This window comes from Acanthopagrus latus, chromosome 10, assembly GCF_904848185.1.
Source record: "Acanthopagrus latus isolate v.2019 chromosome 10, fAcaLat1.1, whole genome shotgun sequence".
NCBI lineage: Eukaryota > Metazoa > Chordata > Actinopteri > Spariformes > Sparidae > Acanthopagrus > Acanthopagrus latus.
This window is the reverse complement of record NC_051048.1, coordinates 9,222,566-9,699,917: the sequence shown is the minus strand read 5'-3', so window position 1 is coordinate 9,699,917 and position 477,352 is coordinate 9,222,566. Positions and strand designations below refer to the sequence as shown.

The 477,352-nt window shown below is 42.5% G+C and overlaps 8 protein-coding genes and 4 long non-coding RNA genes across 36 annotated transcripts in view; 5 read left to right on the top strand and 7 right to left on the bottom strand.

The window, feature by feature from the left end:
- Positions 1-2,745: 2,745 nt before the first annotated feature.
- On the top strand, positions 2,746-32,156 carry rell1 (RELT like 1). Of its 3 annotated transcripts, none has more exons than XM_037112581.1 (8): positions 2,747-2,981; positions 10,807-11,022; positions 15,750-15,821; positions 19,735-19,789; positions 25,134-25,385; positions 27,960-28,092; positions 30,030-30,073; positions 30,165-32,156. In XM_037112581.1, exons 1-7 carry the CDS (start codon positions 2,957-2,959, stop codon positions 30,063-30,065), a joined length of 789 nt encoding a protein of 262 aa, XP_036968476.1. In that variant the 5' UTR covers positions 2,747-2,956; the 3' UTR covers positions 30,066-30,073; positions 30,165-32,156. The 3 variants fall into 3 exon arrangements, 2 of the variants coding, with proteins under 2 accessions (XP_036968476.1, XP_036968475.1); XM_037112580.1 differs by having other exon boundaries at positions 10,804-11,022; XR_005077376.1 differs by lacking the exon at positions 30,165-32,156 and having other exon boundaries at positions 2,746-2,981; positions 10,804-11,022; positions 25,134-25,393; positions 30,030-30,046.
- Positions 31,316-37,346, bottom strand: LOC119027408. The gene is made up of 3 exons (XR_005077377.1): positions 36,986-37,346; positions 33,958-34,123; positions 31,316-32,996 (listed from the first exon to the last, which is right to left on the bottom strand). It is a non-coding gene; the product is annotated as an uncharacterized LOC119027408 (long non-coding RNA).
- Positions 37,347-39,285: 1,939 nt separating this feature from the next.
- zgc:194930 (uncharacterized protein LOC557813 homolog) lies at positions 39,286-61,093 on the bottom strand. Its single transcript, XM_037113226.1, has 3 exons — positions 60,796-61,093; positions 47,762-47,814; positions 39,286-41,367 (listed from the first exon to the last, which is right to left on the bottom strand). The coding sequence occupies exons 2-3, from the start codon at positions 47,791-47,793 to the stop codon at positions 40,599-40,601; spliced, it is 801 nt and encodes a 266-aa protein (XP_036969121.1). The 5' UTR covers positions 47,794-47,814; positions 60,796-61,093; the 3' UTR covers positions 39,286-40,598.
- A 5,632-nt stretch (positions 61,094-66,725) lies between these two features.
- On the bottom strand, positions 66,726-118,381 carry LOC119026792 (NACHT and WD repeat domain-containing protein 2). Of its 3 annotated transcripts, none has more exons than XM_037111322.1 (8): positions 118,237-118,381; positions 116,548-116,719; positions 104,771-104,859; positions 91,729-91,845; positions 79,926-80,129; positions 78,964-79,114; positions 76,371-76,960; positions 66,726-73,187 (listed from the first exon to the last, which is right to left on the bottom strand). In XM_037111322.1, exons 2-8 carry the CDS (start codon positions 116,696-116,698, stop codon positions 69,291-69,293), a joined length of 5,199 nt encoding a protein of 1,732 aa, XP_036967217.1. In that variant the 5' UTR covers positions 116,699-116,719; positions 118,237-118,381; the 3' UTR covers positions 66,726-69,290. The 3 variants fall into 3 exon arrangements, with proteins under 3 accessions (XP_036967217.1, XP_036967216.1, XP_036967218.1); XM_037111321.1 differs by lacking the exon at positions 118,237-118,381 and adding an exon at positions 117,849-118,044; XM_037111323.1 differs by lacking the exon at positions 118,237-118,381 and adding an exon at positions 117,497-117,837.
- Positions 106,053-212,339, top strand: LOC119026796. 4 transcript variants are annotated; one of them, XM_037111333.1, is made up of 8 exons: positions 106,053-106,125; positions 140,315-140,451; positions 209,549-209,622; positions 209,682-209,870; positions 210,654-210,703; positions 210,801-210,938; positions 211,027-211,186; positions 211,274-212,339. In XM_037111333.1, the coding sequence occupies exons 2-8, from the start codon at positions 140,361-140,363 to the stop codon at positions 211,484-211,486; spliced, it is 915 nt and encodes a 304-aa protein (XP_036967228.1). In that variant the 5' UTR covers positions 106,053-106,125; positions 140,315-140,360; the 3' UTR covers positions 211,487-212,339. The 4 variants fall into 4 exon arrangements, with proteins under 4 accessions (XP_036967228.1, XP_036967230.1, XP_036967229.1 ...); XM_037111335.1 differs by lacking the exon at positions 106,053-106,125 and having other exon boundaries at positions 140,375-140,451; positions 209,702-209,870; XM_037111334.1 differs by lacking the exons at positions 106,053-106,125; positions 140,315-140,451 and adding an exon at positions 206,525-206,659 and having other exon boundaries at positions 209,702-209,870.
- dthd1 (death domain containing 1) lies at positions 205,560-221,343 on the bottom strand. 6 transcript variants are annotated; one of them, XM_037111326.1, is made up of 12 exons: positions 221,211-221,343; positions 217,563-217,682; positions 216,746-217,181; positions 215,151-215,658; positions 214,745-215,075; positions 214,183-214,362; positions 213,358-213,641; positions 212,346-212,501; positions 208,545-208,834; positions 206,974-207,224; positions 206,823-206,880; positions 205,560-206,628 (listed from the first exon to the last, which is right to left on the bottom strand). In XM_037111326.1, the coding sequence occupies exons 3-12, from the start codon at positions 217,173-217,175 to the stop codon at positions 206,291-206,293; spliced, it is 2,826 nt and encodes a 941-aa protein (XP_036967221.1). In that variant the 5' UTR covers positions 217,176-217,181; positions 217,563-217,682; positions 221,211-221,343; the 3' UTR covers positions 205,560-206,290. The 6 variants fall into 6 exon arrangements, with proteins under 6 accessions (XP_036967221.1, XP_036967224.1, XP_036967225.1 ...); XM_037111329.1 differs by having other exon boundaries at positions 206,823-206,877; XM_037111330.1 differs by having other exon boundaries at positions 213,358-213,620.
- A 5-nt stretch (positions 221,344-221,348) lies between these two features.
- zmp:0000000660 (arf-GAP with Rho-GAP domain, ANK repeat and PH domain-containing protein 2) lies at positions 221,349-347,241 on the top strand. 2 transcript variants are annotated; one of them, XM_037111324.1, is made up of 33 exons: positions 221,349-221,488; positions 224,194-225,053; positions 226,543-226,625; positions 230,426-230,502; positions 230,825-230,889; positions 231,792-232,154; positions 233,986-234,055; positions 242,939-243,059; positions 252,580-252,773; positions 263,648-263,754; positions 273,246-273,445; positions 279,915-280,000; positions 280,200-280,382; positions 285,562-285,736; positions 296,088-296,213; positions 305,838-305,982; positions 312,579-312,681; positions 313,326-313,524; positions 318,951-319,014; positions 319,544-319,707; positions 320,238-320,450; positions 320,685-320,790; positions 322,341-322,488; positions 324,481-324,558; positions 329,032-329,106; positions 329,818-329,935; positions 333,174-333,302; positions 334,205-334,338; positions 335,317-335,399; positions 338,754-338,789; positions 340,607-340,670; positions 342,514-342,642; positions 343,731-346,497. In XM_037111324.1, exons 2-33 carry the CDS (start codon positions 224,254-224,256, stop codon positions 344,085-344,087), a joined length of 4,995 nt encoding a protein of 1,664 aa, XP_036967219.1. In that variant the 5' UTR covers positions 221,349-221,488; positions 224,194-224,253; the 3' UTR covers positions 344,088-346,497. The 2 variants fall into 2 exon arrangements, with proteins under 2 accessions (XP_036967219.1, XP_036967220.1); XM_037111325.1 differs by lacking the exon at positions 221,349-221,488 and adding an exon at positions 221,535-221,800 and having other exon boundaries at positions 343,731-347,241.
- Positions 279,931-281,489, bottom strand: LOC119026797. 2 transcript variants are annotated; one of them, XR_005077244.1, is made up of 4 exons: positions 281,211-281,489; positions 281,059-281,128; positions 280,162-280,364; positions 279,931-280,070 (listed from the first exon to the last, which is right to left on the bottom strand). It is a non-coding gene; the product is annotated as an uncharacterized LOC119026797 (long non-coding RNA). The 2 variants fall into 2 exon arrangements; XR_005077243.1 differs by having other exon boundaries at positions 281,059-281,489.
- On the bottom strand, positions 325,575-328,193 carry LOC119026798. Its single transcript, XR_005077245.1, has 3 exons — positions 328,062-328,193; positions 327,181-327,274; positions 325,575-326,912 (listed from the first exon to the last, which is right to left on the bottom strand). It is a non-coding gene; the product is annotated as an uncharacterized LOC119026798 (long non-coding RNA).
- A 13,285-nt stretch (positions 347,242-360,526) lies between the features above and the next one.
- On the bottom strand, positions 360,527-363,625 carry LOC119026779 (piggyBac transposable element-derived protein 4-like). 2 transcript variants are annotated; one of them, XM_037111306.1, is made up of 3 exons: positions 363,528-363,625; positions 362,065-363,052; positions 360,527-361,837 (listed from the first exon to the last, which is right to left on the bottom strand). In XM_037111306.1, exons 2-3 carry the CDS (start codon positions 363,047-363,049, stop codon positions 361,050-361,052), a joined length of 1,773 nt encoding a protein of 590 aa, XP_036967201.1. In that variant the 5' UTR covers positions 363,050-363,052; positions 363,528-363,625; the 3' UTR covers positions 360,527-361,049. The 2 variants fall into 2 exon arrangements, with proteins under 2 accessions (XP_036967201.1, XP_036967200.1); XM_037111305.1 differs by lacking the exon at positions 363,528-363,625 and having other exon boundaries at positions 362,065-363,084.
- A 35,118-nt stretch (positions 363,626-398,743) lies between these two features.
- LOC119027271 overlaps positions 398,744-477,352 on the top strand; it is a 202,300-nt gene continuing 123,691 nt past the window's right edge. The window contains exon 1 of the long non-coding RNA XR_005077340.1: positions 398,744-399,020. This is a non-coding gene — a long non-coding RNA (uncharacterized LOC119027271). The remainder of the gene's footprint in view (positions 399,021-477,352) is intronic.
- On the top strand, positions 423,631-431,711 carry LOC119027269. Of its 10 annotated transcripts, none has more exons than XR_005077333.1 (8): positions 423,635-423,997; positions 424,112-424,189; positions 426,860-427,066; positions 427,622-427,877; positions 428,861-428,930; positions 430,680-430,857; positions 431,100-431,263; positions 431,400-431,711. XR_005077333.1 is itself a non-coding variant. In XM_037112294.1 (5 exons), the coding sequence occupies exons 1-4, from the start codon at positions 428,659-428,661 to the stop codon at positions 431,239-431,241; spliced, it is 438 nt and encodes a 145-aa protein (XP_036968189.1). In that variant the 5' UTR covers positions 427,884-428,658; the 3' UTR covers positions 431,242-431,263; positions 431,400-431,711. The 10 variants fall into 10 exon arrangements, 2 of the variants coding, with proteins under 2 accessions (XP_036968188.1, XP_036968189.1); XR_005077334.1 differs by adding an exon at positions 429,281-429,301 and having other exon boundaries at positions 423,635-424,189; XR_005077332.1 differs by having other exon boundaries at positions 423,637-424,189.

Genomic DNA, 477,352 nt, shown 5'->3' with positions numbered 1-477,352 from the left:
CATATAGTGGCATCAAACAGCAGCTAGCTTAGCCGGATTTCTATTGTAAAGTGAACACAACTCACCACTCTCCTCCAACAGCTTGCTGTTGTGGGGAAGCGTGACGAGACGATTACCAAGTGCAGTAGAGTTCCACACCTCAAGGATGAATATGTATGATTATTACTCTGTGGAAATGCAATCAAAGTTCATATGTGTCTTGCCTACCAGCTTGTAAGAGTTATTATCGAGAGTGGACAGGGAAAAGAAAAAAGAAAAACCCAATTGCTAAAGGTTGACGGCGGTTTCTTGTTGGAGGCGTAGACTGCAGTGTATTATCATGCGGTCATTTCTGAGGATACTAAAACGACGTGAGCTAGTGGTCTGCAAACTTGATCTCTTGAGTGGGGGTCTTACTCTGTGTCACGGTGTGTTAGACCACGGATTAAACTTACACTGGAATATCCCTTTAAGTGTTCATCAAGTTTATGGGGGAAAGAAAAACCCAATGTTTAGAATCACAGATGACATACATAGAAAGAATGATGCACTTGCTGTTGTAAATTTCCCCAGCCCACAATCTGCATAGGCGCGGCGGGCTGAGCTGAGCTACATACTGAACCCCAAATTGCTCCTGACGGCCCTGTGATGAGCTGGCAACTTGTCCAGGGTGTACCCTGCCCTCGCCCAGGGAGACAGCTGGATTTGGCTCCAGCAGCAAACCCCGCGACCCCTCGAAAAATCGTCACATGACAATCTGCATGCTGCAAGGATTGTGAGCAGTGCAGATACAAGTTTAACAAGCGTTATGTCTCCAGCAGAGGGTAGCATTGCATTCAGTTGAGGCCATAGGAGGGCAGCAGTGTAATCAAAACCCAAACTTCAAAAAAGATAACTTTGAAATAAAAGTAGTGGGCTTATAAAGTTTGATAAAGTTGATTTGATTGTTTCATACAAGTTGAGAGGTGACAAGTCAAGGAAGGAGGGGTAAGACTGCTGAGCAGTGAAGGTTTTTTGTGCGTCTGTGTTGACTACATTGCAACCACAGTGCAAGCGAGCCACTGAGTAACATCACTGGAGACAATTTATCAGATTACATGCAGCTTCCTCTGGAGCCACAAGAGGCTTCATACCACTTTTGTGCAAAACTTGGACAAGTCTGCCAGCAAGTACGGTAATTGGACAAATAGAAGCAGTTGAGACACATAACCAGGCTAAAAGCACACAGTTATCACTGCCATGTTTGAATGCAGAAATCAATTGTCACTGCCACTGCATTAAATTTAATTGTTGCTTGAATGCATTTGAATGATGTTCATGACAGTTTTAGCCTCATTAATTTAGACCCCGAGAACCCTGGCAAAGTCAGACAGATTACTACAGAATATATAAAAACAAAACCGTGATACTGATGTATTTTAGAGCAAGTGTAATCTGTTTCAGTCCATCTCTGTTGAAAACTGATGTTGGTGAGGTGTGCAGCATAAGTTGTCGTGGTGATTCACGCTGACAAGAAGTGAACCTCCTGAAAACTCAGTTAAACCCCGAAGTTACCTCGGAATTAAATGAACCTCATTGTTCAGTGTTTACCTGAATAATTACATTCCTGAGACAGGTATTTTCTTGAGGTCCAGTGGATTTGAATTTGATAGTCACAACAGAAGTCACCTAATGATAGTGCAGGTCTGGACTATAGTCTTCAGTTTACAGAGACCCAACATTCCCCCATAAGCAAGCACTTGGCAACAGCGGTGAGGGAAAACTGCCTTTTTAATAGGCAGAAACCTCTGAGTAGACCGGAGCTCATGGTGGGCAGCCATCTGCCTCGACAGGTTGGGTTGACGGGGAGAAAGAAAGAGGAGTGGTAGGGACTAACTTAGTCCTGAAAGGAGGAAATCTGGAAAACCCGGGCCCTATATATACACAGTGATGCTGAGAGACGCTTAGAATAACAACCTCAGCCCGTCAGTGGCAAAAAAAACGTTGACGGTCAGAGTTGCCCCAAAGGATTACATTACACTGATACTGACCAAAAGTTTTGGAATCAGTCCAGTATTTGCCAGATCCAGCCCACCAGACTAGAAATGAACTGCGGCCAAGATTTGGGATGGTTAAGAATTACTCTGTCCACTCTAGGTTGACAAGTGTCCAGCTTGTGTCTAAGATCTGGCAAACAGGAGTGGATTGAAGTGTCATCATTCCACGCAGTATGTGGACTGGATGAACAAGCTTGGTTGAAACTGTGACATAGCACTAAATTACCATGACCTGTACGACCGAGAACCTAAATTTCCATTAAAAGTGTTTGTTTTTGCCACTGACAAGCAAATCTTTCTAAATTCCTGTACTTTTTTTCTGTATCTGGAAAAAAAACGTGTTTATTTTGAAAAGCTCATTTCAGCCACAAGAGGCTGACCTGCACCTGACTTTGATTTGGGCAATTTTAATAAATAATTATCATCCATAATTATTATATAGAATTGGTGGTTTCCCAAAGGGAGAGGGAAATCTTTTCACTTCTTCAAAAATAAAATAAAACACGGTACTTAAAGATTAGTTTGTAATGATGTATAATAATCTATATGAGTATAAACATAAAGTAGGGGAACATTAATATAGTCAAGTGAAGTACATTTAACTGAAAATTGTAATTGCAGTATTTGCTCAGTTTTCTAAATATACTTCCTGCGCTGCCGAAACGATCAGATCCTAATGATCAGCAGTCACCGAAGGCGGAAGTAACAGTGAGTGAATCATCTCGCAGCCCCCGCTGTGTATTGCTCTCTGTAGCTGGGGGAGTACCGCTTTAACAGTAGGGCGTATCCGCTGTGTGGAAATTAGGAAATACGTTCATGTTTGGAACAAGTCCCTCCTTTACTTTTAGTTTGACCACGGTCGGTCGTGACCAGAGGCTCCAACGACCACCTATGATAAACGTCTCCACCGATCCCCCGGCTAGCAGCGGTCCCGTCCATCAATGGCTGATAAAACCACCACTACGCGTAAGTTTCCAACGTTTGTTTTTAAATTTCTGTGGCGTGAAAAGGAAAAGGGTTTTGCTGGGCTGCACGGTTAGGAGCCGTCAGTGTCTTCTCATCTCCTCAGAAAACAAAAAACAAAAAGTTTACTGTCATTTTAAAACCGCCACAGAGTTTCACAATTTACGTTTGGGCAAAGTGTCTTGACGTTGAAGGAAAATCTAACGTCAGCTAAGCTAGCTTGTTGAAACGTAACTGACGGCTGCTCAAGTTTGCTGACAGACAGCCCAACTTTACCCGAAGCTGCTCATTTGGAGAGGGGTAAGCGGACAAAAATATATCGAGTATTTTTAATAAGATGTGACACTATGAAGTAATCAAACAACCTACCTTAAAATAAACTCAGTTATAGCTAATTAACGTTATATAACCTTACACGGACCAACACTGTAGGGTGTCTTTTTGTACGTTACAGAAATATGTTTTATGAATCTCAGAAGTGTAAAGGAATACTTTTCACAAGATCTTACCCCGTTTATTGTATTGGGAACCAAAGTTTCTATTTCCTAAAAACTGCCATTTTTCTGTGTTTAACATATAAAACCCACCTAGGTTATGACACATAGATAGCAAACCTATTTGAGATGGAAAAACTTCATGTCTGTTGAAAGCAAAATATCTGTAGATGTATATTATCTGCTTGAAATAACCTCTTTAAAATGGTGACTTAAAGGAGCACTATCTAGTTTTGGGGAAGATTTTTTTTTCCATTAACTTGATTTTTTTTATAAGTGCCAATAAACTAAATAGATAAACAAAGTCTTCGTTTTTTTTATGACTGGTTAAACAATAAAAACCCTAACTCTAACCGACTTTAAAGGACAATACAATTTCATACTTGTTTTACTTTGTTTATGTGTGGCGGACCCTGCCACCTTTCTAGCTTCAAACAGCGTTCTGGGGACCTTATTCGAACAGCTGTTTAGTTTTTTCAGTTATCGAGAAATCAATATGCCTGAGTTTGTATCATTACCTCATGGACACTGTAAATACTCAAATTCTTAGTTTGAACTTCTTCTCCAAAACGTATGCACAGTTATGTACGTGAATGACAGGAACCAGCTGCCAAGGTGTAATAATATTGGAGCTGCACAAACAATGCAAACAGCAAATGCGATTTGTCGTATCGATTCAGAATGAGGTATGTATCAAAAGGGGTCAAAATGAATGTTTTGCAGTCTGTTAAAAGCCTTAAGTAAGAGTCAGGGGATATTTTGAAATACTGCCAGGGCCATTTATGTGTCACAGAAGATTACTATACAAGTCTTTGCGTTAAGAAATACTCAGGCCAGCATTTCTTTTGGTTCCGGCTGAGCTGATGCTTCGGTTCTTTCCATAACCTTTAAAATGTCGGGCCTGTTTCCATTTCCATGGGGAGTCCACAGGAGTCTGTGGCATGCAAAAGGCCAGGGCTCAATTGTCATGCTTATTGAATTAGACCAAGTCATGCACTGAGTTGGTTTGGTATCAAGACTGCATGTAATATAAAAGCATACTGTGGGTCTTGGTTAGTTTTAGCTGTCTTCACCACTTCATGTGCTGCAGCATGTAGTATAAACTTTTCCAGTCGAGCTTGAGACTCGTTTGCAGGCGAGGAAGTTGTTGTGGTCTCTAGGTCAGTGGTTCGCATCCTAGGGGTCGAGACCCCCCCAAGAGTTTCCCAAGACAAATGTGAACGGTCACAAGATGATTGAAATAATGAGAAAGGAAACAAAAACATATTTTTGTTGTTTATTTTCCTGACTTTTGCCTAACTAGTTAGAGCCAAGTGCAATATCCAAATCACAAGAACTGCAATGTTTATTATATCGATAAAATGTGTGAAAACATACCAACACCAATGAAGCAGTGCAGCGCCACTTAGATGCCAAGGCCTACAAATCATATCCTCCAGGCATAAGTGAAACACATTTGTTTGGTGCAGACAAACAGATCAAACTGAAGTCATTTATTTTTATTTTCAATGCAAAAATTACCATTCCCACTAAAACCGTGTCTCATCACAATTGTGATATTGTCAAAACAATCACGATATTGGATATTTTTGCACAATGTTCAGCTCTACTATGTTTTTCTTGCTAAATTTTGGATACTTTCACCTCCTCAGTCCTTTTAAATTGAACAGTGTCTGAAGTAAATCTCATACTGGATCTACACATAAAAATACAACATGCACTGAGGGAACAGAAATGTTTGGGAAGCACTGCTCTACATGGAAAATAAAGCAGGTACAGTGTTTATTTTACTGTGGACTAATGCCAGACATTCCTTCGTATCTCCAAATGAACCAGCTGGTAGCTTTGTTTTTGATATTGCATTAAAGATGCTTTTAAATGAAGATGAATAGTTCACTGCCATCTGGGAATGTGGGAGTTTTTCAGAAACATATTTGCAGTTGAGCTAAACGGATGTTGCTCCAAACCACACAGGTATCGATGAGGTTACATCACTGGTGAAAGCTTTGGAGCTGAGCCATTCCTTGTATCAAACTACATTTTTAAACATGCCACAGTAAGAAGATCCTCTTCGTGTCTGCACAGTTATTAAGATGCTATACTTGCTTTACATGTGGCAAGAGGAGCTGAGCAATAGTGTGATGATTCATTGATTAGTCGTTTGTCAGAATTAAAAGAGAACAATGCCCTCCCCTGCTTCCATCTTCTTCTTCTGCTGCTTTTCTCTGACAGGCAGTTAGAATATGTTAACTTCTTGGAATCGTTTTCGCTATTTTCCAACATTTCATAGACCACACTTTTAAGCCTTTACTGTCATGGCTAAATCGAAGAGCAATCCCAAAAAAGCAGAAATGTTTCCAACCATTATGTCTTCATCAGGGCTCCAAACAAACACCACCTTATGTTGACTCATCTATAAATTGACCACAGCTAATTTAAGGCAATCACATGACGCAGGCAATGACATGTAGGTGAATTCAGGTCAATGAAGCAATGAAATAACAGGAGATAAGATGACGCTAAGCTGACAATGTGCAAAGAAGTGTACATGCTTGCAACACACAAAATAGACTCCAGTGTGCGTAATAAGAGAAGTGTGGAGTGTCTGGATGACCTTTGGAATCACCGTTTTCTCCCGTTTTCCAAGAGCACCCAACACAATTTTTGCCTACATTGTGTTAGATAAAGCAACCAGTCATCTTCCCTTTTTTTTCTACATGTGACCATCTTGTTTAAATGCTCCAACCCTGTATCTGGACTGTTTCAATCTGAGGCAGTAATTGTCTCATTCTCACAGGGAAATTGGACTTTTTTTCTGTTCACTAATCAATATTCAGCGTGATGATGCAGCTTAGCAACGTTCTGCACAACAAGTGCATGCTCATGAATGTCCAAATGCAGGCACTCCACTGATCACATTGGGAATAATTGCCATCATGTGCTGACATCTCTCGAGGTATCAGTGCTCCAATTTGAGAGCTTTAATTGCTGTTAATGAGTCATCTCACTGGATAAAGGACCAGGGGTTGAAATGACAGCTGCGTCTTGTGTATTCCGCAGTGAGATGTGGTTGATTGTAAGTCACTGGGTCTGAGATTTGCTTTTCTAGCTGTGCATGATTTCCGGGCTATGAGGAAATGGCTCAGCCACAAAAGGCCTGCGGATTTTAACCCATTCATATTCAGTGTTCAGCTGAAGACCACAAATGTTTTTTTCTAATTTGTTGTTATGGTCAAATGTTAGCCTTTTACAGGATGTTTACTGTGACTTCATCAACAGTTGGGAAACATATTCTTGATTGATGGCCTCGTTATGCATTTTTATAGCTATTGAGTTACTTAAAGTGCTGTTCTTTTGTTAAATGAATCTACAGGGATACAAGAAATGTGGGGTCTTGATCATCCTGTTGTTATTTACCTAACAGCTGATGGTGGCGTAGTAACTTTAATATAGTTGGTGGACTTACCCATGTTACAACTACATGATGAAAGTTTTAGAGTGATCCTAGTTCAAAAACTGAAAATGCAATCCCAAAAACAAAAGCTGAAGTTGTACCTGCAGCTCACCCTGCACTGTATGTGGCTTAGATCCGGTCATTTATTTTGCGTTCGGACTTTCAAGAATCAGTCTGAATACAATCTGGATGTACCAAAAAAACAGATTTAGGCCGGCCATATGAACAAGGCCATAGACATTGTTGTAAAATAGGAAGGAGAGGCTAACTAGCCCAGCAGTGGTCAATGAGGAGACATCAAACAGCGCCCATTTCCTTCCTCTCCTCTTCCTAAGACAAGTAAATGGAGGAGAATAATACAGTTACATCTTGTTAAGGATCACATTACCAAGTGAATTTAGCTGAGAGTTAACTCATGGGCACGAAAATCCATTCCTGAGTTCCTCTTTTAAGACCTTAACCTAATTTTCCCCAAAATGACTCAGAGAGTTGGAAATTATCTGGCAACAAAAATGAAATGGAAAAAAAAAAAAAGTTTAGGTTAATAGATACACAATGTGCTTGGTGGTGTCATGAGATTTTCAGCTGCCGTCAGCATTAAGGAACATTCACATCCTCTTTTCTCACATGCCCTTTGGCATTGTGGTGTGGTCATCAGTCAGCAGCACTGCACTGCTGATAAACAGTGATTGCTTCCCATGTTCCATATTGTGTAAGGCAAAATCAAAGGAAGAGGAGAGGAGGCAGAGCACACTGCTAAACTGTCACACAGCTCAAATCGCTCTCCCCGGTTGGTTTTTGCCGGGATTGATTTCGCATCACTTCTTGAAAGAGTCTGTTACAGCGGAGACGTCGATAACCTTCCGGCAGACAGAAATTCTCACAGCGTAAATCCTCATGAAACGGCAGGAAATTAAACTAGCAGAACAGTAATGCCGACCTTTTCAGCCTGCACTTGGCTCCGAAAGGATGAATCAATTGGAAGATTTCAAACTGAAGACAGAAATACTTTTGCTGATACGTTTGGGAATGCCTCTTATCAGTGACGGTGGCAGGGAACTTGAAAAGAGTTTAAGCGTCAAATTGAATTTCATGTTTCCTTGCTACAGTACGGCTGCTGCTCACTGTTAGACATGCGTTTCTTGTACCCTCAAATCTCAAAATCCAGAGAATAGTTATATTTATATATAAAGTGAACAATCTCTATTTAAGCAAATTATGAAGCAAAACATGTCAGATATTCTCAGTTTGAATATTTTCTGCTTAGTGGACTTCTGTATATTTATTGATATTTTTTATTCTAGCACTCTGTGGATGCATTCTTTTCCACTTTGAAATGCAACAGCTGCACAGCAACTTCTCTCAGGATGAATAAAGCACTAGCTCATTCATCCTTGACTTTCGCTTCTCCTTTTACTCCACTCAAAGTATTTAGGTTAAGTTAGCAGCTCTATTTATATCTTTTTGAAACTGTGTCACAAATCAACGTTGTTTTGAATTGGTGAACGAGCTGGGGAAAAGAATATCGCAGTTATATAGCATTAATCTGTGTGAACTCACAGAACTACTGTATGAAGGTAATGTGTTTCACACTTTGCTGTATTTTTTGGAATTCCCACTGAGGATTTTCACCATGGTACCAGCTGTGGTCGCTAAGAGACTCATGACTCAACTCCAAATCCTCCTTCACGGACTCATGTGCCAGCCTCTAGTCTTTTTTCCAATGCTTTTAACACAATTGGCCTGTGATCACTTGCGAGTCTTTCCTAGAGGCATGAGACCGTGCCAGGGCAGCCGGTTAGTGTGAAGATATTAGCACACAGACACACAACAGTCGGTCACAGGATGGTCAGTCAGCACACAATGGCCTTTATCAGTGTGTTCAGTCTGATGCACCAGGCAGCTGGGACAATGGGAGGCCACAAATCCCTGTATGCATCAGGACGCAAATGGTTAGGTAAGCAGATACATGCCTATACACACGCACAGTGCTGTGGTATGTTTCAAAATGGCGTGACACACAGGATTTGATTGTGACATATGATTGAGATTCAATTGAAACTGTGATCTACATTTCTGTCTCTCTGTGTGTGTCTCTCACACTCACAGACGCCCAGTGTGTGTGTACACACACACACACACTGATGCGAACAGGAAACCAGACAAAAGCACTCTTGTGTGTTGGAATGCCTCACGTGGTGGGCCAGCAGCAGGAGCCAGGGGAGCTTTTCCCCCTGTAGCTGACCACAGGTCACGGTCGACTCTCTGACCTTCTGACCTGATCACTTTGAAGACATCAGGGCCAAAATGAGGGTAAAATGTATATATGAGAATGTTCAGTCATGTGAATGAGTGACTTGTTTATTGTTTAACAGACTAGATATGTCCTGCAAGTATGTAGATACCTTATTCTGTAAGCAATAAGGCCAAACATTTGCGAGTTAAAGCTTCTCAACAGTGAGGGTTGGCTTTGTTTTCTTCAGGACATGGGACTTACTGGCATTCTGTCATCCTGTGGACAAAAGAAAATGTGTTTGAGTTGAATGTTATAACTATCATTTCACATTAGCTGGCTGTTGGCGTGACGTGTCAAAATCCGAAAGGACACAGCAAACTCACTGATCACTCATCGACTGGGGAGCACGTCTTATTTTTCCTCAATAATGCTGCATTTTGAACATCAAATCTGTGTTGAAATGGACAAGAGATGACTCGCATCATGCCGTGTGTTTGGCTAACAGAGCTGAACACACTGCAGTACTGAGACTTTCTGTTCCGAAGGAACATGGAGCCTTTAACAGCGAACACAGTTGTGACAGCAAAACAAGTTTAACTGACAACTCACAGTAGCACAGTTATATAACTACATTCTGTTTTTTCGATGCTTGACATTCACTCTTGGGTGGTTAGAAGTGTTTTTCAGGACAGTTATTGGAAAATGGTGGGGACAGGTTAGTCGAGCCCTGTATTTTTGATCACCAGGGTTCCTACACCTTTTCCATTGTCAGATTTTCATCCATTGCAATGATCATTGCACTTTATAACATCAAATCAGATGTTCATTTTGAAATTTAAAAAAAAAAAAAGGCATCTTATATTACCTGACTGAGCCAGTAAAACCATTTATTATGAAAGCAATGCAGTTAAGTTTCTCTGGTGGTCGGACATAAGCCAGATAAAGACAAAACTGTGTCAATGGGAAGGTGTGATTGGCATTTAACTGCCTCTTTACATATCATAGACTAAACAATGAATCAGTGTTGAAAGAAATCGCTAGTTTCAGCCCAAAGGGTGTGTCTTCAGTTGTTTGAATATAAAGTCCAGTGTACTGTGCTCAGTAGCCTCTGCACCCTTCGCAAGAGTCTTTTAGCACCCTGATGGGTCTAAAGTCCGGTGGGCAGGTGGGCGAGTGAAGCTCAAACTGGAGTGGTAAAGTTTATGGTCTCTGCTCATCTTGCTCCAGTTACAGTAAAAAATTGAGATATAGCTAACAGGCTTCGTGTCAGCTGTGTAAGTGTTTGGGGCAGGCTTTAACTCAGTGCCTCTGAACTTTAAATAATGTTGTGACTTTGCCATTTCATTCCCTTTGAGTCCTCAAAAGGGGGGGACAGCTTGCGACAGGTCAGCAGTTAGAGAGCAGAGACTGGATTGAGCCAGGAATTGGAGCATAAAAGCTCCGTCACTTTGCGGCTCATAGCATTTAAATCCCCCCAGCTGCTCGGCGCGGGCCTCGAGCGTGCCTTCCAACTCAATGTGGATATCAAGTTGCCATCAAGGGCGTTGTAATGACAATCCACTGTTTTTCGGGGAGTTTGTTTTGTCTCCTGTTGTGTCAATACCTGACATAATGACTGCACGATCACTCTCCATCCTCCAGCAGGCCAGACCGCAGATAATGGAGAAGGCGGCGAACCAGCAAGCGGGGCCAAACCGGACTACATTGCTTTTGCCCTGGTGCCCACGTTCTTCCTTCTCGGCCTGTTGGGGGTGGTGATCTGCCACGTGTTGAAGAGGAAGGGCTACCGGTGCACGACAGAGGCCCAGGATGATGAGGAGGAGTGTGAGGAAGAAGAGAGGGACCTTGAGCTGGGTACAGGTAAGGAAATCTGAATAGAGGGAGGGATTTTAAAGCAATTCTAAACACGCTTAGTAGTTGGAAAATGGGACACTGCCAACTTCTGGAGATGTGTTAATGAGCAGAGCACTTAATGTTTTTATTGCATTGGCGTCAAACACATCCATCATCTTTATACACCACACTCCCAAGATTACTGCCCAGCCACACTTATATTCATCTCAACTGGAGACGTGATTAGATAAGATAAGGGAGAGAAGTAGGAATTGTTTGACGGAAGAGAAGTTGTAAATTGCTGATATGCAGAAGATACAGCATCAGGTCAGATGCATTAATATATTAATGATTTCTCTCTTGAAAAAATGGTTGGCGTATGTGTTTACAGTGCAGCTAAACAAACTTGCATCGTTTTGATAATGGAATCAGTGAATTATATCCGCATACACAATCTGGTTTCAGTCCGAGCACGGCATGTGTAGGTTTCCACAAAAAAAAACAAAACTGCACGCTGTAAAGTGAAAAATGCAGAAATGTATCTTTCGCTTTAGAGATGATTGATTGCGGTCAACTCTAACAATGTCCATAAATACGTAAATTGTTTCCTGTGGCTTCCTCTTAACGTAAGCCTCTAATGTAAAGCAGCGGTAGGATGTTCAGTTTGCAATTTGCGTAACTGCTTACCTAATGCGGCTCTGACATGGTGATACCGTAAGGCTGACTTATTGACTTATTTTTTTAATGAAAGTCTTAAAATTCTACTTTTTCCTCGCCTGCTTCACAACAGCAGCTCATGAATTGAAAAAATTCCGATCAAGTTAAACATTAACTGATGTCCAGCATCGGACCAAGCGCTCTTTGCAATCAGTCAGACCGTGAGGCTGTCAACTGAAAAGTAAATACAGAAAATGTCATTTCTTCATGAGTCACTGGCCTGCCTGAGGTTTACCACTCTCCTGTCATTGGATGATGAGAAACAAGGTCAGCCAACTTGCAGGACAATCACGAGATGCACCGACTTGCCCCCCTGTACTTACAGGCTGGTCGTACATTCCTGATACTAATGAGATTGTAGGTGTAGGTGCTGAAAGATGTTGATAAGAGAAGAATGTGAACAGTTCCTTTCTTCAGCAAACGTTTCTCAGTAATTCTGTATGCCTTAAACATGATTAAAACTAAAAACCTATTCATGTCAGAGCTTATTTATTTTAGGCACCATCATTTAAATGGTAACTGCCAGTTTTATGTGAAATGAATAGTTTAAAGCCTTTTGTGGCTTCAGAGGAAGCTGCATGTAATCTGATAAATTTCCTGCAGTGATGTCACCCTGTGGCTAAATTGAATTGTGGGTAATGTAGGCGCCAGGCTGTGGAAGGGACGAAGACTGTGTGGAATAGCTTTTCTTTTTCTTTTTTAAGCTTTCTGTAAAGAGTCACACAGTGTGATATGAGTGTAATGCTAGTGGACTGCTTTTGAAAACCTGCCTGGTGCCTACATTACCCACAATGCAACTTGGGGGCAATTCAGGGGATTACACACAGCTTCCCCTGAAGCCACAAATGGCTTTATACTACTTTTTCACACATGCTGTAGTGCTCCCCAAGACCACTAAACACACTTTAATGTGTAAAATTGCTTTGAACCCTTAAAGAAGTGGTTTGTGCTGATGAATGAATCTTCAGAAAGCATACCTACAAACCTACTCACAGTGTATTTAAAGTCATCATGACATGCTTTCAATATTGTCTTGTTAAATCTCAGCTTCATGTCAGCCATAGTCCTCTATTGTGTCTGTCTATGTAAGGAGTGGAGGCCTACAGAAACCAGGAAGACATTTGACATTCATGACTCAAACAGGGGTGTGTTAAATCAGGTAAAACTGAAATAATCCCGGCACAGGGCCAGTTTAATGTCCCTTTGACTCATAATGATAACCACAGAAAATGCTTGATTGCCATGAGCGCTGTCTTGACAACGTGTTTTCTGGCCTCTCAGAAGAGTAATGGCTTGTGGGAGTTTTCTCACTCTCTGCATGTGTCGTGTCACTTTTTTTTTTGCTCGTGTGTTGCGTGGCATGACTGCACAGTAAAGCAGCGCGGTTGGCGCTCTGCTCTCTCCTCCTCCTTCTGGTATTTCTCGTGTGCAGATGTGAAACCTCTGGTGTCACTAGATTGCCCTGGAGTGTCTCACCGGCATGAGAAATGTTTCAGAACGATGAACTGTTTAGGCCATGCTGTCAAGGCTTGTCTGCCTTTCTCACTTTATTTGTCCTCACATACTTCTGGAGAGTCTCATTCCTGGCAAAACACATCTCCACTATATCCCACTATTTTGCCAAAACCCTGAACTACCTCTATCGAATACCGCTAACTATTTTACACCTTTTTCAAGCTCCTGCACCCACATGAGTTATTGGAGACTTGGATTATGCCAGACAAGCTGAAGGGAGCCATTTCTATGTTTGTGGGTTTTTTTTTTTTAGGGTTTTTTTGTACAGTTTGAAACAAGTCTCCATCTGCCTCAGTTGTTTAGGAGAACGCTACAGCGCTGTTTTGAATGGCTAGATAATGACTGAATATTCCTTTTTCTGGGTCAGCCTTTTCTTTAAGTGGAGCTTGTATCAGAAGCGGATGGGCCTAAAGCTTGTGTCTCTTGTCGAGTAAATGTGATCTTCCTGCCAGCAGCACAACAGTCATAAGTGCATTAGGGTTTTTCCCTGCTGTCTCTGTCTTGCTCTGTGTGTCTCTCCTCGCTGTGCCCAACCCTTTCTCTCTGATACGTTGACAACAAAAGAGTAGAGAGAGAGAGAAAACATTGCTTGTGTGTTCTGGCCCAACTCATTCAGTTGATAGAGCTCTCCTGTTTCACAATGATCAGGTTTCCTCTTTTACCTCTCCCTCTGTTTGCTTTATTTATTTATTTATTTATTTTTTTACCTTTTTCACTGACTTCTTGTAAGTTGTGAACAGCTGACTTTTACACTGAGTGGGTGACATTTTTGAATAAGTCATGACATGCAGAGGATTCCAATGACTGGCCTAAACAGATTAGGAAGAAAAACTAAGGAAGCAATTGACAGGAAGCTCGAGGAAGTGCCTCAAAGGGGCTGGTGCGCTTTCTCTTGAGTCCAATCTTGAAGCAAATTTATACGGACACATACTGTGTATGCTCATACTGATCATTGCACTCTGCCAGAAAAGCCTCATAGCTAACATTGGAGCCTTTAAAGGAACAATGTTTAGGATTTAGTGGCATCTAGCTAGAGCCAGTGTTTGGTTTGTCTTAGGAGTATGGCGGTCAAAGTGGTTGCTCCTTGTGACAAACCGACAGAAATTGTCATCCAACTCTCCAGTTTTCCACAGCTCTATGGAGAGTTGTAGCACTTTTCAGCTCTTTTTTTTTTTTTTTTGGTGTAACGGCCAGCAACTTTTATGTTTTGATTCAATCCCTCTCCTACTATGGGCATATTTTTCTGAATAAGCTCTAAAGAAATCACTACAACATGATCTGTTAAGCACCAGACATTGGATGTAAACAGTTGGCGTCTAGCTGGTGAGCATTCGAGTTGGAACTAAAAGCAGAGTGAGTGCTGGAATTTAAACTCCAGGTGGCCAAGAAAATGACTCCAAATACATCAGAATTGCTCCATGTGCAATAAAATCAGTCAAGTGTAACTTAAGGTTTATATTTGTCGCACTGGTGCATCTGAAAATGTGATTTGAATGAAGGAAGAAATGTTATTCACCTTTTATTCCTGTGTACAATAATGGACATAATGTGTATGGAAATTGAATTGAAATGTATGATTGGGTGCTGGTGTTCATTCAGTCCAAACCAGTGTGAATAGTTGGTCTGGAGCTCCAAGTGTGACAGATGTGGAAATTGGCAACAGTTTGCTACTAAAGGTCGCTCTATCAACTCTATAACGATACAGTATGATATGATACAACTTTAGTCTCAGTTTACGCATATGGCACAAATTCATAAAAGCACATCAAGAAACACATCACATAATATCCTCAGATCCAGATCTGAGATGAACACACGGATTTTGGTTCAGCAAGAGGATACACTGATGTATTTAAGAGTTCTTCGGCCTGCTGTGTTAAAGAGGAAGGGACTCTTAATCTCCTGTTGGAGGACACAAGTTGTTATTCTCTGTCTGGAACATGCTGGGAAGGGGTCAGAGGAGATGCTGTTTGCACGTCTCGTTCATATAAAGTGATAATCAGTCGGTGCTTTATTTATAGTTTGTTGTGCCGCCCCCAAGTGGCTGACATTTGGAATGAATCCAAGTTTAAGACGCAGACAAACCACAAAAACACTATTATACTATATTTTAACAGACAATGTTGTCTCTCATTTCACAACATCAGTAGTACAACAATATGAAACCAAGCTTGAATCTGGGCTAATAGGTGGATAAAAGGCCCTATGAGTCATTGTGTTGGTTTTTATTAATCATTTCTCTGAACACATTGTTCAAAGAAACAAACCTCTGGGACGGTTGTCACCAGGTTGTTATATTAACAAGTGCTCTTAAATGATGTATTGGTGTCATGTTTGGCATTTATGATGTAAGGTTCCTGGCTGTTCACGAAAAACATGCCTTGAAGCTAAACAGTTTCCTGTAGATGTTATACTTAATTTTCTGTTGAAGTTTACCAATCGAAGCTACTTGAGATTATCACTTTCATACTCACTACACACTTAGTAATGCAAGTACTTCTATTTGTCTTCTTATCTTCCAGACATGAATGACACCCTCAGTGAAAACAATGACACCGTGGGGCAGATCGTCCATTACATCATGAAGAATGAAGGTATGTGTCTGATATGCAGGCTTAACAAAGGCCTTTTTTTTTTTTCACTGTTATAAACGTAACTTTCAATTGTACATTACACACATTTAGCACCCTTTTTCACCCTCCGTCCATGAAGTGATGACAGCTGGCACTCCATTGTTGTTCCAGCAGGCACACTGTCACACATTATCCAGGAAGGAAGTGCTTGTCTGTGTAGTGGTAGTGGCGTGAATGAGTGTGGGAGTCAGGAATGAGGATGTTCGGGAGAGTTCAGCAGCAGGACAAACTGGCTACTGCCGAGGAATTCTCTACGAAAATTAGTGATGAGTGTGGTCGGTCACGTCACAGTTGCCGATTAAAGTAAGAGGGGTGTTTTGGCTGTTGTTTAAATGCCTTATTCCTGTACACTGAAATGATTTCCCCTTACCGGAACAGGAAGCTGAATTCCTTATAAATCACAAGCACCATCATTATAGCGAGTAATTGCTGTTCTTTGTTCAGCAGAGTTTATAAAAGGCAACAGATGAGATAAGGTTTAATGTTAGTATTGTATCGAATACAATCAACCTGATGAGTATGAATGCACATGGAGATTACAGGATTTCCCTCAGTGCTACTAAAACTCCCCAAAGCAGTGGGGTTCTATTGAAGTCAGGCCAATGTACATACATTTTAAAGACTTTCAGAGGTACAACGAGTGCTTCACTTGATTAACTGATCTTGAGAACACATCTTGCCAGACTTAAAAGCTCAAACACACTGGTTTAGACCATTCAGCGGCCTTTTGGGAGATCCTGACAGCTACAGGTGTGGTTTCGGTGTGAGAGAGTGTTGTTTGAAAACGACATTAACCTCAAGAGGTCAGCACAGTCAGGTGACGTCACTGAAAGTAGAGCAAAGAACAACATGAAGGCTTGCCTTGACTGGCATTGGTAAGATTTTGATTTATCAACCAACTTGGGTGGTAGTGCTTTCCTACAGCACATGGTTTATCGATTTAATTGGTTAAAGTCATCCTGCTATAGACAGATGGTTCGTCCAATCAACCTGCCAAGAGCAATTTCCCATGGTTCCGTGCTACAAACAATCTGAGAAGTTGCCCTGTTTGGAAAGTAATATGTTTTTTTAGTTTCGGGGGGCGTCCATAGCAACTATTTATTTCAAGATATATTTTTTTTTTGACATGACACAACAGGTCAGTCGAGCAATTTATTGACTGACTCTCCATGCGTGATCACCCGGATGTGTCGTGGCAGCTTGGACTGACCATGTAGTTATCTCTTTGCCTGTATACGTACAGAGAAAAAAAATAGCACAGAGGTCCTACTCTTTGGCCTCTTTCCCTACCTAATGTAAGGAGATGAAACAGAGATGATTATACTGGAGAAGATTATACTGTAATTTTCACAGCGCCACAGCTGTTTAGGATACAATGTGTAGTAACCCACCCTGAAAACGTAGCTCAACATCTCAGTAATTTTAGGTACAAGGCCAGAAAATAATGTCACAAAAGTCCCACAAAATATCTACCCACAGTTAAGATGCACCACTTGTAGTTAGAATAAAACATGTGATATCTTTTGAAGTAACACCCATACCCTTACACAATAACGTATTTAGCCTTTTTTAGTATACATGTTAAGTGATGTAGTTGTCAGCACGTTTAATGCCTCTTTCTTTATAAACAGATAATGAATGACAACGATATAATACTGTTGTAACATCATACAGTAATATAATAATAATAATGATAATAATAATTATCTAAAAATATAATGTATAATCTTCCACAGATGTCTCACATATTCTGTCCCCCTTGAGGAAGCAGAGTTTGAGCTGACTCATCACTCCTTTGGCAGTAAAAATGTTTGTGGAGTTGGAAGTCCGTTAGCTGTGACTAAAGCCTCACGTTGTCAGTCTGGTGTCACGTTGTGGTGCTTCGTATGTTTGAGCTCTTTGAAAATTCGACCTAGAAAACTTAAAAGCCTCACTACTGGCTACTCTAAAACCCCCCTTGTAAGTATTTTCCATGGAAATTATTATGTGGAACACAGGAAGCGATGCGTGTGTGTCACATTTCCACTGGCAGTGGCAGTTTGTATATAAATGAACAGAAGAACTGAGACGCCACCATGAGTTGCATCTACAGAATACAAGTGTACTTTTTCTCATTCAATATAGTGTAACAAACTTCAGAATAAAATCCAACCAGAGGATAGATGACATGTATTTATTACTTAAATTATTTCTTTTGTATTTCTGCCAGCTCCAGGACTTAAATTTTTCAGTCAAACTTCACGAAAATAAGAATATATTTGCAATTAAGAACTGCTTAAGTTTTACACTGATGATATCTTCAGTGTCTATACTTGAATACTGTGTATTGAGTCTGTTTTCTTTAATTTAAAGGATAAAATAGTCTGAAAAACTTGCACCAAAACCCATCAGACTGAAAATTGTTAACCATTGTCAGGATTTGTTGAAGCTGCATTGGTAACGTATATGTGATGTCACCAAAAAGAGATAACGGTCAATACAGTGGGACCAGGAAATATGTGTATATACAATACATTGCAATAGTCCGTCTTTGTCAAAGAAGCTGTTTAACTTTAAAACCCCCTGAAAACTTGTTTTCATATTTGTCCTCCCATCAAATATATGTACATGACCAAATAAATAAAAACAAGAGCTACAGATTAACACCCAAAAACACAGCTTATCTTCTGTCATTAAGTTTTTTAATTAAATATTTGTAACAGCAGCACGTCACATCACCTTTTTTCCAGCTGAGCCCGACACATTGGTTTTTGGTACTGAACGACGTGTCTTGGAGGATTTCAATGCTGCAGACAAACACTTAAAAAAACATTCTCAGAGACGACATCAGCAATCTTGCGACTGTCATTAGACCTGGTTAGATGCGGAACATATTTGCATGTTGGGCCTGTCTGATCTCAAGTTCTTCACCATATTGCTTCTGTCTGCAATTTTGAGGAAAGGTTGTTATTGTTGACCTCATTCCAACTACCGCCGCCAAAGCTCAACAATCAACAATCTTTTCCTGGAATCGCCTACTCCACCTACAATTAAATTGTATTTGGGGGGAATTATTTTCACTGGACATTATGACCAGAAAGATTTAATGAAAGAAAAGGGTAATGTTGCTAAACCAGTGTGAAAAGCAGGAAATAAATCTATCAATCAGTCAAAAACTGTTGTAACTTTGGCAGGAAGTGAAATAAGTTTGGTCACAGAAAAAGTGTGTTTTCAGGGTCTTTTTATAGACTCAGAACTAGACTCAGATCAAGAGTCCTCCACCATCCTCAAAAGGCAGCCGTGCATAAATAAAATGACCAAAACAAAAGCAAGTTCATAACACTTCTGGACTAAAAATAAATAACCGTCATCAAGAATGTTCTTGTGAAAACCCCTGCGGAGCCTCATGGTATGAGGATGATCCGGGGTGATAAGGAGGACGGAGGCTTGAGTCAGACATCCGTGCACACTTTTAGATTAAACGTTAAACACGGAACTCCAGCGTTCACCTACATGAGTCATCTGTGTCTCGGTGCAGCCCTCAAACCTTTTTCCTCAGCTACTTTGTCTCATATTCTTGACTATGTTTACTCCGGGTCAAGTTTTTTTCTGGGTTTGGGTGGGTGGGGGGGGAAGTGTCTTCCCCTGAGGTTGTCGTGTACAGTTATCATGTGCTCAGTGAGTGCATGTGATGTGCCGTTTAATTGTGTTAGGGAGTTAATCTATTGTAGCCATCTTTCAATAAGCGCTCTGCTTTTGAAGTCACTGGAGCGTTCTCCTCGCTAATTCCCCACACAATTCCCACACTTCCCTTATCTCTCCCTCTCCCCGCTCCTTTCTTCCATCTGAACAAGTGTCTTTCTCTCTCTCTCTCTCTCTCTCCCTCTCTCATCAGCAAACTCTGACGCCCTGAAAGCCATGGTTCATGAAAACAGCATTGATTCTGATGGGTAAGTGTATTTTACCACCTCAACCACCAGATGGCAGCGTAAGACTCCTGTGAAAGCCTCTCAGTGTCTCTGCTGGCTGAAACGAGAGTAGCCACAGCAGGAAGTGAGCGCTCGAAACAAGGCAATCAGGACACATTTCTCTTTTGATACTTTTCCAAATTGGCAAGGTTTGATCGAGGGTGAGCAGCTGGGGACTGCTCCCTAAATGCCACTGGGCCCCGTATCATTGTATTGTGGGATTATCAAAGCATATTGTGCACAGTTGTTTGCATGTTTCCACATTAGATTCTTAGCCAGGATACAGTGGAGTGACTATGATTCCACTTAACAAGGATGTATTAAGGCAAAGAAACCATAGTTGTCCTTAGAGCTGAAACCTGTCATTTATTTAGCAAAACTCCTAAAAACATGCCTGTTCTAGCTGAGTGGATTAGGTGCTTTCACCTGTGCTCTTCTCAGGGTTATGGATTGATGGTCAAAACAAGCAATGTAGATACACCTCTTTCTATATTCTGACTTTCTATATTCTTTCATAGACCAAATTTATCAATTGAAAAGACTAACCAACAGATTTCTCCTCATGTTGGTGGGCATGGGGCTGTAGTAAGAGCGACAATCTGTGTCTAAAGGGTTTAAAGGTTTCTGTGAAGCTTTTCCAAACCTAAAAACACAAAAAACAGAAGTGTTAGCACAGAAGAACACACAGTTTCATTTATTCCTAACATGAGCTGCAAAGGTTAGCATGTCTGGCTAGCTAGTTTTCTACCTACAGCAGTAATTAAGCGCTATGTCTGAAGCTGAAGAGGGTTTCAGATAACATTATTTTGTGAGGTTAAAACTTGTGTTAAAACAATCTTTCATGATGGCACCCTGCATAGTGTTCAGTATCGTAGTGTAGGCTAATGTTGTCCTGTCCTTGGACTGGAAGACAAGATAGTGTTGCTATTACCACATGTTTATCCTTCTTCTATCATTAAAAGTGAAAAATACCTCACAAAAATACAAAAAATAAGTTGTATTTCTAACCTCTAGCTGATATATCTAAGCAATCAGACAGTCTGATCTTTTATAACACTAACACTAACTAGCTCTACCACTCTACAAGATGCGGTTTCTTTATTTGAACCGTGTAACTCAGAGATCATCGACTGGTGAAGATGCTAACATTAAGCATCAGTTGCAAAGCATGAATGAACTGACAAAGCGCACAATAATTATGGGACTCCTGTTTTAAAACACTGCTTGAAACATTAAGAAACAGCGTTGCAACCAAACCATGGAGCTAAAGTTAGCTTATTTAGATTACTAATGTGTAACCAACCAGGATCATCGGCTAGAAATGACGAAATCAAGGCTCTATTGATTAGAGAATGCTAAGAAGTTCAAGTGGTTATGTAGCAGCAACTACTTAACTTATGGTCATTGGCTAAATTTCCTTGCTGTCAACTGCATCTGATGCTCAGTATCCTTTTATTAGCATAAAATGTATAGGCCTCAAAATGGGTCTGAGTGTGTCATTGGCATTTTGACATGTGTACAGGTGACAAGTGCGAAATTAAGATGTTTTTAATGTGGTTTCTGTTTTAAAGAGCTGCTTAGAATGTCATGGAGCTAAAGTTAGCCTTACCGGCTAGCTGACCATGGCTGAGTTTTCATTTCTGACAAGTGTAACCATCCTTGATCTTTAGCTAGAGATTAGAAGCCGCTGTTGTTTTCCTCCTTGTAAAATCAGTTGCTTATTTTTTTAATGAAAACTATGTCTTTTAGCAAACTTTCAGTCGCTCTTGGCTGTATATAAAGGCCAGGATCCTCAACCAGCATAAATTCTGTATCAGGCCTTTCAAATGGATATCAGTGGGTTTTTCATATTTCGACATGCACATCTCAAATCAAAGGCTGCCCACTTGTCACTCTGAACGATCCCGCATCATAAGAAGAGGAGCTGTTGGTACAAGCTGAGATTAGACGTCTTTGCATTGCTTTGCTGCTGAGATAAGAGGAGAGGGAGAGAGGCTGATAGACAGATCGGAGGAGGAGATGCCTGTGACTGAAGAGGAGTGTGAGTAAATCGAGTTTGCGGAGTATGTTTTCCCCCTCTCTCTCCTCCTGTCATCTTCCTCGCCCCGCTACATATTGTTCTAGGAGTGAAGGAGAGAGATAAAGAGGGGAGAGATGTTCTCCTTTTGTTAGTGTGGATAAATGGTAGCGGCGTTGCCTCTGCCAAGGATTAGATACTGAGGTATTCTGCTCAGTCACATTGGGTGTCCTGGAACAATCAGCAGAAATCTGCAATCGCACACATTTCCCCGGCGTCACCCTCTCTATGCTCCTTTAGTTGTCTCGCCAAATCCCCTTTTCCACATATTTCCACTCCTTGTTTCCCTTCACTTTTTGCTCATTTTGTTGAAATTGCTCTCTCTGGTACTCCCTCTTTCCCTCGCAGTTACTCTTCATCTCTTCCTCTCTCGCTCCCTCCCAGCCAGGTCGGGCGGTCTGCCAGTGGATCACTTAGAGATGGTGGAATAGGGGGGACGAGTGGTATCGGCGGGGGTAATTTATGGGACACTTAAGGGGTGGAGGGAGACGGACAGACAGGCAGAATGAGAGAGCAAGAAGGAAGGGAAGGCTGGAGAGAGACTACAGGGAGGAGAGTGACTGTAGTGTGGCCAGGGCTCCCTATCTGCCTCTCCGGATTCGATACTTAACTTTACCCTCGCCTCAGTGCTGCTCTCCCCCGTCGGTGCTCCAGCCTCCACCACCCCTCAGTCTCCTCTTCTCACATCAGCCAGTCTCCCCTCTGCCATGTCGTTTCTTCCCTCCTGTGGATCAAATTCATGTTTTGTACCTCTGCTCTGCAGGGATCCTCATGGTACACCAGCATAATACAGATTTTTGTGCATTTGTTTTATAGAAAGGGCGAGAATTATTCCTTTAACATGCGTGTACTCGCACATTGTTTACCCCAGTGATTCCCAAGGGTTGTCTGCTTGCTGCTCGCCCCTCTCACTGGTTGCATATGTTTAAATATGGTGTAAAATGACAAGTTTCACCATGATACAATGTATTATCAACTCTTTAGTGGACCGTATGATATATGTGCAAAGATAGAGCTTCAATTTAGATCAATTCACTTAACATAAGAGATAACAGAAGAAGCCACTAACCGTTTTCTTTTCTGGGTTTTGCCATTAAAAGAGCCAAAACAGTGCATAAGTAATTGTAAATCATTTTCACCAGTTAAATGCAGCAAAGCTTACTTTAAACTTATTCCACTAATGCATGTAAAACATGGCTAAATAACGAAAAAACATAAAGTATGGCTCAATAACTGTCAAGGTTACCGTCAGTAGCATTTTACATTGAACAAATTAGCCTAGCTGCTCGCAGACTTCATCTCTAGTCATAGGCTGTATCCCAATTCAGGGGCCGCATCCTTTGAAGAACCCGGCCCTCAAAGGCGAGTCCTTCGGAGCGACCTTGTGAACCACGTCAGCCATTGTTAATTGGGGCGGTCTAGCCTTTGGAGCACTTCCTGGTTGCGTCACCAGATGGCCCTCCTGAAAAAACCAGCACAGACCAGAACCAAAAAACAACATATGCTGGTCTTCCTAGTAACTGGACACCAGACCAACATATGCTGTGTTTTGGTGGTGGTCTATGCTGTTTTTTTTTTCAGCAAGGGGTTTACCCTTACGTCACGAGGCCGCCCAGGCCCATAAAAGTTACGATCTACGCACGTGATGTCGTCATTTTCTCTCACTCTTTATTCTCTTTTTTGGGCGCGCAAAGAATCTTGGGATATGTGAGGCCACGAAGTATAGTAGCTGTGCATCCTCCAAAAAATAGGGAAAAGAAGGACGTATTTGTGGGCTGCATCTGGAGGAGCCTTTGAATTGGGACAGACTTTGCGCAGCGTTGTGACGTAATTGCCCTTCAAATGCAGCGCCTGAACTGGGACACAGCTACAGAGTTTTTCAGTGTCCCGGCCCCCGAGACTTCCTGTCCTACACGTTTACCTGCACCAACACACCTGATTCTAATGATCAGCTCATCATCTACCCCTCCTGCCTGATAACCACCCATTCATCTGAATGAGGTGTGCTGGAACAGGGAAACTCTGGGTTAGGGTCTGCACGCACGCTTTGTCAGAATAGTTGAAACACAGAAGCTAATATTGCGCTAGCGAGAGCAACAAGTTAGGCGACTGCGGAGTGAGGCGTCCGGCCAGGTTTTGTCAAGTTTCCTGAGTGGTCTCGCGACAGCGTTGTTGTCATATGGCATGCCCTTTGTCTCTCAACCTGTCTTTTCCCTGAAATACCAAATATTTCACCACTGCTGATTAATTCCCAGACTGCTTGCCTTTATCTGCCTACCGCTAGCACTGTTTGAAGTCACACAAACACAGATGCTCCATGAGAATATTGAAACAAAAAAGGCAAATCTTATTAGTGATGATATGAATCGATGTTTTCACTATGCATGGACGATGAAGCTGCAATGATTAATGATTGGTCAGCTATTAAATTAATTGAATCTATTCTGATCAAGAACTTTAACTTTTTTTTCTATTGATTCCAGCTTCTTAAATTCCTAACAGTAAAATGAATGTCAGTGGTTTGTGGACCAAACAATTTAGGATGTCATCTTTAACTTTGGGAAACACTGATCAACATCTTCCCGTTTATTGAGCATCTCAAGCATGTCAAGAACAAGTTTTAAATTGTCCTGTAATTCATAAGAATATAAAGCAAAGAAAATCAGAAGTTGGGCAGAATTGTTTTTAGTATTTTTGTTTTTTCTGCTTTACTATCCTGTTCATAATCCAACAACGCACAACAGTCATATTTATCTTGCAACAATCTACACATAACCCCAAAAATGTGACACCCCTGTGTGTACGTTTGGTTTTAGACAAGGCCTCAATACAGGAGAACCTTCCCAGTGGCTTAAGAAGCTTTTATAGAAACTCAGAAACTTGAGAGATCAAAGAGACGTTGCTTGTTTTGCTGCCTGTCCCTGTGTACACGCTGTATATCGATGTTTACATCAGTGGATAGAAACACTGTTTATTCCACCTTTGTGCATAAACAATGTGAAGAGCTGCTCTCCAGGGTCGTGAAACACACACACTGGAAAGAAAAAGAGATGTGAGATGTAGCAAACGAACAATTAGCCTCCTTTGACACACTGTTGTATCCTTTGTAACTCACCGCGTAATTGCATCCATTATCGTTCAACACAATCATGACTAAGAGCTCGTCAGTGATAAAATTTAAAGTTTCACATGCTTTGGATTAAATGTTGGTGAGTCTCACTTCTCAACGTCTGGTCCCCTTGTCTTTAGTCCACCGCTCACCCCGACGTCTCCCGGCACCCCGACGCCTCCAATGACCCCCGTATCACCGGGTGCACCCCCGGGAGCCGCCAAGCACACCTGCAACCACCTGCACACCATCGGCGGCATGAGCGGCACCAAGAACATCTGCACCCGCTGCAGCCAGAAGAAATGGCCGCTGATGAGGAGGCCGTCGGCCCGCAAGTCGGCGGAGCAGCGGCGCAGCCACCACGGAGAGGTCACGGTACTGGCTGTGGGCAGGTGGGCAGGTGTGTGTGAGTGTGTGTCTGAGGCAGGAACAAAAAGGATTGTTTTTTTTTACCTAGCAGACTAAAACAATGTATCTGCCACAGAGGCATATTAAATATTAGCAAGCACACACTAGCAATCAAACATTTACTCTGGGTGTTTGTCACTAAAAAAAAGCCACGCTTAATTACACAGGATCACACTGTCCTGCACTTTGACACAGAACCAGTGACCCGGAAAATACACAGGTGGATGTTTCTGGGCGAAGCCTGGGAAAATAGACACTGCAGGGTTCAAACGGTGTTGTTGTTCCGTGGGAAGTTTCAGCGGTGAACCTCTGTTGTGCGGCAACAATTCCTGTTAAAAAGCCCAATGAACAGGAGGAGGTTCTCCGGAAGACTGAGACTGACGGCAACAGAGAGACCTAACAGCTAATAGTTTGTTGTTTTTTAGGATCAACCTACCTTTTTTTTTTCTTTCTTCTTTTTTTTCTTTAATCATTTGTCCCTGCAAGGCTGATTTTGTGCTGTAGCCGACAACAAATATATACACACATTTTAAATTAGAGGGCAAAAAACAATTAAATGTAAAAAAAAAAACAAGTTGAATGTGAAATTCTTAATTAACACATCAGTAAAAGATTATAAAGACTATAGTTCTTTGTTCTTGGCCCCAATCTACTTTAAGTTCACCTTGCTTATCTCCAGCTCTTATTCAGATCAGCTTGTGTATTTCAAAAGTTCTCTCTGTCCTCCTCCTGCTTTCATTCGTACTGACGTCAGCATTTGCACAAATGTAAAACATATTTCTAAACAAAATGTGTCGGCTTCTCACTGAACAGCTTTTATTTCACAGTGGGACTTTTTTTTTTTTTGCGTAATTTTTCAGCAGTGCAAATTCAGAGGAGTGTCAGACGGATGCTTGATACTCCATCATATAGAGGTCTGATTCGTTAGGCCGCTTCAGGAGAACTGGGGGTCACCCGGTGTCACATCTTTAATCAGTATTTACTCGGCAGTTCAATTTGTGCCTCCCACTGTCGGGACTTGATGCGGCTGCTTCAAGCCAGCCTGCATTTGCGAGTTTAATTCTTTTAATGCGAAGCAGCAGGAGAAGGGCGTTCTGTTTGCATCGGCGGTAACATTGCACAGCTCCGACACGGTGTAAAGAGCGCGAACAATAGACAACGAGGCTATTATCGATGTGATGAACCCGTGCTGGATTATGTAAACGTAATCTTTTTCCTGTGAATCCCTCCTGCGTGTGATGGACTCCACCGCCAACAATAAAAATGACTGGATCCTGAGATTAACACTGAATTTAAATATAGTGAACGGTGAACTATAAAAGGCAGCCAAAATGTTTTTTGTTTTTTTATGGAAATCTTTACGGATTACAACTTTAAGAAAAACAGCACAAGAATTGTCACTGGTGTTTGTAAAGGCTTCAAGAAAAAAAAACAAAAAAACCCACCATATTTGTAAATGAACCCTGGCGCTATGTTCAATAATGAAGCTGTCAGAGATGTTTAAAGTAAAGACAACATTTCTCAGTCCACTGGTGAACCCGGGAAAGCGTGCAGCCTCGGCCCCCGTCACGCAGCGAGCGCTCCTCTCATCCTTAATGCCCCGCTGCGAGCTGATTGGGATGCAGCGAGGTCGCTTTTCATTTGCACACCCAGATGAATGGCCGCATACGCAGAGGGGTCAGCATGACCTGGATACGAATATTCATTTGCTGATTTAATTAAAGCTCTGGGAGGGTGTGTGTGTTTGCGTGCGTCTCTGAGAGGGGGGAAGAGGATGTTAAGTTGAGGTGAGCGAGAGCTGTGGCACAAATGAGGATGGCTGATACCCACTGAGTTGATGCTCAACAGCCATTCTCTGCGGTTTGTTTACAGTATGATATTAATACACTATTTACAAAGAGTCTACAGCAGAGAGGGTCTGAGGGTTTATTTTGACCCAGAAAAATAATTCACACTGTGATCATTTTCTAAAGAAAAACTTTCTTTTCAAGGGTTCAACGCAGTTTCACTGCGCTGTTTGTATTCTTTATTTCGGCCAGTGGTCTCAACAGAAGAGCCGGAGTTTGTTTTAATGAGCGCAACTCTGAAGCGTGCGCGTGCTTCATGTGGGTCACAGGCAGCGAGAACATTCAAGATTCAAGATGTTTGCCGTCACTGCGCTTGTACAAGTGCGCGATTGTTTGGCTGAGCGGCTCCAACGCAAAAAAAAAACCAACAACAAGTATTTATTATGTATAAAGAATTAAAAACAGAGTAGAGTAGCAGTGAAAGCAAGCAAATTAGGGTATAAAGCATCAAAGTCGTGACATATGAGTGAAACCACAGAATGTAATAGTAATAAAGTATAAAGGCAACAAAGTTATGGAGTCTGTATGGAAGCAATAAATATGAGAATACAAAGTAATACACTCAAAATTCTCATAAAAAAGCTATAAATTAGTAATGAACTGATAAATCCTCAATATAAAGAGGAGAAAAACATTATTAATTATTATTATTAATATTATTATTATTAACCTTTTTTGTTTATTTGATTTTTTTTTTTGGTCATGTCTCAGGTTCAGGGTGACAAAGTGTGAAAAGACCGCCCGGGAGCGGAGGACCCTGTTAATATCAGACTCCAACGGGAGCGTCCCCACGTCTCCTACGGAGTTGGAGCCCAAGAGTCGGACGACGTCGGAGTCCCAGCAGGTCGGTGTCCTGGAAACGTCTTCATCTGTGTCCCTGTTTCTTTTTTTTTTTTTCTTTTTGTCCCATCGGGCTGCTCCCTGCCGACACTGTGTATAAACAAACGCACACATTCGCTCTTCTTACAGCTCTTTCTGAGGAGAAGCAGGAGACTGTGTTCAGGCTGCAACCAATGACTTTTTTTTATTATCATTATCTATTAACTAGTTATTTTATTTTATTTAGGCCTGGGTTGTTTGGTCTAAAAAAATTTAAAATACAGGGGAAAAAAATGCGTGATACGATATTCTAAATTAGTTTACATCTTTCAAGCTCTAGATCTGTTCAGCTGTCATCCAGAAATATTTAGTTAGATGTCACTTAAGAGATGAAAAAAGCAGCAAATCCTCAGATTTAAGAAACTGGAGCACAACTATGTTTATGTTTCAGCTATTAAAATTGTTGTGGAGTCATTTTCTATCAATCCATTAATAATATTCGCTCCGAAATGTCACTAAAACATTGTTTACAGTGGTGACATTGAGTACGCAAGTGTTAAAAAAAGCAAAAATCAAGTTTATTTATATACAGTTTCTTAATATCAAATTCACTGGCAACTAGTCAAACACTCAAAACTCCCCAGAGAACTTAAAAAAATAAAGAACTGGAGCTGAGGATATGAAATGACAATTACAACACCCAAAAAGAAGCTGAAGTCTGAATAAAAAAAAAAAAACAGCTGTATGCACAGACGCTGTGTACCTTTTTACCCGACAATTAGCTAAATAAGTGTTTAAATATTCACGGTGAAGAGAAAACTGCAGCAATAATCAGCCTCCAGCTCTGCCGCCTTGTGTTTACATCACAGAAACTCTGGTTTGTGAAATTACAATGCTCCAGGTGATCACGAACAGCCTCCGCTCGTCTCTCCTCGGTGTTTAATTTACTGTTTACAAGTGTGCAGAGGAGTTGTTGTCCTCCCGCTGACGCTGCAGTTGGAGCGCAGACATTCCCTCATTGTTGGTTTCTTCCTCTTTGGTGACAGGAAACCACCTCAAACAGGAAACTTTTCGACGGTCCCTCTGTCCTGTGGGACTGAACACTGATTCAGCAATAACAATATTGATGATCTCAGTTTAGTTCTCTTTGGCGGCAGCTGAGGCATTAAACTGTGATTACGGGTGCGTCTGTGTGATGTCGGATGGATGGTGGCAAAGGATGTCGGTGTTTTAACAGTTCGCGTTACACTTACAGATGCAATATTGTAAGAATTCTAGTTGAAACAAAGTTTAGTTAGCTAGTTAGCATGTTAAGCAGCTAGCCCTGGCCAGTCCTTGTCCGTAGCTTTTGTGCTGGAGGTGTAAACGCCAACACTTCCCCTGTAAGTGCCCTGAGCCTTTAGTTCAGACTGCTAGCTGCATGGCTAACTGAACTAACTAGCTAACGGTGGCTACAGATAGCAGCAGTTAGCGGCCATCCTATTAATGTGCTGCCACCTATTTATTTTTCTGCTTATGAATTAGGCTGGAAATCGTACATATTGCACCTATTTTTTAAACTAAAAAATAAAGTTAAATAAAATGATGTTCAGGTTCTACTGCGGTTTCTTTTTTCTGCATATCCTGAGCAGATTCTGAACTTCACTCTGTAATATGAAAGTTTGCTTTCACTAGCTTGAATAAATTTGTTCTAGGGTGGAGAGATGTCACTTATGTTTCATAGATGATACAATTGCAAAGAATCCGTTCACAGCGCAAGAGCACATTAAACATCCGTGTTTGTCTCATTTCGTTCTCCTGTTTCACATATTGACTTGAAGCTTTCTCATATTGACTGTCTGAGAGAAAAAAAAAATCCTTCCATCAAGAGAATAAACAAACTCCGTCGATCTCTCCTAATCTGAAGATCATCGATTTAATGTTTATTTTCTGTAATAAATCAAGATTATCTCTGTCCGACAGGAGCAGAGGGACAACTTGGACAAAGAGAAACGATAGAAATCCAGGTAAAGTGTTTGGGTTTCGTCAGCTCCACGTGTGTGTTTTTTAATGTCTGTGTCCTAACACCTTGATTCCTTTATTCCCTCATTCCCACAGATGTCCAAAGAGAAGGGAAAAGGAACATCTGGACACTTTTGTAAAACCCAAACAAGAACATTTGAACCATCAGCAGAGGAGGAGCGAAGTCGACCCGGGAGTCGTCCCTCCACATTCTCGCTCCGCAGGGAGCCAAAAGTGCTGCTGATGACGAGGACGGCGGTGGGAGAGTGACGCGTGGAGTCACACTAGCCAGTTATTTTTACAAGCAGGAGGGGAGGTACGGCGTTTCCTCCTGAAACCGATCCACAATAGTGCCTTGCTCAAGGGCGTTAAAGCAGGGCAGCTGCTCAGCGTCAAAGAAGCCTGACTCATGGACGTGCTCCGTGATGTATGTACATATGTTTTTGTATGAGGAGGGATGGAGGAGTTTTTGCATGTCACACGTTGGTTAATTGATAAAACTACGGCCCAGAAACAGGAAGCAGGAACCGCCTGATAGAGGGGTCACCGAACCAGGAAGTGGACGAGTCCTGCGACGGCGTGAACACGACGATTTAAGCGTGATTATCAGGTTTTTGTCCCGCTCCTCCAAACTGTAATCTCCTGTCTTCGTGTTGATCATCCAGTCCGACCTCATGTAGACGAGCGTGCAGCGTTCTGGGTCAAACAACAAATTAGCCGCTCGCCCAGCGGCAGGAACAGCCAGTCCTCTCCAACTCTTCACTGCCATGTTCCCCTCTCAGAAGTGCATTATTTAATCTTTAAAGCTGCATTAAATGCTCGTCTAAAACGCAACACCGATGTAGTATCAGTCGCAGATCACGTCGAGTCGTGTCTCCTCACACACACATTCGCTCCTCTTTTCTCTTAGCTCTGTTTCGGTCTCCACCAAATGCAAAACCAGCTTGTCCTGATGACAAATTCAAACCCAAAGCCAAAAAGGGATGTTACAGAGTTTCAAAGTGTTTACATGGGTTGCACCATATGGATCTGCTTTCAGTTCATACTCCTAACCAATAACAACATACTTCTCATGGCCAATACCGCTAAGTTGTCATTTTTGTATTTTAAAAAGATCATATCCTGCAATTTATGAAAGGCTCATACAGTGAGCAAAGGTTGTGGATTTAATATTCCATAGCTAAGATTGGATTTGTTGTATTAAATACTCTGGATCATCATGTGATGCTCTGGCCACTGTTTGCATCAAAGCCGGCGGATTCCCCCCCCCCCCCCCCCCCCCCCCACAGAACTCCTGTGAAACGTATCGTGCAGATTGAAATCATGTCGTCTTCCTCAGAAACTGTAGAAAAACATCCACGTGGTCGACACTCGGCAGATCTTCTTCCCTGTGCAGCAGTTTAAATGTCATGAGCGCGACAGCAGCTTCTTCTTCTCCCTCTGTGTTTATCAGGGAAAGCAACTTTTAAAGGAAAAAGTTCACCCAAGAATGAAAATTTACATGAATTTGATTTAATATATTTTTTAATTTGTCCTTTAAAAGGTGCACACCCGCACCTACTGTATCGGCTTTGTGTTATCATCTATTTATATTTTTTAACAAAATTATTGCAGATGATAAACATTTCCCATCATCAGGGTACTCGTTTATCCGTGCTGATTTCTTGGCTCGATACACATCGTGCATCCCTTTTTGCAGAGACTGCCTTATGAAAACATGCATCTGCTGCATTGTGGGAGATGTAGGATCCAGTGTTTTTTTTGGAGTTTGACCCAAATTAAAGATTTACAGTCGGCATATCTCACCCTTTGCTACCTTGATTTTGATCACCTTTTTTTAATCAGTCTCTCATGAGTCCTGCGACTTTGCGGAAGTGCGATACAAATCATCCAAGGTCGTGCGTAATCATCGAAATATATCACTTTCCCAAACCTTTGTGATCATTTTTTTTGTCCCCCTCCGGCGTTTGTGAATGTCATGTCATTGTGCCTCATTTTTATTTTTAAAAATAATTTTGTTATTCACACATTCTGTTGTGTTTTTATTGTTGTAATGAAAAATAAAGACTAACACATATCAAACATTAATAATCCACTTTGTATTGTCCTCTAATTACACACTGTACACCAGCTGAGACATTAAACTGATGAAAGCCGCTGACCTGCGGGGCCAACTTCTCCCTCTCCTCTGAGTGAAACATCCATCTTCATATTCTATTCTTTCTCATTTCCTCCTCCACTCCCTCCTCACTCCTTTTCTCCCCTTTTCACGCCCGTAATGAAAAGATGATTCGTCTTATTCATCTGGAGGAGGTAGTCCGATGACCTGGGGCTCTCTATCATATTATTTCCACATAATGGAGATGAGATGGAGATGGAGAGGTGTTTTCTTGAGATCGAGGATTAACACCCCTCGCTCTTTTGGTCTCTTGTTGACCTTCTGAAGCTTATCGGGTTCACCCGCGCGAGCAGACACGGCTTCGATAAAGGCAACAAGTTTCTGAACAGGAGAGAAGATACAAATCTGCTAATTTAGGTTATTACGCCGCTGAATTATTAACATGATGCCTAACTGCCACTGAACAACAGCGAGGACGTGATTAAATAAGGCCCCTGAGTGACACATGGCCGCCGCCGGTGTCACTTGACAGCGCCGGAGGGAGGATTGACTTTCAGAGTGTTGACAGGGACGGGGGAACATTCACATGCAGCCGAAAAAGAAAAGGAAAAAAAAAAAAACCCAATAGCACACAAGGCGACATCGCCCCACCCATAGCAAACCTGCCTATTATAACACAGAGGGTGGCTGCGGGGCGTTCGAACCTGTCAGAAAGATGTGGTCGACAGTGCAGGACATGAAGGATCTGGTGCAAATATTGACTCCGTGTGCGGTGTTTATTTTAGCTCCAGAAACGGTGTCAGCCGACTCTGCGGGGGAAAAAAAAAAGAAAGAAGGTTTTTCACGCTGCATCGACGCGACTTAAGAATCCCACGAGGGAGTTATGTATGCACATAAAAATGGTATAGATAATAATAAAGCTCTGCTCCGTCTCTTTTGCGTGACTTCATAAGCGGTAAATTTATCTCAGGCACTGAATTATTCAGGCCTCCAGGCGACAGGGTTCCCATGCCAATGCCAGGCTAAGTGCCCTACATCTTATCTTTGTCTCTGGCTATCAGCCAAAGAGGATGGAGCTCTCTGAGGCTTTTTTTTTTTTTTTTTTTTTAGGGAAACATTCGGGACCAGTGGGAGGAAGACTAGTCAATGTTTAACACCTCTGAACTACATCAGGGCCGTGAATACGGTGACCTTCTGAAGTGGCTCGCTGCCCACCTTTCCTGTAACTCAAACAGTGTTCACAGATTCCAGCAGACAGTGAACTGGACTGGAACATGGAAAAAAAGAAATAGGACATGTATTCTTTATTAAAGGAAAGATATTCTGCTCTCTTTCAGGTTCATATTTCATTTAAGGTTACTTCTACTGTAAGTTTCCATGCCTTAAAGCCCCCAAAACACTCTAGTTTCCCCAGGTGCCCAGTTTTAGCGTCTGTCTCTTTAAGCCCCGCCCTCCTCCCCCGAATACTCAGTCTTCTCTGATTGGTCAGCTCTCACACGCCTTACCTTAAAGGAGCAGCTGTGCTAAATCAATTCTCAAATCCCAAGTTAGCCGCAAGGCACACATTACGCAATATGTGTGACATGGTGACATGGTGTGATGTCACATCGTCACTGAAGTAAAGGCGGGGCTACTGACGAGGCATTTCAGGAGCTTCTGTTGGTGATTGGCTCATTAACTTTCAGGGTCTTAGGACATATAAAACAATGACGGCAAGGGAAAAAAAAGAGTGGTGTCCTGAAATAATTCTGAAAAGAACTTTCATTTTACCTGAAACATGCTGCCAAACTGATGCGGTCTCGAGTTTTCATCTTTTGAAGACACATTTTATTTATACTTTCGTACGTCAGTGCTGATCTTCAAAGAGGACCTCGGTAGATTCTCCCAACTCCTCTCATCTCAGGAGAGAAAAAAGTCTGTTCCTTTGTTTGTTTCTCTGAGGAACATGAAGCAGCAACAGGTGATTCAGTTTATTTACTTTATGAAAGACACACACAAAAAAGCTGTTATGCAGCTATAAATAATGTCAGAAAAAACATAACCAGGATGAGTCATTACAAAAATCCTGTTGCCATTGCAGCACTTTTGAGTGTCAGTTTGTTTGTAGACAAAGAAAATTAATCTGTCACTAAGTAAAAGGTAGTATTCCATAAATAGTCTCCAGCTGGTCTCGTTTTTATGAAAATGAACTTGATATTACAAATAAAGAACTTACTTTTCTATTCACACTAAATAAATAACTGTAATTAGTCAATGAAGAAAAATCTGGATCCTAGTTTTGCATTTTAACTCTACAGTCGGTGTTTGCTTTGTCCCACGGTCCATCATTAAGTATCAGTTTTGGCCTTCCGAGAGATAAAGTTGGGGCACCTCTGCTGTGAGAGTTAGAGAGCTGCATTCAGCCTCCAGCTGATAAGTTTAATATCTAACCAGAGTGAAACATTTCCAGACATGTCGGGTGAATTCCCCTAAACGAGGCGGACTACTCCAGGCTCATTCTCGGAAATTTAAACGGTGAAAGATATTTAATGGCGGCGCTGATTTAATGCGTTCTCAGGAGGGGGGGGGGGGGGTCAAATCGACGAACATTAAAGCCTTGTGTGGTGTTTCGCAGGAGGATACCAGGAAGTCAAAATCCCAGCCTGTTCAGTTCCTGCTCGGAATCTATAGAATAATCCTCCAGTCGGTGGATACGTCTTCCTTTAAATATCCCCGCTCCTCTGAGACGAGGAAGTTCGCGCGTACTACAATTAAGGGTGACATCATTAAGGCCAACAAAGCCTTGAGAAAAACAAACATGGTAACGGAGCGCGCACACCTTGGGGACTGTACAGCCGGCTGCCTAATGGACCTAATAAAAACAACACGAAGGAATCTGACACACAAGTGCTCTTTATTTGCCCGCGTGCACTCCATCGACGTTCGACGCACAGCAGGCTGCGGCCCAAATTACTTTTGTGCTGTTATCTCGAGGCGGGGCGAGGCGAAGTGATTACTGTGAGTCACTGGGATGACAGGAACACTAAAGAAGGAGAACAAGAGGTAGCTTGTGTGACACTTTTTTTTTTTTTTGGGATCGTCATGCTTTCAAATACAAGACTTCCAGTTCGGAGCAGTTTGATTACCAGCTAGTTTCTGTCTAACTTCCCTTCAGTAGGTCACTTAGTGCAAGTGTATTGATGCAGCTTCATTTCCACTTAGTTTCTGTACAACTTCCCTCAAGCAGACCACTTTATCAAAGTAATTCGCAGCTGCTTTATTTTGAACTAGTTTTCATCTAACTTACCGTCAGCAGATCAGTGAATTGAGTCTTTGCATCTTAATTATCAGCTAGTTTCTGTCTAACTTCCTGTCAACAAGTAACTAAATTAAAGTGAGTTGTAGCAGCTTCATTTTGAACTACTTTCCATCTAACTTACCGTCAGCAGATAGTTGAATTGAAGTGACTTTTTGCAGAAAACACACAACTTCTTGACTGGTCACCAGCAAGACCAGCATATGTGATGTTTTGGTGCTGGTCTATGCTGGGTTTTCCAGCATGGTAGTTTCTGTCTAACTACCTGTCGGTAGGTCACTAAATTATAGTGTCATGGCTGCTCAATTTCCAACTAGTTTCTGTCTAACTTCTTGTCAACAAGTCACTAAATTGAAGTGAGTTGTTGCAGCTTCATTTTGAACTAATTTATATCTCACTTGCTGTCAGGAGATTGTTGAGGTGAAGTGAGTTTTTGCAGCTTGATTTCCAACTAGTTTCTGTCTAACTTCCCTTCAGTAGGTCACGCAGTTAAAGCGTATTGGTGCTGCTTAATTTCCACTTAGTTTCTGTCCGACCTCCCTTTAGCAGACCACTTTATTTAGGTGAGTCGTCGCTGCTTAATTTTGAACTAGTTTCCATCTGACGTACTGTCAGCAGATCATCGAATTGAAGTGAGTTTTTGCAGCTCCACTTCCAACTAGATTCAGTTTAACTCCCCTTAAATCAGCCCTTTAGTTCAAGTGAGTTAGTGCAGCTTAGAAGCTAGTTGGAAATTCATTAATGACGGTTAATATTATGGCCAGATCAGAGATTCTCCAGCGTCCTGATGTGAACATGGGTTTTTCCAAGATCTAGGTCACATGTCAAGAGAAGCTATTGGGTGCACCTGTGATGTTCTCCCTCAGCTGGCTGCAATCAGGCAGCTGGGAGAATCTATAAGGGGGGGCTGCATTTTCCCTGCTCTGTATTCAGGGAGTCAACGCCATCAGTTGACTCTCCGTGTTTTCTGTTTGGGGTGGGAATCTGAGTTGAGTGTGTTTGAGATTTCTTTCTTTCAGTTTCTATACCTTTAGTTTCCCTCCCGATCAGTGACTCCCACTTCACCTTTGGTTTTTGGGTCCAGTGTTTTTTGTTCGTCGATCATTTTGACAGTATCAGTGGGTGGCTTGTGTGTTTTACTCCCTCCACCACCTTTTAGACACCGGGGGACCAGTTTGCTTGGGCCCTTTTGTAATTTGTGCAGTACTTTGTTAGTTTCTCACCCTGTGCCTCCTGACATGAAATCTTTCAAGCTCACGTTCAGTTGGAATTGGGACCTTTTTTGTTTTTGAAGAAGTTGCAAACCGAAGTGTAACTGTGGTTGAACATGACTTTAGTTTTTGTTTTTATGCTAATCCAAACCCTTCATGCCTTGTTCGTATTTGTGCCAAAATAAAGCCCCAGCTGTTCTCTGTCTATACGTGATCTATCTCTCTGCGTATCCTTGGACTGATTGAAAGGATCAAAGTGTGTGTGTGTGTGTGTGTGTCTGTGTGTACGTACGCACACACGGAGTTCAGCTCTGTCTTCAGCGCGACGCGGCGCATCGATGAAAAGATGAGTCACCGGTTTGATTAAGCAGGAGCTCCACGGCAGATCCTGTTTGTCCGGATATATGGAAATGCTCTTTTTCTCATTTCGCGGGACAATCACACCCTCAGACACACAAACACACACACACACCTATCTGGTGCAGGTGTGACTCATTTTCCCACTTACCTGTAGTGCTTTTCAGACATCTAGATTGTTTTAGCGTAAGATGCAGAATTTTGGAGCCATCGTACGTTCAGCATAATCCTCCCCAAAACTTGTTGAGAGCGGCATCATGGGGGAACTGTTTTCTTTCAGTTCAGCTACACTCGCTCCAGCTCCATGAGTAGATGCACGCTTCCCACATGGAAAATGGCAAATTATAACGTAGTTCCTGCATGAAACTGCTTGTAACAGGGTCTGCGGGTTATCTTGAGTAAGAGGGTCATGCATTTTGGGAAGTAGCACTGCTGTTGGGCTTTTCAAATGTAGATATTTTTTTGTTTGTTTGTTTGTTTTGTCATCTGGTTCCATTACTGTGTATTTGAGGGCAGGCAGGTATATCCAAAAACCGACTGAAAGAGCTACAGGTAAGGCAACAATGTGTGCTTTTGATGTTAAGGCGAACTGTGCCTTTAACGCCGACTGCAAAATGGTGTACATTCAGAACCTCATAAAGAAAAGGCTCATTTTAAGCGTTGAGCGATTGCGTCATTTGATTCCTGTACAGATTTGCCTGTAAGCCCTCTCGACTGTAGTTTGGCTGCTGAAGAACAAGCTTGTTTGTTCTCCAGCTTGTGATTTCCCCTGCTGACTTAACAGCTACCCACCGAATCCACAAGTTATCTTGTTCATCGGGGGGATAAAAAAAACACAGCAGCACCCTCGATAGAGAGAGAGAGAGACACACACACACACACACACACACACACACACACACACACACACACACACACACACACACACACACACCTTCTTGTTTACTCACTCTGAGTGATTTTGGATCAAAGCCTCGTCGTGGCCCCGAGGCTGGCTGTCCCTATTGTTTTGACATCATGTTTGTACGTGACTTAAAATTGGCTCCACTTTCACGTGGCATCGCTGTGACGTGTGAAGCTCAATGAGACTCAACGCCGTGCGCTTACGTGCTTTAAGAGAGGAAAATAGGAAAAATACTTGCAAAATCTGCAAATGGAAAAACATTCGACCCTGCGCCTGGGCGGGGGGGGGGGGGGGGGAAACAAAGTCTAACTACAGACAGAACCAAGTTTCAGGCTTAAAAAGAGCACACTGTAATTGAGAGAGCCGTGGTGAGCAATTACAGCGACAGGCGAAGAACAAGAGGGATGAAGATAGAAGAGGGTGGGTGAGATGAATAGATAAATGTCCAAAGAAAGGGCTATTTCGGTATCGTCGGGGCTCTGTTCCACCTCCTGCTCTCAGAGAGACACACTAACATCCTCTCCCGCCGCGAAGAGCCCGAGTCAGTCAGCCGATCAGGATTTTTGTTTTTTTTTCCCTCCAGCCGCAGCTGCTGTGGGTGTTTCCAAGGTGCTCGGCGTGTGTCTTCCCGGTTCAAGTTAAAAAAGCCCCGAGGTGTTCATTAGCCGAGGCCCAGGGGCCCTGGACGTCGCCCGCCGAGGCTCTAACCGCCGCGATGTTGAGGTTTAAACACCGAAGTCCCTCAGTGATCCAACTCGATCACGGAGAGGGAGGGAGGCAGAGGTCGTAAACAAGCATCCGTGTCCCGCTGAATCTCTCTAAATAGTCTTTTTGCATTTTGACGTTTTGTAAAGATGCACTATAGAATCTCAAAATACAAAATATCACCATGGAATCACCTCCCAGTGAATGTACAGTACACTCTCTCACTTTCACTGTCTCTCTTCTAATTTTGACAAAGCTAATTACACACAGCTAATTAACTGAACTTCAAGGGGGACACAATGGATGCATTTTTAAGTGTGAATATTTAGCTTTAAGACAAGGGAGATAACAAGTTTGCATACGAAAGGGGAGATTCATTTCTTTTTTTTTTCAGTTGAGAGAAAATCTACAGGAATCTCTTGTTACTGATGGACACTTGGCCAAACTGGCCAAGGAATACTAACAGATTTAGTTGTCTCCACTCCATAAAGTCACTAGCTGTGATCTTCACGAGGGGGAGGAGTTCTGTAAGCGTCGAAAGCTGCGGTTAAGTGGTCATATCACACTGATTATTTCTTAAAGATGTGTCTAAATCTTTCTTTTAAAGAAGAAGAAGTACACACATCTCACATTTTGTGAGCACATTTATTTAAGTACTTTTTCTTTATTTTATAATACAAATATAATAAGTAGAAATGATTTGGCAGGCAAACAATGAGTGAAAAGGCGAGTCGCAGTGAAACAAATGCAGAACTTCATTTAGCGAAACAGCTCACTTAACATTTAACACACTTCAAAAAGCCGTATCTGTGATTTCCTCTGCACAGTCTAGCCTCAATTAGTTCTTTATTAGGCACATGAGCAAGCTGTGGACTGAACTAATGTCACAGGCCGAACTAGAAACACGAAGCCTGACCTATAAAATAGAAAAAAACAGAGACAGAAGGGTGTATTGATGGCCCCTTAGTGGTTTACTCATCAATGATATATGACCTTGGCTCAACCTTCAGTTAAGGTTGAAAAAAAAAAAAAAACTGCAGAAACTACGATGAATTCAAAAAAATGTACAGGTGGCTATTTTTCTATTTAATCCTTTGGTGACCTGGCTAAGTTTTCACATGTGCATAGATCTTCTGATACGTCACTGCATGACAAACGGTCTCACAGTGAAGCTGTGCATTTAAACGACAGTGACAGCGTGTAAACTAATTTTTCTAAATTTCCGAGTAGATAATTGAATTCTGATGAAATCAGTGACAAGACAATGAGCTACACATGAGGAGAGCTTCTTTGTCTGTTTAGCAACGTCCAGTGCCTCTCACAATAAATCCAAAAAGATGCAAGTGAAGGTATCATAAATAACACGAGGTGACAGAAATGTATAAAGGGTAGCGTATAAAAACATGCTTTGACCTTTCCTCTTTTGCCTCCTCAGTGAACGAGGCTGAGATTCCTGAAGAAACAGCGAGCTATGGCAAGGAAATAATCCACTCTGTGCTAGCGTTTAGCATAGCGATGCTCTAAAATGAGGCAAAAATGCGATTTAAAAGCTGTTTACAATATCTGTACAAGGGCAGTATGAACATGGCAAAGCAGTGGTGAGTGCATGAAGACTTTTTAGGACTGAGGAGTGTTTAAATACACTAGATTCAAAGATGGCTGCAGGCGACTGTTCAGGCCACACGTGTCTCTTAATTTGTGGCTTCACGCAAAAACCTTGCAGCGCTGGAAAAGCCGCCTCCTTCACAAGGCAGTCGCTGTGTTCTGTCAGTGACCAAAATAAAAAAATATCCAAGGCTTTTGAGTTCAAAAATAAATCTGTACCATTTTGTAAACAGAGTTTTCCTTCATTCGTTTGATTTAAAAAATACGAGGAGTTCTTCAGAAACCAAAGTTTCATGGTGGTTTTGAACGCCCCGCTGAATCGCGTTCACGTCCGTCACTCGCAGTCCTCCCCGGCGGTGGCGGCCTCCAACGCGGCGAGAGCCTCTGCCACCATCGAGTCTGTAACGCTCTGCACCTCCTCCTCGCCCACCCTCGCCTCCTCCTCGTCCTCGCTCTTCATCACCAGGATCCCGCTCTCGCCCGTGGAAACGTCCGGAGTCTTTGGCAGTCTGAGCTCGTCCCTGGTGTCGGCCGAGGACAGGCTGGTGGTGCTGGTGTGGATGTCCACGGACAGGACGCTGCCCTCGTCCCCCGTGTCGCACGGGTACTCCGGCGTGCCTCCCACGCCCTCGTCTGTGTCGTCTGCGGACAGGCTCTCCGCGCCAATCTCACACACGGTGATGGAGCCGTCCCACCCGTTCCTTGTTGCGCGGTGATCCCGCTCGTCGTACCTCGTCTGGTTCTCATACTCCCGTATGTTGGGGTAGACGGGCACCTGGCTCGGCTGCCTCTCCTGCGCCGTCCACCTCGGCCCCAGAGCTTCTGGCTGGATGATGTACACCTCTGCAGGCGGCGCCGACCCCTGCCTGTGCAGCTCCTTGGCGGAGGGTGCGGTGTGCAGCCTGTGGTTGACGTGGTTGTTGTCCGCCTCCAGTTTCAGCGTGCTGTCGTTGGACTTGCTGTAGCCCAGGTTGTGGAAGCCCTGCTTCTGCTTGTTGTGGCTGCCGGGGGCCCCGCCGGAGGGGGTGCGGGGCTGGTAGAGCGAGCCGCTCGCGGAGTCCGTCTTCCTCACATCCACCGCCACGGAGGGGTCGTAGATGTAGCTGTGAGAGAGACAGACGGACAGGGAGTTACTTGGAGGGTTAAATTAAAAATCATTAGGTGATAAACTGTCTGAATTCCAAATAAGAAGAATAGTTTTTAGATTTGAAAATGTGTCGATTCATTGCTGGAAGCCGGAGTCAGGCTCTTGACGTCACTATTTCGGTTTCTTGGATCCGTGTTGCAACAGACACACAGAACTATTTCTGTCCTCCTCACTGGGCTCCAGGAGTCGGAGGTTCCGGTGACAATCGATGAAAACATCTCCGCATCCTGTAAACTGACTGCAACGAGGATACTTCATTGTGCGTTGTCAAATTTCACCTTTCTAAAATGCCACGATTACGTCTAAGACATGCGCTTGATGTTTACAAGCGATGCATCTATTGCATCTGGCTGTGGTAACGTCTGCGCTGCTCACGTGAATGTCAGATATATACTGTGCAGACAGTTGGAAGAAAAAGCAAACACAACGAGGAGGTGTACGCAGGCCTGCGCTCTTCTCTCCTCCGTTCTGGTTCAAATAGCGAAATACCGAATTCATGTGGTGTTTCTGTTTGTGTTGCTGACGTTCACAGAGCAGAGGCAACCGCAGTGAAAAAGACATGAAATGAAGAGGATGAAACAGACGCTGATGCACAAAGCACATGAACACAGATGTGCTATGCCTGACCTTAAAACTGCAATATTAACATGGAAAAAAACAACAAATGAATGGTGTATTATCTGCATTATTTGCTTTGAGATGGGACTCTTGCTGCCGAAATGAAATTCTCTGTAGCCTCGGACTGTTTTTTTCTCAATGATGTAAAGGGATAATAGCGCGACTGAGGCAGATCCTGACATCAATATTTAATATTAATATCAGCAGATAACAATTTCTTTTAAGACATGGCTCTAGCTCCCTGGCTAACTCACAAAAATAAAAGCAGTATCAATCCTCTGATCTTGCTAACTCCCAGAAAGAAAGCACAGATGCACATTTTAGAAAATCATCTGTTTTGAAAGGAGGCCACTCTCTGCTAGCTTTTTTAGCCTAATGCTAAAAGTATGGTTATCATGGATCCCACTGCCTTTTCTGCAAATCGCCATAATCCACCTTTGATTAGTTGGTAATTATGACATGATTGGTTGCTTTGGATTTTCTGGACGTCTGTTTTTTTTTGTGATTATGAGCGGTAGTTTCCCCTGTAAACACAACAACCCCTTTGGCCTCCGTCCCAGTTTGCTGCTGCTCCTCTTGGGGTTACTCGTCCTCCAGAGCCCCATTTTTGCAGCTGGAGTGTCAGTGGGACGTGAAAAGCCCTGCGGACATCTGCTTCATCTGCTCTGCCCAACTAGTCCAGAAACATAGTAGTTGCGACAGCCAAAGGGATCGGTGTGTTTAACTGGGGGAACTGCGGCCTGCTGTATTAGCGTCGCAGCTAGCTGGTCGTTTTGCAAACTCACTCGACTGGCCAATAGAAACGCGGACGTCATCCATTAACACCTTAAAAAATCACTTGGAAATGGCAGCTAAGCTACCAGAGTATCAGAACCACAAAATGATAAATGTGAGCCAATCAGAGGTGGAGTCTTTCAAGAGGTCTGATGGCATCCATAATGACGCCTGTTTTCAGACGCAACGCCCAGATACGTGAGTGCTATAACAGTTAAGTCTGGGAGGGAAAGGAAGCAAATGATACCAGTTATTCCCTTGAGGCTATTAGTATAGATTTTATACATTTTGGGCTAAAAAGCTAAAAAACTATAACACTTAACAGATTCTCACAGAGATTGTCACCCATAAATGTGCTGTTACCTGCTTTTAGAAGGCACTTTTCACCAGGAAAAAAGTCTGACTTCAATTCACAAAAATGCAAATGATAACAGGAAGTGAAGGGGACAAACAAAGGGGCAGCTAATTATGTGCCAGAGTCCTCTAAGTGAGAAACAAACAAACAAAAAAAATGATGATGAATGATAATAAACACAAATGTATTCATGTTTTTGTTTTTCATTCCGTTTAAGAAAAACTGGAAAATAATGAGGCATGGTTATGCCACACAGTTCGGCTCATTAGGATGAGTGACAAACGATGAATACAAAAAGGGGGGGGGGCACTTTCACCTGCGACCGGCATAGTAATTCTCAATCAGATAAAGCGGAACTCTGGAATTATTTGGCATTGAGGCGATGTGTTTCTCGTTCACTCCTTCAATAGATGTTTCTATTGAACCCCCTGCCTTCGTCTCGCGCTGGCTAAATTACAGACTGCCGTGTCCGTCGGCGTTGTAGCGGTTTCCTTGAAGGATGGAAGAGGTCAATAAAGGTCTCAGACTAATTAATGCTCATTTACAGTAAGCTCTGCATCCTTGTGGTGCTGTAATGACTGCCCGATGCCCCATTTTTGGAGGATTTTCTCTCATGATCACACTCTCATACACCTCCACAGGTGGCGGGCCGGGTGGGGGGGGGGCGACTCTATTTTGTGGAGGGCGTAACGGGCTGTCAGACACCGCCTGCCGCGAGAGCCTCGCGTTTTCATCTCTTCTGACTTTCATTTGTTTTCTCCTCCACCCCGCGAGCCTCGTAACCCCTCCACCTCGCACCTCTCCACACACACCTCCTCCTCGTCTCTCCCTTCCTGCGTCACTGTAATGTAGTCGCAGCTTGCTAATCTGCTATCCCTTTGCACTTGACTTCTCCTTGATTTGAGCACCTTCCCTCGAGCGCTTTCCATCCATCGTCTCGCTCCCGCCTCCTCCTCAAGTTCTCCTCCTCTCTCTTGTTTTCTGTGCTTGCGGTGTTTTTTTTTTCTTTTATCTTATCCCCCTCTTTGACGTTGCTTCATGCTGTTTCTAGTCACATACTTAACAAGTACCTGAGAATCGAATGCCTTCATATGAACTGATTAATTCAAAAAAACAACTCTTTCCTCGCTCCCGTCACGGGCAGGCAGCGGACAAACAAAACCATCCACCTCCTACACATGTATAGTCCCACATGCTGCCCTCTCTGACTCGAGCACCTCTCCCTCTCTCTCTCTCTTTCTCTCTCTCTCACCCTGCATCCTCCCCTCCATCTCCCTTCACAGTGGAAAGCTGAGAAAATGGATGTTTTCCATTTCTCTCGCCACCGCTGTGTCCCGGCTGCCAAGGTGAAATTTGAGGCTCGCTTTCACGGAAGCCAGACACACGAGGTGTTTTTAGGAAAAAAAAAAAAAAAATACAGAAGATTCATAAAAGTGGACAAGAGCTGTGTGAGAGAATGAAACTGCCCTTTCAATCTCCAAGCTATTTTCTAAGAAACTTGTTGCCGTGATTTTCTATTTTTGTTATTCTTGCTGCAAGAAGCCGACAAAATGTCTGGGTCCGCTGGAGAGAAAAGGAACAATTTAATGTCTATGTAAAAGGGCAAGGAGTTTAATCAAATAAATCAGCTGATGGGTGGGGGGGGGGAGCAGCAGCTCCTCTGTGTCGAGCTCGGATTTTAATACCAAAGGAGCGACTTTGCATACAAGTAGGTGCAGCTGATTCTGGGGAGTTTCTGCTTTCCCCCTCTGTCGGGATTCCCTTCCTGCTCTGGGGTTTGTTTATGTGAAGGAGTCTCTACATCTTTATTTACTTACGTTTTAACTGTGAGGGAGCACCACATGATGTTGTTTACTCCATCAGAATAAGGCAAGTACTGATGTAGTTATAGGAGAAGATTCCTACAGACGCACTTCTTGCGCTTCACAGTTTTTTTTTTTTTAGCTGATTATATTGGTTGGAAGTACAACGCAGGGAGCGAGGGTGCCTCTGGGATTGATGCCACCCTCACAATCATCATCAGTGATGACCATCCTGAGCTTTAGGTTGAAGTCAATTTGAAACGTCCACTATGGAGTACAAAGGAAAACAGTGTAAAGTAACTTTTATAACCAATGCATTTACAATTCCCATTTAGCATAAGTATACAAATGTTTTAGAACCTACTTTGGTTTAAATGCTCAGTTCAGTCCCTGTGAAGACCCAAAGACGCAGAGTCGACCCCCAACTTTTGCGACAACGATAGATTCTCACTATTTTCCAAATCCAGACCAACAGATGATTGGTCTTATGCCTTCACACCTGTCATTTACATATTTTAAAATCCTTCTTTAAAGCTATTTCACAACAACTGGACTTCTATTCTGGTGGGTTGTTTTCTTTTTGGCAGGTTAATTTAGTCAATTTCAAATAACATTAACTATCAAAAATAAAGATTCAAGAGTTCAATAAAAATACCACCCTACAGGTATTCAACAAGGTGAAGCAATAAAAAGCTCATTTTGATCGATTACAGAATCAGAAACATGACGTGTATCCAGCAAGGAGTTGATTCATCACATCTCATTCTTTTAAGTAGCTCATTTGCAGCATACTGAACCCTAAAGTCTCACTGAAGGATTTGACCTATTCTGAAAAGACAGTTATTGGAGCTATTTTAATAGCTATAGATAATATAACTAATATTACGGTTTACATTATGATTAACAAATACAACCTCCCACTTCAACATACCCAAGTCTCAGTCAAAGTCAAAGTAGTTGTGTTCTTCTGAGCATGAATATGGGTTTTTTTTTTTTTTTTTTTAGTGCATGCATTTCTATCCCATCATGTCAAACTGTTGCCAAGGCAACACACAGCGCTGACCGTAAAGGCAAAGAGGCAATGTGTCACAGAGTCTGAAAGTGAAAAACTCACTATAATTTCAGTACAGATGCCTTTTTCTGACACTCGCAGCTCACAAAATGCTTCAAAATGGATAAATAAGATAAATAGGGAGAAAGGTTTGGAGCGCATCGAAAACAAACTTTTGATCCCAGAGTCCATGTTGATAAGTAAGATAACAAGTAAAAACACTGCGTTTGTGCACGCAGCCTGATATACAGTACGTTACCTCGTTAACTGAATTGCTGAATTTAGGTTTGTGTCACTTTCAATGCAAACATAGAGTTACTGTATCTTTTATAGTCATGTTTCATCTTCGTAAAATATTTTGGATGTGCGTGTAAAATACGACACTATTGTGTTTGCATGGTACGAAACAGTGAGGCAGCTGTGTTATTGGTATAAGGTGGTAATTCAATTTAATTCTCATCAATAAACACAAACCAAGCTATATTTTAAAAAGACAAAAGCCTGGGATGTTGTGTGAGATACAACTGATACTGAGACCATACTGCTGACCCAGTAACCTACACACACCCCCTGCCAAACCCCACGCCGCTAAGCCCAGAAATGTGACACTCCAGACAATTAGGGAGGTATGTGTGTGTGTCACAAGCATTCACATGTGTCTTTGACATGGGAAAGGGGTGGGGGTGGGGGGGTGTGGAGTGGCGGATTACGACTCTGGTATGCGAATCACAGCGTGCCCTTTCATTAATCTGCAATCAAAATCTCGTTTCCCGGCCCGGTTCTGTCTCCTCGTTCACCTCCAGCAGCACGGCGATGTCGAGGCCCTGACAACGATGCCTTGTAGGTTTTTTTTAATGAATAGACAGCCCTGCAAGGAAATACAGTAACCAGGGGTGATGGCTATTGGCATATTGACTCACAGTTTGTACAGAGTGCCCACGTGAGGCTGAGTGTGCAGACGTATTATAATGGACCTCTCACTATCTGTATGAAACGAGACAAGAAATCATTAAGTTGGCGAGGAGACATTTGAATTGGTGCTGCGGACCTGCAGATAAGGAAATCTACAATGAGAGGCTGATACTGAGGAGGTCGACATGATTTCAGAAATGTGAGTAATCGGCTCAGTTATTTGCAGCGATGCGCCTAATAGACTATATCCTCACGTCGGCCATTTTTCCTTTGACATCACACTCAGGATGTTAGGCTCAAATGTCGTCCAATGAATGTGCGGAATCTACATCTATCGAATCTATATACATATTTGATAACCGAACAGCTAACGTTAGCCTTCAGCCACTTCCTAGTTAATTGCTCTTACACAATTTTGTGTTGTTTAATTTAAAGCTAATGCATTTGTGATTTTAGGTATATCAGTAAGACACAACAATTGCAAAACTGACTTGCTGTTTCTTCAACAGAAAGAAATCAATAAAAACTGTCGGCAGTAATGTCTGTGGATCATCTGGTGAGTGACTGAGGCAGTGTTTCTGGAAAGGGATGTTTCTTGTTTAAATTTTTTTAGGATGTGTTTTTAAGTATTTTCAGTTTCACTCGCTTCCGCATTAATTTGGAGTGACACCCCCCCCCCCAAAAAAAAAACAACCTCTGACGCTAAAACTTTGAGCCATAAAATGAACCCTTTAAATCACTGCCAACAGCCGACTGTTCGATTGCGTCCTCACTCTAATGATCTTGTAGGATGGGAGAGTGTCACAACAGCAAAACAAGGCGGGATAATGACTCTCACCTTTTTATCATCCTGCAGCATTGGCACCCCATTTGGCCCGCTGTGTCGTGGAGCTGCGGAGGGACATTAAGAAAAGCAATTAAACTTTAATCACACAAACACCCTTTTCGACTTAACAGCACAGACAAAAATCGAACGCGGCAAAACGTCTTCGGGAAAACGCGCGCGTCTCGCTTTTTGAGTGACATTTTCCCCGATCATCAAGGAAAGGTTACAGTTACTGTAGCTCCACAGACAGACACTCGTCTGCGCTATGACGCACACAAACACACACTCTTTGACAGAGTCTCGGACTGCTATTGATCGGTCAGTTCACCACCTCTGACATGTGAGCGGTTTTTAAATGAGGGCTTTCTCGAAGATTTCGCCTCATCAGTCAAGTTTTTGCTTTGCCCTTGGTCTCGACGCCGTTTGGACACGAGGATGAAAACTCTGTCTGCCTCAAGCACCGATAAAGAAGTTATTGCCATCCATCATTGTTGTGTATGTGTGTGTGTGTGTGTTTGTGTGTGCGCGTGCGTGAGTGTGTCTCGTCGAGTGTGTACCTATGTGCAGGATGGGAGTGACCTTTTCTCTCCTGGTGGTGTGTTTCTCCAGGCTTTGGCATTTCATTGCCCGGGTAAATAATTAATCACTGAGTCTTGAATGGGGTTTGTCTGCGAGCGAAGGAGAAATAGGGAGCGACAAAGGTAGAGGACACAGTATCTCTTTGTGGACTACGAGACAAAACAGTTTCTATTCTTAACCTTAACTCTCTGACCCTGTGGGCTCTTCCTTTGCCTTCAGCTGAATCTTTTAACAGAGCTCGGCAAGGACAATACACTGCAAGCGCGGCTTCAACTCATTCAAACGAGAAACAACTAGATCGCTTTCAAACTCTGGTGTTATTTCTTTTTTTTTTCCTCATTGTCGACAAATGCCATGAAAATCCTTTTCAGGGTGTAAATCTTTATAAAGGAGTCACACATGTAAAGTTTCACTGTTAACAAAAAGCTACGCAATTACGTCATGCAGCTGGTCACTGCAGTTTTTACCAAACATTGGTCGAACGGAAGTAAAAGGTGTTTTCGTTGGGGACCATTTTCTGCCGTGGACTAATACACATTGCTCAAGTTAGCACTGTCAACAGCAGCAGGGTTTTTGTGTGGTGTTAAAACAATAACATCACGAGTGCTTGTTGTTTTATTTCTCCAAAGTTTTTATGACAAATAATAGAACTATGTCCACTTTTCTGTGTCCTTCCAAAACGGCGACCAGCAGATGTTGTCAAGCATTGAAGAAATAGACTAACTATATAGAAGAAGAAATAGCTAACTTGTTGCTCTCGCTGTGGCGGCATCAGCTGATCTGTTTCAACGACGATGGGTGGGCAAAATTTTGAAATTCAACCATGCAGTTCTGTCAGCGGGTGCGGTGACATAAACCTGCTGTGAGGAAGAAATAGTTTAAAGAAAACATGTTATTTGTTAATGTGTAAAGGAAATGTCCGCTAGCCTCTAGGCTAATTTATGCAATGTAAAATGCCATAGGCTAAAGCTAATAATGGTGACTAGCAGGAAAACAAGTGTTCTGTCTCCTCGACAGTTAGTATTGAGCTGATTTTGATACTTTTTACTGATCTAGTTGTTAGGCAATGTTTTATATGTGTTTGTGAGTTCAGTTTAAACTGTACTGCATTTAGCTGGTTACAGTTATTCAGAATTATTTATGTGTGGTTATAGTTCTCTTATATGGCCAAACTCAGAGACCGTGTAAAATGGGCAGATGATTTCGTCTCATATCTGAACAGAACAAATCGAAATGGTGTCACGGCAGACTTTGTGATATCAGCAAACATTGTGCTATTCTCGAAAGAATCAATATAATATCGTATCGTGATGACACTTTACCTGACAGTATATGTGTAAGGTGCTATAAAAACTGCTATGACATCAGTGATGACCATACAGAACCAAAGGTTTTGCAGTATAACTGCTCTTGGGGAGGAAATACCTTTTTCTTTAACGGTGAAAAGATAAAAATCTAAATGGGGCCAACTGCTCTGATGATGGATGGAGGTCTCCATATCTGATTCCGCCACTTGCTGAACTGTCTGCATTGTTCGAGTTTAAAGATTTTGCACTGAGCTTTGCTCACTTCATCTAAAAAAGCACGTCACCCTGTGCAACAGTGTGACTCACTGATGTGTTATTAATCATTTTGGACAACAATGGCTCAGGCTCAATAAGATAAGCATATCAGACTTTGGTAACACGTGACAATAATTCAGATTATTTCATTGTTGATTTTGGTCTTTTCAACACAGACACACATATTTGGCCAAAAAACGTTAAGCCATAACTCCTGTACTCATCAGTTGTCTTCACCAGTTTGTATCGATTAGTCCTTCACCTTTAAAAAAAAAAAAAAAAAAAAACGCAGTCAGGCCTGGTGACTATGACATAACAGGCGTCAGTTACGCTGTGAGACTTCATACATATTTGTCCTGGAGGGAACGAGCTAACAGCTCCAGGTGGGCTCTGCGTGAGAGACTGACAAAAAAAATGCACGAGGGAACAACAAATACACTTGATGTACAGAACTCTTCACATTAGCATTGAAAAGCAAACTGAGGCAAACAAAAGAAGCCATGCTGGGTTATATAATATAATGAGCTCCAGGACCACCACTACCAGGTCACATTTTTTTAATATGAGAGACTGTACTATTTGTGCAAAAGCACCAAAGCATGACTTAGCTATCCCAAGGCGCCTCATTATTGCCCATAAACAGAGTCCAGAGGTGGGCGTAGTCACTGAGGATGCAGACAAAGTTGGCTGGAGTACAATCCTCTTGTATTTGAGTTCCCTCTGGTCTCTTGTTTCTCCTTCACAGAGACGATCTCTTGTGGTTGAGGTGGACTTGACCGCAGTCCGGCTGCAACAATCGCCACCAAACGTTTATCCGCATTTCACTGGGACCCTCCAACACATTCACAGCCCACTTGTGAAACCGGCGAGAGGGTGTACCACGGCAAGTGCAATCCAGAGTGAACGGAGAGGCCCAGCGGTTCGATGGGCTTGAAATTGAGGACTCTTGTTTTACACCCTGTTGCACTGGCAGGCACCAACCCGGCTAAAGTGTCCCTTATCTTCCAGGAGGGGAGCAAGTGAGGAGGTAATTTCCCAGCGGGGCATCGGGAACCATCGCGTTAATGGAGCGTTGCATTAGTCCCTGAACGTTATCAGCCGACTTTTTACAATTACTAGTCACTTTCAAGCAGGTCAATAGTCATCTGACAAGCTCCAAGTCTCAAACGTTCAAGCTGATTTCTTCCTCTCCTCTCTCCTCTCTCCTCTTGTTTACTGGTTGTGTGCTTGTGGCACTTCTTGTCTTTTGCATTATGTATATTTCATATCTTGGCGATATGGCTCTGCTGCTTTCTGCTCTCTACACCCTTGGGGGGGTGTTTTAATGCGCTTGGCCTCAGAGTCCTGCAGACTGCTCGGATTCGTTTAGGGAGCATCTTGAAGCTCAGAGCCCCCAAATACCACTGCAGATTTATTTAAATAAAACGTCCAAAACCCCTTTGACATGAAGGTTTTCTGAATTGTTATGAATTAATAATGAGTCTAAATAGCTTTGGTTCCTTCCTGGCACCATGTTTTCACTACAGATAAAAGCACTGTGACAGAACATGGATTAGCAAGTGTTGTGACGGGGAATAATTCAGCACTCGCTCCACATATTTCTCGATAATTACCAATTATGATAAAGTTAGACTGCATAAGACACATTTCAGTTTGAACAGATTTAATTAGATTTTCAATACTGAGTTATTATTTAATCCACAAAATTAAATTACATTTTCCAGGTTTCCTATAAATATGCAATCGCCTTAATACTTAAAGCTGTTAATGTCAATAATTTAGCAAATCATGATGTGCAATGTAAAAGGAGACACTCGCAGTTAAGAATCCACAGATAAATATTAACTGACTGTTTATTAATTAAACATGAATTTACTTCCACCACTCACTTTTCTGTCTTATTTATTAATTTAGTTTTATTTACATTTGAATTTCTTTAGATATGCTTCCCCTGTGTTTTCTCCACCTATTTATTTCCACAAACCTTTTTATTTCTGCATTTTCTGTTGCATTTCTGCTTTATTTTGCAGTTTTGTAAGATCATTTGTTTTATGTAATCATTGTTTTCCAGTTCTCAGTATGGCTGATAACATGGCAAAGAAATTACTAGAGCATAAATCGAGTCAAAGATAAAGAGGTAAGACATGAGTTTTTCAAGAATATTTACCCCTGAAGTCAACCTCATGACTTGCCCTCTCATGTGTCAAATCATGGGGACTGCGTAAGCTTTGGAAAAGCTCAAGGCTGATTGTGTTCAGAAAAACTGGACATGGCAATGAGGCGGTGAATCTGTGGCAGCGATGGGAAGAACAGAAAACTCTATGTACAACATTCTCCTTTTTATGTAATATAAATGTGATGTGATGTGAATCGACTCATTACATTACACAAGTTTCATTTACTTGAAAGTTCAAAGGTTCAGGTAGCTTTTTGCTCACTGCAAGCTGCATGTTTGCTTGACTCTTGGCTGCTGTTATACTGAGTTTCATCATAACAGACAACACCTACATACTCAAACAGCATTTTAAAGCTTTCTATAACACACAAATCCAAGTTTCGGATCAGTATCTGGTGTGAAATGTGAATTGGGTTAATTTAAATGTTCAAAATCATACAAGTCCAAGATTTTCTTGCCACTAGGAATGTGTAATTTATTGTTACATATGCATTCTGGGGTGTGTGTGTGTGTGTGTGTGTGTGTGTGTGTGTGTGTGTGTGTGTGTGTGTGTGTGTGTAAGCTGACTTCAAACAACTAGTGAGGACACAGAATCTGACGAGACGACTAATGGTTGGCTGACTGCGTCGGAAAAAGCTGGTTTGCATTGGCATGGAGTTGGGTTGCACATTTGCAAGGCAAAAACTGTCTCTGCGTTGACTGACAACGTGATTGTAGTGTTACCTGCCTCAAGCAGCCTTTTTCGCTTCTGGTCAGCAGAAACGGCTCACAGTCGGAGGAACTCGTCCCGCAGGGGATGGGTGACGCAGTGCCACCTTAGCCCGAGCAGCTAACAACTCTCCTCCAAGCAATGAGGGCCCATGAGTAACTAGCTACGTCACTTTACTGATAACTAAAGCCAAAGACAACTCCCAAGAACTCTGCTTAAAGAAAACGACAAACATGACTAACAAGGCACGCTCTGGCTCCAGTGAGTCTATTTGCAGCTGTCATCTTTGCCTTGCTCTGTTTGCAGGGTAAATAGTAGATAAACTGAGAGAAGTGGAAAAACCAGGAAACTGTATGCAGGAGCAGTGAACACCCAATGAATTCCCATCACAGTATGTGTTTCAAGATTAATCTGCAAGGCCCTAAAACTGTCATCTGTACCCAGCCTGTGCCTGCATCTTCCAGACTCAAACCAGCTGTATGAAACCGTTTCCACTAGTTATTGTTTAGTCCGCAACATGTTATAAAATCGAGGAAAACACTCAAAACAACTTCCTGCTTCCCGAAATGACGTCTTCAAATTGCTTGCTTTTGTTCGAACAGCAGTCGTCATCTGAACACATTCAGTGTTTTACCAAATCATTACAATTAAGGAGGTGGTACAGGGGAATCTTTTTTTCATACCAAGTGGTGTATGAAGTTGTTAAATCAGCTTCATCTCAATCAGTGACAACCTCAAAATGCTAATTCATTCATCTCAATGAGTGCTTTTACTTATGATACTCTAAGTGCTGCTAATACATCAGTGCGTTGACTCTAGTAACATCTTAAATGCATTAATAACACAAACATGTATAGGAGCTCATTTTTTTGATGTATGAAAAGTAGTCGAACTGTCACTTTGAGCTACATTACAACTTGCTGCAACGATTAATCAGTTAGTGGAAAGCTAAAAATTATTCGACAACTATTTTGATAATGAACTGGTCTGAGCAATTTAAAGACAAAAACATTTTTTTTTTTTTAAAAAAGTCTTTGATTCCAGCTTCTTCAAGACATTTGAGGTAATCTTCTGACAATTTTAGACAAACCAACCAATTGCACACCTTCAAAGTCTAATGTCTGACTCTGACCTACAAAGGTTAAGGAAGGCAGAATGTACCTGAGAGTAGTTAAATCATATCAGATGACTGATGAGAAATCCTGTCAGTAATGAGGAATTTCTCTCAGCCTCCTGCCGTTTTTTACAGTAACACACAGCCGCTGACTCAGATTCACATCAGAACATCCAACTGACCAATCATGTTGTTCCCCTGGAGACTTTCCAAAGTCATAATGAGATCACGGATTCAATCTGTGCATCAAATGACTATCATTCATTCAGATATTGGCCATTGTTGGCTGGCAATAACAACGCTTTATCTGCTCCCTCCGCCGTTCAATATATTATATATTGCCCCTGTTTTTTATGATAGGGAAGATCGTAGGACGATTACTGAAGGGGAGAGATATTTCAGCGCTGGCAGCTTGGCCCTGCTCCCATTTTTTCACTTTCTGAGTTTTCCTCAGAGGAAATTGAAACATTTCATCTTGGAGAAACAGGTTCAATAAAAGTGAGATTGCTGTGGAGTGTCCCCTAAATGTGGACTGGATTGAAATCCAGGGGATACCCGTGAAGGTGGCAGTCAGAGCTATTTCTGAAAGATTGCTGCAGGTGGAAAAACTTCATCCGGAAAGATAAGGCTTGAAATAATTCTTCCTCGGGAAGGGGTGCAGGCCGAATTGATTTTACCTGTTGGGAGACTTGTTTGAAAACAGGAGCAACTGTGTGTACAACGACTGAAAAAGTGACTCCTACTCTTTTAAAATGAGGAGATTAAACTAAGGAATCTGGGCTTAGCCTTAACTACTGAGTTGATAAGCTAATACATGAGCGTTTATAGCCTTTGAATTAATGTGAGTCCATTCAAATCTCTTAACTTATCTTAATAAGGTTTACAGTTTGAAGAACTCAAGTTATAAATAAAATAAATCCAAATATTCAATTGAGATCCAAATCTTCCCTCCAGCAATTGGAGGTTATTGGATGCTAATGTTTTTACGGTGGATGATGGTTTATGCTATCACCTCACTCTTATAACACAGAGCTTTTGCTCATGTAGTTTTTGAAATATCAGAGTTGACTGGTGATTCTTTACATGCAGTTTTTGTGTTTGTTTGCAAGTGATGTTCTGGCACTCCCCCCAGTCCTTTAAATAGGGGCCTTGTTCTTGTTAGCCTGGGGATGTTGCCAAGAGAGCTGCCCGATGGCAAGAACTTAGCAGAATTTGTTAAAACTCACTCTTCTACCTATCCACAGGTGGCAGTAACTTGACAAGAATCACAGCTGTGATGCAACGAATACAGCAAAGTAGAAGACTGTGAGCTAATAAACGTGTTGTGGTGGGAAACACTGAATTTACACATAACTTTTGTCTGTTTACACAAAAACTCAGCAGGGGCACCTTCAATTAGGTGTTTTAAACTGAGAAGGTACCTGTGATTGGATCTCAGGCCTCTCACATCACCTCAAAACACACACAAAAAAACACAATGTCACCTCCTCGAGATAGTCTTCCCTCAGTGTCACATATCTGATACCAGCAGTTTTTGTTGTAACCTTGGACAACTGAAATCCACCCACGACCATGTCTGTATGACTGTGGGTTTGAGTTGCTGGTCTAAACACTGTGCATACCAACGCTATAAAACTAAATACAGGTAGACGAGGTTTAGAGACAAAAACAGAGAGCTTGAATGACGTTAGAGGCTTGCTAATAGATCACAAAAATCCCTTTTCTCTTATCTTCTGACAGTAATTGAAAGCGCATTCTGGGAGCCTGAGGTGTAGATATGAATATTTCTCTGGAGGGTCTCTACTGAACTTTTCAACAAAGGAGCCGAGTCTCTCACAGACAAGACCTGGCTGTTGCAACACGGCTCGGTCACCTGATAGATCCGTGAAAAGGTCGGCTTATGTAAGCCGCGTGTTGCATTATAAGTCATAATTCATTTCCTGACGCATTGTGTGTTTTTGGTGTTCCTTGTGTGTGTGTGTGTAGGCAGATCATGTTCATGTGGGTTAAAGGGGAGGGGCATGGTAAAGGAAAAGTGGGCTAACTGGTCTGACATCCATCTGGCTCTCTGTTGTTTTTGTTTAGTGTCTCTTTATATCTCTGGTCATCTACAGTGTGATCCGTCACACACACTGTCTTGAAATTTGAACTTTCAAATCGCGTGCTGCAGAGACGGCGTAGACAGGAACATGGTGGGAATTTCCATCGCTGCAATGTCTGGTATGCTAAAAGGGAAACATGGGGACACGTTTGACTGAGGTTTTCTGTCCATAATGGTTTAAAAAATGCGTTACTTTGTTGCGAACCCAATAAATTCAATAAACTCTAATTCCCTATCCTCTGCCTGCACACAGCACTTGTTTTTTTATATATATGCCAACCTTTTGACAAACAACATCTTCATGCGTGAGCTAGGTTTGAGTCGATCACATTAAATAATAGTAAACTGTTTACAAAAAAAGCGTACAGAATTTGGATTTGGAAATTCAGAATACACAGTGTTTGTTTCCAGCTTCTCAAATAAGATGCTTTTATCTGTTTTTATTTTTAATCAAATGCAAACTGAATAACTTATGTATAGTCAAAAGATAAAAAAGATTGTTAGTTGCCTCCCCAACACATGCTCCATGTTTTTGGATGTGTCATGAATCATAGTTTTGTATGTTGACGCTGTAAGAAACTTTGTTGTGACTTGCACGTTGGCTTGCATTCAGCAAATGGCTTTTATTCCTTTTATTTGTATTTATTTCTATTGACAGTTTTCCTTAGTCTGGGCTTTTTTCTGTTTGGCTTGACTGTTTAGTGTTTATTCTGATATTGTTTCCTGCTATTTCCTTGTCTGTCAAAGCACTCTGAAATCAGACGTGAGGTGTGGTGGCCTATAGCACTACCAAAATGGAGGTAACAACGTTTTGTTGACCAAATGAATAACTAACTAAATATCAACAAACAGTGAAAACATAACCATAACCTGCAGCCTCTATGACATATTTTGAAAAAGAATATGTCAAATGGTGATGATGTTTCAGAGGAGGAACCAATCAGTGATGAGCCTCTAATGACATTAAACCAGTGAGTAATAGCAGCCCTGAAAGGCCTGATTGTGGCATCTGTATTGATAACAATCAGTATGAAATGACCTTCCAGAGTGGCTCATACATCGTTTCTGCTTCCATCAACAAGATTTATTATTAATTTCTCTCCTGCACTTTAATTTCCTTTATTGAATTTGAGGCATTTTATCTGTAAGTGCAGTGTCACCGCATTTCTATTCATTTTAATCTTGTTCTATTTTAATCGATTTTTTTCGCCCTGGTGTCTCTGAACGCTGTTCTTATGTAAAACACTGCCTCTGTGTATGAAAGGTGCTATGCAAATACAGCGTTGTGGCCTTGCCTTACTTTGCAATCCCTGCAGCTTTCGACTGTGTCTCATTAACACCAAGGGGAAACGGCTGAAAGCTCCGGGAATAGCTTGTGGTACAGCGAATGTGTGTCCCCCATGGTTGAGAATGAACTTCTACCCTCAAGACTGTGTTTCCGTGCAGTCATCAGCGGCCGTCTGTGTGACCCGCCGCTGAAAGAGAACTGCAGCTTTTGATAAGGTCGTCAATTTAGCTTATCGGCTCTGAGGCTTTTAAAATCCAGCTGAAATGTCAATAGAAGATTTTAAAGAAAGAGAAAGATGACGCTGTCTCACCCACTGCTTTTAATAACCCCGCATGTACAGTAGATGAGATAACCTTCCGCACCTGATAACACTTCCCATAAAGGAGCCAGAGCTTTTCATCTCGGTGACGTTATTGTTTGACTTTTTCTCTTCAATTACAGAGCAGAGAGCTCTAAAATACTGTTGAATGTCTGCTATTAAACAGAAGAATCTAGTCAAAATAAGACTCTACAACTTTTGACTTGCTTGACAAGCTGAGCCTGGTTGATTTATATTAAGTCAGTCATTATATTTTTACATTATTTTTATTATCAACTGCTGTTTTCTTTATAATGTATTCAACCTGATGTAAAATGTGTGAGGTCAGTGATGGGACCTGAGTGTGTGTGTGTGTGTATTCATGTCTGTTTCTGTGTAATAACATGATGTGTGTCCAAACAGCCTCCTCTGATGGCCTTGGGCAGCTGTCTGATAAAAACAAGTCCTGTCTCCTCTCTATTACCCAGCAGCCCACACTTATCAATAGCGCTGCTCTCCTCACACTCGCAAACCGCAAAAACAGACCTGCTGCTGTTTTTCCTCCTGTGGATCCTCCTGAACCCAGGAGCTCTGAATTATACTTCAGCAGGTAAACAAGCCTACGAGGAGCGCTGCGAGGAGTGCACTTTTAAATGATGTAGAGCCAGGGATGCAGTGGTAAATACAAAGCAAAGAAACCAGGATGGTCTTTAACATTGAATCCACCATTGTGTGCACAAGAATCTGTTTCCTTTTTGCTTTTAAGGATAATCTCTTTCCATATTGTATCCAGGTTTGATATTTATAATTGCAAATCAATTGATTTAGCAAGTAGTTGATTAAAAGAAAATCAATGGCTAACTACTTTGATAATCAATCGATCGTTCTATTTATTTATGGTGAACTGTTGAGCATCTGCTGGTTCCAGCGTCTATAATGATTATGTCTGTTTAACTTTTAGAGACAGATAGTACAAAAACTACACAATACTCAAGTTAAAATAATATTTGTCAGTTAAAATGATGTGCTTTTTAATTGTGTTATGGTTTCCCTACTGTCAGATGACACCACATTGTTCACTTTAGAACAAATGAACTGTACAATCTATCTTCCAGACCACAATGCCAACAACAGCTCCGAGCTCCGTCCTCGTGTTTACATCCTGTTCCAGGGTCGAGTCATTCAGCAGTGGCAGCCCTGCTGGTGCAAAGCAGACTAGACCTTGGGCAAATATTATTTGCATACACTTTTAATGGCTCGTTTTGTTTAATAAACTGCCACATGGGTGGAGTCTGCCACTAAAGGTAAAAAGGAAATGTGGTGTTCAGACAACACAACATCCAGTGTAAATCAACTAGCATGACGTTGTAAATCTTGCCCGCCCCAATGGGGTGGGGTGGGGGGAACAGGTCAGAAAAACCATCATAGTCTTTTAAGAGACACCTCGATATAATAAAGCTGCTCCTACACGTATATTAACGTCGCGTTTGAGAGCGCTGTGTTAGATAAACGACAGACATGACAGGTTTTCAGACATGAAGGTTGCAAGCGACCCAGGGTTCAGCGAGACTACGTGTCGGATGTGCAAACAAAGCCCAAGGCCGTGTACATGAGTTCAGGTTAACTGATTCAAGACCACTCCTCCTCCTCCATGTCCACCACTTCACTCTACTCCACCTCCAGCAAAGAACAAATGTCCCCAATAACAGCCCTCCATTCACTAATTAACTTCACCTGCTCATGTGCAGTGTGATCAGGGTGGAATGGAAATTTTCTAACCCTAAGAGACTCTGAGTACATTACCACTATACCTAACCCATTACTTAATGTAAAGTCCTAAAGTAACCACATGCAGATCAACAGAAACATGTTGGGAACTATTCTGGTGATTCGTTTAATAGTCTGAGACACTTTTTACGCAAACATGTCTGACTCTGTTGATGGCTTTTTACACGCTAATGTACTTACCGTACATTGAATATTGTTTGAGTTACTTGAGTGTGTTAGCCAGACAACATTTCGGCTATGATTTCGGTTATGAAAAGCATTTATTTATTTATTTTTTACAATTTTCTGACACATCACCGACAAAAAATGAATTAGCTCATCGTTTAGGTTTGAGTTTTTGATTCTAAATAAGTGACAGCTGCGCAGTTCATCAAAATAATAGCAAAATTGCGGCATCGAAATATGGGCACGGTGCAGCCATATAAATACTCAATTATGAAATTCACTCATTAAAATGTATACATTATAGATTACACACAGGCTTGTAGCAGTGACTCATTACTTTAAATTTCACCATTTGTAAGACAGTAACATTCAGACCTGTATGATGGAAAATACAATGTATATTAAGTATAAAACAAATAAATCAATACATTAATTAAAAGCTTCCAGATACATTTTTTTGCTCAACTACCGTTATATTTATTTACACACATACCTATTAATCTCATGTGTTAAAGGTGCACTATGTAGTTTTGGGGAGGAAATTATAATCAGAAGGAAACAATCTTCATTGACTGATATTTCCTATCTAAACTAACAAAAATAAGCAAACTCTTCATTTTCATGACTGAATAAATTGAGTAAACAAAGTGAAATTAAAGGATGACGCAATTACATACTTGTACCTTTTTTTTAGGAGCCGGACCCTGCCACTTTTCTAGCTTCAAAACAGTGTTTACTGTTGTGGGGAACTTATTTTAGCTGTAGTCTATAACGGTTAAAATACAAATTTCTGATATTAATATTGTAGATATTAAATTCTGAGTTTGAATTTCCTCTCCAAAACGACATAGTGCCCCTTTAATAAACTAACCCTGTGCCTTTATGTGTAACAGGTGTACACACATTTCTATTGTCAGCATACAATGCGCCTAACAGGCTGCACTACAATTAGCTTACAACGGTCTTACAATACTTAATAAATATAAATATATAATTACATTACATTACCTACATTATTCCTATAACTAGCTTATTTTTTTTCTACTGTCATTAAGTTATTTTTGCTTTGTTTTCGACGCCGGCTGTCGCCATATGTTTCACGTTATAACACAACGGTTCACCTGTTGTGAATTACCGTCGAGGCTGCGTTAGCAAAAGCTGAAATAACGCGTCAGCAACACTTTTGAAAGCACTTTCAGGTGAATTCAGAACGGCACTTTTCATGTGAGCGACTATCAGGGAGACAGAAATGTAGTTTCGACCTACCTGTTGCGCTGAGCGAAGGTGTGGCACTTTGCCCTAGGTATCAAAAAAAGCACGGCTAACTTCAGATGTCATTTAAGTTGGTCCACTTCCGGTCCTCTACTGAGCAGAAATGAGGAATGAAGGTGAAAAAGTAGCGGGTCCATTCAGCATCTTCAGGTGGTTTTGACTTCCTTTGGTCTGAGTTGTTGTGGTGAATCGCTGAGAAGAGTTTCCCCCCCCTCGGTGACTCCACAGTCCCATGTCTACTATTTGAACAGCGGTCTGCTGATGGGTAGTTAGTCTGGGAGACTAATGGACCACATTCAAGACGCGCGGCGTGTTCACGACTGTTTCCTGTCACCCCTTTCAAAATAAAACTTAACCGCCTTCATTTTTGTAAACAAATAAATCATCATTTACTGAATTTAGTAGTTATCATAAAGTGACAGTAACAAACATGCTAAAGCAAAACAGAACAAATAAAATAACATGAATATGCATATAGGCATTTATGGAGTTTATTAGGATGTAAACTTAAAGGGGTTTAGATCTTGAGACGATAAATCTAAATCAGAATTTTTAAATTTACAATATTATGGAGACAGTAATACAAGAAGTATTTATCTTTTCAATAACTGAATAAACAAGCTGTTCTCAGAGGAAAATAAGGTCCTCAGAACTCTGTCTGGTGCTAAAAAGGTGGCAGGGTCGGCCAAACAAAAAAACGAAAAAGGAACAGTTTGAAATTGTGCTGTCCTTTGAAGTCAGTTTGTTAATTCGATCATGAAGAAGAAGTGAGTTTGTTAAGTTTGTTCAGGTGTAGACAAACGGTCGAGCATCTTCTTTCTCCTTCGATTCAAATTTCTACATTCCACATCCTACTCCATAGAGCACCTTCAACTGAACCTTTACATTTGTCTTTGAAGAACAGAATTCACACAACTTTTGAAACAGACATGAATCTTAATGGATTCATATGGGCAACAACGACCATAATGATGGTAATAATTAAAGCAAACAAGATTCAGAAATTAAGAAATGAAAAGGATAACATTTTAAATGATATGAGTAAACCTGAGTTTAGGATAATTACTGGGATTACACATATTTTAACACAAAAAATTACAGTGACTTTTTCTGACTTTTGTTAATGTATTGCATTCATGTTTCTCTATACTATTGAATCAAACAGCTATAACCTCAGAGGAGGGATGGCTTCATTTGCAGAAATCAAGAACAGAATAGCTTTGGAACTACCCATATAATATATCAAACTAATAATACAGTACACCATCAAAACCATCTGAGGGTTTAATAACTTCCTAACTTCCTGTCTTGCCCTGGCAACCTGTCTCCAGCTTTACATGGCTTAACCTGACCTGCCTCCTCACAGTTACCGGGGTTGATCATATGACTTGGATGCGATTAGAGTGGAATCGCCCCCTTAACACTCTCTACCCGCCCAACAAAAAAATCCTGGCTGCGGCCCAGAAAAGCAATGAAAAACAAACAAAATAATGAATTGACGCAATAAGTTTTCGTGGTGAGCGTCTGATCCAACATTTGCACTGAAAAAAAAAGATAGAAGGTATGATTAGTTGGTAGGTTAGTTCGAGAGCTTGAGGCAAGACGCTTTATCCCACCTAACTGGCACTGCGGAGAATAAGACAAATTACTGCCCTGAGGATAACATACAACTGATAAAACCAGTTTGAATGTTTACAGATGCATCCAACCAAGTCTATCCTTGGAGGCATCAAAAATCATATCATGCTTTTGATACATATCTGGTGCTGCCTCATGAAGGTGTTCCAAACGCTAATATGAATGCTGGTGTAAATGAATCAATGAGAACTTAGTCTTCCTGACCTTGATGAATAATTATTTGTAATATGTAATTGTTTAGGTGTATTGCTTCACCTCGTTATTAGGAATAAACTCTTTTGTATGTGAGTTTACAAGCTTTTTCAGGCCCATGGAAGAGGAAATAGTCAGAATATCAATGGAGATGTTTTTCTGCTCTGGCTGCGATTGACAGGATGGCGGCTAACATTCGGGCAAAGACACAAAACATGACAACAATGTGACACGTCAGATGCAAAATAGAGCCCTTCTAGACATTTTCAAAGACACGGTCAGTGGTGCCGCATAAATGCCTTCCATGTGTTTCCACTCGGCTGCTTCCTGCTGTTTTACATTTTTCTGACACGGGGGAGACAGTTGCCAAAAGTTAAAATGAAGGGCCATATTAAAAGAAAGTTGTCTTCACTTGCTAAAATTGATACTGAATTTTCTCAAAAAAATCTGTCTCTCAAATAGATCAGCCAAGAGACAGTTAGTTTAGCATGGAGACAGTGGCAGGAATCCGCAACTTTCTGCACTTACTCTTCAATTTTTGTGTGAATGAACTACTGGGCTTATAACATGCTAATTAGATTTAAAATTCATTCGATTTTTTTCACCTAAAGACAGGTGTAAAAATTGGCTAGTACCTAGCATGCTAGTTGGCCAGAGCCAAGAAATAGCAGACTGGTGAATGGAAACAACCCCTAAAGTCACATATCTTACCATAACACCACAACTTGTTTTTTAGCCATGCTTTTTTGAATGGATAAATTAGTAAGATTTATTAGTGCTAGCTTAAAGTCTATTTGCTAAAGTCGCAATTTGTTATGTTCACTTTTTTTTTTTTTTTTTAATGGAAAAAAGTCAGTGAGCTATAGAGGTGAGAGCTAGAAGCTAGCTAAGTCCCCCTGCCTCCCGTTTTTATGCTAACCTAAGCTAACCATCTCCAGGCTCTAATTTCACATCTACTGTAGGGGTGGTGTGTTGTTGTTGTGGTGTTGATCTTAATCTTGGCAAGAAAGTGAAGAAAACGTATTTCCAAAATTAAGGCAACTGAATAGCTTCCGTGGGGCTCTCATCTCTGTTAGCTGTTCTGGAGCTAACACAGATTTTAAGCTATCAAATGGTACTTGTGCTTAGATTATTTTCTCAAATGCTGTTTCCAAGGTGAAGAATATACTTCTAATATAACGTGCTAGAAAAAGTTTCCAACAAAACAATAAATATATATCATAATGGACAGATCAGAGATTCTCCAAGATCCTGATGTGAACAGGGATTTCTCAGGATCTGGGTCACAGCTGATCAGAAGCTATTGGGTGCACCTGTGATGTTGTACCTCAGCTGGCTGCAATCAGTCAGTTGGTTAGTCTCTATAAGGGGGTTCAGTTTCCCTGCTCAGTTGGTCGTGTGTTTTCAGGGAGCCAACACCATCAGTTGGCTCTCTGTGTTTTCCGTTTGAGTGAAAATCTGAGATTAGCGTGTTTGAGATTTCCTTCTTTTAGCCAGTTCCATACGTTTTGTTGTCCACCCTGTTCAGTGACTTCACCTTTTTTGGGTCTGTTGCTTTTGTTTCGTCTATCATTTTGATAGTATCAGTGGGTGGCCTATGTGTTTTATTCCCACCGCCAACCTTTCAGATACCAAGGGACCAGTTTTCTTTAAACCTTTTGTGCTTACATTCTTATCTTCCCAACCTGTGACCCTTGTCCTTTCAGGTTTTTTTTTTTTTTTTTTTTTTTTTTTTGGGTAAACGTAAAGATATATTATTCAGATATTTCAGAGAAATGTTCACTTTGTTGTCTTAACGTCCGTCACAATTTTAACACTCTTCATTGCAATAAAAAATGGCACCGATTCATTGTGAAACTCTGTTGAATGCCCTCACTGTTTGGCTTCGGCAGTGACACGTCAAAACGGCAGAAAAATAAATGGACTTTGGTTTGTACTGAGTCACTGCTCGGGCCTTTTTTAAAATGGTCTCATTGTCTCGAATGAAAAGAGAAAAAGAAGCATCTACCGACACACAGGGTTTGCTTCGTTTTTAATTGTTAACTCCAACATGAGTGTGTGAAGGATAATGGGCTACATTGGATTAAGCATTTTGTGCAGGAGCTTATAACTGCCATTGTCTGTTCCCCTCACCCTGCAAAATTTCCTCCTCTGCGTCCCAATAAAAAAACAAACACAGCAGCACTGAGTGGACGCTCTAATCTCTTTAACCTATCACACACACACACACACACACACACACACACACACACACACACACACACACACACACACACACACACACACACACACACACACAGCTCTTCTAACATCTCCCATTTCCTACCTGTAATCAAAATAGAGCAACAAACAGGCAGGAAGAAGGAAGCCCTTCGCATATCAGCGTCTCTCCCCCCAGCATGCTTCAGAAGAATTAGGTCAGGGATTGATGGTAGTATCTTTCCAAACCGGGGTCGAGCATTGAGGCAAAATGTGGGTAAAGGGTGGGAGATAAAAGGGAATGAAGTGCGCTGTGATCTTCACTTGTTGTGTTCCAGCGGTGGATTTGTGATAACTCACCTCACGGACCAGGAATGGCACTTTGTGAAATGTACGCTTTGTCCCTGAGCGGCCTAAAATTGGTGCGATTACCCTGCGCAAACACCGGCGTATTTGGCGAAAGGCTTTTAGCTGGTCAAACATAAGCTAATCAAACAACTGGAGGATTTTTTTTTCTTCCTTTTTTCGAGCAGCGTTCTGCGCTTCGACTTAAATTTCAGCTGCCTGTAAGGTTAAAGCGTTTAGTCGTGGCTGGTTTATCTGGCCTGTCGGAGCGTAGTGGAAGGGGGGAGGGGGAGCAGTGAGGGTGAGTCACAGACTTCCCCACTGCTGAAAAATACAGGTTACAGTTGGAAATAATACAAGGATGACAAAAGGAGGGCCCTGGCTTATGGAGCAGATTCCGCTGACAATGGAGAGACTATTTTGGGGCTGAATAAATAAGAGGCAACGTCACACTGTACCTACTGTAGGACACACACACACAGGAGCGCACTGTGTGACCTGTGGAGACCTCCTGTTCAACAAACAAGCGGTGTAATTATATGCCTGTGTGGCGCTGCAGGTGGAATGTGCTAGCTATAGTCAAGCCCTTGTTGTCATAAGGACTAGAAGCAGCCCCAATAGCCAACAGACATGAGCTCACCATCATTACAATGAGAGGCGTGGCCAAGCCCGTCACCGCTGTGGACCTGATGTTGCCGTGGAGACAGGAGACACACACACACACACACACACACACACACACACACACACACACACACACACACACACACTCACACACACACAAAGATTGGCTTAGAGTGACACCACTGGGAAATTAAAATGGTAGCCCAAAGCAACAAGCTTTTATTGGCTGATCACAGCTTGATCCTGGATGTGTTTGCTTAGTAAGTTTGTGTGTGTGTGTGTGTGTGTGTGTGTGTGTGTGTGTGTGTGTGTTTGACGCAGGGCGCAGTACAGGTGCACTGCATATGCATCGCGTAATTATAATGACAATGTCAGGCAGTGTTGGAGAAATATTCACCACGCTTGTCTGGCATTCGGCATCAAGCTCAGATGAGCAATTACCGGCCTTTCAAACCATTTTACAGCTCTGTTGTGTGTTGTTGTTTTTCGACATTTGTGGGGTCTCAAAACAGTGGACTCGCAGTGTGGGGTCCGACAGTTTTTTGTGGACCGACATCCTGAACAGCACAAGTAAATACTTAATGTTAGGGTTAGAGTAGTAGTATTTAGATTCCAGGTAATGTGTGCAAGTCTATATAATGTCCCCACATGTGATGAAAACAAGGATTTGTCTGTCAGTGCTCTATGACCCTGAAACAACAACAAAAACATGAATTACCTGTTTCACAACGGGCTTTGCAGCTTAACCTACTGTAGCGCTCCCAGTGTTTCACAAGTGGGCTAATTGCAGCCAATTAGAAGGGAGTTTATTCATCGGTCATTGTCTGAGATCAAAGACAAATTATGTTTCTAAAAGCAGAAACATGACAGCAACGTCTTGTAGCAGGCTCCAATTACAGTGAAAACCCCGAGGCGGTGCATTGGAGGCAAAAAGTGAACCATTTTATTACATTAAAATGTTTCATACAAACAATGCATACACACTAGTTTCATATTGCTTCAGACATAAGTTTCTTTTCTGTTTGAATTCCAGTTAAACAACTCTGTAACAAAATCTAAGTACAACATTTATGAAAATATAAATCTCTAAACAGGTAAGTCAGTCCTGACAATACAAAGAATACCATAGAAACATTCATTATACCAGTATGTCAACTATGAGTTGCAAACATGTAAGTTATTAAAAGTCATTCAAGTTACTTAACATACAATAATACCATTTACTGGCTTCCATATGGACACATTCAAATATACTCTTAAACTGGCATTCCAATATATTTTATAAGAGGACTCTTTTTAAACTTTTAGCAAAGATAGCACATTTTCTCTATCATAAACAGAATCACAGTAGAACACTGAAACAATTTGGTACCAATATAATTACAGTACAAGCCTCAGAAAACAAAAGAGACAGTCAAGAAAATAAAACACAAACTAAAATTGGGACTTTGGCAATTACATAATATAATATATTCTTTCAATTTCGTAACTCTAGGGAAATAAAGTAATTTAAAGCTTGATGCTGCTACCCGGTTTGAAATTATCCAAGGGCCATTATCTCAACAGTTCAAAAACTAGTAAACATACAATAAGATGGAATAGCCCTTGAAAAGTATATGTCAAAGTGTAAGTGTGTTTTCAATCATGCCTGGCAGATAATTGGTCTCATGAGAGCTCAAAATTGCGTTTTGGGTTATTACAGACATGCTCTGAAAAGCGATCACGGTACCTGCAAGGTACAACCTCATTTTTAACTTACTATACTATACTTTAAGATTGTCAGTGTACTAGATCTTAATAGCTTTTATTGTAGCCTGTCAAGCTTCTATGGGGTCACGTAAGGGTCAAAATCATTTAGAGCTTGTGAAATAATATCAAGAACTGTGGTTGTATTTCCCCTTTTGTCAACCCATGACAAACCTCTACATGAGCAATTCTAATTTGTAAATGTGTAAGAAAAGATTTGTATAGATAATATCAGAGACTGACTAAAAGTTGTGCAAAAAAACTAGGCCAAATTCATAGTTGATGTAGATTTAAATTTCTTCTGCAGTGACAGTTTCTTTCAACTCATTCCAAATCTTTTGAATCTTGATCCCCCCCCCCCAAAAAAAAAAAAATCTGCAAAAGATGAAATACAATGAAAGGTTTTCATATTTCACAAGCTCAAACTTGACTCTCTTAGTCCCATATTTCCAAACGTCCTGTCTCTGCTGTCAGTTTTTTTGTACTGATGCCAGGCGTTAACAGCGTAGAGGGAGTGGAGCATTTCAAGTGAGGAAGCTGTAGCCTGCAAGTACCCGGATGGCCTTGCGTATTTTTGTAGGCAAATCCAATACCAATATATTGAGACAACTCTAGATCACGTTTTAACAATTTATACAATGTTTCACATGAATAAATCTAATAATTTATCATATCATAAAACCACTCATAAAGTGCTTCAACCGACTGTCTAAATCTCTAAATATATTCACACGGCCAAGTTGCTTCAGTGAAACACTGGGTTAATCACTCTGTCCTTTTCCACAGGAACATTTATACAAACTCCACTAAACCTAAAGCAAGTACACTGGTTAAGGCGTGAATGTGTATGGTGCTATGCTACACTGTATGCTCAATAGTGGTGTTTCCCTTAACACAAACGGCACACAAACTGATGGAACTGCAGGTAAATTCACATCAAATTTACGTAAACTGTTCCAAGAAATTTCTACAGCTATCATTACAAAGAGCAATGCCATCGATCTCTCGTGTTGTTGACTGTTTCGTTTAGATTTAACATCAATGCAAGTATTATGTAACTGTGTGTATACTGTGTTTACAAATTCCCTGCATTTTCATAAATCTTGTAATCTGCACATAAAGAACATTTTTAAATTCCAGGCACTCACTTTGATTGCATTAAGCACAACATAACATTTTTAAGGAGTTGCACAAATTGCAGCAGCCAAAAAGGGATATGTACATATGTTCATAGTTCTTCCTTTTTGTACAGTACCGACTGATGTTGATACAAACATAAATACACTATTTTTCTTTTCTTTTTTTTAAAAAATAAGAACAACATTATGGCTTAATGTGCACAACGTAAATAAAGATAGTGTACAATGAAAGTGACTAAGATCACTGGAATGGCTTTGAAAATGTTTGACCACGACATTTGAATAATAACTCTGTTCTTCAAATGCAAAAGGACACATAATGGCAAACTAATACCTCACAGAATAGACATGTTTAATCTTCTCAAAAACATAGTATTTTTCTAACAGTCTTGTGTGTTAAACAAAGAGAATAACTTGGAAGTAAGTAATACATAATTTGAGTGCAGCGTTAAAACCGTCGGCCCATTGACTACCCAGAGGGCTGACATCTGCAGCTGAATCACGTGGCTGTAAACAAGAATCAACTGCAACCCCAGAGATTCTAAACTTTGTCACCTATGTCCACCTGCCTATCCTAACTCAACCAGCTTCTCTGACTTTGACCTATCACTGCAGCAGTTCAGCCTTTTTTGTAGGTGTCGTCGACTCACCTTCCCCAGAGTCGGACACGTTGATAGGGCTGTCCCTGGAGAACACCTCAGTTGACTCCCTCCAAATGCAGTCGGCAACAGTCTTAAAGGAATGGTTGCCACATTTTGGCCGCACCTTCTGCGAGGCGTTGTTGACAATCTGCCGGCTGTTGGAGGTGGCTATCTTTATTTTGAGGGCAGCATCCACACGATCCACTACTGTGTATGTGCCGATGCTGCCATCCTCAAAGCCAATGATGATGTTCAGTGCTCGCTGTGAGAGAGACAGGAAGGTGGGCGTCTTGTATAAGGAGCAAGTGCCAATGCTTTTGCCATCAGCAAGGCGCATCACGATCAGATTGGACACAACACCAGCATCATCGTCTTCATCACAGTTCCGGAAACAGACATACACAAGGTAACGCCCATCTCTTGATAATTTCTGCCGCCAAATGATACCAGCAGCATGGACAAGCCTAAGCTTCCCGCTGTGGAGATCCAGGACATTAATATTCTCATCACCTTTGGATACAATTCCGAGTTTCCCATTGGGTGAGATCTGAAAGTCCTCTAGATTTTTGAGGAAGTTGGTAGGCAGCTGGACTCGCCTGCAGACCGATTCATCTGCCACACTCCAGATGAAGATGGTCTCTGTGGATGTGATGAACACCACACAGTCAGGGCAATCAGGAATGAGCTTGAAGTTGACAATGGTAATGCCATCATCACAGACAAACTTCTTGGACACACTGCCCGACCACAGGCTAACAGCGAGGAGCTTGTTTTTGGAGGTTCCCACGAGGAAAGTGTTTGCTGTGGTGATCAGTGCATTCTGGAGGGTGACTAAGATGTTGCACACTTTGTGCCCAGTTGCCAGCCTCCAGACTCTGGAAGCATTTTGCTCGCAGAGGGACACCACAAACTGGTCGTTGTGGGTGATTAGCAGCTGTGATATTCTCTGTCCGTTGATACGGAAGATGTTTTCTCCAGTGTTGGTTTGCCAGATGTACTGACTGGACTTGTCGTCTGAAGTCACCATGAGATCCCCTGAGGAGGTTAGGACACAGTTCTCGACTATGCCTTCGTGCTTAAAGACTGTCTCAATGAAGCCAGTGCTGAAGTTCCACTTGTGGACAGCTTCTGAACCGTCCATGGTAAACACATAATCCTCTCTGCCGGACAACTGCAAGGTCTGGATCTTCTTGCCAGTTTTATCAATATTAGACATGGCTGTGATGATATCAATGTCCCAAACAGACAGCACTCCACTGCTGGCAACAGAGAGGAGCAGGTTGTGGTGGGCTGATTTAATAAGTTTGACGATAGCCCCTGAGATCTCAATCAGGCTAGCCATGCACTGTCCACTGTCCCTCCTCCAGACAAAGATAGAGGAGGTATTCTCCATGGAGGCCACAATGCTTTGTCCATTCTTGGAGAGAACAGCAGCCACAAAGCGTTCTGTACGTTTGGCTTTGAACTTCTCTACCATCTTCCACACCTTCGTGTCCAGCACCTCGATACTTCTGGCCTTGCAGATGAGAATGGAGCGCTGGTCTTCAGATAACTCAATGCTCACCACTTCACTGTCATCCCCTCTACAATCATAATCCTCCATCAGCCGTGGGTTGGTGACCTCTTTGGTGTTCCATACTGACAAACTGCCTTCATTGTCGATCATCACCATTTGGTTAAGCGTGTCCAGGACTAGGATGGATTTTACAAATCCACCAGAAAACTCAGAGGTCACAGTGGCCAACTTGTCCCCATTTCCAAGATGAAAGATGGATGCAGTATTGAGGTACTGGCCACAAAAGGCATACATTCCATCTGGAGAGCACTGGACACAAGTCACCTCATACCAGCAATGGAACTGGTAGAGGGGCCAACCGTACAATAGGTCAATAACGTTGACGTCCTTACTGGCCTCAAGCCAAGCTAAAGCATGATGGGTTGACAAAGTGAAACCATTGATGAAAGCTACCCCACCAGCCACACCACTGTGCTTGGACCCCTTGATTTCAACCTCAGATAAAAGGCAGGACTTGTGATTATCATAGATGAGCAGCGTGTTTTTGGTTGTGGCCACGACCAGATACTTTTCATCAGATGTTAGCCTGATTCCCAGCACAACAGATCTGGCAGTGTCGATCTGTCTTAGAAGTTGTCTACTCTCTACATCCCAGGTGCTGACAGACCCATCTTCCAGGGCTACTAGGACTATATTTGGGGCTAGAGTGGGCAAGATCTCCACAATCTGCATGTAGCTAGAGCACAAAGGAAGCCTCTCTGGACTGTAAGTGACGTCCATTGAGGAGTGGAGAGGCACAATGGAGCAGTACTTTGGGCCATCTTTGTCACACTCGAGGAGGAGGTGTCTGAGCTTTGGGAGGGAGGTGACAACAGGCAGAAGCCTTTGCTGCAGTTCTGCAGATAGCGATGCTGGGTTCTTCAGTACTTTCACCTTGATGCTACGAAGTGTGGTGGCCAGGAACTTTAGTTCTTTTTCTTGGGTGTAGCTGTAAGCTAGGTCAATGTCTGTTAGAGCCTTATCAAACTGGCCAATTTTTATCATTGTGTACAGCCAGCTGAAGTTCATGATGACACCAAACATGAGGTCATCTGTGCGACCACTCCTGGTAAGGTGGTACACCAGCTCCGTCATCTTCCTGTGGTTGACGAAGAAAATATCAGGCTCTAAAAGGTTGCACTGGAACACCCAAGGCTGCTCAGGAGTCTGCCTGTCGTATGAATACTTGTCAGAGGATGCCTTTTCATGGGACTGCTGATGGTGGGGGTTTTTGTGATGAGATATGTTCAGGGAAGTGAAATGGTTGTTATCGTAAGTGAAGATCTTCTTCCTGCCTCCTGACCATGCTCCCAAGAAGTACTCAGCTAGGAGGCTGTGCATTTGATGGACATCCTCCTCATTACTGAGATACAGCTTCTGGGCAATGAGATGAAGATGTCTGTTGGCCCAAACCATCAAGGTGACGTTACGTACCTGACGTTCAACCAGATATCCATCCAGCTCCTCTTTGAGCCTTGCAACCAAATCATAAGAGATCCTCAAGGGGTTTTTGAGATAAGTTGCCACAATAACATCTCCGAGAACTATATTATCAAGGGATAGAATATCTTCCAGCTCGACCTCTGTTAGCCCAGCCTTGGCCATGGTGATATACCCTAATGCTCTAAAGACAAATCGTTGGCCCAATTTGTTCTCCACCGAGTAGAAGAGCTGTTCAATGCTTTCGTGCACTGTGGAGCACAGCGATCTGTCGTCCACATCTTTGTGAGACCTCCAATGAACCACTTCTCTGTAGATGAGATTGACAAACATTGGCAATGTACACTTGGCAAGAGCCTCATTCACATAGATCTGTTGGCCTGAGGTGACTTTTCTCTTCACTCCCAGCAACTGCTGTTTCAAGGTTTGGCTGCAGACCTTGCGGTCCCTCTGGATTAATTCCACATAATACCCCTCATCATGGATGAGGTGTCGAAGCTTCTGCAGGATGCCGTGTTTATTGGGCAATGTTGAGACTACAATGCGGACTGTCCGAGGCAAATGTATGGGGAGCCACCACAGCTTGCGAACTTCATCGCCATCTGAGAGCTGCTCCAGGGCATCAAGGACAATAACTAAGGGTCTGTGGAATGAAGATTCCCCTAGTAGGTTGATCAGCAGCTCCTTCATCTCCTGGATCTTGTTAGGCAAAAAGTGAATCAGGCAGCGGTAGTTTAGTGCAATCTGTTCACAAATGCTCTGGAGGAGGCTGCGTAGGTCTGTAGAGAGCTGACTGGAGCCGATAAAACGGACAATGACCACTGGGTCTGTTTCAGGGCCCATCTCTGTCTGCAGCCATGTGTAGGCCTGAAAAACAGCAGAGATGATTGTTAGAATAATTAGAGTAGAACAAAGCTATAAACTGAAAAAAAAGAAATCTCTGAATAAAAAAAATCTTAAAATTGAACATTTTAAGACATTTGTTTATATTCTCCTGGGCTGGTCAGAACAACAGTCAAACAACTGATATAATCAAAGCTCTAGAGTGCAGGCAGAGGGATCTAATTCATCGTTATTCAAACAGTATGAGGCAGGGCTCATTAGCACTGCAAGGAAGAAAAATGTAATACATTTTTACTTCATGACAGCAAATCTGTGCTACACCGAATTTCTGACTTTTTATTAGATGTAGAAAACATCTACAACTCTGTTATGTTTTTTTAATGTTCTCAAACATTGTCTAGGTCATAAATACATAACTCTTATTCATATATGAATACTGTCTTACTTAATCATCAGACAACATTCAATGAGTAAACTCTAGTACAAATATGAGGCTTCATTGTTAGTATAATTTCATTCATGAATTCATGAAAGGGCCCAGCTGAGATTTTGAGACATTAAGATGGTATTTGACACTTTTAGGGCAACAGTGATGACGCCTACTCGTCATTTAGCTGTGTGTATGTGTGAGAGAGGGGGAAGGGGAAAGAAAGCGACACAGTATCTGCCAGCACAGCGTTTACAATTCTAAATGCTTTGCATGTGTGTCTAAGACTGAATTTATAAAAGTGTGAATATCAAAGACTTTAAATTTGAGTAAGGACATTTTCTGTCATCCTGCTTGATTTTCATAGATTGTTACATTTTATAAATCTCAACTGTTTATGGAAAGGAAACTAAAACTTTACGATATGTCACATGTCAGAACAGGAAGGCAAGAGCAGAGAACTGTAAAATGGTAAAATCAGGTAGAGGATTGCACTTTCTTTCAATGCAGGTTTTGTGAATCTGTATGTCTGTGCACAAGCCTTATGCTCCCTATTAAAATCAGCCATAAATAAAAGTCTACATAACTTTAATTAACCTGATGCTTATGTTCAGTAAATGCCATCCATTATAATGGGCCAGAGAATCGGCAGTGTCTCTGTAGGCTTATTCCTACATTAGCAATAATCTCTAAACTGTGCCAGCGCAGCCATTGCTCTGTTAGGAACCCATTACACACTGCTGTATTTATGCTTTAATAGTCTATTTAACAACTACTGTGGTTTTTAATTATTTGATTATTATTCTAATTATCAATATTCTGCAACTGTGCATGATTTGGCTGATGATACGAAAACTGTTTTGTGACAATCTCTACAACAGTAATTAATACTGGGGACCTGAGGAGTTGCAAACCACACATCTGACAGCTCTGCCCAGAGTCCCACGAATGTGAGACATTTTGACCTGGATTCTTCTTTTCTCAGTGGACTGCCTTGAATAATATATCAAACGTGATATATAAGTTCAGCGTGTTACATTTTCAGCTATGTTGAAAACCATCGGTTTCCAGTCTTTTTAAATATTTTTTTCCCACCCTTTTTGGCTGACACCTGTCCCATATTAGTCCTCCCTCTTGTGTGTTTAAGTCTGTGTCATGTGTCGGGTGTTACTGTGTTTACTCCTTGTGTTTTCTGCAATCCTGCCTGTGTTCCCCGAGCTTCAAATTGGTTGGGTTTTGTTGCTTGCCTTTGCGTTTTTTGGACATCAGCTTACGTGATTAAAGCTTGCCTTTTCTTTTCTTTTTTATCCATCTGTCTTGGTATCCTGCATTCAGGTCCTTTAGGGAATAACAAAACATAAGCACGAATTTGTCCATTTTTAGCTTTCATATTTCACTTATCTGCATCACATAAGCCGTTGTTGTTCTGTACTTTGTTGCACTACAAACAAGCCTCAGCTCAGCCCACTCGCAGGACTACGGAGCTTCTCTTTTCTACAAGATCTGATGTGCTCTGAGCTCAAAAGTAAAAACAAAAATGCTCCAGGGTTCAGATAAATCGAACATGTGAGGTGTGAATTACACCCTGCTGCCCCAAAACACCTCTGCACTTACTCTGCACCTTTTAGTCCGGCTCAAATCTAATAACATCTCTCTCCCCTTCAAAACACCGAGGCCACATAGGATTCAAACAATTTTTTTAAACTTGCTGTAAATACTGAATGGCTGGAGATTATCACACAGGACAAAGCAGTGGAGAGAATCTTCATTCTCCAAGGCCGAAATGAAAGAAAAACACAACTGGTGTTGAAAACATGAAAGCAGAAAAAGATGTTTGTAAAAGTTATAGCAGGAAAATGAGGACAAGCTCTAAGAAAACGAGACAAAACTCCCCTGATAGAAACAAGAAACATGTTCATGTTGCACTAATAGAATATTCTGAAGCAGACATTACTGTAGAAATGCCACATTTTCTTTTTTCCCCCCCTCCCTCAACCTCCTCCTGCGTCACTTGTCTCCTCAGTCTATTGAGTGTTGTCGGCTTGAAGTCACTTGAAGTCAGTCCTCATGCCAACCGCTTTCAGTTTCGCTTTCTAATCAGCGCCCTTGTAATCTTTTGTCTTCTGAAGTTCCGGCTTTGATCAATGTTTTGTTGCTCTTTTATCAGCCTTACTGCACCTCGTAACATTTTTCTACAAACCACACAATGAACTTGGAGGATACTGTATGAATGGAGCTTCCTATAAATGACTGTATCAGTGTGACAGTTATTACAAAGGTTGGACAGGAGGGCTACATCTGTGGGTGTGTGCTGTGTGATCTTGGCGGTGGTGTGATCCTAATGTAGCCGGGCAGCCAGATGGCACACACAAAGCCAGAGCGTGAACAGAGAACACACACGGGCGCTCGTTCACTTTAAGAGACAAATGCACGCAGACTATGTGGAAATCTCTGCAGATGTTCACGCGCATCGAAAAAAAAAAACAAACACAAAAAAGTCATATCCACACACAGACAGGCACAGAGGAAATGAGAGATGTGTGCATGGCAATGGAATGTCTTTTGGCAGCCACGCAGATGGTCAAGCGAGCGCTTGATGAGAGGAGATGAACAGTTGCACGCCCCCTCATACGCTGTTGTGCAAAGATGGACACATGCTCGTATCAGATGGACAGACAAAAGAGAGCAAGCGTGAACAAACTGCGAGAGCCGGCCAAAGTGCAGGCAGGGACCACCGGGAAGAGGAAAGATAACCAACTGTTCTCCCTCTAGTATCTCACCTGTTTTGCCACCTCAGCTAGCAGCAGTGTCTTCCCAGTGCAGGGTCCCCCGTAGACCACCATCGGGCTCATTCTGCTCCCCTTGGACGGCATGAGATACTCTTGTATGTAATCCAAGGACTCGGTCTTGAACTCGTAGAGCGCCGCGTAGCTTTTACAGAGCGACAGGTGCTGCAGGATCTCATCGTACAGCGGGTCTGTCTCCGTGTCAAAGTTCTGCTGGACTGTAGCCTGGATGATGTCCACCATGTCCTCGTAGAACTGCTTGCACAGACCTTCAACGTAGTTGCTCTCCACTTCTTGCGAGTAGCCAAGCTTCATGTCGCAGTGAGTGACCGAGGAGTAGACACGGAGGTTGGAGGCGGCCACGACCGTTGGGATGAATTCGTCCCGCACCTTCAGAAGGCGTTCGTAGGCTTCCTGGTTGCGCATGACGCGATCGCCGCTCACCACGATGTCCATGTATTTGGCCATCTCGGGGAGTTTGGCGAAGCGGTCGAAGTTGGAGATCTTGCGAATGTAGCAGACACATTTCCTGAGAAAGGCTGGCGTTTGTTTCCCAAGGGCAAAGTCTAACTCATCCTCCAAGGCTGAAATAGAAGAAAGATACAACCGATCACCATAAACCCTTTTTAAAACAGAAGAAAACTTAAGATTCGATTGTGTTGATAAGTTCTAAAATACCGATAAGGACCACAGCTGGATGACAATGTACAACCTACAAAGATAAACGCCTAACAGATGTAAGATTTAGATTTCTTTCAGGAGCAAAGCTGAACCAACTTAAGAAGCCTTTAGCCTCCGATTACATTTCCATTGAGCTTTATTTAAAAAGAAACAAAGTTGATAAAATCACATAAGCCAGCACCACTGAACTGTATCACAGGCTCCCCCACAAAGAGCCTGCTGACTTAAATTCTGCCAGCGTCTCCTGTCTCGTTTTGCTCACATGGTAGCCCACTAATTAGGTGGGAGAGAGCAAAGTGTGAAAGGAAAGTTAGGAGTTCCAGGAGACGGCACAACTTCCTCTACACCAGCACCACTTAAAGCCCACTGTGCTCAATTAAAGTGCGGTTTCCTGACACAAAAGAGGCGCTTCCTTTTCATATGAACTTATAAAACTTGAGCAGCAATTACTTAATTAACTTCTAAAGTTATTCCCACTGTTAAAAAAGGCTGCATGCTGCGTCTCCTCTGTAAGAACAGGGCCGGGACTATAAAGCGGGGACTTGTCATCAGATCGTGAGCTTTATTGCTTAAATCGTCTCCTGCAATGACAGCCTGGGAAAAGAGAAAGATGCCTTGAAAGATTACTTCAGCGCTGTCCAAACAATTCAGCAATAACCGGGTGATTCCCAAATGGAGCCTTTTACAGACAAGAGCCGATATTAGACCGACCGCACAGGGCGGAAATAAACAGTGGGAGAAATTGTTCAAATGTCAGAGTTATAGTTTTCACCTTCTACACTAGCAGAGAGGAAACTGAGAAATATTGTTTTTTTTTTTTCTGATTCTCTGTTTTGATGTGCACCTTAAAGTTCACCCCCCCAAAAATCTACCCACCCCCATGCCAATTGAAAGTCGGGTAATGTTTTGTAGTTCTCATAACCTTTCTGGAGCTGAAAATATTGCCTGATAACATCAGTAAACATGGTGAAGAACAGGGTGAAAGAATGAAGAAAATGTTTCCGTTTTGACCTGACATTGTAAGACGCTGCTTGGATTAATTACCGTGAAGTGAGCGTCCAGCGCGATCGATCAATCGCTGTCATCAGTCTGACAGATCCTGATTGCATCTCATCTCTTGTCATCAATTTAGTTCCAAGACAACGGTCTAATCAATAACCTCACTCGTTAAATACATGGGCTTCACCGTGTGATTATTTACCCCTGGTTGCTCTCATTCATCATGTCAGCAGAGGCTTTCTTATATTTCAGACCATAATAACAGTAAATTTAGCTTCTCTCAGATTTACACTGTTATGCAACATTACAACTTTAAGATGCACTGTCTGTAAAAAGGTTAGATTTGGTTGATTTTACAGGATACATTTGGAGATTTCACTACTTTAGCTTCATTATCAATAATCTCCTGCTCAAAAGTGACACAATTATATAAGAAAAATATATTTTGTCAGTCAACAACCCAAAGAGATTTAGTCTTTTTTTAAAAAATTTTTATCATGGACATTTTAAAGGTTCACTTTACTCGAAAGTTAAAGTTAAGTTACTTTGTTAGATTTTACAGTGTATGTAAGAGTGAAAACTAGCAAATTTGGGAAGCTAAATGTAGGTAATTCTTTTATTTATGCATGCAAATGGAAGCAAAGAACTGATAATTCTTATTTTCTGTTGCTACTGCAAAGTGTTCCGACATGAAAAGATCACTGTCGATTTTAAAAGCTGACTTTACTTTCAGTAAGTCAGGGACCGATTACCTATCAAATTTACATTGTACAAAGAAATATAAAGTTTCAAAATAGAGACCCGCAGAGATAGAACTGGACAGACACGTTCCATCATGAAAAGAAGTCATCCAATGATGTGACACGAGAAGATGGAAGAAGTTAGAAACAGTGGACCTGAAACCAACCAGAGCAAAGGAATTTCTTGGCTTGAGGGCTCTTCATGGTCCCCTTCTCCTGAAGCTGCAGCACCGCTGTGCGGAAGATCCTCTTGATCTCCTCCGACACATTCCTCCAGGCCTTGTCATTCTTGGTCTTGGCTGCGCTGCTCGACTCCATCTAAGTGGGCCGGAGTGCAAAGAGAGGGAGAGAGAGAGAGAGAGAGAGAGAGAGAGAGAGAGAGAGAGAGAGAGAGAGTTTGGATGACGGACGGAGGGAATGTGCACTGTGCAGACGCATAGAGCGACAAAGGGAATATTGTCCTCGTGTTTCATGTGAGACACGGTCATCTAGTTTTACATGTGGCCTTCAGAAATGTGTTTCTTTTAAATCGCTTGGTGTGATTAATTTCCGAGTAACTCGCTGCTATCTGGTGGGGAGTTTGAGAGATTCTCCACGTCTGAAAATTTCACATCTGAATGTTTTAGAATCCTTAACTGTGTTTAAGTGTTATACTTGCCAACAATGTGCAGTTTTGATGACACATAGCAATGTTACCATGCACTTTTCTTAGCAAAACTTAGCCAGATATTTTATTATATCTGTAAAACAATAATAGGGGAACTCGAAAGCTAAACCGTTTTAATCAAAATTAACTGTGCTGACAGAATTGTTGTTAAATGACTTTTATGGGGTCGTTTGCAAGCATACCAAGATTTTCTTTGAGTTTGTGAGCAAAGTTGTGAAGTCTCAGGCAGCTCTTAAGCTCCTTTGAAGTCCTTTGCTTTACAATTTGCCAAAGCAAAGCTGGTTTTCTGTTCAAATATGTTCCTCAAGGAGAATTAAATTCATGAACCACGGGGCTCAAGGAGAAGACACTATTATCAACCCTGAAAAGACACTATTTAGGAACATCCACGGGGGTTAAAATGACAAACAACAACCGCCAACAAATCCCTTTTCTGCTTGGTAGAGTGTTCGCCGCGCTCACCGAGTTCTGGTAGTTCTTAAGCATTTGGGCTTTGGGTTTGAGGTAGTATGCGGGTGGCACAGAGTTTTCATCCCTGCAGTACCACTCTTCCAAGATGTGTGTGTCCAGCCCCGCCTCCACAGCTGCATCCAAGATCATCTCGAACTCCGCTGATTCCACCTCCCCCGGCACTCGGATGCTGCCGTACTTTTCTCCCACCAGACCCTGAGGAGAGGGGGGGGGAAAGAAAGGAAATAGAGGGCAGGGAAGGTGAGAAAGAGAGGGACAGGAAATGTGTATCATTACACTCCTTCAAGCGGGTTTCAGGGCTCTATTTTTTGGATGAGTGGTGCAGGGTGAAAAGTGGAGTCAAAGATGCATACCGTGCGACTTATTTAAGGCAATTTCAGAGCCACGGGCGCAACTGTGGCGCAGTTGGGACATCCACAAGCCAATTTGAAGCTGCCACGAGAATCCCCACTACGTGTGCAATGCGGTGCATCCTGACAGCTCTTTCTCGGGTAGAAATTGCTTTCCACTACGGCCACATTTGTACAGTTTAAATAAGAAACCCTCTTCCCACGGAGACGCATTCATGTTTGCAGAAAGTGCTGAGAATAACAAGCGAGAAAGAGCGCGCGATTGTTCAATAAAAGTGCCATCTGCTCTCTATATGCTGCACACTATCACATAGATATCACAACTTAAAGAAATGTGAAAGGGGGATTATTTAAGTGAAGGAACAATGATAAGGGACAGTTTTAATATCAAGAAGAAGAGAAAAGAAAAGGAAAACGCTGTTGTTTTAAAAACATGTTGATGCGGGTGTTTCCCACACATATTTTACTTATAGTTCAAGTTTGAGAAGGATGCTTTTAAAACGGCAAAACAGCTTTTGACCAGGTGATGCGAGTTCGTGTCAGGTTTTAATATCTTTATGATGTTACTTTGCTGAGGCACAGAGACGAACGGTTTCTGCTGAGAGGAGACATGAAAATAATGAAATGTGAGCTGGACAATGACAAAGGAAAAGTGGAGGCCTGTGCGAGACCTGCAAGTGATTGCATTCACATCCTTACCAAAAGTGAAGGACGCCTGGAAGTGGGCAGTGACAATTTCTATTTCCGTACGTACAAATCTGATCAAATCGTCAACGCTGTCTGCTGCTCATGCAGTCCTTTTGGCCGGTACCTCAAAAGCGCTGAGGTTCAATACTAATCCCCTCTCAAAATTCATTGTTTCCTGTAAGAAAAAGCTGATTCGTTCTGCTGCTGCACAGCAAACGCCTGAATGACACACTTTATGTGAAAAAACACACAGCCGTGGCCAAATTTCCTAATGCTCAGTAATCAGTCGTATTAAGAAAAATGAGCAGATTGCCTCATGTATAGAACAGATGGGAGGGTTTTACATGAAAGGAAATTAATGCATTCATTAAAGGGAGGTATGTAGATTTGCGAGGACAGAATATAAGGCCGTGAAATTTGATTTAAGTGGGCTTCTGCGCTGTAAGTTGATGTTGTTATCGTGACGTCTTCTCAGGCAAAGCCAAACGATCGCTGTCCACAATCTCGGAAACTAGAACTCTCAACACAGAAGCTGCATAATTACGCTTCATCAAATTAAATAGTGGCCTTTTCATCCCGCTTTTATCTCCCTCTCCACCTGGCATATCTACTGTAAGCCCCAGTGAGACTCCATTCTCCCCCCTCGGCATCTACGCTCACGCTTTTGAGCGGCGGCCGATTCAGTGCCGTCGAAAGTGATCAGGGCCATTTCCTGGCATGCTACTCGCTGTCCTCTATCAGTCACGTTCGAGGAGAACTGGAGCAAAAATCACTGGAAACCCCCCACCCCCCAACTCCATGACCAGCTGATCTTTACTCTATGCGTCGTAACTCAGATGCGGCTTAAGCCTCTGGGGCGAAGACGCGGAGCGAGCGAGGGGCCGAGCCAAATGACTGTGAGCTCCAATGAGCAGGAAAACCACGTTGGTGCGCTCGCGGCAATGACGCTTCAAAGCCATTCCATGTTGGACTCCTCGTTCGCTTGGCATTCACAGTGGGAACAGATGCAGAGAACAAGCAGAATCAGAAGATGGCATGTGGCATGGTCCGTAGGAACGGCCCACTCTCAAAACCCACAAACGCCCGTGGTGGAATCATTTAGGTTCCTGCAGTTTTGTGGCCACGTTCCTCAAATTTGATACCAAGAGTTCATTATGCGGCTTGTTTTTTGGATTTAGAAGATATTTTCTATGCACAGCATCAGTTGTTTTGGAGGAGGAGGTGTCATTTTCAAGGTTGGGTATCCAAACCCATGTTTTGCGTAATATAAACACTGAGCTGACCCACTTATCCCATGAAACAGTAGATTAAATGTATGTAGCTGGCACCAAAGGGCGAAAAACAACAGTGGAGAGGATTAAAAAGATATCCCTTGACTATTATCACATTTGGTTTAAAACAAGGGAGTTAAAGAAAAATGATGCTAAGGAATGAATAAATGAATCCTCTAGTGACTGGAATATTTGAGTACATTCACTAAAGCAAGAATCTAATTAGAAAACAGTGCTAATTTAAGTGCATAACATGAGCCGAGCATCTCTATAAGTCAGAAAATACCAAACGACCAAAACGTGGAAGAGAGGAAGGGGATTCCCTCTTGTGTGAAACTCTCTGTGCTCTCCTCCTGCCAAAATAACAAGTTTAATAACTAGGCCAGGCTGCTCACTAGCTTCAGGCGTGATTGATGGGAAAGGTTATGAGCTGCATTCAGGCATGTCAAGTGACAGGTACACATTTCAGCTCAGCGTACTTAAAAAGACATAATTAACTGCATCACTCGCCTATTGCTCACCAACGTGAAATCGAAACATATCCTGAGATCTCTTAAATGTTGTCCAAACAATTTGTTTCTTTTTTTTAATTTATTTTAATGGAGACTATTATGATAAAAAAGGTTTCTAATTCATTCAAGCAACCCCATAAATGGATGTTTCCATAATCAACCATTGTCTTAGTTCCGCTCCCCAGTTATTGATGCCATGCCTGTCAAGATTTGCATTCTCGCATGGAAATGATACCATTAGAAGCCTCATTCATATTCAAAATTCATAGTCCTGGAAACAATGGATCCTTAATTTAAGACATGCAAAGGCTTCATATTTCTAACAGACCACCACTGATTCTTAGTGGCTGAGGAACCAACTCCTCCAGATTGGATCAATTTTAGCTAGATAGTTAGCTTGCTAATCAGGATGTTTATTAACAGTCTCTCCATGAGTTTGTTGAAAATGCAACCTCAACCTGACAGTGTGAAGTTTCAGTTTTTTATGTCAGGTATGACTGACAACAATGTTACAATACTATACAACAGACTATTCCTCTTTAGCTGGTTAGCTCAAAAACTGTTGCTTCTTTTTGAACTGTTTGTCTTTTTCAAACAACACGTTTAACTTTATATGTTACAAGAGACTAGGACTGCTGACTTTATGGATCTCAAGTAACCTTGGCTGGTGCTGTTGAACATTACACTCTCCAAATTTAAGCCTACAGGCTAGCTGTGGATGGGGGGAGGTTAGCAAATGGTCAATTATTGTGATTTTTGTGGCCTGAATATAATGAATAGTGCCGTGATTTAATCAGTTTTCCACATTGGTGATCTGGTGGGCATCGAACACCTTAATGTTACCATTTTAATACACTATTAATCTACCCGTTTTAGCTAATTCAAACATAGTTAAGTAGCTTAGCCAACGGTGTGTCTTCAAATCCGCAACTCATTTTGATGATGATGCATCTAGATTTGTAAAGATCGACAGACAATTGGTTTCATGCCCTGACAGCTGTCACTTACATTTACTGTTAGTATTTCACAACAAAGGTTTAACTTGTCCTTCCTAAGTTCAAACAATATTTACGAAAAAAAGCAAAAGATTGCAGTCAAAGAAGAAGAGTGAAACTGGCCCATTTCTAAAACTTTTCGAGTTTGACTCCAATCATGACATCCGACACTGTTAGGAGACCCCTTTAGCACTTCTAAAAACCTGTGACAGGACAGATTATCGAATCACCCAGCAGGTCACCTCGTCCGCCCTCTTTCGACGGCCTTCTATGACTCACAGTGCGGCAGTGATGTGTCAGTGGAGGATGGAGGCACTGGGCTCAACTACAGTAATGCAGAGAGAGAGAGAGAGAGACTTATAGAGTGTGTGTGTGTGTAAGAGAAGGAGAGAGCAGTCACTCTCCAAGTTGCTGACAAAGTCTCTGTCAGCTTGCCTCGTGGTGATACGGCAGAATGAATGGACCAGTTGGCCGGCTGAATGTGTGTGTGTGTGTGTGTGTGTGTGTGTGTGTGTCTTTGTAGATAGAGATTAGGATAAAACCGGTGTTTCCTATCAACGCGACAAAATCAGGTGTTGAAATGCTAACACGTCAGCACACACGCGTTCGCACCACTCCGCCCTCGCGTTAAATCCACTGTCACTTCTGTCACCCGCCCAACTTGTCGGAGCTGAACAGTAAGAAGTGTCCAAATATTTGCCGGGCGGGTTTAACATCCCTGCCTTAGCCGGAGAGCAGACTTGGAATGGGGCCATCTAAAGTGGATTACGGCATGGCAGCTGACAAGTGTGAGTCCATGTGTGAGTGCACATGTGCGCCGTGTGTGCGTCTCTCTTTTTGACAGGGTACCAAAGGGCTGCAGTAGTTCTTATTGCGCTTTAGCAGACGCAGGTGGAAGAAACACAGGAGGCTAAAGTGACAATAGCAAAGCGCACAAGGGACCAAAATGTATTTCCAGTTTTAGCCGCACTCCACTCCCCCCTCCCTCCCTCGTCTGGTTTGTCATCCTTGGAAGGGGTTTTTATACTCCGGCTAAGTGCACTTTATCTGATGAGCCCTTTGGGAGAGGCGACTAAGATATTGTACACAGCTACAGTATGATTCAACAAATCAATCACTCCCGTGGTCAATCAGTCAATGAAACACACAGTCAACGGCTCTGATATTTGCTGCATAAGCTTTGGCACCGCAGGAAGGGGGGGGGGACGGCTTTAAAAAGAAACAAATGATCTGATCAAAGAAACGCGTAATTCTCAGTGACGTGCACTCACTGACAGAGCCGTGTTTCTCTCATCTGAGAGCAAATTCCCCAAACGACGCACTGACAGAACACAGTACAAAACCGTCGTCTCCAAAAAACAGCGTACTATGACAATTAGAGCGTACTAACGCGACTCAACTCAATATGTGCGCTGCCAATTAAAGAAAACGGCTGGCAATCATCATCATATTATTTAAGATTATAGTCTGGAAAATGTCAAAACATGGTGAAAAATGCTCACCTCAGCCTCCCATAGGTCAAAGTGACTCCTTCAGATTGTTTTTTTTCTCAAACCTTTTGTCCAAAACCCCAAAACTCTTCATGTACGAGCCTGACTGGCAAAGAAAAGAAGCAAATCCTCACATCTAAGAAGGTGGAACCAGCAAATATTTTACACTTTTGCTTGGAAATGATTCATTGTTCATCAAAGTAGTGATTAACTAGTTGATTAATCTTAAACTGCTGCGGCTTTAATGTTGCTATTCAATCACACATGCACTGTCTTCTTGCCTGAAAAACTCATTGGATCAACAAATGTGTATTCATCCACCGCTGAAAGTAGTCCCCCCTCATTGAGTGAATGAGAGCGCCCAGATGTGTTAACAATTAATGAACCGTCATGACAGCAAATCTCCACATTTGTGGTTTGTTTTTAAAGATTTTATAGTGTTCTACCTGTATAGTCTTATTATTTTCCCTTTTCTTTCTTTTTTTTCTATTTTAACTTAAAAATACAACAACAACTACTCCTTTGTACATGTTGCAAGTGTTTCGTTAAAAACCATTAAATATAGCTCATCGGCTGCTTGCGCATGATGGTATGTGGTTGGCGATGCTGTAGTTACATCCATGGAGATATAAAATCTACAAAAAACATCCACATCTTTAGTGAAAACCAGTGAGATCAATGGGGCTGATAGAGAAGGAGAATAAAGGTTGACTTCGCAATATTGGCTGTGACTTTTCGATAAGAATGATACAGAAAAACGGCAGCATTATCCTGTAAACATCACAAAAAGACGTGACTTATTTTGTTGTTTTCCCAGATCTGCACCACGAGATGTTTCACCACCATCCAAAATTCATTTAGCCTTCACAAGAATCTCTTCTTTTTCCTTAGTGTGTTTCGTTGTGGGACATTAATATCCATATCTTGAAAATCAAGAGGATTAATCGCGCATGCCAACTCCAAAACCTTGCTTGGAATTAGCCTATTTGTGGGGATCGAATAAGTCACTTTGCTGTGAAATTCTCGCACGTATTGACTTTCAGGGAAACCAGCCGCTTTAGCAGTTACATCATGTTAGCTGAATGAAGGGGAGGAAGAGAGGAAATAAGAGCTACGGTATCCTCAACTATCCTCTTACATGCAGCAAACCTGCCACAAGGCCAGTCAGGAGAGAGAAGCAGAAAAACTGGATGAGTGGCTGCATACTGCTCGCTGATACGCGTCCTTGAGGCATTTATCAACTTTTACTGTTTTTTTTTTTCTTTTTTTTTTTTGACACGGGGGAATTTGAGACTGGCGGAGACTAGAAGAGAGGAGGAGAGTAAAGTGAAGAAGGAGAGAGAGAGAGAGAGAGAGAGAGGAAAAAAAGCAAAACAGACACGGCTCATTGTCATGCTTAATCTCCGGGTCAATGACACCATCACCATGCCAACCCCCTGCTATCGCCATGGAAACCAGCTTTATTGCATCGACAGTTTAGAGAAAAGCCCACCCCCCCCCATGACCACCACCACCTCACGCAGGTGTAGTGTTGTGGTGTGTGTGTGTGTGTGTATGTGTGTGTTTAACAACCCTTGCGCTGCCACCTGTCTTGTGTTGAGCCGTGGCCTTTAAAAAACACTTTCTGCAATTGATTCTTACTCATAAACACAAAGACTGACACATCCAATAAAAACTGCCGCTGACTCTCTGTCTTGTGAGCCGAGACAACTTGATGCCGCGAAATGAAAAAGGGCTTGTTTTTATGGCTCTGATTCCACTCGAGAACCATTTTCCCAACCGGTGTAATGAGAGGAACAAAAGCGTTTTTTAAAAAATCCGAAATAACGAGAGAGAAATCCCCGATTCCCACTGATCAGGATGAGATGATGAGCAGAGGATCAAGCTTGTCTCTACATAGAAGTTCCAAAGCTACATATCGGTGCTATTATTTTGATTCCGGAGCACAGCGGAGGTGAATGTGCCAAGCGGAGTATTAAGAGGTTTCCAGTTGTTGCACAGATCCTCTGTGGCAGCGAAGAACACACCTACAGAGAAATCCTGCTTCTCTGTTCCCTCTGTAGTGTCCCCCCCCCCCCTTTCTCCCCTCCTCTCTTTATCTCCCCTCTTTTTTCTTTCTTCTCTGCAATAGGAACACATCCCGCTTCCTCTATTTTCTCCTGCATCAATAAACTATGCAGATGTAATTTCGCTTTTCAGAGATTTTCTCCTCCTGTCTTCATCCCCTCTTCTGTTCTCCCTCTGATCCGAGCACTGGGCTCTGTGACAGTTGTTGTGGGGCTGCAGACCCCCCAGATCAGCCTCTCTTTGAAGTCTCCTCACGCTGCCATGTGGCTGTGTGTAGAATGTGTGTGTGAGTGTGAGCTGGGGGTGACACTTGAGCTGCAGCATTTGAGGTTTGGCAAAGCTGCGGTGATTGGTTGATTAATCGATTAGTTGCCAACTATTAAATTAACTGCCAACTATTTGATAATCAGTCCATTTTTTTTTTTTTTTAAAGCAAATCATCCAAATTCTCTGACTGCAGCTTCTTTAATGTCACTATTTTCTGGTTTATGTAGCCCTCTATGACACATCTTTGAGCTGGGGGAAAAAACAGGACGACATCTTCGGTAAACACTGATCGCTCAATATTTTCCACCCTTTTCTGAGACTTTATAGACCACTTTCGATAGATTCATCAAGAAAATAACCAATAGATTGACGAACATTAAATGCAATAATTGCTAGTTGCAGCACTAGATCATGGTGAGTGAAAAAGTGTTTTTGATATTTTCTGTCACTATTTGATTAGGTTTCGGTGACAAAAATACTCTATTTGGCTAAGGCAACAAAAATTCCTGGTTAGGTTTAGGGAACTAAAATACTTGCTAAGTTCAGGGAAATTAAACACCTAATTAGTTTTAGTCAACAACAACACTTTAGGGATTTATGGTTTAGGGAACGTATACAGTATACTTGTTTAAGTTTAGGGAACAAAAATACCTAGTTGGGTTTAGGGAACTAAAATACTTGGTTATGTTAAGGAAAACTGTTTGGGTTAAAACAAATCCTCTGACAAAGTTGAACACACTAAGCTATGGCAAAACAAAAGTGTGATTGTAAGTTTTACTGAAAGCACTGGAGCAACATTAACACAACACCAGTGCGGCAAACACACCTTGCATGCACTACTGGAAAGCTTCTTTATGTTGCTGCAAACACAGAAAAGCCCTCAATGCTTCTGACGTCTTCCCCCATCCTCACATATATACATATCTAGGTCTACCACGCTGCGAAAATAAACAACGGTACTCCAGAGATGGCCCAGACAACCCAGAACTGTCATAAACGAGGATCCAAGTCCCTGATCAAAGGACCCGCTGCCGCTCGGAGCTCCCCAGTTCTAGAAACGGGGCCGACTGGCCCTGTGTGGCGGTGGCGGTGGCGCTGTGGAGTCCGGCTGCAGGGACCGCGGCAGCTGGCTCTGACAAGTCCGAATGGGACTTAATTCAGTGGAGCTGCTGTGGGCACAAAACCCTTCATTCACCCCCGAGAGCGAACCACTAGAATATGCCATTAAAGATTTAACCAGCCAGATGGGGAGGATGTGCATAGATGCATTTGTGTGTTTGTGTGTGTGTAGGTGTGTAGACTGGTGTAAACAGTCTGCATCACCCAGAGTTAGAGTTCACCCCAACTGATTCTCAATCTCACGACAGAGAAAATCGCCTCGGGTCAAGATGCTCTGTTTGTATGTGCCTGTGTGGGTGTGTGTTTGAAGGCAGAAGAGAACAAAAAGCTGTGCATGTGTGTGTGTATGTACCTGAGTTTGTGTGTGCCTACTTTCCCTCAGCGTGTTGTGTGGTATTGCTCGGGGTCAGTCAGGGTTAAGATGGTGAAATTGCTGCAGAGACAGAGGGCGGCGAGGCTGATGGGAATGAATGAAATCAGCGCGGCGTGTACAATGCCACGGCAAACAGAAAGCCGGCAGCACAAAAAGGGGGAGAGTGCACCACTTCTTTTCAGCTCGGATCGGATCATTTCAGTGCATCTTAGTCTGATTGAGCTTACACTGTACAGCCCCATCGCACACTTTGTCTCTGCGGGATTCAGAGGCTATGACATCTAACAATGCCGTCTAAAACTCTCACACATTAGGACAAAAAGAACAAAAAAAAAAAAGATTCACAGATAAATCTTAAACTCCTAGTCTGCGTGTGTTGGGGTCAGTATCAAAGTACTCAATATACGCAATATTTGTAAGAAACTATTTCAGTGTTGGAAAAGAAGACGTATTCTTCTTCATGGTATATCAGTAGTTTCATTAATGTTCAGGCATGTGTGCTGCTTCAATCACATGACACATTGGTTGCTGCAACATATGTCCAAAACACCATTTGGCATTCTGACAGTCCAGCAGTCAATGCCTATTTGCAGCTGCTGCTGAATTAACCTCCCATATGGAAGCTAGCTTGTTAACACTCTTAATATGTAGCTTAACAGCAACCTTTGAGGAAAACAACCACATTTGCATTTCCTGCTTGTGGTAACATTGTAATCATTTTTAATAAATGGGCGGTTTCCGTTGAGTCATTTCCTGTTTTATTTTATAGAGTGTATCCTCATGCGTCATGTTTGACTTTCCACTTCCTGTCTTGGTCTTTTTTCCCAACCCGTTTTCAGTGAACATCTGTGTTTTGTAAGTTAATGTGTATGTGTATTTAAGCTTGTCTTTTTATGGCAATCTGCTTTTGTTTGTCCGAGTTTCCGAGTCTCTTTTTGCTTTTTGCATTTTTCGTTTGTTTTTCTTGGATGCTACTTTTTTTAGCCTACGTCTGTGTCTTGCTTTTGGGTACCATAAGATACAATTGTCTTGACTGTTCAGCTGTGCGTTTCATGTGCTAATGTCCGCTACACTGTCACCACCTACTTATGTACAGTATTTCAATTTGTTGTGAATTCATTTCTCGTGGTGATTTCTCTTTGAATTATATGTTCGTGATATTATAATGTTTTTGCCCTGTAGATTTATATGGTGTAAAATTATCAACGCTTATGCAAATAAACTTAACTCAAGCTCCATTTATTAGCTTTTTCTGGAGCTTTCAAGCACATTTCATGCTCCTCATCAGCAGATGCAGTTGTCATGGAGATGGCACATTTATTTTGTCACTCCCCAACCTCTGGTGACATGCACTTGCGATTGTTCTTCCTCTTCTTGCCCCTCTTCAAAAATATCCAACTAAACCGTTATTATTTTTAAACAAAAAACTCTGCAGTGGCCAAACAAATCAGCTGTCTTGTGGAGGAGTTAAGGAGGGACAATCTGTTTTACATGTAAGGAGAATGTTCCTCGCCAAGTGATATTGGTCTGATACAAGGAGCATCATTCCTCTGGAAGTAAAACCAGAATGAATCATTAAGCTGCAGATGTTTTGAAGTGTTTTGTTTTTTTCTGTGCTTGTCTGTGCGTGAGAGAACAGTGAACAAACAACTGGTGATTGAGAAAGGCAGGAAGAAGCAGCTCATGCAGGGTGGGAGAGAAAAAATACAAAGCTCGGCCTGGGGAGGGCGATTACGCTCCCTGCAGACCGGGGCTCCTGCGCTACCCATAATGCATTACCTCTCCCTGTGATCTCTCAACCCAATTCCAACCTCCAGAAAAGGATCTGCTCCATTTGAATAATTCACCATCAATTCCTCTCCGCTCCTGTCACCCCCTTTCTGCCCTTGTCCCTGACTTTTCTCATTTTTTTAAAAAAAAAAAATTTTTATGTGGCCTAAAATTATCTAAAAAAGATCACTGAAATGTCAGGCGTAATTATGCGTCATGCCACTCTCGTTCTCCCTCTCTCTCCTTGCCGAGGTCTTCACATAACTCATTTGAACAAGTGTAATTTTAGCCTTTTTCCTGGATTTTTTTTTGCATACTGCTAGCTTTGCCCAAGTTACTTTCTGACATATTCTCTTCCCGTTTGCACTCCAGCAAAGATGACTGAGCAGCTACTGTTATGTAGGTGAAGTTGCTGTTTTTATGTTGGGAAAGACACCATTAGTTTATCAGATAACATGAATGGCAGTATTTCTTTTATTTACTTAAGTCATTAGTCGACATTTCCAGCTTCCTAACGGACCAAATCAGCCAAAGCTGCAATGAAAAGGCTTCAAATGAGACTGTAAACTCCTGTCATTTCTGTCATTTTTTAACTGCGACCACACCAAGATTCATAAAAAGGCCGGTCTACAAGGAAAATTAGATTTCACTCTTATTAGGTGCTTTGACACCGCTATTACATCTTCAAAAGCGAATAGCCTGGGAACAATCCAGTCTTAATGCCATATCAGAGCCATGTAATGAGATAGAGAGGGATGGTGGGAAAAAACCAGAGCAGACACTGATTCAACAGATTTTCTCCTTATTATGTAAAGTGCGGACGTGCGGCGATAACATTCAAACGTGCTCATAAAATCCATTACATCTCTAACTCGAAGACCTGTGGTACTCACAACGAAACACGGCCCCGCTGAGGTCTTCAGGCATTCCTCCAGGAGCTTCATTCTGAGGCGCTGCAGCTCCGGACTGTCCCACTCCTCCGGGTCCACGCCCCAGTACAGGTCCACCACCTGGAGACACACAAATGTGGGCCAGGAGTTACATTAATGAGAGCAAAAAGACACCCTTAACATATTCTCTTACACCTTTAAAAAGAAAAGGTTTCCTTCCCTTTTATCAAACAGTTCTGCTGTTGACAAGATTAAACTGCCAACCACCTTCGCAGCTCTTAAAAGAAAATGTAAATGATGCTTCCCAATTAAAAAACGTGTTTTTCTCAGACTTAAATGCACAACATGTATTTTCTGCCACTAGGGGTCTCTCTAAGATGTTGGTCAAGTGAGCAAGGGGGCAAATCCACTGCTTTGGGGGGGGGGCGGGGGGTGGGATCAGGAGGAATTATTTTTATGACATGTATTTATCCTCACTCCTGTTCATCAACCTGACTGCAGCAGTGATCTGATTGAGATTCAGTATGTTGTAGAGATGCGATTAACTATTCTGATGATTGATTTATCAGTTTAGTTGAGATTTTTTTTAAAAAACAGAAAAACAAAATTCCCTGATTCCAACATCTTAAATGGGAATACTTTTGGTTTCCTTTTATCCTCTTTGACAGTAAACTGAATATCTTTGGGTTGTGGACAAAACAAGGTATTTGAGTACGACACGTTTCTGGCATTTTATTCACCGAACAGCTCATCACTTAATCGAGGAACTAATCAACAGATTAAAATACATTTTGTCCTCCTGCTAAACAGCTCGTTTGAACAGTAAGTGCAAACATATTGTTTCCAAATTAAAACCAAATACAGGGTGGTCAATTTGCCTGCACACATTGAAATTTAATGAATTTAATGGTGAAAAAAAAAGGAACAAAAGCCTTTCAGCAGAGAAGCACAGCGTTCAAGGGAATTTGAGAGAAAGCTGTTGCCAAGTTTTGGGTTAAGTATAATTAGACAGCAAAACCGCTCTGGCTGGCGCTCTAAAATCTCAGTTGAACCAATGCCATCGCCGCTTTCAACACACACACACAAACACACCTGCTTTTTGTCACTGAAAACCTCGACGTCGCTGTCGAGGCGCCACTAGACACCAGCGAGGTGGAATGACTGAACGAGCACATATGCCACAGAGGGGGTCTCCCTCAACACATTTGTCAGAATTTCTGGCAGTTTCAGACGATATCAACAGTAAACACGCCACGGGGGGAATCTCCCAGTGGAGGAGAGGCGGGTGAGGGAAAAAAACTCATGTGAGTGTGTGTGTGTGTGTGGCCCCCGCCACGCTGCTGCTGGCTCGGGGTGCTTAAAGAGGACAACGAGCCCTCCTACCGGCAGCTGCCTGGGTCTCTCTCAGTGTTGGCCTGCCCGGCATGTGGCTTACAATAAGGTACATTACTCCTGATGGCCTTTGCTGCTTGGAGGCTCAGGTTTCAAGTCCCCAAAAAGCGTAATGATCGCATAATTCTCCTCTTCTCCTCCTCGCTGTGGCTGTCAATTCTGCTGCTCTGCCTCCCCCGATGGCGGCGGTAAAGGAGTAAAAGTAGGAGGGGGATGAGGTGAAGCCAAAGTGATTCAGCAAGCCCAGGCTGCGGCTGTCTTCCTTCATGCTCTGCTGCTCACCAGACTAGCTAGCTCAAATGAGGTTAGCCCTGGCACAATGACTGACACATCCGCAGTGTGGCAGAGAACAGCAGTGACTGGCAGCCCTGGATAACGGCTCGGCACAGAAACCCAGAGTGTGGGACTCTGCTTTGACAGTCCGGGAGATACCGGTGGGAGCAGCAGGGGGGCCGGAGCTACACCTCGGCTCATCTGCGTGATTGCTGTTGTGCACCTGTGAGCAGCTGTGTGACTGGAAGGAGACAGACAGCGACATATTTCCTCCACAGCCTAGGGCTGCAAATAACAAATATTGTCATTATTAATTATTGCAGGGGCTACCGACTGTTTAGCTTTGTAACCGAGGATGCACAGTGCTGGAATTTGCCAACATCACATGTGCTGATAATTTCCCGACCCATTTTGGCCAACTGCAGATGTATGCGCATTTTTTTTTTTTTTTTACCCCAAACTAAATTGCAGAGAACATCAAGTCCCTCAGGTTGTGGTAGAAAAATATATATTCCTACTTTTACTGTGATAGTTGATAATGCTGGGCAAAATACGAAAACTTATGAGTTGACAGTTTGCATTTGGTGCACACAGTCGAAGCGCGAAAATGTTCATTTCGGTTCACGCTGATATCTAATTTTAAAGGTGTAGTATGTAATTTGGGGGCAGAGGCTTTAATCAGAATAGAAAAATCTTCATTGACAGTTTTTTTTAAAATGCTGAAACAAACTGATCTTAAAGTCAACCTCTTTCACACTGTTTTACTTCCCTTATATGTGGCGGACCCTGCCACCTTTCTAGCTGCAAACACTGCTCTAGGGACCTTGTTTTCCTGTTTATTATTACCACGGCAATATTGTAAATTCTGAGTTTGAATTTCTGCTCGAAAACTACATACTGCACCTTTAACACAAAGTAAGTAGTTGTTCTATGATCTTTTATTTAGTCCATTAATGGTACCCTGTGCAGTTTTTTGACCATGGGAACCCACATGCATCCTTCAAGTCATGCATGCCTACAGGTGGTGGTAAGGAACCAAGAAATACAGCAGAGAAGAAGAAGAAGAAGAAGAAGAAGAAGAAGAAGAAGAAGAAGAAGAAGAAGAAGAAGAAGAAGAAGAAGAAGAAGAAGAAGAAGGTTAAATCTCAAGGACACAAATAAAATCTGTCCTGGTGGGATTCACTGAATGTAAACAATCAAAAACAAAACTAAAACCTCCAAGAGGCACTTTTAAATGTCTGGGGGAATTATTCCTTACAGCCACGTCCAAAGCCAAAAAAAATTCAATTCATAATAGTAGGGCTGCAACTAGCAATTACTTCTTTTATATATATATATATATATATATATATATATATATATATATATATATATATATATATATATATATATATATATATATATATATCTTCAAACTGCATGTTTTGTCCGATCCAAAACTCAAAGATATTCAGTTTGCCATCAAGATAAAACAAAAGCATGACTCATCACGGCTGAATAGCTGTCAAAACAGCTGCTGAGTAATTTTCCGTCGATTAATCCATTTATTGTCACAGCTCTAAATGATATTAAATAGAGAAAAGATAGCACAAACCCACATTTGAGGAGCTGGAACCGAAGAATTTCTGGCACTTTTCCCTAATTATCATCTCTAAAATTAATGGATCATATATTTGGAGATGCATTTTCTGTGCTTGTTTGGAGATAAATGACAAAAGGGTGAATGTGCGTACGCCTCTTTTCATTATTCCGAATCTCCAAAGGCTTTTACTTTGTTTAAATAAATAAATAAATAAATAAATAATCAGCTCTCCCACTCACACATGATCCCTCATGTTGTGGAAAAACTCATTGCCGAGCGCACCAGTCACCGTTTATCAGCGTGGCTAATCTACTTCCAACTTCCAACGCACATGTGTGGGAGACTGCGATCGGCTCTGCTGCTGACAAGGACCGCAGGGAGGGTGGGGAATGAAGTGAGATGAGCGCCCCAGCCCCTCCCGATTACGCCGAGGTTTTCAGCAGGTGATTGGGAGGATGCACGGTAATTAAAAGCTAAAATGAAGATATTAGTTATATCTATTCATGTGCATGCAAGTGGGAGGGTGGGCTGGTGGGGGGCGCACTGATTAAATTTGGCCCATCACTCACCAGAGTGGGCAGGGATGGGAGGCCACAGAGATGAAAAAAAAAAAAAAAAAAAAAAAGATAGAAGAATGTTTTTCCAACATAGGCAAGGACACTTACATGAAGTTAAAAGTATTTGGATGGGGGGGAGGGTTGTTCTCTCTTTTACTCTCTTGCCAATTTCTCCTCTCCCCCACTCTTTTCTCTCTCCACTCCCCCTAAACTGTGATGGTGGGGGTGTCGTTTTCTTACGTAAGAGAGCCGAAGCAGCTTCTGCTAAGCAGCTTTCTGACGCCCTTGGAAGGCATTTGCCCGCCGCGGGTCAATTGCAGGAGGAGGCAATATTTTTTTCTTCTTCTTCTTCTCCTTTCATTTATTGAATGTTAGACTATTAGTCTTTGGGATTATGCCCAAGATGCCCATGAAGAAAAGGGCATGATATCAGGTGGGGGGGGGCCTAAAAAACCCCTCCAACAGAAAGACTCCGAGGCAAAAAAAACAAAACAAAACAACAACAGTAAAAAATAGATACGCTGCCAACATAAATATATCTTAAGCCCTCCCTACTGCAGGCAGTTTTATCGGGAACATGTAGTAAATCTCTAAGAGTGTTTGATGAATGCAGCGCTCGAGGAAAAGCGCAGGTTTTAGCATCAAATCCGTGGCCAGATGTGAAAGTTTTTGCAGCGATAGGAAACACAAATATCACATGAGGAGAGGTTAAGCGGGGATTTAAAACTTCAGTGTCAGATCTCTAAATGCTGCTGCTTACTCATTTCGATAGTCTGCCTGCTACAATAAGAGGTCAGATATCTCTTCATGATCTAACAGAGTTGACACAGGTTGTCAATGATGAGCGCTGAGGGGAAAGTTTCACACGCGCACTTTGGGAGAAAGATCCATCATGCTCCGTAACACCAGGGTAATTACGGCACATTAAAAGTTAAGGTTAAGAGCCAGTCGGAGACGTGAGGTAATGAGATTGCAGGACGTGGCGCCGGCAGACATGCTATTTAGTAAAAAACTGCCCGGCGAGATACATTTTCCATGGCGGGAGCAGACTTGAGGCTGTCGAACGCAGGTTTGAGAAACTGGCACTCTTAACGCGAGCCGATGCTTGTTTATTTAACGGCATCCGCGCCAGATGGAGGTGCCCGAGAGCTAAATGGGAGCAGACGCAAGATGTGTTGATGATTAGTAAACAGAGTGCTTTGCAAACGCTCCAGTCAGTGTTTCCCACACATTAATTTATTTGTGGCAGTGCGCCACAGCCGCCACATATTGATTTTTCTATTTTTGGAGCTGTGCGTCCCATTTTTTCTCGCTCAGCAGACAAGAAAGCGCACCCGTCAGTGAATAGCATGATTTTATCTCTGATACTGTGGATGGCGGTGTGGTTTTTAGTCTGCCGGTAAAACCTACGAAGAAGTGGAGGGGGACTATTCAGTGCAGGTGGCTTGACCGTAACTTCCTCTGCAAAGAAGTCGGCCTGCCTCATCGTCAAGATCAAGCCCACACAAAGAGCGCCAGGCCTTGTAGCCAATTTTTGTTGTGGCCAAGCCGTGACTTTGGGCAATTCGGTCCAATAAAATTTGGAGAGTTTAGAAGACCCCGCCCAGTTACATTTTATCCCCATCCAAGTTAGCTTGGTGCCGGAAGTTAGCTGACCCAGCAAATCTCGAGTGCGCGTGCTCTACGGCACCCCAGCTGGACAGCCACCGCCACAATTAAAGTCTGACTCTGTGGGAAACGCTGTCAGTGATTGGGAATAATTCTGCACTGTCCATCGTAATAAAGTGCAGAAAGGAAATCAAGGAATTACTTAAAATTCAATTCTTTCCATTGTTTTTTTTTTTTTTTTTCCCCCTGCAGCTAATGTTACCTGTGAGACGCTCAATTGTTATTCTTTGATTGTGCGTAAGTCTTAAAAATGAATGGGAAGCCAGAGTGCATTATGAATAGAGTCAAAGTGTCAACGCGGCTCCTTCTCCGGCACATCCTCCCATCATCTCTCAGCTGCCCCCCTGGCTCAATCAATGTGGGCATTTCTGCACTCACAGAAAAGAGATTTACAAGTTAAATATCCCGCGGAATGTCCTGATTCCAACCCAGTGCAAACCCAGACAGCACTTGAGAAGTTAGCTGTGATCAGAGAAGTATCGCCTGCAGTGCATCAGTGTGGGTAACATCACTCTTTTTTTTTCAGACAGTCTCTTAGTCAGTCTGGCCGATGGGTAAAAGGAGGCTGAAATGAGCTAAGCCTGCTTAAGGGCTTGAAGCGTGGGCGAAGACGTGTAGGTGTGAAGGGAATGTGAACTTTTCTGCATTTGAGACTGACGGTTAACCCTCTGAACTCTGCAACAGAAATGGTCCGCCGGTGCCGACAGTAAAGTATTATTTACCTACAAATGATACACATCCCTAAGTAAGTATCTGTACAACCTTAGCTAAAAATCTAAAAAGCTAAGTTGGTCAATAAACTATAAAGTGATGAAAATGTGTCATACATTAACAAAAAAAATAAAAATGTGCCATGTTTTCATCTGTTATTCCGAAATAAAAACACAAAATATATTGATCCGGAAGACTGTTAATGTCGAAACATTAACAACATGTTTCATAATATGTATAATCTTTGCTGATTTGTCAGCGTTGTTCCCATGGAGGCCGTCGGCATGTTGATATGTTTTCTGCACAGACTGAACAGAGAAAAAAAAGGCAGCCTCGGAGCAGGACAGTGAATGGAGAGATGCTGGCCCGCCGCCAAGGAGCGAAAGAAACAGACAGAGAGGCACAAAAGGAGAAATATGGCGGCCAGGTAAACAGATGGAAGAGCGGCGAGCACTCGGCGCTTTGGACGGCTTCTCATTCTGCAAATTTTCCAGTCTAAAAAAAACAAAAAGCCATGACAAACTTCCGCTTTTCTGTCAGAAAATGTAGAAAGAGATGAAATGCTGCAGATGTTTTAATGGCTAGACAGAAATAAGTGCATTCACAGGAAGAAAAACTTTGGACTTACATTTCCACCCAGACACGTACAAGCACGGCTATAAAATTAATTGGCTTTTAGATGTTGAAGAGAGTGACATATTCTAAGAGCACTTTGTCCTTTTTTGGACAAAGCCAGACTGACAGCCATGGTCCCCCCGCCCCCCTTTCTTAAAAGTGTGAGCACAATAGACTACATGAATAGGCCGTTTTCTTTTTGTTTTGTTATTTTAAATCGTGAAATGTCGTCTCAGCCATCATCTCGTCTCCGATCTCGCCGCGTGCGTTGGGAGTTGTAAGAGACGTCTGAGTGACAGCCGTTGAACTGAATCTCACAGCCGTGGCCAGGAAACTTTTATTATAATTGCACTGTCTGAGTGTGTGTGTGTGTGTATGTGATGCCCAGTGAGTCTGGCAGCCGCAGCGAGGTCCGGCCTTGTTATTAACAGAGCTGCTTCCAGTAACCCCGAGATTCAGTTTATCTCCTGCGTGTGGGAGGAGTTGATTGTGTTGTAACGAGATGATTTATGGGTCTGAAGAAATGCACAGCTGGATGAGAAGCTGACAGTCCAGCACGTGCGCCACAGTAAAAAAACTGGACTGGGGAGTGAGTTTATATCCGGGCAGTAGGTGGAAGTGACTGCAGTCGCATCTCACCAGTACACCCACACAGTAGTCCATGTTAGGGATCTATAGTCTAAATACAAATTCTAGCCCAGTTTGAACAGATACCTTACCATACCATCACCAAACCTACATGACTTCCCCAGAAAGGAGAAGCCACAAAAAGTTTGTCCTGAACTGAAAGAGCGCCCGCCGACGGGAAATAAATTACACTTTTACGATTTAATGTCTCTCACTCCGGCATTAAATTATATATTTCGTGTGTCTGCGACGCGATAAATGATGGATTTGTTGTTCTGTGATCACGAACTCAGAAATTATGAAAAATAAGGGCGACGAAGGCTTAATTACTACAATTAATATTCAGAGGAAAGAGTCCCCGACGCCGTCTGATTGAACCCGAGGATAATTGGACCTGATCCAAAATGTGATCGACCTAAACAAAGCCAAAAATAAAGACAGAACGCCGACACCGAGAGCAGCATGATACACAACCAATTAACGAAGACCGCTAATGCATGTCATTTCACCCTGCAAAGCACAGTTCATACACGCGATTGTAATGCAGGATGTGTCCCACAATATCGATCTGCGCGCAACTCAGAGCTGACCGTTGCCAGTGATTTCGGATTCGTTCCGCTTTAGGAAATTTCGTTGACAATTTTGCCTGGAAATGAAAGAGCTTCTGAGAGAAGTGATGCTGCAAACTGTACGAGGAGCCCTCTAACCTGGTGCATTATTCAAAACATACTGAAATTAATCAGATAACTGAATCAAAGAGATCTGTGGATAAAATCTGCATTTGGAGAACTGAACGGGATGTTTGTTCAAATAAATAAAAGTGAAAGAATACAAGTAATGACACATTAAGACCTATTCTTTTCAGTGAAGGAGAACATGAAACAAAAGGACCTTTCATAGCCATTTGAAGGTTGATTCTTTAGTTTACACGGTGCACTTGAATGCACCATGATGCCCACACGCTTTATTGTACAAAACAATGTAGATTCCAGCGAATGACAGAAGCGACCTGACCATTAATGACACCAAAATACAGCAGACGCTCTCAGGATTGTTTTCTTCCGCCACATGAATGTTTGGGGAAAAAATGTGCTGATAACCTGAAAAATATTTCCAGAATTTGGCAGTTGGCGGGGATTAATTGGACCCAGAATGCGCAGAAATACTTTCTGTGTGCCAGAGAGTGACACGTAGTGTTATGATCATACAGAATCCATGTAAATACTTATATTCTGACATTTTAGGCTTCCAAAGTCAAAGACATTTACTTTCGTTGGTCCCCAATGTGACGTCTCCCGGCTTTCCCTCTCCTCCGTGGGAGAGGCAAGCCACAAGTTTTAGCTGTGCCGTTATATTACATTTATTAATTTGTTGACAACCTCAAACTTTTTGTGTGGTATGCTAACATATTCCTGTCATTTAATTTGTGTTTGGACTCCCAAGTTTGTTTGGATTTTGCTTTTCAGCTGTTTTATCAGGTATGTCATATGCCTTTTAATGTACTGTATGCACCGTTGCCCTTTTGCTTTTTTACTCCATGGAAGAGGAGCTTGATTGTATGACTATTATTTAAGAACATTGTTGTCATTTACCTATTTTTTTGGAATAAACAGAAATCCCCCCAAATATATCCTGGTGTGGATCTTATGAATCAATATCTGATCACACAAAACCAATAATCAGTCTTTTTTAAATTCCAGCTCTAATACAGAGCTGACAACGGGATCCTACTTACTTCAAGTACATATTATTGTTCTGAGAACAGAGGGCTAATAACCAACTCTGCTTGGTTCCACTTTATCACCACATCGCTAAGAGAGCCAGACAAATAAATCAAAGCCGAAAAAACTCCACCGGGAGCGTGAAATCCATCGATCAATGTCCCTTCAATAACACCATATGGCCGCAGAAGATACGTAGTTTTTTCCGCTGACTGCAGCCCCACATACGCCGACTGTAATCTAGTGTAGCCACACACACGCCGAGACATTGTCTGACCCTGATGGCTCCCTTCCGTTTCATCACTGCATCTTCTTGTGTGTCTGTTTTGTGTCATTTATGAAAAAAAGTTAGACCTCCAACTGAGTGATGAAGATGAGCTGGAAACACGGGGGGGGGGGGATAAAAATGGCTTGATCCCTGCTTGCCACCCACGACCCCCCCACCCCCCACTCATCACCGCTGTTCACTGACTGAATGAGGACGCGGCCCCGGGCCCCTGGGCTGGATTTCCGTGCCCTCTTCCTCCGTCTATCCCTCTCTTTCCATCTCCCGCGATCCCTCCTCATCCTCTTAAGGGAGCGTTCTGGATGGAAACTGAGTCAAGTGATGAGGGACCGGGGAGAATTGGGTTTCATCAGCTTGGCATATGTGTGTCAGTGTGTGCCAGCGGAATGCGTGCGAGAGACGGATGGCGCGCGCATGTGTGTGTGTGTGTGTGTGTGTGTGTGTGTGTGTGTGTGTGTGTGGGGAGGCGGCATCGCACATAAATTACAAATCAAAACAAAAAAGACAAAGAAGGCAACTAGAAGAAGAGTCAGGCTACAGTCAGGATACCGTGCTCTCACACGCTGGTATGATTCACAACCAAAACGTTACTTCTACACACGCTAGTGTAAGTCATCATCAAGCGGCAGTAAACTCTGGTTTAAACCAAGGTGCCAGTTCTCACGAAGCGTGGGTGAGGATGAGGAGTGGGGGGGCTCCGTTGGATGGGAGGGAGGAGGGGAGGCAGAAGAGTAAGTGAGTCATAGTATTAACTCCCGGGCCTCCTGCATAATCATTTCAGCTCACGCTTCGTCACAGCGAGCTGAATCACCAGACAGACACGTGGCCACCGATACCGGAGCCAAAAAACGTCTCTGCCAGGCTCATCTAGGCATTATCTCGCACTTCGGGAACGTTCGTCAGCTCTTTTTTTTTTTTTTTCCTCCGTCTGGTAACGGCATCTTTGACCCCTTTGACTTTCAATAACTGATGCCCGTAATAACAGCAGAATCAAATCTGTGAAGAATCTGTCTACAGGGGCTATGGACATTACCTCCGGAGCTCAACGCTGAGTGGCGGTGATTCATCTGACTTGTCTCCTTTCATAAAACATTTCAGCCTCGATTTGCCAGAAATATATATATAAAAAAACAGAATATAAAGAGCTTGATTTGACATCAACAGTCACTTTGAATTTAAGCGAGTTCCAACGTTCTAAACACCGGAGGTTTGTCTTGCAGCCATTTCACTTTTCACCTTTCGCTGTACTCCAATCACAGTGTTTGTTTACAATGACCTCTTGGTATAAATCTCATTCATCTATGCTTGATGCTTTCATATCTACAAACAGGCCACAGACAAAAGAAATGAAAGCCTTACCAAAACCAGCCTTCACCTGCCCGTCAGTGAGCTGTAGCTGTTGATGCTAGGGAAACAACACAGTACATACAAAGAATAAAACTCAGTAGAGTGCATACCTCTGCCAAGACCCAACATTTAATGACAATGTCAAATGTCGCCCTATCGCACTAATGTTTAAGAAAGTGACTATCTGTTGCTTTAACTGGACCAGCACCAAAAGTTAAATGAGGTAATTCTGGACCAAGAGCAACCCCATCCAAATGAATGTGTAATCCTGCTGATAAACCAACCAACCAACCAACCAACCAACCAACCAACCAACCAACAAACAGACATGATTAAAACATAACCTCCTTGGTAAAGGTAAAAAATAATCACTAGACAGGTCGTACCAACACTTTTGACTATATATATTAAACATTACAGTTATGGTTGAAAATGACAAGAGAAATAAACAAATTTTCCAATTTTACATATCTGTCTACATGGTGGACTGTAGCACTTACATGTGTGGCTAAGCTTTGCAAAAACACTGTTGTGATGCAGTGAAATGAAGCTCAGTGTAAGTTCCACCAGAACACCATCTTCATGCTCATTCACTCTCAACTCTCTCTCTTCACTTCTTCATCAGCGTAGGCTGATGTTATGTTGCCTCGAATAAATTAACCAATCATGTCAAACTTTAGATCTGTTTCTCCTCTCCGCTGGCGCTTCAGTGCCTAATCGCTCCCTACTCCAAGCCCATTCACCTCCATTCATCACATCCAGTGCTCAGGTTGAGCCCATCCAAGTCCAAGTCATCAAATCAAGATTCTCAGATGTTCATCTTTATCACATGGGACGGGTTTCCTTTACTACTCCTGGCTTCACCACCCCTCTTTAACTGTGATAGATATTGTTCTGTTATGAGGGACACAGTTTTCTGTGTTTTTCACGTTTTCTTATCAATAAAAAGCATCATTCAGTGAGGATGAAGTCCCCTCCAGATTGAAACGTAATAAAATGCGAGCAAAGAATTAAATCTAGCATGACAAAGCAATCCCTGCTGCGTGATACGTCAGGAGGGTTTTTGATCCCCCAAAAGAGCAGCTGCTCGTTTGCCGGAACTCAAATAAAAACCGTCGCGACAAGAACACCCATCATCACACCTCACTCCTTCACAGCTCATTCCGGGTCCTCCGATCACTATAAGAACCCGCGGCCCAGGGATGAATTTATTCAAAAAACAGATGCAATCTCTAACACATCTGCATATTTGCACTTTGATATTTTCCAGGAAGCCAAAATCCCAGTGTGTTTTTACCCTCATTTTCATTGCTTTAGGATCAACAGTGAAGGGTTTTAAGTGGAAATGCACCTGTATATGTTGTGTCAACATTGACATTGGAAGATTGCTTTCTTTTCCTGGCACAGGATGGGGAATAAATAGCAACAGAAACAAATTAAATGGCTCAAAAAAAAAACACAAGCCAAGTAGATCTAAGTTTCAGGCGTCCTAACTCTCTTGGTTAAAGTGTGGTTTTAGTTTCTTCACAGTGTAGTTTGTTTTAACACCAAACCCTGTAAACGACTGCACAGCCCATTAGCACATGGTAGAGGTATTCTCAGCGCTATTGTATCTAATCTTGTTATAGCACCTTTTAGACGCCGAGTGCTCGGAGATGTTTGTGATTCAAACATTTTGAGCATGAAATGTGAATTACCCACCGACACCCCGCTGACTGCAGCTATACCAAACAATTCAGGGGGTCACAGGTCTCCTGATTGGAAACAGCTCGCCCTCAAATCCGTCTGTGGCAGAAATCCCCCCCCCACAGCTCGAGGGCTCTCCTGGATTTGTTAAACAAACAAACCTCCGATAGCAATCTTTCCATGTACACCGATGCCGATTTGCAATGCAAATGATCCCGATCAGTGGACACCATGGGGGGGTGTGTGTGGCAATTCTCCGACAACAGCAAAGTGAAAGCCCTCGCATCATGCCGCCTTATCCACAGCGAGATTTTTGCCAGTCTTCACCGATGGAAGCCTTATCTCTGCTGGCCTTCTGTCCGCTTAAAGGGACAGGGGCCTCTGCACGCTGCTCCGAGGGCCCTCCAGGCACTGATTGCTGTGTGAGCCCCGATGTAGATTTGGAGGCACTTAGCAGTCAGCGCTGGCAAACTGCTGCTCTGGAAGTTATCGGCCCCTCGAGCAGCAGGAGGGAAAGACAGGAAGAAAGAAATCAAAGGGATAACGAAGGTAGAAAAAAAACGGGAACGCAGCCAGTTACCTGGAATTCAATCCCATAGTTCTCCCTGCAGAAGTCCCGTAGTTTGGGGTAGACGTGCTCTTTCAGTGCGTTCCTCTCCGCCTCTGTGTCTGGAGACAAAAGAAATAGGGCGTCATGAACACGTGCAAAGACTTTGAGCGAATGTACATCGTGTAGGATCAGAAACGGCGTGTACGTGGAAGGAATAGTTCAGCAATGTGAGAAGTATGTGTTGCTTTCCGAGCATTAGATGATAAGATCAACTCCAAATAGCTTTGTCTTTGTTTAAACAACTTAAAAAAGGTGAATCATGAGTCATTTTTTAATTAACTTTCCCCAAATTCCTGCTTTTCTGAACCAAATTCTGACAAAACTGACTGATTTCCTCAGTTCACACTGTTGCGAGGTAGCTTGCTTTCTCAATCTAATATATTTTTCAGAGCGTGACTAGTGATTATTTATCTGCTGATTAGTCATTTTGTCTTTCAAAGCCCCCCAAAATTCAGTTAACTCATAAATGACAGACACCAAGGGGTGGGAATTAATAAGATTTGATTGCTATAATTGATTGTGTGATTGTTCCGATTTCTTGCCAATTCCCTCATTGACTGCAGGTCATTTTTTGTGCTGCTCAGCTGGAAAGCAGTGGCACTCGCTCGTAGAGTGTCAAACACACTGCTATGCGGGATTCTAAGCCCGTGTTGTGTACAAAGACGTTTAAGCGTAGTTCTGCAAGTATTTGATCACTAGCACTGCTGTCATTTTTCTCTGTGAAATGAAGCCACGCCTTGGGGGCCGTTTCTTCCCCACTGCCATCAGACCTTTTTGTTCCAAGTTTCCAGCAGAGCTGACGCATAAGTTTGATGTCATGTATGAAGAGCATGCAGGCGTCATTCAAACGGAACTGTTAGGCTGAGAAGAACACGATTCTGATCGATCTAACAATTTGGTGCCGCCTCTTCAGGGCCTTTACAGGGTTCCTACATCATTTCTATTGTAAAATTCAAGTTATTTTCAACCTCTTCCTGTAACATCTTTGGTAAACTACACACTGTACTTTCAAACCTATATACATTCAAAATGATTATTTCACTTCATCACTTTCAATGAGATGTTACTGTATATAAACAACCACAGTTATTTTTGTTTCTGTTATGATCCCAGTTTATTTTTTTTTTGTTCACTTGTTTCCTGTTTTATTTTGAAAATGTCCATGTTTCCCTTCCTTTCCCTCACCTGTCCTTTTTCCCACCTGTTTCTGATCCCCTCGTTAGTGTGTCTGTGTGTGTAGTCTTTGTTCTCTCTCATGTCTTTGTCAGTCTGGTCTGTCTTCCCCCATGATGCCACCCAGTACTTCTCACCAGTGTCTACCCGTGGTATGTTTCTGTTTTTTGTTCCTTGTTGTTTTCACTGATTCGCACTTTGCTTCTGCCCTTTTGGTCGTTACTTCATCTTCTACCCATTATGATGTTTTTTGATTACTTGATTTCTTGGTTTGTTGAATCATTCAGCTTTAATTATCAAAGCTTTTGAGTCCTCACCTTGTTTCCCCTGTTATCTACACATTGTTTGTGTAGTTTTTATTTGAATCTGGTTTCGATATGTTGGATTTTAGTGGGTTTCTCAATGCATCTCTAGCTGTCACCACAGTCTGGTACCAAAGCAAGGTTCGGTAACGTAATGACCCTTCCTTGTGCTGGAAATTCTTTATTTTCAATTTTATGTTGATTATCCATCCAAGTTTTCTTCTTTTACTACTATAATGATAATATAGTATAATACTACTCCTTCTGTAATTGCCTAGAGTAGCTGGGCTGACACATACTGTTGAAGAATGTGGGTTTATCAAGCATCACGGAGGCAGTGATCATATTGGACAGTCGGAGTGTCACAGAGTGAGTGCCCACGGCTTGTTGTTGTGTCCCACTTTCTCCTCCCTCCTCTCCTCTCGTTTTCACTGTCTTCCAAATGGTTACTGTAATCTATCTGGACAGGCCCAGTCTCTTTCTCCCTCTCTTTTTTTCTGAAGGGTGTGGACGGATAGTTAAAAACAGAACATGCCTGACAGAAAGGCACCCACCCCCCTTGTGTGACCAAGACGCCGTCTCGCACAGGAGCGCACATGGCGGACGCCGCGAGTGGAAGAGGCCGCAGATTTAGTCTGACGTATCTTCTCTCCCCGTCTGTCTTTAGTAGGGCTTCGGGCCGCGACCGTGTCGTGCATGTATCCGCCCACAGCCACCCGAGCAAAATGTCACATCAAAAAAACCCCCAGACGGCTGTGATAGTATGCAAATGAAATAAATGGCATGTTGCTGCATCAGTGGAGTCTTCATCTCATCCCGTCAGACACATTACGGCACAATATAAAACACCCAACGCTGACACAGGTGTCATCATAGATGCAAAAATGGCAGCGTTTATGGAATTTAGATACACTCGTTTGTGTGTTTTTGCAAATCTGTATCTCGCTGCGCTGCGTCTTGATGTGACCCGACAGACTAAACTGTGTTTGTTGTTTGTTTTTGTGCTGATAACGGCAAGACGTCTTTCCCCCTCCCTCTCTCTCTCTCTCTCTCTCTTTTTTTTTTTTTTTTTTGTGGGATGCTGATGAGTTATGGCAGCCTGACGTATGTGTGTTTGTGTGTGTGTCGGTTGTGCGCACACCCACATGCAGAGGAAACAAAGGCTGGATGTTGCATTCGCCCTCTTTTCTTGCTGTGTGTGTGTGTGTGTGTGTGTGTGTGTGTGTGTCCTCCCTCCAATTTCCCGATCTGTTTATTTCAATAGTGCGGACTAATCTTTGTTTTCCTTTCAGAGATGTCCTGTCAGCTCTCTTTCTTTCGCTCTCACTTCCTTTTTCTTCTCTCTCTTCCTTGCTCGAACGGGGGAAAAAAACAAACTGCAGCCAAGCGTTCGTCTTTCTTTTGCACTTCACGTTCATCGATTTGTTCTCAGTCAATCGTTGGTGAAAATAGTTGAAAATCTAACAGCGAAAAGATGAAGATGATGCTGTTATATTGAGTCCAATTTGAACGATGTTTAAATGACAGTTATATGAAACATTTTATTGTTTGGCATTTCTGCTTGATAGATGACAACAACACCAATAATACATCTCAGCGGCACTACCATATCTGTGGATAAAAAGCTGAAAATCTAAAAACAAAACCATTGCCATCTACTTGTAATGACGTTGCTTTTGTTGGTAGTTCATTCCTCTACATTGCGGCCACTCTACAGTCTCATCAACGAGGCCCTGATGAAGCAATCACTCTCTCATCAAGCTACACTGACCGACACTCCAGAGGCACTCCTTGGTATGCACAACTGCTGCTTAGAGATCTCTGATTAAATGAGAGCGTCCAGAAGACAAATGTCTTCGCAAGTAGAACGGTGCAGTGAAACAGTGGTCATAAACATTGGCGTACAGTGTGCAGGAGTGTTGGCTCACCAGGTTTTGAGATATCTGGCTCGAGAAACTCTGCAGTTTCTGTTACTATCGATGATGAACAAACCACCCTGGTAATGTGTCATTTGAAATTTCCACTCGCTTCATTGTAATGAGGTGGCGGCATAAATCGAAAACTGAGTGCATAACAACAGTGTCCACACAGTTCAGTAGCTAGAAGTAGGTACAAGAACTGCATTTTGGGTGAACTGACCTGTTCAGTAGAAGCTGTACTGTATGTGACATTTAAAGAGCAAAGCTTTTGTTATTTTCAGTCTAACGCAAAGATATGTATGGGTGACAAAAAGGCATAAATTGGTCATCTATCTTGCGCAATGGTCCCTAAAATTAATGTTGGTCGCCTCCTTAGTTTGTGTTTTTAGAAAAAAAAAAAAAAGATGGCCATATTCCTCTGACCTCTAGAAATCATTTGCATGAATCAATCTGAAGAACTGTGAGTGAAAAAGCAACTCTTTGGAGGAACGTGTATATCGTATCATATTCAAACTGCTCCAAGGGGTCACAAGTAGAAAAGTTTGAGTACCACTGGTCGGTATATTCTCATGCATCAGGGATGTTGTTGGTTTAGATTAGCGATAAGCTTTGGTTGTTATATCAACAAATACCACAATATTTGCCATCATATGCAAAGATTTTCACCACACCGAATATCAAACAGCTGTTATGGCACCTTTGGGCTTTTATTTTGAAAAGAAAATGCACGCTGAGCTGACATGGCAGCGGAGGTGATGTGTGTCTGTGTTTGATGAGGTGCAAATGAGACTGGGCTGGCGGAGGTCACTACAGGTTAATTGCCTGATGTAGCATTTTAAGATACAGACATGGAGGATGTAGTTTAGATGAATGCCAGGTCGCCATTTTGGCAGTATTTTTGGTTTAAAGTAGGAGAAAATGGCGAGCAAAGGTATTTGAATGAGACGAGGTATATTTTTATAGTCATAAGACTATCGTTTATCAGGATATATTGGGACAATATAGTGGCATAAAATTGTGGATGTAGTCGAAGCCTTATTAGTGCTGAGATGTTTCTCCATTTATCTATTTAATGTCAATTAATCAAACAAAAACAAAACGTTTCTGGTTCGTTTCTCACGTGCGAATATCCTTGTTCTTTGATGACAAAATATCCTGACCACTATCTTGAAATTATCTGTTGGAATGGGTGCTGTGTTCTGGCGTTTTATACACTTAAGAATGAATTGATTGTTTAGCCTGTGACTAGAAAACTAATCAACAGATTAGCGTTTCATTCGCTTTTTGACTTGTCTTAACATCACAATAAATGTTTCAACCATCAAACACATCAAAATAGACCACAGTAGACCAAAAAAAACATTTCTGTCCTGTATCTCAACATACACGAGGCTGTTTGCCCAAAAAACGTAATGTCATCCGGCGCACCAAACAAACTCTCTAATGTGCAGAGCCTCAACCGCAATGATGCAAACGCACAGTCAGTGAGCAAATCGATACCGAATGACCTGGAAGATGCTAAGGGCAACTTGTGTGGATCAGTCATCCATAAAGGCCAGATGTTCCTGAGCATGGGGAAGACCCTACAGGTTGTATGAATACCACTGAGTCAGGATGAAGGAAATCCACTGGAGGTTATTGTGCCACCATCCACACTTGATGTCGAGCACCGAGGGGACGGAACAACAACGTACAGTAACACGGTACTATGTCAGTGGATGTAAAAGTGATAGGGACGTCCCTCGTCTCTCTGCCAGAGCACTATTCTGTGTTCGACTAAACGTAGAACAAGTGTTCGTCTACCCAACATAAAAGGCACTATAGCAAGTTCATTGGGTAACATCTGTGCTGGCAGCTGCTACCTTGAGAGCCACTCATGGGGCTTTTAGGGTCTCTGTCATAAAATACTCACATCTATGCCAGGAACACGTTTTACAGCTTAATTACAGTAAATAATGAAGACCCGACTCTCAAGATTAAGGAGACTCTCTTCTGTGTAAAAGACAGCTGGTAACCATGGACACCGCATGCTATCTTGTGGCTGAAGATTCAAATCACTTGCCTCCTGACAGAACCAGTCAGATGATCCAATCAGATGTGATTATATCAGACAGGTTTGATTAAAACATGTTGAATGTATCCCTGAAGTTTGATGTTGGCAATGACAGAAATGTCATCTTGTCACCATCTATGATTAAAAATGTGACCCCACAACTGGATAACATTGACTTTATAATGTATACCATATGTAAGCCTATGAGAAAATTACTCTTCTTCGCACTTGATTTACTATCTCATTTACTGGTTTCCAAATTAGTTAAACAGTCTCAATCCCTAGTTTCAGGTCTTCCTCACTAAAGCATGATGTTCGATTTGTGAGAAATTGTCCCACTTAAAGTAAAATAGACGATAAATCAAGGCACACTCTAGGATGTGAGTACCTTGTAATTGACCAACCTGGTATCACGCCAAACAGTGTGTGACACACACAGTGTCACTGTCCGTGACTGACCGTGTTGGACAACACGGTCACGCCGTCAAAAATTACCAACAACAAACACGATGCATCCGGTTATATTTTCAAAATAGACACCAAAGCTACCTTGGTTATGATAAGGATATGATCATGTTTTCTCTTTATAGTACTCATGCAACTACTTCCTGAAAACAATCACACAGGACTCAAACCCTCAGCCCTCACCATTATTGCCCTCTGCTGGTACTGCACCCTTAAGTGCTTCCAATGTCAGGGCACTCGTAAACTTCTGAAACTCCCTTATGATGTTTTCAACAATCTCAAGCAAACTGGTACATGGGGAGGTCAAGGCAGGGTTGTCAAGTCTGTTATTTTAACAAAAAGTGACCTAACAATGTGGCAACCCTGAAGCTGCAGCACTGGCAGCAAACATTGAATTTGAAGCAGTCAGTGTTTGTAGTTTAAACCTTTCAAACATCACATAATCAAAAAATAAAACCAGCAGGCAAGACATAATGGGCTGAAGGCCAGATTTGGTCAGCCTGCAGGTGAGCGTACACTAATAGAGTAGCTGAATAAAAAAACAAGATGAAAATTGAATTATTAATGAATAAACAGCTAAACAAATGTTGGCTCAAGAGTGTTTTTAGTGGCTTTGTACCAAGCCCCAGCTTGCTGTGCAGTTACGGGCTGATAAAAGACAGATCTTTAAAGATAACGTTTGGACATTTTTGCTGCGGCTTCAAGAAACTCTTGAGTTTTATGGGCAAATCGCTCACTAAAAAGAGGTCAGGATTACAGAATCTCAGGTGAGCCTATTATCGACAGTTGGTTCAAACGGAGTAGCACAAAGCAGCATGGGTCCACATGTGGGGGGTGGGCAGGTGCCATGTTCCTGAGTTTTTTTTAAATTTTCTTGTAACATAAGTATTGTCCTTCCATATAGTAAAAACTAAAAAAAGATCAGATTCTTGTGTCTTTCTGCAGCGAGATTTAGCCTGACACTGCTCATCGCATTCATTTTATGCTGCCTCACTAAGAACGACATAGCTGGATCATCACATTTTATGTTATAATCCTCAGTATTACTTTTTTTTAATCTTGGAAAATGTCCTTTTTATAGGATGCTTCATCTTTGCGTGCTGTGTTTTATTTCTGTCTTAGTCCTTGCTATGCTGGGATCTATAGAAACAGAGAGAATTAATACAATACTCCAAGGACAATTTAACCGTGGGAGATGTGTTAAATATTCATGCGATTTGAATCTGAAGTAGCAACTTTTTAGTTTCGGGAAATTCATCAGCACATCTTGTTTTGCATTGAAATATATTCGGTAAATGGGATCTGAAAAAGAGTTTGGAAACACGATTTCCCCTCTCAAGTTGTCTATGAATAAACATGCACAACAGGAAGCGGAGATGTAACACCTTTTGATGTATCTACATTTTTAATGCTCAACGCCAAAGAATACAGTGAAGGGAGTGTTTGGCAACACTTGAAGGCCTCGCCACATTTAACAAGGTGACTCAAATTGGAGCCAAAAATAGAACGCGCTTCCCCAAAATTAATATATCGTCCAAGAAAGACGTCGGTTGGAAGTTAGCCGGAAAGACTGTGCTCATTTTCAGTCTCAATTATCGGCATTGTGCACTCCAATCTCTCCCTCAGCAGAGCCCTTGACGTGCACATAAAATAAAATTCCCATTACTTACAAACCGCTCGCAGACCGCACTAGTTTTCTCGAGGTTAATTATGTTGGTTATGAGTGGATAATCACTGTGTAATTTTACTCAGGTGTATCTGGCGGGCTGCTTGCTATCATCGCCGTCATTCCCTGGCGAAATGCTTTTACAGCTTGTTCCATAAAACGGCCCGGACACCCAGGGAGTTGGGGGACGAGCACGCGAGGGCAACTGCTGAATTTGTCAGAACGACGTCCTGGGGGTGCGGAATTGCTCCGCAGCGCTGTGGAAAAAGACTCGGAGAGAGGTCAGTAGGAAGCTGCTGCCAAACTAGTCTGCCTTCAGGAAGAGAGAGAGAGAGAGAGAGAGAGAGAGGAGGCAGAGGACGACGCCGAGAAGAGGAGGGGAATAAGCTCACCGGCACGCGTCATAAACTCCACAATGCCGCAGAACGGCAGCGGGGCTCGTCCAAAAAGTCTGGCACTCGCGGGCCCCTGAGAAGCAATTTATTAAACAAAAGCCACCCTTGACACAGTCTCTCCACCTGTCATCTCTCCCCCTGTCCTCCATGACATCCCTCCCACGCTCTCCTTTGTTATCTCTCACCAGACCCGATTCAAAAAAGTGGATGATTAAGGAGAGGGAGAGAGAGATTTTTTTTTTTTTTTAACGTAAAACGAGCACGGAATGACAGAAATCCGAGCTAAAACCCCACAACAAAGATAAACAGAGTAAATCGGATCACGGGGAATAATTGTGGGGTGAAATGTAACGTAATTAGTGGTCTCGGTGGTGACATGCTATAGCCTTGATGATGGCGCGTTGGAGGGCGAGATGATTTTCTGCATCGCGTCCCCAAGGCGCCGTGCTTTTATCAACTTTAAACAGCTTAAGTGATAGCTCGCATACAAATGGCGGCCTATCGAACACCAACCGGCGCCAGAGGCCCCCCCCCCCCGGGGTGACTGCAGCCAAGGTAATGGAGTTGTCTTGATACGCTCGCATGGATCTCCGTGAACGCAACAAACGCGCACCAACATATTGACAGATGAGACAGGCCGCATAATGCGTTGAACAGTACGCGTGGAAATAAATCACATCAGGCTTTTTCTCCGGTTTGCTGCTGCCGTCTGGCTACGGGCGAGAGCAGATAGCGGGTTTTTTTTTTTTTGTTTTTTTTTAATTGATCGACTGTGGCCGCACTCACACGCGGGCTCGTGTACCTGAGCGATTCATTAACATCATGGAAGGGGGATGTAAATCCACTCAAATTAGCTGTTTGGCTTAGATTTTGGCCAACACTTCAGAGCACCTGCTTGCATTCGACTGTGGCGGTGGCACTCACAAATAAATACATTTTAATTTGCGAGTTTAGGTAACTTTTTGTTTTTGATATGTATGACTTTGTTGCATGTTCTGTTTTTCAGCCTTAATCAGGTCCGACAGTCGACAGTGTTTGATACAAAGCCGCAGTTCATCTACCCGTGAAATCACAAAAAAATAGCCAGTTTGAGCACCAGTTGGCCAACGACAATAAACTCAAGTGACGCCTCTTCCTTCTAATAGACGATCTCAGTGATTCTGGGACTTCTCAGGAGTTACCCTCTGGACAGTGGGGTGCTGTTATCTCCAGGGTCTGCTTAGTAGAGAGGACGGAGCTGGAGAATAATCGGATTCAGTAGAAGAGGTGAACTGTGGATGACGCACTTTTTGGCTCGTTGCCGGAGGGGTTGGCAAGCTTATCAACAATGGCGCTCAGTACTAGGACTTGGCCTCTTTTGCTGAAGATTTTTTTTATGATTCATTAGTATTCTGTGGGTCCGATGGATATCATATGAAGGCCTCATTTGGCGCGTGGACCACTAGCTGTCAATTACTGTGTCACAGTCCTTGGTTTCAGTTTTGGTTATTTCCTGTTTTATGTTGAAAGAGACTCTTGTTTTGGTTTGAATCTTCCCGTCTTTGTGTTTGTTCCCACCTTGACTGACTGCCCTGATTAGTTTCACATGTCCCCTCTTCCCTCTGTATTATTCCTTCACTCTTTATCAGTTCATTATTACACCTTGTGTGTCAAACATTCATGACTTTCTCCCTGTGTTGATTCCCTTGTGTTCATTGGACATCCCATTGACTTTTTGGACTTCATATGGATTTGTTTGCCTGTTTTGGACAGCTTGCAAGGTTTTGACCCCTGCCTGCCACGAGCTCCGAGTTTGTACATTCGTTATTATTTGAATTAAATAATTGAACTGCCTCCACTCAGCCACGTGAGTCTGCATCTGGGTTCAATTCCCCGTCCTCCCTGTTCCTCCACGAGTGCTACGTTTCAAACATTTCAAGGCGCTCTCTTCTATCAAGTAGGACTTTTTTCTGAATTATTGTCAAAATTAAGCACCGTTCAAGTTAACATACAACACCAACTGACGCAATAGAGATCAAAGAGGGTGAACACAGCAGTAGGAGCGATATGACTTTTGATTAAGGGCATCAGGGTCAGTATATTCAGCAGAGCTATAAACAGAGGGCACATAAAACTATTTGCACTGTTGATCAGATTGCAGAGCTCCCTTGGTCACACAGATGCAATAAAAAAAAAAGTGCAGTTACACTGTGTGATGGTGTGATTATCACTGCAGATAGCCTGCTTCACCTTTCTAGTGTCTGCCATCAAAAATAGAAAGATGACACTGTTATGTGCGCATATATTTGTTATGGGTAATGAAAGGAAGGCAAAGGTGATCCAGTGCCACATTGGGATGGATGTAGTTGGGATCTGAATCCAAATGATGCAGGGAATTGGCCCTTACTGTGACCGGGAGCCATCAAAATGTAGATCTGATCCATGTCATTGCACGATGCATGTACAGTAAGGTGAGTGCCATTACATACGTGCATGGACAGCCCCCTCTAGTGAACATGGAGAAACAGGGCTCTGCAGCAGGATTGAGGGCAGCCCAGGGTCACACTCATGAATATTTCCTTGTGCGCGTGTGGCGGACGGAGGGGGAAAGATAATGAAAGGTTTTTGCAAACGGTGCGCATGGCTTCAACCCGAGGGAACTCATCTGATAGTCCAATAAAAGGAAAAAAAAAAGATTGAAAACAAATACAGAGAACACCTTATTGGAAATGTTAAACTTGCAGTAGGGGAGTCAGCTGTGTTTTCTGCTCTGGATACCAGCAACCTCGCCTCACTGGAAACAGCAGCTCGTAATTAGCTCTTTTCACAGCTCAGGTGTGTGTCTTTCCATCCGTGCCGACGGCATGAGAAGAGAGACTTGGAATAGCCCCCCCTCCCAAATCCTTTGTCGTTTTTTTTTTTTTTTCCATCCATGTGTCGCTGTACAGTCGTGGTGGTCTGAACGACTGAGTCAGCTACAGGTGGCAAACAACAATGTCAGACTCCTCGCCGTCTACTATGAGCCATCACGGTGAGATGATCTGAGGTGGACCCCTTGTTTTTATTTCAGGGTTCACGGCAGTTTGTTCAGTGGGGGCGAAAGGGGAATTGACAGTGATGTATTGACAGAAGCCACCTCTCTCTTTTTTTTTTTTAATCCTGGCTTGCCCTCCTTCTCCCTCTCCCAGCCTACTCTACTTCCCTTCGCCTTGTTTACTCCAGTTTTTAACCGAGCCTATTTTTACCCCCTCGCCCACAGGGCATATTCAAATACAGAGCTGCAACTGGGTGTCTCCCTCACGACCCCAATGCCTTGCACTCACACCGGCGCTCTCTGTGGCGAAAGCAATCTGCTGCTCCCCCCCTTTTTTTGTGTGTGTTGGAATGAAAGCGTGTGTGCCCATTTGTTTTTTCTGTCAGGGCGTAATGCTACCTCATTTAAGACGTTTTCCAGTTTGTTGGGTTAAATGGACCTTTTTAAATGTCGCTGCTCGACACATTAACGCGAGAACCCCTGACTGTTCCTTTCCAAGTGGGTCTGGGAAGAAAAGTGGCAGATGCAATTGACGCTCCAGTTCTTCTTTTACAAGTGCTAATAGGTTTTTGTTTTGACTTTATCCCACACAACTGTCCAGACAGGTTACATCTTATTAACCATGGGACTTGTCTGTGCAGGGGATCCAACTATCCCCTAAAATCCCAAGACGCCCCGATGCAAAATGTGGGTGATCTGTTGTGTGATTTGAGGGGCTAGGGAGGCAGGAGGAAGGGGGGTGTCACAGGCTGGGATCTTACCGTCGGGGTTGGAGCAGATGAAGACCCGGACGCTGCGGCCGGTGGGGACGTTGTGCGGCGGCAGGGCGCCGACGTTGCCGCTGATGGCCGCCCTGCGTAGCGCCGACTCCCGCGGGCAGGGCTGCCTGCTCCCCACTCCCGACGGCCACATGGGGGGCGACTTCCAGCGTGGCTGTACACACAAACACACATACATACACACACACACAAGGCACAGAAGGGGGGGGGGGGGCAGGTTAGCGCGGCCGGAGGCGGTGGGTGGGTTGCGCACAGGCGGGCACATGGACAGACGTGCATGCTTTTTCTTTTTTGCGCCCTGATCCATCCACACACTCACACACACACATGGGGCGTTAAGGCATGGAGCTGCTCATAATGGCTTTTTTTTTTTTTTTTTTAAATTTAATGCCAACTTTTAGACACATTTTTCCAAAGTGTGTTTTAAATAACTGCTCCACGCTTTCTTGCAAAACGATTGCGGAGGGATTTATTTTTTTTCTTTTACGCGTCAATAATCTGCCTCTCCATCCTCCGTTCTAACGCCCATGTCTCACACACGCACGCACACACGCACACACACGCACACACACACACACACACACACACACACACACACACACACACACACACACACACACACACACCAATCAAGTTACGATGCGTCCTCCAGATGTTCTCCAAACACAGGGATGAGATCTGTTTCTGTCATTGCATTCGTGTGGTAGGGAGGGATAATAATAGGATATTACGCACAGCCTTACTACCGTCATGGTGCATGCGTAATTTTTGGTATACATGTCCTTGGGGCGCATTCATGGATTGGCATGCCACTGTGGGACACAAAAAAGACAAGACAAACAGAAAAAAACAAAACAAAACAAAAAAACGAGACAACACAAAACTATGAATTTTAGACGAGCAAGAGGCAAGCATCAGTCGCGTTTCCCACCCCAGAGAAGATGCTTGTGAGGGCGAATAACCGCTACGAAAAGGTTATTCCGCCGGGAGCAGATGTCAAAGTCGCTGGTTTTCCCGGAGTTGGTCTATCCTGAAATCTTTGTTTCAAAGACGGAAAACCTCGAAAAAGACGACAACAACAACAAAAACAAAAAAAGAGGGGGCGAGGGGAAAGTTGGGTAGTCCAATACAGAACACTCAAATTAAAAAAGAAAAAAAAAATCCTTCGCAAACAAGACAACTATAAGCACCGGTGAGGCGCCGCATCCACAGAGAGGACCTGACTACCAGTTAGTGATGCTGGGAGACAGAGGCACAACAACAGGACACTTCTTGTTGCTCACATTCATTCGCTTCATTTCGCGGCTTCCGAGGATATCCAAGCGTCGAGGACGGAAAAGGGAGGATAAAAACGCCCATCAGAGTCGCTGTGACCGAGAGACGACGCCGGGAGACGGTAAAACGGACGCCGTGTGTCGGAGCGCTCCCCTTGGCATCCTGCTGTCTCCGCGAGCCGACCGAGCTCTGAGAGACGGAGAGGCTGTGAAGCCCGGGAAAATAGAAGCACTACTACCGGCTGGCCTTTTCAAAATAAAACACCTATTTAAACACGCGTTGCTACAACCTCAACTTGCAGCAAGCGACATTTTTTTTCCCCCAGACAAATCCTTATTTTGTACGTTAAACTACAATGTACGTGTGTTTTTACAGCCGACAGCTGCGTATACTCACAGAGCTAGCTCGTCCCAAGAATTTGCGCTTTTACGTTGAAAGCTAAATGTGTAATCCCGGTCGGACTCTTCCTCTTTCAGCAGGACTTGACGGAGGTGATGGAGGAGCTGTGGATGCTCTCCCTCCCCTGTCTGAGTCCTGTCCTCTCTTCTGCTCTGCGATGGGAGGACTGGTGCTCACCCAGTCTCTAATAAAATCGCGCTGGACCGCGATGTCAGCAGTGTGCCGTGTCGTTAATGACGTTACCAGCTACTCCTACCAGTAATGAGCGAAGCAGAAGTAACGGGAAAAGGTCCAACCTACCATTTCCCAACCCCCAAACATAGTTTTTCACCATACAGTCGGCTGCACTACTAAAGTTTATATATATATATATATATATATATATATATATATATATATATATATATATATATATATATATATATATATATATATATATATATATATATATATATATATTATATATATATATATATATATATATATATATATATATAATAATTAATAAATGTGTTCACTCTCCAGAGAATTTTTACACCTAAATAAACATTTTGTGGCACTGCGAACTAGGTCAGCTAAAATTTTAAAAAGGCAAAGTTAATCTAACCTTTACTAGCTTGTCACTATCGTTTGTGTTTGGCAAGTTAAGCTAATGCTAACTCGCTTAACGGTATTGTTAATGCTTTGCGATTTTGCCTCTAGTTGGGTTCTTTCATGCGAAGAGCCGTAAGAACTTGTGTGGTTCTATGAAAATGTGTCTGAAAACAGAAATTGATTTGCTTTTTTGATTAAAGTAATGCACATTCCGACACTTTTGTAATACAAGCTATAAGGAGAAATAGCAAATGCTATTTTTTCCAAATAACAGCCAGTTCCCAGACTTTTTTCAAAAGAGTGGTCATAACAACTTGCTCCTCTATAATTTTTTTAAAAAGAAATTGGCTTATTTTTAATAATTAAAAAGTATAATGCAATATTTTCTTAATTCTAAGTAAATGGAATATTAACTAGCTTAATGCTATTGTTCCTTATTGGGAATTTTTCATCTAGCTCCCAAATTTTCTCTCACAAGAGGAGTCACAACATCTTGCTCCTCTATAAAACATTCTCGTGTTTTTTCTTTTGACAAAAGTAACATATTGTGCAATATTTTTGTAATGCTAGCTTAAATGAAAAATGGCAAAGTTAAGCTAACACTAACTAGCTTAATGCTGTCACTTCTTGGCAATTTTCAAAGGGTATAGCTTGCTCCTTTATGAAAGTATGTGAGAAAGAAAATGTCTTATTTTGATAAAAATGACATGTAATGCAACATTTTTTGCAATGCCAGCTAAAATAAGAAATAGCAAAGCTAAGCTCAGGTAAACGAACTTAACGCTATTGTTCCTGCGCGGCAATCATCCATGTAGCTCCCAGAGTTTCTTTTCACAGGAGAAGTTAAAACAACTTGCTTCTCTATTAAAAGTTTTTGAGAACAGGAATTGCCTTACTTTTAATGTAAGGAGTGCGTGATGTGTTACTTCTTTGGTTGGTCTAACAGCTACCTAAAGGTCTTTAGCCGGCGGATGGGGTTAGAAGCAGCAGCAGCCCCAGAGGAGAAGGACTACGAGGGGGGGAGGAGGAGTTTGAATTAATTGCTTTATCGATAAATGTACCTCTGCTCTGCAGCCTCTGGTTATTCGCGCTAGAAGTTTAAGTGCATTGGATTTGTACTAAACGGAATTGATTACTGTGCTCTTCTTGTGAGAGGGAAACGCTGAACCATATATTTCCACCCCCCTCGCAGTCTCAGCCTCAGTGTTTGGAGGGCAGCAGCAAGCATTTCTCTGAATCTGATGAAGAGAGTGTGTCTGTCACCTGAACTTTAACTTCAGACTGCGCTAATGCTTTTAAGTTATGATCACATAAAAGAAGAATCAAGCCTATAGATTTATTAAAGACCTTGGCTAATGTCTTATATAAGACTCTTGGCATCTTACTGATGAAAATAAGATTTTTTTTTAAACATCACTTATATTATTTTTGAGAGCCACATCCATAATCTTTTCACATATCCAGATCTTGGACCATGAATACAAAGAAAAGGAAAGGGAAAAACTTCTTCTTCTGTGGAGAGACATGGACGTCGTTTGCAAGTGCTATGTAACAGTTTATCTGATCGTTCCAAGTCAATAAACTGCATAAATGATGACTGATCATTGCAAGAGGCTAAATATCTTGCTGCTATTTCACATTTCATTCCCCAAATCATAGGCAGCTATTGCACCAAATGCACTAAGATATTCAAACAGAACTTATCTAACTTGTTCCTGGCACACTGCAAAGTCTAGAGGACACATTACCATGACTACAAACTCCAAATTTAACCCATTATTTACGTAAGATGAGATAATTAGGCGCTAGATGACTTACTGTTCTGCTGCAGGTCTTGAGGACGATTCTGGGGCTCTGCAGGCTCGTGCCGACCCATTTAAGGCAGCCTGCGGGGCCACCGGCTCACACCAGAACAAAATTCACTCCGGAAAAGCTCAAATGGAGCACCGGGGACTGGAGCCTTGTTCCCAACAGTGTTATGACCTTTCTTTACTTGATTGTTCCGCTCCCTCACATAATCCCCAGTCAGTTAATCATGAGTGCACCTGCACTGGATTAATGCGCCGCAGTCTTGCGAGAGGATGCACTTTACACAGCGTGTTGGCGTGATGTGATGTGGCAGGCGAAAAGTGTGTTTTTGCATGTGCGAGCAGGGCCGCTGCAAGACTTTCTGTGCCCGGTGGAAGTAGCTCAGGAGGCCTTAAAACAGTAAAGATTTACAATCCATGGCATGTCCAGCCCCCCTCCTACCCCCTTAAATCATTTAGCATCCTCGATTTGGTGCACCTTATTGTGGGCGAACACCTTCGGGTTCAGCGTTTGTGCATTCGAGCATGTTTACAGTAATTGCAAGTGGTCGGTTTTATTGGCATGGATACACGTGTGTGTGTGTGTGTGTGCACGCTTGCCCATCTCCCCCCCTCAAACCCTGGACTGCTCTAAGCGACTGTGATTCACTGTGGTGACAAGATGCGATGTGTCACCTGGGAGACACATGGACACAAAGGACCGACACGAGCTGTTCACTTGGCAAACGTCGGCACACACACACACACACACACACACACACACACACACACACACACACACACACACACACGTTTTACGCACACAAACACCAACTTCACAAATGGCTGGTGATGGATGGCTGCCTCTGCAAAACAGCTGGAGAAGTATGGAGGGTGTGGGAGTCACGGAAGACAGTTGGGAATGCCTATTTCTGTGTGCTACCCATTGGTACCACTACATTAACTCCTAAATTGCGATGCCCATTCTCGACTGGATGTCTCTATTAAGCTGACCAAGAAATCCAGGGTGTGCATTCAGCACTTACCTTTTGAGTTTTAAGGTGAAACTCTCGCCAAAATGCAACCTAGGCTGTATTTGTGAATGTATATGAGTCAGACCTTCGTGTAAATGCATAATTACGACAAAAGAGGCACTTTTAAGAATTACCCTAGCTTCGTTTTTGAGCGAGCTAATTTTAAATGGAGTGCGGCCACTCTTATGCTAGCATCAAAATCGCTATTTTTAGCAACAGAACAAAACAGAAAAGAGATTAAATAAGGAAATATGATGAATAAAGGCAGCTGAAGTCTTGAGTTCATTTGTGTACCTAATATTATTTTCATGTCATTTTTGAGAGTTCATCATATTTTTGTTTAGCAACAGAATTCAAATATTATATTGAAAATACACAATACTGTGTGACAGCTTTAAAGGGGCTCTGTGGAACTTTTGTGTTGTGCTGGTAGTCTGTTGTTAGTTTACGTGAGTGGACTCCATTTCTTAGCTAGCGTTAGCTACTGTTCTGTTAGTGGAGTGGTGACAGGCACTGGGATCGTGCATTAAATCACATCCCTTGGAGTGTTGTGGAAAATCCGACTCAGGTCCTTCAAAATGTCCAGCAGCATTAAAAAACATGAACGAATCATCCACAGGCTTGTACAGGCAACTTGGGGGAAGGAGAAGGTCTCATTTTTTTATGTCACTTTAGAGTGAAAGCATGGTGTTGCTGAGGCTGGTGGGAATCTTGCAGGTTTTTTTGGCATTGGACAAGTCGAAATACTTACCTGATGATGGTGCTAGATTAAAAATCAGGGGCTCACCAAAGCCCTTACAATTTATCCCCGGGGGAGATGAATGCGGATGGAAAACATAAAGATGTTTATTACCTCATTGCACTGGTTACCCAAGGTTTTTAGAATTGAGTGATTGCAATTATTATTATCTTATTATTATCATACGTGATGCCCCAAATGTCAACCTTATCTTGGCACTGGAGAAAAAGTAATAGGATCACCAAAGTCAGCGAGATTCATCCTCTGGGGACCATGAATGCCCATCCATTAGCCGTTGAGATACTCATGGGGTGGACTGATAGACTTCCAGCAGAAAAACCTGGCTAAAAACACACGTTCGAGCCATCTTCCTTCAGCACGTCCTTGAATCCCAACCCCAGCTCCAGGGACACCGCTCTAGTGCGAACGTGCACCCCGACCCCACTTCATTTCTCTCCTCTCGTCTTCATTCCCGTAGAGATTTGAAAGAATTTGTATTGGCTAGAACATCACTGATTGCCTGTTTTTAATCACAGGTCGCTTCGAAAGCTACCTATCGCCACCGTGACATTCTCACACCCACGTCTTGTTTGCCTCGAAAGAAAAAGCCCCTTTTTAATAAAATCATTTGCATGTTCAGGTTTGTCAGTGGTGTATGAATAATTGGGTCATTTTCTGATTTCCCGACTTCCATTTCAAGCCTGTATAAGGAACAGATGCTGCTTACCAATTTATTTATGCAAAGTAGATTAGCTTAGGCACCTTGCAAATCATCGGGTTCATTCATCAGTGAAAAATCTACACGGTCGATAAACAAGAGCAGCTCCTGCTGCTTTGACGTCGACGCGTCAAAGCGATTCGGACACTCTTTAGCATTCAGATTTTTCCACGAACGCTTCCGCCCTTCTCAAGAAATATTAACAGTATTGACATTCACAAGTCCGACACTACTCTTCTAACAAAACCCGGGAGGTGTATGTGCCATAACTAATTCAAAACCCAGCAGCGCAGGCTTATGAGGACTCAGACATAATCCTGCTATTAGCCGAGACAGGATTCCAATCACAGCTCTACACCGGGTTCCTCTCGCTCTTTCGGCAGCAAAAACACAGGATTATGAGGTGACAGGCAACCTTCTCGCCCCAACTGTATGTGGGATCAGCGCAAACACAAACACGCCGCACAAAACAGGTGTCAGCGACGCCGCTGGTCGGGTCACAGGAAAGTCAAACGGCAAGTAAACACCAGGCTTTCGTCTTGATATTTGTGGGACATCACTGTTATGATACACACTGATAAAGGAAAAAACATTGGATGCGTGCAATAGTTAGCTCACAATATGGACAGAATTACTGACTCTGCATATGCGTGTATTTTATTTAGAGGCGAGGATCTCAACTGGGCTCACAATTTTATTTTTTCGATTATGTTATTTTCTTAATTATTGCACAAAGCTACTTCTTCCATAATTCAGTACAAGCGGTGAGATAAATCAAAATTTCCTTTTTGACTTTCCTTTCAATAATCACACCACAATGTTCCACAAAAAAAGCAGAACCTTTTCAATACCAGTATCTGTGAGAAAACCTCACCAAAATATTACCAAAACATGTAAGCTTCAGGTGAAAACGGCAAACATGCTAAGTGCGCTAACTGTTGCTACTCAAAGCGTGTTTCTCCTCCACTTTCAAAACATGTGGGTTACTTTTTTGTTGTTTAAGTAACGTAAGCTTAACTTTCACTCATGATTCAAAGCATTATAGCAATGACAACAACATTACTGTCCACAAGTGTATAATGCTAGCCTATGTGAGGCTAACGCACATGCTAATGTTTGGAGGTTTAGCGGGTGCGTTCACCATGTTCGCCAATTTACTTTAGCTCATCGAGCTAGTGTGCTAACATTGTTAACTGGCGCTTAACACAGAGCACAGCTTAGGCTGATGGGAATATTGTGTCAGGTATTTGGCCCAAGTGTGAGACAAAAAAGTCACCCAGAAATGGTGCTAAAGTTACGGGTGCTCGCTTGTTCATGAGTCTGAAAATGGGCATAAAGTTTGAACTACATTTTTATCAGCGAACTAGCGTCTAGTATGCTGTTGAAGTAATCTCGACAGAGACACTTAATCCTTGCTGCTCACTCATCTGAAGTCCCTCTGAACGGACTATCAGCCAAATATCTGTAGCCAAAATATAGAATATTAAAGAATTCATGCCAGACTCCGACAGACTTTCGCACAACATGTACAAATCTCCTCCCACTTCTCCCGCTAACTTCCCCTCCGAGTGTGAATCCCCCACCACAACAAGCATCGGCCAAGACGCCGCAGTTATATTTGGTCGCTGGGAGCGCGAGATGAATGTCATTGCTACCTTTGTGCCAAACCAAATCCTCGGTGACAGCCGCCGAGTTATTTGTGGCGCGCGTCAACCGTGGCGCTTTTCATCACTCACCAATTAGCCCGGTTTTGTTTGTGCTCCCACTGTGACCTTTGGTGAGTAATTGATTTGAATCTATGTTTTCGTTTCGTTCAAGTGGGTGATAGTGAAGGTGAAGTGATTGCGAAACGGACTTAACCAAACAGGAACATGAGGCACGAAGCAAAAGCGTGAATACCGCCCTTGTGTACAGAACAGGCGTGCACGTAAGCGCACACCCACACACACAGAAAACACAGAGTACACATAGGAACACCCACAGTGAGGAAAGCATTACATTTAGCTCTTGTGTAGTATTCCAACAGAAATCAACACTTTAGTCGAAGCATGCTGGTCTCGCCTACAGTGTAATCGACCTGATTTGATTGCTGGAAAATGTCAACTTCCACTTGACGTGTTGGCGTTGTCAGAGTCATGATTACGTAAGAGAAAGGGCGTTGTTCGGGGTAGGACGACTCATCTCCAGCTGTCAGCTTAATGCCGGCTGACAGGTCCTAGTAGTGCACCTGTCCTTCAAAAGTAATAACATAATTAAACTGTAAATTACATGTTTATTCAACTTTTTCTCATAAAATGAATATTATTCTCAATGTCATGTTTATTTTCCTACAGTCACGACTTTTCCTCTTTATAAACTTTATTCTAATCTTGGTATTTTTCTTTGAGAAATTACAATTTTACAGGAGCATTTTTCTTCAGGGTGTCATGACTTTTTTACTTTGAAAGGTACAACTTTATTCTAATAACTTTTTCTCAGATAATTACTTGGGTCTCACAATATCACAAGTTTTCCTCTTAGAATAAAACTTACCTCTGGGGCGCCGTTCAACTCAGTTGGTGTCCCATGTGCAGAGGCTTTGTGCCCCCCCCTCATTTCCTATCACATCTTCAGCTGTTCTATCAATAAAGCTGATGAAAGGCCGAAAAAATATTTTAAAAAATAAAACTGTCTTCTAATGTCATGACACTTGTTTGAATGCTGAATGCTGCTAGTAATTAACTTTTTTTCCTGACATTTTTTCTCACAATTACACAGTTTTCCTTTAAAATGACAACTTTTATTCTCATATCATCGGGACTTTTCTCACAGTATCATAACATTTTTCTCATATCATGACGCTTCCTCAGAAAATGACTTTATAGGCCAACTATTTCCCAACAGCATCACAACACTATTCTCGTATCATGCTTTCTTTCTGTTTTTTGTCGTAAAATTACAATCAAATTGAATTATCATAACTTCTTACTTAGAAAATTGAAACTTTATTCTCACAATATCCTGGCATGGTTTTGCATGAAACAACATTTCTATCATATGACTTTTTTCGAACAGTACAACTTCATTGTCATATCTTGACTTTTTCTCAAACACTTCATACTGATAATATCATTACTTCTTTTATCACAATATTGTATTGTAATTTTTCTGCTAAAAGTGGAACTTTATTAATTCATTATTACGAAATCACAACTTAATTCTTAAAATGTGTGTTATTATAAGATTTTTTTCTTTTAGTTTTATCTTTTTTTCCCTCATAAAATAAAATGTTTCTTTCCTCTTTCATATCATGATGTTAGCACAATGATTCAGTGTAACCTTGCTGTCACAATAACATGACCTTTTCTCAGAAAATAACATCAATACCTTTTTCTTGGAAGGTCACAACTTTAATCCGAGAATATCGGCACATTTTTCTCACAATTCTACAACGTTGCTCTTAGTCAAGGGGGGTTTTTAAGTCTACGTCTGCTTCCAAGTATAAAAAAAAAAAATCTCACGTTCAACACATGCAGACATGGCACTGGCACTGAAAACTCCACATCTGCTACAAGGTGCCAAAATAAGTGCTCGGCGTTAACGTCTCTGCATATTTCTTCATGGAGGGTTTGTACTCTGCAGCGATGTGAAGAAACTCTTAACGTTCCATTTTGCTTGCATTACACAGGAGCTCCCGTGACAGCAGTGCTAATTGGGCCTGGTTTCTCTGTACTTCTTCCAGTTTGCACTGCGAAGGAGACGGCGAGGGGAAGGGGAGGGGCTCGCTCCTATTTCCTCATTAGATCGCACTTTACCGAGATGCCACCCGGAGAGGACTGGGCTGCCATCTCTCCTGTGCTTCACATTCCTGGGATCAGTCTGGGGAAGGGGAAAAAAAAAGCTAAGGTGTGTTCCTGCGTGAGAGGAGGAGTGAAACACTGCTTGTTCCAAAACCAAAAAAAAGTGGCAAACTGACTCGAAACACAACAGAAGAGTGTGTGAGGCAACCGCGAGGAAATGTAGCATCAATAATGTAAAAAATGTAGTTGCTATTTCTCTCCCCCGCAATTTGAACTGTCGGGCTGCCAAGTGGGGAGTAATGGCAGTAATGGCCACATATCTGCTCGTACGTTAAAAAAAAAAGAATACAAAAGCTGCTCGGGCCTTCGTCGACCTGCTTCCTTTAACCTTAACAATCGCGTAATTGCTTATTAGAGACCTACGGTGTGCGGTGTTTCAGTCGTCTCATCCGCAGCCAGCTTGCTTTCACCGTTGCGTTGCATTATTTATGCACAAAAATAGCGGAGGAAACACGGCTGCTTAGGCACGTCAGATTCAATACGGGGCTCCGGCTTCAATGCCGTGCGTTCGCTCTCGGGAGCTGCGGTCACGCGATGCGTTGTGTGCTAACCGGCCTCAGCGCGGAGGCTCGCGGAAGGGCACGCTGGCCAAAAAAGAGCACAAGCAATTAGGAGGGCAAATTGCACACGCGGAGAAAGCGGCAGATGGCGGGGCGACAATTCGAACGGCGGCAAACAAAATCGCCCAGAGTATAGAGGGATCCATAATCTTTACAGGTCCTCTGCTGTGTTCAGCGAGCAGATCCTGTCACATGCCGCGTGACATCCAAAGATTCATCGGACCCCCCCCCCCCCCCTCCGCCGATGCTCCCGCCGACAAAAAAACAACACATCTTGCTGGACTCAAGACGAGGAAGGAATATAGGAGCTCAAACGGAAGCCTCTCCGGCACTTAGCTCAGCGCTGGAAGGCTTACAGAGCAGAAGCGTGACAGCAGCATGGCCGTAACCTATTGTCGCATTAATCTAAAGATGATGGGTAGCCCTACTAATTCTCCGCTCTTGTCTCATGGGATTAATATGATGTCAGGACGGGAAATATGACCCGCCATCTGCTGATAATTAGTCATGTCGGATGCTGCGCGGGGTTGACTTCGGAAAGAGAAGTCCGGCGGTTTTACCGGTGCTGCTGTCTCTCATTGAAGCTTCGATGGCACAATACTCGCAAAACAGTGCCGTTATGTTTTGAAGATGTCAGGCGAACACAATCAGCATTTGCATGACTTTGATTCCTTTGGCGCGTCCTGTGAGCCCCTTTTTACAGGCTAGAAACAACTGTTAGAAGGGATGTGTGGCAAATATAGCAGCATGAAGGGTCTACAGAATTGGTCGTATGAAATCAACAATTCAAAAAGCATATAAAGAAGCAACAACTATGATTGGGGATATCGGATTACTCAATTTAATAGGGGCGATACCCCACAAAGGTATACGTACGCGAACTGTAATGTTTTGATTGTGATTTTGGGTTTTCTGCTTGCCAACTTCTTATTTTCCATTCCAATTTGGTAAGTTTTTAGGAGAACGGCAAATCCAGTTTTGGATCAGCCCACAGTACACTAACGTACAAACACCTGTGACACAATGAAGGTGTCCAGTTACGCTGTGTCGTAGTTATTTCCTCTTTTTTTATTTTGAAGTTCTGTCCTCGTGTGCCATGTTCTGCCGTTCATTTCCTCCCTTTGTCTGTTTTCCCGTCCTTTTCCCTCCTCACCTGTGCTCAAGCAGTCAATCACATCCCAAGCCTAACCCTCAGATAATCAGAAGTGATAAGAAGTGGCCATAGTACAAAACCTTTAAAAACCGGTTAGATCAGCAGCCTTACAAACACTGGAACTGCTGTCTTTATGCGTAGCGTGCACCTCATACTCATGTCAAATATATGTAGCGCGCTGTAGTGCCATCAAGCTGATTTTATGTGATGAATCCTCCATTGTTGTTTGATCCTTTCACTCGCGGCGCTGATGACAGAAGGTATAAACTGGAATGTACGGCGTATCGGAGACATCTGGGGATGTGCCTCCGCTGTGACGAGTCTCCATATGTTTGTCTTGGAAGCCTTCAACGCTCATACGTTTTTGTTTTTTTTTTCTTTTCTTCCTGAAGATGCCCAACCCCCCCATCCGCTTGCAAATGACTTGTGCGTATGTGCATTTAAGTGCATGTGTGCACAGGTAGCTGTAATGTTTCAGCAATAAGCAGACAAGAGAGTCGGAGGGAGGCGGCGGGGGGGAAATGCTGCTTGAGTCCATCATGCTTGAAACCCCCCCCCGCCATTTCTCCTTCTGTGGGAAAACAGTTTGTTTTTAGTGTCTTCCTAGCCATGCTGTCTTCTTTAAAGCACAAAAGCAGTATTTATAGCAGTAGCACAGATTTGGTTTTGGATCTGATTCGCCACTTGGGAATTGAGGTTAAATAACGTGGAGTCGCAGTTTTGTCAAAACACAAGATAAACCGGCCTTTTGGGACCAACGGTTGGTGGCTTTGAATTCATCTTCTACATGCTTGTCTATTAAACGTCTCCTTAATTAGAGCTGTATTGTAATTATCGGGTGGATGGATACTCGGTGACAGTGTTGGTGTGCGAACGACACTGCGGTTTATTATGAGGCGGTCGTAAGCGGCAACCAGATAATACGGATTCAACTCACGGCCAGTCACATGGGGGTGATAGATGTGGTCGTGTGTGTGTGTGTGTGTGTTGCTCTAATAATTCCCCTCATCCCTGGCGGTAAACATCCCCTGTTCGTGTCTCTCGACTCCCGCGATCCGCCCGGTCGAAGAGCCCGAGAGCAGATGAGGCGTCTGAATTATGTGGCAACCTGCAGGAATTCAAATGAGTGTCAGAGGTCACGATAACAAGATTCGCGGCGTGGATCATTTTCTCGCCGCAGGCGCGCGGAGGGTTTTATGTCGAACCCTCCTACAAATTCCAAACGTGTGAATAAAAAACGATCTCGTGGAGCTCTCATTTTGTATGATTCTCAAGGAATGAGAGGGCGCTGACATAGAATTCTCTCACATCGGTGGACAGGTGTCAGTTAAAGTCTGGCCTCTGACTTGACACAATGCCCACCGCATGCATCCGTGAGACCCCAAACAGCGGCTACTGAATGCCAATACACTCTATGTTCTCACACTGGAAGTTAAAATTCAGAAGATATTCAAAAACTACCACCAGAATGTGAAGAAACACCACTTCTGATGTTTTGTAACATCTATGTGTTTTGTTGCAGAGATGGCTTCTGAAGTATGCGCGCTAACAATCTAGTCTCAGCTTGTCCGTTGTCATTATAGAGTTGAGAGTTCTGATCAATCTACAAGTCGCAAAAGTTAGAGGGGTTTGTAACCAAAGTGGGCCAATTAAGACGGACTACAGAGTAGACGAGTCTCCGTGTTCGACATGCAAACATTTCATGTCCATGACAACCTCTGTGGTATCATTTAGCCACTTGTTGGCTAAATGCCACCTGTAGATCTGAACTTTGACGCTCAATTTACCCTTCTGGCATCATTTCTGAAAGATCCTGTCTAATACTGTAGTACAAAGAGCAAGAAAAGTCCAAATCAGGGGTGGCTGCGTTGGACCTTTCCCAAGGTTTGTGTCCAGGTGTCATCACTTGACCCTACTCTTGCAAAGTTAGCTCTTAGAAAATAACGCAGAACTTTGTTTTCACTTCGGCTCTGACCATTTAGGTGAAATAAAGGGACAGTTGAGGTGATCTTTGTACAAAAAAAGCAGAACCCGACACAGTGCGTCTGATTGCCCATGGCTGCGGTGTGAGTATAAAGCTTGGAGCTCAGGTGTGTAGCTCTCCGCTTGCCCCGGGTAGACAAAGCGCTCAGCACGTATGTCAATCAGTGTCTCCATTTACTGCGGCACAGCAGTGAACACAAGGAGCGATGACTGCAGGGGAGAAAGAGAGAGAGATTAAAAACGACTATGAGAGTCGGTGAGCTTTGATGTGGCTGCACTTCAAAGATATCCTCGCCTCTAGGGTGCGCGTCCCTCCACTGTACCTCGGCTCGTGCTGCAAACCGACAGGAAGTCTTCCCTCGCCCTTGCTTTTCTTCCAAACGTAACTAACCTCCCGCTCTCTTTTTTTTTCTTCTGTTGTTTTACCCTGGCAAAGCCTTGACAAATCCCCCCCCCCCCCCCCCCTTTTCTCAGCATGTGCAACATCCAGCAGCTTCGGCGGAATGGCGGAAATGCACGTGAAGTATGTCGGAGAGGATTGGGCTCTGATCCCCCCGTCCTCCCCTGCTGATGCCGACTGGTTCTGTTCAGCAGATTCCATCCCCTCTGTACCATTCTGTCTTTCATTCGACAATATTTAGAGTCATGCACAAGATATTGAACGATCATATGTTGACGCACACTGCAAAATACAATGTTGAATATTCAAAGTACATTGACAAGACATGCTTATATGTATTGACAAGATATATTGTTCATTTTATATATACTGATATATATTTAAAATTACTAAAAATATGTTCTGCAGATACTCCTAAATAATATATTTAGAATATATACTGTATAATTTATGTCATCTGGTATATTAAATATTACATTGCATGATATTACATAATAATACATTGTGCATTATGACATATATATTTAAGTACGTAGTATGTGAAGATGACACTAAACACTAGCTTGTATCAACAAATAATGGAAAAATAGACTAAAATGTTTCCCCCAATACTCATTGTCTTTTGACCTCACGCCAATGGATAGTAGAATTAAAGTTTTGTTGTCCACAAAACATTTCTGGAGCTTCAAAGCAAGACAGCGTCGCAGCAATCTCCTAAACAACTGGAGTATGAGGGGACTTGTGTTGAGAAAAAAAAACATCAAATGGCTCTGTATGGCTGGTCCAGTGTAAAACAAGTCTCTGAAATTCATGAACTGCGAATGAAAAGAACTTATTTCCAACCTTTACGCATGGTCGAGCGTGTGCAAATGGGGTACATGCTAATGCTTTTAGCTTAGCTTAGCAGCTAAAGTGACGATTTTCTTTAAAACAAGTGTGTAAAAAGTGTCTTTTCAAGTCCTTTTGGGCGTTGATGCTTTGGAAGACTTGAATTACACTGGGAAAGTTGTATGGAGTCATTTCATATTTCTTTATAATTTTTTTTTTTTTTTTTTACATTTTTAAAACAAGTCCCCATCTGCTTCAGCTGTTTAGAAGAACGCTGCGATGCAGTTTTGCTGTGGAGCTCCAGAAATGCTTTGCGGACGACGAAACCTTCCATCGGCCTGGAATTGAGCAGATAACGACTGAATGTTAATTTTTTGGGGTCAGCCTTTTTCCTTTAATATATCAGATCCACATGTATGGTCAATACATCTCTGTTGGGTAAGAGGGAACGGTTTTCGCTGCACATTTAGTTATGACAGTCTTGTTATGTAACATGGTGTTCTTTGTCCGGGGGGAATTTTTTTGTGAATTTTGTGCTCAAATTTGGGGGGGGGGGTGGCATGTGCATAAATCACTTGGGCATTTCCCAGCGGGGCGAGTAAAAGCGACCCGCAAACGGCAACGCTCTTGATTAATAATCCATCCGCCCGCTGTCAGTGCAGATGTGTGTGAGTGCTCGGCGGAGAATAATGCATGCCGTCCTGTGATCGCAAATGATCAAAAGCACACTTTTTTTCGATGGAGAGGGGGACGTGGCGACAACTTCCCCATCGCCATCCTGTGACGTGGGAAAAAAAAAAAAATTCCCAACAGTGGAGGTGTGTGTGTGTGGGGGGGGGGGCTTTGATCGGTTACGCCGCACTCCAAGAACTGCTAAATAATGGAGGTGTACATTCACAGAGCTTGTGGAAAAAAAAAAAAGTAACGCTTTAATTTTTCATTCCTCTCTTGTGTCTTCTCCTTCTCCCTTTGGTAGCGCCTCGAACGTGAACGTGAGCCACTCAGAGAGAGCTCTTGCGCGCGCACTTAGATGTGAAATCTTATTTTGAAGCCTCTTTTTGAAGGGGTCTGCGTGTCATAAAGAGCACTGACTGGAAGACGAGACCGGATTGTGATTTCCACAGAGGTTGCATACTCATTACTTATCATTAAGGCAGCGCGGGCAATCCCGTCTTAATAACACAGCTGATGTCTCAGTTAAAAAGCCCTCTAATTAAAGTCCATATATCAGGCTCCACAGGTTGGGATGATTCATTGCTGTCAGAGAGCGCCGACAAGACACGGCGAAGCGTCATTCTTGATGAGGAGCCGGCTATCACTGCCCCCCACACCCCCACACCCCCCCCCCCCACACCCCCACACCCACCCCACAACACGTCTATTAATGGGATCCTCACCTGCCTTTTGTAGCCAAGGAGGCACAACGTAGCTCCGCTGCTCCACAATGGAGATGTAAATGTCTGTCAGGCGGAGAGAGGGCTAATTGTGAGGGAGAAGCAGATGGCGCACAAAAGCTTTGGCAAAAAATGAAAAAAGCTGGTTTTTACCGCGGGGAAACTTCTTCTTTTGCCTCTTTCGTGTAATGAAAAAAAGTTGAGTGAGGTAGCTTCAGTCGGAGGAGGCTCTCTTTGATGGAGGGCCAGGTTTGGAGCTTTTTTTTTTTTTTTTTTTTTGAACGGGGCTGTTTGGCTCGCTGAAGGGCTCTTGCGGGCCGATTTAAAAAAAAAAAACATGCCTCGCTTTGGGAACCGACCGGCATCGGGAGGATGTGGAAGCTTTATTTGTGAATTTGTAGACAGGGAAGTGAGGCGATGGGTAAAAAAAGAAAAAAAAGACCAGAATTAGAAAGGCAGTGGGATAATCAGCTGGAGGCCGCGTGATGAGCGCTTGTTTCTGTCTTTGCGCTACCATTCATTCGAGGCAGGACCACCGCGGCGGAATGCTAAGCTAATGAGCTCCCGGAGGATAGCGCCACTTAGGCACGCTGACAGATTGCTCTCGACCAACTCTCTTACTACCACCCGGCTTAGCGCTGGCCGGTCTAGCCTTAGCTTAGCTTAGCTTAGCTTAGCTTGCCAAATCCCCCCCCAGCAGATCAGAGGCCCGTCAGAACTGCGAGCCCACCCTGGGTGTTTCTGAATTATACATAAACACATCTCTGCTCCCATTCCCTTTTTTTTTTTTTTTTATCAGCTCAGCGTGTTAAATATTGCATAATTTCTCCACCTCATTCAACATAACGTGCTAAAATTAATGCCTTTGTATCGTAAGTTTATTTTTTACCTCTGACACCATTTGCAGGGGGAGAGGGAAAAAAAAGGGGGGGCGCAGGTACACAGCTTGAGAAATATCGTCGATCTAATCTAATTTTGCCTCCCCGCTCTGTTGTCTGCCAAAATATTAATCACTCTCAGCACACCTGCCTGTGTGCGCTCAGACAGGCGAGCAAACACCCTTCAAACACACACACAAACGCGCGCGAGCTGTACTTTTTCGGAGACAACCCATTTATAATTAACTGCACTTTGCTTCCAAAAACTTGCGGCAGCGCAGATGGGAGGCTATTAATCAGAGAGCCTCACATTAGCAGGTTAAAGAGGCCGCAAAAAAAAAAAAAAAAGACAGAAGTTGGTTTTGTGAGCTTTTTGGTAGAACAAGTGAAAAGAGATTTAATCGATGTTTTTTATATGATAACAATGTATAAAAGTACAATGTGAACACGGTGTGGCAATTTACATTCCTCCATTCCTTGTAATGATGATCTAACAGAAAATTATCACCTGAACCTGAATCTGCCTTTACCTTTTATGGTAATTTAAGTTTAAGGTCATTGTTTAGCTGGCTAGTCGCAGCCCTGGGTTTTTAGTTCAATTGATCTCCTGTTTTATGTTGAAAGTTCCTGTCCACTTCCTGTCTTTGTTTCTTTTCCAGCCCTTCTTTGGTGTGCTCTTGTGATTCACTTGTTCTCTTTGGTTTTCTTCCTCGAACTTTGCTTGCTTTTTGTCCGCACTTCGGTGTTGGCCTAATTTTTTTTCACCTGGCTTATACTTACCCATTGACCTCATACAAGTCATGTTGCTGGGTAACCTGTGTAAACCATAGATCAGGCGGTTTTCAAGAGTCATAAAAAAGAATGATTTCCTCCCTTGATCTGTAGGGAAATAATTGAGAGCTCATGTCCTTGCCAGCGGTTGTGGTTATGTTGTCGCTCCCATACAGGAAGCACACCAGTGAGGAGCGTCTAGAGACGTAAGGATGACTTATGGAGGAAAACAGAGTTGAATCTCAGGGCTGCTCTCAAACACAGCAAATGAAGATGGATCCCACTGGGACGTGGCTGTGTGTGTGTGTGTGTGTGTCCAGTAGCGGTGGAGATGAAACTGAAATCTCCTTATGAACCTGCCAACGTGATGGAGTGTGTTTGCATGTGTGTATAAACATGCGGAGCAGATATATGTGCAAGTTAAGCTCACCGTGTTGCGAGATCGTGGATTTTTCTACATCCATTTTTTTTTTCTCCACCCCTCTTCAGGCCACATTTGTCTGAATTTCAAGGACCGATGCTGAATGATTTAGTGCTCGAACCAGGCTTGGATTCGCCATTGTAGTATGGACAGGAAGAAAGGAGTCGGCCATTGTTTTTTTGCCTGAAAGTCATTTGGTTTAAATTGATAAGAAGGCCATTAGCTGCCGCTTCAGCCCGTTGCCATGACGACGTGTCTTCTGTAGAGGAAGGCACGCTGCCTCAGGTATCTCTACAAAGAGGAACCATAGTTGGTGTGTGTGAGTGTGTAGGATCGGGGGTTTTTTATTGTGTGTGTGTGTGTTTTCCTCTAATTACAAAACAGAGCTGTCATCAAATCATGTCAATTCCAGCACATGTAATTACAGAACTCCCCAACCAAGTGTGTGCATTCACACTTCGCTTATCTGCAACAGTGTGTGTGTGGGTGTGTGTGTGTGTGCATCGCCGACTGATTAGCTTTTCAAGTGTTTTCCAACATCTGGGCCTGTCACTCACAGCATCTCCTGGGCAGAGGGAACATCTGTACATGCCACTAGCCATGTGATTGGCTGGAGGAACATCTGTCCGCACTAATACGCCCTATTATTGGCAGGCGGCGCGAAGGTGGGTGGATTTGGGGGGGGGTGGGGGGGAGAGGTGTTGGGGTGGACAGCGCTTGCATTTTGCGGCTCGAATTGCTTTTAAATGGCTGCAGTGGAAGCTTAAAGGTCAGGGTAGCTTGTGACCAAAACACGCTGCTCATCCTGCAAGAATATGGAGAATATGTATGAAACCTGCGTGGGAGAGAGGCGAACAACCATTTCGCAAATGTGCCCTTGAGCAATGCAAAGGCTGCTGCTTTTACAGTGGAGTCTTGGTAACTGTATGGAAATTAAGATGAATTGTATTCAAGCCTGTCCTTGGGGGGAAAAAAATGGTCATAAACAAAGCAGTTTTTGTTTTGAGAGCAATAAATACTCTGAATTTTTCTTTGCAATCCTTGGATATATGAATTCAGATGAAAAGGTGCCTGACCATGACCGATCAAGCTTTTCCTCTGGGTTAGTAGGCTTTCAAATACATCCTTTTACCTGCAACTGTTGTCAGGAGAGAAGAAGGGATACCAGCCTGACAGTCAAGACACCTCATCTCAGATGCTTTGCTATTTGGAATCAGGGGATGAGCAACCCATTCGCCAAAATAAATGTCACCAGTTCAGGTTTTTGCAAATTATTGACATGTTCAACCATTCAACATTTCTTGAGGTTCAGTTTTCAGCATGCTGTGTTTATGGACTGGTTAGGTTCTTGCACAGAAACCACTTGGTTAGGCTTAGGAGAAACACCCAGTTTTGGCTTAACATACCCACTATGCTCTCCACAAACAAGGCTGGAAAATGTCTTCTAAACATTTTCCTTAAAGATATCCAGTGGTGTCACACTTACAAATGCTGAAACACAGTCTTGAACTGTTGTTACTGGCTTGGCAGACCGGAAGGCAAACGTTTTCTGGGACTAATATATAATAGTTCGGAAGCCCCTAAAAGGTCCAGGCTGGGTCCCTCCAATACAATCTAATACTAATACAATATGAAACTCTGCAGTGAAGAAATGTCTCTGCTCTATCATACATCCTCATGAACAACAACCCTCACATTGAGCAAAGTTGACTATAACTTTCATAGTTCAGTCAAATAGCCTATTGGCCTGGTTATCGTTCAGGCAGCACACATCTCGAGCCTTTTCCACCTTTTCTAAAGCGCAACACAGAAATTTAACAGACTAAATGGAAAAATCGAACAAGAGAAAGTAGCTGGAGACGGCTACTTGCCCGGAGGCTTCTGGGTCACAGAGTTACGACGGACAGAATACTTCACCGATGTGAAACAAAGTTCAGCACAGCTGTATGTAGGGTGCATCAGCCCACAGTTTATCCCAGCGGCCTCCTGCGTTACACTCGGAGCTTTTATAACGCTGTGCACAACGTGCGTAATGATTACTGACCACGGCGCCGATCCCGAGGCTCCCCGCGATGCCGGAGATGTCTGACTGCCCGGCCATCACACCGATCAGCGGGATTCCTGCTGCACCCAGAGGAGGATGCAGTCCTGATAGCTAAGAACATGATTGTAGGAACATCGTGTTATTTTAGGAAGCTGTGTGATAGATTCCTTGGGTGTTGTTTTTTTTTATTTTGTTTTTTTTCCCCCTAAACTGATTGCTGTGGGTCAGTTGTGCTGATTTTTGACACCACTATTGCTTTTTTTTTTTTTTCTTTAGATAACAACTCCAGTGTGGTTTGTTTATGGTGCAAAAGGAAGCAGATGAATCACAGGATTTTTAGTAATAGATATATGCAGTTTCAGCCTGATTTAAAAAGCTTAATTAACCAATAAATGAATCCGCTGATTGAGAGCTGTTCAAGGCAACTAAATTGTATGACAAACCAGATTATATTGAAACACAGTACAGTACAGTACAGTTTCTTCATGATTAATTTTATCTTGTGACAAATCTGAAAATTAAAAATATATTTTTTAGGGTGAGGAAAAGATCTTGTTTTGGCTGAAAATACCTGATTTGGTCGGCACACACACAGCTTGAAATTTTTCCAAGGTCTCCTTAAAGATCCTCCAACAACGACAAATGTCCAAACTCACTCTTGAACAGTATTCAGTGGCTTGCCGGTCCTCTCATCTTTATTTCCCTCGATTTACAGGTTAAAAAACTGCTTTTCACAGCAGCACCACACTGATAAAACCTGAATAATTACTGTACAAGACTGAGGCTGATACTCTAATAATACCCATCATTCTTAGAATGTTTCTTCTTACTTAACAGAAGCCTTAACAAGCTGCAGTAACTGGAGTTTGCTTTATCCTCGTGGGTCATGAAGATGCTCGAATGACCCAGGATGATGGATCGTCCGAAACTGTTGAATCAACGAGTTACCTGCCAGTCTGCGTCGCTTCCTGTTTACTCCTATTGATTTAATTAATCAACATTAGTGTTTTTTTTGCCCCTTTGGTCCGGACCGAATGAACCGGACCACAGGTGTCAAACTCACCTGTCGCCCCATTAAGAGTCAGTTCAGGAAAAAAATTATTTTCCTCCCAGATTTTGTAATCAATTGTTATAACACAAACACACACACACACACACACACACACACACACACACACACACACACACATGCACACTTCCTCTCATCATTCTCTCTTTCACGCTCCGGCAACTTCTGGAGTGCCGTCAGATTAATCAGCGCCTTAATGGAAGCTGGTTAAATATTCAAATTCGGTAGTGGGTAGCTGAACACATCTTTGACTTGACTCTCTGCTCCCGGGGCTGAAAGGCACTGAAACATCACGTCGCATTAGGAGCGTGTACGGTGGCGCAGAAAGGATCCATTCAACAGAGGAATACATTGTCTTTCGGTTTAAATCATCTAATTAGCTAGCGTGCAGCACGCTTCTGTATATGGGCAGCCATACGAGGCTTTATCTCGCCGCGCTGTATGGGGCGCGTAATGACTGTATTGTACAGCGCAGCATATTTGAGCGCCTCGTTATATTTGCAGTGTTCCTGAAAACATTTTTAACTCAGGATTTTAGATCTCAGCATAAATGTCTCATATTAAAATGTATTACTTCATCAATTATTTTTTTGCTCAATAAACAGGACATGCTATGTTATGGTCTTTTAACCTCTAATTTATCACCTCTGATAGTTATTCTCGAAATGCTATATCCAGTGTCACAATGACACCAGCCTTATTTTATTCAGCTCTGGTACGCGATTGCTTGTGCTTTTATATGCTCCTTCATTAAGTGAAACTGGATTTGTGTGCATAAACGGCCTTCACCATCACTGCGACTTCCTCCTGTTGCTTCGGGAAGGCATTAAGCTTCCCCGAAGGAACTTAAATGGACATGACCGGCTCAGATAACAGCTGCGGTATGCCTAAAATTACAGAAACATGAGAAAAATGAGTCAATTCCGCCGTTGTTTATTCTGCTCTGCCCTGGTTCTTCTTTTTTCAGGGGGGAGGTCGCCCATTGTGAGTTAAAAAAAAAACACTAGTTTGTATGTTTGAAGTCAAAGCTACATGAGAGTAATTAGGTTACCTCCTACTGCATCTGAAATGTGTCGCCAAATTAAAGGCACCCCGGTGCGTTGTTGATCACTCGGTGGAGGCTTTTGTTTGTGTCTTCCGCTCGGCTGGCAGACCGGCGAGGACGCACATGTGCGAACACAGGCATTGCCGCGCGCGATTGTCTAAACCGCCGGTGGACAGTCGGGAGAACAAAATGAAAATGATACTAAGAAATTGACTTTGCAAACGATTCCTCGAGGAAGGAAGCGCTTGAGCCCTCAGGGGTGGAAACAGTTTGTTCTGATGAGAAACCCTTAACTCCACAGGACAGAATTCAAGCTCATGGAAGCTCAACAGGTGTGGCGACGTTTCTGTGAGAACAGATTTTCCACTTTAAATTCCGCATGATGGTTTAGAGGTGAAGTCTAAAAACTGTAATAAAAACAAAGACGCATGAAGAAAAATCCCTCTTAATCGTCACGTATGACCCACGAGAAGTGTTTGGTGTTTTCTATTTTAATTCTATTTTAAAGTTGAGATGGGGGTTTTTTAATCAGCGGTGGTGCTATGGAGCAACATTTTGATGGGCAGATACCAATATTGTTGCCTGGAAAGCAGTGATGTGTGAACTGGTTCATTTTTTTGCGTTTACACACCACGACTGAAATGCGTGTGGCGAGTTTGCTATGTTTCATGAACGTACCTTTCAGTCTTTCCGTAAGAAATAGATACCTGAAGGCCCAGCAGTTACTCATTTCGGCAAACCACTGATGTGGGCTACTAACTGTTTTGTCATTTCTGCAAAACGTATAACGTCAAGCTCCTCTTCCTCTTGGTTCACAGCTGGACATTCACATCAGGGGCTGCAGGGCAAGCTGGTGGAGTTACAATGCCAGTGACCAGTGTTCAAGACTGTGTTTCAACGTTTGCACCTGTGGAGCCACTGGATATCTTCAAGCAGACCTCAGGACAATTTCCAGGTGTGTTTTTGGGGACAGTAACAGATCTTTTAAGCTAAAAAGTGATCTTTTCCCACCCTGAACGAAATGAAAAAAATGCTGCGTAAAGAAATGTTTTTGCCAACATATGGGGATTGGGTCGGCAGTCAGTTCAATAGGCGTGTGTTTTGAGCTGCTGGGTTACCTAGATTTGATCCAAAAAAATGACTTCTTCGCACATCTAGCATGAATGATACAAGGCAAATATTTTAAGAGGAAAACAGTCATTCAATGCACTCCTCACAGGTTACACAACATGGTGGGAAAGACTGAAGTCAAACATGACTGTGTTATTCTGTTTACTCCGGAGGGTACCTTTACGTTTGAGGGGCTTTCAAAACGCTCAACTGGATTTTCTGACTTCTGAAAAGCTTCACCGTCGAATCCCGTGCATGTTTTCTTCCAGCGGGCGGCGAGTACGATTAACTCAGTCAAGATTTTTTTATTTTTTTTACTATACTATCTGCTATGGAAAGATTTCCTGGTTTCCTACCCTCCGAGGAGCATGTCACCTACCAATCAGTGGTCCGGCTGACCCTGTTGAAGTCTCCTGAAATGGCAGGGGTTGGTGTCGCGCCGTTGCTTCGTCTCTGTGGTGATGCCAGCCGTCATTCCCAGCACTCAGCCGTCCGATGGAGTTGTGGTGGCGGGGGGGCGAGGGCGCTGTCAAATAAAGCATGACCGCTGCAACCTGTCACGATACCTCCCTCGTTTTCCCGTTAAATGCTGCGCTGTGTTGAGGACCCCGTCACTCTTCAGAGATGCACACGCAGAAAAAGACACACACACGCACACAGTGGAGTGAAAGTACAACCTCAGCTAACAGCGGTCTGTCTCTTCTGATTGATGGGACTATCAAGCAAATAGTGGTGGTTACAGAGTGTGGCTGCATGCATGGACTCAGGCTGTTAGCATCATGATGCACGAGCAATATCTATTTTGAAACTGAGCTATTTTTTTTTTTTGTGATTGCTCTTACTCGAAACGCAGCGTAGTAAATACACTGAAATTAGAAACAGATCGCTCTCCCGTTACTAGACGGACGCTTCCTAATTATTCATGTGGCTCTAGAAAACCATCGCTGCAAAAAAAAAAAAAAAAAAGAAAAGGCTCCTCCTCGGGACTCATCCGAGCTCACGGCTGATGCTAAATGAAGATCTGTGGGCATCTAAAAATAGCTTTGCGATAAATCAGAAATGTGTGGTGTGTGTAAGTGTGTGTGTGTGTGTGTGTGTGTGTGTGTGTGTGTGCAGTGAGGTTTCTGGTGTCTGATAAAAAGCCATTATCTAAAGCTCAGGACCTGTGAAATAGATCTGTGGGCAGACAATGTGCGGCATTGTTTGCACTTGTTTAAACTCGTCGGGGCCGTGTAGTGTATTTTTATTTTATGGACAGTGGGCGAGTTACTGTCAAAGTGCAGTACATCACATATTACTAGATACCCTCATTTTAAAGTAAAATATTATGTTACACTTTTACTGTCTGCGTAGTAATACTTCTGCCACAACTTTTTAGTTACTTTCAACAAAATGCCCCAATAACCTCTACAGAACACTTCAATAGCCTAGATCGTTTTAAATAAGGGGTGAGCAGGCAGACAGTGGATCAAAATTGGATATATTATGAGATGGGAATGCATTTTCTTAAACTGTAGGCTCAGTCAGATGAAACACAGCAGACCTATACCTTATATAATGTAGCCTATAATGACATGACAAGACGCAAATCTAATTTTCCATGCCTTTTGTTTACACTCCGAGGAACAAGGGACGCATACGTGATTCAAGGATGTTCATTAAAGTCCTCTCGGAGGATTAGCTTCATCATTAGGCCTCGTTTCAGTCACACAGAGACCGAACAAAGCTCTTGTAGGCTCGGCTATATTAAAACACACACGCCTATATTAATATGGTCTCGTCGGTGTGGATGGGTTCACTTCGGGCGGTAACACAGATTGTAACTTTATGTGATGTAACTGTTGTAATATATCACTGAAATATTATTAGTAATAGTTTGTATTACTCTGTTACTGCTTAAAGAAATATATTACTGTAACTTTTACCCCCAACACTGTTTATAGATAGTGCTTATACACTTAAAGGAATGAGATTTAGTCAATATCATTATAACTGCCATTGGACATAAATCTGTGAACTGAGTTCTTAAAATTGGAAATTAAGTGCAAACTTAAACATACTAATGATAGCAATATCATCATTACAAAGTAAACATGCTGGGGTTTAGTAGGTCTGACGTCAACCATGTTCACCATCTTAGTTTAGCATGTTAGTGTGCAAATATTTAGTAATAAGCACCAAACACAAGTGTAACTGAGTCTCTGAAATGTTGATGGAACTATATGAAAAGCCAAAGGTCATAACTCAAGTCAGGGTTCATCCTCGGGGAACCATGAATATCTGTTTGGTGGGAATCCATCCAAAAGTTGTTCTAGTATTTCAAATGAAATCCAAAAATGTCAAGCTCACGGTGGCACTCGAGGAAAAGTCAGAGGATCTCCAGGATCGCTAGACTTTTTCCTCTGAGGACCATGAAAATGTCACGTTCTTCCATCCAGTTGTTGAAATATTCCCAGCTGGACTAAACTGATCAACCACATGACAGTTAACATCTCTACACAAAAAAACAAAAACAAACACAGCACGCCATAATCATCATTGTGTACAAATCCTGTCAAAGCAGAAATCTGGGAGCAGGAGTGTTGCAATTACTACCTTTCAAGTTCGCAAATCATGGCCTTTCATAGCTGCATCCAAACAAATGAATCAGCAAGAACTTTAATGCGAGTTGACACAACAAAAGAAGCTTATGATGTAATTGGTACTCCTCTTGCATAGCCTAAATAAGACCAATGTCAGACTATCAGGATTTGTAAAAAAGAGCAAAATCAAATAAATAAAAAGTTTTAGTAAAGGGAAATGAAATATTTTGGCCAACCCTGCTATCATCTGTCCAAAAAAGCATCTGGTCCTGCTGGGACCCGAGTAGAGTGCTCTGAGTGCAGACTTAAAGGCTCCAGGATTTAGAGGATGATAAGTGACTATGTTTTTTGTTTTTTGCATGAAAAGGTGCCCAAATGTGTGATTTTCTCTATGTCCGAGTGCAGAAAATGACCTCTGTCTGAATGACAGAGACACTTCAGAATAACCCCCCAAACAGTGTGCCTTTGTCATCTCTGGGGGGAAAACCATCTGAGGGTGTGAAAATGCTGGGTTCAGGGTGTCACAGGACTGTGGGAATGTGTGTGAAAGATGAAAAGAAGGCGTGAACATAAACACCACAACTGTGTGTGTGTGTGTGTGTGTGTGTGTGTGTGTGTGTGTGTGTGTGTGTTGTAATATTGTTGAAGATTAGTGATGGTCTTTCTCATATCTGCTTTGTTTCTAACCTTCCTATGCTCTCCAACAGAGAGGAAGCCAGTGGAGTAAAATACAAACAAATGAGGTATCATTAGAAAATGCATATATATATATATATATATATATATATATATATATATATATATATATATATATATATATATATATATATATATATATATATATATATATATATATATATATATATATAGACATAGACCTTGGGGGTTATTGAAGACACATTTCCTCTCCTTCCTCCTCCACTGCTGGTTTGCCAGAGGGCTTTGCGGTCCTGTTGTGCTGCAACTCCTTGTTTCCTAATGATGGCCGAGTCCATCACAAACAGCGCAGAGCCGTCTTGATATTATCATCGCACCTATCATCTGTCGGAGCTATTGATGTTTCCGTGGAATTGATTACATCCATTGTGCACGTGTGCTTTTATTTGTGAGTACTAGAGGGTTCACTATGTGAGTACAAATCTGGTGGGTGTACTGTCATGGTGGCTGTGTGTGTGACTGAATGAAGTCTGACATAAGTCGTCAAACAACCCGATATTTTAAATGAGAATGAAGATCAAACTATCAGTAAATTATCAATTGACTGACAGTGAAAATATGATTCTGCACAGCTCCTATATATTGAACAGAAAATGATAATAGAGGGACAGGATTGCTTATTATGGCCATTACTTGACACAAACCAAGCTGAAAATTGATGGGAGGCAATCATGTTTGGCACCTGGCCTAACAACATCCGTGACAATAAAAAGCCTAATAATCCGCGGCCTCTCAATGATCACTACATAATTGCCTGATGTTACATGCTCGCGATACGGAATTCCTTGTCGATTTCATTTCTCAATTCGTCCTGCCAAATGGAAACGGCACGGCAGGAAATTGCAAGACACGGACGCACGTTTCACTCCAGCCAGTGATATTCTCAGTCTCATATAAAATTTAACCACAGCTGCGTTAGGAGTTTTGCCCTCACATCCAATGTCAGCGGATTTTCCAGCTGCTGTAGGACAGAATCGTTTTGAAAGTCTCCACGCTGACAGCTGCGGTTCTTTGCAGGGCAGGAAAAAAAAAAAAAAAAAAAAAATCAACCAGCAGCTCGCCTCTTCCATTACAACTCTCCATCACAGGATGGAGCAAACCGGCCCTTTAAATATGAAAATGCCTCCAACATTTCATTTCATTTTGTGTGTTTATTTGGAATTGATCAACGGAAAAGACATAAGTTGTATTGGCCAGATGGAAAAAAAACAACAACCAAATAAATCCAATTTTAATGTAAGGTACAGAAGTGACATAGTGATTTGTACCCAAACCATAATGTCTAACCCTTTCTAAACATAACCAAGTAGTTTTCTCACCTGAATACAACCAAGTAGATTTCTCTCCTAAACATAACCAAGTATATTTTTTGCCTAAATATAATCAAGTAGATTTGTTGCCTAAACATAATCCAGTAGATTTCTCTCCTAAATATAACCAAGCAGATTTCTTGCCTAAACATAACCAAGGATATTTTTTGCCTCAACATAACCAAGAAGATTTGTTGCCTAAACATAACCTAGTGTTTTTTTTTGCCTAAACATAACCAAGTATATTTTCTGCCTAAACATAACCAAGTAGTTCTAGTGCCTTTACCTTACCAAGTAGTTTTCTTGCCTAAACATAACTAACTACTTGTCTGGCCTAAACCTAACCAAGTAGTTCTAAGGCCTAAACCTAACCGAGTAGCTTCCTTGCATTAACATAACCAATTTGTTTTCTTGCCTAAACCTTACCAAGTAGTTTTCTTGTTTAACTCTAACAAAACTTTGACCATGTAATGAATGTCTGGTACGTGTGTTGCTGTCGGCCATATTGTTACAGGATTGTTGACATGTGTCTTTTGGCAGATGCTGACAGTCGACCTTTTCAGTTATTTAGGTATGTGGCTGTGTCGGAAGGTATATGAGTTCAGAATCTATCTGTGTGTGTGTGAGTTTGTTTGTGTCTGGCCCCAAACTCAATTTAAGTTGAGGGACCACCTTAGGTAATCAACAATCTATAAGATATCTCCCCCGGTCCCTCCATGGACCACAGCCCATACACCAAATCCAATCCTGAGATGGACCCCATTTTCCCAAAATAGACCTTTGCTTAGACGCATGCACGCACAAATGCATATAAATTCAAATGCATGCATAAAGCAAATGTGTGTTGCCAGTGCACACTCACTCACACAGATCCCTGCGCCGCAACATGCTCGAACTCAGTCAGCAGCGGGCAGGAGTCCAGCTGTGAGGCGCCCTACAAATTGCCGGTGATTACAGTGGTTTCAGAAAAAAATTCAGCGGAGGAGAGCGAGACGGGAAGAAAGGGGGGGGGGGGCAGAAATGGAAGGCAATCAATACATCCTGAGCAGAGTGTCGAAGAAAAAAAAAAAACGACTTCTGAATCCATCTCCCTTCATCCGTCTGCGGTTTGTGTTTTGATTAGGCAGGGATGTGCCGCGCATCGGTGGAATCAAAGGTATTTGTTGATGGATGAAATTTTCTAGGATGGGTTTTCATGAAAGGAAGGATAAAGCGGGGATCCGATCAATAAGCCCATTTGTTCCTTTACAAATGAAAGGAACCTGAACAGGAAGATCTCAGTTTTTGAAAGCCGTGTTGTGTGCGTCATGAATACTCGCTCGGATATTAGTAACCATCACTGAGAAGCCCAAACACTTACAGCTGAAGTATTTTGACATTTTGGGAAATAAACTTGTCTCGGTACAATTGATATTCAAATCTGGTTTCCAGAATCTGATTAGTTTGAAGTTATGTTTGCATAATATTTATTATGGGTATTATGTTATATAATGTCCTTTTTCTACCTTTGAACAGAGCCTGGCTAGCTGTTTCCTCCATTTCCAGTGTTTCTGCTAAGCTAAACTAACTACCTGCTGGCCCAGTTATGTTATTACTACACAAAAATCAATTGTGTTAATCTTCTCATCCAACTTTCTTTGCTAATTCCCCAAAACATCAAATTATTCCTCTCAGGCCTTGAAGAAAAGCCGGGCTGTTTTAAAAGCTCTCCGAGGTAAAACAGTCGGGCTGAGCGGGGGAAGAAGAAAAGCAGAAGTTTTTAATCGAAGTGAAATCACATTTTCGTTTCAATTCACACCTCGCCAAGATGTGCGGAGCGCGGCGGCAGCCTGGAGGAATCTTCCTCTCACCCCCCCCACCCCACGCTACCTTCTCTGCCTCTTGATCTCGTACTTACTCCACATTTCAGACAGTTACTAATAAAAGCGCCTTGTGAAAAGGCACAAATGAAGGAGGGGGGAACTCCGACTATCAGGTAGAGCGTAGTGGAGGCTCACAACGTGAAGGGGGGATTTGGGCAAATCACAGCTGGGCTTGTGTGACACATTGTCATTTATGCTAAGGCAGGAGAAAGGACAGCAGAAAAAAAAAAAATCAAAGGCCATCAATTCCTATTTTTCGCTGGGTCTCTATTTTTTCCGCAGTCTGCACATTTAGTTTTTTTTTTTTGCTGCTCTCTCTGTCTTTGTCCTTGTCTCTCTGATTCCTTATCTGTCATTTGTAATGCCACGCTACGTTCCCTGCCCCCACCCAGTTGCGTACACGGTCACTTGATGTAACTAGTTTCTCATCGCGCTGCTGTTCGCTGCCTCCACACCTTTCCCCCCATCCCTGCTTTCTTTCTCTGTTTCCCCTCTTCCTGCCAGAAGCAGATATAGACTTACATGTGGTGGTTAAAAGCTGTTCGTTTCTTTTTTCTGTGCGCTCCCCGGAGCCCAGTCCCTGAAGCAGGGTGGGGCTGAGCCGTCTGTAACCAGGTATTGATCTGACACACACACACACACACACACACATAAAATGCACTGTGATCCATGCTTTGCTGAAGGGAGGCCGGCTGACCTGAGATCAGATCAGACACAGATTCAGCCTCCTTCTGAGATGAAGACGCCTTTGATTTTCTTTGCTGCATGTGAATGCGTGTGTGTGTGGGCGGGGGGGGTTAGAGGGACCGGGAGGGATAATGATGGCTGTTGGCACTGTGTTCTGGAGATGTGCACGTGTAGGTGCGTGTGCATGTTTGTGTGTGTGTGTGTGTGCTCACATACAAACAGAATACACAGCGTGGATAGATATCAATCCAGTGCTGCAATGTTGGCACGACCACTAGCCACGGAGGCCACTGGCAGCGTGGTGGAAAAAGTCATGGACAAGAAGATACTTTCAGAAAGGTGCATTCAAATTGACATTATGTAATTATTGTGCAGTGGTAGAGCAGGGAGAATTTCTCTGAGGGCACTTCCAAATGCAAAGAATGCCCAAAAAAATTCAACTAGTCAGTCAAACTAAATAAAAAATTTGATGGAAAAAACCCCCCCCCGCAGCTTATTTACACATCCAGCAGTTATGAAGCAACATAATCATTCATTTGGACTCGTCTTTCTTGACACTTGATGAACGTGAAGCCAATATTGCTTCTTTTTGCTCCATTTTTGGTCGCCACCAAGCCCCTGAGGCAATCATCTGGACTTTCAGCTGCTAAATGCTCCACTTTGTTCGCAAGATAGTCGCAAACTTTGCTTGTTTGCCACTTTGTGCCAACCAGATAGTATACTATGTATTTTTAGAGCTCTTTCTTTGAAAATGACCGCCTGCTACAATGGAACAGGACGCCACGAGAGCGGTGAGAGTTCAGCAAAATACTCAAGTTATAGGCTGGTGAGCCAAAAGAGCTTCAACTCACAATCAAGCTCCAGAAGGCCGAGCTGAGCTACAATTGTATCATTTTTAGGCACTTAAAAAGAACAGTATGTATGCAAATGAGGTTGCAGACTGCAACCAACTGAACACATCTTGTGTCACCCTCCTCTAGATTAGGTTTGGTGGTTAACAGGAAATATTGTGCACTAATTAACTAACCAACTTCAAGCTAGTTCTCGTCAGGGAACATAAATTAAAGATGTATAAAAAAACATCAGTCCAAATCTAAACCTTTTGATGGGTGTATATTTTCACGGCCGCTTCTATAATGCCTTGTGAGCCTGTCTGGGTTTGGGCTGTAATTATGCAACTTGGTGCACATAACAGGATCTTATGAAGACCAGTGAGGATAATTACCACTTGTTTTGTTTCCCTGTGAGCGCTACATAATTATCTCTGGCTCTCAATATAACAAGCTCTCACACAACAATATCTCTGTGACCACAGGATACAGTACCAGAAAAAAACATTTGCCGATACATTGATCCTGTTGTTTATCAAGTCTGCCACATGAAACGAGCGGAACCCACTGTGATTTTAGGAAAACAAACCAAATTAAGTAAAAACTTTGCCGCGGTCGTTCATCGTTCGCCGACCGTATCTTTTTTTTTTTCACCTTCCTTCAGTTGGCGTTGACCTTGGACCGCAATCCCCATCGCACACTTTCCACTCCACTTGCAAAGCCATCATAAACAATCCTCAACTGCTAATTATGCGCTGACAACGGCGCGCCATAAATCAGCGACCGGCTAATGAATTCCAACTGAATCCGTGTGTGTGTGAATTGGAGAATTGTGTCACTTGTTGTGCTCAACCCCCACCTGGGAAATGGCAGGGGAGGCGAGACTTTGTGCGACTATTAGTGTCTGGAGATAAGAAATATTAAACAAGCAGCAGGAGTACAGGGAGATATGGCGCATGAAATAGTGAGCGTGACACAATGAATGTAGGTAGTCACGCTGACCCTCTATGAGGTGACCTGGAGTCTGCGTTTTGTTATTAATGAAATAATCCTGAATTCTAGTTAACCAAAACATGATTTTTTTTATTTTTTATTTTTTTTTACCTCCCCCAGGGAGGTTATGTTGTCACCTGTGTGCTTCTCTTCGGTTGATTGGTTTGTCAGCCAACAGTTGGATGGAGGGCGGGTCTCGACCCAGATTAGACCCCATTAACTTTTGGTAGGTTGGTGACGTTCAGACTTTAAAAAAAAACGTCAACCTCGTGTTGGGGGTTTTTGACCCCATTCGGTCCAACATGATGATATTCCACCTCAGATATTCATTATGCTTGAATGTTTTTGGGCTGATGCATATTGCAGCATGTGAAGGGGTAGATGGGTATTGTGTGTGTGCGTGTGTGTATGCTAATGGCAAGCAGGCCATAAAAATAGAGCTGTTAAAGTGCAGAGGCTGTCTCATACGATGATTTATTCATATTTGATACGGGGACGTACGCAAGGGGCCATGTGGGCCAACATGTGACGAGCGGTGCCTTCGCAAACGGCACAAGGAACGCTGTGTTTTTTTGTTTTTTTTTTGTTTCCCTGCAGGAGCTTCAGGACAGAATTCATCGGCTGCGCACAGGAGCCCTGTTGTGAGTCAAACTGTGCATTGCAGCAAACGGGTCTCGCAAAGGGGCGGTCGTTATTTTCAATTCTCCGGAATCGTCCGCAAACAACCGGGTTGCTTCCAGGTCGCGCATCCCCTGTCTTGTTTGAGCGAGTTACAACCCAGTGACATTTTCTCCAAATGTCACCGGCTGGGATGCGATGTTTTGTCAGGGGGACCGCCAATATTTTTTTTTTTCTTGTGCCTTTTGAAATTCACATCTCAAAAATCTTATGAAATAAAAGCGGCTATTGGAGCACTGCCGCCCAGCCCTCCTGCTCTCATTGTCTTCATCTCCCTCCCTGCTTTGTCTTGGATTTTTTTTTTTTTTTTTTTTTTTTACTTCCAAGCTGTCTCCCTCTTTTGCGGTTACTCTGTTTTGCTCTAACTGCTCTTTCTCCTCTTAATTCACCATCTTTTTTTTTTTTTTTTTCCCTTTCCCACCCTTCTGACCAACAACCTTGCCTCTCTCTCTGTCTCTCTTTCCCTCCGCCTCCCTTCTCCGGCTCTTGACATGAGTGAAGAGGCCCGCTGAGATAAAACACAATGTCAGAGCATGCCTCAGCTCTCTCCGCTGAGTGGGAAAATTGACTGGGATTGTCTGTGGCAGTCCCCACTTGCAGCAGTCTGTGGCCCGTGATGCTTAAAGTGCTGTGCTAATTAGTTTTCTCTCTGCCTCCATCCCGACACACACTCTCTCTTTCGCACACACACAAACACTACAATAGTCTCCCTTTTTTTTTTTTTTCCCCTTTGTGCCGCCTGGCTCCTTTGCCATAGCCCATCTATTATGCAACGGTATGTGTGGAAAGCGCGGATGCACCTTCTCTGGGTTTTTTTTTTTTTTTTTTCCTCTACGCGTGGCTTCGCATGTCACACAAGCGACGTCTCTTTCTATATTTGCCTAAGCAGCACATGAAGGCAGCAGCGGGGGCAGAGGCTAGCACAGCAGAATGACACAACGAGATAGCATATGACAGGGCGCAGGACTTGTTGGAGGGGGACCGAGAGCGAAAGGCGAGTGGTGACCCATAATGTTACGCGGTGGTGGTGTTGCAGTGCTAGTGGAATCGGAGCGAGCCCCATGATGCGACACGTTCACACACGCAAAATGTTGTGTATGTATAGTATTTATAGGTCTTTTTGAGGCTGCGTTAGTGTATTCATATGTCTATACTGAATCAGCTCGGTAACCACCACTGATGTGTTCAAATTGTCTGAATAACATGTTGACATTTCAGCGATATGTGTCATATCTTGTTGACGTTGTAAGCTTGAGACCGCTTGATATTTTCGACCTTGGACTTCGGACATTTTGTAGGCACCGCTTGATATTTTTGACCTTGGACTTCGGACATTTTGTAGGCACCGCTGGATATTTTTCCGGAGACCTCAGGACAATTCTCAGTCATTTTTTTTTTTTGCGGAGATGCTTTCGCGATGTTTCTGAGCTGTGTTTGTGGCGATCGACCGGGTGTTTCACACAAACCGGCCACTGCCGCTGCTGCTCCCGTCGGCCATAGCAGGTATTTTAAGCCAAGACCTGATCTCAGCCTAAACCCAACCGCGTGGTTTTTTGTGCCTGAACCCAAGTGGACTGTGAACGCATCGCTGCCGAAACATAGAATTGGCAACTGAACCTAAAAGTTGCAACACAAACAAATGTTAATGAATGTACATTTATGAACGTTTATTCAGGCAACTGAGTTTACTGTACATATCTGAACAATAGTGTATACACAGTATTCATATGCAGCTGTTTATTCTGTATATAATGTATACTGATGGCATTGTTGTCCCACACCCACAATGTACGACTGTATGTTCACACTTATAGCTGCCTACTCGCTGTTAAATATACAGTGTACATATGTATATATAAGTTCGATGAAGACTCTGCTTTTCCCTCGGTTTTAGTAAGTCCACCCACTCTCACACTGCTTAATGCTCCACTATGTCCACCAGCTAGTTGTCATGCAGGGCATATAGATTGAGTTCTGCAAAAGTCTCATCAGCCTGTGTACATATTACACAGCTTAACACTTGATGCGCCAATCCTTACCATTTACACTAATGTAGAGCAGGTCATACTTGCTGAGGTATGATGACTTGACATACGTGACTTACGAATGTTACTCGAATCTTACCTCTGTTAAATCACCGAAGTAAGTAACAAGGTGTCAACGCTGAGTTTTTGTCATTTTCGCTGTTTTGCGGTTGCCAAAAGGAATTAGTGGACCAGAACAGGTCAGGTTTATTTCCTTAATTGGGAAGATTGACACTGCTCTCACATGTTTCTCTTAGACACGAGGATAGCTGGAGATAGTTAGCCTAGCTTAGCAAAAAGACAGGAAAATGCTAGCCTGGCTCTGTATGAATGTATTAAAAAAGAAAAAAGAAACAGCATGCATAAAGCTCACCACATACTTAGATCTTGATTATTTAAAGTGGAAAGAGTCAGCCTTCAACTTTCACACCTCCTGGCATCTACCTGTTGTGTCTCTGATAGCAACCACGCCAGCGTTAGCAACATGCCGACCATCGAGCCAATCTATAAATGGATGGTGCCATTTTTCTGCAGCCATTACACTGTGTAATCAGCATTAATCCAGAATGATTACAGTGAAAAAGTAGTTTTTTGCCAGTTTTATCCACTAGACAAACATGTTTCCAGCTGTTTCCAGCCTTATGCTAAGCTAACCCTCGCCTGGCTGAACCTTCATATTCATGGACATGTGAGAGTGGTTTTGATCTTCTCATCAAATTCTCTGAGACAGATAACTGCTTAAAAGTCCATTCATTTAAAACCACAGGGAGGACGGATTCATTTAATCGTATGTCAAGAAGGCAAATTGGCTAAACATGGGAGTGAGTTAAGCTAATGTTAAGCTTAGAATGATCCCCACAGCCTTCCCTGAGGAGTGCGTCAGCTGTGGGGAGCTACTCACTTTGGCCAATGAATTATCTTCCTAACCAAACACCGAATTTTCTCTTTCCTGTTGACTGCGACGCTTTCGCGCTTTGATCCAAAACATCAGGTAGCTCTCTGACAAAGCGTTGGCTTTTATCAGGGATCTTATCAGGGTAGATGTGTCATTCTCACTTGTGTGGCTTCAACTCACCGATCACTAGAGCTAATCTGATCGCTAGAGGGAAAGCAGGGATACAGCGAGGACTAAAGAAGCATCAGAGGCATAATCAGACTGTTTGCAAACTGAAGCAACTTCATGAATATAACATCAAAACAACATCACGCCAAAAAGAATACTCTAGTAATTAACAAGACATAAATAACGACTGAACAATGTCGTAGCTTAGCCTCGCTTTTAAATTCAGTAACCAACACACTGAAATTCCAGTCTAGCGTCTCAGATCAATATTAGTATAATGCCCGTAGGCTCATAATGAGGCAATAATGCACTTAATTCAACACTCCAACAACTTAACTTTTTCACTCCTGCTTGCAGAATGAAAAAATATCAGCATAACTCTTAACTGTATTGAAATTCCTGAAACACGACTTTCCTCACTGTGGCATTTGGTAAAACAGAAATCAAATGTCGCCTTGGCTGTACTGTAAAGAGAAGGCTCAATTACAAATGTGTGCGCCTGTCAAAAGTTCAAAAGAGGTTGTGCTTTGTAGTGTCTGAAAACCTTGAGACTTAGTCATTAAATGTGGTGAATGTAGACAGGTTTGTGTTCAAGTCAAGTGCAACTCAGTCAGTATCGGGTGTTTTGCATGGTTTTGCTTTAACACCTCGAAGCATTTATTTTAGAAAAGGGAGATGATATATCCAAAATGTTAGCAGTGACTGGAAACGCAAGACAGGCCAAGTGGACCAGCAGTTTCTACTTAACTTTAGCAAAGTGTTGGTCTCAGTATCCAACGTGGAAGATGCATGACTTGAATTTCAGGAGAAAAGGTATTTCAGTCTACAAGCTAGCTACAAGCTAACTACTTGCTAAATGATAATCAGCAGTTACGAGGAGCTATGGTGTTTGTATGGATCCCACATGTTTTCTGGCACGACCTGTCCCACTCTATCTTTCATTAGATTGCGTCTGTTGTTTTCACATGACGAAAGCCTGCCCAGCTTTGTGGTTCTCCATGATGGGCTACGATGAATTCACTGTTTAATCACACCACAAATGAGAGACGATTTAGCTAGGTAGCGTGCTCTTTCCTAAATACATGCTCACCTGAGCTAATACAGCACTGAGCTATTGTCTCCCTGGTAAACACACCAACCTCTTTTGCTGTTGCAGTGCAGCTGCAGTGTCTCTGGGCCTGTTGGTGGACTAGCAGCAGGACAGCCAGGTTGCAACCTGCCTTTTGCCTTTCGTCCTGACCTTGCTAGCTGCTCGCTAACTGCTTAGTAATTGGCAGCTGTCAGTTGGTAAGCAACTCTAACATTCTAATAACTCTAGTTAGTGACCCAGTCCCCAACTGGCTAGTGTCTAGCATGGCATCTACAGTATTTCAGCAACTAGCTCCGCGAGTAGCCTTGTCCCCATATAACCAAGATTTTAGAACTACATATTTCACAATGTGCTACTTTCTGTTGTCAAGATACTCGATAAGAACACTACAGAAGTGCGTGCGTTATTTCTGGATTTGTCAGTGTAGCCCACGTTAGTTGACGATAACATAAAGCCACGTCTCGGCATGCAGATGGCACAAGTAATTATCACATTGTTGTCTGAATCACGGCTTTTTTTTTTCTTATTTTTACTCTTTTTTTTTTTATGTGGGACATAATGCCTAATACAATTCCCCACACGTTCATCTCAAACCGAGTCGTCAAATAACCTCACCTGAAGGCAGCACCTCAGAAAACCAGTTTGTGAGGGGAAAAAAATAATTTAATTCAATTAATAATCAGCGAACACAGCCAGCGATGAGGTAACAGAATCGGCAATGCTGCAATTACTCACTGTTAACCCCCGTACACATGCTGCTCTGTCCTCTGAAAGCATTTCCCTCCTGTAATCACACCCAAACCTCCAAAGAGCAAGCTGACACATTTTCCTAACACCCCCCCCCCTTTCTCTCTTTTGCTGCACACACACACACACACTTGCCGCATCGTCAAAGCACTCTGCGTGAACAGGCAGATTGCTGCGAGAGCTAATGAATTGTGCTGTCAGGGAAGTAACAGATTTATTTACATCTCGAAATGGATATCTCCTCCAGCCAATCCTGGAGAGCTGAGCTGGTTGGAGCTTTACGCTATGGGGGCCGCTAATGGATCAGGCAACCCAAAAAAAAAAAAAAAAAAAATTAGAGGAAAGAGAGAAAAAAAAAAAAAACTAGCATGAGGCCGGACAGCTGGCTGCTACGCCGCAACACTGGAAATTGGAGAGAAAATAAAATAGCCAGGGGGTGGGGAGAAGTAAGTTGAAGGGTATTAGTTTAAAATCCACTTTAAGAGGTGTCTCGCTGTAGACGCACACACTATTCATGCGCGCACAGCCTCGGAGGCAGGTAGGCGGGACGCATGTCTGGCTTATCTGGCCTCAAAACACACTTCCTGTCTACTGTATCTACAAGGTAACCAGCTGAGGCTCCTTTTTTTTTTCTTTTTTTTTCCCTGAGAGGTGAGAATCGGTGAAAGTCCTAATAAAAAGCCAGGATGCGGAAAGAGAGAAAAAAAAAAAAGGCGGAATATAAAGGCAGTGTTGCGGCTGGTATCTTCGTCAGTCGGCCAATGCTCGGGCCTGTCACAAAGGTTTATGTCATGCAAACGAATGCTACGCCAACACACGCGCACGCACACAAGCCGGCTAGCGGCGAGAGAGGGAGAGAAATCCAGAGACTGCGGGAGGGAACAGGTAAAAATGAAACACCAGTCGGAGGAGGAGATGATCTGCTTTTCATCTCCGTCTGTGGAATTCTCACTCCGTCCTCTGATCCGTTTCTTATCGCCCCCGTGTGCCTCTCTCGGCACCGGCGCCTGCTCGGACACGCTTCGTCGTGGAGCGCGAGCGAGGTGCATCTCGCCGCTAATCAGCGTGCAGCGTGGCGTGGTGTAAAATTAAACCCGTCCAACGCGGCGAGAACAGTGTTGGAGAGGGCAGGGGAGGACGAGCCGGCGGCGGACGTGTGTGTCTGTGCGAGTATGTGCGTTCTTGGATGTTATCAGTCATGTCGGCTGCCGGCCACAGATGAGGTCATTAGGCCCTTTAGCAAGGCAGATTTCTTCCCCCCTGTCCGCTTCGGTTAATAAATCTCCTCAGACGCATGCATGCTGTGGTCAGATGTGTGTGTGTGTGTGTGTGTATGTGCGAGCGATCGAGCGAGCCGACTTTGTGTTTTATGCATGTTTTTGCACCGATATGTGTGTGTGTGTGTGTTTGGGGAATACCCTCTCTCTCTCTCTCTCTCTCTCTCTCTCTCTCTCTCTCTCTCTCTCTCTCTCTCTCTCTCTCTCTCTCTCTCTGTGTGTGTGTGCATGTGTGAGTCCTGTGTGTGTATATGTGTGAGGCGAGGACTTTGTCTGGTTGCATTTCGGTGAAGCGGCCTGGGGATTCAGAGAGGCCAATTCTGTCTCGCCGTGGCAATTTGTGTGTGTTTTTTGTGTGTGTGTGTGTACACCAGCATGGAGTCTTGCATTGTTTGCAAATGGCATAAAACACTATGTAGGCGTCTACAGAGGGAAGAAATTAGCATAGATTATTTATTGCTAGCTCTGTCGTTTGCATTCATAATTTGTTGTATTTTGCAATAAATGGATTGGATCTGATTAAAAGGAGAAGACTGAGTGAGCCCTGAGAGTGTGTCCGTTGACTGTGTGCTAATATCCCACTCAGAGCTGAGAAATACCCACACTATGTACATTCAATCGTGCATTTTTATCACCACATCCACCTTATCTGGTTGATGAATGCTCCGCTCTGGCTGAAAGGTGGGCGCAGCTATAATGGAAATGACGTGAGGTGACAAAAGTCTGCCTACGTCTTTGGAGGCACAGTGCAAATGGAAATCACACAGTAGCACAGGACTAAAAACATCGACTAATTAGATTTAGGTTTAATAAGGTATACATAAGATAACAGAAGATTGTTCGTGGAAGACATCTATATGTATGGATGTGCAAGTACATGAGAAAAGGATACAAATGTGTCATCGTTTGAGTTTTGGCTTTTTTATTTCGCGTTTTATTTTGAAATTCATGTTTCATTTCCTCCCTTTGTCTGTTTTCCCATCCTTTTTCCCTCCTCTCCTGTGTTCTACTAGTTAATCTTCGCCTCGTGTGGCTAGCTTCATGAGTCACACGCTGTGTCAACAACAAACGTGTTCAGGTGGTGTGAAACTCTTCAGTTGTTCATAAGAAGAAATGTGTACTCCTTAATATTTGTATTAGCATTAGCTTTACAATTTGAGTATCACTCGTGTTTTATTTCTAAATGTCGTGCATGTGTTGTCAAATTGATGACCAACCTTTTTGTTGACAATACATTCTTAACCAAAGGTCAATTCATGATGATTCTCAACAGCTTTGAACCATGTGTGTTTCATCAACATCAACAATAAATCTCACAAACGTCAACCATGGGTTTTAGTATGCAGAAAGTGGAGACTAAATCTGTAGCTCTAAGGTAACAGAGCATGGATTTAAATGATAATCTTATTTGGAAAACCCATTAATATTGCCTACACCCCTGTGTAAAAAGTGTACTCGTGCATGTGTGATGGTCTTCTGCAAGACTCACAGACTAACCAGCAGCGGGGAGTTGGGAGAATTAAAGATGAAATACCTCCCCAATAAGGGCTAAGTGCTCTATCTACCAAAGCTGTCAGGCCAAATGAATGAACTCCAATGACTCGGCAGCAACACGGGGAGGAGAGAGAGAGAGAGAGAGGGAGGGAGGGAAGGAAAGGGAGAGGTGGAGGGACTGCTGATAAGAGGAGGAGGAAAGAGCGAAAGAGTCAAATTCATCCTAAAAATACGGCGGTGCACTTTCGCTCCTTGTTGATGTGTTGACTCTTTGTGAAGTCAGTTTACAGTCAGAATTAGAAGACAAAAGTCAGAATTAGAAGACAATCGTGAGAATTCTGAGTTTAAAGTCAGAATTATGAGAACAAAGTCAGAATACCATGTTTAAAGTCAGAATTCTGAGTTTCAAGTCAGCAGCATTAGAAAAAAGTCAGAATTATAAGAAAAAAGACAGAATTATAAGAACGGAGTCAGAATACCATGTTTAAAGTACGAATTTTGACGATGAAAAGTCAGAATCAGTAGAAAAAATGTCAGAATTATGAGTTTAAAGTCGAGAAGTATGAGAAAACGGCTGGAATTCTGAGTTCAGAGTCAGAAGTATAAGAAAAAAGTCGGAATTCTGAATTCAAAGTCAGAATTATAAGATTAAAAAAGTCAGAATTCTGAAGAAAAAACTCAGAGCTGCCTTTTACAAAGGCTCTAACCCTCCTCTGTGAAAAGACGACCGTGTGCGCAAAATAACATCTTCCTGCTTGGTTGTGTGATGTTGTTGGCTGTACATTTTCCTCCATCCTCCCCATTTTCCCATCATCAGACATCAAACAGGCGATAATAACTGCGGCGGTGACAGAGAGGGAAACCGGAGAGCAGGAAAGAGATTAGTGTATTCAAGTTGACTATAAAGAAAGAAGAAAACGGGGTTTTTATGTTGTTTGTGTGCTTGCGCGTGTCCCCTGCAACTGCAGATAACCGCACACCCGGAGAACATCTACTGTAAAAAGTCATTTGATGAATTTAAAATGCAATTTTTCTACTTGCCACCAGAGTTCAACTCACATTAAAGGCCATCTAATGTCTTATTTAGGCCCGTTTCAAGATTCACTTATTCATAAATCGACTCTTTCGTTCGCCAAATCTGAAAGCGAAAGGAATTATCTCGCTCCTGCACGGAGAAACGCCTCTCATTTTTATAACGGGAAAATGTTTTAAAAACTCAAGAGTGAAAGGAAAAGAGAAGGAAAAAAAAAAACACTCCTCGAGATTAACATTTTATTGCGGTGTGGCTTAGACAGTCAGTCCCCTGACAGAGGCACACAGGGAAGGAAAAAAAGAAAAAAAACGCTAACTCCAAATGAGACTGTAATCCTTTGACGCGCGGAGCAGGAGAGAGAGAAACATATTAATGCTCGAAGAAAAAGAAGAAGAAGAAGAAGAAGGAAACGCTCACCGGCTCCATGCTGGCTCATTAACTGCGTGCACTTTGTGTGTTTGTGCGCTGGTGAGACTTCTGTCGGATCACATGTTTTAATTGGATTTAAAGTAACGTATGAAACAGCCTGCGCTCATGTTTAAAACAAAAACATTTGCACACGTTCAAATGCGGGCCGCAGATGATGTGTTTCCTGGCTTCGCTCGCGCACACAAATGAAGAAGCGCCGCTGTGCCGTGTCACCCTGTCTGTCTAATGAGCTGCAGGCCATTGTGTGTGTGTGTGTGTGTGTGTGTGTGTGTGTGTGTGTGTGAGAGGAGGATGTCTCTGTGAGTGAAGACGAGCAGAATGCGACTGGTCATTCTGGAAATCCATCTCACTCCCACTTCAGCGTGCCGCTCTCTTACTTAGGCTTGCTTGACATGCAAAGCGCCGCTCGGGCTCACTCGCTCGCAGTTTGGCATTAATCTGCAGCCCGGGTTGTCAGTTGTTTACCAGCAGATGCTGACAGCGGCGCGAGTTCAGCACCCAGGCCAGCGACGACTGGAGCGAGGCAGTGAAGGAGGGGGAGGCGACGTGTAGTAAAGTCCATTTTGTTCTGTGTTTTTTTTTTTTGTTTTTTTTGTGCCTTAATGAATCCTCCATTGTGTGACGTGTGGCAGCTCAACAGAGGTTCTTAAAGTCGATGAACAGTGACGCAGGAAGTCAATAGTTTGCAAAGTCCGAAGATTCACCGACAATGTCGAACGCGCAAATTATTGCGCGAATCGACAACGTATTAACACTACTACGCCAAAACACTCACACTGCATTTGAGGTCGTTTCTGGTCCAACAATGTTCCCAACGGAAACAGACCCAGCAAGGAACTGGACCTTTTGTATTATTTTCAATTGTCAGACCTGATCTGACCCGCAGCCAGGAGACAGATCCGCTCAGCACTAAACTCACAGCTGATTGTCCCTTTTGACAGCAGATATTTTTGACTTGTCTGAACAGGAAAAGCGCGGGTCGAATTTCTGACATTGCTGATGGCTGAATTCCATTTAGTGAGCCAGATTTAGGGCTTTTGGAACAGACCCTTTTCATGGCAGACAAAAAGCCACGTCAGTGACCGAACACGCCCCAAACTCACTCAGCGAAATGGAAGGAAGCCATCATTATCATGGGAAAATCCAAATTCAAAATGTCTGCTGTGGAAGGAGTCCATTGCTGTCAACAAGTCGGAGGAACAAAACCTTGCATCTCAACTTAATGCACAGCTAACAGCTAATAACCCCTAGCCAAGGAAGTGCTCTTCTGCTTATTTCCCTATTGCTGATTGAAACAGCACGGCCAGTCCACGGTCATTTCCAGTCTGCTGCTGACAGATGACAAACGTGACTCGTGTAGAATCAGCTTGGCACTTTTGTCACATCGAGCACAACAAAGATAACACTGACCGTTTGGTCTTTTGGACTAGAAGTACAGATCATTCACGGCCACGGCTGCAAACGTTAACACTGTGAGTTGGCTGTCTCTCTGAAGCATCAGGGACCTTAAAGCCACATGTAACTATGCATTAAGTGCGGTGTTGCTTGCAGTGACGGTCACAAAGCGAGCTATCAGTCTCTTATTGATGAGGCGTTTCAGCTTGTTGTTTTGTTTTGTTTTTTTAAGCCTTTCAGTTTCCTGTTTTGGTTCACGCCAACTGCTTCCACAAACATTATTTCCCGACGCAGCGAGCAGCTGTTTTTGACAAATAGCCCTGATTAGCCCACTGTATGCTACCTGCCAAACAGCAAACAATGCTTGCGGCTAGCTGGCGAACTTCGTTTGAGAAGGGAAATTGGAAGAACAACTGTCATTTGGCCGGAATCACAGCTCCATTAATAAATGGTACAGCTGTAGTGAATGAATAGTTATTTTCCTTGAAAAGAAAAGCAATTGTCTTTTAAAATGGTTCATTCCAATTTGTACACACAGTGCGATGGAGATGCTTACTATTGTGTCTTCAAACTTCCACCCACTTTCACGAGGAGTTTGCTGTGTCACTGTCTCCTACAGAGCTACACGAGTTTAATCCTCCCGGAAAAACAAAGGCCTGTCTTAATTGTTCCCTCGTCCTCAAACAAACAAGCTCATCTCAAATCGTAAAAAGACTTTCTGTGCTCTTGGCAAGTTTTTCTTTTCTTTCTTTTGTTTTGTTTCAAAGACACAATGCCACGAGTGCTGAGTCGGAACTCGGGGACTTGATAATCACCTCCATTGACCCACACCTGTGTGCCGCTCAGCACAGCTGCTACTCATCAGCGATTGTCTTAGCAGCCTACAAAACGAGGAGAAGGACAGTCGGAGGTGAGCATCTGTGAGGCCGGAGCCGCTCCAGCTCCCACACTTCCTTTTTTGCTTCCCTGTTAATTTGTCCCCGGAGGACTTTTAAAGAACGCCAAGGTGACTGCACTGCTAGCTCATCTCCCCTATCGCCCCCGAAGCCACTGAGTTTTGGCCTCGGTGCTCTCCCCCGCTTTGGTGCGCGAGACCTCCGAGGCGCCTACAGCGTTCCTCATGTTTCTTAAACTTATGCTCCTTTGTTTGCATACAGTCAATAACACCCACAGCGGCAAGCCTCACACTTTACACCAAGCCTTTGTCTCTTTGCATGCGACGAGATAAAAAAAAAAAAAAAAGTATTGATCGTGATCCTCAGATCTGAATGCAGAAAACGCAGATTAATGACCCCCGACATCAGTTTGTCTAAAGGCACCTGAAGACACAAAATGTTGAACTGCACTTTGCGCAGCATGTGTAAACACTTGCAGACACTTTGGAAACTTTCTGACAAGCGCTACAGAATCTTGGTATGGTGTCAGATCTTGCACTTTGTAAGCACATTTTCCTGGAACCTTGTCTGTCCATCACACCGTTGTTGATAAAGACTTAATTATGCAGATTTTCCTGCGATAAGAGGATTTGATGATATCAAATAATGACTCACAGGCCGTGCTGGGATCTTACACTCTGTCCCAACTCAGAGTGACAGAGCACAGTGTGGATTATATAGTACAGTAACTTCTGTTTTGCATTTACAATAATAATATTATAAGTTTACCAATTTGAGTGAAAAGTCTTTGAACATTTTCCTTGTATTTTAGAATATCTTGTGTTCCCCTTTGGCTTTAACAATAGCATAAACTCTGAGCGAGCATGGACTCCACAAGTTTGCGAAAAACCTGATGACTTCAATAAGGTTGAGGTCAGGTGACTATTGAGGAAAGTCCCTAACAGTTATGTCCTTTCGTTTTTAAATACTTCTTTCTAAGCTCCAGTGTGTGTTTTTTGGGTCAAACTTGTGGGGTCCATCACAGTTCAAGTGCACGCAGTCATTAAGGCACAAGCTGGACGTACCGAATCCCAAGATGTCTGGAAAACATTTTAAACTCATATTGGTATTTGGGATGTCCCCATTTTACTTTAATGAAAGCATGCACTTGGCTTGGCATGGACTCCACAAGTTTGTGCAAACTTCAGCGTGATACGACAGTGACAAAGTGTGCTCAATGGAGTTGCCGTCAGGTGACAATGGAGGAAAGTCCTTTGTCTTCTGTAGTTCGACTGTGGGGTAGAGCCAATACCTCGTTATTGGAAGGTCGGTGGTTCAATTCCCCTGGTCTGCATGTCAAAGTGTCCTTGAGAAAGATACTGTAAGTCACTTTTGATAAAAGCCTCTGCTAAATGCCCTGAATGTTAATGTAGTGTTTGGGGTTCAGACTTGTGGAGTCCATGCCAGCTCGAGTGCACACTGCCATTAAGACAAAAAGAGGACATACCTAATACTAAGAGATTTTGAAATTCATGGGAATTTTTTAAAAAAATACTCAACTCTTCACTAAAATTGTTAAACTGATGTAAGTATTTGGTATTTCCCCCTTTGGCTTTAGTAACAGCATGCACTCGAGCTGGCATGGACTCCACAAGGTTGTGTAAACCCTGATTCCACAGGGCGTGTTCAATCTGGTTAATGTCAGCTGACTATATAAAGTTCATGACAGTGAGGACTCCTTGAATGTCTTTGCTTGACAAGAGGTTTTGCACAGCTCTGATGTGTGTTCGGGGTCAAACTTGTGGAGTCCATGCAGGCTCGAGCACACGGTCTCATTAAGGCGTAAGTAGGAATTACCAAATGCTAAGATAATTTGAAATTCATGTATATTTGGACAGAGATTCAACTATTCGCTCAAATTGTTAGGGTCAAAAAGTCTGAGACCACTGGTTCAAATTCTTCCACTTCTACAAATGATAATATCAGCCTATGTGTATTGATTTACTGGGTTCATATTGTAAGTGGCAACATTGATCATTTTAAGCAGTCTGTCTGGGAAACACTTCTTCATTCTCGCATATCTCTTCCAGGAGCTTTGTCCAAAAACAAAACAAAAAAAAAATGTAATTTTTGATTTTTGCCTCCCAAGCAACACTGCTGAATGCGTCCTTCCTTAGCCCAAAATGTGCTATTTGTCAGGTACAGAGAGATACCTCTGATAACAAAAACAGAAATTCTAAAAAGAACATTAAACATGTTCTTTTGGAGACAGAAACCACGTAGGATTTACTATTATGGAAGGCAAACTTGTCTCATTTCACGCCAAAAGATGCGATAACTTTGAGTTGTTGCCATTAAGAATATACTGTGTTGGCTGCAGCTGTCGCACCTCTAGCAGCCAACACAGTATATTCTTAAATATACTGATATATGCACTTAAAATATATGCATTTCTAAGTTGTAAATATGTTTTTATACCATATATGCCTGTATTTCTTCACCTATAGTTACAGAGAAAACAAGAAAACATAAAAAAATCCAATCTCCATGTGCTGGGAAAAAAAAAAAAAAAGTTTGTGAACTGGATGAGTACAGGACTGATCATAAAACAGTTGTATGATTTGTTTTGCTGTACCTGAAAAATGGCCCTCCGGCGCAACCAAAATGCAAGGCACACAAACGCATCAGATTAGATTTACAACACACACCTAACAAGATAAATGGAGACAATGATGCATTGTGCACAACGGAGAGCAACACGAGCCTCCCTCCGGTTACTTCCTTACAGCAACATCCTGAATCACAAGCAGTCCGTTTTGAAACGAACACTTATTCAAACTTCGCTGTGGTTCATTTAACAACTTTCTCACTTGAAACCAGACCACAGTATAAAGTGCAGACTCCCAAGGTTTTGGACAGTGACGAATTTTCTATTGATTTGGCTTTGTACTCAAGAACAATTGGATTTAAAAATGAAACAATGTCTGGGGTTAAAGTGCTGAATTTCAGCTTTAATGGAGTTAGAGGTTGTTTTCAAATGAATATTGTTTATGGCCAGCGCAGGAATTGACTGCAAAACTCCTTCCTACGATTTTCCAACCCTAGCTTTGTTACTTGAACTAGGCATGGTAGGCTGGTATAACTAGCTTTCAACCTACAGTAGTCACCCCCTTCGCTTTCACAGATTCGTCATAATAAAATGTCAGATACAAACATTGGACTATCTCATTTTAGTGTTAGTGTTAGCTTATGCTAACTAGCTACAGCTGACAAAATAGGAAATTGTTGGCACAAAATGAGAGGACTGCTTATTTTCTGTGTTAGAAATGAAAGACAGGCCTTTACTTCAGCAGATAACAGCAGCACAGTTACACAATGTGATAACTGTAAACTCTGCCTGCAATAGCAAAAAAGCTCTACAGACAGGGACGTTGGAATGGCCATTGCTGTTTAGAGCCGTCCAACTCTGGAGGACAGAGTCGGGTACAGAGCCAGATGCTCTGGAGGAATAAACACCAAGAGAGCTCATAAATGACTTCCAACGGTTTGGATTAAAATGTGGATTTTATCGCCACTCCTGTTCGTCATCCTGATTTCAGCATGGTCTGGCGTTTATGTGCTGTATTGCTAATTAATGATTAGAGTACGAGGGAGAAATATACTTTACATTTACACGCAACATAAACAAAAGAACTGGAGTCTCTGGTGAGTTCTGAGTTCACTGAGAGGTTGACCTGAATTTAAACATACAGACACACACACCCTTGCTTGCTAGCTTACAGCTAATGTAATATAATATGTATTCCTGGTGGGGATCCCTCCAAACAACTAACACCACTGATAAAAAATCAAGTTTTATTCACATCACCTTTAGTCTCATTCACTGACTTCCCTATCCTGGAAGCAGCAACAGGCGACCGAATGAAACGCACCGTTAATTTGACAAAACTTGTGTGTTACTCTGGGTTCGATTACAAGTTGGAAACATTGGAGACGATGCAAGTGCACAGCTCAGCTAAACATGTAACATGATCTAGTTGTTTTCTTTTTAATGCAGAGTTCGTGCCCATCTTATCTTGAAACACAGGAAAAATCAGCACTTGAGCCTCAAAGTAATTGTAAAACCCATCGTGCTGGAGCACTTTCATCACCCGCTCAGTCAGTTTCCTTGAAATTAGGTGGTGCGTCTCTCCCGGCTGACTACCCTTCAAAGTGTACTTAAAAGCAGACACATCCACACATCACCGCTTTCATTTCTTTTCTTCCGAGGTAAAGGTTGCTCAAGTGTTATGCCCAGCGAGGAGCATTAGCGGTTAACACTCGTGCATAAATCATCCCTCATCGACGCCGGGGCGCCGCTCACGGATTTATTTGAGAGAGCGGCGAGTCCATATTGTATAAGGCCGGCGCGCAGACAAAAACATGTCATACTCAATCCTGCTTCACTGATGGACTTTTCTGGACCGTTGGAGAGGCTCTTGTCAAGATTATTTCCAATCATGGAGGAGCATTTATTATCGGCGACCTCTTATCTCTCCCTCCCTGTCAGATAATGACAGTGCTGGAGAAACAAACGGGTGACCTTCATCTAAACCCTCCGCTGGGAGAGAGTCTGACAACCGCTGGGTATGCGTTGAAGGCGTCGCACGTTCGTGTCACTCCCGACGGACGCTGGTTGTAACGCGGAGGAAATCACAGTGTTTAGTGCAAACACAGTGTTTCCCTTTTTCCCGCTTTATTACCTCTCTTCGCCCCTTTTTTCTTCTCATCTGCTGCGTTATTTGTTTTGACAATTCTCAGAGTCAGGCTTTGGATTAACTGCTCCCATTCATTAACAAATCCAATATTTTAAGCTGAGTGGATTCCCATTATTTTTTTTTTTATTTTTTTTTTTCCCGGAGCTCTGCCATGCATTCATTTAATCCTCCCATGTATGAAATAATATCCTGCCTAGCACAGCCAAAGCCATTAAGGCTAGTTTGTGCCGTGGCAATGATAAGTGGATGTATAAGGAACAGTGATTAAATGATCTCAGCTGCCTTCCTCCCACACTCTCATGGCGGGGCTTCCCCTCCTCCTCTCCAATACGATCACACCGAGGACCTTTTGACTACAACATCAGATTGGGATTCTCTATTGATTGTTTTGAAACCAAGGGTGACTATGAAAAAGACAGTGTTTTTTAAGAGCGGCAAGCCATTCAAGAACTGACAGGACTGGCAAGGACGCCAGCAAGGTTTTTGTTAGAGACCTGGTATTCAAAATGGCTGAATCAACGTGCTTTTGTCCCCAGCTCGTCCTCCACTTAAAAGTAAATTCTCTCTTTTGCTAACAAGGCTTTTATTTGTCGTATTTTTGTCCTTCATGACCACTGCCATTACTACTTCCACTGCAGACATTCTGAAAAGCATGGACATTTGAAATGTAAACTTCAGTCCAACGGTGATCACCTTAAACACTCGTCTTTAAGGAGCACCAAAATTAAACCCCTACAGGGCACTGTTTATTTTTCAAGATAAATTAAACTCAGATTTTAATATTTACAGTACTGTAGGTAATAATTAAAAACTGAGAAATATGGTTATGTTTTCTATAACTTAATAAACAAGCTGTTCTCAGAGGAAATTGGTGTCCCCAGAACTCTGTTTGAAGCTGGAATTATGGCAGGGTCCGCCACATATGAACAAGGCAAGACAGCATGAAACTGTTTGTTTATTTAGTTGGTTTAGGCTATTAGCTTTTTAGTTAAGTCCCTAGCAAAAATGCTAGTTAATGGTTGCAAGCACACAGGTGTGCCCTTGTAGGCGCTAGTGTTAGGCTAGCTTTAGCTCAGATTAGCTAGCATGCATCCGAAAGTAGCTGCAATGTTTCGAACAACAAAAACATAATGTCAGAATTCACACTTGTTTCAGTGACTGTGTCTTTAAACGAGCCGCTGGGACTTAAATTACGTGAGGGTTTGATGTCACAACTACGCGGTTGCCGCTTGCTGATGCAGAAACACGGTGGGTGGTGCCGGCTCAGAAGACACCCCCCAAAAAATATGAACCTGAAAATAAGCATAATATGTGAACTTTACATGGAAGTGGTGAATAAATTTAAATTTAATGCCACATTACACAAAGATACAACATCCGATATTCATTCTTCACATCAAAACAAAGATTTTCAATACCCATTTACCAGTTGGGCTCCCTCCCTATAGACAAAACTATAAGAATAACACCCCAGTTGCAGAATACTAAAATGTAAAATTAATTCTCTAGGAATCCTACATGCTTTCAATTCTGTAATGAACAAACTGGCTTGGTAAGTCAGCGTCAGCTAATGATGGGATATTCTCGCCAACTGAAGCTCTGCACGTCCCCAAGTCCCTGTTCTCGCTCGTGGATTTGTTATTAACCTTTAGCACAATTAAAATCTTACAAGGCTAGAGGCAAAGCGAAGTGAAGCAAAGCACAGCACAGCAAACCCCGGGATGAGATCCGTCTCTCAGAGACGCTGATTCACTCCTCCAGGACTCGAACCACAGAAGTAGGCGCTTTGTAACTCCCATTGATTTTTAAAGGGCCGTTTATTCCGCCGACTCCGAGAATGATTTACATTATCTCCTCAATTAGCAAATGAGAATGAAAGCTGCTGCATTTTCCTCGTCGGCCATCCTTTCCTGACATCTCCCCCCCGAGTTAGCGTTCATGTGGCGCGAAGCCAGTGTGGTCCCCCCCCCCCTCTCTGGTTTTATTCACTTTGTTTTGAATCACTTTCTATTAGATTTTTGCCTATTAGGGTTTAGATACAGGGGACCAGCAGAGTGGACTTTCCCCTCAATGGGATGCTCATACATCAGTGTCAGAGTGACAGCCATTTTCTCTGAATGAGTAACTGAATAAATAATAAGTTCTCGTTTGAGGCCTGTCCTGACTGAACAAGAGAAGTGAACCTGTCACCAAGTGATGGACTTCTCACACAAACTTGACTTTTTTTTTTAAAAGATATTATTTTGCTTACAATTATAATGTAACATCCAACCAGGTCATATGAACTGGAATTTGGTCTACTTATGGCCCGTTTCTGTTCCATGAGAAGTCAGTTATTATCATCTCAAAGTTTCACCTTTTTTTTAAAGCTGCTATGATAAACATTCTTATATCAACAAATGATCTTATATCAACAAATAATCCAATTACAGTAGTGATAGATAAACAGCATTTAAAGAAATACTAAGATTAAAACTATGCTCAACATTATGAAATAAAAAGTCAGACTTATGAGATATAAAGTAATAATTATGTGTTAAAAAGTCAGATTTGTGACCTCAAAAGTTAGAATTATCAGTTAAAAATGACCTAAAAAGTCCTATTTAGAAGCTAAAATTCATAATTATGAGATTAAAAATTGGTAATTAAAAGATTAAAAATCATTAGGATTTAAAAAGTCAGATTTATGCAATATAAAGTCGGGATAATGAGGTAAAAAATGAAATTATAATGTGAGGAAAAATCTAAATTATGAGATAACAGCTAATAGAAAAACATTTATCTCCCAGTTTTGACTTTTATTATGACTTTTGTTTCTCAGTATTTCTATTTCTTTAATCTCAGACCTGTGATTTACCATGGGAATGTTTGTTTTCATCAAGGCTCTGTTGTCGTAGAATTTTTAGCATCTTTCAGCTCACCGTTTTGGTTTTCTTTAAAGTTTCGCGGCAGTATTTCCAGCCACGTCAGCCAGCTGCACTTCCAACTCGGCGCCAAATGTCAAAATTAGTGCCTAGCTGGTGAAAACAGCAGAGCGCTCGGCAACTAAAGAGACAGACATTTTCCCTCAGGAGATGGTGGAGACCAAAGACGGAGCTTAAAACGTGAACGAAAATAGGACTTGCTTGTGCTTGTGCAGCTCTGTATCGGTGGGAAGTGTAAATACGCAACTGTTTGTGAACAAGATCGGCATGATTCATTAAAAAAGTGTATACATTTGGCTGTTTTGTGTGTAAATCTTGTTTTTGCTGCCCCCAAGTGGCCCAAAAAACCTGTTATGGTAGCACAACACTTGATTTCTATATAAATGTGTGGCTGAAGCCTACAAGCCTTAATCTCTCCAGCATTTGCTGTCTTGCCTGCTCTGTTTTTGTTCCGCAGGATTTAAATACAGCACACACAGCCGGAGCTGCCCCAGAGGAGCGCATAACAATCTAATGCAAAACAAAGCTTAAGCGGCCTCACGAGGGCCAAAAAATACCAAACATTTTCTACGACGCAACCCTGATATTAACTCTTGAACTCGCTGTTGGCTCCTCAACCCACAAAAGTCAAACCCTTGTCTCGCCTAATTCGCTGCGAGGGCGAGCGCTGTTCACCTGAATGCCAAGCCGATCCGTTTTATTCCTGCTGCTGGTGTGGTGGCCCCCTCGCGCAACGTAACCGCACATCAGCTGTCAAGGAGATGCGAGCTGACGGCTTGGAGAAAATATGTGAGGGGGGAGGGAGGGGAAAGCAGGTGTGAAGATGCTGTGGGTGGACGGGGGACGTCAGCGCGCCGCTGTTAACAAAGAGGAGACGGGCCTTTTTTTCCCCGGAATGCTTCTGTTTCCTGAACAAGTCCAATGAAACTTCCCCCTTCTGATGGACCGCTTTAACCGACACATCAAGAGCGCGGGGCGTTAACACTGTCGCGCGGGATGTTTTTGTGAAATATTCATGGGTTTCCAGCGGCTCCCGTGGCTCGCTCCACTGCTTGAGAAATATCCGGAATTATTCTCTGCCGGGGCGAGGGTTAGACATCTCCAGCTTGTCAGGATAGCTGGACCTGTTTCGCTAATGAGCAGCTGGGCCCAGCCAGCTACATCCGTCTCCTCCACCAGTTGACTGGATGTCTTCACCCGCCTGCAGCCCGAGCTCTTATTATGCTCAGGTATTTACAAGAATAGCCCGGCAATCCCAAAGAGATGTCAGGCTCGGGGGGCCTCCAGAGAACATTGGATACCTTATTAGTGCTGTAAAAGTCAGCCAGGCAGAATTCAACAAGAAATCGAAAGGTGCCAAAGTTGGATGAGGATCACAAAGCATGTGACTGTCCGTCAGCCCCCTCCTTAAGCTTTCATGAATGCAACCAGAAAAATAGCCCCATCATTTGTTGTTAGAGCTGCCAGTGGAAAACACGACTTCCATACATATCTATTGGCTTTTGTGTTTGGGTCTGAGGCAGGGCTAGAATTGATTATGCTAATATAATGAGTCATAGCAGGATTCGTGCCGCTTTGGTCCGCCCGTCCCCGTTGTCGCCGCATCTCCTCTGGGATGAATTCGCCCGCGTGTTTCCAGTCTGTCTGACCCGTCACTATCGATCCGTTGGCCATACCTCTTCTCTGCTTTGACGCACATTTATTGCGGAGAACGATTTTTACATTTTCAGTGCTCACCAGGGAGGCAGGTAATGAAAAGGGCTGAGGCAGTAATAGGATGAAAATATGAGAAAGTAATACATCGGCCTTGTTAGCTGTGTGGTTTTAGGGATGCAATTGTCAGTTTAATTCAGACAGAAATTACTCTGCAAATATAGGTCGGCTTGCCATGAAATCTTGGAATAGTTATCATAATAGTATAGTAGTCCCCAGGAAATGAATCCTACTGACTGTGGTGACCCCATGACTTCTCCTTTAGCAACACCGGTTAGTCAAAGCTCATCAGTTTCAGCTGTGCTTTGTGTTTCCTGGTAGTAAGCAAATGTTAGCATGCTAGAACTCCAAACTAAGATTGGTAAACATGGTAAAAACTACACCCTCGGCTTGTTAGCATTGTCACTGTAGGCACGTTAGCTTGCCGGTGCTCTCAGTTAGCTCAAAGCACTTGTTCTTAAAGGCGCAACATGTAGGAATTTTAGTTTAAAACATTTCGATATGTTAAAGAAGTCTATGAATGTAGCATGCTAACTGGTTAGCCCAACATGGGTCACCCTGAAACCACTCACCTTCAGGTGGTCATGAACTCCTGTGCTATTGCTGCACTGCAAACTTAGCTAGCAATGGCAACAGTTATTAGCAGTTAGCAGGTACTCTGGTTATATGCTGCCCGCTGTTTGTTTGGAGTTTGATTTGATTCTCATTCTCTTGTAGAGACAGATTGGAAAATCGCCAACAATCTCATGTCCATCCATTAACTGACAACCACCCGCAGCTTAGCTTAGCATAGCACAAAGACTGGAAACAAGGGTAAACAGCTGGCCTGGCTCTGTATAATGGTGACAAACCAAAATCTGCATTTCTAAAGCTCACTAATTGTCATATTGTACCCCGTATTGTTCAATCAGAAAAAAACAACCTACGTTCAACATACATTTGTAATCAGAGGTTATGTGTTGGTTATGTCTCAACCAGTTATAAGGAAACCAGCAGGAAGGTTTCGACCAATAATCCATACTACACACTGATTCTGAGCAGACAAAAAAAAAAGCCTTTGATTTTTCCGTCACTGATGTACACTATTATCCCACAATGCATTGCACAAATCTTTAAAACCTATTATGGCTGGTTGTGAAACTGCTACCGGACACCGCAAAAAGAAAAGAAAATGACAGTTCTCTCAGCCTAACTATGTCATGTATTGATAAGTGAGTGGATCACTGAGACACACTGCTGCTGCCATTATTATTCCTATAATATTTAGATTCTTATGGTCTTTCAGTAGCGTCTGTGCTGCTGAAAACACACCCATAGACCAAGCAACCTCTGTCACAAGTATAAGGAGTATATTAGAGCTGGGGTTTTGTCTCGGTATTAGATCACAAACATACACAAACATGTAGTAAATGCATACATGTCGGCCCCACTGGGCTGCCACCGCTAATGTCATCGCTCATGTCTGCATGTTCCAAGTTGCCGGCGAGTAGATATGTGGGAGTGAGTCATGGCTGCTGTCATGCGTCGTCCTTTTTGACCCCCCCCCCCCCCCCGATGTCTGGCAGGGATGACTAAGACTGTTCAGCTCCGGAGGATGTCGCCGAGTGTGCACAACACACACACACACACACACACACACACACACACACACACCTCAGAGCTTACGAGGGGAAGCCCCCGACACCGAGCGGGGTGTAAATAAAAACGCTTCTTTGACTTCTGCTTTTAGATTTCAGCCTGGATTCGCTGAGCGTGACTGCCGTTTCATAAAATGAAGGGGAAATTGGAAAATGTGGGAGAAACGCAATAAATCCCCGCGATGAGCGATGATTAAAAGTGCATTTAACTCGATCTAATCATCAAGTCTGCCACTTCCTGATAGCATAATATTAATAGCATGATCAGACCCATATTAAGAAGTTCTTATCTCTTCCATTCACTGAGGTTGTCAGTGGGTGTGTGTGTGTGAGAGAGAGAGAAGTTGCATCATGTTTATAGCGGGAAAATCCTAATTGTGTTTCAACAAGATTGATTCAATCTGCCCTTTAGTTCGTGACATAACATTTAAATGGAACATTTAACTCCCCCTCTTCATGCGCTCTCATTTGAGCACTTATGTGCACACACACACAAAGTCAGACACACACACACACACACACACACACACACACACACACACACAAAGAGCAGCAGCTGGAACTTGTTAATTGCGAGCGCTAAATTCAAACGCCGTCGTTATCTTGGTTGGCAGCGGCATAAATATTAATATATCATAAAGAGGCATAAAAAGCTCGCCTAGCCTCATTTGGGTCCATATATATGCAGCTGTTAGTGTCTGTCGGGGAGAAAGGGACCATCATTTATTGAAGGATGGCCGGGGTGGGTGGGCGGGTGGGTGTTGGCGGGCCTGCAACAAAAGGAGCCCCGGCGAAGGAGAAGAACAAGAAGAAGAAGGCAGGAAATGACTGGCTCTACAAAATGAAAGCCGGCGAGTGAAGTAGGGAGGATGCTGGGAAACGGAGCTGTCGTCCAGGGGCCAAAGAAATCCAAATGTCTGATTCAGAGTGAAGTGCGGAGAGAGTGAGGGCGGGGTAACATCTGCTCTCCCGGAGAAGTTTTGACCTAATCGATGCCTCACTTTATGCTCCTCTCTGTAGACACCCTGACACACACACACACACACACACACACACACACACACACACACACACACACACACTAACACAACCGTGCCCTGTCCTTGGTACTCAGCTGTCCAGGGCGCGCCAGACGGCTGAAGTGCTGTTGCGCCTGCACTGCTGCGCCTAGCTGCTCCTCTCTCCGCCCGGGCCCCCGCAAACCGGCGAGAGCCGAGACGAGATGGCAGGTGTTGACAGAGTTCCACCTGAAGGGATTTTATCACTCCCCGAAGCGCTGCCGCTCTCCAGCTGCTCGCCGTGCCGCTTAATCAACACGGACGTCACAAAGTAAAGAGCCGGGGAAGGTAGAACAACTGCTTGTGTGTATTTGATGAGAGACAACATGGCTTCCTTCCCCAAAAATAAACACAAAACGTTATTAGCCGTCGGTCGGGTCATTAGCCGTGGCGGAGAAAACCACGGGGCTACTTGGCGAGAGATGACGAGTTATGGTTACTAGGAAGACAAGTGGATTAGTGATGAACCCTTACTGGCGTTCGCAACAAAACCCGATTAGCCCGGCAGTCGTCACCCCCTAAGTTAATTGGCGGCGTGGGGGGAGCGGAATGGGAGGGCCGGATTACCGTGGGCAGTGTGTTTCAGACGGCGGACCGCTTGCTTTGACATGCGAGTGGGCCGTGGGAAATGGAAGACAAATTATCGCAGCGCTATTGACTGACTTGGCCAAACGAGATGGAGAGGCAGATGGAGGGAGGGAGGGAGGGAGGGAGATGCAGGTAAAAAAAAAAAAAACAAAACACCAAAAGCAGCAGGTGGAGGAGGATGACTTTAGCTCGCTGTGTCAAGGTCTGTTGAAGCAATATAAAAGTGTGACAGTCCTCCCGGCGTCGGAATGTCACGTTTACCGAATCAGTGTTTGCATCATCCCCAATTTGTCAGCGTCTTATCCAAATGTAAACAAAAAAGGGGCGACCGCGAACATCGACATTCAAAACACACGTTGGGGATCTGCTATCGCTCGCAGCCCGAACCTGAAATTAAACGAGCATCCAAAATGTGGATTTAATGCGTCTGAAACACTTTTATAGGTGTAGAGTCGAAACGTTTGACACCTTAAAGGGTAACTGCGCCAATTTTGCCCATTGAAGTGAATTCACGTGCCTTGTGGAAGACTGTATATATGAAGAAAAGAGTATAAAACATTTTTTTTGTGGCTTTGGGGATTGCACTATGGGTAATGTAGGCACCAGGGTTTTGAAAAGAAGAAAGAATAATGTGTGAGATATAAATAGGTAATATTGTTCTGCCCATAACGAGTCTGACACACAGGAGTGCAACAGTAGACCAGTGGACCTGACACCTTCATTACCCGTGATGCAGCTGAGTGACATCAAGATCAGGATCCAAGGTAAAAACCAGACTGAGATTCATGTCAGCAGCACAGTTAGACTCAGAGGCAATATAACTGTGCAAGTGACATCAGTAGAGCCAGGGTGCCATTTATTGTTAATTAGCTCAGTTAGCCGTGCAGCTAGCAGTTCGGACTGGGAGCTCTGATGACAGGGGAGTGCCCAGGCTTTGGCCCAGGTTTAGCTGAGGCTAGCTGGTTAGCATGTTGCCTTCAGTAGATATTGCAATACAATATATAGAAATCGTAATGACAAAACTAATATTGAAAACTGAAGTTACAATCATTGAATGTCTTTGAGCTTTTTTTATGTCTCCATCAAACGTAATACGGACTCACTTTAAAGTGGCTGTAATCCATAGTTTTGCCTGTGCAGTGCACAAATATTTACAGCAATTTCTGTCATCAAATTCTTCAGTTTCCCTCCTTTCTAATTTGCTCTTAAGACTCTTTTTGGCTCATTGTTTTCTTTCCATGGCCTGCAAACAGACAAAGTCAGCACCTAGCTAGTGAACAAACTGCACTAGTTAGCAGCCATAGCGTGAGATGTTTCCCTAAAGAACCGGTGGAGAACAAAACTGAGCAAAAAAGGGGAGTGAACACTGGCGTTACAGCCATCAGATGGCTGGAAACGCGACTCCAAATCAGAGTTAACGTTGCTCCACGTCGGCTTGATGTGTAAATAACTGTCTGCTCACGTGTGAAGTCTTGTATTTAGCGTGTTTCTGCTGTTCTAATGCAGATGAAGACATCGGTTGATGGGTTTAACGTGTCAACCCTTTCATGTGAGTAAATCTACCTGCAGCCTAATCTGTTTGTAAAGCTAACAGCACCTTTGAGAGTTGATGGGTAGCATGGATTTCTTTAGCAGTAAGTGCAGCCCGGAAGCCCTTTCACACAGCGTCTGCCTGTATAGATATATATGTAGCATGTGTACACAGATCCAAAGGCCTGCTTTATTCTTAAAAGCAGCCTTTAATGTGTACAGCACATTAGTGTAATTGATTTATTGGGCACACGGAGCGATGCTGCTCCCCACAGTGAGACTTCTTTATCGTATTCCCCCTGCTTCTCTTTTCTCCTCACCATGGTGATTTATTTGTCCCTGGGTTAGAGGCGTCGCCGCCTTCAGACTCGTATACTCTCCCAATCAGTCACAGCGAGGTCCTCGGCTCTCAGCTGTCTGCCAAGTTTTCCCTTCAGAAAAAGGCCTCGTGAGAAGACGTTGACATGTGTGTGTGTGTGTGCGCGTAGTTGTGTGTGTATGTAAATGAGAGGAAGGCATAAAGTTTGTTTACAAGGTACAGACAACACGTGTGATGGTAACACGCAGAGCGGAGCCTCAGCATCTCTTGCTTTATTATCGGAGCAGTTCCTCCTCTCCTTCCTGTGCGAGCAGCTTGTTACGACTAATGCGTTTATCTCGTGGCGCTTGCTGCCAAGAGAACCTACATCACGCAAAAAAAAAAAGACAAATGCACACTGGGACACGGGCCCAAGAAGCCTGGAGAGACGTCCAATTCACATGATGCTTTTTGCATAACCCTTAAAAACGGGGGGAAAAAGCATCTACATGGCATTTGTCTCTTCCTTAGGCTGTGCACGTGCACGTTAGCGTCTGAACGCGCTTCCCCCTGCCAGCAACTCAAATGTAATGAGCAATGAAAGAGGTGGCGAGGGATTTTCTAATTGACAAGCTGTCTGATTCATTCCGTCTTCATGTGTACGCACGGGCGCCGTCGTCGCATGCAGTGGAAACGCGCAAAAAAAAAACTAATTGCCCTCGACTAGAATAGCGCTGGAATTCTGTTATAGTGTCTTTAGAAAAAAAAAAACCCTAATGAGTGTGGCCCTGTCATTGCCGGGCTCTAGTCTCCTTTCTTCCCCCCCCTTTTTTTTTTTTTTTTTTTAACGCTCATTGCGGCATTGAGAAATAATGACACACACACACACACATGCGCTCAGATAAATGGGAGCCAAATAATGCGGGTGCGGCAGAAGCACCAGGGGCATTCTGTTGAGAGGTGTTTTGAAGCGCGAGAGACGGACGGACGGGGGGGAAAAATAGGGCTAATTTAAATTGCCAGATGTGATTGCGTTCTATTGTGTGGTCCGGGTTAGCTAATGGGTGGCAGTCAGAGGGAGAGTGGGAGGAAGGATAAGAGTGAGGGAGTGAGGCGGAGAGGAAAACGGGAGAAAAGCCTTGATGTGCAGAGCTTATTAGGGCAGGGCTGCTGAATTGGACTTGATCACTGGGGATTTTTTGGCAAAGCCAATATATCAGCACACGCTCCCGCTGAAATGCTGCAATGTGACTTTAGTCCATATATAGTGTGCAGACACACACTCACATATTCACAAAATCACATTTGTGCTCTCATGAGGATAAGCACTATATATACAGTCCCCACACACATTTATGCAGATAATCACACACACATCCACTCAGTCAGACGATCACACGGTTTCCCCTTGAACTCCAGGATACTGAGAGGGTGTTTGTGTGTGTGTGTGTGTGTGTGTGTGTGTGTGTGTGTGTGTGTGTGTGTGTGTGTGGGTGGGGTGGGCTGGGGACCCAACTGGGCTCTAAATTAGCCCAGCAGAGCTCCGCACTCCATCTCTGCTGAGACATCATCTCAGGCGGAGTGTGTGTGCACAGCTTTCATTTGGTGCAATATGTCGCACCAAATGGCATCCAAATCGAGTTTTGTTCGTCTCAATCTGCTTTGTTTCGGATGAACTCGTAACCCCTCCTTTCCGCACGTGCTTCATCTATTTTCGCTGACAAGAAGTTGTGCAGCGACGTCTTGTTGTGTTTGAGGAATTTCATGGTGTCAGGGCTCGTTTGAAAAAAGAGATACCGCGTTTAAGTATTAATGTTTTTTTGATGACGTTTCCTTTTTCACATTGACCAAGTAGGCTTAGTTGTACACTGTTTTCTGCTAAAACAAACTGAACCATAAACCTGAAATAACGTATTATTTGGACACATAGGGGTAGCGGTTAGAATATTTTGAGTTGATAGCAAATATGTTAGCCAACAAAGAAAATACAGACTTAATTCAAGTAAATACTAATTTTTATCTCTGTTTTTGGTCTCCACCACCTGCTGAAGGAAAGAGCTGCCTCTTTAGCTGCTTAATGCTACGCAACGCTCAACAGCAAAATCGCTAGCTTTGTGTCTTGGTTTGTCGCCTTCATTTGGTGCCGTATGTCACACCTACTGGCCAACCATCCCGTCGAGTTTTGCCCATCTCAATCTGCAAATTCAATCTTCAAACTCTTTTCGCACATCGGTCGCGCACACGTCTTGTCGATGGCCCATTTGCAAAAACAGTAACTGTGCCTTTGTTTTGATTTATTCTACGAATTCATCCTTTGTTTCAGTCAGTCAAACTGCTGTTGGGTTGATTAAATAAGGTATCTCACATTTTCGTAATGCTGTTTTTTAAGGGAATATCAATCAATCTGATTTTGGTTCACGCACTTAAGGAATAGTTTTCTGTTTTAGCCAATGAACTCTCGTTTGTAAAACCACAGGTTCAAAGTGATCATAGTCACATCAGTAGATTTGCAGAGTCTTCAGATTACATTTTGAAGGACTTGTCTCGCTCCCGGTTACACAGGACACATTTTTTTTTTTTCAAGACCAGTCAAACCTCATCTGCAGGGATAGCAACACCCATAGCAACGGTTTCGAAAGAAATAAAGCAACTAGGGAAGCTCTCACAGCCCCTCTGTATGACAGCAGACATGAACTGTTTTGATGGTGGTGTTTTAACATCCATTAGCTTCATCACCTTGATGGATATAATGAATCAATCAGCAATTAGCTGACAGCGGAGCCTCAGACACGAATCTGAGCAGACTTCCGCCCAAATGAGACACCGGCGGCTCTGAAGACGGCGCGCTGTTGATGAGCAGCGCGTGAGGAGAAGATCTCATTCTCTTCCCCAGTCTCCCTCTCTCGCAAACCCCCTCTCTTTTATGTGTCCAACAAAGCATCCTTTAATCACTCTGACTTTGAACACAAGCCCCTAATGGCTCCCCGGGGTTCGCCACGGCAGCCATCTTGACAAATTCCTTCTGTTTGGAATGGAAAGTGATATCATTTTAATAGGAATCCTGTTGCTCTGAAATCGCACGCCTGGTGATGGAAGAATGATGAAAAGCTGCATCGTGGGAAAAAAATTAAGAGGATGAGAGAAGCAGGAGTTGTCCAGTGTGCAAGTCTAAAAGTTCTCAGCTCAGATTTCACTGCGTCCTTCTTTTTACCACGATAGTGACCCTTCGCTAACCTGAACTAAGTGTTGTTTTTACCCATGGTAAGTCAAGTAGTCTAAACTTTAAAGCTACAATTGTTTTGGACACATGGAAGTAGCGGTTTGAGTTTTTTTTTTTGAGTTGATAGCAAATATTATAGCAAACAAAGAAACAGGTAATTACAGTGTCCACTCTTTTTTAGCTCTGTTTTTGGTCTCCTCCAACTGCTGAAGGAAATATCTGCCTCTTAAGGTGCTGAATGCTACATATGCTCACCAGCTAACTTTGTCTCTTAGCTTGTTGTAGCCATGCATCTTGCTCTAGGTTTTTAGAATAGAATAGCTGCCTACTACAACCAAAAACAAGGCAGTTTAGACCAGGGGAGGTGGAACCAGCATAGCAAAGTTTCAGGCCTAAAAACTAGTACTAGTAAAAAGCTGTATGGTATGTGTCTCGGCCGAAACAAGACTGTGCGCTTTCATTTTGGGATTATGTCTCTCAGTTTTTGGATCTAGCACAGTGCCGTGAAATTTTGGTCCGACTTTGTTTGTGTATCACGGGTAAGTTAACATCTATCAGACTGCAGTAAGCTCGATAAAGATACTAGGCAGCCAACTTCATAAAGCTAGTTTTAACAAAATATTAAACTGAATGTTACATTTGAGTCTAAAAAGGCCGCTCACACCCTGTAAAAGAAAAATCGAAATAGCATCTCATGTGGCATTGCATCACCTTTGCTCCACTGGAGGGCCACCCCAATGGGCACCTCTTCTTCTTGTCTTCTCCATTTTAAGGGCGCCCCATAGTGGTAGCCTAAAGGATGCAATGTCACGTTCTCTTTCCTGCATATTGGGCCACCCCAATGGCCACCTTTATCAAGTTTTCTTCTTCACATACAATTTAACATTTGATCTACTGTTTATGTAAAAATGTTAATTAAAATAGCTTTAATAATCAAGGGGGCCTCATCCTACTTTCCATCCTTCCATAATAACCCGGTCTCGGAGAGAAAATCTACCCTGAAAACAGAATTGACATTGTTCTGCTCTGGTGATTTCTGACGGTTCAATCGATACCTACAGACACAGACAACTTAAGGAAGAAATCGGTATCAAGATTTGAATGGATGACTTCATTTGGAGCTCGTCCACTGATGTGAAATAAGTGAGAAATGCACTTTTCGTCTGGGGGTATAGCATCGAAACGAGCCGCTCTTCCTGCTGGGAGCCAGAAATGTCTCCACGTCCTGTAAAACTCACAGTGGGTGCTGTCAGGCTGTCTTGGGAGTCGCTGTGTTACTTACCATCAATGGAGCGGCTCGAGGATTTGTCACTGGGTGACATCATCATCATCACAGCCTCCTCTGCACAGCTTAGCTGTACTGTAATGGATGTGAGCAAACAGTTTGAGCAGATTAGAGTTGGATTTCTCTGTCTTAGTTGTCAAAGTACAATAAATGACACAAGAGGAAAAACTGGCAATTCCATATTTGGAGCTCCATATTTAATTTCAGTCATCTTGGAGGAGGTGTTCCTTGTTTCACAATGCTAATCTGACCTCGGGAGGAAAAAAAACCACACATGGATATGCATTCATGCAACCGAGCACGAACATATACAGTACGGTACGCGCATACATATTCCAACCCATGCTCGCTCTAACAGCGTGCCATCTCCGACATGTGCCTATCTGGCTTGCTTCCACTTGTTAATTGCTTAAAGGCACTTCCTCTAGATGCTGCGTGCCCATCACGGCATCAGGAGGACTATGATTAGTTGGCCCTTGTTTGTGCTGCTGGAGAAAAACACACAGTTCAGACGGAGAACAAGGCACCGCAGAGCCTGGCTAATTACGCCCGTTTGTGGAATCAGGCACTGGACGCCCGGTCGTGAACCACAGGCGAGCACGTGAAAGACATGCATGGAGTTTCTCATTAGGGACTATTAGGGGTTAAATTCTCGGTTGAAAAGCAAGCAAAACAATATGTTTAGAGCAGAATCCATCATTCTGTGCCGGCCTGGCTCGTTAGCATCCCTGTTTCCCAGCGTCCTCTGGGGAGCTTCTTCCACTGCGAGGCCCCCGAGGACCTAGCTGTCATCACAAATATAGTCTGAGAAGGCCCCTGGGCTTTGTTAAACTCACATTATTTTCCCCAAATGATGCACAGGACAGTATGAAATGCCATTTGGTACCCCAGTGGAGGAAACGTAACGCTGCGTCACAGCTTAAATCCTTCAAATGATTAATGACATAACTGCGGTGACATTTGTTGTTTTTTTTAATAACAGATTCCTGCACGCCATGTGGCATCATCGTCCTGGGTAAAATGTAATGGAGTACAATGGAGACAAAAAGAGTGAATTGGCTTTATTTATGAAGCAGGACAAACATGTGGGGATGCTAGAGTGAAGGTCAACTCAGCCACTTTTGGTCAGGCTGTAATATTTCACTGTCCCGGCTGTTATTGAATGTCTGTCGAGCTCAGTTTCAATCCGGGCGAATTCAGAAATGAACTGCCGCGCTGCAGTCGCGCTAATTACTTCTTGAACTGTTTTCCACCCGACGTAATGTTCCCCAATCATGCAACACGCAGCACATTGTTGTGGCTAATAGTGCAATGCCTCATTGACTGTCTTGCTAATCTGCTCATATGAGAAAACCACTGGACAAGCAATTTGTTCAGTCGGAGGAATTAAGTCAGAGATTAAGCTCTGCAAATGTGTGGGAGCTTGCTTTCTAAGAGTTGCCGCTCGGCTCTCGACGTCCACAGTCGTAATTAGTGTCCTGGCCTATTCGAGCTAGCGGCTAAAAGCTAAATTAGCCAGACAATGCGAGACAATGATTTAATGCCAATGAGCTTTTTCATTATTTCGGTAAAAAAACCCTTTAACTCTCCGCAGGAGGAGTGATTAAGATGCGGTTGAATGTTCCTGACACACACAATCCCTTTACCGTCCGATCAAAGAGAAACAAGATGGCCTCGGTGGATGCCAAATGTTGGTCTGTTTCGCTGGATGTCAGGGGGAAACGCGACAGGAAGAAGGAAATCTCCAAAATTGCGGGAAAAGTGTGTAAAATGGAAAGATGTGTAATGTTCCTAAGTCTTTCCGAGGTTTTCAAGTGTATTTTTACATTCACAATGTTAATTAGCAATCGTGCTATCAAGACCTCAAGTTGGAACATCACATGTAGGCTAGCCTCTGTATTTTTATGCAGCAACTCAACTGTGTTTCTCATGGAGTGAAAGCAGTTGCCGTGCAAAACACCCCGCCCAACTCCACATTTAAGCTAGCGGCTTGGTCAAGACCGCTGGCAGGTGAATGAAATAGATCGCGGGGGAAACCAGTGCACCTGTTGAAAACCCACAAAAGCACCGGGTCATCATGTGAACTCCACACAGAAAGGCACTTTTTGATTTGATGTTAAAGGTTTGCTCAAGAGCTCAATGGATATGGTGTTCACTACCCAGAGAGCAAGCATATGTTTTGCAGACACTGGCCCGACAAATAGAAGTTTCCTTGGGAAGACGGAGTATTGGTAGCGTTAACTGACGTTTGGCATTCGGTCACTGTCGCGCCAACGCCTTCCCAATTAAAAACAACTGAAAACATTGTGAAGTTGTTTTTGTTTTTAATCACCATCCTTATCTAGACATAGTGGATAAAGTGACCGGTACGACTTTGTTCCAAGGCTGGAGTTTCTGTCATTAGGAGTTGACTTCTGGAAGTTCCGGTTCACTTAAGCTCTCTATTTGGCAGCTCGGGTTTCAACTGGGCTTTCTATCCAGTGTTCATTAGCATCCTCTCAATTCGCGTGCACTCATAGCTATGCTAAATTAGCTGAAGGGTGGTAGACAATAACTTTTCTGATGACACCCTATAGGAGGGCAGGTATAAACACCGAATTATTAACAAAATTCCTTCCGTCAGACGACCTTTTTTCCACTATGTGATCATTAAAAAGAATGCGGTTTATGTGGAAATAGCAGAAAATGGCTCACAGTGTAAGTTTGGTTTCATAACCATCAGCATAAGGGTGCATACAGGAGTAGGGTGGACAATTAGGACTACCTAACGTCGAGAAAGGCCGCTTCCACATCATTAAAGCATCCGTTGTTTGACGTGGGCGAAGTCCGCCCGGGCTGAAATAAAAATGTGTGCTTCGTCATCATAAAATGTAAAAAGAAAAAAAGTATGGTTGGCGCCTCGGCGTGTCATTAAAAAAAAAAAAAAATCTCAAATGATGTGTTAATCCGAGGGGCGCCATAAGTTGAGGGAATCGTCCGCATTGAGATGCAAAGCTGCGACGGAGGAGCGCCTATTCGCCTCTCCGGATGACGCCGGAGCTTTCCTGTTTGACACAGGATTAATAACAACAATACAGAGATTTATTTGCTGGCGCAGGGCTCGAGGTCTCTCTCGCTTCCCCTCTCTCTCTCTCGCTGCTCAAGCTCCCTTTAGTGGTTTTTAATATTTGACTAATTCCTGCGTGCTACCCCCAGTGTCGAGGCAGAGGCAAGGAGACAGCAAGACAAGAATGAGTGTGTGTTTGCCGCCTTTACCGAGTCATTCTTTGCATCTAGCCGCTTTGATGTTCGGCGTCTTCGTTTGAACGGCGCGGAGGAAAGCCGTCAAACATGTGAAATAAACGCCTCTCTCCGACAATGAAATCTCATGGAGATGTGTCCTCGTGGACTAATAAAGCAGCACTCGGCGAGGCGGGCGCTCGCCCGTCTTGAGGCTTTTAAGAACAGGCCACCATCTCTCTTTCTGTTTCGCCTCGTGTGCGCGGCTTAATCGAATTTGCCGGAGAAAAACAACAGATGAAAGCTCGTCTGAGGCATTTCCTCCCCGCGTGTTCGTGCGCGAGCGAGCGTGCGTCCGTATCAATCCGTCCAATCTCCTCAGCCGATGCAAAGCCTCCCGAGAAGTGCTGCGGTGGCTCAATTAGCAAAAGCAGCCCGGCAAATTACAGGGGCATTTTTCTCCTTCCTTTTCTCGCTCGACACTGTTTTTTTGTTTTTTTTCGCTCTCTCTCTCTCATACCTGCACTTTTTATCACAGCAGTGGAAAGCTTTGCAGTTAGACAAAGGGAACAAAAATCATGTGCACATCTTTCATAAGCAGTCACATCCGGAGATGCGAGCGGACCTCTCAGGCGGAGAACCTTCAGAGTGCAGCCTCACCTTTTAGCCTCGGCCATCCACACGGCTATACCCCGTGCCTGCTCAGACGCAGTGACCTGTGAAGGTGAAAGCCAGAGGAGCCAATTAGAGCGCACAAAACCATCTAGGGTGCCTTCCTCCTTTCCCCGTCTCCACGTTATTCATACACCCGGCTCCCCCGCCGGCTCAACGCCTTCCTGGTAAAGAAAAAAGAACATACATAGGAAACCTCTGGCGCAGGATTCTTTTTTTTTTTTTTTTGGCTTTGCTTTTGTCCTGCTGTCTTTCATATTAACAGCTCGGGAGTTGTGATTGGCCACGGTCCAGCAAGCCCGACAACCTTTTGACCCAGTAACAGAGGATGCTTTGAGTGGTGTCAGCGGCGGCTAATCGGCTCCGTGGGGACAATTTTCAGGTGTAATTAGTCTCGAGTGCTCGCCGCCGGGGGAGCTCAGGTGGAACTGTTGACACCTCGTCCACGGTGTAACGCCGCTCTGTTGCACAAATTGGCACGTGTCAAGAAATTGACGCGATTTTTTATTTTTTATTTATTTATTTTTTTAGCTCAGCTCATGAACGATGTTGATCGTGGGACAAATATCGCTGAGTTTGACTCGGTTAAGGAGGGCATACTTTTACATAGTTAGTATCCGCCAGGCTGAATGTGTCAGTATCCGTACTCTTGATAAGAAAGTCCTCGCTCAAGTTTTTTAAAAAGACATCATCTTGACTAAAAAAACACCGATCAGAAATTCAATCCAAAGGCTGTTCTGTAGATCGGTTTCAAATAAATATTGAATACAGCAACTTCCGATCGACCTACATCAATTTTGGGCTTAAATTACCACATTTGGTTTAAGCCCCACACATAACTGGGATTAAGCCCGCCTATTCGATTTTAGGATATATGGAAAATGTACAGCAGTTTGACTTTATTGGGCAAATACAGTTATACACTTTTTTGCTGAGAGTTATATTTAGAAGATCTCCACTACTTTTGTAATGAAGGTAAATGTGGAACTGCAGCTAGCACCTGGTTAGCTTAGCTTAGCATGAAGACTGGAAACAGGGAAACTGCATGTCTTGCGAGTATCTACACAGCTCACGGATTAAACTGTTATATCTTGTTGCTTGAATCTGCGCACAAATCTACGCGTAATGATAAATATTGTGGTTTTTTTAGCGGTTATCTGTCACACATCTTAGTCCTACTTCATCCAGGTCAAGCTAGCCTTCTCGACCTATTTCCAGTCTTTATTCTAACAGCCCCCTGGCCTGATCTTCACAACTCAGATAAAAATCAGATAAATGTATCCCCCCAGATGATGCAGAGCGGAAGATCTGAAACCGCAGCGTTCAGAACAAATCATTCACCGTTTCTCAGCTGTCAGTTGTTGAAATGTATCCCCGTCGTTACGGTGCATAATAAAAAGCATCATTTCCGATTCAGCTTTCAAGCTTTCAAAGTAATTCTGTTACGTCCCAACAGTCAGTCCTGAAGATGGAGAAGACACAACACATGTTCAGTTAGGCCCTTTTGCCCTTGAGTTTTTCTTGTTTGTCGATTTAATGCGTGCACAGTGGAGCCATCTGACAACCCGTTTTTTCTTGGTCGCAAAGAACAAGTGTAAATGAAAACAAAGCAAACCGTCACGGTCATAGCAAGAACACTCAGCTAAGTACACTGATGTAGTAGCTGTGGGAGAAAGGGAAGGTTTTTGGTCTGGATGTGCGACAATCGAACTCTGCTTGAGCGACACAAACCTCAAATGTTTTTGTTCTGTAATCTTTATGTTTTACTTTTTCATTCTCTAACCTTGTCGTGTATCACAATAGAAGGACATTCCCTTCGAGGTAAAGTGACGCATCTTTTCATTTCCATACATTTTCAGTTATGTCTTCATAATAAAGCTAATAAAGCTGTTGTTTTTGGCTGCTTTTTGGGGAATAAAGCCCTTTCTTTGGCTACTTTTCAAAGTTCTTCCCAAGTCTGTGAAAAATTATCAACATTTTACTTACTCTTAAGTTCTTTCAATGACGCCATTGTTAAAGCCTTTTGGCTTGTGTCCAGGCAATTTTTGCATTTCTTAACTTTATTTAGTCTCATTAATTAAAACATGAAAAATAGTGTTGTGAAGTTGGCAGGATTCAAAGTAAAATGAAAGGGGGTCAAACACGAGTTTGCAGTAGAGGAAATGCAATTTGGCGTGGGTGTGATGGCGCTACGGGAGCTATTTTCTTTCGGTCAGTGCGTCCTCGCTCCGGGTCAGCCTATCTCTTACATGTGCACATTTGTATGTCTGATAACACGAGCCTGCAGCCAGCCGTAAGCTGTGTGTCTGTGTGTGTGTGTCTGTGTGTGAAGGCATCATTTCTCGATGTGATTTTCCTGCTGATTTTTCTCAGCTCGCAGCACTCCCACATTTGCTCTCTTGGCCCGGCTGAAACAAACACCGACCCCCCCCCCGGCTCGACCCCGCTTGGCTCGGTCCAGCAATCAGCGCAGTGGCAAATGAGCAGCGGTCGCAAATGAGAGGAAAAGCGCTCGGCATCTTCGTGAGGTATCAGGTCAATCAGGCCCCACTGTAAGCGAGGCGTGCGGGGGCCCGCGGGCTAAACACTGCAGCGGAGCTCAATAAGTGTCTGCTGGCCTCAGGGGCAGCTTGCTAAATGAAAGAGGATATTGGGGAGATTGTTTAGCATCATCGCCGTTCATCATCGTCCCTCGGTTGGCCGTAACAATATGGCACGTGGTTATTGTGCTCCCCCACGAGGAAGACTAGCAGCTGCCACTGATGAAGATGTATGAGCTGATTGGGGAGAAGCACGAGAATGCAGTCGGTGATGGAGGTGATTGGGACAAAGATGGATGTGTTAACAGAAACAGACAGGGAAAACAAGTGTGACGAAGATGCATTTCTGTGGTTCTGCGCTCTTTATACGGAGGACTGAAACTGCCCAAATCATGGATAAATAATGCAATCAATGAATAGCTCAATAAGTTAATGAAATGCATCAAAAAATGTAGCCATTCAAATACCACTTGCCTATACAACAATAATAACTCAGCTGTCTCGTTTAACATTTAATTTAATGTATTAATTTTTTAATATGTGAATGTGTTTATTTAGATAAACAAATACAGGAGCAAATTAAATCACAAATACTTATTTGTGTCTCATTGTATATTAATTAATGGATATACCTCCATAAACTCCAAATTATTCAAGCAACACAAGGAGGACTGAAACTGCCAAATCATAAAATTAAACAAATAATTGAATACATGATTATGTATTATGTTATGTAATATAATAATTATTGGTTATTTGTCTAAATTATATTAAAAAAAATAAAGAAGTGAACAAATGTGGAAAAATTAAAAAAATAAATACGTAGCCACAACAAAGGTAAATGATTACAGAGCAAATGAAAGCAGAAATGTTCATTCAGGTCACATTTTATATATGAATTAATGGTGACCTTCATTTTTTTTTAAAAAATGACTCATGGAAGTCTGGAGGAATGAAGCTGCCTAAATCATCACTAAAAAAAAATAGATAATTAACTGATTATTTAAATGCACCAAAAAATTGGAAATCAGAAATAAACACAGCCATTGTTTTACATACAAACATTACATAAATAGATATTTTGGCTTCAATTGGCCTTAATGTTTATTTATCCAAATAATTAAAAACAATTTAAAGATGAATAAACTAATAAATAACAGGAAAACTTAAATGGGGGTGGAAATATATAGCTGAGTTAATACTAAAGAAATAAATAAAGGGCCATATAAAGGCAGAAATATGTCAAGTTGTATTCATTAATGTCAACATTTATTCTAAACAATCCATTTAATCATTTATTGCAGATTTTGGCAGGTTTAGCCCTCCATACATGTGCTGCTATCATCCATCTCTGTACAGTGTAGCTCCAATCAATTAGCTGTGGCTGTTCTTTCCTGGCGACTCGACACTTTAATGTGGCTGAAGGTGGGATAAACAAACTGGTGAGGGGGGGGAAGAAATGTGCTGGTTCTGCTTGGACACCCTGGAGGCAGCAGCAGCAGCAGCAGCAGAGGAGTAGAGGGTGAGGATTAAACATAACTCCATCTTAAAGAGCGCCACCCACTCTTTCTTTAAGGAGCTGATGTGGCTACCAAGCTCTGCGGCTCATTCCTCGGAGATGCTGCCTTGTGGCGACCGCAAGGCTGGTACATTATGTCGCCACGGTTGAGATGTAATCGTCAGAATAAGCGAGGAGACGTCCTTTCGTTTCAACTGCTCTGCTGAAAGGATGTGTAAGGGACAAAGAGAGAAAAGGGAATGGCATGTGATAAAGGTCATGAGCCACATTAGGCGTCATTGTGATTCGAATACATGATATAGATGAAAAGCACCCCAGTTAACAAAAGCAGTTATTTCGGTGAGAATAAAACTGCTCCATTAACCAATTCATATTCAGTTCAATTCAAATCTTCTCTTTGGGTATTTTTTTAAAGTGAACACATGCTCTCAAAGCACTTTCCAACACTTGTTACACTTACCCACTACCACACCAATGGCGGAGGCTGCCTTGCGAGGTACCAACTGCTTATCAGGAGCAACTTGGGGTCCAGTATCTCGCTCAGCGTTATTTTGAGATGCAGCCGGGGGAGCAGGGGATTCGAACTACCGAACTTCGGATTACTGGGCGACCTCCTGAGCTAGTTAACTGCTAATGAGCCACATTTGTGGCTGCCTAACGTGTTAGACAGTGAAAAATCTGCCAGTATTGTGTTTGTAGCTTGTTGCGCTGCCCTCAAGTGGTCAGAAAAAGTCCCATGATATGACCTGTGATATTGCTTTTGTAGTTAAAGCAGCCCCTAGCTAACGCTGAAAAGCCATTGTCCCAAATTCACATTTGATTTGGTTAATGTATGTATAGCCCCTCCAAATTCAAGATGAGCCATCAAAAATTTAGTGGGGAGTTTTCCCCGGCAGAGAGAAGAAAGAAGTTAGTTATCATATAAAAACACAAATAGTTTATTAAATATAATAGTCAATATATACAAGGAATAATCTCCTAACCAGGCTACATTTTTGTGCGGTACATCAAGAGGCAAAATAATAGGACGTGAATCATACAGGACTTCTTAAGGCACCGCCCATGTCTGTTTGTAACGACGTTAGGCTCGTAACGCTGCGGGAAAATGTCACCGTGATGGAGCGGCTGGAAAAGCACCCCACAGCCGGTGACATCACCGCGTCCCTGGGTGATGTCACCAGAGTGGGGGGGGGGCACGCGGTCATCCTTTGCTGCGCTTTAAATAGTCCACTGTCTTGCTTATCTCTTTCCCTCCCTCCCTCCCTCCTTCCTTCCCCACTCACCCACATCCTGCCATTCCCTCCCCTGCCCGTTTGTCCCCTTTGCCTTCTCTCCTCCACATTTTTCCTCCACTCACCGGACAATACAGCCGCAGCTTATCTCCCTCGCTCCCTCTCTCTCCCTCTCTCCCTCTCTCTCCCTCTCTCTCTCGTCCCCCCTATTTGTCTCTCTCTCTCTGTCTCTCTCCTTCTTCCTTTCCTCACTTGCTTTCTCCCAAGTCTTTTAGGGGGGGGGGCGGGGGGCGTTGTAAAGCTGGGGGTTCAGTGCGGCCACATCCCGGGCTCTTTGCTAGATTAATTTGCGGGGGCTCTGGCCTCCGCTGCACTGCTTACTGTACGCAGTGAAAGTCACTCAGGGATTAACGGCAGGCAGGAAGGCAGCGGCCCCCTCCCACTTGCTGCCTCGGCAAAAAAAACACTTTTCTCGAGCCCTCATACCTCCTTCTTTATCCCGGCCCTCTTTCCTTCCTTCTTTCTTTCTTTCCTTCCATCCCATCAACCCCCTCTCTAGTTAATTACTGTAATGGGCTGGCCGTCCTTGGGGGTAGTTGGAGGGCAGGGGGTGGGACCAGAGGAGACGCCGTATGGTTCAGCTCTGTCATGCTTCTCGCCTCCAGCACTGAAGCAACACACACATAAGCACATGCTCTTTTAAAGATTCATTTGGACACTGCTGCATTCATACATTTTGCAGACACTGTATGAATCATCATCTCTTAAGTTGATATTATGAACTTGTTAGCAAACTGTTGCTTATATAGTTCATTTAGTTCTCATTTTTAAGACCAATATCTACTCTTTTGTAGCTCCGTTTTTGGTCTCCACCATCTTCCCGAGGGAAATATGTGCCTCTTTATCTGCTAAACATTTCCGCTATGTTCACCAGCTAATCAATGACTGTGTCCGTCTCAGCTTTATGGTAGTACACGGGTTGTTGTTATGAGCTTTTATGCTTTAAAACAGCTGCCGCTTCGGCTGTAAACGACACAGTTAGATCGTAAAAATACTTGCCCGAACTAGCGCTAAAAAATTAGGTGATAAAAAGTGCTATAAAACTCTAAAGCTGGTTTCGTTGTAGCGTAATTGTTACGAGCAACATTGTCATGTTACACATTGTTATTGTAGAAAATATCACTTACAGCTGCTGAAGATTTTAGTCTGGTCAACAATTGTTAAGCAGCTGCTCTGTCAATACACAACGGAACAGCAACAGGCATATCCGTTTACATCGCAGCAAAACATGCAACGACTGGTTTAAATGAGTTGGTTACCTCACTAAGAAGTTGTTGGCGTGCAGCCCGTCGACCTGCAACTTAACGGAACATCTCACTTCAGCGGCTGTTTCGTGTGCCATTACTTCCAGTCTGTTGTTGGAGGATGAGTATGTCTGTTTTCTTGTTTTCCAGATGCTATTTTGATGATTGGTCAGAGTCAGGGCAAGCTTTAGCGAAAAAAACGTTGGGTTTCCTGTGACTGCTTCACAATAAAAGCCCCCTCGGTTGCCATACCTTTGATGTGAATACCAATACTATAAAATGTTAGATTAGGATCTGTGTGTAACCGATATTCACATGTTTTTGCAATGATCACTCAAACGTGGTCATCTTACAGGCAATTTTAAAGTTCAACAATAAACTTGACCAAATAAAATGACAAATCGAGCGGGCCTCCATTTTGCATTAGCAGTAACTTAGGAGAGTTAACAGTGAAGGACGAGATTGATGTCTATGAAAAACATAGGGCAACATGTTTGCCTAATTTCCTGTGAAACCCCCCTGAATGTAATGGAAATTTGAATCCATGGCGGGCAATGAAAGCGAGTCATGGCGAGGTAATTACTGAGTATAAATATATTAAATGAGTATTACTTACTTTACAAATTCTGTCCATAAATTGCATCAAAAACTGGGTTGTAAAGGATTAAGCATTGAAGCTTTACAGCGTTATTTCACACAAAAATGTATGACATAACCTTGCAGCCTAAGAGAGCAAAATACAAAGTGGGAGAGGAGCGAAAGGTAGAATAAGAAAAAGCAGGGAAAGAGTGAAAGAGAGCGATTTGTTGAGATAGATGCAGCAATATAGGCGAAGTGTCCGTGCCCGGGGGGGGGGGGGGGGGGTTGGGGGTGGGGGTGGGGGTGGGGGTGGGGTTATTTGTGGGAACTTATTGGCCCAGTTTAAGGATCAGTCAGCTGAAACACTTTGGCTGAAGTTGACAGCTGTTTGAGAAATGCCAAATGACGCTGGCAGAATTTGGGCACACACACACACTTACACGTACGGACACACACACACACACACACATTTGCCTTCCATCTCTTATACATACACACTCTGAGACACTTCGGAACACACGTAAATATGCACAAACGTACACACACACACACGAGTGCTGTCTGTGTGATATGCAGTATTGGCAAGTGTGCTGCTCAGTGCACATGAGCAAACATGCTTACGCTCCATCCCTGCTACATGTACTGTACACATACACTGACACACACACACACACACACATGGACATGCTCACGGGATAGTAACCGCTGCCAACTGCAGATGAGGCAGCATATGTCTGTGCTTATAGGAGACACTAAGCAGACATGACTTTCCTCAATCAAGCCGGTTAACTCGATCATCCGTCTGGCTGACTTCAGGAAGAAATCCCTTTAACTCTTTCAATGTCTGGACTATTTATGGCTTCACAGCTGTATGCCAGAATCCCCACATACAGTATTTCTCATTTAATCACCGTCAGTTCCGTCCCGGCTTTGGTGGATCTTGTTTGCTCGTTGCTCAGGAGGGAAATGAAAGGAGACCCTTTTTTTTTTTTTCATTTTGGAGTCGCTCCATTTACTACAGAGAGAACCTTGGACTGGGAGAGGGTATTTAATTGAGAGATTCTGGGGGTTATTGAGTGCACGATCAGCGGAGACATTTCTGAAGGGCGATGGGTTCATTTTCCTGGAAAATCTCTGCAATTTTATCTGTTGAGAACTATTAGAGACTCAAGGCCGTGAAGCTTGAAAGGTATTCAGCGTACTCGCGTATTGTTGGGTTGGTTCTGGTGTGGAGTGAATCGATAATATTAATAATTTCTCAGTTGTATGGGTGTGTTGCTGTTCTTTGTCTTGTGTGATAGCAAATTCAAAAATCCTTGTGATTCTAGCTGTTGGTCGGACGATAACAGCAATTTCAAGACATCACAGTTTGTCTTACAGGTAAAGTCGTGATTTCAGTTCTTCAGGATTGTACTCACCCTAGCTTTTTAGAACAACTTTATAATTTGAACAACCAGAAAAATCTGTAAATATGACAATAGTTAGCACTTAGCACACCCCAAAAAACTCTGTCGTAATCTCTTATTTCAATGAAGTGTGTGTGCAGGAATATGGTTGTGGAAGTTGACTTGTGTTGGAAGATTGTTAAGATCATATTTTTACAATTCGCCTTTGTTTTTTCTTTCAAACAAGTTCAGCTCACAAGTTAATCATAACTTGTCTTCACACTGGTGGGGGTCAATATGCCATACACTGTAAAATCAGACAAAAAGTGACTTTAGTCAAGAAAATGAAGGATTTAGGGTTAGGGTGCTGTAGGATGGGTTGGCTACCATCCCACAGCATTTTTTTGCATTTTTTTTTTAGTTTGGAATGAGGCAAAAAAACCCCTCTTATTTGCTTAAATGCCTAAAATATACACAATATAAAAAATGACTTAACTTCCAAAAAGTCAGGAAACCGATTACCTCAGAATAACCAAGAAACGCGGCAGCTAAAAAGTTTCAACAACTTCAATTCATTCATACTAATTCATATTCATACTAACCCTAAATACCACCAGAATTCTAAGCTTGGTATCACCAAATCATTTCAGGGGGGGTAATCGCAACCCATTTTTGCTTTTCACGTGTTGTTTCCACACCTTTGAGGACCTAATGATTCTTATCTACTGACTTATATTGAGCAAACATGTCGTGTCAGTTTACATGCAAATGTGTAAGGGAAGAAACTGTCAGGTGACGGACACCAGGATAAAGGAAGTCCATGTAGGGAGGAGGTCAGGCTGGATGGATGGGTTCAACAACAAAAACAGCACTGTCCCACAATCTGTCTGTGTCCCATGTTAGACCAAAAGTCCACATTATGTATGATTATAATTACTTACTTCATGTACGAAACATATCTAACATACATATTTAAACTGAAACCTTTCCCTGGACCTGACCAAATACTTTTGGTACCAAACGACAAAAATCACCTAATGAAGGTAGACTGACTGTTGTTTCTCTTCACATTGGAAGGTTGTAGGGAGTAAACTGTTATAATGATGCGTGAAAAGCTTAAAATCTGAAGAAGTGACGATAAATGTCCCTGACTCGTGGCATGCTATTTATACGCCATCCCACCAAACTCCTGGTGCTTCTTGCCTTTTCCGACTATCTTCGCAGATCCTCAGCATTCGCGTGATCTCCAGCCTGTCTAAGCGGTGGTAACGATGACCAAACGGACAAAAATAATTTCCACGTCGTCACAAAAGGAGCACTTTCATGTAAAAATAGACCCATTTAATCAGCGCGAACGCCAACCTGCAGCTGCAACAACAAAAGCAGACGTGGAGATGAAAGAAACATCCAGACTGACTATTCAACCAGGTGCGGTGTGTTTGCTGATGCTTGCGAAAGATCACCGCTCAGATGAATCCCAATGACGGCTCTGAATATTTCCCCCCAGTCACAGGAAGGACGTCACATGGACGAGATTTGGAAATTCATGAAACCCGGACATCATCTGGGTTTGAGATGATGGTAGTGGGGTAGCTTTGACCTTGAGATAACGTGCCTTATTTCCACGTTTACATGTGACTGTGTCCTATCGCTCTCACAAATTTACAGGCCGCCTTGATGCCACTGAGAAGAGAAATGACAGTCGAGGGTTTTGGCAGAAGGGGAGCTAGGACGCCATCGTGAAAAAACAAACTGTATAAAAAAAAAGTGTTGGATAATCAGACGGGAGGAGGGAGAGACCTCACAGCACTTCCAAATTGCTGTGGTGCCACTGCTCATTAAGTTGATTATGATGTGAATATTTACTGTTACTACGACTGTGCTTGCTGTGCGGTAGCCTGCAGCTGTTAACATCACCATCATGGCATTTCGCTCTCACACACACACACACACACACACACACACACACACACACACACACACACACACACACACGTTTATTGCGCCTCACCTCAGTTTGTATCCTTCGTAACACAGTCGATTACCTAGCCCGTGTGAGCTTGTAGCCAATTACCACGACCATAACCATTACACTTACTACGTATTTTTCATTTCGACCCGAAATGCAACATTTATCCACTTACAGGCGTTTACTAAGAGGGCAGGTTCATGGATTACCAAGCAATTGGCTGTAATGTCCACCCTATCAAACTGATTTAAGAAGTTGTTTGCTTTTTTTCTCGCCAAGGGGTTGAACATGAGCCAGGTTAGCTGTCGCCCGCTGCCTCGTCAGCGACCGTACGCTTCTGAGTTCGACACCGCAGTATACCTTTTCTTGAAGTGCTCCTCTGGTGCAGTAGTATAACCCGTGGGTTATCCTAGTCAGTTGTGGTTGGTTAGATGTGCCTTAGCCTGGACTTTGCTTCAGTGGACGGGGGTTTGTTTTTGTGACCAAGATTCAAAAGCAATTCCTTTTGAAGTCCTGTACCATAATAATTATGTTACATAAGTGACACACATATGTCTTGCAGATGTCAGCATGAGTTACATAGGAAAGACATGGGTCACCATCTTGCCAATATCTCCCCAATTAGCAAACAATCCCCATTCTACGTGGTTCCTACCTGACTGAACGTAGGTATTTTTACACAAAATATGATCTTTTCCTAAACCTAACCAAGTACTTCTGCGACTAACCCTAACCAAGTGATTATTTTCCTGAAATCTCGGCTCTTCAAACATATGAATTCGATTGAAAAATGTAAATTGAGGGTGTTCTGAAAAGCCTTCTTGAAATGACTGTTCTTCACAGAGGTAAATAACAGATTTGACTTTACTTGAGTTGAAAGTGTCATTTTTAGTATAACAAATGCTGGTGTGACTGAGCTCTTAATCAGCAGAAATTGCTCCTGTTTGAGGAGAAGTTTGGGAAATTATTCTTCTGTTTTGATGTCTGTCAGAGGAAAGCGAGACATTTTCAAATCCCTGGTACGAAGCCACGTTGAGCAGTTATGTAGAACAAAAACCCCAGCTCTTGCGCAACCATAACAGTAGATCCCAACATTTCACGGCCATGTGTCCATCAGCCAGGCTTACTGTGAATAATTGCAGGCTTGTTTCATCTCTCTTTGCAACTGCTGTGCTGAGCGCCGGCCAAGGGGGTAGAGATCAGAGGCCGGGGAGAGGTCAGCCAACCAGACAGACTCTTGGCTTTCATAGGAGAGAATAACAAGATGCTCATGTAATGAAAAATGGCTGTATGAAACCAACGCCCCAAGCATGAACCCAGGACATAAAATGGACTGCTGCATGGTGTGAAAATACTGTGAGCTGTATTAACACTGTGCTGGGTTGCCAAACCGTGGAATCTGACCTGTCGATCTTTGTGAAAGACAAGGTAGACCACAAAATGTTGCGCCTGGAGACTACAAGATACCAGCCCGATCCTTCACACCCCAGGGCGCCAGTTAGGGTTGTGAATGACGGCGGGTGTCGGGCACAACAATTGATCATGTTATAGAGTTTAGTGTGTCACAGTGGACGATACCGGGCACTAAGGATTTTACGAATTCAAGCCATTCTTGAAATGTTCTTGTCTGATTACCTGGATCATGACAAAAGTCAAAAGTTATAATTACCTTTGGTCAAAGATGGACCAATGAGCCTAATTTGTCACCAAGCAATTAAAACTAATATTGGGTGTCATCACTCCGCTAACCATCTGAAACTCAAAGACGACTTCCCAGCCAAAGATGTTCTGCTCTCTAGCAAAGAGAGGGCCAACTAGAGTTGGGCAAGGAGGCATGATCTGTCACTACTGATAAACATACTAGTCATATTCTTGTTTAAATGTACTGAATGCGAAACGTGGATCTTGACCTTTGGGATCCTGGCTTGAAAACGGTGGGTCAATATGGGAGCATTTCTACATTCACAGGGTCCCAAGTTCCTACAGTCCTGTGTTGCCCAGATCAATAATCTGTCACCACATATTAACCCTCCTATTATATTCGGGTCAAATAACCCTTCACTAACCCTAACCCTGTAACTGGGGAACATGGGACCTTTGGGGCATAAGAACTTGAGAACACAGGAACCTTTGTCATGTTCCGAATTACATGGGAATAACTGTGGCGACTGCAACCACAGAGTCAACTAAACCAAGGGCTCCAACGGACCTAACTATTGCTTCAAATGCGGATGTCTGGATATATTGCACTGCCACCAGGAAGCCACATTATTGCCTCCAGCCTTTGGAGGATAAATGGAAAAACGGTGAGCCATTGTCCGCTGGGAGAAGTGTGACATGTTTGTCTCGCAGTTGTGATTGTGTTCTCATCCTTTGTTATTTTCTCTTTTTCTCTGTGCGGTGCCACCTGGGTCAGCTCCACTATAACAGTAAATATACTGTCAAAGATAGCTGCTTGCGCCCTTAACTGATTTAAGGGTGAGCGTGTGCATGTCTGTACCGTGGCTACAGCTGATCAAGGCAATATCTGCAGTCTATTTAGAGGTGGAGACGATCCATCAAAACCTTATGAATATGAAATATAGGGGTTAACTCTAACTCGGAACAATATGATCCCAACAGAAAGGAGCTGTTTAGGAGATCCGGTCTTTTTTCTTGGATACTTAACCATAATGAGCATTACATCATTTCCACTTCAGTGGCCACATGTTGAAGGAAATGAGACTACTTGACTGCGAGGGTCATCTGCATTGCGGCATCAAATGCAGATGGGTGGAATTGGGAAGGAGAGAGGGCAGCTGGTCATGAAACACAAGAGGGAGTGTGTGACTTCCACACTGCAAAAAGCATCATCTGTCACCCACCCTGGGACTCTCCGCTATAATTTTTCGCTGCATAAATGGGGAGGGATTGACTCAGATTTAAGAATTTATTTGAACCAAGTGTCGAGCGGAGTGATTCTTTCAACAGGACTGTGAGCAATGAGATGAAGCAACTTGTTGCAACAGACATGTTTGTGCAAAAGTCGCCCAGGTAGTGATGGGTCGGTGAAAGCGAGGGGAGACAAAGAGGTAGAGACCTGAAAAACAGAGGGCGTCAGACGGAGTACAAGAAAGGTCTACTTAGTCATGCCAACAACCTTTTTCATTTTCTGTCTGTTTCTCCCGATTGGCTTGTAAAGGAGCTAGTGTATGTTTCCTCATATTTGTGCGCAGAACAGCATTTGACACATGGTTCAGCAGTTTTGGTTTTATGGCTGGTGACTGTACTGTACAGCTTAGTTCAGAAGCAAACAATAGCTTTAGGCATTCTTATGTTCCAAAAGTCCCATGTTGCCGGGGTTAAGGTTATTTGACCTGAACACAATAGGAGGGTTAATGAGTGTTGGACTGGGGAACACAGGACCCATATTGTAGGACACCGGGAACATAGATTCTCTCCTGTCCTTGACCTTTAGCGATGTAAAATAGATATGAAGCTTTTTTTTTTTAGCGGGCAGCTCAAGGAATGTGTGTATTTCTGTACACCATTCAGTGAATGTGACATTTCAGAATGGGGCGAGCTGACAGCTATATCAAATGAGATATTGAGGTTTTCGCCCCCAAATTAATCCAGAGTGTCTGTGTTGGAGCTTCAGGGTTTGTAAGCCGAAACACCAGCGCGGACGCTAGAGCATTACCGTGCCGGGTGAAAATGACTCACTTCTTTTGAGGGAGAAAGATTTACTGACAGGGCCGCACGGTGGATATTTTCACAAAAAGCTCCAGAACCACGATGCACCAAAATACTGCAGTGTAAATATCTGAATAGTTTACAGTGAGCTTGCTTGAGGAATGGGAATTTATGAACTAGGTTGTGTTGTAAAATGACTGAGATACTGTTGTGGTTGCAAGCATTGTCTGGTTTAAAAGTCCGATTGGATCAAAATGTATGTTTGAATTACATCTGCCATGCTCTATATCTCACCTATACACCCGTCTGAGGCACAGTAAAGGCAGAACACTTTGTTTTGTAGGTGTTCTTAATTGTATTTTGGAGTTTGTGATTTCCTGGAAAATTATACAAAATGTTGATGACTCATTCTGCATTTGGGGGCGTATACAATCTTTTAATCCTATAGACGCTCTCTTAATTTGTATGATGCCGCCATGGATGTATATAGGAAAGGATGCTAACAGAGTGGTGGGCTTTTGGGGGTCGGGCCTCACAGATTGCTGCACAAAACCCCGACATTATAACTTTATTTGGTGATGTGATTGACACCAGATCAGATATTATGGAGTAAGTCACTTCCACTGGGTACTAGGTTTGCCCAAGCTAGGCCCGCTACTGTTGTTGCTACAGTAGCCGCTAATGTAGCTGCTGTTAGATTAGTTAGCCATACAGCTCCTGTAGTGGTCCTGTTTTCTAAGTCAGCCCCTCAAGAAAATCATCCTGATTCTGTATTCGGGATGACCAGCTCGGTTCACCAGGAGCTGTCAGTCCGGTCAGATACAGCAAACTTCTAGCTGTCCGTTTTTGTTTTTATTTTTTTCCGGGAAATCCATGTAAATATGCCGAAGCAAATAGCGCTCCGCTAACTTTCACGGGCGCTTGAAGTGTTGTGCACAGTGTGAAACATAGCTGTCACAGGAGGCCGAGCGGTGCACTCTCCCTGACCTTCTAACCAGAGGTGTTTGTGTTTTTTGAGTGTGAAGGGGATATCGAGCCAGTCTCCATGACCCTCCCCGCCTTGTGATCACGCTCGCGTACACTCAAACACACGCTGCAGATGTCAGGCCGGTTTCACACACCAGTGGACGCACACCTTCCCCCCCACTTCCCGTTTCACCCCCTCTCCCGTCACGTCGCACCCTCTGCTCCTCTCCTCACCCCTTCCCTCCCTGTTTGCCTCCTCCTCGCAGCTCCTCACCCCCTTGCTGCCGCTCCCTCCGCTCCCCTCTCCGTCTTCTTAGCCTTTTTTCACCTTTTTTTTTTTTTTTTCTCTCTCCTCCTGCTCAGTCTCACAGCATCTCACGCAAACTGGGAGGATTTCCAGAGTAAACAATACCCGTTTCAGACCATCAGGAACATGGTCAGCAAGGACGAGGATGCTGAATCCTATGTGGGTGTACATGTAAAAAAAAACAACAAAAAAAACAAGCACTGACGCAGAAAGGACGTCAGCGAAAGAGAACAACACATGAAAGATGCACACTGCCGCAGGATTTTGGACCACATCAAAATAATGTTAACAAGAACCAAGTGGACGGCAACCCAGCTAGAATGTTGGCTCGCGCAGGTCTACACGCAGAACCCTCCCCCAAATCCCCTGGAAAAGTACTGGCTTATCTTTAAAAACTGCATCCAACAAGCCTGGCACTGCACAAAATCCTCGACAATGTCCTTTATATCTTGGTCCAAGGCCCCAGTGCTCAGCCACACACAGCCTCTGCTGCTGCGTGAGCAAGTTTTCAATTGGTTTTGAGGATTTTTTTTTTTTTTTTTTTGAAAAGATTCTGGCTTTGTGGTCATGTGTGAGGTGTCAAGTCACCTTGGCAGCTTGACACTGTCGTTGAAATTGCTGGGAAGAAAAATGAATTAGTTTGTCAGCTAACTGCTAACTAACTAACTACTAGCTAAACAACTAAAAACTTCAAACTTCAATGCATATGTTTGTAATTTCAGCCTCAAGAGGAACGAAATAGTGTGGCATCATGGGAGTTGTTGTCCTTATGGTGAAACAACCGCCATCGCAGATGAAAATCTCTGTAACTGAGGCAGAAATGTTATGTTTAGTCAGGCATCCTACCGTCAGGCACCGTTAGATGGAACCAAATTACAAATTACATACAACAAAGGTGTGGTCAAATGTTGCATGTATCGCTAACACAAGCTAACAAGATAATGTTAGCTTAATGTTACCATGCTCTCGAGTGACTAGTGCCAGTCTTCACTCCACTCTTCATTTTAGCTGTAATTGTGCCACGCCAGCGCAATTAAATCTGACTACAGAGGCCTACATTTAACACTGATCATTTTGAAATTTCTTACTGGCTATTTATGCTCCCGAAAATCAGCAAATAACTGATTACATGTATTATTATCTAACAGTAAATGAGCGCAACACTGACAAATTATGACCTCGTAAGTCGTCGTGGCTAACATTTTACACATCCAGCATACACAGAGGAAGATCAGCTGTTATTCAGAGTCTTGTTTCAATCATCGACACTCTTTTATCTCTGTTTTGGTTTTCCAACAACTCCAGAGGGAAATATCTGCTTCACTATCTTCGCAAGCTAGTGTTGTTTGTCTGCTGTTTGGTGCTGGGCACGTAGTAGGCCAACGGTCTTTTTGTTAAAGACTGATTTCAAAACAATGAGCTAAAAGGCACAACAGTTCAATTGTTAATATAGAACCAGCTCAAATGAATGTGATTCAGAGTCTCGCTTGTCACGACGGGATCGCCGGTCCTCTCAGGTCAAGAGCGCCAAGCCCAGCTGCCCCTGTGTGCTGCCGAAATGAGGGACAAATGAAGAGTTTGTCACGGCCCACTGAGCAGTACACCTGAGAGGTCTCTCTCTCTCCATGTCTGTTTCCCTCACACACACACACACACACACACACACACACACACACACACACACACACACACACACACACACACACACACACAGTGGACTGGAGCCAGGGTCGGGGGGTGTGAGTCAGAGAATCTCCCCTGAGATTTGATCCATCCCTGTTTTTGTGTGAATGGGCAGCCACTCAGGAGCTGTCTCAATTCTTCACTCATCACTGGGTTCAGCACAGATCGCCCCAAAGGCCCTTGGGGTGTTCTGACACTAGTATCTTTCATTTATATTTTGAAATGTGCGTCCGTTCTGATTTAAAACAGACTTGTGGACACAATTGCGCACTACATGAATCTTTGCTTTAACTATATGTTCTTTGGAAACCCGACTTATTTCAAATATGAAATGACTCTTGCTTTTTGTTCAGTAACAAACAGGTGCAGATGAAATCGTGACAGTGTCAGTGTGTTGGTTTGTGAGCCGTATTACACAAAAACTACTGAACGGATTTCCTTGAAACTTGGATGAAGGATGGATCCCAGCCCAGAATAGACCCCGTCAACTTTTGGTAAGGATCTGGATAAAGAGAGAGATCCAAATCTGGTGGATTTATTTGGTTGGTATCTATAAGTGAGTATGATATGATTCAGATCCAAATAGAAAATCTTATTTAATACTGCATCAGGCCTGATTGAATTAAAGGGGACTGTTGGGGTTTGGCAGAAGTATGCACTCTACTGAGTGGCAGTCTCCTTATTAAAGAAATAATTTAAGAGCTTGGGTAATATTCTTATTTGCTTAGTTGACTAGAGTGAGATGAGAAACTGATTCCACTCCATTTCTGTACAATATAGTGAAGCTACTGTCAGCAGCCAGTTTAGCTTTGACTTCTTACAACAGTGCTTTTGGATGTTTTAGTGAGTTTTAGAGGTGCACCAACACAGATATGTTACCTTTGGATAGAAACCGGCTTGCAATTTCATTGTTTCCCGTCCGTGTCCTAAGCTAGGCTAACTGGTTGCTAGCTGTAGCTTCATATTTAGCTTACCGTGCAAATGTGTGAGTGGTAACAAACTTCTAATTTTACTCTTGGCAATAAATAGAGGTAAATGTTACTTTAATTGTATATATATAATACAGTTTTCTGCTTTCATATGCTGAAGTAAATGTCTGGCAGAGTGGCTTAATGGCTACAGAGTAAAGACACCATCTGCATTTTCGACTGGCTCCCTGTAAACGCCACTTCCACTGGGCAAGAAATGTGGAAATATGGTAAAAGAAAGATTGACTGGCACCATTTCTACCTGCTTTCATATCTCCATTGTAAACTAACTAAATAAATAAACTCACACTAATGTCCTGTGTTTTTTATGGCTGTCAGTCTTAGGGAAGGGGAAACTATCCAGTTGTCAGTTGCGCTGACAACACCAAAAACCACTTGGAAAACTTCACTTTTAGATCATGTGAAGTCATTTTTATGCTTGGGCTAAATCTTCGACTGTGTTGTTCAGAGACCACAATCACTACAGATTATATCTGATGTGTTTTTCTCCAGCTTCTCAGAAAATTGAGTAGCGATGAGGACTTGGCCATGCTTGGATCTAAATTGCCGCGAGGCAGTATGGTGTGTGATTGGCTCAAACGAGCAAACAAGAGCCAATTAAACCTGCCTTTAATCAAAAATAATCAGCCATTAAGCTAGCGACAGACTTCCATAACTAAATTGTCCTTCCAGTTTCTTCACTTCTGCTCTAACAGCCAATTAAGCAACAGATCTCAGCCTGGGAGAAGAAGTCCGTATTCCCCACCAACCCCCCCAATTGGAATTGCTATGGACCGGTAACTCTGCGGATGAGCTGTGACAGCGCGTTTGTTCGCTCATGACCCTTTTTGCATCTCAATCACATCGGACTGTTTTTACCTTGACAGCTAAAACAAATGTGAAAGAAGTGTCTGATCACGCAGAGAGGATTCCCGCGAAGCATAAAAAAAAAAGGGTCAGAGCGCTGATGATGAAACGAATGATGAAACGGATGAGGTTTTAATCAGAATCTGTCTATGCAGGCACTCCGTGGGAATTCTTCACCTCATCAGCCCTCGGTAACCCCACCTTCCCCCCTTTCCAACTGGATGACGCGTAACCTCCCAGAGTGCCTTGCTGCGTGGCCTTTTCAATAATGTAAAGGGGGAGAGAAGGGAGACAAAATGAGAGAGGAAACGATTTCCCGGCGCTGTGGGAGCCCCCTCTGTGACATTTACCTCTAGCGTGGCCCTCGATGTGTGTGTGCGCGTTTGATGGCCCTGCGCCGGGCTAATGATACCCCCTTCTGGCAACGCTCACTCGAGGCACAAAACCCTCCTGATAGCGATGCCACACATGTCCTTTGGCATCACACCGAAGGGGGGGTGGGGGGAGGAAGAAAAGCGTGTCCGATAATAGCCAAAGACAGATTGTGAAGCATGTAAAAAAGCGAGGTGTGGGAGGAACACTCGCGCCCAAGTGTGGCGCAGAGCGACAGCGGAAGGGCAGCGAGAGGAAAGGTTAATGAATAGAGGAGACGGTTTTTGTCAGCAAAGTGACAGTGAAGGAGCGGGAGCGATCATCCTGTTTAATCCATCAGTTCCACCTGTTACCATTTCATACTTCATTAAGCCCCCTGTTTGCGGCACTGGGTGGTCTCCGCGGGGAGTCCCCTACCCCCCACCTGGACACATGGCATCTATCATTACCCCCCTGCTTCAGCTCAGGGCCTGCAGAATGTCACACAGCTGGAGCGGGACGCTCTGACGACAGATGAAAAAGAGAACCCCGGTGAATGTCATTAAAAAGACAGAGCACTCTTCTGCCACCCACAATTTAGTTGTTGTCGTCGGGCCACTTAAAGCCAGCTTCAGCTGAGAGGGTTGACTTTTAGGTGGGACATAATAGTTGAGAAATTAAATCCCACTGCTAGACTTCTCTTCCATCTTGGGTCAAAAGCTGCGGTTCGAAGTCTGTTCTCGTCCTTGGAAACACAAAGCTCACCTTGATCAGATATTAAAAGGGCTTTATATAACAATTTATAGCTATTTGCATGTATGAATGACTACCTGTGAAGACCCGTGACATTCAAAGGAATGACTTTACCCACGTTCGTGAATGCCTCGCCTAATAGCCTCTCTCAGCTGCGCTAACAGATAGCAAGTAGCTAACGATAGTTAAGATTCAGAGACGGCTAACATACTGTGAATGGGTTACAGTGCAATTTTAGGCAACATTAATTACTGTATTGCAAGCTAGTTAATTCCATGAGCTAACAATCATAGCTAACGTCAGAGAAGACACACACTCTGTTTAATCTTTGCACTTTTGCTTTTGTTCAAATTTAGGATTCCATTAGCTACTGTATAGACCTTGATGTCTTTCCATCTGCTTGAAGGCCATACATTTTAAGAATATCCACACACTAAAATGTGTATCTCAGCATTTTTTTTTTTAATTCAAAGGTATATCTAAAAAATACTTTTAAACGACAATAAATCACTGATATATCTTAGAAGTTTTTCTGTGTCAAATCAAAAACGTAGATGTGCCGTATTATGCCGAGAACGGAGCGCTCTTGGACCCAGTCAGCAGACGCCGTCAAATCTTAAAGATGACTCGGTGTCAGGGAGCTGAAAAGAGGTCACCGCTCAGTGTCAGCGTTTGTTTACGCGGAGAGAAGAGACGGCTGACTGGTCGTGTAAATCACCCACCTGTCCGTGGAGCCGAACTGCAAAATAAAGTCTGAATATGAAGCCGCTGTCAGAGATTAATGCCTCCGTGGATGTCAGACTTTGAATGGGAAAAAAAAAAACCTGAGAGAGCTCACGACAGATAAAGTGTCTGATGGTGGGCAAACACGCTTAGTGTGTGTTTTTTTTATTTATTTACTGTTATAAAACATAACATGAGGTACAGCGTTGATTACAAATGGTTAAACTGAATACTTTCTAATACATGATTGTCTGAAAGTGTTCTACGTGGTGATCTAAAGCTTTTCTTGCCTCAAGAACGTCACAAACAAATGCTAAGAACCCACTATATCGGGTTCGCGTTCCCCATGACATATAATAACAGGACAGAAAAGCTGGGGGAAGTTATTTGATATTCAAAATTAGTTGAACCTTTTCAGGTATTTCTCATCTTTCTATTTTATTGATAATATGAAATCTTAAGACCTCTAAAATTACTCAGTCACAACTGATGGACATCATGGACTTGAGTCTGGGAAGAGAACACGGAATCTCACAGTCCAATGCTGACCCCTTGTGGATAAAACAAAACATTACCACCAACCCATTTAGCAGACTCTGCCCATAAGCAGCATTAAAGGGGCACCACATAGTTATGGATACCAAATTCAAACTCTGAACTGAAATGAATAAACAACAAGAGGGAAATAAGGTCTCCAGAAACCTGTTTGAAAGTTTTGGCAGGGTCCGCCACACATAAACAAAGCAAAAAAGTACGAAAACGTGTTGTCCTTTAAGGGCATTTTGTTTATTCAGTCATGCAAATGAAGAGTTTGTTTATTTAGATTGTTTAGGCATAACACGTTTTCAAATTTCTTCCGCAAACTTACATAGTGCTCCTTTAAAAAGCCGTGCTATTTGTACTTTTCAAGCCTCCCTGCTTCACCGGGGCCTGCTGCCCGGTGGCTCGCAGCAGCAGCTCCCTGGCCAGGTCCGGCCTGCCGCTCTTGGCTAAGCAGTGAGCCAGCTGCGAGGCCTTGGGTTGGTGTGTGGCAGCAGGCAGCCCTCTCCTCCACATGGCCATGGCGTGGAAGGCCTGGGTGGACAGGCTGTCCCCCGCCCGGAGCTTCACCAGCTGGGCGGCGCTACGACGGAGACGCAGGGCGAGGACCAGGAGGGCTACCTCTTCCTCTGAGAGCTCCCCGGACAACCAGAGAAGAAGAGAGTCTGAGAGGGGATCTGGCGGAAGGGCAGGAGATGACGGATGGAGGTGAGGCACAGAAGCAATAACCTTGAATCATTAGGCAATGAGTAGAGCATTGTAACCTTTACACTAAAGACATCAACACGATCAGAGAAGATGGATTTTTATGGTCTTACAAAACAATTTGACTTGAAATTGTAATGAATGAATTATAGATAAAAAGATTCACCCGTCTCCTCGCATAACTTCACCCGAGCTATGACAGGCCGATTGATGGTTCTCACCTTCTGAAAGGAAGCAGAATAAAACTTAAGAATATGCTTGTGTTGTGAAGGTTTTCAACACCGCAAATCGAAGCTCCCCTTTGAACGCGTCCTCACCTTGGGCAAAGTCAGAGACAGCTTACAGACAGGGTCTCCCAGGAGCTTTGCGTCCATCAGGAGCGCTTCGTCGCCTCGCCGCTCCAGCTGACCTCTGGTGACCTTATAAAACACGGCTGTGCCCTTGTAGTGGGGGGAGCTGTAGTTCCCGAATGGGTCCACCTCTGTTAGCCGCACCAGGAGCTGATTCTTCTGCTGACTGTGGAAGGTGATTCTGTCTTTCGGGGCATCGTGTTTGTTGCTTTGACTTCCTGTGGCAAAACATAGACGTGCAAAGTCCTGTGATTATAACCTGTAGTTTAAAGAAAGATGTCAGAGCAGTTTCTCTTTGCCTCTTTCCATCCACATGAAGGCCAGGGTTCAGGTTCTGCATCATAAAGTGCTCTGAGAAAGGTTTTCTGCATAGATGAAACCTCATTGTTAGAATCCCATATCACAAATTTGCATACATTATCTTTGAGCTGTAACCATCATTTGAACTTTTCACATAGGCAAATGGAATTGCGGTTGTGCTCTTGGACCAGGGCTTTTCAGGAAGAAGCGTCAGGTGTGTGTTGCCAAGGTGTCAAAGGAAAAAAAACAAAACACTGGTTGCATGCTGACTGCAAATGTAAAAACGTCAGTTTATGTAAAACAAGTCTACAGCCATGCTAGCTGCTCTGATGCTGTGCTTAAAGCAAAATGCTAATGTTAGCTTAGAATCACTATTATTCACATGGAGGTTCAGCTAATTTGTCATCGTTACACAGTTCTTCTGTGGTTGAGGAGCCACTTTCCACTTTGCGCTAGTATGCTAACACTTGAAAATTAGCTCAAATTGCAAAGACCTATTGTCTGTACTCAATGTAATGCCAGAGAATCACCAAATGTATTTAGATTCGTCTTCTGGGAGCCATGATTGTTGGTACAATTTCATGTGTGCCAAACATTTTGGAGATTTGTTAGAGATTTGTTAGAGGTTGTTACACCTAAAAGACTTAATAGGTTGCTGTTATGTCCCAAAATGACATATATGACTATCAGGGTGAACCAATAACAGGTGCACCAGACCTTTGACGTACTTGATCTTTGTTTTCATGTGGTTAATGTTGTGAAACAGTCACAGTTTGGTCAAAATCAGTATGTTACTTATATAAAAGTTTCATTACGTACATGTTTTTGATTTCACACAAACCATGAGCAAAGATTTGGGTAAAAGTCCTGTGATTGTTTGACCAAACCATCCACCTCATCCTCCTCCCTATGCTAACTCTGTCGCTCTTTAGTCTATGTCACCTGACTTCCTCCTTTGCTCCCCACATAATTACTACAGCCTGTAGAGATCATTGCCTAATGACAAACAGAAATAGACTCTACAGCACAGACATCCCATATGGCTGTTGGTTTGGTGAGAATATTTCAGTCTGGACCAAAGTGGTTGAGAACGTTAGGAAAAGATACAAGTAAGTTGTAAGTTTCCTTGGTAATAGTCCCATAGCTCCTCTTACATTTTTTTGTATGAATGCAGGCAGTTTTTCTTATGATATAGATTTTTTTTTTAAAGTAAGTCCATTGTCAACCTCACACCTTACCTGTGGAGGTGATGTTGCCACTGAACCTGAGGAGAAGCTGATCTCCCTCGCGCATGGAGATCTCCGACGAGGCCTCCGAGAAGCCGCCGTACCCTTGTGCCCGCAGTTTGGACAGCTCCCAGCCGAGGTCTCTGCTGGGCAGGGCGGCCACCAGGACGGCGTGAGGCTCGTCCTGCCTGGGCTGGAGGACGACGGTGACCGCGTGGCGGCAGACCGACTCCTCCAGCTCCTCTGCCAGAGAGGCGAGATGGCAGGGCAGCAGCGGGGAGAGGAGACGCATCACCAGCAGCCTGAGGGGATGGAGACAGAAGCGAAGTTATGAGCTTGGCGGCAAATTAGATTGTTGCCAAAGAAAAGGAAAGGACGAGTCTGTTATCATGGGCCTGAATACAGACTTAATACACTTAAAGACAGAATAAAGAATTCATATTACCTCCTGAACATGTATTACTTTCTGGGGAAGCTGTTTCAGATAAGAAAGACGGAGAGAATTACAGGTCTGATATTCAAAATTAAAGTTTTAAGACTGAAAACAGTATCGGAAACTTTATTTCCCACATTGTCTCCGACTTCTTTAGAGATTACCTTACATTACCAGGGACTTATGTTCTGACATAGAAATGCCAAAGCCTGGAATTCAAAGCATTTAGGCCCCCCTTCATCCATACCGCCTTTCTTAAACCCCTTATGTGAAGCAAAGCTGGCTCTACATCTGGTTAGTTGTAGCACTCCGCATTTCTTATCGTGCTGTGCTCAAATACCGAACACGTTGACTTGAAAGGGATGTGCTCTTAACACCAAGAACCCCCCCGGAGAGAAGAAAAGCAGTCGCACGAGCGGTGAGTATTTGAAGATGTCTTGTCGATGTATTTGACTCGAGATAAAACAAGGCAAGAACAACACAGAGTAAAGGAGAAGCTGCGGTTGGTATTAACGACACAAGGAGGAAATGGGAAAATGTGAGGAAGGAGTGAAACCAAGCGGTCGTGGTTTTCCTTTTCTAGTGTCTCCAGTCCCAGGGTCGATCCCGCTGAACCTCCTTCATGTTGAACCTTCCACCAGAGCTCCTCGTCCACAAGTGAGTAAGGATCCAGGACTTTTCTGTCGGCTTTAACATGCCCATCCACATTCGTCCAGTTTCTGTTTCCTATGTCCAGGGGCAATGTTTTCTCCCTCCTCCACGTCGTGGGAGGACTTCTGATGGCGGTCACTGCTGGTGGTCGGTGTGTAGATGTGGCCCTGAGGACGGCCCAGGACCCCGCTAACCTTCTGCGCCTGTCGAACACGCTCATGGGGCTGATGGGCCGCCGATATCGCACACATGATGTGAGAAACCTGAAACCATTAAACTAAAAGGAGAAAAAACAAAATATGCATATATGGCTGTTCTCTTGTGCTGAAAAAAAAGGAACGAATACATATCATCATAAAACTTCCCCAATTGATTACTTTGATTGAGACGATTATTATTTGTATTACAAGTTTTCTGAAGTTTTCTGAAATTTGCAAATTTTGCAATATGCAAATGAGGCTTTATCTTATTTAAAGGGGCACTATGTAGTTTCGGAGAAGACACTCAAACTTATAATTTGTTTATTTACAATATCAATGAGGTAATAATACAAAGTCAGAATTATTAATTTTTGAGTAAACAAGCCGTTCTCGGAGGGAAAACGATGTCCCCTGAAGGTTGAAAGAGAGGTGGCAGGGTCCGCCAAATATAAACACAGTAGAACAGTATAAAATTGTGTTGTCATTTGTGTTGTTTATTCAGCTGTGACAGCAAAGAGACTTTGTTTGTTCTAGCTTGTCAATGAAGATAATTGTTCTGATTCAAATTTCTTCCCCAAAACTACATACTGTCCCTTTAACATGGGCTATTTACACCATATTAGTGCCAATATGTTTCCAGGAAAGAAATCTGAATTAAAATAAACAAAAAGTCGGAATAGAAGACAAGTTATAAAAGAAAAATTACCCCCCAAAAAACACCTGTAGTGTCTGCCCTTACATTTTGCCCAAGACATAGACATCTTTTGAAACATCACAGTTCTGAGTATAACAGTTGTAATTACTCACAACTGTTGGTTTTTTTTTTGTATCTTGCAGGTGAATTCTGCAGCCAAACGAAAAGTCAAACGGCTGTATTTCACTGACAGGTGTGGAAGGGAGCTTAAATTACTCTCCTAAATGAAGAATCATTCATTGCAGTCCTGTCTACATCAAATATTGGTTACGGTCCTGTTTTTTTTCCAGTTTCAACAGCCTCCTCGATATCGCAAGTTCGGCACTGCAAGGAACATGTGATTTGCAGGTTCTGTGCTGGTTATCCGCGTTCCCGGAGAAGCAAACCGACCTGGAACCGACCCCCGCCAACTGCATCTCTGCACGGAGGTACACAATCGAATGGAAACTGTTTTGGTTTCACTTCAAGTCATCTGTGGTGCCTGAGAATTTTCCTGGTTTTCTGTTCCGTGGTCAGATGCAGGATTCACTACATCCTCATTCGTAGCGTGAGCAGACGACCCATTCTGACACTGTGCATAGGAGACGGGGGCAGCGAGCTCAACGCCCACAATCCTGCAAACCAACTTCTGTGGTTGATCATCTTCAGCAGCGAGGCACAGGCTCGAGGAGACTTGGTAAGAGACGGAAGATTTATGATCACGACATGTCTCAAGGGGCTCGTAGGAGACTTTTAAGGGGTCTTCTCTTGTGTGTTTTTTCAGATGTTTCTTTTTCTGAGTGGGCAAACAGAACGAATCAGCGCCGGGTCGGCAACAAACAAGCCGACGAGTCTGACCCTGGGCCTGTCCGCACTGGCCGTGGTCCTTTTCTGGATGCTTCTGTCTCACATCTCAGTTTGTGCTGCGATCTGTTTGGGTTGGATGGCGCAGCGGCAGATCCAGAGACTGCTGCAGTCACAGAAACGCTCGTCGTAACGACTTAAGTATCGCAGGCAGTTTAAGATTGTTAGAGAGAATATAAAATGCCCTGTGTTTGGACTTTCTCAATCAAGGATCTTTCCAGGCACTCACATCTAATTTACTGTAACTCTCTGTATTTTCACCTTCTCGCAGCCTCCAACCGGTCTAGGGCCACTTCAGCGAGGCTTCTAACGAGTTCAGAAAACCTTATTACCTTTTCTCTTGCCTCCCTGCAGTGGCTCCTTGTTAGCTTTACAATTGAATCTGCTGCTCTTTTATTTTTCTTTCTTCTACAAAACAATATGTGGTCCCTGCCTGAAAGACACTGTATATCTGAGCTCCTGCAGCCATAAAACAGTCCAGTCAGACTCCATTTATCTGACTTTGTCTTTGATCAAGGGCTTAATCAGTTAGGATGGAGCCCACCCCCCTTAGCCACTGTGATTATTTGCGTAAGAAAACTTAAATACTCTTTTTCTTTGATTGTTTGCGTGTTTATTAATGTAGATTTGGAGAATAAATTCAAATTCAGAATTGTAAATGCAATAACGAGGCCAAAAAAAACCAAACAAACAAACAAAACAATGTCCCCAGAACACTACAAGCTAGAGAGGTGGCAGGGTCCACCACAAATAAACAACGAGAAACAATATGAAATTGCGTTGTCCCTTAATCTTAGTTGTTCTGTTAGTCTAGACATAAAAACCTTTAATCTCTCTTAAACTGATAATAATACATTTGTTTTTTTTGTTCCATTTCCTGGCCATCCTGTAAATCTCTCGAGCAAACATTTAAGTCATTTAAATAAAGTTTAACAACATTTATTTGACTAAAGTTTCATGAATCGTGCTTTTTAAAACACCATATTGCAAACCTGTCAAAGTTCTCTGCCAGCTCAAACGACACGACTCCATTCTGCTGGTTCCTGACTGCGACTTTATCCAAGACGGTCCACTGCTGCTCTCTTGAACCCAGAGCGATCAGCAACTCATTGGACATCTCCTTAGACTTCACAGAGGCACCCAGGAATCTGACAGAAAAATGAAAAAACTAGACGTGATCTACTTATGACGAGACTGAGAGTCTACAGCCATGTTAGCAGAATGCTAACAATGCTTAATGCGAAATCCTCATGTTAAAATAATGACATTCGCCGACGACCATGCTAACATGCTGATATTTAAGAGGTGTAATGTTTATCATGTAAACTATCTTAGTTTGGCTTGTTAGCATTCAACACTTTGCTACAAAACACATTAAAGCTGCTGTAAGCGTAGTTTTAGCTAACTTCCTGTCTCTGTCCTGATTGGATAAAGTGGGCAGGGATAACAGACGGCATTTCATGTGATAGTTGATGTTTCTTTTGGAAAGGGAAGGACAAAGTGACAGACTAACATGATCATAACTTCAGGCACGTAGTGTGCGAAGCTAAGATTCAGCTAAAACTTGTTTTCATTAGAAATGGTTTGTGCAACATATTCTTTCTGAAGCTGAAGCTCCAGCATGTATCATTAGCTGGCATCTAGCGGTGTGGTTGCAGATTACAACCAACTTAACACCCCTCGTCTCCCTTTCCCCTACAGTGGCCACTAAATATAAGACATAAACGTGAAAGGCTTTGTTTGGTGTTTGGTTTGTCCAATCTTGGCTACCATAGAAACATGGCAATGTCGGGGAGGAACCACTCTCACTGTAAATATATTGTTCTGTTTTTTTTTTGTTTTTTTTTACTTTAGAATGAACTTAAGGTAACTAAAACACAAATATTCTCACTCTCAGGTGATTATACACTAATATGAAAACATACATTTTCCATTCCATTGCTGCTGCTGGATTCCTCTGAATCCTCAAATACGTCAAATACAAAAAGGCCCCACTTAACTCACCTCCTCCTGTGGGGAGCAGGTTGATCCCATGGCGGACTCGCACTAACGGGACGGGTTTGGTGATCCTGCTCCTCTTGCTGCTCTCTCGCATGCCTCTTCTTTTCAGGATTTGGAGGACAGGGGAGGGTGAGAGTGAGGGGTCTCCTCAGGGGCTGAGAGGACGGGTGGGCGAGGTAGAGCAGCGGGCTCGTCGACACCACCGGCTGATAGTCATCGCCTCTGGACTTGACGGCAGCCAGCAGCGCAGCGTCCACGGGCTGGATCTGAGGCAGACGAGGGGACATCTGTTCTGCATTATTTAGGCAGCAGTTTGGGCGACGGAGCCATGTGATATGAAAATAGTTTTGTTTTTATGTTGTTGCCGCAGACTTGTTTTGCCGACAGCATTGCTGTTTATCAAAGAGAGACATGCAGAGGGGGAAGCTGTTGGTTTTTTGACGCCAGATCAAGCAACAAACTGCTGTGGTGAAGTCAGCGCACAAATGATTGGACTTGGAAGTCAATTCAAATATCGACCACAGCTGTTCATTTCTCTACAGCAAACATCAGTGGGAAACTCAAGTCTGTGAATTGTAAGCAATTTCTTCTCTTCTCATCTCTTTGCTTCACCATGTGTCTGTTTTCTTTATCTCATTTTGGAACAGTTTATGAGTTTGATTAACAAATCCTTGGCCTCAAAGGTGTTTTACCCATTTCTCAATCCCAAACAGCCCTCGATCCATAAGAACTCAGTTCAGTAAACATGTGATCACTGCTAAAAACACGTTTCGCCTTCAAAGTAAAGTGACAGATAAACGGATAGTGATTAAATCATCATCTCTGTACCATGGTCTGTGCCATCACTGGAGCAGTGAAGGATCCTGGGAGGTAGTTAAGACAGATCCGGGGATCCATGGGGAGCTTGAGTGACAAACCCTTCGTGGGAACTGTGTAATTTTCTCTTTTTAGGCAGGAAACTACAGCAAACAGGCCCAGGGAGTACACTCTCACCTCTGCAAATGAGCCCTAAAGAAGAACAGAACAAAAGCATAAATGCAACAGTAAACTTGGAAATAAAGCCCTGATGCTCAGTCTGGTTCTAGGTCAGGACACAGTACAATTACAGCCGTGACAGTTGCTGGCCGCCTGTCAATTCATACTTGAAACAAACAGGGGGCAGCATATCACAAGAGTAACTGTTAACTGTAGCTGCTGTTAGCTAGTTAGCTCAGTTAGCCCTGCAGCTAGAGATTTGAACTGGGAGGTTGTGGACCGGGGGAATTTAGCTAGCACAGGACGGGGCTAGAGGGTTAGCAACACAAACCATAACATCTTCACATTCTGAATTTCTGGATATTTTCAGCAAAAACATTGTACATCCAAACTGTAAGGTATCAGAGACGTTTACCCTCTGTCCTCCGTACGTGCCCTCTGTCGTTACAGGAGTTATGTAGCTCACCCTCCTCACCCCGTCGACTATCTTGACGGCAACGTCCCTGTAGTTGCCGCGGTACCGCGCGCAGAAAGGCACAGCCACGGTTACAGGAAAGCGAAATTTAGCTGCGTCCCGAACTTCGACCCTGATCACCCTGCTGACCAGCTCCTCTGAGCCGCACACCATCAGGCAGCTGAGGGTGTCGGCCACCTCGCATCTCAGGGCTTCGGCGACACCCAAGGGTGCTGTGACAAAACAGGCGTCCGGGACGCCTGAATGAGTGTCCTCCTGTTGACCGGTGAGCCTAGAAATAGTATGTGCAGATCGTGAATTTGAAGAACAAATAAAAGTATTCGGATGGCGATTCCGTCAAACTTACCCGACTGTGATCCATCCTTTGTTTGTCTCCTCTTTGCCACTTTCATTCGTCTCCTCCGGGAATTCTGTCTGGCTTTGAGGAGAAACACACTCCTCATCCTCACTCCCTTGGCTTTTGACCGCTAACTGCTGCCCTGTCTCTTCCACATCGTTACACTCAGGCCTGTTCAATCTGGAGTCTGATGCTTGTTTGGTGTCCGCTGAGGGCATCGTCCGACTTTGATCATCTCTGACTTCAGCATCCTGTTTGTGCCCGGAGTTGGATTCAATGGGTTCATGGGAGTTCAGTTGATTGGTGTCATCCTCAGGTTGTTCTGATACTTTTGGATTTCTGGCCTCCTTAAGCGCTGCATCCATAGTTGAGACCTCCTCCACTGTGTGTGATTTGAGGATTTCTTTGTCTAGCTTTGCAATGATTGTGTTTAGTTTGTCCATAATATTCTGTATTTCCTCTTCAACAGTTAGAAAAATATCATTGAAGGAGTTCGAACAAGGGGTGACTTTAGATTCTGTATCGGAAAACAAAACAGACATGAAGAACAAAAGAAATAGTTTTATATTTTACAATACAATATTTTAGTTTTCCCTGATGAACTGCAGAGTAAATTGTAGGTTAGTAATGGCTGATAACCAAGTGTTGTGTGATTTTATGCAGGAATTGATTAGTTCTGTGCAAATCTGTGCTCATATAAATGCCTGACAAATGGATCTCAGATAAATTCTTAAAAATAACGTTTGGTCCTGTCATATAACACTTCAACTCCTTTTAGCAAATACATTTTAAGTGACTTGTAAACAGATTTCTGTGTGTAAACTTAAATTGACTTAATAAGATCCAAATCCCTCTGAACTTAACTAACCTTCCTGAAATGTCAACGCACACTTCAACTCCTTCTCCTGCATTCAAGGAACTGACACATCAAGTCATGCCTCATACATTTTCATTCACACTGACTCTTCAACTGCTCTCAGCACTGACACTTGAATTGACTTCAGTAGTTCTTACCAATGTGTCAAATTCACCTGAGCCTGATCTTCTTAGGGTCTTTCAGGCACCATTTAAACCCCTTTGTGTGCTTAAGTTTCAACTTTCACTGACACTTGAACTACTCTCTTGACACTTCAACTTGCTAAAAATCAACTGCTGCATTTGCCTTACGTGTGGGTTTCATATTGCTTTCATGAGTTAAGATCACTCTCTTCAACTGATACCTCAACTCCTTTAACAATGTTATTTACTGACTCTTCAACTGCTTTCGGTAGGCGCACTTAAACTGACTTCAGCAGTTTCAGAGATGCTTTATATTCTGATTCCCCCCACTGAATACAGCTGGTTTCCTTTTTAATCATTCTGCCTGGTGCCCCTCAAACATCCTGAGTCAACATGGCTTGCCCTGCATCAACACTTGAACTGCTCTCAGTGTTACGACTTCAGCTGACATTTCAACACGTCAACTCCTTTAACTGTGTTAGCTGCCACTCCCATGCCAATCTCTAAAATGTGTACCTATATTTGTTTTAAATCCAGTTTTCAGTTCTTTGAAACACCTCAAAAAGGCTGTGAAGGATGTGCATGAGTCAGATCGACTCACACACCTGTTGTTGATGGATGCTGCTGATCGCCGCCCCCTGCTGGAGGCTCGGCCAGCATGTGGGCACACTCTCTGAGAACTTCTCTCCATGCTGCCACTCTGCCTGAGTGAAAAACACCCAGCTCCCTCAGCACCTTCATGACTTTCTGCTCGTGCACCCTCTCCTCGCGCTCTTCATCAGCATTCCTCCCTCTCTCCTCATCGTCCTTCTCGCCTTCCGCCGGACAGTCTCTCGGTGCTTCCTCTCTGCCTCTCTCCTCACTCGAGCGTCTCCTCCCACCCGCCGCTCCGTCGTGATGATCTCTGCAGCGTCTGACAGCTTCTAGCCTTCGAACAGACTCAGTCAGCACGTGGAGGAGACTGTCCTCCCTCCTCCTGTCGTGAAGAGGCTCAGCTTCATCCTTCTGTTTATTCAGGTGCAGGTTTTCATCCATGCTGAGCTGAAAAATAACAAAAAAACCCACAACAGATTAGTCAGAAGTATCAAATCTGGCCTGTGTTCTGTCCCTTTTTGGTGCCATCTTGCATGTGGCAAAAGCAATTCTCTCCCTTCAACACATTTTTTTTGTGAATGGCATCAAAATATCACTAAAATACGCTGCATTCCCTTGTGTACCTCCTTTTATATTTGAAGCTGAAGCCCCCTTGTTCGCTGTGTCCTTGGCATTGACTGTTGCTGTGTACAGCGTTCCTAGTTTGGGAGCCAATGCTGTATTTATATGGCTGCCAGCAGTAAAACATGTTGCCAAGGCGAAAAAAAAAAAACCCTGGAGGCGTGGCAGAGAGGGACAAAAGAGGAGCCACAGTGCAAAAAGACTCACAGGAAGACAGAGTGCTGTCCTGCAGACATCTCATCCCTCTCCTCTATTCTTCTGTCAGTCATTTTACTGGCTTGCATGTCCGGACAGTAAAAGACGTCAGCTCTTTAACTTCACCCAATCCTGTATCATAAAAAAAAACAAACAAAACATGTGGCTGTCAGAAATGCTTTAGAGGTCAGACAACATGTTGGCTCTAGAGCGTTTTACTGAAGTGTAAAGAGACAAAAACACTGAAACTGAAGTGTCATTTTGTGGCTTTCCTGTGGAATTTACCAGATATCTTTATGGGGAACAAGTGTGTACATCTGGCACTAAAGGCACGCCAGAGTAAAACTCAGTCCACAGTCTAGTCCCGCTCTGAGAATATGTTTCCTTAGGACAGGCAAGATCTACAACATTTAATCATTCCATTATATTTGGTTTCATTTACATCAGTGAGACATCCTCATCTCAAATCAATGGAGGATGCAGGATGCAGGAAACGAAGTGTTAGATGCTCAGTATTTCTGTAGGAAGCTGAACCTGGGTCAGAAGGACAGGATGCTAACCATTAGATGTTTTCTGAAAAGAAAAAAAGCTGGCTTTGTATTCAAATAATTGTATTTACCTGTTTTGATGAGCAAACGTCAACTGTTACTTCAAATTTTAATGTTAACATAACTTAATTTGACTCTACCATTATAAACTACTCAGGGTGAATAGCTGTATTCATTTGATGAATAGTGTCTTACTGTTAGCCACCATGCACAGCACCAGCAAGCACCCTCAAACTGAGGTAGCTAATATTTACACCTGTACTTCTCCCACTGTGAGCTGCAGCACTCTGTTGCCATCATGTGGCTGATTCTGCACACTACACTCTGTTATTCCATTCAGTCATGTATCACTTTTGCATTTTATTTAACAGTTATGATGTGGATTGATAGAAGGAAAAATACACATAATGAAAATATTGACAAGATGCATTTTCGAGAGATGTGTAAAATGTACAGCGGTATATTAAAGATGCATTATGTAGTTTTAAGAGAGAGGAAACAAAATGCTCTATGAGTGATTATCAAGATAGAATAAACATGAGTGAATAAATAGTTGATTTCATGCTGTTTGCTTTTGTTTTTATTTGCAGGATCCTCCTTCTCCCCTCTGAGGATGTTTACTCAGTTATGGGAATATATCAAGTAATTCATGGTGAGTTTCTATTATTACCTCATTTGTATCGCATATTTTAACTTTCTGAGTTTGAATTTATTTTCCAAAAACTGCGTAGTGCCCCTTTAATGATAGAGGGTGCAGTGTTATAGAGAACTGCAGCATTTTATTCGAGGTATTTTATTTCATTTTAACTGTATTTTTCTATAGTTGGAATGAAAAATAAACTTGATCTTTAAACTTCAAATTTATTTATTGATTTATACACTTACCACTAGCAGAAATTCTGTATAGTGATAGTAGTAAAAGTAGTGACATATTAGCTTAACGTATGTGCTTATACACCAATAGTGTTTAATCTGTCAGTTCTCTTGACAGAGAAAGCCACGGCATACACAGTATGCATTCAATACTGCATTTTACGCCCCATGAAAATAAACTAATATGATAACTGAAGATGAAATAGCGAAACAAAAAGTGTTCTCTCTCTCCTCAGGACTTGCTTCATTAAGTGTGCCAGGCAGCCTGCTACATTCCTGTCTGTGTTGAATGTAGCCTGGGGCCTCAGGATCAGGCTGGGACATGCACGTATTCCCAACAAAACATCACAAGTGCCTCGACTTTGCTGTTCTCCAGTGCTTATCACATGCGAGCGCGCTTTCCTATTGTGGAATGGGCTCGCTTGGAACTATCGGAGCTCAAAGAGATTGACTTCTCTGTCGACATCAGTGCTGAGAGAAGTATTTAGATCCCTAAGTGAAAGTTCCATCACCACACTTGAAGATACTCCACTAAAAGTCTTTTATGAAAAACAAAGTTTAGAAAGTAAAACTACTCTGTCAGTGTTTTACACTTATATCTGATGTTTTTGGATTAATATCCCTGCTGCATTAGAGCTGCAGACGCTGAAGCTTGAGCTCATCTTAACTACTTTGTATAATTTTGGGTAGTTTAATATACGATCGTCATAACCTTATGACATGTCTGCCCTGTGAGAACCACCTGTCTCTGAAAAGTTTTCATGAGCTTACATAAACAGCCTGTTTGCAGCTTTGTGGGAACGCAGCTAATCCAATTGGATTTGTAAACAGTTTGTTTAGCTTAAGCAGTAGGGGGATTTACTTCACCGTAAGAGGAGCACTTAATCCTTTATCACAAAAAAAATCAAAATAAACAATGAGGAAAGGTTTTCGCCGGATAGGAGTGCTATAAGAAAAATGTAATTTGAAATGTAACTAGTGGCTAAAGTTGTCAGATAAATGTAGTGAAGTAAAAAGTTCAATACTTGCCTCTGAAGTACAATCAAGGGTGAATTGTACTTGACAGCATATTTGAATAAAAGTCTTCAGACATCTTTTGCTAATATTCAGGTTCATAATCTCATTTTGGCTACTACTAGTATAAGTTAAAATGCTTTAATGCTCAAAAACACTTTTTTTTTTTAATTCTGTCCAGTGTATCCCCCCTCTATCTGAAACGCTCTGTTTTAGCTCCTGTCTCTTGAAAGCCCCGCCCCCCAAACACCCAGTCTCTTCTGATTGGTCAGCTCACGCATGCCTGACCCTAACAACAACAGAGCGGCAGTGCTCAACCGATTTTCATGTGCCAAACCGGCTGCAAGGCATAAATTATGCAAATGTGTGACTCTGTGAGGTGGCGTGATGTCCCAAAGTGACATAATTGAAGGCGGAACCAGTGATGTGGCGTTTTAGGAGTGGTGTTTTCTCTTGGAGAGAGGAGCTTCTGCAGGTGTGGACTTTGACCTTTTTAACCTTCGTATCAACACATTGACTAAAATGACTCCCAGGAAATACAAATTCTCAGATATTCTGGATGTGTGGGCCAAAGAGCGTGTGCGCTACAGACCACGGCTGACTGAGCCGGCTAACTTCCATTTGAACACCCTCCTAACCTTAACTGGGATAATCTAATCGAACTGCCTCCTGAACGGCTCGTCTAGACTTTGCATATGGTATTTAACCAAATGGCTCAAATCTGACAGTGAAATGAGTCATTGCGATGCTTTAAATGTATCCACTGTTTTGAGAAACTTCTTTTAAAATGGACCCCAAAGCATCACGTGACATTGTATTTACGAATGACTATTACGACTTGGTCAAACTGAGTAGAGCCAGGCCAGCAGATGTAATGGAAAAACGTCATTGGGTGCACCTGTAGTAGATAAAACCGGGTGCCACTGTGGAAGAAAACGACTTTCTGTGATGACTTTCTGTGGACTGGTGCCCCACCAACTACAGCTGGTGCCCTTGCTTTGTTTTCGCACCTGCCCCTCCAAGGTCCTGAGTCCGGCACTGCCATCAAGTAACAAGACTTACTAACACTGTGAAATGGTACCTTGGAGTAAAAAGTACAATATTTGCTTCTGACTAGCAGAGTAAAATATAAGTACCCCAAACTTCAGTATGGCAGAAAGCTACTTTCCGCCCCCAGAAACAGTTGAGTGGAAGTAATACTGAAGCCAAAATAAAAATGACGTACTCAACTGAATGCTCTCATTAACGCTCGAGCAGTGACTACAGTCTGCAGTCGGGACTTTTGAGGTGAGGACTTCTGCTGGTCTCGAACTCGCGGCCCTGCTCCGAGACGGGGCGTGGAGCTGGCTGTCTCTCACGCAGCGGGGCACAGACGGAAACTAGATCCCGGGCCGGAGCGGCGCTTGACATGACAGGCGAGCGGACACGGGGGCGAGAGATGGAGTGCGCCGAGGTGTGCGGGTGATGCGTGAAAGCTTTCCACCCGCGTTTTTAACGCCGCAGGTAAGTTTTTTTTCTTTTTTCTTTTTTTCTGCCGACCGGCAGGCACGCACGCGTTTGCGTCAACAACACCGCGAGGAACGTCAACGGCTTTATTGACGTGAAGCCGACAAGAGTGGGCACAAAGTAGCTAAAAGTTGGGTAGCTTCTTATATTGTTCGTGGAAGCGTTAGCGCCGTTTTCTGGGGATATTTAGACAAGTGAAAGCGAGAAGGCGAAGTAAAACTGCGTCACGCTTTAATTGGTATCTGTTGCATTACATCCACAGTGGCGTAACACCTTTTTTTTCTGTCTCTCTTCTCCTTCTTCTTCCCAGTAAGTGGAAACACAGAAACGAAGGCACCTCACATGTCCTGCAGTCAATGAAAACACACACGGAGCGCTGCTTTTTGAAATTGTTCTTCTTGTTTGTGGTGCAGCTACAGTTACGGGATCCGTTGAACACCTGTTGCGATGAGTTCTGCTCTATTTTGAAAATACAAAAAGAAAGTGGAGGTGTGTGTGCTTTTCTCAAACCAGGAAGGGGACACAATACTTTGGACTTTGTGCAGAAGTATGAGCTAGGTGTGTGGTGGTGTGCATGCATGGGCGCGCATGTTGTGACTCACTCAGCCACACCACTGTATAACGATACCTGTGCGCTCTCTCTCTCTCTCTCTCTCTCTCTCTCTCTCTCTCTCTCTCTCTCTCTCTCTCTCTCTCTCACACACACACACACACACACACACACACACACACACACACACACACACACACACACACACACACACCTCTACTATGCTGGCAGCCAAGATATTAGGTTTTGCTGTGCAGAGGGAACTTACTCTAATAATCTGCTATCCTGTTGTATGCCTTTTAGGATCCTCATGTCTGCACACACACACACACACACACACACACACACACACACACACTTTCATTTGCTCCCATGTGCAAGCTGTTCATCTCCTCCTCCTCTTTTTTTTTTTTTTTTTTTGTTCTCTGCTATCTAAACACTCTGTGGGCTCTGACACCAGGCAGTATCTGCAGATCAAAACTCCTATATCCAGCCCTTAATAATGTTTGCTGAATGTGTGGGCTCTGCAGTGTGTGTGTGGGTGGGTGGGTGCACAAACGCTAAAAGGCAGAGATGGTGGAGCAGGCCAGGTCAAATGTGCTAGCAAGCTTTGGCGTGTGCCTGCGCTGGCGGTTAGCCAGTACAGGTCCCTGCATGTTAACACTGCAGCACACAGCTGGGCAGGTTTGATAGGCGGTGATGAAGACTTAATATAGTGGAGTGTGGAGCCGCGACTTTAATTTTTTTTTGCTCCTGTGTGCAAGCCGCTAAGTGGAGTGCGATGCGTGTGCCCACACGGCGTCAAACTTTAAAAGGCAACACATACAAGAGAGGAAGAGATGCTGTGTTCTTGCCAGGCTATAAGATAACTAAAGGTCATTATGTGTTCATGTGTATTCTGTGAGCTGTATGCACAGGCACTCAAATGTGTATGCACCCATATGCAGCAAGACTGTGTTTACTTGAAAGCAGAAGTAGCACTTCATATACCCTGCGTACCGTAGGTTTGCAAACCCAAAAGAGAAGTGGACATGACATGATGTTGATGATAATGTATCCTGTGAGATAGAGCGGTCCTGCCACACAGTTCGTCAGCTCTCAAAACTGAAGAGATGATGTGAAGGTGTCAGGGCACAGGCGTTTAACAAGAGCGTACCGCCAGCCGGTTTATTACCTGTGCACGCTGCTCAATGGTGATTTTGGATTTTTAAAACACTGCTGTGGTAAGTGGTGAAAAAAAAGGGAAGAGAAGGCAAAGAGTTCAGTTCATGTGTTATCTGATTTAAATGTCAAACCTTAAGCAAGGTAAGTCTCTTGAAATCCTGACAGTAGAGAAATGTTATGATGGTGGCCTGCTATTTCGTCACAGCTATTGCTGCTTCCTGCTGTTTCTTCCCTTAGTGTTGCACATTTAGGTTTGATTTTCTTGACCGGGATGTGTGCTAACTTGTTGCTGGATGCACAGTTCATTCATCTCAGTCTCGGCAGAGTAAGCTCAAAGGAATACACAGTCAAATTAAGGCACCTTTGCTTTTTCGCTGAGAGTACATGAGAAGATGAGCACCATGCTCATGTTTAAAAAAAAATTTTATGCCCACAGAAACTGAAGACACAGTTATGTACCTGACCCGTTGAGATCACTTCCTGGAATCAGACCACTTGTTTTCACGCAGTTTTTTCATTCTTTTTTTTTTTAAATGTTGTATTCAGTGCAGAGCATATCTTAGAGTTCCTCTTGCTGTATGCTAAGCTAGGCTAAGCATCCTCAGGCTGTAGCTTCACATTCACTGTACAGTTGGGAGCACATTATCGATCCTCTCATGTAACCGCAGTGTGCAAGAGTTGAAAATATTGAAGCTTTCCTTTAATGAATTAGAGAATAAAGTGATATTTATAGGAAAAAAAATGTAATGCTTCAAATTACACCTGCACAACTTCCCTCTAAGGCGAAATCAATATCCGTTTTGATTAGATTTTTGGTTTGCAGGAAATTGCCCTTAATTAGAGCTGAACCAATATTTTTTTCCTGTTAAAGTTTATGGATGTTTCACATCTGAATAATGTTGAGGTGCAATTAGTGGAATCATTCAAAATTATCTTTCACAGCACTTAAAACCTCTTAAATTAACAGTATCTGTTTTTCTGTCTACAGTTTAAACATGGGCATCTTCCAAAGTCCTTCCTGATGTGGCAGAGCTGACACTAAAGCATCATGTCGGAGCCTCTACATCCTAACCAGGAGATCACGGAGTGGTTGTCTTCCCTTCGCCTGTCGCAATACACCACGTGTTTCCAGCAAGGAGGCTATGAAGCTCTGGAACACTGCAAGGACCTCACAGATGAGCGCCTCCTGCAGCTCAGAGTGTTTCCAACGGGCCACCGTAGGCGCATCCTTCGCAGCTTGGAAGCACTTGGGGTGAAACAGCAGAGCGATGAGGAGCAAGATGAAGAGGAAGGGGTAGAGAACAGAAGGCGTGGCAGGAAGCCGGTGCCACACCCGAGACACATCTTCCTGAAGGATAAAAAGAGGGGGACTTCCTGTCAGCAGCATCGGTCGAAGGAAAGGAGGGATTTCGGGGGAAGTCAGACTTTGCCTCCAGGAGCAGGACAGGGAACTGAAAATGTGGATGTCACAGAGAGTGGATTCCTCCGCCCGCCTCAACCGGCCCCGCGCAATCCCCAAAACATCCAAACATCAGTACCTCAACAAACCTTCATCCCTCCCTCCATGACCTCCAGCAGCAGCAGCTGTGAGTCCCTCTCCATTTCTGAAATGCCCTCAGACTGGGAGATTTCCTCAGAGGATCCCTCGCTGTCTAGCACTGACTCCATTCCCTGTCCTGCCACTGACGACAACGGAGGTTTTTCTGGCGAAATGGTGGAAAACGCCATCTATGAGGCACAGCCCAGGTTTAAGGTTCCCGGAGTTCCACGGCTCACTCGCTCCTACCGTCTGAGGCACCGGCCCGTCCCTGAAATCCCAATTCAGACCATACTGCCACTTCAGGACAGGTAAACTTCCAGTAAATCTCAAAGGAATAATTGAACATTTTGGGAAATGATCTTTTTCACTTTGTTGCCAAGTATGAGGGAATTGATACCACTCTGCTGTCTGTAGCTATGGTTAATATGAAGCTATTGCCAGCAGCCACTTAGCTTTGCTTGCTGTAGCATTAAGGGGAGACAGCTATTGACTCTGTTAAATAGCTAAACCTCTCTGGATACAATCTGCACAAAAAACTTCAGTTACTTTGCCCTATTTATTTCTCTTTCACCTACAACACGCATTGATTAACATCAGTATGATGTAAATGTGTCAGATTTAGCGATATCACAAATATTCATGTGCACTTTCTCTGAAGTTGTGATGTTATAAATTGAAACAAGCAAACATGAACACATATACACACATAAACAGGTATAGGTAAGAAAAGTGAAAAGTGAAGTGTCTGCAGATTTATTGACAGTAGACGAGAGGGGAATAGAATATTAAAAGCAGCCTCTAAAATGCCTAAATGGGTTGCCAAATGTACCTACCTGCACAAGTAAATTGTTTGTGTGGGAAACACTGGTGTAACATGTTGATTATGGAGCTTTAGTGGTGTTAAGGGGCACATTTTGTTAAGCTAAACTAACTGGCTGTAAGCAACTTGCAGATTAGCAAGCATGAGATTCAATCCGCTAATCTAAGTCCTGGTAAGAAAGCAAATTAAGATATATCTCAAAACATCAAACTTTTCTGTTTATAAGGAACAGGAAGCTATGAAGCTAGGCTAGCTGTCTTTGTGCTAAGCTAACTGGCTGTTGGAGGTACCTTTATGACTGAAGAGACGTGCAAGTGGTAGAGAATGACATTTTCTGCTTTGGTTTTTTAGATGGATAAAACAAACATGATTCAACATGTTTGAGTCATGAGATGAAGAGTCAAGTTAAGCTAACCCTTGGCAAGAAATCAAATATATGTTTATCCGAAAGTTTCAAACCTTTCTTTGAAAGGAAAAGTGCTTTTAAAATCTCTGCATGAGGTGAAGCTGCAGTCTTTGCTGTTAGCTGACTTGCTGCTTGCTATGGGTAGCTTCATATTTACTACTTATATGGGAGTGGTATCAGTCATCTCACCTAACTCTCATCCTGAAAGCAAAAGAGTGTTATAGTATTATATAGTATTTTCCAAAATGCTGAACCGCTTCCTTAAAATATAAAGTTCAACTTAAGAGTTTATGAGCAGTTGTTGAGAACACTTTCATAAACAACATGAACACTTTTTTCTCTTTGCATTTACATGTATACTGGTGGAAAACCTGCAGCCTTTTACTTTATATTCATTTCTACACGTACATTACATCCTCTTGTACTTTACACTGTTGAACTTTCAAACCACACAACTAACTTTCAAAGTTCTGTATCTATAGTCTAAAGGCCTTGACGTTAAACGGTGTTCCCTATGTTCCCCACGTGATGCACTGGTCGTTCTAATCCACTGATTTCTCTTCCTCCTCAGGAGCACACCACCAGCGCAAACCGCCAGCCCTGAACACCTTACCGGCTCAGAAGGTCCCATCGGTGCAAACAGCATACAGAAAGGTACACAGTCTTTCAGCTGCATCCGCTTCATCTCTGCCATGAATATTTCATTCGGCAGTAGAGTCAGCGGCGCTGTTGTTTGCCCGGATGAAAGAAGGAGAGGAGAGGAGATGAGGGTAGTGTGTGGGTGGGGTGAGTCGGGCGGGGTGGTGGTGGTGTTCGGCGGCTGTGTCGTGGGAAGCTGCGTCGCCCCCGTTTCAAGCGCACGTCTCGTAGGGAATATGCTCCCTCACATCTTGTCCCTCAGCGAGACCCTGGTGTGTATTCCTGTCGCCTGGCTCTCCAAAGTTTTTTAGAAGTTGTTTAACTTTGCTAACAACACACAGTCTTGTAGAACAACCAGTACAAATATGTTTTGAATTTTTCCTCCTCCCTTGCTGGATTTATTGGGCTTACTCGACCCTCATGTCTCATCTGAAGAGATGCTACGTGAGCTGTTTTCTGTGCTGAGATCGACGTGTTCTCCGAGGATTACACAATGCTTATTCTGTGACAACAGCCTGCATGAATGTGTGTCAGGCACCTGTGAACATGTCAGTCTTTCTGGGACCGAATCTGACCGCGCTGTGACATATTCTTTTGCCGTCATCTGCAGCATATCAACAGTTATCTGTCCGTTTGCTACACTTAATCTCCCCTCACGCTTGTTTTTTGGCTTCCCCTTTCCTCCGTGTTCCGTGTACCTTTACTGCAGCAGTCTCTTGGTAGGCCTTGTTTTTCCAGCTTTTTCTCTGTACGGAACAAGACAGAGAGGGAGACTAGAGAGAAAGGAGAGACAGTGATGCGGGTTGGGAGGAAGGAAGAGGAGATGGATGCAAAGCAGGCAGAGAGATGGAGGAAGGGAGGGAGCCAAGATGGTCCCAGAGCAGGGAGACGGGGAGCTCGACTAGCGAGCTAAATCTCCCTTCACAGCGAGGCCTAGCAAGGCATTATTTGACATATTATTTTACCCGAGCGTATTTGAAGAGTTTACTCCATGATGAGATCCAAAACTTGGAGAAAAAAAACGTGCAGCGTAGTCTCCAGAATGATTGTTGCATTCAATCAAAATTTGCTACGGCAGGCTGACAGAATTATAATTAACACCCCAACATCCTCTTCGTAAAAATAACTTTTTTTTTTCCAAGAAATATCTCATCGAGAAAACATTTGTCTGACTGGTGCCTCATCAGCAACACAGGAAACTTGGCAAATTATTCAGTGACTAAAAAACAGTAATGATTGCAGTTGTAGGTTTGGAGGCTGCACAGTGGCATACATGCACGGCTCAGTTTAATCCCCTTCCACTTTTTCAGTAACATAAATGTGCAAGCTGTTGCTGTTTGCTGTGGTGTTGACAGGCCTGACCTTGGACACCTTCACACAACGAAATGAATAAACTGTTGACAAGATTTGTCTCATGCAATACAGAGGAAAATCTGAATTAATGCTAATTAGATGATCAGTCGTGTTAGCAAACAGAAACAGGGCAAAACTGAACAGCCCTTCCAAGTTTTGATCATCTGTACACCAGATTGTTTTCTTCAACTCATATTTTGAACTCACACAACTTAACATCCTTCTGAATATTTTTGAATCCGCCAACATCAGTAGCCAGAGGCAGAGGATTTTTGGACTCTACACTACGCAAGATGTAACATATGATTTATGAGTTATACTTAACTCATAAATAACTCATAAAAAAATGCATAAATGTCCGTGGTTGTCCTTGATGCAGTTTTAATGGCGAAAACAATTTATCAAATAAGAATTTTCCGATTCCCTGTTATCAGAACTTTCTACTGATTTCTTGTTTCTTATTACTGTAAATTGAGTATTTCTGCATTGTAACGAATATGCATGGTCACAGAAAACAAAATGTTTTTAATGATTTAATGTAATTCAATCAGCAGTTAATCAAATAATATTTAGAATACTTGGTTTATGATGGCTCTGTGTGGCTGTACTCAGGCACAGTCCTGATTTAAGTTAAATACCAACATTAACATGCTATGCTAATGTGCCCGAAACACCTCTTTTCTGTTATTTCTTCACATCACACTATGCCACCATGTCACCTTTAATATTTGCCTTTGTTCACGGTATAAGCAAAGCTAACTGGAAGCTGAAAACAGGACACGGGCGACTGAAGACATGATGAGTAGTGCTGGCTCAGGCATGTGTGAGCTGGCCAATCAGAGCAGACTGGGTTTTTTGGGGGGGAGCTAAATCAGACAGGAGCTAAAATAGAGAATATCCCATGGAGGGGAAATAAAGTGCTGCATAACTGGACAGTATGAGAAAAACTGATGCGTTTTTTGAGCATTAAATCAGGTTAATAAATTATGTTCATTCTGGTAGAAACCCAACATAGATTATGAACCTGAAAATGAACATTATATGTCCCCTTTAAGTAAGCTTACGACAATAGCAATATGATTAATATAATATCCCTTATTATGATGAATGTCATCCCCATTGTCATCATTCAGAAGAACAAAAAATAAAGAAAAAAAACAAACTTTTTCAATCGTATTATTCTTGAACTATTCACTTGTGAATTCCTGGACACGGTGTCAGAAATAATAAATTGGCTGGTGACTTATTTGAATTCAGATGTTGGCCGCCGCGCGTCCTCTGTGCCGAGTGTGGGAGTGACACAAAAGAGTGATAATAGCAAACTGACCTGTATCTCCCAGAACTTAAAGGAACAGCAGCTTCATTCAGAGCAAAATCAATCTCCTCACTAACTCCGAACTGATGGCGGCATCTGGGCCTGCGACTTGAGAGAGCGTCTGGTCAGGAGCAGATAAAGAAGCAGGGACTGAGAGAAACAAAGGCAAAAAAGAAAGGGAAAATGCTGGAGAAGAAGCCAGAGGGGGAAGAATGGAGGGAATCGGACAGGAATTGAGTACAGTAGCGGTCGGCGGGCCCCTCCAAGAGAATCGCCAGTGGCCTGAAGGTCAGCAGATAGATGATGATTGATGGTCGCTATCTGCCCACTGAGCCTGTCTGTAGAGAGGGCGGCAGTGTTGGAGTGGATTCTATCATCAAGTAAACTGACCCCTTCATAAAGCCCTCTGCGTGCCCTTTGTGTTCTTCTGTGGGGGCCTGCATTGTGTGCCGGTGCCGCTTTAAACAACAGTGCATTCACATCTGAACTGGCTTGAAAACTAATTTAACTGTCTGTCCTTTCATGTCTGCGTTTGTCTCAAGGCATCTTCATGTGTCTGTTTCGATCTTTGTACGCTGCCGCCTGCGTGCGTATCTGCCTCTCCGCAAGTGTCTATGTGCGTGTTTAGCCCCTGTGGCGGCGTCTTCTGGCCCTCACAATCCTCAGGAGAGGGTGGTGTCATTTTTCACAGTGACAGGCTGTGGCCCACGCAGGGTGGCCCCGGGTCTCCAGACTAATAGTGTCTGGCCAGAGTCACTCTTCTTCCTCGTCTTTGCTTCCACCGACCACCGACCACGGTCCCCGCAGGAGCCAAGACTGAGAAATGGCCTTGGCAGAGGCTCAGTCTGTTTGAGGATCATACTCCCAGTTGGGCAAGGAAAAAGGCCGAGGCAGAGAGATAGGCATGCTGAAACAAAATTTAATTGGTTTACTGCTTACATGGATCAAGGGTTCTCACATTTATTCAGATCAATGAGTTGGTTTTAATCAAAGGGCGCTATAGCATCAGAGTGATTTAAAATTTAGCTGGAACAATCCGGTTAAGCCCCTTACTTTCATGCACCACGTTTAGGCCTTCATACTGTGTTCTGCAAGTTTTTAAGGCTGTGACAAAACCACCATTGTGTTGTGTCTGTGTCCCTTTTAGCAACTCTTCAAAGAACCTTGACGCCTATTGCTCCCTACGGAGAAATGTTCCTGTACAACAACCCTGAAAGCACTCCGGTAAGACAGTGTACACTCCCGCTAGTGGACAGTGAGTAGCAGCTTACCAAAGAGGAACAGACATTTCTCACATCTTCAACACTATCAGGGCTGTTTTAGCCGCGGTCTGCACAGCAGACTTCCCTCTCTGTGTTAATGTTGTCACCATGGACACATAGCAGAGTGGGAAATGTGCTTGTTTCAGTTTGCCCCCTGAGGTTAATAGAAATGTCACCTAGCCACTAAAGTTAACATAGCTTACTGCACCAACACGATAACAGTGTCTGACTGAAAGATGGACGCTTTCTTTTCATCTGATGCTAATCTGCTCTGTGCTCTATAGGACCATGGCGCCAAAGAAGGGTCGCAGAAGGGCTTAAAGGACAAGATAAAACAGAGGAAACTGAGGTACGGTATGCTGATCTGAGGCTACATTTCCACGCCCACCTGGTTTCATAAATAGATATTTAGAAAGAGGAACTACTAACCACTCATTAACTTAACTTGGTTTCTGGTCTCAGTGTAGTACATTGGTAAGAGCCTATCATGTTATGCAGCTGCATGTTAAAGTGAATATTCTCAGACTGGAAATGTCAAAAGCAAAAAATGCATTACTCTGGTTTCAATCTCCTCCTCATCTCCAACCACATAACCTTTTCTTCCGCTTGTATGCATATTTTCAAGTTGTTGTGATGAGGCAGTTGCAGATTTGTGGCTCACAACGGTGAGCTTTGAGCAGTTAACACACATTTGCTGTCTCAGAAATGTGACAGGGGGCCTTCTTAAAGTAATGGTAGGTCATTTCAGGAAACATTTGCATTCATGCCGGGAGTAAGTGGTGATCAATACCACTTTCTTGTCTGAATGCTAATTATGGCCATTAGCTAAGCTCACCAAATAGACTGGAGACAGTTTAAAAGCACTGGATGGCTATTTGAAATCATTTTTAAAAATGTGCATTCTAAAAAAATCTAAATTCATGTAACATACATACCCAAACTTAAGTGTAAAAACAACAAGTGATGGTATTACAAGGAGTTATGTGCTATTTCTATTTCTTGGCTGGATGCAGCGACCTCTTGATGCTTTTCACTAAGAAAGAGTTACAGCACCTAAGTCCTCATTGGATAAAACAAACAAGGTATGTGTTAGTTAGTGAGCTTAGAAGGTTCTAGTTTTTGCTCCAAGATTTTATGTGAGGCAAAGTTTAGCGCCTCCTGGCCTAACCAGATTTAGCTTCTCATCTCACTTACAGCAAGTATTTTCCAGGATGTTTAACTGTTCCTTTCTCGTCATCCATAATCCGACAGAAAAAAGTCGCCTAAACAGAAAGAGTCCAAGGATAAAGTGCCTCCCACGGCTCCAACTATCCCAGACCCCTACACAGACGAATACTCTACAGTGGAGGATTGTGCCGGCATTTTGCCGAGAGCCAGTTCGGACCAAAGCATCGCAGTGACCCCTGAGAGTCTTGCTGTTGGAGCAGCTGCCTCTGGGTCTCAGGATGACTCTTTAATCATGGTGGATTGTGACCTCTACTCTGAGCCTGCAGATGCTCTTGGGGGTGTGACCAGAAATGCGTTGCCTGATATCTCTCCATACGCATGCTTTTACGGAGCCCCAAAACACCAGGTGCTCAAAGTGGGTTGGCTGGACAAACTGTCACCTCAAGGGTAGGTTACAGTACTGCTGAAGATTAGATTTGTGATTAGAGTGATACACGAGAAATAGTTAATCTGATGATGACTGATGGATCTCGATGAAATCCTTATTAATACCACTTTTACTGCAGCGCCACATTGCACAAGACATGTTATTAATATCTCCTTCATTTGAGACACTCTCATTTAGTTTCACAACCTTTAACCCCACCGGCATAGAATGTGTCTCATTCCACTTCCTGTCAAGTGGCGAAGAAAGCCACCGCAGTTAGTCAACCGCTGCTTCCTGTTTTTTTTTCTATTCAGCTTCGATGTGTGTCTTTTATCTTTGATGACTCTTCAAAGAAAAGTAGGTATCAAACACAAAAGCCTGAAGCAGACCTAATGAGTAGCGCCACCGGAAGGAAAGTGCGAGAAATAGGACATAACCTTCTAGTATTGAGATGCATCTTCAATCAATCGATCAATCAGACTTTTATTTATGTGGCGTCTTTCAATCAAATGCAACTCACAGTGCTTTACAAAACATAGGATGGTAAATGCATTTAGAGACAAAGGCACATAGCTAAACAGAACAAAATAAGTAAATAATGATCAGAAATAACATTTCGATCAAATAGAAATTGAACTAAAGTAGAAAAAACTAATGAAAGACATTTATGTAAATGATAACAGCCGTAAGGTTATAAAACACATTTAGCCAGACTAAATTCATATATTTTTAGTTTACATTTGAAAATCCCAGTAGTTTCAGATGCTCTGGAAGGCTCTCCTAGACATTGGAGTTTAGTGGCTGAAAGCAGCATCACCAGACGTCTTTGTTCTGCTTTGTGGAACAGCTTAAAGGGAAAAACCAGAGGATCTGAAGAACTCTTGTAGTTCATAAACAAACAAAAAAAGAATTTCCAAGAGATTGTTAGATTCAGGGCCATTCTGTGCAATAAAAAAAGAATTTTTAAGATCTTTATGAAAACTAACATTCAACCTGTATAAAAAATAAGTGGGCGTAATCACGGTCATCTGTATATGAAGATAGACAGAGCTTCTCTGCTTCTTCCCACTGTACAACAATTTGGTCAAAATATCGCAGATACGAGCGCCGAGTCTGCACAGTAGATCAGGCGTTGGAGTCCCACTCATAGAACCATAAGCGAGGCTCGGCTGTCAGTCATGACGGCTCAGTCCCTTTTTAAGGTGCCAAATAACAAATTAAAAGGAGTGAAGACGTGACCGCAAACTAGCATTATGACAACAACCTAAAACGACAGAAACCATCTTTCATGTGACATGTACTTTGTGATTTTACTTTGATCCACGTCCCATCTGCTAACATGGAGGGGCTATACTGCATACAACAATCAGGAGGTGATCAAGATGTTTTGGCCTCAGTCTTATATACAGTAACTGGGCGTAATGGATTGCTGTGTTTTAATCCGTCGTCACCGCTCGTGTGGCACGGATTTGAAATTAAATTGTGTCGGTGATTCAGTTGTTTTGGCCACATGCGCCGCCGTTGCACCACAGCTCTCCATCATTTGCTTCCTTTTTATGTATTCACCTTCTCCACCTGATATGCATGAGTTTGGCAAACTGCCCTGGGGCTGTTGAATATTCAAACTGGACGTAGCCATTTGTTTTGATTATGCTAATTGGCATCTGTTGATACAACTCTTGACATTAATAAATCAGTGGCACTCTTAATGAAATTCGAGTACCTGTTCAGGGCAGATTTAGTTCCTGGCTCACTGTATTGATGTTTTATTTATTTTGCTTTAGCTGTGACTTCTTTCACCCTAAACCAGCATAGTTTGGTTTGAATTTGTACGTCTTCTCTTCTTTGCAGAAAATGTGTTTTCCAAAGGCGGTGGGTGAGATTTGACGGCGAGAGCCTGGCCTACTACAACAACGACAAGGTCAGTGCGTGAAAAACACATGCCCACACATCCCCTCCCTCCTCCCTCCTCCTGCTGACACACCCACATCCTCCACATGCACCCTGGTGAAGGCAGTCTCATCCCTCCCTTACAGAAATCTATACGGCGGGCAGCCGAGCCAAGTTCTGAGTGTTCCCTTTCTCTATCGCCTCCTCCTCTTTCTCATTGTCATCATCATCATCATTAGCCTGGCAGGGTAAAAAATGGGGGCAAGGACAGAGCGACTCTACGCCACGCATGACAGGCCAGCACTCTCTGTGCCCGCCCAGCCATACAGTAAAGTACATTGATGTTGGCGCCTGACCAGGTCCAGGAGAAAGAAAGAAAGAAAGAATGAAAGAAAGAATGAGGGAGAGGGAAAGACTCTCCTCTCTTTCTGCCTCCCTCAGCAGTTCTCCCTCCCTCTACCTCTCTTCATTCTCCTTCTGTGTGACAGTCGAGTTTGAAATTCCGCTTAACACTGCCTGCCTTATCATCAGAAGGAGTGGGGGGAGGATGGGGGGGTTATGGTGTGGTGAGAGTGCGTGGGTTGAAGAATCAGAAAGTGGAGAGCTGTCAGGCAAAGACTGAGGCGAGATGGCAGTTTAACCACCACATGTTCAGGCTGGACAGGTTGTTTTTTTACAAACTTTTGGCTGCAGCTTTGAATAGAGACAGCGGTTTCTATGAACTAAGACAATGTTCAAACTACCAGCCCACCTATTTTTTTTTGGCAGATTCAGATTTTATCCAGATTGATTTTTCGGAAGTCTGGACAGCATAATACCATGGCGGCTCAGTCTGGACGCTCTGCCTGCTTGTATCGAGTTGAAAGTGTCTTTTGTGACACACAACAACGATATCAAGCCCGGGTTCCTTTGCCGGCGTCATGGAAGTGCATCAGAGCAGCTGAGCAGAAGCCATGCTGCTACTAGCAGAGTGCTATTGAAGACATCAGAGAGAACAACAGTCTTCGGATACTTAGACTTAAATAAATTCTCTGCTCTGTGACTTAATAGCACGTTTGCTAAGAGACTGAGATGATGGATCTCCGACAAACAAAAAATAGAAGAAGATACGGTTTTACACAAATGTTTGTTGTGGTCAATTACACTACTGACAGATGTGAATAGTTTCTGTTGGCCTGAAGTATTTATGTTAAACATGTTCTAAACTGAAATAAGCAGAAATGTAAAGTATACATTATTCGTACAAGAGGTCCCAAAACTTGTCAACCCGGCACGAACCCTGTGTTCTAAAGTGGCCGTAACCTATCTGACTGGATGTGCTTTACCTCCGTGTTCGCGCTAATGACCGCTGGATGTATCTCTGACTAACAACAAACACATTTCTGTGTGTGTGGTGTGTGTGAGCGGTGACCTCGGCGCCCCTTTCCCAGGGCCAGCTCGTTTTCGCTGCAGCAGCATTGCACAACATCACAATCAATGATGTGGAACCTGTCTGATGCCGGCTCGTTAATCACTTACTAATTATAGTCCGCCGTGCTCTCTCGCTCCGTCTGCCTCTCTCTCGTTCTCTCTGGCTCTCTTTCCCCTCGTTCTCTCTTTCCATTGCATTTGTTGCTTTATTTATCAGGACACGCTCCATCGCCGGCAGGGTGGGAATCGGCGGGGAGGCCAATGAGTCAGCACTTTATACTCCGTGTCACTGTTGGCGGAGGCGAGACAGTTTCTGGAAAGATGAAAGTTTGCCTTTGAGTGTGTGTGTGTGTGTGTGTTTGTGTTTGTGTGTGTGTGAAAGAGAGAGAGAGGGGGAGAAATAGAGGGAACAGGGATTGTTGTTTAGACTTTTTTAAAGTCATCCTGTCAATGTGACTCTCCCCTCTGAGAAAGCAGAGGGCTTCATCATGTTTCGGGTGAGCGGAGAGGTCGAGTACAATCTCTCTGTCATCCCTGCTTTGTGCGGCCAGCTGAGGCCACGTACCACCCTCCACGGCACCCGGTGCCACCTCCATGGGGTGAGCGCGGGGGTAGAGGAAGATTACATGGACAGACAGGATGTCTCTCAGCAGCGCTTTATGTCAGAAATTGAAGCACAGTTGGTGGTTTATTTTCCTTCACAGTATGTATGTAGACATGTATGCGTGTTCTGTTACAGGTGTGAGGTGAATAACCACAATATCCAGACTAAAAGAAAGTGTATCGTCATGTGCTTTCATTGGTCACAGTTCATCTTGTATCTCCCAGGTGCTCTAATGCTACTGCAGCTCCAAACCCCGAAAGCTTCTAGAAAAAGTATAAAAGTGCCTCAAAATAAAATGTATAATTGCATCTTCAGTTGCTTGAAGTCATTTTCACTCCTTTGTTACATTTATATGTGCAAAGAGGCTGCACTGCTGAGGGTTCAGCTGTTCGTCTGAAGAGACTGGAACACAGCCTAAACAGAAGCAGTTTTGCTAATTATTTTAAGCAGGAAGTAAGTAAATCCTCCTCCATCGTGTGCTAAATTCATTAGGTATTCATAGCTTTATTACACAAGGCGCTGTCATCTCATGTATGCATCAAAATCTGAGGCTGGTACTGTTTCTCACACATAGACTTGACTTGGGTTGAATGCCCAGGTAAAACAATGGTGGCCAAAGTACATTCGGCGACCTTTTTTAGGATGTCTTTAAATTTTTTAACTGTGATCAATTGACTTGTGCACAATCTTCCCCTCGCTCTTCCTCCTCCAGTCACATATCATGCTCTACAGAGAACCACAGAGCGAGACAGAGATGTTCTCTGGTATATACTGTGTTTTTTAGGCAACTTTGTCGGCACTCAGAAAGCGCGTATGTAGTCTTTATTTTTATTACCAGTAGTATTTTATTTTACACTTCTATTACTCTATTGTGCATTTTATTTCTGCTTTGCCTTTATCTTGCTTACTTATCCTTCACTCAATCTGGAAGCTGCTTTAACAAGTGAATTTCCCCAGTGAGGGATCAATAGAGTCTTATCTTATCTTATATTATCTTAAAAAGATAGTGGATTTTTGAGCCTCATTCCCACCAATGCTACCACCACATGTATACGACCATTCTGTGGGAAACTCTGCTCCACTTGGGCACATTTGAGCAAAATTCTAATATGATTTATATAACTGTAACATGTTGGAAACGACAGTGCTAACATGCCTGGTGCTTTACCGTGTTGCTAATGTTTATGTGCAGCTAAGGATGAGCAAAGCCTCACTGTAGATATTTGGGCATTAAGCAAAATATCGAACACATTAAATTGAGATTATATCAGTTAAAAAATAAAAAAAACACATAAAAAAATCATTAATCAGCAATATAGTGCTACCTTGCTCCATTCAGTTCAGAGGAGGAGTTCTGCTGCTATAACCTTGTCTCTTCTAGTATGAACAGTAGTTTATGCTGGATAATGTTAGCTAACTTTATATACAGCTGCTGACACAACTGAGCCAAATCAGCTGGTGGAATTATGTCTTTAAAGTGTAAGCAAATAAAGAAAATTCAATTTGCAAGTATTCTATTATTGAAGTTGTGGCCATTGTGGTCGCTGTTCAGTTTACTTTAATATTTCAACTGCAGGCTCTTGATGACAAATCAGCTGATCCACAGAGAAAGTTATTATAATTCACGCTCAGGTCTGCCCAACAGTTGCTAAATGTGTCGCTAAAAGAAAAAACAAAAAATTCCTAAAGGCGACTTCATAGTTGCCCAATCTAGCAAGAATGTCACAACAAACTAACTAACACGGATTACAAATGCATTTCTTTTTGGCTACAGTGAAACTGTCATAGCATCAAGGACTTCTCAAGCGCCGAAGAAAAAGTGTAAAATGTGTTTGGATTCGAGCCCTTTCATCTTCAACTTAAAAAATTCGTCAGAGATCCTCTCCAATTTTGTGCAGTCTGGACTAGACACCAGTTTAGCTTGATCAGTTCATCATGTTGCCATCTCTCCTACCTGTAAAACGAAAATGCCTAACGCGCTGACACCTTCTCATTCTTGTTCTCTTTCACGAACTTTCAACACACCAAAAACTCTTTTGTAGTTTGAAATCCTGTGGGATCTGTCAGCCCCAGACAGAACTAATCGCACTTAATCACAGTCGCAGCTTGAAGGTCTCTGGCCGTGGTGATGTCATCACTGGGGTAGCGGAGGTGGCGTGGGAGAGTAGCGAGATCCTCGGTCTCACTTCTCCCTCTCTGCAGCGTCGGTAACCAAATCCGTCTCATCAATCACCCCCTTTCGTCTGATTTCGTCAACACGAGGATTGACTTGGGAGAATGCTTTGGTCCTGAGATGTAGTCCTGAGGGTCTCGGTGTGGTGTCTTATGTGTGTGCGTGCGTGCGTGTGTGTGTGTGTGTGTGTGTGTGTGTGTGTTTGCAAAAACAGTCCAAAGCCTGGCTTGAGGGTGGTGACGGGAGGAAGTGTGGAGGGTGGCTGTGAGGGATGAAGGGATGAGAGGATGGAGAAGGAGGGGGTGAGGCTGAATAGAAGGCCAAAGGGGAGATGAGGTTTTTAGGATCGGGGATCAGTCTTTGAGTATTATCAGTCGGTCTGATTGTCTGTCTGTCTGTCCGTCTGACGCAGCAAAGCTCTCCCCTGCCAAGCCTGAAAGCTCCTCTGCCGACTCCCTCCTGTGTCTTCCCAAGATACCTGAGCTGACGCTTACTGTAACACCCTGAGTATTTCAGAATTTCTTTTGATTTCTGTGTCGTTTCATTTTGGTCACCAGAGTCATTCCCAAAATATGTGATCTTCATCTTAAATTTTCAAGGTTTCATACAATTTGGCCATAATTTACGTCCAAGGATTCTAAGTTACACAGAGAAATGGACCATAGATATGATTTGTTTCCCTATAGCTGCACTAATGAATTATTATTTTATTAACAAAGGGGTAAATGACTATGTTAGGTGCGCAACTAACTGTTACTTTCATTATCGAGAAACCTGTCGATCATTTCCTAAATCAGACAATTAGTTGTTTGGTCCATGACATGTCGGAAAATGGAGAAAAATCTGCTCAGTGTTTCCCAGCTCCACCATCTTCAAGTCCTCAAATGTCTCGTTTGGTCCACAACCCAAAGATTCCAGGGGACCAAACATGGTGAAAAGCCCTCTCTTCATTATAAAATGTATCATGACTTTCCATGTGCTGGTGCAGAAAGTCGTGTACGTATGGTGCCCTTTTAATGTTTTTTTTTTCAACCCTGCCCCTCAAACATCCTGAGTCAGCCACTGAGCTTGACTAAATGTAAAGTGAGAGATGGCACTTGTAGTGTTGCAGCGAATCTCTGCAGTTTCCCTAAGGGTATTTTTTAACCTCTATTAGGTCATTATTTTGGTTTCGTCACTGTTTTGATTCAGTCTCCCTGCTTTCATCTGCTTGTGTTTAGTAGAAACCTGTGCGTTACCTTCCTTGCCCTGACTGGCTGCCAAATGGAGAGACTAACTGATACACTGGAGATTTTAGCTGCTGAAGCACCGGATGTTGGTCTCGTGTGGTGGTAGAGACCAAAAAAAGAGCTAAAAGAGGCGTGATACCAGGTGTATATCCATGAGGCGAACACAAACACGTCCTCAGGTGAATGTTAACGCTGCACCGTGTCTGCTAGATGTGTGAAAAAGCTACTGTTTGCTAACATCACATGAAGGAATATGTGGATGATTACAACACTGGCCCCAAAAATCAAGGTTTAATCAGATTTAAACCCGACTCTTGGACTTGAACCAGACTTCAATCTGATTTAAAGACTTGAGTTGAACAGTGAAAGCAAAAGTCTCAATTTTTAATCCCACAAAATCCTGAAATATTGAAATATAGATAATTCAGTACCAGGCTGGCATTGTATCAACACACCTTCAATGTTTAATCAATTATTAGATGTTTTAATTATTTGGTCTTATATGTAAGATAACCCTACTCACAGCAGGTTTGAAATAGTCAGCATTTAGAGACCTGGATGTTTTTGCAACAGACTAAAGACTTGATTTAGAAAGCAAAGCAACTATTGCCTAGGAGCAACATCTTTAAAAATCCTTGGGGCACCCTGCTTGTTGAAACAATGAGCAAACGTGCACTGTTGTCCCCATGCACTTTCTCAAAGGTGCAGTTCTCTGCTGCGACCAGTTGGTGTCCTCATGCCTCCACTGAAGCTCTTTGGAGAGAGCAGGACCTTAACTCCATGCTGGTGGTTAAAAAAAAAAAAAAAAACTCTTTGCCCTCCTCCCTGCTTTCTCCACACGGCGCCTCCATTATTGTGGGCTTTAGCTCCATTGCTGTGCCTTAATTGTTTCCTGAAGTTTACCGGGTTGTTTTTGAGAAGAAAAAGACACGTAGTTATCTGCTCAGGATGGGCAGTTCCACGAAGAGGGGGGAAAAAAGAGAGTGTGACACCTTTGGCTGCAAGAAAAATGACACGGGTTGACAAATGTTGGGAGGGTAGAGTGAGAGGTGTATGGAGTGCGAGGAGGGAGGGGAAATGAGTGTGGAGGAGATGTTTGGCAGAGGGAGGCGAGTCAGGTGTGTCTGTTATTGGAGAAAGAGAGGTAGTTAGGCCTCATTGCATCCTTGGCAGTCCTTCCACCTGAGATTAGTCTATTAAACACTGTGTGTGTGTGTGTGTGTGTGTGGTGGGGGCGGCTGTGGTGTGTCTGAATCCGCCACGTCCCACCGCTGACCTCCTCTGCTTTTCATCATCCCTCCGCCGACTGCAGCCGTCAGAGTATTTACAGATGCACAACTCACAATTAAACAACTCTCTCCTTCATGACCCCAAAACCGGAATTAAAACAATTAATTACCGTTAACCCATACTCGGGGTGTAATTATCAGCGCACAGCCACCAAGCTGATTCGTCCACGTGCGTACACACTCGAGTTTCTCCTCTCCTTCCCCTCACCTTGCTTTAACTTCTGGCTAAATTTAGAGAGAGGAAGAGGGAGATATTGGTGTGAAACTCCTGGGGAGGAGAGATGCACGAGGCTGGCTGTCGGTAATTAGGTTGAGCCACTTCTCGCCATTGTTAACATCCCGCTCCTTATATGAGAAGGGACCCCTCCCTGACCCTCTTCGGCGTCTTCATTTCAACGTGATGTCTATCTTTTCCCGAACGCCTCCTCCACCCTCCGTCTCTATCTCTTCGTGATTACGGAATTCCACTGTCAAGTCGTCTTCTGTCCACGCTCTATCCACTTTCTTCCTCTCAGTCCTTGGCCTTTCACACAAACCTAATTCCTGTCCCTTTTTTCTTTCTTTTTTTTCTTTTAGAATTTCATGCCCCCTCTCTCCATCCATCCATCCCCTCCCCTTCCACTCTCCCTAACTGACTGCGCCGGCTGGTGTATTTTTGGCAGAGTGGTCTCTAGAAATAGGCTTTTGTGGATGGCAAGGTCACTTGGCTTAATTAAGAATGGCGAGAGGGAGTCAGGAGTTCACTTCCTATTCCCTTTCTCCGCTCATCCGCCCTCCACACTCGAGTGTCTTCGCAGGATATGGCGGCGGCGGTGGCGAAACAGTTGAGAGGACGTAAAGTACAGTAATTGCACATGGCAATCACCCATGAGCCATTACATTGTACACAGGACTGCGTAGAATCAAAATTCAGGTCAAGCCCATTGAAGAGCGACATGGAGAAAAAAAAAAGGAGACACATCTGTTTTTTTTTTTTTGTCATACTTTGCAATGATAATGACATTATTGACATGAATAATGCAGTGTCTGCCACAACCCTCCTTCTATTTTTTTCCCTCTCTTTCTATAACCCAGTGATTTTCACGCCGCCACAGAAGCGTGATGTACTGTCCTCTGGTTCACTCTACTGCAAGAACATTACAATCCGAGATGTTCTCTCTCGCTCTTCCCAACTACTTTTAAGGACATTTCTCTGTTCCCCTCGCCACCACATGGTTTGAATACTGATTCCATGGCGGTACCGTTAGCTCCTTGCATCTTAAGATGTGATTGTATTGACGTCTGATTTTTTAAAATGTTTTTATGCCCCTTCTGCCTCCTTTTCATACCGACAGTGACCCAGTAGTTTAATTGCCATTGTCAAGGGAGACTGTAAAGAGGGTCATGAAGCCTCTAGTGCATCATCCTCCTTATTTGGATGCCTCCACTCGAGCAGCTGTGGGGGAAACATGGGGGTAATGGAACAATACACACACAATCCCACTTTACCCGACAAGCACTTCCTGTGCTTTACCCAAATCCCCTCATACGGCGTGCCTGCTTCTTTTTAAATATTTGAGAAGTTTGTTTTTCTGCTTGTGGATTTGTCTCCTAACACCCAAATAGCAGCTCTCTGTGTGTGCGCGTGAGTGTTATTCTTGTGTTTGCGCCTCTTTAATGTGTGGTAATTCACTTTTTGGGGGCCATTCCCTGCACCGCCGACCCAAAACAACACATATTTCAAGTCTGTAATCTGAGTTATTTGTGTTTATGTCAAAGAGCCCATCAACGCAATTCGTCCCGGCTCATATGAAAACGTATAGTACGAGTTTCCCGTTCGCATCTCCGCAGCATCTATTTGATTGAAATGCTTCTTGTCCAAGAGCTACGTGCCATTTATCAAAGTTACGGCTTGAAAGGCAACGGGGAAGCTATTTCTGCAAATAAATGTGACGCTGTATTGATGGGTTACAGCTCAAGTTTGATGAGGATGTCTGTCAGTGGTGTCGCAAATTGAATGCGATCCTCGTCGGCGGTAATACATCTCAGAATTACACATCTATTGATGCAAACAATGCGCTGGAAAACAGTAATTGTAGCTCTACAGATGCAGATAATAGAAATGAGCAACAATTCAATAACGTTATCAGTATGCATGGAGCTGCGCGCGTGTCTGCTCATGTTTATACACCTAATTTAGTGTGCGTTGCTGTTTTCTTTCTGTTTTTAGGAGATGTACTCCAAAGGCATGATCCTGGCCAGTGCTATCAGGCAGGTGCGGGGACTCGGCGACAACAAGTTTGAGGTAGTCACCTCCCTTCGGACCTTCATATTCCGGGCTGAAAGAGAAGGTACCAGTGCACTCTTTACTTTTATTGGGCTTTGTTTGCAGTCATTAATCAGCAGTTCTCTTCCTCCTGCTTGTCAGTCGGCCGCTGCAGCTCTGACCGTCTGATTTCCCCGTCCGGCCTTGTTTTTCTCTCTCGTCTCCCTCCCTCACTCTGCCTCGCACTCTCTAAACGCCTCATCTTCCATCTCACCCCTGTCCCTCTCTTTTCTCACACACAGTTTTCGCTCTCACAATTTTCTCCATCCTGATACCTGCTCTCAAAGTAATTCAGTGTGATTTGGATTTTTTTTTTAGCAGGATTCAAAATCATTTTTTTTTGCTAGACACCCATATGTAAAGAAATTGGCTTTCTTGCAGAGTGTGAAAAGGGAAGATCAGTTTCATGTCTGTGTATTAAGTGCAGAGATAGGGTGTTTAGCCTAGCTTAGCATACAAGTTCAAGTTTAGCTTGAACAGCTCTCCTGGCTCTGTCCCGATACAATAGAGATATGTATTTGGACACTTTTTTTGGTTTAAAGATAAGCTGCCTCACACCCTGATTGTGTGCTGAATCTTAACATTTTGGTGAATGCAGATATCTGCAGTCTTTTTCAGTGTGGGAGGAGAGCATTGATACTACGCTCATTTGTAGGTAAATATGAAGCTACCGCCAATAACTGGTAAGCGTAGCACTCAAGGTCCTAGAAAGCAAGATTTTCCGTCTTTTTTGTTTATGAAGCGGGTCAAGGTGCTTCACAGACAAGGTGAGAAATGCTCACAGCCATCAGCAAGGGTGAGGTTGCCAAAACTGTAACAGAGCTGATCGAATCTGATGTTGTGCATTGAATTAAGTGCTGGATCCAGGATGTGAAAAATCGCAAGTTCTTGTTTACCTGTTGTATCGGTTTAGGTACCCATTGTACAGAGGAGAAGAAGAAGGTTAAGTTATAGTGGTTGATTCATATTAAAAGATTGATATCTAAACTCAGTAATTAACTCAGCAACTCAGTCATACGTAAACTACGACTCTGTGCCTGAAATGCTACTGACCGGGGCTGATAGCGATGATGCAGCTTTTTCAGCTCTCGGAACAGCAGTGACGCTGTGTGTGATGTGTGTGTTAGGAGTGTGAGGTACACCACAGACCTTGTTAAGCATCTGAGATTTAATCATCACACAGAATATGATGAGGTTACGCAGTGGCTGTCTAAAGAAGAGGAGAGGAGTAGGTGCTGCTAGGTCGAGACAGACGTCAATCACAGTCCTTTGGCACTTTGAGGCATTATTCAGCTACAGAAAGAGTAAGAGAGAGTGGCTGCTGGCACCATTCATCACTGTCACTGACCGTGGGAAAGGGAAACACATCTGTCTAGGCTTCAGAGTGTGTGCTGATGTTCTGACAAGTATCAGTATTGTATTGGTACTGTCAATACCAGCCTGGGTTTTTGCGTGGTATCAGTTTGGAGGTATCGCACATCATCAGTAAGGTAGATGTTAGAGGATTCCATCTGAACCCTATGGGCTATGTGGGCTCTGTGTGTAGTGGTGATTAGGGAGATCTTGGTGGCAGTAATGACTTCATGTCCCCGTCTGAACCAGTGTTATTAAGTCAATCTAAAAGAGACAGAATGTGTAAAAGAAATCTCAAATCTCCCAGGAACTGTCCTTAAAATGTCTTGTTCCTCCTTCCTCTCTTCATCCCCCTGTCAGACAAAACGAAGTAAGACTCGCCTCTTATCGTCTTTCAGCTGGAAGCTTTTTGTCCGCGTCGGCCTTAATGAGAGGGGAAAGGCACACTTACCGCTCCTTACTTCCTGCCCGCTTGATGGCAGTCAATTAGGCAGCTCAGGTCAAACTGCTCATTCACTAATCGAGGGTCCGTTTCTTGGGTCAGCGCCGGGCCGCCCTTTGATTCACGTAGATGAGCGGGTGAGTTTTTGAGTTTGATTGTGAACATTTGCGAACATGTTGGAACCAGACAGGCATTAACGAACAGATCATTGAGACCTCAGTGCGAGTTATTGACATATTGACATCTTCTGAGGAGGGAAAAGATTGATCAATATTTGACCTACTCATCATCGGTAATGAGCACCAAGCTGAACTGGTCGTTTATTGATCCATGCTCAGTTAAAAATACATCAGAGAACTTTGTAATGTTATGATATGTTTAGCTTTTATTCAGTGTGTAGTAGTGATACAGTAGTTCAGTGGTGAACATTTGAACCTGCAGTTAAGTGGAATGTACTTAATTTTGTTGTGGAGCTGATGCAACCTGCTAAATACGGATTTGTTTAGTAATACTAGTGGAGGAAAGTAACTAAATACATCTCCCTGAATTCTTTACTGACAAGTTACTTTCATTTACTTTTTCTGCTACTTTGTACTTGTGCTTTGCGGATTCAGATTAAAGGGTAACTCCACCAAATTGACACATCAAAGTATGTTTACTGGTCTTGGGGAGTACTATTGCATACGTGACAAAAGCAGTGTAAAGCCTTTTGTGGTTCCAGAGGAAGCTGCATGTAATCTCACATATTGCTTCCAGTGATGTCACTCAGTGGATAAGTTGCATTATGGGTAATGTAGGCGCCAGGTTTTGAAAAGGAAAAAGAATGTGGAATTAAAAAGGTGTTTTTAAACTGTCCATAATGAGTCCCAAGTGTCATGGGAGTGCAATGTTAGACCGATGGACTGGTTTTCAAAACCTGTGTGACGTCACTGGAAGCAATATGTGACGTTTCTTGCAGTTTCCTCTAGAAATCAGGGCCTTTACTCAATTTTAGTCTTCAGGTCATCAACCACTTGAACACGCTTGCGCTGGATCTCCTTTTCGAACAATTCTGCATCACTGTGGCTTTATATAAAAATGGCAACGTAAACAACAACTTGCCCTTTAAACTTGTTTTTCAACTCCCTCCACCACACTGAGCGCCAGCGACCATCCGTCCTCTCCCGTGTCCATTGGGTGCATTATCATATCGACGACTGCCAGCTTCTTTTGTCTGTTTATGAGTCGCGGGTTCTCAGCGGCATCATTTATCACACTGTCTGCCAGCTGATCGTCATATGTCACGCTCAGCCATCCTGACAGGAGCTGGGAGGGGTGAAGGCTGTGTGATTTGGAGGTGGCCTCTGACTGCCTGGGATTGTTGGGAAGCCTCTTTCCAGAGGTGGCTGCCGCCGTTAGAAAAGAAGAGAGAAAGAGAGAGAGAGAGAGGGAGGAGAAAACTTGGCCTCATCACCTCATGCATCTTTAAACAGGCCCACTCGCCTTGTGGCGGAGAGTCATCAATCTTGGGGAAACACATGAGAAAGAGGGAGACATGAGGAGACAGAGGGAACGAAAGAGTAGGTTAGTGAAGTAGAGGTAAGGAGCTGCAGGGCTGATGCAGTAGGGGTGAAAGGGGGAAGAAAATGGTCGAGTGATGGTCAGAGGAGTGGGCGAGAGTGTTAAAGACATCCAGGAGGGATGCACGCAATCTCGGTGTGAAAAAGCAACAGAGAGGTAAAGGCGGAGACGGCAGGGGGAGATGAAAAGGGCAGAGTGAAGATGGAGAGAGGGAAAAAGAGGGGAGAGAAGTGAGTGAATAATTGAAGGCCACCGGAGAGAGTGTGCACACAGCTGTCGGCTGATTCTCCACTTGGTCCGCAGGTGGCCTCTTCCCTCAGGTACTGTCAGCTTGAGAGAGGAGCGACGGGAGGAAGGAAGGCAGGCGAGGGAGAGATGGAGAGCGGGAGGGAGTGATGGGGGGAGCAGTGGCAGTGATGGGGGAGAGAAGAAAGGGAGAGGAAAGGAGAGTTTGGCAGGAAGAGATGCAGTCGGAGAGTGACGGAAAACGGTCGGGACAAGAAGCGGAGGTGTGGAGGGCGATGCAGACAGATGCGCTACAAGGGGGGAGATGGGATTTATGGTGTAAAGAAATGTTGATGATTTGTATTCTGATGCTTTGGCAATTGCCTTTCCACAAGCCTGCTCCCTAACACATGTTGGTTCAGTTTGAAATGACAGGAAGGAGAGTTGTAGAGAGATGTAGAGAATAAGTAGGGAGAACAACAAAAAGGTTGGGAAGAGGCCAGAGGGAGAATGATGGCAGATATAAAAACTCAGGAGGACTTGGAGTATAAACAGTAGTAAATATTTCACCTTGCATTACTTCACATTTTACAACCTACTGGCTTTTTAAGTCTTGACTTCTGAAACCTGCACTGATTTATTTTATTGGCCACTCGGGGCTGAGCAACCCTTTAAGCACAACACTGACGTATTATCACCCTTATAAAGTTGTTATGGTGTTAACGAACAGTTGTCCGGCGAAACATTATTTGGATTTGTGTCGGTGTTCATCTGACGAATGCACAATGCATCCGATGTTTACTCTGTTTTTTTTTTTTTCGCTCCGTTTTGGTCTCCATCACCCCCTGAGGGAAATATTGGACTCCTGAGCAGCTAAAATGTCTTTTGTGTTCACTAGCTAGCTGCTAACTTTGCTGCTTTGGGCTGCGCAGGTAGCATACACTGAGTTTGTTCACAGTGGTTAATGAGAGCGTGTCACTGACACCTTCAAGTCTTTCTTGTGTGCATGGTTAATATAAAAAAAGTTTTATTTACCCTGCTTTTTACCTCTGTTTTGGTCTTCTACAGCTCCTGAAGAGATATGTGATTTTTAACAGCTGAATGCTCAGTATCTTAGCTAGTGTTGCACATTTTTTTTTTGCAGCAAGTAATAGGACAGTTGAGCCGAAGTCCACTGTCCCAGCTTTGCCTAGTTTTTCCTTGACAAGTGAAATAAGAATAATAGAGATAAATAATATATTTCACACTTTTTGAGTGCAACACCACTGTCATAAACACAAATCAAACAGTTGGTCAGGCGTACTGTAGGTGCCAACTACAATCAAAACTCGCTGTGTTGTAAACATATATGTAACATTGTGATCCTACCCTCTCACTGAAGTGCCTAAATTGTTGCTTTAACTGATTCTCACTAAAGATCAGACACTTTTGAGGCCTCAAATTATGTAAAATGCACATTTATGATAAAGTCACTACACATTTAATTTGTAAAGGTATAGTCATTAAAGATTTAAACATAAAAAAAACAGGTCAGACATGGTTAAACTATGTAAAATGTAAAATGCAAATGAATACATATATATACAAATATAACATATGAAGAAACCAGTGTGTGCTGTATCCATAGTAAATGTTTAGTTCTGTGCTGTGAATATATGCTGGTTTGAGGGGATTGAAATGAGAGCAAACAAAGCAAGTGACCACAATCCCTCTGCTTTGTGTATTTTCTCTCTTCTATTTCTTTCTTTCTTTTTTTTTTCCCTTTATTCCCGTTGATGGAGACTGCGTGGGCGGTTTCTAAGATCTCTGTTGAGCGCTGAGTGGACCTGGCTCTCATCTCATCCACTTTCAATGAGGATTATCTGCCTCTCTGCTCGTCTCTCTCTGTGCAAAGTGGAATAGTCTTTCAAACACACGGCTACACATATATATCCCTTAACAAGCGATGAAGCTAGATGCGGCTGTCAGGTTTTAGTGGAGGAGAGTAGCTGTGCATTCTTTTTATACGCACGCAGAGGTGAGGGCATGTTTGCCTGCCGAGTGAAAATACATTTTGGCAAGCGCGCTGGCAGTTCATGTGCGAGACTGTGTGCACAAACAAACAACAACATATATCATATGTAGGAAGCTTTCAGGCGCACAAGTCAGGTGCACATATGCTAATGCGCAGGCGTATACAGGCACTGCCACCTTTTCTCTCAATCCTTCCGCCTCCCTCCCCGGCTCCAGCCCTCCCTGCCGCGCTCAGATTGACAGTTTGGCCAAAGAGCAGAGTGGAGGGGAGTGAGGAAGGCCCTGAATAAATGAACAGGCAAATAAGTGAGTGCAGGACAGGTAATGGAACTCAGAAAGCAGGGTGGGAACGGAACAGTAAAGGCTAGTGATGTAAAGAGCAGTCAATAATTGAGTAGGCTATTCATTATTGAAGCCAGCTCTTTGTAAATTCATAAGAATCTGGGGGGTAGTCAAACCAGAGCTGAATTTGGGGCCAGGCAGCGGATACAGTATTTGGGAGCTCAGTGGGGGGTTAGTGTGCGGAGGAGGCGGATAGTCAGAGAGGAGAAACTTTTTCTTCAGAAGTGGAGATGTTTGGCGGATGCGTTTACGTGCAAGGTCAAAGACGGGGTTCGTGTTGGCATAATCTGCTGGAGGTCGGAAGGTGTCAATCAAGAAGCTAATTAAGGTCAGTTTAGAATAATACCAGGTTGGCAGTGGCCGCAAAGTGATTGACACGTGAGCGAGAACGCCCTCCCCCTTCCTTCTGTCGGCCTTCAGAGTGGTTCGAGGACAGGAAGTTCACACAGAGGGTAACATGAGCTCGCAGTCTGAGAGGAGAGTTTAAAAGTGATGTGGGCAGCACACATGGCACAATGATACTCGTGAATCAGACCGATTCTGTCAGATCCGATAAAGGTGGACCTGAGGATAATTAGATCCAATACACATTCAGCCTAAACAGACCCACATAAAGAGATAACACCAAGCACACACGCTCAAAGAAGAATACACTTTACAGACTGCAGATAAAGGTTTGTTTCATTATTCATCACCCTGCTGATTATTTTCTTGTGAAGCTTTGGTTATAGGATGTCTGCAAATAGCGAAACGTGTTAGAATCTCCCATAATCCACTGAGGTAATCAGGTATCATTGAGGGAAGTGTGCAATATCCTTAGTTTAATAGCTATAGGCTACAGGCTAAATATATGTAATTTCATTTTAGTCATCCAGGTAATGAGATGCCCAGCGAATCCCTGGTTCACCAGTTCAGTATGTGGAGTTCTTCACTGCTTCACTCTGAAACACGTTGAGCATGACGCTGATTCCCCACCCACATTTCTACTTTAGATGAGCTGTGGGAAGAAAGTGGAAAAGACGCATTTTTTGCCCATTGCGGGGATCAATAAAGTATCACAAAACAATTATTCTCTCTATTCTTAAATTGGCATGCTTTAACAGTCTAATTTGCGTCCTTAGCCAACACAGCTAAAAGTACAATTGATTTTGGCGGCATGATTTGTATGACGGTGCTCTTTCCTCTTTTGGCAATGAACTGGCCCATAATAAGCATAATAATGGATAATGGAATGAAACTGAGAAGTGATTACGACGAGTAAAAGGCTTCTTCTTTGAACCCCCAACGCCTTAATTGAATACACAAGAACCATTCAGATATTAAAGGCATCAAGTCTTTCCGTCGGCGGAGCAATCACAAGCTCCTCCATCCTGCCGTTTTGCTCGAATTCACGGGTATCCAAAAATACACTTCCTGTCTGGCCACGCTAATTTTTCCCTCTTTGTGTCAGTTTGTATGTTTGAGAAAAGCGTCAGTCATTCTGTCAGGGGATTGTTTTTTTTTGTCATTTCCGATGATGAGTTGAGAGCTGCGCAAGTTTGAATTGAAGTGCGTTTACTTTTCAAAAACTTTTGTTGTTTTATGGTTTCTCTTTTTTAGACAAATGGCTTCCTTGTTCCCGTTTTTCAATTTGCCCGTCCATCCTGGCTGATTGCTTGGTTTTCATATCAGTTTACAGAGTCTTTTGATTCCATTTCTCAGTGTTTTTCTGTCTTGTATTGGACTTCTAACCACCGTGGGTGCTGGATGTGTGTGCGTGTGTACAATCCTCTGGTATCTCTTGTGTTTCCACTTTGCTGGCTTTGATAGCACAATGTCTTGGGCGGTAGGGGAATGGGCTTTACAGTGCTGGCTTCATGTCTTTCTTTTATATTTGTTTGGAAAAGTTGTAAAGGTATCTGTGAGGCCTCTTGGAGTGCACATTGTTTGAGTGTAAACCCTGGATGGAACATAATGCAGTGCGCTACACTTGAGCCATTTAGCTGCACGGTAATCCAGGGTGATTTACAATAAGTAAGAGATTCAGCATCCTGTTCAAGGACAAACAATCTTTGATGACACACCACATCTAGTGTCAGTCATCGGATGCTCCTCCGGAGAGAGATTTTCTGATCGTATCTCAGTAGTCACAACTAAGCACTGAAGTCATGGGATTTCTGTTCACTGTTGCAAAACTACTCTTAAAATGGCGCTCTCTTCTTTAGACTTTCCAAAACCACGATAAACAGACCAGAAGTGTAAAGAATGGATTATAAAGTGTGTCTTCCTGCTCATTATGTTAGCATGTCCAGCTAACTAGCATTACTTCCTAGGCCAGTTAGCGTAATATTAAGCTACCTACATTTATTTGTGGACTTGCAGATTAGGTTAACAATTAATTAGGTCACAATGAGAACATCCACTGTGTAACATTTCCAAAGTGCGTATAAGCAGGTCAGAGTTTAGGCTAACGCTGGCAGCTCAGTCCTGCGCTTTCCTGGATTTGAGGTTTTAACTCCAGCAACCCCAACTACCCTTGAAAATATTACACTTTCTAGGGTATGTGGTTTAGTTTAAGTTATGTGAAATAGTGCAGTTTTGATATGATATAGATATGTAAGGTGGGTCAGCTGGTGAGGAGGTTTCTGTCTCACACATGCAGTTTTAGCCTTCACCTGTTAGCAAAATATGTATGTAGCCATCACATCCATATTTGGGACAACTTCTAAAGAGTACTTGTTTTAAGTCAGCTGTAATTATTAAAAAATAAGATCGACACACTGTTTTCAACCAAATTCATGGAGCTAATGCTAGCTTAGTTAGCTGCTAGCTACAGTTGGTAAGATCTGCATTCACCTAAGCCTGCACAACTGTTGGACAACGGCTAGAAATGAGAGCCCTGACTCACTCTCCTGCTGTTATCGCTGTTAACCGCACATGAGCTGCGAGAGAACGTAAAGCTTGAGAGAGCCAAGTGAACAGTTGCTCTGACCCCAGTGACAGTTGCACAGTTTTATCACATACAATTAAAATGATCAGAAATTAATACAGTTAATTGCTCAGTGAAATGTATTCACGCCTTTCTTTGACTTTCCCCCTTTCGTTTTCTTGTTGAGAGAAAAGTGTAAATTCACAGAGCCGGCTGTGTCTCATTTAGCTATGTTTTTTTAATCATATTTTTAATTAGGTGGTGTGTTTGACTTAAATTATCCCCGCCACATCTCGCTTGAGGCTCACAAAGCTCAGAGAGGCAGCTATCTATATCTCCACTGCTAGACTTTGCACTTTTCAGCTTTGCAGGATATTTCTTTTCCAGGGGCTAAGTTAATTTTCACCAATCGCAGCTCATCCCGCGATTCAATTTCTTTGCTTTCAGACTGGAATTTTCTGTATCAGTATGCAGTGGAGGTCTAGCGGCTAACAAGCCAGTTTAATTCACTGAAGGGACGCAAAAATGATGAATTAACAATATGAATCAAAGACTTTAAGATGCCCTGATCCTTCTTTATCTAATTCTCTCTCCGACCTCTCTTGCTGTCACTCTCTTCCACACAATCACACTCGTATCCGCATGCACAATCTACCTCTCGTTCTCTCTTTTTCTGTGTCTCACTCGTGCGTGTGTCCACAGGGGAGCGCCAGGAGTGGATGGAAACTCTTCAGACGGCCACGCGCCCCCCCGCCTGCGGCTCCCAGAAGCGCTCCGACAGCCTCCCTCGCCCCTCCTCCACAAACAAGCGGGGCTTGCTGGAGCTCCGCGGTTACAAAGGCAGAGTGCTGGTGTCCCTGGCGGGGAGTAAAGTCAGGCTCTGCAAAACAGAACAGGTACTTCCAACACCACTGAGACTTCCTCTCTACAGGATGACAGCTTCCTGTTTGAAAAGCGGGGAGATAATAATCACAGCCTATTGAAGCAGATAAGGCGGAGATGGAGATGTTCATGAAACATATAGAGAGGATCATGAATGTGTAATGCAAAAAGTAAATATAAGTGTGAAAAAGCTTCAGGGGTGCACTGAGATATAGTCTGCTCTATTTTTGGTTGGAACAAGCTTCATGCTAGCGGGTGTCGCCGACTTTTTCACGCATCTTTGTTGACCTGACACGCAAGTACCTCTATGATGAGCAGCAAAAAGATGCGGGGAATAAAATGGAATAAATGCATAGTTGATATAAGGGATGTTAATGATTAATGATTAATCTGTTAATCGTCGTAAAGAACTAAACCAATAAAATATGTATCAACCTACATTCAGAGATGGGTAGTAAATGTAGATGTAAAGTATCTTTTAACCAATTACAGACACTTGCTTGTGAAGTACAGCGAAATAAAATGCTCAATACTGGTATGAGAAAATTGAGAAAGTCGTTTTTGGTTTATAGAAGACATGGTCATTATTTTGTTATCACTCAAGTAACCTGTCTTGTTCTTTATCTGTTCTTTTAACTCCTAATGTAGCCTACCCTGATTTTGCACTGAGTGTAGATCAGTCATGTTAATGATTACTGATACTAGGTTGTTAAGACCGACAGCAATTGATGAAAGAGATTGCTTTAAATTAGCATCTCTTGTTAATATATTGTTAGTGACTACACTGTATTTCTTTTAGTTGATCTTTTCATTTGCCCCTGGTGCAGTTGCTTGTTCCCCGCTCCTAAAGTCGTGTAGTCGAGGTCAGTCAGGCAGCGGCACTATAAGTGGAATGCGATTGCCTCGGCCCATTTTGCTCTCTGTGCCAAATCGCTCTTTGTTCAGCCAGAGTTTGTAGCCACAGCCTGTCCCAGTAAGCACCGAATGCCCCCCGTCAGCTCTCAAGAGACCTCAAGTGATCCTCTGGTGTGTGAAATGACAGTTTGGTCCATCTATTTGCCCTTTTGCTGGCCTAAGTGCCCCTTCTAGTTACATTATTGCTGCTCTGGTGTGACTTATCGGCAAACATAACCCATTAACACGAACTTGTGTCCTGTGGTAGCACACCTTTTCAGTGAACGCCACTGCCGGCTAATACCCCACCAAATCTCTGAACATGGTGGGGGAAAAAAAAAAAACCTTTTTGATGTAGGCAGCAGCATTATCTCTCCTTTGGCACCACCCTTAAGCCAAGTTTTGTTTTTCAGTTGTCAATATCGAAACATCTGATTGTGACTTTGAGTTCCGATTATGAGTCAGTCTCCAACAGAATTGAATCCTGTGCTTCCCATAATGCAGCTCCAGAGGGTCTCCCGTTCAATAGCAACGTTGCCTTTAGCAAAGTAGTCTTTCCTTTTTTCATTTGCTCAACTCGTGTTTTAGTTTTCCACTGTTGTTATTCTTGGATTGTTATTTATTATGAAATGGAATGCAGCCCCTTGGTTTCGCTGTTTGATGAATGCGTCTGTTATTTGTATTGTTTTTTTTTTCGAGAGCGTGACACGTGGGTTATTTGTAGGTTTCAAGCATAGTCTTTTTAATTCTGAGGCTGTCTGCAGTCATAAAATCAGCCCTCGCATACAGTAACAGACATAATAATGGCAGATTCGAGGATAAACATACACGTTTGCACAGTGGAGGTTTTCTGACAGGAACATATGCAGGATTGTGATTCTGCTTGTTATTTTCAGGAAGTATACACCCATTTCTTTCAGTAATGCAGACAATTTTTGCAAAATAATATTATTTTTCTGTATATCTCATTATATTTTAGCCCATTTTCCCTTCTATTAGATCTGCACTTAACAACTAATGTAAGCAACTAATTAGGTATTCACAAACATTATTAGTCTAAATATACCCAGTGGTTAAATTGAATATTCATGCAGTAGATTTGTGGGCTACTAATCATGGTTTTCTTTCATATTTTGAACAAGCAAGGCATTTAAGTTATTCTGATTGATATTCCGATGAGCTATTTCTTGTTGCGTGGCACATTCGTTTTGTGACAGCAACCCCTCAAATTTTAAGTGGCCACCCTCGCTTTAGATGGCAAGAGCTAAGAGAAAAATAAAACTTCAGCCAAAAAGTCCAAAAAAAGGTTAGTCTGGTCTTAACCTCGGGCCTCCGGCTGTTTTCTACCTGTGGGTTGAAATCCCGAGCTTTGACAGTGCTGCACCTGCCTTTTAAACTTTATTCCCATCACCCCCAGACTTCACGCAAGCTTCATAATTCTTGAAACTGCTCCGTGTCATATTTACTGTCTGGTATTCTTCGCTTGTCATGTCTTGTTTTTGCAACGTCCAATGAATTTTTACAATCTTTGAGGGGCTACTGCAGTGATTTAATGCTGCAGTTTCATAAATCTTTTGAGGGAGTACATGGTCAGTTTAAAGCAGCAGAGGACGAGACATCCAGACTTTTAGCACCAACATCACTGAACATTAAGGGAAAACGCATATGTCTTTGAAAACCTTGTGTCCCCAAATTGAAACACAGGCTTTCCATAAAACCGTTCAAAGGCCTCAATCCCTAGATGAGATACTACTTTGAGGAATACTTACACATTATGCAAAATAGATAAGAAAATTAATACCATGCTCATGTTTCTGAATTTGTTAAGACAAGAGAATTAGGAGGTAATTAGCTAAGCTTTCTACACAAATAGAAATGTGAAAATGACGGGTTATGGTTTTTCAGGGAGCTATAGACTAAAAAAACACAAGATACATTATGTTAATAAGAGGGCTTTAGTGGTGGCAATAAGTGGATTTTTTAACTTTACCTAGCTCTTCTTTCCTCTTTCAGTTTTTATGCTAAGATAGGCTAAGCTGACTAGTTTACAACCACACACATTGCATGTTTACATCACTATTTGAGTACCAAATAAACAAATGAGATACATCATGGGTCTGCTGGTAGTCCTACTTTTGCATTTTGGACAGAGCAAGGCTAGTTGGTCTTCATGCTAGCTAAGCTGACAGCTTCCTAGATTTAGCTCGATTTATACATACGTTAAATTACATGCAAACACAAGGGTGATCTTGATCTTTCTGTATAACTCTCTGCAGTATGTTGAACTATTCCTTTAAGTCACTTGTTTTCACAGGCTGCGTATTAAAAGTCGACCTCCCTTGGACTTACTGCTAAAGTATTAGCATTTTTATTCAAAGGGCTTCATATTAATTTAAGAGATGGAGTTTGTTTAAGGTGAAATAAGTAAGAATGGGCCAACTGTATAATTCACACTAAAAACAAAATAGAGGACAGCATATCACCAGAGTGAAGGCTAACTGCTGCTAACTGTAGCTGCCCTTCGCTAGTTAGCTCAGTTAGCCAGACAGATAGCAGCTCCACTGTGAGCTGTGGGGACCAGCGGAGTGGTTACTGTATTTACACTGTTAGCACAGGAGCTGAAGAGCAGGACAGGCTGGGGCCAAATGGTTAGCATGCTAACTTCAGTACAGATTTCTCCAACACAATAAACAGACATTATGACAAAACTACCCTGCAGGAAAAAACAGCATAGACAAGGACCCAAATACTTTGGTGCAGGTTTTTGTGCTGGTCAATGCTGGTATTTCAGGGTAGTTTTGATTCACATTCTGTGGGTAATTTCTGTACATCTTTGAATGTTTTCAATACATATTGACATGAGTGACTTTTTACGCCTTTAACACTTGACTGAAAAGTTCTTCAACTTGGCTACTTAGTTAGTATTACCTCTACATACTCGAACACTCCTAATAATAACATATCTTTACATGAAGTGCAGAATAAAGAAGTGATATGTTTTCTTTTAGTCAGAGTTTCTCTTGAGTCTTCTTATTTGATGCAAGTCCAATTACGTCCTGATAGTCCCTGCTCACTGTGTTCTACTTCTGTCTCAGCAGCAAGATATCCTATCTGAGATGGGAGAGATACCTCATACCCAGTGATACTATTTCTTAACGTGCCTGGCACGTATTTGTGTGCATGTTTGATAATGCTACACGCGTTCAACTCATTTCCATCCCTCCTTGGCTCTCATTTTGTTTCGCCCGCTCTTTTAGTTTTGCTGTTTGCCTTTCATTATTTTCTTCATTAGCGTGAACAAACATCTTTGTTAGAAGTCTCTTTTGGGTATCACTCCATGTCAGCACATTTCCACTTCCTTGATCTGAGACAGCAGGAGAAACGAGAGGGAAAGAGAGAATCAGAGAGAGAACAAATTAATTGTATTATTTTAGCTTACAAGCTAAATCCCTGGAATAAATGCAGCGGCAGTGCGTTTTGCAGGAAGGAAGGGGAGACTGCAAATGAAAGACAGGAGAATAAGAGACAGACACGAAGAGATAGAAGTAGTAAGATGAAGTGAAAGGGATGGAGAGAGCGCTTCGGTGCAAGAGGTCGGACGAGTGAGAAACGAGCGTTGGTGGTTTGTAGGAAAAGGTGGGGGGGAGTGATGGAGAGCGGGAGCGCGTGGAGGGAGGTAGACCGTCGCCCCGTTCAAGTTCAGTGAAGTGGAGTATTTAATCTAACATGATGAACGAGCTATTGGAAACATCATCCTCCCAGCTCCTCCTTCACCACCCCTACCCCATTTCTCACGGACCGTAAGCCCTGTGATGAAGCTGTGTTTAAGGTCATTTAAGCACCAAGGTAAAGAAAGTCAGACGGTGTGCAAAGTGTGTCACCCGCGCACGTTGACTCCGAGAGTGATCTCCTTGCCATGGGCGGCGTCCTGTAAGCAGATTGGTACAACCAGGAAAGCTTGTTTCACCTCCTATCATCTCATACATCACAGTTGCCCTCTGGTTTGTGTTCTTTCAGGAAGCTGAAGGCTTTGATCGATCGTTAAATGATCGCGTCTCTCGCTGTTACCTAGATTACCGCCAGGTTAGCTGAACCAAGTGAAATCTTGATTAAAACAAAGATGTCTTTTTCGCTCTCACTTTGATTCCTACTTGGAAAATGTAACACATACAGTAGAGCCTGCTCTGGTGGGAAGGGTACTCTGAGTATACAATAACAGCAAGACTAAGGATTTAATTAATCTCTGCTTTAATTAAAATCTCTTTCTCATTTGCTCCTCTCAAGATCTTCTTTGTCACAATTAACATCATCCCGAGACTACGAGGCCATTTTGTAGAACTTGAGACACCAGAGTGAGTCTCGTTTCGCCAGAGCCCTCCTCTTGTAATGAGTTTTGTTCCTTTCTGCATACCTGATCCGGCCAAAAGATGATCATCAAGTCTGAAATAGCTTACTGCACTGTTGTATGTGGCGCGTTTTACACCTGCATTGATGCACCCCAACAAGGTGTGAGCAGAGCAGCGTCAAATTAAAGTTCATGTGGTGAATGTGTTACCGAAGAGTCACATATTCACACTTCTAGCTGACATGGAGCACCGTTAGCATTCAGTTGTGTGTTAGTTCATCTATAAATAAGAGTGTAATATTCACTCTTCCTTTAACTGCATTTTGATCTTCACTGGCTAATGAGGAGAAATGATCTGACTCTTAAGCTGTTAAATGATCCACCGTGTATATTAGCTAGTTGCTAACTTTGTCCGTTTGCCTTTTGATGTAGGGAGTTGTGGAAGCTTTTTTGGCAAAAACGGAGCTGCCCATTGTTGGAAGCCATGCTGACTGGAGCGTTAACCGTGAACCAAAACAACAAAGCTGTAGTCTGTTACACCAATGCAATGAGCTGAAAGAAGCTAATATCACTCCTTAAAGCTCAGGGGAACTGGAGATTTTGCTGACAATTCTCATTCTGCTGAATGCTACATCAGCATGCTAACATGCACATAATAACAATTTGTATATACTAATGTTGAGCAGATATAATGTTTACCACGTTCATCGTCTCGGTTTAGTGTGTTTACATGCTAACATTTGTCAATCATAGCAAATTACCCATGTTTGGACATTAAAAAAGGGATAGACCATATTTACCTTCCTCTGAAGTTACATTAAGGCTGGGAAGCTCAAAGATACTACTGGTTTATTACAGGTTGCAAGTTCTATAAATGCAGGGAATGTGACAAACCATTATAATTTTACAGCTTCTCCATTGATCAGCAGCTGAAAAGACAGCAGATAATGAAAATTCCAAGCAACAGCCGCCCATTTTTAATGTAAAACAACTTTATAACCCGTTAGCTAACGTTAGATAACAGCTAACGCTCAGCCACTTCCTGGATAACACTACTGTTTGATGGTGTAACAGGCACTAATGGTGGCTAGCTACTGTTAGACAACAACTTATGTTAGCATTCGGTCACTTACTTTCTTGCTAACATTAATGTTTGGTAGTTTACTGTATGCTAGTGTTTGCTGTTATCTACCAGTAGCTAATGGGTCATTGAATATGTTGTTTACCTTGTTTACCGTTCACCTTCTATTTGAACAATCCATTGTCTTATCTGTTGCTGATTATCCCTTCGATAACAGCACTCTGAGCTTCCCACCCTGTGTGTGACAGCAGAGGAAAATGGCAGCCGTGTGAGTATGGTCTATCGGACAATTTTGACTTGCTGTTGGAACCAGAAGAAGAGTCTTCAGAATCACCAAAGTTTGTCGGATTCATCCCCTGGTGGCTATCAAGGTCAACATTTTCTTTAGCTCAATCCCTCCAAAAGTATCACTCCAAGAGCCCTGCTGCTTGCATGCCTAAAAAAAATATTGATTAGTGTATCCTTAAATATAAAAACCTAATTTACAAAGTTTTATCTGAACAAGCATGTGATTCATGCCAGATCCAGCCAGTGTGCCGTTAAATTAACTCACTGGGGACTGGAAACTCGAACTCTTTTTATTTAAACAAACATTGCTCGGCGAAGCTCGCACTGAAGCTGCGTCGGACTCATGAAGTCTTCATAGCCCCAGCTCCAAATGCACGGTGATGTTTTATGAAATGTTTTGCGAATGAATGACTGGCAGACCAACCTCGGCGACTTTTACTGGCTGTTGACTGTAACCTCTCCATTCAGATACGCGGCCGTCGTAAATCTTTTTTGTTTTTACCTTGAAATGTTGAACATGAGCGAATTCAAAGCTGTGGTCTGTTTGTTCAGTAAAAGCGCACTCCCTTTTGTCTTCTCGTATGCTAACGTGGTTCATAGATCCTCGCCGCCCTTGGCCCCTCTGTCTCCCTGCATGGTGTTTTTAAAATAATCAGATGTCCTTTGTCTCCATTGAGTGTGCGCACTTTTAAACCCACGTGCATGCTTTTAGAGCATCTTGAGCTGTTGAGTGGACGTGGGGATCGGAGATAGAAAGCGGAGGCCGCCTTTGCTTGTCTGGCTTCTTTTTAGAGCCCCTCGGCGCTGAGGAGTGACTGACTCACGCATTAAGAGGTTGGGAAGCTTTGAAAGAAATTATAATTGGATGTATAGCTTGAATATTCAGAGTGGGCCTCTGCTCAGCACTTACCGGGTTAAGGTTATTCATTTTAGCTGCGAGGAAAAATTCAATTTTTCTCTCACACTTCCCTCACGATATTTACGGGTTGAGAGTTGATGAGGTTTATTTGAAATTTATTTCAAGGCGGACAAAATGTGCAGACAGTTGCGCATGTGTACCAACGTTTTCACCTCGGGCCTTTCCCCCTCTTCCCCCAATCAGCGCCATTATTGCCACCTACCCCTTGGCCGTGAGTTATTTTTACCACTAATGCCCTCCCTTCTTCTCCCCGTCCCTCCTTCGCTGCTTCCTTGGTGAATTAATTGGAGAGGGCAGGAGGCCACGGCACGTATTGGGTGGGTAACGAGTGGCGAGGGCTGGACGGCCGCTAACACCCAGCGCTCTAATTGGCTGCCTGAGAGGGATGAGGGTCATTAGGTATAGGTGACTGCTTTGCCCTCTCGGCGCAGACACGCTCTCGCGTGCATGCGCACATGCAGCACTTCCTCCTCCATGTACCTTAGAAACAGGACAGTTTTACAGATACTTATGTAAACCATTTTCCTTCGTCTGTGTTTGAATTACAGCCGCGTGCTGCCTTTTAGATCCTCACATGAACCGAGCGGTCGGCGAGAGTGAGCTTTGGATGAGGTTAGTTCAACCTGGCGCTCTCATTACCGCGTCACGCGTCTTCAAACCTCAGAACATACTGACTTTAAAAAAGAGCAATGACTGCGCGTGGTTTTAATTGATAGGATGGAGGAGCGAGTTCCCTCTGCTTCCGAGCCCTCACATCAAAACTTTTAGCTCAATTAGGACCTAGCCTGCACGGTGAGTTCACTTGTCTCAGTCGTGCTCTCTTCGCTCCTCTTTCTTTCTCCGTCTATCTCTTATGTCATCCTCAATTACTCGCAGGAATCTGTCACTGTGTTTTCTGCTCTCAGTACTGGGCCAAGCTGCTCCTAAAAGAGAATAATCGCTTGGGGTTTCTTTTCTTTTTTTTTTTTTTTTTAAACACATGACTCCTAAATTTGTCTGAAGTAGTCTAATTGGGGCTAATGACGCTCAAGTCGAGATTTTGCCAAAATTAGCCCCAATTGAACCAGCCCACACATCACCGAAAGATCAGGTTGAAAAATCCTGCGGCGCGCAAATATTTAAGTGACTTCCTGCTCGTGTTGCAAACTGCGAAAATCTGGCCGCACTGCAAAGTTTGCAGCTAATTAGTCGGAGGATTTCTGCAAGAGTCGTGGCAGCACCCACGTACATAAACACGCGCGCTCTGCTAGGCCATGTATTCCCACCAAAAAAAAAAAAAGAAAAGAAAAAAAGCGCCTAATCAACAAAGATGGTGTGGATTCATTTTCTTTCTCTTTGTTTGCTGTAATTAGTGTAAATTGTTTTTGCTGGTGAGGAGCGGTTCGCACAGGGAACACACATGCTTTATAGCTGGCACAGCGTGGCAGCGTTTAGCGCTCCTCGCCGTTCTCTAATTCGCTGTTGAGGAGTATTTGGCGCGAGTCCTGTTTTTGTTCTGGGTCTTTTTTCTTTTTTTTTTTTTTTTTGCACACACTTTCTTTCCTGTCAAACCGCTCGGCCGACCCCTCGCCCGTCTCACCCACTCTCGGTGAGGATTACCAAGACCTTCTCTCGCTTCTTCCTCCCCCTTCCTTTGTGCTCGCGCTGTCTTTCTCTCCCCCATCTTTTGACTCACGTTTTTTGGCTTTGTCAGTGATGGAGTAATGTGTGTGTGTTTTTTTTTTTTTTTTTCCGTACAGTAATTTTTGGATGCCTGTGTTTTTGTGCTCTATTTTGATGTTGTGTCTATACGTGTGTGGGTGTAAGCGCACTTTCTTTTGTCTTCTGTTTTTTTTTTTTTTAGTTTTTTTTTTTTCCCCGTCTCAGCTCAGAGCTCGAGGCTATAGAAAATGGTCTAAAATGCAGTGAGTGTTGAGGGTGCAGCAGAGGAAAAGGGAGGGTGCGATGCAGAGTTATGGTGGAGCTTATGAAAACGGTGCCTCTGCATCTAACCCCTATTTCTGAAATGGGCCTCAGAAAACATCGAGGCTGAAAGCTTGGGTTGGTTCGGATTCCCTAGATGCACCTTTGCCTTTCACAGAGCTTTGCTGTTTCGCGCAGGTACACACATGCACTCAATACGACAGCTCACACAGTCTCTCACAGACTTGGCTTGTGCGTCATTGGCGAGAAGGAGAAAAAGCCATTGACTGTTGGGCGCGTTATTGGTCTGTCACAAACTATTTTCAGCGGGCCGCTCACTCGTCTAACTCTGTGTCCTATGCCGTTTCCTAAAAAAAAAAAAAGAAAAAAACACAAGACAGTGCGCAGGAAGCCGAGCAGCCAAGACTGAAACTGTCCCTGCAGTGTTTGTTAGTTTTCATTAGACCAGATGACATTCAAAGCCCATGTGACAAACAAGTTGCGACTTTAATGAAGCGACCTGTTGACCCCCCCCCCCCCCCCCCCATTAGAGAGGGCATCTAATTTTGGTCCAAACGGCCCTTGATGTGGCATCTAGAGAAGGACTCACATTTGCCGGGCCCTTTTAGACTTCATGTTCCTTTTTTGGGGTGTTTTGAATAGTTGTCTAGCTTTTAAAGCATTTGCAGACACACTTCCTGGCTTTAAAAATGGGAAAAAGTCATTACAGACGCAGATGAAAGCTGAGTGAATTGTCAATTTTTATGCTTAGATTACAGTATTGATTGAATTAACAATATGTGACATGTTATGTACTTAGCTTTAGAGGTCCGTGTTGGTGGAATTTGCTACATGTAGACGGGGCCAAGCCAGCTTTTTTTTCCTTTCTAGTCTTTATGCTAGGCTAAATGGGTAAATAAGAATGAAAATGTGTGTGTGGAACAGCTCCAGAGCCTGCTGTAGGTCAGTGCAGTGGCTTGTGTCTCGGCTGTAACCTTTATATTCTTTATAAAATAAGCATTAAACAGCTCCATGCGTAGTGACATAGAGAGGAGGGAGGCGAATGCTAACAGCAAATCAGACAGGAGGTCAGCCAAAAGGATTACAGCAGCTCTACAGGAATAGTTTGGGCGAAGTACATTTCCGTTCTTTCCAAGAGTTAGACGAGTAGGTTGATTCCACCCTCATGTCAGTCCTTTATGTTTGGAGTTGAAACTACATGTAGGATCACGATACTCTATACAGTTAGCCAAACATACAAGCCAAGTTTGTAATAACACATAGAGTAACTGTTGAAAGTGGTATTGATCTCCTTATCAAACTCTTAGGGAATCAACAAGCCCATTAACTGCTGTTGATTTGAAGTGGCTGTACCATAACAACCTTGCAATTAATTAGTATCAAATCTCTTCATCTCTCTGTTTGTGTGTTTTGTTTTGGTTTTTTTTTTTCTTTCCAGGACTATAAAGCAGGTCTGGCTATCGCTGAAGTGGAACTGACTGCTGCCAATATCAGAGACGTGGACCGCAGGGGCTTTGATATCAACTCGCCCTTCAAGAACTTCTGGTACGTCCTGACTTGCGAAAAGCTATTCAATGAACAAACGAATGAGCGAACCAATGCAAATTCATTTTGGACACGTGAAAACAAAGGATACAAAACAAGAAGTTAAATTAGTTCGACAAGCAAGCGTAATTAAATGAAAAGGCGTGTTGCAAAGAATATTCCTTTGAGAAGCATTGACACGTTTGGAAAGGAGAAGGAAGAAGTATACACTTACTTAATCCTGCTGCTTCTCCACAACTCGGTGATTAATCACAGTTTACTTCCATTCCTGAATCTTTCCTTGACCATAGACCCCACCTTCAGAACGATGCACTCAACAGGTTGACACAGCAGCACACTTTCACACGTGTTTGAACATCTCGCGCCAGTTATATTCCTTTCTCGAATCGGGTCTCACTGCATTATCATCTCATTTTAACTGTATAGTTTAGGAAATGCCCTTCATGCACACTTAAGACTCTTGCTACACTGTATTTTAATCTCAATAATCACCTCTCATAAAGAATCCATAGTCACAGCTGAAAGGCGAGGACGAGTGTTTTAGTTAATCTGCTCTCATACATGCAAAGGTATTAAGAGTCTCATAGTGCGATAAGAGTTTAGGGTACTTGCGGTCAAAGAATATTCACATATTTCTGTCAGATTGGCCTTTTTGAAAGTTTTTTTCATAATCAGGGCTGTTGTTACCTGGAGAGTTTGAGGATTAATTCGAGCCGGAACGTTTTCAAGGTTTTGAAATAACAAATGTTATTTGTCTCCTTGTTCCCCCCCTCCGTATTTTCAGTAAAATGTGCAAATTTAAATCCATTATGTATTTCAAAGAAAAACTCAGCTGCATTGTTGTGAAAAAGAAAAAAAAGGTCAAAGAAGAAATTAACCACGGAAGAATGACAGTTCTTGCTTATTATTTTGAACCAAATTGGAACAAAGTAATTGCTGAATTTTGAAGGTCGTACTTTGATACATTTTGTTCCAGTTCCCGTTCATTCCGGTCCATTTTTTGTGTTCACGCTGACTTTTAAACAGACGTCGACCCTAGAGGGGAAAAATCTAACTCTGGTCATGCTGAACTCTGCTACCGTATATGCTTCTTCATCTTCTCTGGTGTCACAAAGAGATTACTAATTATTTTTCTTATTTCATTCGGGCTGCGACTCAACATGATGTTATTATTACAGCGCGGTTACGACGTATCTCCGACCTTTTAATGAGAAGTACGCTGAGTAGAACACGAGCGCGACGAATCACATTTTCACACCACATATAAACGCCAGAGACAACCTTTTTTTTTTTTTTTTTTTTTCAGGCAGCCTCAGTCACCTCAGAGTTCTTTTTATCGCTGTTTGCTTTATTGTCAATTTTATGGCATATGAAGTCAGTTTGCAGTCTTGACTCAAGGCCTCTGCGAATCTCTGTCTGCTCTGAGTTGAACTTGTGGATGAGTTGGTAAACTTGTCTTGTTTACCGGTAGTTTCAGTTTTCGCTTCGCGCAGAAAAATACTCGAGCTAAACTAAAATGCGTCGTGTTTTCGCTCTGCTCATTGGTTAAATGGATCATAGGAAGGGAGAGACTGACTTGTCGGGCCCCTACGTTGGTTCACGCAATACTGATGACGCACAGTAACCTCCATATGTATTCATGTTTATAGTTCTTAGTGGATAAAAAAGCAAATATATACAAATGACGTTAACGTTTTCATCCTTGCATATGGCCACCTGATGGAACTGCAGTGTGAAATTTACCCCAATACTTCAAGTCCTCATAGTTAAACAGGGCTGAACAGGTTGATTGCCAGTGACACCTCTAATGACATATATATTGCCGCTCCCAAAATGACCCGGCCAATCGCATGTAACCGCTGAAGAGCACCAGCCAAAGGTTTACCAAACCACTGTTGTATTGCATCTGCATTGTCACATGGTTAACGCTCTGAAATGCTCACAGCTTAGTTACGTTTAGGCACCAAAACTACTTGGTGAGATTGCGGAAAAGTTTGGGTTAAAATACGAACTTTAGTTAGTTACATAAATGAAAATGAGCCAATGTTGATTTTTGTAGTCACGCAGGGCCCAAACAGTGTCTCTTGGGTGTCTGACTCATCCATCCACCCCAACCTCCTCCATATGCAGTTGTCACCGTCTAACAATAAATGTAAATTTGGGCGTTAGTGAGCTTCTTGCCCACATAACCTGTTCAACTGGAAACAAAAGTTTGAAATACAGTTAGTTATTTTGATTTATCCTGCAGTATCTGTCATTTACAACTCTTTTTTTTTCTAAATACTAAATGTAGCACATTTTCCTTTAAGATGTGAAACTAATGAGCAGGCGTGCCAAAAAGACTCTTCTCTAATGAGAGAACAAGAACCGTCTAATGAGTTTCTTTTGACTGTAATTCTTAGTAGCGCTCCGTTTTCGAATGTCTTTCACAAACAGCGCCCACCACGTACATGTCAGACTTTCTGGTCATTGCAACAAACACGCTACATAACAAACAAGGTCCTGTTAAAAAAACAAACAAACAAAGAAAAAAAAATCACTAACTATTGATTAGGAGTTCTTTATTATAAAATCTCCCTTGGGAGCTTTGTGCAGGTATCTCTCTCGCCTCTGTAGGGCATAAAGCATTTCAGGTGACTCCAGTCCCCGGGAGTCTACAATCAATGAGTGCGCTGCTTGTTTGTGCTGTAATGGCCCATTTAGAATACAACCATCACAGCTGCCCGGACAAAGCATGGCTTGTTTGTTTGCATGCGCTTGCTCACTATTTTCTCTTGTTTTTTTTGTAGTTTTTTTTTTTTTACCCTTTCCCTTCTTTGCCCGTTGCCTCATATAAAGATTTCCCCCCCCCCCCCCATTCCTCTACCTGTCTGCTGTATGTCCGATCGATCGGTTTGTGTCAGCTCTCTTAATGGTCCCATCGTTTGGCAGCTGCGTTAATACGCTGGACGTAATTGCCATTTTGTGTGAAACAAAAAAAGAGGTGGAATTAAAATGAGCTCGGTTCTCCTGAATTGTTTTGATGAGGTGATTGCTGAAAGGGTTTTATCGTCTGTGTGTGTGTGTGTGTGTGTCTGTGTGTGTATCAAATCGATTGGTAGCCCTGGGAGCGCTCTCCTACCTGCTCAAGGTGGGGATTAGTGAGAAACTCATCTAATCACTTTAAGCTGTGGAGACTCACTTTGGCTTTTCCATTGTTTTGCTGCCGTTAAATGGACAGAGCGTTCAGCCGCGCTGTGGTAGATGCAGTAGTAGACTCTTATGAGGAGAGAGAATGACAATGAGGCAGGGAGAGGAGATGTAACCAGACAAAAACACTAAACTTTGGTGAAAAGAAAACTTTGTGCTCCTGATCAGAAAGGACTTCTACCAAAGTAAAGCTGCAGATAAACGCCTAGCTCAAGGGCATATGAACAAAATCCGTGTTTGTCTGGTTTATTTTGTTTTTGTCTAGTTTCTACATCTCCACCGTATCAAGCCGGCATCAGAAAAACCCACAAATCCACTGTGTTGTGCACTGATACGTATCACAAGGGTGAGTGTTTGTAATTTTTATAGAATCACCCTTCAAAAGATGTGTTTACATTATTCAAGAGCATCTTGAAACATTGTGCATTCAACGCAGCGTTCATGCAGTCCTGTGATGTTCTGCTGTGATACCTTTGGCCCTTGCATTCATGTAGATGCCACTCGACACATACAACCCATCCAAAACACAGTTGCAGACCAAGGACACCCCCTCATGACAAAGGCACTCCCTGATAGCAGCGCCCCCTTGAGCAGAACAATGTGACCTGCCTCCAGTATAACTGCACAGGACTAGCTAGAGGATCGTGACAAAGAGTCGAAGGCCTCCTTAATACCCAGATCCCACTATTATTGAGCATCTGTGGGACGTGCCGGAATAAATCCAATCCATGGAGGTACTGCCTCGTAATCAGTGGGACTCAAAACAGCCTGGTAAACAGACACCAAAGGACACCACCGCCCATGCCTAAATGGGTCAACGCCTGGTCCACACTTACAAGACTAGCTAGTTGCTCCTGTCCGTGAAGCCACGGATAATACCAGGCTTCAGCCGCTTATGCACCTTCATTGACCTCATTAACGTTCATGACTACACTGCAGATATGATGTTATTATCATACTGAAACTGCTGAAATTAAACGAAATGAAGATATTTTTAAAATCGAACTCTATGCAAATGTTCTAACATAAAAAAGCAATTGATCAATTCTTGATCTAAATGTTGAACTATGAACGCCAAACTAGACTTTTTCACTCACTCTCTGATCAGCTCCAAATCACATTGAGGCGCGGTTCTGACTTTTTAAAGATCGAAGTCGCCTCATTTACATGAATCTGAAGTCAGATTTAGCATTGCTTTAACTCTTCAAAGAGTTCTTCATTGGCTCTCTTATGATCTTTCAATCAAACAGTTATTCGAGAGAAAATGTTGATCACAGTCTTGTCATGGTTCTGCCTCGTGACGGCTTTCGAAGATGCTTTTCATAGAAAAACCATATTTAGCCGTTTAGCAGAACTTAATTAACAAAGAAATGAAGAGTCAGTCATTTTGTAAATGTAAAATCTTTTCGCAGTAGACAGAATTTGCATACAATCAGACTACAGCTTTTTCTTTTCAACCTTGTTGAACCTTGTCCTACCTTCATGAACACCTCTTTGGGTCGGCTTGATTCAACTGTAGGTCAAATATTTGGTGTATTTATCTCTTTAGAATGTCTGTCGGCTTTTCCTCAAAGCGTTTTGCACATATATTATTTCTTTCTTTCTCCTTTGGGGTTTCATACGTCCCATTTGAGATGTATTTGACCCTGTGAGATTCACTGCTTAGGGTTATTTTGAAACGGTGATGTATGGCAGATGTTTCGAAGTGCACGTGCACTGATCTATTGATTTCCCAATATGGTCATCACAGAGGCTGTATTGATTACCCATATATGAAAGCACTTTATTTTCTCAGTAATAAATGCAAATGGGAATGACCGTGTCACCTCAGTTACTGAAAAATATATGACTGTTCCTCAGCTTGCACCGATTAACTGCTCTTAATATTTAGTTCTCAGTAATAAGTATAATTTAAAAAAAAAAAAAAAAGTATTTTATACAATAGACCGCTTTATATCTGATGCTCATACCATAATGTGCATTATGCATGCCTGCAAAATAAGCTGGAGGCCCATGTATCATTAATGAAGACGAAGTGGATTTCCTCAGTTACATGTAATATGTGGAGTAGCAGAGCCTAAATGCCTTAAACAGCAACCAAGATAAAAAAACACCAGCGGGAGTAAACCTTTAAACTTATGATTTAATGCTCGCTATAACTTAGAATCTTAAAAAGACTGTCAAGTTAACACACATGTAGTTTGAATAGCCTTTTAACATTTTTTGTGGGGGTGTTTGGGGAACCCTGAAGCTAACCGTAAAGAGCAGTATTTCCAGCCCCGTGACCACGTAGGCCGACTGAAATTGAACGTAAGATGTGCTGTTTTAAAAGAATAGATTTTTGGAAATACCCTTATTTGCTTTCTTGCCAAGAGCTGAATGAAAAGATACAGATTCTCATGTCTGTCTGTTAAATCTAAGTCAGAACATGACTAGCTTAGCTTAGCAAAAAGACTTGTTACATGGGGAAATGGCTCACCTTGCCATGTTCAAAGGTAGAACTTCTTTCGCTGGCAACGCCTCTAAAGCTCACTTATTAACAGATCATACTTTGTTTAATTCTTAAAAATAAGAAGTGTGAAAAGCAAATCTGTGTTTTTTTTGTGCTGTTTTTATGCTTCTTTATGCTAGGTTTAAGCAAACCATCTTTTGGTTTATTTCTAATGCACAGATGTGACAACAGTGTCAAGGTTTTCATCGAATTCTTGGCAGAAAAAGTGAAAAACTGTTGTTTTGACTTATCAATATAACATAACTTTGAAATTCAGCTTTTTGAATTAAAAAAATAGATAACAATAGGTACTCGTGGCTTGTTCTGGACTTGTATTATTGCACTCTCTGTTTTATTTTCAGATTTGTGCTTATCCAGATAATAACAGAGTGGCGAGCAGTGAGGAATAACACGAGAGCTGTATGATTGTATTGTTGTTGCAGGGAAAGAGGTAACAGCATGTGAGACTACTTGAAAGGTGCTTGCAAACAGCTCTGTTATACTTAAATTTTTTGATCAGAGCAAAGGCACCAATTGTATTATTTTTAGCCCGTAAAACAGTAATTTCACTCCTACTCCACCTCTTACATTTATGTTAATTTTCAGTGGTTTGGAAGAATTGTTTGAGCTGTTCTTTGATACAATATTAGGTGTTTGAATTCTTTTATATTTCTATTATTTCATATTTTCCACTTCGGCACCTGCAAGTCCCTGAAATGCAGTCTCATCTGAGACCAGCCTTCACTTCACATCTAAAGCTCTGCGGCTCGGGGACCGTCACATATTCTGCCTCCTGCCTCCCTTTGCTCCTTTGTGGTTTTGGGAGGCCACGTTGAAGTTCAGCAGAGGAATGTGAGCAGTCATCTCTTTAGACGGGCCTTAGGCAGAGACCCGTAGGCACAGAACGGCTGAACCCAATCAACCCTATCGATCTCTGCTGGGTTACTTGGACCAGGCTCGGCCCCGGTGCACATCCTCCGCTCCGGGCGAAAGCTTCCCCTCCTCGTGTGGCTCATCGTGCTTTTTTCAGTCAATCTGCGACTCTCCATTCCCGCTCCTTTTCCTCTCAATTTTCTGTCTCTTGCTGTCGCTCTCATGCTTGCTCTTGCTTCATCTCACAGATTGCCTGTTACACACAGTTAATCATACATTCGGCTAATTTTAAGTCACTCGGTACATTCAGCAAGTTCTACAAAATGCGTGCTCCATCCACTCCATTAGAAAACCTGTGCTTTCTGTACCTAAGAGGTATCTTTATAAGTGCTTATTAGACAGTAATTGACATGTTCCTGTGTGTGTGTGTGGTGTCTAGAAATATCTCCTCATTCCGGGGAGAAAACTAATTAGTAAGACACAGATGGATTGAGAGACAGGTGAATGACTGTCCTGAAAGACTTCCAATTTAGGAGCCTTGACAGTTCAGGCATTAACTGTATATGTGCATGGTGGACATGAACATTTTTAGATTTGAGATTTTTCTCTAACCTCCTAAAACTATCTTCCCCTCGTCAAAACCCTCCGTCTCTGTCGTATTTTGAATTCCGAGCTCGAAATGTGGCTGGTTTGACCAGCTTGGTAGAATGACTGAATGGGATGCAGCCTGTCTAACCGTATTTGAGCCTGGTCTTTCAAAAAAAGACTATTGCCACATGTATGTGGATAACAGTGCTGCCTCAACACTTCTGGGAAAAGCTCCTGGAAAACTTGGCTGCAGGAATTTGCTCTCATTAAGTCAGGAGCTTATTCTGGCAGAAAGGCTTGGCTCGCAGTCGGCGTTAAACTTCATCCCAAATGTGTTGGATGAGGTTAAGTCAGGGCCCTTTTTGCAATATCCAGATTTTTAAAATTGCACCCATAAAGTCGTGGTAGAGGATTATGTCAAGTCAGATTTTATTTGTATAGCAAAAAATCACAACAAAAGTTGCCTCGTGAAACTTTTTTTTTTATCAAGAGCAGAGTCGAGATCATACTCTTTAATTTACAGAGACCAAACATCCCCCCTTTGGTAAGCACATGGTGAGAGTGAGAGTGAAGAAACCGAGTGGGGATGCAAATTTGCAACAAACTTTACAAGTAGCATCTGTGGACAAAACTCAAAAAGCTTTCACCTATGTCACACCTGGTGGTCGTGGTGGCGCGGTCCATTTTGATGCTTTGCCATAAAACCATCAACTCATTATAACTTCCACATACAACTTGCCATCTACGCCAGATTGCTCAAACATGTAGAGGGTCTTGCCCTGAATACATCTACGCGGCCCACCCCGACAGCCCTGACACGCGCGGACTGCGAGGGCCCGGTTCATCGTTGCTTGCAGCTTTAATTATATATACATCTCATCTCTGATTGTCGGCTCTAATATTTATTCATCAGATAGATTATTAACAACATTTTACTGATTTATGATTAATGAATAACATTACTTCTTTCCCCTGCTAGGTCTCTCATTGAGGAATTTCTTGATTATTGACAGTATACATCACTTGGTTTTTTCTCATCTGATTTTTACATGAGAGCATGTTAACGATAACGACTGAAACAGAGAGCAACATGAAAGCAGATGGAAGAAAAAAAAAGATCATTACACATAAAGATAAATCTGAGTATTGAACCTAATTCCGCCTGACTTTCAATGAAGTTCAGAAAGTCGTTGTTGTGTCACCACTAGCTTAGTTTATTTTAGTTAATTTGCACGAAAGGTTAGGACAAAAAAGTCAACAAAACTGAAACACATTTGAGGTGGAAATCCATTGTGGATTATCTGAAAAAACCTCACCTTAGACAAACAGAGAAAAAAAATAATAAAAACAAAACATTGGCTATCTATTAATTGAAAATAAGACAAAGTAAAACATCATGCAGCTGTAACAGAAATGGAATCGTTTTGACATCACAGCACTTTTGAGCGTCAGTCTGTAGACAAAGATAAACAAATCAGTGACTAACTACTAAGTTCACATTCCGTAAATGGACTCCACGAGCACTGTCCTCGAGATATACGGTATATTGTTAGGTAAAGGTTATTTAGCTGCCCAGTCTTATTGGAATGAACTTGGGAACTTAGGTGACTGCATTGTTTGTGTATACCATCCATGACTAAAGTAAAGTATCTCTCCGGCATTACAGCATTAAACCACAAACCCGACACATCAACAGTTTTCTTTAAAGGTTACCGAAGGGCCATGTTGTTTTGACCTCACATTGTAATCATGACGTGGAGGTGAAGCCTCAGTCGGTATCAGTTACACTGTCTTTCAAATCTTTAACCAAGTCATTTAATCACTGTCATATGGCAGTGCTTTCAGACATATGCTGTATTGTGAGTTGCGCTTTAAATCTGTGAGCAGACAAGCGGCAACACATTGACTCTCTCACTGCATTCTCATAGAGCTTTTGATGCCAGTCGTCATGTTAATAATGATTTTTTTTAATGTATATTCAAGCTGTAAATGTTTATGATCTTTTTCCATCACTGCGTCTCAGTCTGATATAAAAATAATATCCTGAAAAAATACCCTGCATTAGCACTTTATAGATTTTAGTGGTGCAAGGTGAGATGCATCGATTCACCCGCCCCGTCGCCACCTCTTCCCCGCTCTCCTATCAGTTTCACCAAATCTATTGCAATCACACACCGGCATACACACTCAGACCCTCCCCCCCCCCGCCAAAACTAGTCCAAATACTGCACACCCCTGTAACCCTGCCAAGTTACACTATGCTGCTTAATTGCTCTCCCTCAAATCAAATCAATAACAGTGAGGCTTGTGTTGGGGTTGGGTGGGGGGGCAAAAAAATCGATTGTTGCAGCTTCACGGCCGAGTCAGAACGGGAGAAGGAGGAGTGGATTGAAGCAGTCCAGGAATCGATCGCCGAGACGCTCTCCGACTATGAAGTGGCGGAGAAGATCTGGTTCAACGAGGCCAACCGGAGCTGCGCCGACTGCCGCGCCCCACAGCCGGAGTGGGCGTCCGTCAACCTGGGTGTGGTCATCTGTAAGAAGTGTGCAGGTAAGGGGCCTCGACTCGCGGAGGACATGGCGATGAACAAGAGCACTTTACAATGCAGTGAACTCGCCACATGTTGCACGCACACCCGCCCACACGCAGCATGGTGTGAACGGAAGCAAGCAGCGTGTCAAAATGCCTTTTGTGTGATAGTTCTAGTTCCAGCACTTGTTCCCCATATGCCAATGTTTAAATACATTAAAAAGTATTTTAGTACAACTTGGGGAATGAAACTCAACAATCAACTATCTCACTCCAGAACCTCCTCTCTACCTTAGACAACTAATAGTGCTGAGAGGGAATTATTTTCACCTGACATTGTGACCGGAGAGACTTTGATACTTTGGACTTCAAAAGATTTCCCAGGAAATAAGATAAATTAAGTGAATAATAAAGGGTTAGGGTTAAAAAACATTTTAGAATTTTATACATTTCTTAATAGGTTTCCTGGAAAAAGATGAAAATTGGTTCTAAATACAGGAAATCTGCAGTCAAAGTTCTGTTAGTTTGTTAATCGCTTTAAGTCTATATGCATTTCAGACTCAAGCTTTCCTCGCCCTCTCCTGGTTACCGCCAAGTGCCACAGCTCTGTATATCCAGATTTTCTGTACTATTTTGCCCTTTTCCCCCTTTTAGTTATCATAACCTGTTTCTGGCATGAGTGAGAGAAATACGGAGGTGAAAGAATGTTTGAACAGATTTCCGACCCACTGGAGGGAAGGATTCCTCTTACTTATATGTTGATTCTGCTGTCAATCACGGGCATCTCATTGCATCCATCCCCATCGAACATAGGGCAGCGCGGGCAAAGAATATATTAATGAATGAAAAGTGATACTTAGTTCATGCCACAGTTTTATGAGTTTACGCTTGACGGCAAGTTATTCTACGTTGTTTTCTGAGAATTCAAAGTTTAATCACATTTAAAAGTTGCATTTTAGTTTTCGTTTTGTTATTTTCATTCTTAAAATGCCACCATTGAAGAAAATAGTCCTTGAATCTAACATTTTTCAGGGTCTGGACCCCAAGAGCCCCACTTTTGTTTCAAAGTCCTCCCTGTTTTTGAGGTCTCAAGGTTGGCAAATGTGTCAGTGTTTAGTTTCCATGGGTATTTAAACACAGGTAAATATCCACTCATTTTTTATTTCTGGAAACTTTATATCTCATAAATGTTTAATTGGGAGCTTTCCTGTAAACAGATTTCTGAATGTTCACCTGACCTGCTGCGCACTGTCTAGACTGTCTTAGACTGTTTTAGTAAGTAATTACTGTTTTTGTGCCAATTGAACCATGTTTCTACACTTTTTTTTTTTTACCCAGCTTCCAGGGAGATTAAGAACTTGCAGATGCGAAATTATGATAAAAACATTTTCTTTTAGCCCAAATGATGTTGTATCTTATTGCAGAGTTTAACTTCTTCAAACTCTCATTTTCATATCAAATTATCTGTGCAGTGAACGTCATTCTTGCTCACAACTCACAGACAAACGTTTGAAACCTGTCTGGCTGTAAAGACAAACACACGTCATTCATTCGCTCATATCAATTCTTTTTGTTTATTCCTCCGTGGTTAGCACTCAGTTCTCAATCTGTATGTGTGGTCTGGTGTCTGTTTGCGTCTGTGTGAGTATGTGCTCTGGCCCAGAGGCTCTTTTCGGAATAAGTTCTCAGGTGATAAGCCACTTATAGGGGTTGGCGTCTGGCCTCTGGACTCTCTAATCTATTTGGCAATGCTGGATGGCTCAGATGAAATGACAACAAAGATTAAGCCATGGGTGAGAACTTGGGGGATCCCAAACCGCTTCTTGACCCGCTCAACATGATTAGAGAGAAGCAGCGGCCACGCTCGATCCAGAGGGATATCTGGTCGCTTTTTTTTTTTTTTTCTCATTTTTCCATCTTGCATGCTCCTTCCTATATACTCATCTTCCCCCCACCTCCTCCAGATCATCTCCAGGCCTGAGATTTCTCCCAGAGTCATAAGTTTTAATGCGATTCTTCACCTCACCTCTGCAAAGCCCATGTAATTGGTACGCATCAGATATCCAACATCCCTTTTCAAACACCCTTAAATGATTTCATTTGCAGGGGTGTTTAATATTACATTTTGTCGACACGCTGGGAGAGAAGGGGGGGGGAATATCTGCAATGAGGAAGCTGTCCTCACACTGTGCTCTCCTTAAATTAGGTAGTGGTCCATTTAGAATACCAATGACTGCTCTACACTTTTAATTAGCGCTCTCATGTCATGGACAATAAAGAGAAATGCTGAACAAGAGAAAGAGGAAAGAAGTAATGAGAAAGCTAATGGTGAAAATGATCCCCACATTGGCTTTCCTCTTTTTGTGCCAAGACAGAGTGAATTTTAATAGTCTGTAGTTCCATTCTGTGAGGCCCGGCTACAGACTCTTACTTTGTTTGCGTAGACTTCAAGGACTGAAAGGGGTCCATTGTCTTCCAGTTTAAGCAAAAAAGATGATTTGTGTTTATTGTGAGAACTAAATAAAAACAGGTAAATCTGATCAAAACCACAGTAATACAAAAAGCAGAGGGGAAATTTTTATTTTTATTTTTTTAAATCTAATCCTAGCACGGGCACGCTTCACTGTAACACGTGTGCTTTTCATACAAATTCCCAATCAGCTGCTCATTTGCGTTTCTTCTCCTGTTTTTCTCTTCTGCTTCTATTAGAAAGTGAGAATGCAAATAGAAAAAGCTTTCATTACGGCGAGCACATTCTGAGTTGTCCTTGTCAAAGGAGGACCTTGTTTGTGAAAACGGAAAGTGTCTCCTTGCAGCAGAAGCCATTACTGCAGATAATCAGCTATTTTCAGAGACGATCCGGGTATTATCTGTTAAGAAAATTGGCAAAATATGTCCACTTGGGATCAATGCAGCAAAGTTTGGACATGTTATCGCCTTATAAAGTTTTGGTAACATGTTAAGAGTCGCCTATTTACACATCCAGTGACAGTAGTGTTAAATTTGAGTCCTGTGTCTGTGTCACAGAATCGATCCAAATCCAGCTCGAGGGAAATATCTCTTCAGCTGTACCAAGTTTTCACCTGCTAGCTGCTGACCTTGTCTGTCTGTTGTTTGGTGCTGATCAAGTGCTCAGTGGGTTTATCAGAACTTCTTTTGACTGAAAACAGCAGCCTGCCGCAGCTGGAAACGAGGCTGGCAGTGAAAAGGCAGTGAACTGAAACTTTAAAAGTGCATGACATTGTTTTGGGGAAGAAATTGAAATTGTGCTCAGATAGATCTTCATTGACTGATTTCTTTTATCACTAATGAAACTGAATAAACTAACTCTCCTTTGTTTTCATGATTGGATAAACTGAATGAACAAAGTGAGAACAACACAATTTAGATTTTTACTGTTTTACTTGGTGGACCCTGCCACCTTTCTAGCTTCAAACAGTGTTCAGTTATGGAAAAAAATATATTTCTTTTTATTTTGTATTATCACATCATTAATAATGTAAATATTACAATTATGACATTTAATTTCTTCTTCAGAACTACATAGTGCCCCTTTAATTTTGGGGCATGTGAAACAAAAACAATGAGCTGAGAGACACTAAAACTCTCAATACGTGTACTATACAAAGTCATTTGATTTACTGATTATATAAAGATATTGACTAGTGTATCTTAATAGTCTCATTCTTTACTCCTGCTGGTGGTGGTGTTTCTCTTCAGTAGCAAACCGATGATATAAGCCCTTGTCAGTTCAAACCAACATTAACCAGTTGCTTCACTTCCTCAACTTAAGCGTTAGCTCTTCCTACACTGACCCTTCTGTTCCCTCTCTTTGCCCTTTCTCCCACTGTGCAACCTGACCCCCACAGGAAATGACAATGGACCCTCTCTACAGTGTACATTTAATGGCAATAAACCAGGATGCACCTTGTAGACAGTTCTGCTGTCAACAGTTGCTGTGGTAACCCACAAATGCACTGCTCATTGCTTTGCTTTGTTTCCCTCTGACTCATCACTGAGCGAGGGGAAAATGGCACACAAGTACAGGGGGTTGGAAAAGTGCTCCATGTACTGTCGCCGGGAAAGTTTTTAATTGGGGCTGAAATCCTTTGTGGGTAGGGCGACTTTTTTATTTTTCAAAGATGCTGCGATGGGAATGCCCTTTTTGTGTGTTGTGTTGGTTCCATCAGAAGGATGAAGACATTTACAACAGGCTATTAATATGGGAAAATCTCACCATGTGTCTGTTGGCACGTGCGATTGCACACTTTTTTCAGCTTCATTACCCTTACACAAGTGAAAATGGTCCTGTGGTGCTGTGCAGCTCAGCGGATGAAGTGTGGCTGTAGCAATTCAGCAGGTGCCCAGGCACTCCTTCACTGGAGAAGAGTGACAGAAATCTTGCTCTTTGGCTATTTTTTTTTTTTTTTGCCAAGCTGGACTCAAAAATAGACACCATTTCTCTCTTTTTGGTGTGACTTTGAAAATGCAAGATTTAAAGACGTGTGGTCACACTAATGCATCCATTTTTCCCACAGAATATTTAAATAACATTAGAAGAAGGAAATCCCTGCTGTTTCTAATTGTAGGCCGGATTGTATTACTGAATATGTTTAATCCAGAAGTAAAAGCAGAATAAATCCTTTATTAGAAAAGGATGAATTTGATTAGGCATAATCTGGAACAACAAGTGTTTACTGTTTCTCTCCCCATGCTGACTTTTAATGTTTTTAACAAACAAGATCACTGAGTGCTTGTTTGAAGTGTCCCTTTCAACACATGTACACAAGCAGTTTGTACATCCCACAGCGCTTAAGTCCAATTATGTTAGTCAAAGCCTCAAACAATCTCAAACATAGTGTTGATGTAAGTGATGCCTCCTCAGTCAGAGCCACATGTACTATAGTTGACAGAGAGTTGATAGATAAGCTGAAAAATATAGTTGAAAATCCAGAACAGCCGTCTGCTAGTTGCATACTGATTTAATCAACAAGAGTTTTCAGATCCCATATGAGGCTCCACATGGTTCAATACTTGGAACACTACTTTTTTTCATAGTACATGCTTCCATTTAGCTGATTTGTATGAATACACAAGCAGATGACACATATTATAAATACTGATACTTCCGTTTAACAGCCAACCATAGAAATGTCACAGTTAAGTTGTGAAACAGCATTTATTATTAAATCATTAAAGTTGCAATATGTACAAACGTTGGCTTAAAACTTCACCGATGAACTAAAATGATCAAAAGTAAAATACATCTAGGTATTGTGTTGCAGAGATATCTATTGAAGTTAGCATGCCCACTCTTCCTCCCAGTGTTCCAAAAGTCCTGTGCTAAAAGTGTCATTGCCAACATTCCGGCTAGCTGCACTGCTACCTGGGCTAAAAAGCTTATAGTAGCTACAGGCATTACCACAGTACCGTTAGCAGTATATAGCTTCTCTGCTGAGTTCAACAAGTGGCCAATTCTCACATATAGCACCTTCTAATAGTCTCTCAGTTTGATTCTGTTTGTGCAGCCACTCAGTCCATGCTTTTACATGCATTATATAGGATATGTAACAACCCACAATCTCAGACTTAATCTAATCTGACCCCAAGGTAATGGTTTGCTCTGCCCGGTCGACAGTATTCCTAATGTAGGGAGAGTAACTATTAATCATCAGTTATCAGAAATGAATTCCGAGTTAGTTTCTCTTTTTAAAGCCTTATGTGAGCAATGATTCAGTGCTTTCTGGTGTCCATGCCTTCGAGATCTGTGTCAAGACGGCCTTATCCCAGCTCATGGCCCCGCATTTTCATTCGCAGCTACTCCACTTGAGCACACATGACAGTAATGAGATCATGCTAAAATCTAAATCTAAAATTGCCTGGCTTCACACACAGGACAATAATTCACATTCACACATGCGGCCTGTTTCTGCCAGATGTATTATGCATGTATGCTCTGTCTTTGGCCATAAGCAACCCCAGAAGCCTCTCGTTCACCCAAATAAACAGGCCGACCCACAAACACAATGAATTACTCATGATTCATTAGCAATTAATGGCCCTCGTTCTGTGCTTTCATTTCCAATTAGGAGTGCTGAGGGGACTAAATATGTCTGTTGTGAGTGAGAGAATGAGCTTCCAGTCATGCTCTGTTTCTCCATCTTGTAACTGCCAGTTTATTGTTTACTGCATCCCTGACATGTGGTGTGTGTTTGTGCAGACACTGTGGTGATGTTGTGTGCATATATGTAACCATTAATTTTTCAATTTTTTCACATAAACTTCCAGGAACCAAAAGCGCAGCCTGACAACAATGCGGCTCTTTATTTTTATATATATATATATATATATATATATATATATATATATATATATATATATATATATATATATATATATAATTGAGAGAGGTTTCTTATTGCTGAGGTTTGTGTGGATTGAGTTTGTTTCTGTGAGCTCAAGTTGATGTCTCTGTCTTCCTGTGTACCAGGCCAGCACCGCTCCCTTGGGCCGAGTATTTCCAAAGTGCGGAGCTTGAAGTTGGACAGCAGTATCTGGAGCAATGCACTGGTGGAGGTACATACTGTATGCTGTTTTTCTTAGAAGTCAGAGCGACACACATTCTCAAGTTGTTTTACACCGTCATCTGAAAAAGTAAGCAACAAGTGTTAATGCTAGTCTGGGCTTTGGCAGATGTTGACAGCATCCTGGTAATAGCTCTACGAAATTATTCTCACCTGTTCTTTGCCCTTCTCTTTGTTCTGTAACCCATCAGTTCTTCCTTGAAGTGGGGAACAAGAATGCTAATAACTTCTGGGCCGCCAACCTTCCCTTGGAGGAGGAAATCCACTGCGGCGCTTCGGCAGAGCAGCGTGCCACCTTCATCCGCCGGAAGTACCGGGAGAGGAAGTACCGGAGGGTCCTGGAGGGCTTTGATGACCTGGAGCAGCTCAACCAGGTACAGCTTGTATAATAAACTCAAAATGGATGCTTTCTGCCTTGTTTTGGTCTTTGACTATACCTTCTTGGTCAGTAATTGTGTACAGAGGAGAATTTTAAAACCACATTAAGCAACTATTTAACTACATGCCTCACTTATAACTATAATCTATATACAAGCAGCAGTCTTTGGTCACATGACATTTGGGTGCAACAAACAACAAGCCTATCTAAAAATGTACTGGATGTCAGGTGATTAGTTAGCCATGTTCTGCTAGCAGTCTTTGGTAGCATAAAATTGGCCAGCAACAAATAACAAGTGTATCTTAAAATGTACTAGTTTGCCTGGAATTGTAAACTGTTAGCTAAGTCCGGCTAGCAGTCTGTGCTAGCATAAAAAATGGCTTGCAACAAATAACAAGCTTACCTTAAAATGTACTAGCTTGCCTGGAATTTTAAACAGTTAGCCAAGTCCTGCTAGCAGTCTTTGCTTGCATAAAATTGGCTCGCAACAAATAACATGCTTATCTTAAAATGTACTAGCTTGCTTGAGATGTTAAACAGAATTAAGTAAGTCCAGCTAGCAGTCTTTGCTAGCATACAATTGGCTAGCAACAGGAAACCTGCGCATCTTAAGACTGTCCGGTGATTTTCAGCAATTTTGAGTTAGCTATGTCCTGCTAACATGACGTTACCTGCGATGACTTTAGATGTACCAGCCGTCCCATGATTTTAGCCAGAATCAGCAGTGTTTTTTCCTCCTAGCTTCATAGTGTGAACAGGAAAAAAAATCAATAAATGAATCCTTCCTAGACCTTGAATGAGTTTTTTCTATTTCTCTAGTTACCTAACTATGTTTCTTTTAGGTCAGGCCAAAGTGCAGCAGAAGTTCGCCAACGATGCAATAATAAGTGGGCACCTACAGTGTTTTCATCTGAACTTAGAAGCATGGTACATGGCATACTCCATTAGTCAAATCCACTGGCCCTGAAAACGCTCATATTTTCGTGACCTTTTGACCATCAGTAAAACGGCGCTGTAAGTTAAAAAAAAGTAAAAATGCCAAAGGGGAAGTCTTATTGAATTCAAGAGTAAGCAGGTTGGTGCTAAGGCCTGCTCTGCCAGTTTGTGGTTTAGGGTTTTATTGCTCTGGCACAAAAAAGTTAAAAAAAAAACAAAAAAAAACGCCTGTTTCTGGCTTCTTCTTAAAGAGAGGGTCTTAAAAGCACACAGCACGGAGCTAAGTTTCCACCTGCATCAGCACTTACGCAGATCAGCCCCCTTGTATTGTTTTCTTGGGCGGAAAGAGAGGGATGGAGATGTAGAGAGAAAGAGGGAATGATGGGGAGGGGGGTTAGGGAAGAGATATACTAGCTGGCTAAGTGGAAAAGTGGATTAGGATCCACAACAGAAACGCTTGGGTTGGTTTTATTGCGGCTTTGCTTTGCTTTGCTTTGGCGTTTGTGTGTGTATATGTGGGAGTGTGTACACGCGTGTGAACATGTGTGCTGCTCCACTGAAGATGTGTGAATTTGCTGTTACAGTGGGAGTTTTTTTTTGTTTTTTTTCTGCAGGGTGGTGTGACAGATATAGAGAGTGTGGCTGCCTAAAAGGGTTTGGCCAGTGGAGGGGGGTGTGTGTGTGTGTGTGTGTGTGTGTGTGTGTGTGTGTGTGCGTGCGAGGAAAGAGAGTGAGAAAGGAGGAGAGAGGAAAAAGGCAGAGGTGGGTGGTTGTGTTTGCTTTCTCTCTGTCTAGCCTGCCTTTATAAAAGGGCTCAACAGATTTGATAGGGATCAACGTGTCATGGAACATTTATACACACCCTGACTCAACTTCTGTGTGTGTGTATGTGTGTATCTAAATATGAAAAGAAAACTCTTTAAAACAGTTCCACTTATCTTAACATAAAGTAATAAATCACAAGCAACCTATAAAAAAAACACATAAAAAAAAAGTATTTTTAACATAAACAAGGACACTGAGCCTAATCTCATTGGACACGTTGTTCCAGTTCTGTGTCACACTTACTTACTGTAACGCAAGTATGAATACGGAAAAATAAAAAGCTATATAAAAACCCATTCCTCCGGGAGTCTTCTCTGGAACAAAGACAATAATACTGGCAATTTTCCTCATTGACATTCATGCAATTTTGAAATCACGCAATGGCCTTTTAACAAGTTTTATGGGCCCAGCGGTCGTGAAACTCACTCAACACATGCAGTAAATTACCGTTTAAAGTGTCAATTCGAGTAATGGAACGGGAATATAAAGGCAGTGAAGTGATTTATACCTGACGGCATCAATATTTCTCTTAAATAATCTCATCTGCGGCGCACATTTTCTGCGAGGATGTTTTCGTTCGGCGTGCGGGTTCTTTCCCTTTTGCGCCGCTCTCTATCTCTATCCCGCTTTCTCCATTTCTTAGTCCCATGTTCCCCATTAGAAGCTCATATCCCAGTGACCTCCACAGAGTCTCCGCAGGCCGCATGACCTAGAGGAGGGGGGGTGTCAAAGGACCTTCTTATATCATTACGCACACACTCTCACACACACATAAACCCTCTAGTGGCTGCCGTAATTGCTATGACACGGAAGGTCATTTCCAGAGACGATGCGGAATAAGGCCAGGTTGCATGGGACTGTTTTGCCTTAATCTGACCCCGTCTTGTGTGTGAGTGTGAGAGACACAGACGGCGAGTAAGATAACGTGCAACATATTTATTCTTTATGTTTTTTTTAAGTTATGGATATTTTTGTGCACACAGATAGAAATCCATGAATGTGTGCCTGGGACACACACACACACACTTAAATTTCTTTATCTCAGTACAGGTCCTTTGTGTGGGTGGCCAGGTTATATTGACAGGTATTTGTTTGTGTGTGTGCTTTGCCTGTGTGTATATGCGCAGCCTCACTCTGCCTCCCTCCCAGACGGATCTCGCTTGTTTCGCGGCGGATCGATGCGGCTTACTGACTGGGTCCGAGTCCGATGAAAGGAGAGGTTGCTCGTTGAAATTCCGCTATTTGCCACTCGACTCCTCTGTTGATCCACTTTGTTGCGGGTCATCTTGCACAATGTCACATCAATTGACTGGACTGATGGGAAGAGACAGCCAGAGAGAGAAAAAAAAAACTTTCCTCAGTCAGACTGTATTCTTCGCAGCCTTTTATGCTGCTTCTCTTAGCCAGCACGCAGCACGAAACAGGTGAATAGTTCTAGCAACGCGTGTCTCCAAGTCTTGAAACTCCATATATACTGTACTGTAAGGATGGTTTTCTGCTCCTATTTAAGTTGGAAGTCAGTGTCTTGCATTTATCGGAGCAAGAGTTTATTTTAGTGCCAGACTTCCTTTAAAGGTGCCTTTAAAGGGTAACTCCACCAATTTCCACATTACATTGTGTTCACGGGTCTTAAGGGGGGAGGTATTACTGCATTTTTGGAAAAAGTAGTGTAAAGCTTTTTTGTGGCTACGGAGGGAAGCTGTATGAATCGGATAGTGTTGCCACTCACTTTGCATTGTGGGTTACGCCAGGCTCCAGGTTTTGGAAAGAAGTCCACTGGTATGGCATTGCACTCGTATTATGCACAGATATCACCTTTTTTTTTATTCTACACATTCCTCTTCCTTTTTTAAAACCTGCCAACAACTACATTACCCACAATGCAACTCAGCTACTTAGTGACATCACTGGAGGCAATGTATTAGATTATATTCAGCTTCCTCTCAAGACACAAAACGCCGTATTCTATTATTCCCTCCCCCCCACGTATGCAGGAGTACTCATAAAGATAATCTGTAAGAAATGTTGGAGTTACCCTTTAAGTTGCCCCGTTTTAGGCTTGAAGTCAGAATGACTTGCCCTTCTCGTGCATTCAGAGACAGACGCGCGGCCTCTCGGGAGTTGCCTAATCTTGTGAAACGGCTCTTAAAGTTGAAAATAAGATTTAAAAGTCTCAGCTCATATCGATGTTTTTTCATTGGCATCGAGGAGAAGTGATGTCGTCCTTTAGCGAGCATTGCCGAGGACCGCCGATCAATCCCACTCAGAAAAATTGCTGAGAGAGAATCAATGGAATTCACAACCAGGATCAATTAGAGAGTCCCCATCATATAATTTGTTTCAGAGTGACGCCAAAACAAAAATAAACAAAAAAATAGCTATTTGACACCCCAAAATGTTAACACCCGATGCTTGTAGAAGTTTACCTGCAGGCATTAACGCATTTAAGTCAAAGTCGAACCTTCTTAATTCAATTTTATCTCAAGTTTTTCTAAGCTGGCGATTGACAAACTAATCATTCATTGTTAAATCGTCGGCAGTACAGGCTAATTTACACCCTTCATTTATTTAAATTGTCATATCAGAGTTGTACTTTGTATTGCCTGTCATCTTTGTCATGTTCGTATTGTGTGTATCTTGCATACTGGGTGTGTTTTTCAAGCAGTGCGTTCCCTCCATGCATTTCCCTCTCCCTCAGTCTGCTCTGCTGTTGTTATTTGCTCAGCTCATTGTTATTCATGCCTTTGTTCCCACATTTCTCTTCCTCCAAATTGTTAGTTTCATTATATTTAATATGGCCCATTTGTCCTGTTCTTATTTGCTATATTCCTTTCCTTTTTTTTTTTCCCCTTCGCCGGCATTATAGATTTAATGATTCCCACAGGGAGTATTAAAGTTTGATCTTATTTTAACTTCTCTTTTGAGATCAGCGGGCGAAACTCAATTCTAAACTTTATATGGTTTTTCTGACGCCGCTTTATAGACTCTTTGTCCTTTATCAACCTGCCGTGTGCATGTAGACACACAGAGCCGCACAAGCTTCTGCTTCTGCTCTAGGAAGTGAGACTGTACTTGCTTTTTTTGCAGGGATTTTCACAGGTTCATTGTCTGGGATGTGAAATGTTTAAAGGTTTTTAATCCAGCTATAGAAGGCTACCTAGAAACGCAATGAGCTGCGAATGCACCCATTCAGTCTTTTTATTACTCTTTCACAGCAGGGAATGTTAAGTGACAGGTGTAGTTTTGCAGCTTAGAGATACATTGAAGTTACAAATACAGTGTTGTCCCCCACATACATTATTGACGAATTTTAGAGATGGTGCTGAGACCTCATGGGACCCGTAGTAGACCAGGCGAAAGGCAGAGAGAAACTCTTCATGTGCTCTTTGATCCCTTCCTATGTGTGTGTGCAGGCGCTGTGTGCAGCTGTGGTGCTGCCTGATGTGCTGCAGACCATGGCGCTGGTGTTCAGCGGGGCAGATGTTATGTGTGCCACCGGGGACCCGACCGTCTCCACCCCCTATCTCTTGGCCCAGCGTGCTGGTCAGAGGCTACAGATGGAGTTCCTGCACCAGAACAAACTCTCGGGTAAGCAACTATGAGCCCCCCCACCCTCACCCAAGCTACCGAGGTTTTATCTTTATCTTCCTGCATGGCACATATGCAGTCTACAGTCATAACAGTGATGGATTTACCACTTAATTTCCAGCTCACGCAAACAGCTTTAGGTCTGCACTTGATGTTTATGTGAATGATATTAAAGGCTGAGGCTGAAGCTAACAGGTCCCTGGCCAAAACGTTATCAACCTCACCACTTGATGCTTCATGTAGAAGACATTCTTGTATTTTGGGTTAGAGCTAGTTAGCTTTACTGCCTTTAGTCTCTGATTTCATATCAATAAGCACACTTTTCTTTTCGTTCTGACGGCTAGCAAACATTATCAGCTGTAACTAGCTGTATAATGTATGCCAACTCCTTGAGCTGTTTTTTTGCTGTTTCTAGCTGGCTCATGCTAGTTAGCCCTTGTGTCATGGTACAGCATTGTAAATATATGATCATGCAATTTAAATAGTCTCGTTACCATAACACTGATAGATAGATAGATAGATAGATAGATAGATAGATAGATAGATAGATAGATAGATAGATAGATAGATAGAAAAACTGAAAAATATACCCACCAGAAAATAGATAATAGATAAAATTATATTAAAGCTTCTTACTAAAGATGAACATGGAATGCCCTTACTTTTTGTGAAACACTGGTTACAGGTAAACGTAAATCTATCTTGACTAATGAGTTTGGCATTTGAAATTTAATCTAAATTTCCTTAAACCAAATAACGAGTGAGACAGAGCTGCTGATGTTACCTTAAACCATCACAGTGGCTGTGTCGGTCCTGTACGGAACGTAAATGTAGTATTGTTAGCTAGCGTAATGCTTCTGGTCTTTGGAATGCTGATGAGAGCAGACAAACTCTGTGTTTAATTAACCTCTTACTTGTGTTAAGTTATTAGCACAGACCCCACAATTATCGTTCATACTCTTATTCAATAATGAAAGGGAGAAGAGTTTCAGCTAGACTTCACCAAACTTTCTATGGCCGGTGCTCAACCCAGGTGAGGTGCCAGAGACAGTAGCTATGAAACAGAATAACTCCTGTATTCCCAGTCAGACTTAAAAAAGAGCTGACTCACTCACATAAATCTGTGAAAAGGCCTTTAAACTAGGTGTGCGAGTTGGACTTTTATGACCACCGGTGCCTGCCTGCCTGCATTCAGCCCAATAGCTTTACACTTTTAACAAGCCAATCATGTTTAAAAGTCATATTCACCGCTGTGCCGCCATGTTTATAGTAGCACGGTGGGAGTTTTTTTCCTCCACTGCCATGAATAGAAAATGAAGGCTTTGTGTCTTTGTCTGACACTCACCTAATTTTGCTTTGTTTTACCCACCTCGTGTTACTGGCGTCGCAGACCCCGGCACAGATGTGCTGTGTTCTGTGGCTTCCTCATGACGGGTGTGTTTTGTTTGTGCCGTTCCACGCAGGGCTGCTGATAAGAATTAGATTAAAGGAGCGAGAGGGGCCGTCGGCTGGGGCCGTGGGGAGACTTTCTCAGGAACTGTTTTTACATAATGTATGCGCTGCATCTGTGCACACCCGCCGCCACCGAGCCTGTTAGGGACTCCTAATTGCTAGCATGGGTCACCTGGTCGCCATGGTGAATGGCCCATTACTTGGAGGTGCGCTAGAAGACACACATCCAGACTGACAAACAGACACGCACACATTCAAGTGTGTGCTATTGTCCATCTGAAATGTGTAGCATACAGGCACTCTCTATATGCTCATTATGTGTCTGGAAGTTGCACGGCTTCATCATTAATGAACAGACAAATGTGGAGCTAACCAGACTATTCCTGTAGAGGTGGATGTCCAATTTTAACACACCAACTACTGCAGGCAAGAAGGACCTAGGTCAGGGAGGTGACCGAGAGCCCAAATGCCACTCTGACATATTTCTAGTGTTCTTGGCTGCGGAGGAGATCTTGCCTCAGGGACAAGAGTTAGTGCAGCTCTTTGCAAGTTGGGACTGTGTGGCAGAGTAACCACAAGGGAGCTACTCCTATATGTGAAACAAGATGTTAACCCAGGATCAGATGCCACACTGAGGATTGTTTGGAAGTACTTTAATATTTGACAGTTCCATTGTACATGAATCAGCGTTGGGCAAGTGACATCATTTGTACTTATAATATACCCAGCAGTTAGCTTTTTTTAATAACTTGTGTGCCACAACCATGTTCTGTGCTGAAATCCAGTTACACATTGCTGCTATTTCATGCGACAGTATGTTAACCTTCATATTGTATTGATATATTCAGATTTTGCTGCTCACACAAAGTCTGCACAGACAAACTCAAAATGATGACCCTAGTTCTAGCTGTCGAGAGCACACTCTACCCCTTATCCTCCATCCTTCAGCTTTTTGGCAAGTAGCTGATGTGATCTCCCCCAACCTATAGCACGTACAGTGTAAGACAGCCTACCAACGACGAAAAACAAACGGCGCTCTAGCAACACATTAATGTATCATAACTTAATCCAATAACCTCCAATAGCCTCCTATACTCCTCATTTCTTGGGAAAGTAATAATATCATTGTAAATAGTTAATTTACAATAATAGTATCACTGTTTTCATGGAAATTGTGTTTTTTGCAAGAACAACGGTGAATTTTTTTGGTCTATAACTGATCCTTTTTTTAAAAAATGTAGAAAGTCAGAATTTTTTGGCCCACTATTAAAGATTTATGCTTTCTGGAGAAACAGATGGGTTAGAGCCTCCCAGAAAGTATTGCGGATCGGACCAAGGAACTGTAGGTTACGATCTTTTAAATGAATATGTCAGTGATAACCAAAGTATAGAATATTGCTTATCTTTTAACCAGTCAAAAGAAAAGTCGGTCAATAATCTGCTAGGCAATTCACCATAACCACGATCTCCCCCTAACTCTGACCATATTGTAATAATAATTAATGTGTGGATATTATAACAATTATTCAATTAAACGTTATGTAGGATGTTGCAACATTATATATTATATGGTTTAGTGATATATCAAAGTCCTACAACCTTCATTCTCAAGCCTAATGCCTGATGATTTCAGTTTTGCATTGCAGACAAGTGGCCATATTTGTATGTTCATATATAGTCAAGAATGAAAAATACAAAACAAAGGCGAGGCTGTGCTGCTTCTCAGAGCCCCTGTAACCTTTCTAGCAGGGAAAAAGCTGGTTGTAAAGCAACATAAATAAATGCATCCATGAATATATTTTTCTGAAACCACACTGAAGACATAAACCATCATGGTGTGCTGAGAAGATTAACGCTCCACACAAAACACTGTCCAAATTCCCTATTTGACATTTTGCTACCGCCGGACACATTGTCACTTCACACAAAGCTGTGGGAAAAGTGCTGTCTGCATTGTCTTTGTTTGCGAGCGGCCCCCAGAGTCTGCAGAAAAAAAGACGAGTGAAAATTTTGATTAAACAAAAATTGAACTCTTTCACTTGTTGTGCGCGGCGTTATGTCTGGGAACAATTCAATACCCATATGACACCAATCCCGACTGTGTGGTGCGGTTTTGTCGGAGGGAAGATAGAGGGAAGAATGAAAGGAGGCCACATGGCAGCCAATATCGAGGACAAAACAGAGTTCAGAGTCCTTCTTTGGAGGTTTAGAAAACATCAGCCTCAAATTATGGTTAACAATGGCTGCACACATCCAAGGTAATATAGGAAGAGTTATAGGTTTGTCATTCGCCTGCAGCAGGGTCTGCTCATGGAATTATAGGCTACGTAGTCCTCCCTATATTTTATTTAGTAAACCATCACAACAAGGATGCACTTTAGGCCTTCATTTCAGCCAACCACATGGTGCTCTAAAACAGAAGTGTATTGAATGAAATGAAGACAAACATGGTTCTTTACCAAATTCATTATCCCCCCTGGTGAGAGACTGGGATAAGCCAGCAATAAACAATTGTCAGACACGCGGAACAATCCTCAGTCCCAACAAGTAAAGTCTAAATTGGAGTGTCTCTAAGTGTGAAGAAAACATTGCCGCCGCGTCTATTCACAGTATGACTCACGCTCCTAGTTTGTAAAAATAAAAATAGGAAGAAACCTTCTATTTCCCCTGGATATAGTGTATCAAAACAAAGCTGTCAGCCTGCTTCTCCCAGAACCCCCTCCGCCGTCCCTTCCCTCCATGGTGGCTCATTTGTAGCTTCGACGTCAGGACATCCACTCATGGCAGAGCATTGCCACTTCATTAGCTCCTTCTCTCTTCGTATATGAGTGCATGCATGTGGGGGCCTCGACGGACCTCGCACTCCCGCCCACACCTGCTCGCCCCAGAGAACCCTGGGATACCGTAGGAGCATGTTAATTTACATATCCCCATCCCAGATTTCATTATATATATATATATATATATATGTATAAAAAAAAAAGCCAATGGCAGCTCTCTGAGGCAGTGTCTCTTCGCATTTCAGGGACCCCCGAGGACAGCTTCAATGATGGATCTATCCCTTGCAGTCAGAGGCTTTCACTGCAGTGGTTTCTTGTACATTTTTGGGTTACTTTATCATTTGTTACGTCCAGTGTGTTCCCATATGTACCACCCAAGAGGCTGCACAGGCCACATGAATACAAATTAAATCAAACTGTGTATATAGTATCAGGTACCTTCTCAAGTTTTGTTTTCATTACCAGAACCAAACACGTTTTAAATCTCTCGAGATCAATGATTTTCCATTTTCAAGTTGTGGCAAACAGACCGTGTCAAAGAAAATATATTTTGGTACCATTTACGCTTCATTTAAAAGAAAATGAACACACACTGCCAAATGCAAATACTCTTCAAGATAATCCATTTTGGCACAGCTCATGTTTAACCAAGCTGTCACCAGTGTCTGGCCTGTCACTTGCCAGTGTGAACATGGTGATGAATATGCCATCAGACACCAAACACTGTGGATGCTGTACTTTGATCTGTGTTGATACCACTGTTGAATGCTAATTTACTGCTTTAGTGGTTAAAGAAACATGAACTCTAAGTGGGCAGTTGTGGGTTTGAAATCCCTGCAATCATCAGCGTCTCCGCAAAGCCTCGACACTAAATTGGAAGTCATTCGCGATAAAAGGATCAGCTGATGGACTGAGGCTGTGAGTAGAAATTCTCTTAACACCAAAATGAGCATTATAAATCCCCAAATGTTTCATAATTTCCCACATCTTGCTTGCTAATTTAGCAGGTATCGGGCGCCAGTGGTGTTGCCAGTGTTGCAGTAACATCTGTGGCTTAAATGGATGACACAGAGGACCAGTTTGGCCAACGAACACTTTATTAACACACACACACAAAAAAAAAAGTTTCGAGACTTGACACTCTCTGTGCTGGTACCACTAGACCTTGGCTGAATGGAAAGACAAGCTGATAATTGGTCGTTAAGCGCCACGGGTTCGCGACAGTAATGACCGAGCTCCACCTGCCACGTTTTAAAATAGACCTTCAAGAGTGGCTTGTAATCATATGTAGGATAGGTCACGTGACAAAAAAATGTACCTATCAACAAAGATATGATGATCAACCAATCAATCTATACACCGACTGATGTTAACGAAACAATGACATATTATCGCATCTCTATTATAGAGAGCCAGATAAATCTATCTGCTTACACCTCCCCTGTAGTCACACCTCCGCTCAAGGTACCTGCAGCTTTTAGGAACTACTTTTCAAGGAACTAAAACATTCCTTCAATCAGTCCTCACAGAGATTAGGCAAGTTAGACGGCTGGCATATGAAAAAGCAAAGGCTGTGTTCATTTAATTTCAGGAAGCAACTAAATAACAAAGCTTCCACCCAAAGTACTATCAACTTTTAATGCCACGGTCTACTTATTAAGGAACTAAGATCTTCTTTTTTATCCTGCATTGCCACTGCAATCTGAAGATCCATTTAGTCTGTATGCAAACAGTCTGTTAGACTATACAGCAACTACTTTGTCAGTTCAGTTGTGTATGCCTTCATCTGTAACTCCATTTTAATGTGTCAAAGCACAGTGAGCAAACCAAAAAACAAATGGTCAGGCAGATTTTTTTGAAGTGGTGGCAGAAATAAGATCCTACAAGTACTAACCCAAGCAGAAATGTTCAGCACTGCGAGCCCTACCCCCAAAGTTCTTGTACTTTTTTTTAAAAAGTACTACCCCCATGCAGGGGGTAGAGGGGTCACATAAGGTCCCCAGAGCTTAATTTTGACCCTGGTCCCTACAGTTTCAAGTTCTTTTAAAGGTTCCTATTCCCTGGGAAACGGTCCTGCTGTTGAAATATGCTAATTACTATACCAGCTAGCTAGCTTATTGGTGCTGTGCAGGTAGCATACAGTGAGTTTATCAGACATTTTAAGCTAAAAGCAGCTCTATGGTGTGCTTAGAAATGAGGCTGACAGGAGCAGTGAAACAAAACGGTAAAGTTGTGGGCCAAAACAATTAGCTAAAAGATGCTAAAAAGCTAAGTGCAGCTAAGGAACTACAGAATGGGCTGAAACACCTTATACCTTCATAGTAATATTGCAGCTTTAAGCCAGCCATGTGTAGGATTCCACATGAGTTTTAATGCAGACACTGGAGGAGGGTAGTGCTGTTATTCCCCTGGCATTGTCATACTTCTCTACCAACAAAACTTTTGCCATTAGAACTATATGTAAGACCTTAAACTCATAAAAAAATCTACAGATAAGGGCTTTCAGGTTGTAAATGTTTAGTTTCTGTCTTAAACAACCTGTGTCTTGCAGTAAGACAACAAACGCCTGCCAGCTCTTCCACTGTAAATCTGTGGATAAAAGCATCAGCTAATGCCGAAACTGTAAACAGAGCAAACCAAACATGTAAATTGGGTTTTATGGCGGCTCTTCGCTCTACCCGGGAGGCCGTCGTCTTGTAAAAACCAAGCTAAACAGCCATGCCTCTTACTGTTGACATCATTCCGCTTCTTCTCAAAATGACACACCGCGGATTTGGAGGCAGAGAAGTTTTATTGTTGCCACCCGAGCATCCCTGACGCCTTTCGAAATCTCTGAATCTCGCGGCACATTAAAAATTTATCCAGCAGGCTTTCTGTGTGGATAATAAAAAGATGAACACCAAGACACACAACATCGCAAGGCTCAGCCAGTTTTTTTTTTTTTTTTTTTTCCCCAGCACTTGTAGACGTTTATGTTTTTTAACCAATAAACACACTGTGTACTGGACTGTTAGATGGTTCAGCAGGTCACAAGCAGCTGCTTGTTTTTAAAGTGTCTTTATTTTTTTAAAGCGTCTGTTTTTTTGTGTGTTTCTCACTGGCGGAACGTCTTGTATATGGATGGTTTTAATTTTGAAAAGGAGTGCTTTTGGCTAAAAATGTTTGTGTGTTTGTGTGTATCCTCCAGCTAAATAGCTCAATGAATAATTAAGTTTGATTTTTATAATCATGTGGATGATCGTGTGCTTACAGATTGGCTCCTCTGCCTTCTTTCTTCTCTTATCTTTAGTTGGTACATGTTGCCTATGTTAGCCATTTACTAAATGTGACTTCACTGTCCTTGTCTGTATGTATGTGTGTGTGTGTGTGTGTGTGTGTGCGCACAGTGCGCAACTGCCTCTGATTACCCCACTGTCCACTGCTTGTCGGGGACCACTTTGTGACCGGTGCCGTGGGCGACCAGATGGCTAATTGAGCACTCTGTCATGTCACCTCCCTTCGCTGGGGACCGAGCCAATCAGCGCAGGCCAGACTTCTCAACTGCCGCCCCCACAGACATCACAGTCCCATCTTAACAGAGTCCAGCTTTAGGGGCCCACGGGGACTGTTTCCAAGGCTCACAGAGAGAGCCTTGTTACAACTGATACAGCATCGAGCCACTGGCTTATTTACATTCTCTCAACCTGAGTGCTTGAAATTGTGTGTGAGTGTGTGTGAGTGTGTGTGTGTGTTGGACTCACTTCCCTGCAGTTTGCTGATTAAATTCTGTCAGATTCCATGTATTTATGACACCGCTATTGGCAGACACTCTCTCCGCATTAGATTAAAAGGCAGATTACAGATGTTGCTAACTAAAATGGCTTTATGTGACGCTGCTCCCGATTGGCTCTGCAGCCTTGGCGTCACGTCAAAAATATATATTGCACTTGTTAGAAGTGGCTATAGTGTATAAAAAGAGGCTGTATCATGCCAGATATGATGTTGCTGTCGATTTGATTGCCCCTTGCTACCAGCGAGGCCGATCGTGCCTTTGTCGGGTTGTTTTTCATTTGCAGCATACTTTATTCATATTCACCGTGTCGGAGATCCATTGTCGCTTTATTAAATCAGGAGTCTCAGTGATCAAGATCGACTGTACAACATCACAACATCAGTGCAGTCGCTACACACAGAGACATGCTAATTAAAACATTCACATGTAGCTCTAAGGATGTCACTAATTAGCTTAGAAGAATGAGTTTCTCTTACTTCAATTTGCTTAGCAGTTTGTTCCAGTAATAAAGTGCAAAATACTGGAAACTAGTTCCCCACAGCTTGTATATTTTTACCTCAGATTTATTAAACACAGTCCATATGAGACTAAAAGGTATGTGTTCCCTTTACAAAACATTTGTTGCAGGCTTGAAATGTATTCAGATACAGAGAATCTTGCTTTCTCTTGCACCTGTCGAGCTGTGATGCAGTGTTGCGCTATAGTACAATCCTGCATCACAGCTGTGATCATGGCTGTTGTCAGCTGTATAACAACTTAAAACCCTGTAAACCATACATTGTCAGTGCAACAGATCTTACCCTCCATTTAAGATCTAGTTTAATATGAAAAAGCGACTGGGTCTACTTCTTTGATTTATTTATTTTTTCTCCATACAAACAACACCTAAAAGAAAAGAAAAGGAAAAAAAAACTATTTATGGATAAATACAGGCACAGACATATCCTGTTTAAATAATCCAGCGAATGATAAAATATCAAACATCAGATTCACAGAGACATCTTTGAGTCATCATTTAGAAAGACAGGGCTTCAAAATATTTGATTCATACAACACTTAAGAGTGATATTTTACTGTACTTATAGTATGTGAGTATAAGATTACTGTGCATGTGAACACAATAAATTACACAGACATATTCAGTAGACGCTGTCTCGTTAATGAGCTGATTGTTTTTTTTGTCTCTTCGTGGCCCTGAGATGAGATGCCGTTGGTGTCAGTAAAGGGGTGGAAATGTGGCTTCAATTAAAAGTGGTTTCAATTAAAGTTATTTTACCTTGCTTGATGAGAGAGCTGGAGGTAGTGAAGATAAAATCGGTGAGATATTGCCAAGGCCCCGGCAGAAAATTGAACCTCAGAATTGAAGCTAATTGAATTTGAGAAACGATAAGGTTGAATGTGGGGAGCTCTTAAAGCTAGCAAGACGGGACGAGTGGAGGGAGTTTAGAAGGAAAGTGGAATGAGGGAGGATGGCTTTCTAATTTAAATGGATGAAGATGAAGAGAGGACGGAGCGCAAAACTCATTCTCAACAGATACAGAATGTGGAGGTTTGTGCCTTGAAACGTTCTCAGAACACCTTATCATTGACTTTGCAAGAGAACAACAGTGTGACAAAGTCATGACTAAATAAACAGTGGTTTATAGAGTCTTGTTTTATGCCGCTTGTAGGGGGGAATGGATGATAATAGTGTGCAGCTTCATGGATGCCTACAGAGAAATACCACCCACATGGAGGCCAGAGCTCAGGTTCAGGAACAGCAGTCATGAAGCTGGTGGGGATTCAGCGTCTTGATAAGAGCACTTCAACAATGGGGAAAAAATGAATTCATGTTTCCTGGTTGACAATTGTTTCAGGTATTTTATGTGAACAAGTGTAGAATATAAACAGAGAATCACTTGTGGGGTCAGTGCTATCTTGATCTGAAAACATTCCCACATACCAAAACCAAAGCAACTGTTTTGGGATGCTGTCATCGGATTAAAAGGGATGATTGACATGCCATGGAAGCTGCACATCTGGACAGATAGTATATGCTTAAAAGTGTGGTCTGCTGGCCGATGCAAGACTTCACAAACATCAATTCTAGGTTGTTGAAAACTGATGTGTTTTCAGCTTTGTTTCACAACATTTTTACAGATGATCCATTTTTTTCAATGCCTTACTTAGATTTAATTGCTTCAGTTAATTGGAAATTGTATCAAAATGACTCTGTTCTATGATATAAATGGCAGTCAACTATGGTTACGATTTAAGTGAAGAATCAGATCGGTTCACTGCCAGCATTACACTCATTGGAAAAAAGCCATTTCCTTGCTCATCAGCTGTGTCTCCCCCTTCCTTGCAGATTTCCCCAGACTGGAGCAGTGGACAGACAACACCTCCCCGTCCGAGTCTTCCCTCTTCATGGATGGCTTCCTCTACATCTCCTCCAGCCCATCCAAGATGACGCTGGACCGCCGTGGAAGAGATGGTGAGTGTAAAATGCCACTTCACAAAAAAAAAAACCCACCCAGCAAGGCCAATCAATCCATCAATCCATTTGTAAGCAATTCAAACTGCATGTTTGTCAGAGGTCTACTCCTGTTAAGCGCTGATCGATCAATCAGTGTCAGTCTGTCAGCTGTCAAACTGCCAATCGTTTAATCCGTACACCAAACAGTCCAGTCAAAACGATCAATGAGTCTGTGTTTCAGATGCGTTCTGCATCGGCCCTCTGGGGATACTTGTCAGACGGAAGTTTGTGTTTTGACGACCCAGCAGTGAATGCTCCGCGGAAGTACGGGGTAAATTAGTGCCAGGTCAAAAAAATTTGAATAAGAAGAAATAAAATAATTTCTGTACAAGCCCTTTCTAAATCTACATGAGAGAAGCCATCTCTAAAACTTCTGAATTCTCCTTCTTTTGTCTTCCAAGTCAGTTTTAAACTTTTTAATCATTTCACACCCAAACTCCTCAGCTGCTGCTGAACCCCCCGCTCTGCGGATGGTCCCACTTCTCCAAACAGCTGGAGTGTTTCTTGGGCCCATGGGTAATTAGGAGAAGGAGCCAGCTTTGGTTGCTCCCCCTGGGGATGGAGGTTATTGGGAAGGTGGAGGAGTGGGTTGGAGAATAGTTGGGGGATGGAGGAGAACTGGGAGGAAGGAAGGTGTCCTGGTGAGGGGGGGCAGTGACAGCTTGCAGCTTACCTGCCTCTTGAATGAGCTGAATCTCCCATGTCGTGGGCAAGACATCCATCTCCATTTCCATCACCCCACACACGCTCTGCTCTCATTGGTGGTTGCACATGCTGTCTAATGAACAGGGCTGAGGTCCTGGAAATTGCCCCTTAGTGGAGATTGGGGGAATTTTCTACCAGTGTCTATTGAACTTCTCATTATTTGTTCAAATTGAATTCATTTTCAGTTCACTTGTTATAGGATAACTCTTAATTTAATAGTTTTTGCCATTCATTTCTGGTGGTTATGATAAGATTGCACTCACCAAAGTAATTGCTGGAATCTGGGAACACGGTGGACTCGCTACATCGAGGTCCAGTGGGTCAAGAAACTTGAGTGGTCAGACGTGCAGACAGGTTTTAAATAGGAACTGATTTTAAAATAGAATTAACCAGATTTAATAAACCAATTTATGTGGAGAGTATAACTGAAATGCCGCCAATAAATCCCTGACAAATGTTATTATCCACCTTTGCTGTCCCTTCCAATAAACTGAATTACCTCTGGGTTTCTTAAAAACCTTTAGAGGAAATGTTTGGGTTACTTGCCGATCTGACTTATTTTAACAATGTAACCATTTTCCTAGATCTCAGCCATTATATCTGTAACTGCTGTTTTATTGCTACTGTAAGGGGAGATGATCAAAAACTGTAAAAAAAAAGAAACTGCAACCTCACCGTGATATGCCATTAAATCCTGCACAATAGACCTGCAAGCCTTTATTAGAAAGATTGCTGAACTTTTTACTTTTTATCAAAACAGAAAGAATAAGAAACTAATGTCCTGTTGGTTCCCACTTCCATTTGATATTTCACCTGCTAAATGTTGTGCTATGTTCACCAACTAGTTTCTTCCAGTGGAACCAAGACAGTAAGCTAAAAAAAAAAATCCATAGAGCTCAATAGAAGCGCAGACTTGGGTGATTATTGTCAGTATGAGGTAAGCCCATTTACTCACTCAGTGTCTTGCATAAAAACTATTTGATCTTTTTACAAATCACAAGTTACAGCCGTCCAGCACTGAATAATAAGAATCATCAAAGTAACCATCTAACAATGAAGTTCTGTAATACATGTAGCATGGTGAAAGAATAAAGTAGCAGAAACAGGAAATCCTCAAGGAAAGTACCTTAAAATTGTGCTTACAAACAATACTTGAGTGAATTGTTCACACATTCCATCGCCAGTTATTAAAACATTTGACACTAAGATTTACATTTTCACTGCAAATTAGTATCGGCTCCAAATTATGTTAGATTATGTTATTATTAAGTTATTGATGTCCTTGATTGTCAGCCCTGAAAATTGGTTGATCCCTTTTCCTCGTAATTGCAGAAGTATTTGTAAAAAAAGAAGACTATTGGTTGTTCTTACAGAACCCTTTGGTATGACACTGTGTGGTCTGTGTTCCACCTACGGTACAGTGAGCTCAGATTCAGATGAAGTAATATCGCAACAGGTGCCCATTTTGTCGAGGTCCATTTTAGTCACTGCTGTGCTTTTCTGCCCCACTCAAAGACGCCACTCTGTGCCCGACTCGTCTCCCCCTCAGATAAGTGCTCGTAATATTTTGCCCGATAAATACCTTGTTATTTCATCTATTATGGAGGGCCATACAAGTTTGGCTTTTGTGCTTTAATGGCGCTTTAACTGCTGCCAAGGCTGTTGAAAAATTCAAGGGTTGTTGGGTTTAAAACTTGACGCGTTCCAACTTCTTCAATCACGAGGAAGCGCTGTCAGGACTTTGTGAGCATGGAGGGATGAGGTATTTTTGAATGTACTCCAGGATGCCTTTCGCTCCCAGGCTAATGGTTTGATGGTCTATAGATACACCCAGGTTCTTAATAATTCATAGGTTGTGCTCAGGGCTTAATAAAAGCACTCTGCTACAGCATCTTAAACTTCTTTGCCTTTTTCTTTTTTTTGTCTGAAGAAGACCCCAATAGGCTTTCATGCTTCCACTGATGGGAACTAAATTCCGAGTACGACATAAATTAATTTGGCAAGCAATTTTGGTAATGGCCTCGACAGAGGTGGCATGGGGGATCGTTGTGCCAGTCCACCGTAATGAAATAAAATACTGCGCTGCTTAGCATTTAGCAAACGTGTCGGTCTAGATGCTGTGGGGAATATAGATTAGGTTTAGAAAAACAGTGTTCCTTGTTGTTTTATTTGTGCCAAAATCAAGGTTGAACTGGTTTACCATCCGGCGCGGCATAGCCCCTCTTTATTAGCTGTTTATGGCTCCGCTCCATATCAGGTTTACGCAGTTGATTCCGGCGTAAATGAAGTCCCCCCCTTCCCCTTAACGGGCTCAAGAGTGACTCTTGCTACTTTCACATTAAAGAGTGTGTACATGCTTGGTGCACATCCATGTCTGTCTGTGCGCTGGTGAGAGTCTTTGGGGGGAAGAGAGGGACAGTCGGCAGTTACTGTCTGAAATGGTGAGTGGCAGCAGGGAAATGGCAGCCTTAATTTCTGATTAGTTTTGTCTATTCCTCATCAGCTGCGCTCTGGTTCTGTGCCTTTCGACAGTAACTCACGAATGGCAGGGAGGAGGGGGGTGTGGAAGGAGAGGAAGGGGGAGTAGAATTATGTGAACAGTTTTATTGAGGACACAAATCTGAGCCCATATGAACATTCAATTACTTGCATCTACAAAGCCGGAGTCAGGTTTTCTGATAATAAACCAAATCCTCTTTATGGTTTGTGTTGAAAAACATTTTTCAAAGGTTGTTAAATGATTCTAAGCTGTCACATTTATGTTTTTTTCTTTTTTATGTTTGATGAGGAGGGAATAAAGCCTATTTAAACTATTTGTCTTCATCTAATATGCTTTTTAGAATATTTCTGCTCATATTACCGTGCCTTCGCTTGCTTAAATGAGTGAGTGCTGCTGTTGCTTAGGCCAGAAATACATGGCAGATAGTGTTTCTTTTTTTCTTTATCTTATGCCATATCTGTCCATTCCTCCCTGTAATGAAGTGGGCTGTAATTCTGGCACAGACAGATCGTTCAGATCCCTTCAGTTTCTCGATTTCCATTTCCAGCCCCCTGACAAGCTGTCCAGCAGATGTCTTCATCACAGATATTTTAGTCTGATGGTGAGATAGGCAGAAGATTGGCGGAAGAGGGAGAGTTGGGAGAGTGAGGGAGGGTAGAGGGTGATTTAGTGGAAGGGGGCACGGCCTCCTTTTTTCAATGCATACTGAAATGGGTGTCTGTGCAATGCAGATAAAAAAGTTTAGGGCGACATTGGGTGTGAGCGAGAGGAGTGCAGCTAAAAATAAAGCCTGGGGCACAATCAGAGTCAAAACTTTTGAGCAAAATACTTTATTCTGTAAGTTGGTCCATTGAGTCAGTGAACAATAGGACAGTTTAATTGCTGTGTCGATGCGTCTAATCAACCTGCTCATCTTGCCTACTTGGAGCATTTAGCGAATTTAACAAATTGCGTAAGGGAGAGATGAGGTGAAAAAACAAGCAGGAAGAGAGAGAGAGAGAGAGAGAGAGAGAGAGAGATTTCACATATAGTCTGGAAAATGCTGTGCGGGGAACGCTCTTGGCGCACAAGGTAATTGGCCCAATTTAGCTGGTGGAGGCATGTACCATGGTTGGCTTCCGCTTGCGTTGTCTCTGGCGGGCTGGTTGCGGTCTCCTGTGGAGAACGGCTGGGCCGCAGAGCCATTGCTGTGTGTGGGGAACAGCTGGCAATGGACGCAGCTGCTTGATTGTAAATCAAGCACTATTGTTCCCCCCATTGCGCTGGTGCTTGTGTAGAAGCTAGTGGTATCCCCACCCGCTAAGGAAACGCAGAACTACAAACAAAGAGGGAAGAGGGATGCTTGCGATTCGGCGATGTGCAGGGTTTTGATAAAGCCCATTTCCTGGGGAAATATCTTGAAGGGATCCAAAGACATTCACTGCTGTGTTCGAAAGTAAATTGTGCCACAAATTCCAACACAGATGAATAATAGTGAGTAAAACCCATTCCACATTTGCTCCACAGTCATTATGGTTCTGAAGTGGTAGCAACACCACTGGTAAGTGTTCCATCTTGGGTTATATCAGAACAACTATCTTCCTGGTTTGATTCATTCTTTTACTTTCAGCCCTCCATGATGTCTAATTCCTGTCATCATTGCCTCATCTGTCTTTCTCTCAGCCTGCCCAATCCCTTATATTCATTCACAATTCAAAGCCTAAAGAGATAAGTGTATCTGAAATTACATTTATAGTCTCTCAACACCTTTTGGCCTCCCTTTAATCCCTATCCTTTCCAAACCTTCTGTTTCCCCAGCATGTAAAGGCCTCATGTGGCTATCTGTTCCTGTGGGTTTGCTGGCCATTATTAGGATAATTCTTCTGAAACTGGTTGGTCGAACACTGAGCCCATTCATGTGTCCGCATTGCCTGGACCCAAGATCCCGTAGCAATTTGCTTCCCAGATTCGCAGAGGGATTTTTAATGTCTTTCTCCTTGTACTTGAGAGGAAATTAAAAACATTTTTTTGGCCCTTTTCTGCAGCATAGATAAAAGATTTTGTCAGACGATGTCTGTTCAAGGAGACAGGTTCCAGATGCCACGTGCTGACATCAAAATGAGATCTATTAATATTTCTGACGTATTAGGACATTTGAGTCTCCTCATTTACATGTTTCAAATTATATACCCTTTGGGATGTTTCATGCCCTTGACCAAAGGTTCCTAAAACGTTTTGGCTTATGAACCCTCAGAATGAAGCAACACCTCCTGCCACGCCTCATTACTTGATGTCCTCTGCTTGTGACAAGTTCAGTTAAAGAGTAATCGTTTTAAAATCATAGTTTTATCTGAATTTAGAGGTCTAAAGAGGTCTAATTAAGCTGTAATTTATGCCAAAAATGGGTATGAATAGAAACATAACGTGTAGCAGAAATGTAATATTGGTGCCTTCTGATTGTCTTAATCATCTTGGGTGGCCTAAGATTTTTACCTTATGACTCCAGCTTTAGGAACTATTGGTCTGGGACCATAGTTCCCAACCTTTATGACTCAGGACCCCTTTTAACTAGTTGTGATCCCTCATCACTGGTTGGACCTGTTAATGGGCTGTGACCTTGTCACCTGGGAAAACAAGATTATGCGTCTAGAGCCACCCTTTGTAAAGAAAATTATAGTGTTGGATAGGAAAACAATGCCCTGGACAAACTGAAACCTTGACCTGGTTATGCAACATTAAAAGTCAGGCATTCACTAAAGATAGTCGATAGCTGAACTAAATTGTGTAATACTGACATCCTCCTTCCAAGACATTTGACCACAAAACCACAAACATCACCCTGCTGGTGGCGCTGCAGGAAAATCTTCGGGGATCATGAAAGTCATTTGGATTCATCGTCCTGGAGGCATGAATGGCTTGACCAAAAAACTGGTCATGGTAGATGTTGAGATATTTCACTTGATATGTAAAGAAGTTAGCAGCCACAGAAACATTCATCCTCTGGAGAGCCTGAATGGCCGACCAAAATCTGGGTCCATCTCATAGATCTTGAGCTATAACACTGGCTAGGTAAGAGGTTGAGCACCACAGAAAAGACAGTGGACCTTGAACGTCACAAGGATTTATCCTTGGGAGAGCACGAATGGCTGTAGCAAAATGCGTGTCAATCGATCTCATAGATCTTGAAATATAACACTGGTTAAATAAAGAAGTTGAGCACCACAGAAAAGTCAGAGGATTGCCAAAAGTCACAAGGATTCATCATCTGGGGAAAACAAATGGCTGTACCAACATGCACGCCCATTGATCCCATAGATTTTGAGGTATAACACTGGACAAGTAAAGAACTTGAGCTCCACAGAAAAGTCAAGGGATCTTGGAAGTCACACAGATTTATCCCCTGGAGAGCAGGAATAGCTGTACCAGAATTTGTATCAATCCATCTCATGGATGTTGAGATACTACACAGAGAGGTAAAAAACCGACTGGCCATCTGTGCAGCCTTTCCTCTACCTCGACTACAATAAACAAATATAATGTAGAAACATGTATATAAACAAGATTTTTATCAGAACACTAAGTTGGGGACCATTACCCTCGACAACACATGTTTCAGTATCAATATTGGTCCATTACTCAAACTACTTAACAATCTCTGCATCCTGAAGCCATTATAAAGCCAAAACGTCTGGATAATCAATGACATTACAGCTTTCTCGCAGCTCATGATAACAATTGGCTTCAGTTAGGAAATCAAGAGTGCCTCTTAAGAAGATGATTGTGAGAGTGTTGCAGATGGTACAAATGAAACCATTCAGTTATTACCCTATTAAAGGAGAGGCAGAGGGGAGGACGACATATCTGCAGGAAAATATTGCACAAAACAAGAACTTAACTACTCTCCGGTGGGGAAATGATAGACATGACATTTTCCGCGGAACCTTAGCAATCCGGGGACACATTTGCAGCGGATGTGAAGTGCATTACGATCTTTTCTGTCACAAAGACAACGGTGCGTTGTCCTGTCAGATAGATTGGATTGGTAATGACTTTAAATACCATAGTCAGTCACTCTCCGTCTCCCACACATACAAGCATACAAAACTGCTGCAAAGCACGGTCAGTCTCGGATAGAGATGATTCTTATGCAGCAGGAATGATTTTGAAGCAAAGTGGGGTCAGAAGAACAGTATTTTTTTTAAATGCCAGAGTACACAACAAGATATAAGTCACTGCATAGTTTTTCAGGCTGTGTTGTAGAATCGTGTCCAATTTTTTTTTATTTTTTTGGGGGGGGGGATTTGTTTTTAGATGGAAAAAGACAAAGAAAAAGTCAGAAAGAGCCATACAGAGAGGCAGCACAGGGGTGAATAGAGCAAAATTGACATCCTCCTTCCCAATGCTTATCACATCCTTTTTCTTTTAACAGCCAGTTGTAGACACTTCCTTTTTTTATTGGAACTATATCTGTTCCTTCAGAAACATCACACACAGTTGGCAGAGGAATGCACAATTAGCATATTCATGAGACGAATACAGTGGAAACTTTGGAGTTGCGAGCGACAGGGGGTGTAGAGGGGGCTGTTGGTGTGTGTGTGTGTGTGTGTTTGTGTGTGTGTTTGTTGCGGAACAAAAAAGCAGATGGCACGGTGACTTTGAAAATCCAAAATTAGGTATGTTTTTATGAACTTCATGCTCATTGGCTATGTAAATCGCACAGTCAGACAATCATGAAAGACAATGTTGTGTGTTTTCCAGCTTTTCCACTGAGATCATGTTTGTTGATTGAAATCTGCTCGGCACTTTGAGTCTCTAAACTCTTTTAATTTCGCGTTTGCTTGACTTAGTCGTCCTCTAATGGACTGTTTTCTCACGCAAGTCAGCTGACTGCAGTCACAAGCCCAAAACTTTGTTGTGGACATAAACTAAGCTCATCTGTTCATGAGATGTTTGCGTTCCTCATTCCATGCCGAGACTTCTTTTGTCTGTTTTGGAAATGAAGTCCACAGCCTGCCGGTTGTCGTTAGACTGTCCTTTTACTAATTACACTATGGATGTTCTGTTTTTAATCTCGGCTTGTATACTTGGAAGCTGATTCTGAAAGGATGCTTGAAATCGCGGCCTTCAGGTGGTGGGATCTCTTTACGTCTGCATTGGTTTTAGACTTTGGATGAAAGCAACTCGGCGTTTGAGTTAACTGCACCCCAAAGAAGGAAAAAAAGCGGAGGCCCTGTGACGCTGTCGCATCTCCATACATCCGCCCATTTGTGAAAGCTGAATGCGCGTCTTATCTCGGACCCTTTTAAACGATTTCTCACTTGTGCCGTCGTAGCTTTGCGGAGAGTCATTAACTGTGTTAAATAGAGTTGGAGTGGTGCTAATTGTTCACAAAACCGCTCACTAACATTGCAGGGCTCTAATTAATTTCTTTTTTTTCCTGACTCCACAAACAATAGCCAATTTGTTAAATTTTATCAGTATGCAAATGCATGGCTCTACAGTGGTAATCCAATAGAGGCCCCAGACATATTGGAGGATTGTGGGTACATAAGGAAAAGGCTATAAATGGTGCATCAGATCAGTTTACAAAATGTTTCCCCCAATATTGCACACCTTCTAAAGAAGTTGCTTATCCTTTTACATGCAAGAAACACTTTACCTCCTGTTATACAGCTGCCCCGCAAAATCTTGGGTTTTACATCAGTAGTGTTTGTTCCATGATTGGATGAATGTGATCTTGCCAGCCGAGGGAAAAGAACACCATCGCTGCAGAACAAACGGGGAAGAGACGTAGTCACACAGGAGTATCTACCTAAAATGTGCTAAAATTATCCAAGGTTTTTGCTCATTAACTGTTCATGACTTGACATTGGTATCGGAGGAAAAATCACTGCTCCTCCTGATGAATAAATAAAATGGTGCAACATGGTGCTTGAAGCTGCAATATATAAGAATAGACCGCCTCTTGAAATCATACTCTGAACAAATAGGAGGCAGCAAATCACCAGAGTAACTACTGCTAGCTATAGCTGCTGTTGGCTAGCTAGGTAGCTTGTGGTCTGTACTGAGTGCGAGGGACTGAGGAAAACTTATGGCCACAGGGTGTGCTGGTCAGAAGTGTTTTTCTTTGTGCATTTTTATGCCAAAACAAACTAAATAAACACACTCTCTTTGTTTTCATGACTGAATAAACTGATAAACCAACCGCCCTTAAAGGACAACACAGTTTATACTCTTTTTGTTTATATGCGGCGGATCCTGCCACCTTTCTAGCTCCCAACAGTGTGCTGGGGACAGTATTTTCCTCTGAGGACAGCGTGTTTATTCAGTTATGGAAACACAACCTTGCATGTGTCTGTATGTTTTTGTTCATACATCATTACATGTGTATATTTCAGAAATGGCCCGTCGTTGGTGTACGTTGGAGGGCGGCTTCCTGAGTTACTATGAGAACGAGCGAAGCCCGTCGGCCATCGGCAGGGTGGACGTCACTGAGGTGGTCAGCCTGGCCATCAGCAAGACAGAGACGATGACTGGAGCCGGGTATGAACACACACCCTCACTTACATACACTCGCTTATTACGTGCTTATCTTCTGCTGTTTGTCCAAAACCTGCTGTACTCTTTTAAGGCGGGATCAGAAAAAAAACTTGGATCTTGAAAGTATTTTCATCATCTTCACTTCAATAAATAATACATAAAGTTAATTAGAAAAGTATCTTAAACCTTGAACAAAAACAGCAACATTGGACTTAATGTGCTTAATAACAAGCAATGAATAACAATTAATATTAATCTTAATCCTAAGCATTTAATGGCAGTTTACATATAATTCATACTTCACAGCGGTTCAGCCAAGCCACAGGGCTTTCATTTACACCCAGCATTCAAATTTGCTCTCAGACACGCATGCCCCGAGCACATTAACACGCACGTACACAGCTAAACCACTTCTGAATGCTTCATTTTCATGCCCTCTGCTACATCATCATTTTATATGCGATTGTCAGAGCTTTTAAATGATTTATTTCCTTTTGTTTGGCGAAATTACAGCCTGCTGCACGTGTAATTCATATATTACAGAGCTCCGGTGTGGTTCAACATGCGCACACACACGTGTAAACACAGACGCCCGCACAGTTTTCCCCCTCCCTCGTCATATGGCTCATTAGCATATTCTTAACTTGAGCATTATTCAATTTAACAGAAGCCATCAGGGCTTTATGAGCGCTATATTTTCCTGTTTATTTTGCCTTTAACTGCCCTCCCCTTCATCTCGCCGCCTCCCTCGATCACTTCTCTCAAGTTATGATTCAATAAAAAAAAGAAAAATGAAAGAAAGGGAGAAAGTTACTCCAACAACAAACTTTCTCTTTATTTCTTCTGGAAGAGTTGAAGAAGAAACAGATGTCTCGATCCTTTCTTGCTCACCCTCTCTCTCCGTTGCTGCGCGTGTGTGTTCGTGTGTGTGCGCGCGCTCCAATAATGGCTTATGATTAAAGCATAAGCCAGGTCCTAAATGACAGCAGCAGATGTTATGAAGAGGGAACAATGCTTTTATTTGTAAGTGTTATTTATACAGCCAATAGAAACACATCTGGCCAGCTCAAACTATGACCTTTTCTAATGAGCAGGACACATGCAAAAAGTCACGACGGGTTGCGAAGATAACGCTGCGTGTGCACAGACTCTTCACGGCAACGGCGACGTGCGCCATTTTTAGCTTACATCCCAGATACAGGTCACGGCTTCGCCCCCAGAACGGCTATTATTTCTCCGTCGCTAACGCTCATAATGGCTGTGCGTTTCACTAGATTAAACCCCTCTCGCTCCTGCAACTTTTTTGCCGGCGTTCCCAGCATGCCTGCGTGGCGAGGAGAGAGCTCACACCTCACCTCTTGGCTGTCTGGCGCTCATGAATATTAACGTATGCAGATGACACACTCCCACCAGCAGCCTATCGCTGCGCTACAGGAGGCCGTAGGTGTCGCTTCCATTAAACACAGCGTTTGGGTAATTTCACCGTGGCAGAGGACACCGTGAATTACAGCGCGGCCCCGACACATACGTCTGCTAAAGTTGTATGAATATTACAGTCCCACTCCTAAGGAATTAATGCAAAGGGAGCGTGTCGGCTGGTGATAAGTTTAGGTTTTTGTCTGGACTTTTTTTTTTTTTTTTTCGACTCGTCCGCCTGTTTCGAACAAGAATGTTTCTAAGTCGATCGTGACCTTCAAATACAGCTGGAAACCTCCTTCTGTTTTCCATTTTCCTTCTTTTAGGCTGCTCGCACCATTTCACTCGCTCCCTCGTCCTCTTTATCACTGTCTGCAAGTTTTTAAAGACTTTTAGAAGGGCTTAGTTGCTAACTTTGTCAGCGAGATGGGCTATATATATGTGAGGGCTGGGGATTTAAGACTTTTTAGAGCACACAAAAGCCTTCAGGAGGAAATAAAAGGCTACAAAATTGTGTATAGAAATCTTTATGCATGTTAAAACTGCAGGTGAGACCCCACAAGGAAATGCAGGAAGTGTGCTCTGTGTAACTTTACTCAGGCATAGAAAGTGCCTGAGCTACAGCACACAAACATTGAACTTATTGATCTTTTTTTTCAATCCTGTCATTTTCCAAATCCATTTTTTGCCTCAGCCAATATCAGATCCACTGTGGTTACGTTTTGCCAGTGTCAACAATATGAGTAAGAATTAAAGAGAGTATACAGGCAGGCAAATATAATGACTGGAACTACTCATTTGGTCTTTTTTCATAACTAACAGTGTTGCACCACTACAAACATTGTGGTTGTAGGTTCTTCTTTATGGAGGACTGAATCTGTCAAAATCAGAAAAAGAATTAATGAATATGTAAATGCTCAATAAATAGATAAATGAATAGTCAGATAAACCAAAAATGAAACTGAAGATAATTGCAGGCATAACAATGTGATATAAATAGATATTTCTGCTTTTATTTGCCGCTATATTTATTTACCTTTGTATTCATTCAACAATGATTTACTTTGCCATTTCATTTTTTATTAATTAATGGATACGTTTTCAATATCCATTTTATTTAGCATATACATTTTTCCCTGTTCATTTGCACAGATTCATTCCTGCCTTTCTTTTAACTTTTCATTACGCATTCTGCTTCATTTTGCAAATGTGTGGGCTGTAAAGTAGGGCTGTGATTGGCTTTGAATGATAATTATTTTTTAATTGATATTTGAATGTAATTAATTAATTAATGCATACATTTATTTTTGAATTAATAATGGTATATTTGTTCATTTCTTTCTGATCATTGCAGGTTCAGTCCGTACAGTTTCGGCTTCTTAAAAAAACACAAATATGCACTCAGGCAGGGTGGAATCATTAGAAAATTAATGAATAAATCAATAACCAGCAACTGTTTGTTTCAGAATCAAATTAGAATTAAAGTCATTTTTCAAACTAAAATACATTTACTGCTTTCCTTTGTGTTGTGTGAGCCTGAGCTGAATATTTTGGTTGTTAGACGAACACATCAAGCTTCAGTGGACAAATATTGGCCATATTAATAAACAGATATGGAAGGATAACCTTTAGTTGCAGCCTTACATGTACTGTTAGCATACATTTTGCTCACTGCGCCTCCTCAGTCAGTGTCACTTCAGGCCATGATCAGACGGCACACTTTGCGAGGCTGCTGGGTAACAGACATCAGTGCGTCTACATGAACTTAAATAACCGGCACACTGTCAGCTTTTTTGCAGCAATCATCATATATTAGAGTGGAGGAAAGATTAAAATAAATCTGGTCAACGCAGCAAGATTCCTGTGGAATATACTTAATGTCTGGGCAATGTATGTGCAATAACCCCCATTTCTGCACGTGTGCATGTGCATGACGAAGAGAGTCAGTCTTCAGAGAGTTGCAGGTGTGAGTGAAAGGAAAGATGCATCCTGCTCTTATCTCAAATATCTGAGCAGAAAGTCTGACTACAGGTGAAACTAGGATGAAATAAAGCCTAAACAAGTCCTCAGACGAACAGTAAGTAGATGTGAGTGGATGTTAATTTCATTGGTCTTGTTTGTAGAAGCGTCACTTAATGATCTGCCTTTTTATTTAATCGCCGATCAATTGCATTTAGTGGCTAGGCGGCCTCCTAGCAGCTATACTAATGTCTTTTTGGGCAGCATCTGTTAGATTGTGTGTCTGTGTCACTACTGTTGTTGTTGCAGATCATCTCTCATATACTATGTCATCTGACTTTTGTCTCTGTTATGGGGGCTGCTACCTATGATCCTTTTCGTTGTCGATTAATCTGTCAATTATTTTCTAGGTTAACTGATAGGTTGTTTGGTTTATAATGTGTCAAAAGATGGTGAGGAAGCCCCCCCCCCCTTTGAATTTATGCCTATGTAGAGGAATAAAGAAACCAGAACGTGCTCACATTTAAGAGGCTATAATCAGAGAATTATAACTTTTTTCTCAAAAAATTACTGAAACCAATTAATCATTAATCAGATCTGAGAATGAATAAAAATGCGAGGAAAATCAGTGTACAATCTCCCCACGGACAAAAGGAAATAAAAAAAAACCCCATCAGATTCTGCATCCATTACCCCAAAGATAATCTTGGCTAAGGGAGAAATCCGATCATTGACCATTCGCGATGTAATTATTCAGTAATCAGGTTGTCGGTGTGCCTTAACCTGACTTCTCCCAAAAACCAGGTCTCTTGTGTGCATATAAACAAAAACCAGGGAGCAGAAGTGGAAAGTTGCATAAAATAACATGAAGGAAACAGGAGAGAAGATGGAAAACAAAGGCAGGACATAAACAAGCCTCTCAAAGATTTAATGCGCCTCATACACGAGACACAAACCATTTAAAAATCGCAGCCAGTACAGGAATGTCTCCCTCCTCTCCCCAGCCACTCCCTCCCTCTGGGACGCTCGTAATGCAAGCGTTCATCTCATATCCCCCTTCTCCTTCTGTCCTTTCTTCTCGATACCATTTGCCCAGCGCTTCGCCGCCCCTCGTCGCTCTCCCTCTGGGAGCGCCTCTAACAAGCGCCAGCACACCTGCCAGCGAAGACGGGGGGATGAGGAGGCGGGCGAGGAGGGGAAGGCAACAGCGGCGGGGTCACGCGAGGGCACACAAACACCCATGTCTCGCCTGTTCCCCCGACACACGTGAAAGGAGAGCGAGTCAGCGCTGCCACGACCCCCCGCGACACACCACCTTCCACCATCCACTGCCGTATCATTTAGAGCCCACTTGGCAGTGTGCGCTCAAACCATTAACATAGTGATACTCTAACCTCTGCACCCTCCCCGAGAGAGAGACAGAGAGAGACAGACAGACAGGAAGAGAAAGAGCAACAAAGATTAATAGCTGCCTTTTTGCTTCCAACAGCAAGACGGTTTAGCCTGTGTTGGATGAATGAGTGTGTGAAGGGTTAGGTATTTGGTATTTATTCATGTGCAGACACAAGGAAAATGTACGAATGTTCCTTACTGAATGACACACATTGTATACAAGTGCATTCATAACGCTGTGAGGACTAAACCTGAACATATGGTGTAAGGAATACAGAGGCTCCAGAGAATACAAAGCTACTGAATCCAGAAAGAAGACAGAGAAATGTCTTTCAGTGACTCTTATTTGACTTAATTCCAACAGATAAAGAATGCGAGATACCTTTTCCTTTTTTTCAATGTTTTTTAAAATGTGTGCATCTGAACAAAGGTGTCTTGGCGCACCTCAAGGTTACAGTTTTGAAACGTGCGATGAAATAAACAGCCAATTTTTTCAGGAAAAAAAATAATGTCATAAATGGTAATATGATATATTCACATGTGCAAAACTTGTCAAGTACAGTCAGCCATGCTTGAAAATCTGTAAGGCTCCAGAGGAAGCTGCTGGTAATCAGATAAATTGCCTCTAGTGATATTACTCAGTGGCTAGGTTGCATTGTGGGTAATGTTTTGAACAGGAAGAAGAACGCATGGAATACAAAAGCAGATATCTCCAGTTCTGCTGTATGGATTTTGATCATTTGTTTTTAATCTGTCAAGCAGTGTTACATGAGTGCAGTGATAGACCAGTGGACTGGTTTTCAAAACCTGGTGCCTACATTACCCAGAATACAGCCTAGCTTTGGAGCAACATCAGTGGAGGCAACATATCAGATTTCAATTGGTGGACCTACCTTTCACGATTATTTTATCCATTGATGCTAGTCTCTAATAACACTGTTATTTGTCTTTAATGATCAGCAAATTAAACTAAACAGAACCAAGAGGGATATTTTCAGCCCCCAGTTCCTGCTATTTTGTGGAAATGTGAGTTTCACTGACAGCTGAAACGAGTCAAAGCTCAGCTTGATGATTCAAAAAGGACAGATTGGTTTTGATATTGAAAACAAGTGAAAGTGACTAATCATATATTTGGTGTTTCAGATGATATGCCAATGCACATAATGTTAAGGGTAGAAGAGTGGTGTGAAAAGTGAAAGAGCACCGCTCTCACTTGTAACTGCCCTTGAGCAACATGTTACATGTTTGTGTGTATTTCTAAGTGGTTAAAATTCTTTAGTCTAAGTAAATGCACTAATACCACACTGTGAGAATGCTCCACTACAACTTATATTAGTAGCTAAATTTAAAGTAAAAGTATTCATGATGCAGTAAAATAGGGTTTTACCATTATTTATGATGTTTTGAATGTATAACACCTAAGTATTAATGTGGAGGTTGCTTAAGGTTAATCTGATTTGTACAACATAGTGTGATTACATAAGAGTTGGCATGCAAACCAGCTAGCCCCTGGCCCATGTTGGTCCACCGGCCTTGTGCCCCCTTGGTCTAAAGCGTTCAGTCTGAACTGCTACTTGCATGGCTAAGTGAGCTAACTAGCTAAGCACAGTTAGGAGCAATTAGCGGTTGCTCTGGTGAAATACTGCTGCCTGTTTGTTTTAAGTTTGAATTTCACAGGCGACTAGCTCATACCTATCGCACTGTTAAATACATAACTTTTTTTTTACACGTTTATGTTCAGTGTATGCAAATTTTGCTGTTTTTTTTTCTCCCCATTTCCATTTGTGAGGACATCGCACGTTTTCTAATGTTGAGCTGTGTTTTTCTGGCAGGGCCGTGTTTACTGTGGAGCTGTACCTGCAGACAGAGCGAGCGCTGATTGTCGGCGCTGAAACACAGGAAACGCAGCATGACTGGATACAGGCACTGACAAAGGTGGCACACTTACAGCGCGCGCGCGCGCACACACACACACACACAAACACACAGACCATCTTCATAAGTTTGTTTATCACTTAAAGTTACAAAGGAGAAACTGTGTGAATGTGCCGCAGAACTACAGCACATCCATCCACTGCTTTTTCATTCACTTCACAACAGACACAGTAGCAGACAATGTCCTCAGAGTACCTCATGCTGCCTGCGCTTCTTTCAGTAAGACAAGTGGTCTGACTATCTCTTCCCGCACACGCTGACAGATTCTTGTAATAATACCCTACATAAATATGTCCCCCATTGCCTTTTTTATCTCTTTAATCCCAAGCAACCCAGTCATGGATAGTGGGAGGTATAGCTGCATCAGTCCATATGTCTCTCCATCTGTACCATAGGCCTTCCACACCTCCGTATTTCAATTTGAGCAGCTGAACAATGGCCAGACTGAGCCGAGTGAGCAGGAGGGATGGTTACTTACTTGGAAAATAATTCCACCAGGGAGCAGAAACTGAGCAAAGGTTTATCCCTCCGAGCAGAGAGCTGCACCTGTTGTGTTTCTGTGTTGCTTTTTTAACGTTTTTAATGTGAAATTTCTTCATCCTCTTTTCTTTGTTTTTTTTTTATCCCCTCCACATGACTCGCAGTGCTTCGTCCCCGCTAAAGTCGAGGGACTGGTGCAGAGGCACGGGGAGCTGATTGGCAGACTGCACTACAAAGAAGGCCATGACCTGTACCACTGGAGGACGGGTTGGTTTCTGCTGGAAGGCTCTGCCCTACACTACAGCCCAGGAGAGGAGGAGGGAGAAGAGGAAGTCCTTCAACTCAAACAGCTGCAGGAACTCAGTAAGCAGATTTGCATTTGCATTTCTCAACATGTCTTGCACTTCTTTTCAACCAGATGATATGTTTGCATAGTTAAATTACATCCCTTGTGACGCAACTAGAGTAATGTAACAGCTTCCTCCATTTTAAAGTCTCTATATTGCCTCAAAGGCTTGCATGGTCAAGATAGTTTGCAAAGGATCAAACTGTGCAGCTAGTGGTTGTATTAGCTGACTCTGTCTGAACTGGAGCACTCTTGCACCTAAATTGTTGGTATTGTTTACTATCCGACTACCAAGTCTTCAGTCCTCACCTTTCACTGACAGGAGTTTTGCCCATTGCTCATTTTCAGGTCCATACTTTCATTTTGTGTGATAACTGGAAAAGATTACATGCTTTGCATTACTGCAGCATTTCTTTTCACCCTCTGTCTGTACGCTCCGTTTTAGCGCCTGTCTCTTTAAGGCCCAGTCTGCTGTGATTGGTCAGTTCTAACAGGCCTGAGCAGGCATCTCCCACTGTGTTTTTACACCACCCCTGCCAGAGTTTTTGCAACCGCAGCCGTGCTTGGGGCATGGCTGAGGGTGGCGATTGTATCGTTGTGACTTCATCGTGTTACGGAGGTCATTACGTCTCATTCAAAGGCACAGTGAATATAGGCCATGCACTCTTCTCTGTGATTGAGCTTTTGATGCTTTCACGGTATTTATAAAGCACCTAAACTGGCTTTATAAGCAAATAATATGTGGATATATTACTGTCCACAATATGGGACCTTTAAATGTCTTGTCCTAAAATATACACAGTGCAGTTTCCACCTTTTCAAAATATCTATGTTCTTTCCAATGCAATACTTTAATAATCTAATGATACCATTAGCTCCATTAAAAATGATTTATTCAGCTCGTGAGTGTGACCGCTGTAAATGCTGGTGTGGTGGAGCCACCACGGAGCGGAATGACTGACCTCATGCATTAATACATGCATAAGAGAACACACCAGCTTGGTTAATACACCGATTTCAGCTCTGTCCTAAATTGCCACAGTTTAAGCAAACAGTCTCTCGTTAAACATTTTCAGTGGAGCTTTTTAACACGCAATAAATAACCGTATCACATTATGGTTGATGGTGTTAGTGGTCAAATGCATTAATGATTCAGATTCACTCCCACTATTTGAAATACTGTGTAACTTCCAAAAAAGCCACCATTCCACGACGCCCTCCTACTACTTATATTTGAAGCTACTCAAAGATGTTGGAGGACGCATGCGAGCAACGGGCGTCAGACGACATTTCAGCCTCTCACACCACAACACAGATCCCTGCTCATATTGGCTGGTTTAGTCTAAAAGTCATGAGTGAGAAGGTGACACAGAAGACGCTCAAATGAGGTCAGGAAAAGTCAGTATCATGTAATGTATTGTCAGCCGAGCATCAGCTGAGACAGGACGATTTCCCTGAGCTGCTCACACAAAATGTGGCATGAAAACAGGTCTTGTGAAGTAGAAATCTGAAATATTGCCGCGGTTCTACCTACTACACACTTTGCCAGTATCTCCACATTGCCGGTAAACGTCGGTTATTCAAAGTATAGTCAGTGGTGGGAAGCTTCTAGTCACGGTGAAAGTTCACACATACTTTGGCAGATTGATCGATCGCACCCGTGTGATGTGCGAACAGAAGGAGGCCGAGAATCAATAGATCTTTGTAATCCATTTACACCTCGACGTGGATCAAATCGCGCAAAGTGCCGCCCCATCTTCTCACCTCGGGGCGGGGTAAGGAACCGCAGTAGTTCTCATTTTTTATTCCCGGCTTTCTCAAACCATATTTGTCACAGCCGGGGAGCCGCCAGCGCCAGGAGGGGCTGTATTTTGTCAGGGGATGGTAGGTGCCGGAGGACTGAAAGGATCCCTTTAGGAATCAGAGTCTGTGACATGGGATTAACTGTTATTTCCTCAGCAGTGACACCACCACATGAAAGGTGCTCCTGTGTAGCAGCGAGGGGGATTTAATAAATACACTTTTCAATTAAAATCACGACATGTTTCCAACTTGCAGCACTTCAAACTGCATCAGGAGTTAAAGTCTGATTCAGTCTGTCCCGGGTTCTCAAAACCAACAAAAGAATTGTTACTCATATTAATCTGTAGTGCCTTGTTTGTCATTTATTCTCTGTTTGACTGGACCCCTGTGACAAGGACACATTTTACTGTCTTTAGCTCGCTCAAATTATTTTATTGATCTTTGTCAATGGTTCAGTATTAATTTGTCTGAGCGCTTTGTTTTCCAGACTGCTCTTTAAATGATTAAATTCACAAATTCCAAAAAAACAAAACAAAACAAATGGATTCAACCCCCAAAGAACAATAGTGCGCTACCTCCCAAAATGGCTTCCTGGGGGCTCAGCTGTGTACTTCAGAGAGGATTGATCCTTTTTTTGTGATGTCTTGTGTCAAGATGTCTGCCGCACAAATAACTCAAACCGGAGTAAAACAAGGGGGAAATGACAGATACAGCTGGATAAGCACCGACCTGACGCACTGCACAAATCTGCCTTCCCACCCGGAACTTTCTTTTTCAAACAAGATAAGCACATTAAACTTTAAACTCATTCGGCACAATTATCTCAGCGAATTTCTCTTCAGGCAGTGGCTAAATAGCGAAGAAGTGTTAATCCCCACTGCTCTGCTCAATCATCCTAAAAGATAAAGATAGGCATCAGCACAAGGCTGCAGTCAGGCATATTTAGCAGTCAGATCTCAGTGTGTCCACGCTGAGGTCCAGTTAGATTTTAAGATGGATAGCAATCACAGCTAGCATGTTCAGAAAGAGCAAGAACTGTTGGTGAGGCATGTTCATTTGGAAGTTAACACGAATGAACTGCTGATACGAAGTTCTGGTGAGACTGTCGTGATAGGGAAACGCTTAAAACACTCAGTGCATTTGGTTAGTAACACTGATTTCAAACAGATCTTGTTCACAACTGTGTAATATTTACATTTAGGGGGCTTCCTTTTCGAAAGAGTCATTCACGCAAATGTTATATCTCTCAGTATCAGCCTCAAAAAAGATAGTAATTGTCAGGCATTGGATTTCAAGCAGTTTCACATCATGTTTACATGCTCTAACCAACCAGTTGGTAGATGTTACTCACCGTGTGATCCCTCAACTGCTTCCCACCAGTGGCATTTTGTGTTTGTCAGAGGCTTGGTTCAATCTCGAGGAATCGCTGCCGTAGGATCTCTCCAGATGTCTGCAATAGGGCCTGTAACGCCGCGAGATTTGCTTATAATACCTTTCACAACAAAAACTAATAAATGCTCCCAGTACAAATGTGCTTCAGCAGCCTAAATCGCCCTCATTTTTAGAGAGAGGAAAAACCTCATGGAAATCTCTTCCAGGACAGCCAGTACAAATTAATGGAGGGAACAAGGCCGCAGACTTCGTTCCTTATCACACAAACATATTAAGTAATAAAAAAAGTTTCCCACTGAGCTGTGAGATGGATGAAAGAGGATTGCCGCGTGCCAGTTCAAACAACGGTGACAAGTGTTTTGCATTTACCTGATAAGGCTGTTAATAAACCTCTCTCAAGTCAATATCAATCTGTGAAGTTCTGTCCTTTATTCTCTTGTTGTTTGGATCACAGTGAAATGCAGTGCCCTTGAAAATCCGCCAGAGAAAACAGAAAGGAAATTGTTTTTAAAGAGAGACTTTTGGGGATTAATTGTTTTTTGTTGTTTAGCTCGACATACGCAGGACTGAATAAAGGAGTTTGCAAAAATGTGACTTATATGTTATTTTTCTACCAATCCTCTTAATTTGTGCCAATTCAATTCAAATACGATTTGCTGTTGTTGCTGATAATCAATGAGTTCACTACAGATGTGGATGCAGAGATTGTGGTGTTTGGAACAGGAAATAGGAAGAACTCCTATTCCTTTTTTTTTTTTTTTATTTAGTATTGCAGAAAATTATCCATTAAAGATGGAAAGAACAGAGAAAATAATCTCCGCAGTTAGCGTTTTTTAAAAGTTTTACGCCTTTAGTATTTGTAATTCTATAATTAAGGAAAAGTTAAATGTGTTTGTAAATGTACTTGTTTTGTTTTAGTAAGTATCTGTATTTTGGTAGCTATTATTTTAGCCTAAACTGCATTGTGTTGTTCTAACACTTTGTGTTTTTGCATGGATTAAATAAGCAACATTCAAGCTAGCTTGAAGCTTGTTATCTTTATTTAGCACAAAAATGATGGGTGACAACTAGCCTGGCTCTGTTAAAGGTGACTGAAACTATTCAACATGTTAGCTACACCTTGTTTGTTGAATTTGGAGTGTGAAAACAAGTTGTACTTGAAGCTAAGCTAACTAGCTGTTGGCCGTAGCTTGTTTATTATACAGAATTAAGAGGAATAACAATCTTCCCATTATGAAAAGTGTATTGCCTAAAATATGTAATTTGTATTGTAAATAAATGACTCGACCATGGGATGATTAAGTAATTACTCATGGTACAGGTAGCTACATAGCAAGCTCTCAATATCCAAAAGTCAACATTTTATTCAGATAATTCTCTTTTTGCTAGTTTATTAAATACACATCCCTCATTTGAGCACAGCCAGTAGAGACTTGAGTATGATGACAGTGCCCGATTTTGTTGCTAGGAGATTTGTGACTCATCTGCAGAGCCTCAAATCTTTTTCGTACTTTTTTTTCCTGTTGTGAGTGTGTGTGTTTGTGATTGTTGCCTTGATCCAAGCAGCTGTTTGAACCCGCAGAAGAGATTATGGCAGAGCTTTGGAGTCCCTCAGCCCAGTTTTTTTTTTTTTTTCTGAATCCTTGCACTGTTATTTCAAGATTGAATTTGTGCAGATGAAGAACGGCAGGAGCTCGGTCTGTTTTGTGTGTGTTTTTTTTCCCCCTCTTATTTGGTTTCATTTGGACTAACTTTATGTAAAGCTTGATGACCAGAGACTCGTGTTTATGCCTCACTTCCCTTTCTTGTTTAAAGCACCTTTAGAAAGTCTGCACCTTAAAAACCAGATCCATGTTCCCCATTACAACAGGGAAATGCCATTAACTCCAATGGAATGCATTTGGCATTTTCCACTTCCCTTCTCTCGCTTTCCTTTCAACTGCGTGTACAAGACCAGTCAGATATGTCTAGACATATTGTGCTGTGCATTATCTGCAATGATTGACTTGAAATGTAAATGATTACTTAAGGGAAGAAAGACCTTTCAGTGGCAGGTAATGAATGCACCGGCTCTCAAGTTTCCTGGCTAAGCTTCTAAGTGCTTGTGCTTTTTAGAGGGACTGAACAACAGCAAATGTTAAACTGCTCCCAACACGTTGCTTTGCATTAGCGCAGAACGTGTCGCTCTCGAACGCAGTTTAAGAGTCTGCATTTTACAACCACTTGTTGCCCTTTTTCCTGCCCCCAGCTGTCTCCACGCATACGGAGGGTGAGGAGAAGATCCAAGTCCTGCTGATGGTGGAGGGCGGAAGGTATGTCAGTCTTTGAAATAAAGGTGTGCTAATTGGCAACGCACTCGTGATAAAACAACACCCATGCATTATGCAACGCCGTGAGCTTTGATTTTTGCATTTGTCTTGTTAGTCCGAGTGCACTTTACCCACTGTAACCATCCAAGATAATTAAAGTCTCGCTAGGCTGCCCGCGTCAGTTACAGAAACGAGGTGAGACGGCGCCGTAGCACAACAGCCAACAGTTTTTTGGCTCCCTTTTAGAGTAATGCAATGAGACTTTGTGTTTACTCCGCTAATTGCTCTTCGTTTGTGTTTTTTTTGATCAAACCTCGTGGGAAAGCGCCGGTTGTTTATAGATGTGTGTTCCGCAGAAGCGCTCTTGGTTTTTCTTTAATCTTGCCGGTTGTTTACTTAATGACTTAGCAGCGCTTTTTCCAAGTACATGAAACAACTTTTGCACCTAAAATGTGAGCCAACCATATTGTTGAGGGAGAGTACACCAGCGTGTGCTTCATTAATTGTTTTGTTTGTTTATCTTCTTTAATAGAACAGTTTACATCCATGGCTTCAACCGGATAGACTTTGCACTGTGGCACTCGGCAATCACGCTGGCCGCCGGCACGGATGGCAGGGCGCTCAGCGACCAGCAGCTGACCAAAAACGGCGTCCCCATCATCGTCGACAGCTGCATTGCTTTTGTCACTCAGTATGGTGAGTTGCCTTAAATTTACATGGGAGGAAAAAGTTTTTCAAAATTGGTTCTGCATGAGTATTGTGGTTTCCCCTTGAGGAGCTGATTCATCCAGTGTGCTGCGCCGTGATGAGAATTTCATGCTTTTTAATGCGGATACATTATTAGAAATGTTGTGCAACATCATCCAGAGTTATTTGCAGAAAGTAAACGCACAAATCCACAAGGTGCTTGCTACTTTCTCGATGCGTGAATAGAGAAGAGGGACTTGCACAGTACCATTTTACAGTAACGGTTATGTAATAAATATGAGGGATTGGCATAAAGTTAACTCTGACTGAAACTGTAAAGTAGCACAAAAGGTTAGTCAACCTGGCGGCGACGATTTTATTTTACGCGCAATTAACATACAAATGTGCTTATGTAACATTGTTAAATCCCACATGTTAGCACCCGTAAGGTCGCCCCATAATTACACATGGTCGTATAGAAATGTGCTGTTCATTTGCTGTTGCGGATGCTCTCGTCAACGTATTATTTAATCAACCAGGTTTGTGCCAGGAGGGGGTCTATCAGAGGACGGGGGACCCCGGTCGAGTGGCCCTCCTCCTGGAGGAGTTCACCAGCGACGCGCGTAACGTGAAGCTGAGGGAGAAGGAGCACCAGCTGGAGGATGTGACGGACACCCTGAAGAGCTTCTTATCCCAGGCAGAGGACGCACTGCTGACCAAGGAGCTCTATCCATACTGGGTGTCAGCACTGGGTATGTGAAGCGTCGAAGTGCTGTAATATGCAGAAATATACCAATGTTAAGGGTATAGACACACACAGGACACAATGTATAACTATGCTGAGATTTTTCAACAGTAGCGACAGGATTTTAAACATTTGGCTTACAAATAATTAAAGTTTGACCCTCATTCCCCCTTCGTGTGTCGCACCACAGTTCATAGCTTGATAGTTCCTCAAGCAGCTCTCATCTTTGTGGTCTTTATAGATGAGAAGGACGAGAGGCAGAGGGTGAAGAAGTACTCCACTTTCATAGAGAGTCTGCCGAAGATAAACAGGTCAACCCTCGATGCTCTGCTACAACATCTGTACAGGTACACTCACTCACACACACACACTCCTCAAACTGTAGCGCATGTACCTGTGAGGCCATTTCAAGGTTAGTTTTGCAGTCAGGAGAGATTTTCTTATCTTGAGGGAGAAAAGCGTGTAGTGGCAAATTACAGAACTGCAAAAACGGGGCACGGAGATGCCAAAACAACATTCAACATTGTTCACCCAAAAGCAATCAAGTCCATTTTGGCGTAGTTCTGTACTCAATTACAAATTTAAGCTGCATTAGCGCATATCTTACAGCAAAAGTTGGTTAAGATTTTATAGAAAAAGTATACCATAAATAGAATTCTCCTTAAATCTCTGTCTGAGCGTTTAGCACTTCCAACAAATAGAAAATCATCCTCTAAACCTCTCATGTCACAGCCTTAAATAGATGTTTGGTTGAATGTGACACAGTACGTAGCCGGCATCACGAGTGCAGCCACTAGAAAGCTTTTGTAGAAGGTCAACTGTATTTGATTGGACGTGGAAATGAAACCGAGCAGTCTTTTCTTTCGCAGCCTTGGTTTACTCTTATCTCGTCTTCATCGTGTTTTTGATCAGACTGATAGAACAGGTGTAGCGCCGCAGATGCCGCACTGCATCACAGACGTAACAAGCGCGGAGACTCGAAGGTCCTGCCACCCCGAGTCGCCTCCGGGATGCTGTTTGTCACCTGCTGATTAACCTGTTGTCCCCTCCGCTCTGCGTACGACCCCACTCTGCCCTCTGTTGTGTGTGCAGTCCTTTTTCCCTCTTCTTCTGACCAATCAAGTCAGAAACTAACTAGAGAGAGGACGCGGTGTCAGCTCCTTTATATTAAAAAGCTGAAAAGGAGAAGTTTGTTTTTGTCTCTGAGGTAGCAGTGTCCTCGGGTTGACATGATGAATGAATCTCATATTGTTTGGCCTATTTGTTGGCATTTTTAAAGTAAAGACAGAACGAGTGGATCATTATTAAAATCTCAGACAGTCACCAGTAGAAGTTTGCAACACGAGTGGTGCTATTTGTGAGTTTCAGAGCCTTTTTTCTGGGAAAAATTTACATTCACTTTCAGGGTATCGGGCTGAAGAAAATGGTTTAATTTTCACTCTTCACTTTTGAATATTTTTAACACTCATTTTCATGTGTGGAAAACTTCTAATAATAAACTACGGGACGTTTAACTGGTGTGGAATGAAACAACAATGCTTTGTTTTGCTGTGTAGAGACTCGACAAAAGCCAGCATCAGCTGCCCCACGCCGCAAACCTGTTAGTTCTCCCACCTCAGGAGGCATTTGCAAACACCCTGCTAGCTTGATGTCTCATTCACTGATGCTCACATTACACATCGTTTCCTCAGAAACCTGCAGAGGATGCTTGTGATTTATCCGCATTATGTTAATGATGTAGATTGTTTGGAGGAGACTTAATTGGCCCTTTGCTGAATTTGGACTGAGGCCTAACATTTCTCTAAACTGTTTGTGTGTGGGCATCAGCTTGTGTTGATCCGTACCCGTCTGCAGGTACACTTGTTTTTTTTTAACCACACTTCTCCCTGTAATTCAGGATTCAGCAGTGCTCCCACCTCAACCACATGACGAGCGACAAACTGGCCTCCGTCTTCTCCTCCTGCTTGTTCCAGACTCGGGGACAAACACCGCAGGAGACAAGCGTCGTCCACGACCTCATCAACAACTACATTACACTCTTCAGCGTGAGTCAAAGAGTTTTATATCTATGTGTTTTTTTTTTCTTTTATTGCCATTTGACAGGAGACGATGAGGAGGGTGACAAATGGCTAAGCCGAGCTTGGTTACATAATCCAGGGCTTGGCTCGAAAGTTACACACTTACCGCATCATCCGAAGCAGTTAGAAAAATTGATATTTCACAAACAAGTAGCTCATCTGCCTCCTTTATCTATCATGATAAACAGCAGTTGGTTAATTCAGTGTCATTCTGCTCAGCTGTAATCAACAATAGCACACATCTCCAGGAAACACAGATATTAAATAGAAAAAAAGCAAAAAAAAAACAGGTCACCCAGCATGAGAAAATACCAGAGGAGCCCTGTTCAGGACATTTTTAGCTCGAGGGCGAAATGAGTTCAGGCTTATGACTCTGAGTTTGTTCTATATGTGAGGAGCAATTTTGATAGCAGAGGAATAAGTCAAAGATGAAAAAAGAGAGAAGGAAAATTCTGATTGAATTTCTTTTGCCTCAGCTGTGTGATTTTTTTTTTTTTCTGTTTTCTTTCTGTTTCCCTCACCGTTGAATTAAACAAAGTTAAGCCGTGATCTAAGAATTTAATGTAAGTGCTCCATGTGATGCACTTCGAGTGTTTTTATAACATCATGCAAAGGCTATTATTCCTGTTTAGATCCACAGAAGACATTTACTTGGAAACACGATTATCACAGGCTGAAAAATGCTATGTTAACGGATCTTTACATGTAAAATTGGCGGCATGCCCCTTTAAAGAATTAATTATTGGGATTTCAAATGAGTGACAGATGATGTGCAGGACTTATAGGTCTTTCTCAGTAACGCATAATAACATTATTACAATCCAAAATTTGAAAAGTATGCATCATTCCATATGTGCTAAGTGTTACCTGTGAGCCAAATCCTCACTGAGATATTTCTGTAGAAAAGGTGAGGCACATTCTGATGTGGCCCATCTGCTTGTTTTAACAAAACTCTTCTATCAATGGCAGAAGGAGGAAAAAAAAAAATCATGACACTTAAAGTGTTCATGTAATATTAGCATACTGCATATCTAAACCAGGCTGCAGGCATGACTTTATTTGCAACTCTCGTACTTCAACCATCTGGGGAGCAGAACTGTTGCTGCCAAATCTCCACAATAGGCTTGACTCTGCTGATGTGTGGATGGGGCGGGGGTGTGGGATCAATGTTACCCTTGGAGAGCTGCCTGGCTTTACGGGATACGGCGGCACAGAGCGACTGCCTATTCCCCGCAGAACGCCTGGATCCCTCTTGTTCTGCCATTGAAGGAGGAGCATTCACTCCCAAATCGGTTCGGGACGCCATCATTCGCATGACAAATAGCCATTAAGCTCAACCAACCACGAGCCCAATAGCGGTGAATACACACGCCGTGACATGAAGGAGAAAAAAAAAAAAAAAAGAAATAAAAAGTGAGACATCCCGCTAATTAAAGCGGCAGTTCTGCGCTAGATGTCGTCGACGGCACCCATTATCAGGCCTAAACACACACGATGAGTTTGTGAGGTTTCTCTTCTCCCCCACAATCGTCTCTGCCATTCGTATAACTCCAACAAAGCAAATTGTTCTCAGAATATGATAATGATGTTTAAAAAAAAAAAAAAATTTTAATAAAAAAAATATCATTTCCAACACAGAGCTTTGTGGAAGAAACGAGTATTCACTTGGCGCCGAGCTGTGTCAAACACTCACAGCCAACTCCTTTCTTCAAAATTGGTTTTAGAAGTGTTCGCTGAACGACCCAGTCTGCGCGCAATACCTTTTTTTTTTTTTTCTGGTTTAATCTAGTCTTCCATGTATTGTATTTGAGAGCTGAAATTAATATTCCCTCCAAAAAAGAATGTTTTTATGATCCTATCAGGCAATTTAGCGTCTCTCAAGTGATGTGGGAGTTTCTCATTGGCTGGAGTTTGAATCGATGTGTGCGTGTTTTTGTGTCGACATGTTTCTTCCGACAGGTCAATGAAGACCGGGTGCAACAGATGGAGAGGGAGAATAGCTTCATCACACGCTGGAACGAGAAGAAGGACGCCACGGTAAGCCGACCCAGCCGAACCGAAATGGAAAGCACCGACGGGTGTTCTGTTTGTTTGTGTGTGTATTGATTTGCCCGTGTGCGTCAGGGCCCTCTCAAATCAGGGTTTCATTTGAGCGAGTTTCCTGTTTTTCTGGGCAAAAATGAAGCGGATGGCGGGGTGGGGAGGCGGTGAAGTGAGGGGAAGGCGGAGGAGGCAGGAGCAGGCGGGTGAGGGAAAAAAGGGCTTTGTTCCTGTTAACCTTTACGGCAGGTACTTTATGCCTGGGTGCCTCAGCCGAGAAAAACATTTGGTTCAGATAACTGGGGGAAAAAATTAAATCGCTTGCCGGCGCCGTTGTTGAAATCTGAAATAAGTTGTTTACGCCCGCTCTCCTCTCTGCTCTCCACCTTGTCTGTAGGCTTTCAGAACATGTTTGCTGCTGTGGGGCAGGAGGGTTACTCAGTGGAAAGCCAGCGCTATTATGAAGCTGTCTGAGGTGCAAAGTGGGAGAACTTTTTGGTTATGGACACGAATTTGTGAGTTTTAACTTGCAGGTGAAAAGGAAAGGGCTGGTTTGTTCATTAAAAACAATTATTTAGTGCAATTAGAAGTCAGCATGGATCAATTATCTCTTTTGAGATAATGGATGTTCTTATTTTAGGGATGATTTAACGTGTAAAGTTTGAACATAGCTTACATTAATCATCTCCATTCACAAAAGACTTACTTTCATAGTTTGGACCACATCTTATAAAAGTTACGATCAGATTTCACACGATGGCTTTGTTGCTTTACAATGACGTCTTCAAGCTCCAGTGCAGATGTACCGATTCAAATCAAACTCCAATTTGAGTGCAAGTTGTGACTTGACCATTTTATTCATTCACTCCATGCAGAGCTGCTTTTACCAACTGCAGCTGTTAAACAACCTGAACAAACACAAAATTCATTCCTACCCTCTGATTAATAAAGGCTGTGCCTCCACTTCTTAAGTATGCATGTGGTTTATTTTTAGTGATGTGTGGCTTAAGCCTTTTAGTCTGTAGACTATTGGAAAGATGTCAGATGTTCAAATTAAACATTCATCACGACACACAAGCATGAACATGGTTGCGACATCGCGAAACAACAAATTCTGTTGACCATATTCACATGGCAACGATTTTCCTCTGACATCACACTGAAGGTGGGAAGCTAAACTGTTATACTCCTGTGTTGCAGGTTGCAAGGCCTTTAAACAATCAGCAACTGAAAAGACAATGGCTAGTAAAAATCTGGAGGGACATCAGGGCCATATTTCAATATGAAACAAGCTATTTGATAACCATTAGCTTCAGTCAGGCAACAGCTGACGTAGCATTCAACCACTTCCAAGCTTGCGTTACTGTTTGATAGTGTTACGCTACCCGTCAGGAAAGGTATGGATGAAACGCCCTGGATCAAATAACCACTTAACACTTAATCAAACAGGAATGCTTGCTATGAAGTGATTGAATGCAAACATTAGCTAATGGAATTGTCGTACAAAAGATCTGAGAAATCGTTGTCATTTCACCACTTCCCAATTGATCATCAAATGAAAAAGGCTATTGATAGTGACATCTGGTCTTCTTTCAAGGTAAAACAACATATTTTAATATGTAAAACATAACAAGATAACCATAAAAGCTAATATATCCTCGAGGGAACATGAATCCGTACAAATCCATCCATTCTTGCCATATACGTTATTTTAGTAGATGCTCAAGTTGTTACCTACAGGTGTTTTCAAGGTAAGAAGATGTAAGGTTGAACTATTCAGCTTACACTGTGAACACTGCCAAACTGAGGAGGAAAGTAGAGGTAGGATTCAAAGTAAAGGATGTTGCTGAACAAATGGCTCTTGGGTCTGCTCTTGAATACCAAGACAGTGTGCGTTTGACATTTGCAGGAAGCTTGTCTCAGAGGGCTGGGGCCCCGCAGGTGGAGGTTCTGACCTCATCTGTTTCCATTTAAAGGCAGAGATTGACAAGGAGGCCCGCGCCCTGCAAGTGGATAGTATGGCTAGACTGAGGGAGTAAGTAAATCAGTGATATAATGAGGTGTAAGGCAGTGTCATGCCTTGCAAGTTAGAAGTGGCACTTTAAAATCAATACTTTTGCATTTACAGCCAGGGCGAGTGCAGGGAGAGGATGACTTTGGTAAGGATTAGAAAAAGCCTTCATTTTGGATAGAACTTTGCTGTTTTTTTTCTTAAAAATCTCCCCAACAGCTGCAAAACCATGTTATTGTGTTTCCTGCTTCACCACCAAGCTGTTAACGTCTTTATTTCCAGTCTTTCTTTTTCACTTGACAAATGCTGATTGTAGAGCTTTGCTGGTCGTCCTCCCATCCTATAAGAGTGTAGGGAAAGGAAGAAGAGTGTACTTAGCAAACCTAGATGGTCCCATATCTGCTTGTGACATTTTCACAATTACAGCTTTGGTTTAAATGATAGTAATTTCTGTCATTTTAAGGCCACGGATGTCAGAAGTGAGTTCCTCCCACTTATCATGTGGTAGTTCTTCCAGTTCAAGCCAGTAATGGACCTCAGTCAACCTGTACATTATAATGACAATGGCAAAGTAACTGTAATTTCCAGATATAAAAGGGAACAGAAACCTTTTCATTCTCACTTCGTTGTTCATTTTCTTGACACGGATTTCCACTCCACTTGGCCAGAAATACGGATTTGGTGCCTCGACGATGACCCTGTCTTAAAAAAAAGAAGAAAAAAAAGACCTGCATTTTCACAGTCTGTCTTAAGTTTTCTGCTTTTTACCACCTATTTATTTTTTGATTTTTTTATTCTCTTTGGGATGCAGAGAGGATTACTGCTCCAGCACACACTGCTATAATTTGTACTGACAAGACCAGTGTTACTGGGAATTTGACCTCCTGAATGTCAGTGCATTCAAACAGTGGCTGTGAATTTAATATTTACAATTTGAAATCTGAAATCACCCAGAGCATCTTTTTCTGCATTATCATCTCTGAAAGAAATGCATATCATATGGGTGCCTATCTGGCAGAGTTAGACAAGAAGATCATCACTCTTGTACTTTTGCATTAAGTAGCATACACTGACAAGCTTAGACTATATAACTTTGAGAAATACAGTAAACATACAAAAAGTAGATGACTAAAATAAAAGTCCCTATAGCTTTCAGCAAGGTTTGATTAGCTTAGGTTTAGTTTAATTTAGCTAACCATTACGTAGAAACCGGAAGCAGGTCAAAATCTAGCAAGCTCAAGTAAAAAAAAATATACCTCATCTCTATGTTAGTTTGTGTTAGCTTAAATCTAATAAATTATCTAAAAATGAATGCTAGTAATTAGTATTGTTGAATGTTAGCATTCGGCCACCTCATAGCATAACATTACTATTTGATTATGTCCCATGTGTTTCACTTCCAGGCTTAAAAGAATGTGTCAAAGCTGTCTGTTAACATTAGTTATTTTATAAAGAGAAATTTGACTTGTTATCAAATATGGTGTTTTACCTTGAAATGTGACCCGATGTCCCTCCAGATAAACGCTAAATTTGTGGAGTGGTTAGAAAAAAAAAACAAGATACAGCCCGTTAATGAAGGAGCTTTGGAAGAAGTGATTTGGTTATTGTGTTTTGTTTGTATGTATGTATGTATGTATGTATGTATGTATTTAGCCGAGAGCCAAGCTAGCTTAAAGCCTTTCTGCTAGGCTAAGCTAATCACCTCCTGGCTTTGGTTTCAAATCTAACAAACAGATGTGAGAGCAGTATCAGTTTCCCATAAACTTTTGTAAGAAAGCAAATTAGCATATTTACAGTCACATTTTAAGAGTTAGAAACTTCAACTGGTGTCTGAAATATTAGCATTTTCTTCAGTATTTGTTAGGTTTTTTAGCTTTCATTAGTATAAACAGAAGTCCCGGTTTGAGATATGATTAACAGGAAAGCAAATGTGTGATAGTGGTCAGAAATGTTGGCTTTGCAGCGTGCTGTGTATTTTATTAATAAACACAGAGCAAAGACTGCTACAGTGGACCTATTCCACACCCTTGGCGTCTCTGCTGAGTTCATTCTGCCTATTTGCTTTTATTTCCTTTTCCATTCCCCATAATAACCCCTGAACATGTTTTTCGAGGTGCATCTTCAGAACATTTTTAAACTGACAGCACACTCGAAGTTAACACCTGAGGAGAGCATTTCCGTTTGCGGGTGTGGGTGAAACAAGCACCCTATGCTTTACAAGTTAGTCTTGCACATATTTAGCCCATTTTTTTTTTTTTTTTAACGCTGCTAGGATTTAGCTTGCCAGCACAGAAAAACAACCTTTGGTTATCTTTGAATCCTCCAACCGTTCCCCTCACTTTTCCCCTCTTAGATTCATGCCATATCGGAGTGCGAATTTGGAAGGAAAGCCAATTAATCTGGCAGCATTGTTTTTATAATTCAACTGTTTCAATGTCTCACTTTTGCCCCGCCCCCAGTTCTCTCCAGCTGGGGACTTGATCTTCGAGGTGTACCTGGAAAAGAGACAACCAGAGAACTGCTGTTTAATCAAGGTATGAGAGAGCGTGTGTGTTTTTAATGTGTGTATTTCAAGCAGGAGTGTCGGGCATGTCGAGTCTATGGTGAGCTGAAATGAGAAAGCGGGGAGGTGAGGGGGAGTGCAGGATGAAGGCAGGTGAAACAGGAGGAGGGACGAGGGCTGAGGGTGGGTAGAACGAGAGGTGGAGAGGTTGATAGAATAGGGCTGAGACATTTGTGGTTAAACCTGATGGGATTACCGCCACTGAAATAAATCAAAAGCGAACTAATCAAAGAAACGTCTGATTTAATTGTGTGAGTAATTGCGTTTTACACGGCGCACAAGCGGCTGTAGGTTACAGACTCCTGTCACAGGTTGGCTGAACAATAGAGATTGGGTTAAAGAGGAGAGCTCAGCACCGCAGTTTGACTCTTAATGCTCCACTTTTTCTCCCGGTGGAGAAAAGTAGCACATTCGCTTTATTCGCTCCTGTTCAGGAACACCTCATAAACTCGACAAAGAAGCAAAGTATTTAATCAGCGCTCTGTGTGCACATGCCTGCGAGTCAGATATCTGTGCAGTTAGTGTTCCATGTTAAGTATTGAATTGCTCTTCATGAGAGAGAAGGCTGAAGGCACTGATATCGATCCAGAGAGCTTATGATCTGAGCTTCTATATGCACAGTGTTCTTCATTTCGTTCGATTGTTTCTCTTCCAATTTGTTTTATGTTGTTTTTTGCGGTAGGTCTCTCCCAGCATGCGGCCCACGGAGCTCGCAGAAACGGCACTGAGTATAAGGAACGTCACCTTTAACGCCGACGATCTCTGGACCACCTTTGAAGTCATCGAGAACGGAGAGTTAGGTACGCAGAGTCCCCGTCAGTCAGACATCACAGAGCATCATGAGAAACACTGTATTTCAAACAGCGATTTATCGTAACTCCTGTCCCAAGATTTCTTTTTTTCTTAATTTTATCATTCTTGTATTCTTTAATACAAACACAAGCAGGTATTTCAATGGATTGGACACTTCATTGGACCACAAGATGAATTTGAGGCGTTAGTCTTCAACACGCCGTCACTTTATGGTTTTCAAACTTCACTAAAAACGAATGAATTTACTGCCAGCTTCCCCTGCTGGTGCCAACTTTTTCATTTCTTTTTGTGAATTTTTGCTTTCCTATCCAGGCGTGGTTGTAGAGACTGTGTGTGACAAACAAAAAGTCTTGCTAGCCGGGAATGTGACTGTGGACACTGCTGTTATGTGGTGTGCACCTCAACCTTTAGGCTACCGGCTACCACAACTATTTTGCATTATTATCGTGGCACTGCCCGGGGGCCTGGGATTAAAACGCTGATCATGAACTGTATTGTCCCCCCAGCAGGGATAGGTCATGATTTTCGAATACTCAAATAGTCATTAAAAGTAATTTTGTCTAGTTGTAAAACATATATATATATATATATATATATATATATATTCCTTTGTTTTTTCCCTTGTTTTTATATGAATAATGCACATAATATTTGCAGTTATCAGAGGAAATGTATAAGTAGATGATACAATACAATTAAAATGCCGAGCAACATCTGAGCAACATCTCAAATTGGTATGATAAATACATGGTGAATATCAAATATAGGGGGGCTTAAGAGGAATCCATTGGCATAAATGGAATTTAATTTTCATGAATTTGGTTCCATTAACGTGTAATGACCTAAAAGTAGGAATCGTTGTATTTTCCATTACCTTAGATGAGCCTTTTATATCCACAGAGGGAGCAGATCCTCCTCCATGGAGTCCTCGGTGTCGCAGTAGTAGCCCAGAACAGACAAACACTGGTGGCCACTGTAGGGGAGGATGAGGAGATGGGTGGTCAGTGGGCTGAAGTCTAAATCCTGCGCCCTGGATCGTTAGAAGAAACGTACATTCAGAGGAATCTGTACCAGAACTAAATGTCAACTGTACAACATGTTTTTGCACAATTTCCTTTTTGACTCCAACAACATTTACTAGCTGTGCGTAATTAGAGTTGTCGTCCATTCTAAAGATTAAGCCTCAGAAGCTGCGGCGGGTCCTCCTCCATTAACTTTAACTGAGGGAACCCCTTTACACTGTGATGATGTTAAATCAACACTGAAACTGAAACATGTTTTTCCTTCTCCTACCTCCCACTGTTCAGTCTTAAACTAACAATCCTCCTCACTAATCACTACCTCTAAGAATCCATTTTAAGGAGTTAAACAAGTGTTTGATTTTAATCAACCAGAATAGCGTCGTCCGTAACAAACACCACATGCTTGCTTTTTTGTTCGGCGGAAAGGTCAAGAAATCATTTATTCTTTCATCGAAGAGGGAGAGTCACAAAGGCCTGACGTGTGCTTGTGTTTCTATACACTGATTTCTCTGAAAACGATTGCTTCTGCTATTACAGGCTTTATACAGCTGTTTTTATGATATTATTACTAGTTAATTCATATTTTTAGACACAGATTTCTCATTCAGATTAGCTATTCGCCAGTCCAGTCTGAGAACTGTCAGCTGTGGGCAGTATTCCGATGGGTTAGTTCGTGAGAGACCTTTTCCATTTTAACCACAGTGAACAGGTCTTGAATCTTATCATTAGATGGCACAATGACAAACACATGTTGCATGATCACAACTGCGTGAAGCTGTTTCCTGTAAGGTTTTGGAGTAAATTAATAAGTTCATTCCACTGGTTCGATTAAGAGTCACCCAGCTGTCAACAAAGTCTTTGCTCTGAACCTCTCCACTGTCATCTACAGTGTATTCAACCAGTGATTGATGCTCCCACATCACCATTTAAATGACTATTCTCATCCAGGGCATATACAAAGATCACACCTCCCTCCCACCCAGCGACCCCGTGATTAGATGATTATGCTATCTCTCTAATGAACCATTGTCCGTGAGCATGGACGCACACCAAGAAATTAGCCAAGCATCGTCAAGTTGATGATATGCACATTAATTAATCATCTTCACCATCATATGTCATAAATTACCTTCATCTCTCTTGCATGATCGACCTAGGGAGCTGACCCATCTCATCCTGCATTAATATGCGCTGATGGCGCCCCGTGCCGCACACACCCACATTTGATCATACCGAGGGAAGTGGCGAGCAAAGGGGGGAGTCAAAGTTGAGCTTTGTCACGAAGTTCCTTAGCTGGCGGTCCCCGTGCACTTTTCATCAGTTCACTGAGAGTTTACACCGCGCTCTCATGTTTGTTTTCCTCCTCACAAAGTTACAGAGGACACGCCGTCCTCTTCTAAAACCGAAGGTGTGTTGAATACTGAATATATTTGCTGACTGTTCAGCATATTTTCCGTGGCGAGACAATATGTCTGCGGAAGAGTAAACAGTCAAGCTATTTTGAAGGCGGTAGCGTGACAGGTTTTGCTCATAAAACCATAAAGAAGGGAGGGGAAGTACGATAATTAGCCATTTTGGAGGATAGCTACAGATAAACACTGTTATCGAGGACAATAAGCAGAAAAGGGGGAGCTAATATTTGTTGGGAAATGAGGAACTAATTCCGTGGCCTGGGTCTGCAGAGATTCCAGAGAGAAGATAAGCCCACTGTTATGAATAAGTTATGCCATTGTGGCTCTTTTTACCTCTTTTCGGTTATGAAAAACAGGGGAGTGTAGAGATTGAGGCATCAGAGCAGGGGGCGGTGGTACACAAATTATCTGCCTTTTTTTTTCTTCTTGGATGATAACGTGTACCCTGTTCACCAATTAGGAAGAGATAATAGGTCTATTTTGCACATGAGTGTGTTTTTATAATCAGGTCCTGATATGCTGGAGATAATTTAAATGATGTGATGAAAATGGGGAGAACAACAACATAATTTTGTTATGTGGTTAACAGGAGTTAGCCATGGATTTTTATCTGAGTTTGTGATTTCGTTTCATGCATTTTTAATTCATACAAAAACAGAATTGCTTTGTTTCTGGCAGCTGATTTTTTTTATACCGCTTTTTGTTTGACCATCGCTGCATTTCTGTCTCAATTACGTCTGACCATCTGACCTGATGTCTGTTTTTTTTGTTTTGTTTTGTTTTTTCAACAGAGCGACCGTTGCATCACAGCGAGAAAATTCTCGAGCAGGTGCTGGAGTGGAGCGCCTTAGAGTACCCTAGCTCTGCTTTTCTTGTGATAAAGAAGTTTTCAGGGGCCAAAACAGTTGCTGATGAGAAAGGTACAGTATTCACATAACCGTAGAGAACCATTAAAGATGTATCAGAGCAATTTCCAATAAAAAAAAATTCACATACCAGTCAGCTTTAAGACCGGGAATGCCATGTGTTGTGATTGAGAGTACCTGATAATTAGACAGATGCAAAGTTAAACAGGAGGCCAAAAGCAATGGACAAAAAATGTTTAAATGGATAAATTAGTGGACAAATGTCTATAGCGGAAAGTAAAGAATAAAACATTGAATAGGTAAAAGCAGATGATAAAGGTTGAAGACGTTCAGCTTCACGTTGTATGCTTATAGTATTCTTGAAAGATTGACCTAAGCTTTAGTTCATTGACCAAAAAAAAAAAATGACAAAAATAATTAGAATTCTGCATTCAAATGTCTAAAAACGACCAGATCGTTATTTATTTCATGGAGTTGTACTAATTATCCCAAATGTTTCCATCAGAAACCCAAAGAAATCCACATGTTGATATTGTTCTGCTGCTTATTCGGTCCTCGTTGTTTTAGCTATTTCACATTGTAGGTGCTTTGGTACCTTGCCATTTCTGGGATAGGGAAGTGGACAAACATGTCACATCAGATAGATTTTTATCAGCTCGATGGAGTGTTCACCTCCAACGAAGCTGCTAGCAAGCAGCGGGTGGGTTTGTGTTTAAATTCAGATCAACTCTCACTCACTTTGGCACTCACCAAAGACTCCAGCTCTCTCTCTTCGGTCCTCTCTATAATGTGGTTCATGGAGCAAAGTACGTTTTCCCTCCTGCTCCAGTCATACAGTCAGTATCACACCCGATAAATTTAGGTCACCGCCGCAGATTGCTGCCACAGTCGGGTCGACAAACAGGAGTAGAAAGTCCAAAAAGTTTGGAAGTAATCTTTAATTTTGTTTTCCACAGACCTGAAACAGTTTATAAAAGGCGACTACCTGAAGTTCAGTGATGGATCCTCCAAACTTCTGTCGGGGCATAAATTTCAGGACAAATATGTTGTACTAAAGGCAGAGAAGCTGCTGCTCTACAGAGACATCAAAGTAAGTACACTTTTATTTTTTCCGACCTAACCTACTGCCACATGTACTGCAAACACTTGCCACCTTAGTTTTTTTTTTTTTTTTTTTTTGCATGTAAACATGGAAGTATCAGGTGAATAGACAATTCCTTCTATCGCATGGGAATTTAAAAGGTTACGGAACTGCTTAAGAAACACAAAATGTTTAACCGCATCCAAATAGACCGAACTCTACCCAAAGCACTCTTCGGTTCATCTCCCTGGCGACATGTCCGTGTCTGCGGGATCCAAATATTCGAATCACGGAGGAAAATAAAAACACAGCGATGGCAGCGGACTTCCCACTCTCTTTTTTTTTCGAAAAAGGAAGAATGCGGTGTGCTTCGGAGAGAACCAGCAGGCCCGAGTTCCCTGGAGGGCTTTTCTTCTCAGCACATTTCTGCAGTTTGAAACATTGGATTCGCAAAGGAGTGAGAAGAAGTGTTAATAATTGATGGAGGTGCAGTAACTCTGGCAATGGGGTGGAAGGGGGAAGGGAGAATTGTGAGGGGTGGTGCTGCAGCTGAAAGCTTTTTTTCTAAATATCAGGTTGCACAAGAATGTGGCTAATTACTGCGTTCCGACGGAAATTAGAAGTGTGAGTGTAATTTAATTGATATTCTTTGGCCTCCACAATTATTGTGAGGTCTGTATTTAGCACAAGGGATGTTGGATGGAGCTGGGAATGGGTGGTGGGCTGTGATGTGTAGGTGTCAGAAGCAAGCCATAACTTTGATTTTGTTCGCTTTGTTCTCCCCCGACTTTGTTCTTTGTTGCTCAGGAGAACAGGGGTCTGCCGGTAATGATTCAAAGTGATCGTCGTGTTGCGATGCTACACTGATAGTTTAGTGGCATTCAATTTCAAGGCGGTTTATGTCATCGAGCTGAGTTTCTCATTTCATTACTCATACAAAATATTCACATCGTTTTGTTTTGGTTTTTTTTTTTTATCCCTTTGAAGGCCACTAAAGCAGAGAGAGCGATCCCACTCAACTCTGTGAAATGTTACCTGGGCCTGAAGAGAAAGCTCAAACCTCCAACCAGGTAATGTGCACTCACATGTACCAAAGATCGAATTTATTTTCATGAATGTGAATATTTACGACTGAAAGAGGGATTCTCTGTGGCAGATTTAGCAAAATTTCTGTCAGATGCTGGAAAAATTCCACTTCAGAAACAATTTGAAAAAAAGCAATGAATGCGTGGTGTTTCTCAATTGAGAAATGAGAAAAATGGCAATCGGCTAAAAACAAGTCAGTGTATCTTAGTAAAATGTTACCCTCCAGGTGATTGTGTCTTATATTAAAAGTTGCAGTACATAGCGTTTGGAAAAGACATTCAAGATTCAGAATTAATATTCCTGATATTGATGAGGTAATAAGAGGACAATGAAGTCCTCAAAAAGGTGGCAGGGTCCACCGTATATAAACAAAGTAAAACTGCATTTAGATTGTGTTGACATTTAAAGGTGCTGCATGTGAGATTTGGTCACCTGTCGAATACATACTCGAAAAAAAATGGGGAGAAGCATATCACCAGAGTATACACAAACTGCTGCCAACTGAAGCCATAGTTAGCTTCTTAGCTCAGTTAGCCGTGCAGACTGAGAACTTGAAACAACAGGGAAGTGTAAGCATTTACTCTGCTTGCACTGGATCTTTAGATGGGGTCGGGTAGGGGCTAGCAACGGTTAGCAATATTGTCAAAACTGTTGATTCTGTTGATTTTAATGAGGATATATTTTTAACCATAATCTTTACATACTGCACCTTCAAGGTCAATTTGCTTTATTCAGCCATGAAGACAGAAAAAGTTTGATTATTTAGTTTGTTCAAACCTAATCAATGAAGATTTTTTTCCTCTTCTGATTGAAAACCTACAGAGTGCACCTCTAAGTTTTGTCTTGAAATGAATGTACACTTTGTAAAATGTCCCATTTTTCAGTTTCATATTTAAAACTTCAGACCAACACTCTTAGCACAAAGGCAGGCTATAAAGAAGAAAAGGTCAAGGGAGAGGAAGAAATGAAGCTATAAAAAGATTTTTAATAGGCGTTGTGCCTTAAATACATAACTCCAGAGCTCTAGGGCTTGTTTTGTCACATCAGTCCATCCACAAGAGTGTATGTTGCTATGTGCGTGGGCAATTCCTTTATTCGTTTCAAACTTTTGTTTCCAAGGACACTACTGAGCGTTCACACTCCACTGTATCATAATATGTAAAGAAGTAAAAATCCGTTCAACTCACAGCTCCAAGTGGATAAAAACAATGCGAGATAACTATAACGACGAGGATGGCACCTTGAATTAGCAGCAGAACAATCTAAATTCCATCTTCAGTCTCCTTTTTGTAATTCAAGCTCTTGTAGTGCAGTTCATGTACATTTATTCCTTTGCCGCAGTCTTCTCTTTTCCCATCTGTGAAGTGGTTTTCATTGTCCTGTAGAGGAGATATTATTGAAATGTGGGTGATAAGAAGTTGTCAAATCTTTCTCTCTCTCCCTCCCGCCAATAAAAAAAAAAAACAAGTGCTACAAATTTTTACACCTGCTTCTCCCAGACGTTAAATCACAGACACAGATGCCTCTGCCTCGGCGGTCAATCAAACAATTACGAGCCGGTTTTAGTGGTCATTTGTACAAATTTCCATTCCTGGCTTGCGTATTTTCTCGGGGTGCGATAAATAATGCATTAAGCCAAACTGTTATTTTTATTTATTTTTTTTTCCAGCACAACAAAAACAATTAATGTGGCTGCATAATGAATGTGGTCGAATGTGACTCATTAGTGCCAAAACAACCGCTCTGTTATTAAGATGAACTAGTGATTATTTAGCTTTCCTATCGTCTTTTCCAGTGTACTTTCCCTTTAATTGCGTGCAGTTTGTGCTGTTGTCTCAAAAGATACATCGCCCTGTTTCCCTCTTTTCCTCAAAGTTGTGCAAAAATCCAGGAGATACCCGAGCCACTCCTGACCCCGTCTTATTTTTCACCATAATGAAATTGATTAAATGTAATTGTGTTTTAATAAATACAAATGATCAAATTCAGCTTCTCGTGCGCAGAAAAACAAACCTGTCGCCGCGACTGTTTTATTTTAACGATCTTCTGTTATTATAATTTATGACACATGCCAAAACCCCTCAGCAGTTCTTGTTGGTCACACAAAAGAGGAGATTTTATTTTTATTTTTTTGGAGGGAGTCAAACCCTTATATTTCACATTACCCGATTATAATTCCTCATAATTTTCCCCCCATGTCGGAAATTTTTCGAGTCCGGGGAAGCGTGAAAAATGAGTTCGGCAAGCGATTGTCTGCATTACGCCGTCCTTCGGGGGGGAGAGAAAAAACTGGATTAGAGAGGAGGGAGTGGGAGATGAAGAGAGAGAAAGAGGGGAGGGGGGGGTGAGACTGAGGACCTGAAAGAATGATACAGCGTGGTATCATAGATATACTGTTGAGTGGGCTGCAGGAGAAGTGATACGGCGAATAAAGAAATAAAGACAGAGTGCTGAGGAGAACGGAGAGAGTCATAGTGAGAGGGTTAGGAGAGTCAGCGCTCCACTACCTCATTAGGCAGAGGTCTATCTGTGAGCGGCCTACTGCAGGGTTGGATCTGCTGCCTTAACTCACAGGAGTGGTGCTCCGGGCTGCAGTCTTTTTTTTTTTTCGCTAGCCCCTCTTTTTCACTTTGTTCTTCCCCCCACTTCACTGCTCCTGTTCAGCCACAGCTGTGAAGGGGTTTCAGGGAAGGTATATTCTCCAGGAAGGTGGTCTTTTCACCTTTCTGCTGCCTCTGTGCAGGTTAATTTGCACCAGGGAAAAAAAAAGAAAAAAAACACTTGTGCATCGTGCAATTTTAAGCTCGCCGTGTGCAGGTCTCTTCATTCACCTCGCAGCTCAGTACAATTAACTGTTGCGGTACAGGAACTCTCTCACATACATGTGCGTTTGAAGAGATTCAATATCTCATGCATCTCGCCCAGTAAAAAATGTGCTTAAGGCTTAAAGATTATCTGCGTGAATATTTTACACTTTGACCCAGAGCATATCAAGGTCTGACCATGAATAAACATGTGGGCTAGAACTGTGCTGATTAATCTAATTAATTCCACTGTTTAGCACCTAGCGGTTTTTTTTTTTTTCCTCTTTGCATTTTAATAAAAAAGGGTGTTGACCTGCTGCTATCTTTAACAATACTTTCTCAACAACCTTTATATTTTGTCTTAAGTCGTGGAGTCGTACTTCAGAGAAGAAAATAATTCTTCCTTTCAGGAAAAGACATGTTCATAACCTCTGTCAGTAAATGAAATTTGCTGGGCAGAACATAGCAAGTTTTTCTTCCATTTGCAGAATGAACATCTCAAAACCTGACCCCTTGTCCTTTTCCATTCAACAGCTGGGGTTTCACAGTCTACACTGATAAACAACAATGGTGAGTGTCGTGCAGAGGTTCCTCCAGTTCAATAATTGATGAGTGTTTTACCCTCTCCACTTAAATTATCTCTAAAACAGAACGAATCGAGTGGCACAGAGTTAAAAAGTTGAAGCTAAAGCACTTTGTTATGAGCCAAGAGGGTTAGCAGAGGGCCATCAGCGCAGTTAAAATATATTAGTGACGGTGAGAGGCTGCTGTCTGGTCGACTCATAGGAAGTGAAATAATACGCAATCTTTTTCACTTTTTAATAAAAATGTCTTTTTGTCGCTTCCCTCGAAACCATTATCTGCTGTCACACATAAAGAGCTGCTGACCAAAAATGACAAATGCAATTCCTTGACGAGAGCTAGCTTCTTATAACATTTCTGATATCAGTGTGAGTTTATTTTTATTTATTCAAGACATTTATGAATAGGAATGGGATATTTCTGACAGAATTGCTGAGGAAAGGACACAAATGAGGCCCTGAGGGTGGTTATGATAGTTGGCCGGTTTGCCACAGTAGTTCAGACTAGAACATCTGATTTATTTGAGGGATTTACACGCGTTTAGTGCTAATTAACACGTTAGCATGAAAACTAGGATGCAAAAACAACATGGTAATGTTACACTCTTTAAGCACCCACATTTTAGAATTGTCATTGAATGCTGAATTCAGCGAAAACCAATGCTGTTGCTTAATACAGCCTCACAGTACAAGGCTTACTATCTTGCCTGTAGACTGTTTATTAGTTTAAATTTCTAGTTTATCTAGTTGCCATGCTATAAGCGAGGCACTGAGGTCTGTGCTAGTTGGCTAGTCTAGTACTTTGGTCTGGACTGAAAAATCTAATTTGTTTCAGGGATGAGCACGTTATTAGTGCCCATTCGCAATCATTCGAAGCTAACATGTTAAGCTAATAAATAAAATGGTAAACATTATACTCTGTATTCACAAACATTTAAATGTTAGCATTGTGATCGTTAGCAAGCTGAATTCAACTACATCTTAAAAAGAATTTACAGGCAATCTAGGAGTTTTGTTCCTATTAGCCTATGTCTTGTTTACCACATAGCCATGCTAGCAACAAGACTGTTTTAGTCCAGACTGAAAAATCTAATTTATTTGAGGGATGTAGAGTAGAGTTCATTAATAAATGCTAGCAAGCTAACATAATCTCTTCATCTAATATCATGAACATGGTAATGGTTTCACTTATTTAACATTTTCATGTTAGCCTGGCATTTGTGAGCAGAAAAGCACCACTGTGGCTAAGCACAGCCTTGTTAATGCTAGCTGCTGGTTGGAGACTATTAGTGTTGTTAACTTGATTGCAGACATTTTTTAACTTATTTTTAAGTTTTTAACTTGTTTATTTTAAAAGCCCATATGCTACATTTTTAAATTCAGTCAATTTTATTTATGTATCCAAAAACTCCCAAATAGCATTTGCCTCCAAGGCCTTTAAAAAGCATCAAAACATATAGAGGAACATGCAGTATGTTCCAGCACAGTACGTATATGAACGTATTAGCAGTCACCAGAAATAGCGCAAAATCAAATACAATACTGTGCAGATGTAAGTAAGTGTTGGGTATTTTTTAAAGCATCATCCTAGATTGGTACATACTGCTGCAGATTAGTGTAATCATAGGTAATCGCAGCCTGCCCACCGATCATCAAGTCTATCTCGAGCCATCAGTGAAACTGTCCACTACGACAACACTGTGTCCCGTGCTGTGAGTCATCACAAGTCCAGTCACCTGGTAAAGATTAGTGTGAAAGTAATGAAGTGGAAATCAGCGACTGATGGACCGAGCTCTCCCTCCTCAGGCATTTCTGCTGCGAGAAGAAGGAGGCGCAGGTCAGCTGGGTGACGGATATCATCAGAATGAAGGTAAGTGAGATGACGTGTGGACAAAAATGTGAGAGCGAAAAGTGAGAAGTGCACTCATGCAAACGCTTTACCGTGAAGCAGTTTGATGAAGCCGAGCTCGCAGTGACTTCGGGAGTGCAGGAGAAAGTGCGTGCGTCCGTTTCCTTTTTTACTCTCAAATTATCAGTGGATGTGACAAACAGATTGCGGACACATCTTCCTTTTTCCCTTTCTTATTCGGATGAAAAATACACTTGGGCCCGGAATAAATCATCTTTTACAATCCATATCTCAGAACAAATAGATATGATAAATCATATTTCCCCCCAATCATCCGTTCCCATTGTGCTTTTAGGCAGATGAAATACATAAACAGGGAACGAACTGTAAAGTTTTCGAGGTCACTCAGCAATAACATAAATCATTTTATGTGGAAAAGCTGCGAGAATAAGGTCAAGGCGACCATAACAATCACATTGTGGTACTTAGCCCCAAGATACAGCTAAGTGTTGTCGCTGTCAGTCGCTGACACAGCACATATGACATAAATAATGCAAGGCAAAGCAAACACAGGGAGAGCAGCCCCGGCTGTGTCATATTTTTTGCATTATTATTTCACTCTTGCATCCTCACATCCTAACTGCTCAGTGCAATAACTGCAGCGTTTTCCTCATTAAACTGAACACAGGTGTCTGTTTTCTGCTCATATTCCAGGTAAATGGCACTAACAAGAGCATCACTCTCGTCCTAAACTGAAACGTCTAACCATAGCTTGAATTCACTCCTCTGTTCTGGTATGCTCAGCACATTTAATCAGTATTAGCCCGCTGCTCACTGTCCTTTATGGAAACCCTTCTGCAGCACCGTGTTGTTTATCACAGGTGCTTACTGTAAAAGCCTTTTAGTGCCTTAGTTTGGGTTAGCAAGTAAAAAGGGCAACACTGTCAGGGGAGAGATTGATCTAAAGGGGAAGCCAATTTTTGTCTGTTGTTTCAAGGTGTTTATTTCAGCGGGCTCAGTGACTTTTCTCTGCTCTTTGCAGAAGCTCTTAGCTCTGCAACAACTAAATCTATAGCAGACTGGAGCCGGCTAAAAATATTAGGATTCTCCCCCCCCCCAATCCGCTAAATATCAGGATTGTCAGCTTCCAACATTGGGGCTTGTGGGGAAGGACACGGGGCTTGTGGGAAGGGCAGAGAGAAAGTGTAGATGAGAAAGTAGACAGAGAGCACTTCAGTGTTCTTGATTTCCTTTCTCTTACCTGTTAGCGGGCATTGTGCTCCGACAGTTTCCATAGCAACCACCGATGGAGGACCTAATTTTGAAGCAAGGTGGAATGGATGGCAGCGGCGGTGAGTGGCGGAGGGTTGGGGGAGGGTGGAAAGGTCCAAGGACAGGTGCTCGCAGTGATGAAATAAGGATTTGTTAAAGAGAGACAGTTCCATAGGTCTCGGGGTCACAGCGATATAAGAGGAGACATTGTTAAAGAGAAAGTTTAGCCGGGGATCAGAACACAGCCGGACAGAGAGGACCATCTCTGACTTTCCCTCGGTTTTAAAGATGCTTAAGTCTGGCAGGAGAACAGAAACGTACATCTATACACCCTTCTCCTGTTTCTTCTTTACTTTATAGTTTCATGGTCACGATGAAGGATATTATTATTATAGAAAATAACAACACTGGAAACCTCACGTTCCTTCTAATCTACTTTGTCCAAAGGTGATGAGATATTTTGTCTCCTCTGTACAAACAGAGAGAAAATAAAGGCACTTAATGTACAAGACCTGTATCGTGTTGTCCACACCGCACATCTTTATTTTTATCACCGTTGTAACAATGTCTGCTGTGGGCTGTGTGTCTTCAGTACGGCTCCGACCTGACCTGTTCGAAGAGCGCTAACTCAAAAGACGCTGCTGACGACAAATTGTCCAGAGGGGGAGCTGTGACGGACTTCAGGAAGATTCCAACGCACAACCACATTTCCAGCAAACAGGTGAGACGTCAATGGCAAAAAAACTGTCAATACTGACACTGACATGTATGAATAATCTGTTGAATAGATTGGCTGAAGATGTTTGTTCAATCAAACACCTTCAAAAAAATTATGGTTACAGACTCTCTTCCCTTAAAGTTAAAGGTAGATTTGATGGTTAGGTCGTTGTGAGTTTCTTTGGCCACAGTAATTGTGTATTGAAAATCTGATATCATGGCAACCCTACCTCATCTGTAATGTGTTCTGTTTTAATTAGCATGCTAACAGATTTTGTTAGCATAATGCCTGCGCAACATCAGCATGTTAGGATGGCGTGAGCGTGTTAGCCCGTCGATGTTAGCATTAAACTTGAGGCACCTCTGTGCCTCACAGAGCCGCTCAGAGATTCTTGGTGGCCTTTTCAATTTTTTCATCTAGAACACCAAGATCCAACACTGTGAGTTGGCAATATTCATGGAAAGTCATTTTTGAATTGTTTAACTTTTGGGAAGTTTTTGTTCTCTGTTCTTAATAAAAAACTGTGCACTTCTGACATTTTCAGGCTGAAGTTGCTTTATAATGTAATTTTTGTTGATTTAGAAAATGGTGTCAGGCAGTGTAAGGGCTGTAGAATAATAGCACCATCTGCGTTTGGATTGTTCCTCTATAAACCTCACTTTGAGTAAACTACTACTGTCTGCCAATGTACATAAAATCTCCTGGGAGAATGAAAGCCGAGCGGCGATTCCAGTCAAACTGGGCAGCCTGGCACCATTTCTATGTGCTTTCGCGTCTCCATTACAGCCTGAATCAATTAATAAACTCGTGTTCCGTGCTGTGTTGCTACTACTCTGAGGAAAAACGGAAGCGACCTGGTCCTCTTTTGCGTTTTCCTCAGAGTCTTTGCGACAGAGACACCAACAATAATACCATTTGTGGCTGAACAGCAAAATTAAATTACTCATACAGCAATGTGTTATAACCCAACGCTGCTCATAAATGATTTAATTTCCTTATGTAAATTTGAGTACGAGGAACTCTCCTGACATGAAAAATGACTTGAACTCAGAGTATCGCAATTTATCTTTATCTGACATGTTCGCCCACAGCTTACAGACAGGAGGATCTCTCTCGATGACAGCAAGTCGAGGGCCGCCAAGGACGCCGCTCTCCACCACAAGACGAACACCACGGCCAACTGCCTGAAGCACATCGACATGCTCAAGGCCCCGCAAGTCCCACACAGGAGGTCCTCCGTGGATGTTTGCCAGCATCAACACCTCGCTTCCCCGTCGCCGTCCAGGCATTTGAAGCCCATGCCTTTGCCCGTTCCTCCTCAGAGCGGCTGTAAGACGATCAGCAGGAGACCCGCTCTGGGTGTGGAGGGTATTATGCCGCCTAATCTGCTGAATGAACTCAACTCGGTGCTGAGCAAGACCGGTCGCAGTGCCAAGAGCAACGACTGACGGGGAGGGTGAGGAGGAGGAGGAGGAGGAGGAGGAGGCGCACCTAAAGCGGTCAGCCTGACCTGAAAGACAAACATCACAGTGCCGAGTAGAGAAAAGAGCGACGTGGAGGCTGACAGAGACGAACCACAGAACTGCAGATGGAGCCAAAGTGAGCTGCTCTTAGCCCGAACTGACTGCTTTTGAACTCGGATAAATAAAGGGATGCCCACGCACGCGCGAGGGGATGCGGGGAAAAACAGGTGCATGGAGACAGCGGAGGTCACGCAGACCTCAGCTGGACACGGCGCTGACCCAAGCACTACGAAACTCGATTAATACGCCGCTCTTCTGAACTACAGCGTTGTGTTCGCCTGTCAAACCTCACAAGTTTCCAGAAATGCTTGCTTCATGCCTTTTTGTTTTTACTCTTTGCGGTCACTTTGAAATGGCTGTTCAGAGTTTGGTCTGGAAAGAATTGGAATTGTTAGAATCCTTACACAGTAAATTTAATCTTTAGTTAACCATACCTACATGATTAATTATTAGTGGTGGTGTCCACCATCTTGGCACATAATTAAAGTACTTAAATTACAAAGATGAGCGCAGAACTAATCACAGCACTGGCTAGTACCAGATTAATAGACATACTACGCAATGTTAGCTGGTGGTGGTCAAACTCAGGTGTTATTATTTATTTGTGATTTCTCTTTTTTACACATAACGTTTTTTTGTTATTTTTTTCTACTGTAATCATTAATTACATCATAAGCTAGCAGTAACTGTTAAGCAGATATCATTATGTATGCACAGACTAAAACTCATTTTAGTTAGTAGATTTACTGGTCATGTTCAGTTTTAAAGGGGCACTGTGTCATTTTGGAGAAGAATTCAAACCCACGATTTTGATCTTTACAATATTAGTTAGGCAATGATACAAACTCATAAGTATTTTTTTTCCATAACTGAATAAACAAGCTGTTCTCAGAGGAAGATAAAGTCCCCAGAACATTGTTTGAAGCTAGAAAGGTGGCAGGGTCCGCCAACAGGATGAAACTTTAAGGTCAGTTTGTTTATTCAGTTTGTTTAGGCATGAGTCAGCGAAGGTTTTTGCGCTTCTGATTGAAATTTCGTCCCCAAAACTACACAGTGCTCCTTTAAATTAAAATCTGAAGCACACGCTATCCTCAAGTTACCACAGGTGTCATCGGATCCAGAGAAACAGCAGCCGAACAAGATTAAAATCTCTACTGTGAATGCCGTTAAGCACACATTGCCTATCAAAACCATCCAGTGTTGTGCTCAACCAGGACCAGAAACCTCAAGAGGTAGACTAAGAGGTTCCCACCTCGCTTTTCTCTCGACGTTCAGGGTGTAAACTTAAAAGTCCTGGGTCCTTTTTTGTGTTTTCTCCCAATGTGAAAGAATCATAATTAAAAAGCATGCGATGTAATGATTTAAAAAAATAACAAAAAAAACAATTTACAGTTTCCACGGGAATGTAGACGGTGGAAACGATAGGGCGAGGCAGAGGTGTGGAAGGATGCGCACGCAGGAATCTTTTTAGTTTTTTTTACATCCTCACATCCTCTCTCTGCAGGTTTATATAATGCAGTCATTTGGGCTTTTTTTTTTTTTGCGCCAGGTAAATCTGCCCAGTGTATATATGGATTTTATATCTCTCCGGATAGATTTCCTTCTCCTACACGCCGTTGTGTTCCCTGAACATATCTTTAAGATTTAAGAGGAAGCCTCGCGTAGAGCAACTTAAGCCCGGTTGCGGATTTCGAGCGTGGAGATCTTTCATCTTCGGCTTGTTTATATATAATTATATCATCGTTTCTCCTCGCCGATTTTCATCAAATTCTGCCTGTTTTTTCTTCTTTTTTTTTTCTCGGGGTTGAAACGTAAGAACAAACTCCCCATCTCGAGTCGCGCGCTCTCGTTGAATAATGTATGGCGGTTGGAAAAAAAAAAAAAAAATGCACACGTAGGCAATTGTCACACCGGTTCCCTCCATGAAAAATTCATATTAACATTTTATTTTCATTATGCCTCACACACCAGCTGCTTGTCCTTTTGTTTCATGTCCTTATATTCTAATCATAGAGCCTGCGCATTTGTGCGTCCGCCGGTCCGAGCGTCTCACATCAGGGCTGTTTCCTCTGTGCAAATATGTGCTCTCTCCTCTCTCGCCTGTGTTAGTTATGTTAATATGTTCATTGCACTGGTAGAAATGAATGCAGTCCTGATTAATTGGCCTGTTGAGAGTTTGTTTTCATTCCATACAGCCTCTCTTGCACAGTGTAACTCATTTGTTCTGATGCATATGTGTATATTGATCAGTATTAAATGTCCATTTCCCGACTTCCTAATGTCACATTGTAATTAACTTGTGTGCAGTGAAGATAATAATCCTTTTTCAAGTCTACACAGAGCTATCCGTTCATGCCTCCTGTACGTCTCTGGATCCTCTGCGTCTTTCCTTGAACTGTATGTGCCGGACGTTTACCTCAGTCGTCCTCTGCGTCTGTATAACCCAGCATTTTCCTGCCATCCCTCCGAGGCCTGCAGTGTGCTGAGGTCACCATATGGTGAAAGAGAGTTCGGAGAGAAAAAAAGAAAAAAAGCTCTGCAAAGTCATTATACGTGTTGACATTGACCGTGTAACTCTGTTGAGGTAGCGTGCCTGCAGAGGTTGGAAAAGTTCATTTGCGCAAGTGCTGTAGACCGCTTAAAGGCGCACTGCGTGGTTTTGGGGGAGGACATTTTAATCAGAAGGGGGAGGATCGTCATTGACACAAACAAACTCAGTGCTCATGCCTCACTAAACAATCTAACTTTAAAGGACAATTTCATACCGTTTCACTTTGTCTTCTTCAAACTGTTCTGGGGACCTTGTTTTCCTCAGAGAACAGCTTGTTTATTGAGTTATGGAAAAGATGAATATTTCTGAGTTTGTCTTATTTCCTCACTTATTAAAATTGAGTTTGAATGTATTCTCCAAAACTACATAGTGCCCCTTAAAGTACAATGTTTGGCTAGACCTACTTGTATTTGTTTTATGCCTTTCCACTCATCTGTGAATCAGAGGGAAATATTGTGCTTTGCGCTCCACTTAACCTTAGCAAGCCAGAGGAGTTGCTCTTCAGATTAAAGGGGCTCTTACTAAAGATCAAGATGTCCTCAAATGTCTTGTTTTTGTCCATAAGCTGAACGATATTCAGGATCCCTTCATAGAGGAGCAAAGAAACTAGAAGATATTGATGTTTTAGAGGCTGGAGTCAGATTCTGACCAATTAATTGGCAATTGTACGGTTGGTGGCAGGGTCCGCCATCTCCACACATGAGAATTTATGAAATAGCTGACAACAGAATGATAAAGGGTTGCATCTGTAATGATCATCATATGAAATAAAACACAATGTCAAAGAATCAAGTAACCAACCGGCCTTTAAATGCTGCTAGCATGTCGGTACATGCATCCAGTGATACATTGTGGATATAGTTAGATAGCAATGAAATAACTCTACGAACTTTAGCATATTTTCACCCTTTTAGTACAAATCACTTGACATGTGCATCAAAATGAACATTTTTGCAAATCGTGTCGGTATCTTTTAGGAAAGTGGGAGCTTTATCTTTTACCCTGGCAGCCATTGACTTCCAGTCACTCCTCAATAGATACAAACGTTAGACTTTTAAGATGAATGTGCCTTTAAACTGAAGTGCCGCATTACAAAGCAGCAAAAATTTAACCTTGACCGTCTTCGGCTGAGCTGAGAGACAGCTAATTGATCCACATAACATACAGAAATGCAAATGGACTCAGGAAAATTAGATCCATAACTGTTACAGCAGGTAATACGCAGCGGAGATATGAAGACATCACGGAGCTGAGGTTTGAAAAACACACAGGTACAGTATCTCCACTACATTTTAATAACGCTGATGTCAAATCTGGAGGAATTTTTTTTTTTTTTTCTCCCCCACCACCGGCTAGCTGTGTGCTCTGAGTCACACTATACAAGCATGCAGAGGTGTACAGTAGCAGAGTACCTGAGCTCTGTGCAGTGTTCACACAGACAGTGATGACAGCGAGCGAGCGAGGGAGAGGGAGGAGGAGTGGGGGGGGGCTGGAGGGCGAAGCAGTGAGCTGATGTGCTTGAGAAAGAGAGAGTGAAAATGACAAGTTATTTCAAAAGAACAGACACGAGCCCTCTGATTGGACGTGAGATGCTTCTCAATTAAGCGCGGGGGCCCTGTGGTTTTGCAAAAAAAACAAAAAAAACAAGACATGTTGGACTTAATCCGTTGCATTTTTGAAATGTGGAGGTTATTGATCAGCCCTCGGCCTTGTGGAAGTGTCCACTGAGGCCGCGATCTGATCTCCCCCCGCCGTCTCCCTCCGTCTTTTTGGTGTTGGCTCACTTTGGCTGTCTGTGAATAATATGGACATCAAGGGCAGAAAATGAAAAGAGTGCAGACGAGTGACGGGTCTCAGTGTGGCTCCATTACCACTTTAGACATCTATATTCTAGTGTGCCGAGAAGCTTTCTGAAACAAGTGTGCAATTAAAAATATATATCCTTTTGCAGCCATATGCCTTATCTGAGATGATTAGGCACTTTTAGAGGTGGGGAGAAGGGAAAAAAAAATGTCAAGCTAGCGTATTGACTTAAAACACAGCAGATGTCCGCGAGGCGAGCGCGACAAAACTGAAGTAATCTACCCCTGCTTTATCCCGGGCCACTGTGAATCAGAGAGACGGTACTGTTAACTCTGACATACTGCTGCTGTATAACATGCAAGTCGAGCCATGGCCCCGGTGATTTACATTTCCAGAAAGGGTAAGCCTTATATTAATGGAGCCGTCCATTTTAGCCGCTATAAATAGCTCACTGCATGAAGTTGTCCCACTGCTGGCTGCCGTTTTACGCTGATCCACACATTCTGCCCTCTAATCTCAATTCTATTAATGTCTCGGGTGATATTTACGACACATGGACCCTTTTAGCCTGACACGGCTGTAAAGTATATGTTCAAACCAGCCAAGCTTTATCTAATTAAAAGCCTCTGCAATTGCAATTCAACTGGGATTGAGTCTTTAAAACCTCAATCAGTTTTTCTCTCCCTCCCCCCCTCCACAGTCGAGGGAGGGAGTGCGTCGTCACAGAGCTAATAAAGACTGGGAATGTTAAACATTCCAATTAAACGTTTCTGGGAGAAAAAAAGAGCTGTAGTTCATGTTCTTAATTTTACATTATTGGAATTGTAGGAAGGAAGGTTGTCAGATGGAGGTCACCTCAGTGATAACACTATTTGTTTGAGGGGGCCCTCTCTCTGCTGTTCCCTAATTCAGTGGGATATTCGGTTATGCTATGCTAGCAGTGGCTAATGTAGCCTTGAATCGTTAGCCTTAAAAGGTGTAATATGAAGAAACCTGTTGAATTCATACTCAAAAGTAATGGGGCAGCATATGGCCGGAATAACCAATAAGCGTAGCTGCTGCTAGCTCGGTTAGCCTGTTATTTCGCGGTATGGAGTGGGAGCTTAGAGCACAAGGTGAGAGCCAGGGCTAGCTGGTTAGCATGCTAACTACAGTAGATATACCTGCAATACAGTACATCATAATGTCAAACTATATATATATATATATATATATATATATATATATATATATATATATATATATATATATATATATATATATATATATATATATATATATATATATATATTAACCGATTCTGTTGATAATTTTTGCTAATTCTTCAATGTTTTCAACTACAATTCATACATAGTGAACCTCAAAGAGGTTTGGACGACAGACGGATGGTAAGCTCACTTAAATCTCTATGAACAGTATTCGGACCAATCAGCTTGCCTGTGTATCCGTGGGTTTCTTCCCCAGGAATTAGGCCAACCCTGAGTAAAAATCTAGCAAGAGGCAATTTCTAGTCCCTGTTGAGTCAGCCAGCCTGTAGATCATGATTCCCTAAACTGAATAAAATAAAATAAAATAAATAAATAAATAAAATACCACAACAATAAACTCGTAGCTAGTTCAGTCTTATTATAACTAAGTGTATGTGGTGTGGGGAAAAAAAAAAAAAACAGATTTAGCTGCTACAGCCGCAAGCTAGTAACCCCGTGCCCCTGCTTGCTTGCTGGAGGATGCAGGGGCTTCCAGTAACGCCAAGGCTGAAGAAAGCCCCGAGGCTAAATTGTTGTCGGACTGTAGTCAGTGGGCTTGGACAATGACGTCTTTCTAACTCTAGACCCCCAGATTTCTGTTGACATCATTTGATTTCGTGCAGCTCCATCTGGAGACACAAAAGACTTTGTCCAACTTGTTTTTCACGAGCTGTAGCACTTCTCAACACCTGTAAACAGACTGTGAAGTGTAAAATCAGCACACCTCTTTTAAGAGTTGTGATTTCTTGTACTTTTTTTTTTTTCTGTTGCTGGCACCTGTCCCCATTTTCAAACCTGCCTACAGAGCTCTGATAAGCTTAGTTGTTTTTTTTTTCTTCCAAACATCGAAACAGCTGTCAATTAGGGTCTGCATAATCACGATGAATGAAGATGTGGAATGCGTCCAGAGCCTGGCTACCAAATTCGCACAAGAAGATCAGTTAACACTTTATATCAGGGGGTATTACTCAGGATGTAAAAACAGTTGTATGTATGTCTCTAAAATACCTCCTGTGGCTCTGGAGGGAAAGTTTTCAACCTACGTTTGTTAGGCAGGGAGGGTTCAATCAAGGTGCATCCTGGGGAATGTAGGCTCCAGCCTTTTTAGAGCTGTATTCAGTACAGAGACTAAAAGTCTGACTATCCTGGCCTCTGCTGCATCGCTTTTGATTTATTCAAATCCCTCGCAAGTCCCCCAACTTTATGGGTGTGCCGTGGTAAATCTCTGGAGTGCCCCTTTAAGATGAAAAATAAATCCTGAGGTTTAATCTCCTCAAATATAAATGCTGTCTCTCCGCCGTGAACATTGTGCACGGCCAAGGAGGAGAACTATTCCGATGTTGATACAACCACAAGTGGTTCAATTTCGAACAAACAGAGGCTGGCAGGCTTCATATGACGGTCTTTGGAACTTTGGCGAGGGTTTTAGCGCCCTCAGAGAGAGAGAGAAGGCGCCGTGAGCTGATCAGGGTGGACCTTCGAGCCCCGCGGTCATTTCCATTTAGTAATCCACTCCAGAGGTGGAATGAGAAGCGAGGCCGAGCCGACCTCTGCGTTACTGCCGTCCAACGGGGCCTGCCTTGTTTCACCGGCGAGGGAGCGAGCGCAGGAATGCACAGTCTGAGCAGAAGAAGAACGCGGCAGACGGAAAACTACTGAAAGAAACGTGACTGCCGGAAAATGGCAACACGGCACACGTGAGCGTTTCAACACGAAAGAGAGAGCGCGATTTCTCGACCCGTGCATCCCGGAGTCGCGCGTATTGGCTTTCAGTTCATGCGTGAGGCCTTGACCACCCCATTAATGCCGACGGCAGGCTCCCCTGGCCAGCACACCACATAAGACAGTCAGCAATTTGTTGTGCACCATCATGCCCCCCCCCCCCAGCTCTCCAAACCGCAACCATCCCAAGGACGCAGATATAGATTGGACGCCATTGATTCGAATTGTGGAGACGAGCATAATTTGTAGCCCTCATTCGGAGTCCATTATTTATTTATCCCCGTCTAATCTAGAATGCCGGTCCACCCGCGGTAACCTTCATCGCAAGATTGTTTGGTCTAAAGTTATCAGCACAACAGAAAGTGGCGAACTGGAAGGGATTTAAACCTTTGCTTGTTTAAAGATGCATAGAGTCTCTATAGAGCCAGAGGCGTCGTCGCCCTCTGAAGTTTAGGCGTCCTTGGCTGGTGTTTGGTACGCCTAATGTCTGACGTACCGTCTGCACACACAACCCCAAGACACCAATCAAAGCGTTTATATATCTCATCAATGTTGCATGAGTCTAATTTGCTGGTGTTAGCCTGCCAATATGAACGCCAACACCTTTAATCAGCTTGTTTAGATTCCTGTCAAAGAAGCTGTTATGCACAGTTTATGTATAGATTGCACACATTTAGTTTCTTGCTTGATTTTTTTTTTTTAAATTGTATGTTGGATACCTACAGCGTGTGGTGTGAGAATAAGATCGTTGTCTTGGCTGTTCACTTAAACTAGCAACTTGGCAACAGCTTTTTTTTCTTCGCTTTAACTTCCGAACTACATATTGTTGAGAGTGGAGGCTGTAGAAAAATGACATCTTCAGCGTATGTAGATTGGTCGGCTTCAAATTGCTGCACAAAGGAAGCTCGCCTGCAATTGCGCGACCGAAACCGGACTAGGCGTCGTTTTCACCGGTCGCTCCCCTGAACAACTGGAATAACTGTAGAAACTCTACACCGCAACAGAAACGTGAAGAAGGAGACTGACAAGAGCGAGCAGACGCAATTCACGCGATGGCCGCTAGCGGTAGCCATGTAACGTTTCTTTTTGTCATACAACAGGGAAACGTTCGGAGGGGTTAATTTTAAAGGTTGTCTGTCAGATTTGTAGTTTAGGCTTTTGAGAGAATGAAGAACAGTCTTTTCTTCTTTTCGAGTGACAAGTTTAAATCCAGGAGGAATAAAACAAGCTCTGCTTAGAGGTTTTTGTTGCTACGTCCTAGCATGGGAGCCGTCAAAGCGAACCGCCTCGCGCCGTGCTAACTGTCGCACGCCATTTGAGCATTCTTCTTTTTTTCGTCAATTTAGCGATCTCGTTTTTTTTCTTTTTCTTTTTGTCCCCAAAATTGTCAATTATGGTTACGTCTTTGACTCATCTGAGCGCAGTATTTTTTAGTTTGTTTGTAGCACATGAAAATACACGACAGTTCTGTGGGTTTTTTTTTTTTTTGCTTTTTTTGGCTTGAGTGCTTGAATCTGCCTTTCATTCAGAGCAAGCTTGTTCTTTTTTTTCGGCTGTCCGGAGGCCGCTGGATAATTCGTGCACTTTTATTTCCATTCCTGACTGTATTCAGCTACGTTTAACCCTTCGAACGCCACCGTTTTCACTCTGCTCTTCTTTGTTTCGCGCGGTCGCTCGCCTCAAAGCTCCTTTTTTCTTTTTCGCCGCCGTCTTCTCGAGAATAACGATACCGAAGGTGCAATTAGCCCGAGAGAAAAAGAATCGCGCAATTTCATCTCATAATTGATATTAAGCCCCTCTATATGCAAATGATTGAAAAAGATCCAATCTCGCCATTTTTATTTGATAAGGCTGTGAACTCTATCATAATACATCTCACATAACACACACACACACACACACACACCTCTCCCCGAGCCAGGCTGGTCTTTTTTTTTTTTTTCCCCTCCTGATGGCGAGATAATGACCCTCATTGGTTTGTGAGATTCCTGATTAGCAGAAGAACAACAATGACTGCTAATTACAACCTGAAAGACAGAGCTGCGCCGATAGAAGCTTCTTTCAGTCCCACGGTGCTGCAGGACTCTGTGTGTGTGTGTGTGTGTGTGTGTGTGTGTGTGTGTGTGTGTGTGCGCGCGCGCTTTGTTTACGTGCATGTGGTTGATTTCCCGCTAGAGGATATAAAAGAGATTGAGATAGACCAAAGGGTGAGGGGCAAGTGCTCTGTTGAGACATAGTTAGAGGGGGAAAGAGACAGAAGGGACGGATGAAAAGAAAGGCGGAGATGATAGAGTTGTTGCACCAACTGTTTTTTTTTTTTTTTTTTTGTTTCAGCCCACAATGGACTCATTTGGCACAGAGACACCTTTGTTGACTAGTCTGACCAGCGGACATCTGTATTACAGATCTCGGGCAGATCTCCGCAGCCGCACCATTGTCTGGGAGCACAACTCGGCATCACACAGAACCGCACTTTTCCACCGTTGCTAGGAGATGCAAAGAGCTGCTAAAAAGGGGGACGAAGTGGCAGACGGAAAAGGTAGCAGCTTTCAGACTCAGACTTTGGAGTACAGTTGTAAACATTATTAGATCGCTGTCATTTGCACTGCAGCGCGGCACGTCTGCGGATGCCCGCTGACCCCCCCCCCCCCGCCCGAATTCATGTTTTCCAGGCTAAACTGAATATCTGCGCCGTTTCCCATTCACTCACAAGGTTTGCCGGCTCTGATGTGTCCCTGTTGATCCGGCCGGGGGGTCGCTCCGCGGCCTCCGGCGAGATGTGTCCCAATGAATATTTGATTTGCCTTGATTACCTTATCGGTTTGGTTCAATATGGCATGCATAATGTAGCGCGACGCGGCCGCATCAAAAATGCCGCCCGACAGCTCGCTGAAGGAGCTGACGGGTACGTACAGACGGACCTCGTGTTCCTCTCAAAGAGGATCGGACTCCGTCCCCCTGTGATATCCCTTCGTCTTCAGAGTCCACCTCTTTGACTGATCTTCCATGATCCCAACTGAGGCAAAGGCATGTGTCTGATGAAGGTGCCTCGGAAGGAATCGGATTAAAGATGGAGTCGTCATCCAACATGTGTCCACCTTATCAGACCTTTGTATGGGGGTCGTCCTCCCACAGCTGAAGCGCTGAATTCATAAGCAATAACAACACGCCATTCTCGGGGTTGTGGAAGCTACAACCTCATTTCTGTGTGAGCAGTTGTGCAATTAACCATTGTTGATCAAAGATTAAGACAGATTTAGCAACGTTATGGTTAATTTCTTGCCAACAATCATTCTAGAAACACATTTAGCTGAATTCTTGCTGTAATTGCGGAGGAAGTTTGCAAACAAGCCGCCAACTTGGTCCAGTTTGAAACCCTGGAGCAGAAAAGATAATGCCAGATAATGTTTTTTTTCTTTTTTTGGTTTGGTCAAGCGTTCCAATGCTGGGAAACGACACGACTCCTCATGTCCAAAAACACCCCTTTGGACTTTTACCATTAAATAGATGAATAGTTGAGTAGTTTGTTGGTTTGTAATCATGATTGCACAAAAACTGCTGCACAGATTTCCACAAAACTTGGACGGAGGATGGATCTCCGCCCAGAACGAACCCCAGTAACTTTTGGTGCAGATCGAGGAATTTTTTGTCACTTTCTTAAACGTTTCAACGTTTTTGTTAATATCTCAGGGAATAATGCATGGATCTTTTTCAGGCATATTTAGGTGGCTTGGCCCTGGTTGAGGCTATTGATGAACATATTTAGTCAAGGTTTTCATTCGTAAAGAAGTATTATGTAAGGTATTTGTACAGTCCCCCTGTGAACTGAGGTTCCTGTCCACACAAGCTCTAAGGCCTCTGGCTCAATGGCTAACTGAGGTATGAGCTAGTTAGCTAATGGTTGCAAGCTACAGCCAGGGATAGGTCACAAAGCGCAGCAGTTGTTGGTCACTTTGGTGATATGCTGCCCCCTACGTTTCTGGAGCTACTGAATTTTGCCCATATTCTACACGTTAAACCTTCAAAGCCACCAACACAAGACAAGGTGAGGGAAGTTTAGATCAATGCGCCGCTGTCCTGTAAGTCCCCCAGCCGAGAAATCTCACTTTAAACAAAAAAAAATATCTCCATCAGAAGTGTAATGCTTTGATTCTTGAGCAGCTTCACCAAAGATGAAATTGTTTCTCCTCGAGGCCCGGAAAAATGGCGACGAGTGGGGGAAAAAAAAGGATTTCTTCCAAATGGTTGAGAAAATGTGTTTGTTATGTGCGGCTCCTCGTTTGTGATCCGCTGCTTTATGGCACGCTGAACATACTGCGGCAAGCTGCCTGGCGTCGCCCGCCTGGCTCTTCCTCGCACGCGGTTTTATTGAAACTAAATCCTCCTGTCGTCTGATTTTTTTTTTTTTTTTTTTTAACCCTTTTGTTCCTTCAAAACTCACGCTTCCTTTGATGCCTGAGAGTTTGCTGATGTTTTTTCTTATAACTTCCAACTCCGATCGAACGTTTCCTTCCAGCCGTCCTTGGATTAATCCATTCTCTCTCACACCCCCCCCCTCCTCCTCCTCCTCCTCCTCTCTAACGAGCCTCTTTTCTGCTTAATTAACATTAGTCGGGGCTTGTTTGTGCAGGCATGCTATTCAGGTCATGAATAAACTAGGGACTGGAACTGGTTTCTTTTTGCATTCTGAGAACTGTGTAGTCCCTCCATATTCATCCTGGCTTATCGGCCGCATTGTCTGCATGCGTGTGAGGATTCCGTGTGCGTGCGTGCGTGCCCGCGGTTTTTCCTAATGAATTGCGGAATGCTAATGGTGGTAAAACAGTGATTTCTCCAGCTGATTGGGTGTAATGGATGGTACTCAGAGCTCCTTCATAATTGATGAGGATGTCTTGTGGATGTCCCAGTGCTGTTGTGGATTGAAGTCGGGCATGTGTGCACGCGTTGTGTATGTGGAAGCGCAACGTTTTTTTTTTTGTTTTTTTTTTTGTTTTTCTTTTGTTTTTTTTGGGGGGCCGGGCCCGAGACTCCCGGAGAAAGTCGGTTCTCGTTATTTCCGCGGTAGCTCCTGTCAATTCTTATTAACAGAAGCACGCTCCGCCGTCTCCATAATGTATGACTGCGTATCGCGGGCGAGAACGGTGTCAGATTCCCTTATCAAATTGAAAGAAAACAAAGGCATAATCTAATTGTTTGCAAAAGGAAAACAGGGCGATTAAATCTCATTGTTTTTCGTTCCTCTCGCCGCAATAGAAAGAGACAAGGGAAAGACAGGCCGGGGAGCCATCAGCGGCGAAGGAATCTATATGAACGTGGGTCTGTTTTTTTTTTTTTCTTTGAAGTTTGTCAGAGATTGCGGTGACGGGGGGGGCAAACTGAGATGCAGACACACAGATGGTTCAAAGCGTCATCCGAGGTTATGTTGTGAACTGCGTGAGGACAGACAGCCGGGGACATTCAGCCGCCTGTACAGGCTTCTTTATCTTAATGAGAGATGGTGTTTACAGTTCCTCTCGCTTACGACATTGCTGGAAAGATATTTCATTAATATCGCGAGCCGGGCGCCACAGACAAAAGAGGGCAGAGGGGAGTGAGAGGAAAAGAAAAAAGAAAAGGAGGATGCCGCTTGTTTTTTTTTGTTTTTATTGGAATGGGTAAATTTGGAGACAACGAGGTGAGGGGCCGAGCTGCAAGCCGGGAGCTCCACGCCTGCGTGTTGATTCTCTATTGTGCGCTCATCCGAATGGAAAAAGAAAAGAAGAAGAAACAACAGTTGCGACATCGCCGCCGCAGCGCACACCTGCGAGGTCCTGGAGAGCCGGCGCGGGGGGAAAAAAAAGAAAAAAAAGAAACCCTGACGATTACCTCGGGGCCCCGCGGGGTCTCCCATCACTCCTACACGAGCTCCCGCAGTTGAAGACATCTTACTCACTCACCCACCCCTCTCCCAAATCTCCCTTTCTCCCCTCCTCCTCCTCACTTTCCGACCCGTTGCTGCGCTTTCATTTTTTTTGCGCCATCGGACTCCCACGGCACCTATCACATTTTTCACGTGTCCTCCTCTCTCTTCTCGCGCCATCTTTCCCTGCACTTCGCTCTGTTCCCCCTACCCCCTTCTCGCTCGCTGGTTCCCGGGCACCTCGCCAGCCTGATGCTTCACTCCGACTCTCGCCATCCACCGCTTTGCAGACAGCCAGGTGTAAAGACAGAAAAATAGCCACAGGTCCAGCGTGAGACAGACCAAATAAGCAAGTTTACAAGTGCAGTTTTGAATAGCGAAACTCTTCCAAATTTACCGGTAATGTTTTTGTTGGAACAATATCATATTCTTGGAGAATAAATGAATGAAAATCTGGAGTATAGTCTGAGCTACTGAACAACAACCTGACTATTTTTTTTTTTTTGTTAGTTTGACTTCCTGCGTGGGTTTTCCTTCACCTGCTCCAGCTTCCTCCCACTGTCTGAAAACATGCAGGGTTAGCAGCTCTAAATCGATGCGAGTGTGAATGGACGTCTGTCTCCATGTGTCAGCCCTGTTGACTGACCGGCGAGCTGTCCAGGCCCGTAACCCGTCCGTCCGCCAAATGTCAGCTGGAATCAACTCCTGCCCTCCTTGACCCTGCAAGGGGACAAGGAGGGCATGTGGTTCGACACCCCTGCTAAAAACAGGGTGCTGTTCATTTCTGTTTGGGAGGACGGTAAGTAGATGGTGCAGCTTCTAGATAAAGCTGAAGTTAGCTCAGTTTGCTAACCGCTTTATGTGTGAAGCGCAAAACACGGCCCTGTGCAGACCTGCTATCAAACCCTAACTGCAACACCCCCAGACCCCCTTAACAAATAGCGCAATTTTGAAAAGATACTGCGATTGGGGTAACTTTTAAAAAACTTTGCAAGATGGCTATGGGAAATTTGAAATCATGGGTGTCTGCTTGTGAATTCGTCATTAACTGTTATACATTAAGTTGCTTCTTTTCTTCTTTACCGGCCTGTCTGCTTCTGTGTTTACAGTTCAACTGATTTCACCATTTGTGAAAGACGACAACATTTTCTGGACGGCAAACATGTAAACGTTTTACAAATACAGCGAACAGTAGCCGATATAGGCAACTTCTTTGACGCTAGCGGAAGACGTCCCCAGACTCCCTCAACAAAAATGCTCAATTTTGTAGCTGTTGCGTTTGAAGAGACTTTTTACAGTCCGTGAAACGCCGCCTCTGACAAATTCTCAACAATCTGGTCCTCCCTGCTAAATCGACGAATGTTACACATGAAGAGATTTCTTTCTTTGTGTGAAAACATTGCCGTCGGTTTGTTCTAGCGGAGTACATTTGCATTTGCATACAGAGCAGGGAGAGTGAGATCATCTTGCATGTTAATGCGAGTTGTGAACTGACAGACTTGGAGCCGTCCACCTGAGATCGGATCACTAAAGGCGGATGTCAGGACCATCACGGTGAGAGCAGAGGTGGACCCAGATGCAGGAAACTGCAGGCAGGCAGGCAGGCGGATTAGTTCCAGAACATTATTCCAGGAAGAATCACGGGAAGCGGCAAATAGAATGTCAAGAATGGGGAAAAGATGGTTCTAAAGACTGGACTTAAATACAAACTAAACTGGCGAGGGGATGGGGTTCTGGTGGACTTGGGGTGGGGGGGGGGGGGGGAACACAGACGAGGAGCTAGGTTTTCACAAGAATGTTTAAAATTGGTTTGATCCTGTTTCGACAAGCAACCACAAATGAACCACATCGTTACGGTTTATATTTTATGAAAAAGTGACGAAAACGCAGATTTCAGTTGAGTTTAAAGCTGCAACAAGGAGCTTTTTATTCCTTGATTCTGGTGCCCCCTGTGGATAAAAGCAGTATGAGCCCCACTGTCTCCTGTAGCAACGATCTCGATCTGGCTTGCTCTGGTGTTGTTTTCGAAAAAAGGTGAAATACAGACGATGTATTTTACATACCGTTTACATAACTGTTTGCATAATGCATGGGAGTGGGGTAATGCAGTCTATCACTTGACTGTAGAGCAGCTCCTGTCGTCAGGCTGCGAGCCCCCTCAACTCATCCTCAGCACTCCACCATGACAACAGTTTTCATTTTCACAATCTGACTCGGTTACTGGCATTAAAGCGGCGCTATTTAGTTTTCAGAGAACAAATTCAAATTCAGAATTTTAATGATGTAATAACACTTTTTTTTTTTTTTTTTTTTTACATAGCTGAATAAACAAGCTGTTCTCAGAGGAAAGTAAGGTCTCCAGAATAGTGTTTGAAGCTAGAAAAAGGTGGCAGGGTCCACCAAATATAAACAAGGTCTTTTATTAAGGTCAGTTTGTTTATTCAGTCATTGAAATAAACAGCTTGTGTATTTCACTTTTTGTTGTTGTTTTTTAGGCATAATTAATATGTTTCTCTTTGGATTACAATCGCTTCCCTGGGAAAAAAAAAACAAACTACATAGTGCACCTTTAAGACTGACTATGATCACTTTACAGAAGAAGCCAATCTCCTCTGTCATTTGATTACATAGTTCACATGGAGGGACCGGTGTTAAGTTCAGTTTCCTAACCAGTTTAAAACCTCCCCTGTCCACTGAAGGAGGTAAACTGCTCTTTATTTGGGACTGCTAAAAAGACTTGGGGCAAATGTCAGTGGAATAAACGAACAAAGGCACATCTTTAAGAGCATAAGGGGGCCCCTTGTTTCTGTAATTGCACCGTTACAATCGCGGAATTATAAAAATTATGCCTCAGAAGCAGCTCCGCGTTGTTTGGACAAATCTGCGGGTCAAAGGGGGCCTTTTTTCATTTATTAATCATCGGCTTTTTAGCAAAAAAGGGACCTCGCAAAAAAGCCGCGCAGCATCAATTATTAACCCTTTGATGCATAACATATGCACACCCCCTCTAATGCACAACATGGGTCAAATATGACCCGCATTCATTTCCCAGGTTATTTCATGCTGGGTGAGTTTTTCTTTTCTCCATCTTTTGAAATTCATTCATTTTATGATTTAATATTCCAAATATTCTTTAAATATCTTGTTTTTGATTACCACTGATCATTCTTCCATTTTTCCTTTCATACTTAATGAACAAAAATTGATTTTATATTACGACATCAAATTTACACACATGGGTCAAAAATGACCCATTCATCCCGGTGTGATTTAAAATTAAATTACTTCATACTACTACTACTACTACTACTACTACTACTAATAATAATAATAATAATAATCATAATAAGTATTATTATGATTATTACAGCATGAAGTCATTCAATTTTGAAGATATAGGCTGAGACGGGTTGACCAAAGCATCTTTTATATAAACAAAAAAAGATTACAGGAAAAATCCAAAAGGGGGAGGGACAGGTGTGAGGGGGAGTGAGGAGAACACAGATTGGTGGGTAGGAAACTAGGAAGCAGGAATCAACCATGACAACCATGACACATAACTCTGGTAACAGATAACTGAACTGAACTGTAAACTGGTGAAATGTGACCTAACAAAATACAATACAACTTAACAAGACCACATAACAAGACCAATAATTGCCACCTCAATATTTACATTGCTCACAAATGACAACCACATGTTTGTGCTCCTTGCAAACAGGCCTGGTGCACTGGGAACACCAGCTGCTGACCTTTCTGTCCTTGGAGACAGGGCAGATCGAGCACCTCTTCCTCTTCCTTTGGCCCTCTTGCCGGATGGCTTCTTGTGACTGGGTGGTGGCTGGGTTTTTTTTTTTTACCCCACATCTTTCCATTGCTTCAACGATATGCCTCTGGAGTTTGGGTGTGCCCTCCATGCGCCTCTTCATATGTGGCATAACAAGCTCTTTGCCCAGCTCCTTGATGAATAGCCGACGTGCATTGTTCACACCACCCATGTAATCAGGGTGTTGTGTGGTGAAGTTGGTGTAGGCATTGAGGGTGGCAACATCCAGCATATTGTACCAGAGAACTAGGGGCCACCTCGAGGTTCTCCGCTTACATGAATAGTTGCTAACCATCTGATCCATTGTGTCCACTCCTCCTTTTGTCTTGTTGTAGTACTGGATCATTTCTGGTTTCTTCTTTCGACTGTCATCCACTGCCTTGTCATCATGCATGGTGCTCAGGAGGACAACAGCCTTTCCCTTCTTCTGCACATAGCTCACCATGGTCATGTTGCCACTGAATCCAAATTCTGAGCTATGAATCTCCCGTGATTTGGATGGCTTCATGACAGGTGGTATGTCTGGCTTGTTCTGGCGAAGAGTCCCAACAATGGTCAGGTTCTTCTCGAGGAGCTTCTTAGCCAGAGGGACACTAGTGAAAAAGTTGTCCATTGTGATGTTGCGACCTATGAGAGGGGGGAAAGATTGTAAATTTACTCTAAATTTCTCTAAATTCTAACAACATCTGTTGCATTGAATTGCATTGCATTCTGTTCTGTTCTACTATTTTGTTTATAGAAAAAATTGGATTGGGAGATTGGGAAAAATTGTGTATTTTGATGAAATGTATACCTTAATTTCTCTATTATATCTATATATTATCTATTATATCTGTATATCTCTGTATATTCACCTGTCTGCCTTATTCCGCTACACAATTGTTGGACGACACTCTCCCCAAGGTTCCTCTGAACTTCCTGTCCTGGCTGTCTCCCTGTATAGACAGTTCCATCTATTGCATAGGGTACCCTTGCATCGCACATCCAGAAGATTTTTATCCCGTACTTTGCGGGCTTGCTGGGCATGTATTGCCTGAACTTACACCTGCCTCGGAATGGCACAAGCTGCTCATCTATGGTGACACAGTCACTGGGGATGAACCGTCTTCTGCAGTTGTCCAGGAAACAGCCCCACACGTACCTAAATGCCGCCATGTGGTCTGTTTCCTGTCGCAGAGCCCTGGTCCTCTTGTCGTCAAACCGTATGACACGGCGGATATCTTCATATCTCCCAGTGCTCATGGTGGCTTTGTAAATGGGATTTTGGAGCGGATCCATAAACAGCTCCCGCAAGGCCACATCCCAGCTCTTCTCCCCTCCTGCAAGGAGGGTCAAACCAATAAAGGCCATGAATTCCTCTTTATTGATGCTTCTCCACTCTTTCCCTTTTGCTGTGGCTATTCTTCGTCCCTCTAAATTGGTGCATTTCAAAATCTCTTCAATGATATTGTCAGTAATGAACATATCCCAGGCATCTTTAGGTGAGACAGCTGTTGATCCAGGTGTAGGTCCTGGGCAGCTCCTCAGGATATTATGGCTTCTTGTTCTGCCATGAGTGGGGGGGTTCTCATTCCAGTAAGACCCATTTTTACTCAGTCTACTGGACTGAGTCTGAGTTTCCTCCTCTGAGGAGTCACCAGATGAGTCGTCTTTTCTATCAGAGGAGTCTTCATGTAGGAGTGCTGGATCCCCAGACACACCCACAACTCCATATTCTGGGTCATCATCGTCAGAATTTTCTGACTCGGATTCAGAACAAATTGCCTCTTCATCTTCCTCATTTAATTCTTCCTGAATCATTGCTGCAACCATCTCAGCAGTAAATCTGCGAACAGCCATACTCTGGATAAAGAAAATAAAAAGCACACATAATATTTTCAGATACACATTAATACACAGCTTTATTTTGGTGACTTGGCTAAGTATCTTAACTAATTATTTAGCTAACTACTCTGCTAAGTAGCCTTGTAATCTGCTAAGCCAAGTAGTTAGCTAAGCTAAGTAGTTAGCTAAGCTAACGTCGTTGATAAGTAGCCTAGCAATCTCCTTTGCTAAGTAGTTACCTGGACAAAAAAACAAACAAAAACAGTAGTTAGCTGGACTAACTACAACAGTTAGCTAACTATGGTAGAATTAGCTAACTGACATAGAATATGTCAACAGCTAGCTAACTAGCTCATAGTAATTACTTTTAACTTTCTGAGAAGTAATGTACTCACTCAAGGTAACCTAAACCCAATCAAATATCATGTACAGTTATCTTTCACAATTGTTGTCAAATATTTTCAAACAGTTGAAAAATACTTATGGTACTTACACAGGGAGCAAATGTCACAGACGCAGTTGACACCAAATGATTCAGCAAATTTGTGTGGGTCGTTTCTGACCCATGTGTGTGAAGTTGATGTAGAAATATAAAAGCTGTGCTTGTTCGTATAGTAAGAAAGAAAAACAAAAAATGATGATTTCTGTGAAACAAAAACAAGATATTTACTGCATACTTTGAATAATAAATGATAAAATTATTTTTTATTTCAAAGATATATCATAGAAACACTCAGCAATAGATGAAATAGCATAGAAAATGAATATGGGTCATTTTCGACCCATGTTGTGCATTAGAGGGGTATTGATACAAAAGGTGTTTTTATTCAAAAAATAAGAAAGGAAAAAATTAAATAAGGATGTATGATGATCAAAAACAAACTAATTGAGGAATACCTTGAATACTGAATGATGAAAGTAATTCATTGCAAAGATATAGAAAATAAAAACTCAGCCGGGTCACTTTTGACCCATGCTGTGCATCAAAGTTAAAGCCTCTGTGTATTAGCTGATTCACCATAAATGGAAGGAAGAAGTGAAGAGGGTAAAAAGGCCTGGATGAGAGAGAGAAAGCCGAGTCAACCGTGCAGCCGAAAGCTGGGGATGGAAAAACAGATTAAACAAAAGAAGATGAGCGAACTCGCACTGAAAGGGGAAAAAAAAGGGAGATTTTGTTTCATTCTCCTCACTTTGGGATTGAAAAAAAATCAATTTGGAGGAAATTCAATAGCGTCTTTATTGCAGCTGTGGCACGCATTGGCGGCGATTATCATCAGCATGCAAGCCGGACATCGAATAAAAAAAGATTCTGTTATTGATGACCGAGATGAAAACAGAGCCCCCTTCTCTGTCAATATTATTCGGTTTGCAGGCCGCGGTTAGAAAAAAAGAAAAAAAAAAGTAATGAAATATAAACAGAGCAGTATTGCAAAAGCTATTGGCATGCCAAAAAGTTGATCTTATAAAAAAGGGAGGAAATGAAATAAGCTCCGAGTGTGCCCTTTTTTTCCTCTTCATCTTCCTCGCCTGAAATCCTACCGTACTGTAAAGGGTCCTGTAAGTGTAATTGGTCCGAGTTTTATAAGTTTAAGTAGATCCATCAGGACTCGCCGGTAAGTGGCGAGAGGGAGGGTGGCGGGAGCGGGGGGGGGGAAAAAAGTAGAAGGAAAAAGTCAGAAGACGTGATTAGATCAGAAAAAAAAAAAGTTTGAGCGGCGATGTGAAATTGGAAGTCAGACCGGCAAATAAAGCAACATTTCAAATTTTTTATTCCCCCCCCCCCCGACAACACCGCTGTTCTGGGCCCTGACTCCCAGACGGATATCAAATTTGTTCCCGAATTGTGAAGCGCTTTCATGATCCACTACCTCCACCTCAAATTGAAATCTGCTCTGCTCCTTCCCTCTGCTGATAATAAGGCAGAAAAAAAAAAAAAAAAAAAAGATATATATATATATATGTCTCAGGTTTTTTAAATTATAGAGATGTACACATTTACATCTGGGTACTGCGGCGCCCCTGATGAGAACACATGTTGCACTGAACACGTGATGGCGTCTGTGGAGAGTAACGCCTCCTTCTACCTTCCATACAATCAGCTGGCGGTGGAAAGTGAATCGCACGTCTCCTCTTAGCGCTCACCACCGCAGCGTTTCGTTGTAATGAGTATCATGGGGACTCATTTATAAAAAGCCTTCTGACACAGATTTATGCTTACCACCAGGCTCGAGTCGAAGTTGTGATCAATGAAAAATTGAACCCAATGCCAGAATCCTGATTTTCCCTGGCAGATGAAAGCAACCCCTGTACAAACGAGCGTTTTCATCCCCGTTCCAAATGCTGAATTTGTGTTTTCATTCAATGCAAAAGAAATGACGATGGTAGGGGTTTTTCTTTTAATGAAATCCCTCGATTATTGCGGTAAGCAGCGCGTTTATCTCGAAAAGCTGTTTGGAAGCAAGTTCCTCCGTTTTACCAAAATTGATCCCATTCTGCCGTGTTCGCAGTCGTGATATCAACAGGGTCAAATTGAAGTCAACAGGATCTTGGAGGGCTGAGGTAGAATAACTAAACGCCATCTGCAATAGGATTGGGTCACGATCTGCGATTCTCGCAGCAAAACAGCATATCAGGACTCTCCTAAACAACTGAAGTAGATGGGGACTGGGGGAAAAAAAAAACGAAAAACAGAAAAGTAAATAAAATGGCTTCTTGCAGCTTGCCCAGGGCAATCTAAGTTTCCCTAGAAGCCCCAAGATCCTAAACTGATTCGAAAAAAACGAAAAACAATATTTGGACTAATCTTTAGGTGCTGAGCTAAAATGGTTAGCGCTCACCCTGTCTGAGGTCAGCCGTGTGTTGAGGGTGTAAATAGTGTGTTTTCAGACTTCATAATATGTTGGTCGAGCTGTTTGGAGCCATTTTATTTACATTTTCATGGCATAAAGCAGACGCTTTTTGCCAAAGGGACTTGCAGTGATTCATAGATACATTCATACACTGTGTTTAGTATCTTGCCCTAAGACACTTCGACATGCAGACCAGGGGAATTGAACCAAAGACCTTTAAATACACTTATTTTCATTAGCTTTTTTGCATTTTCATTTGTGGACCACGAAACTTCACCCGACTTTCCATCGGTGCGCGGTCGAGAAGACAGCGACTGGATTTTCATTTTTGGTTGAACTCATTATTTAATCTGTAAAAAAACAAAAGCAAAAAGCAAAAAAAAAAGTCAAAGTGCCTTCAGTATTGTGTTTCCTTCGTCATATAATACAGGGTGATGACAAACGCAAACAACTATCTATGGGTCCGCGGTCGCCATGCGTTGTGACGCGGCGTCCGTTGATGCTGTCGTTCATAGAGCATCGACCAGCCTCTGGAAAAAACGCGATGATGTCAATTCCTCGCCACGTAATCTTTGCTTTCTGCGTCACGTTAGTCATAACCAAAGGAACAGCGTTTGGATAGTCGCACAGAAACATGACCCCGGAGCACCTTCAGTGTGGCTCCAACGCCGGCCGCAGACAAAACCACAAACTGTGTGTTTTGCACGTTATTATGTGGCCAAGTGTGAGCGTGACACTGCCGGATTCAGGGAGAGTCCTGGCCCTGTTTCCTTGTCGGCACACAGTGTGGCTGTATCTTGTTTGCTGTACAGTACTGCTGTGGGTGATCATGTGGAACCCCCGACTGGAGCGCTGGCCATGTTGTGTGTGTGCTGTCATCTCAGATGTGCACAGAACATTGAGGAGTCACAGATCACTACCCCTCGGGGAGATGGAGTTTGTGTGTGTGTGTGTGTGTTTCAGAGAGTGTGTGTGTGTGTGTGTGTGTGTGCCTGTGTGTGTTTTAGAAAACTGGTTATTTTACTTCTCACGTACTTCTCACCTGCCTCCTCCAGTCTCGCTGTCAACTCACTCGCTACAGTCACATGAGCACATTACCTGACTGTTGCCGTGCTATTTTATGCTATGCTATGCATCCCCCGTGCTTTGTGTTGTTTATGGCTCCCAGTGGTCCGGCGTTCCCGTCCGATACACTGCTGAATCTTCACATTTCTGCCAAACTTGTATTATGTTTATATCATTTGCCTTTAATGGCGCCAGTTGGCATTGTTTGTTTCTCCAAACCGAGGATTTGTTCAATTTGAACCTTTTAGTATGTCACATTTGTACGTGTCATAGCTACCATATCATCAATTCTACAGTATTTATCATACTGATTCAACGCTGTGGTTAGGATCTGCTTAGATTTTAGGCACCTACTCGGCTAGGGTTGGGAAAAGATCATGTTTTAGTGGACACAAAGAAGGTTCCCATGTGTCGTCAAAATTTGTTGAGCATGGAGCTTCTGGATGTTTTTAACAGTAAAAAGAATACATTAGCAACTGCTAAGTATAGTTGCTATTAGCAAGTTAGCTCAGTCAGCTGTGCAGCTAGCAATTCAGATTTGGAGCCCAGGCACCAGGGGAGTGTTGGCTCTTATACTGCTAGCAAGGGCTTTGGAGCAGCAGCTGGTTAGCACGCTAACTTCCGTAGACATCCTTGCAAATCGGTAAATGGACATCATAATGTCAAAACTGGTATTTGTTCTCGTTCCGTTGCTAAATTCAGTAAATTGAACTGAAATTCTTATGTATTGCACCTTTAAAGTCAGCTCATACATATACGATCTGAACGCCATATGAAACGCATTGTGAAGATGTTGACGTGTGATACACATGAAACATGGCCACGCTTTGCAGAAACGTAGGCCTTCATCATTTCTAGTGTTTTGGCTTACCTACAAAACCACTGAGTAGTTTTAAGTTACTGCGATACTTACACAAATGTTAAAACTTGACCAAATAAGTCAATGTAATTATAGCATCCTTCAGCTTATTGTTTTGGTTTTCCGCCCTTTGACTCCGCTCTTATCAGCCTCGTCTAGCTGCTAAATGGTAAATGCTAGGCTGTATATAAAATATATGAGGGTTGGCTCCAAATGAATAATTGCTGGATATATGAATAAGAAAATGCTTGCTAAGCGTGTAAGACATTAGCCTGATATGTCAATATGTTTGCAAATAATAAATAATTGACCAAGAAAAGTAAAAGGTGTGATACGTAAGAATTGACCACCTGTTCAATTCATACTCAAAACAAACAGGGGGCAACATACCGCTTAAGTTAGCATCAGCTGCTGCTAGGGGCTAGCTGATTAGCACGCTTACGTCACATTCTGCTAGTTGACCTCAACGTGTCATGAGAGATTATTCTATGACAGCACCAGGTTAACATACGTATGTGCTCTTTTCCCATGCCAATCTATATTCACTGTTTGGGTTTTACGTCTCGCTCTCGGTCAGCATGTTGAAGTCCACATTCTGGCGCTCACTGAGGCAGAGAAGCAGAGGCCGACGTTTCTGCACAGCTCAGTCACGCACCCGGGGTTTGTTTGCCTTCTTGCGCTAATTAATTACCACTTTACCTGATCACGATCTGCAGCTTTCTGGCTGAGAAACCGATCAGCTGGAACGCAAAAAAAATTAAAAAAAATAAAAGCAACGTCTGACTGCTCGTCGAGCTTTTTGGCGTTTACAAGTCGTCGTTAGGCGGCACATCAGGTACGACATCTGAACCGGCAGCATGAAAAGGATTTCCCATCCGTCTCCGACCGTCCATCAGCATGTCTCGCACACAAACAGAAAACGTGGCCCCGCCGACAATAAAGACCGGGGCGGTGATGGTTTTTTCTTTCTTTTTTTTTTTCTTTTTTTTAACATCACTGCGAACACGAGATATGACTAATCACGATTACGCGCGGGCCGGTCTATTCCGGGGCCCGAGCGAGCCTATCGCAGCATAATCAGGGGAGGGAGAGCGAGAGAAACTCCTGTCACCAGATATTCAGCTGGAACCTAATATTTGCATAACTGTGTGTCAGATAAGGTAGTGGCGGAGGAACGGGGGGCGGGGGGGAACCATTATAGCGTGGCACAGCCATAACCAGGGGGCATGCAGGGAGCAAGGCATTATGGGGGCTGATTGGGGATGGTGCGCGCGGCGATTCTATTAAAGATGGAGAGGAGATGCGGAGGATTGAGAAGTTGCGGCGTGTCAGACTTTTCATGAAAGTGTCTCCGCTGCATGTGGCTCGGCGCCGGGCGAATAATGAGGCGTTTACGACATCAGCCTCCGTCTCGCGTGGCGAGGGGGGGAAACAACAAAAAAACACACCCAGAGAAGACACAGTGGGGGCATGCATACAGTTGATAGTATTGTATTGAACACTTTTGCAAGCCTTATAATCATAATCCCCTTAACTCGTCGCTCGTTTCTGTTGAGTGTTTTATGCCGGAGAGCCGATCGTCGCTTCGAAATCCCTCTTCAGCCTCGCCCCCTTTTTTCACATAGTCCAAAAAAAAAAGTTTTTCCTTCTCTCCCCCTGCGACTTAACTTTTTTTAGGGGTTCGCGTCACGGCAAATGAGCATCGACGAGAATTATCAACGCAGCTTTTTTTTTTTTTCCCTTTGTTTTTTTTCCCCGTCGTGTCACCTCCTCTTCTCTCAGTATGCAGCCGCATGATTCCGTCTAGACAATGGTAGACAGGCAGCTGCCTCCGAGCAAACACACACATATACACACACACACACAGATATAGATAAGCATGCAGACTCTCGCCACAAAAAAAAAACACAAAAGAGCTGTCCCTTTCATCTTGAGTAGTTGCTTTCGGAGGACCAAAACTAATAGATGGATGCGCCTGGCTTATCAATCAGGCCGGGGCAACAGGAAATCGATCAGCGCGGGGCAAACATTTAGAAGGAATCTGACACACGTGTATAATCGAAAAAAGGTGTGTGCATGGGAGGGAGGGTTCACGGGCAACGTCCCAGTGGAAGATGGCTGTGCGTTGACCCAAATTCCCTCCGTCAGGCGTTTGCGGCTGCCGCTTACCCATCCCCTTCAACCCCCCCCCCCGATAAACCACCAGGTTGCATTCTGTATAAAAAACCTTTTTCCTTCCTTCCGTCCTTCCTCGTTTCCACGTTAACATCCTCCCCGCGTCCCCAGACTGAACGAGCGCAGCAAAGCCCAACCCCAGCCGAACACGGCGTTCGAGACGCAACAAAAGGCGGAGAGCGAACAATAATTAATGAGACAAAACTTTCTGCCGTTTTGTTGACAACAAAAGCGGGGCTGCATTAAAAAAAAAAAAAAAAAAAAAAAAAAAAGAAGAACGAAAAAAAACAGCGGAGGGGAAACATCTGGAAAGCCTTGATGAGGTGCCTTTCAAGTAGGACAGGAAGCTCGTCGTGCCTCGCGGGCACATTAACAAATGCTTTAAAAGGAAAAAAACAAAACAAAAAACATCTCGCCTGGGCGTCATTTTTTATTGAGCAAGGGGGCTACTTCACCACTCGGAAGGGTTTTTTTTTTTCACCAGCAAAAAAAAAAAAAAGAAGAAGAAACAATCAAAGGGAATTTGTGAGCAGAGCTATGGAACAATCTGGGCCTATATTTAGAGGAGGGAATGAATCCACGGGCGCAGGCAGCAATCAGATAATTAGGAAAGCAAATTAAAATAGACAGATACAGTCTGCTCGCTGGAGGCCGTGTTTCGGATTCTGCCTCTTCTCCCCTCACTTCCTCCACGTCTTCTTCTTCTTCTCTGTGCTCTGTTCGCTCTCTTCTCGTGTCCCTCTGCACCTGCAGCTACATCAGCGCAATCAATACCGCAGTACATGTTCACAGCGGCATCCGTAGATGAACGGATCTGTGAGGATTTCATTTTCCGGCGTGCGAGCCATATGGCCCGTGGCATTATTTGCGCCGCGGCCCGTCGTAGTCACGGGGTCGAGGCTCGCAGCTTGTAGCCCCGGGCTGGACGTTATGGTTTGCAGCACAGCGGGCTCTGCCCCCTTCCGGCGCCAGACTTGGTGGGGTCCTCGTCTAGAGACGCCCATCGTCGTGTTTTTTTCCTCCCCACTCCCTCTTTTAATGACAGTCTTCGCCATCATTGTCCAGCTCATGCACGACAAAAAACCCCCAAAAAACTGTGATCGCATCCCACCGGAGGGTGTTTATCGCTCTATTCCTGTAAACAGTGTTTAATGTTTGAGTCAAGAAAAAAAAAAGAAGAAGATAGAAGTAAACCTATTTTCGGTGTCTGTTTGTCGTTTTTTGCCATCGCTAATGAGGCTTCCTCGTGGTCTGCTGCAAACGCACACATCAACCCAAATTTGCTCTTAAACGCAGCCCCCCTGTGGTTTGTATTCCTATATCCAACATGTTTTTAATTTTTTTTTTTTTTTTTTCATTTGACTATGCCTGAAAATAAACAGTTTTACTTTTTGGGGTCCAAAGCTGGGGATAAATAGAGAATCTTAACAACTGTTAAATGCTGTTGTTGCAGTTAGTTAGTTATACAGAATGAATCAGCAGCAGTTCAATAGCCTGTGAGAGACATCAGATCACAGTTTGAATCTCATATCACCCTCATTTATATTTTCACTGATTAAGAATTGTGTTCATTAATAAGTAATATGCCATCATCATATGAAACAGGCTTGTGCATCACTTAAGTTTTAGCTATTGGATATGTACTAGTCAGCTCCAGACAAGTTGATCATAGCCCATACTGTGAACACACCTCATAAATCTAAATACAACCTAAAATGTGTTTTCTGTGTTGAACAAGCAGTTACAGAGACAGGAGCTAAAAATGTGTAAAAGGGTGGATTGTTGTTGGATTGGTGACTGATTCAGTCGGTGTGCAAGTTCAAAGCATGCTAAGCTAGCCTCCGACAGAAGTGTTGTTAGATGGACGTTAATGTCACTGACCAGTTCCTACGTAGAAATAGTGGTACGATGTCACAACATTTAAACTCGGTGTCAAACAGCTGCCAAACCAAAGCACGAACGGCGTGTTAGCTTGCTAGCTAGCTCAGATACGACCTGTTTATATTGTGAAAGTGATACATCTGAGCCAAACACTGGTCGGAATTGTGGTTACTGATAATTGAGTGAATGTACAGAAATAATAAGAAACCTCAAATTACACAATGCCATGTTAATAACACAAGACAAAATGAGCATGTAGGCTAGGTAATAGTGTCAGCATAATCGGGCATTTTCCTCTGACTATTCGAGATTAGCTAGTTGTTAAGAACTCATCATAGTAATTCGACACAGTTCCTACTACATACTCATCTTCATGCTATACTGTTTTTGCAGTTATACAAGATATTTTTATGCTAACAGGTAGGCTAGGCTACAGGTACAAGGCCTGTATCAGTCGAACTTTAAATGGCTTTACATGGCCAAATTTAGCAAAACTTTACAGAAAGAATTACAATTTAATGTTATTTCTTTTCATATTTTTGTTTGTTTTGTGTTGTGAGATGTTACCAGAGGGGTTTCAATCAATCACAATGAGTTTTCCTAAATCTTAACTTTTCACCTGTTACTTTTAAACATTTCACATTCTGAGGTATTTAAGTGTCGATCAATACTTTATAGATATATTTGTTTTTGTTTTTTTGTTTTTTTTCACAGTTCCCTCTGTGCATTTCAGTGTGAGACAGTTTGGAGTTTGGTTTACACCAACAGCGAACTTAAAAAAACGAAGGTTTTTGATTTGTCTTTTTTTATACATCCTACAATGTAGGTGGTAGCAACCCAGTCAAGCTCCTTAAATTGGCTGGAAGGATCCGGCGGTGTGATCCAACAAGTGGGGACAGCAATCACCGCCAGGGCCTCCTCGAGCAAGGCACTTAGCTTCTTACTTACGCAGTGAAAGAGCTCGGTTTTTTGCATAAGTGTGTGCATTTATGTGTGAAGCCTCTGTATGTAAAGTCATTCCGTTCAGAAGATAAATGGAGGTAAAGAACAGATAATTAAAACATGCAGAAAGTCCCCTCTTCATTCCGCCACTCCTTCACTTCACATGCCTCCGACACACAGAGCACCGACGCGTCATAAAAAAAAAAAAGCGCACCCTATTTACTGGTCCAATGTTGACATTTGAGAGTTGACCTTTGAAATCAAACGGTCGTGCAGGCAGGGACCAGGGATGGCATTAATAAGGGAATTTGGCGCACAGTGTCGATTTAAAAGTCCATTAACTTTGCAGAGCTCTCTGCATACCAACTCCGTTCTGTGTTTTTCCCCAGTCTACCGCAGCTAATTGCCATTCTGGGTAGGGATGGCTATAAAAGTTCCCGTTTAGCCATGCACAGAGGTTCCGCGGTGCACCTTGTGGTGCACGAGACAATATAACCCTTTCTCCAAATAAATAAGATAAAGGGGGGAAAACGGGTCTACGGGGGCGCACTGATTCTGCATGCTGGGCGGAATAGTTAGTAACAGATGTTATCAAGAAGTAAATTTCTGATCCCCTCTGTGCAATTTGCGCGTATTGTCTCTTCGGAATCGCAACAAATCATCGGCAGAGGGGGGCGAAGGGGGTGACGGAGAGAAATAAACGCACAAACAAAAATAACGACGGAGGCGATAAAGTACATTTTTCGGCTGTTTTTTTCCGAGGGGGAGCAAAAAAAAGTTTATTTACTCGCAAGCGTTTTTTTTGCTCCGAGGACAAAAGATAACAGGGGGAGGGAGGCTGGAGAGATGTAGTGTGGCAGCTCAAACTCGACATTCGCAGACTGTTTCACTTTAAGATTCTAAAGGTTCGTCTGTATTTAAATGTCTTTTTTTGTTTTTTTCAGTTGCTAAACGTTTTACATGATTGCTTTAAAAGGGGCCCTGCGTGGGTGCTGGAAGTCAGTCATGTGGCCCGACATTCATATCAGGACATGGATGGGACGGTGGTGGGGTTACAGGAGGGGAAGGCCTCGAAACTAGTCACAGCAGTTCAACATTATACTTAAACATTTGTAAGTGCGAAGGCGCTGGATATTCTTAAAAAGACCTCGGGACAACTTCCAGTCGTGTTCGTGGTGACAAAAAAAGATCTCTGGCTGTGTTTGAGGCGACCCTAACCGTAACTCTAACCCGAAAGCAGCTATCATGAGCCAAAACATGATTTTCTCCTAAACTTAACCAAGAGGTGGACAAAAATCACAGCGTTGTCACTTAACCCTGACCCTAACATTTGTAAGTGCGAAGGAGCTGGATATTTTTAAAAAGACCTCAGGACAACTTCCAGTCGTGTTCGTGGTGACAAAAAAAGATCTCTGGCCATGTTTGAGGCGACCCTAACCGTAACCCGAAAGCAGCCACCATAAGCAAAAACATGATCTTCTCCTAACCTTAACCAAGAGGTTTTTGTACCCCAGACAAAAGCACAGCGTTATTGAAAACATATTGAAAATTGGACCTGAAAAAAATCTCAAGTCGCCACACTTGTTATGTATGTTAAGTTTCAACATACATGTGGTCTGCAGGAACATACATTGCCAAGATTATTTTTTGCGATTGGACCGAAAATACCAAACCAAAGAAGTAAGTATTTCTTACTTCAGACAGAGGAGAGATCCAGAAACGTTTTCTTTACAGTCATTAAAATCCGTCAGATGTTTTCTAAACCCCTCTGATTTAAGTCCTGGAGTCCACGTGTCCTTGTGCGCCTGTGACACGTCGCCACATCGCGCAGCTGCAGCAACAATAGAGCGGGGTTCTGAAAAAAGCCCTCCGTCTATTTCACTTTATTCGCCGCGACTCGCTCGGCACAGATGTGTCAAACTCATTAGCCTTCCGTTAGCAGAGGTGGTCACTTCATACGACACGTGAACACAAGTCGAAAGGTGTCGCAAGGATGATTCTCTGGGGAAAAAAAAAAAGAAAAAATGAGAGGAAATTTACGATTAATTGTTCGATGGTCTTTCACCTCACGGTTTTCTGAGTAGACGGTGAGTCACCTACAAGAGTTGTGTCGTTTAAAATCGGAAGCAAACCGGCGTGATCACTTTTAGATTGTGGCGGATGTGCGCACTGTATGTTGAGGGAGGAGGCTGCTGTCCGTGGTGCTGAAAAGGCCAGAAGAGCTACCCACGTGCCAAGACTGAAGGAGGAAGGATTATTGTGTGTCTGAGTGTGCGGCTTGTTGTTCACGTTGTGTGTTTGTGTCGGTGTGTCTTTGTGTTTATGCTCATCTGAGACTCTTCCAGATCCCCCTGTCTTTGTGTTTGCCCCGAGGGCTCCCCTTCATTTCGCCCTCACTGTGGGGGAAGCCATGTGGAAAGATGCAGCTCGCCCCGTTCCCACAACAAGACGCGCAACAGGAAAGAGCAAACACTGACTCCCACTTTCCGTGCGCTCGGCTTTGTAACGTGTCAAGCCCACGCCGCAGTCACAAAGCCTTCAAAGCGCTCCTCGACGAAGATATGACATATAGAGTTTCTAGGAAATCATCCTCGTACCTCTGATTTCATGCAGAATGTCCTGAGGGAATCTGCAATATCATTCTACGTTGAAAGACTTACCTAAACAAATGCGTAATTTAAAAAAAAGCAGATAGTTCCCCCCCTTAAAATAGAGCCACTTGACGTCGTAACTGACAGCAGCAAATTGCACAGACCAGGAAACTTTTTCGCTCAGTATTCCGTTGAGCCTTTTTTTGGGTATCTTTTTCATCAGCAGCAGATGTTTGTGAATCCACATAGATGTTTGAATGGCGTGCCCTGCTCTCTCTGAAAAAAAGAAAGAAAGAAGGAAAGAAAGAAAGAAACCCTAAGCAAATTGAATCAACTTCTTCCAAACATCGTCGCAATACCCCGTGTGTGTTTTGGAACTGATAGGATTTGCAAGGGAAAATAAGAGACCTACAGGGGACTTTTGTGACGGAGAGGATGTGGGGACATAAAGAAACGAGCACACAAAAGCAGGACCGGGCTGATCAACACAGGCCCACCCCGAAAGACTTGAGGATGTCTCATGGTTTGCAGCGTTTGTGACTGTGTGCCAAATCACTCGCAGCAGAATGGCTGTCTTCCCTTTTCACCACGAATGGGGTTTGGCTTTACCCGATTAAAGCCTCTTCCTCCGTTCCTCTCAGTGTAAAACACCGAGATTGACAAGAGTGAGAAGTAATTAGACTATCGCGGGAAGTTTTTTGATAGTGGTTTGACAGTTTCTTCCTTCCGAGCCCGTCTGCTGCAATGAGCACGGGTTTCTTTTTAGATGAATGAGCCTTTTGAACCAAATTAGTTCTGACAAAGTCCCTCTTAATAAAAGATATATTCTTAGAAGTGTTCAACTGGCTTTATTAGAAAAGCTTAAAATGGAGTGATGTGCTGCTGCACCTGATGGTGTCTATTCAGCTGTGGTAGATGCCATATGCCCTCGTAGATAGACCCCAGGGGGTAGTCAGTCACCCAGGGGTACATTGAAACAGACTGCACGAGAACTAGTTAAAAAGTGAGCTGAGCAGTTGAAATCAGCTTATTGAAAATAAGGAACATTTGAAAAAACACATCTACAAATTACTGATAGACACCTTACAGACATACCTCAAAATGTGTAATGTTTAGCCAAAAGTGATGGGTGAATAGTTAAAACAGATGGCAAACTTTATACTGTATAGATTAACAGTTGAAATCAGAAGTTAAATGTAGGCTAACTGAAGCAGTTGAAATAGGCCAAGATGGCCGGCGACATAGGCTGTAACAGAGGAACTTGAAATAGCTGAAAGAGTTGAAATGGTTGACATGCTAAAAGTAGTAACAAATAAAAAGTTGGCTAAATTTAATGAATAAACATTTCTAAAAAGGTAGTTAAAATATTGGATAAACAATGGAAATAGTCTGCCGACAGTTGAAATGCTTAACATTAGCTAAAACTAGTCTGATGGATGAACAGATGACATGGTTAAAGTTATCTTAAAGGACTGTTGAAATAGCTAAAAGGGTTAAACTAATAGACTGAGCAGCTGAAATAGGCCAACATGGTCAACAATAGAACTGAGAAATGTAAGATATCTATAAGTATAAGGCTAAACAGTTACATTTGTTAGCATTGTAAATTTAATTGATAAACATTTACAAAGACAGCTAAAAGTATTGGCTAAACATTGGAAATAATCACCTAAAAGTAATGCTAACACGGTTGAAATTGTTCAAATTAGGCTACCTAAAAGTAGGCTAATGACAGACAGTTGACATGATTAATATTAGCTAAATGTAGCGTGATGGGTAAATGATTGTCGTGGTTAGCTAAAAGTAGGAAGATGGAGTTGCAGTTGAAATAATCAGCGAAAAGTAATGCTGGACTAGTTAGCAAAAAATGGTAGCAGCTAGCTATTGCGTAATAGCTAAAAGCATCAGATAAATGGCCGAAACATCAAGCTTCTGCCGACCCGGGAGAATGCAAACTTGGCCCGACCACTCTAAAATGCAAATGTCACAGATTTTACTTATATGTTGTGTTACTTAACACCCACCTTGACATCAGATGAAATAAAAACATTTGGAACACGATGGCTGTTGTACATTAGACCCAACAGTTTGTGAGTCACTGCCCTAATATATATATTCCCTGACTCCGCTCAACGGCATATTCAGCCATCGAATATTGAAAATGCTCATTCGCTCCTTTTATGCATTTGACTTACTGCACCCAGGCTATGTATTGTCACCGGCTGCCGTCGCATTCTTTAATTTGGACATCGTGCTGTCTGTAGAATTGGATTCAAAGAGGGAAGAAGTGGGGGGGGGGACTTATTCAGACAGAAATGGTGAAAAAAGCTTCAGGAATAAACTGCAGCGATGGAGTGAGGGAGGGAAAAAAGTAAGGGGAGGAGGGGAGAAAAACTGAGAGAAAGAGACTGAGTAATGGAGGGGGAAACCTGCCGATAACTGATAGAAACACGGCGAGGCCTCTGCTGTCATCAGGAGCCAATTTAAGCCCCACACATCCATTAATCCCATTGCTGTGATAACTGAACCGTAGCCCCCCCCTCCCCTCGCTCCTTCTTTCTCCCCCCTGTGTCTCCCCACTTCTTCCCCTCTTTCCCTTATTGACGGATGGGATGCAACACGCAGTGAGCCAAGAGGGCCCTGATAACAAGGCTCTCATATCAAGTTGCTCCATTATTGAGATGCAGAGAGGTATCAAGATCGCAGGCTTTCTTGTCGGAGTTTGTCACTGTCTCCGATTCGCGGCACGATGCCGAGAGGAGGGCGACGCGGGGATGAGAGGGCGGGATGAGAGGGAGAAAGAGGGAGGAGAACAGAGGATTCTTAAGAGAAACAAAGCAACTCAAGTGGTGCTGAGACAACATTTTGGGGGCTCAAGAGATGATCCTGAAGCGGTGAAAGGGAAGACGGAGTGTTGAGGGCTTTTACAAAGTCGCGTTTGAGTCTCAGGTGAAGAGCGTTTCATGCGCTTCGTTCAGAGAGGTGGGTGGGTGGCAAGATCGGCTACAGGATAAATATCACATTCAGTCATAAAGTGAAAAAAAAAAATCTGCGGCTTGAATTATTTATTCATGGATTTCAGGGAGGAACAGTAAGAGACACACGGAGCAGAAATGAGAGTGAGAGTGCTGAAAGGGAAGGGGAGAATCTCCTGACAATAACGCAAGGAGCCGACTCCATTTGTCATCTGTTGCGATGGAAATGATTTTACTCGCGGTGAACGCATCTGACCTTTGTTTTACATGTCCCCTAAGTCGGCGTCGGAACATTTATCAATGTGAACCAGGAGTTCTGGGCTAAAAATGGAGACATTTAAACATGAATTTTGCTCCTCTGGAGATGCTAACATTTGGAGTGAATTTCAAATGAGGCGAACCTGTTTGAAAGACGCTATTTATCCTCGGTTGCCGGGTGGTCGCCATAGAAATCACGTCTGCATTTCAAAGTCCTCCTTTGTAACTTTTCCTGCCACCTCGCTTCGCTTTGATGATCGTGGCGCATCACAGGAAAAGTGCAGATCATCCAGAAATGCATTGTGGATGTAATGGCGGCTTTGTTCCTTGAGAAGGCACGTTTAAAGGGGATTAGTTGTGTGCAGACAGGATCCCCCGCCTACAACCCTTTGATGCCTAATGATGGGCGGGCGTTTGGATTGATCTGGCACTGTGTGGGCCAGATGAAAGGGGAGTTTGAGACAGGGATCTGCTGCTTTCCTCTAGAGGTCTCTCCTCTCTCCTCCACCCATCCATCCACCTCTCAGCCGCGGATCTACCTCTCACTCTTGATGTATAAATGGCGCGCTGGTATTTATCCGCTCCCAGGCCCTCTCGCCGTCGCTTCACCCCATCCGTCATCCGTCAGCGTGGCCGCTCAGTCCCGAAAGCCTCCCCTCTTGAACTACTGATCTGCTTTACGCTCATTAAAGGGTCCAATTTTGGGAGATTGTTGATCGTTAAGTCTCATTCCCAACTCTTCGAACGCTGGTGCTTCGTGTGGCTGGCCAAAATTGGACTGTTAAAACAGTTCTCAACTTATACAGTGTCAGTGTTTGTTGACTTTAGCCCCAGTACCAAGACGCCCCTTGCCCCTACCACAGGCAAAGTTTTAGGCTTACATGGCTCTCCAAACTGAGGTTTTTCAGAGTCATACTTGGGACCAATCCCATTTCCAGGTTTGGCCCCCTAATCCCCCTCGCATGCAAGTAAATTTGCCATTTATCTGACGAAGCATGGACGCTCACAATACGTTCAGATATGTCAACCTACCCCCTCTATCCCAACACGAATTGTGGGCACCCCACCCCTGGACGTGAATGCGTGAAATGGAGGTGTTCGTAAAACAATCGCCACCACTTTGCTTATGTCTCGGTAGCTAGCTAGCTAGCTAGCTAACGTTACATTGTAATTGTTGCCTTGCAGATGACAGCCCTGCATTTGGCGTATTTGAATGTTCATCTGCTCTTTGAGGGCATAATAGGCACAAAATATTGACGCATAATAATGACATGAGGTCTTGCACATTGCCTTCTGAACCCAGACCATGCTCTTCTCCTCCTCACATTCCCCCCTTATTCCCTTCCTCATGTACTCCTGAAGCTTCATTTGAATATAATATCCTGGGGAATTTCCCCTATTCAATTAACCGTTCAGGTCATGTTCAAGCTCCCGCTCCCTCCTGCTTACTCGAGCTCCTCTCCCTCTCCACCGTTCTCTTGATCATCCTCTCTCTGCGGGGAATTATGTGCTTCTAATCCATCAATTAAGGATATCAGTGCATCGCTTCTCTGCCCCATTAGGGGCTGTGACATCGTATGACTAAGTATATAACCCCCTCCACCCGCCTGAGCTCGACCTGATATCAAATCCAATCTTCTCCTCTCGCGCGCCGTCTTCGCCTTCGCACCCTCCCATGCCACGTGAAGGTTGTCTTCGGGGATGCATGTCAAGGTTCACACTTTGTCTATTTGAAAACTTTTTTTGGGGGCGATTTTAGCTCTGGATGTGTTGTATCTATTTTTCATTAAACAGACTGAGAGAGAAGTCGGAGCCAAAACACTCCTCACTCGGAGTGGTTTGAAGGAGTACACAAGATCTTTTCCAAGTAATTAATGTACATCCTACCTCTCCTTTAAGCCTTCAAAGGTGGAAAAAAAAATGGCTCCGTGGTTGTCTTCTAGATGAGTAAACACCCAGCTTTTCTCATTTGTTAGCGAAGAGCCAAATAAATCACTCAGAACCTCATCTCCAAATTAATTACAAGGCCCCAAAACATAACCCCAAACTAATAAGGCACGTTGTCCTCTCTGAAAATCAAGATAAAGGCAGAAAGTTTTCTGAAAGCGTTAAGGTTTGCCACTTTAAGATGTTAAGCGCTGTTCATTTGTCGAACACATGCGCAAGTGCAATTAGGGTATCTATGCAGATGTCTGTTCGACGTCCCTGATGATTGCGGGATCACACAGTTGAATATAATGAGGCCTTGTTTACCAGTGGTTACAGGCAAAAGGCTTTGATTCCTGAGAAAGTTGCCCTCTCTGAGTTTACGTGCCGCGCCCAAAGGTGAAACACTGCGGACGGATTTGTAAAACTCTGCAGATAATAAGCGAGCATCACTCTCAGGCCGAGGAAGAAAGATGGGGAGACATGGGACTCATCTGATCTAACAAAGGACCATTCTGTAGTGTTACGCTTGTAAAAGATTCATGTGCTGCCGGGTTAGAATAAAGGAGTATTTGCTGAGAGGTTGTTTTTGATCGAATCCGGCGTGATTCCACTACTAGTGCGTCACTGCGCGCCCACTCGGATCACACAAACAAATCACCCACTCAGCTGTCTGCCGTCAGAAAAAAAATCTTAAACACATAAACTTACCCGGGGGAACGGAGCACAAAGCGTTCCACTCACTCCCGAGAAGAGGCCATCAATATTTCACGGCCTTAGCCCAGCCTTTAGGTGAGCATGCCAGCCTGGCAGACTGTGTGCTAATTGAAAAGGAAAGGGCTACACTGATTGTGCGAGGCCATGCCTTTGAAGTGGGCCCCCTCCTTTTTAAATGTTTAAGCAGCGCCTGTCTGAGTCCTTCCGCCTCCAAAGTCGCCGCCGCCTAGCTGGCCTCTCGGAGAGGTCTCGGCTCTGTGGCTTCAGCAGAATAGAAAAAAAAACAAAAAAACAATCTTAATACAAGGCCTTTTATTCCGAAAGTCAGGCATACAACGAAATAAATAATTTGTCAGTTATATTGTTGAAGCGTGGTCAGATTAAGTCAGTGACACGTGGGCAGTGTGCGAGGGTGAGATGGGGGTAGGGGTGGCGTCGCAGCGCCTCCGGGTGATGCGCGCGGGCTTGCCACAAAGAATGAGAGAAAATAACGATCGAAGAACAAAACAAAAGTGTGGCGTAGAGATGTTACGAGCAAGTCATAGATCACATGTCAAAGATCAGAGGATTGTTGCTATTGATTATACTTTAAGTTGGAAGCAAACTTTTGAAATGTTGCAAAAACTGATTTGGGTTCGACTACAGAGTGCAGTTAGAAATGCTCGATTGCGTTCTTTTCCCCATCTGCTCTCAATAATAACTGTTATAAACTGGTAGGCAAGACACATATAATAATCACACATTTTCATCCTTGAGCTGCGGAAGTCTGCTGCGCTCGGTAATCGACGCTTCCCCACAACCGGAAGCTGTTGCAGGAGGGTGGTGAGTTGTGTTCTCTTTACAATAGAAATCCGGCTAAGCTAGCTGCTGTTTGATGCCTCGAACTATGTGCTGTGACCCTATTTGTACCGTTGCTGAAGTTTGGTGCTGTTCTGAGCATTTTTTGTGGCTTTTTGACAGCGATTTCTCGTTGGAGGCATAGACTGCAATGTATTATCATGTCATTTCTGAGGCTGCTAAAACTGCGTAAGCTAGCAGTCTGCAAACTTGATCTCTTGAGGGGGGGGTCTTACTCAGTGTCACCGTGTGTTAGACAGTGGATTGAACTTACACCGCAATATCCCTTTAAAGGGGATCCTGTTTATGTGATTGTTGCTATTCGTCCAAAAATTGCATAGTTGTACCCTTTCAGGCCTCTAAACTCAAATTCTGATTTTCTTTCGTTGTTATGACTACGCTTCAGCTCGGTCATTCAAATGCACGTTGGCAGAGCCTTTGGCCTCAGACCATGTCGCATCTCCCAGGCCTTGAGAGTTCAGTAAATTTGCACTTGATGGGAAAGATACGCCGTAATTTACTTTGGGCCACTATTGAATTTGGCGGTCACAGTGATTCCATTGAAATGAATGGGAAATTTCATGCTTTTAGACGCTTGGTGGAGGTCCAAATCGTAAGATAGTTGACGTTTCAGTCTCATTCCCAACCCATTTCTGGTTGGTGGTTGAACTCAGAGTGTCAGTATTTGTGGGGTTGGGAATGAGACTCCGCAATCAACTTTCTGATAATGTTAGAGAGCATCAGATTTCGGTTGGCCTGCTGCAAAAAGGTTTAAACAAACACAGCCAGCAGAAGGACATTGAATATATCCTATATCAGTTGTTTTCTGTTCCACTACTCACACCACCTATGCCCAATTATTTATCCACTCACAAAAACACCCCCACGCACCTCAAACTCTGATTCACATCTGCGATCAGGGTCGATTGAATGGTTACCACCACTCCAGCTGTAAGCAACTCCTCTGCGTAGCCGAGCTGTGTAAAGATCTGCTGACAACGTGCCAGCTGCCCCTCCGAGACCAACAGTAGAACCGGGAACTCTCTATTTTCTACCTTCCCCCCTTCTTTCTCCTCTCCACTCACCAGCTGCTTTTTCTCTCTCCACCACTATTCTTAGGCTCTCCACAGTCCTTCCCTTTTTCCCACCTCTCCACCCTCCATCCTATTATTTTATTCCTGCGCTCAGTGTTCATTTCTCTCCCACTCTTCCCTGCCTTACAGAGATGTGTGTTGATAAGGGCAGGGTGGGGGGAAAGGGAGCATTCGTTGCGAGGGGAGTTGAGGAGTTGAGCCGAGGAACATTTAGTGCTGATAAAGAAGAGGCAAGCTGAGTGAAGTATCTGGGAAGAGGAGAAACAGACAGGTGAGAGGGGAGGTGTGTGTGTGTGTGTGTGTGTGTGCGCTTCTTCTTCTTCTTCTTCTTTTTTTTTCTTCCTCTTCTTCCTTCCCCCAGCATAGGTAGCAGGCTGAGTTGCCAGAACCGTAGAGAGTGTAGTCTTTAGAGGCTCTTTTTGAAGTTGAGCCCGAGGATTACCACGGTTGCTTCCTCAGCAGTGGCAAACCTGTGTCTGATTCCTGAGACGGGTGGGGAGAGAGGAGGGGGGAGGAGGAGGGTGGAGGGAGGCAGGGGGCTGATAGAAGCGGAGAGGAGTAAAGTTAAAGCCCTCGGGAAGCGGCGAACACATGCGGCTGAAAGCAACCGGTGTGCGACGACAAAAGCTGCAGAAAGAATACAGAGAGAAGAGAGGGCGGCGGCGGCGGCGTGCACGTGCGTGAGTCGCGCTGACGAATGCTCACGAGCCTCCCTCCAAAGCGAAGATCCATGAGTCACTCATTAGTCACAGGCTCGTTCATTATTTAAACACCATTCCCCAGCGACCCCAGGTGAGCGAGTCCCTATGCAGGGCTCCTTTGTACACGTCATGCTTTACCGTCATGACCTTTCGCCACCTGAAATCAGCCACATGACAGAGATGAAGATACCGGGCTCTGAATCACAGAGAGCCAACTTACCCGGTGCTGACGCGAGACCCTCGCTATGATTTCGCCGTTCTGTCTCAATCGACTCTTCCCGCGTTGAGATCAGACCTGAGTTTGCCGATTAGGTTCTGGGTGCTTGCGGACCGCCGGCCGCCAAACACGGTCGAAGGAACGGGACGTGACCCTACGAGGCCTTTCGACAGACTTGTTGAAGATAATAGCAGGAGGTGAAATTCGGCCATTCCGATCGCAGCGCACATTGCAATCAGCAATGCGGAGGCCACGTTTTGTGATGGTCGCTTTGAGATCAGATCAAAGCGAAATATATGAGCGAAATATGTTTTGTGGTGTGTAAATTATTCATACTTACCGAAAGTCCTGCAGCAACAACACAGCTGCACTGGATGCAAAATCTTTTGGGGTCAAGTCCGCCTGTCACTTCCTCAAAAAGTGCTTGTTTTTGCTACCGACGGGCTGAGGTTGTTATTGGAAGTGTCTCGCAGCATTACAAAAGCGATTCCAATAGAGATAGACCTTTTATCGAAGTGTATAATCCCTTTTGTCACTAGAAACATAAGTCTCGCTTCTACACTCAACCCCTGGAAGAACTCCCCTCTCGCAAGTGAGACGTATCCTTGAACAACTCTTGTGTTTCTGGTCACACATGGGAAGTTATTATTTAACAAGAAAGCCCTTCATGTTTGTCACACACTTGGAATAACAACCTCATCCTGTCATAAAAACAAGCACTTTAATGGACGTAAATTTGATGGTCCCCCCCCACCCGAAAGAAAGAATTACGTTGGGTTGGGGCCAAATCTGCCCAGTGAGTGGAAAGGTCATCTTACTCCACCTCCTCCTGCTAGCTTAAGCAAATAAGACAAAAAGCTTGTAGCAGCGAGTCTTCCCCTTGTAAAAAAAAAAAAAAAAAAAAGCGATTTAAAAATTAATGACATTTGGCATTGCTTCGCTTGACCCGGTACACGGCATGTTTTGCGACAAGCCGACCACCAAGTCTACAAACCAAGATGCATCGTGAGATCCGATCACAGAATCGAGCTAATGAGCGCGCTCGTTAAGTACCAGGTGTAAATACGAAGACGCGCGGACCAGATGTCAGCATCAGACGCATTCGTCCCAGATGTAATTCGCATTGCAAGTGCCAACCGCTTACAGGTACAGATTCACACCCCGGCGTTTGCGTGTTTTTCTATTATCCAGGTTATCCAGATACAGACTGCTTGTGTAAACAGGGGGGGTTTTGAGTCAGGCATAGATGGAGGAAAGTCAGCTCGCAACTTTCGCAGGTGGAGAATTGAGGGCTGAGGGTGAGATTGAGAGAAAACGGAGGACGTGTCCGTCTGACAGAGAGACCGGCGGAAGGGTGGAGGAGGGAAAAAAAAAGGGGGGGGGGGGGGTTCCCGAGATGGATTGAAATCATCCGCACGCCGCTCGCCCCGGCATCCACGGGCATGACACAGAACAAAGCGTAATGGGCTGGAGGAGGCCATGTGTGACAGGGTATAGAGGAGCCACGGGGAAAGGGGCAATGGAGGGAAGATAGTGGATGGAGAGAATAGCTATAACTCAGGCGTGGGGGTGGGGGGGCATCTGTAGGGAAAAGAGAGAAGGGGGGGGGCTTTTGAATATCTGCCTGATGACATCGGTCGACGTCTTTTGCAGACGTCTGTTAATATCTCTTCCGTCGCCTCAATTTACATTCCTCAGTGCTTCGGCAACACGGCAGCAGAGCTAATGAATTCAAGTGTGAATGAAAGAGTGAGAGGCAGCGCGAGGGAGGGAGGGAGGGAGGGAGGGAGAGCGAGAGAGTCACCCTGTGAGCAGAGCACACCGCATACCGAAGCAACTCCTCCAGCCGCCGACTTGGAAATGAGTCACAGTACTCCGCTCGACTAATAAAATCTACAGCGAGTGTTATACTGTTTCTCCTTGTTTAACACCGCGGCAGAATGTGTTGGGTCATAACAATGAGGTGGTGAAGATGTTTTTTAAATATACTTCCCCCGGCGTGGATCTCACAGGGTCTCGTTTCCCGTTTCCGCCAGCAGAGGGGGGTAATGATACATTGAAGAAGCGGAGGGGCTTTGCTTTACAGCTGCAGAAAGACCTCATGGAGAAGCTTTTCTTTTTTCATTTTTTTTTGGAGGTGGGGGGATTAGGTAGGAAATAAACACGCGCCCTTTATGTTCTTCAAGCTTTTGCACTTGTGACTTTTAAGGTTGCGTTTAGCGGGTGTTTATTAGACTTGTTTGTTTTGCTGGTGTTAGCGGCTCCTTTGACTTTGAGCACCAACAAGGGGGTTTATTAGTCATTAAGCCAGCAAGATATCAAGGGAAGGAGGAGCGGTTTTCACCCCCCCCCCCCCAAAAAAAACTTAAAGCTTTTTCAGAGGCGAGGTGGAGTCAGGGATAATCCGGTAAAAAAAACAACAAAAAAAAACCGCCTCACACAGGGGCTACGCTGAGCCCCTCGTGCTGACTTTGGATGTGTGCAGGAGTGTTTTTGCCGTGTGTGAAAAGGCGTGTGCAGAGGGGCTCTAAGTGTGTTTTGCGGAGTGCACGACACACGTGACGCGCGAGGGCGGCTTCAAGGGAAAAAAACCAAAAAAAACCCAGCGCTGACATGCAGGATTACGTGCCGCTCGAGCTCCCGCCGCACCCGTAAACAAATCAACATCGAATTAGGGACTCTTTCACTGCAACAAACCCAAATCTGCTTTTTTATTTAAAAAAAAAAAAAAAAAAAAAAAAAAAAAAGAAGAAGAAGAAAAAAAAAAGCTACTCAGAACTCTAAATATATTGAGTTAGGATTATGTTTTTCTGGCAGACAGTGTGTGCTCTCTCTGTATGCTTGCTCTGACAAAACAGAAATGTGGGCTAAGTGTAGTCCGGGGGTTGCCAAACTTTTTTCATGTCAAGGACTAATTTGTGTTATTCAGCCCCCCCCCGCCCCTTTTTTTTTTTTAATATATCGTGAAAAGCTCTGTTCAGACTGCGTTTTTATCATGATAGAAAACGAGTTGTTTCCATAACAACGAGGGGCCCTCTCTGCACAAAGTGCTCATGTCCGACACTCAGACACTTTTGCCAGACACTCCCACAACAAAGCCAACGCAGCCTGTGCAGACGCTTAATTACATTCTCTCTTTTCATGACTTTATGCGTTATATCACATTTTTCTTTTCTTTTTCTCGTTGCAGACGAATTGCCGTTAGAGACGAAAGTACTTGAGTTCGTCTCTCGACGCTTTCTGATTTTCATTCCCTGCCCGTGGCACTCATTCCAAAGCCCATTAAATAAATGTATAGTTTAAATAGAGCGATTTTTTTTTTTTTTTTTTTTGGGAGGGGGGGGGCACAGTTGATACTGTTTAATAAAAGACTTTCCAAAATTACATTGAAACAGTAAAGTTCACTTGGGGTTTGGTAATTATTAAGTACCCCAAAGCAAAACAAATCATGCTTTTCTTCCTCTTTCCGGAAGACTCTCCAGTTTTTTGGATGGTGATGCTGTACACATGCCTGCCTCTCCCTCCACGCCTTCTCACTCGTCATCGCGCTTTATATGAAAAAAGGTGGGACGGTCGCCTGGAACAAACAGAAGGGAGCAGCCTTCGCGTGTTGTTTATTTATAAGGCTCCACTACAGAGAAAAGTTACCTCTGCCCTCACGTCGAGTTCAAGTACCTGCACTGTCTGGTCGCAGAACATTTGGACATGAGCGGTGCCTCCTGTTCACACGGAAAAGAGCAAAGCGACGCTTGAGAACTTTAATACTGCTGCGTGCAACTGGAATGTACGTTTTTCAGATTCCACAGGAACAATTTGAAAGGTTGTACTTACATACTTACAATCACACTTTCTCTTTATGTGAATTTATCCATCTGTCTTCGCTTGCGCCTGCTGAAAAAGAGATCCTGATCTCAGAAGGACTACCTGTTTGAATAAAGGATTAAATAAATGGAGTCTTTTTCTGAACTTTTACTGGCCGACTAAAGTGAAATTCCAGCTCGGGACTGTAGTATGAAAGCTTAACAGTTGTTTTTCTTTCCTTCAGGGTTTTCTGTTCTTGAGAGTTCAAATGTTCAAAATCCGCACCGACGGAAGCTCCTCTCACCCACAGAAAACGCCGCTCCTGAAACGCCTCGCCAGTGCTCCCTCCCGTGACTTTGTGACATCACACTCGGTCGCCAGGCCACACGTTTGTACACTTTGTGCCTAGCGGCTAGTTTGGCAAGTAAGGGTTGATTTAGCACAGCTGCACTGTTATTGTTAGAGGGGCTGGGTCAGGCGTGTGTGAGCTGACCAATCAGAGAAGACTGGGTATTAATGGGTGTGTGTATGAGAAAACTTTGCCTTTTCTGTATTATCTTCTGTTTTGCGTGGAATTTGTTGATTTTATTAAAAATACAGCTTATTGCCGGGCTTGTCCTTGAAACCCAACGTGATGTTCGTGATGTTCAAAAGAGGTCAAATCTGCAATTCAAAAAATGTGTGTGTGTGTTTTTCTGTGACCCTGTCAAAGTAGCCCAAACACCTCCACAAGGACTCTCTCCATTCACAATTGTCACAATGAATACAAAACAACTGATGAGTCTATTTATTTGTAAACCCCTGCATCCTTGGACTGCTTAGAGGAACCACTCAGCCTGCCCAGAGTGCTTCCTGTAATTTCAAAATGCAGCTACTCTATAGAGAAAAAACAACAGCAAAAAAACAAACTTTTTTTTTTTTTTTATGGACGGCGATGCAAAAAAGAAGCAACATTAAAAAAAAAAAAAAAAATGCAGATTTCTGCTGAGAGTGCATCTGCCACACACACAGAGAGGCCAGTCAGTCGTAATATCCAGCATGACTATTCTCTGCACAGGACGTAGCGCTATGAACTACCTGAAAAAGAAAATATATGTGCATTTCCTGTTATTGTGGCGCGACATATGACGCGCCCCGTCTGTTCCTGCAATGTGGAAAGAAGGTTTTCATTAGGAGTGTAGAGGCAACAAACAGCGGTTAGCGGAGCAGCGTGACGCGTCAGCCGGTCGACCCATTAGGCGGCACAAAAGGATCGACATGTTGTTATTTGGAAATTATAACAATTATTCTTGCAATCACCGCTAATTGTTCTACTTTGCTATTGTACTTGTGTCAAGCTGAGCTCTTACAGTAAGTCACAAAAAACAAAACAAAACAAAAAAAACCCAAAAACGTGTAGAAATAGGGCAATTCAAAAACCATTGCCATTTTCGAAACCAATGAAACACACGACCCCTACACACACACACACACACACACACACTTAAAACTCCCTCCTGCTGACAAAGGCAGAGAAGCCAGTGCCTCGCGAAACGTCCTGCGAAATAAATTAGGCCCGTGATGCATGTTGCCGGGGTGAAACGTGCCGACTTGATGACTCTCTGATTAGCCTTAACAGGTGCATGTAACGTGATGAAGATGATAGCTGATGAAGATGATAGCGGCGAGTTAATTAGCATTAGCACATAGTACATCTTGATCATGTAGGAGTGTTGTTTTTTCGTTCCTCCTGTACGGGGTGCAGCAGGGAAGGAGGAGGAGGAGGAGGAAGCTGGCGTGTAGCCGCAGGTGATGAGGTAATTAACTTATCTAACAGAGACGTGTTCTCGAGGCTCCTCTTTCCACGGAAAATCGGCTTAGGCGTTCCTTTTTTTTTTTTTTTTTACGCCCCATATAGGCAAGTGGAGCAGTTTGAAATAATACCACTGTAATGGGGACGACATAAGTGTGTATGACTAAAATAGATGTTCATTAACAAGTCGTATCTCTGCTAGAATAAATGCAACGGCAGGGATAAATAAAGGCAGGGCCAGGCGGCTGTCATAAAGTACAACATTGTAAGCTATCCTGGCACATTTGTCAATTGATTGAACACATATTTGTCATATAAACTCCAAGACAGAGACGCAAAATAGCCCAAAAAAGTAGTGGCTGGAGGAAGAGCGAAAAGGCGTTTAAGTGTAATATGCTCGCTCTGCCACAGCGGCTGCAGTTCTGCATCAAATTCACATCAGTGCACTCCACAAGTACTGTGGGAGGCTGTAAACAGTGAACCCGGCCCATGGGGTGGGTGTCGGGGGGGATGGGGGGGTGTGTACCGGAGAATGATGAATGTATTGGCACAGCCGACTCTGTGTTGCTCTTGTTCTCTCCAGTCAGTCGGAACATCAAGCGCTCGCCGGTGTTCCCTATGACTTTGCTCCAGCGGATGTAGGTGTACGCCGCCGGCGAGCTTCAGCCACCGAAGGAATTCCCAGCAGAAGGGGGCCAGGCCGAGGCAAACTCGGATTCCCTTTAGGTTTTACCTCCCTCTCCGGCTTTGATGCCTCTTAATAAAAAAAAAGTAGCACATAAAGATTTATCAAAGGGCCCGAGCTGGAAATATTTCCAGTTATTTTGGCCCGCTGTCCAGGGACGCCCCCGCAAATCTCGCAGGTTCGAGACCTGCAACAGGATTTGGTTTGTTGTCTGGGCGTCCTTGAGCAGAACAGTGAATGTGCCTGTGTTGTCCATTGTAAGTAGAGTGTTGGGGGATAAAACAGTGGTAGAAGGAATATTTCTTAACTTTTGAATCGACACAATGTATCAGATGCTAGCTGTTACTGTTGTTGCACATTATGCCATCTTGATATATGCTATTGGTATGTATGAAAAGGACTAATTACTGATAATTGAACTTGCTGTGACCACTTCATCATAAAAGTCAACTCATAATCATCCGTATAATTCTTTTAAACAGCAGAAAATGTTTGCTTTGCATGAAGAGTGACTTAAAAAGTGTTACTTTGCAGACTCATGTTACATGCAAAACATGTGACCACCCTTCAAAATACGACTACACTGCAAGAAGAATAGGAAGTAGTTGAAATTAGCTTCTGTGTGGTCGGCTGCTAGTGAGGTAAGTCATCACAGTTCAGTGAGAAGATGGATGCCACTTTTAAATTTGTCCGCTTAAGCTAACGTGCTAACCCTGCAGCCAGCAGCTGGTTACCTTAGCTTAGCACAAACACTTTAAAGGGGTTAACTGTTAGCCTGGCCCTGTCCAGAAGTAGTAAATTACCTACCAGCACTGCTTAATTGTTCTAAATGACATTTATGACATGTTACATTCAGTTTGTTTAATCAACAGAAATTTTAAATTTGATCTGTTTAAAGGAGCAGGAGCTTCCTACTTCTACTTTTTTGCCTCACAACTGCTTAGAGTCAATAAAAAGTCTGTCACTTAGACCTCTTAGAATGGTGAATTGTTGTTTTAAAGGTGCTATATGCCCAACTTTAAGTTCACCACATTTAAAAATTAACTAACACTATCACCAGGATGTAAAGCAATGTTAACATTATGTTAAAGATGTATATGTGTACTGTTGAAGACATATGAAGTTAGCATGCTAACCAGCTAGCCAGGGGCCTAAAAATGTATTTATCCCAGTGGTCCAGAATACAGTTAGCAGCAATTCTGGTGATATCCTGCCCCTATTTGTTGAAGAGTATTTATTCAAGGCTGCCAATTCTTGCATATTACACCTTTAACTCTTTCTGTTTGTTGTGCAGATTAAAATAATTAAATATGTGCTACTTGGTTAGCCTTTGTTAGCTTTAACCTAGCCAGCTGCTGGCTCTCCCGTTACGGTTTGTGACAGATGTGAGAGATTTCATCCGAATGCCTCCTCCGCCGATGTAAATACAGCGGATACACATGCATCTTTCGCAGGGCTCTGAGCGCCCAGCGACCGATTCGTCATGCTTAGCAGCTAACGCGTTTACACAACTGGTGATTTCAAAGAGTGAGCGATCGCAACGAGCTCAGGTGAGATTGCTGTGCTGAGGGCATCCAGCTGCCTTTTGTGTGATGTTTCGTCGTCCCAATTCTCTCATTTGTGTCTCTTTGCCGTGATGGAGTCACCGGCCTGAGGCGCCCCAAGGCTAAAGAAAGGTCTGGCGTAAGATGGAGGAGACTCATTGCCTTAATTGTAATTAACTGTCAGTTTTTCCCCCCCTTCCATATTCTTAAAAAAAAAATACAGAGAGCTCGAAAAAGCTTCTTAATCCTTCACCCCTCCTGCCAGGTGTGGCCGCCGTGGACTCGCAGGCGACTGCGGGCCGTCCACGTGATATTTCCAAACAAATGAAAGGTAAGACGGAGTTGAAGGCCACAGCTGTGCGGCGGAGTACGTGGTCACCTGTACCCAGCTGTCATCCATAATCAGACTCCGCTGTGTTGTTATAATGGACCTGATATACCGGTGCTCTTACAGTGTTTGGCAGCTTGTCTCGTGTTACAGACAGGCAGCGTAGGAGGCGGATGGACACCCATGCTGCTTTGCAATCTGAGCAGGATTTCCATCTGACCGCACACGTTAACCCTGGATTACTCGACATCTTCTCGGTCATGTTCAGATTTCCAAGACGCACCGCACCGACGGAGCCCGTGTTGCCTTGCTTTTGAAGAGAAGCGAGGCAGAATAATCCATATGGCTGCAGTAAAGCAAGGACAAACTGGTGGGCAAAAAAAAAAAAAAGAGAAAAAAAAGTGGTTTGTGGGAGCTTCAATCAGTGTAAATACTTCTTGTAACTCCGCCATTTTCACAATATATGAATGTTAAATAATGTGTATTTGTTATGCAGTATTCAAAGATTGTGCAGAACGTGCAGATTGTAGATGGGAGACGCTTCTCAAGTATGATTTAAAACACCCCGACAGCAGCGTTTTATTTTGAAATCTGGTCACGCAGTCGGGCTGTTCAGTGTTATTTATTTGCCTAAAACTGCAACAATTGCAGCTGAGTGTCATTTTGTTCTCCAGTTGGTGCGCCATAACAAAACTCTGCCAATTAACCATTCATTTGGATTGACCTTAATACTGAGCTCCACAAAATGCCAAGGACATAGCTAAAATGATCTTTAAATTGCGTCTTGCAAGTAAAGTATCCTGTTTTTGCTCTCATAAAAAGGAGTGTGATTTATTAGTGAGAGCTTTTTTTTCCCCAAAATGTGTTATATTCTAGAATTAAGTGAAAGAAAATATCCCTCCCATTGTGCCCCTTTGACACCGCAACTGCATCGGCAACCTTTCTCTCCAGTCTAACAAGCCAATTAACAAACCTGCCCAATGAGAAAAGGAAAAAAAAAAAAACAGCCCTTGTTGGAAATCATCATAACAAGCTGTTCACAATCACCCTTTAGCACTCAGAAGCGAAAATGAAAGTATTAAGGTAAACTAACAGCAGGGATTTGCAAAGTGTTGATGATAAAGCTATGGTATCGTGACTAGGCTTCATTTGTGTCGAAGATCACACACGCCTAATGAAATTGCCCCTTTTCTTATGTTAAAGCAGAAGCTAATATAGAAATGTTTTCCTTTTCCCAAATCAGCCAGCAGCACTTCCCCCTGCCCCGCCAGCATCATTTTTAACCACTACTACGGCAACCATCACGCCTGCTCGGAGAAGTTAACATTGTTCTCGGTGATCGATGATCATTTAAGGGTTTCTTCGCTCTTTTCATGGATGTAGCGAGGTGGCTAGTTGGCTGCGTCGGGAGATGGCGTGTCTGATCAGAAACAAAAAAAGACCCAAACACAAGGCACAGAGGCAGGCAGGTTAAAAAAAAACAAACAAACAAAAAAAAACAGAGGGCAAAGCAGAAGTTGAAAATCAAGCAATAAAATGGTTGCCGAGGAGAATCGAAGAGAAACTAAGGCGTGAAGCAAGCGGGACAAACCAGAAAAGCCGCAGGCGACAAAGCGGGAACGCAGAGGACATACAAGGCTGAGGGAACAGACGTGCAGACCGATCAACAAAGAGTGAAGGACAAATTTAAATAAACAGGGGCTGATTAACAAGTGAAGCACAGCTGTACACAGGGGTGGAAAGTAAAACCTTGACACGCAAGCGGAGGCTTTCATCATGAAACTGGCAATACCACGCCGGGCATGGCATTCGCTACCACATGGCGCCAGTCCTTTTGGATTGTTGACGGCAACTTTGCTCAAGACCACTACCATTTTCAAAGCCATCAAGTGTAGAATTGAAGCAGCTTTCGGTGCCTCCGTTGGCCGGGTCAAAGAAGATACTGGAGCAGAGCATGTTCATCGTAACACTAAATACAGACCCAAGCAAAGGAACCAATGTTCACCAGAGTTTTTCTATTTATCACCTTAAGTTGCCGGAACAATTTGAAAAATAACGTTGAAACTACACATACAGAGGCTTGATTTTATCCCCAAACACAGGTATTTTAAGTAAATCTCTCTTGCATTTAGGGCTGTATATAACGTCAACAAGAGAAGGAGCTGTTTGGTGGATGCGCCGTCCTTCCGTTGCGTTCGGGCCAGGTGGCGCTGTCACCAGAAAGGGTTAGGAATCCGTCCATTTTTGGGGGATTTTTGGATTTTCTGGGAGTCTCCCTCCCACTCTGCCCATCCCTGTGGTCACTCCTGGGGGGGGCCTACATCATCAGCTGCCAGATTAGATACCACCTGAAGTGGACGACGTAATCCATTTCCCGGCTGTTTTTCTTGGGCGATATGTAAATAAATGCGGTAAAAAACAAAACAAAAAAAAACTTGGGTCCTTCCCAACACTCTGTTGCTCTGTATACTGGAGATTTGCAGCAGCGGAGTGGTATTATCTGTCTGAACAGTTTTCTCTTTCATCCCCAGAGGTAGTCTTTAAGTTCCATCATGAAGGAGCTATAGTTCTTATCATTCGGCTCATTTGGCTGCGTGGCTTCATCTCTCATGAACTGTTGCTTGCTCTTGGCCATCCTTCACACGCGACACCCCTCCCCAAACTAACATGGGTTTTTACAACTTTATTGCAAAACTTCTCGCGGCAGTGCTGAAGGTATTCACGAGTTAAAAGGTGAACACGAGAACGCAAAGTACAACAAAGCACGCGCGGGGGTGATGGAACAATCTGAGCACCTTTATGTTTAACTTTTCGCTGCCTCTTTGTAAATACCTTTATGTCAAAGACTTCTCTTCCACGCGAGTCACTGGCGCCAAAGTAGCGCTGCTTTTGGGTTAAGGAAGGCAAGGCTTTGTTGATGCTGGAGGTAATCCTGTCAGAAATCTCCCAGGCTAACTTGCACTTGAGGCAGTCGAGCTGGCCCCCGCCCCGTCCATCCCTGCATGGATGCAGCCTTGGTGTCTGTAGGCAAGGCTGGCCAGTTGTATGTTTACCCCTTTTAATCCCTCCTGCAAGGCTCGCTCGAGCGCTGTGGCCAACTTTATTAGTTCTGTGCCTGTCTGGCCTTTTCCTCCGGGACAGTGTGTCAACAGGAGGGGGTTGGGGGTGGGGGGCTGCGGTGGCAACCTGGCGAAACAGGTTCTTTACCAACAGTTAAAGGTCAGGTAAAGGTCAGGTGTCGGATTCTACGCCCCATCTCTGTCTTCAAAGGGCTGCGCTGCATGCTGGTAATCTGGCATCTCAAGGCTTTTTATTGCCTGCCTGGCTTGAAGGGGTCAGTGCGCGCACGGTGAACCCCCCCCCCCCCCCCTTCCTGAGCCTCCTCTTGAATTTGATTGAACACAAGTCGGATGCTGCTCGCCTTCGGTGGCAGGGATGGAGTTTAAAGATGTCATATGTAACGTGTCTGCATCAGAAATTCTAAAAACAATACACCCTATGTCAAAAATTTCGTATAGTTGTGCACTTACATGATCCCAAATGTTTGCAACAATGCTCAAATCAAGAGAAATCCATAATTTGATTCAAGGTATTGGCGTGTTTTGTTTGGTCGCCTCTCTACCCCCGTCCACTTTATCCAATCAGGACAGAGAACTACATAAAGAGGCGGGCCTGTCTGCTTGCAAATGAGCAGGGAGCAGGCTCCTCGTGTTATAAAGACAGGATGACGGGGATTATTATCTGCAAAATGGACAGGAGGTTAGCTAAAAACGATGACAAAGTTTACACCAGCTTTAAATTCACAGATGCATTCATTCCAGTCCCGGATTAACCCACAGCACGTGACCAAAGTTTCACTAATCTGGGCTATTTACCACAAGATCATTCTGAATCGTGCTTTTGTGATTGTTTGTGCAACATCTGAATCAGAATCAAGTGACGCTGTTGGGGCTTTCACTTACACTACGTTGCAAAACCCAACCAAGCTTTACCTCTTGAAGTTTTCATGTGTAACATTATCAACAAACTGACCAAACCTGTGTCAGTAATTTGTAAAGTTGTGTGCCTACATTATCCCGAATGCCTTCAACAACGGGCAAACCCAGGGATTTTTGTAATTTCATTCAAGGTTTTGGCACATTTCATTTGGTCACCTGTCAAAAGTTAAAGCTAAGCAGCAAAACTCACTTGGCTCAGGCTGTTGGAATGTCTTTTCACGATCAGATGGCAACAAAACAAGATTGCTCTGCGACTTTCAAGGCAAGCTCTCATTGTCCCGACCACAATGCGAGGATCACATTCTCGACAAAGGGTTTCAATTTGAGAAGAGAGCGAGAGAAAAAGAAACTATTGTCGAAATATGAGTAACTTTTCAAAACTCTGCACTCGGCTTCGGATGAATTGTGCTCGTCTGTGTTGCCCCAAGGAGCTGCTTAATTAACACACGCACAAAAAAAAAGGCAATTATTACTCCACGCAGTTGTTAATTGGGGTTTGTCTGAAAGGAGGATATGAAATGCCAGGGAAATTAGAGTATTAGAGAGCTATTAATTTATTGACTTTGTGTGCCGAAATTCTAACGAGGGAAATTTGCAGTGTTTCTTCCCAGCACATGAATGGAACTGTGTCGTCTGAAAGGGAGGTCACAAAAGCGGTGATCACGCGGGTCCCTGTGACAAATAAACACGTCCAATCACTTTCACCCTAAATGAAACGGAGACACTTCATTAATTCTGTTATAAATTCTGATTAAATTTCCTCTGTAACGTTTAAATTAATGACGCACACAAACCAAAGACACCGGAGATAATTGAGAGCTATGCAGATCAAACTAATATACATGTAAGTCGTTAAATTGATGACGGGGATTAATTAAGTATCATTGCTAATAATGCAATCACGCTTTGGTGTGCCTTGAAAAAACAAACACGGCGGAGTGCATCTCCATTTCAGCGTGGGCCAAATCAGCAAAATGCTGCCAGGAGAGGGTTTTAAAACTGGGAATTTCTCGACATACCTGCTCATTTTCGTTATATGAATCATACAAGCAACCCCCCAACACACTCACTGTATATGAATTCTGCATATTCTGATGAACCTCCGGGGAATTACAGGGTGTGCTCTCTAAGCATAATGCCACTGCAGTGGGGATATTTCTTCCTGTGTCTAACCTTTTCCACCAGCTGAGCAGCCTTTTAAGGTTTTTTGGTGCAGATCTGCTTAATTTGAATTAACTTCTAAGGGGAAGGAGTGGTGCAACCATCAAGTATCTGTACTCTCTCTCCCTCTCACACACACACACACACACACACACACACACAGCACAGCAGTTGTGTTGGAATTGGAAGTGTGTTTTAATGATCTGTGGACTAAATAACAGCAGGTGGTTGAGCAGTAGGACTGAAGTTAGAGAACTGAATGTGGTGGGTTAATCATTAAAAGTAATACTGGTTTTCGAGAAGTGGATATTTTTGTCCTACTTGGGAGTGCGTAACAGTGGATTCAAGTTCTAACGCACTTTAAATTAGTGATGGAGATGGTAATTACAGACATTAGTCAAGTGACTAATGATGCCAGAAGGTTCTATTGATGGCGAGGCGATGCTGCGCCTCTATTTAGACGCGTCTCTGTGGGGCAGTTGTGACGAGAAGAAATCACATCGCAGTGGTTGTCTTGACAGTTCATTTAGAGAATTTCACGCAGACGTTGTAAGTGAAATTGGCGTTTTGTGCGATACGCACCCTGTCGCAAGACTCTGCTCCATCAACATGATTTTGAGGCTGTTATTTTTAAGGTTAAAAAAAAGTTACATAATGTTGAAGGCACATTTATTTCAAGGGGGTGAAGTGGCAAAAATGAATCGGTGATTGGTGATGAAAACACATGTGAACCGAAAGTGATTTAATTCACTTGAATTGCTCGCAATTCATTGGGAAAGTCGTGACATGATGAGAACAGAGTGGCCTTTTATCACCCCCCCATCTTGTATTCATCATTCATTATTCACAGCAAAAAGAAAATGAATTTATCGCTTAAGGAAAGTGGCCTCAAGGGTCGAAGTAACAAATAATAATTGTCAAATCTGGAAGTGATAAAAATGCTTGTGAATTAACAACAAATGTGATGAAATATATGTGAATTGATAACCACCAGGGATACACTGACAAATGGTTCGATACCCTTGATGGTCATTTTACTTTAAAAAGTATACCTCTGATAATAAACTAAATATATCGTGTTCTATTTGCTAAAATTGTCATTATGATCTGCCAGTAGAATAAGATAAAGGTCAATTGTGTAAAAATCCACTGTCTGTGGGTCCTCACAGTGGCCCTTGCTTGATTTGCAAGAATCCACTGCTCCCGGATCAACACAACCAATCAGAGCCAAAGGGAGTGTCTGAGAACTGTCAATCACTCTCCTGCATATACTTCTGGTAGTGTCCCAGCAGTGCCCCGCCCCCGCACAGGCGCAGTGCCTGCTCTCACCTGGTCAGATTAAGTTCAAGCTCAAACTGAAATTGTAAGCAATGGCGGAGAACGGACAGCAACCAAAATGCCCCACCACTGCCCACGTCAAAGGGATGAAATAAGAAGACTGACGAAGAAAAGAGGTGTTTGAAGAAACAATTGGACCGAGCCAGAGAGAAAACAAGGATACATATTGGAGCGTTATCTCAGAGGTGGAGGGAGCTGCGGGATTTCGAAGGACTCGAGTGTTGCAGAGCTGGCCGCTTTTCTGCTGGACAGGTAAGAACCCCTGCTTGATATATGTTTAATTCTATGTTTTAACCACAAGGCTAAAACTGGCAATAGCGCAGACAGTGTTGCAGTCAAGCTACGTAGCTTGTTGGTAAACCTAGCTTGTTAGCTTGTGCGCTAACTCTGGTGTTTAGCTTTGTCTTTGTGGCTACTAGTTAGCCAAAGTGTCTTTCAAGTGACCGGGCAGTTTTAACGTTAGTTTGTGTTCAAGTGGTTGAACTGATATGGAGAAATAAAGTTACTCATGCTTCAGAAAGGCAGCATGGCGGTGCATCAGGTAATGATTACCTGGTAACTCTGTCTGCCGCGATGTGAGGAATATTGTTTGATACTGGAGTCACCTGTCATTGTAATTTAGCTGAATTGATCAGAAATGGAACAATCAGGGCTTATGTTGTTGTTGTTGTTGTTGTTGTTATTTTGAACGTGGCATCTTGGTTATCTGGCTTCCCCTGTTACTGTCCTCTTGGGAAGCGCAGCAGATACACCTGAAAGTGTAACCTTGAGAAATGTGGCTGCCAAGTTTTGAGAAATGTTTTGCAGAAAAATACATTTACATGATTGCATAACTATTCTTGCGATTGGGTTCAGTTAACGATGCTTAAAAAAAGCTGTGGAGGTCTATGGACAAACACTGAGCAGACTTTTAAGTAAAGATACAATTATTTCCTTTGCCAACATTCATTTCATGGGTTTATATTCAAATCCATACAGAACTGTCATCAATCCTAAGACTAAAGTCTTTGCAACCTGGAAATCTTTATTTTTCACTGTTGACCCTTTGCAGTTAGAAGGCTCTGTATTTAACCCCCAGCCATGTGTGACTGAATAAGAAACGTAGTTGATCCTAATGGTTTTACTGGTTCAGCAGAACTTACTGAGATAGAAAAAAAACGGCAATGTGCAGCCACCGCTGTGTACTCTATGTTCTCATCATGTTCCTGTATGTTTTCTTCGGACACAGTTCGGGTTCATCTTGAATTCCAACGATATAACATGCTTGCCTTGTCCAAGTACGTGCTTCTTCCCGCTGTATTGACCCTGAACCCTGACAAGATGTAGAAATATATGGATGAGGGCATGTATGTATGAGTGAATGAACACGGAATGATGATCACTGTTCGCTATGATGATCACATATCATTAGAGGCAGTCTGTAGGAAGAGCTCATACTGCCAATACACCTGTGGTTCTTAGATTTATGCTCTTCATCTCAGACGTAATTTAGAATAATCACCGGCATTGTGGTTACTGCAGACTGTAACACATTGTTAATGCAGTTTCTACAGCTGGCCGTGGAGGACTTGAAGCCCTCTTTAAGACAACTTCATACTGGGCGATATATTGTCCAAGAATGGATTGTGATGAATGATAGAAATGTCATTTGTAGGACCATTTTATGCCACAGTTTAACAATATAAGTACTCCCTTTCTCGAGGGTTGAGAAATATAAAGTGTTGCAGGAATGGGTTCTAAAACCTTTATAGCGTTTTGTATTTCCAGTACCCTCAACTCAAAGACAAATAGGTTGGATTCCTGAAATAAGGGTGTGTGGTAATAAGCCATAAAGATTTCATGTTTTGGCTCTACAGTGTAAAATACATCAGTAAATACCCTGTGTTTATTTAGACAGTTAGTTAAACATCATTACACCGAACACGAGGCCCATTGACATATTTGCAAACAGTTCTGACTCTAACTTTACAGCTTGTCTATCAGTGTATATTAGTACAGTAGTGCCGATGTAGCCTAGTTTGCTTATAGCATAAAATGAGCTTTCTGCTGATCGCATAGATGCTTCAAAAATCATAAAAGGCGTTGGGAAGTTTGTCATGACAAAAAAGTATCCAGAACTTTATGGATCTTATGTTCTGCAATAGTCCAACTTCCAATGAAAAAAAAAAAAAAAGAAAGAAAGAATTGCATTGAATTTTTGTTGAAATCACAGGGGCGATGCTAACTACAGCATCACTGCCGCTTTGGATTGCCGACATTTTTAACTAAACCAGAATCCACGTCAGCACAACAGGATTGAGGTCAGCAAAAATTATATTGTACATTGAAAAAAAATGAGTAATTAGGAAATTATGAAAACAAAAGAAACAGTAATGTAACTATTGTGGCAGGCATAGCAGGTTTGTCCAACTTAGCCACAGCATCCCTTGTCCCTTGACCAGCTTTGTGCCCTTAAACCTGTCAGGAGGTCTGGACAGACGTCTGATGGAAATCCCGCTAAGTGCTCAGCCTTGCAATAGCGACACTGTTTGACATGATGCACTGCGACCATTACTTTTTCCACGCGCTGTCTGAGTTATGAAGCTAATTAATCTCATCGTTTTCGGGGAAAATTGAGTCTGAAATGGAATTTTGAGCAACGGCGTCTCAAATGACACACTTGTTTACTCCTTCGCGTCTGAAGACAGGGTCGCTGCCACAAGGGGTGACTGCAGCTGTGCCTCTTTCATGATAAGCACAGTAATTGTGGATAAAAGGTGCGCGCGACCTTACATCTTACCCGAGGCAACTTTTTCTCTCCATGTCAGTGCCTAATGGCTTCACAATTGGCTTTTAAAAGCTGACACGCTACAGCCTTTACCCCCCCCCCCCCCCAAAATCTTTTTTTTTTTTTTTTGTTCTTTCTCTATCCGCAACAATGTATTTCCCTGTACTCTTTCTGTCACAGCACTTTGCTCGGAGAACACAATTAAATTTGTTTGACTTGACCGGTAAATAGTGGAATGGCCCACTCAATTCTAAAAAGCACACCACGCTCGCACACCGCAGCGGGTCCAGAGATAGAATGTGAACTTAGCTGTATGGGTTGTTTGTGGTTGCAGTGCTCTCTGGGAAGGCCATTAGCTGCTCTGACCTGTGCAGTTAGGAGGTGTCAACCATGATTTGTATTGTACATCTTTGGTCTCCATGGTTCGGTGCTGATGGTCTTTAAAAGCCCCGCTGGGAAGCTCTCGATTATCATCTACTTACTGACCATCACTGCCCTGTCATTCAGTTCACCTGCATTAGTTCTTTAGATATAAGGTCAAGCATGACATTACAGCTGTATTTCTGAGTGTGCTCTGTTTTCTGACTGGTGTTTTGCACTCACCATCAGACACTCAGTAGGTTCCCTGCTCGTAATGTCCCAATTTTCCAAGGGCGAGTTGTCTGAATGTGTCAGCAGGGTCAGAGGCAATCTGTCCTGCTCGTTTCCTGGTTCTTTTGAGTAAGAAGGGGTGCTGGCCTGAGTCAGTGGTATATTTTCCTCAGTGGTGGATCAGTTAAACTGGGTCAGAATTGTTTTCTTTTGCAGATGTTTTTTTTTTTTTTTTGCCAACACATCCTCCTGAACATATCTGAACTTCAAAATAGATTATTTGTCAGCATCTCCAAAAAGAAAATCTTCCCTAAACAACACCACTGTTACAGCTTAGGTACCAGATCTCAAATTATTGTTTTAGGTTTAAGATTTTTTTTCATCTTCCATCACCAGTGCAGCTTAGTAACTTTAACAATTTACCATGTGTGTTACTAAGTTAATGGAACTCCCCCACCAAAAGTCCTTTGTTTTGATGTAATCTTTAACATCCTTGAAGTCATCGCCAACCAGGGTTTTTTTATGAAATACTAGATACAGTCTCCCAGTGTTCGTCATACAACCCTTTTCTGGACTTACTCTTGAGCAAATGATAGAGAAGAATCCCACATATATTGTAATTGCCAAGGAGAAGTGTTCTGTCAGAGACTTGTCTTGTCAAAGAGCACAAGACAGTTCAAATTACCCTGGTCAACATGATGATGATTATTCTGTCTTCTTCCCTTTGTGCCACGCCAATTATACTTCCTGAAGTGCAAGAATCGTCAGCCAGTGAACATAATGGTTGCTTTCCTAGATAGTGAACTCCTGAGAGGTTCTTTAGAAATCATGTTTTTGTCTTTTAAATTTGCACAATTTTCTCCAGCTTACGAACAGGAATAAGGGTAACAGGGGCATCGAAGTGCACAATTCCATTGGCAATGCTCAGTAGCCCTTTTTAGAAGACATATATATATACCTCCCGGTTCATTCTTTCATTTATGCACAATTGGCATCAAGTTGTGGCGGCTCATCATTGAAGCTAGAATCCGACTGGAAGACCAGCAGCATAGCTAGCAATGCTAACAGAATAAATAACCAACACAGCGGAAGATAAAGCTATGTTTGACATGTTGTCATTCAGTTTGATGTGCACCATGTTGCCAGAACACTTTTGGCAACATTTGCTAGCTAGCTTTAGCAATTGTTAGCCAGTGCAACAAACTGGCAACCACTTGCAGGGGCGGACGTCAAATTTAGTGACTTAATGTTTTCAATAACACCTATCAATAACACCAATCACACTCAATACAAACATGCTGTTCATTATGGAGTTGTTTGCTCTCAAAATCAGTCTTTTACGGCCTTTACATCCATTCTTATTTCATTTCCTGCCAGCTCTACAGCGAACCGAATCCTCAACTCTTTGAAACGGTGTGTTTATGTGGATTCAACCATTATCCTCACTTTTTACATTTCTCTCAGCTGCATGCCTATTTCAGCTGCCCCCACTGCTGCTACACTGATAGAACTGTACAGCATCGGCGCTGCAGGGAGAGCTCCATCTGAGGGGGTTGAGGGCAACGCTGAAATAAATTTCAGGTGGGTGAGAGAGAGGTGAGATGCACATGAAATTGCTTGTAGCCTGCCCTCGCACACTCTGAACTCTTTACTCCAATGAGCTACTGTTCCCCCCAATAAATAACACATCATTGAAACTGTGCCAAACTGCCATGCTTCAACACTTCAATACAAACCCTGCGGTTTCTGAAAGGAGAATGAAAGACGGGGGGAAAACAAAAAGCTTTGATGGATGCCAAACTACATTTTGCTTTTCTTTTAGTTCGAGCGAAATTGATTTTAAGGCATCCACAACACCACATTGAACTTTGAAAAAGGCCTCATGCTGTCTGTAGAAATCCCATACCCCTCCACCTCCCTCCCACGCTATCCTCACTTTCTGTCCGGCTTCCTTTTCCTGTCTCGCTTAGTCTGTCATATTCCCCCCGTGGGGATGAAAATGCTAATTCTTTCAAAGGAGTCATGGGATTTTGCTTGCCTCAGTAACTTTTCTCCCCCAGATCCCGCATTGGATATCTTCCATGATGTGTTTTTCGCCTGGGACGGTGTGTAAATGCCATTCCATATATAACAAATCCAGTCCATGCATAGATCACAGCAGAGTTTATTTGTTAAGCAGACACACAGGTGTCTATGTTCCTTTTGCTCCTCTTCCTCTGCCACTAATGGGGGTGCATGCCCAGCCATCTGTGAAGGACAAGGGAACCTTTTGGCCGAGACAAATCGCTTTGGAGCAGGGCTGCAGCCTCCCGCCTCCTCCCCATCCCTATGCGCCGCGCACACACACACACACACAGATGAACACGCACACAAACACACTGTCCCTCTCCCTCCAGGGTAACAAGGGAAGCGTCTGTGTTGGGTCCATAGTGTTCCATCAGGAGTCAGCCAACTGAGCCACCGGTCTAATCCCTACCAGCAGCCCACATGGCCGCACTGCCAAGTTCCAATTAGACCCATAAAAAAAAAAAAAAAAAAAGTCGTCCATTTTTTTCTGAACGAGGACCTTTATGAGGGGTGTGCCCAGCCCTGCGTGACCCACCGACCACCCGATGTAACAATGCGGCTATAAAAGCAAGACAAGATGGGAGAGCAGGCCAGAATTATAAGACACCCCCGAGGGTTGACACTTGTGTGGAACAAACAAAGTCCTATCCTCCCTGTGGGGAAGAGAGTAGTGACTGCCTGCCCGGCGAGCCACAGTGATTCGGAGGGACGAAGTTCAACCCGGAGACTCTGAAACCCATAAAATCGTTCCTTGAAGTCGCTGATGACTGGCGGGTTGGGTGAATCACCGTGTACCGCGGCATGCATAACGCCCATTTTCACAATTACAGGGGCTTGCACATCGCAAGAGATGGATCAATTATTTGATGGTAAACGGTCAGTGCAAGTACTGTATCATTTCAAGTGAACTGAATGTGGGTTTTAGCGAATCAGAAAAGCCAATAAATATTTCTTTGCGAACCATTATGGGTTCAATTCTTGACCTCACGTGGTGACAATTTAAAAGTTTCAAAATTCACAGCCTTAGCGATAATTGGTGGTTTTACCATCAATCCAAGCAGTCGGATAAGGACCAGCGATCAGAAATTGTGACTACTAAGTTAGAGGCTGACAAAGAGCCATAACAGAGGATTTATAGCTCCTGTCTTCTATAAACAGGACCAATTTACTGTAAATGGACCCAGGCTCCTTATAGCTCTAGCTCTTCCGAGGTAAAGAGTTCTGCTGACAACAATGTCATCGATAGTGTGTGGGGTGTTGCGTTGCCTGTGTCCAAACCTACTAATGTCCTGAGCGACCTTGCTAAATAAAGACCAGTGGATTGAGCCATCCGCTCTCCCTGTCCATTGCCGGAGCGCTGAGGCTTGAAGTATACATTTGCGCGCCGCATTACACCCTCTAATAGGCAGTCAGTCAAAATAACACGCTGCCTGAAATGTCAGCGTTTACCTTTTGTAATGACCAAGCTTCCACCGAAATTAATAGATCCTCACGCTCGTCTCTGTTACACGGCGTCTTCAAACTGACAGAGGCGGAGACCCTGAAACCGCCAACACACACACACACACACACACACACACACACACACACACACACACACACACACACACACACACACACTTTGTTCCAGTACAATATGCACCTACATACCACATCTCAACTTTGACGCACTGGAAGTCAATGAAACATATTATGACTGCCTTACCAGCTTTAGTTTTTGGTTTGACAGACTTGTGTTAGAAGATGTTGTTTTTAAAAAACAAAAAAAAAATGACTTTGGAGTGCACCAGCATCCAAAATGGCAGCCAAAATAATGAATTGCTCTCTCTGTATCCTATATCTGGTCATTTCAGCACAGTTTGATACAGATAATAAAGGTATTATGTTGAATACAAGCTTTAGAAAGAGGAAAATTTGAAGCAAAATACTTTAACAAACTGATCAACTGTGAATTAAGTAACTTAATCTACTTGAATTTCATCAGACTGGTCAGTTTCAGCCAGTAATCAAACAGGTTTATATTCACATAATAAAAAAGATTTACTCTTTACTTGGGTTTTAAAACTATTTCACTATTAACATATCACAATTTTCTGCGCCACGGCGCCCCACTGCATACAACTGGTGCCCTTTTTAATTTTTTTCGCCCCTGCCCCCAACCATCTTGAGTCCGCCACTGCCAAACTCTTGGTTAAGCAGTGGCTCTTCATTATTGGTAAAGTAATGCGTCTATTGCACATAAGTATCCTTAAACTTACTATAGGAAACAAATTTAATATCCTATGCTGGGATTAGACTTAACAATATAAGCCAGAGAGCCCGTTTTGTTTTGCTCCTGCATAAATGGGGCATGACACAAAGACAAGCGTTTGGCACATCTATTACCTGTGTTGCTCTTCACAGTGGAACATTTTGCATCCTGGTTGCCTCACAGTGTAATTTTCTTGTCTTCTCTTCCTTTTTTGAAAACTTCAACATGGTGATGTCGACCCTCAGTGCACTCTTCTGAGTACAGCTCAATAGCACGCCAGAAAAATTAGGAATCATGTTTCATTTTCCTTTCAGTGAACCTGTAACCATCCAGGTTACAGCGTCATAGCAAATTAATCACACCTAGAAGGTGCGATGCCACCTCTGCATACATATGTATGCCTCCTGCCTGCACGCCCACGCTCTCGCCCTCTTACAGCCAAATGGGGAGGGGAAAAAATCGAAAAAAGCCCACCTTGAAACGATGAATGTTTCCAGGGTTTTCTTTTTAGGTTGCAAATGTACATAGTGTTGCTTGCAGGTGGATTGATGCAGTCTGAGTCCCATAACTCCTTCTTGGTCAAATCGACCATCTCGATATAAAAAAAAACAAAGAAAAAAACTGGATCGAGGTAACGTTAAAATTTGACAAAATATCCAGAATGCAATGTGTGTGTTAATTTGTCACGGGTAAGGTGTGTTGATGGCAGAAAAAGCAGCTACACCCAATTGTATTCATTCACCGTCACCCCCCTCAGTGCTCTTTTACCCCAGTGTTCTCAACTCTTTACAAAACTTACTCAATAGTTATCGACCCCCACTTGGCCATGTGCCGTGATCATATGCATAAACAGGAGCTGCTATTAGTGTGCCACGAGAGCGCATTCATGTGTATTCACGGGTCAATGGGAAAATGCAGCGTGTGCCCTCACCTCCTCTACTGTTGCTCCCATATACACAATAAAATGAAATGTTAATGGATGCTAATGAAATGGCTAATTGTGGATTCGGTGCAACGATGCGAAGCTCACTCTCTAGGCCTTGCTGTTCATCGTTTATCACACAAACGCCCCTCGAGAGTTTGGGGGGGTGGGTGGTGGGGGGGAGGGAAAAATAATAATGATAATAAACATTAAAAAACAATGAAACCACACTTATTATGCATGCGGACCTAGCGTCGTGTTAACCTGCTGTGCAGTGTGCGTCACGCCGGCTCAGAGGTGACATTCCTTTGTGCTTGTCCCACAGATTGTGCTGGAACTTTTTTCGGATTGCAAGATGGAAAGGCAGCTCGCAGTAGGCTGGCCGGCGGCGATTTTTCACCTCAGAAACAGTCTTGCTTGTCAGTCCCGGCAGAGACAGCCGCTGATGCCTGCTAAAGCTGAGTAAAGCTCGCGGCTGTCTTTATCTCTCGGCCTGTGAGCCCAGAGTGGTTTCAGGCAGTGATTAGTGAGGCGGATCCCACGTGGGTCACCCTTTTGCTGGAGGAGATCAGTGCTGGAGATTTGAGGCATCTGGGCACCTTTGTAGTTGGAGCATGTGAGTGACAAGAGAGGAGAGGAGAGGTGGACGGAATGGAGACTGGAGAAAAAAGGCAGACAGGCAGATGGAGGAGAGGTCTGGGTAGGAACAGGAGGAGATGAAGGCTGTATGATTAGTTTGCTCAGGGAAAGGAAATGTTTGGTATTTTAGGTGAGGAAAAACAGCCTGCTGAGACCTGTGTCTTGAAAATTGTGGGCTGCCGAATATAAATGTAAGGTAAGGATTACACATTTGTATACTGGCAGGAGAGCATAAAGAGAAGCTTTGCTGTGATGGTAATCCATGCCATTATTGTTCTATGGATGACACAGTGTTGGTCAGTCAGTCTGTCAAAAATGTGTGGTCCCTAGTGAAGTTTGACACTCTATGTTTGATGATCAACTGATGTCTAGCACCAGTGTGAAAAATGGCTCCTGAGTGAAACACTGCAGCTACAACTGGATTTACTACCATAGAATTAAGCATTCACACCCTACTCTTAAATCCAGCGCCTTTGTTGACACCTTAAATGTGGGACATATCGCCGGAGTAATGGCTAATCTCTGCAGACTGTAGCTGCCGTAAGCTAGTTAGCTCAGTTAGCAGTGCAGCTTGCAGGTTGGACTGGGAGCTCAAGGGCCAGGGAAGTGTTAAGGCAGGAACACACTGGCCCAACCGTTGGTGCTGTTCTGACCATTATTTGTGGATTTTTGATGGCGGTTTCTTGCTGGAGGTGTATACTCCACTGTATTGTTATCGTGCGGTCATTTCTGAGGTTGCTAAAACTACGTAAGCTAGCGTTCTGCAAACTTGATCTCTCGGGGGGGGGGGGTCTTACTCAGTGTCACGATGTGTTAGACCATGGATTAAGTTTTTACCGGAATATCCCTTTAAAGTACAGCCTCAGTGAGCTGCTAGTGGGGCTGCAGACTTCTGGTGTTCTTTGTATTAAACACAGCAATGCCAGACACGTTCACCCAACTGCACAATTCTTGAATAAGAGCAAAAATGATACAGTTTGATTTCTTTGAGCAGCGGACATCTTTGATGGGCGACTGTAGATACATACTCAAAGACTCTGATCAGCCAGGACAACGGATCCCACAATCTGCTTAGACAGCAGCAAAACTACTGTCCTGCAGAAGACAGCCTGCAGCTTGGAACTGAGGAAAATGCCCTCATTGTGTGGACCAAAGAAGCAAAGTAAAGGTGGTTTTGAAGGACATTCTTGGAAGCAGAGACGAACCCTTGTCTCATCACGCCTTGTTTTATTTGGCCTAGTGAGTGAAGCCTTGGTAGACGTTTCTCTTTTGGCCCAGGTTATACAGCTCTACACGTGCTGAATAACCAGTTAATGAGGATTTAGATCGCTTTGAGGCTTGAAATTGAATTCAAGCAGGTCGTCCACCTTAAATATTCTCTGAGCGAAGTTATAGAGGGGGAGGAAGAAGGAGTTTCATGTGATTTGGCTGTCAGTCGGATACACTTTCACCATTCTCCCGTCGCTCACGTGGCGCTAAAGGTCTTTTTTTGTATGCGTGAGCGAGAGCACCAAAGTGACTCGACCTCCCATTGTTTTGTGAATTGGTTTTCTGAGTCAGTCCATTCACTATAGCAAATTGCTAATCCTCCAAAATAAAAGGACACTTAACCTACTTAACAGGTTTGTTGGAACATGTCGTAGAAATGTTCTTCAAGGAGTAATTTACGGCATTGAAATTGGCATTCATTTCCATATTCTCATGGCTCGCGCTTCGACTTTATAGTGCTAATTATGCCCATTACAGTGTCACTGATCCCCCCCCCCCACACACACACTGCCCGTCTTCGCCGGAGAAGCAGAAAAACCCTGCCATTTACTTAGTAATGAAGAAAGTTGTTCCATTTCAGTGAACTAACCTCCCATCTGCCTTTATGCTGCTAAATGAAACTGATTTGCCTCTAAGACAATGCGTCTTAAATCTGAGAAAGGGAGAGCGCGAGACAGAGAGGAGGAAGTGGGAGAAAAAGAATCATACGGGGACACTTAGGCGTATGTTTGATAAAGATAAGTGAAGTCCCATCTACTGGTCGTTAATGAGATCTTTTGCAACAGGAAGATGTATGTGGCTCTGGCGTGGCGCGCACTAGTGGGAAATGACTGCTGAAGGGGGCTGCAGAGGGAGGCACTTCATCAAGTATAATTGCTGCCTTGTACGCACTGGGTCCCTGAAGGCTCTGGCTTCTGTGCAGACATCCCGGACCTTCCTCCTTCAACTTCCCCATCCTCTTCCTCGCTCACTCTCTGTTTTTTCCCGTCTTTTCCCCCGCTGACCCTTTCGCCCCCTTCATCCCCGAGTACATTATTTTGCGTTAAACAATGCTAATGGAACAATGTGTTGCTGGCTACGGAGTCTGAATGCGGGCTTGATTAATCAGGCGAAAACACAATGACTTCGTCTTCCCATAGGTCCCATGTGTTCCCTTTAGTTTTCATCTGTAGTAAGTTTTATTTTGTCTATGCTGTGCATTTATTCTGGGAAACAAAGTTACTGAATCAAACAGGAATAGCAGCTCTTTTATCTTGCTTAAGCTGTAACATTTTGCTGTACAGTTCATTTTTTAACAAGATTTCTGTGAAATGGGACACCGGGCTCAGAAGAAATGCTCTATTTTTAACAGACGTGGAGACGAACGAATAAATCTGATGTGTTTTATTGCTCGGGTGTTGCGCACATGTGAATGTATATATTGCAAGTTGTGATTTTTCAAAAAGTAAGGGCTCAGCAGCCCTGCTAATCAGCGGTATTGTGTTCAAACCCCCCTTTTGGTAGCAGTTGCTGTGCATTCACCAATTAGAACATAAAGGAGGTTTTATATTTTTAGACAATTATGGCATAATGATGAGTATGTGAATGAAAAACACCCAGAGCAATCCCAGAGAACAGCACACTTGTCTGAGTCTTCCATAGCACTGATTGGCGATGAGTGTCACCACTGCCTATCCATATGTCTGTCTCCTACTAGTCTGAAGAAGCAGCAGAGTTAATGCAAATATTAAAAACAACCTGCCAATAATGTATAGCTGGAAAAGTGTATGATTTGCAGTGGACGGCAGCTTCAACAATACAACAACTAATTGGCGTATTCCGAAGCAGCACCAGCAATTTTGGCACAATACCCTCACAGCCATTCAAGGGATGGTCTGAACACTGGCATGTAATCTAAAGCATTTTCAGTAGGGGCCTGTTCACGTTGGCAAAAAGGAGTGGAACTAAGTGCAACCATCAGCCAGTCCACGCAGATTGCATGGCACATCAGTGCAGCGCAGCCTCTTCCAGAAAGCAGGAAGGGTTCGATTCTTGCCAGCGCTGTAGAGCGGCCATGTTCATAGCAGGTTAGCCACTCCGCTGGGCCCGTCAGGTGGGCTTGGGAGAATGAGAGGGCTGGAAATAAAGGAGTGCACGACTGGATCGGCAGATGGGGGATATTCTGTACTTGGTGCCATGCAGCTGCGACTGCAGATAACATATGCCAGGGAAAGGGGGCAGAGAGAGGCTCTGTAAACCATGATAATCCAAACAATGTTTTCTAAAGGAGGGCCAATACTAAAACCTAATGGTACTTGGGTTGAAAATTATCAAAGGTATTGGACACATTACAATGCAAATGGGTTTATTTTGCTGCATTTACACGGGGACAGTAATGGCACTGCTGCCAAAAAAACATTTCTCCGATTACATCAATTGACAATTCTTCATAACGATCCTGCTGTCATGACTTTCCTTAGAGATTTGGATTTTTTAAATTTTTCTAAAAAGACAAACTGTTCACTGACCCACCAAATAAATACACTCACTCATTTTGATATCATTGGCAAAATAAGAGAGGATTTTGTGATTTCTTTGGCAGAAGTTGGCCCCACCAGACCGTATAATTCAACTACACGTACAACTGTCTTTATGAATTTATAACTAATGGGTGGAGCCTATATATAGATGTAAGACTGTCTTCCACCAACCTTACAGTCAAAATGGAAACGGGATTTTCTCATCTTGTATTGCACCTTAATTGGATCATAACAGGATCTGCAACCTCTCTGGTTTTCTTTTGAGCCACAGCAAACCAATAAAACAGGTACAAATTAGTGTATTGTCATTTTTTTAAATCACGAGGATTAAAATCACAATCAATCTCCTGGGAATAAGCTTGGTTACATTTTTTGACAGTTAAGTAAGGCGATTCAGAAGAAAGATAGTTGATTGCTGTGTCTCATTCCCAGGCCATCAAATACCAACGGTTTGGGTTAGAATTTCTGGCTGATTACCCAAAGTGTTTAATGACCTGGGAATGAAACTCAACAAATGACTTTGTTTCTCTAGAATCACCTTCACTACCTTTTTAAAATTGAGAAGCAGATCAGTTGGGTTGTCAGTACAAACTTTTTCCCAGTGAAGGCATCTAGGCAAGGTGCCTTAAGAGTTATTTATACTTTGATTACCTCGAGGTAAAATTATTGGAATTCCTTGTATGATATTGTGGAAAAGGTTTCTTAGTCTAAAAAAATACAGTTGCTCACTTTCAAACTGGGAAAAAAAGGCATTATCACATCAAAATTCAGAATTGATCAATTTCAGATCTCAAATGCGATGGTGCCACTTCACTTAGGACTCTCGCTTCATCATACTAAGTAAGTGATCTGACCAATGCAACGTGTGCCTGGAAAAAGGAGAAAAATGTTTTGAATTTAAGGCTATACAGGGTTATGGTGGACATTGATTGCGCATCTTTTCGGCTCTCAGATGTCAATCACTACCATTTGAAACACCTTCCACGAATATGTCCAACATTTTGTATCCTTTTGAAAACTAGGAAAAGGTGGTGCATTTTAGCTGTGGTGTAAGTTGGGGTAAAGTTTTTAACTGCCTCAGAAGAGAAGAAAAGATGCATGCTTTTGACATCAGTATGTAGTAGAGAGCAAAACATCACAATTATGTTAAATCAGAGCCATTGTCTTCTATATAACTACCAGCTAGTCATGGATGCCATGACATTTCACAATTCCATTCGGTTTCCATCCAATCTTTGTTTTCCACCTGTCCCCTTGTTGAAATTACAGTTCCATTTTGATCCGTCATGTCCTTCACTCTGAACACACAGTATATACATGTGGTTTGATCCACATAAAGTACTTTTACCCACCTCAAAACGTATTCATGTGCACTTCTCGTATTTTTTTTTTTTGCCATTTCCACTTAAATGGCTTGTCATGTTGCCATAGACAAAAATGCTGTTCGGCGGCTGAAATGAGAAGCAGAACGAAGGGCCAAATCATGTCCGCGGCATGTCCAAACAAACGGTGCAAGAACTGTTGGCCAGCTCTTCAACAATGGATCCGCCTATCTCCTGCAATGGGTACCTAGCTACCGCAGCAGCTGCCAAAGCCACTTCAAATGGCCCCCCACTTCAGACAGGATCCTTTAGAATAGGTTCGAGCACCATCATGAGACTGAGGCTTAGCCATGAGAGGGACTAGCTTGCATAATTCTCACGAATATGCAAAGCCTTTGAACTCCACTGTATGCTGAAAATCATGCAGTGTTGCAGTTTACTGTGTGACTATGGATGATGGAGAATTATTGATTTATGAATGGGAGAGGAGGCTTTATGAAAGTGATTGATGGGTCGATGCCTTAGCGTGTCATCTTAGTGCTTATGCTTTCTTCCTACAAGCAGCTAAAGCCATCTGGTGTGTAATGTTAAAGAATAATTCACTCCAGTGTATAGCTGTTGCTCGAAACCCTCAGTATGTAGTAATGCAGTACTGTAGCAAACACACTAACCAGGCATCATAACGTCAATGCAATGCCACGGCACTGATTTCCTTCTTGAACTTTCCTTAGAGCTGGACTTTGTTTTAAAAAAAAGGATAAAAAGAATATGGCACTCAACAATAGACTGCTGTATGTGTGGGTGTGCAGGAGTAGGAGGATATTACACAGGCAGCAGTGCATGAGTGGGCCTTTGTGCAATAGCCAAATTGATGTGGGCATCTTTTCAACATACAGCATACCATAGATGATATGTTCCTATGTATGATACAGTGCAGTGTGCCTTTGTGAAGAGATCATTTGGGCATTAAATCCTCGCAGTAAAGACAAGGCTGTTGAATAGGCGAGGGAGGAAATTCCCAGAGGGCAACTATTGTATGGGACCCATGGTGCTGGTTGGAATATTCATATGACTCAGATTTCTGCTACAGTATACATATCTATTCTGTACATCTCATGCCTCGTCTTTGTCTTTGGGAAAAATACAAAACCAAAAGGGAGAGCTCAGTATTTTTACATTTATTTTTTTCGTGATGGTGCCAACTATCCTTGCATATTTTCATCATCAAGGCCTGGAAACAACGGGATTTAAATACACAGAAATGTCACTGCAGAATTTAAAGGAATCCATGATCAAACGATCCTTTCAAAAAAAAAAAAGCAAAATCAATCAGACAAACCAGCAATTTGTCTTGACAGCATACCAGCGACAAGGCGTGTCATCTGTCGCATGGTTGGATCGGGTGTCAGCAAGAAAACTGTTTAGTTTAGGTTTAAGTTGGGTTAAAAAAACTACATTACGAAAGTGCAATTATGAGTGAAGTTACATTACACATGTTATGTAACCTACTAGATTTGGGGTTTCACAGTGGACATGGCTCCAGCAAAAAAACCCTGTGACCCCATGAAAGGGATGAAGCAGTTACAGACACTGGATGGATGTATAATTCTTTACATAACTTTCTCCATCTAGCCACCACCATAAAGGCTAAAGATACGAGGTCACAGTGTCAGTCTTGGTCCTATCAAGTAGTTTTCACAGTCAACCTGGTCATGTTCCTCTGTGTGATTAGAGAGATTAGATTCACATCCAGGGAACTAAATGAACTTCGAAATATGAAAAATGATACACAGTCAGTCATTTAATACCAACCTGTTGCCAGACAAGCTGGGAATCTTTACACAGAGGATGGACAATTAAGCAATGTGGACTCTTTTGAAATCTTAATTCACGTACAATTATGTTTAGAGGTAATCATCTGTGCAAAATGACTGCATCATACCGGAAGAGGGAAGAGTCTGATTAACAACCTATGAACCTGCACCGTGTGGGAACTCATTTATAGGAATTAATTTACTCTGCATATTGGAAGGCTCCTAATTATCAATTGTGTGTCATGTATTACAGTAACCTGCCCGACCTTCAATTACAATAGCGCCAATCAGAGTGGGGTTAATTCCGAGCGACGATCAATTTGGCCCAATCATTTTGCTCCACTCCCGTGGGGGACTGGGTCGCTTTGAAGCAAGCAAATGTATTTCCAGCCAGCCCACATCAACATGTTACCTTGTTTCACCATCTCTGTTAATAGAACACATTCATCAAAACCACTTTGTATTTTGCTATGTGACTAAATGCAGTGTTAATGGTGCTCTACTAAATGCATTCTCGAGCGTCACCCTCTTTGAGATTAATACAAATGGACTATGACTGATGCTTCATTCTGTGGTTGTTTTATCCGTTGAACATTTTTTGTTTCGCCATTCAGTGTTTGTACCTGGTGAATGTTGATCAGAATGCTTCCCTCCGCCTCAATTAACGGTGTCCTTGACTCCACGTTCAGTAAAATGGAAACACTTTCACATTAAAACATTAATGGAGGAAGTTGAAACAATGGAAATGTAAAAGTTATTCCAGAATTCTCTGTGATAAAAGTTCAACAGTGAATGTGTACAAATCACATTGTCCTGAAGCAAACTCTTCAGGAAAAGTGCACAACGGCATTGACATTACAGTTTGCATGTGTACGCCCGACACGATCACGGTTAAAAGGAAGGCCACACGTTGTCTCCTGAGTGCGTTTTCTGCTGAACAGCCAATAGCAAGTGTCTTTGAAGGCGAAAGTACAATGGAGAGGGGAAACAAAAGCTTTGCTCCACTGTAACCCAGGAGTAAGTACGCAGGCCTAAACAATGACAGCATGTCCTTGAGTTATAAATATATAATATCCCTCAGGTGGCACTGGCAGACAGCAGCTTCTGATTGGCTTTGGTTATAAATCATTCATTACAGTTCACATCAATAATTAATATTCCAACCAAGCCTGAATCCTTTATGTAAATACTGTCACACGTTGGAAGGTTACCATTGTAAACTTGCACAGACAGCAGTTTTTGAACTTTTGATTGCCGGCTTAGGCTGCCGTGTTCGTCTCTGTATTCTTCTTGACTAAGCCGCTAAGCAAGTGCAGAGCAAAGGCACACAAGGGTGTGGTGAATAACCCATAAACTTTGCAAGCATAATTGGATTCTGTGGATGGGTCTACCAATTGATTATTGGTTAGGCACTTATCTGATTTCTACACACTCCATTATATGTATGCCATTAAAAACTTGTCAAATGAACTAATGAAAACCACCCAAAGAATAGATTGTTTCTGTGACAGCTGCCATCGTTTTATTGTGGCCAGGAAACCGGCAGCCAAATATCTTTCTAATTATATTGGATGGTTTAGTCAGGATGTCTGCTATATCTTAAGCACTGACCAAATGTGTTTGGACAAAACACAAGTGGAGCTGACTTTCATGTCGGCATTAACAAATCTCTCTCTCTCTATGTTACACTATATATATATATATATATATATATATATATCTATATATATATATATATATATCTATATCTATATATATATATATATATATATATATATATATATGTATATATATATGGAGTAATTTCTTGTTTATTTTGGAACCACTATTCTGAAACTATGATATGATAGTTTACATGGTTGTTGTACTAGCCACTCAAACTGTACAGTAAGCAGAGATTAAATGAAAGGTTCTAGAACACTACAAACATGGCTCCACATTGGATCTATTAGGAAGAGATTATTTTGAGCAACCAAGTTTAAATGCTAATGGCTACTTAAACTGAGGCGTTCACAGCACATGGTAACATTAGCAACAAAGTGCAAAAAGCAGTCCAGAGGTGTTCAGACTCACGGGCGGTCATTATTTGGAGTGCTTAATAGTTTCTGATGCGGAAAACATATTAAAAAGCTTGAGAATCACTGCTTAAGACTGACTGTCCTTTGTCAGACAACACTCACATGTGAAATGTGATTTAAATTTTTTAAAGTTGCTTGATTGAAGTGCTTAATCCTGTTTTGTTTGGAATTAAGCTCAAGGTCTAAACCGCTGGACAATCTTGTCTTCAAGGGTTTGGAAATCGGCAAAAAAAAAGTTAAGAGTTGATAAACAAGGTCGGAGGTCACTTAACTTTCACACGTTTTGTTTAGCTTTCATCCAGTACCTGTACCACGCGCGGCAGCACTGATGATGCAATCAATCACAGCTCATTAATGGCAAGAAATGGGCTGCTGAAACATGACCATATGGCTGTGGCTCTCAACTCCCAGTATCCCCATCTGGAAGCTGCAGGAAAAAAAAACTCCCATGCCTGTCTTTTCCCTAAATAGTTATGACTATATGCCTTTTTTAAAAATAAAAAAAAAAAGTTTGAATTATGTGCAGTTTTTTTTTTTTTTTTTTTTTTTTAAAAGGAGGTTTGTTTACTGGTCTTGTCATTGATCCTTATTAGTTACACAGGGGAAGCTCATATTTAACTGTTAACCAAGGAAAAGCTTAGTTGTTTTTCTACAATTTACTGAAGTGAAGCAGCTTTTTATTTATCTTGTGCTTTCAAGATTAAAGTGATCAATCAAAGCGAAATGAATCCGCAACTATTTTGATAGCTCAACGGTTGATGGATAACTGTTGTGCTTTCCTTCATGAGAGTAGATTGAATAATTTGGGGGATTGTGGACCGACTGTCAGGATGTTGTGGTTGTTTTTCACTGTTTTCTGATATTGATTTATCGCAAAAGTAATTGGCACATTAATTCATGATCAACTTAACCTGTTACTGCTTTGGGACAACATCTAGTTACTTTCAAACTCCTTCAAGGTGAGTGTTGCTACTTGGCAGCCATCTTGGAAATGACCGTGGGCAGTTATTTTGGGCTAGCAGGTCACCGTCATGCAAATACTGGGTCTCTAAAATCACTAGTCAAAATCTAATTTTAAAAAATGTCCATCCGTAAAGATTTCATGCTCAGTATGAAAAGTTGTCAGGATATTGTTGATGTAGCCGCTAATTGTTGCAATATGTAGCTAAATGTAGCTATCATTAGCCAGTTGGCTGAGTCGGCCTTTCAGCCAGCTGCATATATCTCTTGGGTGGATATGTCTGACACATTCTGAGCAGCCAAGTGGTCAAAAGTTTTAAATTAAGCCATGTCCTTGCTATTGATTTACAAGTTGACATTAGAAGAATGCAGCATTGTAGCAGCTCTGAGCTTGTGAACTGGTGCTGACTGAGAATTGGAAGGAAACTATGCCTGCCTTTTTTTTTTTTTTTGGTTACTTACTTCAAAAGCGCTGCATAAATGTGCACTCTCTTCAATTTCTTCAGCACTTTGATCCCACTGAACTTTGCTAAAACATCATTTAAGCTGCAGAGAGTTTTTTTTTTTTTTTTTTTTTTAGGACGGACCGAGCGGCGATATTATTGATTCATTTTAGGTGTCGGCTGCTGTTTGTGCAGCTGAGCCGCTTTTATCTCCCGTCCCGTCGACACTTATGCCTCCACGGTAGCCACTACAACTTTCCTGATGGACCCGGGCTGGCACTCCGGTATCCTATAAAATGCTTCAGCAGGCGATAATATGGGCGAGAGCAAAGCACAGGACTGCAGACTGGCACTTTTGTCATGTTAATGTGACCGCATATGACGCTTTGCAAATAGGATTTACTGTACAGGGCCCCCTATGAAATGGAATTGCAGTCTCATAAAATGTACTTTTAAAGAAATTGTGTGAGGGAACTCTGGGCAGTAAATTAAACTCCTCTGGCAGGATTAGATGGAGGAGTCGGGGGGAGGAGGAGGAGGGAGGGCAGCTGGATGAGTATGTGGGGCAGCAGAAGAACTCCTGCTCATAGAGGTCATGGATCCGCTGTGATTCCACACCTCTCCATTTCAGCCTTTATTCTATTTTATGACGTGTTTTTTTTTTTCCTCTGAAACAACTGCCAACAAAAGAAAAAAAAAAAAGAGGAGCTCCATGCGCACACAGAAACATGGATTAAAGCCTGCGTAAGATCATGCACTTGTGTGTGTATATATATATATATTTATGCATACAGTATATTCTTACACATGAACCTGAACAGCGGGTTTTGGCTTTGTGGTGTGTGAATTTGATTTACGGCTAAAGTTGCCTCTCGCTCGTGTAACATTTTGAAAGTTGAAGACCAATTTTAGGTTGATTCTCCACGCCACAGCCTCACAGAGCCCCTCTCATTAGGGGCCGCATGTATGGCGGCGGCTCGGCTACAGTCCGTGCAGGAGCCATGCAAGGCCCCTTAACACAGCTCTGGTCTCTGACATTTGAGTGGACTTCAAGAGTCTCCACGCTACTTCTTTTAAAAATCTTCTCCTCTATCAACTCCTAAATCCCTGAATCCCTGGCCCCCGTGTGGAAAGCTCTCAGTAGATATCCAGCTGCGGCTGCCGATAGAAGCGCGCGGTGAACTCTTAACAAGCTTGTGTGTAAAGATGCAGGAGAAAGCGAGGAATCACTTCCTCCTGCCTTTCAAAAAAAAAAAAAAACACTCCGCATCTCTCAGGCATTTCTTCCAACCTCGGTTGAAAGTTGTCAACACAGCCACTCAACCTTCAAGTGTCGGAATCTGAGCAACGGACTACTCCAAATATTTTCACCCAGACTGAAGCGAGTGCACTCCTTTATTTCTCTGACACATGAAACCATGACACTTTGAATAGAACCTGCGCCATTATTTGGAATTAAAAGCCACGAACAAAAGAATTTGGCTACGCTTACTACTTTCAAAAAACTTTCAAAGAGGAAAAAGATGAATGGGAGCCTGATTTCAATAAAAGGCCTGCAATTAGTGACAGTTCTGAGCTGGGAGGACAAAAAACACTCAGTCACAAATCACTCCAATAGGCACTTAATCTGCACATTAACGCGTTACCTTCTAGTAAACCACGTCACATTAAGTCACACTTTTGGTCGCTTCTGCAGCTTCTTCTTCTCAGACTACTCTTGTCGTCAATATGAACTAATGAAAAACACTGAAGGAGCACTGATGCTCCTCTGAGCACAAAGATTGCACTACCTGTAATAAGGTACTTGAATTTTTAGGATGCAGGAGCTTGGAAGCGGGTTGCCATGGCAGCAGGTTATTTCGGCGCCATCTTAGGAGGATGAGTCCTTTTCCAATTACGTAAAATAGGAGATGCGAGTTGATTAATAAAGTGCTGTTTTGTTGCCTTGATGTTTCATGTCGCTGCTCGTCCGTGTGATGCATCCACAGATCAAAGGCGGCTTTATTTCTACTATCCAAAACATACAAAAAGAAAACATAGAAGATTAGCATACACTGTAAGAAATGGCTGTGAAATATGCAGTTATCTACTGTATTAAAGACAGTAACATTACTGTAAATAATTTCTACTGTAGAATATTGTAAATCTTACAGTAAATCCTTTTCTACATGTCAAAATCACAGTAGTCCAAGTATTACAGTAGAAACCACAGTGGATGAAGTGTTACTGTAAAATAAATCACAGTAGTCAGTATAGTACTGTAAATAGTAAAGTAAACTATTGTATTTTTCTTTTTCGTGTGTGTGTGTGTGTAATATACATAATATATTACACACACAATATAATATAAAAAAGTATCTCACAACAAAAACAATGATTCTCAGAATTTTGACTTTTGATGCAATATTTTTTTTTTAACTTTTTATTGGAATTTTGACCTTTCACATCATATTTATAACTTCTTATTTTGTAATTATGACTTTTAACTCATAACAACTCACCATGATTTTTATTTTGATCATGTTTTATCATTCTTTTTTCTTTCACTGATGGAAATGGGCCTTCTAGACAACAGCTAATTAACATGCACACTCGCCACCAATAGGAGGGGTGTGAATTGAAATCCCAATGCGCAATGCGACATCGAAATGACGTCTATTTAACGTAATTTTAAAATATAAAATAAATTCTATGGTTGATCATTACAATGAGAGGCAACAATGACTAGGTGGGTCCATGAGAGGATTCGAACTCGCGGTGGTGGTACTAGGGGCGGCGGCGCTAACCACTACCCCACCAAACACCTTAGCATGGCGCCAAAGTCAGCTGGTTATTTGGAAAATCGCATGAGAATACGTTGTTTCCAACGTAGGAAGTGCTGTGAATAGCCGCCGTGTGGATTTTACTGTCACAGTTTTGATGCTCTTTTTTCTGTTTTTTGGCAAACCAGTTAGCTGAAGGAAACAGCGCTCTGTGTCAAATCTAATGCATTACTACGTAAGTGTAACTCCTCCGGTATGCTATAATCGCCAGCGCTCCCGTCGGTCTTAACCCCTTCACACCCACCTTTGTTGGTAATTTTCACCTATTTAGCATACCGAAATGGAAAAGCTTATAACACAACAACTACAAGTCCCAGATGGATACTTCACTTGAAAGCTGAGAACCTCTAGTTTCTGAAAATGTGCTTACCTAGCATGTACCATACACACAACCTAAATGACATCAGTTCAAACATGGCTCTGAAACATTTTTTTTTCCTCGAAAAAAATAGGTCATTTTTGAATAACAATAACTTGGATGTGCTTTAGGTAAGGCATATGGCAATATACCACATACCTTCTACATCTTGTCAACTACACCTGGATGAAATTTTAGACTTCTAGGCCTAACCTTATGGGAGTTATGGAGTTTTTAGTTTGTGGTGTCACTGGCGTCCACAAACCTCTCCAAAATGTCTCCAAATGGCCAAATTGTGCCAAATGCTTTTACTCACTTCTGTGACACTGGGAACATTACTGAAGCATTTTGGTGACTATAAAGCCTTCCTCCATGATTCAAAACATAATTTTTTCACACATTCATTTGATGGGTGGTCGGAGGGGTTTCCACACACTTCTAGGTGGCCATACTGAGATATTGTCATGCGACAAGACACTACAGAATAGTAACCATAATACAAAAATGACATACTGAAGTGAATTTCAAACAAGGATTTTATTATCTTTCAATATACTAATACTGTATGTACGCAGCGGGGGAGGTAGCACTGGTGGATGCAGATGAGGATCGTTGGCACTTCTGATGACCGCCTTCAGCAGGAGAGGGGGTTGGGCGTCTGACTGCCTCACTTTCAGGATCCCAATCCACGTCACTTTCTTCAGACTGTGACCTACAAAACACAATGTAATGCACAAATGTTACCAAATATAATGAAAAAATATATAAATGCAATTCAATAGGGTGCTATTTACGTAGGAAACAAATAAAAACAGATATGATATTACATGTTACACAAAAACATCAGGAAAATAACCGTACATAAACAGAATAGTCGAATTGGGGGAATATTCCCAGTGTCTGGTCAGTCAAAAAGATCTAGTTCAATTAGCTTACAAGCTTGATAAAAAAAAAAAATTAAAAATCTAAATAAAAGGGAATTAGAGGCTCAAAGAGAATTACATAATAGAACAGAATTACAAGGATGACATAGCTTCGGTTGAGTAGTTGAGGCTAGCTAGGTTAATTAGCCCCTGGGGCCCTAACCATTTAGCGTCATTTATGAAATGCTAATGTATACTGTACTGTTCACTGTAAGCATAAGAACCCCTTCCCACTAACTTTAATTCAAATCTCACTCATGGCTAAATAAATAAATCAAACATCATCAAAGATAACGGTACTCACCGATCTAACATGTCGTCGAGGCCCTTAGCAAACATCTCCTCTCTCTCAGAGTCCTACTCACTGTCTACAGTTTCATCAGATGATGCCATGATCCATTCCAGGTCTTCTTCTCGGACATATTTAGTGTGTTTTGTGGATTTCGCCATTGTAAACTGTGAAAATTGCCGTCAAGAAAAATTTAAATGTCCGGTGCGAGTGCGTCTGCAGCGTAAAGTTAGCCCGCTAGCTGCCAGACGCAGCGATATTCCTCGGCTCGTACACAACGGACCTGGGCACGCCTACCATCGTTGGAAAGGTAAAATAATTGGCTAGAAGCCTGAGTGATTGACATGTTGATAGCCAAAACGCTATGCCTGTACTAAGGCGGCAAAAAACAGTAAACAAAGCCGATTGGCCCTTTAAACAAGGAGCGCTCCATGTACTTCACGGGCTGTGCTGGGGTGAAAACTGAACAGAGAAAGATGGGGACACTTTTATTTTGTAGCCAGCAAAGTGATGAAAACAAGCATACCCAACAACACCATACAGGAACTAGAGAAAATAAAGATACGACCGGCGAAGTCTGGACTTTATTTGACAAACAAAGTTTGTAGACGGTAAACAAATGGACTTTACAGGACGATATTCACAAGCTGGAATACTTTTATGAGAAACCATTTTGATGCTTTTGATCAGTGGATTCTTACGGACAACTGGAATATAAATAATTGAGGATCGGACACATATTACGGCTTTATGGCCGCGTCAAAGGTAGGGAGTCGCCGTGTGTTTCTTGTATCTCACGTTTACCATGCTGTTGAATATCAATGATTTATGGTTTAGTGCTCATGATTTCTGCAAAATCAACTGGATGAATGAATTGCTGAGATTCTACCCTTTCTAACGACGTATAGTATGTCCGTAATGATGAAAGTTGAAGCGAGATACGTCACTGCGCAGTGTAGAAAATAGTCGCTTATCTGAAATCGCCCGCCGGCGGGCGGGTGGGTGCATATAATGAGTCAGAATCACGTGACTGTAAACGACCTATGAGGATCAAGACAGTTCAACGGTCGTGCTTATGCCAATGGGCCAGTTACGTCATCGCAAATACGGAAAATCGGCGCGAACACGGAACTTGGCACTTTGGGGAAAAAAAGGAAAAGTCTGCTGTCCATCCTCAGCAACACTCAGATTTTCGGTAAGTGGCACAAGTTGCTCAGCTATCTGACACAAACTTGAGTTATTTTTGCGTTTATGTACTTTTGCGTCGTGTGTGTTGATTTTTTTCACTTTTCGTTTCATCGCCGTCGAGGATTTCGGCGGATTTTGATGACAACGACAGAGGACGAGGGAGGACTTCGCCACAGCACACTGTGCCGCCGTTTTACAGGTATCAGGCAAGTAACCTGTTAGCCTACCACCCAAAATGAAGTATGTATGCAAGCACTGTAATTTCGCCACAGCTTCGATTCCTACATTCATACGCCATTTGAGTATTCACAGAAATCAAGCTAATTTTAGATTTCCATGTGGGGTAGCAGAATGCTTTGCCACTTTTGTAACACGTGGCGCCGTTCAAAGCCACATGTACCGCTTTCACAAGAGAACAGCTAAACCAGGACTTGAAAGGGAAATTGCTGGAGTTGATTTGGCTTGCACTGTTGAAGGTTGTTGCTTTGTGTCAGCAAATTTTTCAACTTTATGTGAACATCTTAATTGGCATATTAAAGATGGCAAAAAAGTGTCATGTCCCTATACTAACTGTTCAAAGTATTTTCATGTCCGTTCATCCTTTGCTTCACACTTGAACCGGAAGCACAAAAATGTCTTTAGTTCTTCATGTAAGAGCCAAACTTCTACCAGTGATACTATCACAAGTGCCTGCATGAATACGTCATCGGACTGTGAACTAGGTCACACTTTTGAGACAATCCTTGATGATGATAACACAAATGATGAAGTGAACATAGATGATTTTATGAACAATCTGGCCATGTTTTATCTCCGACTGCAAGCTGAAATGCTGTTACCAGCCAGTACAATTCAGATGTTAATTGAGGAGATACAAGAGGTGCACAACACTGGTGTGGCTCATCTTATGTCGAGGATGCATAAAGAGTTAACAAAGCTGAATGTGCCTGAAAGTGACATTAAGAGGCTTCTTGATGATCTCTCAAAAGATAACCTTCTGAAAATGTACAACGAAGGAGTGTTTCGAACTGACCAAACCCGTAAAACCTTCTTTAAGAGCAGATTTAACTATGTTGAGCCAGCTAAGACTTACTTGGGCATTAATGCTAAAGGCAAAGAGGGGTTTTATCAGTATGTGCCCATCAAGGATACACTCAAATCACAGCAGTATGCCCAAGCTAAAGCTGACACAGAAAAAACTCCTGATGTTCTGGAAGACGTGGGAGATGGTAGGAACATGAAAGAGAATATACTTTTACAAGATTCACCATCTTCATTGTCTCTTATCTTGTATCAGGATTCATTTGAAGTTGTTAACCCACTGGGCTCAGGCAGAAAAAAACACAAAATATTGGCTATGTACATGACACTTGGGGAGATTGCACCACACAACAGGTCTTCCATTGATCCAATGCAACTTGTTATGTTGTGCAGAGAGGAGGATTTCCAATTTTTTGGACAAGAAAAAGTGTTCTCCACTTTAGTTAGTGACTTAAAACAAATGGAGGAAAATGGAATTGAATATGGTGATGGGGAGAAGGTAAAAGGCACTGTGATTGCCATTACTGGAGATAATCTGGGGTCACACTGTATTGGTGGATTTACTGAAAACTTTAGTAAAAGCAGACATTTTTGCCAGTACTGTGTCATAGACGGAGAATCTTTTCAAACAGATCCCACCAAATCTGGTCCTAAAAGAACTATAGAGAGTTACAAAAACAGTGTAGCACGGGTAGCCTCAAAGCAGGAAATGAGCAGTGGAATAAAGTTTGACTCGATTTTCAATCAGTTGAAATATTATCATGTTTGCCAGCCAGGACTCCCACCATGTCTGGGTCATGATCTGTTTGAAGGGATTGTGTCAGTTGATCTTGCAATATACATTAAACACTTAGTGACAATGGGCAAACACTTCACTTATGGTCAACTGAATCGGACTATTTCACAGTTCACATACCTAGGCAGTGATGCAAATAACAAGCCATGTGAGGTCAAAACTGATGGTGAAAAGCTGGGAGGGCATGCTGCTCAAAACTGGTGCCTCTTACGTCTCCTCCCTATTCTGGTTGGAGACAGAATAAAAAATCCACTTGATGACGATGTGTGGCAGTTGTGTTTAAAGCTCAGAGAAATTGTGGATTTGATATGTGCGCCAAAGATCCATACCAACCAAGTTGCATATCTGAAGATTCTTATTGAGGAATACATCCAGCTAAGAGCAGCCACATTCCCAGAAAAGACACTAAAAGCCAAGCACCACTATCTTATCCACTACCCAGAACTCATTCTTCGGTTTGGTCCCCTCATTAGGTTGTGGACATTGCGCTTCGAAAGCAAGCACTCATATTTTAAGCAATGTGCAAGGAAACTGCATAACTTTAAGAACCTTTGCAGTACCTTAGCAGAAAGACACCAGTTGCTACAAGCATATTTACATGCTGGTAGCTTATTTCCACCAACTCTGCAAATGGGCCAACCAAGTAAATTTGATGACCAACTGTACCAGACTGGCATTCAGAGAGCTGTCAGTCTTAAGGGTCTCCACCCAGAACACACTATTGAAACACCCTCTGTCACTTTGAAAGGCACTCTGTACAAAAGAGGCATGACTGTCGTAGTGGACCAAAATGACACAGCCTATCTATTTGGGAAAATACTGTTAATACTGATAAACGAGTCAAATGTGCATTATGTTGTCCAGCATTATGAGTCTGTGCCTGTTGTGGACCTTGGAGTGTATTGCTTACAAAGCAACTCAGAAGCACAGTATCAGTGTTTGACTGTAGAGAAGCTTGCAGATTATTACCCTCTTTCTGTATATAATAGGTTTGGTCTTAATCTCGTTGCTCTGCATCATTCTGTGTTTCAGAAGAACAAATAATGGACTCCATTAAGAGGGCAATACAGACCGCGCTACCACAGCTAGATGAAGCAAAACTTGAAACTTTGGTCAATGAGTTGGTGACCAAAGTAGGTGTTGAAGGTCCAGAGGATCTGCAGTTCATTCAAGAAGATGACCTCAAACATCTGCTCACACCCATTCAGTGCAGAAAGATTCTTCATTCCTTGAAAGCAGGTGAGGTTACAGTTGCTTTAACACATTAGTTGAGCTGCAACAATTAAATCAATAACTAAATTAATCAGCAATCATTCAATCATTCGTTTTGTAAAGAAAAACAAGTCCAAATTCTCTGATTTTTATTAGATTCAAGATTCAAGATATTCAAGATGAACTTTATTGTCTAACAGAGTGAGAAATTCTTTTGGGCCAAACTCCCATGCTGCAGCCACAGACATAAAAAACACCTCATACAATGCGTTACTTTACACCGAATGGTGCCAGAGCGCAACCACATGGTGCCAGACGAGAGGTCTTTCATTGCAGATTTATGACTTCATAATGTCAGAGCATATTAAACTGTTTTCCTGCAGTTTTGTTTGTTTTTTGCTCATTAATTCGTGACTTAAATGTCACAGAATGCAAGTGTTTTGCAGAAAATGATTGACAGATTAATCAATAATCAAAATAAGTACTTGCAGTCCTATATCTTAATGAGATTATATGAATATTTTGTGGTATCAAAGTGGTCCCAACCTTTTGTGTGCTTTTACTTATATGTGTGTAATGCAGGTCCTGTTGATACCCAGCCGAGCTCTTCATTGCCTGAGCCACTGCCAGTTGCCTCTTCCAGCACATGCCCCATATCACCCATCAGTCCCAATTCTGCATGGGTGGACAATTTTGAGGTGCCATGGAACAAAATGAGGCCAAGTCTTAGAAGAGCAGTTGATGCTGGTGAGAAGCCAGCTCCGGAGGACCGCCGACACCGCCCCCAAAAGTGTATTGCAGGCTGGCGAGCTTCCAATGGCATCTTGTCCTTGGTCAGGTAAATGCAGGTTTGCGTCTGGCAATCCTGTCTTCCTAGGAGTTTGTAGTTTGTTTGTAAATAGTTTTGACACAATGGGTTTAAGGCCGGGTGTATTGTTTAAGGGCACCTTTATGTTATTGGTGATAGAGCACTTTTTCATTGATAGACCTCACCTCACATTATAACCCACACGGTGCAATTTTCCATTTTAAATATATACACTTCTGTTGAATTCCTGTATTCAACATAACACTTTGCCTCAATGAAATTATGGTAATTAATGTATATAACTTAACTTAACTAGTTTTTTTGTATAGCGCCCTTCTCAGCACTAGTGCACAGAGCGCTTTACAGGATATATTAGTAAAAAGTAAAGTCAAGAGAAAATAACAATCAAAGCAAAATTAAAGTAAATGTATATAACAGTTAGGAACTGCATAAAAAAAAAAAAAGAGTAGTGCTGCACCTAAAGAAATGGAGAAGAATGTGTTAATTAGTCAGGAGAAAAAACAAGGTTAATTAAACGGGGACCACCGCACCTAATAGAATGGGAAAGAACAAGTTAGGAGTCAAGTAACATATCGGTCTAGAGCACAAAAGCTTTCCTGAACAGGTGAGTCTTAAGCTGTCTCCTGAAGCTCTCAACAGACGAGGCCTCTCTCATGTCCTGAGGGAGAGAGTTCCACAGACGGGGAGCCACAACCTCAAATGCCCGCCCACCCTTAGTGCTTAACCGCACTGGCGGTACTGCCAGGAGCCCCTGGTCAGAGGATCTAAGGGAGCAGCTGGGGATGTAGTCATGGAGGAGGTCCCGAATGTAGCTGGGTGCCAGTCCGTTGAGGGCCTTGTAGGTGATCAATAAAAAAATATATGTACCACATAAAGGCATTTTGGTGGATTTTTTCATCTACCAGTCCACTTGGCTGGTGAGTCAAAAAGCTAATTTGGAACCCTGCGTCTAGTTCATTTAAAGTAATTCTTATCTTCACTGGCATTCATAGGTGACTACCACTCCTGCAGACGCAGAGGCCCACCTGTCTCTCCCCATAACACCGAGGATCATCATGCTTGGTAAGTTTCATATTCAGTGTTAACAAATCCTTTGAATATAGAGGGCACAAGCAAAGAAAGTTTAGGCTGGAAATACTCGTGAATGCAGTTCGTGTTGAGTCATTGATTGCCTCTGCACAGGTCAGAATTTCTAGCTTGTAATGCAAGGACAGCACAGTCACTTTAAAAACTGAACGCATGCACATAATTAACACACAGTGAAAATAAAAAGTTAAAAAAATAAAGGTAAATGGAGTACAAAAACTCTGGCTTATGCATTTTACTGTGAGGCTAAATTCAGATGCTCATGTGTAAATAGTTTTCTAGTAAACAACACAAAGAAACTTTTCATCAACCCAAATCAATTTCAGGTTAAAAAGACAACGTCTGCGGTAAGACCCACACCCACTTTTTTGTTTTGTTTTTGGAATTTCGCTTTGGGGATGAATAACGTTCTGTCTGTCTGTCTGTCTGTCTGTCTGTCTTCTTGCCTGACTACTTACCTACTTCTGGGTTAAGCCCCATTCCAAGTACTGATATAGAAAATTTAGTTGATTGAACAGTAGGGCTGAACGATTTTCAGAAAAAATTGAATTGCGATTTTTCTGGCAGATATTGCGATTTCGATATTTCTTACACAATTTTTTTTCCAAATCAAGTTTCAGTGCAAAACATTTGCACTGAAAAAATAAATAAATAAATAAATAAATAAAAATGTAAGATGAAAACAAAACTCACATTGATGGCAAATGCAGACCTACTTTATTTACAGCAAACAGTAAACGTTTCCCATCTTCAACATAAAATAATAGGTAATCAATGGCTCAAAATATTCCACTTCTGTAAAAAAATATAGTGTTATAAGTCTTGTTGTTTGTTTAGCGGCCCAGGCTTTTGTTTTGTGCACACGTCGTGCAAACTGGCTTGGTGAACTCTCAAGTGCCGGTACATATTTGTTGTATTTCCAGTAGAGGCGGCCACTCACGCCTGCTTCACACAGGACACGCCGCGCGCGGAAGCGCCGCGCACTGAGTTTGAGATCGGCGCCCGTGTTAACCTATGTGACGGTTCACACAGAACGCGCGGAGGACCGGCAGCCGTGCCAGAACGCGAGCCGTGCCGCACGATGGCCGCTCCGGTTCCCGATGAGCGCGGAGGCAGAGCGGCAGAGATTCAGTAATGTTACCATGTTAAAAGCGTTTGTGGCTCCGTCGAAGCCATTTCCAAACACTGGCAGGCAGAAGTGGAGTCACGTGACTACGCGCAGTGTGCGCTTCTGATTGGTGATTGGAGCCCATGTGACCTGCCCACCCGCGGCAAGTTGCTTCTGTTTGGTGATTCGAGGATATGTAACTTGTCCCGGCGCACTTCTGATTGGTCAGTTTAGCAGCAATTTCAGGAATACGGCATGTAAAAGGAGCGCTGCAGAAAACCGAGGCTTTTGATGATCCCAAAATCGTTGTGTCTGAGATCGCGATTTTCGATCTAAAACGATAGATCGTTCAGCCCTATTGAACAGATAATGCTGTATTTGCTCATCCCTAGTAGCCACCTCTGCTGTCGTTATTGCTAGTTTAGATTGCTTGCTATGCATGTCACTTTTTATCTTTCTCCAACCCAGTTACTGTATCGGCTCCATTTATCCGTTTTACGCGCTGCTTGGAAGATTTGTGTGCTCCCTCTGTTTTTACTGTCATTCATGGGGAGCTAATCATTTCTAGAATGTATTGCTATGATGTATAATTTTTGTAATGTCTGACTCTTCCTAAGGAGAGACAATCCTGAGTGCCCAAAAATGGATGCTGTCAATTGAGGGGAGGGTTGTAATCCCAACTGCTGCTCACCTCACTGACTTTACCACTGCCTTGGCTGCTCTCTTCGCCTGCTACTATGTCTTCAACCTCGAGTATCAGGTGGAAGCCAACACCACATTGGAGTTTGTTCAGAGGTATTATTATCTTGAATAGATGATTGTAAAGATTGAAACGTAAAAGCAAATTTGAAAAGCTGCTCAAAATCACGTTCCTTCTTGAAAATGTTATTGATCTTGAGTATGTAAATAGTGTAGGTTGAAGCCTCCTTAAAACTTGAACGCAGAACTTGAACGCAGGGCTTGTGTGATTTGCTAACCAGTTACTCGTTAACATGTACATATTGTCATACCCCTTACTCCTACACTCATTTTCATAGGTTTTTAGTCAGAATTAATCCGGACTCCACGAAATGCACAGCCAAGGAGCAAATAAGCCGGAGGACTGGGAGAGTGGTGAAGCGGAAGAATGCATATATGAACCCCAATGTAATCTCCTTCATCAGGGAGTTCAGAGTTTGATTGGCTTACTGACTAGATGCAGGTGAGGTTCTGATATTTAGCCTTTTTTTAAACACAACACCAACATCTTAGACCCTCATCACATATGTGAGGAATTACATTAATAAAAGTTATTGTAATGAATATATTTGTTAATGTGTATTCTTCTTTAATTTCAGGGCTTCAACTGGGAGCCTTGAGGCCTTGGACCATTTGTGGCTGGTAGGGGAATGAGAGGTCTTCCCTTCTTTGTTCTTTCCCCACCATGTTTTTGTATTTTCTATTTGAAATGTTGTATTTTACTAATTTTATAGTGCCCTGTTGTATTGTTCATGCAAATATTCACTATTTTAGATTATATTACCCTTGTGTTTTAAAAAAATATATATAATTGTGAAGCAAGTTGTTTCATTTGCCATACAGCACTTATCAGTGTCACAGTTCTATTCCTTTTCACCAAATGTTAAATAAATAATGGTGTTAACAATTTCCTTGTTTTCTGCAATTAATTGAATTGTTTTAGAAAATGGATGATCCTATTAATGATGGCTAATATTCAATCAGTGATACAGTATTTAAATTGTACAATGAGAAACTGAATTTTCAGTGATTAAATGTTACCTACTGTTAATGGTACTCTATTGCCTTAAACATTACCATTAAAAAAAAAAGAAAATAGCAGTGCCTAACTGTTTTTATTTATACGGTAAATAAACCAGCACTGTAAATGCAATTAAAATCACAATATTAAATTGATATTTATTCTATAGTTAAAGGACAAATACTGTATAAAATAACTGAATTCACAGTATTTCACTGATATTTATTCTACAGTTAAACAAACAATACTGAAAAAAAAAACTGAATTCACAGTATTTCATTGATATTTATTCTACAGTTAAACAAACAATACTGTAAAAAAAACTGAATTCACAGTATTTCATTGATATTTATTCTACAGTTAAACAAACAATACTGTAAAAAAAAACTGAATTCACAGTATTTCATTGGTTTTGACTTTACAGTATATCCATCAGTACTGTGAATGGAAGTACTGTACCTCTACTGTAAAAAATATTTACAGTAACTTTCTGGCTAATTGTTGCCAGTAAGTTACTGTAAATTTGAAGGGAAATTTCTTACAGTGTACTTATCAGGGAGAAACCCCCCTAAAAGATCCGGGCTGATCAGAAAATGGATATCAGATGCATCAGATATTAAAAGACCCTGAAAACCTATTTATGAAATGTGCTTGGTGTGAGCAAAGGCGTCCCTCATTAACATAACCTTTCTGAAACGGTTGTGGTGATTTCATGTGAGAGATTTTGTTGATTGGACGTATTTGGAAAAGGTCTCGCATAGCCAGATCTTGGAAAAAGGTCTGGCTGCACACATTATCATTCGCTTGGGAGGAAGAAACACTCCACTTGTTTTAAACCAATCAGCAATCGCCATGGGCGGAGCTAGATCCAGGATGCAATGACAGTGCCCTTGCAAAATACAGTAAAGTACAACAGTAGAGATGAGATTTTGAAAATCGTAACACGTAAATAGTAGAAAGGAAGAGAATGTAGCCATTGTTATGGTTATACATGCACATTTCCATCGACCAATCATTGTTTAGAAACAGTTGACTCAACATGTGACATGGCGTGTTGGTTGTTGATCAAAATATATAGGGTTGCAAGATAAATGTAAGGTGTAGCCCCTTCTTGCAACACACAACATTTCTGGAACACATATACAAATATTTACATAAATAAACTCAAATAAATGGCAAATAAAACACCCAATACAGTTACTTATAGCCTACATATGCACCTCTACACGAGGGCAGGATCCTTATATGGGCAAAATGGGCAGCTGCCCAGGCTGGCATTTGTAAAAGGGTGGCATGAGTGCCCTCAAATATGAGTGTTATAGCTGTAACTGTGTGTGGTTCTGAAGTTCCAACAATTAGTTAAACAAAAAAAAAAAAAAGAAAAAAAAGTGGAGTGGAGTATGTGTGTGTGTGTTTGGGGGGGGGCTGAAGGGGGTGTTAGCCCAGGGTGTCATGCAAGCTAGGACCGCCACTGCCTCTACATGTTGTGTAAACAGAAGGTATGCATCAGATAAGGTGTCCGGTGATGTAGTTTTGAAGTAGTGAAATGTCCAAACATATCTTTGCACAAAGTGTAGATGCGTTTAGTTTTAAAGTAAAAAAAACAAAACAAAAAAACCCCCCCAAAAAAACCATATCGCAAACTGAAACAATACATCACATGAGCCATCCAGTTCATGTTACTCGGAGCTTTTATTCTGCTCGTCATCAAAAGGATTGTTGCTGCAGCACAGTGCAGCACTTGACAACCAGGCAGGTCAGCTTTTGAGGAAACTCTGATTAATAAAAGCCGAAAAATAAAACCTCTGACTAAGCCATTTTTGTTCCGTCAGTTTTTTTTTTTTTTTTTTTTTTTTTTTTTAAAAGGAATGGCAGTTACTGATGTTATTCTTATTCTCTTTTATGGCAGTTTGAGACAGTGTCACGTGTGAGACTCAAACTTTGTATTTAGAGGTAACAAAGGCTTACTCTGCATTTAAGACTTGGCCACTTTCAAGGTCTCTTTGTATTTTTTTCATTTGATACAACTTTAATCTCTCTCCACCATCGCCCCCGTTTCTCCATCTCGACCGTTTCTCCGAACATTTTCGATGTTTCTTGGTCCCCTTTACAGAGTCTGCGCTTTTATGCTCACTTCACTAACCCCCCCCCCCCCCTCCCTGCTATTTCACGCATCATTTCTCTGTTTAATTGCTGCTGGCTGAAACCTTCTCCATATTCCCCTGCAGCTCAGCATTCCTCCAGTCCAATGCTATTGCAGCCTCGCGCTATTCAATTACCCCTCGGTAGACTAAACTAGGCAGGGCGGGCCAGGACTGTTTGGGCTCTCAATCACTGAAACACCACTCTGGACAGAGGCCAAACATCGGCGCCTGGGATGATAAAACAAAGCTCTGCAGCATTGTTGATCTGAACTTGAGGTGACTAAGAAGGGAGAGGCTTGTGCAATATGACGTTGTTTTAGTGGGTTTTTTTTGCTCTGAGATGATTGTTATTTCAAACCCAGACCTGAATCTGTGTGTGTCCCAAAACTGCAATATCTGAAGCGCTGGGCTGAAATTCAAAGGATTTTTTTTTGCCACATCCTTTGTTTGTTGGACTTATTTAGTCAAATTTTTTTGTAAACAAAACGATAAAATTGAATTGTTCCATTAAGTTCTGAGGCCTGTACCATGCGGGATTTGTTTTCAGAGCTTGGTTATGTTCGAGGTAACGGATCCAGTCACAGCATTCTGACCAATCACGTCTATGGAAAATGGCATTTTTGCCCGGTGGCAACTTGCCATCCAAAAAGCCTCCTCAACGCAGACCATTATAAAAGAAACAACTGTGAAACCATTGATGGGAATCTCCAACTACTAAACAAGGAAGTTGTATTTTGAAAAACTTTTGTTCTGTCTTCCACTTTTTGAGTGAAAGCTAGTTAGCCTAGCCCGCTAGCATCGGCTCCTTCAAGCATAATTTAATTTGACAGCAAGATGGGTCCAAATATTGACAAATGTCTTAACAGTAGATAAACAGTAGTAAATATTCCAGTGCAGATGTTTGGCCTTAGGGATCTTTTCTTTATCAGTTCATCTGGTTGCTTTTGTACTAATGCTTGGGTGTAATTGTTCCTTTTATATACTTTCGTACATATATGAATACAGACTCTCTCTCTACCTCACCTACTCCTCGAATTCTGAGGGTAATTATTTTGCCAAGACAGACAAAAACACCACAAAGTAAAAGTTGACTTTGACTGAGTATGGATACAGATATTGCGATGAAAAAAATTGATCGTACAAATAGTTAAGCCAAAATAATTGTGTAGTGAAAACTTCAAACTTGACATTTAATTAGGTTCCACTTTCGGTTAAATGCTGTGGTGACGTTCTGGTTAGGTTTAGGTACCAAAAACACTTTTTTTGGAAAATATCATGTTTTGGCTTCAAATAAATTCACTGGCCGCCACAAAAAGGGGCTAGACATCATTACTAAGTGTGTTGAACTTGGGAATGTTGAAACGTGGTCTTGAACTGTGGTCCCTGGCTTCTCAGCCTTGTCAACTCCATAAGCATCCCTTTCACCTTTAAACATTTAACGTGAACAGGATGTAACACGTATCGTGTTTATGTTAAAATGTTTCTTATGATATTGAACAATGCATATCAGTGGTTGGCAGGAATGAACCTGCCAACGTTTCACTCCGGTGACGAATTTCAGGTCGTCTTTACAGCAGGACAGCTCGTACATGAGCACACTTGATGTCAGAATGGCTGCTTTAAATAGAGAATTTAAATTTTTTTTAAACAGTAATTGTGGATTTTAATGGGGCTCCTTAAGGGGCTTAATATTCTATATTCCCTGAGAAAGGTGCCTATTGTGTTGTTTAAAGCCGTTTGAGAGCTACATAAGAACATCATTGTGTTTTCTCTTCTTATTAGTCGATTACGCCGTGCTGTCACTAATGCCAGGTGATGAGTTTGTTTCCATAGAGACATCTCTCGGTCAGCGATACGAAAAAAGTCAGCGAATAATAATGAACTCGCCGGGTAAACAAGTCAGTCTTGAATACCAATGTGCGCTGAGATGCAAACATTTGTCTTGATCACGCAGATATCGGGGGAACTTTGTCAAAATTAGACTCGCATGAGCGTGTTTAATTTGAGCTATAAGTGAGGACAACATATTGTTTTGGTGTCATTTTTTTTCTGTGTCATATGAAGGGAAAATGAGGAGTTTGGCAGTAAAAAAAAAAAAAAAAAAAAGACCTTAAATACCCAGCATTCATCATGCTTCCCTTAATCAGGCCGGTGTTGTTTTTTTTGTTTTAACAGCAGCTTTACCAGAGACAATTTCGAAATACCTTCACAGTAAGCAGCAAGAGGATATTTGCCCGTATTTGCAATTGTAAGCATGAATATGAATACAAAGCTGGAGCAGGACGTTTCTAGGCCACACACACACGCACACACACACAGGATATGTTAACCAGCAAAGCAAAAATACACACAAACACGCCGCTTATCTGTTTCTCTCTGAGGCCTCACACGTCGTAATGGCTCTATCTGCCTCGCGCACACACACATGCACGCAATCCACCGAGGTATCCAGAGTAATTATCAGGCTGTTAATGATTGCCGTGCATCAGCAGTGCTCCAACCATTCATTACAAGAGCTTCTTCAGGCCCCTACTGGGCCCGCGAGACTGCTTATCACGCACCACACCACTTGATGGGCTTAATGCAACCTATTAACCAACAAAAGTCTGGATGTGAAGTTCGCCAAACCCCCGCCTCCCTCCCATCTGTAATACACTTTGAGTTATGTTTTTTTTGTATCAGTCCAAAGTCAAGAACTGGATTGGGGATGAGATGGATTGTTCATTTTTTTTTTTTTTTTATCTCCTTAAGAGAGGATGCCGCGCTGAAAAACTGTAATTACTCTTGTAAGAGCCGCAGAAGGATGTGAGCGGCGCGGTCACGGCTAATCCGCAACCGAAGTCATCTTACATTACGGGCTAGTCCAAACAGCAGTGTTGGGGGGGGGGGGTGAGCGGCGTGCGCGACAACAGTGTAAACATGATATTACAATGTCGGCCACGCAGCCACGTCTTGACAGCCGGTAGCCTCTGGAGTTCACCCCTGCTATCCCTCAATCTATCCCATCCACTTATACATTCACCCTCTCTCCTGACACTGACCCCCGTCACCCCCTCACAGAGGTTCCCACTATGAGATGGAGCCGGTCGATAATGTCTTTCCACATCGCAGCGGGCGGATGTCACCGCGGCCGTAGTGAGGGAGCTCTTCCCTTGTGTCTGGCCATGTGAGCATGCATGCGTGTAATGGCGGGGTGCCATGATCCTGTGGCATGTTCTTTTTTTTTTTTTTTTTTTTTTTGGAGACACACACATGTTGTGGGATTGAGGTAATCTTTCTGTGGTAATATAAAATACACATTTGATTTTAGCCGGCATACCAGACAGTACGGAAATTGCAAAGAAAAAAAAAATGTTCTCTTGCATTTTAAGTGGTGAATGTCTAATATGTTTGAGATCTTTATCTCAGAGAGCATCAGAAGCAGAATGAAATTCAGTGTTTTACCCTCACAGCATTTGAAATTGCATTAAAAAAATAAACAGAAACATCTCAAGAAATAGAATCCTCCCGCTCACTCTAAATTCTCCTCCTAACAAAGTGTCAACAGTTTTCTTATGTGAACGGTTTTGTAGCAGATAGCAATTCCAACAATTCACTGTTCATGTTTTTTGTAAAGCGCTGGTTGAGTTGCACATAAACACACAGCTGACACGGCTGCCTCTGTACTTCAGCAGGGATCGATGTAGTCTACATATGGTATTTGGAGCACACACCTCCCTGGAATCCCTGGAATCTTCAAAGGCATGGATGGAAAGAAAATGCCAACACAGCCTCAAACCCAGACAACTGAAAAGGGTCTGTTAAAACTACTTGGTCAGGTTTAGGCACTAACACTAGCCTAAACCTGACCAAGTAGTTTCAATAGTCCTTTTTAAGACACTGAAACTATTGGGTTAGGTTTAGGCTCCCAGATTAGATAGATAGATAGATAGATAGATAGATAGATAGATAGATAGATAGATAGATAGATAGATAGATAGATAGATAGATAGATAGATGTGTGTGTCTGTTCTCCTCCCTATGCAGACTTTTTGGGTCTTTATACTGTCTTGTCTGACTTCCTCCTTTGCTGCTGTATTAATCGCTACAACCACTAGAGGATGCCACTTTAGAAATATAAATATGGGTAAAAATAATCTGCTTGCACAGTCGACACAGCTTTGTGTTCTGGCCGTAAATGTACTTATTCGCATTATGACCTCTCGTAATAATATTCAAGTTGTCAAAGTTTGTTTGTCTTGCAAGGTTTCCAACCTGCTCAGTTCATAATAGTTTCAGTGGTCCTTTTTATTAACATTTAAATTAATTATTATCATTATTATCATTATTATTAAATGTTGACGTTGTCATATTTTGGGCAGTTGGACTGTTTGCTCATGTTTTCCCATGTGTGACTTAAATTGAATTAATATGACAGAGCAACAGACGATAAAGCAACGTATTTGGCGTTTATTATGTTGACAAATAAGTGTGTATGTGCTGGTCTTCATCAGTAGCCAAAGCTTGGCATCACATGAGCTGTATTGTTGGTAACAAAGAAAATGTTTTAATCATCAAGGGTTTCATTTGACTAAAATCTGGCTGTCAACAGAGCCAGCGCCTTCCCAGCAATTGACCTCTCACATCACCCACCATGTGGTCTGTCCTGCATTTTTTTTTCTGCTAAGTCAAAAACTGCCCAATTTAAGTAATTCTCTTTCAGCTGCACCTCCAAACACATGCTCGCTTTTCACAAAAATCAAAATCTCACTCCTCAGACATCTTGCATTGCTGTCAATGTTTTACAAGAAAACACATTTGTGACCACATCCAACGCTATTTAAAGGAAAACACGCCCTCATCCTTTTGCACCTTTCAGACCTTTTTGTACACTCTAATCAAAGGACCAGAAGTAAAGAAAGAACAAGGGTGAGTGCTGAGCCGCCTTTCTTTGAGAGACTGATGTTTGAACAATGGCTGACCTTGCCTTGCGTGGATGTCTCAGGAACAGACGGGGTGAAAGAGTGAGGAAATACATTTTTCAAAAGCAGCCTGACCATATTTTATGTTGAAGTGTATGTCTCTTGTCTTGAGGCCGGTTTATATCCAACCCATTGCCATGTGTTGAATCTTTTGTTAAGCCTAGAAAGACGTTTTTATTGATCTGCTGACATATCTGGTATTGTGTTGTTGTATTACGTTGTCGTAATAAGTGTATTACAGCGGTCTGGTCAGTGACTCCTCCAGGCTTGGTGCTGTAGTGACCAATCAAGCGTCACTTCTGGAAGCACCTGTCTAGTGCCGTAGTAAAAAGAGGGAGACAAGTCTGAGTGGGTGGGTGTTTGGGTCGTTCACAGGACTTTCATTCTAAAGACAAGTTGCGTTTCTGACCAAGAGTCACGGGTGAAGTTGTTTAACATACGTGAATAATGAGTTGTTGTAACAAGTGACTTTCCCAGCTGTGGGATGAATGAAGTCTATCTAATCTAATCTAATGTAACGAACAGTCCAAACGTCTTACTGTCATAATTTGTGACCCGTTTCTCAGTAGGGTTTATTTTCAAAGTCTAACTAACATTTTACATTATATATTATTGCTAACTTGACCTTGGAGCCCTTTTTAAATGCAAAACTGGCAGCAAAGGGGGAGTTCAGCCTCGTAGTTTGTCTTCTGATTTTGATTGAGAGACCCCCTCGCAGCAGAAATGACTTCCTCTGCATTTAGGTTGTCAGTAGTAGAGTTAGTTGGCATGGGAAGTAAAAGTATTCCTTTGCAATAAGTAATTATCATTAAATGTTAAGTAATTCACACTGTAATTATATGGTTTTATACATTGTTCAGCATTCAATTTGTATGAATAATTGATAATGTAATACAACACATCATGGTAAATTTCAGCGCTCTCATCCTTACCATGACAAAACCAGTGAGAATGAATACCCCCTAAAGGTACGACTACATTCTAAAACAATTTCAGCTGTAAAGAATTTTTCCATTATTGTTGACGACCTTGGTTAACATTCCATAATTCGCCACTACTGACGTGACAAAAAAAAGCCATACATTTAAAACAAGTATTGTGCCGAATGCTGGATCTGTGTTCCCGCGTAAATCCCCGAAAACAGCTGTGAGAAACCTGTTTATTAGTTGTTATTATTGGAAGAGAAATGAAAATGAGAAATAATGAACCCATTTCAGCTGGGCCATAGCTGCAAGTCGATGGCCTGAATGCTAATTGACTCATTTACATCCACTGATAATGAGCAGGTTGGAAGACTAGGCTTAAGTGGTGATTATTATTTCCTTTGGTGCTGATGCTTCGCCAGTGGGAACTGCTCAGGTTGATGCTCAACACATAAATCACTTTCCCCTTAAAAAAGAAATATATATATATATATATATATATATATATATATATATATATATATATATATATATATATATATATATATATTTATATATACTTAAACATTCTTACCTGTCAGTGCTGCTACCGTGACACCATCTAGCAGTGACAACCTTATTTTTTTCATTCATAATTGAATGGGAATGTTTACCAACAGAGAGACTGTAGCCTCGGGCGCTACAGCAACTGAACAATTTCAGGGCTGGCGAAAGAATGAGGCGCCCGGGTGGGGGGAGACGTGTTGGCAGTAACACCACACACGAGGTGTCAGTCCCACAATTATAAGATCAATTCCTGGTAGAATTGTGTCACGAACCCCCGGGAAGAGGCTTTTTTTTTTTTTTTTTTTCCCCTAGCCATAGCTTATTCAGCACTGCGAGGCAACACACTCAGCACAACATAGCCCCCCCATGTCCTGGCAAGCTAATACATTTTTATTACTTGTGTCAGGCCGTTTTAAGGTACCACACTATGCAAATGATGAATTCTTCCCCGGGTATATTTTCTTGCTGACAGTTTAGAGAAAAGCTGAGTGTCACAATATGGATTTTTTTTTTTTTTTCGCGCTTCCGGCCTCGGTTGGTTGGAACTGTTTTTCCCTCCACATATCTAAAAACATAGAGTTTGGGAATATTTTGTGCAGCTAGTTCCACCTCTGAATAACAGGAAGTAAAACTTTTACCAGGGTGTAGGCGAGAGAACTGAAACAAACGCTGACCAACAGGAGTGAACAGTTTCAATCAGTTTGCAGCAAATCCCCACTTGTTGCCCTGTGCTGCGAGAGATGTGTAGTCGGGGCGGGAAAAATACCTTCTTAATGGTGGCAAGCCTGAGAGGAATGGCCGCGGCGGCCTCCTATTACTTATGTTTCTCTCCACTCTCGGCCCCATCTAATGGGATATGCCTCAGACTGAACAATAGTTCCATTAAACGCCAAGTCAGAAACAAGAAGTTGAACACCGGGCCCTTTCAGACTGGGCGAGCGCGAGCTGAAAGATGGAATTTCAGCTGCTCGAGATTAAAAGCCCACAGCGGCAGATGGAAGTGTGAACGAAACGAGAGGAGAAAGGGAGACGGAGGGAGGGAGGGCGAGAGAGAGAGGAGAAAAAAATGGTAGACGGAGGGAAAAACGAGGAAGCACAGGAGCAAGACAGAGGTGGCAGGCAGTCAAAGTGGCAGTTACACTGTAAATAAGATCTCCCCACAGGGTGCTTAGCTCTGGACTGCCTTTGTCTGGCCTTTAATAGCTTACAGGGCTGAGAGAGACAGATTAGAGCAAAACTGCAGGGACACAGAAATATAGGCTTTGTCTACAGCTGGGATTTATCTCCCACCCTGCGTCTGAACTTTGTTTTCCTGTGGGCCTCCGCTGTGTTGACTTGTAAAAACCTTGAGTTGTGTCTCAGTTCCCATTGCCTACTGCGTTTGAATCATTATCACCTCAAAGAGATTACCCCGGCTGTTTGAGTGCTCCCCCTTCCCCGACTCCTTCGTATTTCACCGGTAACTCCTCCTGACAGCCGCATCGCTCGCCCGCAATCAACCCCGTGCGAGAACTGATGGACGTGGGTAGTTTGTAAACTTTTGTTTTGGGGTGGGGGGGAACTTTTATTGGGAATGCGTTTTCTTCCCCCCGCTGAAGCCGAGCAGGATAGAACGAGCCGAGCTCATTAATCAAAGCGCAGCCTAAAGGGAAAACATACCGGGCTACATTAATTTTCACACCAGAGTGGCTGAGGGAAATGATTAATATATTACCATGAGGAAACAGGTTAAGAAGCCCTGATTACTGTCATATAACAGATCAACGCGAAGTTATGCATTATTTACCCATTTTGTCATCGCAGAATGAGCCGGAACAATGGAATACACGAGATATTCAACATGCCATTAGTCTCCATTCTCCCTCAGCAGATCCCTCTCCAAAAAATAAGAGAATTGAATAAATAACGCTTCCTCCAGAATTTAAACGTCTTGCATAGGTGCTGAAAAGAGAGAGAAAAGGGTTGTGGCAGTGGTGGGATGGTGATGGGGTGGTGTTGGGGGGGGGGGGGAGGGGTAATCTACATAATACACCTCGCATTTAAAATCAGGTGTCGTTAATAATGAGCACTTGTGTTTGAAGGAGCTCTTCATTAGTGTGAATGAGCATGTGATTGCCCGCGCTTTGATGTGACTTCACACGGCATAAACCGGATCGGGGTGGCTAATGAAGTTCTGAAAACGACCGCCGAGTTCAGCGAATGTCACACTTGCTTCTTTTGACTTAAAAAAAAAAAAAAAGAAAAAAAAAATGTTAACAGGATACCCTGAGTTCCTTTTGATGCGACACACCCGTGTTTCAGGGACAGCGGCTTGATACCGAGTCAGAGCGAGCTGGAAGTTTCTTGTATTTGTGCGTCGTCTGCAAGCGACGAGGGTTTTTTCACGTGGATCCGTGTGGATTTATCAGAACTTCCAAGAATGACACCAGAGACCTTCATGGGGCGTTAAAATCCGAATGCTGATGAGACGAGCCAGACAATCCCCAAGAGGCTGGAGTAATAACACCTCATGTCACTGTACCCGTTTTCTTTTTTTTTTTCGCCACAGTTGAGATTTTCACAAGATTCTGACAGGCGCCCTCCTCTCCCCCCGTTTTCGTCTGTTGTGATCATTTCCCTCTTTTGATTGTCCAAAATACATGACAAGCACAGGCTCCTCAAAGTGGTCTTAGCAAGCAACAACACGGGCACCTGCGTGTTTTGATGGCGGTATGCTAATTAGCTGCTGCATGAGCGGATGCTCCTTCCGAAAGAGAGGAGAGCCTAATTAATTTTCAGATTCGAGCTTTGATGTGTCTAATTGCTCTAAGCTTCCCAACTTCATTAGTCAGCGAGCTCCCTCGGTGGACGGTGAAGCCGGGTCCCTGCGGTTACCAAGGAGAGATTTACCTGTGTATTTTTAGGCCCTGTTATTATTAGATGCACTGTTGCTGCTGCTGCCGTGTCTGAGCTGAATCTAAAACCAATAAGAACTTTAGAGGCTCTATGAAATAAAAAAAAAGAAAAAAAAACGGTCTCTTTCAACTCAGACGTCTGTGAAATCAATTCATCGACGTCTATGAGTTCATCGACTCCGTCGCGTCTGTTTATCAGTGCGCTCCGGGGTCGGCGTTAAAGCGGTCTGAAAAGCCGCGGTGGGAGCTTGGAGGACAACAACGAGGTCTCCAGGTGAATCTGTAAAGGTCGGGCTGACCTCAGTCGTCCGCCCCCTCCCCTTTCCCTTCGGAATTCAGATGTCACACTCCTGTCCTTGTATCTCAATTTGCTCTGTTTTCTAAATCTCTTCATTTGATAACACAAGAAACCAGGTCTGTAAGCACATTTGCGTCTGAACAGCGATGCAAATTATTTACAGTCTGTTGTGTCTTTATAGCTTTTTTTGTTCGCCCTTGAGCGACCTCTTCGCATTCTGCCAGTAAACAGAGGATTCATCTCTTGCTGTCATACAATAAGTGAATTCCGATCAACCAGAAGCTAAACTTATGAAGGTTTGATGCAAAGTCACAAAGTTCGGCACATATTCTAAGAAAGAAAACAGCCCAGAACAACAGAAATCCCATGAAAAAGCTGGTGGAGTGCCCTTTGCTCGAGCGTAGTTATGTGTTTTCCTTCGTGTTAGCTAGGGAGGGACTTGCCGCAGATATTGATTGGCGTTTACTGCGGCCAACAGCGCTCCGTTGACCAGTTTGACAACAGGGAATACAGTATCAAGTTATTTTTCTTGTTGGGTTTGACTAATGACAACCTAAGGGCAAGTCAGCAAAAAGGACCGCTAACCAGGCTAACTAGCAGATGATGGCTACATTTAGTAACATTTTTAAGCAGTTAGTTTGTACTAGCATCTGTCCATCAGGTAACTCTAGAAATTTGTATTGTCAACTTGCCTCTGTGGTTTTTGGAGTCCTAGTGCAGAGGTGTTTAATTTAGGGCTAGCATTAGTTAGTCATAAGTTAGCAACAAGTAAAATCTGTCCAGAGACGAGGCCAGGGGACAGCAGAGGGAAAGCCGAATGACTTCAACCGAAAATAAAATCTGTGAAAATCAGAGAATAAAGTCATAAAGTTGAACAATAATCCTCAAGGTGTAGTCCTCAGAAACAGTGCCATGTCATAAAAATGAAGGGACAGTACATTGAATGAAAAATAAGTACAAACCCATGAGTACAGGATGACTCATCAACATTATTGTTTTCCAGTAAATGACAAACCCCAAAATACCATTAGGAATACCTGAAAAACAATGTATTTTTGCCATTATTGGACTTGGATACTGGAGTATAGGTTTGACTTCTTGTAACACTTTAAGGCCATCCCGCCCCCGCATTTACTTTATGCCTGACTCCTTTATACTCTCAATAGGCAGATCTCAAAAAAATCTCAAAGGCAACGACATAAAATCAATTCATCTTCTGTAATTAACGCAGGGTAATGGGATGGGTTCACCAGTTTGAAGTCAGGAGTAATTAAATTATCTAGTAATCAAGTTCGGAACATGATGATGAGATGTGCAACAGATTTTTCTCATAACTCATCAAATTACAACAATGATCTTATATTTTATTGTATGTCTAAAACTCTTCACTCTTTTTAATCATACTGTAGGCTTATATACCTGTGTTATGTGTCTTTTAACACGTGTCAAATTTATATTCAATTCAATCAATACTGGACAAACACGATGTCAAAACTTCAAATCATTTGTACTGATTACTTTCATTTTCATGGAGTTTGGTGTCTTTAGTTGTATTTTCGTCTTGAAGGTACTTTTTGCAAATAAAGTACGTTAATTGTCAGCTTCAAACTTCACTTCTGACTTCTAACTAAGCAATGCTTTTAGAAACGCACAAAAATCAATTTTCCTGTCTCTAACACCACATATGCGAGATAGTAGTCGACGAAAAAGTTTTGTCTAACAGGCATCTGTCAATATCTCAAATGTCTGGTAGGACATAATTTACACAAGAGGAGGCGGAGGGGTAAAATAAGTGTTGCTGGGTGGCAGACAGCCGTGACTGGGACTTGGAGAGGGGCTGGGGTACCGCCCGTCGCCATCTTTGCTAAGAATATGTCCATTATGCTATGTCTTTAATGAGTTGATCACCCAGTTGCAGCAAATATAGAAACTAGTTGACATCCAGAGGGTGTACATACACACATGCTGCCAGATTGACTGATCCAATTGACACCTCATTACTTGAGACAATATTGATTGAAGGGGAAACATTTTTGTTGGGCTATGTTTCCACTTTTTTTTTTTTTTTTTTTTTATACATTTTTTCTTTATTTCTTTTAAAATTTTGACCCAGATTAATCATTAGGGGGGACAATTTGCTGACATGCTGTGATTGGTCATGAGTTAATGTCACTCACTGTCATCGCACATCCTAATAAGGGCGCTCTGTCTCTCCCCGCCGTCACCGTTATTTGGGAAGTAATGAAGACCACAATGCTGCTGCACAACTCACTGTAAGAAATTCGGGAAGGCATGGAATTGAGACCTACTGCATGTCTAAACTGACAACAATTGTGAACAAAATATAATGGTGAACCATATACAAACTAATTAAAGTGGCCCTTGTTTGCGAGGCCAAATGAGAACATTTCCTGCGGGAATATCCTAAAATAAAATGAATGAAGAAATAAGTTGAAGAGTGCTGGGTTGGGAGTTTTTTTGGGGGGGTGGGGGGTGGGGGCTTGCCTAGGATAGCAGGACCGGCCTCATTAGTAAGCTCCTTGGTGATGTGTGCCAGGCCCTGCGGAATCCTGGGCAGAAGCTGGGGGACTTGCTGACTTAAAAAAAAAAAGAAAAAAAAAAAACCCTAACACATTTCTCTCCACTTTTAATTTTACCTTCCCCGAGCCTGTTTAGCACCTTTTGAAAAACTCCAAGGGAGCGATTGACCTCATCAATTTACCTGTTTGACCGCGTCGGGTCATTTTCCTGCAAAGGGATAAATAATTGGCTCCTGGCGTCCTGTCCTCACAGTTGTATTATCATCATTTTACAAATAAAATGTGTTTCACAGGGATACGGCACAGGGGACTAATGTTGTTTTTGCAGATATTCAGCAAATATTATTGCCTCTGCAGAAAGCATTCTGCTTATTTACATGGGATATTAAAGAGCTGTAGTTTTTACAGTATTGCCCTAGAGGCAGAATTGGCTGCCAGGAACACACACAGACCAACAAAACCCCTACAAATTTCTACTTAGGTTCATCGTTGTGAGTCCATACTTCTCCTTTTGTTTTCCCATGGAAAAAGACACGATGAGCACCAGAGTACTCTAAAAAGGTATTTTCACCCCGGGCCAATCTTGCGCCTCGATTAAAAACTAAGTTGCCTCCATAGGGCCACCAACAATGTTTTTTTAAGTCATGAAATACTCTAAGAGTCCCCTTGCAAAAAGCGATCACTTTTCATCTGGCTCGGGCTGCGGCACATTAAAAGCCTTTTTTTGGTACTGACGATCCATAATTTAGACTCATTTTGACACATTATGTTCAAGGCCAACATTTTTTTGATTTCTGCTGACCAAACAGGCAAGGGGAAAGTCTTCATCAGCAGCTTGTCGGATATCGCGTTTCTTAAATAATGTTTATGCATCCAGTCAACTTCTGTGTTGGGACAGAGATCTATAAGTCTCGAGGGGAAGTTGGCATCACTCATAAAGAGTAATGAACTACCAGATTTTATTAGTGCTTTTATTTTTATGCAACAACCTCATAATATCCCACATGTTAGAAGGGAATTTTAGATTAATGGTTAGGGTGACCTCCTGGATGTTATTATTAACTATACATTTCTAGCATGTGGCTCTGAATGCCACTTATTTTTGCTAATGGTTAGCTGCAGTGTGTATAGAGCATGACTGTCCCATAACTAAACATAAGCTAAGCCCATTCCTCACACAGCAATTGTTCCATTATAGCTTAGCAACCACCATTTATGGAGCGGAAATTGTGGTGCCTTTTTGGTAGCTTTTTTGTGCCTTTTTGTTAGCATTTTTTTCCAAAGCCAAATACACAAGAAAAACACACTGCACTTGTTAGCATGTCAGGGTAATTAGCTGAGTCTTACTTAAAGAAGCATATCAGAAACTAGCATCGTCTCAATACATTTCATTATCTGCATTAGTCTCTGGGATTATAATTTAGACTCCATACTCTCCAAAACTTTTAGCTAAGTAGGCTATCAAAATAGGGTTAGAAAGAATTCTCATTCTCGTTCTCGTCTTTCTTGATCACACTTGTAAAACTAGGGCTACACTGCCATCCAAGAATATTGTTATTTAATTCGCCCGTCTTCTACATGGATCATTAGTGGGTGAGAACGCTAGCTGGAGCATGTAGTCCCTTTTAGCGGGCTATCGTGAATCCATGAAGCACTCGTTTATTTTTAAACTTTAAAAAAATAAATATATACATGTTGCCCTCATGGTGTGACATTATTAGAGAGGAACCTTTTCAGCTTCAGTGTTGACTGCTCTGACATCATTAGCATGTCTTGCTAATTAGCTAGCTACGTGACTTAGTGCTACCCCTGATGTCAAGGAGCAATTGAGCATCATCCAAATATAAATAATTACCTTCATTAGTTTCCGGGGTTACAGGTTAGTCAAGATGGGTTTTTCCAAAATATTTTAGCTATTTCATTAGCATCTAAACTGGGTTTTGTTAGGATCACGTGCTTATTTATCATACTTATATTGTATACTCATATCAGCCTTGCTTTAGCCTCAGTCTTTCAGCATAATGTTATGTAGCCATTAAGTAAGTACATATCTAAGACTCCTCATTAAAAGGTATTTTCTATTAAAACAAGTAAATCTGAAAAAGTTCACATAGCAGATGTTAGCTTATAAAGGGCTAGCTGGCTACAGTTCCCGAACTCTTAAAATCTGAATATGTGCGGCGCGATATCGTCTTCTCAGCCCTAGCAACAGTAACTGGTGGCTGCTTTGCAAGTCGTCAGCTGCTGTTTGACAGGAAAGACGTATTCTTGCAGTGGGACTTGCTGCATATTTATCGAAGGCTGGATCGAGGCTACATTTATCTGCCGGATGCACTGCGCCACTTGATGAAGAATCAGTGATATCACACACAGTGTGACAGGAAATTCAAATGTTAATAGACAGCCACATGTATGCCTATTCCCGCAGTCAGGCCTTCTCACTCCGCTGCACAGTCTGTCTGCTTAGTTGCATATTTACATTCCAAAACACTGGCACTCATTAATTAAAGAGGAGACCAAAGTTCCTTGCCAGGGTTATGTTGGGGCCGATACGCCCCACTAAACCATTTCAGTTTGCCCTTGGCTTTCTAGGTGAAGCAGAATGAGGGGGGAATCTCCATATCCCGTTTGTTCTTGTCAACCTATGGGCAAACGTTCAACCAGCACTGTCATACATTTGCATCATAATTCGCTGTGCCAAACGTGTGAAATGGTTTATATTTTCCGATGAGAGTAAAATACACTGCTGAGAGGAGTGTAAAAAGCTTGCGTGTGTCTATAGATGGTTTGTTGTCGTGTCTGTTATTTTATTTCAGTGTGGGATTGTTGAGTGTGTCTGCTCGGTTTATCTTCCCCCTCTTTTTTCATGATTCTAGTGGTTTGAGTGTGTGTGTGCGTGTGTGTGTGTGTGTGTGTGTGTGTGTGTGTGTGCTTGTGTGCGTGCGCCCTGAGGATAGATGTTACAGACAGTGGCAGTGACATGCTCAGTACTTAACTACATGGGAGTTTGCACAAATTGAGCATGACAGGCTGCAGACAGAGAACGGTCGGGCAGAAAGCAGCCACACAAATCCACATCGCCGAGAATACGAAGAGTCTTCCAAAAAACTTTAAAGATTTAATACATTTCTAAATCTCTCAAACGCCTAAGCAGATGTGTGATATGATCAAGTCATGAATAAAATGAATTACATGTCCAAAAACAATTGTTTCATTGACGCATTAATAAATTATCGTATATTAGTGATGGTCAGCGGAGTCGATGATGTGTTCTTGAGCCAATAAATCCACTTTAAAACTTAACTGTGTCTACAAAACTTAATGTATATTGAAGATGTGTCAATATAACACTAAGAAACGACAATGAAATTCAATCAACACAAAACTGACAACAACAACGGACATTTCCTTTCCAACTCACTTAAAAGAAATTAGGCCTGGTAATTTACTGAATACTGGAAGCGAATGTGAGTTCCCGCTCCGTGCCAGTGTTACTATGGCTACATTGTCACTGGCACTGTTGTGAAATGAAGCCCGGTGATTAGCATTCTGTGGCTCTTGCTAGTTGGACATGTCTGCTGTCACATTCCGGCAACAATCGCACTGAATTCCCCCCCTCCCGCATTACACCGTGAATCTGCAAGGGCTTGCCACACGGTTGTTTTTGTCACGGCCAAACGAAGGGTATTCACAACAAATAATAAAATTACACCCTGAGCAAAAGAAATTCATGAATTAGTAATTGTGAGAGCAGAGTTCCTTTGTGTTTGTTGTCTGATGTGATGTTCAACTCATTAAGTATTCTAAACAGTTAGCCAGGGTCTCGTGTATATGTGCACCTCGCGGTGTTATCTAATGACTGGCAGACAAATGGAACACTGGCTCGTATTTTACAAACATTAGGCAAAAGGTTGTAATTAACATGCAACATCCACCATTCACTGCAGTTGCCTCTTTACAATTGGCGTAGCACAAAGCTCTCTCCACACTTTATTCTTTTTTGACAAATCCATTTTCAAAGAGTACACATCCATTAGGAGTCACTGACTGGAGAAATTTAACAAAATAATTGGCACCCATTTGCCATTCTGTTGCATTATGTGCATTTCCCCCCTGTGCCTGCAAAGCTTAGCGGGGTAGAACAGTGCCAACAATAATATGCTGACCTCTGACCTCAACTAAGTGGTGATGTAGTGATAAAATGATTGGCTTAACAGGGCCCTTCTCACTCCAAACAGCGGTCTAGTCAGAGGCCCTGCTCTTTTAAGTTTTGACATTGTACGTATCAGTCCTTACAGCGTAGTGCAGTAGCGCGAGAGCGAATGAAACCTGCGTCAGGGATGGTCAGATAAGTCTATGGCTATTCCCTCCGAAAATCGGGGTTTGCATCCAAGAGGTGATTTGTGTAATATTACATACATAAGTACATGTGTGTAAATTACATAACCTAAGAGATGACGTGAGTGACGTTACTTATGTAACTTAAGTTGTGAGACTGAACATAGATTGAGGCTCCAAAATGACTTCAGTTTTAGGAAAAGATCATACTGAGTAAAGTATGATCTTTTCCTAAAACTAAAGTAATTAGTAGTTTGCCTTAACCTAACCCAGTAGTCAGCAAGCTATATTTTGAAAGTCTAACTACACATTGCATATTATGTATTATTGCAACTTGATCATCACCATTCAAGTGCAGCATTGACTAAGCATTCTAAACGGAGAGCCCTATCCCTGACACGAGCGTGACAAATAGACCGCCATAGTTTGAAGCTTAAGGCCGCAGACCAATCGGCAATTTTTGACTCACTGAGAGTGAGAATGTGTCGGGCTTAACATTTAGTCTATCAGTCGACTGGATATAACTGGCGCTTTTTTTAAAAAAAGTGGTTTTGTAGCAGCTCCCGTAGATTTTTGAAGTTTCTGTGGTTTGTTAATACAAAATTTCATCTATTGAATTGAATTGAATTAAATTGGGTAGTTTCACTGTACGAATTGTCACCTTTGTCAATCAGACCTTGTCCCCAAGAAATAGCTCTTTTACAAACCAGGAGTAAAAGCACTAATAAGAGTAATAACCTATCCCTCAAGTAGAAAATGAGCTACAAGGCAGCAAAGTGTTCAAGCATCTGTAATTTCAAAACACATTTGGCTACATTATGAGCAACATGTTCAGGGGGGGATGTCCTTCAGCGATGGATGAACATGCATTACTCTCTTCAAGTGAGCTGCAAATTGAATGAACTCGCATTGTAGTGTGACCCCGGACGACGTAGGTCACTGGACAATCCTTTAATGGCTTCTGTTGCGATTCAAGGTGTCCGAGGCTCTGAGCAAGAGTTTTTTCCACGCGCTTTGCCGTTTCACAAATGAAGCTAAAGTAAAACTCGAGGCAGGAAAAGTCTGCCATACGCACTGTCTGCAGCCTTGGGGCGTATAAGCCGTCTGTTTATGTTTACATTGTTGTTTTCCCACCCAATTATTATATTCGCCTGATAAAGAAGTGCAAGCTATCCAGCTGCCGTCACTTCGGCAGCCTGGCTCAAAGCAAACTTTCTGTCGGGGGGGGCCGATTAGTGAAAGATATGAGATGGCAAGAAAGGAAGGAGAAAGATAAATGTTTAAAAAAAAAAAAAAAAAAAAGAGTGTGTCGTGAGCTGAAATGGAGACTGAATGCACAGAAAATAGATATCTGTGGCGCATCAGCGTCAAACATTACACTGCCGGGTGTGAACCTGCGGCTCATCCTGGCGATTTTCAATTCCCATTGACACTCAAAAGATAATGAGCTTATAGATGTTTTTAAGATGTATTTTTGCTCATGTCTGTGGCAGGGATTATAGTCTGGAGCTAATAATGCTTGTCTCTCGCTTTCACAAACAGAGCCTGCTGGAAAAGGAAAAAAAAAAAAAACAACTCACTTGACAGTCGAAGAAGCTCGCGGACGCCGCATTATTTCTGCACATTGTTCTTAAACCTATGCCGTGATTAACTCTTTACGCGTTCAGTGTGCTGAGCTGGTGATCATTTGGACTGACGTGCATATGTGAGAAAAGAAAAACAAAACAAAGGGCGTTAAAATCTCACCCTCATTATTCTGACATGTACTGTATAATTATGAAGAGTGGAAGCGACTAAAAATGGTGAATGCAGCGCCCAGGTTGTCAAGAGTCACATCCATCAGCGAGAGATGACACATCTCACTCCACAGCACCTACGCACTATCAGTCTTCATCAGTATGCAGCGCACGGAAAAACAATTCTTTCTGCATATGGTTTGTTTAATGTTGAAAACTGTTTAACATACTAAAACGGGCTCAGTATAGCACTGACACGAAACTGGGTTAACCTTTCGCAGTACCCAAGCGTGAAGATCGCTGGCTCATCGAACCCAAGACACCTGGTTGTTTCCACACAGACTCTGTGTTACTTTTCTGTAACAGCGGGCCCTTTGCTGTTCTGTTGGATCAGTGCTGTGGAACCAAATTTCACAAGACAACAGTTAAACAGTTTGAGTTTGGATTAACTGGGGGAACAGGGGAAATTACAAATAATTTGTTTTTAATATAAGGCTAATCTAACACTATCCCAGTAAGAGGCCTGGATCCCTCTGTCACTGAGGTAATAATGTCCCCAGCCACTTATTTAACTCTAACACTTTGCAACTACACCGTTATTTAGACACGGTAAAGAAGTCACGTAGGTTTGATTGATGATCCGCCGCCTCTCTGTGGGTGGGTACTGGGAAGAGAAGGCACAATATTTCACTGGAGCTGAATTGGCCCAAATCTGTTTTTTTTTTTTCTCAGTTTAAAACATATTAAAGGCCCAGTCCCAATATACCTCTTGCCCCTACAGGTTAGCCGAGGGATAGGGTGTCCAGATTCTTGCTGGGATAGAGGGCTCCAAGGCCCTCCGAACAGCGATTTTTCACAAGGCACACCAGCAATGGTTACGAGAACTTCATAGTTTCAATGGTTTATGGTTCTTTTCTTGACAACAAACATGAAACAATCGCTGCTGCTTTGCTGACGTCTCGGAAGACCAACTAGCTACCTGTTGATGCAACTTGATTTGTGTTCTGAGGGGCAAGGGGGCACTCAAAAACAAGGAGTAGGGATGAAATGGGATCGCGCCACTGTGTACTGTTGATCATTTGCAATGATTTACCCCTTAGAACTACTGAGATCACTCAATTTGAGCTCTTTGTAGCTTTAAAAATCGAGCTGGAACAGAGCTGGATCTTCCCCTGCGTAGAGAAGGTCTTGAATCCGTGAGAAGAGCAAATGGATATGCATATGAAAAGATGGTGCGAACCATGCTGGTGTATCAGGAAGATTTTACTGACCATGACCAACACAGCCTGAACAACACTTAACTGAGACTGCAGTCTTTCCCTAACCTTCACTGAAATTCTATAGGTGCCCAAACCCGCACATTGGTAGCTTTTAAACCCCTCTACCAGACAGATTTGCTTGTTTTTTCTGTCTAAACTGCATTCATTTCACATACATGTTTATTTCATGAGCAACAAATAGAGATTTCACTTGGCTGAAATTGAATAAGTCCTTCTTATAGGAAGAAAGACATGGTGGAAATCATTAGGAGTAAAGCCAAGCTAAGCCTACTTTTTCCCCCTACCCATTATTTTGATAATCAACAGTAAATGTGGACCGTTGTTGTCTGTAAATGTTGTAGAAACCCCTGTAGAGCTGGCTTTTTAGATGGCGATAAAGACGATTAATTCATCTTTTGAAAAGAGCGGTGCCTTTGTGTGAAAAATGGAATTGGACATATAAATTAGGACATGGCCTCAGTGTCCTTCATGATGTTAACAGCCCTAGTTAATCCTTGATGTCGGTCTTTTTGTTATTTTTCTGATAATAACGTATATAACTTTCATTAAGAGGGAATAAAAAAAAAAAAACAAAACACTGCAGTGGAGATAAGACTGCAGTGATATTTCAGGATTGTTCAATGGTAAACCTTGAGCTATCCAAAGCAGGTGACAATGAGAAGTGAAATTAGAATGTGTGGATTTAGAATCTCTAAATAAAAATGTTGCTCCTTACTTTACCATTTTATTTTAGGATATTTCTAGCTTCAGCATTGAGAATAGTTCCATTTAAAAAAAAAAAAAAAAAAAAAAAGGAAAAAAGAAAAAGATTCAACTCCACCAAAGGGCATCATGCGGTCCCCTGGCTCCATCTCTGGCGTCTCACCCGCCGCTCTGCCGGTTAGCGGAGTACGACGATTTCCAACAGGTCGTGGCCAGCAAGGCCGTGTGGAGCGAATTGTGCCTGGGGATCCATTCGCTCTGGCACAATGACCGGGCCAGAGTTTGCTGTCGGCTCGCTCTCTGATGATGCAAGGGAACTTGGACGGGTGGGGGTCGGGGGTGGTGGTGGTGGGGGGGGTGGGGGGTAGTAGTGTGTTGTGAACGAAAAGGTTCCTCTCAAGCCGGGGATATGAAATTGAGGCCGGTGGTGTCATTTTCCGACATGATTACTGTAGGTTGGAGGGAGTGGGAGATTTTCAGGGATAAGGTTTTCGCTTTCAGGGGCCAGCATCTTGAAGAGAAAAACACATGTTGCGTATTGGTCATGTAGTTTGCATGTGTCCTATTATATCGAACACATCTTATTCAAAACGTCATAGATTCCGCTCCAACCGGCTTAGCCGCTTGAAAGTGTGTCCTCACTGTTTAATTGATGTAAATTCTTCACAAGAAAAGTTCCCCCCGTTATTTAGCTGTTTGAAAATTTCACTATGGAGCAGGAAAATCCAGAAATGTGGGCTTTTCATGGGCAGTAACATAAAGCAGATATCCAAAGGAACAAACAGGGACTCCATAGAGAAAGCAAAGAGGTTGAATCAGAAGCGATAAAAGTACGTAGAGAGCTGATCACACAGTCTTTCTCTCCGGTCTCATCAACAAACAGAAGTCGCACAATCACAACATGGGCTTGTTTGAGGCAAAAAGCTGGGTCATCGGGGGTCGGCTGACGTCTAGAGACATCACTGCAACCCACTTCACACTGGACATAAAAAAAAGAAAAACACTAACATGTGGCTCTTGTCTTCAATGGGAAATTGCCACAATTGGCATTTGTTACCGGGTCAGATGACATGACTCGCAGGTATTAAATTGGCTCCAGTGTCAATCGGCAGTGATGGAAATTTTACGCCCCTTTTCCGACGCAATGCTACGACGCACATCGAAGGTTCTGCCGTTGTACCGTAAATAGTTTTTCCTAGAGTTCTCTGTTTGGAGCTTCTGTTGGCGAGATAATTGATTTTTGAGTGTCCTTCCCAACTCGTCAGATACTGCCACTTTCAGATGGTGGCTTCAGTAATATAGGAGCTTTAAGCTGCACTTGAACATTGTTCAGTTGGCATTGAGTTTAAAAGAGAGGCTGAAGTCAAAGATATGACGATAGGAATAACTGATATCTCTATCAGTGGCCTCCATTTCTACTGTAACCTGTTTTGTAGCTCATTCGTGACGCTGAAACGTGACGCCAAAAAACAGAAAACAAAAATGCAACCTTGTTCACCGGAAATGGCATTAGGTTTGCCTGCGTATAAGAAACCTGCACACATTTGCCAATTTTGGTTTAAACTGGTAACAGAGAGCAGACAATACGATAAGTTGCCCTCTTTTTGCCCCTGCCCTGAATCCACCAGCGTTGCAGACACAAAGTCTGAACGCAAACATGCTTGGAAAAAGTCTTAACAAACTTGCCTCAAGGACAGCTACTTGTGGATTTTGCAATATCCACACTCTCACCCCAAGACAATCATTTCCGCCGCGTAACACATTCCATATTCACTCTCATGTAATCTGAATGAATTTATTGACTTTACCCCGGGTTGGTGCTGAATATTCAGGGCGTGTCAGAAAAAAACAAAGTGGCATGTACACGCACATTAATACAAATCAGAATCTTCTCCTCAGGAACAATTCCATAAAATGCAAATGATGCAGGTGACCTTGCCCAGTGGGGAAATGAAAGTAAAAAGCTGCGCATCGTTGTCAACATAAGTGATAGAACTGGAAAATATTCCCCCGAGGCAAGTGGACCGTCTCTATTTCTCCTCCCCTACCCTGCAGGGCTGGCAGAGGGAAAAAAAAAAAAAGTTTCAAAATGTTCCGGAGCATGAAAGATTGTGAGCTTTTGGATATTGACATATTTCAATGCAACTGTGTTTTCTCCCAGTCAAGCAGGTATTATCTGCATAGTGAAGCGGTGCGCTTTTTAAAAAGTCTGTGTAGTCGATATGAATGCGTCGTCCACCGTCTGTGAATAATGGATGAGGGTGTGAAAGGAAAGGTGAGGTGGGAGTGGGTGTATTCATGCATAGTGTGCTCCACAAGACTGGGTAACAAGGATAATGGCTGCTTTGTATTTTACATCCACATCGACATGCACACACACAGATACACACACACACACACACACACACACACACACACACACACACACACACACACACAATAGACAATAGATCAATTCCCTAATGTTAGAAATAACATTTTTTAATTCACGCCACTGTGCTGTTGAAGCAGCTGCTGCTCCGGACGCCGACGTGACTTATGGAGATGGAAGATGCTCAGTTTAGCAGTCGTGCCAAATACTTCCTGGTTCTGAACAAGTGTTCAAAGAGTATTCAGATGTAATGCGGCAACAGAGCCAGATTCCACTTATCGAGTGGTTTGAGCTGTGCATTTTCGGGACACAGAATGTACACAATACCGTAGATTGGCAGCATTTTTGACACTTCTTGAAATTGAATGAGCCGGTGGCAGCCGTCAGGTCTGATATGAAGGTCTGTCATCAACATGATATGTGGGCCAAATAACCTTTAGATTTTAAAAATACTTTTTGCATTTCTAAATGGTGTAGAGCAAACTCTTTGACATGAAAAATAGATATTACGATTTAGCCTTGAGGTTGCCATTGTGGCCGTTGCCACCTTGTTTTTTGGAACCAGAAGTGATCGATTTTGGACGAGAGTGATGCTGATTGGATTTGACTGAGGACCCGATGACTCAACGTGGTAGCAGTGTATCGAAAGGTAGCCTTGCCCTATAGCATACCCTTCTTTATTGTTCATTTTACTCTAAGTGGGACCACAATTTACTAAATGAGCATCATGCTGTGTTGAAGAAAACTTGAAAACAGCAACTGATACCATAAACTTGTTAGGAAACTGTTAACTGAGGTAACAAATCAGGTGAGGAGTAGGGTCATGTTCTCATAAGCTTACATATAATAGCACTTATTTTTGAATCCAGCGGATCCAACGAATTGGCTTCACCTTCAGATTGGAGAGCTCTCTCCATGTTATACAGTCAAGGGCTTGAAACGGCACAACATCTGATTGTGTATGTTTTCACAGTCATGCACTTAAAGCACTTAGAGACCAGTCCCATGGTCTTGGTTTAAATAATAGAAAAGTTTGACACTGACATTCAATATTGAACCTGAAGCTTGATGGTTTTCCACTAATTACACGGTTGGCGGTTCGATCCTCATGTAGAAGAGTCCTTGGTCAAAACACTGGACACCAGATTTCTAAATTGCACCCTAAGTGAAAGGCAGTTTATAGTTTATAGACACAACAGTTACATGTGATGAATAGGCTTTGAAAAGTGCGAATCAGTGTAAGTTCAAGAGAGCGCCAGGCAACACAGGCATGGGTTTGTTCAATCATAATGGCAATTGCTTGGCGGGAGGAGGGGGGCAGGTTGTGATTGTGCTCATTATATCACGCAGAGCTCCGCATAGGCAAATACATTGTGTTCATGCACCTGTCATGACTGAGTCGTGAGGTCAGGTCTTGACGTGTAAGAGCAATGTTGTCCTACTTCAACAGCACGTGTGAATGAACTCTCTGGAAATGTAAATGTAACGTTCTCACTCTGAAAGTGGCTGTCGCTGCTCAAGAAGAAAAAGATGGGACATTATAGAGAGTAAAATCTGGGGTAGGATGATGGAAGAAGATGACGTTGAGGCCGAGGGACAATAAGCGGTATGAGAAGTAACGTGCAAGAAAGGTTACAGAATCCAAAACGTCCAAAGCCATAACAATCAAAGCTAGCTTCAATCCCCCGAGTAGGTCTCCTTACTCTCCATCTCTGTCATCGCTCTGCTTAACAGTAGTTCATATCGTTGACTCCAGTTCCAGCCACAAAATGAAAAACAGATAATGCTTTTACAGTCTGATTCTTCAGTGGGTACAACGTGTCCTCCAGATATGTAAGCGGTTTGACACCTGATGGGGAAAAGGCTACACAAAAATGCGGCAAACTGGGGCTTCAATTTCACACCTATTCTTCATTTGTCACTCCATAGAATTCACATCTGTGTTCTCCCGCGAGTCGCCACACCTCGCCACCGCACACGTCAGCATAGGAAAATTACAGGAAATTAAAATTCCCTCTCAACATACAGATGCATGTGAGCCCCGACCAGGAGGTGAATAAATGAAGCAGCGTTGCAGAGGAGTGGGAGCTAAGAGCACGGCACAAACCTTGATTAATAGCTGTAGGGAGGAGAGAAGTGACTGGGAAAAAAAAAAGAAAAAAGAATGCAATAAATTTATACAAAACAAGGTAAGCATCATGGAAGAAAGACATCTCAGAGGAGCCGCTTTATACATGAATTACAATCGTGTGTTCAGCTTAATCTCTGTGGGTTTCCTGTGAGGCAAGATTCATGATCTAGGAATTGTATGTCGGATACCTGTTGAATAAGTGTCTGAGAGCTTTTCGGCCATGACATTTGGCAAATCAAGTCTTTTTAGTAAAGTACTTTATTGATCCCTTGACTTTTTTTTGTTATAATTAAAGATATAAAGATATATAACAGGTCACTTTGGCCACTTCAGCACAAGATAATGACCACTTTAAGTGCAACAAAGTCGATGGTTAATATTGATATGACTGGTGTGGGAGTGATTGAAACCGCTGCTCGTGTTGGGAGTTGATCCATTTACACACCCTGCGATAGGACAGTGATTCATAACAAGACCACGGATGGATGAAAGATGAACTACATGTCACCTTTCAAGATGGCATTGAGATTATCCCACACTGAAAGCGAAGAAACTGCAATTCTTCGTTTTGGGGCCACAAGTGCTGTTGGTTGCCCGCACATGATGTTTTTGTTTTCCTTTAATGTAAAGTAAAATGCTTTTCGAGCCGACGTGCGTGACACAATACTGTCATTTCATTTTACAGCTGCTTAATTGTCACAAGTTTGAGCTGTGCGTGTTGGGATTCCCAGCAGTACTTCATGCTAGCTGTGCACATGCTGAATGCAACGCACTCGTTTTAGCATTATGTTAGGATGGTCATAACATAAACAAGTGAACATGCACAATTCTGCTGAATGCTGGCATGCTAATATCCAACCTTTCTTCATATATGATATTTATGAGCAACAAGTCACGTGTTAAAATGCTAATGTTGTCCTTACGTTTTCATTCAGCACAAAATACAGCTAAAGAGGCTACTCAAGTGCAGCTTGTTTCACCCCTGTTGTAGTGAGAATCATCCATCCAATAATTGTATAAGCTGATGTGTAATGAACATCACCGCCACACTGTGTACAATGTTGGTGCCATGAAAAACATGCATGTGTGTATGTGAAGGGGGTGCTCAAGTCAGTCTCACAACAGGCTGTATTCCTGAAAATTACAGGTTTCCAGCTCCGCATCACACAAATGACTGGTATTATGTTGTGACAGGGAATAAACAGGGATGCTGGTTTAGAAGTGGGTGGGTGGGGAGGGTGGATGGAGAAGGAAGACAGGAGACTTGACCTCCTTTCCTGCCTACTGTCAGGAGCTTCCATTGAGAAGAAATTCACAAGGAAGTTGTTAATTCAGGCCCTATATGCCCCAATACTGTCATTCGCCCATTGCATTCATAGCTTGGAAGAAGATGGAGAGGATGGGCCAAGCAAATTTTCCACTCTGGCGTTATGAGGCCACAGATTTGGGCATTCTGGCATGGGGAAAGGTTTGCTGCACCCATTCAGGCCTGCATGAGCACAGATGCCTTCCACCGTGTGCTACACCTCTGTATCCACCTCCTCATCCTCCTTAGCCCTTAAATCTTTTGCCCACGCCACAGCTGGCCTATGGAGCTGACAATGAGCTTTTCATTGCCGCCATTCACCTACACACAAGCCACTGTAATTGTTTCTCGCTTTGATCCTCGCTTTGATTGTGCATCCCCACCGGCAAACCGCCAGGAAAGCCCGACAAAGAAGAACCATGGGCCCCTGTTATCGCTGCAGATGAATGGGTGTATGCTCGGTAAATATTTCAGCGAGATGGAACGGGAACAAGAAAGGGGGAGGATTTCCTCGTTGCCAGCTGAAATCAAACAACCCAACCTCCTGTCAGTGGTCCAGCGTTTCCGTGTCGATGTGTGCAGATGTCTCACCATCTGTAGAGGTTCTTGTAGTGTCCAGGACCGCACGGGTTAGGTTAAAGGTAGCGGAAATTTGCCTTGAGGGAAGAAAAAGAAGGTCACCTCACCTACCGGTAAAGGGTTCCTTTGACTTCCTATTGGAAACTCAGTAATAAGCTGCCATCGCTACAGAATGCAAATAAATTGGGAGTAACTGTCAGATGTATAGATAGCTGCGTTTGAATACTGCAACCATTGTCGTGCGAGACAGAAGGCACTGCAGCGGAGAAAATGATGAGTTGACAGACGATTACAGTAAAGTGAAGTATACAGTGTGTCCTTGAAACACGTGTCACTGTGAAACTCAATAATTGTCTATTGTGAAGCGCAGAAAGCGCATCTCCGGAGGGAAATGACAGCGATGATTTATCTGCATGTCTCAAAAAGAGTCCTTTACTCTACATGGCTCTCGTGTCATGTGTCTCTGTCTCATCTGTCTTAGAGCGAAACAAACACGAGACCACGACACTCCAATCTGTCTTAACCAATCTCCCATGTCATAACGCCACTGTGTGAAATGATTAACTGCCATTTTTAATACACATGCGGTTGCGAGATGGGCAACAAGACAACAAAATCATGGGAGTGAAAAGAGGGACCTCAGGCCTCACTACAGGAACTTTGTCTGATCTTATTTCAGTTTAGGATTATTGGTACTCTACAAAGCGGTTTTCTGACTGAATTTATAGGCTCACATTTGGGCAGGAATTAAACTCTTAAGGATCTGTCCTAGCTTAGGAATTTCTTTGGTCAAGCATCTTAAGTTAGGACAGCACAGACCCTGCCCTCATTTCAAAATAACTTTCAAAAATAGCACCACTGTTGTTAGGTACATGAGAGGAAGAGCATGAACACCAATATATTACGATCACAAGAGCCATCAGTCATCTCCATTGACACATAAAATGCTGAACAGCTACAAGCGACAAGTCTCTTGTCCATTTTTGAAAATAGTTGCTCATTTAAACATGCAAGTAGAATATTAACTCACTTTTTAGCTCTGTTTTTGGTCTCCACCACCTCCTAAAGGAAGTATCTGGCTTTTAGCTACCAAATGCTCCACTGTGTTCACCAGCTGTTGACCAAATTTTGTCGGTGTTCCATTTGGTAGTGATCATAAAATGTAGAGTAGTTTTTTTAGAGACTTTTGTTTTCTTCAAACTGTGACATTCATGGTCTCAGGGGGATGAATCATTATAAGTTTTATGATCGTATGACAAGACAAAGGTTTCAAAAACGACCCTGCAAAATGTTTCAGCTTGTACTTGATTGGAACAGAATTTTTTTGTGTTTTTACTAATAACTCTGTGGACCTCCTTACTTTTGCTCCATCTCGACCATGGCTTTTGCATTTGTATTCAAAGCGAAACCACTATTGGATGGTTTGCCATGAAATTAAATTCAGATATTCATGAGAGACAACTGTACATAGTCGAGTCATAAAAAAAAGTACTAAGTGAATTTTTTTCTCCCGCTTTGCTCTCTCTCACAACTGTGTTGTTAGTGTGAGTATTTAATTAAATTTTTGCATCCCTCATCCCAGATGAATTAAATCGGTCTAAAACGGCTGTAAACAGCCAGTGCAGCTTTTCACTGTCTATTTTTTTTCAAAATGTGAATAATATTTATCTGTCTCTGCAATGGCCCCTGACACATTAAAGCAAAGAAACCTAAACATCTGGGAAATAGTCTGCCATCTTGAGCTATAGTTCATCTTGGTGAATACAAATGAAGGGCATCTCATCTCCATTTTAATTCATGTATTCTAAATCAAGATTTCTTAATTGCGCACTCCAGGCAATATCAATCAAATCTGTGTTGGCTGGTTTCAGTAAAAAAAGAAGAAAAAAAAGTCGTAATTTTTTTACTTTTCCGAAAATTGTGTTTTTCTTATTGTCCGGTCAAAAAAAAATCAAACTGGTGCTGATTTATTTGAAGAACTGGCTTTTAAGTGTTTTGTGCAAATTAACTTTTTTCAAGATAATTTAAAAAATAAAATTGCAGCATTCAGCGCTCACCTTGCAGTGTCTGCTCAGGGCGAGGTGTCTGGCCCGCAGATTGGTAAGCACAGGATGCACTTCTTGCTCTGGTTCGTACCTATGATTAAAGTAAAACAAAAAACTTGGAAGAAGTCTAAGCATAAGCAAATCAGGTTACAGACTGGTGGTTGTGCACAATGCAGCTTTTCAATTATAACTGCACTGATTGGTACCTTTGCAGCAGTTTGTACATACCTTCCATGACACCGAGCTCACAGACACTCGCAGCTAGACTGGAGAGGAGTAATAAAAGTTGTTGCCTCTAGTTCTTGGTCCAAAACTTGTTAAAGCTGCTGGTCTTGTCACATCGGAGCAGCAAAGATGGACCCTGGCGCAGGCAGACCGCAGGCCGGAATCTCAGTGGTTAAAGTTTTATTGAGGATGAGCGGCAGGAGCAGGCAAACACAACAGTGAGATGAGGGGAAACTCAACAATGACTCAAATAAAGACCAGACTTAAATACAAACTCGGAGATCAGGGCGGTGAGGAGCAAGGGAGGGGAACAGAGCAAGACCCAGGAACCTCAAATGGGCAGAATTATGTGGTATTGAATTACAGTAGACTGCACAGGTGTGTCTTATAAAGTGACCATAGAGTATAGACCAAACAACCAGGTAAAATACAGAGTATGCTTATGCATCAACTCTTACATTCCAATATGATATGCAGAGTGGTACAATTATTCGTAATGAGCACTTATTGCATTTTGGTGCTAATATGTACAGTATGTGCTTCTGAACTGGACCCTTTAATCTTTCCTTCACCTGCAGAATGCGTCTGGAGGGAGAGAGCAGCGAGCCGCTGATTAAATGGCTGTTAGTAAATCAGACATTCAATTCGCACAGATTGCGAGCACAAATTCACTTAGGCAGACCTATCTGTACGGGACGGCGGCGGCAAAACAGAAAAATGAAAAAAGGGGGAAATTTGATTTGTGGATTCTTGACTTCATCCTCTGCAGGAAGTAAACACACATTATTCTAGTCTTGAAATATATTTGAATGTGGCATGTTGTTTTACAGAGATAGATGCTGAAATAAAATCAGCTTCTTCAGTCAAATTTACATGTTATATTTTAAATGAATGACTGAATATATCTATAGAGAGAGACAGAGAGAGTTTTTTTTTTTTTTTTTTTTTTTACATTGTGTGCCATTCCTTCTTTTCAAAATAAAAGATCTCTGTTTGATTCTCTGCAAGTTGATTTCCTGATTTTTATAGTGTACTCACAAAGCAAAAGAACAGAAATCAGTCTGAGGCTATAATATATGCCATAGGGGAGTGCTTGGTAATAAATAATAAATAGTGCTGAGATTAACAGTCCAGACCATCAACTGAAAATTAATTAGCAACTACTTTTTATGACTATATTAATACCATTTATGAGCAAAATGCATTTTTTTTCTCATTTCCTGTTTTTGAAATGTGAAGTTTTGCTGTTTTTCTTTTGTATTACGATGGTATCTTGACTTTCCAGACTATTTTTCAAATGAAAAAAGCAATTAGAAGATGTGATAAGACAAAACAAATGTATTCTCTGAGACTAAAACCTGACAGATAAATCAATATTATCTTCTAACAACTTCAATACACTGTCTTATTTTCCAAAACACACAAAATAGTCTTTAAACAGCTCCTGAAATAATATGAAAACCACTGATTGCTGTTATCTTATGTGAAGCACATCCAAAATATGCCAGAAGCTCTCTTTTTTTTTTTTGGTTTTTTGTTTTTTAAAGAAAGACCAATTTCTCCAGCAAAAAAAGAATAAAATAAAAATAATCCTTGAACTTTAGTGTCCCACGCGACTGGGATTTACTCATCATGACGTCTTGAGTGCGCACTCACACCGATGGTTCGGATGGACTGGCATCAGCACTCCTTGTAGAGGGTATAACAAGAGCTTATCCTGGAGGGGTAATTGCTTGCAGGGGAGGACATCCTTTGATTGAGCCATGGTCTGCTTATCTCCCAGCCAAGGTTCCTGCAAAAAAAAAAAAAAGAAAAAGAAAAAAAGCAGAAAAACAAACAAAAAAAAGAGAGAGAGAGAGAGAAAAAAAACTTCAAACGTGGCTGTAATGAAGCAATAACAAGCTGCTGCGAGATGGGTTTTTCATGCATGTCACCATGGTAACGGCAATTGGAAGTCTAATGCGAAAGACACCGCATTAAATTGCATTAACGAGAGGGGACCGAAGCAGACTCTCATCACATGGCGAGCCCATTGTGATGCGAGACGGTGACAAAATGCACGCCGTGTGCTTTTCAGAAGGGGTGAGGAATATGAGATGCTGATGACACGCGAGTTGCCGCGGCTGACGGGAGTGAAAATTACAGAGGCGAGACAATACACCAGAAATTATTCACTCACCTTACAGCGAGATGGTTTTTAGCTTTGACCTCTGCAACATGTTAGCTGACAGGGTAAAGAAAATGACTCAATCAACAAAATTCTGCATCCAAATCTTTTTTTCCTTTTCAAATTAAATGTTTTTTCTATTCAAAGGAAAACACATTTCCCACAGAGTATTACATCAGAAAAGCACAATTCAATTTGCTGATGTGTCCCATGAGGCTCAGGGCTTTTTGCGAATAAATATCTGCTTGCAATTTAATGTGAAAGTCAGTTAACCAAAAAATAAGTGTTAGCAAATACGTCTACAAGAACATATCATAGTCTAAGTACAATATAAGTCTTCACGTTCACATTACCTGTGTCACTACCTGACTTTAATAAAGGGTGGTGGAGCCAATGACAGCAGTTCGAGAATGCGTTTCAACATTTGTAAAGGTCACACCACTGATTATGTTATAGGGAACTTCAGGACAATATCACGCCATGTTTTCTGGCACCAAAAGAAACACCCAGATATTTCTGATGAAAAGTCGTGTCCTTACGTCACCAGAGATGGCCTGACTTCCCCGGAAAAATATCTGGTTTAGGTCCAAACAAACTTGATATTGTCCCAAGGAGTCAAAGTCAGCTAAGCGACAGATAGTGTCAACTTGATACGGCACATTTTGAGCAAATGTTGATATGGTACATGGCCGATGGTGCTAACAAACTTGGACGTATTTGTGGTTTACAGAAATGTTAACTGCCGACGTTCATCCTGGCATATGGTGCCAAAGCTGGGAGTTTTAAGCCAGGCAGCAATGTTTTCCTAAACCTAACCAGGACCAAAAGCACAGCGTTGTCGCATCAATACACAGAAACATAAAGTTCCAACATAATAAACATTTTTGATAAGGTGAAAATGTTTCACCTTATCTGTTCATACCATTCATCCTAGCAAGTAATTAGTCTCAGATTCAGAGAAGTATGTGCGAGGCATTTCTCCAAGGTTAAAAAGGCAAAAAAAAAAAAAAAGAAGAACATGTCCAATGAATGTCTGAACTGTGAGATTGTATTTTGTAGGCCACAGGTCTCTCACAGACACTGAAACAGAGAGGTCAAAACAGACGCAGCCCTTTTAAAATTAAAATGCCTCTCTGGTCACAGGTGATATGTCGGTACTAAAAGAGGCCATTCTAATGGAGAAAATTACTGCAGATTGAGTAAACGGAGAATAAAGAACCTCCCTACCTCTTAGCCTCAGCTCTGCGTGTCACCAACCGGTGGCTGATTTGTATTCCGCGTTCACATCCTCGCCCCATTCAAATAAGCTCAAACACTGTTGTGAACACTTTCTCATTCAGCCCGCCGTCTCTCCATAGAACAAAATTATACATTGCATATTCTTCGCCCTTGGGTTTCGAGACTAAAAAAAAGAAAAAAACAAAACAGGAATAGCATAAAAGATTCTTAATGTCAAATTTCACACAACAGCGAGCTGCTCTGCGAGTGCCATGAATCATGTATAACTACACTTCTCCCAAAAACTTTTTGTCCTACCTCTTTTGGTTGTTTTTTTTTTTTTTTTTCCCCCCCGGCTCAAAAAATCGGGTAACTTCCTCCACCCCTGCCAAATCTGTCTTTTATTAAGAGGTTTAACCTGGGTGCTTTGGGTGAGCTCACATACATTTGGTGGTGGAGGAGGTGAACAGTACACCCGGTACAGGTAAAAGTCCTGCTTACATAATATGATATGGCAATTATGACTTATGAGACACGGCATGGTTGGATTGTTAATACTGACGCATCGATGTGTGAGGAGTACGAAGTAGCTGGGCGAGGTGGAGCTGCTTTTGATGGCATTATGAAGTGTATTTTAATTGAGGGGCGCCCACAGAAGAGGTCAGGACACCAACAGGCCATGAGATAAATCTGTGGGGTCATGCGATGATTATAGGCGTTACAAAAAAGAAATAAGAAAGCTCTCCTGAGCTTGAGGGGATTGTTCTCCAGTATTTTTTTTTCTTCATTTAGGCGGAAAATATTGTATATGTTTACCTATTTGGAATGATAAGCTGTAAAGAAATGTGTGCCTTTTGTGCTGTCAAATAAAGGTACACAAGCAAGAGTACAATACTCAAAGCGGCATGATGTAGGTTTTGCAACACAGTGGCCATTGTGGCTACATATGACAGTTAAGATGCTAAAATGTTAAAGTACTGTTTAGCTAAACTACACTTTAGCATTTAGCGCAAACGCCTATTTATTATGAAAGTTCCCGAGAGTCACAACATTTTTGGAGCGACTCAGTAACGCACGTGAGCATTAGCAAGCTTTAGCAACAGCATTAGCATCAAACTGAGAAAGTGCACATTTTGTTGCCTATAAATTAAGCATTTCATTTCCTTGCTATTTTCTTGTCTGATGAATCAAAACTGAACAAGGCTAGGTTGTTTTTTTTTTTTTGTTTTTTTTTAAATCTATTTTCCCCATAATACAATCTAAAACTAATATAAAAACTGCTTTCCTGTTGGCTTAGACCTCCAGGCCTCCGCAGACCTGTACAATGCTGGAGAAAGTGAGCAAGAGAATGTGGGCTCAAAGGGCATGATATGTGGGCATCTCTGCTCCCTTTACCCATGACGTAACACATCTTGCAAACTCCTCACAAGCTGGACGCAGAAATGTGCTGAAATAGTTTGCATTCGGTCCGGCGGTAGGTACTCTTTTTATTCTTTTCTGTGCCCTGGTAAACTGAATTTCCCTTGGGAGCATGTCGTTGTATTTTTGAAACCTGTTAAAAAAGCAACCCAAATCGGCACAAAGACTTTATCTTCTGTGTTCCTTATGAGTTTCTCGAGTCCTTTGTTTCTCTTGCAAATGCTCAGATGTACTTTATATAGAAATACCAAGCCGTGAATCATGTCAAGTGAGATTTACTGTACATTTCTGCATTCGCTGACTTCCAGGGACCTTTTGTGTTTGTGTCTCTTTCTCCTTGTCTGCTTCCCTCTCTCCTCGCTCGCTGCTTCTCTCTTTTAATATCTTTGCACTTTGTGAGGAAAATAATGCAGCACGAAGATACTTGAAAACTCGCTCCTCAATTGCAAAACAACTTTAATGTGCGCCACCGTTAATAGCTTGTGACTGAATAACCTGCCACTTTGTGCATAATTTTCCAGTCGCGGAAAAAAAAGTTTGACTGCCATTCGGAGGAGTGAGGGAGAGGAGGATGATTCGTAGTAGAGGGGGACACGGAGCTCTCGGTGGCGGAGGAGGTCGGGCGTGGGGGTGCCGTGCTCTCAGACAGGGCAAAGAAAATACAAAGCACCTAAAGTGCATCAATTTTTCAGTGTCTGACAGAATGTAACGTGCTTTTTTTTTCAGGTTGGGCCCCAAAAAGCCAAGCACTTAGATCATTAGAGTGCAATTTTACAGAAACCCCCCACCCCCCCCAATAGCTTCTGTGCATTTTCCATTCCTGTGCATTGTTCATCCCTCTGGCTGGTGCCCTGGAAGACTCACTGGTATACCTGGTGAATGGTATATTTCTTAAATATGTTTTTCTTGTCTCATTTTTACTCATATTAAGTGGTTGAATGCTTTCATTTAGACACATTAAGGGAACACAGCTAGGGTTGTTTGTTTGATATATTGTCACTCTAGCCAGCAGTTACCCAACTTTGTGAATGTCTTGGCAAGGTATATATGGCTAACTGTAGCAAAACCACTGCTGGTTTGTGCTGTAGCTTGTAACTCTCACTTAGAGTAACTCTAACTCTCAGAAACTCTCAAGCTAGCATGTAGCTAGCACGTGAGAAGACAAGCTCCTTGCCAATCACTTGTCCAAACAAGTTGAAGCTCGAAGACAAGTCACTACTTTAAGGACTGACCGTCAAACTGATGTAGTTGGCAACTTGCCATCTGGGCCATGGATCCAACAATTTAAATCTGGGTGTAGTGTTGAAAGCCAGAGACTTTGGCTTGTTGATGGTCAGTTGGCAAACCTGTTAGCTGAGCTTAGGTGCTAACAGGACAATAAGTTATTGAAAAGACACATTTGTACCATTGGCTCCTCTATCATTACTGTCTGTGAACCATGGTTCCAAAAACGAAATAAGCTATGATAGCTTCCCCAAATTTGGACTCTTGCACTTTCCATGCTCCCCAAAGGTCAGCACTGTGAAGACGGTTTGCTATTTGGCAAATCCTGGGTCCAAAGTCACCAACATTTACTGATTTCATCCCGAATGTTTACCAACTAAAATCATAGTGTTGAAATCCTAGTCAAGGCCTTCAACTAGCAACCTACAACTCCAAGAAAGCACATTTAATTCAGTGTCTGCACTGGGGAAAGAAAAAACAGAGGTCTTCTATGTCAGTTTTTCTTAATTGCTACTGAGCTTAGAGCTAAACTCTTCTGTCATTTGCATAAAATGAATTTTTAGTTTCAATTATCAACCCCAACCTTTTGCTTTTGTGTGTGTAGCTTAAAGTGAAACTCTCACCAAAATGCAACCTAGGCTTTTTTTGTGAATGTATATGAGTCAAACCTTTGTGTAAAAGCATATTAACAACAAAAGAGGCACTTTTAAGATTTACAGTATTTTTGTTTTCGGGTCAGACTCATTTTCAGTGGGAGTGCACAGGGCACTTTTACAATAGCATCAAAATCTGTATTTTTAAAACACTAAGAAGGCTCATCACAACATGAAACTTTGCTCATAGTATCACATTGAGAACATTGGCTGTGTACACAGAGTTTGCTAAAAAGAAAGTTTTTGAACAGCTCACCTTAGCAGTAGCTTGTTCCGCTCCCAGTCAACATGGCAGCCGTGAAGTATTGATCTCAGAATGCAACGTAACATGGGGGACAGTTAAGGTGGAACGCTACTGTCTTCCGGCAACAACTATCCACTTGATATCTCACGTGACTTTTCTGGCTTTTGATTTTAGTATTGTTTCTTATACGAGGGTCCTTTTTCAACTTTAAGGTCCATATTGATTTTCGCTAATGACAAGACATTGGCAGGACGTCAGTTAGCGGAGGAAACGTGCTAACGTGAGTTGTTCAAAAACTCTCCGAACAAAGGCTTTTTCAAGAGTTTTATGAAGTAGGAACTGTATTCAACATGTTTTAGTGCTGTTTTGGTTATAAACAAAAACCAAACTGCATTTGATTGCAATGGAATCTCCACATGGCCCCTTTTCAGCAAGAAAAAAGAAAAGATTCAGAAAAAATTCAGCAAGAAGGCAGAATTAAGCGAGGATACAGAGACAAATCCTGTATGTGCCCCAAAGACAGAGAATAATTGGAAAAATTAAAGGACACTTTGACATTGATACAGTTTCCAATCTGTGCTACAAAACTCACATTTAAATACAAGTGTATATATATTCAGTGAGAGTTCTTGGATTCAGCTATTAATTCAGCCAAATCCAAGGAGTGTCACCTGATGGCATCATCCGTTAAAGTCTCAAGTCTCAGTGCTCTGAACTCTCGTGGAGACAGCTGTCTGTGTTTGTAGATGCTGATGTTTCAATCCAAGACCACCAGTTTGAGAGTGTAAAATGTATCCCGAGGGCGGGTTTTTCCTTTCAAGAGAAGACTTCTGTCGGTTTCTACTCAGAGGCATTTCAACCCTCCGGTCCTGTGTGCCTCTCGCTTTCAAACACGTTACGCGTTGTTGGACATACAGTATTGTGATAATCTCTGAAATTCACCATAGGAGCAAAGCTACATCAAACCAAACATTGCTAGGATGAGAAAAGGCGGTGTCTCGCTGGGGAAAACAAACCATTAGCTCTTTGAGGAATTCATCAAAAGCCTCCTTTTAAAAAACTCACAGCAATGTCATTGTAAAGTTGATGTAATCTGACATCGCAATTGCTTTTGTGATTTAACTATGAAATGGTTTTAGTCCTCTGGCGGGATATTAGAAAGTACAATGATTGCACTAATCGTACAGAGGTAACTGAGGGAGTCCGTGGCTGTGTTGTTCTAATGATTAAAGAGTTTTAGCTGATTACTCAGTCGGCGCGGGAGAAAAGAAGGATTTGTGTTTTCCGAAGTCTGCATGTGTGCATCACTGTATTTGTTCTCCTGGCGTGTGTATGTGTTCGGAATAAATGTGATGAAAGCCGTCGAGGTTCATCTCTGGACCTTTTTACACTCTCTTCTCTGCTTTGTAGTTGAGAGAGCCCTTTGTAGCCTGTACATACGATGCTCAAGTGTTCTTAGCCGGGGCCTCAGAAGCGGGGATGAGTGGAAAAAGTGTGATGGACATTGGGGCTACAGGATTGAAGTGGGTGCCAGGCAGAAATGGATTCGTAAGAGGGGTGGGGGGGGGGGTGCTCTGGACAGCAAGGGTAAGCTACAAAAACCTTGTTGTTGTTTATCAGTTGTGACCACACTGTTGAGAATGAAAATGATGACATTCTTTAAAAAAAAAAGTTTCCACCTGTTATGTTGACTGTGAAGTGTGCACGTGGACATTACATTTTACGAGGTTTACAGTCTGGGAAAAAAAAAAAAAAACTCTCAAAATGATTTATTTATTCATGTTTTATTTATGAATTTCATCCCAGGGTGGTGGGGGAACACATTACCATTCAACTATTTGTGAAAAAAGGAAACATAATTAAGCTGTTTTTCGTTCAGTGTTTCACGGCCAAGTGTGATTGCAGTTTTTTGCTCTGCCAGCAGCAGGGCATAAGGATGGTTATGCTGGTCGCTCAATTCATCTGCCCAACCTGTTGGTGCAGAGCACATTATTTCCAAGACTGCTGGCCAGATTGCCATGCAATCTGCTATAGATTTCCTTGTTCCCCAGAGGATGAATACTCATGTTATTCCATGACATCTCTTCTTGCACCAACATCCTGCTAAAGTTTCAAACTGAACACAAAATATATAAACATAAAGAGCAGATTAGCATGAAATTTATTGAGTGCTTCCATGCTTCCCATGGGCTGAACCTTTCCCGTTCAAAACCATCTTGTCAAATAGTAAGTTAGAATAAATGATAATGAATGGATGATTTTATTGATTATTTGTGTTTTGTTGATGATGCTGGTGCACGACAAGCTATTAAGTGACTCAGATATTTTCATGGTTTCATGTGGTTAAATCTCTTTGCTGATCACCTTACTTCTCTTTTTCTACCACAAGGTCAGTGTGTTTGGCTTTGAGTGAAATGTCTCAACAACTGTTGGATGAATTGCCCTGAAATTAGGTACCAATATTCATGTTACCCAGAGGTGGAATCCCAATGGTTGTGATGATACCTTGAGTTTTCCTCTAATGCCAAAAGTGGATCAAAGTTTTCACTTTTCCTGTGAATTTCCATGTTTGTACAAAGTTTAATACGAGCATTCTTGGTCTCCAGAAGATGACTCCTGCTGACATAGGTGATCTCTTGACTTTTCCTCTATCACCAACATGAGGTTCACAATTGTAGATTTGAGGGAAATTTCTTAGTAACTACTGACTGGAATTTCTTTCAAGTATGGCATGCACATTCATGATTCCATTGCAATGAATAAGGTCATCTTTGATGCCCATCTTCATCATCAGACTAAAATTCCAATATATTTATGTACTTTATATAATCTAAATATTTAAACAAATTAATGACATCCCCATCAGCTTTAGCACAACTGCAATAAGGAACATAGCAATTGGCATTTTAGCATCGCTTAAGGATGCTGTTCATTGCATTTAGCTCAAAAGTACAGCCACATGCTAGAAATGCTAGCATGGCTGCAGAATCTAAACACCTGACCTTTATCCATGATTCTCCCATCTGTGCTGTTGAAACCAAAAACGCTTTGACACATCCCTTCTCAGATGGTTTGGTGTCATGAATATCAGTTTGGCTTGGCAGTTGTCTCCGTTAAGTGTTTTGTGAAGCGACAGTCCTATCACAGACTACATTCAGTGACTATATTTTATGAATATTCACAGCCAAAATGTTTTGATTGATGGATAAGAATTATAAAAAAGACACTTGTTTTTTTTCAATGCCAAGGATGGAGACTGGGCTTCTAATCTGAAACTCTGAACTTTTCTCAAGTGTCATTGTTTGGTCAAATATGAGACTTTATCACAAAAGACGCTCTCACAGGTAGACTGTTTCCTATTGAAATTAACAGATAAACATTTTGATTGACCTCATGGGCTTTCCGTCATCAGCTTTGCTCGAAAACCTAAGGATGACAACTATTTTAAAAAGCACTCAGATTTTCGGTATATTGCTCGTTATGCCTCTTGCGTTGTGTACTAATACAGGGTAGTTTACTGAAAAGCTGTGAAATTATACCACAACTACAATGACCTTGGTCTGTTCAAATATTTTCATGTAACACCTCATTTTTTTTTTTTTTACAGTAAGACTTCTCCAGTGCATGCATTATTCTAATAAGGTGATTCATAGAGTTTGACAATCAATCACTCCTACACGGTCAGCGAAACATCAAGTGTTCTGGCGGCTTCAAGAAGTCTGTTGTGTAATATAACAAAGATACAGACTCACAAAGGATGGAGTGCAAAGATATTCAACACTCAGACAAAAATGACTGAATTCGGAGCCAAAGCACTAACTTCTTCTTCTAACGACCAAAAATCAATATTAAGCACAAAGGTGAGGACATTCAAAGATTTCGTTACCTCTTCAGATGTGATTCGCCTCCTCAGAGACGCACTTGATGTAGAATTCAAACATCCTTTTTAATGAATTGTATAATCCGTCACTTTCATAACCTCACCGTGACAGCGTATTGTCAGCACATTCTAAACTTTGGCAAAAGAGACAGGCTATCTCAATATACAGAGGATTTTTCCAGAATATATTGAGTGTTGAAACATCCTGCGCTCAGGTGTAGGACGGACCTGTCAGCTGTGAAGAGATACCACGATGACATTTTCATTTTTGGTCAGGTATTTCACCTCGTGAGACACTTGACTTATGGTAAGAAGTTTTCTGCTATGACACTTCAGCTGACAGAGAATTGGCTCATTAGCTTTTGGTTGCATTTGTGACATTTCTGCTTCATAAAATCCAGACAAATGTATTTATGGAGTGCTTTAACGAATGGGTTCATCGCCAAGTGCTTTTTGGAACAACAAAGGCTGCTGATTACTGATGAATGGCGAAAGAGAATGTTATCTTCGCTGCATGACCAACCGAAATAAGCAAATGCAAATAAAGCAGGGGAAAAAAAATTGTGTAAAAGCAGCGGAAGGTTTTGTTTTTTCCTGCATGCACAGTATGTATGCCCACACTTTCTGCATGTATAATGAGTTTAATAATTGAAAATGTGTTTAAAATTGAATTTAGAAATAAATGTGGAACCATAGTGGGACTTTAATGAAGTTTTTTTTCTGGAAAAATGACTTTTAACTGCTTAACTTTAACTTTGGGAAGCTGCTGCTTCTTCATGCGGCAATGAATGTAGGATGGAGACGCTCCTCACCGAGAGCAACACTATCTTGTCACCTGTTGCAGTGCTCAAAATGACCTACAGCTTGAAATCGTGCATTAACCAGTCTTCAAACAACGCTTCTTCTATCCAGCACTACATTTAACCGAATAGCTTAAAGATGCAGTATGTAGGAATTAAATATATTGCCAGAAAGAGAGGAAATAACAGTTTTGGCATCTTGATGTCTATTTATTGTGTTGCAAAGATACCTACTGAAGTTAGGATGCTAACCAACTAGCAACAGTCTTTTTCGGTTCCGACATTCCTCTGCTGGTGGTGTAAAAACCAGCACTCTGCTGGTGCTCCGAGGTCGTAGTCTGGACAACTAGATTCGTGGCTAATTGAGCTAACTAGCTAACGGCAGCCACTATTAGCAGCAGTTAACGCTTACGTGTTATAGGTCATTTTGGAAATCACTGACTTCTTAAATGTTGTTTATTTGTGTTTTAGTCCTTAGTTTTTACCTCTCTTTTTCGTACGTAAGATTGCATACTTGACCATTGCATTTAAGCAGGGCTAGCTTGGTGGCAATGCTAGCTTCTTGTTAATACTTCCTTAAGGCATGAAGCTGTTTATATGAAAGTGTCAGGGAATAATAGAAGGCTTCCTCAGTTCTAACTGACTGGAGGGGAGCTGCAGGCTTTTAAACTCTGTGTGGGGGTGTCCTTACAAACCCTTTGTGGGTGTTCAGCATGTCAGACAAACATTTATTAAACATTTAAAAGTATCTAGTAGGCCTCTAAAACAAAGGCAGCAGTTGTGGAACTCCTCATTCATTCTTACAATGAGAAGAAAACAAACACATGCATATCCGAGGCTTTAAATTGCAACACTGTCCCCCATCAGAGCCAGAACCCAGCCAGATCTGAACCCTAAATAAAGAGACCGAAAGAGCGGACAGACCTCGCAAACAATGCAGTGCGAGCACTTGGCGCCAACTTGTTGCACTCTTGTTGCCACAGAGGCAAGCTCCCCCACACAGTGTCATTTCACTAATGATCACACTAAGAACGTCACTGGTACAACAGATGGATCTGGCGAGACTTTCACACTCTACACTAGTGCCATTGGACCTTCTTTTAGGGTTTTTCCCATAAGCCTGGGTCTGTCTGCTTAAGGCCTCCTTTCTGCCAGTGACTAGAGAGAAAATGAGTTCTTTTGTTAAGCTCTCTGTGCTACTGTAGCTTCAACCTGAATCGCTGTTGTTTGAAGTTTAGCTTCCCTCCCACATCCCTGTCTGTACATCAACACATCAGCCTTATTATTTTTTACAGTTTACAGTGCCTTAATGGAGCTGAAGTTAACTGGGGGGGGGATGCTTTTATTATAAAGCTCATAAAGGATATGCAATGTGTTTGACACCAAGTTCGCTGAGCTTCATTGGTGGTGCTATTCTTCAATAAAAACCTGTATAATTATTCTGAAATGGACAGATGGATGCATTAAGCAATATTTTATGCACCAAATGGCTCTATCGGTGGAGGACTTAGGATGTTTGAGGGGCATGGGGCAAAAGAAAGTTATGGCACCAGCTGTATGCAGTGGGTACCTTACCGTAAAGGGCACTGCACGGTAAGGACACCACTCTAACACAGGGGTATCCAAGGGGGCACTTTTTGAACATGGGGGCACCATAAAATAAGAACTCAACTTCATTAGCTGCTTAAATGAACTGTTTCTAGTCCTATTTACACAGTTTGTTTGTCTGGATTTATATTTCAATTTCGGATGCTGAAATCTCCGTGGGGAGTCCTGTAACAGGAACTTTCGGAAAATAACACACGTCGTGACTAAGAGGCTTGAAATTTCCTACCACACTAGACCTTCGGAACAATGCCTGGTTCAGCTTTTCAAATTTTTAACCATAATATATTTTGTGTTATACCGTTTTTGAGAGATTTGTTGCTGCATCCAAGGAAATGACAAATCCTTGGAGAGGTTGAGCTCTCACATGTTTGAATGTGTGAAAGGAAGTGGATTGTGGAAAAAAAAGCCCTGCCACAAAACTGTTAAACTGAACCAACAGTACAAAAATGAACCTTTTTTTTTTAATCCTTCGATGTTTCTTGCAACTAAGCAATCTCTTCAACTAATGGCTTTTTGAGGAGGGTGGCGTTATACTCAGTGGCGGTGCATGATAACACCCCATTTGTGCCTTTAGCTCCAAGTTTTGGCCAAAAAATTCCCCAAAAGTGCGTGATTAAATTTCTCATTAGCAAAGTTGCCCTCGAAACTTTCAAACAATTCAGTCTGGAGGCCATCTTGCTCCAACATCTTTGCATGAGAGACGACTAAAATGGGGAGAAAAAAAAAAAAACACTGCCACAACAGAATGTTCCCCCCTATCTCCGTCTCGTTACGACTGCTCCTATCAATCCATTCATTTGGAGATAATTAAAAAGTTGCCAAAATAACAGTGTTCAAATCTGTGGGCCAGAGCCATTAAAACATTTTTCTCCCTCTCTCTCCGCTGGTACAGCTGCCAAGCGAGGTGACACTCCAAAATGGCCAGCTGTTATCAGCGCACTCCACACCAGTTGGTCTCAATGCTTTAGAGAATTTGTTTAATAAGATTCTTTCCCCCTAAACCCGCCATTTCCTTCCCCTCTGCCCGTGCCAAATTCGCTGGCACGTGGGGGGGGATAAGGGGGGGACCAGGAAAACCCAGGAATTTAAGTACCGCCACAATGAAAACGCTGAAAACCCCCTCCGTCTAATGAGTTGTCAATGCTGGCAGGATGAGAGCAGTGTAAAGAGCCGACACTCGCGTCCTTCTGTCTGTATGTATCAAACCAAAGTGTGTGTGGAAACGGGGTGTAATGAAGCAAAGCAGCAAACCAAAACGAGATCCAAGGACAAACTCTCTTTGAACTGAAAGTCGTTTAG

Coding starts and splice junctions, on each gene's coding strand:
- rell1 (XM_037112580.1), top strand. CDS start 2,957: ATGGCTGATAAAACCACCACTACGC. Junction 19,790..25,133: donor AACAGCATTGATTCTGATGG/GTAAGTGTATTT, acceptor CCTTGTCTTTAG/TCCACCGCTCACCCCGACGT. Junction 28,093..30,029: donor CGACGTCGGAGTCCCAGCAG/GTCGGTGTCCTG, acceptor TCTGTCCGACAG/GAGCAGAGGGACAACTTGGA.
- dthd1 (XM_037111326.1), bottom strand. CDS start 217,175: ATGGATGAAAACCTGCACCTGAATAAACAGAAGGATGAAGCTGAGCCT. Junction 208,835..212,345: donor CTGGCAGAGAACTTTGACAG/GTTTGCAATATG, acceptor CCATCCCCTCAG/GCTGCTGGTGATGCGTCTCC. Junction 206,881..206,973: donor TGTCTCTGACTTTGCCCAAG/GTGAGGACGCGT, acceptor GCTTCCTTTCAG/AAGGTGAGAACCATCAATCG.
- zmp:0000000660 (XM_037111325.1), top strand. CDS start 224,254: ATGTCGGAGCCTCTACATCCTAACCAGGAGATCACGGAGTGGTTGTCT. Junction 252,774..263,647: donor GGCTCTGCAAAACAGAACAG/GTACTTCCAACA, acceptor TTTTCTTTCCAG/GACTATAAAGCAGGTCTGGC. Junction 333,303..334,204: donor AACAGTTGCTGATGAGAAAG/GTACAGTATTCA, acceptor TGTTTTCCACAG/ACCTGAAACAGTTTATAAAA.
- LOC119026792 (XM_037111321.1), bottom strand. Junction 104,860..116,547: donor CATCTGCTCCAACCCCGACG/GTAAGATCCCAG, acceptor TTTTGTCTCCAG/ACACAGAGGCGGAGAGGAAC. Junction 79,115..79,925: donor TTAAGAACTACCAGAACTCG/GTGAGCGCGGCG, acceptor CGGCCCACTTAG/ATGGAGTCGAGCAGCGCAGC.
- LOC119026796 (XM_037111333.1), top strand. CDS start 140,361: ATGCCAGTGACCAGTGTTCAAGACTGTGTTTCAACGTTTGCACCTGTG. Junction 209,623..209,681: donor CCAGAGCTCCTCGTCCACAA/GTGAGTAAGGAT, acceptor ACATTCGTCCAG/TTTCTGTTTCCTATGTCCAG. Junction 209,871..210,653: donor GCCGATATCGCACACATGAT/GTGAGAAACCTG, acceptor TGTATCTTGCAG/GTGAATTCTGCAGCCAAACG.
- zgc:194930 (XM_037113226.1), bottom strand. CDS start 47,793: ATGGGGTGCCAATGCTGCAGGATGATAAAAAG. Junction 41,368..47,761: donor TGCTGCAGGATGATAAAAAG/GTGAGAGTCATT, acceptor TCTCTCTCACAG/CTACATCTACGACCCCTCCG.
- LOC119027269 (XM_037112293.1), top strand. CDS start 424,054: ATGTACTTTTGCGTCGTGTGTGTTGATTTTTTTCACTTTTCGTTTCAT. Junction 424,190..426,859: donor ACTGTGCCGCCGTTTTACAG/GTATCAGGCAAG, acceptor TCTGTGTTTCAG/AAGAACAAATAATGGACTCC. Junction 427,067..427,621: donor TCTTCATTCCTTGAAAGCAG/GTGAGGTTACAG, acceptor TGTGTAATGCAG/GTCCTGTTGATACCCAGCCG.
- LOC119026779 (XM_037111306.1), bottom strand. CDS start 363,049: ATGGCTGTTCGCAGATTTACTGCTGAGATGGTTGCAGCAATGATTCAG. Junction 361,838..362,064: donor TAGCGGAATAAGGCAGACAG/GTGAATATACAG, acceptor CCCCTCTCATAG/GTCGCAACATCACAATGGAC.